The sequence below is a fragment of the Marmota monax genome, unplaced genomic scaffold (genome assembly GCF_021218885.2).
Source record: "Marmota monax isolate L192 unplaced genomic scaffold, Marmota_monax_Labrador192_F-V1.1 WCK01_AAM20220418_F8-fsc00263, whole genome shotgun sequence".
Taxonomy (NCBI): domain Eukaryota; kingdom Metazoa; phylum Chordata; class Mammalia; order Rodentia; family Sciuridae; genus Marmota; species Marmota monax.
Window position 1 is genome coordinate 1,189,492 of NW_026693408.1, and position 576,716 is coordinate 1,766,207.

Genomic DNA, 576,716 nt, shown 5'->3' on the forward strand with positions numbered 1-576,716 from the left:
GGGAAATGCCACTGAAGATATCACCACACACCTATTAGAACAGCTAAAATAAAAAAGAAAATAATTGCAGTATCAAATGTTAGTGAGGATGCAGAGAAAGTTGACCACTTACATTTTGTTGGTGGGAAGGTGAAATGGGATAGCTATTATGGAAAATAGTTGGTCAATTTATTTTATTTTAATATGTACGTATGTGAATATAACAGAGTGAATTCCACCTATATGTATATCTATAAAGCCCCAATTAAAAACAACAAATAAATGGAAGGAAGACCAGTAGAATAAGGAAGGGAAATGGGGAGGGGGAAGGAAAGATGAAGTACTGGGGACTGAAATGGAGCAAATGTTTTCCATGCATGTATGATTATGCCAAAATGAACCCCAGTGTTATGTACAACTATAGTGCTCTAATAAAAAAATTAAAAAAAATAAACATACACTTACGGTGACCTAACAAGTACATTCTTAGGCATCTATCCTAGAGAGATAAAGACTTATGTCCTCCCCAAGTCCTCTACATCATTGTTCTTATCAGCTTTATTTGTAATAGTCAAATTTTGGAAACAACTGAATGTTCTTCAGTAGCTGAATGGTTAGGTAAACTGCAGTATTCTATAGTGAAATGGACTATTTTACACATAACAACTTGGATGGATCAACAGGGGATTATGCCAAGTAAAAAAAAGCCTATCTCAAAAGGTCATGTGCTGAATGATTCCAATTATATAACATTCTCAAAATGTCAAAATTATAGAGATTGTATTAGTTTCCTAGGGCTGCCATAATAAATTATCACAAAATTGATGGCTTAAAACAACAGAAATTATTCTCTCCCAGTTCTGGAGGCCAGAGTCTGAAATCAAGGTGTCATCAGGGTTGGCTCCTTCCGAAGGCTCTGAGACAGTTATCTGTTCCACGCTTCTCCCCAAGGTTCTGGGGGCTGCCATCAGTTCTTTGCATCTGGCTTCTAGATGTGTCACTCCAGTCTCAGTCTCCATCTTTATATTTATTCTTTCTGTGTCTTTAAGTCTTAAATGTCTCTCTGCCTTTCTCTTATAAGTATACCTGTCAATGGATTCAGGGCTTACTGTAAGCCCAGGTTGGTTTCATCTCAAGGTCCTTATCTTAGAGTTGCAAAGACTTTTTTTTCCAAATGCTATGGCTCAAATACAGTTTGTCCCCTCCAAAACTCACGTTGAAATTGGATTGCCATTCTGGTGGTGTTGAGGGGTGGGACCTGTAACAAGTCATTAGGTCTTGAGGGGGATTGATGACTTTCTTGTGGGAACAAGTTCTTGCTCTCAAGGGACTGGATTAGTTACTGTAAGAATAGTTTGTTATAAAATGAGACAACCCATTTGTTTGGTCTCCACTGCACACAGTCACTTACCTTTCTGCTTTCCAGTATGAGTTGAAGTAACACAAGGCCCTCGGCAGATGGTATGGAATAGAATCCAGGCCCAATCTTGGACTTAGTCTCCAGAACCATGAGTCAACATAAACTTCTGTTCTTTAAAAGTTGCCTAGTCTCTGTTTCTTTCTCTCTCTCTCTCTCTGTCTCTGTCTCAATAGCCATAGAAAAACTACTAAGGCGATAAATAAGATCATATTTACAGATTCTGGAGGTTAGACATTTGACATATCTTCTTGGAAGCCACTATTCAACCCTCTAAAGAGATGGAAAACAGATTTGTGGTTTCCAGGGATTAGGAGTGGTAGGAGGGTGTGACTATAATGGGATAGTTCCAGAAGGAGATCTCCATACTAATGGAACAGTTCTAAATTGTGATTATTGTGGTGGTTGCATGGATTCACATATGTGATGAAAAGATACACATTGTTCCAATGTTGATTTTGCAGGTTTAGATAGTGTATGGTAGTTATATAAGATGCTATCATTGGGAAAAACTGAAGGGCACATGGAAACTTTTCTATAATATCCTTGAAACCTCTGTGAGTCTATATCTGCTTCAAATTAAATTGTTTTAAAAATCCTACATGATAAGCATATGCATGCACATAGACACACAGAGCCAGAAACATAGGCAAAGTCAAAATGCAAATGACAAATTGGCAAGAAATATTTATGACTAGTTACATAGAGGAATAATATACCTAAAAATGTAGATGAGGTGGTAGATGGTTTTGAAGATGCCTGCCACCAATTCTTTCCTTCCCTGTCGCATACCACTTCTCCCATCCAGGTGGAGTCTATTTCCTATTCCTTGAATTTAGCCAGCCTTGTGACTTACTGTGACTGAGAGAATGCAGAAGTGATATTCTGTGACTTCATAATCCACGCATTAAGAGAACTGGCAGCTTCTTTTTCCTCCTTCTTCGAAGTCAGCTACCAGGTAAGGAGTCCATCTTCCCTGAGACCACAATGCTGTGAAGAAGCCCAACTTTGCCACGTTAAGAGGTCCCACTGAGAAGCATTAAGGTATTGGCGTGTGAACAAAGTCTTCTTGGATTGTCCAGCTCTGCCCAGATGCCAAATGAATGTAGCCAAGAGGGTCACCCCAGCTGGAGGCAATTGGAATGAAAGAAGCTTCTTGATGAGCCCATTCAACCCACAGAATCCTAAGGAATTATGCATTATTGATGCTTTAAGCCACTAAGTTTTGAAGTAGCTTGTCATAAAGCAATAGGTAATTAAACCCACACATTTGCATTTATAAGTATTATTATTGGGATCCTAAATAACCCCCAAAGCTCATGGGTTGAAGCCTTAGTCTGTAGATAATGGAGTTAATGAGAAGTAGTAGAAACTTCAGGATAAAGCCTAGTTAGAAGAACTAAGTCACAGGGGGTATGCCCTTGAGGGCATATTGGTATTCCAACCCCGTTCCCTCTTTTTTTTTTTGCTTTCTGGCAGCAATGAGGCAAGCGGTTTTCCTCTTCTGTGTGCTCCTGCCATGATGCACTGCCTCACCACAGGCTCAAAAGCAAATGAGGCTCAGTGATCACGGACTGAAGCTTCTAAAATTGTGAGCCGAAATAAACATTTCCTCCTTTTAAGTTGTTTACCTCAGGATATTTTGTCACAGTGAGAAAGAGTGCCAGAAGAACTCAATAGAAAAACAGGCCAAGAAAAGAAATAGATAGGTCACAGAGAAAGAAAGGCAAATGGTTCTTTTTTTTTAAATTTTTTATTGTTGGTTGTTCAAAACATTACAAATTTCTTGACATATCATATTCCACACTTTGATTCAAGTGGGTTATGAACTCCCACCTTCACCCCATACACAGATTGCAGAATCACATCAGGGCAAATGGTTCTTAAACGTCAAGAAATACTCAACATCAGTCTTAATAAAAGAAATTCAAATGAAACTGCCCTTAGACACCATTTATAATAAATTGGATTGGCAAAAATCCAAAGTTTGAAAATGAATAGTGGGTGGGGAAGTGAAAAAATAGATATGGTTGTAGAGAATACAAGATTGTACAGTTCTGAGAGAGAGCAGTTGGAGATATATATATACACACACGCACACCACACACACATTTGGGCATTATATATATATATATATATAAACATACACACACACGTATATATGTACTATGTATACATACATGTATATATAAAGCCCAAATGTATTTATCCTTTGACTCAGCAATCCTACCTCTGGGAACCTATTCAATGGCTCGATCTTCACAAGTATTAAATGACCTGTGAATGAGGTTACACACTACAGCATTGTTTGTAATGGCACAATCTTGGAAACAAGCCAAGGGTCTGTCAATAGGGAGCTGATTAAATAAACATGAACCACAACTGTAAGAAAGAATGAGGATGCTCTGCAGGATCTATTAAGTCAAAAAGGAAGGTGCAGAATACTGTATATATCATGTTATCTTTCTGTAAGGAAGGAAAATAGAAATAAGTGTACTTGCATTCTCTTGTATTTGCATAAGGAAATTCAGAAAAACAGAAAACTAATAAAAATGGTTACCTATGGTGGCAGCAGAAATAAAGATGGGGAGAAGGTGAAAGTTAGAATTCTCTGGGTATCTTTTTATACCTATTTTATACCTCTGAATGTCATTTGACCTTTGAACCATGTAAACATACAAATATTAAAAACCAGTTTCAGATGATAAGGGGGGAGTGGAAGTGGGGAATGCCAGTTAATGTTAAGAATGCTGGGGCTGGGATTGTAGCACAGTGGTAGAAAGCTTGCCTGGCATGTGTGAAGCACTAGTTTTGGTCCTCAGCACCACATGTAAATAAATAAATAAAATAAAAGTCCATTGACAACTCAAAGAAAGAAAAAGAATACTGAAAATGTTCTAAAATTAGATGGTGGTGATGGATGAAAACTCTGAATACACTAGAAACCTCTGAACTGTATACTTCAAATGGGTGTATTTTATGATATGTGAAATCTATCTCAATAAAGCTACTATAAAGAAGATCTAGGGCGAAAGTGCCCCAAAACTTTTAGGAATGATAAAAGGAGATATACTTCCTAGGCGATAGTCTAAAATGATAGTAAAATAAAAAACATGAATGACTTGCTGCCCATAAATTAAACACATTTTAAAAACATCTAGAAAACTCAATCCAAAGAAATCGGCTCAAGGAGAAATAGACAACCTGAATGAATGGTCTAGATATTAAAGAAATTAAATCAGGAGTTAAAAAAAACCTTTCACAAAGAAAACGATAGACTGAGGTAAATTTAAGAAAACTTTAGGGCTGGAGATATAGCTCAGTATTACCACTAAACATGTGGTTGGCATGCCCTAGGCCCTGGCTTCCATCCCCAATACCACAAAAAACAAAAATAAAACAAAAAAGAAACGTCTTGAAAATTGTTTCAGTCTTATATAAAAATTCTTCTGGAGAAAAAGAAAAAACCTTCTCTGACTCATTTTATAATACCAAAACAACCTAGACCCTAAAACTAGACAAGAAAATCAGGATAAAAATAAATGACAAGTCAATCTAGTCATGAACATAGCTGCAAACATCACCAAAGTAAAATATCGACAAACCAAATCCAGGCAATACATGTAAATACAGTTCATGTCAAGGTTGTTAAATACCAGAAACTCTAGGTGGATTTAACATTAGAAAAGTCTACTAGTGAATTCAGTGCATGCTGTGGTTTTAATATGGTTTGTTTTCACCAAAACCCCTGTTGAACTTTGATTCCCAATGGAACATTATTTAGAAGTGGTGGGTCCTTTCAGAGGGCTTAGGTCATAGAACAGAGCTCCAACTCGTGAATACAGTGATGCCATCTTCCAGGGAATGAATGAGTTTTTACTTTTATGGGGGCTGGATTAATTATCATGAGAATGGGTTTTTAAAGTGATTTCTGTTCTTGACTTTCTCTTGCTTCTCTCTCACCATTTGGCCTCTTCCTCAAATGATTGCTTGCCCTTCTGATTTTCTGCCATGAGGCCCTCACCAGAAGCAGAGCTGAAGCTGGAGCTGTGTTCTTGGATTTATAGAACTGTGAGCCAACTCTTTTTCTTTATAAATCACCCAGTCTCAAAGTATTCTATTACAGCAAGAGAAAATGGACTAAGGCACCACATTAACAGGCAGAAAGAGAAAATGGCAGTTGATAGTCTCACAAGATATAGAAAAATAATTTGATAAAATTCAAAAGAATCTCATGATTAAAAAAAAGCGACAAAACCTCTAGCAAATGAAGACAAAAAGAAGATGTATACTAATGATCTATTGCAGATATTATACTTGACAGTTAGATGCTAGATGTTGTCCTTAGCCAATTAGTAATAAAATCAGATGCTCAGTATGATTTTTCTATCCAATATTTTCCTGTCGATTCCAGACAGTGCTGGCAAAGGAGAAAAAGAAATTCAGTGTACAAAGGTTAGAAAAAAGGATACCAAACTGTAATTATTGCTTAATGATGTGATTGTATAAATAGAGCATCCCCCCAAATTTATAGAGATAACTAGAATTAATAAGGTGGCTCAGAAAGTTGCTTGATATATGATCAATAAACAAAAACCAATTGTTTCTTTGCTCCAAAAAACAATGAAAAAAAAATCAATTCACCAAAACAAAAAAAAATGTGGGGTGCCTAACAAGCTAGAAAATATTTTGCAACAGACTTCTAAAGGTCATAGTTTCAACGACCTTGGATCCAACTCAAACATGGTATTGGGAGGAGAGAAAAGACAGAACCTGAGATGGGCATCTCAGATCTACCTCATGGTTTCTATCATGTGTTCCCCTCTATCAGCCTCCAGGATGGTCAGAATGTTTCAAGCTAAATAGTCGCCCTTTATCTGAGGGATATGTTCCAAGACCCTCTGGGGATGCCTGAAGTCATGAATAGTACTTGTTTTTGCCTACACATGAAGACCTATGCTAAGTATAATTTATAAATTAGGCACAGTAAAAGATCAATAAGAACAGTAATAAAATAGAACAATTATAACAACATTCTGTAATAAAAGTTACATGAATGTGGTCTCCATTGAAAGAGTCAAGACAAATATCAATATTTTCTGACCCTAGCTGACTACAGATAAATGCAACTGCAGAAAGTAAAACCAAGGATAAGGGGTAGGTAGCTACAATAGACGATGGTGTAGGAGTCTCCACAGCAGTGACCTAACAACCTGCCTTTCACTTTTTCTGAGGAGCAGCTGGCAGAACTGCCCCAGCCTAGGGCGTCTGCAGTGTCACCAACCACACCTGGTCCCGCTCACCAATAGACGAGAACATCAGCTGTACCTGCTGGGCAGGAGAGTGACAATGGGCATTAGCAGCTGGCTTGAGATGTTCCCACCTCACACTCTGCACACTTTCACAACAAATTTTCTTTTGTGAATCTGTAACACTATGGTCTGAATGTTGTGATCCCCCAAATTCACATGTAGAACCTTAATCACAACATGACCAGTGATAGGAAGTGGGAGCCTTTTGGGAGGTGACTAGGGGATGAGGGCAGAGCCCCATTGGTGAGTCTGCCCTTACTCTGCTCTTCACCCTCTGACCCTTTCTCCTGAAATTCTCTGTTCTCTGGTGATCTTCCTGGAGGAAGCAAAAAGAACAAACATAGCATTTCCTTGGATAGCCTCTCTCCCCTGAGAAGACCATCTCACTCCTCTGCTCCCATTCTTTAGCCCACCCTTTTCTCTGGGCCTGATGTGTGGTGGATCTTTTTAACCACTAGTTCTCTTCTTATGTTCCTGTCCCTGCTCTATGAATCCCTGCTCTACAGGCAATGGCAATTCATGGCAGCACAGTGTGGTCTGGCAGGGCTGTGTGCATCAGGGGCATAAGTGGGGGAGGCCCCAGAGAGGATGTGGTTGATTTTACTTAGCTGATGAGATGTGGGTAGCAAGAGATACCGTAAGTTTGGTCTTGCACCAAGGGCAGAGGATGAGTACCTTAGTCCATATTTCTGTTGCTGTAACAAAATATCCAAGCAGGGTAATTTATACAGAAAAAATGTTTAATTTAGGTCATGGTTCTGGAGACTGGGAAGACACCAGCATTTGTTTGGCTTCTGGGCAAATGAGTATATGTGGAAGAGAGAGAAGAGGGTCAAACTCCTGCAGTACCTAGCTCATTCCTGTGAGAAAGGTGTTGTTCCACTTCCATGACCCAATCAGTTCCCATGAGGCCCGCCTCCCAGCCCTACCATGTTGAAGAATTAAGCCTCAACGTGAGTTTTGTTGGGGACAAACCATATTTAAACAGTAGCAGTTGGGAAGTGGCAATCTGGCATAATAGCACTACTCTTGCAAAGCCATGGAGGGGGAGAAAGTTTGGGGCCCACACTTTAGACACTTTTCAAAGCCACCCTGGTCAGAAATGCGTGGTTTTGTTCTCTACAAACTGAAGAGTGCTGCTGAGCTTACAGAGAATTCCTATTCTTCCATGGGTGGTCTTTTGGGAACCTGGTGGGGAATGGGGAGCCTTGAAAACTTCCTTCTGTGTGCATAACTTGAAGGTCAAGATCCTGCAATGAGGAGGCCTATAGACAGGGGTTCAGCAATAAGCCAGGAGTTTCCTGTTTTCACTAAGCCCTCAGATCCTATTTAGGGACCTTGGACCCCTGGGCAGAGGTGGTGCCTAAATGCCACTGTAGGCTTGGAGCTGAGCTGGAACAGGGATGGAGGCTCTGCTCACCCACATCCTGACCCACTGTGACTCAGTACATTCCTGAACTATGTGCTGTGTAGATGCTAACTAGTCATCAACAGCGTTCCACATGGTCCAGAGCAAAAATGTGGTTTGTTTGTTATTGCAGCCTTAAATTTTAGGAGTGGGCGGTGGCCTTGAGTGGATGGTCGTGACATTCCAAGGATAGAGAGAGGGATCATCCATCCCTCTGGGGGTTGGTGGATTAATGACAAACCTTAGGAATTTGAGTATCCTTGCCCTTCAAATCAAGCCCCAAACATAGAATTTAGCATTTTCATTCTGATTGGAATTTGTGGCTTATTACTGCTACTGGTACCATCCCAGCGAGCGTGGCTTAAATGTCAAGATATATTTTTCAGGTGCATAAGACACCAAAGATCACAGCTGTCTAGAAGAGTGAATTTTAATTAGCAAAGGGATCCCATAAAAACCTCCTTGGTTCTGATGGAACAGCCCTGACATGCTTTGTTCGGCCTTGGGTGTTTGTTACACGATTTAGATGGCTGGCGATAGCGTCCCAAGGGCCTTGGGGACTGCAAGAATGGGAACTGGTTTTAACTTTCAAACCTTATCTGTTAAGTCACTCATGCCAAGTATCTCTGGGGAGAGAAAGAGGGCTACATAAAACGCTCTCTGAGTAGCTAATTGTGCAGTGTTTCTCCCACAGCCTTTCATGTACCTTACCTCCTTTGTAATTAATTTATAAGATCTAGGAAGATTTTTTTTTTTTTGCCCCATAGAAAGAATAGGTGGGCTACTTGCATTTGGAAAGGTGCCCTGTTACCGGTTTTCCTGAGCTGAGTGGTGAGCCTTTGACAAGTTTAGTACGTCCTGATGTGAAAGTGAACAGCCTGTGGCTCAGAGTATACAGCATGACCCTCTGGTACAGCATGACGAGGTAGGCAGTGGAGGCAGAGCCCAGCAGGAAGGTGTGTGGGAAGGCAGTGAATTGGGTAAGTATTAGCTGGATTGTAGAAGATGAGTAAGTATTTTCTAGGCAAAAGAGGGGATATTACTATTGACCCTACAGAAATAAAAAAGATTATGAAGGAATACTATGGGCAACTCTATGCCCCACAAATTAGATAACTTAGATTAAATGCACAAATTCCTAGAAGGAGACAAACTATTAAAACTGACTGAAGAAGAAATAGAAAAATCTGGATAGATGCACAGAATGGAAAACACCAAAAGCATAGCAATCTACTTCCGAAAATCTGGGAAAAAAATCCCATTCTGTGCACATGAGCCTGCAAGTGCATGCATATATATACATACATACAGTACTAAAGATGACAGAAAAAAACCCCAGATAATTAGTACTTTTGTAAAAATAAAAAAACTTCTTTTTTGCAAAGAACACTCTCAAAAAAATAAAAATATTTTAATGTCTGATAAGATGCTTATATCTAGAATATATAAACAACCCTCACAACTCAATGAGAAAAGATATAACCCAGTTAAAAAATGGGCAAACAATCAGAATAGAATTTTCTTCAAAGATCTGTAAGTGGCCCAAGAAGCACATAAAAAGATGCTCGACCTCATTAGTCGCCAGGAAAATAGAAATCAAAACCACAATGAGAAACTACTTCATGCCTAGTAGCATGGCTAGAATCAGAAAGTTGGATAGAAGTATTAGCAAGACTGGAGAAATTGAAGCCTTCATACACTGCTACTGGAAATGTAAAATGGTACAGGCATTTGGAAAGCAGTCTAGGAGTTCCTCAAAGTTAAAACGTGGACAAGAAACAACAAGCGCTGACAAAGCTTTAGAGAAAGGAGAACTCTGAAACACTGTTGTTGGGAAGGTAGGTTAGTGTAAATATTATGGAAAACAGTATAGAAGTTACTCAGAAAGCTAAAATTAGAATTACTGAGGACCCAGCAATATGTCCACATGAGTTGGCCTATTATCCAAAGGAAATGAAATCAGCATATCAAAGAGATATCTACATGTCCATGTTTATCTTGTCATTATTCCCTATAACCACGATTTGGAGTCAATCTAAATGTATAGAGCAATTGATAAGTGCATAAAGAAAATGTGGGAAAAAAAGAAAATGTGGGGAAAAAATGTAGGATGTATTCACACTGGAATACTATTCAGCCACGAAAAAGAATGAAATCTTGTCATTTATAACTACATGGATAGACCTGTGGAGGACATTATGTGAAGTAAAATAAGCCAGACATAGAAAGACAATAACCATATATGTAGAATCTAAAAACGTTGACCACAGAGAAGTAGAGGATAGAAAAGTGGTTACCAGAGACTGGGAAGGGGAAGGGACAAGAGAGAATGACAAGAGGTTAGTCTATGGGTACAAAGTCACAAACTGATGGGGAGAATAAGTTGCATCATTCTATTATATGGTAGGGTGACTAGTTAATAAAATATTCCAAAATAGCTAGAAGAGTTTTTTTTTTGAAAATTTATATTTATTTTATATATTTTTAACAGTTATTCTGATTTTATTCCTAATAGGAGAGGTTTTTTTAATGTTCTCACCATAAAGATATGATAAAGGTACGCCAGGTATGATGGCACACACCTGCAGTTTCACCTACTCAGGAGGTTGAAGCAGGAGGATTGCTTGAGCCCAGGGTTTCATGGCCAGTCTGGGCAACATAGTGAGACCCTATTTCAAAAAAGAAAAAGAAGTATTAAGTGATTTGCTCATTACAGAATGTATATATGTGTGTCACATTATCATATTGTACTCCATAAATAAGTAGGCATCAAGACAAAATAATAAATAAAACAGGAAGTCACTAGGTGGTGTAGGAGGGCATGCTGGGCAGGGGAACAGTGTGGTCAGGGGTGTGAAGAAGTGCAGTGTATTTGGGAACCTGGAACTCTTGGTGTGACAAGTGCCAGCATGGAGGGGCGGAAGTGGCAAAGGATGGCAGCAGTGGGCTTGGATGGGGTCACATGAGCTGAGGTGCCTGGGTTTTCTTTGAAGGCTACAGTGAGCTAGCAAAAAACCTGAACAGTGGCTGGCAAAGATCTGCCTGTCAGAAAGACCACTCCAGAACAAGAGCCTGTAGCTGAAGCCAGGGCTGAACTCAAGACTTGCTGTGTTTGAATGTTGAGCATCCCCCAAAGGTCCATATGTAAAGGCTTGGCCCTCAGGGTGAAGGTGTTGGGAGGTGCTGTGCACTTTTAGGAGGTATGGGCTAGTGGGAGGTCCTTAGGTCAATGGGTCTTGCCCTCAAGGGGAATTGTGGGACGCCAGCCCCTGGTCCCCCTCTGCCTCTTGCCTTATGATGTAACAATTGGCTTCAATACACACTCCTTGCCCTTGCTATCCAGTGCACTCACCAGAGACTCAAAGCAATGGGACCACTTGGTCTTGGACTAGAATCTCTAGAACCATAGGCTAAACCACCCTTTTCTCTATATAAATTAATTCTTTTAGATATTTCGTTGTAGTAACATAAAGCTGACTAATACAAGGCTACAATGGGAACAATGGGTGATAGGCTTGGGGAAAGAGGAAGTGGATTGGAGAGTGACCTAGAAGGCCTAATCAGTGAAGGTGGGATGCAGGGGGCAAGTCAAGGCTGGCCCTCTAGAGGATCCTTAGGAATGAGGGAGGTCCTAAATAGGGAACTACCTCTGTGCAGCTGTTACTGCTAATTACCTATTAATGAATCCAACCAATATGGCCTGAGAGTCTGCTGTGGTCCAGCCCTGTGCCAGGTACCAGAGATGCAGACCCAGAGATGGACCCCATCACAGCAGCCATTGGCAAGGCCTTGTGGCAGTCTCCATCCTGAACAGATGAGGAATGGGGTGGTGAGCTCTTAGGTGGCAGGAGGAATTGAGACAGGTTTCCTAGAGAGGAGGTTGAGCTAATCCTTTTGCAGATTTTTTATTATTTTATTTGGAAAAATGATGGAAAAATTCAGAAGGAAATTTGGAAACAAGAGCTTCCAAACAGTCCTTACCACATTTCAATGACTGATTTTCCTTTTCCTATTGCCTTTGAGAGCTCTCATTGGGGGTCTGGGCCCTGCTGCTGTGATTGTGGTCAAGCTATTTAACTTCTTGATGCTTCAGGATCCTCATGTGCAAAATGGGCCTGCCTCAAGGTTAGAGTGAATACTGAATGTGATGACATTTAGCAATTGGCCTGGTGTAGAGTAGGGTCCAATAAACACCAGTCAGAGGTCTCATTCTTGCCCAAGCATACCGCTACTTTTTATATAGTGAGCTAGCGAAAAACCTTAAGTTCTTTTCTTTTTATATAGTGGGCCCTTCAAACCTGTAAGTTCTGCATCACAGATTCAAGCAATCCCAGATCAAAAATATTCAGAAAAATATTATGTCTGTACTGAACATGTATAGACTTTCTTCCTTGACATTTCCTAAACAATATAACAACTATTTACATAGGATTTACATTATATTATGTATTATCAGGAATTCATAAGTCTGTAAGTAAAAGGGAGAATATGCATAAGTTCTATGCAAACATAACACCATTTTATATAAGGGATTTGAGCATCTGTGGGTTTTGGTACCCATGGATGGGGTCCTGCAGCCACTGAGGGATAACTATAGCTGAGAGGACGATGTAGGCCTCATTGAAAGGTCCCCCCACACCTTAACTGGATATTATTTGTGGCCTTCCCCCCCATATTGCTACTTAGTTTTTATATCATTTTAAGGCTACATCTTGTTCTATTGTGCTAATGTTTCTATCTTTCATTTTTAAGGAAATCTTGTGTGGTGATCTGCCGTTTTCTCTACTTTTGCAAAGTTGCTCTAAACATACAGTCCAATGCTTGTTTTAGTCAGGACTCTTTGGTGGCAAGTGATGGAGAGGACTTGAGGTAGCCGAGGGAATTTGGGGACTTATGGGTTCTTACACCTCCTGGGGAAAGGGCTGTGCTCAGTAGCCCTGTATATATACTTGGGCCACTTTCATTGTACCCTTGCTAGAACTTGGTTAATTTCATGAATGTAAATGAGACCTCAAAATTGCTTTAATTTTAATAACAAAGGGTGAAAATGTCCATGGATTTGTTTAGTACTGGTTATTTCCTCCTATGGCAGTCAACTGTGTTTACTCTTTAGCCACTGCCCCGAGGGGATGCTTCCAGACTGCTGTGGAATGAGACAGAGGCTCTGGCCTCCACATAGTTTTCCCATTTCTCAAGAATATCCAGAGCGCGTTTCCCACTGTGCAGCAAAGGCCAGAGTGTTCCGCTCTGCGCTATGGGGCAGACTGTGTTTCTGCAGGCTGCCTGAGAGGGGCTGAGAAAGTGATAAGTGAAAATCCATCACAACTTCTGGAACCAACTGAAAGGACACACTCTGAGGCTGGAGCACCAGCAGGACTAGGCAGAACTCAGCAAAGTCATCAGGAGAATAATTACATTTCAGTAAATGCAGTCTTTGCTGGGGAAGGTCTTTGGAGGAGAGCTTACAAAAACCTAAGACCTGTCTGAAAGGTATTTGTGCAGGGGGAGGAGAAGGAGGTAATTTGAGCTTTGCCTGAAACCAGTATCCTTCCTGACTTTCTGTTGTGGGGTGTCTGTGCAGTGGCAAACCCCCAATTGTTTATTTCCCTCTTTGGGACACAGTCATGAGCAAAACATGGCAAGCACAGGTCAGTGTGTTGTGCCTTGGTTTGTGTATCATCTTATACAGTAGTGTGTGTGTGTGTGTGTGTTAGACATAGGTTTGCTCTAATAAATTTGCTCAGAAATTTCTGAGTTTGCGTCTGAGTAGGGTCCAATAAACACCAGTTAGAGGTCTCATTCTTACCCATACAAATATTTTTAGATGTAGATGGACACAATGCCTTTATTTTATTTTGTTTATTTAATTTTTATGTGGTGCTGAGGATCGAACCAAGTGCCTCACACATGCTAGGCAAGTGTTCTACTACTGAGTTACAGCCCCAGCCCACATCCCTAGCCCTTTTTATTTTTTATTTTGATACAGGCTCTCACTAAATTGCTTAGGGCCTTGCTAAGTTGTTGAGGCTGGCTTTGAACTTGTGATTCTCTTGCCTCAGCCTCCTGAGCTGCTGGGATTACAGGTGTATACTACCACACCTGGCCTTCTCTGTTATTTCTTGTTGGTAGAATGGAATGTGATGTAAATATGGTCCATCATTTAGAATTGGACATCTCTGTTTAAATCATTTAAGTTTAATAATTTGATCCACTGGGATTTTATTTGAGTGAAAGCAGTACAGCTGTGGTCTGGTATTAATTTTTAACAGATCAACTTTCTAGTTGTCTCAACACCTTTCATGGAATGATGCACGTTTGCCTGCTGATTCAATGATCCTCCTCTGTCATGTCATGGCACCATAAAGGTTAATCATGGTTAATTGGGAGGAAGTGTTAGTCCAGCATTGTCACTTTTCCTTTTCAGAAATTTCCTGGATATAACTTTATTTTCATTCTAATAGGTTTCTTTCTTTCTTTTCTTTTTTTTCCTAGTTTGGGGATGGAAACCAGAGCCTCGTGCATGCTAGGCTGGTGCTCTATCACCGAGTTACCTTCCCATATCTAGCTTGACTTTTAAATTTCTTTCTCTCAAAAAATGAGCAGAAACAAGATTGAACAAAATACTATCCATTCTTCCAAACACACATATGCACCAAAAACCAAAATATTTTAGGATTTTGGTCAGGATTGAATTAAGCTTGTAGTTAATATGGGCATGTGTGTGGCATTGATATCTGTATTAGTTTTTTAGGGCTGTTGTAACAAGTGCCCATAAACTGCACAACTTAAAACAATAGATATGTATTCTTCGACAGTTCTAGAGGCTAGCAGTCCAAAATCAAGGTGTTGACAGGCCATGTTTTTTTTTTTTTTTTTTCCCCCTCTGAAGGCACTAGGGAAGAATCTGTTTTTTGCCTTTCTCTTAACTTTGTTTTCCTGGCAATCACTGGGGATTTTTGACTTGTAGACACATCACTCCAACTTGTGCTTTTGTCAACAGATGGTGTTCTCCCAGTGTGTGTCTTTCTGTGTTTTTTTCCCTCTTCTGTTGAGGGCACCAGTTCTATTAGATTTAGAAACCACTCCAAACTAAGATGACATCATCTTAATAATTACATCTGCAATGACCCTACTTCCAAATAAGGTCACAATGTAAACTTTCAGGAAGGACATGAATTTGATGGTGGTGGTGGGGACATTATCCAACCAATTACTGCGTCTTTAATAGTTTATTTCAATGTCGTATAGTTATCACTCGGTACCCTTAGGGTACCAAGATACTCCATAGGTACCCAAATCCACACATGCTCAAGGTTCTTATATAAAATAGTATACTATTTGCATATAGCCTAAGCTTGTCCTTTCGGGGCTGCTGTATCTTAAACCATCTCCAGATTCTTTATAATACTTAATACCATGTAAATGCTATGTAAATAGTTGCTGTACTATATTGCTTAGTAGAAATGATAAGGAAAAAGACTATACATGTCCAATACAAATGCAATTTTTTTTTCAAATATTTTCTATTTGTAGTTGGTTGATCCAAGGATGCAGAATCTGTAGAACCTGCAGATAAGGAGGGCTGACTGTATTCAAGAACAAGGCATATCTATTTATTCAAATTTTTTTCTGTCATTTGGTAGAATTTCATATATTTTTCCTTATGACTCCCATTTTATTTCTAATTTTTTCTTTAAGAGTTTATTATTTTAATTTTTTTGTGTGCGTTGCTGATCATTGATCCAAGGGCCTCTTAAATACTAGGCAAATACTCTACCACTGAGCTATACCCCCAACCTTATTTATATAGTTTTTAGATAGTTTGAGGTTCATAATAGTTCCTAGTTTCAAAAATTTTTTTGTTTTGTTTTGTGAATGATATTTTTTTTGTGTCACACAATCCAGCTTGTTATTTCTATACCCTGTAACAAATTATAGGAAATCAATTTTACAATTCACTGAATTACTCTAACATTTTAATATCTTTTCAGTTAGTTCTCTCAAGTTTTTCAGGTTTATAATTAAACCATTAATTCTTTAATATTTAAACTTCTCTTTTTCTTCTCATGCCGAGGTGCATAGTCCTATAGTATTAGAACAATGAGGCATGATGGTCATGATGATGGCCATCCATCTTTGTCCTGACTTAATGGCTTCTGGTTTGGAGGCTGGTGGAGCATGGGGTCAGGAATTCTGTAGCTACCTGCCACATGTTAAGCTACCTGCCACATGTTAAGCTACCTGCCACATGTTAAGCTACCTGCATTGCAATTCAGGCCAGACTCTGGATAAAGGGGACCTTTTGATATCTTGAGCTTTTTGTATTATTTCTTATCTGAATGGAAACTGAGGTAGGGACAGTATAGTTTAGGTTTTCTGGGTTTCATGGGCTACTGTTAATGTTGAGATCTACTAGGTCCCTTGGAGTTGTCCCCATTCCCTTGGCATGTAACCAGGGGGATAGCTTCTCATGCCCGTCCTGCACCTGTGGCTCTGATTTTGATATCAGACTTCACTTCTTCCCCACCTGAGTCCATGTGGTTCAGACTGACTCCAGTTACTTCACCAACTCCAAATTCTCCACATCTGGTGGGTCACTGTCTTCCATTCCCTGGGAATGACAATTGGGTCAGGGGGCCACACGTTTCAAGCGGGGTTCAGGCAACCTAATGTCAAGACTACTCTTAGGAGAAATTCTGCCTCATGGATTGGAGACAGGGAGGGAGTTGACCTGAAAACTGCTGAACAATCAACCATGTGGAGAACAATCAACCACAGGCTCAAGGCAGCCATAATGAGGCCAAGTTGTGACAGCAGCATATGTCCCTCTGGAGCCGGCCATGCCTACAACTAACTGCTTGAGATTTTCAGTTATCTGAGTCAATAAAAACCTTCTTCTTTTTGACAAGTCATTTCCAGTGAGATTTAACATTTTCAATTAGAGGATACTTGAGAAACATTCACTCTGTTACTCTCCCTCTTAAGTCAAACTCTGAGTTAGACCAGAGCTGCTGTGTTTACTTGTGTCTATAAGCAGGGTGGTCACGGAGCATTTCATGTTTATTCAACTTGTGTTGAGCCCCTGCTATGAACTTGTGCTATGCAAAGCACTTGGGACAGAGTGGGGTCGAAACAGGCAATGATCCCTACCCTCATGGAGCTCACATTTTAGTGGAAGAAGACAGGTAAGAAACCATAAACACGATTAATCCATAAGTTACCTAATGTGGTACAGTATGATCAGTGCTAAGGAAGGAAGAAAAGAACAAAGTTAGGGGGATGAGGAGGTAGGTTTTGGTATTAAAAAAGGGCCTCGTTTTGTGGAATGTGAGGGACATCATTATCCAAAGTTCATGCATGGAGACATGAATTGGTGGGAACATACTTTATATACAAACAGAGATATGAAAAATTGTGTTGTATATGTGAAATAAGAATTGTGATGCATTCCACTGTCATGTATTTAAAAAATAAAAGCAATTCAAAAAAGGGGGAGCATCATTAAGGAGGTAAATTTTGGGCAAATCTTTGAGGTGAGTGAGGGATTTGGTCACGAGAGTGTCCAGGAAAAGCTCCGGGCAGAGGGAAGAACTACAGCTCAGTCCCTGTACTTGGAGAACTTGAGAATCATTGAAGTTGCCAATGTGGTTTAAATGAAGAGAGCCAGGGGAGATGCCAGAGAGATGGAGGGGCAGGTCCTGAGGGCCTCCTGTGCTGCTGGAAGCACTTCAGCTTTTGTCATGAGAGAAAGGGAGAGCCGTGACAGAACTGTTAAAAGTGGAGGGACATGATCTAACTTACAGTGGAGGGAAGGGCAGAAGCAGTTGAACGTGATTGTACAGGTGATGGTGGAGGGAAGACGTCAGAACGTGGATGCATTTTGAAAGTAGAGCCCTGAAAATTTGCTGATGGGTTGGATGGGGGGCGGGTGTGGAGGCCCCTGGAAGGATGATATGGCCATCCACTGAGAGGCAGAACTTGATGAGAGGAGCGGGTCTGGTGCAGGCAGATTAGAAACTCCGTTTTGGTCCTATTTCATTTGAGTTGATGACAAGACATTCAGGGTGAGGTGTCATAAGGCAGCTACATTTATGATCTGGGTTGAAGGATGAATTTGAAAAGTAGAGGTCTTTTGATGGCATTTAAATCTGTTAGGCAAGAGATCACCAAGGAAACGAGTGTGGTTAGGGATAAGAGGAGGGCCAAGCACTGAGCACTGGGCCTTCTGACAGGAGGAGTTGGGGGACGGGGGAGGATGTGGTCAAGACTGAGGGGGAGTGGCCAAGAGGAAGGAGGCATCAATCAGGCCCCTGTTCCAGGTGCCTTCCCTTCCCTTCTCTTCCAACTTAAATTCTACAGTTACTCCATACAGTCACATTTTTTACATGCACCCTTTCTCTCTCATTTTGTTGTCCCCGCTAGTTAATAGTAGCCTCAGACTCCCTGGCACCCCAGCTAAAATAAAATTCAGGACCAAGTCACCTGGTCTCAAACTTGTGTCCAAGACCTTTAAGTGGGCCCATAGAGCACCCAGCAATCGCCCGCCCTACCCTGGCCCTCTCAGGCCTCTGCTCTCCCACATGCCATTGCAGCATCCCCTGCCCTTCTCAGGCCCTGGGGTCTTCCAGCTCCCTATCTAATCTGACCTCAGACCTTGCATTCTAGGTCTTTGGGAAAATCAGAAGGGACTCCATGGCTTCTACCCAGTAAGTCCCCTTCCTCAGATCTCCACCCACGTGGTGAAAAGATGGGAGATGGTGGTGCAGGAGGGTGATGCCTGCAGATATCAGTGATGAGGGGCTGGGAAATCTAGGGAGCAGGTGAGAGTGAAGGCCAGGAGCAGGAAGGAGCTCCGTGGGACCTTGGGATATAAGAATCAGACAGTAGTAGGATTGAGAGGACCAGTGAGCCAGGAGCCAAAAGCCTTGACAAGGGAACGGAGAGATGCAGATGAGGGGCCAGTGTGACAGCACTGATGAGTCAAAATGTCAAGCTCAAGGGTTCAGAGGTGGGAGGGAGGGCTGAAGCCAGCAATGACAGAGGAGGGTTTGGGTGGTTGGCCTGAGGGGAGCACATTGAGAAGGTCCTCGGATAGATGAGCTCCAAAGTGGATAGGGGGCAGGAGGTCCATCCCCTGAGATAAGGAGGAGGCGGTGGAGATGGAGTAGCAGGTGAGTTACTGACGATATTCAGGAACTGGAACTAGCAGGACTGAGTGATGGGCATGAAATCTGAGCGGAGGGTGAGGTAGGGTCCAGGACCACCCTAGGCCGGCACTGTGTCAGAGTCATTGGAAGATTAGGGATGGAGCAGGGAACAGCCTCTTCTGGGGCAAGGCTTGAGTATGGCAGGTTGTGTGTGGCGTTGTGGTGACTTGGAGATGTCCCAGAAATGGCGGTCCCTTGAGTTAGGCCGTGGTTGGTCCTTTCTTTGGCTCTTTGGCTGCTGGCTTGGTTTGGTCAGCACCTACTTCTCTGCTGGGGCTGGGCAGGCATTGGTGGCCCCTCACCTGTCCCAGCTCCCAGTGCCTTCCTTTCTTCCCTGTCTACTTCCCCCCTGTGGTTCTGTGTGTGGCTGTAGGTCAGGTCAGGTTGGATGGGCCCCAGGGACCTCAGTCTCCTTCTTGGGCAGCCCTGATAGGCAAATTCAGAACACCTGGGGCTAAAAGTCCTCTAGGGGCTCCCTTTGCTCCCTCTCCCATCAGCCAGTACCCAGTGAAGTTTGTGCTCCACTGCATGTTTGTGTTCTCATTTCTCCCAAGGATTTATTTGCCCTCATTTGCATAAGAAATACCATGCTCCCCATGCTAATGAGCAGGTCCATCTGGCAGGTGCAGGCCTCCTCTCCTGGGCTCTGCTTAGTTGAGAGTGGTGCAGACCAGCAGCCGGTATAATCAGGCTGTTCCTTTCCAGGATTGAAGAGGGAATGTCCCATGCAGGCTCTTGACACACTAGTTGGACCAGGGATCTCTTCAGCAGGCCAGAGCTGGCTCCCTGAGCTGCAGGCCATCGTGTCTGCTTGCCCATCTGTGTAGGCTGTGTGGGCCAGCTCTGCTTCTCCAAGATTGTCCTTGGCTGGACCAGGGCTGAGCCACCACCAAGAAGGCATTTCTTAGTAACGTTGTGAAGTTAAACAGGGGCGGACCGCATGGCCACCGAGTTGACATTATCCCAGGCTAGAAAGTCTTGAATCCTGTAATATGGTGACACAGAAGTTGTGCTCTGGAAAATCAGCTCAGAGCAGGGCTTGGCTGGGCTGTTAGAGGTAACACCTCAGAAAATGTACCTTAAGGCCTCATGATCACTTGGATGACCCTTGTATTAACCTCTTGTGTACCAATTGCTGTAAGCCTCTGCTCCTCTGGGACAAGCAGGCCTGTGCTGGCCTTGGAAGACAGAAGTGAGGGGCTCTAGCCATAGGACCCAGGTGCCACAGCATGGTGATGTGATTGCTAGAAGAGAGCCTGGTCCGAAAACCAACTGCATCTGACTTGAGTGGGACGTGATCATTTGAGCATTGGGCCCGCGATCTCCAGGTCTTCGCTCTCTCTGTGGAGAACCAAGTCTCTCCTCTGCCCCAGGCTGCCTTCAGGCTCGGCTCAGTTGCCTTCCATCTTAGTGTCACTCCTCCCTACCATGACTAGCCCAAAGTTCCTGGGTGTTAGATGAACACTCCTGACCTCAGTTAGCCTCATTTCTAGTAATGGGATAAACATCCAGGATGATTGATGAATAGTGCTGTGGTTGAAATATAGTTTGTCCCAAGGGTTCATGTGTTGAAAGCTTGGTCTTCAGTGTGACTGTGTTAAGGGGTGGTGGGACCTTGAAGGTGGGAGGTGTTTGTGGAAGGTAATTAAATCATTGGGGAAGCGGACCTGGGAAGGGATTAATATTTTTCTCATGGGACCCCACTTAGTTCCTGTGTGAGAAGATGGTTATAAAAGACCAAGCTCCTCCCTGCTCTCTGGCTTGCTGCCTTGCCATTCAAACTCTCCCTCATAAATACACTACCACCATGATGCTGTCACCCTGAGGGAACTCAAGTAAGTAAGGGAGTTCACTGGAGCCAGTGCCTTGCTATTTGTACTTTCTGTCTCCAAAACTGTGGACTAAATAAGACTCTTTTCCTTATACATTATCCAGCTACAGGTATTTTGTTATAGCAATGGAAAATGGACCAATACAGGCAGTTTCCAGGAAGGGGTGATGGAGTGCTCTAAGCATCCCAGGAGGGTGGAGGGAAGCTTGAAGGAGGGAGGTGGCTAGTGCAAAAGTGGCCTGAGAAAGAGGCAGATGGAGTACTCTGGAGTACATTTTCCTTTCTTTTTACTTTGCTACAGGAAAACTCAGGAGAAATAGTAAGTCAAAGGGAAGGTTTGCTAAGTTCTAGGCTGGCAGCTGGAGGGCTGTGTTTCTGGAGACAGACTGAAGGCATTAAGGATGTGCCAAGATGCCTTGAGGCCAGAACAGAAGAGGCTGTGCTCAGAGCCCTGGGGCTGGCGTTTAGGAGTAAGGAAGAAGATTTTGAAACTGGAAAAAGGGTGAGGGGTTGAGTGGTGATTGATGAGACAGTTCCTTTTAGGGTTATGGTCCAAACTAAATTCTATATTTGTATTTTAAAAATATGAAAAAAAATATGTATATGTATAAAGTGCATTTAAATACATTGATCTTAAGTAAACAGCTCAGTGAATCTTGCAAATGTCGAGAGATGCTTATTATCCCTCTGAAAAGATCCTCTATTAATAATTTTTTTATATTCTGTATTTCATGATGCTTTGACATCACATGATGCTTTGCTGGCCAGGGAGATTGCCTCTCCCAGGGCTAGCTCAGTCCTAGAGCTAGGAAGCAACTCACCTGCAGATGCCTTTTGTATACAAAGAAACCAGTCCTGAACCACCTCCTTTATCTGATTCTCACACCAAGGGAATATTCTCACTTCCCTAAATCACTCCAGGGTCAGGAACTGGACAACTGGGGTCCACCTCTAACCCCCAGAGCCTGCCAACGTTATTCAAATTAGCCGATCCTAAATTCCTTCAGCTTGCCTACCCTGCCTCACCCCTTCCTCCCCTTGAAAACCACAATAAACGCCGTGGCCCAAGCCTTCCCTTCATTTTTCCTGCCTCCTGACCGAGGCTGGTACTTCCTCAGATGGCCCTGTGTGCTGTGGTGTTGGGAACTGTAAACAAAAACTCTTCCTTCAGAGGCGATATTTCCCTGTTATCTTACCACACCTGATCATAACAAAGCCGTGGGGACATTTCGAGACAGCTGCACTACATTTCTTCCTAGTCTGTATACTCCTTCACCACAAGAGGTAACCAATGTTCTGATTTTCATCACAAAGAGTTATGACTATTATTCTTGTCCTTTATGTAACATTCAGTATGTTCCCTTTTGTATCTGGCTTCTTTCACTCAGTATAATGAAATTCAGCCATGTTTTGAGACTACTGGGCTTGTGTGTGTGTGTGTGTGTGTGTGTGTAGTGTTCCACTGTATGTATGAGCTGCAATTTATTTACTCATTTATTAATTGATGGGTATTTGGATTTTTGACCATTAAGAATAAAGTTGTTATGAACATTCTTGAAAGTGTCTTTTGTGGATATTTGCACTTATTTCTCCTGGGCATAGAAAACAAGAGAAATATCCAGGTGAAAGGGCATGCATATGTTAGGAAAAAGAGATATTTTGAAACAGTTTTGCATAGTAGTATCAATTTATGTGCCCCAAAGCAATGCATAAGGCTTCATATGACTATATCAACATGTGGTATGGCTAATCTTTTTAGACATTCTGCCAGAATATAGAAGTACGTTGGTGTTTTTTTTTTTTTTTTGTGTGTGTGTGTGTGATGCTGGGGATTGAACTCAGGGCATCACACGTGCTAGGTAAGTGCTTTTACCACTGAGCCACATCCCCAGACCTGTTGGTATGGTTTTAATTTGCACTACCCTAATGAATAGTGAAGTTGAACCTTGTTCCTATGTGTGTTGGCCACTTGGAGATCTTCTTTTGGAAAGACCTTTTCGAGGTTTTTAGTCATTTAAGAAATATATTATCAATCTATTTGCAAATTTTTTTTTAGTTGTAATTAGACACAGTACATTTATTTTATTTATTTTTATGTGGTGCTGACGATCGAACCCAGTGCCTCTCACGGGCTAGGTGAGTGATCTACCACTGAGCCCCAGCACCAGCCCTTATCAATCTATTTTATACTGTATCAGTAAAGTCTATAGCCAATGTTGTGCATAAAGAATTGAACAGATAAAAATGCTTGCATGCTGAAATGTGGTAAGTTAGCCTTGGGTGGCCTGTGCCTGTGGGAAAGTTACCGGTTAGATCTGGAGTCCAAGCACCTCTTCCAGTATGAGCTTGTCCTGATCTCATTGCTCAACTGATTTCTCCCTCTCTGGGCTTATTTCTCATAGAGTTTTATTGCATGATCATCAGATTCTTTTGAAGTAAATTGCAAGTATCTTATAAGTGACAAGTGTGTGATTCTTGTATTTCTGTCTCTTGAGTCCTCTGGTAGCACTTTTCCATCTCCATCCATTTAGCAAATATTTAATGAGCACTTACCAGGTGTCAAATCACTGTCCTAGGTGTTGGGCTACCTCCCACCAGAGGCTTCATTCTAGTGGTGATGACAGTAGGAGAATGACAGTAAATAAGCAGAAACAGAAATCTTATAATTTCAAGAAATGGTATATGTACAAAGCTCAAAAAAAAATGCCAGCCTTAATGTAAAAGGGTGATTACTGAGGTTGAGAAGGGTATGTGTCAGGGAGGGTGAATAAGGGAAGATTGGATTTGATCAATGCATGCTGTAAGCATGTATGGAACTATCATATTAGTACAAAAATAAATTATGAAGAATTAATATGTGTTAGTAAAAAGATAAAAAAGAAATGATATATAAAAAGAAAGAAGAAAATAAACAGGTTGAAGTTATACTTGCATGTGTGTGTGTGTGTGTGTGTGTGTGTGTGTGCGCACACACACATGTAGTTATCATAGGAAAGATTGTACAGGGCTCTCTGAGAAGGTGCTCTTTTACATAGACACCCGAAAGCTACAGGGAAGGAAGCCCTCTGCAGGAAGAACAATCCAGACAGAACAGAACAGCATGCACAAAGGCCCTGCAGCAGAAATGTACTTGCTTATGGAGCAGAAAGACATCCAGAGAGTCTGGAGAAGTGGAAATGAAGGTGGGGAGAGCAGTAGGGGTTTGATCATATGGGATAGTTATTTATCCATTTAATTCTCAGCTTCCTCATGTAAAGTAGAGAATAATAATAGTTCCTGCCTTGTAAAGTTGCCAAGTATATTACATGAAGCAGCTGTACACAGATCTCTTGGCATCTTTGGAAAAGGGAAGATGTGATTATCAGGCCTTTCTTTCTCTACCTGGGCATTTTGTGGGTTCATTAGACGAGTTTATATTGCAATTATTTATGTATTCGGCTCTTCTAGACCAGAGATTGCAAACTGGCATCCACAGCCTGAATTCAGTCTGTTGATATTTAGATTAACAGCAACAGATTTTTTTCTTTTCTTTATTATTATTATTATTATTTTTTTGTTGATAGATTCTTTTTTTAAATATTTATTTATTTTTTTAGTTATCGGCAGACACAACATCTTTGTATGACACAACATCTTTGTTTGTATGTGGTGCTGAGGATCGAACCCGGGCCGCACGCATGCCAGGCGAGCGCGCTACCGCTTGAGCCACATCCCCAGCCCTGATTTTTTTCTTTTAATAAGAGAATTAGTTGCCAACTTTTAAAATATGGGATGTTTCATAGGAAAATTTGGGTTTTGGGCTTTTCTTGATAAATTTTAAGACATAACCATGCTTGGTCTGAAAGTCTGAGTGCTATTGAGTGGCTGGAGAGAAATGGTGGCTGCCCAAATGCTGGAGAAGTCCTGTGTTCTTCATTCTGCAGGGTTCCCACCTTGCATCTCCTCTCATTTCTCTTGCTTCTGGGTCACTGAAGGTATCTATACTTTTGAACATACTAAGCACCATGGATTCTTTGAGGGTAAACACCCATTTTGTTCTCTTGGTCTTTGTATCCCTCGAAGAGCTTTATCTAGTATTCACAGGGCCTGGGGCAGAGGTCCAAACCAAGGCCCAAATACCCAATATGAAAATCTGTTCTGAGACCTCTCCAGAAGGTCTGTGAAATAAAAATATTTTCATATTAATAATAAAAATTATTTCCCCTTTTCTTGGGGTTGACCTTTTCCTTGCTACTAGTACAAAATAGTTGTGGATAAAAGTGCTGGTGCCCTAATGCAAATCATAACATTGGCTCCCAATTGTACCAGCCTACTCTACCATCACAGTTTTCAAAAAGTCACTTAGGAACGTCTTTGACAAAGCAGTAACAATTATCAATTTTATTAAATTTTGCTGCAAAAGCACAGGTCATTTTAGTATATCATGTCCTGAAGTGGGAAGTGGCCATAATACACTGAGCTGCCTTCTGAAACTCTGTAGTTGTCTTGAAGAAAAACATTTGTGCAATCATTTGAGTTGCAAACCAAACTAGCCACTTTTTTCCCCTTGGAATCTAATTTTTTTTTATTTGCTTGAAAGATTAACTGATAATCCCACCATGTTTATTCAGACTCAAGTCACTGGAAAACATTCCACTGAAATCAAATAAAGTAAACCTACTGCTTTAAGGAAAACAACTCACAGTATTTGGTTCTAATGATAAAATTTTAGATCTCAAGTGAAAATTAGACTTGAAAATCATGTCCCAGTCACTGTGAACTTGACAACTTCTCAGGACTCAAAGACTTTCTGATGACATGAATGGTGATTTAATGAATGTGATTTTTTAAAATATTGTTTAAAGAAATGTGTCAACATTTGGAATATCTACATGACTCAGTGAACCAATGTCTTCCAAGCAACCAAAGCACCATGTGTCTATTGGGAAGGACAGTCCTCCTCTGTGGCTCTCTCACACTCCTATGGGTCTTGCTAAGTGTGTCAAGAATGCAAGACCTGGACATGCTGCTATGATTTGGATATGGTTTTAGTGTGTCCCCCAAGGTTTATGCATTGAAACTTATTTCTCAGTGTGACAATGTTAAGAGGTGGTGAGACCTTTAAGATGTGGAGCCAAGTAAAAGGTCATTAGGTCTGGGGACATCATTGCTCCTGAAAGAGAATAAGAGTTCTTTTTAAAAAATATTTATTTAGTTGTAGATGAACACACAGTATCTTTATTTATTTTTATGTGGTGCTGAAGATTGAACTCAGTGCCTCACACATGCGAGGCAAGCATTTTACCACTGAGCCCCTCTAAGATAGTTCTTGTGGGATGCTGAGTTAGTTCTCACAAGATGACTGTTGTAAGAAGAGAAATTATGGCCCCACCCTTCACTTAGGCTTCCTGTCTTTCCATGTGATCTCTCCTTCTTGAACACCATTGTGATATGATCCACAATGATCACAAGAGCTTAGCTAATGTGGTTGCCATGCCTTTTAACCTGGGAGCTGAATGAATCTGAGTATAAAGTATGCATGCAACCTTTTGTGACAAAAAATCATAGTAACAAAGATGCATTAATGCACACTCTTTTTATCTAAGAATTATTTGTAGAGAGTAACCATGACGGATGAGGTACTGTCTCTCTCTGGGACAAAGAGCATATACGCTTACTATGTGCTACAAAAGAGATGGATGCTCAAACTCTGGATTCTTCAGCTGCAAACCAAAAACCACTGGTTGTGTAGTATCTATCTGGGACTGTCTACATCACTTTTGTAGGGTATGGGAGGTAAAGGGAATGAATTTTAAACAGGCTAATATTCACATTGATTGCTATGAAAGCATGTTTTGAGTAACAAAGTATTTTTGTCTCTGATACAGGGATATTGTTTATCTTTTACCAGCATTCATTCAAGTAACAAGTTAATTTACTTATAAGTAGTATTACATCAAACTCCAGTCCTGATGGTTACATGCATGGGCAAAAAAGATCGATTTGAAATATGCAGGGGCAAAAGATCGATTTGAAATACAAGAAAGATATATGAATTTTAATAAAGCAGAGTACAAATTTCATATTGCAACCTTCAGAGCTGGTTATCAGGAAAAGGGGAAAGAAACCTGCATCAGCACCTACAGAGAACTAGTGCCTCCTTGATTTTGTACCATTGGAGCCTCACTCTTCTCACTCTGGTTCCAGCAACTAATATTTAGGAAACTGCTTTTTGTTGAGTTTTGGTATAGTATCAAGAGTGTTCATAATTATCTGAAAAAGCTATTAAAATACTCCTCCCTTTTCTAATTGTATCTCTTGCACGAGTCCAGAATTTCTTCTTAATGCTTTAACCAAACAACACATCACAATAGAATAAAGGCAGAAATAGCACTGAGAACTCAGCTGTCTTCTCTTAATCTAGGCATTAAAGAGATTTGCAAAATTGTCAAACAATGCCACTCTTTTCACTACAGTTTTTTTTGAAAATAGAGTTAGTTTTATAAAATTAGAAATGTGTTTCTTATATAAGCATGCAAAAGTCTTACTATTATTTAAAAAATTACATAATGAATAAATATTTTAAAATCGTCTCAGTTTTAAGTGAAGTATGGTGAACATTGACAGATGTAACCCACACAAATAAAAACTCTGTGGGTTTCTCAATAATTTTTAAGAGTGCAAACAAGGTCCTGAGACCAAAAAGTTTGAGAACTGCTGGACTAAATATGTAACAGTTTTAAATTAAGCTAACAAATTGGTAAATAAAATGTTTCTAACTCCAATCTTGAAAAACATTTCATTACAATGGCCTTATTCAAATTTCAAATTCTCAGACTCTTCTGAAGGCTACATGCTGGACCATGATGGAGAGGGGAAGCCTCTGGGCAGCAGCCCATCATCACCTTCCTCTGTCACCCAGCGCCCCTAGGCACTCTTACAAACAGCTGCTTCTTGACCACCCCTCAGACCTACTGGTGGTGTGGTCTACCCTCTGGGATTGATTCATGCAAAAGACATGACCTGGTCCTGAAAATGAACTTGGGGCTGTTTGGGCAGGGAATTGAGGGTCTGGGGTATCCAGAACATTATTCATGGGTGTGTGAGTTGGCTCCAGGTGTGTACTTCCCCTTGACCCTGTGGACACCTCATTACATGGAGAAAGACGTGTTATAGGAAGTCGTGAGAAGAACGTAGAGGGAACTGTTCCCCTGGGAAAGGTGGATTTTAAGTATCCCCCAAAGGTCCTGTGTGTTGAAAGCTTGGTTCTCAGGGTGGCACTACTGGGTATGGTAGAACCTTTGGGAATTAGGACTTAGTGGGAGGTCTTTAGGTAAATGGGGTTTGCCCTCAAAAAGAGATGGAGGGACTCTGGTCCCTTCCTCTTCCCCTTTCGCTTCTTGGCCATGAGGTGAGCAATCTTGCTCTATGTCATGCTGCCACCATGACATGCTGCCTTGCTACAGTTTCAAAACCAATGAGGCCAATTAATCATGACTGGAAGCTTCAGAAGTGGGAGCCAAAGCAAGTCTTTTTCTCTTTATAGGTTTATTATCTCAGGTATTTCATTATAGTGATGTAATACTAATTAAAACAGGTAGGTACTGCTCTGTAGCAACCATCATAGTATTAATACACACTTGAGGCTTCTGGTTGTAGCCCTCTGTGACTCTGGGCTGGTCACTCCTCTTATAGTCTCCATGCTCTTGAATGTTGGGTGAGAAGAATTGATAGGAGTGTTTGTAAGAACTGCCTTGGAGCTCACATTTCCGAATTGCTGTTGAGACCCTCACAACCTTTCCATGGTGTAGATTTAGCTGGATGGTTAGAGGGAAAGGGAATTATCTTTTTGAAAAATTAACAGAAACATTTATGAAAATTTATTTCTTAAATTATGCTGCTATCTATTCAGCACAGGAGCCAAGGGAGATAGGCTATTATTAAATAGGAAAATAAACTATTTCTCTTCTGCTTAAGCATCTTTCATATTCCTCAAAGACTTTACACACACACACACACACACACATATATATTATATAATATATACTTAATCAGTTCCATTTCAAATACATTTTAAAGGGTATAAGCAATAGCAGTTTTCAGAAAATAATTCTAAGTGTAATTTTTTTGGTAGCCATTATCAAATCCCTCCCACTGATTTTGCCAGATTTTCATAAGAGTGTTACATGGAATGTGTAGGATCTGAGGGCAATAACCCTGTCAGTGCTGTCTGGCAGATTCTGTTACAGTTAGGAAATATTTCTGAAGACTGTTATGTAGAATTCACTAAAAGTAGAAAAAAGAAAGTGAAATGCACAAATATGTCTTCAAAAAGCCTGCTTTTTTCCTAAGAGAATCTGTCCAACCATCATCCATCCATCTATCCATCCATCCATCCATCCATCCATCCATCCATCCATCCATCCATCTACCCTTCCATCCTCCCATATCATTTATCCAACTGTCTATCTATTCATGTTTTAATTTTATGTTTCCATCCATCAACTTGTTTATTCAGTGATATTTGGATGTTGGCCCCAAGAGGAGCTAAACCTAACATAGGTGTCTACAAAGGTAGCAGGTTGATTAGAATTGCATGGAGTGGGGAATTGTTTGTCCCCTGGCATCTCTCTCTGAATTTTGTGAAGGAGATCATTGTGTTGTAATACAGTAGAGGAAAGGGGACCTGCTCCCTTTGCCGGAGGAGCAATGTGGGTTGTTATTTCACCAGGAAAAGTATCAGTCTTGTGACTGAGAGCAATATTAATTTCTCGTATAGACCTGATAATGAGAGAATGAGTCATCACTATTTAATAAGATTTGACTCTGGGTATTTTTGAAGTGAAAAATTTGTATCCGAGTGAGGAGGACACCGTGACTCTCACTCTTTCCTCCGTCAAAAGTACTATCCCAGTCCCCAGAATCAGGTTAATACTTCTCTGGTTTCCCACAGGCTGGGAATGCCCAAGGAAGCTGAGCTTGGGTCCTATGCCACTTACAGTGGGGGGGACAAGGGAGGGGGAGGGTCAGCCGTAAGAGAATGCATTACACAGATGGGACAAGGCTGGAGACACAAGCCCTCTCTGGGGACTAGGGAAGTGAGTCCCACCCAGAGCAGAATCTCCCTGGAACAGTCAACCTTGGGGGAAGGAAAGCTGGTCAGAGACTAGCCCAGGTTCACTTCACAGTCACTCATGGGCAGGGGACTTTTAGTACTGCCAAGCAGCCAGACCACCATCTGGGATCTGCTGCCTTCCCTCTGATCCCCAGCCAGCCTCTAGGTCCTCTGCTCCCTCCCAGCTGTCATCAAGCTGGTGCAGCTTGTTCTACATGTTGGGATGGAGTTCTGCACCAGCTGTCATTGCCCTACCTAGGTTACAACGAGAGGCCGGGCTTTCTTGCTCATGAGACCACTCCATGCAGCCAGGTAGCAGCTGCGACTTGCTGCTCCTCTCCCTGCAAGTGGGGTTCACGTCAGAGGCAGGTGTGCTCATCCCTGCAGCACCACGCGCCAACTTGGGAGGGAGGGGAAATCAATAGGTGGCAGAGTGCTGGCTGCAGTTCTCCTCGACTGGGGGCTCGTGCTGGCTGTCTCTTGCTGCTTAGTATTTACCAAGTAAAAGTCATTGCCCTGGAGATGCCTGATTTATTGACACTGGGAGATGGAAGGCTGTCTGGTCTGAGGATCTACACAGAAAGCCTCTTGTGCTTCTGAGCAGAGTCTCAGGAAGAAGGAGTCTGTGTGGACCCAGAGATTGGCACAGGAGGTCCTGGTGCCACCCTGGCTTGGGGTGCGCTGGCCTGGGAGCAGGGAGGCAGGGAAGCTCAGCATTTGCACTTTGAGGGATTCGGCTGGAGTGTGAAGGGCTGATGCTGTGAGCAGTTTGTACTGGGTGGCTGGTCCTGGCTGCAGGGAGCTGCCTTCTTCCAATGGCCTTTTCATCCTGGGCCAACCCTTCCTTATTCCCTTCCCCTGTCTCTTGTGTCAGGCTCAGTCTTAGCTCCTGGAGAAGAGGACATGGGAAGTCCTGGGTTCTATAACCTGGAGTCTCTGCAATCAGTACTGATTTAGACCTGGCTGTTTGGGGTCCTGCTGTGAGTCCCCTGGTTCCTCCACAGTTTGATGTGCCTTCCTCAAAAAGTTCCAAGTTCCCCTCTAGGACCTGGGGCCAGCCAGGGCTTGCAGGGCTGCCCAGGAAGTTCTGTGCAGGGCTGAACAGGGCCCTGGCAGTCCCTGTTTCTTTCCATTGTGCCCTAACCGTCATTGTAGCTTTGTGTGAGATGGACCATGTGCCTCAAGGGACTCTGGGACTCAAGCTAATGATTGTTTTGAGGACCCTGCGGCTGGCTGGGCCTGGGTTCCAGAAAGGTGGGCTAGGGAACAGATGGCCCTGATGGCTGGTATGGTTTTCCTTTTGTGGGATTATGCAAAGTTGAGCTGCCAGGATGGTGCAGACATACTGATTTTGGGAAACCCAAATAGTTTACATAAATAGAGGCCACACAAACCTACCTGCCCACGATCCACACGCTCAAGGGAGAACTTAGTTTAAGCTACGCTTAATTTGTTTACTTGGTACCAGGAAATGCCTGCCCACCACAGCCTCCCGCCTCCTGATAAACACAACCCTGTTTTCTAGCACAACTCCTGGGTGGGGTCCACAATTGTCTGTTTGAATCCAAAGTGATTCCTCCTGCTCCAATTTATTGTTTGTGGCCATTACCCCGGTTTTTTTCAATACCCGAGATTGAACCCAGGCATGCTCTACCACTGAGCTATATCCCAGCCCTTTTATTTATTTTCATTCTTTATTTTTTGGAACCAGGGATTGAACTCAGGAGCACGTAACCACTGAACCACATCCCCAGCCCCCTTTCTATTTTTTATTTCGTATGAGGGTCTCCCTAAGTTTCCCAGGCTGGCCTCAGATTTGCAATCCTCCTACCACAGCCTCCTGAGTTTCTGGCATTACAGAGTGCACCACTGCGCCTGGCTCATCATCCTAATATTGGTCAGCCACCTGGCAACCATGTGGGGATCTCCTCCAGTGCCAGGATGGCTGTGAAGAGGGATCCCAGCAGGTCCCAGGTGGGCTTCATTCCTTCTCAGGTCTAGCCCTTATGCCCCCTCCCCTAGCTGCCCTCTGCTCCTCCCTTCCCTATGATCCTCAACCCCTCTTGTGTGGTTGGCACTGAGGGGCTGGATAAACGACCCACAGCTCCATTTCCCCAAGTCCCATGTTGTCTACCATGTGCCCCCCCCTGGCCTGGGCTGCTTCCCCGGAGCAGCTGCTGGGTTTGGCTGTTGCCTGTGCCCGTGGCCAGCCCTGACCCAGACAGTGGGTGTCTGCGAGGACTGGTTCTATGCATTCTGGGGCCGCCAAGCGAAGGCCTGGGAGACTTGGAGGCTTCAAATCGGTGACAGATGCTTTCTCCCAGACAGCAGATAAAGGTCACTCCTAAATTCCAGAATAAAAACATCCACTTATCTGGAAAACGTCAAAAAGAAGAACGGCTGCCCTTTGCAGGGCTGAGCCCTGCAGGGTGCGACAGAGCCAAGGAGGGCAAGATGCCTGACGTTAGGGTTTCAGGGGTCCACTCACATGCTTCCCGAAGGAGAGGACGCTGTGGTCCTCACCCTCAGGTCTATCTTGAGGTCTGAGACTGCTTGGGCCTGGGCTGGGGTCTAGGTGTTGGGGCGGAAGCGACTCTGGCCTGGGCTCTCCGGCAGCCTGACGTGGGAGACGCAGTGCAAACACCAGATCTGGCTACAAGTCTTGCTCTGCTTGACATCACCCTGGTGACGAATTGCCACCTTCACATCAAAGCCTAGAAGCCCTGAGTCTTTGAAGAGGGCTGCTCTGGGCTGATATCCCTTTTGGCCCATCAACTGGAGCTGGGGAAGGGCCCCTTGGAAGGCCCCCCCTCAGCCTGCCTCCCTCCTGCTGTCTTGCTGAACCCCAGTGAGCTTTGGACTTGGGGGCTCTATACCCAGCTATGAGCCCTCCTCCAGGCCACAGGGCTTTAGATAGGTGTTATGGCTTAAATATGGTTTGAATGTGCTGGAAGCTTGGCTCCCCAGCTCTCTGTGTGGTGATGTTAGGAGGTGGTGCAACTTTTAAGAGGTGGACCTAGTGGAGGTGATTAAATCTTTGAGAGGGATTAATGTTTTTCTCTTGGGAATGTGCATTCTCTTGGGAGGTTGTTATAAATAAGTCTGCCACCTCCCTTGAATCTCTCTTGCTTTCTATCTTGTCACAACTTGACATCTCTCATAAGTGCTTCTGTCATGATGCCATCTGCCGTGTTGTGGTATTGTCAAAAGGTCCTTACCAGAGGCTAAACAGATGGAGCCCATCCAGTCTTGGACCTTCAGTCTCCAAAATTATGAGCTAAATAAACCTCTTGTCTTTATACATTAAACCTAGCTTCAGGCATTTTGTTATAGTAACACAAAACAGACTAAGATGGTAGGCTTACTCCACTCCCACCTGCATGCCTTTCTCTTTGGGTGGGTCCCTTTTTGGACACCCTTTCTCTTCTGTCTTAGTTCTTACCACTTAACATAGCTCTGCTTATTTCCCAGGCCATAGGGGCTTTTTTCTTACTTTGCTGTAATCTTCTATAAGCTCCCTTTACTGATGTTTCTTTGTCTATACATCCTGGCCCTGAGTTGGATTATGCTGGAAGCTTCACCCCTCCTAGGCTTTCTCATATCTCAGCAGAATTGGGAAAATATATAATGCCAAGCGGCTCCCTTTCTGCCCATTCTATGACTACCACTGGTCCTCAGAGCAGCAGCTCCCTTGGCCCAGGGCCATCTTCTTTACAGTCCTCCTTGTATGATTGACTGAGTGATGCTGGGAATCTCTGTGAGGCCCAGCCTTCATGCTGTGCTTGCCCTTGGAACCCCAATGACTGACAGAGAGCTTTGGTGCGGATGTCTCGATACATTTTTGTGGGAGGAACTACCACACTAAGAATTCAAGTTACTGTATTAGTGTGCTAACAATAACAAAGTACCACGGGCTGGGTGGCTTAAACAGCCCATTTATTTTCTCCGAACCCTGGAGGCTGGAAATCCATGATCAAGGTATGGGGCAGGGTTGGTTTCTTTTGAGGCTTCTCTTCTCTGCTTGTTTTTGGTGGCTGTCTTCTCCCTGTGTCGTCACAGGGTCACCCCCCTTAGGTCTGTGTCCTAATCTCTTCTTATGGGGATACCAGTTCTACTGAATCAGGACCCACCATATGACTTTATTTTACCTTAGTTAACTCAAAATAGGTTCACACTTGCAGGTACTTGGGATTAAGATGTCAACATATGCATTTTGTGGAGATGGAATCCATCCCATAACATTTACTGACAATAAATACTGGAGCAGTACCATTGCCCTCGTTTTGGTACAAGAGAGGTAGAACAGCATGTCAGAGGCCCGTGGCTTGCACAGAGATCCACGCAGGGTCCTGACGGAGGTTACCTGAGCAGTTCATTCTTCAGGCCAATCTCTGGGGTCCAGCTTTGCTGAAGACAGGGATGCGGTCTCTGAGCTCCAGAAGCTCCCTTTGGAGGGACCCCACCTCTGCACGGAGGTAGACCCAGGGACTCACTGGTACAATAGGAGCACCCGCCCTGGAGGACTCCCGGTGCTTCTGGGAGGGAACTGAAATGTGGAGCCTGCCAGAGCAGCAGGGACCAGAGTGCCCTGCAGCATGGCTATAGAGAATGGCCATGTGGGTGGGTGGGAGCTGTCACCAGCAGCCACCACACCTGGGGGACAGTATGTGTGACAGACTGCAGGTCTGGTGGGGAGCTCATGGGTGGCTGGAGTGGCATGTATGACTATCTTGCTCATGAGCCCCCTTCCAACCCTGGGAGAATGTGCAGTGGCTGCTGCCTGAGCAGGTGGGGCCCATCAAACCCCAACACCAAGTTCACCTTGCTGCTGTCGCCTGATTTCCATATCACTTACCTTTTCAAAAATTATGGAATTGTATGCACATGTGTGGAGGATACTTTAAGCTCTGTTCTCTTGAACTTTTAAATGAGAAAGAGGCATTTTTGTCTCCATGTAAGTTAATGTGTATAAGGACATATTTCATGCAGTAAAATTTGGAATGTTGAGCTGACACGAGAGGCATTTCTTCATTCCACCCAAGTGTTTTTTTTTTTTTTTTTTTTCATAAAAGATGGAACGATGGCAGTACCCATGCTAAGGACAGTGCCTGCCACAAAATGCTTCCTGTTCAGGAGTGTCCACAATTTATGGTTTTGTCTATCTGTAGTCCCAAAATATTAAATCGGAAATTCTAGAAATGAGCAGTTTATACGTTTTAAATTATGTGTCAATTAAGTAGTGTGTTGAAATCTACCATCCTGCTCTGTCCCATGTGGGATGTGATCACCCCATGGTCCAGTGCATGCACACTGTATATACTGCTTGCCTTTAGTCACTTAGTAGTCATCTAGGCTGTCACATCAAAGGTTGTGGCGTCACAGTGTTTGTGTCCAAATAACCCCTATTTTACTTCACCATGACCCTAATGCATGAGAGTAGAGAGGCTGACAATCTGGATATGCCAAAAAGAAGCTGAAAAGTGTTTCCTTTAAGTGAAGAGGGAAAGTTTATCATAGGCCTGTGTATATAGAAAGGATGTGGCATATGAAGGTTCAGTGCTACCCATTCACTGGGGGTCTTGGAATGACCCTTGGAATGGATCCCTCGTGGATAAAGGGGGACCACATAGGTTCTTTCATTGAATACTCAAGGCAGATTGTATTTTTATTCCAATTTTACAGACAAGGAGATTGAGGCCTGGCTTGGTTAGGCATCTTCCCCAAGCCACCTGGCTAATCAGTGCTTGGGCCCAGCCTCATCTGTCAGGGACCCCCTAGGCCCCCAGCGGCTGAGAGGTGGGAGCCAGGGCAGCAGCAACAATCGGAGACTTCACTGCAGATCTTCCCCGAAACGTCCGAGTGCAAATCCTGGACCTGAATTCTCATTTCTGCCTTCTCGTTAGCTTCCCTTGCTTGCTGTGGTCATCATGTCAAAGTTCAAGCAGGCAGACAGAGCTGATTAGATTTGACTTTGGCCCTTGCTTTGAATAATTCATGCGTCTTCCCTAATTTCCCCAGGAATAATTCAATAATGCGCAGCAGCAGGAGGGCGCCTGGTTGAGTGCCCTTTGGGACGTGCTTACCTACAACTGTTGCAATTGAGAGACAGAGGGCCCCAAACCATCTTTTCTTTAATGTAGAGCCTCCCGCAGGTGCTCGGGACCTGTGGACCCTGTGTGGGAGGGTTTTTGGGCAGAGCTCCAAGAGCTGCCACCCTCCTGCATCCCAGACACCTGAGATATTGGCCTCCTCTGCTCAGTACTCTGCTTCTCTAGTCTCCTGTCCGGGTCAAACCTACCCCTGGTGACCCCCCACCTCCACTCCCCTGCCCCAAAGTAGGGGAGTGGCTGACCTGCACCCTCAGTGCTGTCTTGTCTCAGACCCTCCAGAGCTACTTAACCTATTTTGGGGGGCAGGGAAAAGCTTGTTGGTGAGGTGCTATGGTTTCAGTGCTGGTCTCTTCCCAAACTCGTGTTGACATTGAATTGCCATCGTAATGGTGTTAAGATGTGGGGCCTTTAAGAGGTGACTTGGCCACAAGAGCTCCATCCCCATGGGTGGTGGGATTGATGCTGTTATGAAAGGGCCAGTTCAGCCTTTTCTTGTTCTCTCTTGGCCCTTTTTCTGCCATGGGACGATGCAGTAAGAAAGCCCTCGACAGATGTTGGCCCCTTGGTATTGGGCTTCCCAGCCTCCAGAACTGTGAGACCTAAAGTTCTGCTCATTATACATACCCGTCTGTGGCATTCTGTTACAGCAGCACAAAATGAACTAGACACTTGGCCTTTGAGGCTCCGAAGCTGTGGCCTCTGGGGTGAACCATGTTCCCTTTCTCTCCCCACCGTGTAGAGCCACTAACTGGTTGGAAATTGTGCTTCTTTTCTGTGGGAAAGGTGGGACCAGCACACTCAGGCCCAGATGGGCTGAAACTTCCTGCACATTGCTGGATCACAGCTCATGGAGCTGTCTAGGGCAGGAGTCCTGGGCTCCTCAGCCAGCTCTCCTGTCTTGCTGGGTGGAAGGCTGAAGACCCAAAGACTCTGAACCACCAGGCAAACAATACCCTCTGTATGCTCCCCTGGGACTTTAGCCAAGTCCCCTGACTGAGAACAGTTCTTTCTTCAGGAGTACAGGTCCTGGCCAAGTGCTGCTGGCCCTAATGTTAGGCACCAGCCCTGGTCCATAGACAGGTGGGCAGGCTGATCCAGGACCTCTGTAAGATCTGCGCCCTCAGGCCAGGTGAAGTGATGCCCAGGATCCCCAAAGCCAGGCTTCTGACTATCCCAGTGCTCCCATTTGTTTGGTAATTTGATACAGTGGCAATTAGAAAAGAATATGGTGACCATGCTCAGGCAAGTTCACATTATAAGAAGAGCCAATTCAGTGGAGGTAAGAGTCTCCTTTTTACACTCCACTGGGACTTTGGGCCTCCATTCTGGACGACACAACTGAGAGGGCTAGACACAAACTGGTAAGAAATGACCCCTTTTGGAGGGTATCTGTCCAGTCCCCTTTCTCTGAGAATGGGGTCCCACCTCTTGCAGACATGGGTCACCACAGCTAAATGTATGCCACAAAGTCTAACATGTTGGTCACTTCATATAGCCAGGATGGACAATTGACCTTAGCAACCAAGCAGATGCTCCCTCTTGGGAATTTGTAATTGAAACAAAGATTCTTGTTTCCTGGGCTGGCTGATGAACTGAGAAGTGAGTTCAGGCCTGTGGGCAACTTCCCTGTGTAGAGAAGTAGCAGAGAGAAGGAAGGGAAGGTGATGAGCTGGGAGCTACAGAAGGGCCCTGAACTTAGGGCCTAAGATGCATTATAAATGTGTTCATAATAATCTCTTATCTTTTTTTTGGCGTTTTCTTACTGAGGCAAAATTCATCTAACTTAAAATTCACTTTTTTTTTTTTGCGGTGCTGAGCATTGAACCCAAGGCCTTGCACATGCTAGGCAAGCACTTCACCATTGAGCTACACTCCCAGCCCCCAAATCATAATTTTTAGAGCCCATAATACAGTGGTTAGTATATTCACAGCTTTGTGCAACTATCACGACTGTCTAATTCCAGACCATTGTCATCATCCCCAAAAGAATCCCCAGAAACCACTAGAAGTATCTCCCATTTTCCCCTTTACTCATCTTTTAGCACCTGCTAATATACCCTCTATCTCTAGAGATTTGCCTATTTGGGACATTTGTTATAAAAGGACTCATGGGTCTGGCTCCTTTCACTTACCATAAAGTGTTTGAGGTTCATCCATGTTGTGATGTTGTTATGGTTTATATATGTGGTGTCCCCAAAAGATCAGGTGTGAGACAATGCAAGAAGGTTTAGAGGTGCAATGATTGGGTTATAAGAACCAGCAGGGTTTATCACTTTCATTTTGCTTTCTTGAAGAACCAGCTTTTGGCTTTGCCCTTCCTATTTATTGGATACTTTTACAAAATCTCATTACCTTATGCTTAATGAATCCCCTGATAGGGATTAACTGAGTGGTGACTGTAGGCAGGTAGGGTGTGGCTAGAGGACATGGGTCCCTGGGGATGTGCCCTGGGAGTGGGTCCCTGGAGGAGGGTCCCAAGGGGAGCTCTCTCCTTCTGCTTCCTGTGCCATGCCTGCAGCTGTTTCCCTCTGCCATACTCTTCTGCCATGTAGTTCTGTCTCACCCCAAGCCCCCAGGAATGGAGCCTGCTATCTATGGACTGAGACCTCTGAAACCTTGAGCCCCCAAATAAACTTTTCCTACTCTAATTATTCTTCTCAGGTCTTTTTGGTCACAGCAGGGAAAAAGTTGACTAAAACAGGCATGGATCAGAGCTTTACTCCTTTTATGGCTGCATAATATTACATTTTATTTATGTATTTTTCAGTCAATGGGTGGTAGAGTTGTTTTCCTCTTAGTCTATTGTCAATAATGTTGCTCTGACCATTTGTACACGGGTTTCTGTGTGAACATGTGTTTTCAGGTCTTTCGGGCACCTACCTAGGAGTGGATTTGCTGGGTCATATGGTAACACTCTAAGTATAATATCTTGCCCTCTTATTTTTTGTTTTTGTTGTTTCGTTTTTTGATGTTAGATATTTTATTTTTAACTTGATAAAAATTCCTGGAAAGTGAACAGTGAGTTAGAATATCATATACCTCTTATCTTTTGAGTGACTGTGAGATCTATAGTGATATCTTCTTGCCCATCTCTCACATTTTGTGCCTTCTCTATTCTCTCCTTGCTTGAACTCAGCAGGGTTTATCACTTTCATTTTGCTTTTTTTTTTTTGAAGAACCAGCTTTTGGCTTTGCCCTTCCTATTTATTGGATGCTTTTACAAAATCTCATTACCTTATGCTTATATATTTTTTATTATCTTTCCTTCTACTTTCTTTGGTTAATTTTACTGTTATATTCAGCCTGTTTTCTAATAATCTGTATTTAAAACTACATTTCCCAGGAAACAGCCCTTGGGTTGCAATATCGTTTATTTTTATATGTGATATTTTCTTTAAGTTCAACGTTATTTCCTAATTTCCATAGTGATTTTTTTCTTTGATTCACAAGTTATTTCAGTGTGTTAGATGTGTATTTCTCAACTTTCCATAGCATGTCCTGGCCTCCTCCAGGGTGAAGGTGTCCGATGTCACCCAGGGTCTTAGTTTCCTCCTCAGGAAGCTGCCAAGGTATTTGTTTTCTGTGCTGGGTAATCAGTTTCCACACATTTGGCAGCTTCAAACAAGACCTGCTTGTTAGCTCACAGATGTGTGGATCAGAAGCCTGGCTCTCCAGGAGCGGGTTCTTACATGTTGTTGCTACCTTATTTTTTTTTGTGGCAGGGTCTCACTGTGTTGCCCAGTCTGGCCCTGAACTCCTGGTGTTCAGCAGCCCTCCTTCCTCAGCTTCCAAGTAGCCAGGACTATGGGCACGCACCATTCATGTCCAGAATCTATCATAAGTCTCTTCTCATCTGAAGCTAGGGGTCCTCTTCCAAGCTCATTCAGGCTGTTGAAAGAATTCAGCTCCTTGTGGTTGTGGGACTGAGGTGTCTGCTTCCTTGCAGGCTGTCAGCTGGGGGCCACTCTTAGCTCCTAGAAGCCACTTGCATATCTTGCCATCTTCAAAGCCAGCAATAGGGAATTTCCTGTGCTGAATCTCTCACACTTTGAATTTCCTTTGTTAGGAGGAACCTCTTTCTTTTAAAGGCCTCACCTGATTTTACCAGGACTACAAAGTATGCGCTCCTTAACTTAAGGTCAAGTGATTTGAGACCCCAATATTGTTGGGGATTAAACCCAGGGCCTCGAATATGCTAGGCAAGTGCTCTGCCACTGAGCTGCGTTCCCACCCCTTTTTATTTTATTTTTAGATAGGATCTCCAAAGTTGCTGAGTCTGGCCTCAAATTTGTGATCTTCCTGCCTCAGCCTCCTGAGTAGCTGGAATTACAGGCGTGTGCCACCACACTTGGCTCTGATTCGAGACCTTAATTACATTTGCAGAAGAAATCTCAAAGAAGCACCTACAATGTTTGAATAATGTAGAGAAGTTATGTGTACACCAGGGGGCAGGAATCTTTGCTGTCTCTGAATTCCAACCATCACATAGCCCTAAACATTTGGTTCACCTCCTGGACCTCTTTCCTCCCCCAGATTCTGGTGTGGGAATTCTACACCAGATTGTTAGCTTTCTGATGCATTCTAATGAATTTTTCAATTTTGGTCTATTTTTCCTGCTTGTTGGTCTAAATGATTTAGTCAAGATTATTACACACAGAACCTTCTCTACTCCCCATTAAAGCAACAATAACAACCACCTAAACTCTTTGGAATAGAAGAAAAACTTCTTTAACTTGATAAAGCATGTTCTGCCAGCAATCTAAAGCAAATATCATATTTAATGATAAAATATTAGATTCATCTCTCTTGAAAGTCAGGATCAAGTTAAGTTCAAGTTCTCTGTCATTGTTTCTAGCTAAAAATTGGACTCTTGGCAATAAAAAAGCTAAATTTTCAAAGGAAGAGGAAAAAAGAAAACTTTATTATTTATAGATGGACAACATTTTATACCTAGATAATCTAGGAGTTTCAATCACCTGTCAATTACTACAGTTAATTAGAGATTTCAGCAAGATTACAAAACACAAGATCAACATAAAGAATCAATAGCATCCTAAATATGTAACAACAAATCCTGTCATTACATACAACTCTAATGCACCAGTAAAAAATGTGGAAGAAAAAAATCAATAGCATTCCTAATCATAGCAATAATGAATTGAAAGCATAACAGAAACAAGATGCCAATTACAATAGCCACTGAATCTAGAAAATGCTTGGGAATGAATCTAACATGAAATGGGAGGATTTAAATATTGAAAATCATCAGACCTTACTAAGGAACAAAAAAGAAATTCTAAGTCAATGATGAGAAATATAGCATCCAAGGATGGAAATACCCATTATCGTGAAGATTTTATTCTCCACAAATTAATATAAATTAAATGAAATCTTGGTCAAAAATCACTGTAGGGCAGTTTTTTTTGAGTGAAATTCATATATATATATATATATATATATATATATAGACAGAGAGAGGATGACATAGGCAAAAGAGTGAAATATTTTTGAAAAAGAATAGCAGTGGAGCTCTGTGCAGTATCTCTGGGATGCCATAATCCAGAACTTGGGCTATTATGGTGTTGACACAAGAAACAAAATAGCCAGTGGGCTAAGAGAGTGACCAGGGACAAATCTATGTGTTTATGAGAATTTAGCACAAGACAGAGGTGGTATTCTAATCAGTGGGAAGAGCTTTCTTTCTTTCTTTCTTTTTTAAAAAATAAGCAGGGAAGGGTCTGTTGGCAATTTGTGATGGTCAGGGTAATGCTAACAAATAGAGTATTGAAAATAGGAGGAATTGAATACAGGGGATTGGTTACATGGGTGATGGGATTGCTAGGAAGCCCACAGGGCCCAGGATAGAGGGATAAAGGGGGTTTGGGTAGCTGGCAGAGCTGGGAGTGCACCAGGTTTGCTCAGAGACAGCTGGAGCCATGGAGGGAGATATGTTTATTTGCAAAAAGGCCACTTGGGCAGAGCAAGAGGTGCAGAAACACCTGGTTTTCCTTCCTCCTGCCCTCCAGCCTCCTGCCAGTGCTACCCATGGGCTGAGGCCAGATGGAAGCCAGTCTTGGGGGACACGGAATTTATTCTGTAGGGGGTGACCTCCCCCCAAGCCAGTGTCAAACAAAAGGAGTATGCTTCACAGGACAGAGTTGGGGGTAAAAGGCCAAGACTGGTGTGTTAGTCAATTTTTTGTATTTGCTCTGACAAATACCTGTGGAAGAGCAACTTAAAGGAGGAAAGATTTATTTTGGCTCAAGGTTTTAGAGGTCTAAGTCTATGGTTGGCTGCTCCCTTGGGCCTGAAGTGAGGTAGAACATCATGGCGGAAAAGCATGGTGGAGGAAAGCTTCTTGGATTGTGGTAGCTGAGAAGGAGCAAGAGAGGGAGAGAAAAAGAGCCGAGAGAAGAGAGGAGAGGGAGAGGAAAGGGGCTGGGGACAAAACAAACCCTTTGAGCACATGCCCCAAGTGACCTACTTCCTTTTCCTAGGAACTACCTCTCAGTAGTGCCATCAAATAGGAACCCCTCTATGGATCAATCTTTTGATGAGGGCGGAGTCCTCACGATCCAATCACTTCCCCAAATCTCAGCCTCTGAACATCAATGCATTGGGGAGCAAGCCTTCAACACATTATGTCTTTGGGGGACGTTTCATATCCCAATCATTACAACTGGTGTACCATGCTCTTAGGATCACGAAAGAACTTAGGTCCCTACATTATGACTTTCAGAAAATAAATTCCAGATTGATCTGAGATTTAAATATAAGAAACAAAAGAATTAATAGAAATATAAGAGAATGTGCTTATAAGCTGGGAGTACAGCATTGTGGTAAACACACACACACACATTAAAAATCAAACATAAAACTTTCCATACGAAACTGAAAATCTTTTTTATGACAAAAGAAATCACAAACAAATGAGAAATATGACAAATAAGGAAAAAAATATTTGGGACCTATAAAAAAGACTGAGGGTTAATGTTAGAATGTGTAAGCAGTTTTATCATCAACAATAAAAGAAAAAACAACTCAAAAGAAAAACTGGCAATTTCAAGAGAGAAAAATACAGGATATTCTAAGATGGGAAACTATAAATAGACAAAAAAAAATGAAATAATGGCTAGCATCACTAATGACTGGGGAATTGCAAATTAGCACAGTGAGATAGCATTTAGGTTAACATGAGTGGTAAAGGAATAATTGTTGGCGAACATAGAAGAGCAACTCACACATGCCCCCCATTGCCCATATCACTTTCTTCAGTCATAATTAGATCCCACATTTTCAGTGGGATGCACTCCCAGAATAAAGGTTTCACTTCATAGTCTCTTTGCAACTAAGTGTGGCCATGTGATTAGATTCAGGTTAATGAAATACAATAAGCGTTGAGGGGGAATTTTTGGAATCTTTCTTAAAAAATTGTCTCTTCTCTGACTTACCCTCCTTCCTAATGCCAGAAATGCAGTTGTGAGGGTTGGAACCACAGCATCATTCAGGTGACCTAGGGACTGGAAAGCAGGTGTAATGGAGCCACCAATAAGGTTCCTGGAGACTTTGGGGCAATAGAACTACTTGGCAATTTCAGCCTGCTCACTTATGGGCTTTAATGTGAGAAAGGCACATGCTTTTTTCTTGTTTGATTTTAGGTCCTGCTATTCTTTGTCAAATTGATTCTTAGTTGGTTCAGGGCATAAATGAACAGAGGCACTGAACTGTTTTCCCTCCAAATTTACACATGGAAATCCTAACCCCCAGAACCTCAGAATGTGACTGTATTAGGACATAGGGTCTTTAAGAGGTGATTAAAGTAAAATGAGCAATATGGGTGAACTCTAATCCAACATGATTGGTGTCCTTATAAGATTGGTGTCTCTATGTTCAAACCTACATAGAGAAAGGACCATGTGAGAACACAGGGAGAAGATGGCCATTTGCAAGTCAAGGAGAGAGGCTTGAGGAGGAACCAACCCTCCTGATACCCTGATCATAGACTTTCAGCCTCCAGAACTTGGAGGAAGTAAATTTCTGTGGGTTAAGCCCCCTACCCTAGTCTGTGGCACTTTTTTATGGCAGCTCTAGTAAACTAGTAGAGGCACTTTGTGGGGGCAATAGAGATGTTTATGCAAATGAAAACCACCCCTGCTCACTGAGGCAGCCATCTGTGTGTGTGTGTGTGTGTGTGTGGAGATTCATATGCCCAGCACATAGTAGGTGTTCACTAATGAGTTGTCTTTATGTGTGAATACAAGGCTCTTTATCACAGTATTATTATTATGGTACAGGGGATTGGATACAGGTGTGCTTTAGGACTGAGCTGCATCCCTGGCCCCATATTTTTTTTCAATACCACTAAACTAAATTCAATTTATTCCCAACTCAACAGACCCTTAGCCAGAACCCCAAAAGAATGCTTGAGTGACAGAAGGAAAAGAGACAATGGTCTCATATTGAAGTTAAATTGTTAACTTTCATACATTTTACAAAAACATATTATTATGAGCTATTTCTCTTCCTCTTCTCTTCATCCCCTAATCTCAGTCCTAAAGTGGGGGGAGACTCTAGAGGGAGGGATGGGGCACAGTGGCTCAGAGTGGGTCTCCCTACATTGCCCAGGCTGGGCTTGAACTTGTGATCCTACTGGCTTGGCCTCAGGAGTAGCTGGGATTACAGGTGTGTGCAACCGTGCCCTGCTGTCCCAGTATCACGCATCACTTAACAGGGCCACGTTCTAAGAAAGACCTGGTCAGATTTCATCATTGTGCAAACATCATAGAGTGCATCTTCACAAACCTAGAGGGTCTAGCCTATCACACACCTGCCTGTTGTTCCAGGACGATGATGAGCAAAACACCATGGGACTGAATCAAGCACAGGAGAAAATTATGCCATCACGAGACGTGGTGAACAATTGCAAGGCTGCTGCCAACATAGCACAGTGTATTGTTTTATAGTAAGCTTTCTTGTTAATAAGTAGAAAGAGTACTGATAAAATACTAATAAAAGCATAGTGTAGTAAATACATAAACCAACAACATAGTTACGATCATTATCAAGTATTATATACTATACATAATCATGTGCTTTTTTTTTTTTTGCACCAGGGATTAAACCCAAGGACACTCCATCACTAAACCACATACCCAGCCAGTTTTTATTATTTATTTTGAGACAGGGTCTCAACCAAGTTATTTGGGGCCTCACAACTAAGTTGCTGAGGCTGGCTTTGAACTTGCAATTCTCTTACCTTAGCCTCCGAGTTGCTAAGATTACAGGTAAGTGCCACTGTACCCTGTTTGTATTGTACTTTAAAAAAAAATATTTATTTTTTAGTTGTAGTTGGATGCAATATCTTTATTTATTTGTTTATATGTGGTGCTGAGGATTGAACCCAGGGCCTCACACGTGCTACCTCTGAGCCACAACCCCAGCCCCTGTACTGTACTTTTATATGACTGGCAGTGCAGGTTAGTTTCTACCAGCTTCACTATAAACACCTGAGTATCACTTTGAGCTCCAAGATTATGACTATAATGACCCTAGACAATAAGGATTTTGCAGCTCCATTAGAATTATATGGGCCACTGTTCTATACATAATCCAACCATGATGGAAATGTTGGTATGAGGGTGCTTGCGTATACGTGTGAACGCATGGACAATGTCTCCAGGACACACCCTGATGGTAGAGCGGGTATCTCTGCAGAGGGAACTGTTAGGTGTGGGCTACTGGAGAGTCACTGTAGCTTTTGTTAACGTTTTGAGACTATGATATAAAAGACTGTGATGCTCTCTTTTCCCTGAGGGTGGTTGGCACATCCCAGCCCAGTACACAGCCTCCACCCTGCCAGCATGAGCTGTGAGATTGGTGTGTGCCCTGGCTGGCGTGGCCAAACTTGGGCAGCACTCCCTGTTGTGTCCATGTGCTTCTAAGGAATGGATGCCTCTGGACTGGTAGCTCCTCAACTGCCAAAAGGGCCCCGGAAGTAGCTGGCATGTGACCCCCATAAGTGTGTCCACCTCATTTGGCAGCAAGGTCCCACCTCACTGTATTTACTGCCTCTTGTCTGTATGCCTGCTTGTCTGTTTTAGCTTTTCATCTGCCCTCTTGCCCCTCTCAGTACATGGAATCTACTCTTTCTCTGTCAGACTCTCCTGTCCAGCTCTTGGCAGCCGTGTCTCTGAGCTCTGCCTGGAGACACCTGTCTGAGCTGCCTCCCTGCCTTTCTGGCCCTGGCCAGCTGTGTTCTTGTGCAGTAAGAACAGTGCATGTTCCCTGAGAGTTCACAACTGGAATTTCACAGCAGCTTGCAAACGTATAATGGCCAGATACATTGGGCCCACTGACCTCCACGCAAGGGACTTCAAAAGCTGTTTCTGAGCCCAGGTTTTCATTTACCCACAGATCAATTCGTGGTGAATACTGAGATTCAAACTCTGAAGGTGAGAGTGACTTCCTGGGCTGGACCTGAAGTCATTCAGAAGAGGCAGCGTCCACAGACACACCTATGAGCCACAAGGCACAGGGATGAGCAAACTGTGCTCCCCAGGGGGATGAGGTAATGGATGGTGCTCCATTGCGGACAGCTGGTGTGAGGGAAGTGGTGAGTAGTGCTTCCATTGTGGACAGTCAGGTCGACAGGCATCTGTAAGAACTAGGGTGCTTTGACCACCTCTGCCATGCTTAGAGTAATGGAGGACTCGGATTATCTAATTCACTTACACAAGGAAAATGAAAATGATCTTAAATTCCCTGCCAGCCCCCAGGAAAAAGAATTAAGCAGAAAACAACAAACAAAACCATTATTTCCTTTGTCTTGTGAGTCTAGAGAATTGGAGGCCTTTAAGTCCCTGAGGCTCCTGGGAGCCAGAGGATGGAGATCACTGCCTCTGGCATGGACTGACTGTGAGGACAACAGAGTAGAGAGCCTCTGCCTCTCCCCAGTCCTGCTGCTGTCCCCTAGCCCCCGGGTCCCAGTCAGCAGTATGGCCTGGCCTAGGTGCAAATCTGGTCCATCTGTTCTCAGACACCAGCATCCTGGCCACCCTGGCGCTGCAAAAGATCCTGCCCTGCATGAGTTAGAGCTTCCCTTGGTTGCTTGTTTCCTGGTGGTCTCATGGTTTGCCCTGGGCACCCACATCGCTTGTCATTAGCCTTGTCCTGTCTGATGAGAGCTACCCAGGGCATCTTCCAGCCCTGATAGTCCCCCACCAGTCCTATAGCCTTTTTGGATCCAGCCCATGACTCCATTTTGTCTGGGACACTTGACTGAGCCCCGCATGGACTGTCCTCTCTCCTCCCCACCTGCTGGAAGGGGATGTACCCCCCTGAGGGTATAGCCCTGCCAACTGGGTTATCATGGAGGAACCGGGGTACTGATAAGTCCCTACGTAGCCCCAGGACTCGCAGTGGAAGAGATAAGGTTGGAGGCCACTGTGGCTGCCCCTCAGTGAGGGGAGGAGACGCAATGGCTTAGTGCTGGGAAGCCAGCGGCAGCACTTTGCTCCCTTCTGCTGTGGGTGGGGGGTGGTCTACTTGTAAGTGCTCAAAAGAGCAGCCCCTGGGGCAGGCAGTGAGGATGGCAGGGCCTGGTGGATCAGCAGTTGAGGCCAGTTAGGGTTAGGAGGTGGTTCCTGGGGCAGAAGTGTGCCCCAGAAAGGGTCTTTGTGGACCAGGGAGGCGCAGGTACACTGAGCTATGGGTCTTTGTGGGGATGTCTTGCAGTCAGAGACTGAGTCCAGGCTGCCTGCTGGAGCCAGGGAAGCAGGCCTGGGCTCTCTCAGCCTCTACCTTCCCATCTGCCAAAAGAGGATGACAACAGTTACCTCGGAGCTAATGCTATGCAGGGGTCCCCCCTTATCCACAGGGGATCGATCCCAAGACCCTAACTGCACATCAGAAGCTGTAGATAGTATGGAACCCTATATAGACTGTGTTTTACCTATATATTTATACATATGACACAGTTTAATTTATAAATTAGGCACAATAAGAGATTAAAATGACAACTAATAATGAAATAGAACAGTTATAATATTATATCATAATGAAAGTTATGTGAGCTGAGGTTGTAGCTCAGTGGTAGAGCACTTGCCTGGCATGTTCAAAGCCCTGGGTTCCATCCCCAACACTCCCCCCAAAATAAAAAATGTTAAATGAATATAGTCTTTCTTTCTAAATATATTTATTTATTTATTTTCAGTGCTGGGTATTGAACCTAAGGCTTTGTGTATGCTAGGCAAGTGCTCTACCTCTCAACTACACCCTCAGCCTTCAAAATACCTTATTGTGCTGCACTATCCTTCTTCTGGTGATGATGTGAGATAATAAAATACCTACATGAGGAGATGGAGTGGGATTGAATGATGTAGGCATTGTGACATAGCACTAGGGTTTCTTGAATACAAGGGCCGTGATACTGTGACAATCCATTTGATAACCCAGATATGGCTACTTAGTAACTAATGTGTGGGTAGCTTATACAGTGTAGATACTGGACCAAGGGCTACTTCACATCCTGTGTGGGCATGAAGTTTCCTCATGCTACCTGTGATTTAAAACTTATGAATTGGGTGGGGGTTGTAGCTCAGTGGCAAAGCGCTTGCCTAGCATGTGTGAGGCACTGGCTTCCATCCTCAGCACCACATAAAAATAAATAAATAAAATAAAGGTATTGTCCACCTACAACTAAAAAGGAATTTAAAAAACTTATGAATTGTTTATTTCTGGAATTTTCCATTTAAAATTCTTGGGCTGTAGTTGATTGCAGCTAACTGAAACCAAAGTAAAGTGCAGAAAAAACACCCAAGTCAGGCTGGGACCAAAAGTACATGTCCAGCATTTTGGCAGGTTCTGGGGGAGTGGGGAAGGAGTGGGCAGGGTGCAGGTGATAGGGAATCCGGGGTCCCCTTCAAGTTGGCTTTGTCTCTTGTTCCTCCTGGCATCTCATCCTCTCCATGATCAACATTTGTTATATGTCCCAGGTGCTGTATGAAATGGCTTACCTTCTAATATCTCATGGCAGCCTTGGGAACTTGGGGTTAGAACACTCAGTTTTGCAGAGGAGGCCCCTGTCCTCAGTCAGGTTCTGGGGAAGTGCCAAGGCAGATTTGAATCTAGTGTAGAGGGTTCCCTGTCAAAGTAAATGCAGGGTCTCCCAAGAGAAGACTTTCTATTCTTGATCCCTGTTGGACTAGGGAAGTCAGAATCAAGTGCCTGGGATCCACACAGTGTCTCAGAAGCAGAAGGAGAGAAGACTGGAAAAGGTATGTGGAGCCTGCTTTAGGGAGTCCAGAGGCAACTGTGAGATTTCCTGAAGCTTCTCCCCTCTCAGGCTTCCTAAAGAGGTGCTCACGAACTGGAACCAATTTTGATTTTCCTTGAAACAAATTGCTATCAGACAATTCAGTGAATGAGAGTTTATGGGATGTCTACATTCCTGGGAAGGGGAAATAGGTAATTCCTGTTTTCCTGCTTTGGTTCTGCTTGGAGATGTGTGAGTTGCATCTTTTCTGCCTCTCTTGAGATTGATGCTGACTTCCCTAAGCCCAAGGCCCGGGACTTCTGACTTAGGAGAGACCCAGTGTTTTAGTCTGTTCTGTTGTTATAATAAAACACCATAAACTGGTGGCCTGTAAATAACAGACCTTCATTGCTCACAGTTCTGGAGGCTGTGAAGTCCAAGATCAAAGTACCAGCAGATTTTATGTGTGGTAAGGGTCCATTTTCTGGCTCATAAATTGTGCTTTCTAGCTCTGTCCTTGCATAGTAGGAAGGCTGAAGGAATTCCCTTTGGTCCCTTTTATAAGGGACCTAATCATCTCTCACAGGTCCTACCTTCCATAACTATCACAATGGGGATTAAGTTACAACATATGAATTTGTTGGGGGGACACATATATTCAGATCATAACACCTAGCGTCACATGTAGTAAAGTGCCTGGGAAAGACCAGCAGGCACAGTGCTCCATCCAGTTGTTCCCTTAGAGTTCCATAAAGCTGAGCTGGGGGAAGGAGACAGATGCAAATCAAATACACAGAGAGAAAAGTCCTGCATGCCCTTTTCCCTCACCCCATCCGTTCCACGCTCCTTGACTGACAACTCCATTTATCAGCCTCCTGTGGATCTTTCTGGTGTTTCTTTATGCAAATACAAGCAGATGCAGCTATATATTCTCCCTCTCCCTCCACCTTTCTCACATAAAAGGTAACACTATATACTCTTACTTAACAAGGTACCCTGGAAATCTTTCCAGATTGATACCTAGAGTGCATCCTCGTCCTTTTTATAAATAGCTGCTGCATCAGTCAGGGGCCTGGCAGAAAACAGATGGCATGCTCAAATTGGGCAATTTGAGGAGCGTTTGCTAAAGGAAGTCTTTATGGGGGTATCATAGGACTTAGGGAAGTCACACAAGGGGTGACTCTTATTCTTATTGCCCTAGACCTGGAGGGGGGGGGGTATGGGTGAACAGGGCTGCCAAGCAAGAATTGTGACCTTTGATCAAAGGTGCATCCAGCCAAGGGGACTCTACAGGGAGGGAATAAATCCCTCTGCCTCATCTCTACTGGCTGAATCCAATACAAGAAAGAGCACAAAGCAACCGTTGTCACTGTCATACAAGTCTCCAGGGGCTCTGAGCAGGAGGAAGTTGGATCCAAATATGAAAATGGGAAGATAGCATGATTCCAGATCTTTCCATGTGCTGCTGTGATGTACACTTTTCTTCCTTCCTTTCTTTCTTTCTTTCTTTCTTTCTTTCTTTCTTTCTTTCTTTCTTTCTTTCTTTCTTTCTTTCTTTAACAAGTCCCCTGTGGCTTCACATAGGTTTCCAACCTATTGTTCTCACACATTCAGGAAGATGTAAATGATACATTTACCAAAGTGAAGCTGCTGGGTCAAAGGGCGAATGCATGGGAATGTAAGTTAGTACAGCCATTATGGGAAATAGTGTGGAGGGTCCCCCCCAAATTAAAAATAATACTATCATGTACTAGTATGGCAATATGTAAATCAATGGATGTGTAACTGATGTGATTCTGCAATCTGTATATGGGGTAAAAATGGGAGCTCATAACCCACTTGAATCAAAGGGTGAAATATGATATATCAAGAACTATGTAATGTTTTGAATAACCAACAATAAAAAATTAAAAAAAAATAATACTATCATGTGATCTGGCAATCCTACTACTAGGTATATATTCAAAGGAAATGAACTGGTATGTAGAAATCCCAGCTGGACCCCCATGTTCACTGCAGCACTTTTCACAATAGCCAGGATATGGAATCAACCTTTGTGTCCGTTATCCAACGAGTGGATAAATAAAATGTGGCACATATATACAATGGAATGCCATGCTGCCAAATAAGAATGAAATCCTGTCATTGGTGATAAGGATGAAGCTGAAGGACATTATGTAAAGTGAAATAAACCAGTCACAAGAAGGCCAATACTGCATGATCTCACTCATATGTGGAATCTGAAGAAGTTAATCAGTGGACATAGAGATTCTACTCCATTCTAGGTGGTTTACCAGAGGCTGGGAAGGGTGGTGGGAGATGGGAGGAGCAGGAACAAAGGATACATAATTACAGTTAGGTTGGAGGAATAAATTCAGAGCTCTATCGGGCCACAAGGTGATTGTAGTTAACAAGATATTGTATTCTTGCAAAATGCAAAGACAGTGGATCTTCAGTGCTCACCACAAAGATAATAATGGTGTGAGGTAGTGCATTTGCTAATTGGTGAGATCTAACTATTCTGCGGTGTATATGTACTTCAAAACATTGTGTTATATATGACATGAAACAGGGTTATCTGTCAATTTTTAAAAAATTTAAGGAAAAGTTACAACAGGTACAGTTTTAATAATCATTACCCAGTTGCATTTCACTAGGGTGATACCACTTCCCACATAATCTCACCAAGAAAGGGTGTCCTCAAATTTAATTTTCTGCAAGCTAATATTGAGGAGACTTTGCAGGGCCAATTAGCATTCTTCTTATGATGAGGGAGTTAGATATCTTTATTTATGTTTGAGAGTCATTTGTATTTCAGTATGTGTTCATGTCCTTTCTCATTTTTTCTATTGGAATTATTAATCTTTTTCTTATTAGTTTATAAGAGCTTTTTACATATTAAGGATTTATCTTCTGACAGTGATTTAAATTGCAAATATTTTTCCTCAATGGATCTTTTGACTTTGTTTATAGTGTCTTTTGCCTTACAGAAGTTTTTTAATTTTTTTCTTTTTGTGTAATTTATCAGTCTTTTATGGTTGCTAGATTTTGAGTCATAGCTTGAAAAAGTCTTCTTTGTTTCAAGTTTATAAGGTAATCCACCCATGTTTTCTTTCCATACTTTGACGCTTTCATTTACACATTTAAATTTTTGATCCAATTAAAAATTATCTTGATGTGGTGTGAGTATGGATCTAACAATCTTTTTTCCGGAAGGCTACCAATTTATCCCAATGTCATTTATTAACAGGTTTATGTGGTTCTGCCTTCCCATTGACTAGTTTCCTGTATGTGTTTGGGATCACATCTGCTCTATGGGTCTGTCAAGATTGTGTCTGCACAGTATTGCTCAGTTTTGATATTGAGGTTTTATAGTATTTTAATATCTGACAGGGTGATTCCCTCTCACTGTGTCTCTTCAGTATTTTGGGCACAGTTGGCTTTCTGTGTCCCTGAATTCCTCATCCATGGATTCAACCAATTGTGGATAGAAAGCATTCGAACAAAATTTCCAAAAATTTCCCATAAGCAAACCCAGAATTTCCTGTGTGCTTAACACAACACTGAATCCATATGAGTGAAATGATGTGTAGGCATTCCTTGCTTTATCCTCCTGCCATTCCAAATACTCAGTCTCTCCCAACACTTGTAGTTAGGGCAGTGTTTGCCCCACATCTCATCTGTGCACTACGGATTTAGGCCTACCATGATTGTACCTGCTCTGAAAACACACAGACTTCTTTTCTTGTCATTATTCCCCAATGATACACTATAGCAAGTAATTATTTAGCAACTGCATTGTATTCAGCATATAAGCAAGCTAGAGATGACTTAAAATGTATGGGAGGATGTGTGTAGATTATATACAAATACTATTCAATTTTATACAAGACCCGAGCATCCTTGGGTTTGGGTACCTATGGACACTGGGGGATGACTGTACTTTTCAAAACTGGCATTTGCAAACTGCAGACTGATTGGGCATATAATTCCCACTTTCCTCATTGCCCTTTACTGTTCTTTCCTGCTCCACTTCCTCCAGATAAACATCCAATGGTGGAGGTTGCCCTTTATTTGGTAAATTTACATTAATGTACTCAGGCTCCAATAAGGAGGAGGAAAAATAATGTTCTTGGATGCCCATGTCTGCCATATAAGATGTAAGACAGTTGTGCACAGTGGTGTACACCTATAGTCCCAGCTACTGGGGAGGCTGAGGTAGGAGGATAGTCAGCCCAGGAGTTAGAGACCAGCCTGGGCAATATAACAGAATCCTCTTCCAACAAACAAAGATGTAAGCCAGATGCACCATCTCCAGCTCTCCTCTCTCCTGTCCTTGTCCTCCCCCTGCCTCTCTGGGTGCTGTGGATATTCCAGCAGTCTCTCCCAGAGGCGACTGTATCATTTTCCTGCTTCCAGGTCCTCATCTTCACCCTCCCCCCATGCAGGCCTCAGCCTAAAAGCCCTTGTCTCAAAGGTCACCAGTCCTTTATCATGTGACTATTAGACAACTGTCTCTCCCACATTGGGAAGGGCCATGTGTCAGCTAGGTACCAGCACCCAGCAGGTCTGGGGTGAATTCTCTGCTTGACAGTCCCATCTTGCTTGTTGGACATCTCCACATTCCGCAGGTGCCTAAAACTCAATGTGCCTCACACTGAGCCCTCTGCCTTTCAACCTGCACCTGCTGCTTTTCTGTGGCCCTCATCCCCTGCCGCCCCCGCCAGCAGCCCCTCCAAACTCCCAGTGCTCACAGGACAGGGGCCACCACCACTTGGCTTCTCCTGGTCCTCCCACTTACTGCGTATTTCACTTAATTCCATCTCTTAAGTGCGTCTTTAGGGGTCAGGGCATAGTTCAGTGGTTGAAAATGTGCTTAGCATACACAAGGTCCTGGATTTAATTCCAAGGACAAAACCAAAAGAAAACAAACAAACAAGTACAAAAACAAAAACAAAAAGTAAGTCCCACAAAACATCTTGGATGTGAATTTCTTCCTTTATCCACTGGGCACTTCCCCAAATGAGTCCCTTTCTCTTTCTTCCTGAACTGTTCTAATGCTCCTTCCTGAGAGAGTCTGGAGATTGTCTACGTATCTTCCTGGAATGCCAATCTGTTGGTGTCACTTCTCTGACCCACACTCCTCAAGGTCTCCCGTGGCTTTCAGGATGAAATTCAAACTCAAAGCCTTGGCATCCTTGTCTGTTGTGACCTAGCCTCAGTTGACCTCACCAGCACCCCCGCCAGTGCCTTTTCCAGTCCATCCTCAGAGAGGTTTCCTCCCTGGCCATTGCCTGACCACAGACCCGCACTTCTCTGGGAAGATCCTCTCAACCCACAGGTCAGGGCTGGGAAGCCCTGGATCCCCCAAGCATGCAGCACAACTGTGGCTGGATCCCCAGGGGGCAGATCCAGGCTGGTTATACTGGGTCCAGTCCCTGGATTGTAAAAGGAACTTATTCTTGCCTAAATTAAGAAATTGGAGCCCAAAAACCAGGACAGCTTGCAGTTGATAGAGAAATGTAATGTTTTTCAGGAACATCCCTGAATCTGCCCTTTGGCGCTGAAATGCTCTCGCAGTCTCCTAAGGGCTTAAAGGAAGAGTGGGAGCTGAGCCAGCGCCGTAGACAACCGAAATGAGCACAGGCAAAAGCTTCCATAATGCATGTGCTGTGCCGCCAGTCCCCAGAGGCCCATGAAAGGATGGATTATGTTTTCAGCAGGAAGAAAAGAAATTTGTCATCTCCTTCAGCGCTGGGAGCCAAGGTCACCCCGACTGCAGAGTTGCCTTTTGATGCTGACACCAGGAGTGTCCCCAGCTAGGGCTGGGCTTGGGTGTTGGTGGCCAGCGGGGCCAAGTGCTTCTAACATCTTGGGGGCTCACTAGGCTGGAAAATGCCTCCCAGAGTGCCCCTTCCCCCAGGGGACCTTCCGGATGGTGTGTCTTGTACTTTACTCTTTACTATGTCTGGACTGAGAAGGGCTCAAGGCAACCCCTAAATGCATTCTGCTGCTTCCTGTAGGCGGGGCTGGGACCATTGGGCCAAGTGTGCCTGCCTCTCATTTGTGGTGGCATCTGTATCTCCAGAGAAAGGTGGCTCTCGTCCCAGCCCTAGAATGCCAATATGTGTCATTTTTTTTTTTTTTTGGCTAACACTCCTCAAGGTATCCTGTGGCTTTCAGGATGAAGTTCAAACTCAAAGGCTTGGCATCCTTGCCTCTTGTGGCCTCATTGTACCCCACCAGCACCCCCACCAATGACTTTCTCCAGCCCATCTTGAAGAAGGCCTCTTCCCCAGCCATCACCTGACTAGAAGACCCTCATCCTTTAGGACTTTGGGTACTTCAGGCGTGTCCATCGCCCTCTTTGGGGATTATACTCTCAATTCCTCATGTGGGTAAAAATTGTCAAAATACAAAAGTGACCAGAGAACACGACCTGAGATAGCCAGTGCTGGACGTTGCTGAAAGAGGTCGAACAATACGGAAATCCACTCTTAAAAATCTCACATTAGTGATCACTTAAGGCTCCCTTCCCATTCTCCCTTCTTCCTCATCTGTCATTTCCAGGGGCTTCACCCTCCTCTCCATCAGGCTCCGCTTCAAACAGAGAAGAATCTCAGCTGAGAACCCAGAGTTCTGCCTTCTCTCTTGCCCGCCTGGGAGGAGATGCCATAGGTCTCAGACACTATGTCATTTCCCTATGACAGCTCACAGCATCAGGAGGAACAAGCCTGGGCTTGGGGTCAGACTGCCTCAGGCTCAAAGCAGCTGCCTGTCAGAAAGTGACTATCCTTGGTGCTCATGACTCTGAGGGGCTTTTGGGCAGGAATGGAGTCCTCTATGGATAGCAGGTGCCAGTAAATGTTGTTGACCTGAGGTCCTCAGGTGAGGGGCAGTGGCTGAGTCTTGACGCTGAGGAGTACAGTGAACCGCTGGTGCAAATAGTGGACATACATGCATGGAAATGTGACCCTTGAACTTGGACCCAAACAGTAAATGCTTTAATCCAAGATCTGTGGAAAGTCAGGAGTGATTGCCTTTGGGAATGCTAGGGTGGGGCATTTGATCTTGACCTTGATATTGAGGGATGGGTAGAATTTTGATAGCTGTGCATGTATATGGAGGGAGGGATGTCAGGCCTGAGCAAAGACAGAGAGCAAGAAGATGTGGGTTCTGTATGAGTATACAAGCAGATGATTTGTATTAGAAATGAAAATGAGGAAATTTTCCATCACATGAAAAAGCTTAAGGCACTTAATCATCAAAGGATGCTAATTTCTGGTCATGGTGTCACATGCACGCGCATGCCTATAATCCCAGAGACTCTGCAGGTTGAGGCAGGAGGATCACAAGTTTGAGGCCAGTCTGGGCAACTTAGCAAGACCCTGTCTCAAAATGAAAAATAAAAAGGGTTGGGGCTGGGGCTATAGCTCAGTGGTAGAGTGCTTGCCTACCACATGAGGCCCTGGGTTCGATCCTCAGCACCATATACAAATGAATAAATAGAATAAAGGTAATTTTTTTAAAAAAGGGTTAAAGATGTAGCTTGGTGGTAAAGCACCCTGGTTTCAATCCTTAGTATGAGAGAGAGAGAGAGAGAGAGAGAGAGAGAGAGAGAGAGAGAGAGAGAGAGAGAAGCAAATTAAAGCAATAATGAGACACTCCCCCTTAGCCAATATGAATTAGGTAGACATAAAACCACATGGGCATCTAGGTTTAGAAGGGAGTTGGAAGATTGACTCATCCTTGGCATAAACTGGGCCCAACACTTTTAAAGGAAACCTGGTGATATGCATAAAAAGCTACAAAATGTGTATTTGCCTAAACCAGAAGGGTCTAGGATATTATTCTATAGATACAACTAAGACTGGGCACAAAAATTGAGCTGTACCGATTTCCATCCAAGCCTTGTTTATGACCATGAAAAATCTCAGCATTTCACAGTGAATCGGTTGAGTAAACTTTGGTCATTAAAAATCAGGCAATAAAAGAGCAGTTATTGATGTGAGAAAATGTTCCTGATAAGTTATAAAGTGGGAAAAGGAGGCTATAAAACAGCGTGAACAAAATGAGCCAAGTTTTGTAGAAATAAACGTAGCTCCCGTGTGTGTGATGTGGCCCGCCTCCCTCCTAGAGAAGCAGGAGTAGTGGGGTTTTGTCACCTGGGTGTGGGGCGTCCTCCTCTCTCAGTGTCCCAGATGGGGCTTTCCCTCCCTTTTTTCCTCTCTAGTGGCTGCAGGCTTACACTAAGCCAGGACCTGCCTCTGAACATTTTTTTTTTTTTCAGCTCCTCTGCTCTTTGCTGCCTCGCCTTGCTCTTGTTCTGGAGAGCTGGCCACGGGTCCCTTGGGCTGGCTGAAAAGTGATGGAGCCAGGGAGGAGGCAGAACAGAGCCTCCACTTGAGCCTCAACTCCACCCTCCCTGGGAAGAACTGGGCACACACCCAAGTAACAATAAAAGAGCTGCTCCCCTCCACTGTCCCCTTCCCTTCCTCTAGCTTCCTTGAAAAATTTGTGGCAAGGTGGATTCCCCAATCCCACCGAGTTTGGCTTGTATTGTTGTGTATTTACTTTCTGCTTTAAAGTTCCCAAAACACAAAAATGTATATAGTAAAAGACGTGGTTTCTAACCACGCCTTCAAGCCCGACAGAACCAATGTTATCAGTTTCTTGTGTAGCCTTCCAGGGATGTCCTATTTTAGAAATTTTTTGATTGTCTAAACAAATGCATACACATAATACCTAGTCCCCAGAGACCTTCATACAAATGGTAGCACACTGTACACACTGCTTTGTATCTTGTTTCTCACCTAATGTATCATGTCTATAATTGCACACCAACCCCCGAGGAGTGTCCTTTTTATGGCTGTGTAAAATTTCCCTATACAGAAGTACCACACAGTTAGTCCTCTGTGTCCATGCCTTCATGCTTGTGGATTCAACTAAACTTGGACAGAAAGTATTTTGAGAAAAAACTGTCCGCACTGAACATGCCCAGATTTTCTTCCTTGTCATTATTCCTAAATAATGTAGTATAAAAACCACTTATATAGCACTTGCTTTGTATTAGGTACTATGTAATCTAGAAATGATTTAAAGTATATGGGAGGTTGTCCATAGCTTATATGTAGATACCACATCATTTTACATAATGAACTTGAGCATCCATGACTTTTGGTTCCTGGAACCAAAACCAGGGGATGACTGCATTTAAAAACAGATACTGGACTATTTCCTATCTTCTGCAATGAAGAAGCTTTTGCACATGTAAATATGTGACAATATTTGTAGGATGAGATCCTGGAAGTGGACAAAGCTCTGGATCTGGGATTTGAGTTGAAATTGGAGGATATGTCAATTTGTATTCCATCAGGAATGTATGAAGAACCCATTTCTCCACCCCCTTGCCAACAAAGTGACTTATCAAATTTTCGATCTTTGAAAAATGGCTAATATTTTTCTACTTGTTATGAATGGATTGAGAATCTTCTAATATTCTTTTTAAAAATTGTAACACTTAGCACACGTGCTGAGGAGTGCACAAACCAAATTTGTACAGTGAACTGAATAGTGATCAACTTTCAGGTAACCAGCAAGCAGATCAGGAACTAAAACACGCCCAGAAAACCAGAACCCAACTCCATAGAAGGTGCCCTCTCATGACTTGAGCCCTTCTTCTCCCACAGGTAACCACTGTATTGAATTCTGGAATTGTCCAATTATATAAGGGGTCACCGTAGAAATCACTACATATGTCCTTAACTCATCAAAGCCTGCAGTCTAATCAATACCCTCCTCTTCTTCTTGGATGATGCAAAGACCATCCATGCCATTTGCCTCCACCCCAACTTATATGCTATTGTGTCATATTGCAATCCCATCTCCTTCTTGTGACTTCTAGAATCTATTTGTGTATGAGGAAATTAGCTCATTTTCAGTGACATGAGTTGCAAACATTTTCCCCCAGTTTACCTTTTTAAATCTTGATTTTGGCCATAGAGATTTTTCGAGGCAGTTTTGCAAAATACATAGATAAGTATTAATAAAAAAAAGACTTGCAGGTTTTGCACCAAAATGAAAGCAGCCCTAATCACAATAAATGGTGGAATTGGGACTAATTTTCATGCTTTCCCTTTGCATTTTAAAGTTGTTATTGTTTGTATTGAGGGTGTATTACTTTTGTAATCAGAAAGAAAAAGATGCTATAGGGCTGGGATTGTGGCTCAGTGGTGGAGCACTTGCCTAGCATGCATGAGGCACTGAGTTTGAGTCTTAGCACTGCATATAAATAAATAAATAATTCATCAACAACTAAAAAATAATATTTTTTAAAAAAGATGCTGTAAAGGTACTATTGTTTATGTATGGCAGGACTGTCCTGAACCTTGTGGGCCTGGGATACAGATGAAGTCACTCTGCACTGAAGTCAAGTGGCCTTGGGTCCTGCCTCCCTTTCTATCTGGGACACAGCAGACAGTAGGTCTTTACCTATCCCATGGTCCTCAAGCTGTTTCTGGGAGACCCTTCACTTTTCCCACAGCCTCTCTCAGATGTTGGAGGAGTCTTCATCTGCTGGTGCACATTGACCCAACCTTCTGACCTCTGCAACCTTGAACCTTTCTTCCACAGTGTTCCTGAGCCATGCCACCACCCTTGGTCCTCAAGGGAACCTCTATGAGACAGCTGGGCTCCCCTGAGTCCATGCCACCTCTTAAATGGCTGAATTGGTTGCAGGTAGCTTTGGTTGAAACATTTCTCTTTCCACTCTAATTGTCACAGTGTCAGGCTGCACCTGCTTAGTAAATGCTTATGGGCTAAACAGAAGAGGGGGTGAGGAGTTGGAGGCCCAAGAAAGAGTAGACAGGACTTGCTGGGTCCAGGGATGCCCTGAAGGGGACCAGCTGGTGCTCCATCCCACCAAGCAGAAACAGGCCCTGGCGCAGCTGCAGAGGGCTCTCCCTAGAAGGCAGAGTGTTGTTCCATGGGCGGAGGCAGGAGGAGAGGCTGGGCTGAGCTCCTGGAGCTCATCTGGAGCCTGACATATGAGCCTGGCTCCTGCCCAGGGTACTGGTAGCTGCAGAGTCCCTTCACCGCCTTGGTGCAGGCAGCGGGGTGACTTAGAAACATCCTTGTCCCTGTCACTTGCCTGCCACGCCAGCTTCCAAGCCCACACCGTGGGGAGGAGCGCCTATCAAATCCCCTCCTCCCCCCCCATCCTTGCCCTTTGGTCCCTTGGGAGACACTCCTGTCGCTGCTGGGAGGTCTCCGTGGTAATTGTGTGTGCATTTCAATGTGACTGAGCCTGAAGCTTCTAGCAGACTGGCTTGCTTTCTTCAGGTTAACTGCTAGAAAGCTCTGGGACACGTTTGCGGCTCATCCACGGCAAGCGTAGAGCTCGTTTTGCTCTTTGTTTTCACGTTAGCCTCCTTCCTTGCTCCCCATTACATCTCCATCCTTGTTTTTCGTTCTTTTTTTGCTCCCACATTTAATTTATGCAATCTCGTTATATATGTGTATCCTCGTAAGCACCTTAAATCCTTTCCAGAAACGTTGGGTAGAAATCATAAATACCATTTCTATCTTCATCCGGAGTCTGGGGGTGGGTACATCTCAGTGACAGCTAATCTTATTAACCCTTACCTGGGCAGGCAGGGGTATAATTCCTGTGTAAGAACGGGGTTTGGGGGGTCAGGAAGCTTTCCCCTACAAGCCCATGGGGAGGTTCTGAGGAGGGGGCAGTGGGGAGGACAGTAGAGGGGCTGGGTTTACACAGCGACCTTGGACTCATGATTTAGGCTTGGGATTCTTCAGGAGTGCCCCTGAGGGATCAGGTGCCATGGAGGATCATGGATTTTTGTTAGGGACTCTCCAGCAGCCTCAGCTTCCTGTTTATTTAAGAAAGGACCCATTTCCACTTATTTGTGATGCAGTTTTTGTAGGTTTGGTTGGAGATGCAGTGGAACTGTGCAGGTTGTTGGCAATTGAGTGGGTTAACTGCTCAACCACCAGTGCCAGGCTGAACAAGGAAGGGGGGGAGGCTGCAGAGGGTGGTGGGCTGAGCATTAACAACATGGAGGCCAGGGGAGGGGCACGGGGCCGAGAGAGCCCTATGAAATGGGAGGCAAGGTCTGGGACACAGTCTTAGAGGTGATGCTTCCTGGGTGACAAGTGGTTTCCAGGTTGGATGTGGGAGAGGCTGGCTGACATGGGGTGGCAAAAAGGCTACTGGCCATGTGGATGGATCAGGGTGTACAGCAGGATGGGCAGCCTTCCTGTGGTTGGTGAAAGGGCACTGTGATGGGTGTATGGACTTTGCAACCATTTTCCCTTCTCCTCATGCCCTGGGGACCTGCATTCCTCCCACCTCTGTCCTCACACTGTATGGTTTCAGTAGAGCTCAGCCTGCTCTCCGCAGCAGCAGTGTGGGGCCAGATCTGGCCACAGCTATGAGTTCATGGTAGGTCCATCCATCAAGTTGGTTCAATTGAACTCAATCCTGGGGCTTGTGTAAGAAGAAATGCTTTCTTTCTTCTTGAACAAGGGAAGGCCTGGAACTAGTGGCAGCCACATTGCCACCATGAGGTAGCTGAAAGCAAACCCATCTGGAATAGACTGGAGAAAGGGAATCAGAGACAGCCTAGGGACTGGAGGTGTTGTTTTTAGCTCCTGAATCCTGCTGTGACTGAAGGCAATTTATTGATTTATATAATCAATATCCTCAAGGATTGTGTGGATTTTAGGAGAGGATCATGCAGCTCAGTGGTATCACAAGGGCCATGTAGCCCTTTTTTCTCTCTACTTTTCACCTCCAACAGTCTAATTCTGATTCTGAATTTCCTCTTGGTAGCAGAGTGGCTGCCAGTAGCAGTTACACTCACGTTCTTCCTCTCAGAGATACACCCACACACACATCCCACCCTACCCTCCGCCTGCCCAAACTCCTGTAGTACAGGGAGATATCTCTTTTTAAAATATTTTTTAGGTGTAGATGGACCCAACACAATGCCTTTAATTTTATGTGGTGCTGAGGATCGAACCTGGGTCCGCCCGTGCTAGGTGAGTGCCACAATCCCAGCCCAGGGAAATATCTTTTTTGGAAGATTTCAGAAAACATCTTGTCACATCTCATTTGCCTGACTTGAGTCTTGTGCCTATCACTGAAACTCCCTAGGGCGAGGGAGATGAGATGTCCTGTTTGATCAGTTCCAATAGTTATCTAACTTAAAGCTGGAAAATTTGGGGTCTGGTTAGAAGTGGGAGGGTATATGCTGGGTAGGCAGCCAATGCCTGAGTACCTCGGTCTTGGGAGCTGAGCACAGAGCTGACTGGGCTCCTGGGAGCCCAAAGTCAACACCTACTCCAGCAGTTGCTGAGCTTCCAGCAAACTTCTCCTTCAAGTGGGACCTTGTCATAGCAGAGCTGGCAAGTTCTGGGTCTTCTCTGTTTCTTTACTCTGACCAGAGTCTTTGAAACTTACTCCAGTTACAGGGGAACAGTGGGAACAATGCCATGCTGGAGGGTAGCTGCAGGGAGGACCCCATTCATAATGAGTCCCAGAGAAGGCACTGGGGTGAGTGACATGACAGGGTAGGGAGGGATTCTGTTTAGAGAGAGGAGCTGCACCCATAGTCCAGAAGTAGATGATTTGCATCCAGAGCCATGGGCTGCTGCCTTATTTACTCCACGAATCAATCCTGATCCTGTGTGACACGCATATGACTGAACTCTGTTGAAACATGAATGATTCATATCACATGAATGCCTGTCTTGTTCTGATGTGATGAAATTGTAACCATGGCTTAAAGGATATGGATCCAAATGTAAATCATTTGTTCAAGGTCCCTCTGCCCCATTGACTCTGCTGTCACCGTGGGTTGCTGACTGTAAGTCAGGAAGGATGGGGTCGAGACTAGCTGAGGTGGCCCACCTCCTTCCAGAGCCAGCCTCCCCTATGGTCAGCCCAGAACCACTTCCTGGGAAATGCCACCTAAGCGAGCATGTGTTTGAAATGGAGTCGTGTCAGGCTGGACAGCTGGGAGGAAGGATGAAGATAATGGTGAGCCTGCAAATGGAGGCGGGGAGTTCTGCAGTCAGGATCACAGGTGGCAGGAGGGGCCACCATCACTCCTCCCACCCCAGGAAGGTCACTGTGGATGGGCATGACTTGGTATTGCCTCCTGTCCCTGCTTGTTAACCTGTCCCCACAGCCAGGATGTCACTGCTTGGATGGACGTCTGCTTCCACTGAAGTGACTTATAACCTCCTCCCTGTTCCTCTGGGTGCTCCCGTGGCCCAGTAGCCCCAGACCTGCCTGGTCCTGTCAGGCACAGGATGGGGCTGTCCACAGTGGGGATGTGTGCAGTCCCTGCTTCCCTAGAGCTGACCTGTCAAGTGGGACACAGACAAGGCGAGTGTCAGAGAGACGCTCTAAAGAGAACTAAAGTGGTCTACTCTGCTGGCAGGGAGGAGGGAAACTGCTCTGAAAGGCAGGCATGAGAAGGACCAGGCTCTTGATGCCCCCAGGAGGCACATTGTCCCTGCAGGTGCCACAGCCTAGTGAGGGATGAGCTGGAAGGCAAAGGAGTCCTGAGGTCGGAAAGTTACGCAGGGGAGTAGGGTGCAAGGGAGCGGGCAGGAGATTGGAGGGTGATTTAGTCAGATTTTTTGCTCCTGTGACTAAGGATCTGACCAGAACAACTGTAGAGGAGGAAAAGCTTATTTGAGGGATCACGGGTTCAGGGGTCTCAGTCCATAGAAGGCCGGCTCCATTTCTCAGGGCTCGAGGTGAGGCTGAGCATCATGGCGGAGTGTGTGGCAGAGGGAAGCAGCTCATATGATGGCGATCAAGAAACAGAGAGAAAGTCCATTCTCCAGATACAAAATATACACACTAATTCCCACCTTCGTCAGCCAAACCCCACCACTTTAGTTAGCACTCAGTTAATCCCTATCAGGGATTAAATCACTGATTGGGTTAAGACTCTCAACAACCCAATTACTTCTCCTTTGAACCTTCTTGCATCATCTCACATGTGAGCTTTTGGGGAACACCACATCTAAACCATAACAGAGGGCTTGAGATTTTAGTTATGATGCAAAGCATCAGATAGCTTATCTAAAAAATTGACTCTGTCAAGATGTAATTGACATACAATAAAAGATACCATTTAAAAAAGTACACAGGCTGGTGAATTTAGACACACATGTAGAGTCACGTGACTACAAGTCCTATCAAGACAGAACACTTCTATCATCCCTAAATTTCCCTCTGCCTCTCTCAGTCAATGCTTCCCCTCCCAGCCCCCAGCCTCTGGCCCCAGGCAACAGCTGATCTGCTTTATCTCTATAGATTAGTTTTGACTGTTCCAGAACTCTGCTCTCTATTGTATCTGGCTTTCTTAATTCAGCAAAATGGTTTTAAAATCCATCCATGTTGTTATTTCTATTGCTGAGTAGTGTTTCACTTTATGAAATATTTTATGATCTTATCATTTATGCTATTGATGGACAGTTGAATTGATTCTAGTTTTGTGTCATTACAAATAAAGCTGCATCAGATGTTCTTATACATGTCTTTTTGTGGAAATGTTTTCATTTGTCCTGGGTTGCTAGCTAAGAGTAGAAATGAGCATTCACAGAATAGGTGTATATTTAATTATTTAGAAAATTCTCAGCAGTTTTCCAGAGTGCTTGTCACAATTCATCCTTTCCCTAGTAATACAGAACTCCTGTGCTTCCATGTCCTTGCCAACACTTGGTGTGGTTAGACTTTTAAATTTTAACCAATTTATATGGTGTGAGATGGTATATCCTTGTGGGTTTATTTGCCTTTCCATAGAGGGCTTTAAATATTGAAGTGGCATGCCCTGACATGACACTTGACTGAGTCTCTATATTGAGGACCCTTAGGAGTTGAACTGGACATGTCCCTCAATTTTCTCTTGAGAATCTGGTTCTCTTTACTCCCAGATTCTCTTTGCTCAGCACAGCAAAGGAGTTGAGAGGCTGTGTTTTGTGTGTGGGTCACTCAAAGCTACATGTGTTGAAAGTCTGGTCCCCAGTGAGGTGGTGTTGAAAGGTGGCATGAAACCTTTGAGAGCTGGATCTAGTGGGAGGTCTTTAGGTCACTGGGGGTGCTCCTGGAAGGGATTGTGGGAGCCATTTTTTCCTGGTTCTCCATTTTGATATGTGATCTCTTCTTTCCATGTACTCCTGCCATTGTGATACCATCAGCCATTAGGCCCTCACTAGAGGCTACACCTATGAGGCCACCACATCTTAGACTTTGAAACTCCAGAACTATGAACTAAATAAACTCTTTTCTTTATAAAGTTAGCCTGACTCAGGTATTTCATTATAACAATAGAAAATGGACTAATGTATGCTTTTAGAAAGACATGCAGTTGCTAGTACCAACAGGTTGGCCTCCAGTGTCCAATGAGAATTGGGGGCCAAAGTTCTAGCCCAAACCCTCTTAGGGACATCATCACAGGGAGACCCAGGGACTCAAGGTTATGTAAGTACAGTAATGTCAACAACCCTGAACCCACTGCCAAGTCCTCACAGGAGGAGGACAGTACATATTTTCAGAGAGAAATAATGCTGGCAACTTCTTATAGTGGCTTCTGTTGGTAAGTCCTCCACCACAATGGGTCCTGCTGCCCCCAGGCTGTTCACTCAGGACCCCTGAAGTCTCCTCTTGACTTCCAGGTATCACGTTCTCTCTTTCCTCTCTTATAGGGATCCCTTGTCTTCTTCTCTCATAGGGACACCTTGGATCCACAAGTCCCTTCACGCAGGGGCCTCTCTCTTATTTTGACACACTTTCCTTGATAATCTTAGCTCAGGCTCTGGGTTCAGAGGCCTGGGGGCAGTGGGAAAGTCCTGGTTCCATCACTCAGTAACTGTGGGTCATTGGGTAATGTGCTTAGCCTCTGTGCCTCCGTTTCCTCATCTGTAAACTGGGACAATAACATGTTGTCCTCATGGAGTTGGCATGAGGATTAGAAGGAACTCTCATTACACTGATAATGTCCACCATGGGGCCAGGTCTCTTATAGCTCAAATTGGCCCAAAGTTACCTCCTTGTCTAACAGGTGGAGGGCCAGGCACCTTAGCCTGGCTCTCAAGGTGTCTCCATGCCTGGGCTGCCACTGGGCCCCGCAGCCTACACTGTGGGCTGTGTGAGGGGCACCCCTATTTGGTTGCGGGTGTATCCCTTGTACAGTGGCCTCTGGAACTTGAAATCTATCTGCACAGCGATATCGCTTTTGCCTGTTCGTGTCCCTCGGCTTCCCTTCTCCCTGTTCTCCCTCATTCTCATTCCCCACTCTCTTCCTCATTCCTATTCATGTGATCCATCTTTTTACCTCGTCTAGCTCACTGAGATATCTTACAGCTCTCACCTGGTCCATTGTGACACCTGACCCATCTGGGTTAGGAGTGGGGAAATGTAGGTGGGAACAGTTTGTATGGGAACAGTTTGGGTTAGTGTGTGTGTCTAAATGTGGGCTAGAGCTTGTTATCCTCCCAACCCTCCTGCCTCAGTCCTCCAGACCTGAGCCCAAGGTTCAGCCTCCTGCCCGGGTGCCATGTAGAAAATTGCCAATAGATGTGATCATAACCCAGGGCCCTTTATTTATTTGGACTTTTCTTCTAAATTTGTCCAGAAATTCGGACACTTCTTGTACCACTAAGAAGTCCAGGAAAGGGACTGTAGAATTGATTGACAGGGCCAGAATGGGAGTCCAACCCCTGCCTCTGAGGTCAGAGAGGCCAGGAGCCCCAGCAGTGGGTGCTGGAGGGTTGCTGGGCCAGCAGGAAGGTGTGCTGCTGACCTTGCTGGGCGTGAGTACCGCCAGGGAGGAGGACAGTGTGTGGGCCTGTCTCAGGTGCTATGGTCCTGCTGGGAATACTGTTGTGGTAGATCAACAGATGGACAGGAATCTGCCCTCAGGGCATTACTGTCCAGCAGGGAATGCAGATACTGTCTGTCCCACACAAAGACCAACATTTAAAAACCAAGTGGTAGACACATGGGAGCCGAAACCCTGGAGGATCTGATAGGAGGCAAGGATGGGCACACTGCTAGTAGGATAGAGCACGGCCACTGTCCCTGCAATGCCAACACTGCTACTCCTTATTTGCTTTGTCCCTGAATTTTTTGGGGGGCATCCTTTGTGGGGTGGTTACTGGGGAACCCCCTGAGCTCTGCCATAGTGTGAAGCTGCAGATTGCAGAGACATACTGAAATGGGGCTGGGTCTTCACTCAGGACTGAATCAAGATCTCAAAAACAGAGGTGAGTTATTCCACAAGGCAAGGGAGCAAGAGACACTCCAGAAGTATGCTCCCCATTTCACATGGGCACCCCAAGTGCAAGGACACACAGCAAAGATATCTGAATGTTGTCTGTGGCTGGAGTTGGGGGAAAAGGGGACAGGAAATCAACAGAACAAGGCCGAGCTGTGATGGGGTGGAGGCCCACCTGAGGAGTGTGACTCAACTCCTTCCTTCTAACACCCAACACATGATAGACAAGTGAGGAGTTGTAGGTCTCCCAACTGTGCTGAAGAAAGTAATACGGGAAGAACAGATAGGGGAGGAAGTGGGTGAGGGAGGCACATGGTCGGTGGGTCATCAGGGAAGAGAAGACATTATGGGCAGAGGGACTTCTAAGGTGGGCCTGGGAACTGGGACGTGGCTCAGTGGTAGAGTACTTGCCTGAAGTGCCAAGGAGGCTCTGGATTCTATCCTCAGAACCACTAAGAAACAAACAAACAAGAAATGCAGGCCCAGAGGTGGAGAGGCTCAGAGGCTGGAGTGGAGTGTGTGAGGGGGAGCCGCTGCTAGGAAGGGGCCACATGAGTGGCAGGGAGGGAGGCCCAGAGGGCCTCTTCCCATTGGAGCCTCCACAGTGCAGCTTGCAAGAGGCTGGAAGAGCTGACTTCTACCATCCTGTGTTCTCCTGCTGTTTCCTCTAACTTGAGTTTTAAATTGGATTTATTTAATCCTCCTGACTCCGTAAATGGGCTTTAAGCCACAGTTTAAGTGCAGTTTGGGTCACGGAGCCATTTCCTCTCAAGTTAAGGCCAAGACTTTTGCTGGGATTTGGTTTCCAGGAGGTGGCTGGGTCCTGTGACTCTGCTCCTGGAGTCCAGGATGACATTTTTCATGGGTCTGAGCCTGTCTGATCTCCTAAAGCCCACCCACCTGTCCACACCAGGTGGTGAGGGTTCTTGGTTTTCAAGGTCCCAGTAATACTTGGGTTAAGGCCACAGAGCTGTACCTACAAATTGCTTTGGGGGTTGCAACATATTCTAATACAGGTTAAATACTCCTTATCTGAAATAATTGGGACTGGAAGTGTTTTGAATTTCATTTTTTTTTTTTAAATTTTGGAATATTTGCATAAACATGAGATATCTTGGGGATGGACCCAAGTCTAGACTCAAAATTTATTTCTGTTGCATATATACCTTTTGCACACAACCAAAGGTAGTCTTATACAATATTTTTGTGCACTTGAATTTTAATTGTGACCCTTCACCTAAGGTTAGGTATGGGATTTTCTATTTTTGATGTCATACAGATTTTGAAGCATTTCAGATTTTGGATTATTTTGGATTAAAGGTGCTCACACGTACTAGCATGTGGGAATCATATCTCCTTGTACTTCCATTTGCATTTTTTACTTCCATCAGCCTTGTTGAGGAATGTCCCCATTTTACAGATGAGGGGACTGAGTCTTGGGGCAGAGATCACTTGGGAAGGTCTCCAGGAACCAAGGAGAAGTGGTCAGACTGGATGCCAGGTTCCTGCTGGTTCTCTCACCAATACTTGTTTGTCCCAGACTCTGGGACAGGGCCCTGTTGGAAGGCTGTCAGGTTGCCAGCATCCTGGGAGGGAGGATAAAGTGGCGATGGGAATGGAGTCCCAGACTGCTCTGCCCGAGCTTCTAATTGCTGGGAGCTGGCCAGCCCAGAGGACAGGCTGGTTATCACAGACCTGGCGGAGTGTTCTCTTCCTTGGGTGTTGTTTTTTTCCATTGCAATTGAAACGACTTCACTTCTTCAAGCAGGGTTGGGGCCAGCTTCTTCTGGGCCCCAGAAACCCTGACCCGGCTTGGGCCACCTGGAAGTGTGATGCTGTCACTTCTTCAGCTGTTGGCCCTAACCTTGGTAGTGACCTCAGGGCCAGGCCCCAGCCAAGCACTGGGCCCTGGGCTGGGGTCCAGATCTGGCTCCCTTCTCCTGAATCTCCTGACAGGGCCAGCTGTGGTCTCTAACTTTGCCTTGGGCCACACAGGGGAGAACTCTGGGCTGCTCATGCCAGCTTGACTGGGGCTTCTATCCTGGCAAAGGCTGGAACCAGAGAGCTTCAGCCAGAGCCTAGCTCAGGCTGCTGGGCCTGTCTGCTTCATGTGTCCTTCCCCTGGCACTTGGGTCAACCAAGTTGAAGATACTTCAGCCAGAAAAGAAGGAGAGGGAAAGGAGGCTCTGGCCTAGACCAGCCATCTTGTTCAGAGGACTCTCAGGCTCACTCCTCTGGGGTAGGTACAGGAAAAAGGAATTATGAACTCTTACTCCTGCCTGGCCCACTTGCTTAATCTTTCTTTGCACCAAGATCTAGCCTTCTGCTTGCTTTCTGATGCTCATGTTAGATGCCTCAATCCTTGACTCTCCAGAGAAAGATGACCCGGTAGTCAGTCTTGGCCCATGGTAGAGGTCAAGAGTCTAGGAAGAGGATAGAAGGGGACCTACACCCAAGCTTGGCTGGCCAGAACCCAAGGAGGATCAGAAAGGCACCAAACCATGTAGCATAACTTTTCTTCTGTTATCTCTGTGACTTTCAAAACCTCTGACCCTTTAGGCCCCCACCTAGAACCTATTTGGAGGAGTTAAGATCCTGGCAGGGCCAGGTATGGTGATGCACACCACTAATCCCAGGTACTTAGGAGGCTGAGGCAGGAGGATTGCACATTCAAGGCCAGCCTCAGCAACTTGAATAAGATCTGTCTCAAACTAAAATTTAATAAAGGACTGGGGATGTAGCTCAGGGGCAGAGAACTTGCCTAGCATGAGGCTCTGGGTTCCATCCCCAGTACTGCAAAAATACATACATACATACATAAATTAAAAAATAAAGATCCTGGCAGGACACAGGGGTGCACTTGGATGGGACGATGGGACAAATGAAGGGAAATGAATGAAGGCATGGCCCAGACTATCATGGGCAAGAGAAGGGAACCAGGGGGCAGGAGATACTTAGGGGTTGGTGACAACAGAGCTGGGACCATTCCAGGCCTGCAGGACCAAGAGAAGAAGCAGAGCTGATCCGGCAGTTTTTAATGGAATATACTCCCATCATGTTGGGTTACCTTATTTCTAAGGGGTACAGCAGAAGCATAACAAATGTGTGTGAGTATATGTGTGGTTGTGTCTGTGAGGCATGAGTATGTAAGTGTGAGTGAGTTTAGGAATGTGTTTATTCCCCCATCCCCATTTTCTTCCACTGGTGACTTTGTATTCAAGGCCTTTCCCCTCCCTGCCTTAGTCAGCTTTGAGTTGCTATAGCAAAATGCCCAAGGCTGGAAAACTTATAAAAAGGTTTATTTGGTTCATGATTCTGGATGCTGGAGGGCTCAAGCAGTATGGTGCAGGCATCCTGGTAAGAGCCCCCTGGCTGCATCATACATGGCAAAGACACAAACAGGGAATTGGCTATATAGAGAAGGAGGATTTGGGGGAGATATTGGGATCCCTTATAATAGCTTATGTTCTCAGGAACTAATCCATCCCCATGATACCTATATTAATCCCTTTTAAGGTTGATGCTTCCCCCAACTCTGTGACTTAAATCCCTTTCGTTAGACCCTACCTTTAAAGGATCTACCACCTTAACACTGCCACATTGGGGACCAAGCTTCCAACAATGGGCCATTGGGGGGACACACTTAAATTCTATTCCAAGTATAGCACCCGATTTTTCCCCTTCCTCGGCTGTCCTCAGTCTCCCTCTGCCATCTCTTTGTGTTGAATTTAGGGGCAGGTGCTGGGTTCTGGTTCCTTGGTGCCTTCCACAGGATCATCTGTAAAAATATCTGTGGAGCCAATGATCCAATCATTCCATAAATTAATAATTGCAACAAGGAGGAAAAAGTGTCAGTCTGATAAGTAAAAGAGAAAAGAAAAATAATAAAAAGCAGATGAGAGAAATACAATAATTTCATGTCATTTGTCTCTTGTTCACGCTGTTCCCTCTGTGTGGAATATCCTGTCCTTTTGGAATTAACAAATTCTCCTTCAAGATCATGTCTAATGCCGCCTTCTCTGTAGAACACCTCCTCTCCTTCACTCTCCCACCCGACCCCCAGCCTTGAGTTAATTATCTTTTCCCCAGGGCTCAACAGGAGGTATATAGCAATTTAGACATACTCTCAGCAAAGTTATTTACCACAACTCATCGGAAATACTTAATTTTTCATTCTTCTCTCAGGGCGAGGGCACTAATTCTTACTGTGGATGCTCCACAAGTTTATTGAGTCCAGTAGAAATTAGGAGATTTCAAGCTCAGGTCTTCTGGAAATTTGAGTGGCGAGTGACTCCAAGGGTTCAATATATTTGACATTTTCTTTCAAAGATTGAAGACTTAAGAACCATAAAAGCAGAGAACTGGCTGAACCCCGTTCAGAGGACTCTGTCCAACACTAGATCAGGATGCTTTATAGGAAAGAATTATTTTTCCAGAGTTGAAACTTCTTGAACTGTTAAATTAGACACACTGGAAGTCAAAGGCTATTCATGTCAATTTGACTCTCTTCCCCTCTCATTCCTTTGCTTTTGAGAGTCATCTGTTGTTAAGTTTCCAACTTTCATTCAGCTGCGTTCAGCCAGTATTTACAGACCATGTGCTTTGATTTAGGCCCATGATGGAGGCTGGGGCTTAGGGGCAGTGAGGCAGGGAATTGTGGGAGGAGAGAGGAGGGGAGTATGGATGTGGGTTCAAGGCATTGCCCCAAAGGCCAGGGTGCCTGGGCCAAGCCTGGATGAGGACCATTGCTGACTGAAGGCAACAGCACAGGGTGTGTGTGACATGCTTCAGGGCTCAGAACCTCTTGGACTCAGGGAGATGAGGGTTCCAACCTGACTCTACTGCCCACTGGCTGCTGAGATAGCTGCTCTTCCCTGTGCCTTAAAGTTGTCTGTAAACGAGGGCTAATAACAGTTCCGTCCCCACAGGATTGTGGTAAGGCCTCAGCAAGACCAAAAATGCAGCAGAGTGCTTCTTGGATGCACAGACTGGGCTCAGCTGTGCTTGTTATGAAGCTGTCTGAGGTGAGGGAGACACGCGTGGCCAGACAGGGTGGGACAGGGCTAAGACATACACTCAGCCTGACTCCTTAACTCTGGAGCTCTGTTTGGCACTGCCTCCATCATGCCCTCCCCCTAACCAGAAGCCCAGCCCTGCTGCCCGGAGTCTGGGGCAGCCTGGTGGGGTCCAGGGTGTGGCCCTGAGGTAAAGGGCAGTCTCTGGGTTACCCTTGTTCTTTGGGTTCTCTGGTGCTCAGGCTTCATCAGAGCCGATGAGGGAATCTAAACAGGCCTACAGGAAGGGGGAGGAAGAGGCCTGGAGCAGGAGGAACTTCCCTAGCCAGGCCCAGCGTCTGCCATTGGTGTGACCAGGGGTGCGGCCAACACTTACCCCACCATGAGAGCTGTCTGGAGCCCAGGCTCCTGTCTCTACTTCTGCCCACAGCTCCTGCCTCGTCATTGCCCACATCCGCTCATAGGCCTCGCCTGTCCTCTTTCCCTCCCCAGAGGCTTTGTGGAGCTCAGACCCAGCCCTGGACCTTGTCACCCCTTTCTGCTTCAGGGTCCCAGGATTCCCATGGATGGACCTGCATCTATGTAGCCTGACCATCTGGGAACCAAAGTTGGGCTTTAATGTCACTGCTGCTGTCTAAGGTGGAGCTTTGGGAACCCTGGCCTTCCCAGGATAGGCCTCTGGGAGTGGCTCCCAGTGATGAAGAAACTTCTTTACAGATGGAAGCACTAATTAAGACATTTGAATGTCTTCCATATTCCTAATTCTTTGTTCTTTTCCTTTATGTAATAGAAACGATCCTGCCTAGCTCATTACCAGCTGGTCTAGTAAACATCTAGAGACTATAAGGATATTTTATTCTAATTGCCTGAGCCTCAGGATTATGGAAACAAGATGGTAGGGGGAAGGGCTCTGAAGCAAGACTGGGGTAAAACTAAACTAAACTAAAATAAAATAAAAGCTCTACAAGAAAGCGCTCAGTCAGTCCTGGTTTCATTTTTTGTTTGATGGGTTCAGAGTTTTTGACCCAGACCCAGGAAAGATTGAGAAGAATTTGAAGGCTGAGTCGCTGCCTGGTTGACGAGAGGGCAGGTTCTGAGCCAGTCAATTAAACACATTTCTCCTTAATAAATGTGGCAAATGACATGAAAATATGTCTTATTTTCTAAGTTGCATGAATCAAAGGCTGGCAAGAGGCCTGAGAGGGAAGAGCTGTTTGCTCTGTAAGAGACATGCACACAGTGTCCTTGTGCCCGACTCTGGGTTTAACTCTCTCAGGGAACACAGCTTTCCAGAACAGGGTTCCAGAACCAACCTCAGGGACCAGGGAGTGGGTGAGTGGGTGCTGGCTTTCAGGCTGGCCTGAGAAGGGCAGGGTGTGTGGCCGGGGGGGTTACTAACTGGGAAGACCTACAGGTGGCAGGTGGCACCACAGCTGCGGTGTGGCCCCACCAGGGTGAAGCCTGTGAGAATCCCCCACACACCTGGACAGAGACGCCAGCTAACAGTGTGGCCCCAGACTCACCCTACAAATGTACCTGGGGACCATACCCCAGCTTTCCCAGCGTAGGATGAGGTGGACACAGTGGGGCCCAGGAAGAAGGCTGAGGCTGGCAGCTTCCTGTGGTGTCTGGCTGGATGTTGCCAGGTAATGACACCTGGGCTGGAGGAGCAACACTTGGCCACTGCCTGCTATCACCAGAGGGGGGAGGCTGGACCTGGCTGTTCATCTTTCCTAGGTCCCGAAGCAACAGGGCTCTTGGCAGGTGCCAGCACCTCTGCTTATAAGTCTTGAGTGTTATTCTCTTACATTTTTTAGAGAACGGGTCTCACTAAGTTGCCCAGGCTGGCCTCAAACCTCTGGGCTCAAGTGATCCCCCTGTCTCAGCCTCCCAAGTATCTGGGACAACAGGTGTGTTCCACTGTGCCTGGCTTGTTGTATGGCTCTCAAAGTGGGTTCCCCAGCCCTGTCACTGCCCCCAAGGGGGAGCAGGTGTGGCATATCCTGAAATCCCTATCCTACCTGCTGTCAGTGTCCCCTGAAGATAACCTAAGGTTTTTCCACCTTTGTGCTTCCTCTTGCTACTCTAGGGCTGGCTGGCACTTCTGATCTAATAGTCCTGAGGTGGGAGCCAGGCTTGGAGCAGGAGCCCTTTGTGTTGGTGGGACTCACAAAGTAAGTCCGAGAGGATGCTGCCCATATGGGGAAGGTCACACCCTACCTGCTCTCAATCACCTCACTATCCTGTCCCACTCAACACCTCCCCTACCCCTGCCACAGGTGGCATGCCCTGGGTTCAGCTGGAAGAGTCAAGGCTAATTCCCCACTCTTAATGCACAGTGTGTGCATTTGTGGCCGAGGAAAACTCATTAGGGCCAGAACACTTCCCCGGCGGAGGAAGCACTGGGCTCATTAGGGAGGCCAGGCCAGTCCTGGTGGTTTTAACGAGCTGTGAAAACCACTAAGGAACAGGAGAATTAGCAGAGAATGTGCATGTGTGTCTTCAAATTCCCAGAGGAGCGTTTTGGGTCTAATATTGGAGTCCCCCAGACAAGGCATTTCATGGAAAGGGGGCCACACAACTGACTCTTATGTTTCATGAATCTATACGGAGTCTTGGGGACAAAATGCTCTCTCAGAGGAGGTGCCACTGTCCTGGGTCTCCACAACTTTTGATTGGGAAAGAGAGATGGTGATGGAAGGTGGCCAGGAGGGGGCCACTAGATTCTCAGTACAAGGGGGAAAGTTCTAAGGCATTGGGTCTGTAGATCTTGGGTGGGAATATAGACAGTGGCCACTGGGAATCCTGACAGAGCCTGACTAGGACTTTGGCTGGCCCTTTGCTCAAGGAGGTGGGTCCTACAGGTAGAGTCCTTGAATGGAAGGATGTGAGGCCCATGTCAGTTTATTCTCAGAGAACCATTCCCATTGGGCTTAAGGGGAAGAAATGAGCCAGTAATGGAAGAGCTTGGTGCAGCCAGTCCAGCTGTGGTCAGCAGGGACTGGTTCCTTTGGTGCTTCTTAGTCCCCTCCCTAAACAGGAGTTCTGAAGCTCCAGTTCATGCTCCTGGCTAACTCCAGCAGGCCTCTTGCCCAGGACTTGCAGGAAAATTGCAACCATAAGACTCGTCTCCTCCTGGGGCCACTGACCAATCTTACCCCAAGCCAGGGAGGCTTCACGATGTAAACAAATCCTCCTGTTGTTCCATCTAGGACTTTGGAAAAGACCTGCATCAACTACCTCTTGAACTGGATGGGGGCTTTGCATGGGCATAGTCCAAAGCAGACTGGGTTGAAGCTTTTCAGGGGGTATCCGCTACTAATTCCAATTATCTGTATCAGAACTTCCAATAGACCACAGAATAGAGGAATTCTGAGTGTTGATGACTGGGATAGGAAAAAGAATTCCAACGTGTTTTGGGCTTCTTGGTGCCCAAGCAATGAGATATTGATTTGGAGATGCTGGCTCTTTCCCTTGACCTTGTCACAGAGGGAGTGATGCTGATATATCTTCTGACCACTGACTGCCCTTGTCCAAACAATCTCCAATCCTGTTTGTTTTACTTCCAGAGGAATCTAAAATCCATGCTTTCTCCTCCTGCCCACTCTGATCCCCTGTCCCAACTCATCATTCTCTCCCACCTTGTTTCCAAGGTGACCTCTAACTCATCTCCCATATCTTCTTCAGTCGGTTCTGTACTCAGGATCATCCACATTCCCTGGCACCAAGTGGGTGCTCAGTTAACATTTAAGTCAAGAATGAACAAAATTACTTTCCCTGTTCTAATCAGCCCCAATGGAGGAACTTTGCTTCTAAATGTGTATTTTTATATAACAATAATTCAGTAGAATTTTTTTTGTAGTATGGATCTACTGATGAGAAAAATGAGATTTTATTTTCTGGGGCATAACATTTTTCACTTAATTAGGGTACAAAGTTATGTTCCTCCTCATCAAAATCTACTTCAAATGCTGACTGGTAACAATATTTTAGGCATTTTATCTTTGAAATTGTCTTTTCACCGTGAGAGAGGTACTGCTAAATACTGACATAATCCATAAGCACATGACTTTTTCCAATTTAATTTTTTTACTGAGACATAATTTACATAACCTAACATCCACCATTTAGAAGTGTACAGGTCAGAAGTTTTTCATATATTCATTATGCTATACAACTATTTCACTATTTTACTCTAATTTTAGGTATTTCATCTTTGAAATTACCTTTTCATGTTGTAGTGTGTGAAAGTACTTAATTCCTCTTTATGACAGAGTGAAATTCCATTGCGTGAATATGCAGTGTACAGTTCACCCATTCATTAGTTGATGACATGTGAATTATTTCTACTTTTTTGGCTATTGGGGATAATGCTTTTTTTTTTTTTAAATTCATGTATGAATTTTCACGTAAACATGTTTTCAATTTTCTTTGATATTGCTCTGGTTTGGATGTGGTTCTTCCCCACCAAAATTCCTGTTGAAATGTGATAGCCAGTGCAAGGGTGTTGGGAGGTAGGGCATTTAAGAGGCAATTAGATCATGTGGGCTCTGCCCTCACAAATGGATTAGTCTTTCTCTTGAGACTAGATTAATTCTCGTGGAAAAGGATTAGTTCTCAGAAGAACAGGTTGTTATAAAGTAAATCTGGCACCTCCCTTGTTCTCCTTCTCTCTCTCCTATCCATGCTGTCTTCCATATGGACCTCCCTACTCTTCTGCTTTTCTGCCATGAGTTGAAGTAGCACGTGGTCCTTACCTGAAGTTGAACAGATGAAGTTACCTGATCTTGGATTTCTAGCCTCCAGAACTGTTACATAAATAACCCTTTTCCTTATAAATTTCCAAGTCACAGGTACTCTGTTACAGCCACAGAAAATCATGATAGGAGGGGGATTGCTGGGTCATGTGGTAACTCTATGTTTAGCTGAGGAACCACCATGTGTTTTCCACAGTGGTTCCACCATTTTACATTCCCACCAGCAATGCATCAGGGTTATAGTTTCTCTACCAATTACTTTCCAACAACCTCTGTTCATTTCCTCCTCTCCTCCCTCTTGCCATTTATCCTTCCTTCCTTCTTCCCCTACCTCTTTCCTTCCTTTCCTCTCTCTCTCCTTTTTTTCCCTCCCTCCTTCCCTCTTTCCATCTTCCCTCTTTCTAATTACAGCTACCTTAGTGGATAATAATATCTCATGGATTTCTTTTGCATTTTTCTGATGACTAATGATGATGAGCATTTTTTAATGTTCTTATTGGCCATTTATATATATATTCTTATTATAATTTAACTTTTTATGTTTCTATCTAATTAATTTGATGTGAATTATGAATTGAAATTCATTTTCCACCATACAGAAATCCAGTTGATCTAGCACCACTTGTTGGACAGACTACTTTTTCAGTGGTAGGAAGAATTTCAAGATGTCCTCTGGGGTAGAATGAGTGATAGCTCTTCAAAGATGTCCACATTCCTAACACTTGTGGATGTGGAACATCGTATTAGATGATGAAAATGAATCAAGGTAGCAGATAGAATTAAGGTTATGGACTGGCTGACCTTAAAACAGCAATAATATCCTGGATATCTGGGAAGGTCTGATATAATCACAAATGTTCTTAAATGTGGAGGAGGGAGGCAAAAGAAAAGGTGAGCATGATGTAACATATTAAGAATTTGCCTTACTGCTGCTGACTTTGAAAATGGAGCAAGGGACCATGAGCCAAGGAATGGAGGTGGCCTTTAGAAGCTGGAAAGGGCAAGGAAACAGATTCTCCTTATGGCCTCTAAGAAATAAGGCAGTCCTATTGATACTGAGTTTGATCTGGTTAGACCCATTTAGACATCTAAACTACAGAACTCTAAGATAATAAATCTGTATTATTTTAACCACAAAGTTCGTAGGAATTTTTTACAGTAGCCACAGAAAACTGATAAGGTCCCTAAGATTCCAGCTCGCTCCTATACATGCTCTGGATAATGCCCCTCCCCTCAAGTGTGTGTAGGATTAATGAATACGAGGGCCACCATTCCTGTGATTATGCAATGTTATATGGCAAATGTAATTAAAGTCTTTTATCAGTTGACTTGGGGTTAATCAAAAGGACAGTTTTCTTCCATTGGCTTCACTTTAAAAGAGGTTAAATCTCTTTCAAAGTGGAAGAGATTCTCTTGTTGTCTTGAACTGAGCAGGCTTCAGTCCTATAACCAAGAGGAAATTTCTTGGGAGAGGAGTCCAAGTACCTTGTGAGAACACAGGCTGGCTGAAAGCTTGATTTTAGCCTTCAAGACCCTAAACAGAGAAGCCAGTTACATCATGCCAGGGCTTTTGACCTATAGAAATATGTGAAACATATAATTATATGTAAAATAATAAATCAGTGTTGTTTTAAGCTGCTAAATTCATGCTAACTTATTATGTGGCAACAGAAAAATAATACATTTCCCCCAATGAATTGATTTGGCACCTTTGCTGAAAATTAATTGCGTATATATACTTGGATGCTATTCTGTCTCATTGATCTATGTTTCTATATTTTTTTCTTCCATAAACTACTATCATTTGGATTGTCATAGCTTTTTAGTGAGTCTTGAGAATTAGATACTGGAAGTCCTCCAACTCTATTATATTTTTTTTTTCAAAATTGTTTTTTGCAATTTTCAGTCCTGTGCATTTTCATATAAATTTTAGAATCAGCTTCTGCTTTCTCTCTTGAAGACTGTCACTGTGTCAAAAGTCTGATAACTAACTCTGAGACCACCATGCTGCAAAGAAGCTCATGTCAAGGGATCATGTGGGGGAGCACTGAGGCACCAGACATGTGAATAATGCCTTCTTTGACCTTCCAGCAATGATCCAACTGCCAGCAGACCCAAAAGAGCAGAATGAGTTATCCAAATCAACACCATTTGGAAGAGAGCCACCCAGCTGAGGTCAGTTAATGTAGCAACAACAAATAATTGATATTTTAAGTTTACTAAGTTTGGGGATTAGTTTTGAAGCAATTGTGTATTGCAAAGTAAAGCTATTTACTTTTTCTGTTTTTTCTTGTGTTTTTTTTTTTTTCTGGTAAATTGTATGTTTCAAGTAATTTGTCCATTTAATCTAAATTGTTGAATTTATTGTTCTAAATTTTTTTGTGATATTTTATCAATATCTGTAGGATTTATAGTGATGCTTCTCTTCCACTTCAGATATTTTGAATGTGTGTATACATATGTATAAAATACATATATAATGTGCATCATAAATATATATGGCTTTATTTGTCAGTTAAAAATTAGATAAAAATTTAAAAGACATTTTGTAACTTGTGCTCTTTGATCAGTCTTGCTAGGCTCTTTTCAATTTCACTAATCTTTTCAAAGAGCTGTCTTTTGGTTTTCTTATTTTATATTTCATTGATTTGGGCTCTTCATTATTTCTTTCCTCCTTCTGACTGTGGGTTTGGTATACTCTTCCTTTTTAGATGACTAATGTATAAATTCATTGATTTTTAATTTTTGCTTTTCTTTCTATTATGAACATTTAGAGTTATATATTTCTTTCCAGATATTGCTTTAATTCATTCCATAAAATTGGGTATTTTTTTGTTTTCATTACAATTCGACTAAACATTTTCTAACTTTCCTATTGATTTCTTTCTTTTCTGACAGAGCTAGGGATGGAATCAAGGGCCTTGTGCATTCTAGGCAAGTGGTCTACCACTGAGCTACATCCCTACATGTCCTCCCCCCGCCCCGACTTATTTTTTTCCTTGTCATTTGAGTTATTTAGAAGTATGTTGTTTATATTCCAAATTTTTGGAGAGGTTTTCTAGATTTCATATTGTTACTAATTAATTCTATTTGGGCTAAGAAACAGTCTGTAAGAATGTGTGTGTGTGGGCGGGGAGTACTGGGGATTGAACCCAGAGATCCTCTACCACTGAGCAACACCCCCAGCCCTTTTTATTTTATTTTAAGACAGGGTCTTGCTAAGTTGCTGAGGCTGGTCTTGAACTTGGGATCTTCCTGTCTCAGCCTCCTGAGTCACTGAAATTACAGTGAGTGCCACTGCACCTGGCTAAGATTTGAAACCTGAAATTTATTAAGACTGTTTTTATGACCCAGAATGGGGTTTATTTTAGTGAACATTCCATGTGCACTTGAAAATTATGTGTATTTTGAAGTTGTACAGTGAGATGTTCCAAAAATGTTAGTTAGGTCAAAATTATTATAGTGTTCAAATTTTTTATGTTCTTACCTATTTTTTGGTCTCTGTGTTCTATAAATTACTGAGTTAGAGGTATTAAAATCTCCAGTTGTGATTGTGGACTCATCTATTTCTCTCTTTATTTTAGCCAATTTTTGCTTTATGAATTTTGAAGCTCAATTATTAGGTCTGAAGTTAGATTTTTGTGACTAAACCCTTTTGTCATAATAACACATCGCTCTTTATCTGTAGAAATATTCTTTATTTTGAAGTCTATTTTGCCTTACTTTAATATATCATACCAGCTTTCTTATTTTTACCACTCTCATGTTATATCTTCTTTCATCCTTTGGCTATTATTATTATTATTATTATTATTATTTTTGTATCAGGGATTGAACCCAGGGATGCTTTACCATTGAGCCACATTCCCAGCCCTTTTTATATATTTTATTTTGAGACAGGGTCTCCCTAAGTTGCTTAAGGCCTCACTAAGTTGCTGAGGCTGGTCTTGAACTTGTGATCCTCCTGCCTCAGCCTCCTGGGTTGCTGGGATTATAGGCACCTGGCCTTCCTTTTACTTTTAACTATCTGTGTCATTATGTTTCATATTCATATAGTTGAACATTGATTTTTAAAAAGAAAACTTCTGACAATCACTGCTTCCTAATTAGTATTCAGCTTATTTATATTAATTATTGATATAGTTGACTTTAAGTCTAATAACTAGTTATTGTCTCATATTTGTGCCATCTGCTTGTGTTTCTCTTTTTCTTTTGTAGTCTTCTTTTATATAAGTGAATATTTTTTTGTGTTCTTTTTAAAAAGCCCTTCTATTGGCATTTTAGCCATTCTCTTTTTCATGTTTATTTTTTTTAGTATAGTAGTTGTTTGAGGAATTACAGCATGGGTTCTTAACCTATCCCAGTCTATTTATAACTAATACTGTTTCATTTCATGCATTCTTATTCAATCTTTACAAATATGTATAAGATGCTAATAACAGTATAACTTAATTTTCTTCCTGGTCCTGTGTGCTTGTGCCATAATTTTAATTATATGATTTATAAACCCCAACTTATAATGATATTACTTTAAATGGACATTTGTCTTTTAAGAAAATCAGTGAAAAACCTAATGCTTTAAATTTTTATGTTCATCTCTTTCATTTCTTGGCATTTCTTCCAGTAGATCTATGTTTCTATCCAGTTATCATTCCTCTTCAGCCTAAATTCTCTTTAGTATTTCTTGTAGTAAACTTCTGCTGGTAACCAATTCTTTCAATTTATGATAACCTGAAATGTCTTTCATTTTCATTTTTGAAGAATATTTTTTCTAAAACTCTTAGGTTATAGTTTTTTCCCTTCATTTTTTTTTCTACTGGGGATTGAACTCAGGGCCACTTCACCACATCCCCAGTCCTATTTTGTATTTTATTTCGAAACAGAGTCTCACTGAGTTGCTTGGCCTCCAGCTATTGCTAAGGCTGGCTTTGAACTCACAATCTTCTTGCTTCAGCCCCCTGAGCTGCTGGGATTACAGGTGTGTGCCACCGTGCCTGGTTTTCCCCTTCATTTTAATGTTGCTCTGTGGTTATCTAGTAGCCATTGTATATAAAAAGGAGGTAGCTATCATTTGTATCATTGTTCTTTTGTATCTAATTTGTCATTTTGGTCTGGGTACTTTCAAAGTTTTGTCTTTATCTTTGATTTTAAAGTTTGAATATAGTGTGCTTACTTGTGATTTTTGTTGTGTTTACCCTTCTTGGGAGTACATGTAGTTTCTTGCATTGGCCAATTGATGTTTTGCATTGAATTTGGGAAAATTTGAATCATTATTTCTTCAATATATTTTTTCCCTCCAGTTCTCTCTCAACTTTTCTCTGAGAATTGAATTACACTTACATTGAACTGCTTAATATTGTCTTACAAGTCACTGAGATTCCATTCATGTTTTAGAAATTGTTTTTTAATCTCTTTTTATCTGAATAGAAAATTTTTATGAATCTATTTCTAGCTCATTATCTCTCTTTTTAAAAATTAATTAATTTATTTGTTCTAATTTTTTATACATGATAGCAGAATGCATTTCAATTCATAGTACACATATGGAGCACAGTTTTTCATTTCTCTGGTTGTACACAAAGTAGAGTCACACCATTCATGTCTTCAAACATGTACCTAGGGTAATGATGACTATCTCATTCCACCATCTTTCCTACCCCCATACTCCCTCCCTTCTCCTCCCTCCTCTTTGCCCTATCCAAAATTCCTCCATTCCTCCTATGCTCCGCCCCACCCCCATTAAGATCAGCATCCACTTATCAGTAGCTCATTGTCTCTGTAACCTGCCATCTTAAATTTGCTTTTAAACCAACCTGATAAATTACTGATTTCTCATATTTTCTTACTATTCAATACAATTCCATCCCTTTCTCATTGTTTCCATTTCTCTGCTGAGATTTTCTACCAACTAAGATAATATTTTTCTTTTAGTTCTTAAACATATTTCTAATATCACTTTTAAAAGCTTTGTCTACTGATTCTAACATCTGGTCATCTCAGGATCTTTTTTTATCAGCTGTTTTGTTGTTGTTGTTGTTGTTTTTTTTTTTTGTCTCATTATGAGTCACATTTCTTACTTGTATGCATGTCTAGACATTTTTTTACTATATGCTGGACATTGTGGATTATACATTTGAGAGCATCTGGATTATGTTTTCTTCCTTTAAAGAATTTTGTTCAAAGAGAGTCTATTGAATTTATTAATGTCTCACTGTGATCCTATCTAGGCTTGGTTTTAGGTTTTATTAAGGCAGGATTGTATCATTTATCTATTGCTGTATAATAACATTGATACCTTAAAACAACAATAACAACTCATTATTATACCATTTTGAAGATCAGGAATCTGAGAGTGATGCTGCCTCAGGGGTCTGTCTCTTGGGAGATTGCAATTTAGCTGTCATTTGTAGCTGTGGTCACAATAGGCGTGACTGTAGCCATATAATATGCTTGCAGACTTACTCATGTGCTCACTGTTAGCCAGGAGGTTCTGTTCCTGTCGTTTGGGCTTTTCTATGAGTACTACATAAAGGTGTGAATATGTGGGGGTATATAAGGTATCAGTAGTGGAAAGTGAGCATCATTGAGTGGGGCATTTGGGAGGCAAACTGCTGCAGGGGTCTAGAGTAGCCCTTACTGTAGGGTGAGCTTTCTCAACCTTGAAACTATTGATATATTGAGTATTTGGGCTGGAATGCTTTGGTTGTGGGCATGGTCTTGTGCCCTGTGGAATATTTAGTAGCATCCCTGGTCTTCACCTACTAGATGGCAGTAGCACTTCCCATGATGACAGTCAAAAAGGACATTTGCAAATGTCCTTTGGGGGAGGGGTGAAACCACAATCCCCCAAAATTGAGAATAACTTTTTTTGGGGGGGGAATGTAAAGGGATTGAACTCAGGGGCACTTGATCACTTAACCACATCCCCAGCCCTATTTTGTATTTTATTTAGAGACAGGGTTTCACTGAGTTGCTTAGTGCCTTGCTTTTGCCGAGGCTGGCTTTGAATTCATGATCCTCCTGCCTCAGCCTCCCAAGCCGCTGGAATTACAGGCATGTGCAACGAGGATCACTTTTTTAAGACATGGTTTTTATTCATGAGATGTGGGATAGATAGTGTCTCAGCTGAATGTCCCAAATATATCTCCTTTCTCTGGTTGGGTCAATCACTTCCTAGTGCAGTTGAGCCATTTGTGTCTTGGTCTGGCTTTCAACCATCAGCTATTCTCTGCTGAGTCTTTCAGTGTCTCCTGTACTTTGTAGAGCTCAGCTCTCAGCCCCAAATCTGTAATTTCCCTTTACATAGTTTCCTTGTCTATGTTACCCAGCTCTTTAAGTTTTAGGTGCTTCTATATCACAAACTCTCATCTCTGCTTTCTCAACTCAGCATTTGTACTCTCTCTCTGTGAGGTACGCAGGGTCTTCTCCTTCTGGGCTGTGGTCAGGAAAGTGTCCTGGGTCAAGAGTCAGAGGACTCCTGGTGCTCACTTGTTGTGATTCCTGCTGTCAGGGATTGCAGTCTGGAGCTGGCTGTTGTCCAACGCCTACATCTGCTTTATGCATTTTGTCCATTTTTAGAGTTGTTAAAGGCAGAAGGGTAATGCCATTGTACCATCATGGCTAGAGTTAGATAATCCCTACATGATGTTTGTTTGTTTTTCTTAAGGAATTTCTATGGCTTGAAAATGAATAGTCCATCTAAAGTCCATCTGTAAAGGCTTGGTCCTTAGGATAACCTTGGTCCTTTAAGAGGTGGGACCTCAGGGCTGGGGTTGTGGGTAGAGGACTTGCCTAGCATATGTAAGACACTGAGTTTGATCCTGGGCACCACATAAAAACATCTACAACTTAAAAAAAAAAAAACAGAGGTGAGGCCTGAGCTGGGGCACGCCTATAATCCCAGCCGCTTGAGAGACTGAGGCAGGAGGATCGTGAGTTCAAAGCCAGCCTCAGCAACTTAGTGAGGCCATAAACAACTCAGTGAGACCCTATCTCTAAATAAAATACAAAAAAAGGTCTGGGGATCTGACTCAGTGGTTAAGTGTCCCTGGGTTCAATCCCCCAGGACCAAAACAACAATAACAACAACAACAAAGGTGGGGCCTGGTGGGGGAGGTCCTTAGGTCTTTGGAAGGTATCAACTTGAAGGGGATTGTGGGATCCTGGTCTTTTCTCCCCACCCACTCTACTTCCCAGCTTGACATATGAGCATTTGCTCTGACATGTGCTCCTGCCATGCTGTGCTGCTCTCACCAGAGGCCCAAATAAAATGGACAGCCTTAGCTTGGGCTTGAACCTCCAGAACCATGAGCCAAAATAAACTCTTTACTTTTTAAGTAGTCTGTGTCAGGCATTTTGTTATAGTGATACAAATCTACTAATATAGACATTAACTTTAAAAAAATCAGATTTCATTGAAAAGTTAATCTCTTTACTGCTCTTAAAAATCATAGCTGTGAACACAGGATTGTCTATACCCACAGCAGCCTTTGTCTGGAGTGATAGTTGCCATTCATCTTCAAACTTTTCTATAAATCCAAGTCTATCTATGTTCCTTACAAAAATGGAAAGATACAGTGTGTGGACAGTGTGATTTTTCTCACTTGTTATTTTCACCCACATTTGAGTCTGTTACCTCTTTTCCTGAAATTTAGGATTCATAGTATTAGATGAGATCCAAGTGGGGGAAATATTCTGTTGTCATCTGTCATGTCCATAAAAATCACTCCTGCACTATCATAAAGTAAAAAAATTGTAAGTCAAACCATTATAAATCTGGGACGGTCACTATTTCCAGTTTAAGGGTGAGGCTCTTAACTCACAAAGAGGGGTAAGGATCTTGCCTGAAATCATGGAGCAAACTGCTGCCCGGCTCTGAACCCAGACTGCTGGCCTCAGATTCAGAACCTGTGCTTTGATCCAGCCATGTGGCAGGGGGGTCCCAATAATAGTAAAATAAAGGTGGTTTTGTAAATGAAATGGGACGCAACCAAGAGAAAACACAGCCACAGATGGGAAATAGCAAGTTCCATAAAGATGATGGGGAAAATTAACATAAGGGCTTGTTACCCCTTTAATTCTCTAGGACTAAGTGTTCAAGGAAATTGAAAAAGGAGTTTATTTAAAAGTAAACCAAAACAGCAAATCAATGTTGCAAGAAGTGTTTCACTTTGAAAGTCATTAAAGAAATGGCAACCAATAATCAGTTATCATCTCATGGTTATTAAGTTATAAAAAATAAATGTATATTATAAAACCTAGAGTACAGAAGACAGGCACATTTGAATATAGCCAGCAGAAACCAAACACATATACAGATGTCCCCCTTATCCTCAGGGGATATGTTCCAAGACTTCTAGAGGAGGCTTGAAATCATGGATAATACCAAATTAAACTCTCTATAAACCATACTTACATACTTATGGTAGTTTAATTTGTAAATTAGACACAGTAGGAGATTAACAATAATAAAATAGCACAATTATAATGCTATACAGCTGTCTGAGGCCTCCATATGATCCCATGGAAGTATTAGACTAGAGGGGAAGGAGATGGCAGCCCCCACATGGCCCCCTTTGAGGGGGGCATTCATAAAAGTCTCTTTCCAAATAAATGCCCCCCATATTCTCTTTGCTTCAAAACCCTCCCATAGCAACTTTATACTCTCCAAGATGGTGAGGGGGTCAGTATGAACTGGCATGCAGGTTGAACTCCGTGTGCTCGCCTACTTTTCAATTCCACATCAATTGCACCTTGGAGTGGCCAGTAATTCAGTTTACATGTTTGAGTACTAGTCTGTGTTGGGCACACCACACCAAGGTTCTGAGTAAGCAAAGGTGCTTAATGTGTTCACTATGTTGAGGAGTCAAGGAAGCAGATGGAACGGGGTGGGCATACCCGGTGACTCCAAGGCAAGCTTCATGGATTAGGTGCAGTTGATTGCATACTTACCATGCCCACGCCCAGGTGTTGTGTCCCTTTCAACTGGCTGAAACTTATTGGTTCATGTTACTGACAAATCCAGAAATAACTGGCTGAAGGTATGGCTTGATCCAGTCATTCACATCATGTTACTAAGAATCAGCTCCAGGGCTGGGGCTGGGGCTTAGCGGTAGTGCACTTGCCTGGCACGTGTGAGGCACTGGGTTTGATTCTCAGCACCACATATAACTAAATAAAGGTCTATCAATAACTAAAAAGATACTTAAAAAGAAAAAAGAATCAGCTCCAGTCTTCTGGGATTCTCTTGATTCTGCAACTGGATTCACCCTTAGCCCGGCTACTACCATGGGAATAAGTGGCTGTGATACTTCCTGACCACTCACCTTCCCACCAACCCCATCCTGAGAAGAGCAATACTTCTTCCTAAGGCCTGCATAAGACAAAGGGACTGCCCTACATCTAGTTTCCTGTTGGTCAAAGGAAATTAGGGAGAGGTAACTAGCAATGAAAAGGGCAGGGGAAGTAATGGGAAGCCCACCTGTGCTGCAGAGGCATTATTTAAACTATCATCTATTACCTCCCATTTTGCAGCAGGGACCTGAGATGAAGGCAGGTAACTGCTGTACAAGGGTACATGGGGAGTTAGTGAATTGGACTATGTCTGAATTGGACTCTTACCATTCTCCTGCTTCTTTACGGGGTCCACAAGAGCCCTGTGGCCTTGTCAGGGACACAGAGGTCCGAATAACAGGTATAAAGCTTCTATGCTTAGTGAACAGAAGCCATATCATGCTTGTGGTAGGCTGGACACAGTTCCCTAAATATCAAGCCACAGAGGTTGTCTTTTACCTTGGGAGCAATGGGCAGGTTTTCACATGTATGGAAAGAAATCAGTTCCAGCTTTTGGAGGGAGCCCAGGATTCTGGGTGAATAGATAGGTAATGGGGTTGGTACAAAAGTACTTGATATGAGGACTAGGATGGCATCTGAAGAGTGTATACCCCTAACCATGATGTTTTACCCTGGGTGCCAGGCACTGGGCTGAATATTGGACATCTATTATTACTCCACTGATCCTCAACACCATGCTGTGAGCTAGGAGTCTGGTTTCCATTTGAGAAAGTAACTGCCATGCTGTGAACTAGTGGTTACTTTTTCAGATGGAAATCAGAAACATCCTCTGTCAAGTTTGCCCACCACTGTGTTTTTGTGATTAAAAAAAAAAACCCACCTTTCTACCATTGAATAGATAAAGAAATGCAAGTTACCGTGGCAAGTGGGATTTTTAAAAAAATCTGTGGTTAGCTTTGTGTTGGGCACACAATCCACAGAGCCCTACAAGACCCAGAGGCCATTGTAGTCTGTATGATGCTGCCCCTGGTACTTCATGGTGTCACTAACTGGAAAGAAGGCTGCAGGGCCTGCTATCCCCTCTCTCCACCTCCTCCCCCGAAGTCTCTTTCTTTACCAGTGGCTGCACCTATAGGGTCTTTGTTTCTAGCTTAGACTTCTGGCAGCAGCCCCACCTTTGGTGGCCTCATGATCTGCCTTAGCTATGCCCTGGCAGCTTCACAGTCAGTGTCTACAGTGTCTAAGCTGGCATGGAGGTGGAGCCTTTGCCCAGCTGGATTTCAAACTGAGCCTCTGGGATGACCCTCGTCCATTATATAGTCCTGGCCTTTTGCACACTAAACATGCATGAAGGAATGAGTGTGCCTCATTCCTGGAAACTACAAAGGACACTTTATTGGGGACCATCTCAAGTTCCACATCCTGGTCCAGCATCCAGTGTCTGCACCCTGGTTCTGCCAGTCTCCTCTGATTGCTCCTCACCAGCCTGCTAAGTGGATGAGAATATTTTCCCAAATAATCATGCCCAGTCTAGAATGTTGTGAAGAACTGTGGTCAAATTTAGGATACTCAATCCCTCTCCTGAATTCCTGACAAAAATTCTCCCAGGGTGACACCCAAACCTCAGGCTGGCTGAGTTCTGCCCACCCCCCTTCTCCTGCTTTAGCCACGGCTCTATACAGCTACCAACCCAAGGCATTCAAAACCCAGCTCCCCTCCCTTACCAGGTCACATGCTTTAACACCTGCCTGCCTTGGCAAAAGTGCCTTCCCAGAGAGGTGCCCTGCAGGGACAGAATATGTGTTTTGTTCTCTTCTGAAGCTGCAGGTTGTTTGGTGGCACACCAGGCTCCTCTGGGCACATCTCCCTTGAACTGTGATGAAGGTCTCCCTCAGTTATGTAAATGGAAGGTGAGACATTTTTGTGGTCCTGGGACAGAAGTATAAAGATGGTTTTTCTGAGTGACTTTAATCACCACCTTACCCCTTGTGGATATAGTTGGTCCCTAGAGAGGAAGTGCGTGGCTCTGGGTTAAGTGAGTATAATGATGGGATTCTTCCGCCTTCCAACGAGCCTGCCCCTAGATCATTCTACAGCCTCGGAGGGGGCAACCCTGCTTGCCTGCTCTGGACCTGGCCACAAGATTGCCTTTGTCTGTGTGCACTGCATCTCCTCTCCCAGCAGCCTCAGAAGTGGGACACAAGTCCACGGCCACCCACACCTCTGCCTGTGCTTTCTGATGGGAACTGGCAGCATTGATGTGGCTGGTATGGCTGGGAGTTGTCTGCGCACAAAACAGCCCAGGAGCGGACCTGGCCTGTGATGATTGGCAGGTGTGCCAGTCCTGGCTGGGCTCCTCCCACTGCAGACCTTCCCTCAGTTGGGCTCCTTCTCCTCTGGGTTCCCCTCCCTCTGCATCTCCCCCAGGTGGGCTTCATGCCCTTAGACATTCCCCTGGACCATCCCCTCTCCAAGTTCTCCTAGCTGGGCTCCTCCCCCTTTGCACAATCCTCCAGCAAGCCTGTACCCCCTTCAGATATTCCAGTTCCTCCCACTCTGGACTCTCACAGCACAGTGGGCAGGGCTTGCAGGCCCAGAGGAGCCTGCACTTCTGGATTCATGATGATATTTCCTGCTGTAGCACTAGTAGGGGTCTTGTTGCTGCTGCTGCCTTCTGGGCCAGACAAGGACACTATTTGGGAGTAGAAGGGTCCTGGTGTAACAGAGGAACACTGTGGGTATGGTGCAGAAAAGTCCTTCACAGCAGGAGATGTCCCTTTTTAATGTAGCCCTCCCTGATCTCCTCCCATCCTCAGAGCTGCCAGAAGCTTCTCAGCACTTGTGGGCTCCCAGAGTGGAAACACCAAAGTGCTGGATAAAAGAAAGAGTGGGGGTAGCTGCTAACTGGAAAGACTCCCCAATCCAGTGTGGGCCTTTCCCAGTCTCTGACTCTGCTTCCTGCTCCCAGCCCACCCAACTGCCCTGTCCCCCATCCTGGATGGAGTCATCCCTTACCTAGACATCTCTGTGGCCTCTTAATGAATTTCTTTCTTCGGCTCTGCTTCTATAAATTGTTGACACAGGAGCCTGAGTGACATTTTCAAAACATGAATCAAGTTAACTCATTTTCCCACTGAAAACTCTCCAAAGGCATCTGGGATAAACCCCAAATGCCTCAGTGCTGCTCACAAAACCTGTACTGCTGCTTTGTTCTCACCTGACTTCCTTCTCCCTACACTCTTTCTGCTCTGGTCACATAGGCCTCTTTCTGTGTCTTGTTGCTGCCCCAGTGCCTTTGCAGTTTTGGTTCCTCTCTCTGGAGATCTTCATCCAGATCTTCAAATGGCTGGCTGCTTCTGTCATTCAGGTCTTAGCTCAAAAACATCTTTTTAGAACAGCTCCCTTGTCAATGCATTATCTACTTACTATTCAACAAATAGACTCCTTCTGGGTCCTAGACACTGACCATACAGCAGTGGAAGGAAAAAAAAACAACGAAATGGAGAACATACATTCTAGTGGGTACAGAGAGAAAACAGATAAATGCAAAGTATGTTGGATAAGTGATACCTGCTAAGGAGAAATGTTAAGTGAGTGAGGGGGTTAGAATAAACAGGTATGCTGGATTAAAAAATGGCTGCAGTCAGCCCTCCACATCTATGAGTTGCACATGCATGGATTTAACCAAACATGGATGGGATATATTTTTAAAAAAATACATCTGTGCAGTACATGTACTGATTTTTTCTTGGTTTTTGTTCCCTAAATGATACAGTATAACAACTATGTACATAGCATTTACATTTTATTGGAATTATAAGCAATCTAGAGATGATTTAAAGTATATTAGGGTATGGGTGTAAGTTATGTGCAAATACTATGCCATTTTGTATAAGGGACCTGAGCATATGCAGATTTTTATGTCCATAGTATATACCAGAAGCAATCTCCTGTATATACTGAGGGATAACCATGTTTTATATGGGGTTTCTGGGGTAGCCAAACTGAGAAGTTGAATAGTGGAACTGACACCTGAAGAAAATGAAGAAGTCATACAGCTAGCTAGTGGAAGTGAGTTTCAGGTAGACAAGGTGGGAATGTGCCTGGCTTGTTTAAGGAAGCGTAGGGAGACCATGAAGTGACTGGGGAGCAAAGTAATCCAGAGGAAGAGAGTAAGAGGTGTAATCAGAAATGCAGCACTAGGGGCTGGGGTTGGGGCTCAGTGGTAGAGCACTCACCTAGCACACATGAGGCACTGGGTTCAATCTTCAGCACCACATAAAAATAAAATAAAGGCATCGTGACCATCTACAATGAAAAAATATATTTTAAAAAAGGCAGTTCTAGATCCAATAGAACCTTCTAAATCAATGAAGATGTGTCCTCCATCAGCTCAACTTCAGGTCAAAAAGGAATATGCCCCTGTCAGAAAGGTTCCCACCCTTGAGAAGCCCCCATGCCATAGCTGTCCAAACAGCCTGCCCTACTCTTGACAATCATCCTCTATGATTGCTTGAGAAGAGGACTCTGGCATCCTCTCTGCCCTCTGCCCTGATGAGAGGGCTGACTGACCAGACTGTGATCATACATCTGAGTCTGGTTGTTGAATGTGATAATGTCACTTCTGACTGGGGCAGAGAGTCCATCAACTAGTGGGCCTGTCTGCTCTTCTCCCCATCTCCTATGCTGACCCCAGCCATCTGACATCCTATATTGCTGTCTGGGTTCTGACTCCCTGCCTTCAGCCCCTTTCTTGGGGAGCTGGGTCCATTTCAGATTGGAGCTTGCTTTGAGGAAGTGCTTATGCCATGGATCAAGAGGATGATTGACTGGACACAGACCTCATAACTCCTCACCCACTGTTCCAGGCTCTCAGAGAACACCCTGGTCACCTTCAAGTGGTCAAGGCTCAGACTTCATGGATCATCTGGATGTACTACCCACCTGGGCTTGTGGCCCCCTCCTCTTGGGTACCACTTGCCTGCATGTCCCCCTATAGGAATCTGCTCATTTAGCATGTGGAAACCATGCACAGCTTAAGCTCATGAGCTGGTCCATAATGGGGTTTTTGCTTTCCTAAAGAGAAGCCATCTGTTCCTGGTAGGTGCTTTCCCTGGGGACCACCCCAACCCCTAGCCCATCTGAACTGAACAAGGTACTCAGTTTATGGGAGCCCATTTCCAAGGTCCTGGCAGAAACATGGACTGTTTCAATGAGGATTCTTGGCTGCAAATCCTAGTTTAAACTAGCTTTGCCTTAGTCCATTTGTGCTGCTGTAACAAAATATCTGAGAGTGTGTCATTTATAAGGAATAAGAGTTTACTTCTCATGCTTCTGGAAGCTGGGAAGTACAAGATCAAGGCATTGGTGGGATTGATGTCTGGTGAGGGCTTCTCTCTTCTTCCAAGTTGGTGACTTGTTGCTGCATCCTTGGGATGGGGAGGAACACTGAGTTCTCATGTGGCAGAAGATAGAAGGGCCAGAGAACCAAGCTGTGTGAAGCCTCTTATATGAGAACCTTAATCCCATTCACGAGGTAGGAGCCTTCATGGCCTAATCACCTCTTCATGCTCTTGCAATGCAATTCAGTTTCAATACCTGAATCTGGGAGGGAACACAGACCATAGTATTCTACCTCTGGTTCCCCCCAATTCATGTCACATGCAAAATACAATTATTTCAGCTTAATTGCCCCTAAAATCTTAATTTATTCCAGCATCAACTCAGAAATCTAAAACCCAGCCAGGCCTGGTGGCACACACCTGTAATCCCAGCAGTTTGGAAGGCTGAGGCAAGAGGATCCCGAGTTCAAAGCCAGCCTCAGCAATAGTGAGGCACTTAGCAACTCAGTGAGACCCTGTCTCTAAATAAAATACAAAATAGGGCTAGGGATATGGCTCAGTGGCCTAGTACCCCTGAGTTCAATCCCCAATACTGAAAAAAAAAAAAGAAGTCCAAAATCCATTCTGGCATTATGGCACACACTATAATCCCAGACACTCAGGAGGCTGAGGCAGGAGAATCACTCATTTAAGCCCAACTTGGGAAACTCATTAAAAAAGGGGTGGAGGTAGAAGGTGTAACCTGACATGTGTGAGACTGAAGGGTTTAATCTTCAGTTCACATACACATAAAGAGTCTAAAATTCAGAGTATCATCTAAATTAGATGGGTGAAAGACTCTAGGCACAATTCATCCTGAAATGAATTCCCCTCTAGCTGTGAGCCTGGTGGGAATCAAACTTCAATCAAAGGACCCTGGCACTAGGGATCAGTTTGCTCAGACCTTCCCCTATCCGTCTCTGGGGACTACCCCAGGCCTACTTCTTCCCCAGTAGGCCCTTGATCACTGCAGACTTACATTTCACATCCTCTCTTCCAGAAAGAAATGCCTCCCACCCATAGCCAAAGCACTGGGGAAGGATGCTGATTGGCCTAGTACAGCTCACCTCTCCAATCCTATAGCAGGGGGGTGGGGCACTGAGTTTTACTGGCAGCTCCCCTCCCAATCAGAGCTGGGCAGTTTCCCAAGGAGGGCAAGGGTTGTTCCAGGTCCCACTGACTGGAGCCTGGACTGCATCCTGTTTCCCTGGCTTGTAGAAGTCCCTCTTCACAACTTCCCAGATGTGGGAAGAAAAAGAAAACCACTGGTCTCATAATTTGGTACATACCAGAATCCCAGACTCATGGTCATCCCATCTGCAGGCAATGACCATGCACCTGTTCCTGGGAGTGGCGGGGGTGGGTGTGGGTAGGAAGTTGGGTGGGAGGTGTCCTGTGCCAGGTGCTTTAAGTTAACAGCTCTGCACAGGTATGAATCTTCCTATGGGTATGACCATCCCCATTTTATGTATTTATTTATAGAGAGAAACAGAGGCTTCAAGATTTAAAGTAACTCTAAGAGGCTGACGAGTCACTAGCTCAGTCCCCAGACCTGGCTTCTTTCCTCCACCATAGACAGGGCCAATAGAAAAAGAGAATTATCCAAAATACAACACGATGAAAATAGAGCAAAAACTGTAAATATAAGAAAAGGAAAATAAATAAACCAGATGAAACGAGCTGCCAGCTTCCACAATAAAAGGCGGAAATAAAACAGGAAAAGAATTACAACAAATTTTTAAGAGTTAAAAGTAGAGGAGTAAACAGCATCAGCTAACAGGACAAACAAAGCAGAAGAATAGTCAAAGAAGGTTATTAAAAATATGTGAATCCAGATGAGTGGGTGAGCCAGTGGCTGGCAGCCCCACCCTGGCAGAATGTCAAAGGAAGCTTCATGGCCAGCTAAGCTCCCTGGCTTTGGAAATGGGCACCCTGACCACACAAGCTGAAGCCCTCGAGCAGACAGGGAGGGGATGGGTCCCAGACTCTCTCAACTACCTCCAGATTCAGCACCCTCTTCAGTAATGGATATAAATCAATGGGGATGATACTTTCCTGATTGCATCTCCATGAAGCCTCCTGAACATGCACCTATTTAAAGACCCTTGTTAAATTGTAACTGCTCCTATTGCAGACAGGACTCCCTGCGGTTTGCCCTGATCAAAGAGGATTAACTGCCCACCAGGAGGTCAGTAGAGCTGGGGGAGTCCAGGGGTGGGTTCTTTGACCTGTCTACCTTTCTCAGCCTCATCTAATGTGGGTCTGTCTCTGGCCCAGGAAGTGAGCCTGCAGGAGCCCTGGGATCTGCCCAGCCCACTCTAGCCTGGCTGGAGGCTGCCCTCTCCCAAGCTGGGACGAGCTGGGCTCTGGTGTCTGAGAGCAGTATCTTCTCAGGAGCCTGCAGACAAGGGGATGTGCGTGTTGTTGCTGGGATACCGTGGAGCCCCAGGAAGCTCGGCCCAGCTGCTCGCTGGCAATGGCATTGATTTTTACCAAAGGCCTGTGCCGTTTCTGTGGCTCTGCGGCGCCTGTATTTGGGCAGGCTTGGGGCCTGGGGAGATGAGGATGGCTGCCAAGGAACCAGAGGGCTCTGCTATGAACTGAGTGTTAAGAAGCCTCATGGGAGGCTGTTATCCTTCAAGACCATCTTCACTGGCTATCGCTTTGTCACCCAGTACCCTCTCTGTGCTGGGCATCAGGTATGGTGCAATCAACTCCTACCCTCAGGGAGCCACCTTCCGTGAAGAGATACATACAAAACACACACAAACAAGTGTAGGTCCTAAGAAGGCAGTGGAGAAAAAGAAGCAGCTCTACGTTCTAATGTCTAGTAGCACAGTAGGGTGGCGATGTTACAATTTATTATATATTTCATAAAGAACAAGAAGAGAGGAATTGGCATTTTCCCAGCACAAAGAAATGATGCATGGAAATGATAATTACCCTGATTTGATCATTACATATTGTATACCTGTGTTCAATTCTAATGTACCCCATAAATACATACAATTATCATGTCCATTAAAATGATGGAAAAATAAGGAAAATGAAGTACTTACAGTAATAGGGGCATCAGGCAGTGCTATAGCTAGGGTGACTTTGGACAATGGCCTTCACCTCTCTGAGCCTTTGTAACATGAGGAGGATAAAATAGTTCAGACCTCAGAGGATTGTTGATAGAAATTTTAAATGAGATAAGGCACTTAGAATATTGCCTCACACATAGTAAATGCTCAACAAGTGTTATGAATTGAATTGTGGCATCCCCTAATTTATGTGTTGACATTTTTAACTTCAGCAAGTGACTATGTTTGGATACTGGCTTCTATGTTTTCTTTCTTTTCTTTTTTCTTTTCAGTACTGGGGGTAGAACCCAGGGCCTCACACACCAGGCGAATGCTATACCACTGAATATTACCCCCATCCAGAGATAGGACTTTAAAGAGGCAATTAAGGTAAAATGAGACCATTAGGGTGGGTCCTAACCCAACGTATCTGGTGTCATAAGAAGAGGCGATTAGGACACAGACACACACAGAGGGAAGACCATGTGAGGACACAGCAAGAAGAGAGCCATCTATAAACCAAGAAAAGAGGCCCCTGGAGAACCAGCCTGCCCACACCTTAATCTTAGACTTCAAGGCTCCAGAAAGGTGAGTGAATTTAATTCTGTTTGTTAGCCCCTCAGTCTGTGGGACTTTGTTATAGCAGCCCCCACAAACTAATAAGAGTTTTAACTATTGTTGTGAATTTTCAAACCCCAGGACTCAGCCCAGAGTAGGTTATACAGCACCTTTTGAAGAGTGTGTGGACAGAATCCTCAAGAGCAGGTGACAGTACAAAGTGTCTGTGGGGAGAACAAACCTCACCTGACCCAGAGAACTGAGGGCCCTCTGTGTGGAGTGAGCGTCGGGCTTCCTGGGAATGACTGTGGAGCTGGTCACCAACCCAGGGGAGTAGTGGAATTCTATTGTTGCTGTGTATGAATGGAATCACTTTCAAGCCATTACATGGTGGCTTGCATCCTTCACCCAACGGCATGAGTGAAAATCTGTGCAGGTATGCTGAAAAATGTCATTTAAAACCCATGTTCCACGTATGTCCATTAGGTGAATCTTATAGACGGCGTTTTGCAGATTTTTGAACTGTCAATAAATTTCATTTGCTTTATCTTCAAAAGAAAGGACAGGAGGGCAGAAGGAAAGGAAGGAGGGAGAAAGGAAGGAAGGCAGGAAAGAGTCTGTGCTGGTGGTGAGTAGCACTTCCCTCTCAGTGTGGGAACCCAGCGCACTCAGCTGGCTGCAGCTGATTGGACGTTTCCATCCTTCCTGATGTTTTGCTATTATATACTACACTGAAGGGAGCAATCTTGCGCAGGCCCCCTTGGGCACACGGGCAAGATTTTTCTCGCCAAGGTAGATATGAAGAACTGCAGTCTCGTGGGGCATGCGGAGTGTTAATTTTAATTTTAATAGATTTTTCTTTTAGATTCATCTTTTTGATGACATCCTAAAACTCAGAAGAGCAGGCAGTGGAGCCTTGGGTCTCAGCCCCTGTGTTGGAGGAGGGGCCCCTACGTCCCCAAGGCAGGTCACTGCAGGCACTATGAGCCTGTCCCATTTCTTCATATACTGGGGGAACCCTGAGGGTGAGAGAGATAGGAGACCATCTCTTGCAGCGTGTGGGTAGAGGACACCAAAAAGAGAAATACTAACTCAGAGGTCTGTGCCCCCATCTCTAAAATGTGCAGCAGGAACTGGGGGGAGACAGGCCCTACATTCAAGCCCCCATCTCATCTCTCTCCTATATAAACTTGCTACTTGCCACCCTTTCTAAGTGAACCCAGGGAAGGGCCTGATAACTGTTTTTCTCTATGATTTTCATGTATTAATCCTGGATCCCTTAGACAATGAAATAAGGAATTCCACCTTGATGGGAGTGGGCCCCTCATCTCCTCCTTCTCCATGATAGGCAGGCCAAATTGGGTACAAACAAGGGAATCCTTATCCCTGGGGAAGGATGAAGATGCCAAATGACTCCAAACAGATTTAAATGGCCACATTATCCCTGATTCATATACCCTTTGCAATGCCTGAGAGAACTCATTTCCTGAGGCTGGACAATGTCATACCCGTGTGAGAGTGATAAATGCTGTTTTTTGGTTCCTAGTGTCCCAGCTAGGGAATGGGGCCCTGTTTTTGCCAGGGGTTATGGCCTTTTTTCCTTTCAAGTGGGCAGGATTGGGTTAGAAATTAAAGGTGGACATTCCAGGTGGAAGAAGTAGTTCAGGCAAGGTAGAAGAGGTGGGTGTCTCTCAGGAATAGGGGCTATCCAGGGCGTTGGAAGGTGGGCCTCTGGGAGGCACAGGGAGAAGGTGGAGCCAGCACCTGCAGGGCAGAACGAGTCAGGGAGGGGAGGGAGGAGGGCAGGCTGCAGGCTGGTTGCAAAACTGGAAAGTTTCTTGGGTGATCTGGAACTGAGGGCAGGAGGCAGCAGCCTGTTTGGCTGGGCATGAGGGACCAGAGAGTTGAGTGGCCTGAGAGGTCAATGCAACAGAACCAGGTGACCACCAGATGTGCAGGGTGTAGATGGTAGGCTCTGGCTAGGACGTGACAGCAGCATTGTACAGCACTGGCTTAGGATGCCCCATTCTTTTTTTCCTGGACAGCAATCCTTCTGGGCCCAGACCCCCATTCCCCTACATGAGGGGTTGTACCTACACACAGCTTCCTGAGGCCCATGGCTCTCTTTTCCCTTCCATCTATTCCACTGGCTCCAATGTGATCAACTGGTGGTCACTAGACATTCCTGCAAGCATCAACTTCGCTACTCATCCTACCTGGTGCCCTTGGGGTCTGTGCACCCCCATGAATAAAGCAGCCTTCATGTTTGCCTTTAAAGAAGGGGAATTACCTTCAAGTCCTCTCACTGGACACCCCTGTTTGTCCAGAGTGGGAAGATGAGGGCCTGCCCTACTCTAAGCTGCCTCTAGCTCTGGGAGTTTCCCTTACCTGCAGTGGGAGGAGTTGTGGAAGCTGGTAGGAGCCAGGATCCTGAGCAGCCTATACAGTTGGGTGGACCCCGATGGCACCATGTGAGATGGGTCCCATGGGTCCCATTTAGTATGGGAAATGTGACTTCATTGTCTGTCAATCAACTGTGCCAGAGCTGATATTTAACACAGCTTAGGGAGAATGGACTGGGATGCTGGGCCAATTCCAAAACCCTGACAGGTGCAAGGTTCTCATTGCAGGGGTGAGATTGCCTTCAGAGCAGGGTGAGGCTACCTGGAAGGCTGAGTCCTACCCTTTACCTGTGGTAGGAGATAAGGTCAGGAGGAATCGTCTTCCTGGTTAAATTTCAGTGCTGAGCACAGGCTCACTATGAGCTGCCCCTTTGTTGAGGTCTGGGAGTCACCATTTTGAAAGTTCCCAGGACCAAGAGGCCTAGGAGGGCATGGAGAACCTCAAGCCTATGGAGAGAGAGTGGCCACTTCTTGACTCCAGCCAGCTGCTGCACATCAGGATATGGCTCTGGATGTCCCCTCTTTGGGCTTTTCCAGAGAAATGGCCAGTCTAATTTTCCATGTGAACTCCTTCTGGATCAGGTTGCTAGAGCTGCCATAATGAAATCCACAGATCAGGGAACTAAAACAACATTTATTGTTTCACAGGCCTAGAGGCTACAAATCCAAGATCAAGGTGTTGGCAGGGTTGGTTTCTTCTGAGACCCCTCTTCTTGGCTGTCCTCTTCCTGGGTCATAACATGGTTGTCTCTCTGCAAGATAAATTCTGTGTTCTAATCTCCTCTTATGTGGAGACTAGTCCTTTTGGATTAAGGCCCATTGACATGACTTTACTGTATCATAATTACTACTTTAAAGGCCCTACCTGTGGACATATTCTGAGGTACTGAAGGTCAGAACCCTCACACATGAATTTGAGGAAGGAGGGATCACAATTCAGGTCCCATCATTCCCTAAGGGTTAAATGTTGTCCTTTTTTAAAAAAAAAAAATTCATAAGCTCTGTGGGGAGAAAACCAACCCATTCATGTGTTGGATTGTGCTTGAGAATGGCCTGAAGCTGCTGATTTTAGGGCTGACCCCAGAGCCCCCTCCACCCTCAAGGAACTACCAGATAAGGTAGGAAATGGGGAACTTTAGTCACACCTGCTAGGTGTGCTGCCAGAGGGACCCTCAAGGTGCTGTGGAATTGGACTTTGGGCCTTAAATATGGGAGGATGAGATGATATATGCAGGTGGTGGATGAAGAGTCACCCCTCCCCTACCCCAAGCAAAGGCCAAAGAAAGATTGGAGAGGAAGAATCGTAACTGAGGATGCCTTGTCGGTACTGGTGGCTCAGATGTGCATAAGACACACCTTGGTCTGTCTGGAGGACACATAAAGTCTTCCCTGGAGGTCTGTATAGGACATGATGGATGCTGTGTGGCTGTGAGCCCTTGCACCACATGTGTGAGCAGATGGGGTGAGAGTGAATGGAGAGCTGGCCTCTGCAGTGTTACTGGGCAGCACCATGAGGCAACTGGGTTTTGTAGGATTTGAAGGCGGGAGAGCATGTCTCCTTGGTTGTACTTGCTACAGTATGGGCTTTCTCTCCCAACATCAGTCTTTGAACCTCCTGATGTTGTGAGTCCAGCCCACCAGAAATGAAAGCTGGAACAGATGCTCTTTAGGTTCCCAAAGTCTCCTCTCACTTATTTGTTATGAGCAGTTCTTGGAAGGTAGAAGGTGGCCAGCCGAATGAGCAGGGGTCAGGGTGACTATGGTCCCTGTCTTTGTATATCCTCTCTATACATCTTGCCCCTGGCTTCAGGGCAGCAATGGATCTCAGGTCAAGCCAGGTGAGGGGTGGTTCTTGCAGAGGCATAGGAAGGAGCACCTGATTCCAGTCTAGGGAGATGCAAGTTTCAAGGCAGTGCCCAGGGAGGGGTACACAGGGCAGAGCAGGCCATTCAGACCAGCAGCTCCAATCAGAGCTGGGTGCATCTGCTTATTGTCCCTCTGATCCATTTTACAGACAATTATGTGATCACAGTGAGGCAAGGGAAAATGAGGTGTGGTTGGGGAGTGCTGACAACATTTCTGAAGATTTGAGTCGATCTCCACCAAAGGCATGATTTGTAGGCAGGGAGAAGGAGCAGACCCCTTCTTGCAAGTCTGCAAGGGTGGCTTGCAGAGGGCTGCTGGCCGGCATGCAGGCAGGCCAGCCTGGGGACAGCATATGAAGAAGAGAAAGGCCTGTTCCTGCAGTACAGGCTGAGAAACCCCTGGAGGTAGCCCAGAGGCAGAGCTGGGACAGTCACATGAATTTTATTCCCCCTGATATTAAAGATACTGTTCCTTCCTGACCCTCCATCATCTGAACACTCTGGGCTGCTTCAGCCCGTCTCTGTTGAAGATGGGGTCTACGATGCTCAAACCCGTGTCTGATGGGCTCAGTGCTGCCGCCTGGGGATGTGGACAGAGTAGAGCAGGTCCTGAAATTCCTGGGTTGTCAGCTTGGTGGGAGAGCCATTAACCTTTTCACTAATGATCTGGATGGCCGAGGACAAGGACATCTCCATTAGAGCCTGAATTAGCAAAGGAGGCAATTCCAAACATCTCATTAGAGGAGAAATGCCAAGAGGTGATGAGACTGGCAGAGCACAGGGTGGGGGTTTGAGGTAGAATGGAAAGTTCTTTCTCTGATTCCTAGGTCCATCCTGGAAGCTCTTGTGGAAGGCAACTCAGTCCTGGCACAACTGACTATCCAGTCTGCTGATTTTGTCCATCTCTCCACACAGCCTGGCCCTTCAGTAATAAACAGTCTTGTCTTAGTCTGTTTTCTGTTGCTATAACTGAATACCACAGATTGAGTAATTTATAAAGAATACAGGTTCATTTTTAATTTTTTTTCTTTATTTTCTTTCTTTATTTTTATGTGGTGCTGAGGATCGAACCCAGGGCCTTGCACGTGCTAGGTGAGCGTTCTACCACTGAGCCACAACCCCAGTCCCAAGAATAGAGGTTTATTTAGCTCATGGTTTGGGAGGCTGGGAAATCCAAGAGCATGACCCATCTGGAAGGGGCTTCTGGCTGCATCATTACATGGCTCAGGGCCTCACATGGCAACACAGGACATGTGTGCCAGCTCAGATCTCTTTCTCTTATAAAACTACTAATGCCATTATTGGTTCCCAACTCTGATGACCTCACTTAATCCTAATTGCCTTCCAAAGGCCCCACCTTTACATACCATTATCATATGACTTTTGGGATTAAGTTTTGAATACATGGATTTTCAGGACACATTCAGACCATAGCAAGTCTAGTTGTCAGTCACTTTCCATCTTAAATGCCATCTCTTTTCAATACCCTCAGGTGACACAATATTTATCATTGTTTCAATCTCGGTCAATGGCTCAGAGGTGAGGGTTCCTGTGGATAGATGGCTTTGCAGTTCATAGATTCTTTTTTTTTAATTTATTTGTTCTTTTTAGATATACATGACAATAGAGTGGATTTTTAACATATTATACACAAATGGAATATAACTTATTCTAATTAGGATCCCAGTCTTTGTCTATAACAATATCCACACATGATGTGGACTTACACTGGTCATATATTCATATGTAAATGTAGGAAAGTTATGTCCAATTTATTCCACTTTCTTTCCTATTCCCATCCCCTTCCCTTCCCTTCATTCCCCTTTGTCTAATCCACTGAACTTCTACTTTTCCCTCCTCCCCCCGCCTTACTGTGTGTGAGCATCCACATATCAGAGAGAACATGCAGTTCATAGATTCTTGGACCCTCTTCCCATGCCCTTTGAACTCTGCACTTCTTATTGCAGGTAGTGAATGTCTCAGAAGCCAGAGCTGCTAATGCCCCTCTGACTGGCAAGTCACTGTCTGGTGGAGGACCCATGGCCCGTGTCTCACCTCAGCCTCTCACCTAGTCCTCAGGACTCCCATGCCGTGGACCTGATGCTGGAATATGGTCACAAACCTGGCACCATCCCATGGCCTTGGTTCTCCTGGTCATGATGCAGGTGCTGTTGCTGTGATGTCCCTTGTCTGGTCTTTCAAGAAGATTGCACAGGGTCTTTTCCTTGGGTTGAATGGTGAAAAAGTAAAGGGGAGGAGACAAGAACACTTCTCAGAATCCTGGCATGGGCACCTGGGAAGTGCGTAGGGACCCTAAGAGGAAAAGGTCCTGAAAGGACAGGGGTGGGAAGAACTTCCCCTTTCCCCAGTCTCATGATGGCTCAGCTTGCTCTGAGGTCAACCTCTCACCAAACCTCTAAACTCCATCACATACACACCCTGGCAGAGGACCTAAGGCTTAGGGAACTAGTTCTTGGAAATTCCCTTTGTAAAACTGCCTGTTGTAGGAATTTCCTCTTGGGGCTCCTATGGCCTTTAAAACTTTTCTCCCTTTGATATAGTCTCATTTGGCTATTTTTGCTTTTGTTGCCTGTGTTTTTAGGGTCTAATAAAAAAGTCTTTGTCTATAACAATATCCTGAAGTGTTTCCCCTGTTTATTTTAATAGTTTCAGGTCTTATATTTGATCCATTTTGAGTTACTATTTTATATAGTGAGAGATATGGATGTAGTTTCCTTCTTCTGTATCTGCATATCCATTTCTCTCAGCACCATTTAAAAGTTTGTCCTTTGCCCAATGTATGTTCTTGGCACCCTTGTCAGAAGGAGGAGGAGGAAGAGGAGGAGGAGGAGGAGGAGGAGGAGGAGGAGGAGGAGGAGGAGGAGGAGGAGGAAAAAACTGGGAAGGAAGGAAGGAGCTAATCTTTGTATAACATATACATACCTACACACACACACATACACACACACACAAAGAATCAGGTTTTTACTAAGTCACTTCAATATTCTTGAGCTAAAAGTACTGAAAAAATCAACTAGGCCACCTCTTTCATTTACAGATAGGGAAACTGGGGCTCAGAGGAGAAGGGGTGTGCATGCCTAAGGTGATGGTCAGTTGATGACAGAGCTGAGTTAGAGTAAAAATCTCAAATATTAAGTTCAGGTGCCCCCTTTAAAAGCATTTAAATGGAATGTTTAGGCCATGACCTTTGTCCAATCCACAGCCCCCGGTGCTGCTCTGTCCTCACCATCCTGATCACTGGGCATTCTCTGCACCCTGTCTATACTACTGTCTCACCTACCTTGGTCTCTCTTGCTCAGAGTCCTCTAAATCTTCACCCTGCTTTTCCCTAGTCTCTGACTTCCACCTCCCTCATCTCCAACCTGGATCCTTTCATCCATTCTCAGAGTTCATGGTTTCAGGGAAGAAACCAGTCTCCATCAGGTGCCACAGGGGCCTGAAAATATACATACAACCACCACTCAGTCTCACATCTTATGGTTAATGTGGTTAGGTGGTGCAAATTGAAACAATGAGGTGCTGTGTTCATATCAGATTAGCAAAACTCAGAACTGGCAGCTGTTTTAGTCAGCTTTTTCACTGCTGCAACTAAAAGACCCAACCAGAACAATTGTAGAAGAAGAAAAGTTTATTTGGTGGCTCACAGTTTCAGAGGTCTCAGTCCATTGATAGCTAGCTCCATTCCTCGCAGCTTGAGGTAAGGCAGGACATCATGGCGGAAGAGTGTGGTGGAGGAAAGCTGCTCACATGATAATCAGGAAGGAGGGAGAGAGAGAGGGAGAGAGAGAGAGGGAGAGAGAGAGAGAGAGAGGGAGAGAGAGAGAGAGAGAGACACTCCACTCGCCAGATACAAAATATATACCCCCAATGCACATCCCTAGGGACCTATCTCCTCTAACCACACCCTACCCACCTTCAGTTACCACTCAGTTAATCACCATCAGGGGATAAATTCACTGATTGAGTTAAGGCTCTCACAATCCAATCAGCATTTCTCTTTCAAAATTGTTGCATTTTCTCACACATGAGTTTTTTGGGGGCACGTCACATCCAAATCATAGCAGCAGTGATATCCCAGTTGGCAGGGACATGGGGAAAGGATCTGTCTTGCACTTTGAGGATGGAAGAGACAATTGTTCAATCCTTTTGGAAGACAGTTTGTTCAATTAAAAAGATACATTAACTTTAAACTGGCAATCCTACCTTGGGGATTTTATCCTATGGCTATAAAAGTACCGGTATTCAATTAAGCAAGGGTGGTTATTGTAAGAATGCTGTGTTAAGAAGTGACAGCTGTTTGATGCTGGTGTATATGGTATGATTTTGTTTTTTTTACAGATAAGCCCCCAAAGATCCTCACATGTCCATGAGGGTGGACACTTAGGGTTACCAGGAGGTAAGGGTGGGATAGAGAGGCAAGAAAGGCAGGTGGCTTTGGAGGGACAAAAGACCCCCAGGTTGGGGGTTCTGAGACTGCACCCTGAAAGAGAGTGGGTACAGCCCCTGGAGCTGAGGGCCAAGGCCATGGTGGCCTGGCACCAGGCTGACTTAAGTCAGAGTGCCCCAAAGGCTCTGTTCTCTCCCTTTCCAGCCCTGGGCTGGTGGGTGGTCCTGGCTGAGGGTGGTGTGTGGGAGGGAGGAGGCAGAGGCCACACATCCTCAAAGCATTGCAGCCTTGACCTTCAGCTTCTATTTTATCTAGACAGCCCCATTTCAACTTACCTATTGAATTGTTATTTCTTGAGATTTTCATGCTGCTATGATTTGGGTATTGTTTATCTCCCAAAAGTTCACATGTCAGTGTTTTTCCACCATGTGTGGTGTAACCAGAGGGCTCTTACCAGCCATGACGTTTGAGTTTTCCAGCCACCAGAACTGTGAGCCAAATAAACCTCTTTCATTTTGTTATAACAACACAAACTGGACCAAAGCATACGCCATGCTTATATAGATGTCAGTGAAGATGTACAGTTAGTTGGTGTGGTCACTCTATGGACTAAGTTGTGCTACACCTACCCCCCCTTTTCCAATTCATATATTCAAGCCCTAACCCTTGATGTGACTGTATTAGGAGACAGAGCCTTTAAGGATGTAATTTAAGTTATAAGCATGAGGACATCATCTGATATAACTAGGTTTTTTATAAAAGAGGAAAAGACACTAGAGTACCCCTTTCCTGTGCAGGTACAGAAGAGAAGTTGTATGAAGACATAGTGAGAAGGAATCTTCAAACCAGAAACAAAGGTCTCCCCAGGAATTGGTCATGCTGGACTTTGCTCTCAGACTTCCTACCTCCAGAAGTGTGAAAAAATACATTTCTGTTGTTTAGATGAATTAGTTTGTGGACTTTAGTTACAGTAGCTCAAGCAAACTAATAGACCATTAAACTGAACAATTCAGATTATAAGAACTAACTCCTTTTTCTGTTTTGTTTTGTTTTTGGTACCTGGGATTGAACCTTTGGTGCTCAACCACAGAGTCACATTCCCTAGTCCTTTTCATTTTTTATTTGAGACAAGGTCTTGCTAAGTTGCTTAGGGCCTCCCTGAGTTGCTGAAGCTGGTCTTGAACTTGTGATCCTCCTGCTTCAGCCTCCAGATCCACTGGGATTACAGGATTACATGAACTAACTTGTTTTGTGACTTATTAGACACACTCTAAGACAGAACTGTTAGAGTAGTATAGGAGACACAACTGCTCTGTGCCACTCATATTCCTTTCCTGTGGGTCATGTAATTAGGTAAAGCTGACCCTACCCTGCCTCAGGGGTGGATGACACCATCAAGGACCCTCAGTGACTTCTTGGTCATAGAAGGTTCAGAGATGGGCACTTGACTCCATCTGGGCCCACCAGCTACCTATGACTCAATGTGGACTGTGGGGAAACAATGTTTTCACCTAGGGCTAGAACATGAAGAGAACACTTCAGTAGCTCTTTTGGTACCATGAGGAGACTTCTTACTGATAAGAAAGTGACTCAGGGGGCAGGAAGCACAAAGGAAAAGACCTAGGTCCTGAGAATGGCACTTCAGATATCTAAGGCTGAACTATCCCTGGATTTTTAATTTTGTGAAAGGATATGTTCCTGTTTTGCTCATGTCAACCCATGATTGTTTCTATGATTTGCCCCATAACCGTGAGATATATACCAGTTCTTATCAACTTCTGACTCTTTGCATGCCTGGGCAGAGCTCCTCCACTGTCCTGGGGTAGAGTCTGATACAGAGAGATTTCCCCATTGATGGGATGAATAGTTCCTGGCTCTCCCAAGTGGTTTTCTGCCTTCCAGCCCCAGAGCTAAAACATGGACCTGCAGGCAAGAATAATATCCAACCTTGGAAAGCTTTGCAGGAGGAAGACACGCATTAGAGGAACCATATCAGAACATTTTCCTCTAGGAAGGCAAACGGAGCATTGAGTCTCTATGGCCCAACTTTAATTTAACTGACAATTTAAAAAATCAAAACCAGCGTCTAGGGCATTTAGAATTTCTGTCTTCTCGGTTTAATTTCACAGGGATTGTGTTATAGCTTTTGATAAAATGTTTCATTTTAAAGAACTTGGTTTCATCAAAGCAGGGCTTTCCTGTCACAGGGATAGCTCCGCTGATAAAAGGCATTTTCATTAGGAAAAAGCGCACTTGGCTTGGGCTTAATTGTGGGTTCAGAGAACAGAGCCACAGGCTCCTGCCCTTGGGCGATTCCTAATGTCCCCATGGAGGCAGTATAACTGAAATGCTTACTAAATTCTTGAACACACCAAGAGAGTTCTCTTTTCCTGCTCTTCCTATGTCCTGCCTCTCCTTGAATGCCCTTCCTGGTTTCTTGAGAGGCAAGAGCTGAGGATAATTTGGCTTTCCCGGTTCTGGGTGTGGTCTTGGCCAGCTCCCGCGTCTTTTCCAGGAATGGTGGACTAAGGGAAGGTATAAATGTTATCTTACTAGGAAAAAGCCTTTTTGAAAGCATGATCATATCGATGATTTTGAGAGGAAGAGATTATCCTGGATTATTTGAGCAGGCTCAAAATGCAAAGAGAAGTTTCCTTATAAGAGGGAGTTAGAGGGAGATTTGGAACACTAATACATACAGAAGAGGAGATGAGGTGACCACCGAGGCAGAGGTCGGAGTGATGAAGCCATAAGCCAAGGAATGCTGGCATCCACCAAAGGCAGGAATGGATTCCCTTCTAGAGCTTCCAGAAGGAGTATGACTTTGCCAATGCCTTGTGCTGCTCATTTTGAACATCTGCCCTCCAGAACTGTGTTGTTTTCAGCCCCTCCCTTTGATAGTGATTTGATCATAAGACAGAAGGGACACCCTTCTTTTTTTTGGGGGGGGGGTACAAACTTCTAATGTCGTGAGCAAACCTAGGACTTTGTGTTGGGGATGGTATGGGTGCATAATTCAGAAACCCAGAATGGAAAGAGCATTATAGCTTCCAAAGGGACTGGAATCAAGGTCAGGAGAGACGCCAGCCTGCTCTCTGTTTCTGTCTTGCTCTCTCCTCTCTCTTCCTGTTGACTCCATTCTTCTTTCTTCACAAACAAGGAGATGTGGGAGACTCCCAGGAAGGAGATCCTTGCTTTCTTCGTATGATTTGGAATCATTTCATTTGTTACAACAACTGTGCTTCTATAATGTGAAAAATAGCAAGTCATGAAAATGAATTATTAGATGTGTTGGACTGCATGATCCCTGCATCCACACCCTTAGCCATGTGACCTTGCAGCCTCTTGCTCTGGGATGGAGTGTCATTCCCCACCCCACTCCTGTTGGGCTTGGCTGTGTGGCTTGCCTGGCCAGTGAAATGTGGGTGGCAATGACATGGAGCTGGTTTTGAGCTCAGGACTTAAGAGGCATTGTGTCTTTATTCTCACTGTCCTAGAAACTTGTGACCTCCTCTGTGAGCTTACCCTAGGTACCGCAGCTCCTTCAGCTTGGCCCCAGAATGCATACACGCGGAAGCAGAGCTGTGAGCCTGAGAATACATTATTGCTGTTTTCAGTTGCCAGATTTTTGGGTGGTTTATTATGCAGTGTTATTATGGCAATGGTTAACTGCTGCGGAAACTAGTACCTAGAACAGAAATCTACAATCTGTGGCATTGGCTGTGGGGCCAGAAACTGTTAGAGGAAGTTGGAGAAATGATGGCCTGGGTGGTAGAGGAGTGAGACATTTGCCAAAACTGTCACTTGCAAGAACTGAAGTCAGAAAATATACCAGGTTCACTTGTGACCTTGGGCTGGTGTGTCCAGGTAGAATGTTGAAAGCATGCACTAGGTCCTGCTGCCTGTGTTTGATATGAAACTATGAAGAAGAGACAGCCTGGGGAAAAAAATTGGCCACTTCTCAAAAAATAAAGAAAGAAAGGGAATAGAGATCTCGGAAACTCTGAGACTTGTATGGTTGTAAAATAAAAGTCTTTCAAATATTCAGCCTCTCCATCTAATAAAACATTCTTAATTTAAGATTTAGGTTGGAAGAAAAGTAAAATCAAAGATTTAGCTCTCATGCTCTGTATGAAGATCTTTGAAATAACTAAATGGTGCCTAGTAATTACTAGAAAGACCAACGACATGGTCTGGGAGCAGCCTAGTATCTGTAGTTAAGTATAGCAGAGACATATCTAGAAATGGGTTGTGAATATGGCTTTTGGTACATGGAATCAAGTACATAGGAAATCCACAGTTTTTGAGAGAGCTGTATTGATAAAAGTTCATCAGTTGGGACTAAAAGAGAGGAAGATTATTCAAGATGGAAAACAGTCTTTGAATACCAATGTTTTATGGGCAAGAAAAAGGCTGACAATGCCTTCACGTACCATTAAAGGCATATTTTTCAGTGTGTTTCTCAGAAGAGACCAAGGAGAGTGATGGAAAAGAAAGTATCCAGAGGGTAGAGTCAAGAACTGCTGACTAATGGATTGAGGATCTAGAAAGTGAGATCATTCCCAGCCCCTCAGGATAGTGATACTGGCAACATTCCTCTAATAGGATTTAAGACCCGCTATGAACCAGAGACTGCTATGGGCTCCCATCCTTCCCTTTTTGAATGGGAATGTTTATGGGATTATTCTGTCCTTGTTTTACCAGAGTATGTTGAGTTTGTTTGTGAGGGGCGGGGTAGAGGATAGGAAGGACACAGATAACTTGTTTTGTCAGTCTCAAGAGGAGCCACATTCAGATATGACTTAGAATATGAGATTTTGAACTTCCATATTAATGCCATGATTGATTCAGACTTTCAGAATTCTTGGGATGAGAGTGAGTATATTTTGCAAGCAGGAATGTCTTAGGAAGTTTTGCACTTCTGTAACAGAATACCTGAGAATCAGTAATTTTCAAAGCTCACAGTTCCTGGAGCATGAGAAATCCCAAATTGAGGCACTGGCATTTGATGGGGATTTTCCTGCTGTGTCCTCACATGGCAGAAAAGCAGAAAAGGGAAACCCCCTTCTGCAACCCTTTTTATGATACAATTAATCTATTCATGAGGGTGGAGCCCTCATGACCCAGACCTCCCAACACCGTTGCATTAGGGAGAGGACATATTTACACTATAGCAGGGAGGCCTTGAATAACTGTGTCCAAGATGAGAGTCTGTGACAGGTTGCATCATTGTTTCCAACTCCTTAGTTTTCTAGGGCCACCATAACAAATTATCACAAACTCTAATGACTTAAGACAATAGAAATTTATTTTATCACTCTTGTGGGTCCATAAATTTGAAACCAAGGTATCATCAGGGTTGGTTCTTTCTGGAGTCTTGGAGGGAGAGTCTATTCCATGATTTTCTCCTAGCTTCTGGTGGTTTCTGGGTGTATTAGCTTGGGATGCCTTAACAAATACTATAGACTGGGTGACTTAAACATTAGAAATTTATTTCTTCTTCTTCCGAAGCCTGGGAAGTCTGAGATCAAAATGTCTGCCAATTCAGTTCCTGATGAGGGCTTTCTTCCTGGCTCATAGAGGGCCACCTACTTGCTATGTATATGGAGACAGAAAATGGAGGAAAGGAGAGAAGGGGGAGGGCATTTTTCTCTTCTTATAAGGCCACCAATCCTATTGAATTAGATCCTTATCCTTAATGGTCTCATTTAACATTACCTACTAACAGCCCTGTCTTCACAAACAGTCACACTGTGGATCCAAGCTTCAACATACGAATTTGGTACGTGGGAGGACACAGTTCATTCAGCCCATAGCTCTAGCAGTCCTTAGTGTCCCTTGGTTTCTGGATGCATCACTCCAATTTCTGCCTCTGTCACCACATGGCACGGTCCATTTACATGTGCATCTCCATTTCTCCTATAAGGATACCGATCATACTGGTTATGGGTCACTGTAACTGGTATAACTTCCCTTAACATATCTAAAAATACATCATATCCAAATAAGGTCCCCTTATAAGCTTCTGGGTGGATGTGCCTTTTGGGGGACACTATTCAATCCAGAACACATCCCTGGATCCAGGCCCATCGTCAGTGACTCTGTAGCTTCTCTTTCCACTGTCAGGCAGAGCTGCCTGTGTCAGAGATGCCATTCTGAGGATGGCTCTTATCTTAAGCCACTAGGTTCTAGGTGGTTTGTGAGGCAGTGTTCTTGTGCCAATAGTTGGCTATTGTCACAGTAAGGAAGGGACAGAAATAGATGGACCATCCCTTCTCAGCCTCTGCTTCAGCGGCCACACTGGATTGCAAACCCAATATTCTCAGGATACTTAATTTTATCAAAAGGGATATAGAATCTACATTTCTAATCTGCAAGTTCCTAATTTTATATGTCTGCATCTAATTCAATTAGAAAAAAAAAATATGGTACTGTTCCAACCAAACACACCACGAGTCGGGTGCTGCCTGCAGGCCTCCAGCTTGTGCTGTGGGGTGTGGACCTGCCAGGCTCAGGACCCTCACTTGGTTGCTTCCCTGTCACAGGTGCCACTCTGATGATTCTGGTTCCAGGAGAATGGGGTCCTCGTGGGTGGCACATACCCTGGTATTCTCAACAGAAATTCCCATAGGGAGAAGGTGCAGAGCTTGTCCTGGCTGGTCTCAACAAGGAGAGGTGGGGGAGTTGTCATCTTGAGGTCTTTCTGCCCTGTATGGGGGCATTTTGGGTTACATAACTAAGAAATGTTTGGCACTCATAAGTCTCTCTTCTAGTGTCAATTAAAAATATAAAGATACAAAGTAGATGCATAAAAAATAAAATCAGACAAGAAGAAGAATTCAAGGAGGAGGAGAAGGAGGAGGAGGAAGAAATAATATTTGGCAAGAATACTCACAAAAAATGATGGTGTTTTAAAGGAGTTTGAAGGGTTGCTAAGAAGAAAAAGAAAAAAAGGAAGGAAGGAAGAAAACTACTGGAAAGGGGGTGGGGAAACAAAACATCACCAAGTTTGTAATCGATTTTTTTTTTTCCACTGGACGAATGTCTCACTTTAAATTTAAACTGAGTCCAAGTTCATTTTCTCTCCCAGACGTCTAGAAGGTGGCATTCAAAATGTTTACACTTGTTTCATCTGCCTTTTTGCTAAGTCTTGTCCCCACCTCCTTTCCTTCACTTTACACTTGTCATTTCTTTGCACACATATGCTCATCTTTATATTTACATATATATATTTAATTTTTATATATGGCTTGTGAAATCTGCCAGACGAAGAAATGAAATAGTCCTGAAAACAGCTGGAAAATTATGCAACAGTGGGGAGATTGGGCACATGTACATTCTGTACTGCAAAGTTGCACAACAGACTGAGTTTGTTATAAGTGAGGCTGGGAGGCTTTTATTTTTTCTCTAGGACAACAGCTTGCTTGGTGGAGTAGGCCTCCTGCAGAAAGCGTTTTCTTGGGAGCCTTAACTTTCCCAGCAGAGGAGAAGGTGAGACCAGTATTGTAGTGGGAGCACAGACTGGTCTGTGGCCTGGGAGAGCTTGCTGAAGGGGAAGAAGCCAACACCCAGGGGCCAGCAAGTCACAGGTCCAAGGTATAGTGAGGCTGAGGTCCAATGCCCAGCAAAGCTGAGACCTGAGCTCCAGCGAGTTCAAGCTCTGAAGTCCAGAGTTCAGCTGGGATGGAGGCTGAGGCCTCATACTCAGAAGGGTCAAGGCTAAAGATCTAACCAGTTGAACGGGTTGAAAACTAGGGCCCATTGAGGCTGAGATTGGAGACCCAGGGAGGCCAAGCCCTGGATCCCAGCAAGACCAAAGCTCAGAGTCCGTTTGGAGTCCAAATGAGGCTAAGGCAGGGGGTCCAGTGAGGCCAAGTTCCAGAGTCCGGTGAAGTTAAGTTCTGGAGATCAGTGAAGCTGAGATCTGGGGCAAAGCAAGGTCAAACCTTCGGATCCATGAAGATCAAAACTCAGGGTCTAGGGCTGGGGATGTTGCTCAAGTGGTAGCGTGCTTGCCTAGCATGCTTGAGGCACTGGGTTCGATCCTCAACACCACATAAAAATAAAATAAAGATATTGTGTCCACCTAAAACTAAAAAATAAATATTAAAAAACCCAACAACAACAACAACAACAACAACAACAACAACAAAACTCAGGGTCCAGCTTGGGTCTAGGCTGAGATCTGGGGCCCAGTAAAGCAAAGTCTAGAGGTTCAACTGGCAGAGGCCTAGGACTCAGTGAGGCCAAGGTCAGAGGTCCAGCCAGGCCAATATACCAGGCTCAGTGAGGCTGAAAGGGGAGATCCAGTAAGACTGCAACTCAGGGTCCATTGGGATCAAACCCTGAACCCAATGAGACCAAGCCCAGAGCCAGCCTGGGTTGAAGCTGAGGTTAAGGGCTCAGTGAAGCTGAGGCTGGGGACCTCGCCGGGCTGAGACTCAATTTCTAGTGAACATGAGGTCTAGCCTTTTAGAGACATCTGTTTCCCTGCTGCCTTGTCAGGTGACAGAATCTTCAGGAATGGTCTGATGAATCCTGAGCTGAGTTTCCCCACATCCATGGTGCCAGTCAGCTTTCCATCACTGTGACGGAATACCAGAGACTAACAACTTAAAGAAGGAAAGATTCACTTTGGCTCACAGTTTCCGAGGTTTTGGCCCTTGGTTGAGTGGTTCCATTTCTGTTAGGCCCGTGGTGAGGCAGAAGCATGGAGGAAGGGCTTGGCAGAGAGAGGAAAGCTACTCACCTCATGGCAGCCAGGAAGCAGAGAATGAGAACAAGGAAGGTGCTGGGGACAAAACATGCCTTTCCAGGTCACGTCCCCAGTAACCTACTTCCTTCAGCAAGGCCCCCCTTCTGTAGTTTCCACCACCTCCCTAAAGTCCATTCAGTTATGAACCCATCCTTGAGGAGATCAGAGCCCTCATGATCCCATCACTCCCCCAAAGCCCCACCTCTGAACACTGCTGCACTGGGGACCACGTCTTCAACGCATGATATTTTGGGGACCTTCATGATCCAAACTGTAACACCTGCTGTTGCTCCCAGAGCTCAAGGTTTTCCTCTGGCAAATGAGGGCTTGTCTGGGACCCACCCTGGCTCTGTCATTCTCAGTCTCTCGTGGCCCCCAGGTAATTCAGCAGAGTAGGGGCTTGATTATTGACAACAGGGCTGGATCATTGCAGGAGTTAACTGGCTCGGGGACCTTGCCCTTGCTCAGTGATATACCTCATCATCTCACAGATCAATCCAGTAAAAGGTATTATTGCAATAATACCTGCAATGGGGTTCAAACTCTCCATTGCCAATGCCCCGTTTAGGTGTTGGAGGGAGGCTTCACTGTGCTTATGGAAGAAAGATCTGAGGGTCTTGGTTGACCTCAAGTATTAGAGTATGGCTGATAAAGTGGATTTTGCCTGCTCAAAAACTAGAGACCAACAGTTTTGTGGCCAACGATGACCTTCCACTTGTGATCTGACTGAGATGCCATGTGGGGTGCCACAGCACAACTTCCATTTCAAGGTTGGGGGGCTTGCCAACAAGTTAACATGAAAGGAAGCCAATTCAGTGCTGTCATGCACTAGGGAAGGGGTGGCTTATCAGAGAGTTCACAGAGCAGGTCAGGATGGCAAGAGCCTCCTCAGGAGGATGGACCATGGTGTAGATCCGTGCGGAAGGGGTCTGGGGCTGGTAGCTGTCCACATGGGGCACAGGGTTTATGGCATGAGGCAGGGGAGTCTGAGCTCAATAATGGTGGGAAATGCTGTGATCCTGTGCTCTGTGGGGGAACCAGCAAACAGGTCCGTGACTCCCATCACCATCACTACCCCGAGGGGAGCCAGCAGCTCCTGTCCACAGCTTTCACAGGCAGGGCAGGTAAGGACATGGCAGAGCTTTGCAGGCCAGCTGACCGAGGCTAGAGACAGCCTGCAGTCTGGACCCCACTGAGGGTTGCTAAGGAGTCCTGGGACTGAGATGAGAACTCAAGGCTGCCCTGCTGCCTCAGCCCTTTGGAACAGAGATGGGAAATCGCCATGGGGGAATAGCAGCTGCCTGAAAGTCATTCGATTTCCTCTTTCTCATTTTCAGAAATGCAATTAGGGAGGCCGGAGCGCTGCGTGGGCTCCGGAGTGCTTGTCTGCGTGTCTGGATCTTTTTGGGTGTTCATGAGCTGCAGGTCAGCGCGTTTTTGCACAAATGTTGTGCGCATGTTATGTGTGTGGCACAGTGTGTGTGTGTGTGTGTGTGTATGCACATGTATGTGCAAATGGACATTCTTGCCTCTGGTCTCCCGCCTGTCAGGCGCCCTGAATTTGCATCCTGTTTTCCATTCATATTAACCCATTGGGACACCCCCAACCTTGAAATGGCAGTTACGCTGTAGCACCTCTAACCCCCAGCACCCTGACCTCCCCATCCTGCACAGCCATCTCCCTGCCCTCCCAGCAGGCTGTGCTTCCAGAATCATGTTTAGAGGCCCCTGGGGACAGCCCCTTCTTCAGTCACTGTATCTGCAGCCAGCAGATAAGATCTCTTGCTGGGCAACAGGGAGCTGCTGATGCCATGTAACGATCATGAAAAGAAGCATTTAAGGAAGTTCCAGAGATCTGAAGCCCCTGTGGAGGTCCTCATGTGAGATAACAGAGGAACTGGGGAAGGGGAAGAGATGCAAAAGCAGGTTATCTGAAGAGCTGTCACTGGGCTGTCACAGGCTCATCCAGTGGCCACCTGAGGGATAAGACCCCAGCATCAGCATCCTCTTGAAGAAAGTAGAGGTGGCTGGGCATGGTGGGTTTAATCCCCTATACAAAAATACAACAACAACAACAACAATAATAATAATAATAATAATAATAATAATAATAATAATAAATGCAGGGGTTAAAGGCCATGGTTTCCTAGGGAAAAAGTGACTGGGTGGGGACATTGGGTGAGGGTCAGGAAATCATTTGGAGGTTCTTGGAGGCCCATGGCAGAACAGGCCCAGTGTGGCCAGATGCGCATCTTTCTTTCTTTCTTTCTTTCTTTCTCTCTCTCTCTCTCTCTCTCTCTCTCTCTCTCTCTCTCTCTCTCTTTCATAAAAGCCAGAGCTGCATAGTTTAATGGGAAATCTTTTGAGTTTTCAAGTCTTAGCAAATAATTCAAGATAAAAAGCCAAAGCCCTCTGGGCTACCAGTTGGCAGCCCCCTATTCATCTGTTAGGATACTTGCATTTTTAAGCAATGGCTAATGGCTCTACTACTACTTCAGGCCAAGAGTGGAAATTTATAGGAAGGATGCTTGCATCCACACTCTCTCCCAGAAGGTCAGGGGCCTCTGAGAAGCCTCCAGGCACCTACTAAAGGGGCAAGTGCTGGAGTCAGTGGAATCCTATTCTGGCTGCATGGCCTTGGGGGCTACCCTGACCTTCAGCTTCTTTATCTGCAAGTGGGGATGTTGTAGTTCCATCTTGTAGGATGTCAGGAGAATCTGAGGAGATCATATGCCCAAGAACATTGCTAATTTGCTGAAAGAGTTGCCCCCAGACCCAATTCTCCCAGTGACTTCATCTATTTGTTCCAGTGGGAAGAGGAAAACTATGGGGATCATCTTGACTAGTTACCTTGGACCAGGGTATGGGTCATCTTTCCACTGAAAAGGGGGCTGGGAATCCCCTAACCAGTGTCCCAGTGAGAATTCCTAGTACCAGGAGCATTTTGACATGAACTTGATCTTGCTTTATTTCTCCTGCTTTAAACCTTCGCTCAGAACGAAATGCCAACTCCTGAGACCTGCAAAGTGCTGCCTCTTCGATGGTCCCTGGTTGGTTCTCTCACTTGTCTCCTTATTCTTTCTCCTGTTCTCACCATTCTTCACTACTTATGATTTCAATTTTCTTTGGGTTTATCAGGACATAAGGATATTGTAAATCTAGGAGCCCTCTGTATGCAGTTTCCTGTCTATAGTGTAACACTGTATTATGTGTGCAATGGGAAGTGAATCCCAATGCCGGCTTTGGTATCAAGAGCTCACTTTGCTGTGTATCAGTTTGAGCCCTTCATATGTCTTAAGTCATTTGATTCTTAAAACCACCCTGTGGAGTAGGTGATATTATTGTACCCATTATTCAGTTCAGAGAAACTGAGGCATGAGGAGGTTAAGTAAGTTTCCCTAGGGCTGACAGGGCCTAAGCAGCCTGTCTCAAGACTTCTCTGAGGAGTTGAAATCATCTATGCTGGTGAGCCAAGATGTAATTCTTCTCCTAGTAACTCCAGAAAACAAGATTCCTGCTGCCCAGTGTAGAGTGCTGACAGGGTGGGAAGGGTGCTCTCTAATTTGGATATCTGCCTCTTTATTTCAACAGAACATTCATGCTTTTAGCTGCTAGCCTGCTCAGAAGCTGTTGACACATAACCTCTGTTGAAAATAAATATAAACCAAGCCCCAAGCTTTGCCCAAGATTGGTAGGGAGACAGCTAATTCCAGTCTTACAAATGAGGGGACATAGGCATGTGTGAGAAGACAGTGCTGTGTGCAAATCACTGTGAGTGGGTGTTGTCTTGGAGACACCCATGTCTGAACTAGCAGGAGAGAAAGTCGTTCAAGTCCAAGGGCTTGATTTCAGGCTTTCGATACCCAACTGGGATGACTGTGTGGGTATGTGTCCTACAGAGATGTTGAGGCTGGGGTAGGGAGTGTGGCAGGGTGGAAGGGACAATTTGGAGAGATAATTAGAGGGTAGCGACAGCTAGTGACTGCTTTCATGTGGGGATATAGGAAAGGAGGAGTCTAAGGTGTCCTGGGTCTCTGGTGGGGGCCCTGCCTATGTGGAGAGTGGAGATGCCTAGGAGGACCAGAGCAGGGCAAGTTCAGGGCAGCAAGTTGGTGGAGCCCTGATGGAGATGTCTTTAAGGATTGGAGTGGACTTGCCTGTGGCCATGGTCATATAGACTCTGGAACCCACAGGACAGGATGAGATTGTCCAGAGATCCTGGGGACCAGCCCTGAGAAGTAGCGTCTGGGGGCTTTGGGGACAAAGCCTGATCCTGAGGGGCTGCATGGAGTCAGGACTGCAAAAACAACTGAGCACAGCGGCAATTATTTCATTAAAAAATCCAACCTGGGGCTGGGATTTTGGCTCAGTGGTAGAGCACTCACCTAGCATGGGCGGGACCTGGGTTCGATTCTCAGTACCACATAAAAATAAAGGCATTGTGTTGTGTCCATCTACAAAAAAAAAAAAAAAAAAGATTCTCTCTCTCTCAAAAAAAAAATCCAACCAACTTTTAAAAATTGTACAAAGGTTATAGGTAGGTCTTTTTCTTTTTTCTTTTTTGGAACCATCAGAGGACAGGAACACTATTTTGCAGAGAGCAGAGATGATCAGTTCATCCATATGCTCCACTTTAAATGTCCTAGGAATTTTGTGTCCAGTCTCTGGACACAAGGAAGGACCTGGAGCTGCTGAGGAGGAAGGCCAGTGATGGGCCTTGGGGGGAAAGACCCCTGGACATGCCTGGAGACACTGTAGAAGGGTCCCCAGGGAGTCAACAGTTGCTTTAGAAGTGACCAGTCATCCTCAATTTCGCATTCAGAGTTTTCTTCCCATCAGTGTCTTGATCTTAGGTCTCTGTTGTTTGTACCATGGCCAGCCCCACATGGAAACTTCTGCCCCTTTTAGGACTCCTTCCTTCCTTTCTTCCTTCCTTCCTTCCTTCCTTCTTTCCTTCCTTCCTTCCTTCCCCCCCCCTCTCTTTTTTTTTTGATGGTGCTGGGGATTGAACCCAGGGCCTTGTATCCCCAGCCCTAAGGCCTGTTTCTTTAATACTGTGAACTAGAAAGTGTCAGACTGGACTATATAGAAGGAAACTGATGTAGAGGGAACAAAGCCCTGGAGGCTAGAGATCGCAGTGGTGGTGGAATGACTAGCAAGGCCTGGGCCAGGGCCACCAGTTGAGATCCTCAGATTATAAGAAGTGAGGAAATGTCTGGATTGCCTAGAAAAAGGCTTTCAACACAAAACTCTATAGTGTGATAGAACTGGGCCCTTCACAAATTTCTTACAAGATTTATATAATGAATTCTGCATACTGTACAGATAATATAGTATAGGAATGGGATACAACATAAAGTCATATTGGGGACAATATTCTTTCACTAACAAGGGGTTGCTTGGGACTGTGTGATGCTTTCATTCAGAATTAAGGGCAGGGACATTGGGATTGAAGCTCAGCATTTATTTGGCTTCAGTTGGTTAGTCCAGGCTTGTCCTAGTAACCACCTTGCACCTGTCAGCAACTGATTCAGCAATGGACATTATGAACCCTCTGCCTGCTGCCCCCCCACTCCCCCATGGCCCTCTGACCAGAGAGGAGATAGCTGGAACTTCTGGATAATAGTAAGACACCTGTGTTTTGACTATTCTTCTAAATTGTCAGGGAGAAAGATGATACCCATAAGGCAGGGCCCTCATGGTCCATGGTCGAGTTCTGGAGCTGCCATACCTGCAGACTCCCTGGTATATGGGATTCTGCATTTATTTATGGTTTAAACTGGATTGTTACTTGCCACCAGGAGCATCTTAAGGGACCTAGATACCTTTCCCAGATGGGAACACTGGACCAGTTGGGCCTATACCCCCTAGGAGAAGTCAGACACACGTGAATTTAGGGATCTCAAGCCTGGCCCATTTGGGCCCAAGAAGTCATTGCCTGCTGCATTCAGATAACCCTTTTAAAATTCTTCTCTGCTAGGTTAGGCATATGTGTATGTACATAGTTACAAGTAGGCATTGAGTTCAATCATTATTACTTAGAATGAATCTAATCTTCAAACTTATAGTTCCATGTAGGAGTGTTGACTGAGCCTGGATCCCTATGCCTCCAAACTTCAAACCCTTTGTCTTTCACTTCTAGGAAGAACCAATTTCAATAGAGACAGGAAACCTCTATGTAGAAGAGGACAATGAAAGAAATTGCCGCTTAAACATCACCCACATTTCTTCTTGCCTGACACAGCTCTCTGTCAGGGTGTGTATGTAGGGTGGCTCAAGAAACAACAAGAATGACTCTCCCTGAAGGCCACTGGCCACCACTTTCTGTTCAATCAGCGTTCCCCTGACATATTGCTTACCAAGGCCACTTTCAGCCAGAACTCTGCCAGAGCAGCTGACTGGTTGCTGCACCTGCTGTTTGCCAACAGCAGAATTGAACAGAAATGCTGTTCTCAGAAGCCCCGTGACAAGGTCACTAACTCCTTACACTTGGTATACCCTGCACATAGGTCCCAATGGGACTGCAAGAATCTAGGTCCTGCCTCACAACCTGTGGGAGCTTGCTGGTTGGAGGGAGGACATAGCAATCCCATTGCCTCCATATGCTTGGAAGACCTTGCCAAGGAAGAAGACCTTGAAATAGGGGCAGAAGACCTACTGGAGGGCTAGTTTCTGTGTGGACATTAGGGGACAGGAATGAGTTCTAGAGGGCTCCTTTTCTAATAAAGTTTGTGCTGTGAGCTTGAAGCCAGGGGTACAGCAGGGAGCCCTGACCCTCTTCTGTAGAATTAAAAAGGGAATCCCTCCCACTGAGACCTGGAGGGGGGCATTCTCATTTTTTAATATCCCTCCCCAAAGTATGTGAGGTGATTCTTGACACACAAGATCACCTGGAAAGGTCCCTATCCTTGGGAAGATTTTTAAGGAGGTTGTGTTTGGAGGACTTGAGATGACCTTGAATTGTTCTCATTCTTCCTCCAAACCCTGGAGATCAGGTTTGCAACTCCAGTGACTTCAGGAGCCAGACAGGTAACAATCATGAGCAAGAAGCAGGCATAGGACTATAGGAAATGGTGTGTTAAGTGAAAGAGCTCAAGCCAGAACTAGAGATGTTCAACATCAGATGAAAATTAACACCCTCCACATGCACTAAATAAGTGCTCAAGCTGAGTTGGCTGGCTTGGTCTTTAGTTTTTGTCTTTGGGACCTATGCTGAATAAGACTTGAGGCAAGAACAACAGGGCATTTCTGTGTCCCACATTTTACCCTAAGGAGGAAAAGGTAAAGGCAAACACATCAGTGGGAGGGGCAACATTTCCCAAAAGAGAAGAGATTTAAAGCATGAAGGTGTGAAGAAATAGGAAGTGACATCTATCTATCTACCTACCTACCTACCTACCTACCTATCTATTTATAGCAGCCAACAGGTGATCAGGAAGCTGAGACTTGTCTATACTCTCCTCCCCTGAAAAAAAGGGGAGACATTTTGATGCATGGGGGCCTGATCTATCCACGGCACCCTGTGGGATGTCATTGTGGGGACTAGTGGATGGTCTGGTTAAAGGTGGTGATCTACTTCCACTGATCCTGGAGGAGGAGGGGCATGGTCTGAGCTCTGTCTGGATGCAGTCCTTGGAAGCTGAGGGGGATACAGGAAGAAACAGCTGCCAAGAGTGTCAAAGAAACAAATTTTCTTTCCAAAAAATATCCTAGGGCAAGCATCCCAAAGTGTGTCAGATAATTCAGTTACATGGATCTGTCTGTCAGAAGCCGTCATCTCCTTGCAAAGGAAAAAAGTTATTCCTTCTCAATTCCCCTTTCATCCTTCTGATTATATCAAAGAAAAGATTTCTGCTCCTGCTAGTCTGTCTCAACACTTCAGTAACACTTGCTAATCAGCTTCAACCTCAGTGCCTTTTGCAGGCACTAGTAGCTAGAATCTGATGATGTTATTTTCTTTTCATTTTATTTATGCGGGGCAGGGGCAGTTATTATTTATTTATGGCAAGATGGTGAGATATTGGCTTTTCCAGGGGTGGTAGTGATTTGAAGTGTCCTTTTAAATTTTTTAAAAATATTTTTTAGTTATACATCTACCCAATATCTTTATTTTGTTTATTTATTTTTATGTGGTGCTGAGGATTGAACCCAGTGCCCCACATATGTGAGGCAAGCGCTCTGCCACTGAGCCACAACCCCAGCACCCTTTTAAATTTTAAGTAAATTATTGAGTGCTACATAAAGGCATAATGGTAGTGGTGGTTGGAAAATATGGCAATGACCAAAAGCATGGCAGAGAAATAAGTGAGGTGGTGGAATGTGACCCTTGAAGTAGGTAAAGTTGCTGGTGGGGTTTCATTCTTCTTTTGAGGATAGAAGCAAGGACAATCACAGGAGAACATATCACTATATTCCAGGACAGCACCTGGCTAAACCCAACTCTGGGTCCCCTGCCTTCAAGATTCAACTCATGCCACTTCTTTGGGGATGTCCTCTGAGATGCCTGACTCTGGGGTCATCTCTCTTCTTTCTTTTCCTCTCTCTCTCTCTCTTTTAATACTGGGGATTAAATGCAGGGATACTCTCTCAATCAACTACATCCCCATCCCTTATTATTTTTTTAATCAGAGGCAGTTCCCTCTAAATTGTCCAGGCTGGCCTGGAACTTGCAATCCTCCTGCCTCAAAAAATATGGGTTGAGTCATCTCTCTTCTCATACACAGGGATTCCAGCTCCAACTTTGCCTGGAACCAGCTGGGTCATTAGAGGTCACAAGAGCCAAGCCTATGGGGTAGGAGTATCAGGGGAGGGGATCTTCAACAAACTGCAGGATAAATGCCCTATTTAATGGTGGCTAAGCAAAAATGTGGGCCCAGTGTGTGGCCACACCTTGCAATTTCTCAAGAAAAGTTAGAAATCTAAATTTTTATGTGACATCTCACCATTTTTTAAAATGTTGACAACAAATGTCTGCTGTGCCTCAGGGTCAGATCTAGCTTCAGGCATCCTCAGGTGGAAGAGAGAGAGAGAGAGAGAGAGAGAGAGAGAGAGAGAGAGAGAGAGAGAGAGAGAAAGAAGCTTCTAGGTGAAGAGGGCTATTAAGCTGCAGTGCCCTCACATCTAGGTCCCAGAAATGACAGAACCAAGGGTACCAAATCACAGCAACAGCCAGTTGTGCAAGTCGTGTTTCCCCATAAGACTGGGTCCTCCTGGGGCTGGGGTTGTGGCTCACTGGTAGAGCGTACGCCTAGCATGTGTGAAGCCCTGGGTTCAATCCTCAGCGCCACATAAAAATAAATAAATAAATAAATAAATAAATAAGTTGTGTCCAACTACAACTAAAAAATAAATATTTTTTAAAAAAGATTGGGTCCTCCTGGCCAGCAGAGAGGGTACTGAATCACCTGTATGTCCTCTGCCCCTGCCCAAGGCCAAGGCCAAAACCCTGGTCACACAGGGCTGGGGCAGAGTGAATGAGAAGCTGGAATAGACAGGTGTCTACTGTCTGGGAAAATGAAGCAGAAGTCGGGGATCACATTGCCCAGATGTTCCACCAGACACATTCCTGAGGAGAGTATCAAGGAACAACTTGGGGAGGTGTCACTGTGCAGAGGGATAGCATTTCTGATAGGACAGTGATTCTAGTAAATGGGAACACCAGGACCTTTCTGGAGAGGAGGGATTCCAGTTGGCAAAGGGCGCTGACAGCATACTTGCCCAGGATGAACTGAGACGCCCTTGGATGCTCATCTGGAAAGGTGGGCAGAATGCTGACAGGACATTTCAGGAGGGGACTGGGGAATACACAGACCCAATGGGGGCAGTTAAGGGTAGAAACCTGTGCTCTAGGAGGGAAGGCCAAGTCTGACAGGAAGAAGCTGTGATCAGAGGTTGCAATAGAGGGATGGAAAGACCGATGGAAGGCGAAGGGACAGAAAGGTGCGAACTGCGGGAACCTTGTCTTTCACAGTAAGGGCAAAAGTTGATATTTGGGGGGATCTTGGGCCTCGATCTGGGCATCAGGCCTGACTCAGGCTCCTGGACCCCGTAATCAGCATCCCTTCCTCTTCCATTCCCGTGTCCTGTCCTGCCCTGGGTTCCAGAAAGGTGAAACGGCCCATAAAGTCTCAGGGCTGGCTGGTGGAATCCAGGCGCCTCGAGGGCTCCCTAGGTGGATGCTCTGCCCATGCCACTCCTCCGAGGTGGTGCGCCCCGAGGGCGTGGGGCGCGCAGAGGGTGGCCGGCAGCAGGACTACTTCAGCCCGACCCGCAGCACTTCTCTGCCGCCGCCTCGGGGTGTCTCTGCTTCTCTGTGAGCCGAGAACCGCGGCGGCGGCGGCGGCGCAAGGAGGGGAGCGGGCGGCGGCGGCGGCGGCGGCGGCGGCGGCGGCCGCGCCAAGAAGCGCCGGGTCACCGCAGGCTGAGGCGCCCGCCGTCCCCGCCCTCCCCCTCGCTCTCCTTCTCCCTCCCTCCCGCCTCCCTCCCTCGCTCGCTCCTTCGCTCTCCCCGCCTTCCCTCCACGCTCCCCCGCCCTCTCCTCCGCGCCTCGCCTCCTCCGCCCCGCGCCCTGCGGTGCTGCAGCTGCGGGCGGCTCCAGCTGCCCCCAGATGTGGGCTGGGCGGCGCGCGGGGAACTTTCGCGCCGGCTGTGAGTGCGGGGCCCCGGCTGCGGTCCGGCTGCCATGGATCCGCCGGCGGGAGCCGCTCGCCGCCTGCTCTGCCCCGCGCTGCTGCTGCTGCTGCTGCTTCTCCTGCTGCTGCCGCCGCCGCCCGCAAACGCCGGACTCGCCGCTGCCGCCGACCCCCCAGGTAGGTGCGGCCGAGCCCCCACGCCCAGCAATCCGAGTCCGCCCGGCTCCGCCCCGCGTGCCCCGCCGCCCCCTCCCCAGGCGTCGTCCAGCTAGACTTGGGCAAACTCCGCGCGCCCCGCCCGGGGCCAAGTTGGCCAACTTCGGGGCCGCGTTCGTCGCGCAGGGGGCGCCCAGCGGTGCAACCGGGTGCCTTGGGCCACGGGGAGCCTCGGAGCACTCGCAGCTTCGGAGATGCGGAGCATGGGCTTGGAGGGACGGGAAAGCCCCGCGGTAGAGAGCGCAGAGCTAGCTCCAGCGGGTCCAGGGGAGCCAGGGCGAGGCGGCGCCGGTGCTCGCTCGCGTCCGGGGACGCTCGGGAGGAGCCGGTGCTGAGCGCACCGCCTTGGGCCCTGGGGATTGGTTGAGGCGCCCCAGAGGGGATCCCCGGAGACTCGTGGGACCCTGTTACACTCCTCCCTGTCCTTGGACGCGCGGGAAGAGGGGGCTGGCAGCGGGCTACCGTGGAGCTGGACTCAGAGGAAGGCCGCCCGTACTCGGGGAAGCTGTTTCGGAGGCTAGCGGTGAGGCTAATTGATCAGCAGAGGCAGCCGAAGGGTCGAGGCGCACGGGTAGGGGACCCACCGAGAATGTCTTCCGATCAGCCCCATGTCCTGCCAAGGACGGTAGGTTCAAGGGGCAGGGGACGCCCCGATGGGGTCGTCACCCCACGAACCGCGAGGTACCGGCGGAGCCCCAGCCCGGAAAAGGACAGGGGACAGATCTCTTAGCTGGCATGACCCTCGAGGGGGATGGCTGGGTGGCGGCGTGGCTCCGGAGTGGTGGAGCTGTTAACGCCCCTTCCCGTTTGCTAGAAAGCCGGGAGGTGCAGGCTAGCTTCTGGGGGCTTTGTGGTGAAATGCCCCATCCCTTCGCATTGAGGCGAGGGCTAGGGGATGCAGGGTTCGGCCGCCGCCGGGGAGTTCTCGTCCAGTCTAACGTCCCTTCCCGTTGCAGGTGGGCCCCTGGGGCACGGAGCGGAGCGCTTCCTGGCGGTGCCGGTGCGCACTGACGCCCAGGGACGCTTGGTGTCCCACGTGGTGTCGGCGGCGACGACCGGAGTCGGGGTACGAGCTCGCAGGGCCGCCCCTGTCCAAACCTCGGGCTTCCCAGGAGGCAATGAGGAAGACCCTAGCGACCGCTTGTTCTACAATGTCACGGTCTTTGGCCGAGACCTGCACCTGCGGCTGCGGCCCAATGCCCGCCTCGTGGCTCCCGGGGCTACTGTGGAGTGGCAGGGTGAGACGGGTGCAACCCGAGTGGAACCCCTGCTTGGGACCTGCCTGTACGTTGGCGACGTGGCCGGCTTAGCTAAAGCCTCCTCAGTGGCGCTCAGTAACTGCGATGGACTGGTGAGTAGTGTCTTGCTCCTTTCAGTTTTCCGCCCTTGCTTGGGTTTTGGAAACTGGTTACTGGGAATCTCCTGGGAGTGCAAGTCCTGCGCTGAGAATCTTCTCTGGGGTTGGCTGAAGGGCAAGTTGTATTGATTAGTTTGAAAGGGGGCTCATTTATGCAAAGCTGTGTGTGTTTGGGTCTCCCCAAAGCCCTTACCAAGTAGTAGAGTGTGCATTTCCCTTAAGTCTACCTGCACCTCTGTGTCTTGCATCCAGATAGATTGATACATGTTTGTGTATCTCAGTGAGTGTGTGCATTCACACATGTGTTTTGGAATGTCAGTACTTTTTTCTAGGTGTGTACCTGTGTGAATATGTGAATGTGCCATTGTCTCTCGTGCATATTCATATGAGGGGTTTGTGCTCATGGTTGTGTCAGGGCATCTGTTGAGTGTATGCCTGTGCATCTTAGCATGTGTGATATGTGTGTGGTAGGCATGTGGTTTGGCAGTCCTCTGTGTATCCAGAGGACATCAGCCGGGGAGCAGGCATTGGTGTTGAAATACCCTGTTAGTCTTCTGCCCCTTGACTGACCTGGAGCCACTGAGTTTTATACTGTGGTTTCCTGATGAACTCTAGTTGGTGATTTCAAAAGTCATTTTTCTCTATTTAGAGCCAAGGGGAGAATTTGGAAATGAAGGTTCTAGTGCCCAAGGACTGCTTGGTCTTTTGGGGACAATCCCTGAAGGGTAGGAGATAGGCTAGGGGAGGGCTCCTTTTAGGACTGCTGTGCCACTCAGTATGGCTGGGAAGTTCACTTGCTTCCAGGGGCCCAGAGGAAGAAAGCCTGGATCAATGCTCAGTCAAGAGACTGACATTGGCGGTGCTGTCTGGCTGCTGGGGGCCTGGCACATGGCAGAAGCCACTGCAGTTTTCTATTTTGGATTTGGTGTGTGGTGGTCAGGTTGACTGTGCTGGCCAGACATCTGAAGCCGTCCCAGTCCCACCGTGGGTTCTGTTCTAATTGCTGCTCAGGGCACTCCTGCTCCAAGTGAGTGGCCACTCTCCTAGCCCTGCTGGTCTCTGAGCACACCCATCTGCAGGCAGCTCAGGCTGGTCCTGCTGTCTGCAGAACCTGCAATTATACCAGAGCCCCACAACCACTGGTGTTCTTTTTATGGACACACAGGAAACATCACTTGTTGCTTTGGAAAATCACTGCCTTTGGTTGGATTTAGTTAGAACCCTGGCATATTGTAAACAACTATAAATGTCCTTGGAGGAACTGGGTTCAAATAGGGCAGTTCTTTATAGTCTCTGAGGATGTCCTGGGCCTCATAGGTATGTTTCCTTTTATGCTGTGGGTGAATTTCCTAAAAAATGAAAGGAAATCATTGCTGGGGACTTGGGGTGAAGATGTGGGACAGAGTTGACTTGGATGTAGTCTACTGGTGGATCAATTCTGGGTAATATTTATTTCCCAATGGAGAGCATTTCAGTGGTTTTGGTGATGGGTTGCCACTGTGTCATTCATTCACCTGTGCATTTGATGATTCATTTGTCATGTCAGCACCTTCCAATGTATTTACTGGTCAGAGAAGTGGCAGGCCTGATACCTATTAAGAAGCTGACAGGCTGAGGGGCACTCTGGTCAGGGCTTTGAGAGTATGCTTTTGGGGGCTATTTGGATGGGGTCTTGTAGAACAAATTGCCAGCTGGAAAAGGCACAGATTGGCAGCTGGTCTGAGAGGGGAGTATGTGCAGAGGCACCAGGTGTGAATTGGCCTGGGAAGGACAGGCATGCTGAAATGTCTCAGGTGTTAGACCTACACAGTCAGAGGTACAAGACAGTGTTAGAAAGAATACTGGGTCCTGCCAGAGTAACTTTGAATGCTGCCGGTGAATAATGGCCTTGAGACAGTGGGTCAGCATCATTAGTTCTTTTCTTCCTTCAATATGTGTGTGTGTGTGTGTGTGTGTATCTGTTCTGATTTTGTGTCAATTAATTTTTTTAACCCTTTAGGTCCTTCTGTGCCTCTGTGATAGGTCCATTCACGGAGGACCTTTTTTTTTTTTTTTAAATACACTTTGTACCTCTGGTCCTTCCATTGACCCTATAGGGGAGGTCCTAGTCCTTGGTTCACAGATGGAGCACTGGGGCTCTGAGAGGTTGAGTAACTTGTCCTAGGCCACACAGCCAGTGATGGCGGGAGTCTGACCTGGATCTGTCTGACCCCTTCTGCCACAGTGCTCCCAAATATGGGTTGGTGAAAGATGCTAAGATACAATAAAAGGAGGAATCAATTTCTGGGCACTCCCTCTCACTGGGCCTAACTGACCAAGCAACTATTGACTTTCACCACTGTTTTACATAGAGCTCCCTCCTCTGCTGCGGGGACTCTTCCTTGATAGGTATTTAAATACACCAAAGTAGGTGAGTCAGGTTGTACTGATCTTGTTAACATGCCAATTGGATTCCAGTTCCTCTGAGGTGGGGCCTGAGGTTCTATATTTCTGGTAAGTTCCGAAGCCAGTGTTCCTGGTTCTTGGACCACCCTTTGAGAAACGAAGCTTTACAGCCCCATTTCTCCCAAGAGTGTCCTTTAAGGTCCTGCAAATTTTTCTGAGCAAATGGGGTTCACTGGACAAAGCAGAGTGGGGAAAGCCTGCAGCAGCATTTGCCTTGGGAGGGTCTATGGTGCCTAACAGGATCTCTAAGTTGTATAATAAAGAAATCTTATGAACTCTGTGTAATCCAGTACTCCCCACACAAATAGGGTAGTGGAACTGATCTTTGAAGAACCTTTGCAACTAGCTTCCTAGGCAAATGTGTGGATAAACCATGGTGCAGAAGGGATGTGCAGGGTTACAGCAGGCACCAGTGGCCCCACTACTTAAGTTTAGATGCTTGTGTGGGAATCGTCTCTCCCAAGAGCCATAGATCCTTTCCTGTGTCCCTTGGCCTGGGATACACAATTTGCTCATCTGCTTTCCTGTTCCTGAAGACACATGAGACTATCTTTCTGCTTTAAAGGAAAGCGGTAGTAACTATTATTATGTTGACAGTGGTCTCCTAATCTATTTAGTACAAAGGAACTCTAATTTATCTGCTAGTGTCAGTCAAGGTCCTTTTAGTTACAAGTAACAGAAAACTCAACTCACATCAGTTTAAACAGAAAGCACACCTGGTGAAAAATCTTTAGGTGTGGCTGGATCCAGACGCTCCTACCCGTTCATCAGGACCCTTGCTTCCTCTTGCCTCTCTGCCTTCCTGTGTGTTAGCTTTGTTTTCAGATGGAGCCCCTCTGTGGTGAATCAAGGGGCTCCAGCAGTGCCAGGCTATCTGTTCCTGCTAATTCCAGCTGAGTCTTCTGTATCACTCTGCCTACATGGTGTTAGGATGCCCCCTTGAGAATCAAGGCATGGGTTTGCCGAGTCCCATGGAACTGAGAGTGCAGGAGGAGCTGCTCGCCAACATGATAGGAAATGGTTTTTGCTAGAATTCAGGTCAGTGTGTAAATTCTACTGAAGTCAGGTAGAGTTACGATAAATGCTACATGAAGACATGGGTTATAGAACCTACCATGCACCTTGTTTCCAGAAAGGCTGATGAATGTAGCTTCTCCAGATTCTTTTATAGCCACTAGTCAGAAGTTGTTCATAATATTCATGGGGGGAGTCAAACTTTACCTTTTCACAATGAGTGAGAAAAATTGCTTAGCAAAATATTTTTTATATATCACATCACTGTGGAAGAGTTCTCTCTCTTGGGCTGTATAGGTGAGCTAATTTCATGTCACTTTTACATGTTTATTAGAAACCGAAATGAGAAGCCTGTTGGGATAGAAAGTAACAATAGTAAGTGACAATTTACCACGATCCTACTGCGTGTCTTATGACCCATGGTGTTGTCACAGCACCCTCTGGAGCATGACCTGGTATTGTCCCCATTCTGCTGATGAATCAACCCAAGGCCCCCCAAAGCCAAGAAAGCTCGCTTCAATCTTGGCAGCCAAGGCATATCTGATTCCAAGGTCACGTTAGCTACACTGTATTGGCTTTCATTGCTGCCTTTGTTGTTGCTGCACACCGATCAAAAGAATGAAAAAGAAGAACTGCATTTCTTTAAAACATTTCCACATCTTTCCTATTCGAATTCCTGGAGATCTGCTCTGTCAGGAGTGTTGACTGTTGCCTGCAGGAGTGAGAGGGAACTGGGGGCAGGCCTGTGGCTGCCTGGCCCGTTAACTGGCTGCAACTCCTTATGGGTGTCTCGGCTCCTCTTTGGTGTATGATTGCAGTGAGGAATCCAGTAGGATAGTAGTGACCCTGGTACCTCTACCTGCCCACTGAGTGCAGTCCTGGGGATGTCCCAGGCCTGGTGTCTCTTCCTTCACACTGGTACTGGCCAGTGAGAAGGAAGCTGCTTCTATGTACTGGATGGTGGAAAAGGTCTGACCTTCAAAGCCTGGTCCAATCCTGGGGCCTGAGAGAAGAGAGGTGTACACCCTTCCCTGGGGGCTCAATATATGCCCCCATGACCCTGTGAGGTAGAGCCTCCCGTGTGGGACCCAAGGTCTCATAGCAAGAAGGAAGCTGCTGCCTCTTGGCCTGGGGCTCTCCCTGCTGGCCTGGCACCAGCTCTGTCCAGTCTTGCTGGGCAATAGGAATCACTAAAAGTCACAGAGAAAAGTCATAAGCTGGCCCAAGGGACCAAGATGAGAAGGCTGCTGCCTTTGAGGCCTGACACCTGGCTCCAGCTAGGTCAGGTGTTAAGTGTGACAGGCAAGTGTGGGTCGACCCTAGAACTGTGGGGCTGGGGATAAGGGCCTGGGATTTGGAGCTGTATCTTTTAGGGTTCTCCTTCCTCCCACCTTGCCTTGGCATTGCCTGGAGAGCAATGAGAGAATGTCAGGAACACCAAACAGGGGCCGTGGAAATTTTTGGATTCCCGAGGTATCTAGGCTGTGAGGGCTCATCAGATCAGAGTGGGGGCATCTACTTAGCCCCTGCTGTGAACAGTTTATACAGCTACCTATCTACACAGGATGTTCTCAGCTACTTCTTTGGCTTATTATCTTCCCTAAGACTCATTTAGTTTAAGTGACAGAAACACAGCTCACATTGGATATAACAAACAAGAGACATGGTGGGCCCAGTTACTTAGAACCTGGGGGTTCTAAATAGGGTCAACCTCAGGCATGGCTGGATCCAGGAGCTCAGGACATGTATCTGTCTCTCGGCTCTTTCACTCTCTGTTTTTACTTCAGAATGCACCTCTTTCCCCCATGGGAGCCATCAGCTGCTGTAGGTCTAACTTGTCCTCAAGCAGGCACTCCCTCTGAAATGGAAAATGATTCTTTCTGGATGATACTTAAAAGAGTCCTTCCTGGGCAAGGATCTAGTTGAACCTGCTTGGGTTATAGTCTCATCTTTAAACCAACTGCTGTGATGCAGGCTGTGATGAGTATCTTGTTCACCTTTGGAGTTGAGGGTCAGACCCCTAGACTCTGGGATGGAGAGGGTTGTAGAAGCCTTGCTTGCTCAGCAGCCTCTGGGACCTCTCTCCTTGAATAATGACCCTGTACTCCTTGGGTGGAACGCAGTCTCCTCCCTCTCCTTCATACCCATCTTTCACTTGGGTGGGGAATCCCAGGATCCCCCTTCCCTCCATAACCCCCATGTTCAGTCAGCACCATCCTAGAGACATCTGAAGTCCTTCACCCTGGGATTCTTCACCACACCCAACTCCTAGCTCTGTCTTTGGCTCCTCAGCTGCTTCTAATGGGTCTGTCTCCAGCAACCCTTTCTCCACCCAGTAGCCAGAGTCAGTTATATAAATGATATAAATGACATATCAAGCATCCTGAGCTTCTTGGTGACTGGTACCACAAGCATCTCTGCCTATGGGCCCAACACCAGACTAGGTGGAGATCAGCTGGAGGCTGTGAAAAGAGAGTGCCCAGGACGTGGGGGTAGGAAGTCTGTGCAGGGGAGGGCATGGGAATTGCCCCCGAGGATGGGTGCTCCCAGTGCTCAGGGGTCGCTCACCTCTCCTACCTGCTCTGCTCTGCTGCCAACCCCAGGTGTCACCATTCAGTGGGGCAGGGCCCCTTGGAGAGTGGCTGGGAGCTCTGCCTCTTTTCCCACAGAGAAGTGCTTGTATATACATGTGGTTTTGCATGGTTTTCTGGTCCTTGTTTGGGGGTTTATGAAACCTAAATTAAAATCTCCTGGTTTAAGTCAACCTAAGTACAGAAGGAAAGCCCCCTCTGGGTATATATGGGAAAGAGTTGAGTAGGAATGAGGAGACCTTGAATTGGGATCTGGGATTTACCCTATGCCCTGGACAAACCATCCCCTTCCCTCTACCACCCCTTAATTTCTCCAGGTGGAAAGTGATCGGAGTCAGCCATTTCTGGAACCCTTCCAGGCAAACTCCAAAGTTGGAGTTGCAAATTCAGGTACTTCAGGGGCCAGATGAAGACCACACACAAATGAGGGACAAAGTCAGGGGAGGGTGATGGGAACCTTGGTGAGCCCATGCCCCATCTCCCTTGATAGATCATTGTCCCTGGGGAGCATGGGCTCCTTGCTGCTGGATCCTCCCATGTTTCTTCAGAGAAGCTGCGTTTGTGTTGTCATGTTTTTTATTCTTTTGACATTGTGCGAGCAAACAGTGTGAAGACCCCATGGGGGTCTCAAGGTCCCCTGATAGGGCCTGTAGAAGTATTGAGGCTGTCTTGGCAGCAGGATCCCTGGATGGGTTTGGGATCCTGGGCAGGAGGGGTCTGTCCCAGAGAATTTGCCAAGTCCTCAGCCTTCCTCCCGTCTCTTATTAGTTCAGGCCGTCCACAATTTCCTGGCTGGTCTCATTGCCACTCCTTACTATTTGGTGAGAGGAAGAGACTACCCTAAAGGCTCTTCCTAAGTGGCACTGGAGAGGGGCGTACAGCTGACTGGCTGCCAAGATGGAAGCTGTCTTATCAGAAGTTTGTGCTCATGGTGGCAAAGTAGCAACCTACAGGCTCCCTGTGTGCCCCTTGATATCCCTCCAGAGTGCCATAGACTGGCATCTGGTCTAAAATCAGATTCTTCTGGTTTTGGCCAATAAGGTAACTGAGGATTGGGCAATGAGGCACTCTGGGGATGGAGAGGGGTGTTTCAGGGGTCCCGTGGTATCTTGACCCTTGCTTACTCAGCTCCTCCTCCCTATCTGATTCTGGTTACTGGGCATCGATGGCTATAGCTGCCCTCACATGCCCGCAGAGACAGCCTGGTGGAAAAGTATGGGCCTTATTTTCCTGAGGCTTCAATACAGCTTTGATCGACACTGTGGTGGGGTTTAGGTCCTGGGACTTTTTCATAACCAATCACCTTGGCTCAGAAGTGCAATATGATTGGCTCCAGCTTGAGTCACATGCTCCTCCCTGCCCCCAGCCTGCAATCATAAGAAGGGAAACAATGGCTGCTGGGAGACAGACCACCAGGATGGACCCCTGGGCAGCTGGGATCCTGGCTCCATGAGCTGAGGAACCTCTGCAGAGGAGCCGCTTGAGGAAAACCAGCCCCTGTGGTGCTGTTCATCTACTTGTGGAATTTACTCAGTCCCCGCAATAATCCTGTGAGTTGGCCATTCTTGTGTCTATTTTACAGATAAGGACAATGAGGCTCAGAGAAGTAAATTAGATCTCTCCCCTAGACAGGGTGGGGGCTCTGGCTTTGGAATCTTCTGGGGAAGGGTGTCACAAAGTCAGATGGTCTCCTCATGAGGGCCAGCATGTCAGTCACTGGTCTCTGAACCTGAGTCCAGGGAGGCCAGCTCTCTCTGGCCTATCCTAGCTCATATTGCTGCTCCCTGCTCTGTTCTTCATCATGTGGCTATGTACGTTTCAGGCACTGGAGGTTAAGCATAATGATGCTGCTCATTCAGGTATGAGCAGGTTTCAGGTTCCTCCTGCCCAATGGTTATCTTGGGATCATGCTCTGTCCCCCTGTGTCCCTAGCACTTGATGACTGAGGGACTGAGGACCTTTATTCAGACTCAAGAGGGAGGTGAAGGATCAGAGATATTGCAGCTGTGTGAGCAGAGGACCCAGCCAGTGGTTTATCTGCCTTGAGCCCCAGGGAAGTGCCCCAGGGCCGGGATCCTCCACTCTGCATTGAGGCTGTCTTTGCTTCGAAGTGGCCTGAGCTTGCCTGGACCTCCCCTCTGCTCTTTAGATATCCTTAAGGGCAAGTGTGAGTGTGGCTCCTTCTGGGAATCTGGGTCTGTATGGGAAGGTGGACTTGTCTTTTCTTACCCTCACCTTCTTCTTTGGCTTGGGTAGACCTGGGGGGTCCTATGTGTGTGTTTGCGTGTGCATGGAGAGTGTGTGGAGCTGTGTGTATGTGTGTGTGTATGCATGTGCATATCTTGCAAGTGTGTGCATTTAAGTATGCATGAGGATGTGCACATATGCACGCACATGGATGAATGTATGCACATGAGTGGTGTGCATTTGAATAAGGATATGTGTGTGAATGTACACATATGTCAGTGTTCATAGCTGGATGTGAGTGCACATTCAAGTGTGTGCATGTATGTGTGCATTCAAATGTATATGCTCAGGTGTGTGCATTGGAGAGTGTGTGCACACACGTGTGTATATGCATTTGTGTGTTGTTGGCAGATATTTCCTGCAGGGGTGGGCCCTGAAGTTGGGTGGAGGTGCTGAGGAGAGAGGAACACCCCTGCCCGTTGAATTTTGGGACTGCCTTATATCACCCCTCCCCCACTGGTGGGAGCTCTGGAATGGGAGGGCCCAGGTAGATGCCTCTTGCTCTGCTGCATATGTTTCATATTAAATGTCAGCTGTCCACCGGGCCTGCGGTGCTGCCATTAATATGGAGAAGTTATTACCAAGCCTGGAGCTGGCTCCTCGGGCTCATCCATGAATTTCAATTACACTGCACATCAACTCCAGGGCAGGCGGAGTGGGACACACAGCTTCTGCTTGCAGGCAAAGGAAACTGGCATCCAGGACCAAGGGCCAGGCACTGCAGAGAGGCCAGACTGGAGCTTTGCTTCTTCCACCCCACCCCTGCATTTCAGTGATTAACTGGAAATAAGTGGGCTTATTATGTGCTGGAGGCTGCTGTGGGTCACAAGGCCAGCTCTGTTCCTTGAAGCTCTGCAGCCTGGACAAAGGCTACAATGCTGCAAAACTCAATTAGATTGCAAAAGGAAGGATTCCATCAACACCCACTTCACTGGGCACTGGAAGAATAGATATACAGTAACCATTTAGCTTAAGCTGGGGTGCAGGAAACATTGGCTGTTTCTGTATTTCATTGGCTGGCTCTAAGGTATCATCAACTGTAAAACACACCATTACTTTATCTACCACCCAGAAAGTGGTGGTAGATAAAGTAATTCAACTGCAACATGGTGCCTTAACCATAGTCACTGGAGGAATAGGAACCAGCCATTGCAGCCCCAGAGCTCTGATTGCTCTTTCTCACCCCAAAGGATAGGCCATTTTCCCTGCTTTGCGTTGTTTCTCACGTCTTGAAAAACAGTGCAGTCCAGCTTCTTCTCATTCTGGTAGTCTCTCTCTCTTTGATGACCTATGTTCATTCCTCCAGAGATATTTGCCTTGCTGATACCACAGCTGCATTCTGTTATCCCTTTGCCCTTCTGCCTTATTTCCTTTTTTGAAATCATGGTGTGACTTTTCTAGGACATTTTGCAAGAAGTGCCAACCCTGCATGCACCTCAAAGTGAGGAGCCAAAAGCATATGTTAGAGAAAAGACAACCTTTAACCAGTGGTGCTGGGGAAATTGGTTATCCATATATGAAGAACAAGACTATCTCTCATCCTGCACTAAAGTCAGTCCCAAATGGATCAAAGACCAATGAGTTAGACTAGAAATGCTGCTGCTAAGTTGGTGTGTGCTCAGCTGGGCTACCACCCCATGGTGACAAGACCCATTGGTTTTGTCCTGAGTTTGGAGGTGGTAAATGTGTCCTAAAAATGTTTCCTCTTAGAGCCCTAAAGATGTGATTGGATAATGATGGTGATGAGAGAGGAGGAGCCAATTATTTTAGGGCCTACTCCAAGAGCTGACATGCAGATTCCATAGTGGGGATGCAGGGCAGCTAGAGAGGCTGGACTGTTGGTACCAGAGGGACCAGCTCTCAGCAGCTGTATGAGCAGAACATTCAGGATTCATCTTTGAGGCTGGGTATTTCTTCTGTGAAAGCAGAGTTTGGGATCACATGAAAAATAAGGAGCACTGATGTTTCATGCAAGCTGGAGGTAGAATAAGAAGTAACTCAAGAGCTGTGAGCTATGGGTATGTATTTAGTTTTGCATTGCTTAAGGATGGGGACATGCTCTGAGAAATGCATTGTTAGGCGAATTTGTCCTTGTGGGAACATAGGATGCACTTACACAAACTGCGACGGCTACAACGTCACAATCTTATGGGGCCATTGGCATATATGTGATCTGCCATTGACCGAAATGTTCTGTGGTGCCTTGACCAGGTGCATACATTTTCTGTAGAGATTATGCCACAAACTATCTCCAATCAGTTGCAAAGGAAAACTCAGGTTAAATGGTACCACACATAATTCCATTTTTTTTACAGTTGTGCCAGTTGTTGTTGTACCAACACTAAGCTGTGTTTATTATTAGAGCTTCAAAGCTCTAATATCTGAAGTGTTAGATACTTTGAAGCTGTACTTCCCAACACAGTAGCTATGAGCCACAGGAGGTTACTGAGCACTTGAGTTGTGGCTGGCCTGAATTGAGAGGTGCTCTGCGTGTAAAATACATACTGGATTTCAAAAATAGTACTGCCCTGAACACACAAAAGAACATAAAATACTTTGCAGATTATTTATTCATTCTTTGCAGTGCTGAGGATGGAACCCAGGGTCTCCCACATGCTAGGCAAGTGTTCTACGGCTGAGCCCCATCCCCAGTTCTTAACATAATCTTTGGGATATCTTAGGTTAAATAAAATATACTACATAAATTAATTTTACCTGTGTCTATTTTGTTTTTGAAAATGTGGCTACCTATGAAGCTTGTGTTATACTTCTGTTGGACAGTACTGCTTTGAAATATCTGGCTGGATTCTTCCTCCTTTTGTTGTTATTTCTTTGCAAAAATTTTCTTGGCTGGTCACATCTGTTTATTCTTTCAAATGAATTTTAGAATTGTTTTGTCATGTTAAACAATCCCTTGCGAATTTGATTGACATTAAATTAAACTTAGCAACTAATTAAAGGAGGAATTGACATAATTTATAGTATTTACCAGGAACATGGTGTATCTTTCAGTTTATTTAATTCTGCCTTCTTGTTGTTCAGTAAAGTATAATTTATTTTTTATACAGGTCATCTTTTTTTTTTTAATCAGGGTGATTTCAAGGATTTTTTTCTTCTTTTTTTGCTAATTCAGATGGAACTCTTTCCATCCCTTGTTGGTACACAGGAAGGTTATTGATTTTTATATAATTATCTTTTATCAAGCAGCTTGATTGAACTCATTAATTGTAATATAATTTTTTTGTGGACTCCCTTGGGTTTCCTGGGTATACAGTTGTACTGTCTGTAAACAGTGATGATTTCGGATTCCATTTCCAATCTGAACTGTCTGGAACCTGCGCGCATCCTCCGCTGTGGCTGGCTCTAATGGGAACGCCCCTGGCGTTTCTCTGCTTAATATAATGCTTGCTTGCGGATTAAGATGGATTTCGTGTGAAGGCAATATCCTCTGAATTCTAGTTTTCTAAGATCCCATTTTTATCAGCAAAGGAACTGAAATCTAGATAAAATGTCTTCACATGCCATCCTACCCCACCACCCTCCCCCAAATGCTAGTGGTCCTGCAATTCCCCTGGGCCTGCATCTGTATCCTCAAGGCTACTGACAGTTCTCCTTAGTTGCTCATTCTATTGCCCCAGAAATGAAACCTAGTCCCCATTTCAGCTGTCAGAACCCACTCAGAGGAAGTGCTGTGGCTTTGCTGAGGAAGGTGGAGTGGGTAGCACCTTCCAGCAATGCAAGTGGCTTCTGGTAGAACAGGGCTATGTGCTGGAAATTTCCACCTTGATTACCAGGTTTTCTTCTTCCTAAGGGTGTCTTTTCCCCCGCTTCCAGTGTCTGCAGAGCATATTCCCTCAATTCTCCTCCTGTATCCTACAGAAGATCCTGTCCTTCGTTCTGACCTTCTAGTATGAGCTCTCCCAGGTCTGCAGTTCTGTTTTATCCCATGTGCTTCTAGAAGGTATTTTTCCAAACAAAGACAGTTCCCTCCTTAGAGGAAATCTGAAGCCCTTCCTGTAGAGAGTAAAATTGCTTCCCATCTTGTGATCTGTCTGCTTACACACAGGCTTGGAATGGGGAGCTTTGAACAATGTCTCTATTAGGCTCCACCCTGAGAGATTCTGATTTATCAGATTCTTGTAGGATTCAGAGGCTGTATCTTTCGAAAGCCACAAAAGAGGGTCTTCATGCACAGCAGGGTGGGCACCCACCGACCCAGAGAAAGGCCATGAGGTATTATATCTGATATTACTGGGTTTGAGCCTGGCTTTCTTGATGACCTGTGACTCAGTTTCCTCAGTTGCAGGACCACCTGCTGTTTGGGCATGTGTCAGTGAGGGAGAAAAGCAAGGCTGCCTCATTCAGAAGGAAAGTCTTGGGAGGATTGAGGTGGAAGGAAATGATGGCTCGGAGGGATGAAATTTAGAGCCCTGGCAGGAGGGCTGCCCCCTTGCAAAGCTGCCTATTGTAGAGGTGTCCTAAGAGGGAAGTGGGCAGGAGAAGGGAGTATGGCTTCCCAGGGCAGTCATTGGTGTCTGTTACTGGGTTGTCCACATTGGGGGGCACCTGGAACTTAGTGGGTACTTACTGGGCATTTATCCTGTAGTCCTGGTTGGGATAGAGTAGTGCTGGAGTAAGGTCCTCTCGACCATGTCTCCGGGCCCTGTAAGTTTTCCTCCTCTCTCCTCCTGTCTTATTACCTATGGCTGACCATGGGCCAGTGGTCTCAGCCACTATCTCTGAGCTGAGGTCTGAGCCTCAGGCAGCATGGATTGGTCACAGCCTGGGGCGACTTGTCTGAGACCCTATAATAGTGTGATATGATACTCATCAGCACTAAAAAAATAAAAATAAAAGTTTTTGTTTTCATTCCTATTTTTTCCTTCTCAGAACTCCTGAAGGGAACATCTTTTATTATAATATCTGGTCTCAATCCCCTGATTCCTGATACAAGAATCCCTAAGACCCTCGGAATCTCCAGAGTGATAAGAGTGTCTTTTTATGTGCTAATGATGGCTGGTGACTGGGGGCCCCTGCATAGCTTCAGGATGAAGCTGGTCACAGAAAGCTCCCCATTCCAAGCCTGTGTGTAAGCAGACTGGTCACAGAAAGAGGGTTGGGGGGTTGGAACTCTCAGCCCCACCCCCACCTCTGGGTAGGAAGTAGTGGAACTTTCATAAGGCCCCAGAACTAAGCTGTTCGGAGAACTTCTGGGTTGGTGAACTCCTGGAGGTTCCCGCAGGGGGACATTCCTGGAGAAGGCATGGAATCTTCACACCCCTCCCCATATACATTTGTCAGTTCCTGAGTTGAATCCTTTACAACATACCCGTCATAGGAGGTAAAATGCCTTCCTGATCCCTGTGAGCTGTTCTAGCAAATCTGATGAGGAGCCTTGGGAAGCCCCTGATTTATAGTTGAACTGTAAGAAATACAGGGGGCTTGGGACCTGGCACTGGTGCTTGAAGTGGGGACTGAGCCCCTAATCTGTGGGATCTGCGCTGGTAGTGTCAGTATTGAATTGTAGGGCAGCCAGCTGGTATCCTGGAGTTGGAGAATTGGTGGGCGAGAGGAGAAAAGCCTCACATTTGGTGAGTGTTGAGGGTAAAAACAGATCCCTGAAGAGCCATGTACTGCCTGGGGGCTGTGATGGGGGGTGGAGAGGGCCCAGGCCAGGGCACGGTCCCAGAGGCCAGTGTTTCCTGAAAAGCCCCAGAGACAAGTGTGTGGGGGTAGGAGATGGGAGGGCTGGGGCCAGGTAGTGCCAAGTCCTGCTTCAGCTCTCCCCGCCTCCAGGCCTTCCCTCCCTCTCTCCTTCCCCCTTTTCTTTCTTCCTCCCTTCCTCTCCTCTAATTTCTTCCCCTTATTCTCCTCCTTTCCATTTTCTCTCTCTTCCTTTCTCTTTCCTCTCTTCTTTCTCTTCCCTTCCTCCTCTTCCTGTCTGCTCCTCCTTTCCCAGAGTCACCTGAACTCCCAGGGACCCTTCCTGGGTGGGGGCCTATCATCTCTGGGGCTGCCTGCTGTAGCCCCAGTCAGTGCCTGCACTTTCCTATTTACACATCACCTCCTGGGACACCACTCAAGGGTCCCCACTGCCACCCAGGCACCCTCTGGGAACAGCAAGGAGTCATTCTTCTGTGCCAGGAGGAAATTAAGGCTCAGAGAGGGGGAGTAACCTCAGAGGATAACACAGCTCAGAGGCTGAGCTCCTTCCTCTGCAGCTAGAGCTCCAGATACAAAACTTTGCCCCCCCTCAGAAGTGCATTACCCTCACCATCCACAGAAGGAGGGCTAATTACTGTAGAAGAGATTCTTCCTGTTCTTGGCCAGACAGGCCAGGTGGATTCTTGGTGTACTTCCTGGCCAACAGGGCGGAGCCACACCCCTGCTCTGCTGGAGCAGTCCCCACCTCACATAGGGTGGCTTGACTTTTGGGCATTGTCTGTCCTGTTGGACAATCCAGGTCCTCACTGTGTCCTTGTTGAGGAAGCACTGTCTGTTGTCTGTACCCACCGTCAAGGTCACCAGAGTTGACCTCTGAGGAGCTTCTACAAGAACCAAAGCCAGGGCAATTGCAGGGGAGCTGTTGGCCTTTGAGGGTGGCTCTGGCTGGGGCAGGCTTGACTGTAGTCACTTTGTGGACTTTGGTGGCTGGGGTGGGATGCTTCAAAACTGGACATATTAGGGGTAAGCATATCATAGGCTTGTTCTGGGTTGGCCTGACCTGAATGGTCCCTGGGCTCACAGTCTCCCCAGCTGGCCTCCAGTGTCCACCTACCCAGTGGACCTGCCCCTCTGGCCTATAGGAGGCTGCTGGGGCTGGGCTGGCCTCTTGGTCTTGAGTGTAGCATCAGATAAATTATCTGTGAGTGTCAGAAACCTTTACTGTTGAAACTTATGCTTTTCTGATTGGTGACTGCTGCCCTCGCTTTGCTTTTTTGGAAACTGATTGGTTCTCCCCGGGGCTAGTCACTTCCCCTCTGTTGACTGGGTGAGTTTATGTTTGCAGAGCTTCCCTTGCTGGCTTCCATGCCTCTGGTCAGCCCTGCCAGGCCTTTCCTGTTGATTTCTTGTGGTACAATAGAAAATAACCAGCCTTGGGCTGGGGTTGAGGCTCAGCAAGGAGTCATTCTTCTGTGCTAGGAGGAAATTGGGGCTCAGAGAGGTAGAGCGCTCGCCTAGCATGTGTGAGGCCCTGGGTTCGATCCTCAGCACCACATAAAAATAATAAACAAAGTAAAGGTATTGTGTACCACTAAAAAATAAATATTAAAAAAAAGAAAATAACCAGCCTTTTGAAGAAGTGCTCCATTATATATTTTGCTTCCCAGTCCTGCATTTGATTTTTAAATATTTAACTCCTTTAATTCAAATGACCTATATGTATGCTTCCTATGAAAGAGGTTGATTTTGCTTATTTGTTTTTTTGCTGAATTGCCCCGCTGTTGTCTCAGCTCCATTTGTTAATTAATCCAGCCTTTCCTCATGATTTGGGATGCATAGTCCACCACCTATGAAGTTCTTGGAGGTGATCTGGTTTATTTTGGGACTCTGTTTTTCCTTTTTTATACTAGTTCCAGGCTTTTAAAATTACTGTTGCTTAGGGATGTGTTCAGATATCTGACAGGGCAAATACCATCATCATGACTTTAAAAAATGTTTTGATTATCTTTGCCTGTTTTCCAAATGGATTTTGGGTTTGTTTTCTTAAGATCTTAAACAGTAACATAAGAGGACCTTCAATTTAGTTGCTATTGATTGCCTAAAGTAGTGTCCAACAGGCAGCAGGGCCTCAGTAAGTCTTTGCTTGAACAAGTAAATGAGACCTTTACGATGTCTAATTTTCAAAGGGAAATAAGAACACTGATCACATCTCTTAAAATATATCTCAGTAGGTTTATTATGAAGAGTTTTAGAATTTTATTGACATTGTAAATAGGATCTTATGTTTTACAGCAGGTTATTATAGATCTCTAAGAACACTTCGAATTTATAATACACACGTGACCATTTACTAAGTATATGTGGAATCTGCTTGTTCCAGCTTAATAATATTCTTAGTTTCGACATTTTGATTCCCAACAAGCAGAGTTAAAAATGACCTGTTGGTACACATTACATATGCGTTTGTGGAACTGCAGCTGAACACTTAAACAACCACTGTTGACCTGCCAAACCCACACCCCAGCATTGCTGTCCTGGTGGTGAGTCCTCCACTCCCTGAACACCCCCCCCTTCTTCTGATCATTTGTTCCCAGTGACTTGCATCTTTCCTTCTCCCTGAATTTCAGCAAATCAGTCTTCTGTTATTACAGTGACACAAATGTGAAACACAGAGAATCACAAAACATCTTTTTAAAATAAATCTCTTGCTTATGTTTGCATTCCTAGTTATACAAAGTGACTATATTTATTTTGCATCAAGATCATTTCATGAACTTCTTTATTATTATTTCTTTCCTTTTTTGTGTGTATGATTTTTTTTGTGTGTGGGGAGGATTTTCTAAATATGCAATAATCTGTAACTCAATCTTTTCCTTTTCTTTTTCAATATATATTCATTTTTTGTCTTATTACATTGGTTGAAGTGTAAAGTGGAATTTTAGTAATTTTGCATGGGAGCTACAACCATGGCCTCAGAGCATCTAGCTTGCCATCGAAGGGAGTCGAAAGCCAGGTCCTGCTTCTCTTTCTCTGAATGTTGCTGTTGGTGGTGTACCCAAAGTGGACAAACCTTGGCCCAAAATGGCACGCCTTTTCTTTTTCTGGTGTGTTGCATCAAGAAAAGCTTCAAATACAGGGCATGACTGTATGGTGGGTGGTTTTTGTGGGGGACAAGTAGCAGCAAATGATCTTTGCGTTAGGTCAGGGAACCTCTTTCAGCACCTGTGGTCTGTTCAGGGGCCTTTGTGGCCAGAGCAGTGTACTGGGGCATGCATAGATTGTTCACTGGACTAATAGGCAAATTGTTGCCTTTGAAAGATTTTTGGGAGTTTATGCTGGGGATGTGGTCCAGTGAGACATTTTAAAAAGGTTGACAAGTGGATCCTTCTCCTGCCTTCCCCTTACTAAATGAAATACTTTTCTGAACAACTTTCAGTGTTCTCCTGACAGTGCAGGGCAGAGTTTGCAAACTGGTGGGCTGTGTGCCATCTCCACCCACAGATGAGTTTTGTTTGGTCATTTCAGTGTTTAACAGATTTCTTACAAAGCTCCAGATTTCCGGTTTGTCTTGAGAACTTGGGAGATCCTCTAGACTTGTGTTCCTGAGGGATGGAATTTAGGAGGGACTAGATGGGGACCCACAGCTCCTGGTGTGCTCTCCATTACTCCCTATAATCATCTGCCCCGCAACCCCCACCTCTCTTGCACTCATTTCCTGTGTAGTTCCTGTAGAGGCACCTGAGGTTTTTTTTCCTTCTAATTGTTTTTTGGTGAGGGGATCAAGCCCAGGGCTTCACACATGCTAGGCAAGACTCTACCATTGAGCTAAACTCCGACCTCTTCCTTCCCGTACGTTGAGAGAGGTTCCTCATAGCTTTGGAGAAGATCATTTCTCCCTCCCCTTCTCTCTTACCCTCCTTCCCATGAAGAGAGCATCACTGGCTCTCTGCAAGGCCCCTGCGTGCTGGAGTTAGACATGGTCCTGCTCCATCAAATGTATTTGATTCTGGCTCCTTCCTCCCACTGGCTGAGCCTCCAGTTTCTCATCTGTGAAAAGTAAAAGTTGGTGTCAGTAACTATTCTGGTGTCACATGATGAAGACTGAATGAAGGCCTGTGGCTGACACTTAGTGACTAGACTTTGTTACTTGCAAGTAATAGTCTTTGTTACTTCAGGGCAGTATTTTCCTCATGATGCTGCTAGGAGGAACCAAAGTATGAAAGTTGTTGGAAATGTACAAAGTGCAGTGCAGATATAAATCACTGCTGAGTGCTTGGGCTGAGTGTGGGGAGTGGGGAGGCAGGGCTGGGGGAGACGGTGCAGGCTCAGAGGAGGATGCTTCCCCTGCCCCAGACCATCATTGGCCTGGGACATGTTGCCAGATGAAGCTGTGACTCTTGTGAAATGGAATTCTTGGGTCAGAATAAGGAGAACAGATGTTTACTGGAAGAGGCCAAGAGCTGCTGACATCATCGTGAGCCCCTCAGGACTCTGCTGAGGCTGAGGGTCCTCCATCCTTTCCTGCCAAAGAAACATTCCTGGGGCAGCTGCCAGGACCAGGGGTTGGACACATATACACAAACGCCATTTCTTCCACCAAATCCTCCCCACCTGAACACAATTAGTCAGGATGTGGAAAAAGATTTTCAGTCTGGAACAAGAGAAGAGAGTCTTTTTGGCGGGCAGGCTCTGAGAAGGGAAATGCAGTCTCCGGTGTAGAGTGGATTTTGTGGGATAGAGGAATAGCCTTTGTGAGTGGATAGCTTTTCAGAGCCACTGGCCAGGGATGGGGGAGCACGTGTCCCTTCCTCCTAGATGGGAGACCCTGTCTTGTAATTTCTTCTTTGGTCATGAATCAGGAAGAGTGTGTGAATGAGAGGTTGCTGGAGCCTCCCTTCTGGGCTTTCACTAACACCTGAAAAGTTTGCTAGTGTCTGTGGCCTGGTCCCTTCTGGTAAGCTCTCCCCAGGTCCAGATCTGTGTGACTGCAAGTGACAGAAAACCCAGTACAAACGGGCTCATGCCAGAGAGAAAACATGTTATGTTGTGATCCCCCCAGAGCAGCTACAGGCCTCCTGTCTTGCTTTTGCTCTGTCTCCCTTTGCAGGGTCACCTCAGCAGCTCACCTGGTGGCATCTGGCTCACCTGCCACCAATCAAACCAACTGTGCCATAGTAAGCAGAGGGAGGATTGTTTTTTCCCCAAGGGTTTCAGTGAGATTGCTGAAACTGGTTTTCATTGGCTCAGACTGGGTCATGTGCCAAGCTTTGAGCAAATCACTGTGTCTGGAGCAGAAAGCAGGGCATCGATTGGCCAGGCCTGGTCACATGACCACACCAGGGGTGGAGTTTGCTGTCTAAACCTCTGACTGGAGCTAATGCTGGAAGGCTCCATGCTTAGACGAAGTTCCTGCTGCTGTTATCAGGAGCAGCTGGAGTCCCCGCTGTCTTTTCTGTCTGCAGAACCCTGTCTTCCTGGCTCCTTCCCTCCTGTCTCTGCTTCTGTGATCCAGTTGCTCAATGATATAAGCACGGTGCGTGCCTGCCATGGCCCTTAAGAACATGCAGTGGTTTCCCTTCACTTCCAGGGTAAAGCACGGGCCTCTCACCAGTCATCTTGTCTTGCTCTGCTTATCCTAACCACGTTATCCATCTCTTCCATTCTGTGGACCTTGGGCAAGAGCTCTGAAAGAGCAGACATTCCCATCAAATGTAAGCTCTGCCCAAGTGGAAAACAGCTCTTAGTGCCGTTTCAGGATGGGACCGTTAGACTTGGCCCCAGTTGACCTAAAAATGGTCTGAGGGTAGGTGGGAGGGGACCGGTGCCTATGAGTTAAGGGTCTGTTTGGGGGTGTTGAGGAAGCTGAGGCTCTTTGAGCCCAGGTGGGCTGACATTAGCAGAGTTGGCAGAGTGAGGGTCCCTGAGGACCTCTGGGCTTTTGCTTCAGGTGCTGGGAACCCTATTTGCACCACCAACTGCTTACCATCTGCCTCTGGGAAGCCATCCTGTCCTCTCTGTCATAGCATTTAACACAGCTGCATTGCTTTACCCTCTCTTGACCTATCTCCCCCTCATTATTTTTGTGTTGTGAACCCTCTTGGCTGTTTTGTGAGGCTCATGAACCCCCTTAAAATAATGTTTTTAATGCACTGTATAAAATACAAAGGAAGCCAATTCTGTTGAAATAAAGCTGTCATTGTTGGAAAAAACTTATAATACATCCATACATGTGCTTTTAAATTTTTATCATCATCATACTGTTTTTCTTTTCTAGGCAGTAGCTTTATTGAGATAGAATTCACACATAATCTATTTCACCCATACCAAAGGCAAAATTTAATGGCTGTAATATATTCACAGAGTGGTACAATTATCACCATGATTAATTTGAGAATATACTCATTGTGCCACAAAGAAAGTCCATTGTCTTTAGTTAATCACTCCCAGTTATCCCACATATCTCAACTCTAGGTGACCACTTAATACTTTTTGCCTCTATAGATTTTCCTATTCTGGACATTTCATTTAAATGGGATTATACAATATATGTCCTTTGTGATTGGCTTCTTTCACTAGTGTAATGTTTTAGAGATTTATCCATGTTGCAAAATGTATCAGAACTTCATTCTTTTTATGAACAAATACTATTCTATTGTATGGATATACCACAATTTATCTATCTATCTATCTATCTATCTATCTCTATATATATATTTGTAGATGGACATAATACCTTTGCTTTGTTTATTTATTTGTATATGGTGCTGAGGATCAAACCCAGTGCTGCACACATGCCAGGCAAGTGCTCCACCACTGAGTCACAACCCCAGCCCTCACATATTTTTTTTTTATCCATTCGTCAATTAATAGATTGGGTTTTATCGTCTTTCAGTTGTTGTGAATAATCTTACTATGAATGCTCAAGGTCAAATTTTTATTGTTATTTTTATTTTTTATTAATATGGTAAATAGCAAGGCCTAGGAGTCATCTCACAACCTGTGTATAGTCACACACCTCTTAACAACATCTCGGTCAGTGATGGATCACACATAGGATGGTGGTCCCATAAGATTATGATGCACCTGAAAAATTCCCATTGCCTAGTGACTCATAGTCATAATGTTGTATAAATGCATTCGTTACTCACGTGTCTGTGGTGATGCTGGTATAAATCAGTCCACCAGCCTCATTCATGTTGTGTTCACCTCATCTCTTAATCACATCAGGAGACCACGTGGAGGGATTGACTTAGCTCACGTAGGTGTGTATAAGAACACTGTGTGGTGTTCATATACAACAAAGTCACCTAATGACACATTTTCTCAGGATGCATCCCATCGTGAAGCAATGTGTGACTGTAATTTAAGTTGTGCTGAGTATAAATACTATTTGGTCACATTTGCAACAGGTGGTGAGAGATGCAAATTCTGATGATGGCTGGTGGATGGGCTCAGCTGCTTCGATCTGCTGGGTAGCTGCCTCCATCCAGAGTTGAAGGAAATGCAGGTTCTCAGCAGTTAGTGAAGATGAAGCTGGGGGTTGCTTTTCTTCCAGATTAAGAACCCTTCAGGGGTCTGGTCTCCAGAAACCCAGAGGAATGCCATGGCCTATGGCATAACTGGCTGTCCATGACTTGCTTTTGGGCAAACGGTACACCAAGAATGATATCACCCTACCCTTTCCTCCTCAAGCATTCGCTTGTCCTTAGCTTGGAAGGGGGTCCTCTTGGACAGTTGAGACCCCCCTTTCCCTTTTTCTTCCCTTCTGCCAGGACATTTATCTTAACAGCTACTTGGGAGGAAATGCAACCAAAAGTCTGTCATAACACGCAGACCAGCTCTGCCACCAGCTGTCAGTGCTTGCCTCTGGAGGGCACCAGGCTTCTGTAACTTCCTGTCATCTCCTGGTAGTCCTGCAGCTGGTGAGGGCTCCTTGGCTTTGTGGTGGTCATGGATTTTGCTTTGGGGTGGACTCTGGCCTGGTGAGGCTTGGTTTCTGCCTCATGCCGTTTGTATCTATAGTGTCATCTACTAAGAGGTGCCTGGCAAGGCATATTTGGGGACATCTGAAGTTGGGGGAGGACTCCAGTTTGTATGTAAGAGATCAGCTCTCCCCTTGGAATTCCCAGGCTGCTATCGGAAGGAGCCAAAGCCCCAGTAAGTTGTGGCGAGCAGCCTCTTTGCTTTCTAGCCCTCTCCTCTGCCACACTTGGGTTGCTGCCCCTTCTGGCCTGGGCCCCACCTGGCCATGGTGCTGCCAAGGCCCTTGTCTGTTGCCTTCCCAGAGGGGCCTTCTATCCTGCTTCTTGCATTTCAGGAGCTGCCAGAGGTTCCCCTGACTTTGTGGCTGGTGGCAGCCTTGCCGAGCCTCTAGAATTGGCTGCTGGCCTCTGGTGTCTCTTGGGTGTCTTATGTGGCAGTGTGGCTCTATTTTAGGGCCTGTGGGAACACCTGGATTGCCTCTGGGTTTGCCCTGAATCGAGGGGGTGGATCTCACACACTGTGACAAGGACCTGGGTGGTAGAGAACTGCATTCTGTATTGTGCATAATCCTAGGCAGGTTCTGTCACCTCTCAGAGTCTCTAGAGTCTCAGTCATGAGATTTCCAGTGAGATTAATCCAAGGAAGGAATGGGTGAGTGTCACACCCTCAGGCCCTCTCTCGAACCCATGCCGGGTCCCTGCCTTAGGAGACCCAGGATGGTTTACTGTGGCTTACAACTCTTTGATGTGTCTTTCATAAATCAAAAATTGTCTCCTATGCCTTCATATGAAACAATGTATAAATAAACAAAGGCAGACAATTGGAAGTTTCTGCAACCTGTCACCATTTAACATTGTAATATATTTCTTCTACATTTCTGTACATATGGAGAAATAGGAAAAAAAGGCCCTATTTGACATTTTCTTTGTGGCTTGCTTTTGTTTATACTGCGTGTGTGTGCGCACGCGCACGTGCACACACATACGTAAAATGGACATAGTTCTGGATCATACAGTGTTCTGCCTTAACATCTTTGACTAGAGGCAGCATAATCTTGGGAAATGTGAAGAGGCTGGAGTCTCCAAGCACTGGGAGTCCTCAGACCCAGGGGCAAGGGAAGGCCTGGGGAGGAGCACCCCCAGGCTTCTAACTTGGGTGGATGTGAGGGAGGGAGGCGAGGGAGGAGGAGCAGCTTGGAGAGGGGTGTGCAGCCGGGCCTGTCTCCCAGGAGGAGTGTGGAGGCATTTGAAAGTGTGGGTCTTGAGTGCAGGAGTGAGGTTTGGGTAGAGTTGGAGTTGGGAGCACTCTGATGGATGTCATCATCAAGAGAAGGTGAATACCAAAGCAAAGGGCAACAGAATGGGGAGGACAGTGCTTCTCAGTCCCCAACCTTGTGGAAGATGGAGGAAGTGGTGAGTCTTATTAGAAGGATTACCTGTGTGCTAAATAATGTGAAAGATTCAAGAGGAAGGGGCTCAGGATGCACTGGATCCCGCATCAGAGAGGGGGTTTTGCAGACATCAGGGTCAGGGTTGTGGAAGTTGTTGGCAGCTAGACTGATGAAGTGAGGGGCCAGTAGAGGCAAAGAAGTGGAAGAGAGGGGGTGCGTCATGGATGCAAATGCTGTAGCAGAGGGAGATGTCAGATTGGAAGATTTGAATAGACACATGTGGGTGCAGTACTCATGTGCGCTTGTGTGTCTTTTGACTCTGTCAGTTTACACAGATGATTTCATGTGGCTTGAGTTTGTTCATAGACTAAGAACAAGTTTGATGTTAGGGAAGTTAGGGAAGAGAAAGTGCATATTAGGAAATCCTAAGTTTGAAGTTAGGGAAGAGAAAGTGCATATTAGGAAATCCAAGTGAAATTGGCTTAAACAAAAAAGAACTGATTGGTTAATAAATTTGCAACAAACGAAAAATCCTCTCAAGCCTTCTGGCTTCATGTAGGCCAGATCCAGGAGCCCAAATAAAAAGTCAGTCTCTTTTTCCTTCACTTTCTGTAGCTCTTGGCTCTACTTGCCTCTGTGTTGATTTCATTCTCAGTCATGCTCTTTGCATGAAGAAGAAAAATGGCTACAGGCAACTGCCACATTACATCCTCACAGTTTAACAGCTTTGAGGAAACAGCTTTTCTTTTCTAAAAGTTCCAGCAATAGCTCCTGGATTTAATTTGATGGAATAATGTCTTAGTCTGTTTTCTGTTGCTATAATGGAATACCTGAGGGTGAGTAATTTATAAAGAAAAGAGGTTTATTTTGGCACATAGTGCTGGAGGCTGGGAAGTTCAAGATTGGGTGGCTGCATCTGGTGAGTGCTGTTTTACTGCTTTAACTCATAGTGGAAAGCAGAAGGGCAAGCAGGTACATAGGAATGAGGCAAAACCCAATGGGGACCATCACTTTATAATAACCTATTCTTGTGGTAATTAATCTTCCAGGAGAGGGAGTACTAACATGCAAAAGGCATTAGTCCATTCATGAAAGTTCTGCCCCCACACTCCAGTGCTGCTCTGTAGGTGACTCACCCTTTATGTGAGTTTTTCAGGGAAAATCTACATTCAAACTATAGTAGTTAACTTGAGCCAGTTCCCAAGGAAGAGACTGGGGCAGGGATTGGGAGCTCAGAGAGGGAGTGAGGAGGGGGAGCTGGTGCTCCAGGAGGATGGAAAGAGAGAGAAATATGCAGGAGCAGATGTGGAGCAGGAGGCTGTTTCCTTTGTGGCCTCTTGATCCTCAGGAGGCCTGGGCAGGGATGGTGGGGTTGCTGGTGAGTCTCTACAGCTCTCCAGGGAATTTGCTGGCTTTGGAAGCAGAGCATCAGGCTAGGGGCAGAGACTGATCAGAGCTGACCTGGGAACCCTTAGACAGAGTAGCAGACTTGAATACAAAAAAGCCAGCATTGGGGCCAGGTAGGACAGCCCCTCTGCTGAAGGATTTAGAGACCAGCAATTATCAGCTGAGCTGAACCAGAGATTGGCAGGCTGGGTATGAAGGTGCTGATCAGCAGAGCCCTGGTGAGAGCCCTGGGGAGCCAGGCAGAGCGGGGAGAATTCTGTTGTCCTGGATGAGCATGGGTGGAATGGGATGGGAGAACTTGGGGGTGACAAGACTATGAGCAAGAAATCAAATAAACACCATTTTAGAGGGTGGTAAGAACTGAGAAAACAAGTTAGCAGGCAGTGTGAACAGGTAATAGGCTATGAGTGTGTGGGGGAGTATGCATGTGCATGTGCCCGGGTGATGCATGTCATGCATGTGTGCACACTGGTGTGCAGTGTAATCTGTATGCATGTGTACTGCATGCATGTGATGTATGCATGAGTGTGTTCATGCAGTGCACATTTGCACATGCATGTGTGATACACATGGAGTGCTTGCATTGTGTAATATACGTGCACACATGTGTAGTGCATGCATATGGGTGTTTGCCTGACTGTAATGCATGTTTGCTTGTGTTATAAGTGATATGTACATGAGATGCTGCATATGTGATGCATGTGTGGTGGCTGGATGCCCATGTGGGACATGTGATGTGTGTGTGTACATTTGTGTTTGTCATGGATGATGTGCAAGGAATCCATGTGTATGTGTGCCTATGTGTCAAGGGAATAACTCCCAGGACTCACTGTCATAACTGAGAGCAGCCTGTGTTCTTTAATACTCCCTCACAGCTGGAGAAAAATGAGAACTAACATGCAGGTTGTGGGGTAGGTGGGGTGGATGAAGTTCTATGGCAAATAGATGCCCCGTCCCCACAGTATCTGGTTGCAGAGGGCTTTCCTGCCCAGGGCCTTTTGGGTTAGGGGGTCTGGCCTCCCTGGAAGGCCCTTCAGCCCTCCTGCCCTGGGAAAGGCCAGGCTTCCATAGTCCAGGGACTGACATCCATGTTTCCCCCAAGGAAGTGGTCCTGAGGAGGCTCAGCTCCATCCTGAGCCGAGGGGCCTTGCCTTGCCCTGCCCCACCCGCCCTGGTCTAGGGCAGGAGCTGTCTGTCCTCTGTCTCTCTGTGGGGGTGTGGGGACAAATGCCAGATGCTATACTGTGGCCTTTGTCATCTTCTAACCATCAGGTTTCAAAAAAGTGGAGTCCCCCCATCTGCTGGAGCACCCACTGTGTGTTTGGTCTGTTCCCACCTCCTTCTAATAAAAGGGTTCAAAGCATCTGTATCAGTTTGCAGGGGAGCCCCATTCCTCCTGGCAGGGCAGCTGTGGCGTCCCCGCCTGTCCTCCTCTGTTCCCTACCCTGTGTCTTCTCTCCTTCTCTCTCCCCCGCCTCTCCCTCCTCTCCTGGCTTCAATCTCCTGCCGTTTTAATGAGGGCTCGGCCTCCCCTGTGCTGCAGCTCAGCGGCAGTGCATTTAATTAATAATCTTCCGTTGCAGTTCTTCAGAGTAAATGCTGCCATTTTATTCCTCACTAATTGGAAGAGGCTAGTTAAGCCCTGAGATAAATGACCCTTCCTGTTGGGGATGTCTTAGTCTGGAATCTGTCAGGGTGGCCATACTGGGCCTGGTGCTGCCGGAGGCCCTAACTAAGCAGTGAAATGGGTTGGAAGGACAGGAGGACCAGCCTGCCCTGCCCCACCAAAAGTCCAGGTAGGGACCTTTGGCTAGTGACTATGGCAGAGATCTGACCCAAGCTGAAGTTCATCCCTGACCATTAGGGAGGATGTGCAGGGGGGATCCTGGTGACCAGCAAGGCATTGTATTGCCTTTGCCTTTTCCATAACTCAGCTCCTGAGAGCCTCAGTGTGGGTTTCTGGAACCTTCCTCTGACCCACTCTATATCCACCCCTCCCCCCACCACTGTGGCCCAGCCCCTTCTCTGCCCCGCATGCCTGCCCCACTGCTCCATCTGACATGAAGCTAACTGGCACTGGCCACATGGCAAGTCCTCAGCTAGATGTATGTTGAAATGGATATTTCCTCAATAAGCATGTGCTCCTTGCCCACTTGCAGCCCAGGAAACATAAATTACACCAGTGCTGCAGGGCTGTTGGTCACCCATGGGGTGGACATCAGGAAGAAGTGAAGGGGTCCCTGTTCAGGGCCACAGGGGCAGCTATTGGCTCAGCATGTGTAAAATTTTCACTGTCGGTTAACTTCAACAGTCTGTCCCCATCGCTGCAGGTGTCAGTGTCTTCCCTAGATATCATTGCTCAGGCCACTGTTGAGCAAGATAAAACATTTGAGTTCACCTACATGTTGCTCCAGAGGAGAAAGACTGCATGAATTTTAACACCTAGAATTAGAGCTGAGGGTTTCTGAGGTCTTCAGGCCCATTCTCTTTTGTGTTGGTGACAAGAATTGGGGTCAGAAGTTGAGCAAGCTTGTGGCACGGTATGATATTGTGCCCTCTGCCAGCTGAGTCAAGTCTTCAGGGACAGGGATGGCTCTAGTCAGAGCCCAGGCATGAATTTATGACCTAGCAGGAAACCATCAGGAGGGAAGAAATCAAGAGCTAGAGCAAAGGGGCCGCCTGTGGCTCTGGGGCTGCCCCATAGTTGGCCCCTGGAAAGCTGGCAGGAGGGATGGGGACAATAGGAGTCCCTGCAACACATGGCTGTGTTTCTGTGGTTGTCTGTTGCAGAGAATTAGCTGGATCCCCCCCCGCCCCACTCCCCCCGCCCCCAGCTTCTTTTTCTTCGTAGTGCTGGGGATGGAACCCACGGCCTCGTGCATGCTAGGCAAGAAGAGTTCTTCCACTCAACTCCGTTCCCAGCCCCTTTCTCTGTCTCTTCTGTCCGTGACAGGAGTAGACATCAAGGATGAATAAACAGCATAAAGCAGCAGGAGAACTTGTTTGAACTTGTTTTGGACTTTGTAGTGGCTTTGCAGTGACTGAGTGATTTTTAGTTACAAACATGCTCTGGCTGGAGGATGACTAGATAGTGTGTACGTGTTAGATAAGTTGAAGAAGATGATGTAATGTAGGCAGTATGACTATGATAAGTAAATGATGTAAGGTAGAGGTAGTATGCCAATGTTAGATAAGTTAGTAGTGAATGATGTAATGTAAAACATATAGAGTATATAAGCGCGAGGGAAACTCCATGTATTTGCTCACAACTAACTCTCGTCGCCTGAGAGTAAGATCGTGCAGTTGTGTGCCAGCCACCTCGTGTATTGCTTTGTGTGGTGTGCGAATAAACCAGCATTTCAAAAGGCAATCGAGTTCGTGCTTGGTGTTCGCGTACGTCGCGGTCCGGGGTCCAGTGCAGATATCCGGAAGGGAACTCCTGGTAACCAGACAAGGCTGAGAAGCTGCTCGTGACAGTCTGTCCTTCCTCTTCTCCTCACTTTCCTTCCCTCTCCTTCCTCTTTCCTGCCTTTCTCTTCACTGGGTATTCAGCAACATCTCTTCCTCCTTCCTCCTCCCCAGGCTGTGGGGACCCTGCTGTGAAGATGCTGATAAGTCCAGCCTCTGCTCTCAGGGATCTCATGGGAGGGTCTGAAATGTCATCGCTGGGAATGAGGAGGGCGTTCTCTGGGACTGGGGAGCTCCTAAAGCATGTAGTGGGAGGCTGACACACCCAAATGGTGTGAGCCCTTCCCCAACTCTGGTTGGAACCTCCCATCCAGGAGATCCTCTCATTCCAGCTGTTTCCAGCATTCCCAGGGTGCATCCCCAATGGGTAGGGGTGGCCTTGGCCACTTCAGACCTTCCTGAGGGGACACAGCTGCCTCTGCTGCTGTTCCTCTGTCCTCAGGGGTCGGGTAGTCTCTTCCCCCCACTCCCCCCAGAAATCTTTTTCTTCACTTAGCAAATATTACTTCCTGGTACTCCCATCTCTTGTCGGATGCCCCCTCCCCCAGGGGGCTCCCCATTTCCTAGTCCTGGACTTTGATGTCTGTCTGATAACTTTCCTCTTTGTGGGAATCTGCCCTTTCTCTCTGGGAGCCTTTAAAAGTTTCTCTTTGTCTTTGATGTTCCTAGGTTTCATTATAATGAGTCTAGGCATGGGGCTTTTTCTTAGCTACTATTGATAAGCTCTCTGTGAATCCATTGAAGTTGAAATCTTTCATCTAATCTTGGGAAATTCTTGACCATTATATTTTTAAATGCTTCCTTTTTCCCCCTTCTCTCACTCTTCCTTCTGGGATTTATCCATTTCACCTAACTTTTCTTTTGTGCCCCTTTCTCTCTCGGCACCAGGGATTGAACTCAGGGGCACTTGACCACTGAGCAGCATCCCCAGCCCTATTTTGTATTTTATTTAGAGACAGGGTCTCACTGAGTTGCTTAGCGCCTTGCTTTTTGCTGAGGCTGGTTTTGAACTTGCGATCCTCCTGTCTCAACCTCCCAAGTGGCTGGGATTACAGGCATGCACCACCGATCCCTGCTGCCTTCTCTCTCTTGATGCCTTTCTGAAGCATCCAGTGAGTTCTGACCAAATTTCTCCACTTCTGAGTTAGTACTGTGGCTCATTTGTTCGTCCTAACTGGTTCTTGGTAGCTGCTCATTCCTGCTCTGTGTTTCTAGTATTGTTCTTTATCTCTTTGAACATCCATATCATGTTTCCTTCAGTTCTCCATCTGTGCACTAGGCTGCTGTGGATATGGTCTTTCTTGGAGAATATGTGTGCTGCTCGGATGTGAGCTTTTGTTTCCTAGGGACTGTTAGTGGCTGTCTGGTCCCCTCCCCCCGGGAGGGGGACTCATGCATGGTTTCTAGCTCATGACCCTCCTAGTGAGCAGGACAAAGGAGATGGCAAGAAAATTCCTAGGGGTGGGTTTCTTCCTGCCCTGTATGTGCTTTCTGATAAGAGCTCAAAAATCCTGATCCCAGATTCCAGCTCTTTGGGTTAATGATGGTAGAAAACAAACTTCCTTTGGGGACACCCCTATTTTACCCATAGGGGTGCAGTGGCCTCTAGGACCCCAACACTACTCCTACACAATACTCTGTCCTTTGTACATTACAGAAGGCAGGGAATTTAGTCTTGTCCCTGGTTGCCATGAGACATGAGTCTTATAGGAAGAGCTCTCTTAGGTCTGGTTGGGCTGGGTAGGGGCTGTGCCGAATAGGGAGGGTCTGAGTTGGAGGGATCTGAGGGGAAGAGGAGGAATGTGTGGCAGAGGCAGGGGGACAAGGAGGCCAAGGTGCAGCCAGAGATAATTGGGAGGTGGAATGGCCTGGGAGGCTTGGGGGTAGGGGTGGGAGGGAGGAGGAATTCAGGCCCACTTCCAGTCTCTGCCTGGGTAATTGGGAGGAGAGGAGGATGCTGACTGATTAGGCTGAGGGTAGTTAGGGGAGGAGCAGTCTCCAGCAAGAAGGAAGGTTTCTCTCTAGAAAGGCCCTAGGCTTGAGGCTGGGAGGGCCGCATGAAGGGTTGGCTCTGGCTTAGGGAGGTGCAGGGACTGAAGAGTGGAGAGTCTGATTGTGTGGAGGCTGGGGAGTGCTGCAGCTGAGCCTGGAGGCCTGCCTGGGTGTACAGAGGACGAGGAAGAAGAGCAACCCCTCTCCTAGAGTCAAGGGGTTGGAGTTCTGCCCTGGGTCACCCCTGTGGAACTCTGGGATCTGGCATGCATGTTGCCTTCTCCTCTGTCAAATGGGTGCAAAGTCCTGTGAGGATATGGCCATGTCCATGCCCATGAAGGAAGGACACAGCCTGGGGACCACAGAAGATCAAACAGGCAGGATGCTGGGAGGTTTCGTTCTTGTGCTGTTACTACTCTTGTTTCAAAAAGAAAGGGAAAAACTGTGTGTTCTGGCCACACTGTGGGATGGGGGGAGGAGCCCATTCCTGCCCGATCCCTGCACACCCGCCTTCCGCGCTCACTTAGCTCAGAGCTGGCGGCCTCCCAGCTCTGAGTGAGACGTGGCAGCCAGGAGGCTGAGGCCCAGCCAAGCCCCAGATGGCTGGCGCGAGGTGCTTCCCCTGAGCCGAGCAAGACAAGGACAGGGGCCGACCTGGTGGGGAGGGCCAGGAAGGGATCAGGAGCTTGGGAGATGCCATCTCTGGCCCTGGCTCTGGGAACAGCACTGCACCCCACAGGAAGCATCCATGTGGACACAAGCGCCTGAAGCCTGGGGTCTGGCCTGTGAGGGAGATGGTGCAGGGAGCCTTCTTCATGCTCTGCTCTGCTTGGGAACCCCTAATCCTGGAGCCGACCCCCTGATCCTGGAGCCGACCCCCTGTCTCCAGCCAGGCACTCCTCAGTTTCCGTGTGTGTGCATGTGTGAGTGTCTGTGTGTGCACGTGTTTAGGTCTTTGCAGGGTGTTCCTGAGAGGGGACCCTTTGCTGAATGTTAGGCTATTGATTGGTTCTGGTAGTTTCCATCAAGTCTTTAAATACTATGATTGCTTTATGAAGGGGCGTGGTCCAAATAAACCCATCGTAAGTTAAAAATCTTGCAAATCAGAAGTGCATTTAATACATCTAACTTACTGACCATCATAGCTTAACCTAGCCTGCCTTCAGCATGCTCAGAGCACTTATATTAGCCCACAGTGAGGCAAACTCATCCAACACAAAGCCTTAGGTAATTTATCAAATATCGGTTGTTTCCCTTGGTGATCCCATGGCTGAATGGGAGCTGTGGCTCACTGTGCCGCCAGCGTCATGACAGAGTCTCTTACTCCGTATCGCTAGCCTGGGAAAAGAGCACATTCAAAATTCAAAGTGTGGTTTCTGCTGAATGTGTATGGCCTCCACACCATCATAAAGTCAAAAAAATCGTAAATCAAGCCATTGGAATTCGAAAAATGTTCTTTATTGCTGTTTCTTGCCGTGTCAGCTTTCAGCATTATCTCTTGACTTCCTGCCATGGATGAGGAGCATTTAGCTTGTCAACAACCCTGCCACCCTGTTCCCTTGTCCTTTTCTAGAATAATGCTGTCACCACTTTAGTCCTAGTTCCTGGTTGTATCAGTTTCCTGAAGCCACTGTAACAAATTACTACACATTTATTGGTTTAAACCGTAGAATTTATTCTCTCACAGTTGTGTAGGCTGAAATCAGTTCCAAAAAGCCCAATTCAAGGTGTCAGCAGGACTGAGCTCCTTCTGGGGACTCCAGGGAGAAGCAGGTCCTGGCCTCTTCCAGCTGCTGGTGGCTGCCTCCGTCTAACCTTCAAGGCCAGCATGCTCAATCTGTGTGTCTGCCTACTTTCCTTCTGTCTACTTTTTATAAAGAAATGTATGATTGCATTTGTAGTCTGTCTTGGTCATTTTTGCTGCTTTAACAAAACATTGTAACCAAAATACCATGAGCAACAAAAATTTATTTCTTACAGTTCTGGATGTTGGGAGTCTGAGACCAGAGCACCAGCATGGTCCATTGCTGGTGTGGGTCATTAATGGTACCTTCTTCCTGCATCCTCACATGGCAGAAGGGTTGAGGGAACCCTCATCCCTCTTGGGATTAATGAAAGCTCTGTCCATGTGAACTGATGACCTCTCACTGGCCCCAACTCCTAGTACCATCACATTGGGGGAATAAGTTTTAGCATAGGAATTTTGGGGGAGACACAGATATTTAGTCTGTAATAGTCCTATCTCAAGATCTTGACTTAGTCACATATACAGTCTTTTCTTTTTTGTCATATAAGGTAATAATATTCCATGTCCAAGGGACTAGGACCTGGACATACCTTGAGGACCATTTTCAGCTGACTAGTATCATAAGTATTATATTCACACCTTTCCTTCTTTTTCTATCACCTAAGCACAGTGGGTCTGGAGTTCTCCCTTAGCACTTTTAGGGTCCCACACCCTCTCTCTCTCCTCCCCACATCTGCCACCTCCACCTTCCCCTCTGCACAACACGTTGTTGTTATAGAAAATATGATCCAGTGGTGCTTGTTAAAGCACAGTGGTGCAGACTTTATTCAGGACTGACCATGGCAAGGAGATTTTGCCATATTGGGTTCAATTCCACATACAGGTGGGCAGGTGGGAATTTATTACCAAGGAGCAGGGTGGGTATCAGTGGATGGAAAATGACTAAGAGGAAACCTCAGGGGTCAAGGGGATTTTGGTTAAACTTGACCTAACATGATTTTTGCTGAAGATAGACCAGGGTGATCAGACTTACCTGGGAGGTGGGGGAGGTAGAGGATGCGAAACCCCATTAGAGATTGAGGATGGGAGTTCTTGTTAAACTGACTTAGTTGAGTTCTTTGCTAAAACTGAATTTTATTTATTTAGGGTTTGAACACAGGGATGCTAAACCACTGAGCCACATCCTCAGCCCTTTTTATTTTTGAGGCAATCTCTCACTTAAATGGCTTAGGACTGAGTTTCTGAGGCTGGCTTTGAACATGCCATCCCTCTTGCCTCAAACCTCCTGAGCCACTGGGGTTACAGCTGTGTGCCACCACACCTGGCTAAAATGAATTTTACAAGGACATGCACAGATGGGTCTAGGAGAAGGATCGGGAGGCTGACTAAAGTCTGGGCAAAGAGAGACTTTGTCAGCGTCCACTGTTCTCATTCTTTGTTGCAACTGTGCCTTTGCCGATAGGTTTACATTGTGATTCTTAGCACGTGGCTCACATCTGCCTGACCCTAGCTAATTACTGAGTCTCTGAGCCACATGGCGCCTGCCCTCTGGGTCAAAAGAGAGCAGTGTGGGAGTGGCTTGGCTTGCAGCTCTGCAAAGGACAGACATTAGACAAGGCACTTCCAGAGGAGTATCCAGACGGAGGCCAGGTCCTCTTGGGCTGGACCCCGAGTGGAGGGAGACCGAGATGTCTTTCCTGTTCTGAAAGCTGGGGAGGATTGCTACTGAGCAAACATCTGTTGAACATACGCATCTTTCCTTTATATAATCTGGTGTGGGGAGTGGTTTTGAAAAATTGTTTCCTGTTGTTGTCGAGATGGTAGACAACAAAGCCTTGGTCCTGCCATTGGTGGGTTTCTTGGCGCCAACCCAAGGTGGAAGGGGAAGAAGATGAAGAGGAACGAGCTGGCTGTGGGTTGCAGCAGGCTGGGCAGGAGAGAGGCTCTGGCCCTGGGTGCCTGTGCAACTGAGGTGGGCACCTGCTGTGCCCTGCTGCCCTGGGCAAGGCCTCTCTGACCCCGGCAGGGTAGCTGAGGTTTGGGGTGGGGCCCCTCTATTGTTCATAGAAGGCAAAGGCCCTATTGCCTCTGCTTCCCCAGGGCCTTGCAGTTATTCGCAGGTCCTCCTGACACCTTCGTGATGCTGAGATATTTCTTTATTCCACAGCCAGGGAACGTGAGGCTTAGAGCAAGCAGAGCTTCACCATGCAAACCACACCACCTGGTCAGGTACAGGGCAGGTTGGGGGAGTGTTCGGTGACCCAGACCCCTCTGGATAGGACATCAGCGTCCTCTGCTAACATTTGAGGAGCCCTGGGAGGGTCTAGAGTGGTGTGTCCCAGACTTTGTCATCTGTTTACCTGAGAACTTGCAAAAGTGCATGCTTTAGTTCAGTAGGTCTGAGTTGGGGGCCTGTGACTCTTCACACCTAACAAGCTCCCAGGGGACGCCCCTGCAGTCTCCTGGGACCACAGTTTGTGGAGTGAGTCTATACCTGGCAGCCTCTTGCCCCAGCCTGGAAAGCTGGAGAGGCCACTCCAGCTGGCATCTCGAGTGCTCTCTCAGCACCACCGAATTCTGTGGATCCTCGAGGCTGTCATTTGTCAGATGGTCCCGATACCTCCCGACATCCCTTCTGAGCCTCCTGCTGCTAAGACAGTCTCGTGTCAGACAACTCCCAGGGCCTGTCTTCCCACCTCCAAGCAAGCCATCCAGTGCTCTATAAACTTGGGAAAATCAGAGCACGAGTGTTCCCTTGCTTGGTCTCTGGGAATCCTGGCATAGGCTCCCTGCTCAGGTGTGGGCCTCTCCTGGAAGGTCCTGAATGACAGGAAGGAGCAGCCATGATTTCTTCTGGGGAGAGACTCAGGACTCCAAAGTTACAAGACACATTCAAGGGATCTGCTGTGGGTTGAGTGTGTCCCCTCCAAAATTCAGATATTGTCAATGTCATAGTATGAAGAGGTGGGTGAGTAGGAGAAGGTGATCAGGCCACTTGGCTCTTTCCTTGTGAATGGCATTAGGTGCTTACAGAGGGCCTTGAAGGAAGGGCTTCTCTTCATTTGCCCTTCTGCCTTCCTTCATGTGAGCATACGGGTTCCGCTCCCGCGGGAGGTGTGAAGGCGAGGAAGGAGCATGCACTGATGGCTTGCTGGGCACTGAGGCCACGGCCTGCCCTGCAGCAAATACTATGGTATTTCATCCTCCTTGCTTCTTCCCCCACCCACTTTACAGAGTGGAGACCAAGTGAGGTGCCTCAGCTAGTAAGTGTCGGGGCCACAGCCACTGGATGGCAGGAACAGTCCCCAGCTCTTGGCAGTGCCTCAGAGGTAGGGGGCTGACTAGAAAGCAGAGCACAGCTGGGGTTAAAGGTCAGGCTTGGTCACTGTTGTCAGCACATATAGAAACCTGACTAGGGGAAGCTTTAGGGACATCTTGTGACTTGGGCCCCAAAGAGGTAGTCTTTCTCCAGGTCCATCTACCAATGTCACCAGTCCTTTTGGCCACTTAAGCAGATGCAATGGGGCTGGGTCTGCCTCAGTGGGTGACTTGGCTGGGGTTTTTCTGAACAATCCTTGATAGCATGCTGCCTCCTACTGGGCCTTAGCAGGGGAACACTGAATTTTCAAATGAACTGATATTTGTGCCTCTCTGTTGGGTTGGACTGTCTCATTATAACTTCCTGTGGATGGTGCAGCTGCAGAATTCTAGTCCACAACCAGGAGATAAGGGAGCTACAGGGCAACAGGGGGAGACCAGAGATCCAGGGCTCCACCTTGGCCCTCTTCGTATCTTTCCCTGGACCCAGAGCCTTGCTTGTGCCTGGCTTCTTAGAAGGATGGCTGAATGAACAGGTACCCGAGGGGGAGTTAAAGACAGCTAATGGTGCCCCTAAGGACTTCCAATGGGTGCCGGGCTGTGGACTGGCCTAGCTGCATCTTAGAGCCACTGGGTAGGACTGAAGGTTCTCAGGAGGGAGGCAGAGGGCCTAGGAGCCTGCAGGAGGGCAAAGTCCCACAGCAATTGGTGCCCTGTGGATCCACTCAAGAAACCAGCCAGACAAATCTCCCAGGCCCACCCCCCTGAGGATGAGATGCTTCCCTGAGGTCTCAGAGTTTGACTCCCCCCAATTGTGCACGTGGACCTCATTTGGGGAAAAACAATTTCTCAAATATGGTTTAAAAGCATTCTTCCCCCAATTTTCACCTAGAAAAAAAAATGGGGCTATAGAGTGTGTGGGAGCCCGCTGGGCCGTTTCTCGTGTCATAGGAATTCCTGGGGCCCCTCTCCTACCTGCACCCTTGCTCTGTGAGTGCTGGTGGCCTCTGCTGTCCCCTGCCTGCCTGTGGGGCGGCACAGCTTGCCGTCCAGCTGGCGCGCCTGACCTCTCCAGCTGGCATCTCGAGTGCTCTCTGGGCACCACCGAATTCTGCGGCTCCTCCGGGCTGTCATTTGTCAGATGGTCCTGGTACCTCCCGACATCCCTTTTGAGCCTCCTGCTGCTAAGACAATCGTGTCAGACGACTCCCAGGGCCCGTCTTCCCACCTCCAAGCAAGCCATCCAGTGCTCTATAAACTGGGGAAAATCAGAGCATGAGTGTTCTCGTACCAACACTTACTTGTGCTCGCTCTTGCTCGGGAAGACGGTGAACGTGGCCCAGTGTTGGTGTCAGGGACCTAAGAGGGAAGCTGTGCATCATCCTGAAGTAGGGGGGATGGAGGCTCTGAAGGTCAAGTGACTTTTCTATTTTTATTGAGTGCCTGGAAGGTTCCCGGCACCGGTCTGGGGGTGTAGCAGGTCCATCTTCTGTTACTAATAGCCGATACTGCAACCTGGGGGAGTTATACAAAAAAGAGGCTTCTTTTGGCTCCTGGTTTGGAGGTATGAGGTTGAGGGACAGTGTCTGATGGCTGACTTGTCAGTAGAGTTCTAAGGTGGCAGAGGGTATCACAGAGCAAGCGTCAGGGCATATGCGTGTGTACGTGTGTATTTCTGCTCTCTCCCCCACTTCTTATAAAACCCACTAGGAGGCTGTGCCCGGATGCCTTTGACCCTCATCACCTCCCGAAGGCTCCACCTTGAAACATCATTGGATTAAGGTCCCACCTGCTTAATACCTTACAATGAGGACTGAACTTCAGGATGAGCTTTGGCTGGGGCAAGTGGTATTCAAACCATAGCAAGCGGCTGTAGATCCAGCATGGAAAACTGCTCTCAGGAGATGATCTGGTCGGAGGGCAGATAGTGACCCAATAAAGAACTTGTGGATGTCGATGACTGGGAAAGAACAGAGTAGGGCATGCTAGAAGGGGCACACATAAGCCAAGGTCCTTTAGAGGAGAAACTATTTGAGTGGAGACCTGACTTCTGGGAGAGGGTCATTCCAGGTGGAAGGAACAGCAGGTACAAAGGCCCTGCGGCAGAAGCTAAGATGAAGTGTGCCAAGGACAGAAGGAAGACCTCTGTGGCTAGATCTTAGAATGAGGAAGAAATCAGCAGTGATGAGGGCAGTCACATGGTGGGGAGCCCCTGAAGAGTTTTGGGCTGGCAGATGACAGGTCTGATACGTGTTTCAGAGGTTCTCTTGAGCAGTCATGTGGAGAATAGAGAACGAGGTCACACAGGCTCAGTTTGCCACCGTCAGCAGATGGTGCAGCCTGGCCCAGGAAGCCCCTGCATATTGAGCCCCAGTGTCTAGGATGTTGAACACGGGGGACGTTTGGCTGCCACAGAGGAGTCCCTGCATGATGAATTGTGCCCATCAGGGTGTTGGCCAGGTGCAAGAGTCCTGAGAGGACTGGTGGGCTCTGTGTGGGTCCCAGGTCCTGTGTCTCTGCAGGCTGAACCTTGGTGGGAGAGATGCCCTGCTGGGGTTGGACAGTGGACAGTGGGACCGGAATGAGTGGGCTGGGTGGTTGCCCCGTGCCAGCTGGGCAGGGATCTGCATTGGGTTCGGGTTGGCTGGCCACAGACTTTGGAGGTATTCTCCTACTTGGCTGCCTGTGGTGTGTGCCACCCTGTGCTGGGTGCTGGGCTCACCCCCGGTTGACACTGCCCGGGTGGTAATGGAGGTGACCTGTACTTCTGGTTATCTCCCCTGGCCTGTTCCCAGCCCAGCCCCTGCTGACTTCTGATCTCCCTTGGGACCTCTCGTCTGGGCTTGCTCCTCCAGCTCTCAGGTGCTGGCTCTGTCCGGCCTTGTGCTGGGACAAATGCAGGGACCTCAGTGCCTATAGGAGTACTCGGGCCTGTGGGAGATGGTCTCATGGCTTGGCTTTCTTCTGGGCTGTCGGTTCCAAGATCAGGTTCATCTGACTGGCTCTCTGCTGGCACAGATTAGATTTCAGCAGGGCTGGTGACAGTGCAGGGAGCCCCTGCCCTTTTCTGGGTGTGTTAGGGCCACTCATCTTTCTCAGGAATATGGGCTTTAGCAGAACTCCCTGGGAGCCTTTTCTGCTCCCAGGCTGCCCTTGTCCCAAGGTTGTGTGCTGGGTGCTGGATATGGGTGAGCCTGTGTATAAGTGAGCCTGAGTGTGTGAATGTGTGTCCTGTGAATGTTTATAAGCATGTGTTGAGTGGGTATGTAAATTTTGCTTGTGTGAGTGTGCACTTGAATAGTGGATGTGTGTATTTGCATGTGTAAGTGGTGTGTGCAAATTGTATATTCCCGTATGTATGTCCATGTGACTGTACATTTGAGTATGTTTGTGTGTGTGTTTCACTTGTATGTGAGTGTGTGTGTATGTGTGTATGATTATGTGTATGGCCTGTGTGAGTACACATTTGTGTGCATTACTGTCTTAGTCTGTTTTCTGTTTCTATAACAAAATACCTGAGACCTGGTAATGTATAATGAATAAAGTTGATTTGGGTCACAGTTCTGTAGGCTGGGATGTCCAAAAGCATGGTGCTGGTATTTGTTCTGTACCTGGGGAGGCCCTTCTTGCTGCATCATAACATGGCAGAGAACATCATGTGGAGAGACAGCAAGTGTGCTAGCTGGGATCTTTATTCCTTTCTCTTGTAAAACCACTAGTACCATCATGGGGCGGTGTTCTGCCCTCATGACCTCATCTAAATCTAATTACCTCCTAAAGGCCACACCTCCAAATATCATTAGCATAGGACTTTTAGGAACTAAGTTTCCACACATGAGTTCTACGCTACTGTTGAAAAACACAGTTGTGCCTGTGGGCTGGGGAGGGAGACTTCCCTTTGAGCTCCCCTCTTCTATGCCGTGCTCTAGCAATGTCAGACCCAGGCCAAGACTGGATTCCTACACGTGGCACTTCCTCCCAGGCCCCAGCTGGCCTCTCTCTGATATCTTCCTGTCTCTCTTCAGGCCTTACCCTGTTGGCCCCTGGCCACCGAGATCAGCCTTGAAGATTTCATAGCAGATTCTTCTTTTTTGAAAAAAAAGTCTAATTTCAACAAATTCATCACTTTCTTTCTATTTTAATCACTCAAGTCATTTGAATATATTCTTGAAAACCTGCAGCCATGGAGATTAGGGAAAGCTGTAGGGGGAGGTCCTTCCCCCTACCCCTTTGGTGATATTTAAAAAATACTCTTCTTGACCGTTTTCCAGGTGTTGGCTTGTACCTGAGTTTCCTTGAAGAAAGTACGTGCTGTTCTTTGTGTGTCTCTTCCCTTTCTTTAAAAATGTTACATATATGTTTGAAGTACATGCTGTAATGACCATGCTATGATTTGCATTTTTTCATTCCAAAATATATCCCAGAATTCTAGCCGTGTTGATGTGTAGAGATGGAGATTGTTTCATAAATCCTCACCCAGCACTGCGTCACAGAGAGACCATAGATGACTTAGCATCCCCCTATGGCTGGGTACCTGGGTCATTTCCAGTTTTTTTTGCCATTAAAATCAAGTTCAGTGAATCTGCTTTTTGGTGTTCTGTGGTGACAGCAATGGGGTCTGTAGAGTGGACATCTTAGAGTGGACCTGCTAGAGCAGGGTATGGGGGTATTTATTTATTTTTGGTCCTGGGGATTGAACCCCGGAGGGCCCCAGCACTCGATCACAGAACTTCAAACTCATCCCTTTTATGAATTTATTTAAAAATTTTTGTATGTTTGAGACAAGGCCTTGCTAAGTCACCCAAATTGGCCTCAAACTTGCAATCCTCCTGCCTCAGCCTCCTGAGTAACTGGGATTACAGGTGTGTACCACCATGCCTGGCCCATGGATGTTTTTTTTTTTTTTTTGAATATTTTTTTTTAGTTCTTAATAGACCTTTATTTTATTTATTTATATGCAGTGCTGAGAATTGAACCCAGTGCCTCACACATACCAGGCAAGTGTGTGGCCGCTGAACCCCAACCCCAGCCCATGGGTTATTAATGATGAAAGTTACAGTGTGGTTCCTGCTCACCTGGTGCCCTCTACATTGGGGCTGGGGGCATTGACAGGGTCATGGCGGTCAGCTCCCCGGCTCTCTCCAGCCTCTGCCACAGCCACATTGTTTCCTGACTGAGTTTTCTCCTTATTATCCTCTTTGCACTACCCCGGGTCCCCTGAGGTTTTGTCTGTGAGAAGAGGAGGGGGCTTTAAAGTTAGACCCTGAGGTTGAGTAGTCTTCCAGCTGAACAGATTCAGAACATTCTAGGGCTATGCGGTGGCCAGCTAGCAGTTTAGCTTTCTGGACTGAGTGTGAAGGGGTGCAGAACGTGGGGCTCATGGGACCAACGCTGGGCACAAGTCTCCAGAGGGAGATGTGGCTCTGCTTTCTAGTGACCTTGGGATACTCAAGAAACTCACAGGCAGCTCCATCTGTGGACATTTGTGAGTTGTGCTCTCCCTTATGTTGCTCAGGACAGAACCTGAGAAGCCAATGAGCCAGTGTGGCAGGATTCCAGGGATATCCTCAGTCCTATCTACGCTGGCTTGTCCCAGATCAGGCTCAGCATCACCTTCTCACTGCCAGCCACATCCTGGCCCACAGCTATCTCTAGGGATACACTCCTGGGCCCTGGCCTGAGCTGCTGTCTGCAGTGCCCCTGTCAGTCTCAGCTCCAGGGAGCTCTGTGTCTAGCCTTTAGCCAAGACCACACTATCTTGATTACTATGGCTGTATTTTAAGCATTGATACCAGGTGGCGACTCCCACCACTTCTTTCTTCTTTTGCAAAATTGTCATAGTTATTTAGTTCCTGTACCTTTTCATATAAAAGTTAGAATGTTTTGTCTGCATCTATAAAAGAGCCCACTCATATTTTGATTAGAGTAGTCTCAAGTCTGCCAATTTGTAGAGAACTGACATTTTAACAATGTTGAGTTTTTCAATCCATGAACATGGTTTTTCTCTCTCTCTCTCCATTTAGGTTTTCTTTGATGTCTCATTATCAAAATGTAGTTTTCAGGATACAAATCTCTACATTTTGTTTTTAGATTGACACCTAAGTGTATTATTTTTCTTTCAGCTTTATAAATGGTTTGTAAATTTATTTGGTGTTCATTACCAGACCATAGAAATATGATTGATGTCTCTGTTTTGATCCTGTGACCTTACTGAAGTGATTTTTTTAGTTCTGGAAGTTCCTTTTATTTATTCATTATTTTGGTGGTGTTGGGAATTGAACCTTGTGCATGCGAGGCAAGCACTCTACCAAATGAGCTATATCCTCAGCCCTAGAAGTTTCTTTTTGTAACATTCTATTATCTTTTTGATGCCTGTGATACCTTTTTAAAATTCCTTCTATGAGTAATTCGTGTGTTCTTTCTATTTTTTTCTGTCAGTCTCTTTTAGAGATTGATCAATCTTATGGATATTTACAAAGAGCCAACTTTTTCATTGATTTTTCTCAATTTTTTGTTTATGCTCAGTTTCATTGATTTTTTTTTACTCTTTATTTTTGTTATTTCTTTTCTTCTTGCTTTGGGCTTATTTTGCTCTTATATTTCCAACTGTTGGAATTTTTTTAGTATTGCATTTTACTTTACCTATTGTGTTTGATTGCATTTCTCTGTACAGCGTTTGTATGGTTGTTCTAGGGATTATAATAAACATTCTTAATTTTTCAGTCTATTTAGAACTAGTATTTTATTATTTCAAGTTGAATATCAAGCTCTTACTGCCCTATGAGTCCCCTTCCTCTCTCCTTTTATATCGTAGTTGTCTTATATACCTACATACATTGAAACTCCACCAGACAGTGTTATAATTCCTCTTTATTTTAAAGTAAGCAAGATACTAGTTTTATTTTTCCAGACACAAGCCATTCTGTTGCTCTTCCTTTGTTTCTGAAGTTCAAAATGTCCTTTTAGTATCATTTTCCTTCTGAAGAATTTTTTAGCAACCATCTTAGGGTAGGTTTTCTGGCAGTACATTCTCTTAGGTTTTTTTTTTTTTTGGTGTCTTAGTTTTTCTTAATCTGAGAATATCTTTATCTCTATTTTCCCATAATTTTTCTTTTTTCTTTATTATTTTTAATTATCTTGTAATAATTTTATTGTGAGATAACTGTGAAAATTTGATGTTTGAATATATGTGTAATGTTGTCAAAATTCTTGAAGGTTGTTTCTGCTGGAAATAAAAGTCTGGGTTGAAACTTTGTTTCTGTTAGCATATTAACAATTTTTCCCACTTTATTTGGATTTTTTTTGGTTTTTATAAGAAATCTGATGTTATTAATCATTGTCCCCCTGAAGTAAACACTGTCTTTTTTCTGACTTTCAATATTGTTTTCTCTGTAGTTTTCAGCAGTTTGCTGATAGCATTTGTGGGAGTATACTTCTTTGGATTCATCCTATTTGAGGTTGGCTGGGCTCTTAAATCTGTAGGATTATGTTTCTCACAAAATTTGGGAAGTTTTCAGCCATGATTTACTCACATATTTAAATATATATTCTCTCTTCTCCTGGGACTTGAGTGTTAGATTGTTTTTTTTTTTTTTTTTTTGTATTTTCCAACAGATCTCTAAGGCTCCTTTCATTCAATATACTTTTACTGTCTGTGGTTCAAATTGTATAATTTCTGTTGCTCTATTGTTGAACTCATGGATTTATTCCTCTATCATGTCTGTTCTGCTACTGAGCCTATCCAAGGAGTTTAACAAGTTTCTGTTATTGTCTCATACAATTCTAAAATTTCCCTTTAGTTATTTGAAAAGTATTTTCAATATCTTGTTGAGACTAACTTTCCATTAGTTGCAAGAATTTTTGCCCTTACTTTATCAAATATTTTTATAATAGCTGTTTTTAAATCATTGTCAGATAATTCCAATATATGTTCTACTCCTGCTTTGATATCTATTGATTGTTTTTTTTTTCAGAAAAGTAGAGATTTTCCTGTTTTTTTTTTTCATATGCCAGATATGTTAGCTTTCTGATGCTGTGACAAAATACCTGAGATAAACTTATAAGGTATATTTTGGCTCATGGTTTCAGTCCTGAGGTCACATGACCCTATGCCATGATGGGAAGTTGTATCATAACAGCTAGGAAGCAAAAAGAGAGAAAGGAGGAGATTGGAGTCCCAATATTTCTTTCAATGACACCCTCTACTGTGACCTAACTTACTCTCACTAGGCCCCACTTTCTATGGGTCCACCACCTCTCAGTAGCACTATGGGCTATTTATTCATTACATGGGACTTTGGGAGACATTCAAGGTCTAAATTATAGCACTGAATAATTTTGGAATATACCTGAACATTTTGATATTACACCATGACACTTTGGATCTTGTTTAAATGCTATGGAGAAAGTTGATATTTTTTTTGTCTCCTTTATCATTGGTTCTGTTAGGTTCAGGCTGCAAGTCTGTCATGCCTATGGATTATGGTTTCAATGTCAGGTCTATTGTATGAGCATTTTCACTGATATTCAGATCAGTCTCCTGTATGCATCACCCTGGAGCAAGTCTGGGACATGGGCTTTGATAGACATTCATATATCATTTACCAGAGCCTGTGGTTTGTTACTTAGGGTCAGATCCATATGTGCATAGCTCAGGGTGGGCCCAGGAAATGATAAGCAATATTCTGATATCAGTTTCTCTCTGCCATCTCCTTTGCACTTTCAAGTTTCCTGGAACGGAAGGCTCCCTGTCAAGACTCTTGGTCAGAAAGCAGGGCTTTATTTACCCTGCTTGTTTGCACACTACACTCATGTGAAAACAGAAGAAAAAGCAATGGAATTTCATTTCACCCTTTTGATATACACAGCTCTTCCAACGAGATAATCAGGCTCCCCTCCTGCAGAGTTTCTATGTACCTGTGATCTGTCATGGGCTGGGATGTGAGAGAATGGAGAAAAGAAAAAGGAAATAAATCAGGGGTTTCTATAGTGTGGATCTGGAATATCCCCCAACTGTCCATGCATTAAAGTCTTAGTCCCCAGCATGGCACAGTTGGCAGGTGCTGGGGCTGTTAAGATATGGGGTCTAGTGGGAGATCTTCAGAATATTGGGGCATGCCCTTAAAGGGGATGTTGGGATCCTAACCCCTCATTTTCTTCTTCTTTTTTTTTTCGTGTGGGTGTATGAGGTGAATGATTTTGCTTTATCACATTGTTAAGGCGCTATTCCAAAATCCCAAATAAAACTCTGGGTCTTTGTGAAGTAAAGACAAAGGATGAATTCTGGCCAGGGCCAAGGGAGCAAAAAGCAGACAGTTCTGCAGCCCAAGACACTGAATGCTGGTGGGGAGCAAGTACAGAAGTGCAAAGGAGATGGCAGAGAGTGTATAGCTCAGGAAACTGATATCAGAATATTGCTTATCATTTCCTGGGCCCACCCTGAGCTATGCACATATGGATCTGAAAAAAGCCACAAAGAAGCGGGTGGATGAGGCAAGTACAATTATCAGACACATTTCATAAAGTGGAAAGCAGCAAGTTACATACCTTCTCAGAATTTTCACCTTTTTTTATACCTACCCAGGAAGCAAGCTAGCATCAGCTCCATAGTTTAAAGATATTGGGTCAGGGTGCAAGTGGGTGAGGGTGGAGATGTCAGCTTCTATGTGAGTGGGGGTCAGTTCTGCGCAGGGTGAAATGTCTGAGCAGAATGGGGTCAGCCTGACTTAATTTTCAAATCAGCTCATACCAGTGTGCTCCTGTCGCTGTGCCACAGGCCCCAGAGCAACAGGCCAACCCACCATGGACTAAAACCTCCAAAAGTGCGAGCCGAAATAAAACTTCCCTTCTTATAAGTCACTGAGCTATTTTTTAACAGTAACAGAAAGCTGATCAACAGGGGATTCCCCCACTTTCTGTACATTAGGAGATGCTCTTCCCCTTCTTAAGCCTCAGTGATAGGGCCTCTCTCAAGCTCTCTCTGTACCCAGTGCCTGCTTCTGGGGCTTTGAACTGCCTGGTATCTAGACCAAGGAATACGAGAAGGAAGATTAAAAAAAAAAAAGTTACTAAACTTACTGGAGGTTTGGTTACTTCAAATTCTGGTTTTCTTCTCCAGTCTTTTTGTGATTTAGTTTTCAGAGTCTTCAAATAGCTGCTTCATGTGCCTAGACCGTGATCTGTGGTTGCACAGTGGGACATGCAAGGTGGAGTGGGCTCACACCTTCTCACCTGGAACTGGAGCCTTGCTCCTGGCGTGTGTGTGTATGTGTGTGTGTGTGTGTGTGTGTGTGTGTGTGTGATGGTCTTCTAGGTGTTGGTTAGTGTCTTAGGTTGTTCTCTGTTGGACTGGGTAAATTTTAATTGGAAGAAGTTTTTATTGACCCACAGTTCTGATCCAAGGTCAGGGGACTGCATCTGATGATGGCCTTCTTGCTAGCAGGGTTCTGAGGCTGCACATGGCATGGCATGGCAAGAGATAGGGGGTGTATGTACGTGTGTGTGTGTGTGTGTTGATCACTTTTCTTCTTTTATATAGCTGCCAGGGTTCATTTATAACCTTGTCCAATCCTAATCACCTCTCAAAGGTCCCACCTCTAAACACCATACTTAGATTAAGTTTCTACCTTCTTAACACCTTTCAATGGGGATTTAATTTCAGCACATAACTCTTTGGGGGAACTCACTTAAATCATTTCCAAACTTAACAGGTGGATTTTGATCTTGGGAAGGAGTTTTATGAGCAGAAACGCAGATATAACTAAGTTCCACCTGAATAAGACATTTCAAAAAAGAGGGGAGAGGGGCCTCCTGCCTTCACATTTGTCCTCCTGTGGTTCTCACAACATGCCCACAGCAATGAATGGGAATTGGAAGATGCTCCAGGAGTTTCCCATTGCAGAGAAGAGAACATTTGAATTCCTAACTGCAGCGGAAGAGGCTCCATGCAATCTCTTCTTCCCCACTTCTCTGACCTTGTGTCTCCCACCTGCTCATCTTTCATCTCCACACTCCTGTCCCATTGGCCTTCTTTCTCTTCCCCAAACATGGAAGATTTGTTCTGATCTCTGGGTCTTTGCATTTGCGGTACTATCTACCTTGAACCTGCTTGCCAGAATCTCTGAATGGTGGACTCCTTCTTCTTGTTCAACCTTGGCTCCAAAATCACCTCTTCCAGGAAGCCCTCCTTCCCCATTGCCCATAACTTTATCCAGAACTGTTGTCTTCATGGTCTCATTGCTCTCTTATATTCCCTTGTTTATTTCTTGCTCACTTGGCTACTTATTTTGCCCCAGGTAGTCCCCTGGTCTGCATCTAGCCCCAGGTCACAGATATTGGCCTTGGGAGTGCATGTGTGTGGCTGCATCTATATGGTGCTGCTGTCAAGGTGGAGGTCAGAGAGCTGGACTCACTGGGCCAGTGATCCTTGGGGCCTCTTCCTGGTTAAGGGGACTCTGTAGGATACAGCTCTATCTCTGTTGATAATCTTGGTAACCTCATCTTGGGGTTCCCTGACTTGAATACCCCACCCTACCCTCTTTCAAAAATGCAGTGATGTTTGGCTGGGGATATAGCTCAGTTGGTAGAGTGCTTGTCTCACATGCACAAGGCCCTGGGTTCAACCCCCAGCCCTACAAAAAAGAAAAAAATAATAAATAAATAAAAAAGCAGCCTCTGCCTCTATGTGGGCTTCCAGGTTACTCTATACATCTTATCCTGAAACTGGGACTTTGTGGGGCTGTGCTTCCAGGTTCCTTTGCAGTAAGCCCCTGAACCTGGAGCCTGAGGGCCACCTTGGAAGAGTGTCCCCAGCTAGGTATGCAGATCCATGTCTCCTGAGGCCGCACTTCCCGCTTTCCTTGGCACAGCATGCTGTGAGCAAGGGTGTCTGCCTCCCTCTTGCTGTTCAGCTCTCTGGCTTCCCTTCTCTCTCTTGAAAAGTTCTGCTGGGTGAAAGGACTGTTGGAGGCTGTGGATGTGATTCGGTGGTAGAGCGCTTGCCTAGCATTTTTGAGGCCCTGGGTTCCATCCCCAGTGCTGCAAAAAAACAAACAAAATAAACAAAAAGAAAAGAAAGGATACTGCTGGAGTCTGCAGGGCAGATGGTGCAGGGGTCTTCTTCAGATGGTGTTCTCTTCCCAGAAGTAGGTTGGCTTCAAGGTCTGCATTAAATGCAGAATTCAGCATTCTCAAACCCAGTGTACTGATGAAGGAGACACTTGAAACCTGTTCCTCTCCCTTAACCATCCAGCACCACCCCCGGTGCAGTGGGGGTAAATCTGTGCATAGTTTTCTCTCTATGGTGGTGGCTTCCACCAGCTGTAGGAAGCCCTCTGGATCGCCCCCATCCCAGTGTGTGGGCTCCTGGAAGAGCCCAGCTTTAGGATCAGCAGACCTGAATCAGCTGGTCCTTAGGTATCTGACTCTGAAAGAATCATATACTGTCTTGTAGTCCCAGTTTCCTAATGTGTAAAATGAGAATAATTTTACACAAAGTGACTGAGCTCAGTCACTTTGCCTTCTTTATATTATTTTTAATTCCTTGATAACTCTGGAAAGTAGGTAGTACAGTCAGTCCTGTGCTGCCTAATATATCCAAAATATTATCACTTCAACCTGCAATCAGTACTTTGAAAACTATCTGAGAAATATTTTACATTTTTTTTGTTTAGTACTAACTCTTTGAAATCCAGGGTGTATTTTACACGCAGAACACCTTTCAGTTCAAACCAGCCACATTTCAAGTGCTCAGTAACCCCATGTGGCTCATAGCTACTGTACTGGTCAGTGCAACTTCAAAGTATCTAACACTTTAGATATTAAACTTTGAAGTTCTAACAGTAAACAATTTAGCACTGGTGTAAGAATAGGTTGCTAGGAAAAATAGAACTTATCTGTGATATCACTTAAACTGAGGTTTTCTTTGTAACCAACTGGAGATAGTTTGCAGAATAATCCATAAAGAGAAAAATATGTGTATATACAGTTATATACTGTCTAACATATCAGTCAATGACAGACTGTATATATGATGATAGCACCACAACATTACAAAACTGAGTGATGTCATAGCCATCTTGGTTTGCATAAGTGCTTTCTATGATGTTAGCGTGGTGACAGAATCACCTAGTGACGCATGTATCCTGTTGCTATGTGATACACTGTGCCATTTTATTGGTGAGAAAACAGAGGCTGTAAGAGGTCAAGTAGCCTGAAAGTGATTGAGCAGACCTAAATAAATCTAAAAGAATGAAAAATTGGTGTGGTGATGGCTGTATTAATTATCTTGAGTGAATTGTCAACAATATGTATTATCAACAATATGTACATAGATCAAAACATCACATGGAACCTGTAAATATATATACTTATTATTTGTCAATTAAAAATGAATTACTGTTTATATAGGTCTCAACTGGGGTGAGAGCTTTCCTTCAGCCTAGGGGATTCAGGACTGGCAAAGCTAAGTTGAGTATCTAAGCAATGCCCTCTGTTTTCTGGAGGGCAGAGAGTAAATGATACCCCAGAATCTCTGCCCAGGTGTTTTTGCAGCAGGGACCAGTTTGTCCTGCTGGGTTCAGGGTGAGGAGCTGGGTCTTCCCCTCACTGGGAGGTCTGAGCCTGGGCTGGCTGCTGGCTGCAGCCTGGGGAGCCCATCCGTGTTCACAGCTTGTGCTCAGCCTGTGGGGAACACCCTCCTGCCTCTGGCCTGCAGGGCCTCTCCGACTTTTAACCTTCTTCTTTTGGCTCTGTACCAATGAAGGGTTTTCTCCAGGGCCAGAGCAATAATACTTTATCTGTCTGCTGGCTTTCATTTCCCAGACTGTTTCCGAATTAGGTTTTATGTATGAGCATTCTTAAATAATATCATTGTGTTGATTTGGATCTCAGCTTTAAAGTACATTTTTGAATGTGCACATCATTCCTCCAGAACCAGGGCCTCCTTTATAAAGAAATTTATCCTGAGTTTGAGGAACATTTTCTAAAGTCTGCTATGCCAAAAGCCCTGTGCTCGGTGCTGGGGGCACAGAAATGAAAGGGTCTGTTCTGTCCTCAGGTAGGTCATAGTCAGGGGGACAAGGAAGAAAGATCAGCCAAAAAGAGTGTTGCCAAAGTGACGTCCAGAGGTGCTGTGATAAGATACTGTGTTTTCTTTTTCTTTGATATATTCACAATTAAACATTATTTAAAAAAATTTTTTTAGTTATAGATGGATACAATACCTTTATTTTATTTGTTTATTTTTATGTGGTGCTGAGGATTGAACCTCACATGTGCTAAGCAAGCATCTACCACTGAGCTACACAACCCCAGCCATTAAACATAATTTTTTGAACATATAAAATTTATGCTCAATGTCCACACAAAAAAAGTGTATAAAAGAAAAAAAAATATATATGCCCCAAACATGAAACCATTTGTAATAGCCACTGTGGGAGACATAATGCTCTCCCCAAAGATGTCCAGGTCCTAATCCCTGGAACCTATGAATATGCTGTATTATATGGTGAGGGGGAATGAGGATTGCTGATGAAATAAAAGTTGCTCATTCATTGACTTTAAGAAAAGAAGATCATCCTGAATTATCCAGGCCGGCCCAATGAAATTGTGAGGATTCTTAACAGTGGAAGAGAGGAGCAGAAAGTCAAAGTCAGAGAGAGACTGGAAGATGCTGCTGGCTTTGAAGATGGAGGGAGAGGCTACCAGCCAAGAAATGTCAGGGGCCTCTAGAAGCTGAAAAAGACAAGGAAACAAACCTTCCTGAGAGCTTCCACAAGGAATGTAGCCCTTCCCACGCTTGACTTTAGCCTAAGGAGATCCATTCTGGACTCCTGATCTCTAGAAATATAAGATCATAAGTTTGTGTTGTTTTAAGGAACTAAGTTTGTGGTGATTTGTTACAGCAGCAATAGCAGCTCAGCCACCACTGATATTTTGGTGACTATTTTCCATCTTGTGCCACATATAAAACTTTTATAAATGATTCCTGTTATTCCTGCTCTTTTTATTAGCTTATATATAGTTGGTTTATTTTTGATCTCTATTCTGGCTTCTAATGCTCATTTCATTAATTTTCATTTGGTTCTATAATTATGAAGAATTTAAGGCTGTGACTTTGCTCCTGGTGCTGGCTTTGGCTGGGGAGCTACTGGCTGGGGAGCATGGGCAGGGAGGGAGTGAAGACGGGCCTCCCTGCTTCCCCATCCAGCCTCCACTCTTGGTTCTTGGCAAGGGGAGGCAGAGTCTACACCTACAAATGTTGATATTCTGAATTCTCACTGTCATCATTTCGAAAAAGTACTTGTGATTTTGATTCTGTTAACCTAAGAGCTATTTAGGGAAAAGTCTAAAAAACTTTCAAGGGGTTGAGTTTTAAATCTGCTAACCTTTAAAGTTAATTCCTAGCACAATCCACATGTTCTCAGAAGTCAACATCTGTGGGGTTTAAATAAGACCTCATTGGCATTTACATTCAAATTTCACCGTATCAGTGATATCTCACCCCTAACTAGCACAGATCCCAGTTTTCTGTAAAGGCCTGTTTCCCCTATGACCACCCTCCCCTTCAAACATTTCTGGGCATCTCTAGATTCTATCTCAGTTCTGTAGAACCTGTCTGTGTCCCTCCTGTGTGTATTCTGGACACCCATGATCTCCCAGCCAGCATTCCAGGCTCTGAATCTCTTTGGGCTGCTAAAACAAAATACCCCAAAACTGGATAACTTAAATGCAATAGCAATTTATTCCTCACAGTCTGGAGGCTGGGAAATCTAAGATCAAGGCATCACCTGATGTGGTATCTGCTGAGGACTCACTTCCTGGTTCACACATGGTATGTTCTTGCTTTAGCTCCGTTTGATGGAAGGGTTCAATAAGCTCCCTCAGTTCTCTTTTGTAAAGATACTGATCCCATTCACGAGGGCTCTACCCTCCCAACCTAGTCACCTCCCAAAAGTCCCACTAATTCAAACCGTCACCTTGGAGATTAGGATTTCAGCATATGAATTTTTTTTTGGAGGGTGAGATACAAATATTCATACCATAGCAATAGAGTGTCAGGCACCTTCTACAGCCACCAAACTCTGGCAGAATGGGAAGAACTAGTTTCCATGGAGACTTGGTGCAGATGCCCTGGTCCAGGCCAGACACCCTGAGTTATGAGCACAGAAGCAACCTGGATGTTCTGAGCCTTGGAGAATTCTGAAATTGCCTTTGTCTCCTGGTGTTTGCTCAGCTTTTGTAAATGTTAGGGTGGGCTTTTGAAGAGAATATATGTTCTGTATTATAGGGTCAGTGCAGACGAGGGAACCAGTAGCCTCTGGTGTCATGGAAACCAAAGAGGAGCCTGAGAGAGGCCAAAAGCATAGGGTGTGAAGGTCCCAGGTGGCCATGGGGAGGAGGGACAGAGGCTGTGGGTGCTGGGTTTGGGAAGAAGGACCGTGGAGGCCAACCTGCTGAGAAGGGTGGGCATGAAGGGGAGGAAAGGTTTTGGTGGTACCAGGGAGGGAAGGAGGATCTTGTTGCTCAGGAATGGAAGAGCAGGCATGTTGCCAGACTGAGAGGAAGGACCCTGGAGGGAGGTGGCTGAAGGGACAGAAGGCAGAGGGGACAAAAGATGCATTGAGACTCTTGAGGAAGTCAGGTGATGGGGGTGGGTGTTCAGGCTTGGGAGAGTAGGTTTTTGTCCTCTGAGATTGTGTTAAGAGGTGTTAAGTGACTTTAACAGGTGGGGGAGTCGATATTATAATGTAGGAACTTAAGCCATCCCTGGGGTGTCAAGTGGGGGGTCTTGAGGGAAGGTCCAAGGATGTGAGGAGGGCACTGTCAAGAGAGAGGTGTGGCAGGCTATGCTGAAGGGCTATTGGTTGGGCAGCATGGGCAGGGAGGGAGAGAAGATGGGGCCTCCCTGCTGCCCCATCCAGCTTCCACTCTTGGTTCTTGGCAAGGCGAGGCAGAGTCTGGCAGTGACCTTAGGTTGTGGCTTTGCTGGGCAGGTGTGGTGGGAGGCTAAGGGTATAGGGTTGGGGGTCCCGTGTGACAGGGTCAGGGAACTCATCCTGGGCAGGAAGGAGAGGCCAGGATCAATTTCTGTAAATGTCTCCATATGCTTGTCAAGAATATCCATTTGCTTTCAGTTATAAGTTGTCATGTGTACCCATAAATCAACCCTAGTCATTTCATTACTAAAATAGCAGATGCCCCTCTGCTGCGGTCTGTGAGCTCTGTCATATGCTGAAAGTGGCTTGTTCAAGTTTTCCTCAGATGTTCTTGGGCCACTCTCTCCTCATATTTCTAAGAGCAACAGATGCTGGGTGACTTGGTTTGTAAAACTTGGTGATGGGGGTTTTCACTGTGTGTTCTCAAACAAGAGGTCTCTTGGAGACATTAGCATTTCTTGCTCAGAATTATGTTTTATGTCATTAAACATACCTTGCTTTCTGTGTTTGCATTTTTCTTTGCCTCTCTCTTGAGCAGGTTTTAGGTATGTCTTTTAAATAGCATGCCATTTAAATAAAAAAACTCAATCTGATCATCTTTAACCACAAGGTTAAACCCACTGACAGTTGACTTTGGTGATACCAGTGGTCTGTGATTGTCTTAGTCCCTTCTGTTGCTAATAACACAGGACCATAGATGGATGCATTTTAAGAAAACAAGTTCTGGTCCAGGGCAGAGGGGCTGTATCTGGGGATAGCCTTCTTGCTGGCAGAGTTCCAGGGTGGTGAAAAGTCATCACAGGGTGAGACCTAGCCCAGCTGGCTTATATAGCAGACCCACTCTTTATTACCTGCTAACCCATGAATCCATTAGTCTCATGAATGGACTAATTCAGGCGTGAGAGCAGAGTCCTAATCACTTCTTAAAGGTCCCACCTCTTAATATCTCATGAGTTTTGGAGGGGAAAGACCATATCACAGCAGTGCTATTGTCATGTTTGTTGGCTTGCATCCTTATAACTTTATCTTTGAATTATCCGCCTCCCCTCAGCCCCCCAGGGGCAGGCAGGGAACTGGTTTCGCAGGCACTGGGCTCTGACCCTTGGTTTGCATGAGCCCCTCTTTGACTCCACTCCTTTCCTTTTTGCTCCTGTCCAGGCTGCCCCCTCAGTACCCCTCTCCATCTGCCTTCTTGCCCTTCCTTATCCACAGCTCCTTTTTATTACACTCTCTCCTCTTTCTCTGCCAGTACTGCCCTCTCCCTAGTCACTCTCTTCTTTGATGAATTGTTGGCCAAACCCCATCCCTTGTCCCTCACTTTCCTGCCTCCAAGCAGTAGAAAGTACTCTAACCTGGCTAAAGGATTTATCTGTGTACTTCTGATTGCCAGCCTCTGGATGGAAGTGTCCCCTCCTGGTGAGACCCCTCTTCCTGCTCACCTACCCAGATCTGTCCCCTGTGTCCCCTGGAGCTCTCCCTGAAGGCCATTCCCTTCCTCAGGGCACAGTCAGGCCCTGGTACTGCTGCTTAAATGGCAGTACCAGCTCCGGCCTGATTCCTGGTCTCCTTCATTGCTCTCTTCAAAGCGTTGCCTTGCTTCTCTGCTTCCTCTGTAGTCCCCTTGTGTCATCTTGACTGTTCCCCAAAGTCCCCACTGACCATGGGGGTATGGATCATTGGCTCCCACGACAGGCCTCCCTCCCACTCTTCCTCCTTCACTATCATCACTTCATGACGCCATTGACTTCTGGATTTTCTCTCATTCCACTCGGTTCTTCTCTGCCCACCTTGACATGTTGGCAATTCTGGGGGCTCTATGCCATCTTCTCTTCATGCATTTTTTTTCTAGGGTGACAGTAGCCATCCTCAAGCCTTTGAAGAACATCTTATTGCTCCGATGGATCTTTCCCTGAAATCTCACCTGTCCACTCTGTCTCTCAGCCTGCTCAGCTAACTCACAGGTGTCTCAAGGGTGACAATGTCAAAAAGAAAGCCTAGGCTCCTCTCACCTGCTTCTCCATCCTCAGCCCCCAAATCAAAACAGAAACAAGAACTCAGTTCTGCCTCTAACCCTGAGCTTTCATCCAGCTTGGTAAAGAGCATCTCTGGGCAGGGGCTCCCTGGGGATCATAGTGTGGGCCTCAGTCCATCCCTAACTCACTTCTGGTTCATGGCACATCTCCTCAGTCTACCTGCAAAGGGAACCTTGGAGCTGGCCCTTCTATAGCTGCAACCAGATCACACCCCTTGCTTCCTGCAAATTCTGGTGGCTGCTCATGGCTTTCAAGTGAAACCCACAATCCTTGGCAGGGCCTGCTGGCCCTGGTCCCTGCTTTACCCTCTGAAGTCTCCTTTCCTTCCTCTCATCTCCAGAGGAGCTGCCCAGCTCCTTCCCACCTGCACCCAGACCTGCTCTATTTCTGTGGCCTGTATCTCCTTCCTTTGCTTTAGGTCTCAGGGAAGACCACTGCACTCCATTAGAATCAAACATTTTTGCCCTCATCTTTTGCTATCTAGACTATGCATTATATGTGGATTACAAAATGTTTTCTCTTCAGTAGAGGTTTAGAAGATCACATCCTGTTTTTAATCTTACTTGCTACTAACTTTTGGATGTAAAAGCCTTCCCGATGTTAAAGTTTTCTAAGAATCAGCATCAGAAACCAAATAACCTCCATGGTCCTGTCTGTCCTGCAGGATTGGAACATTTCCTTCTTTGTATCACCCCCCCCCACACACACTCCTCCCAATCCCGATCACATCGGCTGATCTGATTTTATTGTGAATTTGTAGATAGAATTTGGACTTTTCTGAACTTATTATTTTATACACTTAAACTTCTGTTTCAATAGCTGTCTTTGTTTCCCTTTGCCTTTCTTTACTGGTTCTGGGTTGTTCTGCTTTGTTTTTGCAATACTGGGAATTGAACCCAGGGACATTTTACTACTGAGCTACACCCCCAGCCCTTTTTCTTTTCTTTGTGGTAATATTTTGAGACAGGGTCTTGATATGTTGCAGAGGCTGGCCCAGAAATTGTGGTTTTCCTGCCTCAGCCTCCTAAGTAGCTGGGATTGATAGGGGTGTGCCTCTGCCCATCTGCTGGGTCGTTGTCCCCTTTGGGCCTGAGGCTTCTCTGTCTGACTGATTTTCATTTTCATTTTTTCCCCAGTTGCCTTCCAGGTGATGGGGTCAAAGAAGGGAACTTCTCAGCGGTGCACGCTATGATCTGAATGTTTGTTTCTCCCAAATTCACATTTTGAAACCTAATGCCCAACATGATGGTATCAGGCAGCCCCTGGGAGGTGAGAGGTCATGAGAGTGGAGCACTCATTAATAGGATTAGTGCCCTTATAAAAGAGGTCTCAGAGAGTTCCCTTGTTCCTTTTAGCATGAAGAAGTGGGACCTTGTCAGACAATCCTTTAGTGCCTTAGTCTTGGACTTCCAGCCTCCTGAATGGTGAGAGACACATTTCTGTTGTTTACAAGCCACCCAGTCTATGGCATTTTATTATAGCAGCCTTATCAGGCTAAGATAATGCATGATACCCTCAGTGTAGGGGGCCTCACCAGGCCCATGAGCCAAGTGCATTGGAGCTGTGTGGGACAATCAGGTTCCTCAGACTCCTGGACAGGAAGGACATTTCTTTCCAGAATGTATGAAGGATACTTCCTGCCTTAGTGGACCTCTCCTTCTCCCAAGGACCTTCTCTATTTCTGTGTCCTGGGGTTTGTACCCTCCTTTGCTCTGAGCACAGACCCAGCAAACAGACATAGTGGCAGTTGGAAGGGATATTTGGGGTGTGTATGGGAGGATGGCCTCAGTGGGTCATTCCTAAATTCTTTCCAGAGTATCCAACCCATCCTACCCTGACTCTCTGCTTATCAGAGACCACCCACAGCAGCAATAGGAGGGGCTCATGTGTCTTGCTTAGAATGTTCCAGGCCAGTTTGGGGTTCTGTTAGCCAAGTCTGTCGTGGAGGCAGTGAGCACACTAACCCTGTGTACTTCAGGGAGGAAATCAGACTGGGTCATGGAAACTCTACTAATAGGCCCTTGACATGGGAGCTGAATGAAGGCACAACTCACAGATTTGCAGGCAGAATAAGGGAACTCATAGGGACACACCTGGGGGTTACCAGTGGCAGGAGCTGCAGTCATCCAGGCTGGCCAGGCCAAGTAGAGAAAGAAAACAGAGAAAGACAGCCCCTGTTGACCTTTTGGTCCCTCTATTAGTCCCTCAAGCCAATCAGGAAGAGTCAGTCCATGGGGTGCAGGGAAGGATAGATGAATGAGGAGTGGGGTAGTGAATGAAGAACAACTACTCCAGAGTGTCATGGAAGGAGAAGCAGGCACCACGTTCTTCTCTGTGTCTTTTCAAAGCTAGATTTCCTTTCTAGTCCAGAGCCTATTTATTCAGCTCGTGTAAGTGCCAGGCCTGGTGCTGGATGCTGTCAAATCCTTGAGATGACAACACATGCAGCCATCTCTAGCAGGGTGCCTGAGCCCTGGTTCTAGAGCAGAAACCAATGAACCACACAGCCAGTAGGAACCCTCTCAGCTCTTCTCTGGGGGCTTAATAGTTGTGCTAGAGGTCCACATGTAGGTAGGTTTTCTTTTATTCCCCCTTTAGACTGTCATGGTGGTTCTCAGCATTTGGCTCAGAAAAGAGCCATCCTATGGAGTGTATGCAAAACCCCCATCAGCTTAACTTGTGGGGGAATCAGGAGATTTTCAGGGATAATCTTCCACTTCCTGCTGCCTCGAGAAGCAAGCTCCTTTCCTCTCAACCAGCAAGAAGCTTTTCTAATAGCAAGGCACAGGCCACCTTGCAAACTGGAAGCCCTATTCTGTGGATGTGGGTGAGACCGTGTAGGGAAGCTGCCCATAAGTGATGGGGTCAAGGTTTGGGATGGTCCTTATTTATATTCCCTAGAGCCTGTGTGTGTTGGGTGTCAGGCTAACCATTCATGAGCTCCACGAGCTGCACCTCAGAGACATATTGGGTGGATCAGACCCTCTGCGGTGCTTGGCGTCTCTATAGATCAGGCTGACCCCAGCACCACTAAGGTGCTGGTGCTGCCTGTGGGGGGCAGCCCTAAGTACTTTTGGATGTGTGCATGTCTTCCCTGTTCATGGGACTGAGTAGCCAAGGGAAGGTCATTCATTGAAAATAATTAGCTGAGTGGACATGTTTCTGGGTGCTCAGCTCTAATTACAAGGCTATGCATGCACCTCCTGCCAGCATTATGTACCTGGCTCCTAGTTATTAGGGTAAATGTTCAAGAGATAGAACACCTAGGGAAAAAGACCACCCTGGAAGGCCAATTCCAGTGCTTGTTCTGGGCTTGGATCTATCAGGCTATTAGCACATATTTGCCTGCGATCACGGGAAGGTGATGTTCCATGTTTGTCCTGGGCTGTGAGCTGTCAGCCATGGTCAGGTTCTTGTCCATGGTAATGGGCAGGTGCTATTCTACATCCCTCTGAGTCTGTGACTCTGAGTTGCTCAGTTAAAAGGGAAAATACGCTTCGAGTTGATGTTAGTTTTCGCTCAAGTCTAATTCCTGATCTGTAAACAAAGCCTGTAAGAACAAGAGGCTCCCCATGTGCAAATCAGCTCATTAATTTGACTTAGAGGAACGCATAGCGCCTCAGCCTCTTTGGTGAAGATTAGCACTTTTTAAGCAAGTGAGAGTCTCATCAGGACAAAGCAACACAATTATGTGCCCCTTATTTCAGGAGAGCAGAGGAAAGTGGGCTGGCTGTCTTCCCTGGAAACAAGAAAGGGAGGCTTCAGGTTAGCACTTACACGGAGTGCTGTGAGTGAGAAGCCATGGGCCGTCACCAGGGTGAGGTCATAGTGTCTGGAATTGTAGGAAGGTCAGTTCTCATCCCCCCCCCCGCAGGGAAGATGGCACAGGGCAAGGGGACCTGTGGGTATAAACTAGTATGCTCAGCTCCTAACAACCTCTAGAAATACAGGAAGCCTTCTCTTTTGATGAGATTGAGAGAAACTAATCCTGAGTCACATAAGCTAAAGGGAATTAAAGTCAAGCTGTCAGGGTCTGGGGATGGAGGTTTGGAAATGGGGTACCTTGGAGAGCCCCAGTCACAACCTCCGGAAGCTGGCTGGGCAGTGTTTAGGGCTCTGGGGTGGGAGATTTGGGTTAGCCTTGGTCACATTGTTTTTGTCTCAGATGTATATTCTGAGGAGAGTCACCTTGGGTGGGTTCACCCTACCCTTGCTCACCTGGGCTTCTTACCAACAGCCCTTCTAGACTGTCCTAGGGTGTCCAGGGACTCTGGGCTGTTATTTGATTAAAATATGTGTGACCAGATTCATTAGTTCATGTGAGGCCTGTTGAATGGATCAATACCGATTTAGAGGAAAAGAGGAGGAGAGATGCTAACATACTCATTTACTGTCCAATTAGTGCATGTGAAGATCCTTGTCAGCATGCAGCTTCAGGAACACCCATGCCTTGTCCTTTATTGTCAAGTATGCTACTCCTAACTAATATCATATTTCTGATCTCTCCAACTGGGGGTAAAATAGCAATGCTGTTATTCTTCTAATGCATGGCTCTTTGGAACCTGTTTGCATAGACACATTGTTGGGTTTTTTTTTTGTCTTTGCATTCCCTGTCCCCAAATATTTGGGGCCAGTTATGGCAGGTCTCCCAACTTGACTATGGCTCCCTCAAAGATTATTCCAGTACTTTTTTGATGATGATCACCAATGCAGATGATACCAAGAAGATGCAGGAAAATGTGAGCTATTGTTCATTTTGTGGTCATATTAAATTTTCTATTTGGAACTCAGTAGCAAGGGGAGAGCCATGCATCCTTCAGACATGTGTTCTTTTCAGTCCTTAGGTTGTTATCTCTGCCCTCTTAGATTGTGACCTCACGCAGTATCAAGCATGCTCTTACCTTCTACAAACTGCTACCAGTGGGCAGAGTAAGAAGAGCTGCCCAGGTTGTGTGAGATGTACCATTATTCTGCAGACCAGCCTGAGCATGCAATGTCCAGCATTCCTTGGAGATAACACAGGACATGGGGTGGGGTGGTGGTATTGCAGAGCAACAGCTTCAAAAGCCCACCAAGCAAATGGATGCAGCTGGCCTCGGGGGCTGCCTTGAAATGGCATGGGTGTGGGGTCACTGTCCTGGGTGCCAGGGGTGGGGCATGAATACAGCAAAGGATGCTGGTTGCTATCGCCCCGCTCCTGGATTCTGGAGCTTGGAGGTGGCACTGAAATTAGAACACATGTGGATGATGCTGATGTTGTCCTATTTAACTCACTTGTGTAGCCCAAGTTCAAGGCTTAGGCAGAGCCCTGAACTCATTCTGTGTCTGTGAGTGTGCATCACCAAAAACTGTCTCAATCCCACCTGTATTCATAAAGGAAGCACCCCTCTGGCCAGTGGGAACAGCTTGCTGATCAAGCCACTTGCCCTGGACCTTGTGATAACCTTATAGACACAAACAAATCTGGAGATCCTGGGGCCCCAAGTGTAAGGAGAAGGATAGAGAGTGCTCCAGAGGGAGGAAAAGAGCACACTCATACATTGTTGGTGGGACTGTAAATTTGTGCAGTCACTCTGGAAAGCAGTATGGAGATTCCTCAGAAAGCTAGGAATGGAACCACCATTTGACTCAGCTATCCCATTTCTTGGTATGTATCCAAAGGAGTTAAAAATCAGCATATTACAATGATGCAGCCATATCAAAGTTTATAGCAGCACAATTTAAAACAGCTAAACTATGGAGCCAACTGAGGTGCCCCCCCCAACAGGTGAATGGACAAAGAAATTGTGGTGTATATACACAATGGAATTAGCCATTAAGAAGAATGACTGTATGACATTTGCCAATAAATGGATGGATCTGGAGACTATCATGTTAAGTGAAATAAGCTGATCCACCAAAACCAAAGGTCAAATGTTTTCTCTGATATGTGGAAGCTAACCCATAATAAGGGGGAGAAGGGAAGAATAGAACTTCAGTAGATTAGACAAAGGGGAATGACAGGAAAGGGGGATAGGAAAAGGAAAGACAGTGGAATGGATCTGACATAATTTTCCTATGTACATGTATGAAAACACCCCAGTGAATCTCACCATTGTGTACATCCACAAGAATGGGATCCTAATGAGAATAAGATATGTTGCCTGCTTGTATAATAACATAAAAATGGAATCAACTGTCAGAGGGATCAACAGGGCCTGTATGGAGACAGTCCAGGCATGGACTCTCTGCTCAAGAGCACTGTTTTGGCTATACGGTTGCTAAATTTTGAATTCCTCATCCCCAAAGTTCATGTGTTGGAAACTTAATCCTCAAAGTCATATGTTGATGGTATTTAGAAGTGGGGCCTTTGGGGAGGTAATCAGGATTAGATGAGGTTGTGAGATGGGGCCCCCATGATGGCATTAGTGGCTTTCTAAGGAGAGAAGGAGAGACATAACCTAGCACATGCTTACTCTGTCCCACCATGTGGTGCCTCTGCTTTGTCACAATGCAGCACGAGGCCCTCACAAGCTTCCAGCAGATGTTGGCACCATGCTTAGACTGCCCAGCCTGCAGAACTATGAGCCAAATAAACTATTCTTTATAAATCACCCAGTCTGTGGTATTCAGATAGAGCAACAGGAAATGGAACTATATAGTGTTCTTTCTCCTGGGTATTCCTGGAGTGCACTAGGAACTCAGCACTTCCCACAGGGCCTGTTCCCTTGAACACCAGGGATGTCGCAGTGAAGCTGGGAGCCTTCATTCTAAGGAGAGGCACTAATGTGCGGAATGAACTGGCCAGAGGGCACTGAGAGTGGCCAGGAGTACAATTTTTAAAAATATGTTTACACATTTTATTTTGAAATAATGGTAGACCTATGCTATTTTTAAAAAATAGCAAAAAAAAAAAAAAAGTTGAAGAAAAAGCAGATTTCTTGTATGCCCTTCACCCTGCTTCCCCTAATGTTAACAGTTTGTATCATCTTAGAATAAGGATCGAAACTATAATTTTTTAACATTGATATGATGCTACAACACTATTACTTAGTCTCCAAACTTGATTTGAATTTTTGCCAGTTCTCTGACCCAAGTGTGTTTTCGGGTTCAGAATCCCATGCAGGATCCCACTGGCTGTTGTGTCTTTTGTCCCCTCTGTCTTTGGAGGGGACCAATCTTATCATTATGATAAGATAAGTCTACAGTCACCCAGACTGTAGACTGTGCCCCTACAGGGGTTTGTCTATTGTTTCCTCATGTTAGATCAAGCTTATGCATTTTTGGCAGGAATCTCACCAAAATGATGTGCTCTGTATAGGGCATCATATCTAGGGAGGGGATGTTGAATTGTCTCATTATTGTTGTTGATGACGCCCCCCCCACTGTGGTTAAGGTGCACTTCTGAGATTCTCCCTTGTAAAGTGACTATAGTTATTTCCCCTTATTTGTAGGGGATATGTTCCAAGATCCTCAGTGGATGCCTGAAACTGTGGATAGTACTGGATCCTATATAAATATATGTACATATGATATATATACACACACACATATATATATATGTATATGTATATATACAAAAATGTATATATATATATATTTCATACATATCTATAGTAAAGTTTAATTTATAAATTCGGTACAGAAAAAGATTAACAATAAAATAGAACAATTGTGACATTATACTGTAATAAGTGTGGTCTGTCTCTCAAAGTAACTTATTCTACTATAATCACCCTTCTTGACTGTGGGTACCTGAAACCTCAGAGAAACCTCAGATATGGGGACAGTCTTGAATTTTTTTCCTCCGTAATCAATAAATCTTGTAGATAATATGGGATGATGAAAACATTTTGTCTCTCCTCGTACTTTTTGCCCACTAATTTTGGCATCCACAGGTGAAGTTTCTCTGCAACAATCCTTACTATGGTGTTTACTCCTGTTTTTTTATGAAGGTTGTTTTCCATTTTCATCAGTTTGCCTACAGTTATTAATTGAATTCCATTATGAGGACATTCTTCCCCTTCTCCCTATTTATTTATTATTCACTCATTAGTTTATACCAGTGCAGAGTTGTGGAGATTTGTTTTATAGCCTATTACTCTCATTATTCATTATTTTGTTCAAATTATCCCAAGTATGGGCATTGAGAGCCCCTTCAGGTTGGCCCTTCTGTCCTCTCACTGTGCCCAGGGTGTGATTTCACTTGGGGTAAGGGGCCTTGGTGCAAACAGAACCAAGGAGAGGAGGCTGGCTGGGTTTGCCAGACATCGTGGGGTGGACATGGTCTGCACCTAGCCCTGAGCTGTCAGCTCGCCTGCTCTGATTATTGTGGAGGCCCTGAGAATTGAGGCTTGGCATTGCTGATGGGCAGGGCCATACTGTGCCCAGATCTGTGTGTTGGCTTTGGAGCAGGCAGGATAACGGAATGTATCCCTGTTGCCTTTCACAGCCTGGGACTTTTACTGTCTCCCAGCGTAACTCTTTATGGTAGGCTCTGTGAGAAGCGGATTCCCATGGGGCACCTGATCCTTTGGGATGCCTGACTGAATGTGCCTTTATTCCAGATGAAGTGCCTTTGGTCATGACTAGCCTTGCTGCTCAGGATCCCTAGCTGGGCTCTGATGACCCACAGAGGGGCCTAGGTCCATATGGGCTGCCATCCTCACTCCAGAATGAAGAAACATTTCAATGTCACCAGTGGGGACTCACTGGTGTTGGACTCAGCCCCTCCCAGTAGATCCCCACTTGCCAGGCGAGGACACGGGACTGACGGCGTCTGAAGGCCTGCAGAGTAGCCTGGCCACAGCCCAGACAACCTGGCCCTGAGAGCCCCGTCTCTTCCCATAAATAAACCAGACGAGATCCTTCGTCAGATGGCGTGGCCTGGTTTTTGTTTTGGGAAATCTGGACAAGAAGGGGCAGCAGACAGCCTTGGGCTCTGGCAGGGTTACCCGCCTGGGAGTGGCAGCTGGGTAGGCGGGTAGAGGACAGTCGGCGGTCGGCCTGCCCCGGAGACCCTGGCAGGCCCCAGAGATGAGAGCAGGAAAATAAGCCAGATTTGAAGGAAACCAAAGTCAGGCAGGGCTCCAGGCTCCGAGTATGCAAGGCCTGAGATGTCCAGAGAGGGGCTCATGGCCCAGAGAACCAGGGAAGCAGCAGTCTATAGTGGCAAGGGAAAAATCAAGACCTGAGCACCCTAGCACATGTAGGCACAGAGGACAGTCCCCCGAGTGACACCATCACATGCTCAATACTTCCTTCCACTTCTGGGAAAACTGAGGCTGAAGGAGAGGAAGAGCTGACTCCCACATGAAGGGGAGGGTCGACTGTGCCCTGAACTTTTCCCATTGCAACTTATATGTCTGCTCTCGCCTCTGAGGAGCACATTCACTGGGCAGTGTATCTTTCCCAGCCTCTGTGCGCACAGGCCAGATACCTGCTTCCTTTTGTGGCCTTGACTACCCCCCCTCTGTCCCAACCTGATCAGACATGTGATAAGGAGAATTTCAGGTTAAATTGTAGGCTTCTTGCGCACTGAATCAACCTTTGTCTACCAACCTGGTAACTGGACCCTTGGTGAGCATGTGTCTCCTCTCTGATCATCTGACCCTCCTGGAGGATCAGCCCATGTAGGGGGGAGCAGGGTACTGTCTCCTGCATCTCAGGATGGAGAACTTCCTCTCTGAGTCCCCACTGCCCTGGAAAGCAAGATCCTGTTTAGAACATGCTGTTCCTCTAGAATTATGAGCCTTGTCTTTTATCAACTGTGTAGACTCAGCCCTTGGGACTGTCCACAAAATTCTATGAGCATCAGGGGAGATCCCCACGGTGGGAGTCTTAGCCAGCTTCTGCAAGCATAGCAGGCCTCCCCTCAGGAACGAGGGTGCCAGCTTGCAGCTGGCCCCGGGATGCTGGTCTCCAGAAAGAGTGGAGCAGGTTGGAAGAAGAGAGTCCTGTCATCTGATCACTGACCTTTGGCTGTACAACATCTGGGCCTGTATTTACTGCCCTGTGTCACACGGGTGAGAATACCCTCTTTAGAAGGGAGGGGTCCCATGTGGCTAGCCCTGGGCATGCTTAGACTTCACTTTTTTACTTATCTGATTTCTGGCACTTTGGGGACTGATTCAGTGACCTGCCTAGGTGGCCCTCCTCCTTCCTGCCTGAGCCACAGCCCTGCTCGGTTTTATCCACATGGTACCCATGTGCCCGTGAGCAGCTGGCTTTGTTTTTGTGTGGTGTTGGTGCATGGTGGGTAGAAGGGCTGAACTAGCCTGCAATTCATAGCCTGCCCCCCACCCTTCTAACTTCCGAATGTGACTGTATTTGGAGACAGGCTCTTTAAAGAAGTAATTACACTAAAAGGAGGTCACTAATCCAACATGATTGGTGTCCTTAAAAGAAGAGACACACAGAGAGAAGATCATGTAAAGAAAAAGGAGAAGAAGGCGTATACCCCAAGCAGAGAGGCCTCAGGAGGCCTCTTTTGACACCTTAACCTTGGACTTACAGCCTCCAGAATCATGAAACAACAAGTTTAAGCTGTGCAGTCTGTGGAACTTTGTTATGGCAGCCCTAGTCACAGTACAGACACACTGGAGGGGGTGCTGGTGCCAGAATCTTGTGGGGGATGTGCTGGGAGGTTCCTCTTGGAGCATTATTCTGGTAGATTGGAGGGGGCGCTGCAGTGAATGCTAAGGGTGGTTGTGTGGATATAGGTGGCTGATGATGCCTTGGCCCCAATGTCCCTTCCATAAGTGAAGTTGATTATGGGGGTACTTTGCTTTCTCGAAATTTTTCTCAGTCCCCCCCACCCCCCCGCCAAATGACATATCTAGCAAAAAAGCATATATGGGCACTCCTAGACAAGTGTTCCTGTCACTCCAGCTGCCTGGTCAAACCATGTAGGTTCTGTGTGAACCAGGATGGAAATAGTGGAGCTTCCAGGGGTCAGTGAGAAAAGTGGAATGGCAGAGTGCACAGGCCTCCAAGGAGGCAGGGAGGCCAGCAGGGAATAGCCACACAAAGGTGTTGGATTCAACTGGCATCGGCTATTCCACGGCCAGGTGCCAACCCAGCAAAGGGCTTTTTGGCAGGGCTTGTTGAAGGAGGAACTTGGACCTTGCTCTGTGAGCTCTCTTCCACCTCACATCTCAAGGCCATGGTCTACCCATGGCTGGTGAGATATGATAGCTCCGAAAGAAAAATTTTGCTTTTTGATAGTTTGGCAAATGTTCCTGCAGCAAGAGTCATTTTTCTTCTTTAGTGGAGAACGCCCTGTTATTTATGTGAATGTTAATTTGCAACAGGGGACATTCCTCGACGTGGTCTTCATACAGAGTGAGACCTGGGAAATGTCAGCCGGAGCGTCTGGCAGGGACGAGTGTCAGTTCTTGTGATATACCAGCAAGCTTGTCCTGGTCCCAGGGTCTGAGTCTGAACCCCTGACCCCACTGTCCTGACCAGGGCTGGCAGGACAGCTCCATTTCCTGGAGGCCTCCCCGGCTCTGGTGTGCATAAGGGCCATTAGGAGGAGTTTGCAGTGTCCCAGAATGTGGGACATTCTGGATTCTCACAGGCTGGACAGACCAGGCCCCATGGGAGCAGATTTAGTGTTGCCTAGTTGAGTGGGAAGCCTGGCCCCGTGAAGCATCCTTGCTGTCATATTATTTATGCCACTTTTTTTCTCTCTTTTTTGGCCCCTGTCCACACACCCACCCCACTCATTTTTCTTTCTGCCCTTTCTTCAAACAGATTGTCTGTTTTGATACATTCCCTCTGTTCAAAAGAAAAAAAAAACCAGAAAAAGACAATCAAAACATGAAACTCACCCTAAACCTTAACACTAACTCTTTGTTACATGTTTCCAAGCAACTCTCATATCCTCATCACAATGGTAAGAGGCTGTTTCATTAGGTGCTGTGCTGAGTGCTGCACATACGGTATCTCAGTTAACCCTTGCATCAACAGTACAATTCCTGTTGTGAACCTTGTTTTACGTTCACAACACCCAGACTCCGAATTCTCATAGTTAGCCAGTGGTGAAGTCTGCACTTGAGGGGAAGCTGAGCGACTTAGAGACCACAGTTGTGACTGTGAGGTTACATTGACATTAGGCACAAAGATTCATGTGACTTTACCCAAGGGGGTTCGACCCGGACCTGCCTCCCTCAGGCACTAGTTTGTCACATATATGTTTATTCTTTTAAGTGGTGAAAAAAAATCCATATTTTATCTTAGTATAAATTTACAAATTTAGTAAAAGTCTTTGCAAGGCACAGAGGTTTTTTTTAAACAATCATTTACATTTATTGTGCTACAGATAATTGTTCACCTGTCATTTAATTTATATATACATATAGAGAGACCATGTGTGTATGTGTGTGTGTGTGTGTGTGTATCAAGAGACACTATCTAGTCTCCCATATTGCTATATGCTGTATAGTCTATTTTCAGTAATTGGGAAGGTATGTATTTAGTTTTACTAGTTGTGGCTCTTCTGACTTCAGGTAGTATTCTTAAAATTTTATTTATTGACTTTAGAAAGTTATTGGTAACTGTTGATTCCTCTATGAAAGATTAAGAAGTCAAAGCAATTAAGTTACTTCTTTCTACCTTCCTCTATCCTTTATTTGATTTTTGTGGGCTCGTCAGGCAATCCCCACCCCACCCCACCCACTTACTGAATTTACTAATGGAAAATTATTTTTTCATTGCATAGCTTTTCTTTTCAGAAGACATGACAAGTGACTTCTCGTTGGTAATCTTGATCCTGCATAATTTTCACGTGGAGGTCAATTTCAGTATTCTAAACCTGTGATCTCTCTATTTGTGGGCACTAAATTTTGAAATCAAGTTCGGATTACATAAAATGACAGCTGAAGAGTGACGGGGAGAGATGCAAAATGGAGCTGAGCCTGGATGCTTGTGAGAGGATCCCCCAGGGACAGGGATGAAGCCCGGTCCCTCTGTGCACCCCACTCTCCAAGGCTTCAACTTGCCCAAGGTTGCATACCTGGTTGGTTGGCAGGGGACGGGCTCTGGGTTTCTAATATGGTATTTCTTTCTAGGCCAATGATTCCTAAGGTTTGGCCTAGCAGGTGAACTAGTGTAGTGCCAAATGTGGCATTAGAAAGCATTGAATCCTATCAAAATCCCAGCTGGCTTCTTGGCAGACATTGACAAGGTGATTCTAAAATATATATGGAAATTCAAGGGACCCAGAATAGCCAAAACAGTGTTGAAAAGAAAGAACAAAGTCGGAAGACTCTCACTTCATGATTCCAAAATTTGCTGTAAAGCTATGGTGATCAAGATTGTGTGGTCCTGAAAGAAGGATATAGATCAATGGAACAGAACTATTAAAAATAAATTCTCACATTGATTTTTGGTCTGAGTGACAAATTCAGTGATACAAAAGAGTCTTTTCAACTGGTACAACTAGATATCCACATGCAAAGTAATGAGATCGAATCCCTTCCTCACTCCATACATACAATGTGAGAGCTAAAGCTTTTATAAAACTCTTTTGAAAGTGTAGAGTAAGTTGTTGTTATTCTGGGTTAGGCAAAGTTTTAGATATTACTCCAGAAGAACAAGTGACATAAGAAAAAAAAAACAGACAAACTGGACTTCATGAAAATCTTTTATAACTTCAGTGGACACTATCAAAATAGAGAAAATACAACCCACTGAATGAGAAAAAAATTTGTAAATCATATATCTAATAAGGGACTTGCATCTAGAATATATAAAAATCTCTCATGACTCAATAAAAGAAAAATAATTTCATTTAATAGTGGGCAAGGAATCTGAATAGACATTTTTCCAAAGATCACTGAATGGCCATATAAACACTTGAAAAGGTGCAAAAGAAAATCACAGGCATGGCGGAGGAGGGCACTCGGGAATGCTCCTGGGGCAGATGGTGGCTGCTGTGGCCCCATGGAAGGCCTTGGGTGCCAGAGATGGCCTTAGCCCTTATCTGTACACAGAGGTGATGGTGCAGGGAAGGGGTGGGTTTCTGGTTTTTAGTTTGTTTGTTTCTGGTTCTTTTTTGTGGAGCTCTCCTTGGTCCTCTTAGTGTCACAGAAGGATCAATGGCTACCTCTTTCACAGAGGAAACTCGGGCTGCAGAGGATACAGGACTGGCCCCTGAACAGAATTTGAAACCAGGTCATCTTGCTCTGTGTTCAGTTTGCTCCCCATGTCTTCTGTTCCCTCCTCCTTGCGCTTCAAAGTGGGGTTCAGCTTAGCACCCAGATGGACACTGGTCTCAGTACTGGGGGCATGTGACTATTAGGACTCCCTGGACGAAGCCTCAGAAATTGACTCAGTCCAGATTGGGCTCAAAGAAGGACTTTCTGGAGTAAAGGATCTACAGGACCTGAGATTAGGACCAGGAAGGGGCAAGTCCTGATAGGTAAAGTCTTGAGGGTTCTGTGGAGCTCAGGAACAACACTGTCCATGGTCACTATGCTCCACTCAACCGTAGGTGACCCAGCTTGGGCCACAAGTCCCCCTAGTCTGGGAAGATGGGATCTTGAACAAGGGGCCACTGCTCAAGAAAGGAAGTGACTGACACTTGACAAGGACCATATGCATCCACTCCAAATGCAAAGAGAACCAGGCCCCAGAAGGCATGGAGAGGAGCTGGTAGAAACACAGCGGGGAATGACAAATTCCTCCTGACCCCGTGGACTGCTCTTGCCTGCTGGTGCAAGTTCCCCCCACAGATGGCTGCTGCCCCTTTTGAAAGAGTGGAAAAATCAATGTGCAAAAACATCCCTTGGGATACTGAGAAGGAGCCCATAGAGGTTAGGATGGAGTGGCTTAAATCGATGCAGCGTCACTTCCCAGCCCTGTGGCTGTTAGTGATGAGGGTCCAGCTCCTTTCCCATAAAGCTCCCAAGGTTGCTGTGGTCTCCCCCAGGTCTCTGAGGAGAATGTCCGCAAGGGCTCTGTCAAGGGCTATGCTGGCAGTGGGCTTGTCTCTCTGCAGGGAGGTTGGGTGGCCAGTACCTACTGTCCAGATGAATCTTCAGTTCATTGCCTAAAGGAAGAAGGGGAGAGAAAAGGCTATGGTTCTTTTGCAGTTAATAGCTTCAGGTGCCATCACCTGAAGGGCAAGTATGCAAGGGTGTGTGTGTGTGTGTGTGTGTGTGTGTGTGTTTGTTTCAGAGAGAGGTTGAGTTTGGGGGCAATAGGGAGCTGGGGCTGACATATGCTGCCTGTCTTTTGTGGATGGCTGGTTCCCTCTGTGTTTGGATCGGCCCCTCTTTTTTCTTTCTATTCTTGATTGTTACCACTGCAACCTTGACAAACACCTGACAGTCTTTGGGCTGGAGGTTGCAAAAATGACAAGGTTGAGTGACAAACTTGGTTCAGGTCATGCAGGTGCTGGAGCCTGCTGGGGTGCAGCAAGCTTCAGCTTCCAGGGAAGGAGCCAGTAAGGATGAGCAAATGGATCTGCCAACGGGAACAGGATGCAAACTCGTGTTTTGTGTGAAATCCTAACTTTGAAGATGTCAGTGTTTTGAGCATGTTAAAAATTCAAATTCAAAGTAACAGGGGATAGCTGTTTAAGCCCTTGGATTCTTATAAATTTTTAACATTTAGTTTCCATTTCTAGTGACTATTTCACCATAAATCAAATAGCAAAAGAGCAGGAAAGAAAGAAAGAGGTAGAATAGGCATTTTATAATTCATCAAATCTGAATATTGGTGACTTGACTTAGTAGCCAAGGTATTGCCAGGCTCTCTGCTCCACCAGTGATAACCAAGGTTGGGGACATAGTCCAAGGTTGGGAGCCTCCTTCTATTCCACAGGGGAATTCCTGGTTGAGTTTTGAAGACAGTCACAGATTTGCAGAGCGAGAGCTGAGCTTAGGGCTTTAGCCATCTGTAAGATACTAGACTGGACAGACATGGGATGAGACAGACAGAGCACCAGTCAGCTCCCAATTGAATGCACTACAGACTGGTAGGCTTGAGGGATTTCTTAAATATTTATTGAGTTGGGAGAGGGAACTGATTCTTATTAATAAAAATTACATGTAAAAACAGATACACTTGCCACTGGCAGCAGGAAAATCAAAGTCCTGGAAAAAACTCAGCAAAATGTAGCTCATATTTTGTGCCTTGTTCTCTTGTCAATTTTCTTCTGTAGTTTTTTAGACAGATTGTTGCTGAGATGCATACTAAAATGTTTGAAAATCAGGCATTTTTTAAAGTGAACCCTGCTTTCTTTATGGAGAACCTTCATCCAGTATTATTCAGGCCAGTGGCCATGGGTGGAGGTTAGCTGATGGGTTTAGGGTGATCAGTGACTGGCCTCAGGCTTTTCATCCAATAGTTTGGGGGGTTATCGTCCATTGGTCTTGGGGTAGTCATCCATTGGCCTTAGGGGTGGTCATCTGTGGATCTTGGGGGTGGTCCTCCATTAGTCTTGGGAATGGTCATTCATTGGGAGTGTTCACCCACCTATCCTGGGAGTGAATAGCTACTAGTCTTGGATGGCTCTTGCTGGTCTTGTGGGTGGTCATCAATTCGTCTCACAATGGACAACCACTGGTCTTACGGAAAGTGTCACCTAGGTTCATCAGAGTGACATAAATTTGTGCGTTTTATAATATCCAACAGAGACAGGTTGATGCTGGCGAAGAATATGTCAAACATCTCTACTTTAGAATATCATTACTAAGAGGTCTCTGGTTGTATGAGGAGACCTGAGTCAACTGGCCTCATTCTTTTGATTTTTCTCAGTGGGCTGGAGTTTGCCCTTCAAGTAGGTACTTGGGAGGGCCTCCTGCCGGGCAGCCTGGGCTCTGGCTTCCTGATCATGACACATCAAATGAATCTATTATTCTCATGTCAACTGATGATCTCCCACTAGAAGGCTGCCAAGGAAGAGAACCTGAGTTCTCCTGTGCTGGGAGACCCCAAACTGTCCTTTGAGGTCACTCAGCCAAAGACAGCTACTCTTTACCAGGTTGCGCATTCCTGATTCTGATGCCAAGTACTGCCAGGATTGCCCCAGGCCAGGGCCTGTGCCATAGATGGCTTCCAGCCCTGGGTGCAAAGGTTCTTTCACAAAAGGGGCTCCCTTTGCACCCAGTATCCTTCTTAATTGCCTTAGTAAGCCTGATCTGGCCCAGGGGCCCACCCAGGAGAAGTGCCTCCCACAGGGTCTTGGGCTCTAGACCCTATATATCCTTGGCAGGCCTTCTACTCCAGGACTTAGGTTTCTTCATTTGGAAAATGAACAGGCTGGATGACATCACTGGGGTTGCGGAGCACCCACAGTGTATGCCCTGGTTCTGAGTGTGTCCCAGGCTGTGTATACCCCCGTAGTGACTGTGCAGTGGAAGGGAGGACTGACTGTATTTACAGGTGAGGAATGGGAGGCCCAGGGAGCTTTGGTGCCTTGCCTGAGGTCACCCACCCAGACAGAAGGGGTGCCAGGAATCCAGAATGCTGGATCCCAGATAGTTGGTCTGTTGCTGCCCGGCAGGGGTTAATTCCCACACTTCTTTGAATGAATTCTGTTAATAAACTGTGTTTGAGACACCAGTCTCCCTCCAAAACCACACACCATGGCAATGTACTGGAAGTAACTCTTGCTATTGTAAACATTCTCACCATGTACCAGTGGACCGTCCTCCCTGCCCTTCCCGTTTCCCTGGGAGGATGTGTCCTGATGTTTTGGGGTCATTCATTCACTCAGCCCACAACATTTGCCGACTCCCTTTGCTGCTGGCGCCCTGGGACCCACAGATGAGTCAGAAGTGTGGGGGCCTGCAGGGTTCCCACCAGACCTTCTCCTCTCTCCTCTCACAGCCCCAGTGACCTCATTCTGCTTTTCCTGCTGCCTTTCCTGGCTGCTTGGACCTCCTCTCCTGCCACACACCCAGTGTGTCCTTATGGGTCTACTACCCTTACTCTTCTTCCTGTGCCTCTCAGAGAAAGGCTTTGCCCATCACCTCACCACCCACTTCATCTGGCCACTCATTGGGACCCTGTGTTTGTTTCTTGTGGCTGCTGTAACAGGTCACTTAAAAGGACTGAAATGCTTTCTCTCATAGTTCTGGGGGGGCCAGAAGTCTGGGCTCAGTATATTCTGGCTGAAATAAGGATGTTGGTAGGGCTGAGCTCCCTTTGCGAGGCTCTAGGGGAGAAGCTATTCCTGGCCTCTTCCAGTTTCTGGTGGCTGCTGGTGTTCCTTAGCCTGTGGCCCTTCACTCTGGTCTCTGCATCCGTGGTCACATCATCTCCTCCTCTTCCTTGTGAAATCCCCCTACCTTCCTTTTATGGGGGAAGTGGGCATGTGGTTGCATTCAGACCCACCCTGATGATCTCAGTCTCTGCTCCAGAGCCTCGATTTCATCACAGTTGCGAAGTCCCTTTTTACTGTATGAACTGCCATTCAGAGTTAGATAACTTTTCTAGGACCTAGATAACTTGTGGCTGTTTCTTAGCCAGCCACAGATCTGGAAGCACTCCTGGGCGCTGATATCTCCCTTATATCTGAATAAGATCTGTCACCAAATCCTCTTCTGAGTTCTACTTCCTCAGTTCCCTGCTCTGTCCCATTCAGGACCTCTTACCTGTCTCTGGGGCATCTGCTTCTCAGCCCCCCAGTCCTATTTGTATTCTTCTAGTCTTTTCACCCTACAGTAGCCATCAGGTTCCCCACCATGAGTCAGATCACAGTGCTTCCTGCCCTGAACCCTTTGAGCTGCTCACTGCCCTTACCCTGGAGACCTGCTCTGTGTGACATGCCACTCAGATGTTCTTGATGTGCCCAACCATCCAGCTGGTCAGTTCTTCCCATTGGCTGTGACTTGCCTCTGGGCCTTTGCATGTGAACACTGTCCCTCTCTCTGACTGTTTGGTCAGTGCAAAGTGTTGGAGCACGTTTCAGGTGGACATTACTGCCCTTGGTGACGTCCTTCTTTCCAGGGTTGGGGCCTGATGCTCTGTTCTGTCTTCCTCTGTACCTCCACCAGTCCCTACTTATGACTGGGACTACCTCTTCCTGATTTGTTATCCACATTCCCCACTGGCACCTTGGCTCCCCCAAGGCACTGGCTGAGTGTGCCAGGTGGATGGCTGCATCCCACTGTAATGGCAGATGCTCAGAAGGCCCTGTGGGAATGCCAGCTGCTTCTTTGTCCTTGAAGGATCCTAGCTGGCATCAGGACAGAGCCCAAAGAGTACCCTGCAGGTCAGGGAGAAGGAGGGTAGCCTGTACATCCATTTTGTCCCCTCTCCCAACCAGGATGATGATGTGGCAGAGGTCTTTTGGGTTAGTTTGAAGGTTTCTGAACATCTGGATGGGTAATGCCAGGGATTGCACACTGGTTTGTACAGCCCTAGCTGGACAGGAAACCTAGGTCCATCTAAGCCAGTATTGGATGGACAAAGAAACACAGGTTTTTCTAAGAGATCTGGAAATTTGGTCAATGATGTAGAGTCTCCTAGTTTTTGCATCTGAACAACCAATTCAAGCTTTAAAGAAAAAGCCCTGCTGGTCAGGATTGTGTGATCTAAAGAAAGTACATCTGCAAGTTGGATACCGTGTAAGCTCCCAGTGTGAGATCTTTGGTTTTAGGATAGTGGACCAAAAAACCCCAAAGTGTGGGAGCCTAGAGCATTTGCAGGACAGGTGGACTGAGTAGTGATGGCAGAATGGCCCTGAGGACGGCAGCACCTTGTGGCTGCATTGGAGAGGGGAGCAATTGGGAGGATGTGAGCCAGGTGTTGAAGAGAGAGTAGGGGTTTACCAGATGCTCAGAGTGGGAGCTGGGAGCAGGAACACCCACACTGAGGACCTGGCAGGTTTGGGTACCTATGGACATGCACAACCCAGTGGCCAGTGTGAGGGCTGGGAGAGCAGGAGAAGGCTGAGAGTCTTGAATGCCACAGAACAGGGCCACCTGAATCCAGACAGAAATGAAATAGCAAGGGGTTTGCAGCAAGGAAAGGCCATGGCTGGTCTCGGTGGGGAGGCAGCAATGCACTGGCCTATATTATCCGGTCCTGTGGCAAGTCAATGGGGGACATTAGGGACTATGACTAGCAACAGGGAGCATGTCTGTCCAAGATTTCTACTGCTGGGCAGTGTATAGCCCACTTTGGTCAGTGGATTTGCATTTTTCCAAGGATAGTTGAAATTATATTTTTAAAACAGAAATCTCCCATCATTTTGAGTGTTGGATTCAAAGTTTAAAAATATTGTTTGGCCCAAACTGAACTTGTCTCTGGGTGGACTCAGCCCACAGCTGACAGTCTTGACCTTTGTCTTCAACTCTGGGCTCCTGGAGGGTGAGGATGGTCCTTGGCTTTATTTGATGCATCTTGATGTCCTTGTAGGGCCACATAATAGATGTAGAGCTGCACTTGAATTCCTTCAGGCTATTCTTAACATTTTGGGTTTTATAGTTACAGTAGTTTTTCTGGAAGGAGAGTTGAGTTTTGGGGTGAGAGGATGACCCAGGCAGAGCCCTTCCCTCAGAAAGGACTCAGCATTATCTGGTGACTATGTCCTCTGCAGATGGAGTCTCTGAGCAGGTAAGGGACCACCTTTGTGCCCTCCAGCCAACCCAGGGTTCTAGCTGAGGACTAGCTGGGGTGTCAGGCAGGGTCCTCAGCTGGGCGGTACTGCCCGCTGGGGCCCTCCTCTCTGTTCCCTCTCCCTAGTCTATTGTAGTTGGGAATTTGAACCTCTCAACTTTGCCCCCTCAGGCTGGTTTAATCCGGACGGAGGAGGAGGAGTTCTTCATCGAGCCTCTGGAGAAAGGGTTGGTGGCGCAGGAGGCTGAACATGGCCGAGTGCACGTGGTATTTCGCCGACCGCCCACCCCCAAAACCCCTCTTCTGGAGGGTCCACAGGCCCTGGACACAGGTAAGTGGGCGGGCTGTGTGGAGAGCATTGTATGTCCTCTTCTGCAGACAGGATCGAAGACTAAGGCTGAGCCCCAGCCTTACTGGCTCGGGAATGGGCCAAGTGTGTGGCTGACTGCATGGCATAGTGGGGTGTTGGGGCCAGTCCTCTGCTCTGGGTGAATGTAGGTGATTAACAGCCTAAGTACCCACTGCTTACAGGTCTGGACTGTCCTAGAGGAAAGCAAAGGCTGTCCAAGGACCCACATTCTTCTGCAGGGTTGGCAATTACTGGGGAACAGGGGGACCCAGACCAGGCCTGCATCCCTGGCCTGAGTGCTGTGCCCATAAAAAAGGCATTAGTGTTCTCTAGGCAGCCCTCTTCTCCTTCCTGTGTGCAGCCGCAATCTTTGTGACAGTCCCTGTCATATGCCAGTTCTTCCCTGGCTGCTCATAGGGAAAGACTCTGAGTGCTGTTTCGGGATTCCCCAGAGGAATGTGCGTGGTAAAGACCCTAGAGATGTTCCCAGCAGTCTCAGCACACATTCCAGGGATTTTGTCTTTTTCAACTAAAGCATGCTTTGGGTCCAGGAATGGACTCAGAAAGGACTCAGAAAGGACTCAGTGCTGGGTGGCCAGGGTGATTGGTCGCCTAGCCATAGCCTCATGGAGCTAGTCCTACTATGTCATTCCAAATCTCCTTAGCATTCTCTGGATTTCTCCTTCTAGATTGTGAAGAGGCCAGGGTCAGGGTCCATAGTAGTTCTTCAGGGCTCACAGTTCCCAGGCCACCTCATTTGTGCCTGGGTGATGAGTGGCTTTGAGCTCAGCCTTCGGCCTCTGGCCCTGGACACCTGGCTGAGGAAAGCCACTGCACGTAGGTAACCTGGGATCGCTCTGGAGGCTCCTGGCCGGTGCAGCCCCCAGTGCTGTGATTTACTGAAGTACTTCATCCCTCCAGAGCAGCTGTGGCTCATTTATTTTAGGTCTCCCTGACTTCCCAGCTTGACAGATCAATTGGGTGCAGCTTGGCAGGGCACCATTCTAATTTCAAGAAACCGTGTCAGATACCTTTGCAAAGGAATTGTTCCATCAGGAAGCCCAGTGTTCTCAGGAGCTAATCAATACTTCTGTGGCCCCTTCTTCTCTGATAATGAATTGCTGTCCACCTTGGCTGCCACCAGCTGGACCACTGGGTGCTGCCTGCTCAGCCTTGCCCAGCCTCAGCCTAGCCCCTCCTGCCTCATTCCCACCTTTTTGCTTTTCTGCAGGGAGAGCAACCTTGTAGGGCCAGAGTCAAAGTGGGACAAGGGGAGAGCTCTAGACCTGAGGTTAAGGCCCCCTCTGAACTTGCTTCTTTCTGACTATGGGCAAGTTTGGGCCTCTGGTCTCTGCTTTTTCTTGTGTCTGCTGGGTTTATAAATGCTTGTTTCCCAGAAAGCTTACTTCTGCACTGGCCTCCACTGGAAGATTCTGGATGGTTCTGCCCCTTGCACCTATGCCAGGCAGGGTAAAGTGGAGTCTGCACAGTGGAGCTGGCCAAGTGCCCTTCACCATGACTCTGATCCCAAATTCCATATGGTGCTTATCTTTCTAAACATGGAAGCCCTTCCCCCATGGCCTAGCTGGCCTGACTTTATTTTCTGGACTTCTGGTGTTTTGGCATCTTCTGTTGAATCCTCCCTCCACCTCACAACCCCAATCCACATATCTTTAATGAGAACTTGGAACTGAGAACACAGGAAAGGAATTTCAAACTCTGAATAAGCCCAGAAACCATTGGCCTTAGAAGGTGCTGGATAAAGCCAGCAGCACAGGTCAGGGGGTGAGGCTGGGCTGGAAGGTGGGTGGGGGTAGGGGTTGGTATTTGGCCCCTGGGAAGGAGGTGAACCTGTCCAAGGCTGAGCTCTAGGCCTCTGTGTCAGCTCAGAGTCCCCAGTCAGGAGCTTAGATTGTGGGTGTGCGTGTGGGCCTTGGGCTGTAAGTTCAGACTACAGACCTATGGTCTGGGGCTTAGACCCCTTTCTTTGACATCCCTGTCCAGTGTCAGCATGACACTGCATGAGTGACTCAGGTCCACAGAGAATCTGTTTCCCCTTGGATGTGCCTGATTGTTCCCTTATGGCCTAGGGCTGAGGTCCACTCATTGACTGGACGGGATCCAGACACAGTTTATGCTGGGTCTGGGCCGAGGGCCTGGGGTGACCTCAGATGGTTCAACTTTCCATTGGCCTGGGCCTTGTCAGGACCCGGAGTGGCAGCTGGGGATATATTAAAAGTTGTGTCCTGTGGTTGGGCATAGCAGCAAACACACCCTGCTGGGCACAGAATCCCAGGACTTCAGTGCAAAGGGTGTGTGTGTTTACAAGAGTGGCATTATGGTTTGGGTGTAGTTCGTCTCTCAAAGGTTCATGTGCTGGAAGCCTGGTCCCCAGTGTAGTGGTGCTGAAGTGGTGGGACCTTTAAGAGGTGGGGCTTAGTGGGAGGGGGTTAGGTCATGGGGGCTCCACCCTCAAGAATGGATAACATTGGTTTCATGGAGTTGGTTGGGACTTATAAAGGCAGATGGTTAAAAAACAAGTCCATCCTATGTGCTTGATCTCTTATACACAGCTTTTCCCTTTCTGCCTCTTCACCAGGTTGGATGCAGCCAAGTGGGTCCATACTAAGATGCTGGTTCCATGCTCTTTAGATCCTCTAATCAGCAGAATCATGAAGTAAATGAACTCTTTACTTATAAAGTATCCTGCCTCAGGTATTTTTTTTTATAGTAATGCAAAACACTAGGGGACTGTAGTAGTCTGCTTTTTGTTACTATAATGAAATACCCAAGGCATTCTAACTTTATAAAGAAAAGAGGTCTATTTAGCTTACAGTTTGGAGGCTGAAAGTCCAAACTTTTTCAGGAGATCCCACTGGTTGGGTGGCTGGTGAGGGCCTAAGGGCTGATGGCTTCACAATGGCAGGAACACATATGAAAGTTAAGAGATCACATCTCCAGAAAGGAAGCCAAAAGGCCATTCAGTGACCAGGCTCACTCTTCCAAAAACTGCATCTTTCAAGAACTCAGAGGTCCTACAAGAGCTACATTAATCCCTTCTAAGGGGAGCTCCTACAGTGATCTACAGAGCTCCTATTAGGCCTCACTGCTTGAAGGTTCCACCACCTCTTAGGCTCACTACTCTGGGGATCAAGTTTCTAATGTGTGAACCCTTGAGAGATAGATCATATCCAAACCATAGCTGGGACTCTTTCTTCCAATAAATTCTGATTGGAACCCTAATACATCCATGAGCTTCTGGCTGAAGCAGGCAGGAGGTGCTTGCTGACTCCTGACTCCCCAAGGCCACTTCTGGAGATGCATTGAGAACATCCCACTCTTCACTGATGGGTAAGGGGTGTGTTGCATCCCATGGGGAAGGGGACACACCCACCCCAGGCTTTCGAGGTTGGTGATGCCTGGGCATTCCTGGGGCCCACATGACTGCTCCTCAGGGGTGCTGAGACGGTTGTCCTGTTTTCTGTGAGAAGCCAACAGGCTGCCTAGGGTGACCTCAGGGCTTACAGAGCCTCAGAGAATCATTTCACTAATAGTTGCTGGGCTGCAATTTGCCTGGGGAAATGGAAGGAAAATGAGGGTTTTAACATGTTTTCTCAGACTCACACTGGGGTTGGGTATGCTTAGTAGGTGGTTTAGCTCACAGCAGTGTCGCCCTCCAGCCCTGGAGGAGGCTGTCAGGAAGGGTGGAGGGTTGAAGAGGAGGAGGACCCTTTTTTCTCCTCACTGTCTCTACTGGTGTCTGTAGAAGCATCTCTGTTTAGCTCTGCTGGGACAGGAGGCAGAGCTCTGGGGCCAGGACACCAGGGTGGCCTTTTGGGGAAAGGTGGCCGAGATATCACCCAGGCCTCCTTGGGGCTGTGGGCCTTTCTCAGGTGTATGGATGACCTGAATCTCTGTCCTCTGCCCTCCCTAAGGCCTGCCTTGGATACTATATTGTGGGGAGGGGGGAAACCATGTTTTATGTGCACGTGTGCGTGTGCATGTGTGTGTGCTCATACACACATGTATGTGAACAGGTTACAGCTCTGTGCCTGAGCCCTGTCCTGGCTTCCGTCTCTCATCTCTGGGGTTGTTGAAGAGGGAGCCAGAAACACAATACAGGACGAGGAGCCTTGCCCGGGGCCAGAAGCCTGGATTTAGAACTAGGTGACCCTGACTTCGTCATTCCCTCTAAGCCTCAGACTACAGTGATATACCAGCTGGGGGTTTAAAAGAATAGAAATTCATTATCTTATAATTTTGGGGATCAGAAATTGAAATCAGTTTCACTGGGACAAAATCACCATATTGGCAGGGCTGTGCTCCCACCAGAGTCTCTCTAGGAGAGATTTGTTCCTTGCCTCTCCCAGCTTCTGGTGGTTGCCACCCTCCCTGGTTTATGGCTGTGTCTCTCCAATGTCTGCCTCTGTGGTCACATCACCTCCTCTTCTGTCTGTCTGTGTCCCATCTCCCTTTGCCTCCCCTTGCAAGGTTGCATGTAATTGCATTTTGGTTTCATCCGGGTCATCCGGGACAGTCTCTCCACATCAAGATCCTTAATCAGATCACATTTGCAAAGTCCTTTTTTGACATACAAAGTACCAGTCACAGGTTATGGGAATCAGGACTTGTTATCTTTGGGGTCACCATTCAGCCAGTTTCAAGAGGTGAATTGATCCTCATACAAGGCTGGCTACATACTGGACAGAGCACACATTTCTGAAACACCCATGAAGGGCCCATGTGGAGCAACATCTAGTTCCAGTCTCAGGCAGATGGTGCCCCACACCTGGAAAGGCTAGTCCAGGCTGTGGCTGGGCTGATCCCAAGAAGCTGGCCTTGATGTTGGCATTGAGGGCCTGGCTGTCTCAGCCTTCAAGGGGCTGAAATTGGGATTCTGTGAAAATCCCTAGAGCATACTCTGTGCATGCAATCTTCCTTTCAGATGCACAGCGCCACTTGCAGAAAGTTCAGATGTCCCAACGTAAGAATGGCAAACTCAGAAGCCCTCGGGGCCTGGCAGGCAATGCCAACGAGAAGAATGGCAGAGGGAAAAAAAGAATTGCACCCACCTTTGGCTTGGCTTTCATTTCCCTACTTTTGATGTAAACACAATGACAAAGAAAACATGTCTGTAAAAATAAAAGCAGAAGCACTCAGCCCCTGGCCTTGGCCTTGCCATGGGTATGGGGCAGACCAGAGACCCCATCCAAAGGGACAGCCCTTCCTTGACCATGACCTGGTGGAAGTTTAAATCTGAGCCAGCTGATTATCATACTGTCAAGAGAATTCAGACATCATAATTTGTATGTAAACCACCCTGATTTTAAAGTGTGGTTTCAAATTTCTGAAAAGCATCATATGGACCAAATAAAACAAGCACCCCCCCCTTTCCTCCCCCCACCCCTGGCATTGGCCTCTGCTTTCTTTCTTTTTTTTTGTGGTATGAGGCATTGAACTAAGGGGTTCTCAACCACTGAGTCACATCCCCAGCCCTATTTTGTATTTTATTTAGAGACAGGATCTCACTGAGCTGTTCAGCACCTCGTTTTTGCTGAGGCTGGCTTTGAACTCGCGATTCTCCTGTCTCAGCCTCCCAAGCTGCTGGGATTACAAGCCACCTGGCTGGCCTCTGCTTTCTGAGATGTACAGGCAGAAGTATCCTCCGCCCTCTTCCATGGGCTGCCCTCTGTGGTCCCCTCTGTTCCCCGCCTTGGAACAGAGTAGGGGCAGGTGGTTCCTGTCCTGGGGATCTGTCACTAGGCTGCTGTGTCCTCAAGCCCCGCCATGCACACCCCTCCTGGACTGAGGGAAGAGAAGTCAGACAACCCTGTGCCAGTGACCTTGGCTGCTGCCTTCTCTCAGAAGCAGCCTGTGCCAAGCCTCTGCCCGCTGCTGTCAGGCTGCGGTGTCCTCCCTGACGGGCAAAGGAGGTAGAACACCGCGGGAGTCACTCTGCCCTGCTGCTGCCAAGGCAAGCCTGCTGAGAGAGGGGGGTGCCTGTGCTGGGTGGCTCCTCCACGTGGCCGAGAGCGGCTGGCTGGCCGGCCTGCCTGCAGTCTCCACCTGGTGGCCCACAGCCAGCCCTTCCCAACTGTGCCTGCAAGCCAACCCCTCCAGCATCATACTTCATTCCCTTGAGCCGGACAGGAGTTTTCCAGGCTGCCGAGCGAGAGATGGAGGGCAGAGCTGATAGCTGGGGACTTTGTTGGGGCTGCAGCCTTCAGTGACCCAGACCTGCTCAATCTCCTGTATGGAATGGGAGAGATACCAGAGGGTTTGGGGAAGAAACTTGACTAAGGATTCTGTTTTAGCAAGCCTGCTCTGGTTGTAATGTGCAGAGTGGGAGGTCAGGGGGATGGCTGGAGCAATGGCATGGGGCAGACACCGGAGCCCTGTCCCAACAGGCCACACATAGGACAGGGAAGTTGGCCAGATTCCATTTACTGGCAGGCAAGCCTCTGTGATATGTAGTGGGTGGAAGGATTAGGGAGTGGGCCCAGGCAGAGATGAAGCCTGGTGGGAGGGAGGACTGGAGAGGACGGAGCAGGAGATATGTGGGGGTGGGGGATTGCAAATTTATCGACAGCTAGGTCAGGGAGCCTTTCTGATCTGCAGTTGTTGATGTCCGTCTTAGCTTCCTGTGGCTGCTGTAACAAATGACCACAAACTTAGTGGCTTAAAGCAACACAATTTATTCTCTCACAATTTTGGAGGTTAGATATCTAAGATGAGTCTTTAAGGAGTAACATCCAGGTATCCGCAGGGCTGGTTCCCTCTAGAGGCTCTAGGGGAGAATCTTTCCTGGCCTCTGTCAGTTTCTTGTAGCTGCCGGCATCCCTTGGCTTACAGCTGCATCGTTCTAGCCTCTGCTTCTATGGTCACATGATCTCCTCCTCTTCTGTAGCCAAGTTTCCCTCTGTCCCCCTTTTATAAGGACATTCATGATTCCTTTTAGGGGCCACAAGTAATCCAGGATAGTCTCCCTATTTCAAGATCCTAAATCGGCACTCTGTTTTGCCATAAAAGGTAACACTCAGGGGTCTGGAGAGTGGGATGTCGACATCCTGGGGGGTCATGATTCAGCTGACTGTCTAAGCGGTGAACCCTGGGGCCCTGGGGGAGGGTGGTGATGTGCCCCCTGGATGGATTCACATCCTGAGCCCCAGGCCTGGCTCATGTCCCCATGTCAGGAGGACCTCCCTCTGTGTCTCCCACCCTGGCACTTCCTGAACTGCTTGCTGAGCCCTGGGGTCCAGCTCTCTCACATGGTAACCCTGGGGCTCTTAGTACAACTCAGCCAGGGCCCAGACAAGCTGGCTATTGCTAGCTCACTGCATTGCACCTCTGGGTTTGATCCCTGGTACCCTCTCAGTTCCTCCTCCTCTTTCCACCACTGAGCTGTGCCTGCAGCTCGGGGACCCGAGGAAACCCAAGGAGAAGCACTGGTTGTGAAACCTGAGGCGGTTGGCCCCGGCTCTAGGAGGCGTGTATCAGAGCTGAACACACCCTTGGCAGAAGCCACGGTGCTCCCGTCCTATGGGCTGGGCCCTTGGGACAGCTGTTGGAGTTGCCAGGGTGGTGACGTGGCCCCACGCTAGGAAGGGTGGGCGGGGGCTGGCACTGGGAAAGCTGAGGCTGCACATTCTCAGAGGCCTGGAGTTGTCTGGGGTCAGACTTGGGGGAGAGCACTCTAGAGCCACCAGTCAAGCTGGAAGGGCCTGGGTTAGCCCTGGCCTGACTGTTTTTCTGGGCTGGGGTCTGCAGCTTATGAGCCCTGCACCCTGGTCTATCAAGGCAGAAACCATGCATGTGGCCAGGACCCACCTCATCTCACAGTGGAGACAAGGATCCATGGTGTGTTTCCAACAGTGCAGTCTGTGACTGACATGCCTCCTCTCCAATCCTCCTCTACTTCCGCACCAGTGCTGACAACCCCACATGCTTGGTTGGACATCCTCTCTTCCATGTCCAATATAAATCTAGCGGTTCCCATGTCTCAGACCTGCCGTTCCCATTCTCCCGATTTCTTATTTCTTCTCATGTTTCTATGGAATCTGATTCAGGGGTAAAGGCAACCAGGTGAATGTGGTTCAGAAAGGTCCTGGATTGTTGGGCAGATGACCAGTGTGATCCAGAGCATGGCAATTTTAGTCCTGGCTGTGACCCCAACTCAGGTGTAAGCGATAGTCCACAAAGATGGCTTGCATCTCAGCAGCTGCTCCCAGCATGGTAGACGAGTGGAGTGTGTGTGGCTTGAGGCTAGCCAACCCCTTGGTGACTCAGTTTCCTCATCTCCAAGTGGGTACAATGTTCCAGGGGCTGTTGGAATTATACAAACTAGCTCACATCTCATCCAGAGCACAGTGCCTGCTCCTTGCTTGCTGTGACCCATTGTTAGGAGTCCAGGGGTGTTTGTGGGGGTCCCTGATTTTCCCTCAGCCCTTGCCACCCCTTCTCTGCTCTGCTCTTTTCCACAGACATAATGCTTTTCTTTCCTTTCCTTTGGATTTGTGTTGTGAATGTCCCCCAAAGAGCTTTTCTGATGGCACAGTGACCACACCTGGCTTCTGGAGAGCACATGATCAAAAGTGAAGCTGAGATCTGTTTACAGGTAGAGCCAAAGTTTAATTAGCAAAAATAGTGCACCTGTTTTTTGCAAGTGAGCTTGGCAGATCTGCTTTCTGCATGTCCCCAACACAGCAGATGCCAGCTGTCTGTGACATTTGTGCTTCTGGCTGGGGATGGGACTAGCTGGCTCTATTCAGGACATCCCTTGGGACTGGGTGAGGCTCCCTCCATGGCCCAGGTGTCCCTGTGAATAACTGTCAAAGAGACATCACGGAACTCCTGCATGATGGGGGACACAAGGGGAGGATCCCATGGTGGGTCTCTGCTCAGAGGCTGCTGGTGGATACAGAGGGTGAAGGGGAGACGTTCTGGGATCCAGCCTTTGCACTGAAGTTACCGTGGTGGGCACGCAGAGATAGCTCGAGGGACATCTGAAAGAGACTGAATGTTCTTCCCTGAAACCAGTGAGGACAGGCGTGGCTAGGACACTGGGTTTGGTCTCAAGATCCAAACTCTGCCAATTTATGCCAGCCAGAGACCTCTGACCACAGGCCCTATTTCCTCTCAGAATTCTCGGCAGGATGGCAAACACTTTAACCAGCTCCAAGCCTGAAGTGTTTTCTATAAAAATTTCCAATTTTCCTTGACCCATTTCTCTTTGAAATTAATCCCAAGCAGCACTGTGCACTTGGCCCTGAAGGAACTCTGAGCCGGGAAAAGGTCACACAATTAGGTGGAAATGTTGGTGTCTGGCTCTCTCCCCCTCCCACTCTCAGGCTTTATTTTTCTCTCCTTCAGTCTCCCACCCTCTCTTGAGCCTGAGCTGGGGCAGCCAGGAAAGGGTGTGACTGTGGATTCAGAGGATCAGGTCCCCATCCCAGGTGCTGCACTTAGCCTGGGCCACACAGAGATACCACCAGCCTCGGGGCTTTAGCATCTGCTGTTCCCTCTGTCTGAAACACTCTCCCCAGTGCTGAGCCTCCCCATCTTTGAGGTCTCAGTTCAACTCAGACCTAGACTACCTCCCCTCTACCTGCCCTCTCTCATGCTATTTTATCCTATTTAATTTTGACCATAGGATTTTCCACTCTGGGAGCTTGGGCACATCGTGTCTCTCTCACTGGACTGTGAGCTCTGGGGAGAGCAAGGACTTGCTCTGGCTTATCTACTGTTGCATTCCCAGCACCCAGTCCAGCCCTACAAAGATGGTAGACAAAGATGATACGTGGAAGCTGGGCTAGATACTCGAGTTGGAATGCCTCTTTTAGAGCTCCCAAATTGGCCCTCACCCTGGGTGTGGTTCTGGGTATTAGGTTTTTAGATAAGTGTCCCCCAAAGGCCTGTGTTGAAAGCTTGGTTGTCAGCCTGTGGCACTATTGGTAGATGCTAGAACCTTTAAGAGGTGGAGCCTAGTGGGAGGAAGTTAGGTCCTTGGGGAAGTGACCTTGAAGGGGTTATTGGGACCCTGGACCCTTCCTCTTCTTCTCTTTCACTTTCCGGCCTCCTCTTTCTTTCCGCCGTGTGTTTTTGCCATGATGTCCTGTGATGCCATCTGTCTGTAGCAATAGGGCCAAGCAACCTTGGACTGAAGCTTCTGAAACCTGTGAGCCCAAATGGTCTTTCCCCCTTTAAGTTACTATCTCAGGTATCTTGTTGCAGTGATGAAAAGCAGACTAATACAGGGGTAAAGCCTCAGGGGAAAGGAGCAGTCCAGCTGGAGCATCCCCCACAGCTTGATGGTGCACACCTGGGAGGAGGACAGGGCCCAGGTGAGAGCTCACAGGATGGGACAGTTTGCAGGAGTCTGGACCAGAATGTGGTGGAAGAGATGGCCTAGGGGCTGGGCTTGTGGGGACTGATCTGGGCTGGGAAAGGACCAGGTGACCATGTGTCATGGAGGATTCAATACTTCCTAATCATAATGCTGCTTGAAAAATCATAGGAGGAATAACAGTAATAACTACTATAGTTTTTAGAGGGGAGACTGAGACTCAGAGAGGGCTGGCCCTTGCCCAATGCCACACATTTTCTTTTTCATTCATTCATTCATTCAGCACATTCTTACCTGTCTGCCCACTATGGGTTCAGGTGCTGGGGATGCAGCAGTGGATGACCAGAGCAAGTCCTCATTCTCTCAGAGCTCACAGTCCAGCAAGGGAAACACAATGAGCAGAAACTTGCAGACAGTAGAAAATTCTGTGGTCAAAGTTAAAAAAAAAAAAAAAGTGTTGGGGGGTGGTATAGCATGAGAGAAGGCCGGTAGGGAGGGAGGTACTCTAGGTTAGGAGTGATGACATTTGAACAGAGACCTCAATGATGGGAGGCTCAGCTCTGCAAAGTGTTTCAGACAGAAGGAACAGCAGATGCTGAAGCCCTGAGGCTGGTGTTAACTCCGTGTGACCCAGGCTAAGTGCAGCACCTGGGATGGGGACCTGTCCCTCTGATTCCACAGACATAGCCCTCCCACTGCTCTGTGCCCCCTGGCTCAGAGGAATCTTTTTTTTTTTTTTTCCCAGGAGAAAAGGTCCAGGTCATAGGCAAAGCCCCATTTAGCTTCTAGACTCATAGGGTAGGGAGTTGGGTTCCAGATGTGGCCCCGCAGGAAGGCAGGCTCTCGTGTGCACTGGAAACTCCTCTTGCTCCTGATGACAGTGTCCCTTCTCTGCATTTGGGATAATTAGGAACAATGTAAGGAGCAGGTCTGGTGGATTCATGTGTGTCCTTGCTGCTTTACTAGGCCAGGTCTTCCTTCCCCAGCCTGCCACTTTGGGTAGGGCCCCCACAAGGTGGGGAGAAGCTGGAGCTGTGAGAGTGTAGGGTGGGATGTGTGTAGGGTGGGCCCTCCTTCTCGGGCCCTTGCAGGCAGAGCCCAGTTGCTCACCCAGTTGGTTCCCAGGTAGTGCTCACCAGCCACTCCCACACAGTGGCTGCCTGGGACAGCCTCAGTCCTCTCTACTCCTGGTGAGTGTAAACTCTCTTGGAAGTAGGGGCTGGAGACACCCTGGCAGCTGGTCTTGGGTTCTATTCCTGTGAAGGTACCTGTTGCTAACCCCACAGAAGGTGGCCTGAGCAGCCCCAAAGCCCTGGAGCTCTGGCCCTGAGCAGCCATCAGGGCGTACTTGCTGAGTGACTGAATGAATTATGGAATCCAAGTGGCGAACAAATTCACCACTCACGCAGAGCCAGCCTGGTTCCCATAGCAGCTCTGGTTTCCCCAAATCTTCACCAGCACAGGGGCTTTACTGTTAAATACTTTGCTCCTCTAGCCATAAGCAATGCTGCTTTTTGCTTTAATTTGTGCTTCCTTGATTGCTGGCAAGGATGAGTGGTCTTCCCTGTGTGTGTGATGACTTTGTGTATCCTCTTTTCCTTCTGGAAAAGCCCATTTCTCTCCTGGGTCTTATATATTGAGATAAGCCTTTTAAAATATGTTTTAGATATTGACTTTGATACAGACCTTTTCTCTGGGAGGGAGCTCCCCTTTCCTTTCCAGTTTTGTTAGTGTTTCCTTAGCTGGCTGTATAAATGGTCCGTCTCCCGCCTCCTTGGAGATGAGCTGGTGGTTCAGGCACATGCATATTTATTAAAGGCTTGCTTGAGGATAGGTGCACTGCCTTGGTGTGTCATTTCATCCTCATGGAACACCTGAAAGCAGGTGAGAATACCAAGGCCCATGAGTAATGCCATCCCAGTGAGATCCACAGGGAAAGAAGGAGAAGGTTGCAGTTTGTTGAGAATTTATGGTCACAGCATTTAGCAGAGCAATGCAGGCATTGCATCCTATTGAAATCTTGTAACAAGCCCACACAGTTGGTTGGTTCTGTTGCTGTGCCTGCTTTACAGATGAGAAAATTGAGCCTCCAACATTTGCACAGGTAGTAAGTTGTAGAGCAACAATAGAAGTCAGGCTGTCTGACTCCCACATTGGTCAGAGAGGGACACTGGCCCCTAAGAACCAAGGGCTATTGATTCCCTATGTTGCACCCTCCTGTCATGCTCAGAGCCTGGGCTGGAGACAATTGGCTGTCTGAGCCCTGTCTCAAGGCTGGACATCCTTAGGAGGCTTCTGAGCACCAAGGCCTGGAGCTCTGCTTCATTGAGGCAGAGACCCAAGTCCAGCAAGGGTGAGACTCCAGGTCACTTAGCACATTGGCTGTGGCGAGACTTTTGGTTGCAGCAAAATTCCTAGCATCTTGTGGAGTGCCTGGCACACAGCTGGTGCCTAAATATCCGTGAAAAGAAAGAATGAATGTAGTTGCCTAGAAAGCCTGGCCCCGTGCTCCTCACTCCTGGATCAGCGATTGTTTCTCGTAGCTGTTTGAGGTCTTGCTGCGGAAGCCCACCTGTGTTGTGGCTCCAACGGTATGCCTGCCTGGACTCTCACAGCCCACTGCTCCTGGCTGCAGGTTCTTAGGTTTGTGGAGGTGGCATGTTGCTGGGGCCTTGGGACATCAGGGATTCACAGGCCTTTACTGGCTCCATCTCCTCACCCTAACCAGGGCCAGTTTCACAAGGATGGAATTCTTAAGCACTTTTTACACCGGCGACCTTGCATTTTCATTTTATACTGGGCTCTGGAAATAATGTGCCTGATTCTGCTCATCACTTTCCCATCCGTGACTCAGCTTCTTCTCCCTATGGTCAGGAGCTGTGGTCCAGACCCTGAAGTTGAGGACATTGGGTAGGCACTGGAACAGCATGGAGTGGGGCCCAGGAAGGCAAGCCTCACCACCCCCATCCTGCTCTGGCTGCTGTTCCCCACTCCAAGGTCTTTGAACACAAAGTATCTCATGAAACCGTATCCTCTATTCGCTTACTCATTCCTTTAACTCACTGGACAGATATTTATGGAGTGTCCACAACAGGACCTAGAACTGGGCCAGGCTCTGAGACCCAGGGGGTGCTAGACAGATGGGTCTTGGCTTCATACAGAGCAAACTGGTCAGGTTTCAAATATCTGCACAATTGAAAGCATGGGCAGTGCCACGATGTTGGGGTTGAGATCTGGATTGTTGTTCACTAATAGGGAGAGGGGTTTGGGGGAGTAGATCCAAGTGTCCTGCAGGGGGAATGGAATTGGCCTGTTTGGGGACCCAGCAGGGAGAGCAGGATTAGGGCTGGTGGTAGTGGGTGTGAGGGGCAGACCTCAGTGGTTCTTATGGGTTCAGTCTTGGAACAGGGGGTACTGTTCCCTGACTGTAAATGCCATGGTCTGGTTTCCATGGAAGAGGGCAGGAGGGGAAGAGGCAGGGAGCCAGGAGGAAGCTGCTGCCTGGGGTGAGAGACTGTGGCCTGGACCAGAGTGACCATGGAGAGAAGTAGCCAGATTAGTGACGTGGAGTGATAGAATAGTGAATGTGCTGGAGGTCATGTTAGGAAACCCCATATTGGTCAGAGAGGGACACTGCCCACTAGGAAGACCCACAGTCCCATCTAGAGTCACCCCAAGGTCAGGAAAGAGCCAGAGAACCATTGTTCTTAGCCTGACTCCCTAGCTGGGCCCTGCAACCCACCAAGACAGTGCTGGCAGGAATTCTCTCTTTTGCTCTGATGCAGGCCTAGCAAGGCTCAGTGTGTCTGGACTTTTTTTCAAGGCTTTTGTCCAGATCTCTCTGGACACATGTTTGAGTCCATCTGCAGATTCCCAGCTGGAAGAAATGTTGCCCAGGCTTGGAGCCTTTCTTTGGCTGACTGCAGGGATTCTGTGGGATGTGCCATAGAGGCCCGCAGTCAACCTCTTTATACACAGCTTTTTGATAGTTTACGTGGCAGGGGCTGGGGCCAGGGTGGGGGTGACCAGACTTGGAAGAACAAATGGACTTGGCAAGTGGTGGAGTTAGGAGGGCAAAGAGCTGGGATGGGTCATCCCAGTGTGGACAGGTCATTCCAACAGGAAAGAGGATCAGGGGACACCCTGAGACCCCTAGACCATCAGCATGAGCCCCTGCTGATCTGTGGGAAGTGGAATTAAGGGAGTTGAATTGACAGGATGTTCAGTGCAAGTTGTTTGGGTCAGGAGGCTTGGGTTAGGAACAAGGAGAGTGATGGCCTGCTCCACTCTGCCCACCCAACCTGAAGCCCATGGCCACTGGCAGTCACGTGCTAGAATGTATACAGGAGGTGTTGGGATTGAGATCTAGTACTTGGACTCAGAAGGGATTCAGAGCTGGGTGACATGGACTCCAGGGAAGGTCAGAGCCCCAACAAAGGAGCATATGTCCCTGTGACCTAAGGACAGTAGTATGCAGCTACTGGTGAGAGCCACAGGGACAGTGTAGGTAGATTGGGCTGGCTGTGGGGGTGCAGGTGAATGTGGGGTTGGCTGGCAGCAGGAGGGCCTGTGATGTTTTAAGAGAAGCTGGAAATCAAGATTTCATGTAAAACCACTTCATTTTCAAATGTTGGCAGCTAATTCAAAAAGTTTGAAAAAAAAGTGGGTGGTGGTAGAGGAGGGGTGTCATGTGGTGGCTTTGCCGCTGGGGACCTTCACCCCAGCTCGGGTGGCAGCTGGAGACCCAGCCTTGGATATAGCTGGGACTGCCTGGGAGTTGAAGTGTACTTCAGAGGAATTTTTATTTTCATTTCGGGAACGTCGCGAGAGACCTTTCCAGCGGTTCCGTTTCTATGAGGAGAAATCTGTGGTCGTCCTGTTTTTCTTGGAGGTCAGTGAGGAAGCCCATCTGCAGAGCATTAGCAGGAGGGTGTGGGGGGAGGCTCCATCCAGGCTGGAGAACCTTGGATGGGATGGGGCACACTGGAGCAAGGGTGGCTGTTGGGTTTGGATCAGCCCCTAGCCCCCTGCAAATGGCCAGGACTTCAGGGAGGCAGCCCACCCCACTGGCCAGGACTGGGGTGGACAGATCGCATGGTTGTTGCATTTGGAACCTGATCGCAGGGATCCAGGCTTATAATGGGCCCCCATGTCAGGACATTCTCCAGACCCCTGCAGCTTGGAGAGCAAATGTTTGGGTGTAGTCACAAGAGGATTGCACCCCTTGGGCCCAAAGTGCTTGATATGCAGGTCAGATAACTGTGCTCCTTTGTACTGGGCGGTACGCTGACTTTGATTTGTTCTAGAACCTTGGACTGAGAAGGGGCATGGGGTCCTCACACACCTAGAAGAGAGGAGCCCTGCAGGAACCTTGGGCCACCTTAGCTCACAGTTTGGGCTCTTGGAAACAGGGGTTCCTGGGAGCAGGGCTCAAGTCTCCCTTTCCTGGTGTCCTTGGTGCCTGAAATGTTGAGGGTGCTCTCCAAGGGCTGTGGCAAATGGTAGGGGGCTCAGCTTGGCCCTAGTTTGCTGTGTCCCCACTCTGACCTGACCTCGGTTTCCTCATTTGTAAAATTGGGAGTGTTAGACTGAAACCAGGCCTGGCCTCATGGGCTATATTTCTGCACCCCTCCCCCACCTCCATCATGTTTTATTTGACTCACACAATGTCTTCAAAAACTTTTGAGTGTATACTTAAAAATCAGGAGGTTTTATTAAAATCTCAATTTTCAGTTTTTCCAGAAAGATCCAAAGGCATGCATGGTCATCCTGGGTGCGTGCCTGAAGGCAGTGTTTAGCCAGTGGCTCTGTGCCTGTTGTGGATGCGGCAGACAGCCCTTGTCTCCCTGCTGTTTCATGTCTGGCCCACCCACTCATTCCGGCCCTACCTGCGGTGGTTGGCAATGGAGGTTGAGATTCCCAGACAAAGGCTATGTCTGGTTGGTGGTTATGCATTCATACACTTTCTGTCTCCATCTCACTTCCTTTCTCTCTCTTTCTCCCTCACATTTGCATACATGCATGTGTGCACAACTGTGTCTTTATCCATGTAGAAAATGTTGGAAGGAACTATCCTACCCTGAGCTGGCCCCCAAGACTCTGGTGTCTGACCTGTCTCTGGATGACTTGTTTCCTCTGCACCTCATCCAAATTCTCAGGCTTATAGTTTCCTGCGCAATCCTGACACTATGGTCCTTGTTAGTAAGTCCCAGGACCCTTCTCCATTGGGTATGTGTGACCCAAGAGGCAGATCATAAGACTCAACAGCCTGGGCTCACTCTGCTGTGGGCTGAGGGTGGCTCTCGTCCTTCTGCAATCACAAAAGTTGCCTGCAGTTCCACCTGAAGGAGCCCAGGGGCCACTCTGCTCTGATAGAGAACAACACCCTCCAGGTCTTCTTGCGGGGAAGAAGGGCCTGTTCAGAGAGTGCTTACCATAGTGCGCAAAGGCTGTGGGAATGGCTGGGGATAGAGAACGGGATCCAGGGGGCATCTTACCAAAGCTTATGCGTGGGGCATGTATGCATTCTCCAGAACCGGTCAGATTGGGTAGTGGATCAGCAGTCAGTTGCAGGGCTTGGTGGCATTTGTGCAGTGGAACTCAGAGGGATTGGTGGCCCATTGTGTCACTGACAGAGGGAACTGGACCACATACACAATGGCATGGTGGACTCACCCCTGCTCCTGCAGAGCCAACCGCCTGCCGGCAATAGCCACTGGATTGTTGAGGGTGCTCCCCAAGGGCTGTGGCAGGTACCACTTGCTCACCTTTGCTCTAGGGGCTACCAGCCACTGGCTGTTGAAATTGTGTGAGTCAAATATGTTGGGGGTAGAGGAGAGAGGGTACAGGAATACAGCCCATGAGCAGGGGGTGAAACCTGGCTTTAGTTTAACACCCTGACTTATACAAATGAGGAAACTGAGGTCTGGACAGAGCAGGGGTCCAGCAAACTAGGGCCAAGCTGAGCCCCCTATCACTTGCCCATCGGGAGCACCTTCAACATTCCAGTGGCTATTGACTAGTCCTGCTCTCCATAGATGCCCCAGGAGAGGGGTAGGAACTGGCCTCTGCTCTGTGTTTATATCTGGTGAGGCTCCAGCGGTGGCCTTGGGCTTGGTCTAGGGGGAACGTGGTAGATTTCCCACCTGCTGTCATTTGAAAGGAGATGATATGGTCCTTAGTACCATGGTCTTGGGAGATGGCCCTACCTTGAGGCTTTGCTGACTCACTTCTGAGCCAGGCCCTGGCTAACTTTCATGACAGGGAGACAGAAAGTAGGGAAAACTGTAGGCTGAATGGTGGGAAGGGTCAGAATTCACAGGTGGAGGGACAGAGGGAAGATGTGGGGATATGGTGGATTACCACATGTGGTCTGCTCTCAGGCACTGAGGCCATATCAGCAGCCCCATCCACAAGCCTGGGTGGTTACCTTCAGTGTCTCTTTCATTCTCTGAAACTGGGTTCACTGTGATTGATCTGTGGTCAAGCCTGCTCAGTGGGATCCCTAAAAGGCCTAGAATTGGTGACAGAGGCAAATGGCAGTGCAACAGCTTCCCTCCCTGACTTTGTTGCCTGGTTTAATTGCCATGGAAATGAAGAATTCACTTTCTAGTATCAGAGTTTATCCATCCTTTCATCTGTACGTCCATCTACCCATCCATCCTTCCATCCATCCTTCCATCCATCCATCCAATTTCTTATCCATTCAAACATGCAGGATGAGTGTTGTGAGCACCCTTGTGACTGCCCTGCACTAGGCACTGGGTATGTACCATCTGGTCTCTGTCCCTGAGGAGTTTAGTTGGGGGGAGGTGGCAGACAAGAGGATACACCATGACAAGGACTGCTTAAGGGCTGGAGAGGCCCTGGATGTGAGCAGCTGACTGTCATGGTCAGGTGAACTCCAGGAACCTCTTCAGAGGTTTAGGGGTCTGCCTTTATCCTCTGGTATTTTTAACATGGTCTGTCTTGTGTGCAGGCTCCTAGTTCACCGTGTGGTTGTGTTGATTGGCTCTCTTTATTCAAGCCCATACTGACCAATCTCATCCCTTTTGGGTGTCCTGTGGGAGCTCACCTTCTGATCTTCCTTGTGCCCCTGGCTCTGCCAGGCAGCTGGCTGCACTGTGTCGTCCGGAGCCTCATTCCCATGCCTGCCACCTCCTTGCCCCCATGCAGCCCACTCTTCAGGCGCCTGGACAAGGCAGTGGATCAGCTCCCTTGTTCCTTCTTCTGACTTGTTCATGACCATGGTCTCGTCACTGTTAGTTCCAGGTTCCTTCCAGAAACAGAGATGAAGGGGCCTTATTTATTTTTTTCAGAAGACATTTAGTTTCTGGTCCTATCACATATGTAATTTAGGCCAGTCTTCGGGACTCCGTGGCGGGTGAGTAATCCCAGGACTGCATGGGAGTGCCAGATGTCCAGTGACATGAATATAAAACAACAGGAATACTGAGTAATGGCAGTACTATGATATGACTGCAAAGGAGTGTTGAGTAACGAGAGAAGTCCTCCCTGATGCTGGTTCAGGAGGTGGGGTGCTCATGCACATGCCTGCTCCCATCACAGCCATGAAGCTGAGGTCAAATCTCGTGGTTTCTGTGTTTCTCCCAAAGAAGGGGCTGCATCTCATGTGACTTCCTAGACTAGGCAGCAAAGTGAATTTATGAAGCCCAGGGGTGTGATAAAGTAGGGAACAGTGGGGACTGGGGCAAAATAGGAAAAATCCAGCACAAGCCTCTATTTAAGGAGTGGCCTCATCTCAGGTCCCAAGATGAGCTCAGTGTGGACCCTGATGTGGCTGTTGTGGCCCTTCCCCCATGGCATTGGTAGCAAGGGTTCTGATGGCCCCAGAGCAGCTCCAAACTGGGAAATGTGGGATCCGTGTGGGACATAGTAAAACATCTCTTCTCTCAGCCCAACCCCATGGAGAAGAAAATTCACATGTACCCCCTGGGTTGACTGAACTGCAGTTGACATTCAGGTTTTGAGCTGGCACGTGTACACGTGTTTAACACGTATCCGTGGGGCTGCAGCCAGGTCAGGCAGCTCGCACAGCTAGGAGAGAATAGGTCAGAGAAAAAGGGATGTAATATTTTATTAGAAAAGTTAGAAAGGAGAAAAAGGAAGCAGAAAAACCAAGACAAATTGAAATCATGAGAAAAACAAGACCAAATGGACCCGTAATCAGCAAATGTAAATGGATTAAGCCCACCAATTCAAAGATGGAGGCTACTGTATTAGATAAATAAGACCAATCCAAAATCCAGGAATATGCTATCCTCAGAGATACAGCTAAAGTGTAAAGGCAAGAAAAGGTTGAAAGCACAAGATATAGAAACCAAAATGCCAGGCAGCCAGAGACAGGCTGGTATTGTTATGTCAATCTAAGATTTAGGAGACTTCAGAATAGCAGACGAGGCCAAGGAGAGACAGGTCACCGTTTAATGAGAAAAGGTTCATTTCTGAAGATGATATAGCAATTCTAAAGGTATATTCATTTAATAAAGTAGTCTCATGTATTTGATGTAGACTTTGTTAGAAATGGAGAAATGGACAAATTGATCATCATTTTGGGGAGATTTCAATCATTTTTTTTTCCTGGTTAGTGCTGGATTAAGTAGACCCCAAATCAGCAAAGATAAGTAAGTTGTGGATAACAACAGTAGCAAGCTTAAGTGAATTTTGTATCTAGTAAAGAAAGTTTACTTGTTCTTTTTTAAGCACATATGCAATACTTATAAAATCCATCAATTAAATGCAAATCTCATGAAAATTCAAAGAGTAACTGTAATGTAGATCTTGTTTCCTGAACCTCATGCCTTGAAATTAGAAAATAATCACCCTCAAAATAGAAGTCCTCATTATTTGGAAATTAAAAAGAAACCTCTTAAATAATTCATGGGTCAAGGAAGAAGTAATAACGGAACTTTTCAGATACTTATAATTCTATGATAATAGAAGCACTAAATATCAAAACTTGGATGGACATTAAATTAGGAAAAAAAAGTCTGCAAATTAAAGAGATCAATTTCCAGTGCAAAAAGTTGGGGTGTGGGGAGCAAAATTAAGCCAAGAAAAGTAGATGGAAAAAGAACACAAATAAGATCAGAAATCCCTAAAACCTCTCTGTTCTGACAATTGTAAAGTCAGTGTTGCCTGATCTTTTGATTTTTCAAGAGAAGTCAGATATAATATAATTCTGCAAGAAATTTCATAATTTAAAAAATATAATGTGGGATGTAGGAGACATGTCTGTAGGCTGGATTTGGCCTGGGCATCTCTTTTATGACTCCTCCTACCTCTTCTTAAACAGCACTGGGTGGGGCTGCTCCTCTGGGATTTAACTAGAATGACAAAAGCGACTAGTGAAAGTGGTTATGCACTGACTGTGGGTGGAACTAACAGAGCTCAATTTACAGCTGGTGATGCACTTGGGGGAAGATTCCCAGGACCTACTCCCCGGGACCCTGGAACTGTCTCTTCAAGTAGCTCCTCCAGCCTGGATCAGTATTCTGGTCTGTTTTCTGATATTAAAACATAGTGCTACAGACCAGGTAAGTTAAAAAAAAAAAAAAAAAAAAAAAAAAAAAGAGGTTTATTTTGCCTCACAGGGTTCTGGTCCAGGGTTCAGGAACTGCATCTGGTGATACCCTTCTTTCTGGTCTGAGTCATGTGGGGCATCACATGGTGAGAAACAGAGAGCACATGTATGTTTTTTTCTGTTCTCTTTACTTCTTCTTAAAATGCCACCAAGATTCAACCATGAGGTTCCACCCTGATGTCTTTATCTGATCCCAAACACCTCCAAAGCTACCACCTCTAAATGCCTTAGTCAGATTAAGTTTTCAGCTTCTTTCTACCACACAGTGGAGGTAGAGTTCTGGAGAGTTCAACAACATTGAAACCATCAGAGTCAGCTTCTTCTCTAAGAGCATTGTGAACAAATTTTGGTGCACATTTATATTTTCATTACTTTTGGGTGTATATCCAAGGGGATAATGGCTAGGGTCCAGGGTAATTCAATGTTTAACCTTCAAAATTATCATTTTTCATTAACATTGTATAAATTGTACATATTAATGGAGTTCAGTACAACAAAATTGATGGAATTGGAAAACATTATGTTAAGTGAAATAAGCCAGACACAATGTTTCATCTTTTAAGGAACTGCCAGACTATTTCCCATAATGTCAGGAGTGTGATGTTCTCTCTGCAGGCCTTGGGCTTGTTACCATCCATAGATCATGTAAAAATACCAAGAAGGACTGTCCTCCATTGGACAGAAATGTAATTCCTGGGCTTTTTCTGGAGTTACAAGTTCAAACCCTACCTGACTGTGGTGACTTTTTGTAATTTGTCTGCCACTACTGTGAGGATGTTCTTTTCACATACAGTATCTCACAGGGACCTGGAGAGATAGGAAGGACCCATCTTTTAAAAATGGAAGTCTCAGAGATGTCATAATTAGAAAGTGGAAACACTGGATTTGAACCCTGTATGTATCTGTCTGTTCCATAACTTGGGCACCATAGCTTAGGGTGCTTGCTGAGCCTCTGTGAAGGATGAACAAATGAATGATGTATTCTTTTTGTGAGGCAGGATAGTTTGATGAGATCTTTACTCCTCCCCTGTGTGACTAGAATTCTGGTCATCTCTGGATTTCTCCTGTCTAGAGTTTTAGCCAGGACTCCCCTGGCAGAAGCCATGTGTGAGGACTATATGGAAGGTCCCAATGGGCCATGGGAATGTGACCAGAGTCTGTTCATGTCAGTGAGAGTGTGGCATGTGCTGCTCATCAGTACAAGGAGCAATAGTGCAAGGCGTGTTACCTTCGTACTCATGCCCATTCTTTGGTGACAACACAACTAATCTGTTGGCTTCCCAGGGTCTTGAACTATGCAACACTGGACAAACACAAAGCAGGATCTGGAGGCTTTTTAAGCTGATGCTTATTCTTTTTATTCTTTTATTTTTCCTTTATTATAGGTTTATTGAGCTAGGATTTATATAAGCTACAGTTCAGCCATTTACAAAGCACAATTCTATGGTTTTTAGTATACAGTCATCCCCTTGATATCTGAGGGGAATTGCTTCTAGAACCATCGTAGATATAAAAATATGTGGATGTTCAAGTCCCTTATATAAAATGGCATTCTCTTCTGAGCTTTGTTTTAATTTGTCTCAAGATATTTTCTAATATACCTTTTAATTTTTTCTCTGACTCAGTAATTGAGGATATGTTGTTTAATTTCCACATATTTGTGAAATTTCCAGTTTTTATACTTTTATTGATTATTAGTTTTTTTTCACTATGATTTGAGAAGACATTTTTAGTTGATTTCTATGTTTAAAATTTGTTGAGTCTTGCTTTGTGACCTGACATAAATACTATTCTGGAAAACGATTCATTGTACATGAGAAGGATATACATTCTACTGGTTTTGTTTGGGTGGGATGTTCTATATATAAGCCTTTTAAGTTAAGCCAGTTTACAGTGTTGTTCAAGTTCCCCATTTCCTCATTGATCTTCTGGCTGGTTGTTTTATCTATTATTGGAAGTGGGGTTTTGAAGTCCTCAACTATTATTGAAGAATTGTTTACCTCTTCAACTGTTCAGTTTTGGGCTCATATATTTTGGGACTCTGTTGTTAAATGAACATATGTATATAAATACTATGTCTTCTTGATGAATTGGCTCTTCCATCAATATTTTATGCTCTTCCTTGTTGTAAAAACTTTTGACTTATAGTATGCTTTGGCTGATATTAGTATGACCACCCCAGATCTCTTCTGATTACTACTTATATAGAATTTATTTTTCTTTCCTTTAATTTTTCAACCTCTTTGTTTATTTGGACCTAAAAGGCTTCTTATAGGCGGCAAATCATTAGATCATGTTTTGTTTTGTTTTTAAAATCCATTCTTCTGATCTTAATCTTTTAATTAAAGCATTTAATCCATCTATATTTAAAGTAATTACTGATAAAGAAGGACAAAATTCTGCTGTTGTTTTATTTGTTTTGTACTTGTCATATTTTTTATTATTAATTTTCTCAAATACTACTGCCTTTTGTGTGTTTAATTGATTTCTCTAGTGTACTATTTTAATTTATTTATTATTTCTATTTCCATGTATTTTAAAGTTATTTTCTAAGTGGTTACCCTGGACATTATGACTATTACCTTAAACATGTAACAGTCTAGTTGCAATTAACACCAACTTTGAAGTTAAATGGATGGAGTTAGAGAAGATAATATTAAATGAAGTTAGCCAATCCAAAAAAACAAATGCCAAATGTTTTCTTTGATATAAGGAGGCTGATTCATAGTGGGGTAAGGAGAGGGAGCATGGGAGGAATAGACGAACTTTAGTTTCAACAGTATTAAAAACTCTGCTTCTATTCAGCTCTATCTTCTTTACTCTGTATAATGCAATGTCACAAATTACATCTTTATATATTGTGTGCGCATTAACAAATTTATAATTATTATTTTATGCATATATCTATTAATTCATATAGGAAAAAAAGAGAGGAGTTGAAAATCAAGACTATCTAGTTATCTTTACTGGTGTTCTTTAGTTTTTCAGAAGGCTTTGTGTTACTATCTTGTATCTTTTTATACGAACCTAAAGGACTTCCATGAATATTTCTTAGAGGACAGGTTGATGCAAATTCCCTTATTTAGTGTTTGGGAATATCTTAATATTTTATGTATATTTAAAGGATAATTTTGCTGGATATAAAAGTCCTAGTTGACATTATTTTGCTTTGTCAGCATTTAAAATAAGTTGTTCCACTGCTTTATGACTGCCATAGTTTTGGATGAGAAATCAGTTGTTAATCTTATTAAGGATCCCATGTAAGTTGTGGCAAATCACTTCTCTCTTGCTGCTTTCAGGATTCTGTCTTTTGATAATTTGATTACAATGTGTCTAAGCATGTTTTTCTTTGGATTTGTGAAACTTGGAGTTAATTGAATTCCTTAGATGTGTAGATTTCTGTCTTTTTATCAAAGTTGGGGACTTTTTTTATTTAATTGATTTTATTTTTTTAAATACATGACAGCAGAATGCATTACAATTCTTTTTTTTTATAGTCAAATTAGCAGGTTTATTTGACTTCAAAAATTCAATATTTTTCAAAACATTGGCGAGGTCCAGAGCAGAATTGATAAAGTAGTAGTGTTTTTTTCTTGTTGTTGTTTGTTTGTTTTTTTAAGATATCTTCTTTTTTTTTTTTAATTGGTTGTTCAAAGTTTGGGACTCTGGACTGACTTCCTTCCTTCCTTTTTCTTTTTCTTTTTCCCATAGTGCTTGGGATTGAACCCAGGGTTTTGCAAATGCTAGGCTAATGTTCTACCACTGAGCCACAGCCCTAACCTGGTCAGTATTTCTTCAAATATTTTTTCTCCCTTTTCTTTCTCTTCTCTCTTTCTGGAATTCACTTAATACACTTAAAATATGTGATTTAAGTGTACTTGGTGGAGACCTACAGGTCTCTTAGACTCTGTTCATTATTCTTCATTCTTTTCCCCTTGTCCTCAACATACTTCCTCAGTCTTTATAGATTGGCTCTGTGTTGGAAAATTCCTTCAATGCTTAGCCAGGCTATCTACAATGCTACTGTAGCTTTCACGACCTATAAACACAGGGCCTGAAGGTCAGCCAGACATGAAAACTTTGGGTCTTCTCAGTTTTTTTTTTTCTGAGCATTCATCTAGTTCTCCACCTGTCTGGTATACAGGAGCAGGTTTCTAGGTTCCCTGGTATACACAGGAGCTTCTAAAGTCCTCATTTCCCCAAGCAAATCCTTCTCCAGCCTCTTCCTTCCCAAAGGGATCTGTTTATTTTGTGCCTACCCTAACTGTTGTTGCTTTTGCCTGGTGGCCAAAGCTTGTCCCAGGTGTCTATAAGTGCTTTTGTCAGCCATCATTTGGGAAACCACATCAGCCCTGGTGAAGTCCCAAGGCTGGGGAAACAAAAGCAAGCCTCAAAATAGGTCAACACATAGTTCTTTAGGAATATGATCTTTGTTGTTTTCTTTAGCATCATTGATATGCCAGGAATGAAGGCTACTGTATTTATGAAACAGCTAAGCTGGGGAGTAAGGTATGGTAAGCAGGTAAATGAAAACACTACAGCACTCTATTACTGAAATTCATCAGCTTATTTCTTCTTTAAGCATTCCCTGATTGTTGAATGTTACTGACTGAATTCTACAATTTAAGGAAGTTGATTCTGGCAGATTTACCAGCTTATTTGGTACTTTTATGGAGGGACATAGTTAGGCATTCTCAACTCTGTCGTTTTGGTGATGTCTTCTCCCTTATGTACATTTTAACTTATCAGAATCAACTTCATATTTATATCAGCTTAACTCCAGTGAGACAGAGAAATGTTACTCTAATATCACACTATTCTTTCACCCCTTCTTTTGTACAACTATTGCTGTACATCTTGTCTTGGTTTTCTATTGCTTTTATAACAAATTACTATAAATTTAGTGGCTTATGTAAGGTGATTTTATTATTTTACAGTTTTCAAGGTTAGAAGTCTGAAATGGTCCTCACTGACCTAAAATCAAAATATTGGCAGGGCCTTTGTTCCTTCTGGAGGCTCCAGGGGAGGATCTGTTTCCTTGCCCTTTCCAGTTTCTGGAGGCCACCTGCATTCCTTGGCTCATGATGCCCTTCCATCTTCAAAGCCAACAGCATCAGGCCAAGTACTTCTCATGTTGGTCTCTCTCCAGTTCTCTCTCTCTCTCTCTCTCTCTGCCTTCTTTTACCTTTAAGGCCCCTTGTGATTACAGTGAACCTTCCTGTCTAATCCAGGATCATTGTGATACTGTAAAGTCATCTGATTTGCAACTTTAATTATTCTTTGCCATGTAACCTCACACATGCATAGACTCTGGGGATTGGGACATCTTGAAGGGTCATGATTCTTCCTACTGCACATGTGTATATGGGTCATACCCAAGTATACACTGTTTTAATTACTTTATATATTTTATATTAAAAGAAGCTGAAAATAAAGAGCAAGTATGTATTTATAGTTTGTGATACTGAACTTTCTGATTTTCCATTTCTGGTTCTCTTCCTTTTGTTCCTGTGGATTTAGTTACCATCTGGTGTCATTTTTTCCCTCCAATGCAGCTTTGTTCCCACCTACCTTCTTTGTGATGTAATTGTTAAATATATTACTCTTCTATATGATATAGGCCCAACTATACAGTTATATACATGTTTTTATATGATTGTGTTGTAAGTGAAGTAAAGGAAGAAACATACATTTATATAGTCTTTCATAATTGCCTACTTATGTATTGCTCTTTGGTTTTTTTTTTTTTTTTTTTTTTTGTGTGTGTGTGTGTGTGTGTGTGTGAATTCACATAATCATTTGGGTCGTTTGCTTTCAAGCCTAAAAAACTTGCTTTAATATGCTTTATAAAGGGGCTGGGGTTGTGGCTCAGTGGTAGAGCGCTTGCCTAGCATGTATGGGTTCAATTCTCAGCACTGCTTATAAATAAATGAATAAAATAAAGGTCCAACAAATCTAAAAAATATTTTAAAATATGTCTTATAAGATGGGTCTGCTCAAAACAAATTCTCTCCATTTTTCTTTATCTGGAACTGCCTATATTTTACCCTTATTATGAAAAGTAGTTTTGTTGGATATAAGATTCTTGGTTGGAAATTTTTCACTTTGAATATGCTATTCTGCTGCCTTCTTTCGCCCATTACTTCGTATGAGAAGTCAGCTGCAAATTGTATTGAGATTCCCTTATATGTGACAAGTCATTTTTCTCTTGCCGCTTTCAAAATGTTCCCTTTTGTCTTGCCTCAGTTTTCTATGATGCCTCTAGGTGTGCATTTCTGTATTTATCCTACTTGAAGTTTGTTGAGTTTCTTGGATGCATTTACTAATGTTTTTCATCAAATATAAGAAGTTTTCAGTTACCAGGTTGTCATCGTCGTTGTCATTGTCACTGTTGGTGTCGTCTTCTTCTTTTGGCTCTCTTCTTGCACCTCCTCCTTCTTTTACTCCTATTACGCCTACTGTGTTCATACCCTTGATAGCATCTCATATTTCTCCTAGACTATGTTCATTTTTCTTCATCATTTTCCCTCAGTCTTTCCTAAAATTGCATGTCTGTTTATCTATTTTCAAAATTCTTTCTTCTGCCAGTTCAGATACACCATTGTGCTTCTTGGTCATTGTACTTTTCAACTAAAGAATTTTTGTTTAATTTTTTTTAAAGAAATGTCCTTCTATTTTTTGGTGTTTTTATTTGTTAAGACACTATAATGGTAGCTCTTTTTTTTTCTTTTAAACATGGTGTCTTTGTGATCTTTAGACATATCTAAAACGATCACTTTCAAGTCTTTGTTAAATATGACTTCTCTAGTCCTCGCCTAGGCATGTTCTTTGGCCTGCTTCTTTCCTATACCTAGCTCACACTTTCTTCTTTCTTTGTATGCCTCATTTTTTTGTTGTTGAAAACTGGACATTTTAGGAACTATATCGCAACAACTCTGGATACCTTCCTCTCTCTCTAGGGCTTATTGTTTTGTTTTCTTGTTTGTTTCTTGACTTGGATAGACTGGTTTACTGGAGTCTGTTTCCTGGACGTTGGGGACCCTTTGGTGTTTCTCCTCAGAGGGCACAGCCTTAGCTATGCACATAGTCACCTCGGAAGAGTTGCGGGTTTGACAGAGCTTTCTTGACTGCTTCTTTCTCTAGTGTCTCCAGTAAGCTGTCTGCCTTGTGGAATACCACACCCACCTGGTAGACTCTGCTAATTGATGGCTGATTGCTTTATTATTTTTGACAATGTCTGAGGACATAACTTGCTATATGATCTAATGCAATTAAGTTTGAATAGGGCTAGTTTTGAGGCCAGCCTTTGAGGTTTGTGCTATATCTTAGAGAAATAGTGTTAGCTATTTTTCTGATTCTTTTTGGTGAATTAGCTTTCCCAGGATTTACCTTGTTACTCTCCTAGAGCCCCCAACCTCCTCTTAAATGCTTACCACCAAAATCTTCATTGTTTTTGAGAGTATGTTCAGGCTTAAAGTCCTCCAGATTCTGTTTCAAATATAATCAGTCTTTTGGAGAGAGTTTCAAATCCCTCTGTTCTTATGGACCGCCTCTTTCCCTAAAGTGCTATGTTTTAGGTGTGGTTTGTCCCCCAAGGTTCATGTGTTGGTTTCAACCTTAAGGTGATGATATTGGAGAGAGTGTAAAACCTATAATATAGGTGAGATCTCTGATAGGAGTCCTTAGGTCATTTGGGGTATGTCCTTAGAAGGGGTTAAGATAATTTTCATGAGACCCCTGAGTTAGGTCCTATGAGAGGGCTGTTATAAAATAATAAGCCTGGCTCTTCCCCAGTCTTTTTTTTTCCTGTCTTGCAATATGACCTTTTCCTCCCACAACATACTCCTGCCATTGTGCTGCCATTGGGCACCAGGTCTTCACCAGAGCTGAGCAGATATCAACACCATACCTTTTAACCTCCAGAACTGTGAGCTAAATCACCTTTTTTCTCATAAGTACCCAGCTTCAGGTATTTTGTTATAATTGCAGAACACAGACTTAATATATTGGCAAGCTCTCAGGGCCACTGCTCCAGGCATTGGGCAGAGTGAAAAAGATAGAGTCAACCTCTATCTTGTCAATTTGCTTTCCCCAACATGAAATATTTTCCAACAAGCAAGGTGGGGTTAAGGTGATTGGAACCTCAGTATTCTTACCCTGTTGCCCCTGAAATGGAGCACTTTAAGTCAGGGCTGGGTAGAAAAGAGAGCCACACTCTTTCTGCCACACTCATCAGTAATTTATCATCTGTCACTTGGACTTGCAGAAGATTAGAAATGATGCTGTCCCCATGAGATATTGTATCCCTTCATTGGGATCTGAAGAAAGAGGGAGCTCCATGTTTTGGCCACACTCACTCAAGGTGTAACCCCACTTCAGTTAAACTGGTGAGGACATGGAGAGAGAGGGGCAAGTCATGACTCAGGTGCCATAACAATAGCAAGATCTCTTACTATTATTCCTGAGAACTATTTTACCACCATTTACTCCATTTTCTTGCATAAATGATCTTTCTTTAGAAGATTTATGTCTTTAGTACAATAACTAGAGACTTTGTTTTGGTTTACTTTTCAAAGTTTCATCAGTTATTATTGGTTTTGTTGAGGAATAATACATTCATGGGTTCTTCTCAGGACAGGAAGTTCTTAACCTTTCTTAAGGGTCACAGCAGTAGCAAACAGAGGGCTCTGCATCTGTCAGAATTTATAAGGTGTAATTGATGGAGAGCCAAATCCAATTAAGCCAAAAAAAAGAAATTTATTGGCACCTGCAAGTGAGACACCAGGCATAGCTGGTTCAAAGAGATCTGCCAAGGCTCTGTGTTTTGTACCTTCTGTATAGATTTCCTTCTCTGATTGACTCTCCACATAAGCACCTCCACACTTATACTATGAGCTTATTGACCCAGGAAGAGATTATTATTATTATTATTATTTCTCTCGGTGACTAGATCTCATGGAGAACCACTGGGTGGCCTCACTTCAGTCACATGTCCACTGCCTGCACCAATCGCTGTGGCTCAAACAGGTAGCCGGGGATTATGTGCCTTCCCAGCAGCCACTTGGGGGCAAGGTGGGCATGATTTACAAAATCCTTCAAGAGCCACATCAGATAAGCTGGGCCCTTTCCCCAGTAGAAAGATGGGTGCTGGTTTGAAAAATCAACACAGTAGCCTTCACTTGACCCTTTAAGAAATACAAGGGTATTTGTTTAGAGATGCGGTTTTGCATATTCAAGTCATCCTTGACTTATGATGGATTGACTTATATTGTTTTTGACTTTATAGTGGTGCAAAAGAGATATGCATTTCCTAGAAACTGTACTTTAAGTTTTGCCTGTTGAACTTTTTCTGGGATGGCAGTGTGTGGTAAGGTACTGTCACCACGGTGGGCAGCAGCAGTGAGCTGCATGCAGCTCCCAGTCAGCTACGCAGAAGTATTGACACTCTGTACGGTACTGCATTACTAAGCTTGGGTCCTCAGGAGGTTAGGTGTATTCAATGCATTTTTGACATAGTATTTTCAATTTATGATGGATTTAACAGGACATAACCTCATAGTCAAGGGGCATCTGGAATTAATTTTCATGCACTATGAATCTGTTTGACATCAGAACTTAAAAACAAACTTCACAAGAGTTATCTCTTATGATTATTGCACTTTGCATGCAAACAATGAAGGGCCACTCCTGAAAAACTGAAATAAATTTGAATTGCGCAAGTAAAAGAAAGTGCAAACTTGAAGTCTGCCCAAAAGTCAGCTTCTCCAAGAAGGCTGCTGTCTTTGGACTTTCATAAATGGAAATTACAGAATGGCCTTTGACATGGCAATTTTCACGTCATTTTGAACCTCAAATTGATTCTGACTCCTTTTGGATGGCAACAAGGCTGAAAATTCTGACTCATGGAAGTGCAGAATAACAAACCCAGTTTGCCTAGCCTTGCTGGACAGGGGGAGCCTTGCTGGGTTGATTTGCTGTCACCTTATTTTCCACAAATGTTAAGTCATTCCTGGCAGTGGGGACCTCGTGGAGGCTGGCTGGGGCAGCAAGCACCAGCCACCAGTCCGTGGTCACATATGAAAGCTGCTTGAGATGAGGCAAGTATCTGCATCATTCTGTGGGGGCACCAGGTTCCTTTGCACACTGTTCCTGTTGACACAGTGACAAGGCCTGCAGTGGCATGGCCTCTTGTTCTGGAATGTTCTCTCTTGCCTTTAGCTCACTCTCCAGTTTCCTCTTGGCCAAAGGACACCATTCTCTTGCAACTTTCACAAGGAGACTTGGTTTATCTCATCCCTGGAAGCTTAAACTCACCCATCAAGGAAACCAGGATTCAAGATAACTCTTCCCATCAAATTCTCCTGAGAGTTAGGGTTCCTCCTCCTTAAAAAAGTTAGAGATTCCCTTTTGGAACTGAGCCAAACTCATTAAAGTTGTCTTCTGCAATTTCCATAGAGTTCTGCTAGAAGGATGGAACTCCATGTTCTTCTTCTCCTCCAGATGAAACTTCTGGACAAGGTGGGGCTCTAGCTGTGAATCTGATCATGTTTATGGTTTCCACACAGGTAACCAAGATTTCTGCCCATGTCTCTAACAGCACTGGCTGCCAGGATCAAGGGCATTAAGGCATGGGATATGTAGAGGTGTTTCCTCTTCCTCCTCCTCCTCCTCTTCCTCCTCCTCTTTTTCTTTTTTTTTTTTAATGTGGAGTTGCTGTATTCACAAAAGTGGCAAAGTCTACATGTTGACATGCATTATGGGAACTCATCTGGCACAGGATCAAGTTCTGAAAAGTTTCTTAATAGTTTGACCACAGAAACAACTTTCAAGTTTTCCAAAAAGGACTCACCTACTGGATTTTCCTTCAATGACATTATTAGTCATACTCTAGATCTTTGTTTTTGTCTGTTTGAATGGATAATTTATAAAGAATGGAAGTCTGTTTGGCTTATGGTCTTGGAGGCAGCAAAGTCCAAGAGTAGGGTGCTTGCATCTGGTGCTGCATCATGATGTGGCAGAGGGCATCACATGGCAAGACAGAATAAGCATGGTAGTTCACATCTCTTCTTATAAAGTTACTAGTGCCATCATTGGGGCCCCATCCTCCTGGTCTCATCCAACCCGAATGTCTCCCAAAGACTCCACCTCCAAATCTCATCAACTTATGGATTTGGGGATCGTGTTTTCGGTACATGAACTTTTGGGGGACATATTCAAACCATAGCAACCTTCTTTTGCCAGTGGCCCCAGTTCCTGCCCCATCTATTTCAGCATTACACTCTGATAATGATCTCATCCATTTTCATTCCAAAACCCCTTCAGCCCAACGAGGACCTCATTAAAGCTGTTGCTTTGTCACAGTCCCTCACCCTGGGAATGTGTGTCTTTTCCTAGGCAGCTTTCTTATCACATTACGTGTTCCATCATTGAAAGCACTTTGACTTTGTAACATCTGCTAGACAAAGCCATAGTCCTGGAAAAATGAAACCTTCCACCTGCTTCACACCTGCACAGGTATCCCTGTACTGAGCTGGAGGAAGACACTCAGCCTCACTTTTGGTCTCACTTGGGTAATTATGATCACCAGCGAACCTCCATTGGTGCTTTCGGCTGCTAGCAACCAGACATTTCTCCTCAGTGTGCTTTGCTCTTTGCTGCCCAGCAACATTTTATATCTTTTCTCACCTCCAACCTCTCCCCATCCTCACTCACACCTGATGATTTCCCTATTGGCTCTTGTTCTCCCCTCTCTCCCCGCACTGGCAATAAAACTCCCAAGAGAGGAGTCTCTGTCTCCATTCCTGTCCTTCCATTCTTTTTTTCTGCAACCATAACTCTGCCCAAGTCATCCTCCTCAAGGTCACCTTGGCTTCTGTATTGCTGAATCCATGTAGCTTCTGAGGATGTCCCCCTTCCTTGGTCTGTGACCACTGCTCCAGTAGATGAACTTCTGTCTTCTTGCCGAATCTCTCTCTTCTTCCCACACTCTTCAGTTGTTGGTGTGCTCCTGGGCACAGTCCTTGGAGCTCTGCTTCTCTGTCCCTCTTCACCTCACCATTGGTGATCTCATTCATCTGTTCCCACCTAGATGTAGTCAACTTGAAATGTAAGTATTCAGAGATGAATCTCCACACAAAGGATTTATTTGGGAATAATATTCAGGAAATAGAATTGCAATTCAGGACGCACGCATAGACCAGGGTGACCTCAGGTATATCCAGAGAAACCAAGGAAAATTCCAGGGTTTTGTTGGGCAAAGAGGAGGTTGTACAAGTTGTTATGAAAGTTTATTGGTGCTGGTAACATCTTACTGGAGTGGGGGAGTTCCGGCTGGTGAGAGTCAGTAATTGCTAGGTATGACTTGTAAGCTTGGAGTTAAAGTTAGTCCCTTGTAGTTTGGGATTGGGCTTGTGAGACAGATTTGGAACAGACAGGAATATGCAAGCCAAGTATTTTCCTCTATGATCTCTTGACTCTCTTTTCATTGGCTATGACACAAATGACTCCATTTCGTATAATCTCCAACTCAGATCTCTCTCCTGTTTCCCTCAATCACATTCCAACTCTGTCCCCAACCTCTGGAAGCCTATTAGAAGTATACAACTCAACATGCCCTAAACTGAACTCTGGACTCCGCCCTCTCCCTTGCTCTACCAGCCGCCTTCCCTGTCTCTATGGATGGCTACTTCTTCCTTCCCTTTGAGGCCTGGAGTGATGGTTGATCTTTCTTTCCCTCCCACATACCCCACATGTCGTCTATCAGGAAACGTGTTGGCTTTTCTTCCAAACCCCACCAGATTGTGACCACTTCTCACCACCTCCACTGATTCCACGTTGGGCCAAGCCACCCGCTTCTCTCCTGTGTGACTGCAGTAGCCTCCCACCTGGCCTTCTTGCCTCTCCCACCTCTGTCCATCCGGAGCAGTGAATCTCTCTTTTTCTCTGATAGTCATACTGATAATTCACATCTCACACAATTCACATAAAGTATAAATTCAGTGGTTTTTAATATAACTCACCATCTTCAACCATCATCCCAGACCCCTTCTCCTCCCTCCCCTCTACACAACTACTGTTGAACTTCCTGTCTCTATGATTTGCCCACTCTGGGTATTTCCTGTAAATGGAGTCCTGCACCATGAGGTCTTTAGTCAGTGGTCCTTTGATGTCTTCCATCAGATCATGTCAGCCCACTGCTCACCATCCCATGCCTTGTCATCTACTGGACTCTCCGTGATCAGGCCCCGTGTCCTCTCTGATCCTATTGTCTCCTCTTTCCCCTCTTGCTCATTTTATTCCTGCCACCCTGACTTCCCTGCCCTTCTTTCCAAGGCCCCTGCACAGGTTCTTCTGCCTGGATGTTCTTTCCTCAAATGAGTCCGTGACTTGTTCCCTCCCCTCATTGAAGTCTTCCTCTTTACTTTGCTACGTGTCCCCTTTCAGTGAGATCTACCCTAACCATTCTGAGTTTTGCATCCTGCCAGTCCCCTCAACCTATCCAGACTTTGGCATTCCCAATTCCTTTGCTCTTCATTTTCTTTTTTTTTTCCAAACCACTCAACGTTTTACAGCATATTCTGTAAGTAACTTAGTTATTGCCTTTCTCTCTGCTAGAATGGAAACTCCATAGAGTGGCTTTGCATGTGGCTCCCTGTCATATATCCCAGGTGTATCTCTGGCTTATAATCAGTTTTTCATTGATAGTTGGGTGACTACTGGGTTTATATCCAAAGGAAATGAAATTAATGTGTCACAAAGATACCTATACTCTCATATTTTTTGCAGCAGTATTTATAATAGCCAAGATATGGAATCAGTGAAGGATCTATTGATGGATGACTAGATAAAGGGAATATATATATATATATATATATATATATATATATCATAATATACTCACCATACTCTTCTGTTACTGTGAGAAGTTACCTAGGATAATCAACTTAAAAAAGATGAAAGGTTTATTTTGACTCATGGTTTCAGTACATGGTTACTTGGCCCTGATACCCTGGGCACAATACATTATTGTGGGAGCTCATGGGGGAGAAGACCTGTTCAATTCATGGCAGCCAGAAGCAAAATTAGAAGAAGAGGTCAGCATACTAATATCTCCTTCAAGAACATGCCTCCAATGACTTAACTTCTTTCCACTGGGCTCTGCCTCCCAGCCTTTCAAAGGTTCCACCATCTCCCAATAGCGCCATAGACTGGTGACTAAGCCTTTAACATGAGGTCTTTAGGGCATGCTCCAGATCAAACTGTAACAATATGCACAATGAATATCATTTAGCCATGAAAAAGAATGAAATTGTGTCATTTGTGACAATACAGATGGAATTGAAGGACATGTTCTCACCCATATTTGGAAGCTAAGAAAAGCTGATTTTATAGGAGAAGAAAGTAGATTAGTGATTCCTAGAGGCTATGAAGTGAAGAAGAGGAGTATAGGGAAGGTGGATAACAAGTGCCCAAATGCAATGAGATAGGAGAAATAAGCTCTACTATTCCACAGCACAGTAGGTAAACTATAGTTCACAAAAATTTATTATACAATTCATAAAAAACTAGAAGAGAAGAGTTCCCAGGTTTCCAAGACAAGGAAATGGTAAGTGATAAAGGAGATGTAAATATTAATTACTCATATATACACTGTATGTACGCACAGTAGACAGAGGACAGCTACTTAACCAGACACACATCTTAACCAGTTATCACACAGTACCCTTTAAATATGTACAACGACTGTGTGTCAATTAGAAGTAAAATAAAATTGATTTAAAAAAGTGGCTGAGGAATGAAACGTGGACATTCAGCAGGCAAAACCCAGGACTCGGCTCCTCGGCGGGATGCCAGCTGTTTCACCTGCTGTGTGTTCCCGGGAACTAGAGCAGCTCCAGTTCCTCTGCGGCTTCCTTCAGGCTTAGAAGGGATAGCCGTAGCCCCAGAGTGGAGGGAACTGCTTCAGTTTCTTCCAAACCTCAGAACAGCTGGGCTGTTTCCAGAGCATGCAGCTTCTCCAAGGTCTCTCCAAGAACACTGCTTTGGTGTACGCTTGCTGTAGATCTTCAAGGCCTTCGTGGGGCGGGGATGGGGGGGACCCCAGTTTCTGGTTAAGTAGCTGCCCTTTAACATCCACATTCTCAGGAGGAGCAGCCACATTGTCCTGTGTTTGGAGAGAGATTGCTGTCTGGGCTTCTTTAGTTTTGTTTGCTCTTCCTTTGTCAAACACCTCACAGTACAAGAAGTACTGGGTTTTTGTGGCTTGATAAATTCAGGGATGAAGTCAATACCCGCAGATAGGGAGGGTCCAAGTTGCCTCCTTTCCTTTGACGCTTTTCAGACATAGCCAGTCACATAGGAACACAGGCCCAGAGGCCCCCCATCAGGCCCCATACTCTTTTAATTCTGTCAACCAAAAACTGTTCTAGACATTCCAACACAGTGACTCTGATACCATCCATTGCCAGACCTCCCATAGCAGTGCCCTGTCCTGCCCTGTACTTGTGAAGCAATAATTAACTGATGTGATTGGTTCAAAAGTCTGAAGACTTTCTTCAAAGTAGCAGAAAGGATATTGTCTTAGCTCAAGCTGCTATAACAAAAATGCATAGGCTGGATGGTTTAAACAGCATTTATTTATCACAGTTTTGGAGACTGGGAAGCTTAGTGCCAAGTTGCAGGTGGACTCAGAGTCTGTTGAGGGTGCACCTTCTCGCCACGTCCTCACATAGAGGAAGGGGAGAGCCCTCTGGGGTCCCTTTTATGAGGTCACTAGTCCCGTTTATGAGGCTCCACCCTCATGGCCCATCACCTCCCGAAGACCTCGTCTCCTTTTACCATCGCATTGGGGTTTAGGGTTCAACATATGAATTTGGGGAAGGGACCACGAGACTTGTGGGTAGAACATTTGGGATTGGTGTCTATCTTCCCCAAGCACCTGAAAATAACATCTGCCCTTTATGTGCACAGAGAGGAGGGGGTGTGGCTCTGAGTCTAAGGTCCAAGGCCTTGTAGGAGGGAAGATCCCAAACACAACATGGAGGAACACTGTCCATCATGATTCCCAGGGCAGCCCCTCCCCTAAGAGGGACTGGAGCTAACTTTGAGGCAGAGGGATGCTGGGCAACATCTTGCCAGGCACAGCAACATCTGGATGCTGGAGTGTGGCTCGGCCTTTAGGGCTGAGCACTATGTCAGGACTGGGACATGATGGTGAGGTGGGAGAGAGCTGGGCCATCTGCTCCCTGGTTGCTGGAATAAGAGCAACTTGGGCCAGGATTATGGTCAAGTGGATGTGGGTGAGAACAGGGGGCAGGGCTGAGGCTGAGGATGTCAGAGAAGGAGCAGAGCCAGATGAGGAGGCTGATCCATGTACTCGGGGGAGAGGGAAGGATGGGTAGAGCAATCCTCGTTCAAAGGGATCCCTAGGATCTCCTAGGAGCTTTTCATGGGGTTCACATGGCTCATGTGGGGGTCCAGCCTCAGAAAGGACCAAGTGTGGGCATCAAGGCTGGACTCTACCTTTGCTCTGAGGAGAGGTGGCCCTCCCTCTTTCCCACCTCCATCTTTTCTCTGACCCTGTTCAGATGCCTGGGGCCAGGATGGGAATAAGGTTCAGTCCTTTGTCAGCTTTTCTGTTGCACCGACCCCAAGAACCTGGCACAAAGGAACCAGGTGAATTTCTTAAGGCCTCCTAACTGGGACCATCACAGTTAGCAGAACTCATATACATAGGCAGGCACTTGGTTCCTTTGATGGGAAGGACACCAGCTCCACATACCCAAGCATGTCATGCTCTCCCGAGACGTGGTGTGAACTCATTTCCTTCTCCTTGTTTATTCTTCTGTTCTGTCGCGCCTCAACTTTCACTGGGCACTTCTTCAACTAGGGCAGAGATGAATTGGATGCATTTCCCTGGAGTTCATGGTCTTAGTGGGAGAGATTTGGGAACTGATGAATTTGTAATTCCACATGATCAGTGTTTTAACAGAAGAAAATATCGGGTTCTGGAAGAATCTAGAAGAGAGAGAATAATTTACTCTATTGCAGCTGTGACAAGACAGGACACAAAGCTGTGATTTGAAGGAATCTTCTAGTGTCTTGTTCGATTTTCTATTATGATAACTGATTACTACAGACTGGGACATTTATAAAGAATAGAGGTTTATTTGGTTCATGGTTCTGGAGGCTGAAGTCTAAGAACACAATCCTGGCCTCTGGGGAGCACTTCCTTGCTGCATTTTAATATGGAGAGACAGAGCAAGCATGCTAGCTCCAGTCATTTTTCTTCTTCTTAAAAGCCAGTGATGCCATCATGGGGGCACCTACCCTCATGACCTCAGTTAACCATAATTACCTTTCAAAGACTCCACAATTAACATATGAATTTGAGGATTAAATTTCCATCACCTGAAACTTTGGAGGACACATTCAAACCACAGCAGCCAGAGAGGGCAAGGGATGGACATTCTGGGCAGAGCACTCAATGTTACCCAGGATCCACAGCTGTCAGAGCATCACAGGGAGCCTTGGCAGTTTTCATGGGCAGGAGACAAGCTTGAGGGTGGTGTCAGGGTGAGGGCTGGCAAGGTGTTACATCCATATGGAGATCCTAGCTGGTGTGCTCACACTCCTAGGATGGATAAGCCTGGGGGGACTGTTGCAGGATTTTAATAGGGACAAGGTCAAATAAGGGCTCCAGCTACTATGTGAAGGGTAGTGACAGGAATCAATGTGCAGTGTGCATTCTCAGGCTTCCCCCTCAATTGGATGTAGAGGTGACAGGTCATGTATGGCTTATTGGCTTGAAGGTGCCCATGTGACATCTAGAGGGGATTACCGGCAGCTGGGTGATGGATGTGGAGCCCAGGAGGACAGTGCAGGTGGGAGACAGGGAGGAACTGTCAGCGTGTGCTTGTGTGGTCACAGATGAAGCAGCAGGTGTGTGGATGGAGGAGGAAGGAGAGCTGCCCAGGTTGTGTGAGATGTACCATTATTCTGCAGACCAGCCTGAGCATGCAATGTCCAGCATTCCTTGGAGATAACACAGGACATGGGGTGGGGTGGTGGTATTGCAGAGCAACAGCTTCAAAAGCCCACCAAGCAAATGGATGCAGCTGGCCTCGGGGGCTGCCTTGACTGGCTAGGGAAAGGTTGTGTGCATATAGGGTTCTTAGGAATTCCTGGGAACCAAATTGTACTAAGGAAGAAGGGACACTGGGCTATCCCCAAACCCTGATGCCTGGTCCTCTGGTACCTGGAAGTGGTTGTTTGTTTAGTGGCCCAAGGGCCACTAACTTTTATTATAGTATATTGTTATTGTTTTATTTTACTATTGTTCTTATTAATCTCTTACTTTGCCTTATTTATCAATTAAAATTTATCATAAGTACATATGGATGAGATAAAACAGGCATTCAAGGAATGCTTTTTTATTTTTTAATTCTTTTAGTTTTAGGTGGTCACAATATCTATCTTTCTTTCTTTCTTTCTTTCTTTCTTTCTTTCTTTCTTTCCTCCCTCCCTCCCTCCCTCCCTCCCTCCTTCCTTCCTTCCTTCCTGCCTTCCTTCCTTCCTTTCTTTCTCAAACCCAGTGCCCCGCGCATGCCAGGCAAGCGTTTTACACTTAAGCCACATCCCCAGCCCTCAAGGAATGCTTTGAAACCTGTTTCTCATGGATAAGTGAGGACTACCATGTTACCTTTCATAGAGAAGATGAAGCAGATACTCTTCAGTCAGTATTTAACCAGGATTGGACAAAAAGAAAAGTGCTTATCAATGGTGCTTTGCAGACTCTTGCACAGAGTAGCTTTTAATTTTAAAATTTGAAGTTATCTGTAGCTTTTCAAATTATACTCAGTATTTGTTTATCTTTATATATTTGCTGGAAAACAATTCTTACAGTAAAACAGTAGATTTTTTAAAAATCCTGAACAGTAATTGGTTTCCAGCAGCCTTTAACAATGACCAACATTTTGCACTTTTGTTTCAAAGGTATCCTTGAATGTCTTTGGATACACATGATCATGCATAATTTTATGTGCTTCCATTCTCCAAACTTGTTAGAAATGCCATACTTTATGCTTTTAATTAGCTCAGTGAGCAAAAGAATAAAGTTAAACATTTGAGCCATAAGTTTATCTAGAAACTTTAATCAAAGAAACATAAGAGAGATGTGTATAAGCTCAATTATGGGAATTGGCAGTTCAACATCCTCCCCCGCCTTTTGATATTGGGGATGGAACCCAGGTGCACTTTACCATTGATCCATATCCTTGATATTTTTTTTTAATAGTTTTTTAGTTGTTGATGAACCTTTGTTTTTATTTACTTATATGCAGTGTTGAGAATCAAACCCAGGGCGTCACACATGCTAGGCAAGCACTCTACCACTGAGCCACAATCCCAGCCCCATCCTTGATTTTTTTTTTTTTTTTGAGACAGAGTCTTAAGTTACTAAGGTTCTTGCTAATTTTCCCAGATTGGCCTTGAACTTAGCCTCCTGAGTCACTAAAATTACAGGTGTGTGTGCCCAGCTCAACAGCTCTTTATTATTTTTAAAAAACTTATTGTGCTACCAGTGGAATCAGTGATAAAAATGTAATAAGCACAATGCGTAAGGTACTTACATTCTTTACCAATCTGAGGATCTTGTCACAGACACATGAGAATCTTTTGGCAGGACTGAATGGTAGTGATGACTTCCCAGGCTTAGAAATCAAGAAGCTGAGAAATAATTTTTTTAAAAAAATTACATTAACTTGCTTAAAATGTTAGAGTTAAAATGCAACAGCTTGCTGGGCGCAGTGGCACACACCTGTAATCCCAGCAGCTTCGGGAAGCTGAAGCAGGAGGATCCCAAGTTCAAAGCCAGCCTAAGCAATTCAGAGAGACCCTGTCTCTAAATTCAAATTAAAAAAAAAAAAAAGAAAAAGAAAAAGAAACAGTCCCCAAAGGCACAGGCTAACTTAGCCTTTGGTTTGAGAGCTGATTCTTCAGGGGGAATTCCCAGCATTCAAATTCTGATTCTGATAGCTTTGTGAAACTGGGATGTTGTTCCTCAGGTTCCTCATCTGCAGAATGAAGATAAGGATCAGAGTTAATTTACTATGCTGCCATGGAGATTAGATGGGTAGATATAGATAATGTACTTTAAAAATCCCTGAACCATTTAAGAGCAACATGAATGTTTCTTTTTATTAGGAACCAAAAATGGTTTCCATGGTACCACTAGGCAGCAAAGTTGTAGTTTTACTAGGGTTGGAGTAACACATTGCTACAATGTAACAACCTCTCACAAATGTATTTGCTTACCAGACTGGAATCTTATTTATTCATATAATTATGAATAAATAAGTATCATGTGGACACAACAGCCTAGGATAAATATAACAATGTCACCTGGGAGCATCAATTTTACTTGAAAAAGGTGGATAGACTAAATATCCTTTATCCATATAGTGTTTTGGACCAGAAGTGTTCAGATTTTTTCAGATTTTAGAATATTTGTATGTACCTAATGAGAGATCTTGGGAGTGGGACCCAAGTCTAAATACCAAATTCATTTATATTTTGCAAACACTACGCACACATAGCCTGAAGGAAATTTTACGCATCATTTTTTACTGTACCTGTGTTTTTTTTTTTTTTTAATTTTTTATTGTGGGTTGTTCAAAACATTACAAATTTCTTGACATATCATATTCCACACTTTGATTCAAGTGGGTTATGAACTCCCACCTTCACCCCATACAAAGATTGCAGAATCACATCAGTTACACATCCATTGATTTACAAATTGCCATACTAGTGTCTGTTGTGCTCCGCTGCCTTTCCCATCCTCCACCCTCCCCCCTCCCCACCTCTCCCCTCCCCTCCCCTCCTCTCTCTCTACCCCCTCCACTGTATAACCCTGAGGGTCTCCTTCCATTACCGTGCAATTTCCCTTCTCTCTCCCTTTCCCTCCCACCTCTCATCCCTGTTAAATGTTAATCTTCTTCTCCTGCTCTTCGTCCCTACTCTGTTCTTAGTTACTTTCCTTATATCAAAGAAGACATTTGGCATTTGTTTTTTAGGGATTGGCTAGCTTCACTTAGCATAATCTGCTCTAATGCCATCCATTTCCCTGTAAATTCTATGATTTTGTCATTTTTTAATGCAGAGTAATACTCCATTGTGTATAAATGCCACATTTTTTTTATCCATTCGTCTATTGAAGGGCATCTAGGTTGGTTCCACAGTCTTGCTATTGTGAACTGTGCTGCTATGAACATCGATGTAGCAGTGTCCCTGTAGCATGCTCTTTTTAGGTCTTTAGGGAATAGACCAAGAAGGGGAATAGCTGGGTCAAATGGCGGCTCCATTCCCAGCTTTCCAAGAAATCTCCATACTGCTTTCCAAATTGGCTGCACCAATCTGCAGGCCCACCAGCAATGTACAAGTGTACCCTTTTCCCCACATCCTCGCCAGCACTTGTTGTTGTTTGACTTCCTAATGGCTGCCAATCTTACTGGAGTGAGATGGTATCTTAGGGTGGTTTTGATTTGCATTTCTCTGACAGCTAGAGATGTTGAGCATTTTTTCATGTACTTGTTGATTGACTGTATGTCCTCCTCTGAGAAGTGTCTGTTCAGGTCCTTGGCCCATTTGTTGATTGGGTTGTTTGTTCTCTTATTGTCTAATTTTTTGAGTTCTTTGTATACTCTGGATATTAGGGCTCTATCTGAAGTGTGAGGAGTAAAGATTTGTTCCCAGGGTGTAGGCTCCCTATTTACCTCTCTTATTGTTTCTTTTGCTGAGAAAAAACTTTTTAGTTTGAGTAAGTCCCATTTGTTGATTCTAGTTATTAACTTTTGTGCTATGGGTGTCCTATTGAGGAATTTGGAGCCCGACCCCACCGACTGTAGATCGTAGCCAACTTTTTCTTCTATCAGACGGCGCGTCTCTGATTTGATATCAAGCTCCTTGATCCATTTTGAATTCACTTTTGTGCATGGCGAGAGAAAGGGATTCAGTTTCATTTTGTTGCATATGGATTTCCAGTTTTCCCAGCACCATTTGTTGAAGATGCTATCCTTCCTCCATTGCATGCTTTTAGCCCCTTTATCAAATATAAGATAGTTGTAGTTTTGTGGATTGGTTTCTGTGTCCTCTATTCTGTACCATTGGTCCACCCGCCTGTTTTGGTACCAGTACCATGCTGTTTTTGTTACTATTGCTCTGTAGTATAGTTTGAAGTCTGGTATCGCTATACCGCCTGATTCACACTTCTTGCTTAGCATTGTTTTTGCTATTCTGGGTCTTTTATTTTTCCATATGAATTTCATGATTGCTTTCTCTATTTCTACAAGAAATGCCGTTGGGATTTTGATTGGCATTGCATTAAACCTATAGAGAACTTTTGGTAATATCGCCATTTTGATGATGTTAGTTCTGCCTATCCATGAACAGGGTATATTTTTCCATCTTCTAAGATCTTCTTCTATTTCTCTCTTTAGGGTTCTGTAGTTTTCATTGTATAAGTCTTTCACCTCTTTTGTTAGGTTGATTCCCAAGTATTTTATTTTTTTTGAAGATATTTTGAATGGAGTGGTTGTCCTCATTTCCATTTCAGAGGCTTTGTCGCTGATATACAGGAATGCCTTTGATTTATGCGTGTTGATTTTAAATCCTGCCACTTTGCTGAATTCATTTATTAGCTCTAATAGTTTCTTTGTAGAGCCTTTTGGGTCTGCTAGGTATAGAATCATATCATCTGCAAATAGTGATAATTTAAGTTCTTCTTTTCCTATTTTTATGCCTTTAATTTCTTTCATCTGTCTAATTGCTCTGGCCAGTGTTTCGAGAACTATGTTGAAGAGAAGTGGAGAGAGAGGGCATCCCTGTCTTGTTCCAGATTTTAGAGGGAATGCCTTCAGTTTTTCTCCATTCAGAATGATGCTAGCCAGAGGCTTAGCATAGATTGCTTTTACAATATTGAGGTATGTTCCTGTTATCCCTAGTTTTTCTAGAGTTTTGAACATAAAGGGATGCTGTACTTTGTCGAATGCTTTTTCCGCATCTATCGAGATGATCATATGGTTCTTATTTTTAAGTCTATTGATGTGGTGAATAACATTTGTTGATTTCCGTATATTGAACCAGCCTTGCATCCCAGGGATGAATCCTACTTGATCATGGTGTACAATTTTTTTGATATGTTTTTGTATCCGATTTGCCAGAATTTTATTGAGGATTTTTGCATCTAGGTTCATTAGAGATATTGGTCTGTAGTTTTCTTTCTTTGAAGTGTCTTTGTCTGGTTTAGGTATCAGGGTGATGTTGGCCTCATAGCATGAATTTGGAAGTTCTCCCTCCTTTTCTATTTCCTGAAGTAGCTTGAAAAGTATTGGTATTAGTTCTTCTTTAAAGGTTTTGTAAAATTCTGCTGTATACGCATCCGGACCTGGGCTTTTCTTAGTTGGTAGTCTTTTTATGGTTTCTTCTATTTCCTCAATTGATATTGGTCTGTTTAGGTTTTCTATATCCTCCTGACTCAATCTGGGCAGATCATATGACTTAAGAAATTTATCTATGCCTTCACTATCTTCTAATTTATTGGAGTATAAGGATTCAAAATAGTTTTTGATTATCTTCTGTATTTCTGAAGTGTCTGTTGTGATATTGCCTTTTTCATCCCGTATGCTAGTAATTTGAGTTCTCTCTCTTCTTCTCTTCGCTAGCATCGCTAAGGGTCTGTCGATTTTGTTTATTTTTTCAAAGAACCAACTTTTAGTTTTGTCAATTTTTTCAATTGTTTCTTTTGTTTTGATTTCATTAATTTCAGCTCTGATTTTCATTATTTCTTGCCTTCTACTTCTTTTGCTGTTGTTTTGCTCTTCTTTTTCAAGGATTTTGAGATGAAGTATGAGATCATTTATTTGTTGGTTTTTTCTTTTTTTAAGGAATGAACTCCAAGCAATGAATTTTCCTCTTAGAACTGCTTTCAATGTGTCCCATAGATTCCGATATGTTGTGTCTGTGTTTTCATTTATCTCTAAGAATTTTTTAATTTCCTCCTTGATGTCTTCTATAACCCATTGATCATTCAGTAACCTATTGTTCATTCTCCAAGTGATGTATGCTTTTTCCTTCCTTCTTTTATCGTTGATTTTCAGTTTCATTCCATTATGATCAGATAAGATGCATGGTATTATCTCTACTCCTTTATATTGTCTAAGAGTTGCCCTGTGACATAATATATGATCTATTTTTGAGAAGGATCCATGTGCTGCTGAGAAAAAAGTGTAACTGCTTGATGTTGGGTGGTATACTCTATATATGTCAATTAGGTCTAGGTTATTAATAGTGTTATTGAGTTCTATAGTTTCCTTATTCAACTTTTGTTTGGAAGATCTGTCCAGTGGCGAGAGAGGTGTGTTGAAGTCTCCCATGATTCTGGTGTGGTGGTCTATTAGACTCTTGAACTTGAGAAGAGTTTGTTTGACGAACATAGCTGCACCATTGTTTGGGGCATAAATATTTATGATTGTTATGTCTTGTTGGTGTATGGTTCCCTTAAGCAGTATGTAGTGTCCCTCTTTATCTCTTTTGATTAACTTTGGCTTGAAATCTATTTTATTTGATATGAGTATGGACACGCCTGCTTGTTTCCGAAGTCCATATGAGTGATATGATTTTTCCCAACCTTTCACCTTCAGCCTATGTATGTCTTTTCCTATCAAATGCGTCTCCTGTAGGCAGCATATTGTTGGGTCTTGTTTTGTGATCCATTCTACTAGCCTGTGTCTCTTAATTGGTGAGTTTAAGCCATTAACATTTAGGGTTATTATTGAGATATGGGTTGTTCTTCCAGCCATATTTGTTTATTTTTGTTACTAAACATTGTTTGTTTTCCTCTTTGATTATTTCTCCCCCCCCCCTTTACTGTCCTACCTCCCACTGTTGGTTTTCATTGTTATTTTCCATTTCCTCTTCCTGTAATGCTTTGGAGAGGATGTTTTGAAGAGATGGTTTTCTAGCTGCGAATTCTTTAAACTTTTGTTTATCGTGGAAGGTTTTAATTTCATCCTCCATCCTGAAGCTTAATTTCGCTGGATACACAATTCTTGGTTGGAACCCATTTTCTTTCAGTGTTTGAAATATGTTATTCCAGGATCTTCTAGCTTTCAGAGTCTGTGTTGAAAGATCAGCTGTTATCCTGATTGGCTTACCCCTAAATGTAATCTGCTTCCTTTCTCTTGTAGCTTTTAAAATTCTCTCCTTATTCTGTATGTTGGGCATCTTCATTATAATGTGTCTAGGTGTGGATCTCTTATGATTTTGCACATTCGGCGTCCTGTAGGCTTCTAGGATTTGGGATTCTGTCTCATTCTTCAAGTCTGGGAAGTTTTCTCGTATTATTTCATTGAATAGACTGCTCATTCCTTTGGTTTGGAGCTCTGTACCTTCCTGTATCCCAATGACTCTTAAGTTTGGTCTCTTAATGTTATCCCATATTTCTTGGATGTTCTGCTCATGGTTTCTTAACAGTCTTGCTGAGCTGTCTATGTTCTTTTCCAGTTGAAATACTTTGTCTTCATTGTCTGATGTTCTATCTTCTAAGTGTTCTACTCTGCTGGTAGTATTCTCCATTGAGTTTTTAAGTTGGTTTATTGCTTCCTGCATTTCTAGGATTTCTGATTGCTTGTTTTTTATAACCTCTATCTCCCTGTATAGTTGATCCTTTGCTTCCTGGATTTGTTTGCGTAATTCGTTGTCGAAGTGATCTTTCATTGTCTGATTTTGCTGTTTAATGTCTTCCTTGATACTCCAGATCATCTGAAGCATGTATATCCTGAATTCTTTATCTGACATTCCATCTGCTGCAGCTGTTACCTCTTCTAAAGTTGCGTTGACCTGCATTGCTTGTGGTCCTTTCTTTCCTTGTCTTTTCATACTGCTTGCGTGTCTTTCCTGCAGGTGCGGGCGGCGGCTCTGCTCTCTCCTTATTCCAATTGGGGTGTCGTGGCTATCACGCCGGCAGGTCACTGGGCCTGTTTTGGGAGCTGGCGGCGGCTCTGTTCTGCCCCTACTCCAATTGGGGTGACGAGTGTACCACGCCGGCAGGCCACCGGGCCTGATCCGCCGGTCGGTTGCAGGTTTGCCTACCCTGCAGGCGCGGGCGGCAGCTCTACTCTGCCCCTACTCCAAATGGGGTGACGTGTCTGTTGTACCGGCAGGCCACTGGGCCTGTCCCGCTGGTCGGTCGCAGATCCGCCCACCTTTCGGGCACGGGTGGATGCTCTGCTCTGCCCCTACTCCAATTGGGGTGTCGTGACTACCCCGCCTGCAGGACGCTGGGCCTGTTCCTGGCACGGGAGGCGACTCTGCTCTGTCACTACTCCAATTAGGGTGGTGTTTGTACCACGCCGGCAGGCTCCTGGGCCTGATCCGCCGGTCTGTTGTAGGTCTGCCTACCTTGGAGGCGCGGGCGGCGGATCTGCCCTGCCCCTCCTACCACGCCTGTGGACCCCTGGGCCTGATCTGCAGGTTGATCACTGGTCTGCTCACCCTGCGGGCACCGGTGGCGGTTCCGCTCCGCCCCCACTCCAATTGGGGTCACGTGACCACCACACCTGCAGGGCCTGATCCGGGCGTGGGAGAAGGATCTGCTCTGCCCCTACTCCAGTTGGGGTGACGTGTGTACCACACTGGCAGGCCACTGGGCCTGACCCGCCAGGCTGTCACAGGTCTGTTTACCTTGCAAGCGCGAAGGGCGGCTCTGCCCTGCCCCTCCTACCACGCCCATGTACCAGTGGGTCGCGGGTCTGCCCACCTGGCGGGTGTGGGTGGCGGCTCTGCTCCGCCCCCTCTCCAATTGGGGTCACGCGGTCACCACGCTGGCGAGCCGCTGGGCCTGCTCCGGGCGCTGGCGGCGGCCCGGCTCCTCCCCTCTGGCTCGAGGACAAATTGAGGAGACTCGGGTGACTGTGCCTCACCCCCCCTACCAGGAGACCAACTACTTATGTCACCGCTGGTATTGATGAAGATCTCTCCTCCGCCGCTTTCTGCTGACATCAGATCTCTGCCATGTTGGTATCCCATGCGAATGGCAGCATTTCGTTCCCCTTGCCGGACAACCAAAGCAACGGGTGAGTCCTGACCGGCCCTCAGCAGGACCCGGACCGAGACGCAGTTTCCGCGGGCTCCTAGCCCCGGTCCAGGGAAGTTCTGGGAGCCGGAACTCGGCCGCTCCGTGCTCGGTGTAAGCTCCTATAAGTGTAAGCTCCAAGAAGCAGTCCCCGCGGGCTCAGTTCCGGGAGCCGGAATTCGGCTGCTTAGTGCTTGGTGTTTGCTCTGATAGTAGCAGGGTCCAAGAAGCAGCCTCCGCAGGCTCCGCAGCCCGGAGCCAGGGCGGTTCCGGGACGGTTCCGGGAGCCGGAACTCGGCCGCCCCGCGCTCGGTGTTCACTCCGATAAGATCAGATTCTAAGAAGCACCCAGGCGCTGAACCCTAGCAATCTGTCTGCAAGCCGCAGGCGAATTGCAGCCTGAAATTACCTGTTCTATGGCTGAATGAGCTGCGGTCCGTCGAAAACAGGTATGGTGACGTCAGTTTACCAACATGGTGGCTGCTGGCCTCCTCTGTGGTCTGACCGGTGTGGAGAACCGAGATGGACCGCTTCCTTCCCCCGTCTCGAACCCAGAATTCAGCCCTGAGTGCGGTGCTTGCGCGGCTGGCAGAAACTGCAGCGCTGTAACCCTGCGTCTCTATCCCAGCGCGCCTTGCAGACTCTAGCCGCGGGGCGATTTGCTGAATAAGCAGTGTTACCCTCCGTGCGACAAACCTCTCGCGTTTGAGTCCCCGTAGCCGATCCTCGTGCGATGGAAATCCTTCCTCCAGGTTCCGGCGCACCCCACTATTGCTGGAAATTCCTAACAAGATATCCTTTAGCCGTCCTGACTTGTCATACTCCCACACAGTGAAGCAGCACACGGGGGTAATGCACTCCCCTCGCCGCCATCTTCCTTCCTCTGTACCTGTGTTTTGACTGCAACCAATCACATGAGGTCAGGTGTGGAATTTTCTACTTGTGACATCATGTTAGTGCTCAAAAAAAAATTTAAGAGTTTGGAGTATTTCAGATTTTGAATTTTCAGATTAGGGATGCTTAACCTGCATTTTATTTCATAATGTAAAATTTACATGTGTTTAAAGATGAAACCTAAGAGTGGCAATAAAGTTCTGGTTTTGGGTCAGCTGCTATGGATTCTGCCATAACTTCCTGGGAGACTGGTTGATTTTCTATTATTTTTACGGCAATGTAGATAAAAATTTTAGACAAACATTATGTGGATCAAAAAGGGACAAACATGATTTGGATTCTGGATCCATATCATCTTGAAGATAGCACACAGATTATTATATACCATCTTATCTGTTGATTTGTCTGTTGACCTTCAATGTGTTCTATCATCAGAATTCTCAATGGGACTAAAGTTCAGACCCTAAACTCTACCTGCAAACTATCAATGATAATGCAGTTTGTAAGTTTATAACTCTAGACTCAATGATGATGATACTTACCCCTGCTTTTATTTATTTATTTTGGTACTAGGGATTGAACTCAAGGGCACTTTACCACTGAGCTCCATCCCTAGCCCTTTAAAATTTTTTTTTTATTATTTTGAAACAGCATCTCACTAAGTTGCTAAGGCTGGCTTTGAACTTGTGATCCTTCTGCCTCTGCCTCCCAAGTCACTGGGATTATAGGCATGTGCTGCCCTGGCCGGTGACACTTTCCCTTCTTGATGATTTTTTAGTCAGACATGATAATATATAGGTAACTTGCCTCTTCCAAAGAAATTTTTGTCTGTATTGTAATTTTTAAAAACAGTTTTATTGAGATATCATCGATAAAACAAGTAGCTGCATATATTTAATGTGTACAATGAATTTGGATGTATGTAAACTTCAGTAATACCATGAAGGTAATAGAGGTAGCCAACACCTCTAAAGTTTCCTGTGTCTTTCATCCCCTGCTTTTGGGGGGAGTACTGGGAGTGGAACCCAGGGCCTCACATACGCTGTGTAAGTGCTCTACTTCTGAGCCACATCCCGAGCCCAGCCTCTGCCACCTTTTATGTTAAGAACACTTAACATGAGTTCTCCCTCTTAATGAATTTCAAAGTGCATAATACAGTATTGTTAAGTTTAGTCATAATGTACAGTCATTCTCGAGAACTCACTCATATATCATAAGTGAAACTTTATACCGATTGAAAAACAACTCCCATTTCTCCTCCCTCCAGCCCTGGCAAACACTATTACATAATCCACTTCTATGTGCTTGACTGTTATAGATATAGTATCCCTGCCTTATCTGTGGGAGATACATTCCAAGACATTCCATGGATGCCTGAAGCTGCTAAGACTACAGAACCGTGTATATACTGATTTTTCTTATACATGCATACCTATGATAAAGTTTAATTTATAAATTAAGCACAGTAAGAGACTTAACAATGGTTAACTAGTAAGTAAAATTGAACAATAAACACTATGTTGTAGTAAAAGTTATTTTAAACCTATGAATTTCTTATTTCTGAAAATTTCCATGTATATTTTAGAACTCGGGTGGACCTAGAGTAACTAAAACCACAGAAAGCAAAATCTTGGATAAGAAAGGGACTACTGAACCTCATATAAATTTTATGCCATATTTGTCTTTCTGAGACTCATTTCAGCATGTGTGTGTGCCTGAGTTACAAGGACATGATATCAGACTCAAATCCTTTTTATTTTTTTGAGATCCCATTACATTATAAAATGAAGGAATATCGAACCAGAACATGAATGGTGGTCTTTTTACATGAAATAAGGGGAATCTTGTACAGACCCAAACACCTTGCAATGCCTCAGTTTCAGTGAAGCCCACTTTCCCTGGCAGGTGGGGGCTCCAGAAGCAGACTCCAGGTCAGAGTCCTTAGGCCCTTGTACTCCCTCCAGGGTCTCAGCCTTTCTGCACCTATAAGCACAGACTTTCCCAGAGTAATGTCAAAACTATATAGTTGATGTATGTTTGAGACCAGGTCTCCCTCTGGCCCCTGCGAAAGCAGGTTCTGGAGTAAGTGAAGGATAAGACCAGTGTATGCATTTCATAGTAGAGCACAGGAAAACCTCTCATATTCAAAGATGTGTGGGTGTCCAGTGCTCTTGATGCCTCTGGCCCTAAAATGGCTCCACTATACTTTTTAGTAATTCCATCCTGTCCATCCACCTGCCTCTCTGCCCTGCTGCTCTACCCGTCTACCTGCTCTTCCCACTTGCACACCCTACCTTCCTGTCTTCTCACTCATCCTGCCTATCCTGCCTACCTGCCCCCTTCAACCCCCCTCCCCAGTTGTCCTGCTTACTTACATATTCCTCCACCTTCCACCCTATTGCCTTGTCTGCTCTCCCACTCTGCCCACCTGCCTACTCTACCCACGTGCCCACTTCTTCAGCCTGCCTACCTGCCTGCTCTGCCCACTGGCTCATCCTGCCTGCTTTGCCAGCCTGCATGCCCTGCCTCCTGCCCAGACGCTGGCCAGCCCCACCCCTCCGATTCTGCTCTCCTGCTTGCCCACAGGGACCTCCTCTTGCTAAACCACTTAATCCGGTGATATATTTCCTCTGGAAGGCCCAGCTCATCGATCCTGACTCTCAGGGATTTGATTACAGTGTTTTCTAACAAAGTCAAAAGCAGATTTCCATGAGAGGTTTATCGTTAAGTAATTCTGGTGCTTTGGTGTTGTGTGCCAGCGTGCAGGAATTTAGGGGGTAAGGATGTCAAGGGAAAAGGTCAGAATATTAAATTAGAAAGAGGGACGGTGAGATGTAAGACAGGCCAGGCGGCCTCTGGTTGGGGCTCCCGGCAGGCGTGGAGGACCGTGAGAAAGGGGAGTTGTAAAAATGAACCATTTCACTCTTAATCACTATTTCCCATAAGGTACTGAAATGATGATGCGAACTGAACTTGGACAATTAGCGTAATTAAACATTCATGGTGCCTGCGGCCCATTTCCTGCCTGGGGATATCTTTGGAAGCAGAAGCGATTTTTTTTTCTTAGAGGTGATTTCAAGAGCAGCTTGTGGAGGGAGGGTTTCCTGTCGGGCTGACCATGGGGGATGCACCCCTGAGCCTCGAGTGGGGACAGGACCCCTAAAAAGAGCTGGCAGCAGTCAGAGTCTGGCAGAAGGGGGAGGGTGACCCTGACCTGGTCATCATGGGAGTGGGTGAGGGGTCTAATATTGGTGACCCATTCCCTTATTTGACTAAATCTAAGCCACTTAAGTCTGATTCTGTGGCTGTCACTTCTTTTCCTTCCATTCCCTTACAAGAGGACTTCAAGGATCCCCTCCGTTTCACAGAGTCTCAGCTTTTTAATGTATAATGAACACTTACTGTGAGGGCTGTTGCCAGGACCAGTGTGTGTATTTTTCAGATAGGGAAACTGAGGCACACAGAGGAAGAGTGGACTGGCCATGTGACACAGCTAGCTGGGAGATGGCCTTGCTGGGATTGGAATGCAAGGCATCTGTTGAATTGTTCCCTCTCCCCACTCGGGGGAGGTGGAGGGCACTGGGTTTCCCCAGGCTGATGAGCTTATCCTGGGTCAGCTACAGAGACTCTTCTGGCAAAAGGGGCACCAGGCACTGGGCTTCCTAGTGGGATGGTTATAGATGTTGAATGAGGTGACAGGTGTGAAGTCACCGCCTGGGGCTCTGGCACCCTATAGGTGACCCAGTAATTGCTCAGGAATGGTGGGCTGTGAAGCCAGCTGGGTTTGGTTGGTTGGGATTCTGTTGGTGTCCAGGGCAGTGGTTGTAGACCCAGGCATATCTGGTGGGCAGTCAGGGAAAACCTCCAGGTCCCAGCCCACCTGCCTTTGTTGCTCTGAGACAGGAGGGATCCGGATTCAAGGCAGCAGCTGCTGACCCGGCTGGGCGTGGATCCATGGTGGGGACTCCTTCCACGTCATACCCAGGCTGGCCCTTGGACTGTGGCAGGTGGGGGAAGGCACAGCTGGGGCCCTAGGGGAGGGAGTTGGGGCTGTCACAAGTCTGCCCACCCCCACAACCCTGCTGACTGGCTGGAGAAGACAGGAGAACTGGCGGATGTCCTGACAAGATCCTGGGGAGCGAGCCGGAATCAATAATAACTCTGTCTAGCTGGCACACTCCTGTTTGCAGTCGCTCTGAGGGTCATTGTGTTACTCATCCTGGAAGGAAACCCTGTACCCAGGACCTCCCCAGACTGTGCTCCAGCTCAGCCTCCCTCTGTGTTTCAGACCCCTGTGCCTGAGTGTTCAGGGAATGTATGTCCTGTGAGTCCCCCACAGGAGCCTCAGGCCCAACATGCTCAAACTGCCCCCTTCTCCTCCCATGTGGCTCCTACTGAGGTTCCCCTTGCAGCAAAGGGCTTCCCTGGGCAGCCAGTTGTTAGCTCTGAAACCCAGAATCCTCTTCCCGGCTCCCTCCCCACACCCCAGCTGGACTCGACCTGTCCCCTCTGTGTGCCTGCCCACTTGCTGAGTCTCTGCTCCCTCTCCAGTCCCATCTCCTCACTGAAGCCAAGGCTGCTGTGAGGAATCACACATCCGTTCACATCTGCTTCTTGCTCAGAGCCTCCGGTCTTCTGCCACATCCTCAGAAGAGGCCAGTGCCCAGCCATGACCTCTCCAGGGGCCTCTGGAAGGTGGGGATGCTGGTCCCACCAACTCTGTGGTTGCAGCCCAGTGGCTTCCTAGTTCCCGAAGAGTGTACTGACTGACCCACACTGTCCAGTTGCTCCCTGTCCATTCATCCTCAGTATCTGATGGCAGGAGGCTCCTGAACCACACAGCCATCTCATCCTGCCATGCCAGTGCCCAGAGGCAGGCCAGCGAGAGGGGTGCCACACCATCTCCATCCCAGATTTTTCTAGGTGGGCACTATCTATCAGGGTGGCTCCTTCTGAGCTGCCAAGGTCAGAGCCTCTAGGGAGCCAGATCTAGATGGGGAATCCCTTGGTGTCCCTGAACCTTCCTTATGTGAGGCCCACCCCTGGCCACCGCTCACATTCTTGGCTTTTTCTGCGTGCATGTGACTTGGTTTTTAGATGGACTGACTAATGGCTTGCAGTTACATGAAAGGATGAACAATTGGCCTCTGACTGCTTATTGTTGTACCCAGCCTCCACTTTCCCCACTGGCCTCTAAGGTGTTCAGCTCCTTTCTCTAGAGGTTTCCCTGTTCTGCCTTTCAGGATGTTCTAAGCACGTGTGTGCGTGCATGTGTGTGTGTGTGTGTGTCTGAGAGAGAGAGGGCAGGCAGAGGGAGAGAGATCCTGGAACTAGAACAAAGGATTTTGTGATACGTATGTTTTATTTTTTTTCATGAATACTAGCGCACTACACATATGCTATACTAACATTTGCTCTTGTCGCCAGGTAGTATATCTTGCAGATTTTTCATATCAGAACTTACAGATATTCCATTGTATGAGTAACTTATTGAGCCAGTCCTTGATTATGTGACTTAGTCTCTTTCAATGTTCACTACTTTGAGTAATGCTGCACTGGATATCTTGATACTTATTCCATCGCCCACTTGTTTGAGGACATTTGTAGGATTAAATTCTTTAACTAGATTTGCTGGTTCAAAGGGATGCTGTATTTTAAATTTCAATAAAGAAACCAAATTGACTTCCTAGGAAAGTGTGCAGGATCCACTTATATCCACACCTGACCCACAAATTTTTATTTTGACAATCTGATGCAGGTATTTCGTTTATGAAGGATGAGGTTGATTATCTTCTCATGTATTTAAAAGCTGCTTGGTGATCTTTTCTCAAAAATATTAGTTCATGCCACTTTCCCATTTCCCTTTTGGATTGCTGGGCTTTTATTGATTTATTGGAGCTCTTTATATATTAAGGACATAGGTTTTTAGTCTGAAATGCATGTGATATTAGATGAGCTCTTCACTGTGTGCAGGGCTGAACCAAGACCCCATGAGAGAGGAGGAGTTTGGTGCTCACTAAGTGTTTGTTGCTGCAGGGATAACCAGTGAGTGTGGATTGAATCCCTGTGTGAGGAACCTATCAATAAATCACATCCACTAGGAGAGGAAAGGGATTCAGGTAAACAAGAAGAATGTGGGCTGTGGCCCAGGAACCTTCAGCCACTCCGGGGCTGAAGGCAGTGCACTCACTCTGGTTTGATAGAACATGACTATACTCAGAGGGTCTCCAGACAAGTAGGGGGAGGGCATCTAGGAAATGGGCATTCCAGGCATGAACTGAGGTCACAGATTAACTTGAGAGCCCAACTTTGTCTCATTTCATGAACAGCATTGTGCTTCTGTTACTTTGATATTGCTTGGTAACATTTAAAAATCATAGACTTCACATGCAAATCCAGATTTTTAACCTCTTTACAAAAATAAGAAGGCCCAGCAACTGGGCCACTTAACCACTGCTGGCTACCTTGGGCTGGAGACGGACAGCCTGCCCAAAGCCCACTGTGTGCTCTTGTTTCCCACTCCAATGTGGCTCTTCTTATGGGAGCAAATTACTTCTGAGTTAAAAAAAGATTAGCCAAGAAGGCCACTTGTCTCAAGGAAAAATGGGAGAGAGCCTATTTCCTTGTGGAAATGCAGACCATTTCTCTGGGTTCAACATAGAAACAGAGAGTGCCAGAGTCAGAGAGGAGGACGTGGTGCAGCACACCCACTTGGCCCCTGCAGGCATCAAGTCCATGTGGCTGACATAGCAGGGACCCAGGATTCTGAGAGACTCAGGCAGGGCTGCTTTTGGCCTGTGGCCTGTGACATGGTGTGTTGTCACCGTGGCACCTGGAGCTTTCAGTGTGTCAGGAACCATGGCAGCAACCCTCATGAGGAGGAGGGGAGAGGTCACTGTCAACATGCACCCTCTGCATGACCACAGTGAGCACACACAGCCTCCATCTGCCCTGCTAGCCTCGTAGCCTCCTCCCCTGCTAGCGGCAGCCAGAAAACAGACAGGCATGCCTCCTTATCATGTGCTGCAGCTGCTGCTCCTGCTGGAGAGAGACACCACAGCTGCTTTGTCGCCTGCAGCCACTTCCTCCCCTCTGTAGCCTTGGCTCGTTCATGGTGGCATAAGGATAACAGTACTTTTCCATTTATTCAACAGGTGTTATTCACCCAAGTTCTCTTTTTTGGTCAAGCTCCACATAGTTGCCTGGGACCTATAGAGGAGTCAGAGGTTGCTTCAGTCTTCCAGGAGTAGGGTGTGTGTGTGTGTGTGTGTGTGAGAGAGAGAGAGAGAGAGAGAGAGAGAGAGAGAGAGAGAGCAAGCTGGGGCTTGCATATGTTTGCATATGTGTAGGTGTGTGAGAGTAGGTGTGTAAAAGTGTGTGCATAGTGTGTGGTGGGGTGGTCAGTGATGGTGACAGCCCCCAGAGGACTGAAATGAAGTCGATGCGGCACAGGACCTGACAATAGCAGTTTTAGAATCACTCCGAGGAGTGAATGAAGGAATGAAAATATAGGGTTAGGGGGCCAGAGAAGGAAGGAGCCCCTCAGATGGCCTGATGAAGGGCAAGCAGACAGGCAGGAACTGTCCCCAAAAGGACAATCAGGGCTGGACCTGAAAAGGGGAGCAGAGTTGGCAAGGTAGAAAGTGGCAGTGGGGTCCCGGATGCTGGAGAGGGTGTGCCTCCCCTGGGAACAAGGCGCTTCATCTTCGGAGGTGGGAGAAGCCAGGGAGTGAGATGGGGCTCGGGCTGTCATGCAAGGAGCCCCCTTGGTACCTTGGTGAGAGGCAGAGCAGGTACCCTTCCTGAGGGGTACAGACACATTGCTCATTCGGTCTTCCTCTCAGCGAGCTGGCTGGATCTCTGCCAGCTGTGACTGGCAGGGTCACCGAAGCTTCTAAACAAGAAAAGGAAACCCCAGCCCTTCTCCTGTAGAATCATGATGATTTTTGTTGCCTCTGCCTAATCGACTGCTGGGCCTGTCCTCTGCAGCCCTTGGGATGTCCTGGGTGGCCCCTCCCTCTACCCCTCCCTCGTGGTTCTCAGGGTGGCCCAGGGTCGGGGCTTGGAGTGCACCCCCACCTCCTCCCCTCACACCCCAGTTGTTAGGAAAGACCCTGTGAGGCTGGGTCACAGATTAAATTTACAGGATTCAGCACTCGCTCTGATTTCTGATTTCCTCCCTTCTCTAAATGGGGCTGATCAAATTAAGCCCCGTCAACACTGTGGTCTGACGGCAGCCTTGGTGCCGCACGGTGAGCGGAGCAGAATGTCCAGGGGGTGGGGAAGTAGGGGAGCTCCTGCCCTCCCCCTCCACTGCGGCTGGGTCTTTCTCAGGGAGGAAACCCCATGGGAGGGGGGGGCTGTGAGGTTCACAGAGACCGATTAATGTCCCCATCCCAGTCCTTCAGGCACCAGGTTCATAAGGAAAGCAAACAGGAGGCAAACCCGGCACCTGAGTAATGGGCATGTTGATGATGAGGTATCTGGAAAATTCTTCCTCAAGGGTGGACGGCTCAGTGGTACTGTGTGGGGTAGAATTAGCCAGGAGAAGCCATGTGCCCTGGCCCAGTACCTCTATGTGCCTGAACTCTGGGTAGGAGAGGGAGGGATGAAAAGGGAGGAGGGGATCTGGGGACAACTGTGCTGGGCTGGGGGAGGGGGCAGAGGGGCCGGCTGATGAATGCTCTTGGCCTGGAAGGAGATGGCCTCACTCACATAGGGACCTCCTGTATATATCTGCACCAAGCCCTTCCCAAAGGACCAACACTGCCACTCCAGAGGGACCTCACCAACCCTGCATGACATGGGGCTCAACCTCTGAGAAGAGAGAGTGCCCAGCAAGGGAAACTAAGATGGACAGGTAGAGAGAAACGCTTTGGGACTCAGATGTGAAGAATCCAGAGATGGACGAGGCATCGATTCCTGTGGGAGGCACAGGTGAGGACAGTGGCAGAGGTTCCAGAGACCCTTAGGAGTGAGGGAGAAGCCAGCTTTGCAGACCCTGATGTGGGGCCAGGTGGATGTGGATGACATGTCCCAAGGTGAGCAGTGTAGCTAGAGGGTGCAGATGGAGTTGGGTGAGGCCATCAGACCCCAGAAGGTACTGGGTATTCAGAGTGGGAGGTGCCTGAGGGCCTTCGGAGAGCAGTGTCCAGGAGGTGCCAGATATCCAAATGAGGGACTCCAAAGTGTATACTGGGCTGACGACAGGGGTTTTCCTGCCTGTGACATGCTTTCACCAGCTGTACATGGATGGATGTCTCCAGGCTGTGTCTGTGGCTGCTGGGGGCCCTGAAACGTAGGCCATCAGCACCCTACTTTCCAGTCTCCTGCTTCCCCCACATTCTAAACGAATTCCCAAGGAATCTTCCCTTCTGCTGGGACCTGTGGGTGTCTCTGTTTTGTTCTGAAGTTCACAGTAAATATTTTCATTAAACGATCTCTTCACTGGCTCCTGCCATCTGGCCGCTGTGTGCTGGGGAGATGCTTTGAAAAGAAAACTCGGGGCCAGTTCCCTTCCCTGGGCTGGCTGCCCAGCAGAGAGGAAGTTTGGTGTCCTGGAGACCAGGAGTGGTCCTATGGACCCTCCTTGGCTTTCGCAGATGTTTGCCCAGGGAAGGGCTCTGCTGGGCTCCCTGCTAGCAGTCTCCCCTGTCCCTAGAGGCCCAGGAACCTGGTTTCTGAAGGAGTCCTTGTGCATCCTGGGGGCTGTTAGATAGCCTGTGGAGGCTGCCAGGGAGGTGATGTGGGACAGGGGGCACCTGCAGGTGCAGATGAGACGAGGCAGTTCAGCTGGCGTTTGTGGGAGAGTGGGACAGGGATGTTTGGAACCCTTGGGTGAGGGCTGTAGATAGCAGGTCGGAGCCCTGCTACAGGGAGCCTGGGAGGAGCTCTGAGAACTCCTGGGCATCCAGCACAGCCCTGCTGTCTTGGACCCTTCCTCAAGGTCCTTCATACCTCTGTGGGGCTGCTGCAGTCTGGCTGGGCACAATCAGGAGCCACTTGTCAAAAGAAACTAACTTTATTTTTAGAACCACACACACCAAACAAAACAGCCTCTCAGGAAAAACCCTCAGAGCCTCAACTGCCACCACCGGCTTTCCACAAGCCTCTCTCTCCCACACAAGCTTCTCTCCACCTCCCACAATCCTCCTGCTCTTGAGGCCGATTGGCTGGGTCACATGGGCGGAGCCAAAAAAGTCCCCCAATGAGCAGCTCCGTGGTCTGAAAGGGCAGGGAAACAGCCCAATGAGCATCACCGCAGAGGAGCCAATCAGCTAGATGTTGCTGGGGCCGCTGTGAGCCAATCATCAGCCGGCAGCTGGAAGTTTGCTGGGGCCCCTTCGGCTGTGGCTCTCAACATCTCCCCCTCTCTGTTTAAACAACAAGCATGTGGCTTAGGGACCGTGCCTGTCTTAGGTTGTCCAATAGTACATATGGTCCTTAGGTTGGTACCATTGCAATTGGATCTTACCCGTCACTGACTACCGGTCCAGTATACAGCCACACCTGTGGAGAGGTCTTTGTACCAGCGAGGGGGGGTGAGGTTCTTTGCCTCACCTCTGTTGGCCCCCAAATTTTAGCTGGACGATCATGACAAGCAGAAGGGAGGAAGATACACCAAGCCAATTGACGGCTCCTTTTGGAAAAATTGTACCACCAATGACATCATCAGCAAAAATACCCCAACACTACCACAAGTCGCTGCACCAACAGATAGTTCACAATGCATACAGGTGAGCTCACAATGTGTCCAGGCAAGTTCTGCAAGCAGTTCAGTGATGGCTATTGTAGAAGCTGTAGATTGGTTTTATCTTTGACTTCACCAGCACTGGGATGAAGATAGGAATTCTGGCAATAATGGCTAAAGAAAAAATTATGTAACATTACAGAAGGCACTAAAAGAAAACAATTTTCTTAACAATTTACATTATCTTTAAGAGAATTATTAAATATAATGAAAAGGAAAGGTGAAAGTAAACAAACAGATCTGTTAACCTTCTTTTTTGTTTACATATTAAAACAATCCTCAACAGTTGTTTACCCAATTTAAATTAAACCATATAAATCACGTGAAAAAAAATATTTGGATCCATTTTATCATGAGCGCTCATCATATATGATATATGGACATACGTACATTCAAACATATAACACAAAACACAAGTGTGCACACATAATATAATACATACAACACATAACATTATAGTAAAGGCCTTATAACTTTTTACAGGTGAAATCTCCATTGCAATGTTTAAAAACTCTATAGTCAAAAAATAGAACTGATCAGCAAAACATTAACCTAGGTCTGTATGAGCTCAAAAAACAAAATAGAACTTCATGATATGGCAAAGGGCAATAATAAAATAGATATTGAAAAAAGCATCCTGGTTCTGTTGCAGATGTAAGAATAGCCAAACTGGAGTTTTGGATATCAGTTGTTATGGATTTGAGCCAAATCATCTTCTTTTTGGTCTGTAGAAATCGCTTTAGTTAATCTTTCTGGAATCCAAATCGGCTGCTGTTCTCCCTGTGGAAACACATAAACAGACCCCCGACTCCAGACAATCACTGGGTCAGGACCTTGGTTAATCTCTCTGGAATCCAAATCGGCTGCTGTTCTCCCTGTGGAAACACACAAACAGACCCCCCCGACTCCAGACAATTACTGGGTCAGGACCTTTCCATTGTCCTGTTAGAATATCCTTCCAAAGTACCTTGGGCTTATGCACATTTTTTGGACACATATGCCTTTCCGCAGCACTAAGTCCTGATGAATCCAAATTTAAAAAGTTTAGAGTAAAAAGGGTTATTTTAAGTTTATCTTTGGGGAATATATACCCCTTCCCAATTCCTTCTTTTTGCTTTAATAAGTACATTTTAATAGTTTGATGAGCTCTTTCAACTATGCCTTGTCCCTGTGGATTGTATGGGATTCCTGTTATATGAGTAATGCCAAATGTTGAGCAAAATTGTTTAAAAGAGGTAGAAGTATAACCAGGGGCATTATCTGTTTTTAACTGATTTGGAACACCCACAGTGGCAAAATTTTGTAAGCAATGAGCTATAACATCTTTAGTTTTTTCTCCGGCATGAAGGGAGCCCATCAAAAATCCAGAAGAAGTATCAACTGTAACATGCAAATATTTTAATTTTCCAAATTCTGGCAAGTGTGTGACGTCCATCTGCCAAATATGGTTAGGTATCAATCCTCTAGGATTGACTCCAAGATTAACTTGTGGTAAAAAGGTCACACAATTTTGACATTGTTTTATTATTTGTCTAGCTTGTTCCTTAGTTATTTTAAAACGCTTTTGTAAAGTATTAGCATTGACATGGAACTTTTTATGAAAATTTATAGCTTCTTCTAGTGTAGAGAAAATATGTATGTCATGTGTAGTTTTATCTGCTAAATCATTGCCCAAACTAAGGGCTCCAGGCAATCCTGTATGTGCCCTGATATGTCCTATAAAGAATGGATCTTTTCTGTCCCAGATTAGACTTTGTATAGTGGAAAGCAAAGAGAAAACAGTAGAAGAAGGGGAAATCCTACCAGCATCTTCAAGAGATACTATAGCATTAACTACATACTGACTATCAGAAAATAAATTAAATACAGAATCTTTAAACATCACAAAAGCTTGTAAAACTGCATTAAGCTCTACCTTTTGAGCTGATTGTTTGGGTACTAAAAATGTAAAAGTTTGATCAGGGGTAACTACTGCTGCTGTACCATTATTTGACCCATCAGTGAATATATTTGGAGCATTCATGATAGGTATTTTTCTTGTCATTTTTGGAAAAATTACAGGATGCAATGACCGAAAAGACAATAAAGGATTAGATGGTAAGTGGTTATCAAATGAAACATTAGATTTGCACATGATTATTGCCCAAGTATTTAACTCATTAGCTAACTCATCAATTTGATTCATAGTATATGGAGTAATAATTTTATGGGGAGAAATTCCAAACACTCCCTTTGCTGCTTTTATTCCTTTGAGTATTAATTGTCCTACAGCCTCAGGATACCTAGTAAGAATAGTGTTAGGAGAATAAGATAAATGTATCCATAATAATGGACCTTCTTGCCAAAATACTCCTGTAGGAATATTTTTTGTTGGTAGTACAATAAATAATAAAGGCAAACTTATATCAATTCTATCCAAATGCATATTTTCCATATATGTTTCAATGATTTTTAATGCCTTTCTTGCTTCAGGCGTTAACATTCGGGGTGAATTTGGATCTGATGGACCTTTTAGGATATCAAATAAAGGTCCCAACTCTCCTGTTGGTATACCTAAATAAGGCCTTATCCAATTTATGTCTCCTAATAACTTTTGAAAGTCATTAAGTGATTTGAGTTGATCTACTCGTATTTGAATTTTTGGTGGACGGACCATGGTTGAGGATAATAAAACTCCTAAATAATTAATTGGAAAATTTAATTGTACTTTATCTATTGCTATCTCTAGATTATAATTTTTTAATAAGTTTGTAAGTGTGGCATAACATTCTAGCAATGTGTTTTTATCTTTGTGTGCTAATAATACATCATCCATATAGTGAAATATTTGTAGTTCAGGATTTTGATTTCTAAGTGGCTGGATTACTTTGTTAACATAAATTTGACACATAGTTGGGCTGTTAGCCATCCCTTGAGGGAGTACTTTCCATTCATATCTCTGATCAGGACCTTCATGATTCAGTGCAGGGATAGTAAATGCAAAACGTGGACTATCCTCAGGATGAATTGGAATTGAAAAAAAACAATCTTTAATATCTATAACTAAAACATACCAGGTTTTTGGCAAAGCAGACAATTGAGGAATCCCTGATTGAGCAGGTCCCATAATAACCATCTCATTATTAATGGCTCTTAAATCTTGCAATAATCTCCATTTACCAGATTTCTTTTTGATGACAAAAATGGGAGTATTATGGGGAGATACAGAAGGTTGTATATGTCCTTCTGCTAATTGTTGTTTGACCAGGTCATGGGCTGCTTGTATCTTTTCTTTAGTCAGGGGCCACTGAGGAACCCATACTGGTCTTTCTGATTTCCAAGTAATTTTTATTGTCTCAGTGGCCCTTTCTGAAAATCCAACCCATGTCTTTCTGTTCCTTGATCTATTTGTATTGGTGCTGCTATACCTTGTTCTTGTTTTTCTAATCTTTTTCCTTTCCTAAAACCTTGTCTAGTCATAATAGTGTGTGCATTTTGGTTGATGTTATTTGTTAATGTCAAACCTAATTGATCTAGGACATCTCGTCCCCATAAATTTACGGGAAGATGATCCAATACATATGGCTGTATAGTTCCTTCACATCCTTCAGGATCCTTCCAATCTAATACCATTGCACTTCTATGGGGATTAGTTGCCACTCCTAGGCCTCGAAGCGTTTGAGTGGCTTGTTGTAATGGCCAATGTTTTGGCCATTCTTGATGAGAGATGATGCTAAGGTCTGCACCTGTATCCAGTAGCCCATTAAATTCATGTCCTTGAATATTTAGTTTTAGCATGGGGCGAGAATCTAAATTTAAAGAAAGCATAGCCCAATCTACACCTGTGGAGCCTAATCCCTTGGAACCTCTTTCTACAGTACGACTGGAAAATTTATCATGTAGGCTGGGTATTATTAGTAACTGTGCTATTCTATCTCCTGGTGAAATTACTGATATACCCTTTGGAGAACTGGCTATAATTTTTATTTCACCTTCATAATCGGGATCAATTACCCCAGGACTTATCATAAGTCCTTTTAGAGTAGAAGAGCTGCGTCCCAATAATAAGCCTACTGTTCCTTTGGGAAGAGGTCCTTTCACCCCTGTGGGAATGATTTGAACTCCCATCTCTGGAGTTAGTACTGCTCTGGCGGAGGCGCAGATGTCCAACCCTGTGCTCCCTCTGGTTTGTCTGATGAGGGATTTAATGGACAATGTGTCCTGGGCACTACCCTGATGGGGTTGCTGGGTTCCTCCAGTGCTCCGTATATTTGTGGTTTTGGGCCCCGGAGCATTGGGCCCCCCTGTCCATTTTTTGGCAATGGAGCCCGATGCCTTTCTCCACGATATCGTGGATAAACACCTGGTCCTTGTTCGTTTTTTGATAATGGAGTACCCTCTATGGTGGTTTGAGAACGGCATTCATTAGCCCAATGTCTCCCTCTACGGCATCGTGGGCAAATACCTGGTATTCTACTCCTTTGATACCTAGTTTTGTTAAATTCTCCTGTTATGGGGCAATTCCTTTTAAAATGTCCTGTTTGTTCACAATTGTAGCATGTTCTTGGCCTGGCATCTAAAGCCTGTTTTACTACAGCTGCCACAATTTGCCCTTGTTCATTAATGTCTCTGGCATCTAAAGCCTGTTTTACTGCAGCTGCCACGACTTGCTCTTGTTCATTAATGTCTCTACATAATTTAATATATGTGTTTAAATCTTCATGTTTCCATGGTCTAATGATATCTCTGCACCAACGATTCGCTTGCTCATAAGCCAGGTGTTTTAGTAATGGCATTGCTTGTTCTGTATTCCCAAAAACTCTGGTAGCTGTTTGAATAAGCCTATCTACAAATTCAGCATAAGGTTCATTAGCTCCTTGTATTACCTTAGATAATTGACCTTGTAAACCTCCATGTCCTTGTAAAGTCTTCCATGCCTTAATTGCATCTGCAGCAATTTGTGCATATACACCAGGATCATATGCAATTTGTTGCTGCTGATCCTCATAAGGTCCCTTTCCTAACAACATATCTAGATTTCTCTGAGGATAACCAGCTGCTGCATTTCGCCTAGCCGTCTCCTTGCAAAATTCCTCATTGGCAACCTTCCATAACAGGTATTGTCCTCCATTTAGCACAGCTTTACACATATTAGCCCAATCTGCTGGCGTCATGTTCAAGTTGTTAATGGATTCGACCATGCTTACAGTGAAGGGTGCTTGAGGACCATAGGTTGTTACAGCCTCTTTTAGCTGCTTCACTGTTTTGAAATTTAAAACTTGGTAAAATCGCTGCCCTCCTGCCTCAAATACAGGGCATGTTAATATTTGAGATCTTGTCTCAGGATCCCAACTATCAACTGCGGGGGTTGGGGACCTCCCAGCATATGGAGGTGGCCTTGTTAGTTGGACACTTACGTCCTCTGGTGATAGAAAGGTGTTAGTAGCAGTCTCCTGTTGTAACTTTCCCCCTGATGGCTTTTTCTGTTTTACAGTTTCTTTCTCTGTCTGACTAGCTTGAGAGGCCTTCTCTTTTACTTGAATCTTTTCCTCTGTCTGACTAACTTGAGAGACCTTCTCTTTTACTTGAATCATTATGTCTTCTTCTTCCTCTACCATTGTCTGAACTGAAGGCTTTGGACTAAGCAAACAAGATATGAACGTCCACAATGGCAATGTGCCAACTGGCAGAGTCCCTGGGCTTTTCTTTTCTATTCTTTTTAAATCTTCACCATGATGGTTCCATTGTGATATATTTAACAACTCCTCCTTAAAAAGCCATGGGCTACATTTTTGTATTGTATCAACGTATGCCCTGATTGTTCTTGATTTTACTGAGATGCCTCCTTCCTCTAACAATTTACTTAACACTCTTTCAGTTTGTTTTTTACTAATTTCTGATCCCGTATTTCTACTATAATACAACCCAACAAGATAATGCCTAACAAAACTGAAACTGAGTGAAACAAAATTGGAACAACACAAAATCATTATAATAGCCTCCTGAAATGTCCATCCGTCCTTTCTCCCTATCTGTTCCTCAGATGTGAGCGGTTTTTCTTCCATCTTACACATCTCCAGGGACAGGCAACTTAAAACAAAAGTGAAACAAAATAACAAAAGAAGAATCTTAAAATGGCTACCCATCCTCTCCCCCTGCCCTCAGGGGCGAGCAGTTCACTTACCCTCAGTCGCTCCCCGTGCGAGCCACAAAATGCCGCAGTCTGGCTGGGCACAATCAGGAGCCACTTGTCAAAAGAAACTAACTTTATTTTTAGAACCACACACGCCAAACAAAACAGCCTCTCAGGAAAAACCCTCAGAGCCTCAACTGCCACCACCGGCTTTCCACAAGCCTCTCTCTCCCACACAAGCTTCTCTCCACCTCCCACAATCCTCCTGCTCTTGAGGCCGATTGGCTGGGTCACATGGGCGGAGCCAAAAAAGTCCCCCAATGAGCAGCTCCGTGGTCTGAAAGGGCAGGGAAACAGCCCAATGAGCATCACCGCAGAGGAGCCAATCAGCTAGATGTTGCTGGGGCCGAGGAGCCAATCAGCTAGATGTTGCTGGGGCCGCTGTGAGCCAATCATCAGCCGGCAGCTGGAAGTTTGCTGGCAGCTGGAAGTTTGCTGGGGCCCCTTCGGCTGTGGCTCTCAACATGGGGCCACTGTCGCATCACTCCCAAGGACCTGTATCTGGGGACTGAACCAGAACCTGGCCTCTTTCCCTGGGCCACAGACACAGCAAGTTTTCCCCTTGCTCCACATTGGGTCCCTCCAGAAAGTAGGAGGTGTAGGATAGAAGCAAGTGGAATGTCAGATCCCTCGAGAGTCTCAGGGTGCTCTGGCTACAGAACCAAGTTGTGGTGTCAGATCAATTCCAGTGTACATGATTTTGTCTGTCTGCGCAGGATCTTGTTAGAACTCTCATGGTTGCAAGAGGCAGAAGGCAAGTGACTTGACTCAAGGAACTTGAAAGTTCCAGAGATGTATCAACTTCTGCCATAGCTGGATTTGGGGACCTAAATGGCATCACTAGCTGTTTTTTGTGCATTTTATGTTGCTGTAACAAAAACACCTGAGGCTGAGTTGTTTATAAAGAAAGAGAATTATTTAGCTCACAGTTTTGTATGCTGAAAGATTGCAAGATTGGATGGCCCCCAACTGTCCAGCCTCTGACAAGGGTGTCACATCACAAAGGTTGGAGCACTTGGAGAAGAGATCACATGGTGATACAGGAAGCCAGAGGGATTCAGGGTCCCAGCTTGCTCATCTGTGACAACTTGGTGTCACGGGAACTAACCTGTGTCCTGATTGACTGTGTTATGCTTTCTGAGGTCTGTGTTCCCAGTGACCTAGACATTTTCCACTAGATCCCATCTCTTTAACATTTTATCACCTCTCACATCACCACAATGGGATAAAGCTTCCAGGACATGAACCTCTGATGGACACAGTCAACCACTGGCGGACTAGCACGGGCACTTGGTGTTGCTGTCTTCCTCTCTCAGTTCTGCTTCTTATGGGAAAAGGAGCCACCTCACAGCTCAGGAACTACACTGTCCCATCTTAGCAAACCCAGCAGAGAGAAAAGAGAGAGAGAATGTACCCTTATACTTCAGCAAATGGACTCGGGTTTCATTGGCCTGGCTGGGCCACGGGGGCACTTCTGGAGCTGGGGGTTCAATAGGGTTGACTTCCCTGAATCATCTGGGCTGGCAGCAGGAGATAGTCATTAGCCAAAAGAAAATCAAGGTCCAGCACCCAGAAAGGAGGAGGTTACTATGTTGCATGAGTCCAGGGCAAGTGAGGAGCATCCTTCGGCCCTTGGACCTGGGAGGCATGTTCTGAGGACCATCTGAGACAGGAGGCAGGGGAAGTTTCTTTCCTTTTCTCCAGAGCTGTCCCATCCCCCAACCCAAGAAAGCTCTGGGAATGGAAGCAGCCTGGGACTCAAGAGGGCCACTGGGGCAGCCATTGTGGGGTAATTCATGGTACTTTCGATTCTTGTCTCAGATTCGGTGCAGTTGCTACTGATGGGTCCTGTAGATGAGCACTCCGGAGCCCCTCCCTGCGCTCTAGAAGCCCCTCTCTGCTCCTGTCTTCCACCTTGAGTCATAAAAATGACACTGGGTGAGCAGCGTCTGTTGGAGTTGCAAAAATTAATTCAGATTCCGTAATAAAGTTATAAAGGCTGGGATGAAATAATCATAATGAGCTTCTTTTAATAAAACTCACCAGTGGGACTCTGCACTGATGGCCCCCGTGGGGCTGAGACTGCTTTCTGCTTCCCAGAGTCTCCAAAGAGCCTGCATGCTGCCAAGCCGGGCCTCTTGGCTTGTCCTAATTATGCTTCTACGTAACCATATTTTATCTTAATGATCATCTTTAGGGGAATTTGTAGTCATGGAGTTATTGTCTCTTGGATGTTAACAAATGAGGAGTGACCTTCCTCCAGATGACCTGGTGGGGGGCCCCAGTGTGTGCTCCCTGGGGCTGCTGGTGCCTGGGATTTGGGTCTCGCAGGACCTGTCCAGCAGCGCCTGCAGGGCCCTGTTAGTGGTTGTCAGAAAAAGGGACTATGTGGAGTTTTAGTCTGGGCTTTTTCCTAATATCATGACCTTAAGTCTAGTTTAGCCAGCCTCTCTTCCAACCCCTTTTTTGAAGGGTTCCTGTCAGCACTTAGAAGAATTTAAGCTTCAGAGACTCTTGACCCTAGGGAAGAGAAAATAGTTTGTTCTCCTCCACATGGTTGATGGGTTGTGAGGGCAGCATGGTACCTCACTCTGTCTGTGTAGAAGGTACCGCATAAAGCCTGCCCAGATACCCATCCATTCTGCTCAGCCAGCAGAGACCTGGGGAGTACAGAATGGCTCACAGGCAAGGGGCAAAGAGGGGACAGGAAAAGAGCACTAGACTTGGGAGTCCCAAACCTGCCTAGCATCAATCATAAAAAACCACTTAGCTACATTTTCTTCTAGTACTTCTATGACTTGATTCTAATCATCCCATATTACTGTAACGGAATACCAGAGACGTTAACTTTGAAAAGAAAAATTCATTCAAAGTTTTGGCAGTTTAAAGGTGTAGTGCTGGCAAGTGCCCAGTTCTTAGCTATGGCATATCGTAGCAGACAACAATGATAGGATTGTGTCCAGGAACAAGCACATGATAATTTCTTGAATCAACAGGGAAAGAGAACAGTGGAGCCACACTTGCTCCTTTTATAATGATTCTCTTCAGAGAAATCAAGGGGTTGCACAAGAAATACCTTATGCCTAAGAAATAGGAGAACAGTCGTACCACACCCAAATCATAATGCTGATCCACCTGGAATTTATTTATTTATTTATTTTTGCATAAAGAGTGAGGTCAGAATTTGATCTACTAGAATGGAACCACCATTTGACCCAGCTATCCCTCTCCTCAATCTATACCCAAAGGACTTAAAAAACAGCATACTACAGGGACACAGCCCCTTCAATGTTTATAGTTGCACAACTCACAATAGATAAATAGCTATATATACACAATGGATTAGTACTCAGTATTAAAAGAGAATAAAATTATGGCATTTGTAGGTAAATGGATAGAGTTGGAGTATATCCTGCTAAGTGAAGTAAGCCAATCCCCCAAAGTTCTAATGTTCTCTCTGATAAGTGGATGCTGATCCATAATGGTGTGTATGTATGGGGAGAAGAATGGAGGAACTTTGATGGAGTCAAGGGGAGGGAGGGAAGGGGAGGGAGCATGGGGGTAGGAAAGATGGTGGAATGAGACAAACATCATTACCCTAGGTACGCGTATGACTGCACATGTGGTTCGACTCTACATTGTGTACAGCCAGAGAAATGAAAAGTTGTGCTCCATTTGTGTACATTGAGTAGATAAGCTTTCTGCTGTCATGTATAACTGATAGAACTAACAAACAATAAATTAAAAAAAGAATTTGATCTACTAACTCTAACTGCTTGTCCTAACACCATACAAACACAATCCTCTCTTTTTCTTCTTCTCTTCCCTTGCAATGAGCAACCATTCTAAGGTGATCCAATAGTATCCTTTTGTTAGTGTAAAGTTTTGCAAAATGAGTGCTGCTTCCTTGAGACCATGTCTTTTTTTTATTGAAATAAATTGTGATGCCTCTAATTTTGTTTCTTATCTTTTGCACTAAAACCTTTGTTTTTAAGATTCATCCATATGTGAAGATTTCAAACTCCTAACTCTGTGGAGAACTGTGTGGAGTGTACCCACTGTATTTGCTACTTCCCTATCTATTTGTAATGTCCAGAGTTTTTTCCAGCCTCCTCCAACCTACACAATACTGTGATAAACAGCTGTCAGTTGCCTCCTTTGGGACCTGACTCAGTTGCCCTCCACATCTGGGGCAAGGCTGTCATCTAGGATTGGATCTCCTTTTATTATCAATCATTCAAGGGGTTTTCTTTTTGTTTCTCCTGTGCTGGGTCTGTTGTTTCCTATATCTTATGTCTTACTCTTTCTTGGTCACCTCTTTTGATGGACTACATCCTTCATAGCTTTTTTTTTTTTTTTTTTTGGAACTGGGGATTGAACCCAGGGGTGCTTAACCACTGAACCACATCCCAGCCCCTCCTTTTTTTAAGAGACAGGATGTCATTGAGTTATTTGGGGCCTCACTAAGTTGCTGAGGCTGGCTTTGAACTTTTGATCCTCCTGCTTCAACCTCCTGAGCTGCTGGGATTATAGGCATGTGCCACCACACCCAGCTCTTCATAGCTTTTTTTAGTAGGAGTGTTGACAGGTAAATATCCTGAGAACTTACATGTCTGTAAATAAATGTCTTTATTCCCTTTTTATACTTGATTAAAAATTTGTCTGTGTATTAAACTGCAATTAGGAAATTGTTTTCCTTCAGAATTTTGAAGACTTCAATCCATTTCTTTTCTACTTCTTATGCTATTTTTGTGAAATCTAAGCCATTATGATTCCAATTCTTCGTCTGCCACCTCTTCTGTAACCTGCTTATTCCCTCCTCTTATCTTCTATGTTTGTGGACTTATGTTCTGATATTTCATAATGACCTGGGTCTATTTTGCTCTATTATGTTGTGTACTAGTTGTATCTTTTCAATCTGAGAACATCTTCCAGTTAAGGGAAATTTTCTTGACTAATTTCTCTAATAATTTCTGTCTCTCTTCATGGAACCTCTCTTCCCAGGATGATACATTTCTGATATTTCCTAATTGTTAAATTCTTTGTCTTATTGTTTTACTTTCTTTTCTCAGTCCTTCCATTGAGTTTTTCATTTCTGCTGAAATACTTTTCATTTCAAAGACTCCTTCTCTTCTCCTTCCAATCTTGCTTAATGGATATAACGTCTTCTTTTACCTTTCAGAGAACACTGATAATACATTTCTCCACTTTCTTGTACAATCTCTGTTTCCTCTTTATTTTGCTTCTCCTTGGCCTCCATCTGTAATGTTGGAGACTTCCATCAGACAGTTGACTGCTCATGTGTAAAGTGTGTGCAACAAAAGTGGTGACTGGAAGCCCAGTGTGTGCAAACAGAGGGCACAGTGATACTGCCTCTTGGTCTTTGGTTGATCATATTTCCTAAAGAAGACCCTTCTAGTCTTCTGGCCTGGGGTGGGTAAAGGCCTGAACACACCCATGTTTTCTGGGAATAACAGGGGAAGTGGGCTGTTGCCTCAGGATTTGTTCATTCTTCCCATTTCTGATATGGTACTGTAGCCCTCTTTACTACACCTGGTGCCTATAGCCTAGAAACCTTATTTTCAGCCTTGTTAGGAGAGAAGTACTGCAACACCTGGGCAGAAGAGGGACTTAGATTCAGGAAATTAACTTGGCATTAGCCTTCAACTAGTCCTACTTATTTCAACCCACCCTCCAGCCCCACTTCTAGATGTTCTTTAGTGCATCAGTTCTGGAACCTTTGGAATATTCTGTGATGCAAACTGGAAGAGTCTTGATTTCCTCCCTGCCAGCTTGGGATTCAGCTTTCTTGGATACACCAAGTTCATTCCCATGGGAAGTGCCTCGGCTTTCCAGCCTCAAACACTTTCTATTATTACTTCTTTTGCTGTTCTCTCTGTCCTCGTAGAGGTGTTTCTTAAAAAAAAAAAAATGACTTGGCTAAAGTTTTCATGTGGTTCCAGGCAGGAGCTAAATGGGATGTATGTGTTCAATCTGTCATTTTCACCCCAAAGTCTCCCATATGTCTGTACCTGTTTTTGGAATTTTTACTCAGTTCCATTGAGCTGTTGTCTTTCATGACACCAGCATCATAATATCCTAATTAATGTTATTTTATATTATGTCCTGTTAATTTGAATGACAAATATTCCCTTATTGTTATTCTTTTTCAGTGCTTTTCTGGCTCATCTCACATGTGTTGTCTTCCAGGTGAACTCTGGAATTACTTTGCTGGAGTTTAACAGTTTTTTTTGATGGTGATTGTGTTACATTTCTAGATTAATTTGGAAGAATCAACTTCCAGTTCATGATCATGTCATTGTGTCTCCATTTTCTGAGTTCTTCCTTTGTATTTTTGTGGAGTTTTAGTCTATATTATTTTGTTCGTAGCCTGTATGCATCCTCCATTTTTTACTTATTCCTGGGTATTTGCGGGGAGTGGTGATTGTTGCTATAGATGACAAACCCTTTCTACACACCTTGTTTTGTAGGTGGTTATTGCTATATACAAGAAAGGTGTTGATCTTTATATATTCATTTTACATAAGATGAAAAGTACTATTCCTTGTAGGTTTTATAAAACTTTTTAATAAAATCTTCTAGGCTTTCCTTTGACTACTTTTTCAGTTTCTTGTGAGTTTACGGGGGTTCTCTACCTGAGCCAACAATAGGAATTTCTACTTCATCTAGACTACAACTGTGTTTTAAATTTCTGGCATTTAGGATTTCAAGGAGCTTAAATTTTCTTATTTTTTATTCTATCTCAGTGTTACTGATTGTGAATACAAGTTTTGAGTTTTCTTTGTGTCATAAAGTGAAGTCAGATTTGGAACTTATTTCATGCATGCATGAAAAGGGCATGTTTTCTGGTTTGGGGTTTTAAACACTAGATTGTCTTATTAGTTCAAATCTTTTACCTCCTTATTTAATGTTTTGTCCAATTCATCTGTTGTTTTCTGGAATCAGTGTATTAAAGTGCACATTTAACTGTGGCCTTGTCCATTTCTCCTTGTGTCCATTTGAAACTCTGCTAGGAGCATCAGGTTTCCTGACTCTCCTGTCTTCTCCAGGAACTGTTTGCCTTGGCCGTCTGTTCCCTTGAATGCCTTAAATTAAATTTATCTCATGAATATTATTATAATGCCTGGTTTCTTTTCATTGGCAATTACATGGCATATGCTTCTTCGCTTCATTTGTTTTAAATCCTCCTGGTCATTTTATCTTCGTTATGCCTTGTGCAAGTAATTTATAGCTGGATTTCCTTCCAGTTCCTATTTCTCTACCTGTCACCACATTTTGGCTCCTGCTTCTCCTACCGGCTTTCTGGCCTTCCTGGTCCTGTTTGCACCTGCCTCTTCTTTCAGACCATCTCTCAGCTCCTGGGAGGACCCCTCCCTTCCTTCTGCTGGTCCCTGTGTTCTGACTGCCTCCCCCTGCCATGGCTTCTACCCCTCACAGGCCTGAGGTTACCTGTTGGGTCACTAGGAAAACTGAGGCACACCTGATCCTATGACCTCTGTCCTCTAGGGTGCTCCATCCAAGATGGAGGAGGCAGTTAATGCACAATCTCACACAATGGCTCATTACATGAGGAAGCGAACAGGAGGCTATCAGAGAGGATTTGGGGGAGGGGACTATTTTAATTAAGGATGAAATGAGGGAAGACCTCCTTGAGAAAGTGACATTTTAGCAGATACCTGAAGGATGGAAGAAATGAAGGGCAGGTTATTCCCTGGGGAAAGGACAGTACAGTCTTCCCCTATCACCTGGTTGTTCCCTAGAGTGTCAAAGAAGTCTGTGGAGGAAGCACATGAGAACTGTGTTAATCAGCTTTGCGCTACTATGACAAAATACCTGAGACAAACAGCTTCTGAAAAGAAAAGTTTATTTCACTTCATGGTTTTAGAGGTTTCAGTCCATGGTTCCTTGGCCCTGTTGCTTTGGGTCTTTGGCAGCTGAGTGCATCATGGTGGGAGCTCCTGGAGCCTGATCACTTCATGGCACCCAGGAAGCAAAGAGAAATCCAGGAAGGCCAGGAGTCCCAATGTCCCATTCAAGGGCTCAACTCCAATGACCTAACTTTCTTCACTAGGCACCACATCCTAAAGGTTCCACCACTTCCCAGTAGTGCCACAGTCTGGTGACCAGGCCTTGAACACATTAGCCTTCGGAGGATACTGCAGATCCAAACTACAGCAGGGACCAAGTATGCCCCTGTCTTTCAAGGCTCTGAGCCCAGTGCAGGGGGGAGATAGTGAGGTTTTGCACCACAATCTATGGGGTTATTCCCTATGGCCCTTTTGGGGGGCTCCTCTTGGGCCTGGGGGGCAGCTAACTTTAGGCAGAAGCAATAGCAGCAGCAGAAAGAGTATTCCAGAGGTGAGCCCAGCAAAGGTGTGGGTGTGGCCTTTCACATGGGCTGGCAAATACCAGATACCTTTGACATTGTAGAGCTAGCACCCGCCACATGATGCTGCTGAGCCTGTAGTCTCAAGCCCCAGATTTTCTCTTCTCCAGGCTCAATTTTCTTGTTTCTACCAATTTTGGTTTCCCCTAAACCAACCCCTGTTTCAGGACTGCTCTGGGCCATGTTAATAACGTTGGGGAATATACCCATAGTTTACTATGGCAAGTACATTCTCATTGCAATGTCCTGCCCTGCTGTTCATATATATATAAAATTATCATTATTCCATTATTCTTTGGAGGGAAAGAATAATGAATGTTGCATTCTGGCCTGGGCCAGGTCCTGGTTCCTCCTTTCTAACACTGTGGTTTGAGAGTCACTTGATCTTTCTATTCTTCTATTTCTTTACTGCTTATCTTAGACCATTTTGTATTGCTGTAACAAAATACTTGATGCTGGCTAATGCATAAAGATTAGAGGTTTCTTTTGCTCACTATTATGGTGGCAGAAAAGTTCAAACAATATGGTGCTGGCATCCTGACAAGGCACCTCCCCCTAGCTGTGTCATAACATAGCATTTGGCATCACAATGGCAGGAACATGTAAGTGTGAGCGGGAAGGACTGCATGGCAAGAAAGGAAGCAAGAGACAGGCAGGGTCCAAGATCACTCTTTTATAACAACCTGTTCTCTGGGGAGCTAATCCAGTTCCTTGAGACCTGACCCCTCTTTTGAGTTAATCCCTTAAAGTTTCCACCATCTCAGTAATATTACTGAGAATAAGCTTCCCATTTCTGAACCTTTGGGGGACAAGCCACATCCTAACCATAGCACCACTAGAACGATAAGGATCCTCCTCGTTAGTGTGCAAGTCAAATGGCTATTGGAGGTGACAGTCTCATCACTGTGAAGAGCTATGCATATGCCCTTGCTCCAGAGACCTGGACACTGAGGTTCCCAGGATACTGACAGATATAGCCCTCAGCCCACTAGCTCAGGGGGGCAGGCAGTACCCTTAGTTGTATGGGGCTATAAATTAGCTTGGCAGCCGTGACCCACCCATTTCCCTAGGTGGCACTTGCTTTGGGCTTCCCTGGACAGGAACCCTGCTTTTCTTCAATACATCTTCTCCACAGTCTGTTGATCGGCTCCTTGACAGAGCCTTTCTTTTCCATTCTAGAAACTCTAAAACTGAGGATGGCTCTTGGATATGCCTCCTGCTGTGTGTCTCTTGCCCAAGACATGAGCAAACAGAGCCCCAGCTGCCATCTGGAAGTGTCTCCAAGCACAGGGAATGCCAGGAACTAAACATCTTTTCAGTTACCCAATTAAAAGATAGGATACTGGGGCTGGGGTTGTGGCTCAGTGGTGGAGCACTTGCCTAGCATGTGGGAGGCACTGGGTTCAATTCTCAGCAGCACATATAAATAAATAAAATAAAGGCATCAACAACTAAAAATATTTTTTTAAAAAATAAAATGAAAAATATTATACTATGACAGACCCTTCCCTTAGGAGAGACTCAGCCTGCCAGGTCCAGTGACTTCTCCTTCTGGAGGTAGCTGCACAGAGAAGTGAGACTGAAGGCAGCAGCATCCCCTGCCTCAGCAGGAGATGGGCAGGACTGACAGCTCACTATTCAGCTGGCTCAGTAATGCAGGATGGAGAAAAGGGCCGTGTGAGCTCTGGGTCACTGTGGTTTAGCAGGCCTAGGCTGCAAGTTCATGGGAGCTCCCAGGGAAGTCAGAGATAGTGGCAAAGAGTCTGCTTTACCGGGCCTTGAAGGAACAAGTCTAGCAGAGGTCTTTAGACAAGGCAGGCAACCCAGCACATGTGGGCAGGTCCCAAAGGCCAACGTGAAGGTCAAGGATATCACTAGGAAGCCGATCCAGGACCATGCAGAAGCTTGCTGCTGGCCAGAGCTCCCTGCAGCAGGAATCCTGTGAGAGACAGGCATCCTGGGCTTTAGGGTCAAGCCCATGTGGGGAAAGTTGAGGTGGCACCCAGGATTGATGAGGCAGAATGTGCCTGCTGTGGGGAGCTTGACTACCAGGTCCCACGGGGACAGAGAAGAACAGCTGGACCAGGCTCATGTACCCCCAGGCCTGGGGCACAACAGACCTTACTGACTTTGGGGCTGCTCCCTGTGTCCTGAATGAGACTGAGACTTCCAGGGACCAGACTACCTGGCCAGGCTTTCCCCCCCTGCTGCTCTCACCTGCTGACCTCAGGGGTCCTGTCTTTCTGTCTTTACCTGCTTTGCCATTGGGCCTTGGGGCTTGTCCACAGGAGCTGGGGAAGGAGGGAAGGAGAGTGTTCTATAATATAATGTCCAAGGCACCCCCAAAATGATCATGATGAGAATAATGATGACAAAAATGACTATGTTTAAGGTGAACTTGGCGTTTCTAAAACATCTTTTTTTAAAAACCCCACTGCTTTGAGTGGACCTATAACATACAGTTTAGTTAGAAACTATGCTCCTTGACAGAAGCAGCTTCAAGACTAGCCTTAGCCCAGTTCTGACCTGAGGGTGGCCCTGTGCCCTCCTTTAAGGGATATCTGAAGGGGATACTATATAGTGACCCAGGGGTTAGGATCAGGAGAGCACACTCTGAGGTCTTTTGGAGCCAGGAGGTCATCAGGGGTGGCAGGTAAGTGGCCCTGTGAGTCCTATCTCCAGACATGGTCCTCAATTCACAGCCCTGGGTTACACTGGGGTGGCTTCATCTCCAAATTCCTCAAGAGAAACTGGATATTCTATCTTGTTTTTAATGTGAAATCTCCCAATTTTCAAATACTGTCAACTAAATAAGGCATTCCCCCCTCCCCCCAATAAGGGATTTTTAAAATACCACACGGTCTTAATGAGCACCTCTGTGGTCTGGTTTTGCCCCTAGGGGCTGCCCATGCATGACCCTTAGCTTGATAGGGGCAGAAGGGAATGTCCAGCTTCTTCCCCAGGGAAAGACTTTTTCTATGGAAATTACCATCTTTCTGTTTCCCAAGGTGGTTCTGAAGGTGAGCTGTCCCTGCTCGTTGAAAATGCAAAGAAATAAATGTATAAAAATAGAGGAGCAATCCCTCAATTCTTCTGTCAGGTTTAAGTCCCCAGCATCTCCTCTGGGAGCAGCAGGGATGGCCCTGAATCATCTTCAGGCAGCTGAGTGGAGCACTGAGCTCTGCACGGGCACTGCCTGCAGGGCTCCCAGCCCCTCCCCTGACCCTGGCACAGCCCTGGGCAGCACCAACGTGTGTATGTCTGTGTGTGCTTGCATTGTGTGCACATGTGTGTGTACGTGCATGTAGGTGTGTGCCTGCACATGTATGTGGATTGTGCCGGGACTCCAAGGACCCAAGAAGGCATGGGAACCCAAGCAGCAGCTGCTCAGTCCTGGCCCCAACTTGTTCTTTTTCCAGTCAAAGCCAGCACCTTTGCTTCTTACCTCCTCTCTTTTCATTCTTGGTCTCGCCCACAACCAAGCTGCAGACGTACCTCTGACTAAGTCAGTTCATCTTGTCTGAAGCAGGAAGCAGAGTTTAAGGAAAGAGCTTCTGGCAGAGAGTCAGCCATGCTGGGGTTCTGTCAGTCTCCTCATCTGTCAAATGGGGACAGTAATTTGTCCTGAAGATGCCTGTTGCACTCTTTGAGGAGATGAATACTGGGTTCAATTTGGGGGAGTGGACCCCCGAACCAGGCTGCCTCACATCTCCCTGAGTGGCCAAGTTCCCCTTCAGAGGCCTGGTTCCACCTCCAGAGCCTGTCTTGTGCCACCTTGACATGGAAGGAATGGCCATACCTGTCTGGGGAAAGTGGTAGATAAGAGGCGATAGGGATAAGTGACAGAGTTGTTCTGGAAGACTCTTTATAGACAATGTTTCAGGGATGTCAACAGCTGAGCAGGGCTCTTGATACCCACTCTAGCTAAAGCTAGGGCCTGGACATCACCCTCAGTGTTGATGATGTCACCTGCGTCTCTGGTTCTTCTCAGGGCAGGAATCACTGAGTGCCACTGAGAAATACAACCTGGCTTGGACAGAGACCTGTGCAGCAGGGCAGGGGTGAAAGGGATGGGGCTTCCAAGACAGTGGCACGGGGACTCAGTGGGCAGCATACAGTGTGGTCTGCAGCTGCCATCAATGCTGACGGTTGGCCTCGTCAGTCTGGCTGTGACCCCAAGAGGTGAGGGCAGGGGAGGGCTGAGAACTGGAGCACTGGTCCAGGGTGACATTTAGACCCAGTGGGGAAGTAGATGGGAACAAAGGCAGAAGCCACAGCTTTGCAGACAGTGGGACACCATCTGAGGCCCTGAACTTGAAGGAGCTCCAGGTCCTGGACCTTGTAGCTGAGACCCCTCAGGCCCTCACCCCGACCAGGCTGCTGCTCATTGCCTGTGCTAACTCTTTAGGGGCAGGAGGTCAGGGCCTGCTGTGGGGAGCTGTCATGAGGAGCTCGTGTTGGTCCCTGCACAATTCATCGAGCACCAGGAGCTGACTTAAGAGTGGGGTGGGGGACATCTACCTGGTCCCTTTAGTGGAGGACTGAGCAGAAAGCTCTTGGAGGGGAACCAGGCTGGAGGAAATGATGTAGAACACATACTGCTGGGGTGAGGCCTACATTTCCTCAGTTATCACAGAGGTCAAGGACACCTGGGACATCAGCCTTTTGATAGTAGGCTAGCCCTTTGGGAGTGTGTTAGTGTATGTGGGTGGAGAGAGCTGGCAGTGCAGGTGACACTCCTGGCCTCAGATGCTGGGTGCCAGCCCTGGGCTCCTCAGTCTGTCATAGTCTTAGGAGGACACCATGGCCCTCACTGTGGCTGTAGTTACTGCCTGGTGCTGGCCAAAGAGTTGGCCCTAAAGCCTCTGAGGTGGTTGGTTTAAGCGCGTCTGAGTCTGAGCCAGCTTGGCATTTCACTACAGCCCCTCTCTAGACCTCAGTTTGTTCTTCTGCTAAATGGGGGCAACAATGCCCTTGATGATGATGATGATGTTGCTGGCACTTGGCTGGAGCTGAGCTGCATCCAGTGGAGTCTCGTCCTGCTGTGATGTTCCCAGTGAGCCGGGCCTGCCGCTGATGATAATGTCCTATCCCTGTAGGGGCCTCCCTGGGCAACTTGGATAGCCTCAGCCAAGCGCTGGGCGTCTTGGAGGAGCGGGTCAACAGCTCCAGGAGGAGGGCACGAAGACACGCTGCCGATGACGACTACAACATTGAAGTCCTGCTGGGTGTGGACGACTCCGTGGTTCAGTTCCACGGGAAGGAGCACGTGCAGAAGTACCTGCTGACGCTCATGAACATCGTAAGTGGGGCCGGGTGGGTTAGTGCGAGGCCGGAGTCAGAGCGAGGACATGGGGGCGTGGAGTGGGGCATCATGGGCGGGGCTAGACTGCAGGTGGCGCCTGTAGAAGAGTCCGCTCAACTTTCTGTGCCAGACTGTTAATTTTTTTCCACTTGAAGCTGGAAGCGAGGGCCATCCTCAACAGGGAGGCTTTCTGGGTCCACAGGTAAGAAAAGTTGAGCATCCCATCCACCTCCCTGAGTCTCAGGCTTCTTGTCCGCAGGTGGGGATGATTCTGACTTGGCAAGGCTGTTTACAAGTTTAAGCAATTTTTCCCACACTCCAATCATTTGTGTATCTTTTATAAAAAAAATTTTAATGATTGCCATTTTTAAAATTTTAAATTATTTAAAAAAGAAATCTCACTTCATCTAAGAAATAATCTTTTTAAAAATTTTTATTATTGGTTGTTCAAAACATTACATAGTTCTTGACATATCATATTTCATACATTTGATTCAAGTGGGTTATGAACTCCCATTTTTACCCCGTATACAGAGAAATAATCTTAAGGTAAAATCCAAAATGACCTTATTCAATGCCAGCTAGATAGTTCTGCATTCGGCCTGCCCTCAAGACAGAGCTTTGGCCCACTTTCTGCCAAAAATGGAGATGAGTGGTGTTAGGTAGGAGGACAGACAGACAGACACTGATCAGAGGCTCGTCCTTGAAGCAGTCAGAAGAACTGAAGGTTAAAGAGGGAATCACTTTCTTCCTGTGAATCTGGGGTGTTTAATAGGGGTGCCTAGGTGTCACATAAGTCTTCTCAGTACCTCTTGTGTGCTTATTGTTGAAGTTACAGGGTCACCCCCACACATTCCATGCCTCGTGTCCTTTAAGAGGTACAAGATGTTGATCAGTATGCAGGTGTGGAAACCTTTGCTCTCTCTGCTTGGTCCTGATCAGGCTACTGTGGGGACATGGGGCACCCAGCCTTCAAACTGCAGGCTCTGGGGAAGCTGGGTTAAGCTTTTCAGCCCTCCCTCTCACTGGGGCTGGCCCTTCTGAACACTGCTAAGAGCCTAGGTCTGGGAGGGAGGATGGGGTGTGGCTTTGAACAGGAGCTGAAAGGGTGGAGTGTTGGTGCGGAACAGGGCGATTGGTGGAACAGGGTGATTGGTGGTTGGTGGGGTGGAAGCCTGGGTGGATGGGGAGTTCTAAAGTAGCCAAATGTTATCATGAATGAGGTCTAATACAAGTCCAGCCCAGGCAGGCAGTAAAGGGCAGAGGGATCTTCTCGGGGCCTACTGTTCAGCTCTGCTTTCTAGGGCCAGGTGGTGAACCTTTGGGAACCCAGTTGGCACAGTGTCCCCAAGGTGCTGATGAAAGATGCATCAGGGAGGACGTGAGTGAGCTGAACCTTGGAGGGAGAGACTTTTGCCCTCTTGTTCACCTCCCTCCTCTCCTGCCTTAGATGAGCAATTGACAACCACCCCTCAATCTTCTCAACTGCAAAGCGGTGCTAAAGTCCTCTCTATTTGTACAGTGCATTTTATTTTTTAGAGTGCCCTTAATCTTATATTAATTTTGAAAAGTTCCTTTAATGTAATAATAATAACAATAATTACTCCAATTATTAGCTCCAATATGTGGCTGTGTGGCAGCCTGTTCTAGGTACTTATTATGCAATATGTTAGGATATCTTCACCATGAGTCCATAAGACTGGTAGATATAAAATCTTTGTGTTCAGTGTATGTGTTCTTCCCCAAGGGATTCTACTGCCTTCCCACCCAGTGGGACTGTGCTTGGAATAGAGTCTTGGCCCCACCTTTTCCAGGTGTGTCATTGGGAATGCTGCCCCAGTTCTCCAAGCCTTGGTGTTTTTATCTTTAAAATGGGCCAGTAATTTCCATCTTGGGCATTGTAGTGAGGATTTAATGAGATAAGGGAGATGGATGTATTTTTTAGTCTCTAAATAAGGTAACATGTTTTTCAGTCTCTAGGTAAGAATGTGTTTTGCTAACGTGACAGCAACAATATTTGATTTAATAACAGCACACAAAGAACCATTCTTAAGAAGTCCACCAGGGACTCTGCCTGGAGGTGGGGGTATCCAAGGTGAGTTCTTCCTGAGACATAATGTAGCACATCTTCCTTTTCCCTGGTTGGAGGTTCTTGTGTCATAGAGAGCTGGTTGGAGGAAGTCTAAAACTTTCTCTGGGTTTTGCAGTGAATTTCAGTGTATTTATTCACACTCCTATGATCCAACTGGACCTCTGTTTTGGATAATGGGCAAAGTTTTTAGAGGATCATGAGAAATATAAAAATTATTAAATCAAAATGAGCTTTATCATAATGAACAACAAAAAAGGGATTTTGGGAGCTAAATCCAAGAAGTTAAGAAGTGGAAGTAGGAGCTTATCTTTTTTTCTGTTTCACATAGATGTGCATTTATTTATTCAGCAACTGTTCATTGAATGTGTACTTGTCCTAGGCACAGCGGTGAGTCCTTCAGAGAAACAGGGGCATGGTAGAGAGGCCTGGGGCTCAGCGACGCTCTAGGGGATAGGGGGGAGTTTTTTCTATTCTGAGCTGAGCTCCACCTGCCACAGCAAGAGCACAGTGTGGATAAGGGAGATAAGGTTCGGCTCAGCTGGGAGCATGGCATTGCCCTGACAATTAATACCCTGTGTCCTCATTGAGAGCGCGTACACACCCGGGAAGAGAGAGGATATAAGACAAGTGCAACCCTTGGGTGGTCTTGGGGCTGATTTAAAGCATGCAGGACCCTTTAGTAATCTTAGGGAGGAAGGGCATTGAAGAAGGACAACTATTTGAGAAAAGGACGACCATGTAGAACATTGTTGTCTCAAAGAGCTATCCATAGTGACAGAAGTGCTCTCATTCTGTCCTGTCCAGTGTGGTAGCCACTGGCCACACTGGCTCTTGAGCACTTGAAATGCGGCTGGTACAAATGAAGAACTGAATTTAATTTATGTTTCCAGCATAATTTTAATTTTTAAATTTTTGTTGTGATAAAATATCCACACAGGCATTATCATCTTCACCATTTTTAAGGTTCAGTGGTGTTAAGTGCATTACATTGTTGCGCATCTCTTACCACCATCCATCCCCAGAGCTCTTTTCATCTTATAGAACGGAGACTCTGTATCCATTTGTGTTAGTCAGCTTTGTGTCACTGTGATTAAAATACCTGACAAGAATAACTTAGAAGAGGAAAAGTTTATTGGGGGCTCATGGTTTAGAGGTCTGAGTTGATGGTAGGCCAACTCCCTTGCTGTGGACTCAAGATGAGGCAGAATGCCATGGCAGAGGACATGGCAGAGGAAAATTACTCAGGTGATAGCAGTCAGGAAGCAGAGAGAGAGAAAGGGAGACGGCTCAAAGAGCCAGGGACAAGATATAATCCCCAAGGGCCCCCAATGATCTGCCTCTTCCAAGTGCACCCCATCTGCCTACACTTACCATCCTGGAGTCCATTCATTATAAATCCATTAAATGGATTAATCCTTTGGTGAAATTACAGCTCTCATAATGTAATCATTTCATCTCTGGACATTCCTGCCTTGACTAACTAACACATGAGATTTTTGGGGGGCCTCCTCATATCCAATCCATAGTACCATTAAACACTAACTACTCATCTCCTCTTCCTCCCCTCGGCTCCTGGCAACCACTGCTCTACTCTCTGTCTCTGTGAATTTGACCACTCTAGGTACATCACATAAGTGAAATCTTGCCATATTTGTTGTTTTCTGACTGGCTTATTCATGTAGCATGATATCCTCAAGGTCATCCATGTTGGAGCTTGTGCCAGAATTTCCTTCCTTTTTAAAGCTGAATAATATTAAATTGAATGTATGGACCATATTTTATCTATCCATCCCTCCACTGATGGACAGTTGGGTGGCGTCCACCTTTTGGCTGTAGTGAGTAATGCTACAAACATGGCTGTATGAATATCTATTCAAGGTCCTGTTTTCCATTCTTTGGGGTCTATACCCTGAAGTGGAAATGCTGAATCATGTGATAATTCTACGTTTGACGTTTTGAGAAACCACCAAACTGATTTCCTCAGCCACTGCATCATTTTATATTCCCACCAACAGTGCACAAGGGTTCTGGCTTTTCCACATCTGCACAACACTTGTTTTTTTTTTTTTATAGTAGCCATCCTAACTGGTAATTTATTTGCAGTTAATTTGTGCTTAGATTTAAATTGCCAGGGTGGCCAGTGTCAACTCTGTTGGGACAGTGGAGTTCTGGAAGACATGTGTACAGTGGGAATGCTTCCTGTGTCCTCTCTCTGAACGTGAACTTAGCCATCATATATTAAACAGCAGCACGGGGTGTGTGGGCCTCAAACCAAATCCCAAGTGGCCTTTGGAAGCCTGGCCAGTAGCTTGTCATATTCCTCATGTAAGTTCACAGCTGGTCTTAGGGCCTCCCAGGGCTAGAACCAAAGTAACAACACAGAAGGACAGATGTGGCAGTCGCTTCCCTGGGCTGTATTCCAAGTGCGGCATTTGGTTGATTGTAATAAAAGGCAGGGTCAGGGTTTGGGGGCCACCCCACAGGGCAGGCATGCATGACTGCTGAGGAAGGCCATTGAACTATGGGAGAAGGGTCTAGTAGGGGTTTCAATGGTGGGGACCCAGGATATAGACTGAAGAGGAGAGGCTGAGGTGAATGGGGTGGGTGCATAGCGCCACATTGGCAATTCTTAGATTCCCTCATTGTCCAGGGTGATTTCTACCTGAAGGTCTCCCTTTGGGATCACTCTGTGCGCAGAGCGTAGGCTGGGGTGAGGGTCCTGGTATGGCACAGACAATCCAGGCATATAAAATATCTACATTTTACCCTCCACTGCCCAGTCTCCCATGCAGCTAATTTAGGACCATGTGGCTAGTTTTCTGTAGTGGTCTATATAATATCACTAAGTGCTACTATGTGCCGTTCATCTCTTTTCCTGCCACCATAGCCTCGGGCACTACATGTCTCATTAGGTGCAGCTACAGTACAGCTTAGAGCCACCCAAACAACACTGGACCATGATGTGAGCAAGGAAACACACATCAATGCCTTAATTGTGTTAGGCGACTAAGGTGAGATAGATTCCTTGTTATTGCAGCATAACCCAACTTATTCTGTTTAATACCTCTGGCTCCCATCCACATAGATATCCAATGTTTATTGGGAGTCTGCTGTACATTAGGTAAGGGGTATTGCAGTGAGCAAGACAGGGCACAATTCCTGTTACCATGGGCTTGTCTTGGAGTGAGGGGACAGAGACAATATTTAAGCAAAAAACAAGTGAAATCATTTCAGATAATAATAAATGCAAGGAAGAAATAAAAGAGAATAAAGAAGAGTTGGGGAAGATGGAGATGAGGGAGTGGGTTCGCAGGAAACAACACTGGAGCTGAGACTGATAATGACAGAATTGTGGGAAGAGATGGGATAGATAAACTGTTCCAGGTGGAGGGAATAGGTGGGCACAAAGGCCCTGAGGCAAGAAAGAGGTCAGCACGTTTGAAGAAATGAGAAAAGACTGGTGTGGTAAGCAAAGGCCACAGCCAGCAGAAGGAGCTTGAGGTGATCAAGGCCAGTCACCAGGGTCTTCTAGACATGGAGAGGGAATTGGATGAGATTACAAGGCAGTGGGAAGTGCCTGGAGGTGCTGCTTCCTTTCTGCATTCACGGGCAAAGCATGTTATTCTGCTTTTTCATGGAAAATGAAAACTGGTCAGTCTGCCCCTCTCTTCATCTCAGCCCCACTGGAGGGTACTGAGCTCCTCATGGACAATACCTGGTATTTGGACTCCCCGCCCCTACCAACTCACTGTCAAGCTCAGCTTCCTTCTTCCTTAAATCCTTTTCTTCCTTAAAGTAATATTTTTAAAAAGTATTACAATGTTTTATATTTAATACAGACAATATAATACTTTTGCTACAAAATTGAAATCGATTCATAGAGGTATGCCCATATTTTTTTCTAGCAATTACTGTCTACTATTTAACAGTTTTTAACTGCACTACATGACTATAATATACTTTCTATGTATAACTATTTATATGAATGTCCATCTAACAAAATTGATTTTCCTTTTAGAGGTCAGATGGACCACTAACTATTACATCATCATAGGTGAATCTTTTGCTCATCCTTAATTATCTTCTTAAACTGAGTTCCTAAAAGTGGATCCCTTGGTTAACAGGTATGCACATTTTAAAGCTTTCTACACCAGAAAGTTCTCTGTTGCGGTCTTATCTAATTATCCTCCATGGAACAAAGTCTGTCTTTCTACCTGCTTAAACCATTGAATCCTTTAAAAATGGGGTAATTTAATAGTTACAACTGAGAAATACTTTTTTGTTATAAATTGTATTTATTCGATGGTAATAAGATTGAATTTTTAAAAATATGTATATTTTGAACCAGATTATTTTATTTTTGGTATTTGACTTACTCTTGTCCTTTTCTACTTTCATATTCCAAATAGAATACTTATTCTATTTTAGTTTCTTTTTTTCTGAATCTCTGAAGGGTCATTATATTCAAATAGGTTAACCTTTTGTCTGTTGTAGGTGTTGCAAACATTTTCCGGTTTTGTTGTTTGACTTTTGTTTTGCTTGGGATAGTTTTTGATGGCTTACTTTTTTTTTTTTTAATGATGTATTATTGGGCACTTCCTGTCATCTCCAGAAGTTAATCTGAAACTTTGCTCAGCTTGTTCCCAGTAGTAACACCCATTGTCACAAGAGAATTTTCCGAGTTCTTGCCCCTCACTAAGCACCTCATCATTCTTTCCACACCTGTGTTCAGCCACAGCCACCCAATACCCAGAAGTAAGAGGAAGAAAAAAGGGATATTCAAAGGGGCCGATATACTTATGTGTGATCTATTATTAGTTCACACAGCCTCTGGCTGCCACAAAAATCAGTATATTACCAGTGACCCCCTACTTGGGGAACACTGGCCTGTAGGCATAGCTGGCACAGTACAAAATAAAAATACCATATCTCTTGTTCAAAGCACAGGGGGGAAATGCCATAAAAGGCATATATTAAGCCTTTTTCTTCTTTCTTCACTGGTTTGGTCAGCTTTTGCATTGCTTTGACCAATATATCTCACAAGAACCACATAAAGGAGAAGAGTTTCAGAGGTTCAGTCCATGCTTAGCTGACTCCATAGCTCTGGGTATGAGATGAGGCCGACATCATGACAGGAGGACATCATGGAGGAAAGCAGCTCAGAACATGGCAGTCAGGAAACAGAGAGCTCTGCTCACCAGGGACAAAATATAAACCCCAAAGTCACAACCACAGTGATCTACTTCCTCTTCCCACACCCTGCTTGTCTACAGTTACCACCCTGTTAATCCATCAGTGGATTAACCCACTGATTAGGTTATCCCTCTCGTAATCCAATCATTTCACCTCTGAAAATGAGCTTTTGGGGGACACCTTATATCTAAACCAAAACACTAAGTCTACCTCTCAGGTTATTAGGGTGTTTTTATTTGCTTTTTAATATTATTGTAAGTGAAGAAAATTTTCGGAATTTTTCATTATTAGCATGAATTTTACCATTCGTCTTTATATTATACAATGCTTGTTTTAAATGCAAATATTAGAACGTTTAACTTGTATGTAGACTCACCAAAATTTAACAAATTTGTGTTTTGTGGTGCATTCCTGAAGGGTGCCTCAAGCTGACCAAATTCAGGCAAACAGAAGCCAGATTCAAGAAGGTTCGGAGAGGCTGGGGAAATAGCTCAGTTGGTAGAGTGCTTTGCCTTGCATGCACAAGGCCCTGGGTTCAGTCCTCAGCACCAAAAAAAAAAAAATGCTGGGAGTAGGAAGCATGGATCCCCAAGGATGGAGCCAGCTGAGGGATACTATTATCCCTGTACAGGTACAGGGTACCCTCAGAGCAAGCCAGGATCCTCACAGCTGCTGCAGGGCTCCCCCATACACACCCAGCAATGCAGGGTGCAGCGGCTGGGTCTCCCTTCTTATCAGCCACCAATGCATTGCCCTGGGCCCTAGCGAGGGGGTCTGGGGGGGTTGAGCCTTCTTCCTATTGATCCACTGCTCCAAACCAGGTATCTTTGTCCATTTTCTGTTGCTAATAACACAATAACAGAAACTGGTAAATTATAAAGAAAAAAGGGTATTTTTTAAGCTCACAGTGCTGGTCTCACCTCCAGAGGCCACATCTGGTGATGACCTTCTTGCTGGCAGAGTGGTGGTGAGGTGGTGCAGGGTGGCACGTGGCAAGAGAGAGAGAGTGTGCTGTATATGTGTGTGTGTGTGTGTGTGTGTGTGTGAGAGAGAGAGAGAGAGAGAGAGAGAGAGATGGTCCCTCTTCCTCTTCTCATAAAGCAGTCAGGATTCAATCATGGTGACTCTACTCTGATGACCTGATCTCATCCTTATCACCTCCCAAAGCCCCCCCCCCCGCCTCAACACCATAATCAAAGATTAAGTTTCCACTACTTAATGCTTCATAGTGGGGATTAAGCTCCACATGAGTTTCAGAGGGCACCAATCATGTTCAAACTACATCACCAGAGAAGGTGGCCAAGAATTGTTCCACTCCAGTGCTGGTTTCACTCAGTACCTGGAGGTGCATGTGAGGCTCACCTCTGTAAGACACAGGTTTTGGTTGGCCACTTACCAGACGTGCCTCCTCGTTGCCAGCCCTAGTGGGATGGCTATCACCATGCCCTGCCTTGAGATGCCGCGAGGTACACATACCTGATGGTCCTGGACCTGGTGGCAGGGTGAGGAGAAGGGAGCTGAGTGCTGGGGATTGGGACCCTAGGTATGCTAAGGTCCCCAGGATGTACTCCATTGTCCTATTAGATTTCACTTACAAAACACAAAACAATGAAGTATTTCAGAACTGCAGCTCTGGCGCACGAAGCCCTAAGTGTGGGGCCCTTCACTCACCTGTCAACAAAGTGTACCTGCCAATGCAGGATCTTGAACCCTGAGCTCTGACTTTGCAGCCCATAAGACTACCACATGTTCTGTGGATATTCCCTGTGCATTCCACCTTGGGGGTCCCCTTTTCCAGAGAAGGGCTCTTCCCCAGCCTCTACTCAGCCATGTCCTACACACCTTGGAGGTACACACCAAAGCTACCTCCACTCCTGCCTTTCTGCCCAGATAACAAAAGCTGAACCTGACAGGTTGCCAAGTGTGTTTTAAGTCTGGGGTTGTCTGTGAGCCAGTAGCCTAGTCCTCTGAGGCCCCCTTTCTGATTTTTTTTGTTCTCCCACAGTCATAACCCTCAGAGTTGCTGACAAACCCAGATGAATCCAGTCTCCTTGGGCTCACTGGCCCTTAGCTTAGTCAGAGAAGCTGGGACTCCTTAGGGATTCTGTTAATCAATTTTCTGTTGACAGAATGAAATACTTAGGGTCAGGAACCTTTTAAACAAAAGAAGTTTATTTAGTTCACAGTTCTGGTGGTTCAAATGGTACCAGCATCAGCCCAGCTCCCCAGGGGACCTCATGGTGGGTGACATTGCAGTGACAGGAGAGCCTAAGAAAGGGAGAGATCACGGGGTGAGATAGGAAGAGAGAGAGAGAGGGAAAGAGAAAGAAATTATACACAATGAAACTTTTGTATAACTAGAAGGAGTGCACTCTAAAATAATGATAGAAAGTGTGAAATAGTGAATACATATACCAGTACAGTTGTTCATCACCATTTTTAAGCGTTATGTACCTTACATAATCGTATGTGCCCCACTTGTGTACACAGGCCACACAGTAGATTGTTTACACCACATCACCAGCGACAGGTAAGTAAGGTGCTGGGGATATCAGGACCCTGTGAAATCAGTAAGCATTGGGAGTTTTTCAGTTCCATCATCATCTTAGGAGACCACCTAAGAGGAATCTGTCATTGGCCAAGGCATTGTCACGAGATGTGTGACTGTCATGTGTTTTATGTGCATTTTGAAATGGAAAATCTCTGCCAAGATTCCAAGAAATAAAAAACTTGGGCTGAGGCTGACACTTGTTTTATGGCTTGTCATTTAACTGGATCTCTAATTCTTCTGTGCAAAACCTAGGGCCTCAGTGTTTTGCTTAGATTTCAGGATCCCAAAGAACTGTCTGCTTGAACCACTGGTCTACTTGGACCCCTTGTAGAAGTGAATCAGACCATTGTGGTGGGTGATACAGACCCTCATAAGGCCCATGTTTGGTCCATTGCTACCAGGAATATCAGGCCCTCCTGGAGCCATGGAGGTACCACGTATAGGTGTGAAACATCTCTCCCTGAAGTGCCACCTTTTTTTTTTTTTTTTTTTGCATGGCATACATTTAAAGACGTTATTTTAGATTAAGTTTAGACATATTACTGTGCTAAGGCAAAATTTGCATGAATTTCTCAAGATAAACTGGACATTCCAAAGCAGGGTTGGCAAACTGTAGTCCAAAGACCTTTCCACTGTTTTTGTAAATAAAGTTTTATTGAAACATAACCACATCTATTCATTTATGAACTGCCTGTGATCACTTTTGTGTTACAACCACAGATACAGAGTTGGGACAGAGATCATATTAGTCCACAAACCTGCGAATATTCACTATTTGGTGCTAAAAAATAGGTGCTATCATAATTTAAAGAAATCTCTTTGAGGTTCTATGGGGAATGCCTGTAATACCAGCAACTGAGGCAGGAAGATTGCAAGTCTGAGGCCAGCCTAGGCAACTTAGTGAGACCCTGTCTCAAGGAAGAAAAACTGCAAAAGGCTGGGGATGTATCTCAGTGGTACAATTCTCTGGATTCAATCCTGAGTACCACCAAAAAAAAAAAAAAAACTTGCTTAGTGCCCACCTTGAACTATGTCCCAGTCCTCTAAGTGAGCATTTGTGTTGTGCTGTATCAGCACTCATGGGTGTTCATATTAGGGTGGCTCTGAGCATACAATGTGCACTAATGTGCACTAGCTGTGGCGTCAGAAACAACTTGGTTCTAATACTTGCTTTTATCTACTTTGCAAAGCTTTCCTCCCCTGAACTTGGTATTCTAATCTTTAAACACTCTCTGAACTTCTACAAAGGTCGAGGAATCTCCAGCAGACAGGTTCTCTCTTGCCCTCTTCTGCCTACTGAGCCCCTGTATCTGGAGCAGCCCTTTCCTGAAGGCCATCATCGTAATCACCCACTTTGAGTTGAACTCTACCTTTTCCTGCTCAGATCCCAGCCCTACGGGACCTCCTCCTAGCCTTGCCAACTCAAAGAACCTCTGAGGTCACTTTGAGGATACTTTTAAAAGGAGAGAATGAACTGAACTTAATAACCATTTTAAAACAACTGAAAGGGAGGAACAGATCTCTGGGCAAGCAGAACATCTCTCTCAGCTGTGTTAACTGCTTATGTTCAGGAAGAATTCCTGAGTCCCTGAAGCTCCTCTTCTGCTGAGGGCAGATGCATTCCATGGGCCTACAGAGAACATGGACCCAGGGGTCTTCAGTGCCTTCAGAGCAGAGGCCATAACCTTCAACTCCTCCTACCACGAGGACAGTCCCCTGTACAGTATGTTCTTCAGCAATTTTTGTTGAATGAATGATTTCTGTCTGTGCCAGGACTCGGATATTTTTCCTCTTTTCTTTTCTAATTTAATCCAGAAATTGGCCTTGACTTACCAAACCCTTGCCAGGGTTTGCAAACAATCAGAAGGCATATGGGCTCAATTTCTCACCAATTTTCAAGAATGTTGGGGCCTCGTGGTGGCTGTGGGGAAGGCAGGAGCAGGACAGGAATGTTCACTGCTGGTCGCAGGGGAAAGAAATCTCGTGAACTGGCAAAGCATCCAGGCGGAAGGCGTCACCCCCAAGTCCCTGTTCACATGTCTCCGGCTCTGCTTCCTGGGATAGAGAAAAACATCTCTGGAACTAGACAATTAAACTTGGTTCCCTTAAGTTAGGAGAAGGCAGACAGGGCCTTCCAGGCAAGGGGGACACATCAGAAATGGGACTGGGCACAGTGGGGGCGGGGAGCAAGGAGTAAAGGCTACATCTTGCAAGGCTGTGTCCCAGGCTTCAGGGTCCACTTGTTCCATGATCCACAGGGGGCTACTCCTGTCATTTTTTTCTGTTCCTTGTATTTGTTCTGCTGACCTATGAGCCCGGCTCCATGTGCCACCAGGAGATACGTCTGTTAGGGCCAGTGGTGTAGGGGGCTCAGAAGAGATCAGCCCACTTGGATGCTGATTAGAGCTGGGCAGGAGGGTGCATGAGTGGCTGTAGGCTCTAGAGAGTCATGGGGACTGGGAGTGGGGTGGGTGGGGGAGGCCACCTTTCTCTGGAGATGTCCCCCTGAGTTATACTCACTTGTAGTCTTATAGGAATAAGCAGGTCCACTGTTGCCAGGTCTTTTTTTTTTTTAAATTGAGAAGCTGGAAATCCAATTTTCATGGAAAATCTAATTATTTTTCAATGTGGGCAACAAATTGAAATTAAGAACCCTCACTGCACAGGTGAATCAGAACACAGCTACAGGATAGGTTTAGCATGTAGGAGGCCGGATGTTCCTTCCAGCCTAGAGGAAAGGAGGCCACTGCCTGCCCTGCTATGCCCTGTGACGAGGGACAGGTAGTCCCATCTCCTGGGGCGGCTGTAAGCACTGAGCGGAACACCAGAAAAGTGCTTGGCAGAGTGCTGGCTGCATGGTGGGCACCCTGGGATGGCGAGCTGCCCTGGTCGTGTTCAGCACTCCCTGCACCCTTAGTTGGCATCTGGCACAAATATGGCTCAATCGAGGGACTTCAGAGGCCCTAAAGCAGAGAGCTCCAGTGGTGGAAGAGCATGAGCAGAGCTAGTGGCATTGCTGTATCCCAGGGCACAGTTTGGGCCTCGGGAGGGGTGGGTGAGGTTTCTTGGGAAATTTGAAGGGAATACCTTCTCTTACTGGAAACTCCTGTCCCCACATCTTGTGGATGGAGAAACTGGCATTGGCTTAGATTATGCACGTGCCAGCCCTGTACAGGGAGGCACTTAAGTGATCTCTCTACCCTGCTGGGTGGTATGACCAGGACAAGCCAGAGGGGATTCACAGACCTGTGTGCAGGCAGGCCTTTCCTTAGTACCGGCCCAGGTGTGGGTCCTCCCCCACTGTTCTGGCCTTAAGAGTGAGAATTCGAGTCCCCCAGGAAACCTCGGGCTTGCCTTGACCTTCTTTGCCTTCCCAACAGCATCTTTTTTTTTTTTTTAAACCCAGGGGCACTTAACCACTGAGCCACATCCCCAGCCCTTTTATTAAATACTTTATTTAGAAACAGAGTCTCACTGAGTTGTTTAGGGTCTTGCTAAATTGTTGAGGCTGGATTGGAACTCTTCATCCTCCTGCCTCAGCCTCCCGAGCTGCTGGGGACACAGGCATGTGCCATCGGGCCCGACTCCTAACAGCACCTTGACATCACTTGATCACATGCTTCCCTCCCCTCCTCCTAAATATCTTTTCTGTTCCTTCCTGGGTTTTTCCTTCAGGCTCCTCCATCTCTTCCATCTTCCTGTTCTAAGATTTTCCTTCCTTCCCACTCACTCAACTGTGTCATTCAGCACTTGCCTGGTACCGGAAGCTCTAGGTGCTGGCAGTGTCACAGTGATCAGGGGGGGTCCACAGACCTGTGGTGATGGTGCAGAACACAGAATGTTCAGATGGAGGGGGGCACCACGGGCTGTCCTCACTTCTGCCTCTCCTTCCCTGACACATGTGGCACTCTCCTCCGTGAAGCCTCCTGACAGCTGATGTGGGAAGCCTGGGAGCTGCCCGTCCTTGGCCTCCCTTGGGGAGCTGACTAGGAGGCCTAGGCATCGTCACTTCTCAGTGACAGCTTGAGGCAGCAGCAGAGCTTGTCTGGTGCAGGCTCCATCAAGGAAATGACAGCTGCGCCCAGAAAAGCAGAGATGATGTGCATGTGTGCGGTGCTGGGTAGGTGTGCGTTGTCACTGCCCCAGGCTCCTCCTGGGCTGTCCCCTGGGCTGAGTTGAGGTCAGTTGACCTGAGGTCCTACTCTCCTTGGTGGTGTGTCTTAGAAGGGCTAGGGGCTTTCCTATCAAGTTCAGAAAGGGACTGCCTGCCTGATTTTCATGTATGGCACCTGGCAAAGGGTTTGCACTTAGTAAATGTGCAGTAACTGTCTTTTTTTTCGTGAATGAATAAGTGAGTAAATGAACTCTTGCAAAGTGACTATGTCCCCACATACTCCCACTTTAAAAAAAAATGACTCTGCCTTCTGCCTGTTGGTGGAAAAACTGATTTAATAACATAAGTGTCCTTCTTCCGTATACCCAAGACTGTTTCTTCAGCACTGATGCAAGGTTTTGGAACCACTAGCATCCTAGGGACACAGTTCTTTATGTCCGCAAACTTGCCAAATTTCCCCCTGAAGCCTCTGTGGCTGGTTGCCAAGCATACTTGTGTGGGTGAGCTTTTTAGTTTCTCTCTGCCTCAGTTTCCTGATTTGTAAAAAAGGGAAATACTGCCCACTGGCAGGGTGGTAAGTGGTGAGAGATTTTGCACCTGGGAAGACATTGCCCAGGTCTTGGAAAGTCAGAGCTGACCAGTGAGGTGCAGCAGGCCTTCCTTCAGTTCATGACACCTGTGAAGCCAGACTATCCACCCCTTGTCCTCAGAAAACCTGGCTCTTAAGGGGACACACCAATTTGCCTTACCACAACTAGAAGGACAAGGACCTTGGCAGCCAAAGGCATGGTCAGTGCCCTCTGCCTAGTTGGGTAAAGGGTCACAGAGTGGTGACCCTTGAGCTGGGTTTGGTTGCAGAGTTGGCATTTCCAAGTGGAAAGGTGGGAGGGAATGTCTTTCCATACAGAGGGGGCATGTGTGCAAAAAAGGCGCCACACCCTTTTTGTGTCACTGAAGGAGTGGCACAGGGGAGTGGGACCTTGGGGTGCAAATGCTGGCTAGACAAGCAAGCTTGTTGGGGGTGGTGCACTGCCTGTGTGGACTGAGCTTGAACTTGATCTTGAAGCTTGGGGAACGAGAGGATGCAATGGCAGCAAACGATGCAGAAGAGCTCCCCTTCAAGAGGGAGGGAGACCGGCAAAGTTTACCTAGCTGATGGTGCAGTAGGGGCAGTTTCCTGGACAGGGACAGCATCCAAGTTAGCACAGTGCGCTCTGTGGGAACACTCACAGGTTCAGGAAGTATACCCAGCGGAAACCCCATTGCAATGAGACAGGGGAATGGAGGCTGAGCAGAAGCAGCCAGACTGCAGGCAGGTGATTGATGGTTCATCCACACCCCCAGCTGTGCTGGTTATAAGCTGGGTCTGTGGGCTGCCCCCATGTCCCCTGACCCTAAGAAGAAGGGATCGAGGGGCACTTGTACATCCAAGAATTCATTCCGTCTCCCTTTGGTTCTGGGTTTTTCTGGTAGCAGAGGTGGAATTTCAGGGGCTTTGACATATACTCATCCATCTTCTTATGTGCCTGTTTCCTTGCTTGACATTTCTGGAGGCCTGTTCTGAGCCAGCTTGGGAGTCCACAGGTGGAGCGTGTACTGCTCAGCTCCTAGGGATGGGGAGCTAAGTCTCTTCAGCACATCCTCACAATGCAAGGGGGATGTGTGCTGTTCACGACAAAACTTGTTTCCTGCTGGGTTCAAGGAGGAACTGGAACATCAACTTGTGGATGTTAGAAGGTGCCCTGAATGACTTCACCTCTGGGGAGGGATATAGTTCACGTTCATAATAGATGACTCTTATAGCGAGCTTGTAATGCTGCATGTAGGGCCATGCTGAAGCTTGGTTTCATGACACACTCCGAATTCCTCAGGAGCCCCTGCCCGTGTCAAGGGGAACAGTGCTTGGTGCTAATAATAACAAGGTGCTAATCTGAGATCCTCCGTCATGGTGTCTGTAATCTTTAGGGCTCATGCGTGCTCTGCCAGGATTTCTCCCTGCTTCCACATGACAAGATACCTGGGCCCTAATGGCAGTGGAGGGACTGGCTTGTGTCCTTTCCGTTTTTATCGTGAGTGGGTGACCATGCCTGGCCCCTGGGCTCTTTACCTGGAATGCTTAGGTGTTCTGGGATATCCCTGATCCAAGCCTTAGGCCTTGATGAGACATCCATTCTGCAGCCTCTCCATGATCACTGCCAGGCACCCCCTCACCCCCACCCCATAAGCATAGGCAGAAGCTTCTGGATCCCACAACCATCCTCTGGTGCCAAGGGCAACCAGGGTGCTACTTTAGGCTCATTCATTTACACAAAATGTCCCTTGTGCCGAACAATGCCAGCACAGGCCATCTTGAGATTGGACTCCCCTCTATGGAGTTATCTCAGTGGGAAGCAGGACCCAGAGCTCTCGTGGTTTGTCTGTGTCTGGCCCTAAAGATTGGAGTGGGGGCAGGGTCATGGATGGGAAGTCTTAACCTTGGATTCAGCTTCCTGACTGTCTTCAGCCATCTCCCCTGTGTCCGCTGTCAACCAGCATGTCCATCCCCAGGGACTTCCCATAGCCCATGCCCCTGCCTCCTCAGGGTGGCATTTTACCTGTCCCCTTCCTTGACTCAAAATCTGACAGAGCAGCCGAAGAGTCTGATTTACAAGAGGAGTGAAAAGTACATGGTTCTCAGATTACATGGTGGTGACCCTTGGGGGCCAGGTGACAGAACTGGAGTCACAGCGGACAGTTCCACCACACTGGTCACAGGCTGGCAGGAGTGGGCTGGGAAGGAGGCTAGTGTTAGAGCCAGGGGTGGCACAAGGTCCTGCCACTCAGGATTCCTCCCTGAAGTGAGATTGCATGTGGATGCCCCCGGGGCTGTGGGTTCAGGAAAGTCAACAAACCGAGCAGAGCGCTGGGAGGCCATGACATCCCACAGCCACTGCCAGCAAGAATAACATCCCGCCTTCTCCTGCCTCCTTCCCTTCTGTGGCCAGCTGAAACCTAGAGCCCCGGGGGGCTGGCCTGTGGCCTCTCCCATGCCTTCTGTGTCCTGTGTCCTCCACAGGAGCCGTCCTTCCCTGTTCAGTAGCATCCCCTTGTTCTGATGAGTAGCCAGGTCAGTGAGCAGAAGATCTGGCTTCAAAGGGTGGTGTGGCTGTCTGTGACCCCAGAGTGTGGGGCTGATAAGGAGGGATCCAGGTCCAGGTCACACTCCCAGATGTGTCTCTCCCAGCCCTGGAAAAACAGCCTGGGCAAGCACTGACTGTTCACAGAGACCTCTCCTTGTGACCCTCAGAGAGCCAGAGCCAGAGTGGCCTCCAGAATGAAGCCCAGGTTGATTAAAGTTTTCAACACCAAAGAAACGGTTTGCAGCATTTGACCCTCATGTAATTGATGACAAACGTTTTAGAGATAGTACTGCGTGCTGGGGATTTTGCTAGATGCATTCAATTCATTTTTGCAGTCGGTCCTCATAACAACCCTGAGCCACAAGGGCAGTTGTCTCCATTTCACAGATGGGGAAATTGAGGCCCCCTCGTTCAGCTTGAGGTAACCAGCCCCAATTCACATGGCAGAATTGTGGCAGACCCCACACTGAAACCGATGCCATCTGAAGGGGGAATTTCACCTCCATCCTTTGCTTACTCCCCAAATTCAGGACAGGGGGAGGAATGCAGAACAGAGGAGGGCTAGCTTCTTACAGTTACTAGCATCGATATGAAAACCTTTTTAAGGGAACCTTGTTTTTCCGGTGTCCCCGTCTTAGTGTTCCATCCAGTGGCATAGTAAATATTTGTTGAGCCTCCACTATGTTCTGGGTATGGGTCAGCTTGCCTGGGGGTGAAGAGCCCCAGCCCCATCCTGGGGTACCTGTAGAGTTGTCCCCATGCCTGGCAGAATGTGGACTTGTGCAGGAGAGTAGATATCAGTCTTCATTTGTTGGGGAGAGGGAGCGAGGTGTCTTGGAGAACATGTTCATGCACTTGGTGTTGATGGAGGGGCTCCCGTGCCTCCCATTTTTGAGTGTGGCATAACCTTAATAATTAAGATTCTGCCCATTTGCATTTCATGATAGTTTGATATTTTGAGCAACTGTGAGGGTCGTGTTTGCCTCGGAAGCATTTACCCAGAACCAGAGGGTAAAGAAGAGGTGCAAAGAGAAAGTTTATTCTCAGGATAAGACCAGGCCCTTGAAGTCCCGTCTATGAACATAGATGCAGCATATCTCTCTGGAAACCAGCAGACCTCTCTCAACCAGCTTCTGGTGCACTGGGCTCACTCTCTTCAAGGGCTCCACCCTGGTGGTCCAAGCCTGGCCCCTAGGGGTTCATAGAAAGACCCACTTTCTATTTATTCCAGGGTTCCCAGAGAAGCCGCCGAGTGGGCTGAGCACCCCCCCACAAGGCTTCAAGACTTCAAGCCTGGTTTGCTCCCCAGGGTTTTGCCAGATGAGCCCTGGGGGCTGCTCTCCATGGTTCCACGACTCTGCTCAGCAGAGAAGATAACTTTCCCAAAAGTTGGATTTGGGATGGAAACCACCAGCAACCCTGCTCCTAGCCTCTGGCCCCAGCTAGACCCTCTGTAACCAGCCAGGCCTAGGGGCCTCCCTGTGACGGAGTCCTGTTTCCTAGATTAGTTCCCCCTTTCTGTGCCCCCTTCTGCAAACTTGGCAGAGGAGAAAGACTCCCCTGCAGCTCAGGCCACCTTCCAGGGCACATAGTCACCCCAGTGGAACTCTGCCACCAAGAAGGCAAACTTTTACATTGTCATGCAAGGCCTTGTCCTTCCTTATTGTCTATTCTAGAACAGAAACTTGGCTGCATCTTTGCATAAGCAAAAGGCGCATTACAATGTATTTCCCCAAACAGAGAGCCCTTGGCCTCTCTCTGCACAGAGAAGGGCTGCGGCTTTGTACATTTTCCCTTAAGGTTTAAAGATTCCAGGATCAATTTCTCAGACAGGGCTCAAGGACATTGTCCCAGGGCTTCCCCTCCCCCTGCGGTCTGGGCAGAGAAGAGCAGCTTCTTCCTAGCCCACAAGTCTTGGGGACAGCAAGTCCCCTGGCTGGCGTGGTGGGGAAGGCACCTAGCTGGGAGCCTCTGTCATTACAGGGCATCACAGGCCTTTGCTGGGTCTCTTTTCCCATTCCTATTATTCCATGGACTCCTTACTGAGCACCTACTGTGAGCTACATACTGTTGGGAACAGTTGTGGTAGGGGAGGCATAGCAAGTGCAAAGGCCCTGAGGTTGGGAGGGGAAGACTCCCTGTGCTGGGAAGGGCCTAGAAGAGGCAGCAGGGCCACTCCTCCTGGCCTCAAGGTCATGCCAAGGAGCTTCAATTTTATTCAAAGTGCAATGAGAAGGTCTTGGGTAGTTTAGGCAAGGGACCAACTGCCTTTCTCCTTGGAAATATTACTATGACTTTATTTATTTATTTTCTCAAATGTTCTTCAGATATCTAAAGAATTCGGGGGCTGGAAAGGGAGTGTGGGAATTCCAGGCATGAACCATTGCACGAACAGCAGACAAGGGCAGACAGGCCTTGGAAGAATGCCAACTGAGCTGTCGGGAGTGTAGAGTCCATGGGGGAAAACAGCTGAAGTGGAGTGTGGAGAAGCCAGCCGGGGGCCCCCTTGGAGAGGGCCCTGTGTGCCACACTGAGGGCTCTGGCTTGCTTCCAGAGGCACTGGGGAGCCATTGAGGGTTTTAGGCAGAGGAAGAAGTAAGTCAGAGGAAGGAGTGGTGACCTTAGGGAAGAGTGGTTTTGGGAGGAGGGGAACAGGATACAAGGCAGGAAGTCACTGGGGAGTCCCTACCACCTGTCTCATCTGACAGCTGAGGTAGGAGGAGTCGGGGGAGGAGGCAGAGAGGATTGGAGGCTGCCTCCAGTCCTGTCTTTGTTGCTCTTTTTGCCCTGTCTGTCAGCTCTCTCCTTGGCAGAAACGTAACGGCGTCCCTATTAAGGATCTGAGCATTTCACTGGGAATTTTGCTAATTATTCCCAAGGATCCCTGAGCCTCGGTGGGCCCTGCAGGGTGCTGGCCAGGGATGGCTTCTTCAGTCCTTGCCTCTAAGCTGTATTGGAGCATCAATCAAGACTCTGGGGATTGTGGTACTTTTACATCTTCCTGAAAAGTAGGTGAAGCCCTGGACTGCGGGTGGGGGCACAGGTGGTGGCATCAGGGCAGTGGAAGACAAGCGTCTCATTCACATACGCTTGCACCCTGCATTTCAGCCACTTATCTTTATATATCCAAATATGAGGATTGGGAGGCCAGATTATAGCAAAACCCTGAGCCCCTATTTGTGCCTTCATCTCCAGGCCACTGTGCCCCATGGGGGGTCTCACCCACAGGGAGGGCATGCTGCACCCAGGCAAGGGCTCCTGAGCAGGATTCCAGTGGGTCCCACCTATCCAGGTTGAAGGGAGAGGGATCAGCAGCCACCAAGAGGTCTCACTCAGATAGCAAGACTGCATAGGGCCCTGCTCAGAGCCCTGTCTGAGCTGAGAACCCATGTAGAAGGGCAGAGGCTTCTTGGGGTGAAGAGAAGGAGAGATGCACACAGTCAGAGGCCAGAGGCTGAGGGAGTCCTTGCAGGCAGGTCTTGGCTGTGAGCCTCCCGGGGGCCTGGCCGCCTCCTCCCTGGCTGTCCCTGGGAACACTGCCAGGCATGCCCAGTGGATTTCCGAATTGTCCAAGGTTTCTGGAGGCCAGCATCGAGGACTCCCAGCCCAGCAGAGGGAGTCTCCCCAGTCCTGGGGGCCCACACTTAGCAGCCTGACACTCTGGGTTTCTGGCCACCTCATCTCCTATCCCCGGCATCAAGTGGGCTTAGAAGTAGCCCTGACACCGCCCCTGTGTCTCCTGGAGCTTGGTGCTGAGCAGTAGGATCTCTGGGGTGGCTGGTCACCTCCTGATCCAAATCAGGAAGCAGGCACAGACCAGCCTAATATCCAGGGACACAAGGCCACCTCCTGGGGATGAGAGCAGGACCAGGGGAGCTGGAGAATCCTGTGCCCTGATGGGCAGGGAACCCAAGGACACTGGCCCTAAATCTTCTCCCTTCTTCTGGGAACAGGCAGCCTGTCCCTCCCAGAACCTCAGGTTCCCCATTGCCCAGCTCCATGATCATGATGATGTTCATGAGGGTTTTGAAGGAAAGTGAACGAGAGGTCATATTGTTGTGGAATCTTTCCAGGTGGGAGTCAGGGGTCACCTAAGAATGTGGCATGTGTTGAGAGCTAAAAGAGAGAACAAGTTAGCACAGTAAAACAGGGGTGGTAATTCTACCCCACCCCCTCTCCAGTTTCCTGTCCACTAGGCTGTCTGACCACAGATTCAGAATATTACTTAGGGGGCTGAGTGACCTTCAGATCTATTCCAGACTAGGCCTCCACTTGGCTTCCCCTGAGAAGGATGTCCCCAGTATCTCTCTCTCTCTCTCTCTCTCTCTCTCTCTCTCTCTCTCTCTCTCTCTCCCTCCCCCCCAACTCCATACAGAACAAAGATGGACTGTCTCTATTTTCCAGCAAAAGAGACAGGGCTAGGCAGGACTCAGGGTGTCCCAGGGCTGTGTGGGAGTTGGTCACATGCCCCCTATTCTAATCCACACCACTCTTCATAACTGTCCCTTCTCTCTACTCATCCCTGTATCTGAATCCTACACTCCCACATCTTCCCCTCAGTCTACTTTCCATTAAGAATCCAGAGTAATCTTTGTAAAATGTGATGTTATTATCTTTCCTTCCAAGCTCCATAGTCTCTGATTGCTCATTGAGTAGATTTGGAATCCTCCTGACCCCTATGGCCTGGCCTTAGTGCCCTCCTCCCACCTTTTCTTTCTACCTGCCCCTGTCCCATCTTTTCTGTTCCTAGAACCTGCCTCATTGCTTCCAACCCCAGGATGTTTGCACATGCTGTTCCTGCCAGGATGACCACCCCTGTTTTACTGTGCTAACTTGTTCTCTCTTTTAGCTCTCATGACCTGCCACATTCTTAGGTGACCCCTGACACCCACCTGGAAAGACTCCACTATTGTGGAATCTCCAAAACCCTCTAGTTCACCTTTCCTTCAAAACCCTCATGAACATCATCATGATCATGGAGCTGGTCAAGTTGCTTCTGAGGGCCAGTTCCACACTAGTTCTGCTGAATCCTGAGAGCTAATACATGGTGAGGCCAACAGTTCTCTGCAGGGTCCCTGCCTGGGGCCATGGGGAAGGAGAGGGCATGCCTGAAATGCCTGGGTGATTCCAAGCCCAGGGTATGGTCAACTCAGTTTGAAAAGTCCCAATGAGGACCTGATTCTCTTAGGTCATCTCTGCCTAGGGGCTTGATATGCTTGGTAGGGTCAATGCCTACCCTCCGAGGCTCAAACATGGGGAAAAATGTAGCTTTGAATTCTAATGTCTGACGTTGCCCTCAACCCTAGCACCCCATCCTAGGATAGAAAATTCCTGGTCCATGAAAAGTAGCTCAGGCCCTTAATATTTAAAAGTTTTTAGAGGGATGAGCACAGTAGTGCACCCAGTGACTAGGGAGGCTGAGGAGGATTGCAAATTTGAGGCCAGCCTCAACAACTTAGTGAGACCCTGCCTCAAAATAAAAAGGGGTGGGGATGTACTTCAGTGGCAAAGCACCCCTGGGTTCGATCCCTAGTACCACAAAGTAAAAAGAAAAAAAAAACCAAAAACCTGTGGAAGAACGTCATAAAGTCAAAGTTAAGCCCTGTATCAGTCAGCGTTCCATTTGCTGTGACAAAACTACCTGAGATAATCAACTTATAAGGAGGAAAGATTTACTTTGGCTCCCAGTTTCGGAGATTTCAGTCCATGGCCTCTTGGCCCCCATTGCTTTGGGCAGAACGTCATTGTGGGAGCTTATGGAACACAGCAGCTCACCTCATGGCAGCTGGGAAGCAGTGAGAGAGAGAGAGACAGACAGACAGACACAGACACAGACAGACAGACACAGACAGACAGACACAGGAAGGAGCTGGAGTCTCAATATGCCCTTCAAGATTACGCCTCCAGTGACTTGACTTTGTCCCCCCAGGCCCCACTTCCTTAAGGTCCCATCACCTCCCAAGGACACCAGAGGCTGGCGACAAGCCTTTAGCGTGTGGTTCTCTGGAGACATTTAAGATCTAAAGCATAGCAGGCTCTGGCTCAGGGCTTGCCTTCGTGTGCTTAGGCCCGTATAACAAATACCACAGACGAGGCCGCTTAAATGACAGGTGTTTATGTCTTACAGTTCTGGAGACTGGGGATTCCAAGATCAAGGTTGCCAGCCAATTTGGTTTCCTGGGGAAGACCCTTTTCTTGGTTTGCTGATGGCCAGTGTCTGCTGTGTCCTTATGTGGAGGGGATCGGGGAGCAGAGAAGAAGCAAGCTCTCTGTGTCTCTTCCCACAGGGCATTAATCCCATAATGAGGACTCTAACTCTGATTACCTCACAGATACCTCCCAAAATATCACATTGGGGATAAGAACTTAAACATATGAGTGGGTTGGGGCCCTTGTCCCCTGACCCTGGGTGGGAGTGTGTGCAAGGCTTGGCTTGCCCCAGCATGCTCTTGCCTCACAGTGGCCCTGGAGACTAAGGACCTGCCCTTGGGGTGAAGGGGTTGGTCCTCTGCAGCTGCCATACCAGCGGGTCTGCCTCCCTCCCCTGTAGACTAGCACTACCTGGGTCCTCTCTGAAACGTGGCGGTGGAGGCCCCCAGCACCAGGTAGGCAGAAAGCCACCCCCCGCTGTATCCTGCCCAGGCATTCCTGGGGAACAGGGGACCCCACGCATCTGCTACACACAGCTGGGAGCTGGGTCACCCTCTCCTTCTTGCTCATGACTGAAACATGTCCAGCCTCCATCTGGGCTCACGGAAGCCACCTCCTATTGATACATACCTGTCCCCTCTCAGAAACCGAACAGCAGCTGGGCTCCAAAGCTCTCTGTTTTCCCTTGCTTCTTGACTTCTTGACAGGCTGTTTTCTATTCTCCCTGCCCCACTCCCAACTTGAGGCGGGACCGTGAGGGCTGGAGTGGAAGGAATGAAGGGAAGCCCAGTCACTTTCTCTCTTCCCCTCTCCTGTCCCTTCCAGCTGCCGTGAGATGTCCCTGGCCTTGGTGGTTCCTGCACTATGAATGCTCTGAGTCCAGTTGGCCAGGCTTTGCTCATCATAGATAAAGCAATACTTTGGAAATTTAGAAAAACTCCTCTCTCTTTTAAGAAAAACTGTCTTTTAAGGCTAAAACTAGACTTTAAAAAAATCTAGTTAGAACCTCAAAATTGAGCAAAGTCATCTGTGGTTTTAGGGGGTGTGCACCCTGCCCTCCGGCCCTCCTGGGGGAACTGCAGGGCAATATGATTTACCAGCAGTGAAAAATACAGTTTCAGTTTTCGCAAATATCATTCCATTGTATGTGGGTGAAAATTGAATCCTCACCACAACTTGGTGAGATGAAGACTGTTATTCTGGTTTCCCAGAGGAGGCCAGCAGGCGATGTGTGAGCAGGCAAGGCCTACCAGGGCACGTGGAGGTCCTCCCCCGGACTCCACCTCGTCAGCTGCATGTGATGAGGCAGGCCCTTGGGCATCTGGTAGGTGTCCCTCAGGTCCCAGCATCCCTCCTGCCCAGGGGGCAGGCACAGGGAACTCAGGTCAAGTCGCTGAGTCCCAGTGACTTATCTGACCTGCACTCCCACAGGTCTGATCAGTTGCCCCTTCCCTACAGGAAAGGAAGGTAAAGAGGGGGAGGAACCAAGTTATAACCAGAAGTAGACAGTCTACGCCAGGAAGTTCCTCAGAGGGGCTGGTGTTGGGCTGGATGGTGGCATCAGCTGGGGCCCAGCCAGCTTGTTAACTCTGCACTCCAATTGGTGCCATTTTTATCCACAGCAACTCTGACAGCAGCCACTGGGCTTCTTGTCTCATAGGCCTGGTGTGCCTCCCCATCCCATCCATCATAATTTGATTTTCCTTGTTAACTCTCAGATTTCCTGAGGTATCTTCCTGTTGTTTATAGATAGGAATTACAGTCGCTCAGACAGGCATCCTAAAACTTGGGGTGCAGAGCATGCTCAGCACCCGCCTGAGGTGGCCCTGGATTTGGGAGGTGCATCCGTGATGACACTAGTGGATTTATTATTCTCTTAACAAGTATTTCTTGAGTATCTGCCCTGTGTTATCCTGTCCTGGGGCCCAGGCACATGAGGAGGGAAAAATATGGATTTGGAACAGCTGTAGTCTACTGATAGAGGGTTCAGGAAGTAATGGGCCACCAGTGCTCCATGTGAAGCAGGTCGGAGCTGGGTAGGCCCTCCCAGGAGGAAGTAACTCCTGGATTAGCCTTAGGAGGAATAGGGTTTAGTCAGCCAATGAAGGAAGTCACAGTGAGGGGGCTGTTCCAGCCAGGATCCTGAGTGCGTGCCCTAGGAAGGTGGGGACGGTGTTAGTGGGAAGGAAGTCTCTAGCACTCAGGGCCCAGGGCTAACCTGACCTGTGTTTCGGAAAGGTCATACTGGTGCATTGTGGAGCATGGGAACTCATTTCCTTTTTTGTGCCATGTACCCTTTTTACATCTGGAGAAGCCCATGGGCACCTGCTCAGAATGATATTCTTAAATGCAAAAATATAAAATACGTAAGAGTAGTGATAGAGTGTCTGTTAGCATGCCCAAGGCCCTGGGTTTGATCCTCGGACTGCTCCCTCCCAACCAGAGAAAGAGAGAGAGGAGAGAATGAAATAGTGCTGAAGTGAGCACACTTCTCAAAACAAGGAAAGCACATTTATGATATTGTAACAACTACATTTATCAACTCATTAACAAGCTAGATCTGGTGGTAAGTCTCAAATGATCCCCATTTCCAAGTACAGTCATCCTTCAGTCCCTGCAGGGGTGGTTCTGGACCCTCTTGGATGCTCAGGTCCTTTATATAAAATGGCACAGTGCTTGTGCAGAATCTCCCCCCATCCTCCCATATACTTTAAACCCTGTCTAGATGACTTGATAATACCTGACATGAGGTAAATGCCAAAGGATCTATACCCGTTGAGCAACTTTTTTTCCCAGATATTTTTGATCCTCGGTTGGGTGAATGCATGTATGTGGAACCTGTGGACACGGAATGCAGTGCTGACCGTAGCAAGGTGCATAGGTAACATGGCATCAGCAGCAGTGACAACTGTGGAGTGGTTTCTGTGGTGGACACTCCAGGTACTGCTCGTGCTGCTGGTGTTTGTTGCCTATTTTCATTCTTAAAGGAAAAGCTGGGTCTCGGTTGGAGGCTATGTCAAATATGGAAGTCAGTCTCCTGGTCCAAGTTCAAGCTCCAGGTGAAAAACCCCAGGGATAGCTGGTAGGGGTCTCTTAGAAGACAGCTATCAGAATCCAGGCTGGTGGTGCTGACTGTAAGGATGGGGTGGGAGGAGGCAGGAAGTGGAGGGATAAATCAGACTGGATGGCAATGTCTGTGCAAAGTACAGAAAGAAGAATGAATGGGGCAGGGTACCCTGGGTTCTCACCTGGGGGCTGATTGACCTAAGATGCCATTTGCAAAAACCAGAGCTGGTCTTTGGGCACAGGGTTCCTGCTGATGCCTCCCTGGTTGTCTTTCAGGTCAACGAAATCTATCATGACGAGTCCTTGGGGGCCCACATCAATGTTGTCCTGGTACGGATTATTCTGCTGAGCTATGGGAAGGTGAGTGACTACTGTGAACCGGGTCCTGCCTACCAGGCACAGTCTCTGCTCTCTTGGAGTGAATGGGGCTGGAGAGTGAGGCATGGCCCTCCTTTGAGAGTGTTTTCTCAAACTGCCCTGTCTCTCCCAGACACCCTGTGGTTCTATAAGTAACGAGAAATTTGTGAGCCATTTCATCCCTGATTCCTTGACTCCAGGTTTTAAAATGTAGATTTTTTTATCATTCAGCAATGGTGAGGCCAACAGATCAGGAGACTCCTCCTCCCATTGAAAAGATAGTTGTTACGGACCTTAAGAGGTAGATGCACGCTGAACCCTGGTTGGCCACCTTGGAAAGCACCAGGTGGGCCACAGGGCAGAGGGAGTCGAGGAAAAACTGGCAAGGGCTTCTGTTCTGGTCTCTGCAGGAAAGACCAAGGCAGGTAGAGTAAGCAGGCTTAAGAGTGGCCAGTTTGAAGAATTATAGAAGATTCTGGAACATAAGAGCTGTACCAAGTTGTCTGATACCTGACCCTGGGGTGCTTAGGACAGGTGGATGGTAACCCTGAGTGTACAGTCTGATAAAGGAGGTGGTCAGAGATATGGGCTCTGGATCAGTTGGTTTTCACATGAAAGATGCCTCTAGGAATTGGCAGTCCTGGAAGGAACAGTCCCTTCAGGGTTAGCAGTGCCTCAGATGTCAAAGCATCAGAAATCGTGGTTCTTACACCTCCTACTTTGACTCCTGACTGTGTCTAAAATCAGTGCTGTCCTCTCCTTATGCCTTGTATCTTATGCTGAGCCCTCTTGACCTACCTACCTCCTCTTGTTATTGAACTTGGAAGCCTCTTTCCTGGCAGCATGCATGGGTCCCTGAGGGACAGTGACCTGAAACAGAAAGTCAAGAGAATGCTATGCAGAGAAGACGATGAGGAAGGGGGGGTACCCTGTGGCTCAGCCAATGTGGAATGCACTTTGCATGTGTTAACAAGTAGGGAGGTGCACACTATGTCAGTCCCCATTTATAGATAAGGACACTGGGGCTTAGTGCGAGTCAGCTGCACACCCAGGTGAGTGGCAAGGGCCATCCAGCTCTTCAGACACTCAGGTAGCCAAATTCTAGAGTTTGTGGTCTGATTCAGTGTGTGGAAAAGTCACTTGTAATATTAGATCAAGTGCACTAGGCTTGGAATATAAAAAGGGTTAACACTTCTGCTCAAAGACAGAGAACTTCAACCCCCCAGAATAAAACGAAACTTCACACAACTTACATGGCACATAGGGCAATGAAGGGCTCGTGGGGCAGACTGTATCCCAGAAAAAGTCAACCTCAAGCCTACTCTTCTTTCATCCTCAAACTTTTGTCACTTTTTTAAAAAAGTAAATTATTTATTTATTCTAATTTGTTATACATGATGGCAGAATGCAATTTATTTCATATTATACATATAGAGCACAATTTTTCAAGTCACTGATTGTACACAGAGTATTTTCACACCATTCGTGTCTTCATACATGTACTTAGGGAATGGTGTCCAACTCATTCCATCATCATTAAAATTTGTCACTTTAAAGGATCTGAAGGCAGCCACAGGAAGGATACTAGTTATGGATCTATATGCACTCCAAGAGAACATAAAATATTCCAAAGCAAATCTTTATAACAAAGAAGACATTGTTGGAAACCTAACTGTGGGAGTGCTTAATGCCCATCAGGTTCTTTAACAGATGACTTGTTAAAAGGCAGAGCAATATTGTGAATAAAGCAAAATTAGCAGTTAGTTCATCTTTTCCCTTGCCCTACAGAAAGATATGTCTTCCTTTTGTGGAATCCTAGAATATTTAAAAATCACAGAAGTATTTTAGGTCATAAAGAAAATTGTAGAAGTGATTTTTCTACAGCAAAACTGTTTAGGTTTGACTAAATGCTTCTGACGTGGGGAGATAGGGGACAATTTATAAACCTAAACAATATAATCCAGTTGGAAATTTTTTTTTTAAACTTACTAGAAGGGAGAATTTTAGAACTGCAGTTGCTTGCAATTTAGAAAACTAAAACAAAAACAAGACTACTACATATCAAAAGGGAGGTGTCTAAAGCTGTATTCAGAGGCAAATTCATAGGTGTTTTCTAAAGTCACACATGAGAGAATGAAAGCAAGTTAGCCCTGCATTTGACTCAAATTAGAACAAATTTCAACAACAACAAAACCAAAAATCTTAGGAAAACAAAAATAAGAAAATAGTTCAGAAAAATGCAGAAATCAACAAATTAGAAGATAGAAATAAGAGAGTCAATCAAGGAGAGAATTTGGGCAAAAGTTAACCTCTGGCATATTTAATCTAGATTTAAAAAAAGAAGAGAAGAGATGCAAACTAAAAGATCAGAAGGGACATGTGCACAGTCAGCCTCCCATATCTGTGGGTTTGTCATCCACAGATTCAACCAACCCTCCAATCAAAAATATTTTTTAAAAGTTGGATCCAGGGGCTGGGGGTGTGGCTCAAGTGGTAGCATGCTTGCCTGGCATGCGCCCAGCACCGGTTTCGATCCTCAGCACCACATACAAATAAAGATGTTGTACCTGCCGAAAACTAAAAAATAAATATAAAAAAAATCTCTCTCTCTCTCTCTCTCTCTTAAAAAAAAAAAAGTTGGATCCATACTGAACATGTCAGACATTTTGTCCTTGTCATTATCCCCCAGATCAATACAATGTAACAACTTTTTACATGGCAGTTGCATTGTATTAGATATTATAAGTAATCTAGAAATGATTTAAAGTGCACAAGTGTGTGGGTTATATGTAAATACTCTACCATTTTATATAAGGAACTTGAGCATTTGTGGATTTTGGTGTCCTTGGGGATCCTGAAACCAATCTCTGTGCATACCAGGAGAAACTGGTAACCTGGGATGACCATAACCCACAAAATACTTCATCTGGAAGAAGAGAGAGCACTTAGGGCCGTCAGCCCCACTAGGAGGCTGTTGGAAGATTCTCATGTCCAACCATACAGACATCTTTGGACTCTCCCTTGGAGTCTCACCCTACCTCCAGTGGAATCAGCATGCTCCCTCTTTTCTACTCTCCCCACATATCTCCCTCTCCAGACTGGGTCCATTCCAGCTCTTCTGTTCCTAGCTGGTGTCTTAGGAATTTTCAGGTCTTTGGCATGAGGGAAGGGCATATTTAAATCTCCATTCAGAAGTTTCTGGAGAAAGGAAAACAGGTCTTTACTTGGCCTTGACATGCGACTTTTGACAGCTGTGGATATAGGAACAATATTGGGTACCAAAAAATGAATTGGGCGAATTTCAGAATTTGTATTTACACGGTATTGTATTACCTTACTGAATAATTGCTTGCAGATGAATAGGACTGCTGGCAAAAAGAGATGATCTGACCCTCTCTAGATAAGCAATTGTAAGATAATTTTGAAAATAGCGAAGGACTTGAATTTTCTCCAAGGTCATGACACTTGTGCTTGTGCATCCTGGGGAAGGAAGGGGAGAAAAGCCGTCCTGTGGATTGGGCTTGGTCTCAAGTGGTAGCTTATATTCCCACTTGATTGCTCCCATATTGGTTAAAAGGAAAGATTTGGAAATTATGTAGGGTTTATTCCTCACTGGATTCCAGGATCTCTGTGTGAGGGACTTGGAAATCCTGGGAAAACTGAGGATTTCCTGGGGGGGAGATGTGAGTATTTCAAATTTGACTCTAGAAAATATAGAACATACCCTAAATACCACAACCATGAAGGGAACTTAAATTCTTTACCATTTGAGAAGTCATCTTAAAGTCATCCCTATATAGAGTCAGCTCATTTCTTTTTGCCAACGCAGTCTTATTTAATGCAAGAAATTATTCAGTGAGGATAATACAATACCATATAAACAAACATAATATTCTGAAATCGACTGAGTTCAATTTTTTTGGTAATCAATGTGACCCAAGCACCCAAAAGCTGCCATTGGTAGTATGCCCACATCAACCGCACACCTGTCTCGCTTCTAAAAATAGATATAAAACCCCTAAGGCATTAAGAGTTTAATTGAATGATGCACAAGGAGAGAATTCCACCATGATGAAATAGGGCTTATTCTATGAATGTGGAGTTGTTTAATATCAGGAACTCTATTTATATAATTTGTTGCATCAATATGCTAATGACAAAATTTCATGTATGCTTTTTGGAGGGCTTCTATGTGTAATATGCTGTTCTAGGAGTAATCGTGAGCAGTCCCTGTCCTCGGGGGACTGCTTCCAGAGGGAGATGTAGATAAGGAAACAACTGCAACAGAGGAGCTTGGGACTCCACGGAGGAAATCTGGGGCAGGCCATCCTTATTCACAAGGTCAGGGAAAGCAACCAGAAGAAGTGACATGTTAGCCGAAGACTAATGATGGATTCCTGTGTGAAAGGGGAAAGACCCAGTACAGGGATGTTGTGAGTTCCAAGGCTGGAAGGGGAGAGAGAGCAGCCCATGCTGCAGGAACAGAGAGCAGCAGAGTTTGGAGGGACGGATGCAATGATGGGAACAGCAGGTGCTGACACTGACAAAGTCAGGAGCAGAATACAGGGGTCCTGCACTCCTGCCATGGAGTTTGGCTTTCCCATGAGGGAAACTTTAAACAGAGTGGCATGATCTCATCTTTGTTTCTAAAAAGACCCTTGGACTTCTTGTAAGTGTCACTGCCAGGTGGGAGCAGTGACATAGGAGTTGCCACTGCCGTCAAAGGGGAAGTTGATAGCACTGTGATGTGCCCCTCTTGCCAGAGGCCAAATTAACAGGGCTGCCTGATTTTGGGTTTGAACCTCTAAAACTGTGAGCTAAATAAACATTTTCTGTTTATCAAGTTAGTTTCCTCAGGTATTTTGTTATAGTGATGCAAAGCTGACTAATATGTGTACTCAACATGGAGGACACAAGAGGAAAAGCTGGAATGGGGAGAAACTCGAGAACACAAGAGGATAAACTGATGAGTTCAGTTGAGAAGTGCCATGTTGGAGGTGCCTGGTGCCATCCCAGTGCAGCTGGCCAGGAAGAGGTTGGCACATGGGTCTGGAACCCTTAGGGAAATTTGGACCCTGGAGATACGAGATGGGAGCTGTTTGCACAGAGGAGCTTGCTGAGTGATGGGACAGCTGAGAAGAGACCCTAGGGACTCCCCCAAGATGACAGAGACAGATTGGCAGATCAAGGAGGTGACTGGAAGCTGAGAGGGTGTGTTGTTTTTAAAAATTTGAGAAAACTAGTGACAGATGGTAGCATGACAATCAAACTTTTATTTAAAGGTGGAAAGAGAAGCACATTTGGTTAAAAGTGTTCTGCACAGCTGACTCTTTGGATGTGAATAGATGTTTACCCAGGAAAATAGAAGGTTGAATGATGCTTGCAAAACAAATGAAAACAGGTATTCCCAACACCAACATCTCCCAGAGGCTTTGCTGTGGGAATGTGCATGGTGAATCTCCAAGAGATGGATTGGCACATGTCATTTCTCAAACCTGTGCTCAGTGGGACCCTTTTCCTCAGGTAATCAACATTCTTCAGAACTTGCTTTGGGAAACTGTGCCTTGGTGGCAGTGGCAGTGCCATTGGAAATATCGACTTGTTACTGTGGTTCTGGAAATGCTAGACAGTTTTATATGACATGAAACAAATGATTGGAAAGAGCAGACAAAATTATAATTGCTGGTTGCTGTTAATGATGTGCCAAGAAAGCCCAAAGGAATCCATTGTAAAACTTGTAGAGTTAATAAGAGTTTAGTGATCTGGCCAGATACAGTCACGCATCACTTCAGGATGGACACATTCTGAGAAATGTGTTGCTAGGTGATTTTTGTTGTTGTGCAAACATCATAGTCCACTGACACAACTCAGATGACCATGACATCACTAGGCGATACAATCTCACGGGACCACCATCATATACATGATCCATCATTGTGGTGCATGACTCTATTAGATAATTATGCAAAAACCAATAACTTCTATGTGAACCAACAACACCCTGCTAATAGGGATAATAGGAAGAGAAAAGTTCTCTGAACCATAGTAACCAGACATGCAAAAATACCCAGAATGGGGCCAGCAAGACAGATAAAGGACCTATAGAAAGAATACTGCACATTGTTTATAACAGGAAAAAAGTGAAAATAAATAAAGAGACACATGTTGCTCTTCTGGGAAGACTGGATATAGTAGAGAGGTTGATTTCTCTCAGATGAATAATTGGAAATTTCATGAGGTTGATTTTTCTCAGATGAATAATTGGAAATTTGATGAAATGTTTCTGAGGTTCATTTAGAAACATGATAGTCAAGAATGACTGAGAAAGCCTTGAAAGCCAAGCAAATGGAAAGAGACTTACTTCAAACATCTTGTAAAGGGAAAATAATTAAAATAATACTGTATTTGCATAAACATGAACAGACAGATCTGTTGAATAAAGTAGATAGCTGAAGATATCCCTCCCATACATAACTTGTGATAAATAAGAGTGGAATGGTTATTAAGCATGAAATGTTATTAATAATAAAATTAATAATGTATGGTAAAATAAGCCAATAACTTTCAACTATTTAAGTTGCATGAATCAAGAAGAAAATACTGATTGTCAAACGCTGTCTAAGCATAAACTCAGTAGAAGGAAATGTAAAGAGAAGGACAAATGTTCTTGAAGAGTTAAAATAGAAGACTTTTGTCAAAAACACAATTCAAAGGCAAACAAATTCAGAAAAACTCCAAAATGACAGAGATATCCTAATATATGAAGAGCTCATAAATCACAGGAAAACAAAATTGGCAAAAGAGGTAAGCAGTTAGTTAATAGAAGAAAAATACAAATGTCTAGAAAAGAAACTCCAATAGAAAATATCTAACTTTACTATTAATCATAGAAATAAGAGAATGTGCCATTTTGAAAGCACCAATTGCTCTTAAGAATACAATTGTGGGGGGGTGTGTTCTGCTTGTTTGGATGAATAAATGGGCACTTTTCTGGGAGAAGTATATAAATATGTAGACATTTCTAGAGCGAAAGGTGACAACATTTATCATTGCCTTCAGAAAGATTCTTGAGGTTCGTACCCAGTCACTCATTTGTATTATTCTCTCCCAAAACAGTATCATAGCTGTGCACCACGTTTTCAGAACAAGACACCTGTCAGGGCCTTATTTCTAAATGTAAATGACAAGAATCAACCTATTGTTCAATAGTAGAGGTCTAGTTACATAAATCTATATAGAAGAATATTAGGCTGCCAATAAACCACATTTTAAAAACAGGTTTAATGACAAATAATGCTAATATAAAGTTAAGTTTGTTGTATGCTTGTTGATTTTTTTTGAAAAGTGGGATATGATTTTGCAGAGTGATCTCAATTTTGCATACCTCCTATACAGAAGACACTGGATGGCATGCACCAACTGCCGGTAGTATATATTGCTAGGCAGTAGGCTAATGGATTTTTATTTTCTTCTTTGTACTTTACTGAATTTTAATTATTTTGATAAGCATCTATTATAAGCAAAAGAGTGCATTTTAAACACATTATAACTAGTTTACATTTTAGGGGCTGGGGTTGTGGCTCAATGGTAGAACGCTTGCCTTGAATGTGTGAGGCACTGGGTTTGATTCTGAGCACCACATAAAAGTAAAAAATAAAGGTCCATCAACAACTAAAATAAATAAATAAATGAAAATTTTAAAAGACTAGTTTACATTTTTTAAAAAAATCATTCAAACATCATAGGATTCATAATACTGTTTAACTGAACTCCAGAACCCTGGATAAGGACATACCACAGGGTTCTATCATCTCAGCATTTTATTCCTGATCTGAATGAAGCCATAAAATGGAATTTATGCTTTCATTGGCATCTCACCTCTGTGATGGGTTAGGGATGAGTGAGGAGGCTTCTTTCTTCTTCCTTATTAGCAGTCTTCCAGGATGGGGACCAGGATGGGGAACTCACCTTTGTGCCCCCTTTTGGTGAGTCATCTTGGCCAGAGTGAGAATATAGGCTATTACAGGTACTTGACCTTACCTAGATCATCTAGGCTAATAGGTACCTCCCTTATGTCCAGGGCCAGTCTGGCCCTAGCCCTTCAGGAGCAAAAGGTTTCTGCTTTGCCTGGACCATGGGAGAATCCTCTTCCCAGGTTGACAGAATCAGTGTATCAGTCTGCTTTTCATTACTATAATAAAATACCTTAGGTAGGCTACTTTATAAAGAAAAGTAGTTAGCTCCCAGTTTTAGAATCTGACAGACTAAGATTAGGTGAGGCCTCTCGTGAGGCTCTAACAATGAATGGCATCATGGTAGAAATCACATTTCAAAACATGCTTAATGACAAATGATTATAGTATGAAGTTTGTTGTTTGTTTATTTATTATTTTTTTTGAAAATCGGGATATGCATTTATAATGTGACCTCAGTCATCAGGACAGATCTGCAAAAGAAAAAGATCACACAGTAAAGAGGTGCTCAACCAGAGCAAGGAAGAGGACAAGGAAAAGACTTGCCCCTTTTATGACATCCCTCTCATGGGAACTAACTCAGGGGTCTCATGAGAATCACCTTGATCCCTTTCAAGCCTGGAACCTTCATTAACCTGAGCGACTCCCACTAGGCCCCCGACTCTTAAAGGGCCCACCACCTCAGCATACCACACTGTGGACCAAGCAAAGCTCACCCCATGGTCTGTCCACTTTTTTCTGTCCCACCTTACCCAGTAAGGCCATAGTGGAAGTTCTTGGGAGAAAGTTGATAACATTTGGGTCCTCTGTGTCCAAGGGTTTCCAGAAACCACCATTTGGTCAGCTGGGAGTCCACTCCCAAAACATTATAGAATCAACTTGCTGCTCTGTCCTCCTTTGGAGAGTTTCTGGATTGTGAGAGGAAAAGTGACTCTCAATATTCTTAAGGTGGACACTATAGAAGTGCAGGCAGGGAAATAGAATTCAGAGAACATTGCAGTAGTGAGCCGCATCTGAGAAGGTTGGTGCAGAGGGACTGGGGCAAAGATGGAGACCTGCTGGGATGGGTACAGAGGGCACAGAGGTGGCAACAACCATTCCAGCCCAGAGTATTAGGAGCCACAGATGGGGGAGTGTTTGTCAGCTTTCGGTCACTGTGACAAAATGCCTCAGATAAACAATTTAAAAAGAGGAAAGGTTTATTTTGGCTCATGCTTTCAGAGATCTCAATCCATGGTTGTTTGGCCCCTTTCCTTTGGGGCCTGTGGTGAAGCAGAACATGAGGGCAGAATTGCAGAGCAAAGGAAACCTGTTCACCTCATGGTGGTCAGGAAGCAAAGAGAGGGAGGAAGACAGGAGCATCACAATATCCTCTTGAAGGGTATACCCCCAAATCACCTAACTTCCTTCCACTAGGCCCCACCCCTCAAGGGCTCCACCACTTTCCAGTAGCATCACAGGCTGGCAACTCATGGGCTTTGCGGGGACATTCAAGATTTAAATTATAGCAGAGGCATCATCCCTGGCTCTTGGCACTGGTTCACTTAGGCAAATGCTGTTCTAAGCCACAGGGTTTGGGAGCAGTGTCTGGGAAAGGAGGGACAATCCACTCACCCAGGGCCATCAACCTGATGTGGGAAAGGGCAATCTGTGGAGAGCACCTGCCATGACTGAGGGTGAACAGCCAAGATTCAGTGCACCCCTGCCCATCTCTCATCTATTACAGACCAAGACATTTATCTGTAAAATACATTTTAAATGAATTATTTAGAAAAGACTAATGTGTAAAAATCCCAAGATATTAAAAAAAAATTCCAGCCCTGGTTTTTATGATTAAATTCCATAAATTTCATAATAAACTCACTCCATGAAATTGCTTTTAGATGTTTCTAATTTCTGTGTTTATCTCATGTGGACAGTGTCTGTGTCCACTGGCCGAAGACTCCCCTTTGCACACTGCGGGGGGTGGGGGGGTGTGAGGCCCTGGGTCCTGTCCCTGAGGAGCAGGAGGAGAAGGATCCTGGGAGCCCCATTCAGCCAACCCAGAAGCCCTGGTCTCCTGAGCGTCTGCTCCCCCTGTTGGACCCTGGGGACGTAGTTCAGGAGCTCCGGGTCAGGTCAGCAGAGCAATAAGGAAGATTCAGGCCAGAGAAGAAGATAAGATGAAGTGGGGCAGACCGTGGCTGGTGACAAGGCGGATGGTCCCCTGGTCCCCTAGCCAAGATCTGCTGGGGGTGCAGCTCAGCATCCACACACATGGAGGGAAAGGGCTTTACTTGTTCAGTAGAGAAAAGGCCAAGCCAGAGCTGCTAGATGGGACCCTGGGGATGGAGTTTGGCTCATAGTGAAGATAAATTCTGATGAGGTGCTCAGCGAGGGACCTCAGGTTTCCAGTGGAGGGATGGATGAGCCCGTCTCTGAAAGGATTTAAGCAAGATGAAACCCACGTGGTGGTAGTCAGAAGGGCCTGAGTGGTGCCCACCATGGTCGGGGTCGACTTAGCAGGGGTGGGGAAAACTGTAAGGTCATGACCCAGGCTTGGGCGGTCAGTGGGCCAGGTAATTAGAACCTGCTATTCCTTCCTAATCGCAACGGAAATAGACCAGCTCCCCAGCCTTCCTCTCCCTTCCCTCACCTGTCCCCAGGTCCCACCAGTCTCCGGCAGGGACAAAATTGGTAGCACTTATGTGAGTGACATGTTGTTTGTCTTCCCGCTTATGAGAAGCCTCTGAGTTACCTCAAGTTTTTCTTAAAACAACATTTTTCTCCATTTCTTAAAAAAAAAAAAAGCAGAAGAAAAGAGATTATCTTATTTTATACAATATGCCATCAGCCAGGGAAGCAGAGCATCGGCAACGCTAGAGGGTTGCATAGCAACTGGCTTTTCAATTGATTTTTTGAGAAGGTACCAAAGCTACTCAACTGTTCTCATTTTAAATATTTCCTAGGATGATGAAAATCAAAGCAAATGGAAATCAGAGACTTGGGGACAATCAGAAAGACATAAGGTGGCTTGTTATGAAAGACAAGGTCAAGACAAAGTATGGAATGCTTGTTGGAATTTTTCAGCATTCAAGGTGAAGGGTCCAAAAAATTCTGCCCTTGAGGTCTTCTTTCAAGAGAAGAGAGGTGCTGTGGGAAAAGGGGTCGATATGCCATTTGGTTCTTCCTCTGTGTCCCAGGACATCACCTGATCGCAGAGTAGGAGATGAGGAGCTTCCCAGCCATGAGTGGGAAGGCCAGAGAGAGAGGAAATGCAGACAGCTCTGAGACAGGAACCCTGGAGGGCTACGTGTTCTACAGGGCCCACCCGAGGGACAACACTGGTATCCCAAGTATCTGGGTCCCCAAACCCCAACCGGATGGGGAGAAAGCATGACAGTCTTTGACCCATATCCTGACCCAGATGGCCCTGGGTCCAGAGAAGGGTGAGGAGGCTCTGGGGTCAGACACCACCCTTGGGAGGTGTCTCAATCTGAAATATCTTAGACAGGCTAATTTATAAACAGAAATTATTATTCATAGTTCTGGAGGCTGGGGAGGCCAGGATCCAGGTGCCAGCAGATTGGTGTCTATGAGCCTGGGATCATAGACCGTGACTTCCAGCTATGTCCTCACTTTGCCAAAGGGACAGACAAGCTCTCACAGGCCATTTATAAAAGCACTTATCCTATTCATGAAGGATGGGTGCTCATGACCTAATGACCTCACAAAGGCCCTCTCTTTTTTTTTTTTTGTACCAAGGGTTGAACCCAGGGGTGCTTAACCACTGAGCCACATCTCCAGCCCTTTTTATATTTTATTTAGAGACAGGGTCTCACTGAATTGCTTAGCCTTACTAAGTTGCTGAGGCTGGTTTTGAATTTGTGATCCTCCTGCCTCAGCCTCCCAAGCCTCTGGGATTCCAGGCTTGCACCACCTCGCCTAGTAAAGTCCCTCTTCTTAATACTATTGCATTGGAAGTTAGGCTTCCACATATGAATTTTGAGGGGATATAAATATCCAGACCAAAGCAAGAGGTCTGCTCCCACTGGCTCTCTTTGGCCTGCCACGGCTCCTCCCTGAGAAGGTGTATGCTGAGAACCCTGTTCTGGTCGCTTGGCTTTCTCTGGAAATAGCTCCTCAGGCTTCTGGGAGGAGAGCTGGAAATCAAATCTTTGATGATGTAGGCATGTCAGCATATGAGCCAGGGGCACGCCTTCTTGCCCTCATTCTTCTTGAAGTTCCAAGAGGCCTGGCATGTTGCATTTTGAGCTCTTACACCACCTTGCAATCCAGAGCTGGTGGCAGAAGACCCCCAGCCCCAGGGGAACCCACACTGGTCAGCAGGCAGAACGTGGTTAGGACACATGTTCATGGAACAGGGACTGTGTCTTAGGGATATTTGTGGGACCTTCAGCAAGTTATTTAACATTAGAGAGACTCAGTTTCTCCACTAAGAGAAAGTCTGTAGAAGCCCAGTACATAAAAGCTAGGACAAGAATAAAAGGGTATTCACGTAGACTGCTGTTGGTAGTGCCTCCTTGGGGTCTGAAGCCCTTTTCCATGGAGTTTAGTAGTTTCCCTTATCTGCAGTCTCACCTTCCACGGTTTCAGTTATCTACAGTCAACAGTGGTCCCAAAATATTAATATTTCTTTTGATTCTTGAGAGAGAGCGAACCAGCATATTCACCTATTTTATGACAAACTTATGGTGGCACACACCTGTAATCCCAGAGACTCAGGAGGCTGAGGCAGGAAGATCAAAAGTTTGAGGCCAGCTCCAGCAACTTCGTGAGACTCTATACAAGTCTCAAAAATAAAAAAGCCAGTGATACTGCTCAGCATCCTACAATGCACAAACTGCCGCTCTCCACAGGAACTCATCTGGCCCTACAAGTCAGCAGTGCCGAGGTTGGGAAATGTGCTCTGTATGCCTGAACCTGGCCACATGCCTGTGCCTTTTCCTGCTGTCCTATTTTGTGCTGGTTTGGGAGGGATTGGTCTCTTGAGATGGCTTTGGCACAGCTGAAGGCAGATCCCCTTGGGGCATGAACCACTGGAGGTGCAGGCCAGCTCCCTTGGGGACTGGTCCATCTTGATCATTGTCACCATAGTAGATGAGGACAAGGAGCACTTGTGGGCACCAACGGTGTGCCCCTCCCGTGGATGTGCTCCGGGATCCATGCTGCACTTGTGCCCATTTGCATCTGAGGTCCCAGAGTAGTGAGGGGATTTGTCCAAGAACACAGAGCAGATGAAAGGTTTGGACCAGGGCCCTCACGCAGTCCATGTGAGCCCCACCAGTCCCCTGCCCATGACCTGGGATTGGCCTGTGGTCCCACATAGTGGCACCAACTGACAGAGCTGTTCTGTTGTAGGGTACAGTTCCAGGGGACACTGGCTGCTCATCTGTCTCCTTGAGTGAAGGAGGGAAGAACATAAATAATTCAGATCATTCCAGAGCAAACAATGGAGGTGTCAGAAAGCAATGATTGGAACAGAACTTTTTGCTAAGATCTTAATTGGTTTATTTAGGGTGAGACCCCACAGGCTGTCTCTGGGACCCAGAAGCCTCCAGTGCTGGTGGCAACTTGCAGCCCATCTCTGGAATCTGAGAGTGGAGGGCCAGCCCGCCTAGGCCAGGTCCCTGCCATTCTTGCAGCAGCAGCGCCACCTGGTGTCCACCTGAGGGCTCCGCCCTTCCTTTGCCTTCTGTTTCCTGTAGGGATGGGAATGACTGGGGGAATAGAACTCCCTCTGGACCTCTGCCTAACGTCCACATCCACCTCTATCTCTTTCTAGCTGTGGGATCTGGGGTGAGTTATTTCACTGGTCTGAGATGCAGTTTCTCATCTGGAAAGTAGGATAGTAACAGTGCATATACCTTGGGGCAGTTGTGAAGTTTAAATGAGGTGATAGGTGCAAAGCCTAACAAAGAATGGCATTTATTGAAGGCCTGCAATGTGCTTGCTGGCTGTTGCTGTTATTATTGGGGTCAGCTCCTGCTGGGTCAGCACTTTCTAGTCACTTCCCCAGGACCAGCCCCTTCTCTGGAGGCTTGTGTACTTCCTGCAGGTGCCAGGGTCCTACAACTGACTTTCTTACACCAACCTGGCTCTTGAGCGTGCATGTGTTCATTCATTCATTCGTTCTCTCTGGGATAATGTGAGTGCCAGCAAACAGAGATGCTGTTGGGCTTGTTCACTGCTGCACCCTGAGCAGAGGCTGGGGTTGCTTAATATTTGTGGAATGAAGGAAGGAAAGAAGGAGTGGGTGTTACTGAACACAAGTGGAAGCCAGGCCTGGGACACAGCCTCAGGTCCAGTGTCCACCCTGCCCTTAAGGAGCTTATAATTCAGCAGACGAGACCAGCAGGGTGATAGGCACATTAACACCGCGTGCCAGTATAGCCAGGTGCATCAAGGAAATGGGACCCAGGCTGGCAGCTCAGAGCAGGGCCACCGAGGCCAGGGAAGGGAGTGTGTGTGGACCTTGGAGCTGAACATGGTCCACTTGCCCACTCAGTTCCCACAGGCCCCCTCTCCTAAGCTTCTGACTGTTCTCCAAGGGCCCAGTGGGGTCAACCAGGCCCCTGCAAGTTGGGTCTGAGGTTCTGGGACCAGCAGTGTTCCCTTGTCTTTGTCTTATTAAGGCTCCTGCCAGCCCTGGGGAAAGTTCAACAAAGCGACTCTCCTAATCTCAAGGTGAGGAGTCATCTGTCCTTTTAAGGCCCTCGGATCTGCCCTCTGTACACCAATATCAGATCACTGGACCCTTTGGGCAGGTCCTCAGATTTCCTCCAGTCCAGGCCAAGAGAACCAGACAGGTCTGTGGCTGAAGGCCCTGAGGGCCAAGGAAAGTACCTCCTCCTGCATCTGGGTAGCTTTTAAAACCAGCTTAGCAAGGAGAATCTTGATGTGGAGGTAGGTCTGTGCTCACAGTGGCCAAGGGAGATTCCTTCCCACACCAGGAGGGCCAGCCTCAGCCCTGCACCATAAGACACACAAGCAGTAGATCCAGACAGGGACCCTAGTCTGCAATAACAGATACCATATTCAAACATATATTGGGCATTGGAGCTATGGGAGCACTGGCTGAGCTCACCCTGGGGGACAACCACTCATCTTAAGTGAGCCTCTTTGGAGGTCTTTGGTTTCTATTCTTTGATCCAGAACTGATCCGTGGGTGAGGGAGGTATCAGATCACTTAGTACTACTTCTGTATCCTGGCTGGGTGGGCCCGAAGACTTTATCCCATAGTCCCACACTGCAAGCTTCTTGGACATGGCTCATCTGTGATCCCTTTGTTGGGCTTTCTGGGAGCTGTTCTTATTGCAAACAATCTGGTCTCTGAGGCTCAGAGGCCTTCATTCCTTTGGAGATGGACCCTGCAGCTACTACTCAGCTCTAGGATATGGAAATGTTCTACCCTCTGTTAAACAGCACTGGTCACCACCCTACTCCTGTAGCTCCCTCTAGAACAGGGATGCTGGTCTGTGGAGTCCATGGCAGACTCTGCTGTCATCCCCTTGCAGAGCCCGGAGCCTCATGGCCCCAGGGACTCACTCCTGGTTCCTGCTCCAGCACAGCTGAGAACAGGTGGAGTTGTATAAAAAGACTTTCCTAGAGAAACCAATGCAGAGGCAAGAAGGTGGCCAGGAGTTAGTGCCTTCAGAGCTAAGAGGAAAGCAGATGACCAAGGCAAACTGGGTGGAAGAATCATTGCCAGGGGACACAGGCAACTCTCTTGGCCTCTCTGGTGCCTTTTTCACTTCCAGAGAAGATTCAGATAAAATAAATTCAATAGTCTTCCCTTATACATAGTTTTCCTTTCCACTGTTTCAATTATCCATGGTCAAATAACAGTTTGAAAATATTAAATGGAAAATTCTAGAAATAATTCATAAATTTTAAATTGCATGCTGTTCTCAGGAACATGTGAATTCTTCACCATCCCACTCTGTCCTGCCTGGAATTTGAATCATTGCCTTGTCTAGTGTTTCCACACTGTGTAAGCTGCCTGCTCGTTAGTCACTTAGTAACTGTCTCAGTTATTGGATTGACTGTCACAGTTTTGTAGTGCTTGTGTGTAATTAACCATTATTATACTTAATAATGGCCCCAGGGACAGGGGTAGTGTTGCTGTCAATTCAGCTATACCAGAGAGCAGTACTTTCATGAGGGAAAATGGAAAAGTTCATCATAGGTGTATATGTACAGGAGAAAATGTAGATTATGTATTATCTATCTGTGATTTCAGGTATCCACTGGGGGGTCTTAAAACATTCTTCCATGGATAACAGAGGGACTACTGTATATGTGTATCCTTTGGATTTTATACATGGCAAGGGCACAGAATGACAGGTCTGGGGTGAGCTAGAGAGCAGGAAACCATCTGGGGGCCCGGAGTAGGTCAGGTCTCAGTGGGTGCCCCCATTGGAGCTGAGGGACTTGTGGCAACCTGCCAGGGGTCAGAACAGTCTCCCACATTCTGGAAAGCAACAAGGAGGCCCCAGCAGGCCCTGGAGAGATGCCGCCTGGACCTGAGCTTTTCCGGCAGGTTCCCTGTTGCTGGAGCAGCTGCAGTTGGACTGTTTCCAGCAGTGGGTGCCTTGCCCTGCCCACAGCTAGTCCAGATCTGCTTTCTGGGACCCGACCTCCCCAGCTGCTCCATGGCTAACCATCTTTGCCTGCAGGGAGTTCTTGGGGGCAGTTGAAACCAATGGGAAGGCCTCTGGCAGCTCTTGGGAAGTGAAGAGTGGGTAGAAGCAAGGGGGGACCTGATGCAGGAGGCAGGAACTTGTGGGTGGTTTTCAGTCCTTTTAAGACCCATTGGCTTACCTTGGGTCTCAGGTTGGCTCTTGACCTTGAGGCAGAGCATTTGGACTGATCATCCTTGAGGGCCACATCCTGACAAGTGGGAGATCTCCCTGAAACCAGATTCCAGACTCTCATCAAGTGAGCCAGCTGGGTAGAAAAGCAGTCCCCATGGCTCTGTCTCTTGGCACTATGAACCTCACACTCTCCCTTCTGGAGTGCAGCCGTCTATTCCTACCTCCTCCTCCACAGTCTCCATTGCCACCTGTCACCGAAGCCAGAATCTGGGCACTACCTCTGCTCTATTGTCCCCACTCTCCAGCTCTAAGATCTGGCATCTCTAGCTACCTCCAGGTCCTGACTCCTGACGTTGCTACAGCCACATTGGCTATCCCCTTCCTGACCTCCCTCCTCCCTGACCAGAGCTGGCTCTTTCTAGAATGCATATGGGCTCTGCCCTTGCTGTTAGGCACCAGGTTGATGTCTGATCACAGGCCAGCCTTTGGGCACCCCACAGCCTTTTGCATGCTCCAGACCTAGCAAGGATAAGGACCCTCCCCCTTGTGTCCATTTGAGGTAGACCAGACCTTAATAAATATGGCCCATCAATTTTTTATCCATCCATCCACTGAAAGGCATCTAGGTTGGTTCCACAGTTTAGCTATTGTGAATTGTGCTGCTATAAACATTGATGTGGCTGTGTCCCTGTAGTATGCTTTTTTAAGTCCTTTGGGTATAGATTGAGGAGTGGGATAGCTGGGTCAAATGGTGCTTCCATTCCCAGTTTTCCAAGGAATCTCCATACTGCTTTCCATATTGGCTGCACCAATTTACAGTCCCACCAGCAATGTATGAGTGTGCCTTTTCCCCCACATCCTCACCAACACTCATTGTTGTTTGTCTTCATAATAGCTGCCATTCCGACTGAAGTAAGATGATATTTTAGAGTAGTTTTAATTTGCATTTCTCTAATTGCTAGAGATGTTGAACATTTTTTTATATATATATATTTTCTTGATTGATTGCGTATCCTCTTCTGAGAGGTGTTTGTTCAGGTCCTTGGCCCATTTATTGATTGGGTTATTTGTTTTTTTGATGCTTAGCTTTTTGAGTTTTTCACATACCCTAAGGATGGGGGGAGCATGGGAGGAATAGATGAACTCTAGATAGAGTAGAGAGGTGGGAGGGAAAAGGAGGGGCCAGGGGGTTAGCAAGGATGGTGGAATGTGATAGACATCATTATCCAAAGTACATGTATGAAGACACGAATTGGTGTCAACATACTTTACATACAACCATAGATATAAAAAAATATGCTGTATATGTGTAATAAGAATTGTAATGCATTCCATCATTTATTTTTAAAAAATCAATTTAATTTTTTTTTTAAAAAAAGATGGCTCATCAACAGACAGATAAGAAACACAGTTGTCCTTCCATATCCACAGGTTCTATTTTTGAAGATTAAACTAACTGTGAATTGGAAATATTTGGGAAAATTAGATCTATACTGAACATTTATAGACTTTTTTCTTGTCATCATCGCCTAAACAATGCAGTACAGCAAGTGCTCTATTTATGAGGCAGTTACATTGTTGCAGGGATAAAAAGTCCTCTAGAGATGATGTACAGGAGAATTGCATAGGTTCTATGCAAATGCTGCATCATTTTATAAAAGGGACTTGAGCATCGGCGCATTTTGGTATCCACTGGGGTCCTGAAACAATCCTCCACAGATACTGAGACACATCCTGCTGCTCAGTATCCCAGGGATGGGTGAGTCTTTGGATGCCCAATTACTGACACACACCCCTCTCATCCTCTTAGGCTGACTCACATTTAGAATTGAGGCTCATAGGGTGTAGCACGTGGTCACTGTTTTTTAAAAATTATGCCTCCCCAGAGTCCCCTCATTCCTGCCTGTGACAGTGCTCTCCTGCGCTTCTCTCTGCCCCACTTCTGGGGAAGTCTCCTCAGGATCTCCAAACCACAACTCTGAGACTACTTCAACTCTGGACCCTGTGTCACAAACCCCCCTGGGGCCGGAGAACGTGAGTGGCAGTCTGCCTTCTTGGAATGGGCAAAGAACAAAACAAGGCGAGAACAAAAACACAAATCAATATTTCAATAAATTATCCTGCCACAGCAGCAAAAATCACTTTGGCTGCCAAGAGAGGCTGAGGAACTGGCTGAACCATAGAGCCCAGAGGGGAAAGAAGGTGATCGGCCAGTATCATGTCCAGTCTGCCAGGGTGCAGGGGAGGGGTTGTCTTCTGCAGGGCCTTTATTCCAGGGTTCTCAAACTAGTGACCTGGGGGGAGGTGGATTTTTGTTTTGTTCACAGAATCTATTTTCATCTGAGCCCACTAGATGGGCATCTTTGTGAAAATCTAGATATAACAATGGACTTAAGGCATCCAATTTGGCAACCTTGGCCTCTGCTCATGCCTGCTAACCATAAGCTGGTGCTCAGTAAACATCACCTCCTCCATCTGTGCCTGGGCTTCTTGGTTTGCTACAGTCCTCACCACTCCTTATTGAGTGAGCCCCCCCCCCCCGCCTTTCTCTACCATAATCAGGAAATATTCCCCTATATCCTTATCTCTGGGAAAATGGGAAAATGAAAAACAGACTTATTTTTTATGCAGCCAACTTACTTCATTGGTTTATGCCACCCATCTTGCCCCTGTAGGCACTTGGGTTTTCAGAGTTCTCCCAGAACTTCCTGAGTGCAGGGAATCTGTCTGCACAACCTTGACCTGCTCATTCTCACCTTTCTTCAGCCTGACTCCTGCCTTTGACTGTCCCCTTCCTGATGGCCTTACATCTGTTCTTTGATCCTGATATCTGTGTATATCTTTCTGGATGGACTTGACTTCCTCTTCAAAGACTTGGCCAGAGCTCTTCTTCCCCTGGTGGAAGACAAGCCAGTCGGCCCTGGAGCCCAGCCACCATCTTTCATCTTCCAGTTAGTGCCCTTGACTAGAGTCTTCATGGTCACCCCAAAACAGGAAATACATGGCTCAGCTTTCTCTTGGCTGCAAGTTACAATAACAGCTTAGCATTGGCTTTCACAGAAGAGGAATTTCTTGACACATACATAAAACACATTTGTGGTAGGCAGCCTCTAAGACAGTCCCCAGTGTCCCTGTGTCTTGGTATCATGCCCTGAAGTGGTTCCCTCCCTTTACCATAGGCTGGACTGAGATTGGGTTATAAATAGACTGTGGCTTCTGTCTTGGACATGCACTCTCTTGCTGTCTCTGGACTCAGTTCTGTGGAGGAGGCAGGCTGCCGTGTGTGAGCTGACTTGTGGAAAGGCCCACGTGGTGTAGTGAGAAGTTCCTTCTCAGCCTGGGAGGAACTGAGTCCTGCCCACAACTACATAAGTGAGTTTGAGAACCAACCCTCCCCCCACCCCCGATGGATCCTTCAGATGTGACCATGGCTCTGCTCACAGCTAAATGATGACCTCATAAGAGACCTAAAACCAGAAGCACCCAGCTAAGTTGCTATTGGATTCTTGACCCACAGAAACCATGAAATGATAAATGTTTGGGTTTTTTAGAATATCATGTTTTGTGATCATTTGTTTTGTTTTAATAGATAATGTATGGGCCTATGATTGGTAGGCTCCAGGCTTAGCTGAACCCAGATGCTTGTGTGAGAACACCAGAAATCATCCTCTCTCCATCTTGAGGCTCAGCTATACTCTGTGTTGGGTTAATTTTCAGGTGGGGTCACCTCTCTGGTGACAGAGTGGCTCCAGCAGCTCCAGGCTCACCATCTCTTGCCATACCAACTCCTTGGCCCAGCTTGCTCACACCTGAACCAACCCAGTAGTCAGGAGGATATAGTTCTGGGATACGTGAGGCCTTGACTCTCCCACCCTGGAGCCTGGAATCTGACTCAAATTGAAAGGGATATTTAGCCAAAGGGAGACTGGGCTGCTTTTGTGAAAAGTGGGCAGGCAAAAGGAGCTACAGCCCACCAGGGCATCAGAATAGAAGCGATTAGAATTGTTTCTCCCAATATGAAACTTTGAATCCTGAGAGCAGACAGGGAACAATCTCCTGGCCTTTGGGCTGGGAGACATGCTGTGGAGAAACAGGGCCCTTTTCCCTGGAGGTGGGCCAGCAAGTCTACTGAGCTGCATGGTTGGCATTATGGAGTCTAGGCTTTGCTCTCCAGTGGAAGATGCTGCAGCCATCCCTGGTAAAATGGTCATTGGTGACCTTTGTGTTAACCATTTTATTTGGACCTGGACTGGCAATCTTAAGCTTAGAGGTGTACAACCATACACAAGGCCCCAAGCTTAGGACCAAATCAAACCCACCCTTGATTGTTCCTCATGATGTTCATTCCCGGGAGACAGTGAGGAAGCAAATCCTTTCATTTATTCCTCCTTCAGAGATGTGACCACTCAAAGATTACCTGGAGGTCAATACTACCTGGCAGGGCCCTGGGATGAGGCTGTGTAGCTCTTGGCTTGGATGTAATGAGAAAACCCATTGCCTTCCTCCATTCTTCCTGCATCAGTCAGAGTGGGCAAGGTTATGCTGCAGAAACAAATAAGTTTCACGTACCAATGGATTAAAACAGCAAAGATTTACTTCTAGCTCATGCTGTATTGGTTGTGAATTGGCGAAAGATTCTGATATCATTTTCACTCACAGTCTGGGTGACAGAGCAGCCACTATCTTGATGGTGCCAGATCATATGCCAAAGAGGAGTGATCTCTGAAGGGTCTCAATGGGCAATTAAATGGTCCAACCAAGTAGAGACACATACCAGTTTCTCTCACAGTTCATTGTCCAGAGCTGGTCACATGCCTCTCCAAATCAGGAAGGGTATGACATATACCTCCCCTTGCCCTCTTGAAGCTTTCCCTGAGCTGTCCATCTCTGTACAAGTGTTCAACAAACCCAGTAACAAGTTTTAAGTAACAAACTTCCTTAAGGCTCAACTTGTTATAATGAGTAATCTCATCTCCTAGGAGCAGGAGATGATTTTATAATCTTCACAGTTGCCTTCATGCTTAGAACTTGTGAACTGGTCTAAAACATTGACTTGGATAACACCTGGCAATGACTTGATTTGTCTTCCCTTGTTTTGAATTCTTTCTTTCTTCTTCTGGAACTGCCTGGATCACTAACATTACCCTTTATCTCCTTATACACACAGAGAGAAATATGGGGTTAGATAGTCATTCCTTGCTTCCAGGACTCTGCCTCCCCCACCCAAGGATACCAAAATCCTTGCGTTCAAGGCCTTTCTATAAAATGATGTAGTATTTGCATAAAACCTATGTATCCTATATTTTAAATCGTATCTAGATGACTTATAATCCCTAATGCCATGTCTATTAGTCAGCTTTTCATCATTATGACAGAGAATCTGAGAAAATCAACTTAAAGATTTATTTTGGCTCCCAGCTTCTGAGGTTTTTAGTCTTTGGCCAACTGACTCCATTGCTTTGAGCCTGAGGTGAGGCAGAACATTTTGGTGGAAAGGCATGTCATAGGAAAGCTGCCTGCTTCATAGCCACCAGGAAGCTGAGGAAGCAGAGACAGAGAGACAGACACAGAGGACAAGATATGCCCTTCCAGGGTAGGCCCCATTGGCCTTCTTCCTCAACTAGGCCCCACCACCTACAGTTTCCATCACTTCCCAATAATATGCATGTGATCCAATTACTTCCCTCAAATCCCCACGTCTGAGTATTGCTGCCTTGGGGATCCAACTTTCAACACATGAGTCTTTGGGAGTTACTTCATATCCATACCATAATACTATATAAGTCCTAGGTTAATAGTTGTTTTACTGTGTTGTTTAAGAAATAACAACAAGAAAAAAAAAGTCTCTGCATGTTCAGTGTAAATAAAATTTTTATGAGATTGGTTGAATCTGTGGACGCAGAACCCTTGGAGGTAGAAAGCCAACTGTACTTTGTAAACATATTTATACAAAATGAAAAACTTCTTCTCAGCAAAAGAAACAATCAATGAGGTGAAGAGAGAGACTACATTTTGGGAGCAAATTTTTGCCACACTCACATCAGATAGAACACTAATCTCCAGCATACATAAAGAACTCAAAACTCTTAACACCAAAAAAGACCGCCAAAAACCCAATCAATAAATGGGCTAAGGAGCTGAGCAGACAGAATGTATATCTCAGAGGAAGATATACATTCAATCAACAAATATATGAAAAGTTGTTCAACATTTCTATTAATTAGAGTAGTTGCACTACTTTAAGGTTTCATCTCACACCAGTCAGAATGGCAGTTATCAAGAATACAGACAACAATAAATGTTGGTGAGGATGTGAGGGGAAAATTACACTCATACATTGCTAGTGAGACTGCAAATTGGTGCAACCAATCTGGAAAGCAGTATGGAGATTCCTTAGAAAACTTGGAATGGAACCACCATTTGACCCAGCTATCCCACTCCTCAGTCTATATCCCACCCCTCAGTCTAAACCCAAAGGACTTAAAATCAGCATATTATAATAATGCAGCCACATCAATGTTTATAGCAGCTCAATTCATAATTGCTAAACTGTGGAAGCAACCTACATGCCCTTCAATAGATGAGTGGATAAAGAAACTGATGTATATACACAATGGAACATTACTAGCATTAGAAAAGAATAAAATTGGGCTGGGGTTGTGGTTCAGTGGTAGAGCGCTTGCCTAGCATGTGCAAGGCACTGAGTTCGATACTCAGTATCACATAAAAATAAAAGTAATGTCCAACTACAACGAAAAAAAATATTTTAAAAAAAGAGAATAAAATTTTGTCATTGCAGGTAAATGAATGTGGTTGGAGAATATCATGCTAAGTGAAGTAAGCTAATCTCAAAAAAAACCAAAGGCTGAAAGTTCTCTCTGATAAGTGGTTGCTGATCCATAATGGGTGGGGGGGGGCATGGGAAAAATGGAGGAACTTTGATGGAGCAAAGGGGAGGGAAGAGTGGGAAGGGGAAATGGGGGCGGGAAAGATGGTGGAATGAGATGGACATCATTACCCTAGATACATGTATGACTGCACACATGGTGTGACACTACATCATGTAAAACCAGAGAAATGAAAATTTGTGCTGCAATTATATACAATGAATCAAAATGCACTCTGCTGTCATATATACCTACTTTAAATTAATTAATTAATTTTAAAAGAAATGGAACACTTGCATACATATCTGCCAAGAATGCTCATTCCTACTTTATGGACACATGTATTCTTAAAGAGGGAAAGAGCATGACCAGGACTTGAAGAGAACTACTTTGGTGGTGAGAGCAGAAACAAGAATGCCTGCTGTGTGAATCATGGGGAGAAAAAGGAAGTGTGTGGCTTTTGAGAGGACATGATAGATGGGGAGGCAACAGGGGCAGTTGGTTGAATAGAGATTTTGTTTTCAGGTTCCTTGAGTTTAGATCTCAACTTCTTTGCTTCTTAATTGCATGACCCAAGGCAAGCTACTTCTCTGAGCCTCAGTTTCCTATCTCATAAGGTGGTTGTGAAAACCAGACAAGATTGTACACCAGTGCCCTAGTGCAGAGCATGTGTGCAGGACTGTGCAGCCAGCCTTCGTTATCAAGTGTGGTCATGATAAAAAATGGAATTTGATTGCTCTCAATGGCTTCTTATTCATGGTTCCCATGGGAATGATCTGTTTATGTTCCTGTTCTTCATGTGACCCCTTTGTTTTACCAGTTGTATTTCTTTTTCTCCATTGTGTTACATTCCGTAAAATACCTCCAAATGGGGAAAAATATAAGGCTATCTCCCTCTTCCTCAGGGCTTGGATGCCATATTGGGGTTTCCATCTCCCCTGCCCTGGATCTTTCTAGAACTGTGAACTTCTTGAGGTGAGGTTCACATTTCATTTCCCTCCTGCTCAGGACTTGCATAGAATCATAGGTGCCTAATAGGATACAGGGGCTCCTAGAAAGGGGCGGGGTGAATGCACCATATAACGCCTTCGATGACCTCAGAACTTTGCTTCCAAGCCTCACCTGTAAACTGCAATGACTTTATGTGGGAGCTCAGGCAAGGAAGTTTGACTTGGGAACCTTTTCTACCAATGAAGAATGAAGCCAGTGTAAGGTGAGTCCTAAGAGTGACGGGGCAGGGGGCATGGTGCCTTATGGACCAGTCTTCAATGGATAGGGTCTGTCAACAGTGCAGAAACTCTGCCCCCAGATAATCTGCTAGACACCAAACCCTCACTTTCATCTCTCCCTGTGCCCCTGCAGTCCATGAGCCTCATTGAGATTGGGAACCCCTCTCAGAGCCTGGAGAACGTCTGTCGCTGGGCATACCTGCAGCAGAAGCCAGACACAGGCCATGATGAGTATCACGATCACGCCATCTTCCTCACTCGGCAGGACTTTGGACCATCAGGCATGCAAGGTGAGCTTCACCCCTGCAGGTAGAGGAGGGGAGCAAAGCTGGGGATGAGCCAGTGGTCTTGCAAGAGGACCACTCAGCAGTCTTGACCCTTGCCAGGGAGGAGTCCCAGGGCAGGGAGGGGCTGTGGCCCCCTTCGCTGGGTGAGGGTTTGTGTTGGTACCACCAGAATTTCTGGTGTTTCCCCCAGAAACTGCAATCCTTCACCCCCAGGGTCAAGAAAGATTCAAATAGAGGCGGAACCTGCCAGCTCAAAAATTAGACAGTGTCTGGGGGCTGAGGTTGTGGCTCAGTGGTAGGGCGCTCACCTAGCATGTGTGAGACCCTGGGTTCGATCCACAGCACCACATGAAAAATAAGTAAATAAAATAAAGATATTAAAAATAGTTTAAAAAATTAGGCAGTGTCTGAAGATGATTTTCAGAGCCATATGCTTCCACTGGTTTCTGAAAAAAAAATCTGAATAAGTTGCCAATCTTTAAAAGTTTAGAGATTTTTACATAAAGATTCAAACTATATAAAACTGACAGATCTAAAAGAAGAAATTGACAAGTCTACCATCCTAGTTAAATATGACAACAAATAAGAAATTGGCAAAGCTGGGGCTGGGGTTGTGGCTCTGCAGTAGAGTGCTTGCCTGGCATGTGCGAGGCACTGGGTTCAATCCTCAGCACCACATAAAGATAAATAAATAAAATAAAGGTACAGTGTCCAATCACAGCTGAAAAAAATGTTAAAAAATTTTAAAAAATTAAAAAAAAAGAAATTGGCAAAACTAAAGAAGTTCTGAATTAAGAAACTTGACATAATTGATAGGTCAAGTTACAATTATTTCTGGATATCTTGGCTTGTATTCAGTTGCACATGGTACCAGTTTAAATTTTTTAGTTTCCATTTATAGTGAGAATATAGAAATTCTATACTTCTTGACTATTAGAAAATAAATGATCATATAAATAAATAAACACATGAAAATGTAGCCAAAGAAGGGCTGGTGTATAGCTTAGTGATAGAATTCTTGTCTAACATTTGCAAGGCCCTGGGTTTCATCCCCAGCACTCAGAAAAGAAAAAGAAAATATACGAAAACAAATAATGCTGGGCCTAGAGAAATATCAACAAAATGTAAAAGATCAAAATTATGTGTTGTGTATTCCTTGACCACAGTGGATTAAAAAGATGAGAAACCTTAAATGTTTGGAAATTAAGCAGTACACTTATAAATAATCTATGGGTGAAAGAGAAAATAACTGTAGAAATTAGAATGTATTTTTAAACCAATAACAATGATGATTTGACATTAGATTTTGCGTATACAGCTAATTATGATTAGATATTTATACCCTTATGTGCATTTATAAGGAAAAAAGACTGAAAAGTCAATCACATATGCATTTATCACAAGAAATTAACAAATAACAGAAAATTAAGCGCAACAAAAGTAGAAGGAAGGAAATTATAAAGATAAGGGCAAAATTGCTGAAATGAAAAACTGCAGTAGTTAAAAAAGAAAAAGCAACAAAACCACTTTGGTTCTTTGAAAAACATGGATTAAAACTGAAAAACTCCTGGCAATGCTGATTTTTTAAAAAAATTTAAAAATGCAAGTCAGTACATATCCTACAGAATTTTAAAAGCTAGTAAGAAATTATTTTGATCAGTTTTATGCCAAAGAATATGTTAATTTAGATGAAAGGAAAAATATAAAATCTGAGAAAATAGTAGAAAATCCAAATAGTGTCATATCTATTAAGGAAATTAAATTTTTTAATTAAGATTTTCTTTAAAGTAAACTCCAGGGTGTTATAACTTTCCCAGGTAAGTTTTCCTAATATTTGAGGAAGAATAATACTAATCACACACAAATTTCTAGAGAATGAGAAGTTACATTTTCCAACTAATTTTATGAGAACTGCATAAGTTTGATAACAAAATCTGAGGGCATTAAAAGAAAAAATATTCACAGTCCAACATCTCTCATGAATGTAGACACAATGTACCAAACAAACTATTAGCAAATCAAATCTGGTGCCAGAGTATTAAAAAGGTACCATATTACAGTGAATGTAAGTTTATTCTAGGAATACAGGTTGGTTTAATATTTGAAAATTAATCATTGAAATTCATCACTTAGCAGAATAAAGAAGAATGATATATAGTTATCTCAGTGGGTCCCAAAACAATATTTGAGAAAATCTAGATCCATTTATGATCGAATGTTCTATGGGACTAGAAAAGAAGAAAAATTCTTTAATATAGTAAAGAGTATTTGCAGAGAACTTACAATAAATCCATATATAGTGATGAAATGTTGAAAGCCCTTCCTCTAGGCTGAGAATGGGTCACCAATGCCTGCTATCACCATCTCTATGCAGCATTGTGGTAGAGATTCTATCCAGTGAAATAAGAGAAGAGAAAGAAAAATGAAAACGTAATGATCACAAAGAAAATTAGCAAGCTTTCATTTGAAGATGATATACTTGTATATATAGAAAACCCAAAAGAATAAATGAATAAGATTATTAGAATTTCTAGTTAGTTTGATCATGGTTGCTGGAGATAATGTCAACATACAAAAATTGAATTTCTACATCCTAATAATAAATGGAGACTAAAAATTAAAAACTAGTGCCATTTACAATAGAATAAAAACCAGAAAATATCTAGGAGTGAGTACAACAAAATATGTCCAAGATCTAGATTAGAAAACTGTAAAATATTTTCGAAAGAAATTATAAAATACTAAATAAAGGAATGGATATGCCATGTTTATGGATAGGGAGACTCACTAATGTAGAGTTAACAGTTTTCTCCTAATTGATCTATAGAGTCAATGCAACTGTACTCTAGGACACACCAATGCAAGTTCAGTTCCAGCAGAATACTTGGAAGATATTAGAATCCAATTGATTCTAGTATTTATATACAAATTCAATGGGCTAATAGTAGCCAAGAGCAAATGACTAAGAACAATGTATTCAATACTTACAAAATAGAGTAAAGAGTATATTTTTAATGCAAGGATTGATACATCATTAGAAGCCAATATTGAGTCAAGAACTGAACTTATACATGCATGAACACTTGATTTATTGCAAAAGTAACACTCCAGAGTAGAGGGCAAAGAGAGCCCTTTTAAAAATTAGAAAAAGAAATCAAGCTTGACATTCTATTTCTCAAATATCATCTATATACAAATATTACTCATGTGGATTTTAGATCTAAGTACAAAAGAAATGAAATAAAACTTGCAGAGGATAATCCATTTTGAACATCCCTAATCTGAGAACCTGAAATCTGAACTGCTCCAAAATACAAAAGTTTTTGAGCATTGACCTGACACCACAAGTGGAAAATTCCACACCTAACCTTATGTGATAGGTCACAATGCAGGTACACTAAAAATATCACATGAAATTACCTTTGGGATATCCATTTAAGGTATACATATGCATGCGCGCGCGCGCACACGCACATACACACACATACACGAAACATAAATGAATTTAGTTTTGACTTGGGTCCTATCCCCAAAATATCTCATTAATCTCTTTATATATATGCAAGTATCCCAAATCTGAAAAAAATATGATATATGAAACATTTCTGGACCCAAGCATTTTGAATAAGATCTACTCAACCTGTATTGGAGAAATATCTCCATGTTCTTGGATTAAGAGAAATGATTTTTTTAAAAAGAGACAAAAAGTTCTAACTCTTTGGAAAAGATTGGTAGTACTACATTAACATTAAACCTTTTGTTCATTAATCCATGAGGGAAATATTTATACTTATGTCTAATAAAGGACATACCTGAAGTTTATGAAAAACTCCTGCAGATCAATAGTAATAATAGTAATAATAATTAAAGAAACCAATCCAGTAGAACAATGAGCAACAGACTTTATCAGGCTCTTAATAAAATACAAATGACCCATAAATACATGAACAGGTGCTCACTCTTAGTAGACATTAGAGAAATACATTTAAAACTACAATGAAATACCATGACACACCTAATAAAATTGCTAAACAAAACAAAACAAAAAGACTGACAATAACATGTGTCAGTGAGGTTGTAGATTAGATCCCCCTGAAATCCATGAAGCAAATTGATGTGCCCATCCCGTATAAATTTCAATGCCAACCTGGGAAACTTAGCAAGACTCTGACTCAAAATGAAAAATAAAAAAGGTTGGGGATGCAGCTCAGTGGTAGAGCACCACAGTACCATAGATAGATAGATAGATAGATAGATAGATAGATAGATAGATAGATAGATAGATAGATAGATAAATGTGAAAGGACAACCAAGGATTTATAAGATAATAAAAAAACAAAACAAATTTACAGCAGGAGATGAGATGAACCAAGATGCTTGAAAACTTACTCCAGAGAAAACAGAGCTAATTCAGAGAAAGGAAAAGAACATTTTATAAAGTAGTATTCCCAGAATATTTGAGAAAAGACATCCACAAACTCAGAATAAGTTGATATGAAACATTAAAGAACAATAAAGAATTTTTATGAAATCAGGACTATGATGGGTAAATTAAAAAATTCTAAAGCAGAGCATTCTGAAATTTGGAGGAAAAGGACAAAAAGACTGAAATAAGAGAAAGTTAGGAGATAATAACATCTATCTAATAAGATTTCTAGAAGGAGAGAACAGCTACAAAATAAAAACAAGGAAAAAATAAGTGAAGAGACCTTTTCAAATCTTTCAATTAATTTTTTTTATTGACAGGTAATAATTGTGCCCTTTTTTGATCTTAAAGGCTCATGCAACACTAAGTGGGATGCATGAAAAGTCCTCCACACTGAGGCACATATTCACATGCATGCTTTGCGTTCCTAAGGGCAAAGAGATCTCAAAGTTCTGCTCCAGCATACTGATTTAAGAACCATTCCCTCTAAATATGCAGAGTGAAAAGTAGACCTGTTTATTCCAAGAGGAAAAGGCATTGGTTCATATTTTTATTTTTACAGACAAGTCCCAAAGCCAGCATACCCCAGGCCAAAAAAGTCATCCTTTTCTTCTCCTCTTCTCTTTCCTCCCCCTACCCCTTCCCTTCCTCCTTTTCTTTAAACAAATTGCCTTGGTATCTCCCAGTGGCAAGAGTGAATCTAGCTTAAGGTACTGAGAATTGGGGCTGTATATTTGCCTGGCTTCCAGGGTATTTATTAAGGCCCCTGGGTATTTATGTAAGTAGAAGACCCCTTTGATACACAAAGCCCTGCATATGCTTCACCCTGCTGAGACGAGAACCAGAAAAAACATGGGGGACCCCAGAAAGACCCTGCAGAGGAGATAGACTTGGAGGATGTAATGCCAGAGAAGTAAAGGGCCAGGATGGCTCTAGCAGAGTAAGAGGTATGGAAATTGTGCTGCTCAGGGGCCAGAAAGTCACTCCACAAGGTAGAAAAGTGAGAACAACAGGCAGGAACTGCCAAGGTGGCAGACAAGTCCTAGCAGAGGAGACCTGGACCAGGAAACTGACCCCAGCTACAGGAAACTGTGGACTTGAGCAAGCCAGCTGGCTTCCAGGCTTGGATGGTGATGGTCTGGGGACCAGTGGCATGGGGTGGGTGTCTTCTGAGGCTGTCTGGGCAGAGGGCAGTTTCTGCTCATTTGCCATGGGAATGGGTCCTGGAGAAGCAGCACTCGGGATGCCCATCTCCTTTAGGCTTTTACAGGGTCTGGGGCTGCCTCAGGCAGGACTCTGGGCCTGGGAACTGGAGCCTCCTTTTGTCTCCTCTCAGGCTATGCTCCTGTCACCGGGATGTGCCACCCCGTCCGCAGCTGTACCCTGAATCATGAGGACGGCTTCTCCTCAGCATTTGTGGTGGCCCATGAGACTGGCCACGTGTAAGTGGCCTGGCCATCCTTGTTGTCTGGGGAAGGTCGGGGCTTAGAGGGAACACCCCAGGATCCTCCCCTGGCTGCCCACTTCTCCTCTATGTCCTGAAAGGGACATCTGTGGATGAAAATCACTTGGATATGATATCCTGTCATCCTGGACTGCAGGGATATCCTCTTTATTGAAGGAACAAATCAAAGGAGGACGCACCTAAGGGCTGCGAGGCTGCTTGGGGCCAGACAGGAACTAGAGTCCTTATACCATAGTCCCATGCAAGCCATGGGGCAGGGTGGACTCATTGCCCCCATTTTATAGATGAGTCATTGAGGTAAGAGATGCTTGAACAAGGTTAGAAAGCCATGATTCTGCTCAAGTGTGCATGCCCCAGGCATTTCTGAATCTTGGGGCTCAAGAGGGGTTGGTGGGAAACCTCACAAGGATGCTGGGGCTATGCAAGGGAGAGGGCTTGGGCCCACTCTGATAAACGTGTAGGGAGAATCCTTGGGACATTAGGGGCCGCAGATGCCTCTGCCACACAGTGGCCCTCCTTGGAGACAGGATACCTGAGACGCTGCATGCTGGATGCCTCTTCCCCAGAATAACTCTGACTTAAAAGAATCTAACAGGTGGAAAGTCGGTACCACCTGGCTCAGAGGAGGTCAGCTGGGAGGAGGTTGAGGGATGCCCTCCTAGAGTTTGAGTACGGTGTAGGTGGCAGGTCAGTGCAGCCAGGTGAGGACCCAGCCAAGCTACTTTGCTCCCTGCACAGGCTGGGCATGGAACACGATGGTCAGGGCAACCGCTGTGGCGACGAGGTGCGACTGGGTAGCATCATGGCGCCCCTGGTGCAGGCTGCCTTCCACCGCTTCCACTGGTCCCGCTGCAGCCAGCAGGAGCTCAGCCGCTACCTGCAGTGAGTACCTCAGGGGTGTTCCCATGGGTGACCCTTCAGTCCCTGGGCTCAGCTCTAGGAGGGTGCAAGTCCTGGGTGTGCCTGGGTCTAGCCTGAGCTCCCCAATTTCAGGTCCTGCAGTGTGAAGTGCAGGGGATAGAAGAGGGTGCACTTGCAAAAGTCTAATATTGGGGGCCCCAGTCTTGACTGGCAGGTGAACCAGTCAAGAATCTATGCAAGCCAGGTCTTGGTATCTTCTACAAAGGAAAAGTGTTACAACAGGGAAACTGAGGCAGCACATCCAAAGGCTGGGGCACGCGGGCAGCTCACCATGACGGCGCCAGAAAGGGCCTCAGCTGCCTTATAGGCTGCATGGCCAGTTCCACTGAAAGCTGCTTATGGCACCCACATGTCCCCTCACAGCTCCTATGACTGCCTGCGGGATGACCCCTTCGCCCATGACTGGCCAGCCCTGCCCCAGCTCCCAGGGCTGCATTATTCCATGAACGAGCAGTGCCGCTTCGACTTTGGCCTAGGCTACATGATGTGCACCGCGGTGAGTGTTAGCACCCATAAGCCAGTGGCACCTCCAGGGACTGTGAAGGGGGACCCTTTCCTGGATCCTGCCAGGCTTCTCCACCTCACAAAAGACCCAGGTTGGGGTTGGGGCCCCAAGTGCCCACCTGGGTAGGAAGTACACATGTGGCAAGGCTGAGACCAGGGGGTCAGCAAGGGATAGGGGAGCCTGGCAAGGCCTTTGTGTAAGCCTGCACGGTTCAGGATGGCTTCCCCAGGAAGAAGTGAAGTGTAAAGTGTAAGAAGGAAGATAGGGCATTCTAGAAGGCAAGAATCGAAGGTGCAAAAGCCTAAAGAGCAAGAACAGCATGCAGAGAACATCCAGTTGTTCCCAGGACTTCAGCAAGGGCACAGCCACCAGCAGGAGCCCAGTCATCAGAATTGAGGTGGTGGGGCAGGAGTTTTAGTGTCTGTTGGTGTGACTTAATTCTCATAAGCACTGCAGGAAGAGCAAGCAAAGTAGTCCCATTTTATAGATGAGGAGACTGAGGTCTGGAGCAGTTAGATGACCTGCCTGAGTTCATGGGAGATGCAAGTGGTGGAGTTGGGTATTGAAGCAGGAGATCTAACCCCTTCCCTGACTTCCTAAAGAGCAGGGTGGACTCATTTCTCGTGGAGGGCTCTACAAAGGTTTGAATAGGGGAACAGCACAGACAGATCTGAGCTTCAGTTGGATTCCTCAGGGGCACCCCGGAGGAATGAAGCAGAAAGGTCATGGAAGAGGTAGTTATGAGGGGGACAGAGGCCGAGGCTGGAGCAAGGGTGAGACTGTAGGAGCAGTGGAGAGGGCTTCACCAGGGCTTCAGCAGATTCATGACAGGGAAAAAGTTCATGCCCAGAGGGTCCAGCAGTGACAACCCTTCAGATCCCCAACAACTCCTACCTGGGCCAAAGGGTTTCCCATCCAGTTCTCGTGCCTCCTAGCCGGCTGTCCAGGCTCCACAATGTATGCAGCCTCTGAAGATGGAGGTTGGGGAGGTTCAGATATGCACCAGGACACTACAGCATCTGCCCTGTATGCACATGGTCCTTGTGGTCCCAGAATCATGCAGAGTTTACAGCATCCCCCAGCTGCACAGGCCTGTCACAGAGGGGAGGGTGGCACCCCTGGGTAGTCCCCCAGAGTGGAAGGTAGCCTAGTGAGCTGCTGGTGTTTTCTTCCAGTTCCGCACCTTCGATCCCTGCAAACAGCTTTGGTGCAGCCACCCTGACAATCCCTATTTTTGCAAGACCAAGAAGGGACCCCCTCTGGATGGGACTATGTGTGCACCTGGCAAGGTAAGTCAGGACTGAGGGCTTTTTGAGGGTGACTGGAGCAGAAGGCAGGCAGCCAGCATCAGGTTGAAACTTCATGATTGAATCTTAGTGGCTTTATAAGAAGAGAGAGACCGGAAGAAACACACCTGTGCTCTCTGTCTTTGTCATGACCCTGTGCTTACAATGCCCGGGCAAATCTAGCATCTCAAATCCCTTTACTGTGTCTCAAGCCTCCAGTACATTGTGGATGACTGTGGGTCATCTCACCCTGAGGTCAGCATTGGGAGCCTATGACCACTGGGTTCCCAAGCACTGCATGAGGTTTAGCCTTTCTATCCTCAGGACCTCTGTGTTTGTCCCTAATCAGGCATATTAATCCCTCAAAGTCACTAGACGGCCACCCCAGGCCCACTTCCCACCTTCCAAATCTATAGAAAGAAGGGCTTCTCCTTCCCTGTTGACCCAACCAAAACTCCAGCACTGATTCTCACTGGTTATGGTGAAGTCACATGCCTGCTCCTTGACCAGTCACTTGCCAGGAGGCTAACAGATACAAATGACCCTTAGCCTGGATTTCCTCCCAGAAGGGCTGGGCCCCTCCAGAGCTACACTGGCCATCAGGGGACATCAGGGAGTAGGGAGCAAACTTCAGTGCATGTCCCATGGCATCAGACTTTCCCCAAATCACATGGGCCTGCGGTTCCTCAGTGCAGGTCTTTGGTCTAGGACTGAGAGGGCTGTCTAATTTTAGTTTCTGGGGGAATGTTTTAAAGATAACAAATTCCCAGAAGGTAGGGTTTAGGAGCCCAGCATTAGCATTTTGTTTCATTTTGTTCTGTTTAAAACTATGGTAATATTCACATAAAATAAAATTTCACCATTTTAACTCACTTTTAAAGTGCACAGTTCAATGGTATTTAGTCATTCACAATATTGGGCAGCCATCACCACTATTTAGCTCTAGAACTTTTTTTTATCACCCCAAAGGATAATCATGTCATCCTTCCTTCTTCTCCTTTCCCCTAGTCCCGAGCAACTACTAATCTACTATCCATAGAGTTGTCTACCCTGAAATTTCATTCAAGTGGAATCACATGATATATGACTTTGATGTCTGATTTATTTCACTTAAAATAATGTGTTCAAGATTTGTCCATGTTGTAGCATGGATCAGTACTTCCTTCCTTTTATGGCTGAGTAATATTCCATTGCGTGGTTATACCATGTTTTGTTTATCCACTCATCCTTTGACGGACATTTGAGTTTTTCCATCTTTCGGCAGTTGTAATGTTGCACTGAACATTCTTATATTACTTTTTGTTTGAAGACCTTGGATGTGGTATTTTTAAGAAGTGCTCCTGGTGATTCAGCTGTGCCCCAAACTTAGTAAAATGTTGGAAGTGAGAGATGAGATTTTAGTAATATTCCAGGGAGCTGGTAAAGCCAGAGCTGACCTGGTACCTCCTTCCCACAGCTGACCTGGTACCTCTTTCCAGTACAGCTCTCATGATGTAAGCATCTCTTAAAATCCAACCTCCCAACACCTTTGCAGTGGGGGTTGAGTTTCCACTTTATGGACTATGGGGGGACACATTCAGCTCATAGCAGAAAGCAGTCATTCCTTATCTTCCCTTTCCTCTAAGGAAATCCAAGGGTCAAAGAGAAAGGAGCAAGGGAAAATCTGGCCTCGCTGGAAAAACAGCAGGTCACCAGATGAAACTATCTCAGTGACCAGGGCTTTGCCAAGCTCAGCTGACCCTCTTCATCCCCCGATCCCTGGCAGGCAGTGACACAGAGCTCAGGCTCTGGACACAGCCTGCCTTGGACTGCAGCCTCCTTTTCTGTGCTCTGTTGGGTCATCCCAAGTATATCTTGCCCCTCTTGAACTCCATCACCTCATTATTCACATTTACTCACAATTTTCCCACTTACTCACAATTTTGAGTATCCACTATTATTTCAGAGAGAAAACTCATCTGAATTGATATTCTAGACATAGAGGTAACCCAGAGAGAAGCAGCAGGTCCTACAAATGGGCCACCTACTCCACCCTTTAGCATACAGCTCATTCACTGTGCACTCCTGGTTGGATGGTATGAGTCAGCTTTTTCCAGATCCAAACCATAGCTTAGGACTTTAACCATATGCATATAGAGCACTTTAATACCATTAAACATGTTTCTTTTATGATCCTATGTGAGACATCAGAGTATGACATTGTTCATCCAGAGTAATAACACTGTTAAATGCTAAGAGTTATCCAAGAGAAAATAAGCCAACATATTAAAGGGCTGACTTCCAGATGGTAGTTTTAAGGGTGATTTTTCCCTATCTTTCTGCTTTGCTTTGTTTTTCTGTTTCCTATTGTATTAGTCCTTTGTTGTTGTTTTGGTCATTGTACTGAACACTGGAGGCAGGATAACTTTATAAAGAGGTTTATTTAGCTTACATTTCTGGAGGTTCAAGAGCAGAGTGCCTGCAATCATGAGGACCTCATGGCGGATAGTATCACTAACGTGTGCAAGAGGGAGAGCTCAAATCTCAAAACAGAAAGTCAGAGAGCACTTTAGGGGTTGGGCTCACTCTTATAACAATTCACTCTTCCGAGGGTCTCAGGGGGTTCCTAGAGAGCTGCCTTATTCCCTAACAAGGGCAGTGACTTCAGTGACCTCTCACATGGCTCTTTCTCCTAAAGGTCTACCACCTCAACAGGGCTGTACTATGCATCAGGTCTCCCAAACATGAACCACTGGGGGCTACAACCTCATTCATACCATAGCACCTACATGTCCATGCATTGCCTCTACACATGCAGGTCCAGGGTGGCCAAGGACATAGACCCACAGGAACTGGGCAGGGTCTAAGTGGTCTTGCCTAGCTCCTAATTTCCAGGTTAGGGACCAATGAACCCAGCCAAGAAGGGGGCCACTGTGTGACCTTTTTCAACCTCCTGGTCCCTGTTTTTAGTGGCCATCAGTGACTTGGAGTCTGCCCCAGTCAGCTTTCACAGATGTGAAGTCAGATGTGCCAGGACAGATGGCTCACTCCCTGTCTTAGTCATCTTGGACTATAAAAATACCATAGACTCAGGGAATTAAACAACAGAAAACTATTCCTCACAGTTCTGGACGTTGGGAAGTCCAAGGTCAGTCAGAGTTTCAACATGGTCCACTTTCTGGTTTGCAGGTTTCCATTTTCCCATATGTTCACATGATAGTGAGAGAGCATCTCTATCTCTTTTTATAAGGACACTAGTCCCATTTATGAGGGCCATGACTTAATTATGTCTCAAGGGCTCTACCTCTCTACACCATCACACTGGGGTTCAGGACTTCAGCACATGAATTTGGGCTGGGGTCAGGGCTAGCACAAGCATTCAGTTCATTGTGATCCCTTACCTGATACCTCTTCCTTGCTTGTCAGCCCAAGTGCTGTCATGGTGGTGGGAGATGAAGCTGGAGGAGGAAGTAGAGGTCATCCCTACAGCGCCTTTGAATCACAGTCAGAACACTAATTTCATCTATCATAGTGGGAAACCAGCAAAAGGTTTAGAAGGAGGTACAGAGGTGGATTTACCATGAAGCTTATGATGCTTAAGCTTTGGGGCCCCTCACTTGCATGAGCTCCTTCCAAAGCCCTTGGAGGGGCCTAGCAATGTACTCCCCTGGTCATATGTTTTTGTGAATTTTGAAAAAGTAAGATATTTTCACCAGCATCAATGGAGATCACTTCTCTTTTCACTTCTATTTCCCCTTGATACACTTCTTCCGTTGGCTGGCATTAGAGTGACCAAGAGCATTTTGCAGTTTGAGCTACAGAGAAATTAGATTTGGGTTCTAATTATTCATTCATTTATTTACATGATTCTCAGTTTCTTACATTAATAATTAAATTATTATGTCCACCCAGTTGTAAGAGTAATTTCCAGAAATACTCTGACTACCACTCTGCCAGGTTATCCAAGGTCAAAGCAGACCATGTGCTGGGTTTAGCTCGTTTTCCTCAAATTGTTTTGAGAAAAAGATGCCTCAGCTGTATCTGAGGTCAGCACTTGTATGTTTATGATAAGTCATTTTCTTTAGGGGCTTGTCTTTTAGATGGAGTACCTTAAAGAAATCCAGTATGCATATTTCTTTAGAGAGGCTACAGCTTCACAAGATAATCTGTTGCTTAAAAGATGTCATAGCCTCACAACATATGTGTGACAAAATAATAATAATAATAATAATAAGCTCTAAGATAAATGCGCAAAGACCAGAGAGAAACCTGGATGAAAACGAGGTGCCAAGATGTTGACAAAGCCTTAAAACACCTCTTGAGTTGCAATTTTAAGAGTTATCTTGGAGTGCTTCAACAAAATAAGGGAGAAATTACAGACTTCTGGTTTGCATGTGTGTATGTAAAATGACCTTCTTTTACCATTTTCAAATTATTTATTAAAAGAAAGAAAGTTCACATAAAAACAGGTAAAGAGAAAGAAACCAATAGAAATAACTCTGACTTCAAAATGTTAATTGTTAACAATAACAAAAAGGTTTCATAGCAAACCCCAGTCCGTCCGTCAGTCATTAGGAGGTAGAGATCCAGATCAGAGAGGTAGCAGGCAGGATCTTGGAGTGTTTGACAGTCCAATTAATGAAGAGAAGTGAATATGATGAGGACACTGGAAAAACATTTAAACTTCTTTCTAATTTGACATGAAATGCCGACAACATCAAAGACAGAATGAAGCTCAGAATATTGCACCGACAGCAACACTTACTGAGCGTTGCTAATCCAAAGAGTTCTGACTGAGAGAACTCTGTCCTCTGAAATCCACATCAAGGAAACCAGACAGCAGTTTCTACGGATCTGATTATCCTCAGTGTTCAGGTGACATCATCAATGATTTCTATAAATTATCAATAGTAAAAAGAAAGAAACTACTTCCCCAACATGCTAGAGCAAGTGTTGGCAAACCGGTTGTTTCATGTATGTCATGAAAACCAGTTCCGTTGCTGCCTGTTTTTTTTTTCCCACTAATACCTTTAATAAGATGCAATTAACATATAAATCCACTCATTTAAAGTGTGCAATTCAATGATTTTCAGGATCTTCACAGGGTTGTAAAATCCTCACACCAGTCAAATTTTAGAATATTTTTGTCACTCCAAAAAGAAGCCCCTTACTCATCAGCAATCACACCAACCCATCCTGCTCCTGCCACAGTCCTTGATAGCCGCTGATATCTACTTTCTGTCTTAGTAGATTTTTTTCTATTTGTATATTTTATATAAGTAGAATTATACAGCATGCAACCTTTTGTGACTCTTCACTTACTCTTCATCCATGTTGTAGCATGTATCGGTATTTCATTCCTTGTAACTGAGTAATAATATATTGTGCAGATATATTATTATTAGTTCTATTCATCCAATTATTAGTGGATGGACATTTGGGTTGTTTCCACTTGCTGTCTATTATGAGAAATAGTGCATGAGCATTCATATACAAATCATTGCATGCATGTCATTTTTCTTGGATATGCATCTAGAAGTGGAATCATTGATCTTGTGATATCTAAATATAGATATCTCTATATTTAGCATTTTTAGAAAGAGTCAGACTATTTCCCAGAGGGGCTGCACACTTTTACATTCCTAGCAGCAATGTATGAAGGCTCCAATTTCTCTACCTCCTCCCCAGAGCTTGCTGTTGCTTTATTATTACCACCCTGGTGAGTGCGAAGTATTACCTCATTGGCATTTTGATTTTCATTTCCCTCACTTCCTGTGATGTTGAGCATCTTTCCAGGTGCTTAATGGCAATTTATTTATCTCTTTTTCCTTTTTTGATAAATAGCTGTTCAGATCCTTTGCTTATGTTTAAATTATCTTTTTTATTATTGAGTTCTAAGAGGCTTTGAAAATATATTTTGGACTTATACCCAAGAATTTTTGTCAGACTTATCAGATATATTGTTTGCAAATATTTTCTCCCATGCTGTGGGTTCTTTTTAAATTCATGATAACATCACTTGATACACAAAAGTTTTTCATTTTTATTAAGTCCTGTCTACCTTCTTTTATCATTTGTGCTTTTGGTGTGTTATCTAACAAACAAATCATTACTGTTGGGGCCAAGAAAATTGACTTACTTTGTTTTATTCTAAGAGTTTGAGTGCTTACATTTAAGACTGTGGTCCATTTTGAGGTGAGTTTTGTGTGAGGTGTGAGGAAGGGTCCAACTTTGTCCTTTTGCAAGTAAATCTCTGGTTTTCCCAACACCATTTGCTGAAGAGACAATTCTTTTTCCATTGAATTATTTTGGTCGACTTGTGAAAAATCAATTGACCAAATGTAAAAATTGATTTCTGGACTCTGTTCTATTTCATTGATATGTTTGTCTGCCCTTAAGCTAGGGCTGCACTGTCTTGATTACTCTAGTTTTGAAATGGGAAATGATGATGAGTCTTTCCACTTTGTTCTTTTTTTCAATATTTTTGATTCTTCTAGGTTCCTTGACTTCCTATATTAATTTTAGGAAAAGTTTCCCAACCTCTGTAAAATTCTAGCTGAGATTTTGACAGAAATTACATTTAATCTGTAAATCAATGTGAGAATGTTACCATATTAACAATCAGATGCATGAACATGAGATCAGTTTCCTTAGACCTTTGATTTTTTTCAATAATGTTTTGTAATTTTAATAGATATTTTGCATTTCCTTTGTTTAATTTATTCCTAAGGGTTTTTTCCTTCTTTCTGATGTTATTATAAATGGAATTGTTCACTTAATTTCTTTTTTAGGTCATTCATGGCCAAATATAGAAATAAAACTGATTTATTTTAGAAATGTAATTGATTTTTATTATTGATCTTGCCATCCTGAAATCTTGCTGAATTTGTTTGTTAACCTTGATAGTTTTTTAGGGGATTTGGGGGGAATTTTCTACACAAAAGATCATGTCATGTGCAAATAAAGATAGTTTTTCTTCTTTCTTTTCATTATGGATGTTTTTTATTTCTCTTTCTTGCCTGATTGTCCTGGCTAGAACTTCCAGTGCAATGTTGAATATAAGTGGCACAAGCAGACATCCTTGCTTTGGCATAGGGTGCTAGGGTCGGCCCCCTGAAGTTCATGTTGATGCTTGATTCTCAAAACTGCTAAGAGATGAGGCCGTTAGGAGGTGATCAGGCCATGAGGGCTCCTCCCTCATAGATGGAATAAGGGCTGGAAGGAACTAAGTAACCCCTTTTTTGCTTTTCTATCCCTTCCACTCCGTGAGGAAGTGGCATTTCTCCCCACTGGAGGAGAAAGCAACAAGGTGCCATATTGGAAGTCCTCACCAGTGCCTTGATCTTGGGCTCCGTCAGGAACTGTGAGAAATAAATTTCTATTTGCAAATTACCCAGTCTGTGGTATTTTGTTATAGCAGCATGAACTGACTAAGACATGGGGGAAAGTATTCATCTTTCACCTTAAGAATAATATTTGCTGTAAGTATTTCATAGATTTCCATGATCTATATTGAGATGTTCTTTCATGAAAGGATGCAGCAATTTGCCGAAGAATTTTTTGAGTTTTAAGATGATCATCTGGTTTTGTCTTTTTCTGTCAGTATGGTGTATTACATTGATTTTCAGATGTTATACTTTATTTCTAGGCTAAATCACACTTGATTGTGGTGTATAATCCTTTCAATATGCTCTTAGATTCAGTTTGCTATTATTTCCTTAAGGATTTTTACATCTATATTCATAAGTGATGTGGGTCTATAGCATCTTGTAATGTTTTCTATTCTTGTGATATCTTTGTCCAATTTTAGCATCAGGGTAATAGAGACTTCAAGGAATGAATTGGGATTCTTATCTTCTGTTTTTGGGAACAGTTTTTAAAGGAGTTGCATTTATTTTCTTTAAATGTTTGGTAGAGTTTATTGATGACATCGTCTAGGCCTAAACTTTCATTTGAGGGAAGTTATAAAATCATTCATTTAAATTTTTCTCTTGTTATACATCTATTTCAATTTTGTATACTTTATTAAGTCTGCTTTGGCAGTTTGTACCTTTCTAGAAATTTGTCCATATCTAGCACTCCTTGGTTTTTTTTTTTTTTTTTGGTGGGGGGTGTTGAATTATTCTCTGATGTAACTCACTTTCTTCCTACAGAATGCCTGTTCGTATTTTTTTATATCTAGGTACACTAGCAGTTAATTCTTTCAATTTTTGTTGTCTGGGAATATATTCTATCTTCATTTTTGAGAGATAGCTTTTACTGGATATAAAATTCTTGGTTAACACTACCACCTCTGGCCTCTGTTATTGCTGATTAAGAAATCATTAATTCTCCAGAATGTTTTTGGTACATGGTGAGTCATTTTTCTTTTGTTATATTCAATATTTTCTCTCTGTCTTTATCTATATTTGACAATTTTGAATATATCAAATGTCTGAGTGTGGATCTCTTTGTGTTTACCTTACTTGGAGTTCTTTAAATTCTTAGGTGTGTAGGTTAATGTTTTTCATTAAATTTTAGAAGTTTTCACCCATTACTTTTTTGACTACTTCCTGCTCTTACCTGTGTCCTCTCCATCTGGTACTTCTACTGTGGATATTTCAATGTGCTTACATGTCTCCCATGTTTCCCAAAGATTTTGTTCATTTTTCTTTGTACTTTTTCCTTATATGAAAATTGTATGAATTTCTTTGATCTATAGTCAAGTTCACTGGTTGTGTCTTCTGTTAGCTCAAACCTACCATTGAGCCCTCAAGTGAATTTACTGCTTGAGTTCCTATACTATTCAACTTCAGAATTTAGTTCTTTTGTAATTCTTTCTTTTTAATAATATTCTCTTATTCGGTGAGACATCATCCTCATACTCTCCTCTAGTTCTTTAGATACAGTTTTCTTTTATTCTTTAAATATATTTATAATAGCTGCTTTAAGATCATGTGTGCTAAGTCCAACATCTGGGCTTCCTCAAAGGCAGGTTCTGTCACATCTCCTGTGTAAGGGTTACACTTTCCTTTTTCTTTTCCTGTCTCAGAATTTTTGTTGAAAACAGGTCTTTTTAGATAATACATTGAAAAAATTATGGATATTGATGACCCAGTTCTTGTTGCTGTTGTTTGTTTATTTGTTTTACTGACTTGACTGGGCTATTTATTTCCCTTGCAGTGTGCAGCTACTGATAATCACTCCTTGGACGTCACAATCGTGGGCATATTCGTAGCCACTCTAAGCCCCATTCTTCCCCCCACAATGGTATTAGCCAGGCTCTATTTGACTGTCTGTGTCCCTGATCTCTTCATTAAGCTTCTGGTTATTTTGTCTTTATCGATATTACACACAACTATTAACCTTCACCAACTGCTAACTGACTGATGCACTGTTTTGTTTTTGTTCTGTGATGCTAGGGATTGAACCAGGGCCCCCCAGCATTCTAGACAAGTGCTTTACCACTGTGCTATCTCCTAGCACCTAGTGTGCTGTTTTTGATAATGCCCTGGGATATAACTTGCTCTGCAGTCTGATTCAATAAAATTCTGGACCTTTCACAAGGACAGAGTAACACTAATATTTGGAGACTACTCAGACCTCAGAAGGACCCTTAGCTGTCTTTGACTCTGATTATTTCTGTTAAACTTCTAGTTGGTTTTATCATTTATTTGGATTATTGCTTCTAGAATCATGGAACTATTGCCCTGCTCTTAAATGCTCAGTCAAGTTCTCTATTATTTTTGACAATGCCCTTAGGCATGAAGTTCTTAATGCTTATTTCAGATGAAGTTAGTTCCTGTGGGGAGAGCTATGGAGCTCTCTCTTCCACCTCTTCCTCTGGCCAGACCATTGTACCAATGTACCCTAATAGGGGTAGGGACCCTTGGCCTCCTTCTCTCAGAGTGACATTCCAGACCTAGAAACAGACACTAGATGGGAATGGTGCACCCTAATCTTCTTAGCTTACCACATTCAGTATGGAATCTCTGCCTTATAAACAGGTAGGGAAAGGAGACATTAGATGCAGTATTCTTAGCCTACTATAACTGGGACAGAACTTCTACCCAAAGAGTAGGGGCTGAATGTGGGAAGAGAGCCCCAATCATCTTGGCTGCAACACAGAGTTGAGAGGGATGGGAGATGCCAGTGGATTGCCTCTCAGACATAGCCATGGACTAGGGCCGTGGAAACCCCATCTTCTTGATAGGAAAACTTAGGTCACACTGAGGTAGTAAGGAACACAAGCGAGTTGTGGCTCGGATACCAAGTTTTAGTAGACTTTCTTGAATAAATATTTTTCCATTTGTTGTATTGACCTCGGAACAATTTCCAGAGACTTTAAATTGTTTTTGTTTTGTATTTAGTAATTTTCACCAATTAAATGGTTGTTTTACTGGGTGGAGCATTCACCAACCTTCTTACACCTCCTTTCCAGATGCTTCCATTTGCTTCCTGTGTTGTAAATTAAGTTTTATTGGAACACAGCCATGTTCATTCATCAATATGTTGTCCTCAACTGCTTTCAGGCTCCAATGGCAGAGTTTAATAAGTAGCTGCAGGAGAAATCACATAGCTTGAAAAGCTCAAAATCGTCACTATCTGGAACTTTGCAGAAAGTTTGCTGAGGAATGACCACCACATTCTCTATTATCTATATGGAAAACAATATCACAGAATTGTTGTCATAATGAAGAGAGGTTTAAAGAATGCACTCGGAATCGCAAGAAAAGTTGTCAGTTTTTAAAAATCATTGTTCTCTGTTTCAGGTTGTTTGTAGTAATTGTGTTTAAAAATTTTTAGATTGTGGGATTCTAAATCAACGATCTACTGTATACCTGATTTGGTATTTACAATTTTACAACCTTCTTAAAGTGGGCTCCCTAAATTGTATAAGCTTTCTCCCCCTTAGAAGACTGAGATCTGGGCTGGGATTGTGGCTCAGTGGTAGAACGCTAGCCTCACACGTGAGAGACCCTGGGTTCAATCCTCAGCACCACATACAAACAAAGATGTTGTGTCCCCCGAAAACTAAAATAAATATTAAAAATTCAAAAAAAAATTAAAAAAAAAACTTAAAAAAAGGAAGACTGAGATCCATGTGATTTAGATTTAAGTTGTGGAATTGTTTCCTATATGCCAGTGTTATGCTTTGATTTTTTTTCCCCTTAAATCTTATTTGTGTCTAGAATCATTGGTTTGATATGCTTGTTGTATGTTCACATAGACACACAGAAGGCATCTATCCTGGGGACATAGTGTGGAGCATAGTGTGGCTAAGAGGAAGAGTGGGCTTGACGTGGCACTGGAGGATGGTGGAAGACCAGGGCAGCAGGCAGGGAGTGCACTGGGGGCACCCAGCACCACTCTGTGCATCTTATTGCCACCCTTGGAGTGAGGCCTATCTTCTTGGAATGTCAGAAATTTTAGAGGTTAGTAGGGTCAGATCCCCTGAGCCTCCAGGGGCAGGCCCTGGGAAGACGTTATAGAGTGAGGAGAGTGGGGGTATCTGAACTGCTTTGGTGTGAGTCGTGGGCCAAGGGAGCAGCTTTCTGTCTTTCAGCATTGCTTTAAAGGACATTGCATCTGGCTGACACCTGACATCCTCAAACGGGACGGCAACTGGGGTGCCTGGACTCCATTCGGCTCCTGCTCTCGTACCTGTGGCACCGGTGTAAGGTTCAGGACTCGCCAGTGTGACAACCCACAGTGAGTTGGCCACAACATTCCCCCCGCCTTCCTGAGTGTCAGCTGAGGACTATGAAACCCCTCTATAGCCAGCTCTATTCTACAGGGCTCGGATGGCTGCCATCTGCCAGTTCTGGAGGGAATGCAAGAGCAAGCTCTCCTGGCCCCTCCTCCCATTACCTGGGAGGGAGCTGAGACTCAGAGGAGAGCTCATACCCCTTCTCCACCTGGGCCTGAAAACCTGGTTTCCTGACCTGCTGGACTAGAGCCACACACCTCCTGACCTATAATCCACTCTGAACACAGGCTTCCTCTGTCTTTTGTGACATGGAGGAGAGAAGATGGGATAGAGATGGGGAGAGATAAAAGGTCTCCACAGAGGGGAGCTCTTTCAGCCCTTCAGAATGCTAGGAATCTGGGCAGGGGCTTCCTTAGCTGAGCAACTATTTGAAATCAGGGGAGAGGCAGGGTCAAGACTTGTCATCCATACCCCGGTACCCAGGGGAAGGACAGCCTTCAGAGGCTGCCTGGTGCAAGCCAGATTCCCCACCATCAACCATGCTCCCCTTCTCCCTTCCTCATCCCCTATGCTGTCCTGGGACCGCTCATTCCCTCCCACCCCACCCTGCAAATACTTTTCTGATCCACACTCAGGGCTCACAATCACCTTCTATTCAGTTCCTTCCTCCTCTGAATTATTGTTTCCCCTCCTCATCTGAATTCTTTGCCTCTCAGTGAAGTATCCTCAGGGAGGGAGAGGGAAAGAGAGGGAGGGAGAGGGAGGGAGGGCTGTGGGTGCACAGTCAATAACTGCACCAGGGCCTAGCATGTAGGGAGTCTTCCACAAACATTCGCAATACTCAGATCTTCCACACGACCAGCAAGGGAGCCTTACCCTGCTAGGACCTGAGTCTGCTTGGACACACAATATGGCTTTTGTCTTTCTTCTTTTGATCTGTCCAGTGTTTCAATGATTTTGATTTACCTGAAAATATTGAAAATCTGGAATTTCACGTAAAAACATAAACAGATCTCCAACTTCTGAATTGGGCCAGATACAATCTAGTGATAGGTTTTGGGGCACATCCAGACCATCTGGGCTCTGGCCTCTGCTGAATTTCCCACGTTCTCTGCTACACTGTCTCTGGCCAGCCCCTGAACTAGCCTCCAGGGAACCAGAGGGGGTCAGCACTCAACAGCTGTTGGGTGGAGGATGTGGTCAAGTCTATCAGCCAAGTAGGGGCAGAGGAAGGACCTATGCTCTAGGGTCCGGTAGGGGTACAACCATTATTTTAAAAAGACCTGTGTTTGTCTGTCTCAGCAGTGCATGGAATGCTCCCCTCCTCCCCTTCTGACCACCCTCCTGCCCAAGAGCTCCGAATGGCATCCAGGCTAAGAGCAGAGGCAGGCCCCTCCTTCCATCCCCCTGGGGACTTTCACACTTGCCTCAGAAAGAGATTTAGATTTAAGCTGGGAGTTAGAACCACCAGAGAGACAGTTGGTGGGTTGGTCCTCTTCTTTGTGAAATGAGAAAGTTACAGAAGGGCAGCCCAAATTCCCTAAGGTGGAGAAAAAGCAGCCATGACAAAGTGTCCATCATGTGCCACACATTTGTTAAGAACTTAAGCATGTGGGATTCTCCTATTTCAGAATTACTCTGGGATTTCCCCACTGCATGTCAGGCACAGCCCTGTGAGCCAAGAGCCCAGCTGTAAAAAACAATCAATCAATTCTTGTCATCTCGGGGCCTGTGGTCCGATGGGGAAGGCAAACTCTAAACACTCCATCACAACTCCATGTTCGTTTTCAATCCCAGGCCTCCCCCTGCCCCATACTGCTTGTGTGGGGTGGGGGTGGGGCACAGGGAAGTTGCTGTCTTCCCAAGGGAACTCCAGAAGAAGGGACATCACCAGGCTCCTTCTTGATTCTCTGAGGCCTGGTTAGCTGGGAATTGCCTGGTCCTACGGCTTGGACATGGCAGAGCCAGGTCCCTTCACAAAGCAGAGCTGTACCTCTAATACCTGAAGCTCAAGGATCTTCCTAAAAATCCCACCCAAGGGCCAGCCTCTTTCTGTTGGCACCAAGCAGCTGGACTTATGCTTTCTCCTCCAGCCCAGCCAATGGGGGACGTACCTGCTCTGGCCTAGCCTATGACTTCCAGCTCTGCGGCACCCAAGACTGCCCTGACTCCCTGGCTGACTTCCGGGAGGAGCAGTGCCGACAGTGGGACCTGTACTTTGAGCACGGAGACGGCCAGCACCATTGGCTGCCCCACGAACACCGGGATGGTGAGCCCTTCACAGGAGGATGGCAGTAAGGGTCAGCACACAGGCCCTAGGGAGGGCAGGCAGGGCCTTGCATTGTCCTGTGCCTCTGATAATGTATGGGGCAAGAGTGTGGTGGTGATACTTAGACTGGCAGCAAAGCCCACCCCCGACTGGCTCTGCTGTCAGGTGCCCCGTCCTGGGGTGGGTCTCAGGCTTGGTGTCTGGACTGCAGTCTCAGAGGAGCCAGAATACTGGGCATGGCCAAGAATGCTAAGGAGAGCCCGAGGACCTGGCACCTCCGAGCAGGCTGGGCTCCTGCAGTTGCCATCTGGTGGATGAGGATGGAGTGGCAGGATTAGAAAGGTTAAGGGATGGGGGTGGGGGGCTGACCTTACCAAGCAACTGGCCTCTGACCTTCTCTGAGCCCCTGCTATGTGTCCCACCTGTGTCTGAGGGAGGCTGAGGGAGGGCAATGAAGCTAGTGTCCCTCTCTCAGAAGGAGGCACTCTGGTGACCTAGAGTTTTATTTACTCTGAATAAATGCTGAGCAGAGAAGGTGCCAGGGATCCCTAGTTGAATCCAAAAGAGGCTGCTCCCGTTTGGGCCCTCAGGGAAGGTTGACTGAAGGAGGCTTTTTAGATGGAAACTCAGTAAGCAGCCTTTTGCTGCACAGTAAGAAGTCTCTGGGTGGGACCTTTGGTGTGTGAGATCTAAGTTATACCAACAGCCCAACTGGCTCCATTTGGGGAAAAAGCTCTTTCTAAGTCCAGTTGAACCAGGGTCAAAGGCTCAGAAGACATAAAGATAGGAAGCAAGTTGCCATCACCTGACCCTTTCCCTCTGTGTCCACCTTGGAGACTGTGGAGGGGCAGATGAACCTCCTAAGGACAGCTCCATGGGAGTTTCTTCTTGCACTGTCCCTTCTCTTGCACTGACTCCTTGCTGCTTCCCTTTCAGCCAAGGAGAGATGTAACCTCTACTGTGAGTCCAAGGAGACTGGGGAGGTGGTGTCCATGAAACGCATGGTGCACGACGGGACACGCTGCTCCTACAAGGACGCCTTCAGCCTCTGTGTGCGTGGGGACTGCAAGGTGAGTGCCATGAAGCCGGCCAGTGCTGGCCACAGCTCAGGGTCTCAACTTCCTGGGTACCAGCTTCCACTTCTTGAGAAGATTAATAAAATGTAGGAAACAGTGCTGCAGGCCAATGTTTTTCCCTTTTCTTCTATTGGGGGGGGGTCTCAGCCTTGAGTATGTCAGGCATTTATCTGGGGAGCTTGGAGATGCCACCCAAGAGTCAAAGGTGGTGGCCTGGGAGCCTGAATTTTTATGAGCTTCCAGGAGATTTCAATGTACAAAATCCATAGTTGACCCTTTGTGAATCATACCCCACTCCTGCTGTCCATGGGGCACTGGACAGCCTGTCCTTGGATCAGGATACCCACCATAGGTCTCACTGGTTTGGTGCTTGGCAGAAATAGTTGTTTCTTGGCATATGATAACCCATTGTGTGTTGAAAAATGTTATGGTCAAAAATGCGTTGGATCTATCTGAACATCAGCACTTGCAACACAGGACACTGTGGAATATCAGCTATTTCTACTTATGGTCATGTGACTGACTGGAAGCTGCAACTTGCTGCCAACTGTCCAACATCCTGAGAAAGTGATATATCCTCATTTAGCCCAGGAAAAGATCAAAATTCAAAATGGGAAGTACAGGTCCTAATGAATACATACAGCTTTCACACCATTGTAAAGCTGAAAAAAATCAGTCAAACCATCGTAAATTGGGGACCATCTGTACATCCTTGGCTTCTATCCTACGCTATCATAAAAAACAACCATGGGTAACCTCAGCATGTGGCGGTGACATGAGCACAGACTTGACCTGCCAGACATTTCTGGAAAGACCTGGAAACTTCTGCTGGAGTTCAAGTAGACAGGACTGATCAGGGTTGTCACAGAGGCTGGCTCTTTTCTTTCCTTCCTGAGAAATGGCAGCATCCTCAGGTGTTGTCTGGCAGGGAGGCTGACAGGTTCTGCAGGCAGCCCCAGAGCAGGGCTGGAGGAACAAAGAAGTGGGCACAGGGCATCTGGCAGCGTGCTCAAGGGCTGCTTTCCATTCGTATGGTTTCAGAGGGCCCACAGGTGGCAGGACCAGGAGGAAGGAGGCTGGTTGCACAAGAGAATTGCAGGGATGCTGAGCCACACAGCCGGCTCAGGGATAGTGAAACCAAACACTCAAGAGACTAACACAAGCTGGTTCTCCTTTGTACGCACAAGGCTTTAATTTATGGAAGATCTGAATGACAAAATGGAGAGGCCAGTGCCACTGAGAGAATTTATTACTTATATTTTCCTAGAGAAGGGCATGGCATGCTACCTAAGGCCACCCGTGGAAGTAGCAAATTTGGTCAGGAGGCAGAAGCAAAGTCAGGGGACTTTCTTGGGAAAAGGCAAAGCAAAGCAAACAGCTTAGGGTTGGTTTCCTTGAATAATTCCCAAAAGGCTGGGAGCTATAGGTCTGGTCTCTCGTTGTTTGGTACCTGACTGGAGGATGACCTAGACCAGAGGAAATTTTGGCTTACTGTGAGAGAGTCAGATAAAGGGGGTAATTGGGGTGGAGACTTGGATATTTGTTGGTTTGCATATGAAAAATGTATTCCCAGCTAAGCCTTTTGGTTTATCCAGGGATTGGCTGGTGTCCATCCAGGAAGATTGTTAAGATGTTAAACATCATAAGATACAGCAAAAAAAAAACGTAAAAGTAAACATAATTAATGCAGACAATCACTAGTAGTAGAAATAGCTTTAAATAGCAACTGTGAATAAGATTGCTAACTTAATTGGGAGAGGTCAGAGCACCAATCAGTATCTTATTGGGCATGGCTGTAACTTCACTCCTAATAGGTATAGTTAAAGAAGAATAGATTAAATATCTTATTTATTAATGATTATTTAGACAGATAAAAGCAGGTTGCTAGAGACAGAAAGGAAATGGGAAGTAATGAGGTGAAATGTATCAGTCTGGACAATACATGTGGATGTGAAATTCTCTTTTAGAAGAATCTAACAGAAAAATACACACACATAATATCCAAGTGGATGCTGTCAATCAGAGAATATCAAAATACAATGAATGACTCAGGAAGATTACAAGCAAAGATATTGCAGAAGAACAAAGTCGTGCAACGTGGGCTGGGGTTGTTGCTCAGTGGGAGAGCACTTGCCTAGCATAGGTGAAGCACTGAGTTCGATCTTCAGCACCACATTAAAAAAATACATAAGACATAAAGTTTAAATTTAAAAAAAAAAAAAGATGTGCACACACATAACACATACACACAGAGCAGAGAATTGAAAGAGACCTGAGCATTACATGAGGCCAAGAGGGTCATTTGATTTTAAGCAGGGCACAATCCACTGCTTTGATAAAGTAATAACATGCCATCAAACATGTCATCTAAAAACAGTTATCAGCTTAGGTCTTGGAACTTTAGAAAATGAACAAGTAAATATTATTTACTGATTTATTGATCATATTAAATCATAACTTACATAATGCAGAAGTAGAAAAGTTGAATATAATATATAAATTTTAATAAAAGAATGTGTATAATAGAACATATTTTATATTTGTTTTAAAAATATTTCTTCACTGCATGTAAAAGGGAGAAATTGAAATAAGCTTGCCTGTTTGCTGACTCTAGTAACCCACTGTTAAGATTGCATGACAGGAAGGGAGACTATCCTTACCTCATTAGCTATGCACCCCACCCTTTGCCATGGTACCCCACCATCACTGTCAACTGCTTGAATTGAAGCAGAACCTAAGCTGTCAGCCTCTTCTGATCATTGGTGACAGCGAGCAGCAGCCATGCAGAGCTTATCAGGAGTACGTGGCCAGCCCTGACCTGAGCTATCGTCTGCCCCATTATCCTCTTTAGAATCTAAATGAGATCCCAGGCTAATAGAAGGAGCCAAGCTTCATGGATTTCTCTATGTGATTAAAGTATTAGTATCATGGCACCCCTTAGTTCAGATACAGAACATTGGAGAGTGTCTCTTGATTATCAGGTACTCGCCAAAGATAATTGTTTCACTAGCCAGAGCAGTTCTTGCCTGGGCGTTGATGGATGAGTTGGGCCACCTGAGATGAACCAAACCAGCCTCTTCAAACTAGCATGTCTTCATCTGTTTTCTGTTGCAATAACAAAATAGTAGAGGCTGGATAATGTATAAAGGAAAAGGGTTTATTTAGTTCACAGTTTTAGAGGATGGAAATCCAAGATGAAGCAGTCCTATTGGCAAAAATTTGGACTCTGAGAGACTCCCCTGGGCTGGGTCACAACATTAAGAGAAGCATAAAGAAAAACCACCAAGGGCAAAAGACAGCAACCACATGAAGTGACCTGACTTTACAATCGGCTCTCAGGAGAACTAACTCAGTCTGCAAGACCAGCATATTCCCTTCCAAGAGCAACGCCCCCATGGCTTGACTACCTTCCACTAGACCCCACCTCTTAAAGGAACCACAGCCTTAATACTGTCACACTGGGGACCAAGCTTCTTGCCCAGGACTTTCTGGGGAAAACACTCAAACTACATCCAAACCATAGAATGGCAGTTGTCCAGACACCAGAATTCCTCTAGGTGGCAGGCAAGGTTCTGACTTTAATTAGACATCTTGATTTCACAAATAAGATGAAAAAAAAAATGTGTCTTAGAATTGAGGGGAAATGCTGACAAATCACTTTCTTAAAGTTCTTCTGGATGAAGCAGTTCTTTTACTCCATTTTCCTTTTGCTCGCCTTTTGACACTCAGAACAAAATCTCAGAGCAGCTGTTTTGAAACACAGCATGTGGCTTTGTTTTTGTCACTGTCTGGATAGCCTCTTCTTTTCCAACCAGTTCAATTTATATTTAGCATGTTTGGCTTAAACAAGCTCCAAAAATGAAAGCCCCTTTATAGAAAGAGCCCATGAATCAACAGAGAGCTCTTAAATTAGAGTTGATATCCAGGGCTAAATAAATCCTGTCTCTAAATAAAATATAAAAGGGGCTGGGGATGTTGCTCAGTGGTTAAGCACTCCTGGGTTCAATCCCCAGCACCTGCCCCCCGCCAAAAAAAGCAGTGCTTTTTTCAGTCCCCATTTATTACCTCCCTTTGGTAAAAATTGTTTTCTCAGGAACCATTTAAATAAACATGAGTATGTTCCTCTTTATTGTTTTGCACTCTGCTCACTTCAAAAAAAATGAGTCAGAAGCTTACAAAATACGGATGATTAAATTACAGATTCCTCTCCTCAAGGAGTTATCCCACTCCTCCAAAGGATTTAAAATCCACATACTACAGTGACATGGCCACATCAATGCTTACAGCAGCTCAATTCACAATAGCCAAGCTATGGAACCAACACATCTGCCCTTCCACAGATGAATAGACAGAGAAAATGTGTATACATACACAATGTAATGTATTAGTCATAAAGAATGACATTATGGCATTTGCCTGTGAATGGGTGGATCTGGAGCCTATCGTGCTAAGTGGCTTATTTCAAGCCGGTCCCAAAAAACAAAATTCAGATGTCTTCTCTGATATGTGGATGCTAACTCACAATGGGGTAGGGGGTAGGATAGAAGTTCATTGGATTACACAAAGGGAGAAAGGAGGGGGATAGGAATAGGAAAGACAGTAGAATAAGTATGACATAACCTTCCTATGTACATATATGAATACACCACAGTGAATATCACTGTCATGCACATCCACAAGACTTGGGTCCTAATTTGAATAAGATATATTTCATGCTTGTATAATTATATCAAAATGGACTCTATTGTCATATATAACTAAAAAGAACCGATAAAATAAATAAATAGAAAAATACAGATGGATAAAAACAAAGATCATGAATTTCTATCTGCACATTCAAAAATGCTTTGTGAATCTCGGCTCTGTAGTCCTTTCATGGTCTTGAGCCCCTGCCCTCGAAGTTTCTTGTAAGACAAAAGTCAGAAATTAAAGAGCAGCTGGGGAGTAGCTCAGTGGTAGAACACTTGGCTAGCAAGGCCCTGGGTTTGATCCCCAGCACTGTAAAGAGAGAGGGTGGGGGGAGGAAGGAAGGAAAAGAGAAAAGCAAGGAGGGGAAAGGGTTGAGAAATCAAGAGCAAAGGGAAAAGAAGTAAGCGTCTCCAGAGGCAGAGGTAGAAGTTCTCTCCAATAGGCATCTGTGGTCCAGGAATGGCGTGCTGCCAGGGCTACAGCAATAAAAGAACCTGAATATTGTTATTGTCTCTGTCAGGAGGCCCTGGGCAAAGGAACAGCCCCACTCTGTGCAGAATAATTTATTTCCTGGAGTGATAGTGTGGAAAGGATTCATTGAGAGAATGAAGGCAAAAGTGTCCCCACCAACTCTTGCCACCCCTTCCCAGACACTTGAAGACAGACTGAAGAGGGCATTTCATTCCTCCTGAACTGAGGAAAGGCAGGACATCCAGGCCACAGCTTTGGGTGGCATCCCCCGAGGGGCTTCTTCTGGGAGATGAGCTGCAGGGATACTCTGGAGAAAGGGCAGCATAGAGGGGCCAAGGTGAGGCCTTCCATCTGTGGCCACAAGGATGGAAGCACTCACTGGAGGCCAGTTGTGCTGGGCTGTGGGACAGAATTCTGCTGGTCCCACCTTCCACATGCAGGAACTGAGGCACAGCATGGGCAAGGAGTTCACCCACAGCCACACAGGGTCTGTCTTGCTCTAAAGCGTGACTTTGGGAACTGCTAAGAAGGGATGCACAGAACATGGGCAATGGGAGGGCTCAGGCATCAGAGGCCTGGCAGGTACAGGGTCAGGGTCAGGCCAGGGCCCATATATGGAGGGGGTATCTGAAGTGTTCTCTGCCTTCCTCTTCCCCTGCAGAAGGTGGGCTGTGATGGGGTGATTGGCTCCAGCAAGCAAGAGGACAAGTGTGGCGTGTGTGGAGGTGACAACACTCACTGCAAAGTGGTCAAGGGTACTTTTACACGCTCACCCAAAAAGCAAGGTGAGTGAGCTCCACCCTCCGCCCCTGAGGCTGATTGTCTACAGCACCTCTGAGTACCAGTGGGGCTCTGTCACTTTGGGGCTCTATCTGGCATTACCCCAGGGATGGATTCCCACCTGAGTTTTCTGTAGGGGAGGAAGGCTGGGAGGGTATTTGGGATTTGAAGATCAGCAGAAAGTCTGAGGCCCTGGACTCTGGCCTGGACCAGACCCAGTAGTTTTCCAGTTGGCCCCTCTCTGGGTGGGGGCCCAAGCCCAGGAAATACAGAGCCACAGAAGAGTCCATGATGGAGCTGCCTTCAAGGGTGATGCCTCTTCCTTTCTCATGTGGTATTGTATTCCCACGCCCACAGGTTACATCAAGATGTTTGAGATCCCTCCCGGGGCCAGACACCTACTCATCCAAGAGGCAGACAGCACTGAGCACCATCTGGGTGAGTCTCAGAGCCCGGATGACTTGGCGTCTCCAAGACCTGGCTTTTCTGGAAGGGTTGTTGCCATGGCTGAGACACCTGGCTTCTGTGAGGTGGGCAACCCTGGCTGGCAGGTGTGACTGCAGCCCCAATCCACCAGTTCCTGGTGCAGCCCACCTGGAAGCCTTTCCTGGGCTCCTCTCCCTATGGAGAGGCCAGAGTTTGGGACCAGAGGGCTTCCCCTGGCAGCAGCTGTGGAGGGTACGGCAGTGTATATCCAAGACACCAGAGAACACCAAAGTCAGCTATAAATGGGATCATGCAGTGTATTTACATCCATTCAATTCATTTTTTTTTTTTTGTTACTGGGAGTTGAGGCCTTGCACATGTTAACCATACACTGAGCTATATCTTTAGGGCTTTTCTTTTAAATTTAAGAGTTTTTACCTAAAAATAGGGATTTCTAGCATATCTTGAAATTTCGGATGATCTCCCAACCCTGGGTCTCTTCCCTCATGGCAGCCCCAGCCTGCAAGATGGTGCTCTCGCACCATCTCCCAAGATGCCCAGGACCCTCTCAGGGGTTCACCCATCTGTACCCATCACCTCCCCAGGACTTCCTGGGCCCTACCTCCTGGGGTATCATGGGACCAAAGGCAGCAGGGTTTCCAGGACCACTGAGGGGCCCTGGACAAGTCCATTCTCCAATCTGGGTCCCACCTTCATCCCTGTCCCCTGGAGGCATCCACACTGCCACAGTCAGGCACCCCACTGATACATGACAAACCTGCCACTCTCTTTTAACACTCATTTTTCTTTCTAATTTATCTTAAGAGGAAACTTTAAGTCACTATCCTAAATGCAAAACCAGTACAGTTTGCCTTAAACAGACGGTAAACATTAAGGTCATTTCCTAAACGAAAGACACTTTTGTCCCAGCAGTTTCTTACTGATCTCTGAGGCTGAGACCCACTATCTCTTTGTAAAGGGGAGCAGATGATAGAAGATAAAGACCCACCCGCCCCACATTGAGGCTTTCTTAGCAATGTGGGCAGAATTAAAGGGGACTTGCATAGGAAGTTCTTTTCTCACTGGTGCCCTGTCTGAAGTCCCTCCAAAACCCCTCAGCACCCTCCCCAATGACTACCTTTTACACTGAAGGAAGTGTGAGGCTTTCTTACCAGCCAAGTTTATCCTAGAGTGGTCTGTGGATGGCCTGTGGTCTGAGTAGCCCATCCCAGTTGGACCAGGCCTCTTGGGGAATGCTGGGAGCTGGTGAGACCTTGACGGGACCTCAGTTAACTGATGGTGTGGGGGAAGGGGGGATGCTGCTTTTCCAGCTGGACGTATGCTCACTGCCATGGCAGGAAACCACCACAGCCTCCACCCATACCTACATCCTCATGTTCAGCAGATACCTCACCCGGTAGAGATGTCTCTCTGCCAGCCTGCCTTTGAGGCCTCTGTGTTAGTTAGTCTCATATCACTATAACAAAATACCTGAGGCAACTAACTTATAAAGATAAAAGGTTTATTTAGCTCCAGGTTTGGGAGGTTCAAAGGCATGACACATGCATTGATTCTGTTCTAGTGAGTGGTAGATAGCAGCATATCATAGTGGGAGTGCATGTAGGAGCAAAAAGCATCTTGATTTGGAGCAGAGCGGGTGGGGCAGCCAGAATCCCATAATTCCTTTCAAAGGCATGACCCAACGATCTGAGGACCTTTCATAGCCCCCGTCTCCCAATAATGCCATGTTGGGGACCAAGCCTGGGAGACATTCAACATCCAAACTCTAGCAGCCTCTTAGTGCTATGGAGTGCTCTGATAGGTTGCAGGAGGTGACTTTGACAGCTGCAGAACCCCTTCCAATGGGAACCCATGAGCCTTTAGTCAGGGCAGATCCAGAAAGGGTGCTGGGCTGGTCAAAAGAATTCATGTGGAGGGAAACCCATTCATCATTGTCCCCAAGGGCAGGGTATGGCTCCCAAAGCAATTTGGGCTGTCCGTGGCACAGAGAGATCAGGGACCCTGCTCCCCAGAACCCACCTCCCCCACAAAGCAGCATGGTGGGCCTGGGCCCCACCTGACGTGACCATGGTGGGTTGGGGGGCTCCCTTTTGCCATTCTCAGCCGTCAAGAATGTGGAAACCGGCAAGTTCATCTTAAATGAAGAGAATCACCTGGACCCCAATTCCAGATCCTTCATTGCCATGGGCGTGGAGTGGGAGTACAGGGATGAGGATGGCAGGGAGACGCTGCAGACCATGGGCCCCCTCCACGGGACCATCGCTGTGCTGGTGAGTTGAGGCACAACAGGGTCCGCTGCCTCCTGCTGCCCAGGCAGGGTGCAGTGTTCCCTAGGGGAAGGTGGTGAAGGGGCCTTGGGAGCCCCGAGCCTCCCTGCATCCTTCAGGCCACACTCTGAACAGCCCGTGTGGCCCTCCAGGGCAGCTCCGAGTCTCTGAATCAGAGCCAGAAATAGACATGGGGCCAAGACTCAGGGCTCTGAACCCCAGGTCAGTGCCTTCTAAACAACTCTCCCCTCTAGGGATTTTGGTTTCTCTGGCAGAATGACATTCACAGCTATCATCCATTGTGCTCATTCATGCCCACTGTCACATTAAAACCCTGCAACACCCTGAGAAGTGACAGTTGGAACTAGACCCGAGTCACATTGGACTTTGTCTTCAAGCAGGACTGGATCCCAGATACCTTGGGTCCAGGACCACGGACTGCTCCTATTATGGGGAGTCCTGAGGGGGATGGATTCTTGAATCATTTTTAGTTTTAATTCATTGCATAAGTGATACATTTTATTTTTCAAAAAATTCCAACAGTACAGATAAGCTTCCAGGGCTGTTGCTCACACCTCCCCTAAGAAGCATGCTGGGGGTGGGTCTAATCACCCAGCCCCCAGAGCTCCACACAAGGCTATGCACCTGTGGAGCAGGTGTCACCATGGGCCAGGTGTGCTTTATTCCACTGTACCACTCTGCTCACTTTGTCTGCAGCAACTTGACACTAATAGGAAATGCCTGTGGTGACCGATCTAGGTTGGTGTATATACAGTGGGTCCTCAGTAGTCACAGTTTCTGTATTTGCAAATTCACCTGCTCACTAAAATTTACTTGAGATTCCCAAATGGACCTTCACAGAGTGGTGAAAAATTTGAGTTGCCTGCATGCTTATTCCCAGATGGGGTGAAACTACTCCATGCTGTGTTCTTGTTTTAGCTCTCAGATTGTAAACAAGTCTCTTTTCTTTTTTTTTTTTTTTTTGCAATCTATTATTGTCACATCTTTTGCATTTTTGTGCTTTTGGAAGGATGAGTTTGCTGTTTAAAATGGCTCTGAGCCTACTGTTGAAGTGCTGTCTACTGTCTGTAAGCTCAGAAGGGTATAATGGAGAAAAGATGTGTGTTAGAGGAGCTCCATCTGGGCCTGAGTTACAGTGCTCCTGGCTTTGAGGTCGATGTTAACGAATCAACAATATATATTGTTGTTTTTAACATAAACAAACATAAAACAAGTTTATGTATTGATTTGTTGATAAAAACGTTATGACCAGGGCTCACAGGATCCTAACCCTGTGCATCTAGGTGGGCTTTGACTTATGGTGGAGTCGCATCCCCATAAACCCAACCTAAGTTGAAAATATCATAATATAAGAATACATCAGCCTAACCTATGATCTGTCCTGGCTCAGCAACACAGTACACTATACGGTGTCAGTTGTTCATCATGGGGCTGCAGGAGCTGTGGCTCATTCCCACCCACCATCATGAAAGAGGATGGGACCATATCCTTAGCTCACAAAAAGATCCAAATTAAAAATTCAAAATATGGTTTCTCCTGAATGTGTATCACTTTTGCATCATCATCATCAAGTCGGAAAGCCATAAGTTGGGATGTCTGTATTCTCTGTGGGGTGATGGCTCCATATTTGTGAATTCAGTGTTCACGGAGACTTGCTAGAACATAACTCCTGTGAATAACTGGAATCCACTGTAAATCTGCCTTGGACTCATGTTCCTCAACTGGCTCCTGAGGAAGGGTGAACAAAGGGACAGACACATTCATGGCCATTTTGGGGTGGGCACAGGTTATCCCAGAGGGAGATGCCCGGATCTCACTGACATACAAATACATGATCCATGAAGACTCACTCAACGTTGATGACAACAATGTCCTTGAAGATGACTCCGTGAGCCATGAGTGGGCCCTGAAGAAGTGGTCTCCCTGCTCCAAGCCCTGTGGCGGAGGTGAGGGATTTCTTATTAGGGCTTCTGGGATGAATGATAAGAGAGTGGCCATAAAGAGGTGAGGAATAATCCCTGGGCTGGGGCTCAGCATGAGCAGAAACAGAGGTCCTAGAGGATGTTGGGCTGGGGTGGAGAGAGGCTTCTGGGTGAGGGGCTTCCTGAACCAACAGTGAGTGGCCTGCTGACTGCTGGGCCTGGGGCAGTGAGTTTGGCATGTGCTAGGTATGAGAAGACTATTCCCAGAGACTGGGAGGCCATGGCAGTGACCTTTGCCTATCCCAGCCTGGAAGGGGTCCTTGGGTGTCCAGGAAGGAGGTGCTCGAGGCATCAGACCAAATTAGCCAGAAGGGCCTGGGGGTTCGGTTTCAGTGCAGAAGGGATGGGACTGGCCTGGTAAGAAGTTGACCTGTGGGTGGTCCGAATGGATCACACTGTAGCATCAATAGGGCAGGGCACAGATGAGCTGGGACAGTGCAGAGACACCCCTAGGAGGTCCCTCCCTCCCTCTCTCTATTCATTCAGAAAAGCCTCTCTGATTCCTGGAGCAGGGTTAGCTGCAGAAGAGTCCTACCTGTCCCTTGATGTCAAGTCGTCCACAGTTGGGTGGGACATTGGACACACAGACGGACAAAAGCCCTGCTCTGTCCAGAGTTGAGGACTGGGTGAACTATGAGACAGGACTGAGATGCCATGGGGTCCCACATCCAAAGGACAAGTTCGCCAAGGATCAGGGGGACCTCATCCTGGATGGATGGTGCCGCAGCCTTCTGTCGTACCCCATCTCCACACTCCCCCTGGATTCCACCAGCATGTCCTGCTGATTCTCCACTCTATAGCTCTTGGACCCTTCTACTGTTCCTTCTTCCCAACCATCCCCTAGTCCTGGCACCATCCTTATACTGGCCCTTGAGGATCCATTTTAGGTCCCAGGTTGACCTCTTAAAGGGTAAATCAGATCATGTTCCTTCCAGGTGTCATAACAGCCATCTCTGTTCTTGAGGATTGAATATCAAAATTCTCCTTATGGCTTCTGAGGTCATGACAGTTTGCTGACCTTTCCCTCTACTTTGGTGTCTCTCTCCTTGCTCCTTAGGCTAGCCTTGGATGTAGTACTAGTCAGTTTTCTGTTACTGTATCAAAATACCCAAGATAGTCAACTTATAAAGATAAAAGGTTTGTTTTAGCTCAGTTTTGGAGATTTCAGTACATAGTCACTTGGGCCTCTGGTGAGGCTGTACATTATAGCAGTAACACATGGTGGAGGATGCTGCTTACCATATGGTGGCCTGGAAGCAAAAGAGAGATAGGAAGAGACTGGATTCCCACTCTCCCTTTCAAGGGCCTGCCCCCCACCCCCCGCAACTTAACTTCCTTCCAAGGCCCCACTACTTCCCAATAGCACTACAGGCTGGGGATCAAATCTTTAATACCTGGAACTATGGGGAACTCCCAAACCATAGCAGGTGCTTTTCCTGGACGCACGATCCTCCCCTCCGGGCCTCTGCACAGGTTTCTCACCTTCCCCTCCACCACCTTTCCATAAATCAGGGCTTTCTGAGTCACCTGCAGACTCCCCAGTTAGGTTAGGCGGCTGGTTGTTGTTGTGTTCTCTCACATACACACTGAGCACTGTTGACCTTTTAGGCTTCATTCTCCACTGCGGGGATCAGCCTGTGGATGGTGGGCTGTTGAACAGCATCCCCAGCCTCTAGTCACTGATGCCAATAGCAACCCTACCCCGCAGCTGGGACAACTAAAAAACGTCCCAAGTATCGCCCTGGGGAAGAATATTACTGTCTTAATTAGCTTTTTGTAACCGAACAAGAACAACTTAGAGGAGGGAAAGTTTATTGGGGCTCATAGTTTCAGAGGTCTCAGTCCACAGATGGCTGACTCCATTGCTCTGGGCCCAGGGTGAAGCAGCACATCACAGGGAGAAGCCTCAGCAGAGGAAAGCTGCCGAGGATGTGTCCTTCCAGGGCATGCCCCCAGCGATGTCACCCACCTCCTCCAGCCACACCTCACCTGCCTAGAGTCACCACCCAGACAGCGCATTCAGACAACGATGGGATGACTAGGTTATAGTTCTCCCAATCTAGTCATTTTACCTCTGAGCATTCCTGCATTAACAGGAGCTCTTGGGGATACTTCATATCCAAAGCATAACCATCACCCCCACTGAGAACTGTTGTATGGGACTGGTGGAAAGAGTCCTGTAGACCATGTGCCCCAGTGTTAACCAAGGCCCCTACGCACATTAGGTCAAGGAAGAAGTGACTAAGTGATGGAAGAGGAAACAGCCTTCTCTCTGCCTCCAAAAGCCAGGAGGGAACTAGGGAAGAAGCAGACAAGGGGAGAAGATGGCCTCTCTCCCTGCCCTGCCACCCTGCCTTGGCCTGGGGTGCTGAGTGGGCTCCTCCAGAGCTTCCTCCCAGCTCAGGTGCCCTGCCCTGTTATCCATATCATTTTAAGAGTAGGGAAGAGAACAGGGCTGGCACTGCTACTGGAAGCCACTCCTCCAAGCCCCCTTGGGGGGCCCTAAGGCTCCGTTGAGCCCCCTCAAGCTCTCTGTCTTCAGGGTCCCAGTTCACCAAGTATGGCTGCCGCAGGAAGCTGGACCACAAAATGGTGCACCGTGCCTTCTGCAACGCCCTGGCGAAGCCCAAAGCCATCCGCCGAACTTGCAACCCACAGGAGTGCTCCCAGCCTGTGTGAGTGCCAGGAGGAGTCCCTCAGCCCAGTGTCCCATTCAAGGGGAAGAGACCAGAGGATATAGGTGCTCCCATGGGAGGGAAGAGTGGGATGCAGACCTCTTTACACCTGGCATCGCCCAAAGTCTCGGATGGGTTTCTCCTCACCCACCATGTCTCATGGAGCCTGAGGTGCTACAGGTTAAAAGGCGCACCCAGATCCAGATTGGCTGAACCAAAGCACTAATGCGTATCTTAAAAATGACAACCAGTGGTGGCGCTCAGGTGGGGAAAGTGAGGTTTACAGGGCCTAGGACTAGCTCCCGGTACCATAGCAGATGTTTCCTAAGCAGTAACTTCAATCTTCGGGCCCTGGGGTCTGGCAGGGCTGCGTTTCTTTACCATTTTGCAGGACCCTGAGCAGGGAAGATGCCTGGTAAACAGAGAGGTAGGGGATATCAGGGACGGGGTCCTGAGGGTCCACACCGCTGGGTTCATGACGACAGCCGAAAGGGAAGTCAGAGGGCAGATCCAAGAACCTGGGAAAGGACAGAAAGCTGGCAGTGCTCCTCAGCTAGGTCCCTACGTGGCCACCAACCCCAGGAAGGTGTCCCAGCCATGGGCATGCGTGGGATTATCAGATCCGTAGTTCCCTGTCTGTGCCAGCCTGTAGTGCGGCACCTTTGTGGGAATAGGAGTTTCCATCTGAGTCGGGGAGCAGGCTGCCTTTTCTCTGTCCTCACTTCCTCCTGGATGCTGAGGAGTGGCCCCACAGCTCAGCCAGGCTGGTTCTCCCGGGCTACAAAGGGACTGACCGTGTGCCGCTCTGCCCTGGCAGGTGGGTCACAGGAGAGTGGGAGCCTTGCAGTCACAGCTGTGGGCGCACGGGCATGCAGGTGCGCTCTGTGCGCTGCGTCCAGCCACTTCATGACAATACCACCCGCTCCGTGCACACCAAGCACTGCAATGACAACCGGCCGGAGAGCCGCCGGGCCTGCAGTCGTGAGCTCTGCCCTGGTCGGTGGCGGGCTGGGCCTTGGTCCCAGGTAAGAAGTCCCCCTGGCTCCACACCCTTGGTCCCCAAACTGAGCTTGTTTGAACTTGAACCAGCCTGGGTATTCCGCTTTAGCATGTAGGCCTGGGCGTAGCTCTTGCCCTAGACCACGTCTCATGGATTTCAGGGAGCTAGTGGGTGCCCCATGGCCAATGCCCTCCTGGTAAACACAGTGGGCTGTGTCTTTACTGCCCAGGCAGAGGCTCCTGGGTGCTAAGGGGATCTGTCCCAAGAAACTGAGGCCACCCTGGGCTCAAAGGTATAATGGGACGCTCTGGGTTCCAGTGACCTAAGAGAGCCCTGGGGTCTCATAGTGGAGGTGCCAGCCAAGAAGGCCAGCCACGATTGTCCAAGGGGAGATCATCAAGGAAGGGTCTGGACTTGTGATAGAAAGAATAATGAGAATGGACAGAAGGGATAGAGGGACAGATCTGGAAGTAGGGGCTGAGCACCAGCCAAGGCGAGGCCAAAGTGACATGAGTACTTAACAGCCAGGTCATAGCCTAGTGTGTCAGAGGACCCCAAGACCACTCCTAAGCTGAGAGATCCACTAGAAGGATTCCCAGGCCTCAGAAGTTACACACACAGTTACGGTCACATTGAAAGGACACAGAGCAGAATCAACAAAGGGAAAAGGCACAGGAGTGAAGTCCAGAGGGAACTGGATACCAGCTTCCAGGTATCCCCACCCAACGGAGTCCCAAGAGATGCCCCTAATTCTCCAGGATGATGTGTGTTACATGTGAAGGTTGCCAATCAGGGCTGCCCACCAGAGCCTGGGTGTCCAGGTTTCTCACTAGGGGGGGTCAACCACACGGGTATACAGTGCCTGAGTGATGGATCTCAGACCCAGAGAGAAAGCAGGTGTTCACCCTGAATCATCCTGTTGGTATGAACTACCTGGACAAGGTACATTGTGCCTTCAGGCCTCAAGCATGCAAAAGCCCTGACATCAGAACCCGCCAGGAGCTTAGTTCCCAGGAGGTGAACCAGGGCCAGTCCTAAAAAACAGGCCTGTCTTAGGAATGTGCTGGTTGAGCAATGCAGGTCTGCTGGGTCAGCCCTTTCCCACACTCATGATGAGGACTTGAGCCAGGCTAGGCTGAGTAGGCAGGCATGCCAGGAGTTTGCACCTGGCAGTGACTGCACCACCCCAGTGTGACAAAGCAGAGGAGACGCCAAGGGCTGAAGGAGCCAGTGAGGGACTGGTGGTAGGGCCTTCTCTCCAGAGGAAATGGTTGAGGGAGGGTTCAGCCAAAACCTCCTGGGTTGAGACAGGTTTCCCAGTGGCCCCAGCCCAAAGCAGGTTCTCCTGGGCCTAGAGCTTCCACCAGCTAGAGAAGTATATTAGTCTGTTTTCCATTACTATAATGAAATACTTGAGGCTGGATACTTCATAAAGAAAAAGGGTTTATTTAGCTCATGGTTCTGGAGATTCAAGAGCCAGCATTGGCTTGGCTCTGATGAGGACCTCATCAGGCAGATGACACCATGTTGGGAACATAAGTGAGTGCTTACATGGAGAGTCAAGAAGTCAGGACCAGAGCGGGTGGGGCCAGTAATGACCTCCCCCTAGGCTTTACCTCTTCACCCAACACCACCACACCACGAACCAAGCTGCCAACACATGAACCTTTGAGTGACTCACTCAAACCATCTCCAAACTACAGCAAGAATGGATGATCTTACTGAGAACCCCAAAGTGCTGAGCCCTGCATACTCATGTTTTAACTCAAAATAGCTCAGAAAGACAAACACGTGCATCCTCTTTTTTATAACCCCAGGAGATAGGGCAGCCACTGCAGGTGGGACAAGGCAGCCTGTGACTGATGTTCTGCCCCCTGCCTCAGACCCCCTCCCATGTGTCATGGGTCACATGCTTTGGGAGCATGAGCTCCTCCAGCTCCTCAGCCCCAGGGCCCAGCAGGGGAGACGAATCCTGACCAGCAACTCTCCCGTTCGCAGTGCTCAGTGACCTGTGGCAATGGCACCCAGGAGCGGCCAGTGCTCTGCCGAACTGTGGATGACAGCTTTGGTATCTGCCTGGAGGAGCGGCCTGAGACAGCAAGGATATGCAGGCTTGGCCCCTGTCCTCGTAAGTCCTCTGCCAATGCTGGCCCCCAGCATGCAGCAGCGCAGGGCGAGGTGGGTGAGGGCTTAGTCCAAGAAAATTCAGCACGTCTCTGAAACTGGATGGACTCAGCATCCGTGAACTTGAAGGAGAAGCTGAGCACTCCCCACCGGGGCTGGGACCCTCCTCGGGTAGGAAATTGGATTCATCTCACAATTCTCCTGGATCAGGCCCTGAGGTGGGCAGGGAGGTGGAGCCGACTCAGCCCACCCTGCCTTCAAGACACTCTCTGTTGGTCAGGCTGTGAACTCTAGTGACTACCGCAGTAGGACTCAGGCAGCAAGGGGCCTATGTGGGTCGTGGGTGCTCTGTGCCTGTGTGTTTAGGGTGTGCCCATGGGAGCACAGGGTGCCTGCGTGCGTAGGGAGTTTCTGACACCTTGTTAGAAGAGGTAGCCCATATAAGTCGGAGCTGCCCGTTTGAGCAGGGTAGTCACATATGAGGTGCCTGTGTGGGAAGGGGTTGCCCTTTAAGAAGAAGAAGAAGAACAGAGTCTGTATGTCTATGCCTGGCTTAAGTGTGTCACTTCTCTGGGCCCCAGCAAAAGCTCAAGACTAGGCCCCTCTCACCGTGATTCCCTTCTGTAGAGGAGGGAATTCGTCAGGCATCAGGTTTGCGTGTCTGACAGCATCAGCAGGATTCCTATTGCCACGGAGCTGCTCTGTCTTGGTGTTTTTCGAGCTCAGAGCTTAAATCATGGGTAGAGGAGCCTGGGGACTGGGTAGGGTGCATGGGATGGAAGAGCAGGGGTGACAGGGCCTGCCTGGGGGGGATAGTGAGAGACTGGGTACTACACAGGATGATCGGCAGGCAGAGAGGCAGGAAGTGGGACCAATCATCTTGGGGGAGAGCCTTGAATGGGACACAGAGGAGTGGGGCCCTCCCATTGCCCGTCTCCTGGAAGCCTGGGAGCTGAGCCACTTTGCTTGGGGTGGGAGGCAGGTGGGGGCCCCATCTGGTGCCCCAGCTGCCGCAGCCCCACTCTCTCTTCCTTCCAGGGAACATCTCTGATCCCTCCAAGAAGAGCTATGTGGTTCAGTGGCTGTCCCGCCCAGACCCCGACTCACCCACCCAGAAGATCTCGTCAAGTAACCGACCTGTTTATAACTCTGCCTCTGCCCTCCAGTGCATGCCCTGCGCCTTGTGGAGCTTGCCTTGGGCTCCCCTCCTCTCTTTCTATGGAAAGCTTCCCTGACTCTTGCTGAGTGCTCTCTGGGTTGAATCTGTTTTCTTCCGGGCCGTTGTGCTCGGCTTCTCCAGAGCTTGCACCACCTGGCTGCAAGCGAGGGCCGGCCTCGAGGAGGTGTGGCCTGGGGGCACTGGCCTCTTGTAGGGGGGCCGGGACCTGGTTGGCGATGGCTTGTAAAGGGGCAAAGATCTGTCGTGGTGCTGGAGGGACCAGAGGCCAAAGTTCGAATGTGACCACTTCGCCATGGTGACGGCCTCATGGGGCCACATCCCTCCAGGCTGAAGCTGCAGGTCGGAAGTTCAAAGGGAAGCCCGCCCCATCCCCTTTCAAATGCCGCCCACCATAGAGGCGAGGTCAGAGGGGTCTCTGGGGCATGTCTTTTTGCGTTGCCGTGCCGGGTGACCAGACCCCAAGTTTCTGGTGGTGTCAGGGGCTTCCCAGCTGCCACTGCTGTTGCTGCTGCTGCTCACCTTTTGCTGAGTGTGTCCTTCTGACTCGTGAAACTATGGCCTGCTTCCGTCCGGCCTTTGCATCCAACTTAACACGTCCCTTCACCCTGTCCCCTGTCCTCTCAGGGGTCTGGTCATACGGAGGAGGCAGGGAGATGTGTCCTTCAGTGAGACTTGGAGGACACACCAACACTTCCATTCTCTGTCCATTTGCTCTGATGGCCTTTTCTCATTGTGTGTATATGACCCCGTCCACAGGGTTGAGAGAGTGAGAAAGAGAGAGAGAGAGAGAGAGAGAGATTGTGATATGGATGTGCCTCACCTATCAGTGTGAACAACTACAGAATTACCTCAATTTTTATTGTTTTTTTTTTTTTTTGGCTTAGAAAAACTATGTAGAAAATGCCTTAAAGTTGAAAGGTAACAGAATTGGCTGCTAACTCCAGCCTCAGAGGGGGGACAAGGTCCACACAGGAGGCAGGCTCTGAAGGTCTAGGGGGGAACTGGTCCAATGTACCCACCTTTTACGGAGGGTTAGTTTTCCAAATCCAGACAGCCTTGCTTCGTCCGCTGAGCCATGTGCATTGAGACTCGGGCCACTCGCTCCATCCATCTCTGAGTAAAGGGGTCCTACTCTGATACCCACCTGGCCAGTCGGCGCTGACTGTTGTCATGGAGATCCCCCCAATGGGGCTCCAACAGCACGGCCTTACACACCTGGGCCCTTAGCCGTGACCAATGTAGCACTCCCACTGGCGTCCCACCAGCCCCACTCTTGTCCCCCAGCCACCTTCACCTGTTAATAATGCGTCCCTGCTGGACCTTGCAGCCAAGCCTCCTCCTCTGGCACTAATTACTGTTATGTAAATAATCAGTGTGTAACTGCATACTAATCCTCACGACTGTTAACTTCCAACTTTGACGAGGCAGTGTGAGTGATCTGTGTTACTGCGGAAGGTGCAATACGGTCCTGGGCATTGTGCTCTCTGTCTATATGCACTTTGGTTTATCAGGGATATTTTATTAGTGTTTTGTATGTATTTAATGACGTATTATATAGGTTCCATTGTTGTTGCTTTTCCGTCTTTTCTTTTTAATGAGACGTTAGTGTGTGCCAAAGTGACTGTGAAAATGATCTTTTATTCTTACTAATGATGGAAAGACCTCTTGTCATGCATCCCACAAATAAACTCAATAAAAATTCAGTAAAACTGGGTGCTTGGGTTTGGCGAGCTAACGACTCTTTCTCTTCACCTTCACGCGGGCCGCTGAGGAGCCTTGGGGCAGCGTCGTCCTGTAGCATTAGGTATCTAGTCGCTGATGCAAATGACTTCACTGCCTCTTTCCGCTGCCTAGTGTAGATGTGCAGAGCTTCACCTCCGCTAAGACAGATACCCAGGCATTTTCCGGCTTCACTCCACCACGATTTTGAGTTTGGAATCATTAGTGCTGAATGAGAACCTCAAGCTTCTCTGCTTGCTGTTGTTGTTGGTGTCCCAGTTAGGAAAAGGACCCAAAGTGACTTTCTCTGCTTCTCAGGATCAGAATCCATGGAGTGAGAATGCAGCGTCCAGGTGACCTGCCGTGAGCCACCATCAGGTCACTGCCCTGGCTCCTGGCACAGTCCTTAGCTTTGAGCTACCTGTTCATGGAGGGATGGCTGCCCATCTGGCCCAGGTGGGGGACTAGGGTAGCCCCAGGAAAGTGGGTCAGGAGAGAAGGGCAGGGCAAGGCAGTGGTGGCTCTCTAGGCACCAGCCTGCTGACAGCCCCACGTGTGTGCATATGTGTATTCCGCCCTACCATCCCAAGTCTCCCGACACCTGCCCTCAGTGGCAGCAGGGCCTGTGTGTTCGCTCTTCTTGTTGACAGTGATCACGTGGTGGGTCAGGATTCAACAGAGACCCCCTGACTTGGGGGCCTGTGCTATTTTCTACAGATGGGAATCCTCTCCTCCCTTTTCTGCACCAGAGAGGTATAAGAAAGCTCAGGAGATCATGAGAGAGAACACTCTGCATCGTGGAGATGGGCTTCAGGGCCCTCGGGACTCCATGGAGGTCACAGTACTGAGGCTGAGTTCAGCTGCCCAGATCCCTGGTCGTTAATCAAAGGTGCACCAGGGACAGTTGTGCATTCCACTCAGTCAGCCTCTCCAGCGCCCGGTAGGGGGAATACCTGGGGTGCTATGTGCTGAAGGGATATCTGAGGCACATGGAGGGTGCTTGTGGCAGAGGGGAGAGTGCCACCTACCTTGGTAACTGTGTGCATGACTTTTAGCAATGCTGAAATGGGTGCATGAACCCAACACTTCTTTACTGAGAAAAAACAGAAAGAAATATTCTCCTAGCATTTCCCATTTCCTGGGACATGATTTAGATGATGCATAGACATAGCCCATGTCCCCCATGAGTGGTCCCTTCCTAATTCTACTTGCTCTTTATGACAACCACGAGGAGAGAGTCTCACTTTTTATCGGTTTCAGCATCTTCCTCACACTAGCTTACATGCTCAGAGCTTTGCAGGGGATTAGCTCCAGAGAGACTAATGAATTCAAATTTGGCTTTAAAATTGACTTAAAAGAACTTACACATTTTCTTTGTGTTCATATTTAGCGTTACTTTTATTTACCACACTTGTCTTCCGTGAAGGATAGTAGTATCAAGATTTCTCCTCAAATAAATCTTAGCTTTAAAAGGAGTTAAAGGAAACTACTGAGCAAATAGTAATCCAGGTGGTGTTCAGATACAGCCAAAATTGTGGGAGTGGCACACAGATGATGTAATTTGTGAAAAGTGTTTCCTCTCAATGGTTTATTATCCTTTGCTAGAAGCCAAAAGGTCAAGCTAGTGAATTGCTGTTGCAAATGGCAGAAGATAAGTATTAAAATACCAAAATTATTATCTTGGTGGAGATCCTTTACCTGTTAGCACCTCAGGACACTTCATTTAGTCCTTTGGAAGTATAATTTGTATCTCATTTATCTCAGAGGGCTTTTTGGTGATGCTACTTAAGAATACATAACCAGCCGGGCTCGGTAGCTCAAGCCTATAATCCCAGCACCTTGGGAGGCTGAGATAGGAGGATTGCAAGTTCAAAGATAGCCTCAGCAAAAACAAGGTGCTAAGCAACTCAGTGAGACCTGTCTCTAAATAAATTACAAAATAGGGCTGGGATGTGGCTCAGTGGGCAAGTGTCCCTGAGTTCAATTCCCAGGACCCCCCCCCCCAAAAAAAAAAAGAATACATAACTATGGTGTGCTTTCAGGAACGGTTAGTGATAATTACAATTATCCCTCAATATCCTCAGGGGACTGGTTTCAGGACCTCCATGGATCCTTCAATCCTTTATATAAAATGGCATAATATTCTCATATAACTTATACATAACCTCTATATATTTTAAATCATCTCTAGATTACCTACAATATCTAATATAATATTAATGTCATGTAAATAGTTGTTATACTGTATTGTTTAGGTCATAATGAAAAGGAAAAAAGTCCATGCACGTTCATTACATATTTTTTTCCAAATATTATTGATCCACAGATGGTTGAATCCAAGGATGCAGGACCTGCAAATGCAGAGGGTTGACTGTATTCTGAAAACCTTCTAGGCTGATACTAGCATATCTAAGCTCCTGCTCGGTAGCCTTTCCAATTACTTGTTCATTCGTTGACTTATTTTAATTTTTAATAACTGAGAGCAATGCATCTCACTGTTCAAAGGAAATGAGACACAGAAGTCCAACAAGGGAAGCAGGTGGAAGAGAGGTGTCCTGTGGAAGGGGAGCCCAGTACTCAGAACTATCTGTTTCTTCAGTGGACACGTTCTGAGCACTTTTTTGTGTCAAGTCCTGATCCAGGTATGCCCTTGATCAGGGTCAGCCAACTTTTTCTGCAAAGGGCCAGATAGTAAGTACAACACCAGAGCCTATAAGATCTCTCTCACTATTCAACTGTGCCATTGTAGCTGGAAAGCAGCTAAAGATACATGAATGGACATGGCTGTTATGTTTGTCAGCTGTCTATCACTGTGACAAAAGGCCTGAGGTAAACAAGGTTTAGTGTAGCTCATGGTTTCAGGGGTTCACTTCACAGTCACTTGGCCCTCTTGCTTTGGGCTTGTGGTGGCACAACACATCATGGCAGGAGTACATGGCAAATAGGAAGGAAAGAGCTAGGAAGGGCCTGGGGTCCCAGTATCCCTTCAAGTGTACACCCCCAGTGACCTCACTGCTTGTAGGCCCTGCTTCTTAAATGTTCCAACACTTCCCAATGGTGCCAGGCTGAGGACCAATCCTTTAGCACATGGGCCTTTCAGGGACATTCCAGATCCAGACCATAGCACCTGTGTTCCAATAAAACTTTATTTAAAAAACCAGGAGGAGGCACAGATTTGGCCCATGGCAGCAATCTCTGTACCAGACCAACGTGATAGCGACTTTTCAGGGATCCCAGGCTGGTGAGGGAGACACGTAAGGTCATTGACACGACTACTCCCATTATTGTTCTCCATGTGAAGGAAAAGGCAACGCAACAGGAGCTGAGGACCCCTCCCGGTCCCATCAGGTCCCAGCTCCTTCCCTTGTCAAAGCTTATGGAGGGAGAAAGTTTACATTCTGATATTTTTGTTTTGTTTTGTTTTTTGGGAGGACTGATGTTGTTTTGGTACTGGGGATTGAACCCAGGGGTGCTTTATCATTGAGCTACACCCCCAGCCCTTTTCTATTTTTTATTTTGAGCAGGGCCTCACTAAATTGTTGAGGGCCTCACTAAATTGCTGAGGCTGACCTTGAACTTGTGATCCTTCTGCCTCAGGCTCCCCCCGTCTCCAGGACAGCCACCTCTTTTTGAAAAATCTCCTTGTGTCCTGTTGTGGTGTAGATCTAGAATGTCTCCAAAAGCTCGTGTCCCCAGTGCAGCAAGGTTCAGAGTGGAGTTTTAGGCAATGATTGGATCATGAGGGCTCTGACCGCATCAGTGGATTAATCCATTTGATCAGTGGAGTAATCCAAATTGATGGATTAATTCATTGATAGTTGAATGGATACTGGGAAGTGAGACCTAGTTAGAGGAAGTAGGTCACTGGGAATGTGCCTTGGAAGGGTTTATCTTTTCTCTGGCCCCTTTCCCCCTCCCCCTCCTTCTCCCCTCCCCCCCCCCCCCCCGCACCCTCCCTGCTTCACAGCTGCAATGAACTGAGCAGATTTCCTCTGTCATACCTTCTTTCCCTGATGTTTCTGCCTTGGAGCCAGCCAACCATGGACTGAACCCTCTGGAACCATGAACCCAAATAATCTTCTCCTCCTCTGAGTTGTTATCGTCAGGTATTTGGATCATAGTGATGCAAAGCTGACTAACACATTTCCCCAGGAGAGCTCTGATCAGCAGTTTTCATACCATTCAATCCCAGTAGCTGCTGAGAGGGGAAGAGGAGGAGTGTGGTCAGGAAGGAAGCAGGTGGGTCTCTGTCCCCCTCCACTCCAACTACAGATAGGACAGTTCTGATTCTATCTCTTTCATATACTGGGAATCTAAATTTTTTTGAGGAAAGCTTTCTACTGGTTTTAAAACCCTGAAAGCCACGTGCCAGGCCCTTCCATCTTGTTTCTGAATCCATTGGCCTTTCCCCCTCCATATCGTGAGCATGATTCTTGGTCTCAGCGTTAGGAAGACCTGGGCTTTTCCTGTAAGGCTGATGTGTTTTTATCTTCCGCGTGTTGTGGAGCCTGCGGCCAATCAAGTTTCCTCCTTATTTGGGCCACTTAGAAGCTTGGGGCCACAGCTGGATGGATCAGTGGTGGTGACTGCCTCCATATGCTCTTCTTGCCTGTGACCTTGCTGAGTTAAAATCCCTTAGTTCTCTGTTTTGAACTTCCTCAATTAATTCATATTTATTCATACATGCATTCTTGGATTCACTGTGCTTGGCTTTGGGGCTGGAGGGGTGTCTAAATATAGCATGGGGCTCTATCCTTTGGGGCTTTCAGGATGATGAAAAAGTCAGTCACCTGATCTGACAAGGAAACATGAACCTCCCAACTGGGATGCAGTGCAAGGAAAGCATGGCACCATGAGACCACGGACTGGAGGATTTTACCTCCTAAGGGAGGTCAGGTAGTACCTGAGGAAGATGTGTTTCAGGTGGGCCTAAAGAATGAGAAGGAGAGCTAGAGGAGGAAGGGAGACATGGTATGTGCATAGGCCCTGTGGCCAGAGGGAGCACAGTGCAGAGTAGAAGTCTGAGGCCTGAATGAGGCTGGTGAGATGAGGGGGACATGTCTCTACCTTGAAAGTAATGAGGGACAGAGAAGGGAGTCCAAGCAGGGGCAAGACATGGCCACATCTTCAGTGAGAAAACAGCATTTTTGACTGGAACAGGATAGTTAGATGCAAAGGTAGAAAGAATGGATACAGGAAGAAAGGAGGCTCTGACCTTGGTGCAGTCAAGAGGCAAGGCAGGGCATCAGGTGGAGGTAGAAGAGAGGAATGTGGACATGTTGAAGAGCATCTAGGAGGAAACACTGACGGACCTGGAGATGACTGAACTGGGGGAGATAAGGCAGCAGGGGACACCCAGGCATCGGGTTTATGTGCCTGGAGGACCATTCACTGAGGCAGGCGGTGCCAGTGGACGCATGAACTTGAGCTGGACACGACAAGTCTCAGGCACCTTTGGGACCCACAGGGCATATGTAAGAGTTGGAAGCTCCAGGAGTTTGGTGTTAGCAGCTCAACAGCCTCTAAGGGGAAATTGCCGTGACCATGCAGAAGTAGGAGGACATCAGAACCCCTGGTCCTCAGTGGGAGGAGGCTCTGCTCAACTGTGATTGCAGGCAGTTTCAACAGGACAGGAGAGGCTCCAGGTGTAGCCAGCATGGAATATCTATGAGGTGTTCCTTCCATCGGATGTCTGCTCTTTTTTCCTTCCATCCTTTCTTCCTGTTCCTCCCTCTCTAGGCCCTCCTCCCCCTATCTTCCTTCCTCCTTTCCATCTTTCCCTCCCTGCCTGACTTCATCCTCCTCTCTCCCTGTTTTCCTTCTTTCCCTTCTCTCTCCTTCCCTTCCTTGATTAAGAGAAGAGGTCAACTAGGGGGACAGAGAAGAAAGGTCTGGGTGGGAAGATCTGAAGTCACCACTAGAAAGTGGGGTGTGTTTGTGCAGGAACCACAGCAGGCAGCAGCGCTGAGCCCTGAGTTCAGTGGTCCTGGACTTACAGTGGGTCACGCGTCTTCTGTAACATGACTTGCTCCTTTATATGGAGTGAAGTCTGTAACTTTTCTCATTTTGTGTGTGTCGTGGAATGAGGTGGGGGGGGAGGGAGGGTGAAATTTTGGGAAGAAGACAGAGTGAAGAGTGAGAAGAAAAATTATGAGGCTGAATGAACATGGCTACAGATGGGGCTGGAGGCAGGCCAGGGAGAGGACAGCCTTGCAGAAAGAGAGAGAGATAGCAGTGGCCTCTGAGTGCAGAGAGTCAGAGCTCTGCATGCAGCTGGACCATGAATGGTCAGCTTCCTGGGTGCAGAGGAAACAGGAGGACATGCTGGGCCTTATAAGAAGGCATCAAGTTTGTTTGGGAAATTGTTAGAAACTCAGTTGGAAGGGCCATAGGACAGACGCATCAGTGGCAGGATAAGATGCCTTTGGGTAAGTTGAGGCAGGTGAGAGTTAAAAATGCCCATACAAGTTTGAGTGCTTTTTTAAAAAAAATTTCTTTAGAGACTCTTTAGAAACATCTGGAGAGTTAGAGTCAGGATGGAACCACAGTGGAGCTTGGTGAAGCCACAGCTGAGACTCTGGGATTGGCATATTAGGTTTCAGGAATTGGCTCTTTTAAGTTTGAATTTGTTATAGTTACTACTTGCAGATTATTCTAAAATCAAACCCTGCCACAAAACTCCACTGGGGTCACCACAGGGATGTCAGATGCGAAGATCCCAACAAAGGCCAGTTCTTTAAAGTTAAGCTTGGAATCACTCCCTAAGAATAAACAGACCCCATTTCCATCTCAAACTTTGGAGAGACACTGAAAAATCCAGATTCAGCTGGGGGCCTGCTTGAAGGAGGGGAGCATCGCTCACAGCTTGTATGACATCACGCCAGGGCAGGGTCTCCAGATGCCACCTGCTCACCCTGACCCTGAAGCCACACAGACTTTCCGCGTGAGCTCCCTCACCTCTGTGCTATCTCTGGGCTCCCTCTTCCAGCAAGCTGCACACTGTAGGGGGGAACAGAGTCCCCCTCACCTTGTCCTTTGGTTATTTGTTCCACTTTTCTCTTTCAGAAGGCCACTGCCAAGGCGACAAGTCAATGTTCTGTAGGATGGAAGTCTTGTCTCGCTATTGTTCCATCCCAGGCTACAACAAACTCTGCTGCAAGTCCTGCAACCTACGGGACAACCTCACCGACACGGACGCTGGGGCAGAGCCGCCGCCTGGGAAGCACAACGACATTGATGTGTTCATGCCTACCCTCCCAGGGCCCACCCTAGCCACAGAGGTGCAGCCGTCACCAGGTACTCCCTTGGGCGTTCCTCTCAATGTCTCCAGCACGAATGCCACTGAGGATCACCCAGAAACGAATGCTGTAGATGTACCCTACAAAATCCACGGCCTGGATGAAGAAGTCCAGCCCCCCAACCTCATCCCTCGACGACAGATCCCATATGAAAGGACCAGGAACCAAAGAATTCAGCAGCTCATTGATGCAATACGGAAGAAAGGGACACTCGGGAAGTTCTAATAAAGTGGAAAGATAGCATCAGTAGCATTTTTCTTCTTGCTTATAGAGATATTCCATGGGATAACACATCCTATGTTTTGGAAATAAATGAAGTCCAAACCCCTGATTCCAAAAGGTTTTGAGAAAACCAAGAAGGGGAATGATATAAAAATTACCTATATACAGGTGTGATCCTGAAGCAACCAGGTTAGCATGTGTTTTTGCCAGCCTAGGAATGACCTAAATCTGACAGTAGTGTGAGTGTGGCGTGGACAGGAAGTTAGAGGTTCTCCAACTTTCGTCAGTAGGGGGAGGCCAAGAGAGGGATAATTCAAAGTCAAAAAAACTTTTCCCCAAGTCTCTGAGCAGTAGTTCACCATCAACCTTTTCTTGGTGGAGACAGGACATTTCCTATCAAACCCGAGACCAAGAGGCCCCATGGGGACTGGAGGAGAAATGGTGGTTTATTTAATAACTGACCAGTTGCCCAGATGAGTACAGAAGTGGAGGTCATGAACTCAAATGCCCTCAAGGGCCAGGCAGGTGACAAGGATGAGTATAGTGGCCAGTTGGGGACTGACTGTCACCTTGGTGCTGCCGCTGTGAAGTCTGTGTCTCTTTTCCACAAGCTCTTGTCTTGCCAGATAGTGTGTTATTTCAGAAGTCTAAATTTTCGTGGAAAACCTCTCAATCTTTAAATGGTCTGGGAGTCTCTTAGGTTCTAGATGCACCAGGTTATAACGCCTGTTCTCCAATCTTGGCCTGATCCAGTTTTGATAATTAACTAAGGACCTAGGAAAAGTCATTTGATCCATTTGGTGCTCATATCTCAGTTGGCCTGTGCAGCTGTCTAGTTCTTTGTGGAAAAGTAAGGGGAATTTGATAACTGGGAGCCATGAGACGAAGACATTGGGAAAGTCTCTCCTCTCCACTAGGCCTGGCCTTACTTCTTTCCTGCCTCTAGGGGAGGAGCCCTTGTGTTCTTCTGGCCAGCCTGGCCTCAGTCCCCAGAGCCTTCCAGGGAGCCTCTGTCCCTCCCAAAGAGTATTAGAAGGATGGGGCAGCACATGCTTTGCTGGGTCAGTCCAGTGAGTGGTCTTGGCCCTGAATCTCCCAAGAATGCTGAAATGCTACCACCAGGGTGGTAAGATGTTGGGCTCTGAGGCTCAGGATCACTCCTGAAGACCAGCTTAGCTCTGGAGGGTGGGCTTTCCCTCATTAGCCCTGCCTCCTCCCCACCTCCCTCTCTTAGAAGTTCCAGAACCCAGCAGTGACCTCAAGATATGGCTTCTGATGGGAGGCGTGGGGAGAGGTGAGCAAAGCCTGCTTTGTCTTCTGCTCTTTCAAAATCTTAACTTCCGGTTTCTGGCAGAATGGTGCTTCGTGAGCAAGATGCGAATGAGAGGGAAACAGGAGGAAGGGAGTTGGGGTGGATGGGAAGAAGGTGGTTAATCCTTACCTCTGGATGCATTGATATTATGTGAACATGCAGCTCTAAGGTCCCAAAATGACAAAACCTGGGGGCACACTAGCTCCTTAGCTGGGCCTAGGCTGACACATAATTGAGCTTTTTATGCCTAGGAAAGTTCTAGAGGCTTTGTGTTCTCACCATCATAGATCTTAGAGAACTCTTTCTTGTTGAACTCCCGTTATATGGGTGAGAATATTGAGGCTCAGGATAATTCCCTAATGGCTATTCTCCATTGGGTTTCCAAGGTGCTCAAGTGTGTTTGAATCTCTGTGTGTGTGAGTATGTTTGAGTGGATGGATTGAGAAACTAAGAATGTAGAGACCAGCTAGAATGGTATCTGGGACTATGCTTAATTTTCCACCTGGGTGGAAACCAGCTTTCCCACCTCCTGGCCCAGCCAACCTCCCCACCTCTGACGCCATTTCCCATGCATGCCCCTACACTGTCCTGTGTCCCTGTGTTTTTCAAAGAACCCAACTAGAGAAAACCTTTTTGGATATCTCTCTTGGACTGTGGTTGAGAACACTTTTGCCATCCTGCCTCTCCATACATGGGGGATGGATCCCGTGGCTTGCCCTCATTTGTTGAACCCAGGGCAGCTGGTGCTATTCACGGGCTGAATAATTGAGTGTTTTCTTACATGGTTCTATACAGAATGTGGAGGAAGTTCAGGACTAATGCTAGCCAGAGAGTATTACTCAATTAATTACCCATACCTATTTTAGGTGAGCATACACATTATAGTTGTTATTATGTGAAATGGGAATGCTGTATTCCCAGATACTACCAAAACAGGGCTTCCTAGAGGCCCCAGCTGGGACATTCCCTGGGTACCTGTCCTCTGCCCAAGATGCCCTCAGGGGACTGAAGTTCAGCCAGGCCATGGTCCCACATACCATCCTCAGTGCTTTGGGCTACCCACCCACAGAGTTCTCTAGAGCTAGATGGTCCTTGGAAGTCTCTGTCCAAGGAACACAATCATTCACCAGGCTCTGAGAACTTGCAAATCTCTTCTGAGCATAGGAACACTTGGACACCCAGCTTAGAAAATAGTCCTGAGCTTTCCAAACCAGCATCTGCATCTAAGAGGTTCCTAGAGCCCCAAGGAGGCAGATGGATGTCTTCTAGCTGAGGTTTCTAATACCATGGTGACACTAAGACTGCTCATACCACCCAGAAAATCTCCCAAGGTACCCAAGAGTCATTTCCCAGTCTTGGGAAGACTCATACTAAGTTTTGGGGTTCTCTCTGATTTATTCCTTTTGGGATACCCATGGAATTTCATGTATAAGCCTTTCATTTGTATTTCAATATTTTTAAAATCTGTTTTGAGTATATAAATGGTGCTCACTATAGCAATGTCTTTGTCAGATGAAGCAGTATGATTCTATTTACTCCTGTATGACAGGTAGCCATCATATGGAACCACCAAGGTGCTGAACTCAAATCTCAAAATCTTTATCTTACTGATAACAACCATCAATGCATTTTTGTTCTGTATAGTAAAATCTGATTCCTTACTTTTATAACTTATTAAAGTTAAAATGTCTGTGTTTTTGCAAATTATGACTGTGTTTGTTTGTTACCATGACTGCATTTGTCCCCTTTCATAGCCTAAACTCAAGCAGAAGGGAAGAATAGGTTAACTTTGCAAGCCCACTTTGGGGGAAGTCCCTTCCTTGAGTGGAGCACTGAATTATGGGGCTCAAGTCAGGAACTTCTGGAGGAAAGAGGCACCCAGAAGAATGATTCTCTCTCCCAGGCCTCATGGAGTTGGAACTTAGCAGATCATGCCTTAGCCAAGAGCCCCCAAGTGACCCTTCATTACAATTCTCTCTGATGAAAAAAAAAATACCAGGCACTGCATAGAATATCCGAGAAGCAATGAACACTTTTGTAGTATGACATTGAGATATACTAAAAAATTATTTGTTGCTTTCCTGGAATTCAAATTTAATTGAGAGTTCTACATTTTCATTTGTAAAATTTGATCACCCAACCTATAATCAGTATTGTGTTTTTAAAGAAAATGTCATTCTCTCTGACCTTCTTGAATATTAGCACGTATTTTGGGAAGAAAGGGGTTGAGGGCAGAGATTTCTTTTAATATTACTTTTGTAAATATTCCACAGTGTTTAAAAAATATGTAGTCATCAGTTGTGAGGTAAAACATACTATACATGCCCATTGTGTCAATTTTAAAATTTGTTATTCAAATACTTTGTACTTTGACAATATCTTCTTGTTCTATTAATTTGACAGAAAGTTTTAAAATAGCTCTCACCAATTGATTGTGGATTTTTACTGTTTCTTCTACTTCTGTTGCAATTTTATTGATTTTGTTTTTATAAAAACAAACTATTTTACAATTTGGGGGTCACATTTAGGTGAGCATACACATTTATAGTTGTTATTATCTTCTTGGTGACATCCTCCTTTTATCTTTATAAACTGACCAATTTCACTTCCAGAAGTCACGGTCTTGAAGCTTTTCCCTGGTGTTAGTGGAATACATCAGCTTTCCTAAGTTAGGGGTTGCATGATATGACTCCCACTCCTTTACTTTCAAATTTTCTATGTTCTATGTGTTCTATTTACACTTTGTAAATTATATCATTTTAATAATAATATAGCATTTTAAATCTTTTAATTGGGCCATTTAGTTCATTACTTTTTTTTTTTTTTGTACCAGGGATTTAACCTGGGGGTGCTTTACCACTGATCCACAATCCCAGCCCTTTTTATTTTTACTTTTGAGACAGGGTCTCGCCAAATTGCTTAAGGCCTTGCTAAATTGCTGAAGCTGGTCTCAAACTTGTGTTCTTCTGCCTCAGCCTCCCAAGTTGCTGGGATTACAGGTGTGCGCCACCATACCTAGCCTAGTTCGTTCCATTTAATGCCACTACTGTGAGTCATTCCATATTCCTGCAATCACTGTCCTCATTGTACCTTCTGTGCTATTTTTCCTGACTTCTGTGTTCTTTCTCTTCTTCCTTGCCTTCTTTTGGGTTGGGTGCTTCTTTTTCCCATTCCATTTTGAATATCTGCTAGTTCAAAGATACTTGTTGCTTTTCTCTTATTATAATGAATGTTCAAGAAATTTCAACATGAGCTCTTGGTTTATCAAAATCTACCATTACTCTTCAATCAGCCCTTTTTCAAACTGCAAATTCTTAGAACACTGCTCTCAAACTATCAATTTTCATTTTATTGTGGACTAATAAAAAGGAAAGAATAGGCAAATGAAACAAAAAAGCAAAGGCATACAACATATACAGCCAATTTTAAAAATAGTTTTGAGGAATACTGACATACAAAAAAAAATGTGTATAATTTTTCAAGTCTTGAAATATGTAATAAATGGTGGGAAACCATCACCACAATCAAGATAGAGAACAGCAGTGCACGGTGGCACATGCCTATAATCTCAGTGGCTCAGCTGGCTGACACAGGAGGATTGCAAGTTCAAAGCCAGCCTCAGCAACAGCAAGGCACTAGGCAACTCAATGAGACCCTGGTATCTAATAAAATACAAAATAGGGCTGGGGAAGTGGCTCAGTGGTTGAGTGCCCCTGAGTTCAATCCCTAGTACCTCCCTCCGCCAAAAAAAAAAAAAAAAAAGAGAACATACTTGCCACCACTAAAATTTATAATTATTATTATCACTATACTTCATTTTCCATACTTTCATAAAAATGGAATTAAACAGTTTATCTACTCTGTAAGAATGATTATTTTTAAATTCATGCATATGATTGAGTATATTGGTAATTCATACCCTTTTATTACTGAGTGGTATTTCATTCTCTGGATATATTGCAGTGTATTTATATATATTATATATTGCAATTTGCATATTGCAACTTATTCATTAGTTGGTGGACATTTGAGTTGATTTTAGATCAAATAAAAATCAGTGTAGATTCCTTGGGCAAAGACCAATGAGTAGAAAGGTAAGCTCGTGTTGTCAGTGTATGTTTAACTTTTTAAGGAACTTCCAAGCTGTTTTCCTTTGTCCTTTCGTATTCCCACCAGCAGTGTTGGGAGTTCCAGTTCATCTGCATTCTCAGAAGTACATGATATGGTCAGTCTTTCATTTCAGCCATTCTGACAGATGTCTAATCATATCTCATTGGAGTTTTAATTTGCTTTCTGTTTGAAATAAGTATATTGAGCAGTTTTTCATGTTCTTATTTATCATATATATCTTCTATGGGGAAGGATCTGTCTAATCTTTGCCATTGAGTTATTTGTTTTCTCATTTCAGTTTTAAGGGCTTGTTACATATTATGAACACAATTAACCTATCATACATATATTTTGCATATATTTTCTACCACTGGTAGCTCATCTTTCCGTTCTCTTAACACTGCCTTTTTGTGTGTGTGTGTGTGGTGCTGGGGATCGACCCAAGGACCTTGTGCATGTAAGGCAAGCACTTTACCAACTGAGCTATATCCCCAGCCCTTAACACTGTCTTTTAAGAGCAAAAGTTTTTACTTTTAATAGAGTTGAGTTTATCTACTTGTTCTATTATGGATTGTGATTTTCACATTGTATCTAAGAAATCTTTGCCTAAGCTAAGGCCATACAATTTTTCTATGTTTTATTTGAGCAGCTTTATATTTTTAGATTTTCCATATGATATATTTTTCTATGATATATTTTGAGTTAACTTTTTATATGAAATGAATACAGATCCAAGTTCGTCTTTTTGCATCTGGATATATAGATGTTGAGGCACCATTTTTTGAAAAGACTCTCCACTAAGTTGCTGAAGTTCATAATGATTTCTTCTTTTTTTTTTCCTTATAAGTTTAAGATTTAGGGGCTGGGGATATTACTCAATTGGTGGAGTGCTTTCCTCGCAACACAAGGCCCTAGATTCAATCCCCAGCACCACACACACATACACACACACACACATACTTTAATATTTAGACCTATGATCCATTTTGATATTATTATTATTATTTTGGTAGTGAGGATTGAGCCCAGGGGTACTTAACCACTGAGCCACATCCCTAGACTTCTTTTTATATATTATTTAGAGATAGTGTCTCGCTGCATTGGTAAGTGCCGCGATAAGTTGCTGAGGCTGGCTTTGTACTTGCAATCCTTTTACCTTAGCCTCCCAAGCCACTGGGATTACAGGTGTGTGCCACTGTTCCTGTCCATTTTGATTTAATTTTTATGTGTGTGGTGACATTAGGGTCTAAATTCACTTTTTTGATATGGATACATAGGTATCCAATTGTCATTTGTTGTATTATTTGTCTTTTCTTACACTAGAATTATAGTGTTTTGATTACTACAACTTTTAGTAATTTTGAAAGCAGGAAGTGTAAAGTCTTTGACTTTGTTCATCTTTTTCAAAATTGTTTTGGCCCTTTTTGGTCTTTGCATTTTCATATGAAATTTTAAGTTATCCTGTCAGCCTCCTTTTTCTAGGATGCCTGCAAAAAAAGTCCCCTGAAATTTGAAAGGGATTACATTGAATCATAGATCAATTTGAGAAAAATTGACATCTTAACAACATTGAGTCTTCTAGTTCATAAAAATGAAAAGAGTATTTAGATCTTCTTTAATTTCTGTCAGCAGTGTTTTATAGTTTTCATCATACATTTTTGTTCAATTCATTCTTAAATATTTTATTCTTTTTGATGCTATTTTGAATAGAATTTTTAAAAATTTCATTCTCAGATTGTTTATTTCTGATATATAAATGTACAGTTGCTTTTTATACTGTAATTTGGGATCCCCAGACTTCTTGAACCTGTTTTTAGTCCTAGTGGCTTTCTTGGGTGGATTCTTAGTATTTTCTAAGTGTAGGCTCATGTCATCTGTGAATAAAGTCAGTTTTACTTGTTCCTTCTTTTTCATGATAGGACTGGCTAGAATTTCCATACAATGCTGACTAGAAATGGAAGAAGTAGACATGCTTGCCTCATTCCTCTCTTAAGGAAAAGTGTAAAGTCTTCCACGATTATGTATGATGTTAGCTGTGGGCGTGATGTAGATGTACTTTATTAGATTAAGACAGGTAACTTCTATTCCTAGTTTATTGAGAGGTTTTCTCATTTCAATCATTAATGTGCACTGGATTTTGTCAAATACTTTTTTGCCTATTGAAATGAACATTTAAGTTTTGTCCTTTATCCTATTAATATTGCCTATTAGATTGATTTTTCAGGTGTTAAATCAACCTTGCATTCTTGGGACACATTTCACTTGATCATGGCATACAATTTTTTATTTTGGCTGGAGGAGGGTGGGTTGGATACCAGGCATTGACCTCAGGGACACTCGACCACTGAACCCCATCCCCAGCCCTTTTTGTATTTTATTTAGAGACAGGGTCTCATTGAGTTGCTTAACATCTTGCTACTAGTGAGGCTGTCTTTGAACTCTTGATCCTTCTGTCTTAGCCTCCCAAGCCACTTGGATTACAGGCCTGCTACTCCAAGATTTGGCTTGCAATTATTTTGTTAAGAGTGTTTATATCTATATTTTGTTTTTCTTTCCATGAATCTTTGTCTGGCTTTGATATCATGGTGATATTGGCTTATAGAATTAAACTGGGATATTTACCCTCTTACTGTTTCTGAAAAAGTTTGTGAAGAATTGATATTACTTATTTTTTAAGTGTTTGATAGAACTCACCAGTGAAAACATCTGGTTCAGGATTTTATTTATGGCCAGATTTTAAATTATGAATTGATTTTTTTACTTATTATAGGACATTTAGATTTTTCTGTTTCTTTTAAATCACTCTTGGTAACTTATGTCTTTCTTGGAACTTTCTCATTTCATTTGAGCTGTCTAATTTATTGGCATACATATATTCACAGTATTCCCTTATAGTCCTTGTATGTTATAGGGTCAGTAGAGGCATCACCTCTTTCAATCCTTATTTCTGCAATCTGCATGTTTCCTCTTTTCTTCTTAGTTACTCTAGTAAAGCCTTTTCAATTTTGTTGATCTTTTCAAAGAAACAAGTTCTGGTTTTGCTGTTTTGTTCTCTCTTGTTTTTATTTCATTGATTTTCATTCTAATCTTTACTATTTTCATTCTTATTGCTTTGGGTTACCATGAAAACTTAGGCTACTGATTTGAGATTCTTCTTGATGTTTAACACATGCATGCATGATCTAGAGTGTTTAAATATACTTCTATGCTATGCATTACAAAAATTTTAATATATTGTGTTTTCATTTTGATTCAATTAAAATATTTTCTGTTGGCTTGTGAATCATGAATTATTAAAAAAATTTAATAATCAAAATATTTAGGCCAGACACAGCAGTGCATGCCTGTTATCCCAGTAGCTTGAGAGGCTAAGTAGGAGAATCATGAGTTCAAAGCCAGCCTCAGCAAATTAATGAGGCCCTAAGCAACTCAGTGAGATCCTTCCTCAAAATAAAATATAAAAAAGGGCTAGGAATGTGGATAAGTGGTAAAGTGCCCCTGGGTTCAATCCCCGGCACACACACCCACACACACACAAAATAAATATATATGTATAAAGCTATTTCCCAGTTTTTTTCTGTTGTTAGTTTTTATTTAACTTCATCAGGGCAAAAATAATATAAAATATTATTTTAATGGCCTAGTATGTGGTCTATCTATATTGTTAGTGTGTATTTGAAAATAATGTATCTTCTACTATTGCTAGCTAGAGTGTTGTATAGAATGTCAGTAAGATCAAGGTGGTTGATACTGTTATTTAAGTTTTCTAGTGGCTATAGTTTCTCCCCTCTCTAATGTGAGCTATTTTATGCTTTCAAGAATTTTGCTTTTCTTGTTCAACCTTTCTATTTTATTTTAAGCAGATTATTTGGTCTGAATTACCTAATTTGAAAATTCTAGAACCTACATCAGCCTTTAACTTTTTTCTATTTTTAACTATTAGAATTAAGGTAAGTATTATTTCAATAATGTGTGACAGACCTTGAGCAAAAGGTTTTAGTAGTGAAATAGAATAGAATTGAAGGCCTTTAAATCTCTCACAAAGTGTCTAAATATAACAATTTCTAAAACAATTTATTCCTAAAACAATCAAAACTAAGTATTTTATAATATAAATGACTATAATTCTAGATAGGTGATATTACAGTTTAGTTAACCTGGTCAATATATCAAAAGCTATTATAACCTCAAGGAGAAACTGACAAAGTGTCCATCCTAGGAAGAAAGTCGAACATGTCTCTCAATAATTGACAGATCACAAGAAAATTATCAACAAAACATCAAAGATTTGAATAATATAATAAGTTTGATATAAGAAACACACATATATCTCTGATCCCTCAACAAGTGAACAATTCATGTTCTGTTCAAACATAAATAAAATATTTATAAAAAATGATAATATAGGTTAGGCAATTAAGAAAGCATAATAAACTTAAAATGTTTACTAATAGTATAATTTACAAATAGTTAAATTCAATATTTACAAACTTGTGATATTGCTGAAGAATAAAAGAATACATAAAAACAATTTTAAGAATAAAAGCAGAATTTAACTATCAAAGGAATAGAAATTAATAAATAATGTAAACAAATTAATATCAAAAATTGAAAATAAGCCACATGAACAAATTCTTAAAAAAACAAAAGTTTTAAAAATTTACATAAGAAGAATATAAAATCTGATTAGTTATAATCAAAAAATTCAATTTGTAACTGAAAATATTTTCTCAAAATATGAGGCTCAGGGGCTGGGGTTGTGGCTCAGTCTGTAGAGCACTTGCCTGGCATGTGTGAGGACCTGGGTTCGATCCTTAGCACTGCATATAAATAAATTAATTAAATAAAAGATCTATTTACAACTAAAAAATATTTTTTAAAAAATATGAGGCTCAGATAATTTATAGACAAATGCTACCAAATATTCATGATGTAATAATTCTAATGTTACACATACTCTTCTATATATACGGGGGGAAAGAAGCACAATTCAATTTATTCCATGAAGTTAAGGATATCTCCAATGCCAAAATTAGACATGGATCAGAAGGGGGAAAGAATGAGAAAATTGCATGGATGTAAAAATCCTAATCCCATATGAGCAGATTATATACAGTCATGTATAAAAAGAGTGATGTGTCCCACTAAGTTAGGTTGATTCCCTGAAATAAAGGGTGGTTTAACTTTAAACCTATTGGTTTCCTGACTAGATGGTGAATGAGCATGAGTTTCCAACTTCCTGCCTGCAGTGACTCTGGAGAACCTGCAAAAATGAGGTGGGATTATTGACACAATGAATCAACATAAATACTAGGAAAATGCCTGAGAAAGCTGCGTTGAACTGGTGCAAGTGGGTCTGTAGCAGGGTATTTTGTATATTTGTTTTGTTTTGTTTTTTACAAAACTGAGGTCTGAGGCAGCCAGACACTGTAATGAGAAGATGGTGTTGAGGAAAAGTTTATCATTTCTACTTTCTTCCTCCCATACATTGCTTTTTATTTGCCACATTTACTTAGAAATTATTAGCAATAGCTCAAGCTAGATGACATCAGCTATCACAGCAGGATAGCAACTAAACCTAATGCAACGAGAAGTTAATGGAAAGAGATGCCGATGGGAAGCTGTCCTCTTCTATCTTACTCCCCTTCCAAGCCCCCAGGTAGATAGATAGACCACAAGCTATGGAAAAAGACTTCCAACTTCACCTTATAAAACATATCCTTACAAACAAATAGCTGAAAATTAATGATTTTTTAAGATTTTTTTTAGATTACTAAGGTCACAGTAATCTAAAAACTGGAAAGACAAGAAAATCTAGAGAACCAAAGCTAAAACCAGCTTACAGGGAGCAGAAGCTTCAGGAGCCAGTAACTGATAGTCACACTTAAATGGTAATTGACAATTCACTGAAGGGACAGCATGAAATTAATGGAGAGTAAGACTAAGGGCCACAAGGGGCTGGGGTTGTAGCTCAGTGGTAGAGCACTTGACTGGTATGTGTGAGGCACTGGGTTCAATTCTCAGCACCACATATAAGTAAATAAATTAAATAAAGGTCTGTCAACAACTAAAAGAATTTTAAAAAATAGATTAAGGGCCACAGTATTCAAAATGTTGCCCCCAGGAACCCCACCAGGTTATTACAGTGATGATTTTTAAAAGTTCTGCTAGTAGTAGGAGGAGAAATTTTACCATCTTGAAATATGCCCAGAATGTTCTCTGAAATAAAGGTTTGCCCCCAAGAGCAATACTCTACCAGAACGTTTTCTGACCTAGGAGAGGGACAATTAGGCATCTCCAGCCTTTTCCAGTCTCCTTTCAATGGGGAAGAAAAGGAAGCTAAGAAATGCTTCTGAATATCATAACCCAAGGACTCAGATCCACTAAAAATCTGAGATTTAATTATAAGGTTATAGAATGCTTCCTCTCCTCAACACCTTAGCAGTACATCAACAGAACTCTAGAATAATAACCCTAGATTACAACTAAGAGCTATTTAAGAAGGAATTCTATTTAAATTCCTTAAATTCCTTCTATTTAAGAAGGAATTCTTTGAGGACCCAAAGACAACAGGGAAATAAAAACCAAACACCAAACCAATACACACACAAAGACACACACACACACACACACATATACATGTGCATGCACACTCACATGCATGCATGCACTCTGAAACTTGAAGCTACAGCAAACATCAAACACAGCCCAGCTCCTACAGACTAACATGAAAGCGCATGTTAAAAGGCTGATTACCTTAGTTCCTATTACCAAATATACCATGTTCAACTTTCAACAAAAACTACAGTGTGCTAAGAGGCAAGTAAGAGCATAGTTGAAGAGATAAAGCAAGCATTCAAACAAGACTCAGATATGACAAAATTTTAGCATTATCAGATAGGTGATATAAAATAATTATTAATATATTAAGGTTTCTAGTTGAAAATACAAATAGCAAGAATTTATGAATAATATAAGCAGAGAAATGGGAAATTTAAGCAGAATTTTAAAATGCTAGAAATAAAAAAAAAAACACTAACAGAAATGAACAATGCCTTTAATGGACTCAGCAGTAGACTGGACAGAGCCAAGGAAAGAATCAATGAACTTGAAGACATGTTGAAGGAGACCTCCCAAACTGAAATGCAAAGAGAAAAAAGGATAGGGAAAAAATATAAAGGAACAGGGCTTCTATGTTTGGGATGTGGTTTGTCCCCTCAAATGTTCATGTGATAGAGGCTTGGTCCCCAGTGTGGTGGTGTTGAGGTGGTGGAACCTTTAAGAGGAAGGATCTTGTGGGAGGTAGTTAAATCACTGGGGATAAAAGAAGTTCTCTCAAAATTGAGCTAGTTCTTAAGACAAAGGGTTTTTATAGAGCAAAGCCACTCCCTGCACTTGATCCCCTTTGTTCATGGCCATTTCCTTTTCTGCTTCTCTTCCATGTGTGATCTAGCCAAGGGGTCCCTCACTAGGGGCTGAAAAGGTAGAGCTACCTGATTTTGGACTTTTGGCCACCAAAACTCTGAGCTAAACAAGCATCACTTGTCTACAAAGCACCCACCTTCAGGTATTTTTGTTATAGCAATAGAAAATGGACTAATTCAACGACCTTATATACTTCCTTTCTACCTGGAACAAGTCTATTTCTAAACTGCCCCCAGATCTGCCTCACATATGCATAATGGTGTTTACTCAAGGTAGCATTCTCTGACTTCATGTCATACTCTGGAGTGGTTTCAAGTCTCTATTCAATCACAGTTTGCAGTTTTCCTTAGTAGCATTTTTCAAAACTGCAATTTAAGGATTATCTCTGTCCATATACACTACCATCTATTATTTAGAAACTGTTACTATACTAGTCATTTCAAAAGAATAAAACTATATATCTAGATAAAACATTCATCCAGAAGATAAACAACAAGTAATATAGAACTCTTATACTGAGTGAAGGAAAACAAAGGTGAGATTTCAATAACCCTGCTTCATACTTAGAGGCACATACATGGTAAAGAAAAAAAGAACATGATCAGAAAGCAACAGTAATGCTGAGCTGGAAAGACATACATCAAAGCTTGGATTTGTTGAGGTGTCTGGCATTTTGTTAAAAACTACAAAAGAGTAGGAGGTCACTTTCCAGAGAAATAGCTCCAAAAATCTTCAGGGTTAATCTTGACTATTTTGTGCTGAATAAGATGCAAGTATCCAAGAGAAAAGTCCTCAAGGAAGGGCAAAGGACAAATAGGTGGGGGCCATGAAATGATTCTAGAGTTGGTGCAATGCTGAGAGACACTGAGGTTACAGAGAAGGTACCCTGAAGAAAGTCCAAGCATTCAGTAGACGACCCAGAAGGGCTATCCCTGAAGAGCAGGGCTTCTCTGGCCTTAGAACAAAGGGTCCTCTAGACCTAAACTAAAAGAACTTGAAAAGAAACCCCAAAGGAGAGAAGCCTAAATCAATGGAATAGACAAGGGTCCAGAAATAGAACCACATATGTATAACCAACTGATTTTTTTTTCCAAATTATTCAGTATAGTCCTTGCTGGATGTCATATGCAAATTAAACTAAACCAAAAAGCAATAAGCCCAATTAAAAAAAAAAAAGATCTTCAATTTCACACCTTACTCAAAACGTAACGCAAGGTGTATTGTAGGCTTAAGTATAAAACATACAATTATAAATCTAGAAGAATCATAGGAGAAATTTTTGTATCATTGGGTTAGGCAAAGATTTCTTAAATGATCTATAAAATTTCTAAAAAAGATTGATGAAATTCTAATTTCAGTCCCACATTGCCATCTGGAACAGTACATTTTGGATTTAGTAATCTTCAGCATTTGAAATTATGCTTATTATCAGTTGTTATTAAATGCTCTCTAGAATATATTCCCGAATTATATATTCATATATGTTTGTATCTGAATGCACTATTATTACTTTTACCTTACTAAAGACACTGTTTTAGTCAGTTTTTTTTTTTCCTGCGGTGACCAAAACACCTGTTAAGAACAATTTTAGAGGAGGATAAGTTTATTTGGGGCTCATGGTTTCAGAGTCTCAGTCCATAGAGAGTCGACTTCATTGCTCTGAGCCTGAGGTGAGGCAGAAAACATCTTGGTAGAAAGTATGTAGGAGGAAAGGAGGAAAGCAGATCAGGATATGACAATCATGAAGGAGGAGGGGAGGGAGAGAAGAAGAAGGAGGAAGAGGAGGAGGAGAAGAGGAGGGAAGGAGAGGGAGGAGGGGAGGACGGAGGAGGAGAGGAGAGGAAGAAAGTGCTCTCCTCATGGACAAAATAAGAATCCCAAAGGTACACTCCCAATGACTCACCTCCTCCAGCCACACCCTACCTGCTTACAGTTGATACCCATTTAAACCCTATCAGTGGATTAATGCAGTGATTAAGGTAAGGTTGTCATAGCCCAATCATTTCACCTTTAAACTTTCTTGAATTATCTAAACATAACAGACACCATTAAAAAATGAACAGTGAGGGGACTGGGGTTGTGGCTCAGCAGTAGAGCACTCGCCTAGCATGTGCGAGGTGTTGGGTTCAATCCTCAGCACCACATAAAACATAAATAAGTAAAATAAAAGTATTGTGTCCAACTATAAAAAAATTAAAAAATAGATTAAAATTTTAAAAAAGAACAGTGAAGCCATATAACATATTTGCAAATCACTTATTGAACAAGGGACTTGTTTACAAATGATATAATTCCTGAGTGGCAACATTAAACAAAGAACACTGCTTCTAAAAAAATTGGTAAACACTTTACTAAAATTTATGTATGAATGTCACATATGAACATGAAAAATTTTTTAAATCATTAGTTATTGGAGAAATGTTTTTGCAAACCACAATAACGTTACCAATACATGATTAAAATTAAAAACAACAAATAAACAAAACTAACAAAAACACTTACTTAGACAATGCCAAGCGTAAGCAAGGATATGGAGAAATGGGAACTCTCACACATTCCTCCTGGTAATGCAAAATGAAACAATCCCTTGGATAAACAATTTGGGAGCCTCCCATAAAGTAAAACATTCACTTTCCACATGACCTAGCAATTCTTTTTCTAGGATTTTACCCAATAAAAGTAAAAATACATGTACATACAGAACAAAAGACCCAAGTCCTCTGAGATAATTCCATAAGAATAATATACGCATTATGGAAATGCTGAAAGAAGAAAAAAAGAACAGAACAGAAACAATATGTGATATTATGGTGGCTGAAATTTTTCCAAACTCAAAACCAAATCAGATCAAGGAAGCTCAGAAAATAAGCAAGATAAATGTAACAATAACAACAACAACAACAAAACAAACAAAAACAACACCTAGGCATATCAGATTTAAACTGCAGAAAACTGATGAAAAATAGAAAAATCTTGAAATATGTGAGAAGGGGAAAAGAACCTTCCATATAGAATAACAGAATTATATCAGATTTCACCAGAAACCATGAAGGCAAGAAGAGTTGAATGAAATATTTAAAGTCTTGGAGAAAACTCTACCAACCTAGAATTGTGTATCCAGTAGAATTATCTTTTAAAAGTGAAGAAATAAGTACTTACTCAAACAAGTAGAAATTAGGGAATTTGTGACCAATAAAATTTTTTCCTTGCAAGCAATATTAAAATAAGTTCTTCAGAGAAAAGAAAAATGACATAGACTAGAAACATGAATCTGCATAATGAGAGGAAGAGTATGAAGGCAAAAAATATCATCTTATTCTTAGTTAATGTGATAGAGAACTGTCCAGAGTAATAAGAGTGACGACATACTGACAATTTTTGCTTATACATAAATGAAATTGAATGACATAATATGGTTAATGGATTATAGAAATGTTATAAGGGAGGGGAAGGTAGAATAGGGAATACAATTTTATGGTTTCTGAATTACTTGTGAAGCAGTATAGTATTTGAAAGCAGACACGCATGAATTGTAAATGTATACTTCAAACTTTAGGGCAGCAATAACAAAAATTTGAAGAAGTATTACTGATTTACTAGGAGAAAAGAGAGTCATATAAAATACTCAACTAAAATCAGACAAGATAGAAAAATATGGAGAAGTACAAGACAAAATAAAAACAAGTGCAGTAAACAATTGCAAATATGGTAGATATTAACCCAGTGATATCAGTGTTCAATTTCAATGGTAATGACTGAAATATGCCAATAAAATATAGACAGAATGAATAAAATACAAGACCTAAATATACATTATGTCTACAAAACCCCACTTTAATTATAAAGGTAAGTTAAAAACAAAATAATAAAGAGATATATTTTGTTAACATTAATCAAAAGAGAGCTGGGGTGTTCATATTAATTTAAACAAAGCAGACGTCAGAACTCAGAACTCAGAATGGATGGACATCACATAGTGATAAAAGGGGTAAATTCCTAAAGAAAACACAAAAGTCCTTAACATGTATCAGCCTAACAAAAGAGCATCAATACAAGTGAAGCAAAACTTTTAGGGTTGCAAACAGAAATAGACAAATCCACTACTATAGTTGAGAATTTCAATACCTTTCTATCATTAATTGACAGATCTTACAGACAGAAATTTAGCAAGGATATAGTTGAACTCAACATCATGAATATTGGATCGAAAATATCATTCAAAAATAGCAGGATAGACCCAGAAGTCTCACTGTTGGGCATACATTCAAAGGAAGGGAAATCAATATGAGGAAGAGAATCTGTACTTCCATCTAGTGCGATCACATTAGGTACACGTTTGTCCATATTACTGAAAGTGACAAGGTTTCTGAACCATCTGCCACTATATAACAAGATCTCCCTTTCTCCAGTTTCCGGTAACCTTTACTCCACTTTCCCACAGATCCTCATCTGTGTCAATTTGTCAAATAATACGAGGCTTCTATAAGTAGTTTCCTCAAGGCCCTTCAGATTTTTACTAGCACATGCCTAGTAAACTGAACATCTGCTTCCCACTTCCAAAAACATTTCCACATTTTAGGGTTTCATTATTGCAGCAGCCCACCTCCAAGAACCAAATTCTGTATTAGTTATCTATTGCTGCTTAAGAAATTAATACCTATAGTTTCTGAGTGTTAGGAAGCCAGATATGGTTTAGCTGACTGTTTCTGGCTCAGGCTTTCGCAATAGGTTGTGACAAGCTGTTGACTATGGCTGAAGTCTTAGGTGAAGGCTTTGAGGAGGAAGGATCTATGTCTATCTAATTCTCTAACATGATTACTAGAAGGCCAGTTACTTGCTGACCATCCTCCATGAATATCAGTTTACTTGCTTCATGGAATTCTCCATAGGCTCTTGGAGTAGCCTCATGCTGTGGCAGCTGGCTTCCCAAAGGACAAATGATCTGAGACAGCACATAGAAAATACAAAAGCCAGTCTTTTAATAACCAAACCTTTTTACTTTTGCCGCCACCATATTCTTTTCTTTAGAAGTGTGTCACCAAGTCCAGTATACACTCTAGGGTAGGGTATCAAGTTCCATCTCTCAGAGGGAAGTATATTTAAAAACTTCAGGATATAATTTTAAAACCACAAGTCATTTTCAGTACTCTGTTACATTGACCTACTTGTCTATTCCTTCACCAATCCATTTTTATTATCACAGCTTTGTAATAAGATTTAAAGTTGGTAGTTTTTAACTTCTTCTTTTTCAAAATTGCTTTGGCTACTCTATTTTCTTTCCACACAAATTTTAGAATTCCCTCATCTACAAAAAATGCTAGTAAATTTTTTTTTACTGAAATTGTACTGTCTATAGATTAAATTGATGAAAATTGGCATCTTAACTATATTGTCTTCTAATCTGGAAACATGGTGTGTCTGTTTTCTCAGTTCTTTTTTGATGTCATCATCACTATCGTTTTTCAGTATAGAAACACTACATTTTGGCTGGGGGTATATGTAGCTCAGTGGCACAGCACTTACCCAGCATGCATGAGGCACTGGGTTCAGTTGCCAGCACAGGAAAAAAAAACATAAGAATCCTACATGCTATATTTCTATGATTTAATTATCTTTCTTTAAAAAAATTACAAATGAGGGCTGGGGATGTGACTCAAGGGGTAGCGCACTCGCCTAGCATGCGTGAGGTACTGGGTTGGATTCTCAGCACCACATAAAAATAAAATAAAAGATATTGTCTCTTAAAAAATAAATATTTTTAAAAATTACAAATGAAGTATCTTACTTCATTTTCCAGTTGTTCATTGCCAGTACATGACTTTTGTATTGACCTTATTATATCTTGTGACCTTGCTAAACTCATTAGTTTGTTGATATATTGGTTTTCTCGCCCCTTGAGTGGATAATCATGTGATCTGTGAATACAAATGCCATTTTATTTTTTCCTTTCTAATCTGTATGCCTTTTATGTATTTCTTGCCTGATTGCAAGAAGTACTTCTAGTACACTGTTGAAAAGGAGGGCTGAATGGATCTCTGTGACTTGTTCCTGATAACAGCATCTGGTTGATCACCACCGAATGTTAGTCGTGGGTTTTGGGTAGATGATCTTCATTAGGTTGAACACTCTTATATTTCTAATTTTCTCAGTTTTATCACTGATGGGTAATTAATTTTGTCAAGTGCCTTCTGCTACATCAATTGATAAAATTATTTTTTTTCTCTTTCTTGCTCAGAATAATATCTTATCAATCTACCTTTGAGTGTATTCTTTCCTCAATCATCTCCATTCTATTGAGACTTCATGATTCTTCATTTTGGTTAAATTTTGTTATCTTAGTTTTGGTTCTAAATTTTTCCTTTGGTTCCTTTTAATTTTTTTGTTGTCAATGGATCTTTATTTATTTATCTGTGGTGCTAATTATCAAACCCAGTGCCTCACACATGCTAGGTAAGCGCTCTACCACTGAGCCCCAATCCCAGCCCTCCCCCCACCCCACCCCCATTCCTTTTTAATTTCATTTGCTTTCTTGCTGAAAAATCTGACATACTGATTCATTTATGGAATGGCCATACTTTTTGAAAAATTCTTGTAAATATCTACTTTAAGTCTTAGGGTACAGTTGAATGAGATGAATAACTTCTAATGTTCTTTATAGTACTGTAGGAAAACTATGGTTTTATGAAATACTAAATGTATTTCAAAATAGCTAGTAGAGAGGATTTTGAATGTTCCCAGAACAAAGAAATGATAAATGTCTGAAGTGATAAAATGGCAATTACCTGACCATTACACATTGTATGCAGGTATTGTCACACTGAGCCCCATAACTATGCACAATTACTATCAATTAAAAATTTTAAAACATAAAAAATAAAATCTTTGTCTTGTAATTCCAACATGTGTCATCTTTGAGTTGGTGACTGTTTTCTCCTAACCAACTGTTGAAACTTTCCTGATGTATTTGTGTCATTCTGCATTGCACACTGAACATTTTGAGTATTATGAGACACTGAGTATTCAATTCTTCTGGAAAATATTTTTTCTTTCCAGCAGGCTAGTTTAGTCAACAGTTCCAGTTCACTTGTCAGCTGTGGTTCTAACGTCTGTTCAGTTTTTCAAACACTCACAGATATATTCCATGTGGTCAGTGTCAGACCTAAGCAATAGTCTACCCCATTAAGGTTAGACCTGTATATGTATGGATCAAGGGTGAGCCCAGTTTTGTGAAGTAACTTCTTATCTGTCACCTTTCAGCTCTTGAGAGTCTCTTCATCTTCCTGATCTAATTAGAAATGCAAGGCTTTAGGTTCTCTCTGACACACCTCATGGATATATCCACATTCAAGAGCAAGTAGCATTAAGATAGTAAAAGAAGTACATCAATGGAAATCCTCTTCACCATTTTTTGACTTACAGTTCCCCTGACCAGAAACAAGAGTTAATCTCTCTGAGGTGTAGGTGTTTGGTAACCACACTCTCCTCACCAAAGGAATGCCCAGGAGTGTCAAATGATCTTAATTCAAATTCTGGTTTTCTTCTCAAATATCCCTGCTGTCATGCCCCAAGCATTAGTTGTGTTCAGTAGGAGAGAGAACACAGTAGGTGTGCACCTATTCCATTTAAAGTGGAGCCAGTACAAATTCAAAGGTATTTTTTTTCCAGTGATTATATCCCTGGAAGATAAACTCTCAAACTGGAACTCCCTGAATATAGATGGTGAATTCTGACTGTGACCTTCATACTCATCATTTTATCCAATCACTTTTTGCCTCAATTTTTATTAAAAATTTAAACATACAAACAAGTTTAAAGGATGACCAATAAATATCCCTATATTCAATACAAAGTTTCAACAACAGCTAATGTTTTTACATATTTATTTGAAAATATCCTGCAGTCATCATGACTTTTCAAACCTAAAAAACTTCTGCATGCATCTCCTAAGAATAAGGGCATTATCCTATATATCCTCAATACCATCATCACTTCCTAAGAAAGTGAAACATACCACATTATCTAATATCCATTCTACTCCCGTTTCCTCAAATATTCCCCCAATGTCTTTTTATAGCTGTTTTATTTTTTTCTGAGTCAGAAATCAATAAAGGATCACATTTTGCATTTGTATGACTCTTGGGTTTCTTATTCTAGAAGAGTCCACCTTTTATTATATTGGCTTTTTGAAAAGTTTAGATCAGTTGTCTTGTACAAAGTCCCCAACACTGGATTCGTCTATTTTCTCACTCTGTAATTAAACTTATTCCTCTATTCCTTATATTTCTTGTGAACAGGAGGATAAGTCTAGATAGTAGATTTAATTTTCATTAAACATTTTGGTAGTATATTGTAGATTATTGAAGTATAGTGAAGTATATTGAAGATTATACTTCATTTTATATCTCATCAGAAGCCACATGTCAGCTTTTTACATAAGTAGTGAAACAGTTTAATAACTACATCTGATTATAAAAACAAATATTCTTTTTTTTTGCACTTGGTATTTGTGGTTTTTGACATCATGTAAACAATGTTCCTTAATTTTCCTAAATCATTCTATGTATTTTGAAAAATTGCATTCTTCAAATAATTTTATGAAGAGCTTTGTCTATATGAGCTTTTTTTTCCCTTAGTGCATTACAACAAATTTCAATGATTAATCTTTTTTTAAAAATATTTATTTGTCAATGGATCTTTATTTATTTATATGGGGTGCTGAGGATCGAACCCAGTGCCTCACACATGCTAGGCAAGTGCTCTACCACTGCACACAACCCCACCCCTCAATGATTAATCTTTTTGATGTTTAAATTATCCTAAATTTGAACAGTGGGAGGACCCTCAAGTTGGCTCTTGTGTCCTTCTTGATATTCCACCATTAATCCTCAATGCTATTTTTAAGATTTATTTTTTTTCACAAAATGATACCCCAGGCATACCTTATACTTTCCCTGCTCCAAACATGGAATCGGTCATTTCTCCAAAGAACTCTCTTAGTGGGAATGCATTTAGAAACCAAAATTTGGGTACTAAGTATATTTACTATATTGGGTACAATGTTTAGTATTGAGGTCTGTTTAAAAGTCTTATTTTCCTTGTAAGTGTGTGTGTGTGTACATATAATATATATATATACGCACACTTAAATACATAAAATTATACTTTCTGATGAACTAAAACAAGTCAATTAAGAAGTATATAAAGTCTAGCTAATTGAACTAAAACAATTTTTAAAATAATACCAACTATGAAAGTCAAATGTAGAATTGAAGAAAATAGTCCTGGGGGAATTAAATGTTTAAGTAATGAATAGAATGTTTAGTAACAAAATGTTCATATATAACTTTACACATAAGAATTCCTAGAAAATATGTAATAAAAAGGCAACCTTATATAACAAATACCCCCAAACAACTATACCATGTGGACATTAGCTGGATTGGGGTATTTATTTATTTATTTATTTATTTTAATATTTATTTTTTAGTTATCGGCGGACACAACATCTTCGTTTGTATGTGGTGCTGAGGATCGAACCCGGGCCGCACGCATGCCAGGCGAGAGTGCTACCGCTTGAGCCACATCCCCAGCCCTGGATTGGGGTATTTAAATAGTTAGTATAAATGTAAGTACAATCAGAGGTTCATAAGAAAAAAGACTATGATTGCAAGTCAAATATTAAGATTATAGTGAGGGGGAACCCTCAAAGATAAAAAGATAACTTATTAAATTATTGCAATCGCATCTAACCAGGTTATAAAACAAAGATGCTCTCAGGACTAGAGGATGGAAATGAATTTATAATAATTATCACAGAACACAAGAGCTAAAGATCTCAATTTTTGTCTTAACTCTGTCCATTGAACTCCAATTCATTAGAAAGATGAAAGACTATAATTAAATTAAACTAAATGTCTCTTGGCTCTTACATGCTACCAAGTGTATAGTAAGAAATTCTGTCAAATATTTTACTCTTTGCAACAAAGAAAGTATTTGCATGACAGTCTTTCCACCTCCTTCAGTTTAACTATGGTACTATAATAAGACTCCTCTATTCAGCCACATAGAACCATACCAATTTGAGATGAATATAGGAAAGCACTTTTGCCCTTTGGGCAAATTTTTAATTTTAAAAACTAAATTCTAAATTAGTAAGACTGCATTTTGCAATTGTTAAGGACTTCCGAATAAAAATTTCCAAAACTCTGTATATGAATACACACACATGCATATATATATACACATATGGATGTATATACAGTCATGTGCTATACAATGATGTTTTGGTTAATGATGAAATACATATACAATTGTGGTCTCATAAAATCCTAATCAAACTGAAAAATTCCTACCACTCAGTGCCATTGCAGCTATACCATGAGGTCACAGTTATTGTAATATCTTAACACAACACATTATTCATGTGTGGTAATGCTGGTACAAACAAACCTACTGTGCCACCAGTCAGATAAAAGTATAGCACATACAATTATTACAGTACATAATACTTGATAATAACGATAAACAACTATTACTGGCTTACATATTACCATGCTATACTTCCTGTAATTTTATACACCTTCTACTCATAAAAAATACTACAAAACAGTATGCTATGTTACACCATAGCAGCTCCATATATCTTGTGTTTTTCCGCATTTCTTGATTGCATCAAGAGGGCATTCAAATTTATCTAGATCATCAAGCTGTGTGTAACTATACAATGCATTGTTAGACAAAAACATTGTTTTCAAAACTTAACCACTGTTAAGTGACACATGTGTATCTAATTTTACTTTGACTGTACATGTGTATACATAAATGTGTGTGTATATACACACACATATACATATAACTTGCTATGGGGCAAAAAGAGCTTTGTCATTTCCACATGAAAAGTTAAATTTAAAGAATTCCTTTTTATCTTTAATAACTTTTTATTAATAGGAAAGCTACCGATGTTGACTTGCCATTTTCATTTGTTTTGTTTATGGTACCAGGGATTGAACTCAGGGGAACTTAACCGAGCCACATCCCCATCCCAGCACTTTTTTTTTTTTTTAATATTTTTTAGTGGTAGATGGACACAATAACTTTGTTTATTTAGTTTTTTGTATTTGGTGCTGGGGATTGAACCCAGTGCCTCATGTGTGCTAAGCAAGTGCTCTACCACTGAGTCACAATCCAGCTCTACCCATCTCAGCACTCTTTATTTTTATTCATTCATATATATATATATATATATATATATATATATAGTTTATGGGCCTTTTACTTAATTTATTTATAAATAAATAATGTGGTGCTGAGAATTGAGTCCAGTGCCTCACACATGCTAGGCAAGCAGCTAGGCAAGCGTTCTACCACAGAGCATAACCCCAGTCCTTTATTTTCATTTAAGACAGGATCTCACTAAGTTGCTTAGGGTCTTGTTAAATTGCTGAGGCTGGCTTTGAACTTGTGATCCTCCTGCCTCATGCTCCCAAGTCATTGGGATTATAGGTATGTGCCACTATCTGCAACCTGAACCTGACATTTTTAGAAATGAGACCCCATGCTTATTCACATTAACTCAATCACTATTTTTTAAAGGAAATTCATAAACTAAAGCTTACTCTTAGAGATTACGATCTAATGACAGAGAAAGAAAACTTATTCAACTACTATTTATGCTTTTTTAAAAAGTGAGGACATTTATAATTTTTCTACAAATTTAAAAAAATGAAAAGTTTTTGGAAACCTTAGAATCCAGTGGTTCTTATAAAATGAAAAGTCAGTGCTCTTCGTATTTTCACTGGTCTATTTACCATGACTTAGTGTAACTAGCTTTTTTCCTATAAAAGTAAAAAGATTAAATCTATTAGGTCCCCTTATTTACTATTCTCCTGATTATTGTCCAGTGAAAAGTCCTGGATTATGAAAGAGATGAATTAAAGTTCATAGACTTCTCTCATCTCAAGTATCTCTGGTACTGAGTAAGGGAGGAGCCATAGATAAAAGGTTTTCCATATTCCATTTAAAGAGTCTTTCTTTATTGTGGACTTTTTTGTGTCTACAGAGGTTTGATCTGTAACTGTAGGCTTTCCCACATTCCATACACTTATAGAGTTTCTCTCCAGTGTGGATTCTCTCATGTTCAGTAAGGAATGAATACTGGCTGAATGCCTTTCCACACTGATTACACTGGTAGGGTTTCTCTCCAGTGTGGATTCTCTGGTGTCTACAAAGATTGGATTTGCAACCAAAGGCTTTCCCACATTCTTCACATGTATAAAGTTTTTCCCCAGTATGAATTTTCCGATGTTCATTAAAGGATGAATACTGGTTGAAGGTCTTCCCACACTCGTTACACTGATGGGGTTTCTGTCCAGTATGAATCCGTCGATGTTCAATAAGGGTGGAGATGCGTGTGAAGGTTCTCCCACATTCTAAACATTGACACAGTTGTTCTCCAGTATGGAGTCTCTGATGTTCAGCTAGGGAGGCAAACTGGCTGTAACCTTTCCCACACTCACTGCATTTATATGGTTTCTCACCTGTATGAATTCTTTGATGTCTATGCAATTTGGCTCTACAGTTGAAGGCCTTCTCACATTCACTGCATTTATAGAGTTTCTCTCCAGTATGAATTCTCTGGTGCACAGTGAGGGTTGAACACTGGCTAAAGGCTTTACCACATTCCCTACATCGGTAGGGTTTCTCTCCAGTGTGCACCCTCAGATGTTTGATCAGAGTTGAACTGCTGCTAAAAGCTTTCTCACATTCATTACATTTGTAAGGCTTCTCTCCAGTGTGGATTCTCTGATGGGTAAGAAGGGAAGACCTGTGGCTGAAGGCTTTCCCACACTCATTACACTTGTAGGGTTTTTCCCCAGTATGAATTCTCTGGTGTTCAAGAAGATGAAGACTCTGGGTGAAGCTCTTCCCACATTCGTTACAGACATGAGGTTTTGCTCCTGGGTAGATTTGGAAGCATCTCATTAAATCAAAATTTTGTGTAAAATCTTTCCCAAAAGTGTAATACATATTGGGTATCCTTTCTATGGGAATACTCTGTTGTGAAACAATAATTTTGTTTATCAATGAGCCTTTCTCTAGTTCAAGACTTGTAGGGTTTCTACCTCCGCTGATGGTTTTTTTGGGGGAGGCTGCCATTTGCCTAAGAGGTTTCTCCTGTACTATGCTCCTCTCAGATTTCACAGTTTCTCCAAAGTTGATGTCCCGGGGAACATACTTAGTGGATTTTTTCTTTATTATTCCATGAGTTGTTGCTTCAATAAAAACGTCCTGTGAAGCAGGCAATTCTTCTATCTCAGGCAAAGTCTTGAAATCTGAAATAAATCAGAAGATTAATGCTTCTTCTGCTGGAAAGGACAGAGGGATAATAAAATTGGCAACAATGCATATAAGAGATTTGATGCCATCTGATCTCAAATGTGGACTTAATCTGGACAGAAATCAGGATGATATAATGGAAAAAGACGGAAAGAGGTTAAGGGGTGATATGGAAGAATGTAATAGATAAATTAACACTGAAAATGAAGAGACTGTACCCTGGGAGAAGTAAAATTAGATGCATAAGAACTGGCTGATCAGAAGGTATGAGGAAACAGAACAATGTCGGGTGAATCGCTCAAGTCCAATACTAGGAGATTTCCAGTTTCTCATCATTTTCCACTCTGCACATACCAGGGAATGAAACAGGTAACTTGTTTTCACTTTGCCCTTTCTACCCAAATGTCACTTTCCTTATATGTTTTCCCATGCTCTCTCTGAACCCTACATTTCATAATTTAAAAATATTTACATTGTTTTTCTTAAATTTTGTGATTTTATAGCATAGACTCATAGGAAAGTGATTATAATTTCACAGCAAAGTCTGTGAAAGGGAAATTAGTCTTTCTTAAAAAAAAAGACTATCAGGCCAAGTGCAGTGGTGCATGCCTGTAATCCCAGCGGCTCAGGAGGCTGAGGTGGGAGGAACTGGAGTTCAGAGCCGGCCTCAGCAACTTAAGTAAGGCCTTGAACAACTCAGCAAGAACCTGTCTCTAAATAAAATATGAAAATGGGCTGGGGTGGAATGTGATGGTCATCATTATACAAAGTACATGTATGAAGACTTGAATTGGGTGTCAACATACCTTATATACAAACAGAGATATGAAAAATTTTGGTATATATGTGTATTAAGAATTGTAATGCAAAAAAAATACATGTATAATGGCATAAATTGACGTGAACATACTTTATATAAAGAGATACGAAAAACTGTGCTCTATATGTGTAATAAGGATTGTAATGTATTCCACTGTTGTCATGTATTTAAAAAAATAATGAAATCAATTTTTAAAAAATGGGCTGGGGAGGTGGCTTAGTGGTTCAGTGCCCCTGAGTTCAATCCCTGGTACCAAAAAAATAAAAGAACACTCAGATTTTAAAAATCACAATAGTCCTGAAGCATGACTGCGTTGAGAATATTTGATCTAAGTTTGAGATGTTAATTATAAAGAAAAATATGGAGTAAATCAGCCATGTGAAACAATTTATCTCTTGTGATTGGAGGAAGAACAACTTTTTCCTACTACCCTTCCATCCCTTTCCTCTTTCTATTTTATCATTGAGAAAAAGAAACATACTGTTTTCTTCTAATAAACTGCAACCAGAAGACTATAATTTACTCGTAGGAATTGTGGGAATAATGAAAATCTGTAAGATAAATGAAATCAATTTGTCCTGAAGCTCAGTTTTATGTGAAAAGATTTACTTTGAGCTGGATTGATTTGGAGTTAAAATCTGTTTTTTTTCACTCAATCCATGATTTGATAGACAGGATTAGATAACTGCGATTAGGTAACTATATGTATTTAAGTGAACTATGTAGCTTAAATTAAATGCAACTGGCCCTGAACATCTCAACAGGGCCCAGTATTTCCAAGAAAGTCACCAGACCACTACCTCTTCATGACCCGCTAATCTATAAAGACTCCCTTGTGCCCATTTCCCAGTATCTCACTCACCTGGGCATGTGTCTGGAGGAGCTTCTCTTTCCACCATGCAGGGATCTTCTCCTTGTTGCAACTGGCAAATCACCTTCGGTGTTGAAAATGGAATTCCTGCTTATGTGGAAGGAAATGGAGTTTGAATAAATAGCAGCCTCAAATAGAACTCACATCACACTTACTCTGAGCCAAAAAGGCAGAGAAGGCAACTGCAGGAGGTGGAATGAGCAGCACAAACACTTATAAGGGGACTGGAGCTTTCAGGTGGTGGATCATAAAGCAGGGTTTACTTCAGAAATAACATAGGGCCCTGGCAAGGAATGCCTCTATGGCAGGGTGTTCTTATGTTTTCAACATCTAAATGTCCTGTATGTTTTGGGGATTTAGTCACTGGCCTACTGCATGGAAGAATATTGATTGGGAGTAGTGTGTGAGAAAAGAGAATAGCATGAAGATCATCACAACACAAACATTCACTTTCATTTCTACAGGATACAACTTTTCCCAAGGTGGAAACCTGTAGACACTGAATTGCAAAAAGGGAACTCCAAGGTGATTTTCTTGCACATTCTTCATTATAGGCAAAAATCCTTACCGAGTGAGACCAGGCTGCTGTAATTCTCCAGCATCACCTCCCGATACAAGGTTCTCTGGGCAGAGTCCAGATGCAACCATTCATCCTGGCTGAAGAGCACAGCCACATCTCTGAATGTCACAGACTCCTGGAATGGGAAACCCATTTATACTCACTCAGGATCAATCTTCCTCTATGAAAACTTGATAAGATGGTTACACTGTGATGCATAGCAAGTAACTCTTAAAATGTCTTGGGATTCTAAATATTTCAAATCAGCTACTTAATTTCTTTTAAATACCTAAGGAAAATAATCAGGATACATCTAGAGAGAAGCTGGAAAACTAGAGAAAATACCACTAGCTGAACATAAATAAATATAAAAGATTTTATAAGTCACAAAACAAATTTTAAAAATATAATTATTTAAGAATTGGAAATGTAGCTCAGTGGTGGAGTACTTCCCCAGTATGTGTGAGGCCCTGCATTCAATCCCCAGCACGACAAAACAACAACAAAAAAGTTAATATTAACTGAATATTAGGGACTAAAATAGGAACTGTGTATGTATTACCTATGTTCAATCTCATAAAAAATCCTATGGGGAAGATACTACAATTAAATTATTTTTCAAATGAAGAAACATGTTTAGAAAAACTAAGTTAATTTCACGTATGATGACATATATTTGTAATCCCAGCTACTTGGGAGCCTGAGGCAGGAGGATCTCAAGTTTGAGACCAGCCTAGGCCACTTAGTGAGACCCTGTATTAAAATGGAAAAGTCTGGTTGTGTAGCTCAGTGATAGATTGTCCCTGGGTTCAATACCCAGTGCTGGGGGAAATAAAAAAAAAAGAAAAGAAAAGAAAGAAAGAAAAAAGAAGAAGAAGAAACAAGAAGAAAGAGGAGAAGGGGTGGGGGCAAGGGGAGAAGGGAAGAAAGAAGGGAAGAAAAAATAAGTACCTTTTCAAGGTAAAGCTGTTAGAAAATGTTGGAGCTAGAGTTTGAAGTCAGGTAGCAGACCCCTGGACTATCTTGTCTAAATGGGTTTCCATTCACTATGAAAATTAAAGGAATCACAGGACCTGCAAGACTATTTGGTTTCTTAGAACGGAACCCCAGTTAAAGCCCCCCAAAATACAATAAGGCATGAGCTGGGGAGATGGCAATTCTTTTATGAAAGTGTTAAAAAAAGAAAACTTCCTATGTTTTTGGTGGGTATTTTGCTGAGAATCCAACAAAATGTAAAGGGTACATTTTAACTTTGCATTTCTACTTCTGGGATTCTACTACCAAAATTTTTTTTTAAATAATAATAATTACGTAGCTGTATAGGGATATTTGTTCACAGATGCTTACTGCAATGTGACTTGTAAGTCAATGGTTGCATAGGCCGAATACTGAACATTTACATGTTACATGTATGACAAAAGTGATTTAAAGATCTGTTTACATTAAGGAGCTGGAGACGAGGGAATGGATCAGCAAATTATAGTACATGTATTCCATGAAATGTTATGTAGTCATTAAATGGAATGAGGTAACTTGGCATGTCTGCCATCAGAATATGAATAATTATTCTAGATTACTGCCCAGGTAGAGCAGAAGTGATCACAATAGTTCTCTTATAATAAGGAACCACTAGGAATAAGTTACAAGAAGGTGATGTGAGGACAAGCAGAGATTGATGTGACATACACTGAAGATGGATTAAAGGGCCACAAGCCAAGGACTGAGGGCAACCTCAAGATGATAAAAAGGACAAGGAAACAGATTTTCCCTTTGGAGTCTTTAGAAAGAACTAGCCCTGCTGACAGCATGATCTTAAGCCAGTGAAAGTGATTTCAGACTTCTGACTTGTAGAATAAGAGAATAAATTTATCTTGTTTTAAGCCACTGAATATGTAGTAAATTGTTAATGGCAGCAATAGAAAACTAAAACAATGGTGAAAAACTGAAAACAACCCATATATCTACCAATCAGGGAATGGATAAGCAAATTATAGTATATATATTCCATGAAATGTTATGTAGTCATTAAATAGAATGAGGTAACTTAGCATGTCTACCATCAGAAAATGAACTTAATATATTATCAATTCATATGAAAGAGCAAGTGACAAAACAATCTCTATTTGTTGAAATAGTGTATACACACACATACACACACACATAATGGTGCACACAAAATTGTTCAGAAGAATACAAGTTGTCACCCTAATTATTTTCTGATATTTGTGGAGAGGGCTGCAAAACAATCTTTTCCTTATTTCTTATTTCTTTACACCATTAGGTTTACATTATTTCCAGTATGTATGTATTTCCTTTCTTTTAAATTAATTAATTTTGTGATACTAGGGAATCAAACCTAGAGCCTCATGTATGCTAAAAATGCACTCTACCATTGAGTTTCACCTCAGAGCTTAAATTCTTTTTGCGAGGTAGGAGATACTGGGGATTAAATGCAGGGATGCTTTACCATTGACCCACATCCCCAGCCCTTTCTATTTTGTATTTTGAGACAGGGTCTTGGTAACTTGTTGAGGCTGGCCTCAAACTTGTGATCTTTTTCCTCAGCCTCCAGAGTATAGGCATGCCTGGTTATCCTTGAATTCTTTTAGATTCCATTTTAATTTATATATGGACTTTTCAGTTATGCCTCTTTGCATTTTTAGTGGCTGCTCTGATAATAACAACATATATTCTTCATCATTCCTAGACTATTTAGAGCAAATAGATTGTTTCACACAGAATGCAAGAACCCAGCAAATATATAGGATACCACAATCCCGTTTATGGTTGCTATAAAGATTTTTCCAGTTCAGAGTTGACAAGACTCACCAGACCTCACAGAGCATACTCATGAAAGGCTTTTATTTAAAAGCAAAGGATACATGCAGTACAGCAAAAGAAAGAGTGTGCAAGGAACCCCTGGGAGACCAGGAGACATTGCACTGTGATTTCTCTTATTTGCACACACTGACTTTATGCTGGACTCTCTGGATATGCAGGAGGAACTCTCAGCAGGGGCATTTTATGCAATCAAATAAATCTTATGTCAAACCATTTAGGTCAGTTTGCAAACCATTAGTAAAGAGGCTACTGGAGGTTGCCTGTGCTATTCAGATTTTAAGCAACATATACACTGCCCTTATTTTGTTTGGCCAAGGGTCAAAAACCAGACATAGGCAGCCCAGAAATGAAGACAGAGCTTCTCCAGTTCAGATAAGGAAGGATTCTATCTCCATGGTTGTCAAATATATTATATCTACCTACATTATAAAACTCCATAATACAATATTTCAATTTTGCTTTGAATAGTCACATGCATTTTAAAGAAATTGAGAGAGATTCATCCAGACAGCTACCATTTCTAATGCTATAATCAGAGTTCCCATCTGGCATATTTTTCTTTTAGCTTCAAGAACTTCCTATAGTATACCTTGTAGTGCTAGTTTGCTAGCAGAACATTAGCTAAATTTTCTTTTATCTCAGAATGTTTTTATTTCATCCTCATTCTTGAATGGGATGATAGTTTCTTTCAGAATGTAAAAGATCATTCTATGGTTTTCTGTTGTGTAGTCATTAAATAGAATGAGGTAACTTGGCAGGTCTGCCATCAGAAAATGAACTTAATATATTCTTATATATTCAAATACTGAGTCTCTATAATAAAAAATCTTTCTATCTATATACAATAAAAATATTTTTTATCTAATTTCAAATATTAAATTTTTATGATTTGTTTATGAATTTACTGCCCAATATGTGGTAGACACCAGCCACAAGTAGCTACTGGGTATATGAAATGTAGTTATTCTGAATTGAGATATACTATATATAGATAGATAGATAGATAGATAGATACATAGCAGATGGTTTACTATATATGTATATATACACACACATACACAAAGAAACACTATCTCAGTAATAATTTTATATTGATTCATATTGAAATAATATTTGGATACACTAGATTAAAAATACTAAGTTCATTTAATTGCTTCTAGTAATAATTACATTATTACTAGAAAATTTAAAATCAGATAGGTAGATTATACTCATGGTTCACAGTATCTTCTTACTGCACAGCCTCAACCGATGACAGGTAACTGTCATACACAAACTTCACTCTTTTTAATAACTACATGATATATTCCACTGTAAAATACTTATTTAATCACTTCCCTTATTGATGGGTATTTACATAACAAATAGTACACAATAACCATTCTCATATAGATATCTCTGGATACATGTATTTTTAAAATAAACTGTTAAAGACTGTACTATTGCATCAACATATATGTACATTTTAAATTCTAACAGATGGGGCAGATTGTGCTTTCTCAAGATGACCAATTAATTTTCTACTCACATATTCTGTGAGCACCCAGTGGAATTCAGTGGAGGTGATCCTGTGTGACTTCCAAGAAGAGGTAGTAAAATACACCTTCCACCTGGCTCATGTGGAGCCTGTGCACTATATTGCATGGCCAAGACACAGGGAGTTATCGTACATAGATGCTCCATCCAACAGCCCCAGCTCCAGACTGAGCTAAGACATGTGAGCAACTGAGACTTTGGATGATTCTAGCCCTCAGAATTTAAGTCTTTTGGATCCCAGATTTTGTATAGTGAATATAAAATGTTTCTGCATTCCTGACCTAGAGAAACTCTGAGAAGTTATAAATGATGATTGCTGTTTTATATCCCCAAGTTTCTTACTGATAAATCATGCATATTCTTTCGTGTTAAAAATACAACTTGATCATTTAAAATTACTGTAATTAGAATACCAGAAGAAGAAACAGAGAATGGAACAAAAGAAATATCTGAAGTAAAAACAGCTGTGAATTTTCCCAAGTTAGTGACAGACACCAAACCACAAATCCAGAAAATTCAGAGAATTTCAAATAGAATATATACCAAAAAAATCTACACCTGGGCATATCACATTCAAACTGAAGAAAACAAACAAGGAGAAAATCTTGAAAGAAGACAGAGGGAAAAAAATATCTTACCTGAAAAGGTAAAAGGTAAAAAGATAAGATTTACAGTGAATTTTCTCACTAGAAACTAGAAAAGAAAGCAACATAAAATATTTGAAGTATGGAAAAAAGCAGAAATCTACAATTCTACTTTCTTGAGGAAATCATCCTTTACAAGAGATGAGAAGACTCAAATAAACAAAAACTGAGGGAATTCATTGCCAACAGACCTACCTTGCAAGAAATGGCAAAATAAGTTCCTCAGAGAGAAAAATAATAATATAGGTTAGAAACTTGAATATACACACAAGAAAGGAGGAGAGAAGAGTAAATGAAGATAAATTAAAATCCTTTTAAAAGTTGTTTATTATTGTGGTGCTGAGGATTGGATCCAGGACCTTATACATGCTAGACAAACTCTACCACTGAGCTATATCCACAGCCCTAAAATATTTCTTTTTGTTTTTCTTATTCTTAATTTAACTAAGAGATAATTGTTTGCTTAAACCAATAACACCAGTAATGGGTGTTTATAGCATAGGGATGAGTGAAATGAATGACAGCAATGTAATAAGGAATGGAAGGACACAATGGAGAAAACTGCTAAGAGGTACCCGTACTACCATGAAGCAACAGAATTTTCCTCAAAGGGGGACTTAGACTAATTGTAAATTTATATTGCAAACATCAAGGCATCTGATAGAAAAGTTTTTTAAGGAAGCATAATTGGTATGTACTGACAGAGGAAGATCTGTCACCATACTGATATAAATACATGGTTGAATAAGTAAATAAATAAATGGGAAGAATGGCAATCCTCCCTGCAGGTTTCCAAATAATTTACATAGATTAAGTGTGGGTGGAATACAGTGATTTCCTTCCAAAGATGATGGTATGGGATGGTGGAAAAAAAGAGAGTAATGTATTAGAAAAACCTGACAAATGTTACCTCAGCCACATGTTTAAGGTCAACATTTACAGTGATATCATGTTATTAATATGCATTTTCGATATAATTTGATGAATGACACTTTACCTCTGTGGTCTTCCTTTCAAAAACCCACAGCCCCAGTTTAATGATGAGAAAAACTTTAGACAAATCACAATAAAGGGAAATTCTACAAAATACCTAAACACTACTTCTCAAAACTGTAATGGTCATCAAATACGAGGAAAGTCTGAGAAACTAAAAGCTCAGAGGGCCTACGGAGACACGACAACTAAATGTAATCTGCTATCCTGGATGGAATCCTGAAACAGAAAATAAATACTGGGTAAAAACTATAAAAACTATAGAAATGTAAATAAAGTGTGAGCTGTAGCTAATAATGAGGTAACTGTGTTGGCTTATTAATTGTACAAATGTAGCATACTAATGTAACATGTTAGAAATATGGAAAACTGGGTGCAAGGTATATATATATAAAATAACTAGGCTACTATCTTAGCAATATTTGCCTAAATCTAAAACAGCTCTAAAAAAATAAAGATTCTAGGAAAAATAGTGAAAATAACAATAAAAGGTATCAATTTACTACAAAAAGATGTCATTTATATTACTAATAAGCAATCAGCACCAAGTTTCTTGTGGTTTTCCCCAGATGATAAATTATATTACATTGAAATAAGAGATATTTATAAAATCTGTGAAGATTCTACTTTCCCCCAAAATTATGCTTGCTTGCTATTTAATTTTTCTAACAGAAAAATACTAATTTGTCCCACAGTATGCTGAATGAGGATAGAACTTGACATTGGATATCACCATTGAATTATCTCAAACAGGGTAACAACACCTGTAATTGGGTCACCCTGGGTCCCCAGGACACCTAATTGAAAGAATTAGATACTGAATTCACTGTCCACAAAAACTCTTCTACATCTTTCCTTAGCTAAAATAAAATAAGTTTCTCCAGCTTGGAGCTGTGGAAAAGCTCAGATAGTGAAGAGTCTCACCTTTGAGCAGAAGGTATTCCAGGCTATAGCTGGTATTGCTTTGCATGGCATTTTACTGGTCTTTATATCTTTGTTTCCTTAAATATCCATCTCTTTGAAATTAAGGAGTCAAAGTTATGAATACCCTAGTAAAGAGAGATGTACCGGGGCTGGGGTTGTGGCCCAGTGGTAGAGCACTTGCTTCACATGCATGAGGCACTGGGTTCGTTCCCCAGCACCACATAAAAATAAATTAAATAAAGATAGTGTATCCATCTACAAATAAAAATATATTTTAAAAAAAGAGATGTACCAATTTTGGCTGGTTCTAAAATAATGCATAGGCTGTTGCTGATGCCAATAATAGTAACAGCTGGTATTTTTGGAAATCAAATATGTACTATGTACTGTTCTCAGCATTTTACTTGTATTTTCTCAGAGTATAACATGAACAGTAAAAAACTGTCTTGTCTGCAACATCTCTAGTAATTAGAGAAATGTAAATCAAAACTACTCTAAGATTTCACCTCACTCCGGTCAGAATGGCAGTTATCAAGAGTACAAGCCACAATATGTGTTGGTGAAGATGTGGGGGAAAATGCACACACATACACTGCTGGTGGGAATGCAAATTAGTGCAACCAATCTGGAAAGCAGTATGGAGATTCCTTAGAAAACTTAGAATGGAACCACCATTTGACCCAACTATCCCACCTCTCGGTCTACACCCTAAATACTTAAAAACAGCATACTATCGTAACACAGCCACTTCAATGTTTATAGCAGCACAATTCACAATTGCTGAATTGTGGAAGCAACCTAGATGCCCTTCAATAGATGAATGAATAAAGAATCTGTGGAACATATACACAACAGAATATTACTCAGCATTAAAAGAGAATAAAATTATGGCATTTGCAGGTAAATGGATGATGCTGGATAACTTCATGCTAAGCAAAATAAGCCAATCTCAAAAAAACAAAGACCAAATATTTTCTCTGATAAGTGGACTCTAATCCATATGGGGAGGTCTGCATTGGGATAAGTGAAGGAACTTTGGATGGGGCGAATGGGAGGGGACAAAGAGTTAGAAAAGACAGTGAAATGAGATGGACATCATTATCCTAGGTACACGTATGATTGCACAAATGGTGTGACTATTTCATGCACAACAAGAGAAGTGAAAAATTCTGCTCCATTTGTGTACAATGAATTGAAGAGCTTTCTACTGTCATGTATAACTGATTAGAACTAATAAATAAATAAATAGAAAAAAATTGTCTGGATTCAAAAACCAGATATGTGACCTTAAGCAAGTGACTTGCATCTCTGTGCCTCAGTTTCCTCATCTGTAAAATGCAGATATTAGTAGTCCTCTTGTAAGGACTAAGGAAATCAATACATAAAAAGAATAAATTTTAAAAATTTCTTACCAGTGCATTATAATTATGCATAATAATGGGATTTATGTCATATTTGTACAAGCACAAAACAGTTTGTTCTATCTCCTTTCCAAGTATCTTCCCTTTCCCTCCCCTGATCCACTTGCTCTACTCCATTGCTCTCCCTTCTATTATTATTATTATTTTAATTAGGATATTATCATTATATATACAAATAAACACACACATATACATGCATGATTCACTAATAAATATTCACTATGCATATAACAGCCTAATTCGGTAGATTTCATTCCCCAGTACTTCCCGTGGCCTTCCTTCCTCCCTAACTCTCAATCCCTTTCCTCTGTTCTATCGGTCTCCCTTCTATTTTCATGAGATTCTCCCCAACACACCTTTTCTTTCTTCTCCCTAGCTTCTGCATATGAGAGAAAACACTCAACTCTTGACTTTCTGAGTCTGCCTTATGTCACTTAGCATGATGTTCTCCAATTCCATCCATTTACCAGTGAATGATATAATTTCATTCTTTATGGCTGAGTAAAACTCTACTGTGTATATATACTATATTTTCTTTATCTAAGAATAAATATTTTTTGTATGTAGTAACAACATAATACTTGGCATGTAGTAATTATGTTTTAGCATTGTTATTAGATTAGTTCTAAGAGGTATGTATATCACTAAACCCACTTAAATTGAGAAAATGAGGTATAAAGAGATAAAATCAGGGCTGGGGTTGTGGCTCAGCAGTAGAGTGCTTGCCTATCATGTGCAACAAGCTGGGTTCGATCCTCAGCACCATATAAAAATAAATAAAAAAAACAAAGATACTGTGTCCAACTACAACTAAAAAATAAAAATAAAATAATAATAATAATAAAAGAGATAAAATCACTTGCCCAAGGTCACATGCCTAGCTTGGATATGAGCCCACAAAGTCAAGGTTCAAAGTCCTTGTTTCTGAGCTGGGGATGTGGCTCAAGTGGTAGCGCGCTTGCCTGGCATGCACCGGGCGCTGGGTTCAATCCTCAGCACCACATAAAAATAAAATAAAGATGTTGTGTCCACCGAAAACTAAAAAACAAATATTAAAAAATTCTCGTGCTTTCTCGCTCTCTCTCTCTCTCTCTTAAAAAGAAAAAAAAAAGTCCTTGTTTCTAACCCATGGACTATCACTACTTTTTGGAAAAGCAGCCAGTGAGAAACAGAGCCTCTGGGATATGGCAGAATAGAAAATTCACAGAAGAGAGACAAACAGGAAAGAGACTGATGTTGGAAGAAAGAATGGGAATTTCATATGGAAATATTTTATAAGGATTTGGGAATGATAGATTGAAACTTTAGGACAAGCCTCAGGACAGAAATTTGGGTGAGATCCTCAGAAAGGTAATGATAAAAGTAATGACACTGGATCTCAAAAAGGAAAAGAGATTTATTAACAAAAAAAGGATGTGTAATAGAACTGCTCGGTGTGATAGAAATGTTCTGTCTTGTTATCACTGAGTTAAATATATGTGTACATTTGTGAAATACCATGGAGTAATTCACTTAAAATGAGTGTCTTGTATGTAAATAGACCTCAATAAATTTATTTTTTATTTTAAAAAAAAGAAAAGGAAATTAAAAAATCAGAGAATCTGGCTGGGGTTGTGGCTCAGTGGTAGAGCTCTCGCCTAGCACATTCAAGGCCCTGGATTCAATCCTTAGCACCACATAAAAATAAATAAATAAATAAAATGTATTGTATCCAACTACAACTAAAAAATAAATGTTTTTAAAAATCAGAGAATCGGGCTGGGGTTGTGGCTCAAGTGGTAGAGTGCTTGCCTAGCACCTGTGAGGCACTGGGTTCGATCCTCAGCACCACATAAAATAAAGATATTGTACCCACCTAAAAATTAAAAAATAAATATTAAAAAAAATTAAATAAAAATAAAAAAATCAGAGAATCAGATGAAGAGATAAAGGCATCTACTAGACAGTTAATAGGGATAATGGCCAGTTCAACGTCATGACTGCACTAGGCATAGGGAAGGCTTAGCCCTCTGTCCTCCCTAGTGCCAGCCTCAAAACCCAAGCCAGGCTGAACTTCTGGGATATGCCTGTTCTTCTCTAACCACCAACAGCAGTCCTGGCCTTCAGGAACAACTCCAAATGACTCCACTTTTAGGATATTTCCCCTAAATCTTCTTGGACATTTAGTTCAGTAGAATAAACTCCTTGAAGATGGAAATATTCCCATCGTGATGCTCAGAATACTGTACATAGTCAGTGTTCAATAAACGTTCATTGAGAGTCTTTTGATCTTTCCAGTCCTTGCCTCAAGTGCAAAGCCAAAGACTATTACCCTGTACTAAGCTCCTACTGTAATAGGAAGCATATATCCAGCATTGACTCAAATTTTGGCGAAGTGAGTTTGGGTAATTAGGAGTGTTTTAGGGACAAAGAAGCACATTCCTCAGCAGCCCCACAATAAGCCCAGGATCCTAGGAAAAACTCTCAAGGTTCTGGATTCTTTTTTAATGGGTATAAAAATACCTGGAAAAAAATATGTAAATTTGCTCACATCTCTGAAGCCAGAAGGCAATTCCTAGAAAAGATAAACTTCATTTACTGTCACCTGAGCAGGCAGCAAGTCCGTAGCCATCCCTTCCTTCTTAATTTTCTTGCCAAAGGAGAATAGAGTGCTGACAAGGTAGGTCTGGAAAGGAAAAAGGTACCATGAAAAACTCTGGTGTCAAGATGTGGCTTGAAGAGAGGGAGTTACAACTGTCTATAACCTCCATCAGGTCCCAACAAAGCCACATATATTATATAAACCAAAAAAGAAGAATGTTGACCTAGCCAATTTGCCAAACTTCACCCCCTATCTAAGCTATCAGCTTCCTCTAACCAAATCGTGACTCATATTAAAGGGTCTTTCAGAGTTTAAAACTGTATACTCTAATAGTCACAATGAACTTGAATTTCCCAGGGATAGCACTTTCAAACATAGCTAGCTGATCCTAGGCCTATCTGCTCTGTCTTGCCCTTTCCTTCCTGTGGAAATCACAACAAAGGTGCTTTCCCTGAGTGAGCCTCTGTAGAGTGCTATGTTCTCAAGAACTGTGAGTAAAACACAATCTGTAAACTTTCCCAACCTCTCTCTCTCTTGATGTGTGCCTAGCCTTACCATACCAAAATAACATGATTTAAAACACTGTCCCTAGCCCAAAACATATGCCATATAGTTGCTCCAAAATATTGATCCTGCAGAGCTATGCTTAAGGACATCCACAGCTCCAAATAACCCTTCTCTCCCCATATACACATACCAGTTGGGAGGGGTGGAAACGCCAATTGCTTGGTAGATAGCAAGATCAGAGGGTGTCTGAACAGCCAGAGGAGCCTTAGCTTCCTATGCACTAAATCTGTCTTGAGTTTGCAATAGGGCACTCAGGATGCCATCCCTGGCAAGAAAGCAGAATAAGCTGAATGTGCTATGAAATCTCCAGGTGGAGCACCTCAGCCAATCAAGGGAAACTGTTAGAGAAGTAGTCACCTATGATAATACACAATCTTCTCCATAGCAGGAATCCTGAGTGCTTTTAATCTATTATTTTTAATCTTCACAACAACTTAAAAGTAAATACAGCCATTCTGTATCTGTGCATTCCACGTCCATATATTCAATCAACCTCAGATATAAAACAAAAATTGTTTTGGTATGGAACATTCACAGATTTTTCTTCTTGCTAATGCAAGGGAAAAAAAACAATACAGTGTAACAACCACTTACATCAGGTATTATAAGTAATCTAAGGATAAGAATAGCAGAGGATGCCCATAGGTTATATATAAATACTATATCATTTTATAGAAAGGTCTTGAACATCCAAGGATTTGGGTATCCTAGATGGTTGCGTGAGGTCTTGGGACCAATCCCAAGGAGATGCAGAGTACCGTATTCCTACCACATTCTATGGATGTGAGGAAGACTGGGAACTACAGATTCCGGACATGCCCAACATAACAAAACAAACAAACAAACAAAAAAGAAGGGAGTCCTAGTCCTAGTACAAGGTTTAATTTCAGCAATTATCTGGCCACTCTGAGCCCAGGATCTTTATCTATTAAATGGGAACAGTTATAGGGCAAACCAACCAGCCTATGACTTGGCATCAGATGAGTACATTCATTTCTAGTGCCGGGCACATGGGCTTTCCCTGCAGATATTAGCTATTGTTGTTTTTATTATTTCTGCTTCGCTAAAGAAGCCACAAAAGACTGACAGGCACACGCCCACTGCCATCCCCGGCACACCCCTGCTCGCCTAGCAGGAACGCTTCCTCCCCGAGGGTCCCCCAGATGCCAGTGAGATGGGGCGCAGAAAACCAGGGCCCCCAGGTCGCCGGCCGACCGGCGCCTCTGGACCTACGGGCCGCGCGGCCCCGCGCCGCTCAGGGCCTGTCCTCGACTCCCCGCAGGCCCTCTCATCCCCATACTGTGGCCCCACTCACACGGAGAGAAGCGCTGGCTCGTGCCACGGCTTGAAAGAGGCAGCCGGGAGCGTCTCAGCTCCGGGCGGGCCGTCCTAGTAGACTCGGGATCCTAACACTCGCCAAGAGCCCCCCAGAAAGGCCGCGAGCAGTCCCCTCCGTCCCGCGAACCCCAGAAAAACTACGACTCCCGGCATTCCCCGGGCACCCGCCGACTACACTTCCCAGAGGGAGCCGCGGCAAGGCGACCTCCGGCCGATTAAAGTCTCTTCGCTCACGAGGTTCCCAGCCCAGTGGTCCGCGCGAATCTGCAGTGCCAGGGAGGGAGCCTGGGGCAAATAGGATGGGTAGTCTCCTGCCCTTGCTGCCCTGGTCAGCCGCCAGTCTTGTTTTGTTAGGCGGCAACATGAAGCAACTAAACAAAACCCTAATTTAGTTGTATTTAGGAGAATCAGTATGCTGTAGTTTCCACTACTAGTCATGATTATTTTTAATGACCTAACGCATAAGATGGGCGTAGGTACAGTTGAAAAGCAGTCGAATGCTCAGTAAACGCCTGGCTGAACTTCGCCAAATTTTTGGAAGCCTTGTCCACAATGCTCCCCGTGGTATCTTCCTTGTTATCAGCGTTCCTTTGCTCAGTGTTATAGTTAAACCGTATGTATGTGTCCCTAAACCGTGTTTATATTGTTCTTCATATAAATGGAATCTGCTATATAAAGTTGGCCCTCCCTATCTGCGGGTTCACTCGTCGGTGGAGTTAACCAAAAAGAGTTTAAATCCAAAAAGTTCCAAAAAAGCAAGTTAAAATTTAGATTTTGTTTCACTGCAAGGTACTATGCTGGATCCATGAATGAAATGATGTGGAGGCACTGCATTAGATATAATTCATAATATGCTAGTACTGTGCCATTTTATATAAAGGACTTAAGCATCCATGACTTAGGATATCTTGGGCAGGGAGTCCTGAAATCACTGCCCCACAGTTAAAGAGGGATAACACTAGAAATACAACAGCGAATAAACCTGGCAAAACCTTTTTGCACACATGTGGCTTAAATTCTGCTGTGGAAGAGAAAAAAGATAAGAATTATTATGTCTTGCTAATCAGAGAAAGAGAAATGGGAACACGGAGGGGGAGGAGAGTTTGGGCAATTAAGAAACATTTCATGAAGTAGGTGACATTTGAAGAAAGAACTGCAGAAGACAAATATGCCCAGTGTCAGCTAGCAAAATAAAAAGCAGATTCAAATTTCCCCAAAATGGAATCATGCCTGGCCTTTTCAAGGAACATAATACTACTACTAGCTGGGCATGGTGGCACAACCCCAGCTGCTTAGGAGGCTGAGGGAGGAGAATCACAAATCCATTACACCAGCCATGGCAACTTAGCAAGAAGCCCCTGTCTTAAAAAAAGGGATTGAGGCTGCTTTTGCTAAAAGCAGTGACTTCAATTAGGCCTGCATGCCCAATGGGTAACTGAAAGCAGGATGAAACTTCATCTTAAAACTTTTAGAGTCAGGTCACTGCTCAGCTCTTCACATAGGCATGTTAATCATTTAAGGAGTATTCATCTAAAAATGAGGAATACAATGTTTATTAAACCTGAATTTACCTAACCTATCTTGTCCCTGCTCAAGACTGAGGGATTTGCAAATGCAGCACAATCTGCTTTTATAATATCCTGTTTCAGACCCCCAGAGTGGCACCTAGAAGTCTTCAGTCTTTGTCCCACACCTTCCAGGAAGTCATCCCCATGACTCTGCCCACTAAGCAGGTGCAATCATATCATGGGAACTAAATCTCACCCTTCCAGGATCAGAGATCTGATAAACATCCTGAGCAGCAAGTGGAATTGCCCCTTAAGAGATAAAGACTTCTCTGAAGCTCAATCAGACCACATTTGACCCAGATTGCTTAACTGGTTATACCTCTTGCCCAATTCTTAACTCTGTTTAAACCTAACCCTCCTGCCAGCACCCTTAAGACACTGCTGAATGCTGGCTCTCAAACTTCGTATTCCCAATATGAACATATTGATTAGTTTACTTTCCTGCTTTTCACCATTACTTTTTCTGCTTGTTTTGGGGGGCAAATGGCCAGATGTTGTTTATTGGAAAGTCAGGCCTCTGGCTAGAATTTGGGTAACATGATCAATGGAGAAAGACTCTCTGCTCGAGAGACCAAGAAAACTTTAGTTTGCTCCTCTCAATTCTGGTTTTGATTAGGCCTCAACTTTGGCTTCCATCCTGTCTTTGGCCTGACTATACCAGTCTTTGCAAACAACTCCCACTTGTCAGGGTTGGTTTTTTTGGTTCAGGTACCAAGGATTGAACCTGGGGTGCTTAACCACTGAGCCACAACCTCATTTCTTTATTTTTCATTTTGAGAAAGGGTCTTGCTGATTAAGGCCTAAGTTGCTATGGTTGGCTTTGAACTTAAAATCCTCCTGCCTTAGCCTCCTGAGCTGCTGGGATTACAGGTGTGTGCCTGTGACCAATTCATGTCAGTTTAACAGGAATCCCCAACCCTTGATATTTGGTAAGTTTCCCGTTCCTCACTTGATGTCTCCCTCATCCAGGGTGTTCAGGTATTAGGACCTCTGTTTTATTCTTCCTCAAGATAGAGTTGGACCAAAAAGTTTTGCTTATTTATATTGACTACACCCTGATATTCCTATCCATCTTTGCTCTGGCTGCCCTGAGCAGCCTCTTGCCAAAGAGGGAGTCTTTCTTGGGCACCAAGCCATCTGAGAATCTGTGCTTCTCCCCAAGTGATTTCTTTGCCTTATACTTGGAAAGTAAATCCCTGCCCTGAATTTTGAGTATAGGAGTTAACTAATCTCCAAAGATGGCCCCCAATAAGAACCATCTCTTTCAATACAGCAGAATCAATGCCATGTGATTCCCAAAGCTGGCTTGTAAGATATTTGCATCCTCTACCAAGGTCTCTTGGAATGCTTGCTCTTGGATCACTCCATCTCAGAAACCAACCACACATCTATGAGAAGCCCAAGCCCCAAGGATGAGCAACTGAGCTCTCAGCCAGCAGTCATCATCAACTGCCAGTCATCTTGGACATCCAGTACAATTGAGCCTTCAGCCTCAGCTGTCATGAAAACAGAAATCAACTGAACAGTAAGAACTGCTCAGTTAAGCCCCCAAATATTAATATTGATAGATATTAATAAGGTGTTTAGACAACAAATTTTGGGGTGACTTGTTAGAGATGGATAACCAGAATACTTTCTCAATCATTTCATGTTTTTAACAACTTTACCATTTGTATGTATCACCTAATATAAACTTAATTTTGCAAAAAGTTTCATCATACTATGTATTGTTTCCTATAACTTTTTAAAAATTCAACGTTTTTGTCAAACTCATCCATATTTTTAGTTTCAGTTCATTCATTTTCTCTATTCTGTGTTAATATTCAAAATTTACCAATTCTTCTATTAATGGACATTCAAACTACTTAAAATTATTTGCTATTATGATCACTGCTCCTCAGAGTATCTTTATCAATGTCTGATGCCCATGTACAAACATTATCTGGTATATTTGCTGTGGGTGTGTATACAGCTAGACTACTTGTTCCATTATTCTATGCTAGTATGTATATATTCACACAGTGAAGCCTCTATGAAATGATATGCATATGTTTCACATTGCAAGATGTGGAGCCAACCTAGATGCCCTTCAGTGGATGGATAAAAAAAAAGTGGCATAATATACAATGGAATTTTACTCGGCAATAAAGGAGAATAAAATCATGGCATTTGCAGGTAAATGGATGGCACTGGAGAAGATAATGCTAAGTGAATTTAGCCAATCCCCAAAAAACCAAATGCTGAATGTTTTCTCTGATATAAGGAGGCTGACTCATAGTGTGTGTGGGGGGGGAGCATGGGAGGAATAGATGAATTATAGATAGGGCAGAGGGATGGGAGGGAATGGGAGGGGGCAGGGGATTAGCAAGGATGGTGGAATGTGATGGACATCATTACTGGAAAGTAGATGTATGATGACACGAATTGGTGTCAACATAGTTTATATACAACCAGATATGAAAAACTGTGCTGCATATGTGTAATAAGAATTGTAATGCATTCTGCTGTCATTTATTTTTTAAAAAAATCAATAAAAAGGGAAATACATTATTTAAAAAAGATGTCAATGATCATACATTCCCTCCAGTACAGGATGAATTCTAGTTATTCTACATATATCCCAAACTTCTGTACTGTTACACATCTTAATTTTTTCTCATTTGTAATTGGTAAATTTTAAACCTCTAATAAAGTTACTATCATTTCATGATTTTGGAAATTGGTGTTCTCTTCTGTAGTCATGTATTCCACATCACTTTTTCCTATTAAATATTAATTTGTAAAAATTATTTGAACTTTTTTGGATTATAATAGTCCACTGAGCATACTGCTGAAAGATCTGTTTTGTGTCATGACTTTTCATTCCTTTTTTGGTGTATTTTGGTAAGCAATTCTTTGATGTGAGCAAATATATCAAAAACTTCACACAGCTCATTTGTTTTAGGAACTCCTTCCCTGCCTCAAGGCCATCTAGTTATTCCTTACATGTTCTTATGAAAGTTATAATTTTGCCTTTTGTACAACTGTTATGTGAGGGGTAGGGTCCAGGTTGTTTGTTTTTTCTGTGGGACCATTTCTATGTCCTATAGCATTACTGAACAGTTCATTCTTTCTCCTATTCCTTCAGTTATAAATGTTTTTAATGTTTTAACATTTCTGCAGGTTTTCAGTAAATAAACCAAAATTCATCATGATGCTATTAACCAATTAAATCCTAAGTTCTCAAGTCTGTGAACATAATAAATATTCGAGTATTATTTCAGTTACCATAGTAGTACATTAATTGCTTGATATAAGTTTTTATAGTTGTTCTGTATCTGGAATGATGGGACAAAATGGGTTTAGGTACTTTTGGGTTACTTTTGCTAAGCTTTTGTTTAGCATTTTTTACATCTCTTCATGGATAACAGCAACTTGCAATTTTCCTTTTTTGCATTTTCCTTGCCTAATTTTGGTTTTGGGTTATATTAGAATTATTGTGCTTACACATTATCTTTTCTGGAAGATTGTAAAACTTAATATTACTTAAAAATTTAATCAATCTTGCTTGAAAAATAACAGGGCCATATGTTATCTTTGTGGGATTTTAAATCAGATTTAACTTCCTTGATGATTTTAAGTCTATTAATACTTGAGAAAGATATGTTTTCCTGGAAATTTTCCTACTTTAGGTAATTAGAAATAAAGGAATATTTGTGGGGAAAGAAGCACTTGCAGATGGAGCATTAAATAGCCTGGAAAACTGCTCCATAAATGAATGAAATAATGACACTCACTATCCCCAGAAGGCAAAAGCTGAATGTACTGATATCTACTCTGCTTGTTTTCCATTCCAAATATCACATTTTCAATTTTTTTTTTAAGTTTGGAGAAACTTAAAAGAGATGAGGACTTGAAGGAATTTAGCAAATTGGTTTGTGAAGTTTACTAATATGACTCATTTTTTATAAATGCTGAAATGGCCTAAATTGTCAATGTTTTAGAGGAAAAAAATCTGAAACAAAAACTGAATGTTTGCCCAGTGGCCTTCAGAGTGTGGGGAGGGAGTGAGCTTTGTCTGATGGGAGCAAAAATGGAATATAAGATTGAGTCACCTGGTTCACTTTATCTCCTTGAGTTCCACATTGGTTCTGGGGTTTTCTGGTGATTGGAAACCAGAGAGCTCAAGGAAGCAGGCACAGCCAGGAAACTAAGAGTTGTTTTCCCTATGGCTACAATGTGATATAAGTTCTAACAACACTGACAAGTAGATTAAATTGCAAAAGCAGCAGTTGTCTGAATAACCTTTACAATACAGAAAAGGTAATCACTTTCTGAGAAAAACAAGTGAAACACCATGCACTTTGTGACTTAAAATAAAATGACTTTATATCTGAATCAGAGGGTGAAACAAGTAGTTGGAAAGAAAACTAAAAAGAACGTACCTGCATAGATTACAGAGTAATTTTCCCCTCGGGTAAATGGCTTAGAAGAGTGGAGAAATGACCCAAAGTTTGAACAACAACCAAGTACATAATTTGTTTTCCAAATATGAAAAAAATTTTAGTGACAGTGAGGTAGCTACAGTTTACCTGTATACATTTTTGTTCCCAAATATTCATTCTGGTACAATTGGCTTGTGTAATACTTAAATGCAGTTTCAAGAAGTAGATTGTTAGATTTGTCTGAAGTCTGGGCTTTATGGCTGTACTTTTACCTAAACCAGCAGGTTCCCAGTAATGCCTGCGAAAGCTGATGGCTGTTAAAACATCACTAGAAAGCAAATAAAAGAATATCAACCCTTCAATCTCACAGAGTCTATTTCAGTCGGTAACAACTTAAGAACATACAAAAAATCATTTTACAGAAGCTTTCCTAATATTCCCAAGGTTACCCTGCAACATGAAGTGTCCAGGTGCTTGATGTCCTCTAACTTCTGAAGTTTTACTCAAAATTAATGGCTCTTCGCTTTCTCCCCAGAATGAATAATATTCAATATGAAATGAACTTCATTTGGAAGACTTGCCACATGCATTTTATTTATGTTTTTTCTCAATTATGAGTCCTCTGATGATTAGTAAGAGATGAGCTCTGACTAAAAGCTTTCCCACATTCTTTGCATTTGTAAGGCTTTTCTCCTGTGTGAATTCTCATATGTGTCATAAGGGATGAACTTTGTCTGAAAGCTTTCCCACACACTTTACAGTTAAATGGTTTCTCTCCAGTATGAATTCTCTGATGCTGAATTAGGGCTGAGCTTTGGTTGAACGCTTTTTCACAGTCATTACATTTATAAGGTTTCTCGCCAGTATGGATTTTTCGATGGGTATTAACAGCTGAGTGGGAACTAAAAGCTTTTCCACATTCCTTACAATGATATGGTTTCTCTCCAGTGTGGATTCTGTGATGGATATTAAGCCGTGAGATCCAGGAGAAGGCCTTGCCACACTCATTACACTTGTAGGGTTTTTCTCCAGTGTGAATCCTCTGATGTTGTATAAGTGCTGAGCTTTGGCTAAAGGCTTTCCCGCATTCTTTACAGGCATACGGTTTCTCACCAGTGTGAATTCTCTGATGAATAATAAGGGCCGAATGGTAACTGAACACTTTCCCACACTCGTTACAATGAAAGGGTTTCTCTCCAGTGTGAATTCGATGGTGTCTACTCAGCCGTGATATTGAAGTGAAGGCTTTCCCACACTGACTACATTCATAAGGTTTCTCTCCAGTATGAATTCTGTGATGCTGGATGAGAGATGAGCACTGACTAAATGCTCTCCCACATTCTGTACACTTATAGGGCTTTTCTCCAGTATGGATTCGCTGATGGTTATTAAGGGATGAACTACCTTTAAATGTTTTGCCACATTCCTTACATTTATAAGGTCTCTCTCCAGTGTGCATTCTTTGGTGCCCAATAAGAGAGGTGGTAAAACTGAAGGCTTTTCCACATTCACTACATATGTAAGGTTTCTCTCCAGTATGAACTCTCAGGTGCTGTGTCAGGGATGAGCTTTGGCTGAAAGCTTTCCTGCATTCCTTACATTTATAGAGCTTCTCTCCAGTATGGATCCTCTGGTGTTTGCTCAAGGAAGAACTGTGGAGGAAGATTTTCCCACAGATATTACATTTATAACATTTACGCACTGTGTTGGCTCCCAGTTGTTTAAAGAGAATTGAATACTGCTGTGAACGGGGTTTCTTTCCTCTGGGAACAATTCCAGGTTTTCTAGTAAGTGATGATTTTAAGCCAAGATTTTTCTCAAGTTCAAGGCCTTTAAAGCTTCTTCTGTCTTTCACACAGGTTTTTTTGATGGTAAACAACACTTTTCTGAAAACTTTGTTCTTTTTGCCTTGTTGCTTCTCTAACTTGTCCTCATTCATGTAGACTTTTCCCAGTCTGAAATCATCAACTATGAGTTTTTCCATGACTTCCAGATTTTCTTCTTTGGAAACTGTGGTTTCAAACAAGTTCTCCCATCCTATAGTAAGCAAATAAAGTAATCAAAAAAGTTTAGTCTCTCTTGCACTAAGAATAAAGAAAAGTGACATCAAAATACAAAAGGATAGTTAATATAAATATAGCCTTGAAATTTTAGGAAAGGATGGGAATAAAGACTAGAGGAAAAAGCAGGATAATAGACATGTATGGAAGAAATCTATAGGAAGGTGGCTTGAGGTACTCAGAGGGAAGCACCTTCAATGGGAGGAAGAACCTGGATTGATCTAGTACCAAAGATCAGGTTATCAGGAACAGGGTATTTCTGAGTATGTCCTGTATTATTATTGTACTTCATATCCCAGGCCAGCCACCAGGACATTCAGATAAATTTCAAGGGAAAAAGAAGTGAAGACACCACCTCCCCTAAGGAGCTCTGTGAAACACAGGGTTTCATTAGTGCCACTGTGGGAAGTGTCAGAGTGCAATAAATAATATTGCAACAGATATTAGCTTACTCAATCAGTAATTACTGAATGTGTGCCTGCATCATGTAAAGATCAAGGCTCTGGAAATGACAGGGAGCAGGTCAGATGGAGCCCACTCTCACAAGGCTTATACCCAGCAATGGGATATTGACAATGACAAAGTAACCAACTCTAGGGCTGGAGATGTGGTTCAAGTGGTAGCACGCTCGCCTAGCATGCGTGAGGCACTGGGTTCAATTCTCAGCACCACATAAAAACAAAATAAAGATACTGTGTCCACCTAAAAATAAATATTAAAAAAAATAACCAACTCTAAAAGAAATACTAGGGACTGATGAGAACCATAAACAAACCAAAATAGTATTAACATTGTAAAGAGTAAATAGAGTAAATACAGTGATATTTTAAACTGGGCAATAAATGAAATTAAGATAGATAGATAGAGCAGGCCACACAAAAATGTAGGTATAAAGATGAATTCAGTCAGAAGGGACAGCTAACACAAAGGCTTCCTAAGGCAGGAATAAGTTTTCTGTGGTCAAAACAGAAGGAAGTTCAGTGTGTCTTAAGCAGAAGAAAAAGAAAAGTGTTAATGAGGAAAAGAGGCAGGCAGAGGCTATATCATATTGACTCTCTTAAGATATAGTACAGAATTTGAAATTCTAAACATCATTGGGGATAGAAGGGACATGGTATGTGTTCTTTGTTTAAAAAGAACCATTCTAGTTGTATGATAAAAGGGCTGTAAGTGGGGTTAGGGTAAAGAGAACAAGGGCAGGTAGAGAGAGGAGGCACTCTGAAAGTTGCTATAGTCTTCCTGGATGGAAGATGGCATTGGCAGGTAGTGGGAGAGATGGAAGGGACTGGGCACATTTGGGAATTTTGGAGGTAGAGCTGGCTTTTCAATCACAACACTCATACATTTATACTATGATTATTTACTCTTTGAGAAAACTGGGACTAAAATTTCCATAAGGGAGAGTGTTTAAGAAATTATTGACAATACAATAAGCCAGCAGGTAGCTTTTCTTATGAACAGATTATGTGGAAGAAGTGAAAGAGGTGACTCAAGGATGAGCTCCAGCTTTTGGATTGGTAGCTCCATGGAAAATGGTATCAGTTCTGATACTGGGAAATAAAAGAAGAGTACATTTTAATCCATCTTTTTGATTACTTAAGATACACTGCAAGCAAATAAAACTATGGATTTAAAATAAAAGAATTGAGGGAACAGAAGACAGCAGAAATTAGCTAGACAGCAATTCCCAATCTCTTCATAACACAGAGAACAGGCAGTGAAGGAAAAGCAGAATTGGGAGGTGGGTGACAAAATAAATGCTCTAAGACTCAACATTACAAATCCTGAGACCTGGAGAGACTTGAAGATCAGTTACTAGAGTAGAAAATAAGTGCAGAGTTCTCTAATCCTGAACTTGAACCAGGGTAGGGAGAAGGGGGAGGGGCAACAGAGAGAGAAAGACGGAATGGCAAACTCTTAAGCTCACCCACTTAAAATCATTTGAAAAGGCAGACCAAAGTTACCAAATTTTGTGGAAAGGCACAGCAGAGTCCCTGAAGCAGATCAAACAGCTTAAAACGAACTTGTGAAAAGAAAGTTGAACTGGGGTCTGCAGCCATCTTGTGGAGCCCTTATTAGTCACCCCATAAAACAACATGACATCTTCCCATGTCCAGACAGCTGCAAATTAAATGAGAGGAAAGGTCTCTGCAGTGGGATCTCTTGAGAATTCAGCTAAAAAGAACTTCTAAGGAAATGCTTCTAGCCCCAAATCACTGAATCCCACTCCCCCTCCCTGCAAACAAGGGGAGATGTTGGAGACATCCTATGAGCACTTTACTCAGCACTCTACTCAGCCTCTGTGACCCAGGCAAAGGTGAAAAGCACAGCTTCCATGGGACCCAGACAGTGGTGGAGCAGCAATGCGGCTTTGGCCCCAGTAGAGAAAAGCAGATCCATCCAGAATGCACCAGCCCCCATCACTGACACTGGGGGGAGCCACTGTAGGTAGCCTAGGGACAGTCCCATTGATCATGGGCCAGACTGGAAGAAAGCTGCCTGAATATCCAGTGACAGAGAGATCCGGATCCCAAATGGTGCAGCCAGGGGCAGAAGGCTGCAAGGAGAAATTCCTGAATACCCCTGGAAACTTAAGTGGAAAGCACCTGCAAAAATAGCCAGATGGAGGTCAGTTAAGATAGAAAATTGCCTGATCCAAGGCAGCAGCAAGTAAATGTTCCTAGTTTTACCTGGCTCTCAGCCCAACCCAAGGTTATAACTGGAGAGTGAAAGGGCATTGTTTAGACACTGGCTGGACCTTACATCAGAGTCAACAAAGGGAAATGACGCACATCGTTTACAACCTGGAGCAGTAGAAACCAGAATCCAGGTGAACCACCTGAGTCCCTTCGCTACAGTACCTCAGAGACTAGTGTCAGCTGGGGGAATGCTTCTATACCACAGAATATTTATGGAAAATCTACAACCAAAGATCTTGCACTCACTAACAGCCACAAGGCTCTACACCACCATGAAAAAGATCCTGGACAGGGGAACAGGTACACAATGACCCACAGCAACCACAGGAATACTCCACAGCCTGCATCCTGAACTCCTGCACGTAACAGAAATAACCAAGCCACAACAGCGTACCCTCGAGCAGTCAGCTGCAGGTCCCTGAGCTAACAAACCACAACCACCTGGTTGGAGGTCCATAGCAACTAGGGAAGTGGTTCCTGTGCCCCAGCAACTCTGGAAGGATTCACAGTCCAAGAACGATGGACATCTACTAAATATCCAAACCCCAATGAAATCCAAACCAAGATTCAACAAAAATTTTCTTCACCTTGGCACGGCTTACTATAAATAACTTCAGTGTTGACTTTGGTCATATAAATCACTCTTTGAGTTGATCAATAGTTGTTATTCTAATTGTACCTTCAAACCATTTGAATGTATTTCATCTAATGGTTTAAAGCATCAATTGGAATCAGGCTTTCTCTCTTTGTTTTCTTAGCTCTGGTTTATACCTGTTCCTCTTACCCACTACTTACATTATCAGCTACTACCTCAAATACCCACCATCCATCCATTTTTCCTTTCTACATTGTGGTGTGTATTATTATTTTCTATTTTTTCCTCTCTATTTCTCTCTTTCTTTCTTTTTCCCTTCTCCTTTTGGCCCAACTTTCTTCTTTCCCCTATTTTAGCACTCGTTTAAAGTTATTGCAATTTTACTAAATTTAATAACTAATTTTTTACCTACTCCAGAACTTTATAAGATTATATCTGGATTAGAGGAAATGTAAAGAAAAATATCAGCAAGCTTTTTGTTTCTCATACAGCTGAATAGTATGAGGCTTGGCTCTGAAGTGACTGTAGTAAACAGGGTTCAGTGGCACCTCTCAAAGTGGTGCTGATATTGAGATCAGCAAAGGTCACACTTTGATTTAAAGACAATATCTGGATTAACCCAGGGCTCTTAAAAGAGAGAAACTCATAAAGTAGTTCCTTACTTAAAAGAAGAAGAGATAACTATTCACAATAGATGGGTAAATATACGAACAATTTTAAAAAGCAAAGGAACAAACCATCCCAAATAACTAACTCCATTGATGCCACAGTGAAAGAAATGTCAGAGAAAAAATATTTTAGAAAGTTCATAGTTACAATGTTCTTTGAGCTTAAAGAAGATGTAAGGAGACTGGGGCTGTGGCTCAGTGGTAGAGCCTTGCCTAGCATGTGTGAGGCACTGAGTTCGATCCTCAGCACCACATAAAAATAAACAAATAAAATAAAGGCATTCTGTCCATCTACAACTACAAAAAATTTTTTTTAAATAAAAAAATAAAGATGTAAGGAGTGAAATTAGAGAGAAGATACAGAAAGTGAAAGACCACTTCAATAAAAAGAGATTCTGAAAAACAACCCAACAAAAACCCAGAAAATAAAAACTCAAAAAACAAATTAAAATTTCAATGGAAACAACCACAAAGATGGGAAGTTATATTTCATGTATGTATGATTATGTCAAAATACATTCTACTGTCATGTGTAAGTAAAAATAATAAAAAATTCTAAAAAAATTTCAATGGAAAGCATTACCAATAGATTAGAACACTTTGAAGATAGATTTTCAAGCCTTGAAGACAAAGTACATAATCTTGAAAATAAAGCTGACCATAAAAAAAAGACGTAGGAGACAATGACCATAATATTCAAGAAATCTGGAAAAAACATCAAGAGGCCAAATTTAAGAATCACTGGGTAGAGGAAGGCTCCAATCTTTTCAATGAAATAATAGCAGAAAATTTTCCAAACCTTAATAATAAGATGGAATTCAGATACAAGAGGCATTTATGACTACAAATATACAAATTCACAATAGATCCACTCCAAGACATATTATAATGAAAATGCCTAACATACAGAATAAGAATAAAATTTTAAAAGCTGCAAGAGATAAATGGCTGGTTACCAATCCAGATTTCAACTGACTTCTCAACCCAGACCTTATAAGCCAGGAAGGCTTGGAATAATGTATATCAAGCTCTGAAAGAAAATGGATGCCAATGATTCTATACCTAGCAAAATTAAGCTTCAGAAGTGAAAATGGAGAAAAAAAAAAAAACTTCTATGATACGTAGAAACTAAAAGAATTCATTCCAAATGCCAGAAAACAAAAATCATTTCTCCATAATGACATTGAATGTAAATAGTCTAAACTCTCCAATCAAAAGACACAGATTGTCAGTTGGATTAAAAAACAAAATCCAACAGTATATTGTCTGCAAGAGACTCATTCACTGGTAGACATCCACAAGAATCAAGGTAAAAGGATAGGGAAAAAAAATACCATTAACTTGAGACTCATACACAAACAGGGCTACCTATTCTCATATCAGATAAAGTGGACTTCAAGCCAAGTTAATCAGAAGAAACAAAAATGTTCACTTTAATTAAGGGAATCACACAAGAATAAGATATAATGACTGTAAATATTTATGACTCAAACAATGGTACACTGATATACATAAAACAAACTTTTCTCAATATTAATAATCAAGTAGACCACAATACAAAAATAATGGGTGACTTTAACATACCTCTCTAACCACTAGATGGATCAGCCAGACATAAACTAAGTAAAGATTCTGCAGAACTAAAAAACACAATTAAAAGTATGGATCTAACAGAAACCTGTAGAATATTCACCCATCAACAAATGAATTCACTTTCTTCTCAGCAGCACATGGGACATTTTCTAAAATATGCCATATTTTAGGTCATAAAACAAATCTTAGCAAATATAACAAACAGAGATACTCCCTTGCATTCGATCAGATCATAATGGAATGAAATTAAAAATCAATGATAAGATAAAAAACAGAAATCACTCTGACACCTGGAGATTAAATAATACATTTTTGAATGATGAATGGGTATCAGAAGAAATTAGGGGAGAAATAAAATACTTATTTCCTAGAAGTAAATGAGAACAGTGAAACAACATATCAAGATCTCTAGGACAGTATTAAGATAGTTCTAAGAGGAAACTTCATAGCATTGAGCTAGTACATCAAAAGAATAGAAAGATACCAAATAAATAATCTAACATTACATCTCAAGGTCCTAGAAAAAGAGAAGCAAACCAACACCAAAATCCATTCAAGACAGGAAATAATTAAAATTAGAGCAACAATCAATGAATTTGAGAATTTAAAAAAATACCAAAGATCAATGACATAAGAAGTTGGTTTTTTGAAACGGTAAACAAGACTAATTAAATCCTTAGCCTAATTAATCAAAAGAAAGAGAGAAAACACTCAAATTAACAAAATTAGAGATAGAAAAGGAAATATCATCACAATACCACTGAAATCCAGATGATAATCAGAAACTATTTTGAAAATTTATACTCCAATACCAATAAGCTACAAAATCTTGAAGACACTAACAAATTCCTAGAGACATATGCCCTACCAAAATTGAACCATGAGGATATAGAAGAATTACACTGATCAATATCAAGTAATGAAATTGAAGTAGCTATCAAAAGATGAACAACAAGGAAAAACCCAGGACCAGAGGAATTCTCAGCTGAGTTCTACCAAACCTTTAAAGAAGAACTAATATAATGCTCCTCAAATTTTTCCATGAAATAGAAAAGGAGGGAACACTGTCAAACTCATTCTACAAAGCCAGTATCACTCTGATATCAAACCCAGACAAACACATATCAAGGAATGAAAACTTTAGACCAATATCCTTTTGCAACTGAAGTATTACTCAGGCATAAAGAAGAATGAAATTACAGCATTTGCCAGAAAATGGATGAAGTTGATAGTCTCTACTATTAATGCTAAGTGAAATAAAAGTCAATTCCCCAAAGTCAAAGGTTGAATGTTTTTTCTGATATGCAGGGGCTAATCCAAAGTAAGGGGATGGGGGAGAAAGAAAAAATAAAAAAAGAAAAAATGGGAGGGAGTGAGGGAGAGAGGGACAGGCGGAGAAAGGAAAAAAACTATTAAAAGATCAGTAGAAGAGATGAAGGGGACTGAGCAGAATGAAGGAGAAATAGGAAAAGGGAATAACATTGGAATGAATCTGACTGAGCTTTCCTATGTACATACATAAATATAGCACAGGGTATATCAAGTATATCCACAAGACACTAATTTTTAAAACACTATAAATAAATTACAGAAAGATCAGTAGAGGGAAAAGAATATGGGAATGGAAAAAGTGCTACTGATGGAATTAGAGGCAAATCATTCCATGCTTTTGTGAGTGTGTCAAAATGTTTCCTAAGGTTATATATAACTAAAAAAAATTAATTTAAAATGATCAAATTGTAGTAAAGTTGATATATTGTGGAAAGTGATAATGATTGTCAATACAGTTCTGGTAAAGATGAGTTAGGAGTTCGAGCAAATGTTTCCATACATATGAAAGGGAAAAATATGCAATTTCCTAATTATTTTATTGTTTGAAGAAATATGTGATTTAAGTATATATTAATGCTGCTATCAGTATTCTTATAAAAAATAAAAACATGTAAATAATAGAATGTATTTTATAAGACAGTTTTTGTTTCCTTGACTAAAAAGGGAAAGTGTAATAATTTCAAGAAAATTAAGAAAACCCAGAAAACCATAAAAATGAATAGTTTACCCATAAGCATATCACGCAAATCAATCCCTGTGACATATGGGACTCAGCTCACCAGAATTTTCCGTACATAAAAGTATCACTTTTATTTAAAAAATAAAAATGTGCTGGGTGCAATGGCACACGCCTATTAATCCTAGCAACTTGGGAGGCTGAGGCAGTAGGTATACAAGTTCAAAGCCATCTGGGCAACTTGGTAAGACCCAGTCTCAAAATTCAAAAAATGAAAAGGGGTGGGGTTGAAACTAAGCTTTCCTCACTTCACTTAAAATCCTGGGCTTCTCTCCATGTGTCAGTAATGTAAGTTGACACTAATATTTTAATGACTACATAAAATGTCCAAAGTATGAACTTATCATCACTTAATAGATCCCTGTTACTAAACAACTTTTGCACCAGTAATCCCTTGTGTTATAACACACATTCTTTCACACATCTTTGCAACTTTATATAATTTACAGAATTTTTTTCTTAGGATAAATTTAGAGGGCTGGTGTTGTGACTCAGTGATACAGTGCTTGCCTAGCATGAGTGAGGCACTGGGTTCAATTCTCAGCACCACATATAAATACACAAAATCCACTGACAACTAAAAGAATATTTTAAAAAAAGAGATAAATTTAGAAATGCTGAATTGATTTTAATGAAACTAAACCATCCTCCAGTAAAACTATACCAATCAAAATCCCATTAAAGGTACTGTTTATCACTCAGAACATTAGCAAATCACTGGAAATATATTTCTTAATGCTTGGTAACTTAATAATGGAAAAATGGCATCCTGTTACTTTAGTTTGAATTTCATTAATTATGATGAATAGTTTTTCAAAAGATCCTTTATGGACTGTGGATTCACATTTCTTGAATTTTCAATCACAATGCTCATACTACAATTATTTACTCCTTGAGCATTTTTCTCTTTATATTATACCTTTACATTCTAAAGTTATCTCAGCACTATCAAAAGTAGGTAAAAACTGGAAACAGGGGCTGGGGATGTGGCTCAAGAGGTAACGCGCTCACCTGGCCACTGGGTTCCATCCTCAGCACCACATAAAAATAAAAATAAAATAAAGATGTTGTGTCCACCGAAAACTGAAAAATAAATATTAAAAAAAACTCTCTCTTCTCTCTCTCTTTAAAAAAAACCCAAACAAACAAACAAACAAACAAAAACCTGGAAACAACTTTCCAGTTGGAAGATCACTTCATATGGCTTAACAATACAAAAAGCCTTTCAATGAAGGACAATCACAATTTAAAACACTCTCAAGAATAATATGTACAATCACTCTGTTGCTGTCTCTCATGTAAAAATACTCAAATATTCATAGTGTGAATGAAAATCAGTAGAATATTAACAGTAGTTGATCACGGCTGATAAAAATTACAGGTGAGTCTCCTCTTTTTGCTCTCCTTCCCTTTCTTCCTCCCTCTCTCCTTTTACAATATCATGTATAATTTATATGAATGAAATATAATAGTTTTTTTAAGTGCTTGAAAAAGTACACAATTTGATAGTGTAGATTTCTTTGCCAATCAGAATGTTCACAGCCAAATCTAAACCTCATCTATAACTACCACTCTGGTCCTTAAAACAAATGTATTTATTTTCTAGGCTTCTGCGTGAATTTTGACTTTATTATATAATTAGTATTGTAGTCATTTCTTCCAAATTGTTGGTGGGATGTGGCAGAATACATGTAGTAGAAACAAAATATCCCTAAAAAAAAGAACATGAATCTTCAAAATAAAGGGCCCAGTTAGTGCCAAGTAACAACACTAAAAAAAAATTAATTTGATGAAACCTGACAAATTTTTTAAATTCCAAAGATAAAGAAGATATCCTGTAAGACTCCAGACAGAAAACAGAAAAAGAAAAAAGTGGTAACATTACCTATATACCAACAGGAGAAATAGAATCAGACTGAGAACTTGTATTAACAACACTCAGTGACCAAAGACAGTAGACTCACCTGATGGGGGGGGAAAAAACCTGATGCCAGAATGCTAGCTCCAAAAGACAATTCCCAAAAAAGAAAAAAAAGGAACTGATTTTTAGACATATACAAATTGCACACATGAATCTCGGAAAAAAATTTATTCATGAAAATATTCTGGTCAAACCAAAGAGAAAAAGATTCATGAATGAAAACATGAGACTGATACAGAAAGGCCATTTATTGCCAGCAAGAGAAATAAATTCTGGATAAGCTCAAGACAGCAATCCTCTGGTGCCAGAAACAAAGACAAAATTCAAAGCAGAACAGAATGTGGGAGCTTATGATGCAGCAATGCATGGAGAGTTTTAGAGACTCCGCAATATGTCCCAGGGGCCAGAATGTAGAACATATTTTGAAAATTTTCACAGAAAAAAGAATGGCATGATGAGTATTTATAAATCTCCTGCTTACACTCCATTACTGCCACCATTTTGAGCTTCTCTCTCAACACATGCTTTCTTTTCTCATTTCTTATTGCTGCACCATGCGTAATAAGTAGCAGAGAAAAAAAATCAAAGCAAAAGCCCAAGATGAAATAATAAAAGAAAACTAAAGTAAAATAATTTAATAATCAATCCAGTAAAAGGAAGGAAAAAGATGGAAGAGAAAATAACTATAAACAGCTGAGCATGGTGGTGCACTTCTGTAATCCGGCAAATTGGGAGGCTGAGGTAGGAGGATCACGGGTTTGAGGCCAGCCTCAGCAACTAAGTGAGGCCCTAAGCAATTCAGTGAGACTCTGACTCAAAATAAAAAATAAAAAGGGCTAAGGATGTGGCTCAGTGGTAATGCACCTCTGGATTCAATCCCAGAATAATAATAATAATAACAACAACAACAACCACATTTATATACTACACATTACATTACATATTCTGCAAATTATAAGACACACTTGACAAAAGAGCTACTCATACTGGGATAATTAATTCCTCTCTCTCTGAACCTAATATATCAAGTAATTAAAAATGTGCAAGGGGATATGCTGTTCCCAGCATTTTCCACCTGGCCTGGCACATCGAGGAGGCCCCTGCCAGTGTCTCCTACACACAGCCTCTTCACTGTGCCTGGGCAGCTGGAAAACGCCATGCCCATTTCCAAATTATCCCGTCACTCACCTAGACATGTACTTTGAGGTACTCCATTTCTCACTGCCTGGGGGTATTCTGCTTACTCTAACTGGGAGATGACTTTTGGTTTGGAAAATGTAATCCCTGTTCATTAAGAAGAAGACATGAGTGGCCATCCTGGAATAAAGTACCAGCTCTGCAGTCACTGGAGAAGAGGGACAGTGCAAGAAGGAGGTCTTGTTCAGGGAGGGGCCTTGGCTCCTAGTGGATGGTCAGGATCAAAGAAGGCAATGCACTCTTCTCAGCTGTAGCATTTTATGGGACCCAGGGGAACAGAGGGGGCAGTGTTGGGGAGAGAAGGAAATAGGAAAAGCATAGAGAAGACATAACTTAGTAAAGTTCAGACATCTCTGTATAGCCAAGAGGAATAGCAGCTATCACTCTGAACCCATGGCGGGGGAGGAGAGGGCCTGTACCTGGCCAAGCCTTCAAATATCCTCCTTGAAGGGGGACTCTGCATCCCATGGACAACTCCTTACCCAGTGAGACCAGGTTGCTGTAGTTCTCCAGCATCACTTCCCGATACAAGGTTCTCTGGGCAGAGTCCAGGTGCAACCACTCATCCTGGCTGAAGAGCACGGCCACATCCCTGAATGTCACAGACTCCTGGAACAGCAAACCCATTTCTACTCACTCATGATCACCCCTGGATGGAATAACTGAGAAACAACCCTATCACAACTCAGGATTCTAAGGATTTCAAATAAAGCAAGTATTTCTGGATAATTTGGCTTTGTTACTGAGCACTTATTTATCATGTGCTTGCTTACTGTAAGTGACATATTGCACCCTCGGAAAGCTTAATCACAGCAGCCAAACAGAAGCATGCTTGAAATCATGAAACAAAATCAAAATAACAGACACAGAATTTTACGCTTGGAAATGTATAATTACCTAGGCCAAACTCTCACCTTACGGGTGACACACAAGAAGATTTTAGAAGGAGGTTCTAGTACTCTCACTTGGGGAGGACTAGGTAGGAGACCTCTGGGCTTGCCTTAGAACACAGTTCGGTTGGTCCCAGTGATGGATTCTATCATCACCATGGCCCACCTCTGTGTCCTGTAGGAGAGGACATTAACATTCACAGTGGGAGAGGCTCTGAGAATGCCCTGGGCAAGGCTTTACCAGGAGAGTGCCAAGGGTGGTAGTCTGCATAACCTTCAACAAAAAGCCAGGGAAGAGGGCTGTGATCAGGATTTCCCATCCACACCTCAGAAGCCTTTACTCCTCTACCCCTCTGCCACCTACCAGGCAAGTCAACACTCTGAACTAGTGGCCCTTTCTTTTCTTTTTCAGAATTTTTTTATAGATCTATTTTTAATAATACATATTAATTGTACATGTTAATGGGATTCACTGTGATATTTCCATACATGCATATAGAAAAGGAGAAAAGATCAATAAGCAAGAAAACATGGAGTGTTAATCTCATTTTCTGCCACCAGAAAAAGTTTAACTTTTTGCTGTATGTCCTTTCAGACTTTTTACATTCAAACAAAAATCCAAATCACATTATGAGAAACAGCATTCTAGTCAATGTTCTTACTTGCTGTCTAATATTTCACTACATGGATAAACTAGTTTGTTTAATCTTGAGGTGGATGTTTAGGTTGTTTCCACTTTTGTAATACTCTACAAATGATAGGTTGACCCTCCGTGTACATCATCAGAAATGTGTACAAAGCGTTTCCTTAGCGTATATTTCTACAGCATAAGTGCTAGGTCACAACTCATTTTCTTCTCACCATCCCCAAGGTGAACCCAAGCAGATCACAAGGTCAGACACCTTCCCTGACCCAGAAAGGCAAAAGAAAATTAAAAAGAAGTGACTTGTTTCTCCCCATTGGAAACAAGGGAATATACATTTACTCCCATTCCTTTTTTTTCAGAATTTATCTTTTTTCAAACATGTAAACTTTTTAGTGGTTAACTAAGTCACTTGCCAGTCTCACAACTGAGGAAACTTCCCTCAAGGAACTAACAGCTCTTTGAGTATAATCATCAAGACATATGCTAAAATAATGTAATGGAAGGTCATTAGGCTGAGAGGGCTCCAACACCCTAGGTTCCTAATGAAAGGAAACTTAAGCTCAGCCAATCAGAAGCACCACCTGAATATTAATTACATCATCAGGAACTCTGCATGGAGACAGTCCAACTTTCACCAAATAATTTCTTTGCTCTACTTCTGCAGTGACCCTATAAAAGCTTTCTCCTCTTTCTCCTTTGGGTGGATCACAGAACCCTTCCAGCCTGATGTTTGCTCAAATAAACTCTTTAAAACTGAAATGTGCCAACATTTATCTTTTAACAAAGATAAAGGCTAATCTCCCAGTTTCTGGGGAGGAGATGGGCCTAACTTATCATTTAAGTCTAAACTGTAGAAACTACCTATTTCATTGGGTTGTATCCTCTTATTCTGTGTAAGGTGAGCTTCTTGCAACCTCTTCTTCTTAGAGTACATATGATGTGCATAACAATTTGGTTTCTGATTATAAAAATAATTACCTTTTTTCTCTTCTACTTTTTTTTTTTTTCAGTTTTCTGTGTTGGGAGAATTTTTTTAAAAAATATATATCTCCCCAATCCATCAATAATACAGAGTAAGTGCTTCTCAAAGTGCAGAGAAAGAAAGAAATTCCTACAAAGGATACTTTCCACCTCAAGGGAATGTAATCCCAAACCAATGCCCAAGCTTTGATTTCTTCTGGATGCCTTCCATTCACCAACTATACAAGCCTGGTCTTGCCCAATGCTAGGAAGTTTCCCTGGCTACACCTGCTGACAAGGAGGTTTCTTTCTTCAATCTTTCTAGGAGTCACCTGGACTCTTACTACGTACAGTAGTTTCTTGGTATCCAAGACTCCTGCAGATACCAATATCTGAGGACACTTAGGCTCTTTATATAAAGTGGCCCTTATGTAAAATGGTATAGTATATAACCTATAAACATCCTCCAATATACTTTAAATCATATCTCAATTAATTATAATGCCTAATACAATGAAAATGTGATGTAAATCGTTATTATAATGTATTGTTTACGGAATGACAAGAATAAAGTCTGGCCAAGTTCACTACAAGCACACTTTTTTTTTCTCCCCAAATATTTTTTATCTGTTGTTGGTTGAGTCCCTATATGTAAAACCCACAGATATGGAGGGTCCACTGTACTCTCATACGTTGGTTGTCTTAGGTTCCTTAAGGGCAAAGACCATGACTCTCCTCTTTGAATCCTTAGTAAGGAATTATTTGACACAGCAATGTGTTTATGCTCCATCATACCTGGATCCCTCACAAAGCTCTGGCTGTGGCAATGGCATGGGATGGACTCCCATTCAATTTCTAGTCAATAAGTACTTAGCTGTTAACTGGAGACTGCACCATCAGACTGGCCTAAAACAAAGAAAACACCTTTCTTTCTAGCACCTAACCTACCATGCCCTCTGGTCCCTCCAGGGGCTCTACTGTCTAGAGAAATTCAACAATGAATGAAACAAATTGGTTATCTATAAATCCTTAAGGCAGTTCAAGAAAGAAGCCTCCTTCACTCACCTGAATCTGTGCTGGCAGCAAACTCCTGGCCATTTCTCCCTCCCTGCTGGGGAAGGCAGCTGAAACAGAGAAAGAAGCTGTGAGGACTATTCACCCTGCCTGCACTCTGCCCTCATTAAGACAGACCAGATTAGAAACCTCCACCAGACCAGAACTTCCAGTCTTAATGGCTTAATGGTATCTGCAGATCCAAGCCAAAAGGGCCCTGAGCATGGCCACCAAAGCCAAAAGTGGGCAAAAAGCATACTCCCAGTTACTAGGCCTTTCAGCCAGTCATTGTGAATAAAGATGAAACAAGCTAAGGAATTAAAACCATGATATTCAATAACAAAGTAAAGGGCACAGTAACACATGGCTCACAGGTGTTAAAGTGAAAAGACATTAACATTTCACACATTGGCATTTGGATATTACTTGAGGTGAAAAATAGCATCGGAAGAATGAATGCCGTTTTCAGAAACAATCAACTAAAAATTAGTCCTCTCTTATTTTCCTTTTAGAAATTCTACTTCTTTTATCAAAAAGAGTTACCAAGTTGCCTAAATGCAAAAGACATTAGAACTGACTTTTTATGATGGATACATTCTAAGAATTAAAAGCATGCTATTTTATAATAGTGCAATAACTACTACATCAATAGAGTTTAGAAATGATTTTCCTCTTCACTGAATTGATCCACCCATCCTCACCCCTCAATGCACACAAGTACTCAAAGGGTGCATCACCGGCTAGAAATGAATTTAAACTTTAGAGAAAAGGGGATGGGGGTATATAACTCAATGATACAGTGCATTATGTGTGAAGCCCTGGGTTCCACCCCCACAATCCCGACCCCCAAAAATCAAATTAAAAATTTAGAGGAAAAAGGAAGTAACTTAGCAAATGGACACAATTAACTTTTAAAAAAAAATAGTTAAATCACTCTAGGAGTCACTGTAGAAAAACACTGCCAAACGAGTAAGACTGACAAAAACAAAGTTTAAACTCTGGAGGATGGGGGGGGGGGGGGCGGTGCGATGTTAAATCAACAATCGCTGGCTGCTGAAAACCGCCAGGGGACTCACCAACCCTGAATAGGAAGGACACAGTTCCCTAAAGTCTCTTTTCTGGGGACCACTTGTCCAGAGAATGGCCTGAGAATGGCCCGGAGGTTAAGTGGTGTCACGCAGTCTTCCGGCCTCCCCGGGAAGACCTTCCCCGGCAACGCCCCCTGCCCGAGTCCTATTCACCTGCCGAGGCCGCAATTGGGACGCGTAGGATTCACCCGAGACCGGCCCTCTGTCCTAGCCGCACCAAGGAAGCCCTGCGCCCTGGGCCCGCCCTCGCTGGCAGCTTGTACCTTAGTCCACCTGGGTGGGGACGCCAAGCTGCACACCAAACTGGAAGCGAGAGGAACACCTAACACAGAGACATTTCTCCCCGCCACCGCCAAACCGCCAGTACCACTGCGCATGCGCAAGGGAGAGCCAACGGGTTTCCCTTTCTGAACAGCAGCGCTTTTCCTTTCAGACTACATTTCCCAGAAGGTCTCCGCGACACACCTTTTCTATGGTATCTGAGAAGGAAACAATGGAATCCGTGCTAGAGAATGGGACCTGGCTGGGGTCAGAGAAGGCTGAAGCCTTGTCTTTCATTTAGATCACCGTACTTCCTTTATGCACTCAATGTATTCGTAATTATAATGACAATAATATTAAAGAAAGAAAATGTGGAAGTCACTGCTGATTATCTTTAGGAGATAAGAGGGCTGTTAGAGTCAATTTTCTGTCCCCCACCCAGCCCCAGTACTGGAAATTGAACCAGTGGTGGCACTACTGCTGAGCTACATCTCCATGCCTTTTTTTTTTTTTTTCTCCTTCTTTTTCCTTTAGAGACAGGGTCAAGCTAACTTGCTGAGGCTGGCCTTGAACTTGTGATTTTCCTGCCTCAGCCTGCCAAGTAAGTGGGCTTATAGGCATGAGCCATCACACCCAACTCCACCTTTTTTTTTTTTTTTAATAAAAAAGGTTAAATTTTAGATATATAGATATCACATAAATACATACACATACTTAATGAATAAGAATGATTGCTTTCCCTCTCAGATCAGGAACAAGGAAAGAATGTCTACTTTTACCACGTCCATTCCGCATTCGTTTGATGTAACCATTGGGATAAGGCAATAAAAAACATCTGAGCGCGGTAGCGCAGGCCGTAATCCCAGTGGCTGGGGAGGCTAAGGTAGGAGGATCCGAATTCAAAGCAGCCTCAGCATTTTAGCAAGGCCCTATGCAACTTGGTAAAACCCTGTCTTTAAATAAAATATTAAAAGGGCTGAGGATGAGCGCCCCTGAGTTCTATCCCTGGTTACAAACCAAACAAAAACTTTTAGAAAAAAATGAGAAAAATCTTTGATTTTGCATTAAGTTAAGATTTCTTAAATGCAACAGCAAAAGCCTGATTCCAAAAAAAAAAAAATTTAAATGATAACTGAGACTCATTAAAATTAACACCAACTCATTCAATGATACTTTTAGGGGGTGAAACTGAAGCCAGAATTAAACAGGCAGTCAGTATAGATAGGTGAATCTAGTCAGGTCTTATCAAAGAGTCCAATTTGAGTGAATCTGGGAAATTGGAAACTGTCCCTAAGGGATTGAAATGCCTTCAGAGCCCTTCCTCCACCCTTATCAGGATAATCTGCCCCAGCTCCAACCTGCTGAGATAACCTATCCAAGGGAGTTGTAAAAGTTGCTAATTAATGCATCCTGAGCACGGCCTCTTGTCCAGATCACTCCACCTTGGCCCCTGTAGCCCATCTACTTCTCACCTTTTGCCTATCCCACTGAGCATCTGCTGGGCCTAGTAAGGAGAGAGATAAGGGGAAGAGAACAGGAGAACAAAGAAAACCTAGGACATATAAAAAGGCAAAATGATCTCACTTTTTGGGATACCAGGATACAAGCTATGGCCCCCTTCTCCCTCCTGGTAGAAGTCTATGCTATCCCTTTTTAAATAAACCCTGCTTTATATGCTTGCCTCAATGTGCTTCTCTAATATTATACTTCAACATGTGAGGAAGCAAAACTCATCACCGATAACCATCAGTATCAAAACAATCAGCCACAGCCTTGAAGAAATATAATAATATATTTGATAAAGGATTCATATCCAGAATGTATAAAGAACTCTTCAAAAACCTAAACCAAAAGGAACTCCAACCAATGTAATTTTATTTTTATTTTGTATTTGTTCTTTTTAGACACACGTAATAGTAGAGTGTATTTTGACCTATTATAAATACATGGAATATAACTTATTCTAATTGGAATCCGATCTGTGGTTGTACATGATGTGGAGTTTCACCAGTGATGTATGCTTATATGAACATAGGAAAGTTAGGTCCAATTCATTCTACTGTCTTTCCTATTCCCACCGGCTCCCTTCCCTTCATTCCCCTGTGTCTAATTCCCTGAACTTCTATTCTTCCCGCCATCTCCCTAATTATGTGTTAGCATCTGCATATCAGAGAGGACATTTGACTTTTGTGTTTTGGGGGGATTGGCTTACTTAGCATGATAGTCTCAAGTTCCATCCATTTACTGGCAGAAATCATAAAGTCATTCTTTTTATAGTTGTGTAATAGTCTGTTGTGTATTTATACCTCTTTTCTTTATTCATTTATCTGTTGAAGGACATTCTAGGTTGGTTCCATAGCTTAGCTATTGTGAAGAGCTGCTATAAACATTGATGTGGCTGGGTCACTGTAATATGCTGATTTTAAGTACTTTGGGTATATACCAAGAAGTGAGATAACTGGGTCAAATGGTGGTTACATTCCAAGTTTTCTGAGGAATCTCCATACTGCTTTCCAGTGGGGTTGCACCAATTTGCAGTCATACTAGCAATGTATTAGTATATCTTTTTCCCCACATCCTCACCAACATTTATCATTACTTGTGTTCTTGGTAATTGCCATTCTGACTGGAGTGAGATGGAATCTCAGTGTAGTTTTAATTTGCATTTCTCTAATAGCTAGAGATATTATACAGTTTTTCATATATTTATTGACCATTCATATTTCTTCTTCTGTGAGGTGTGTGTTTCAATTACTTAGCCCATTTATTGATTGGGCTATTTGGGTTTTTTTTTTTTTGGTGTTAAGTTTTTGAGTTCTTTATATATCCTGAAGATTAATGCTCTATCTGAGATACAGGTAGCAAATATTTTCTCTCGTTCTGTAGGCTCTCCCTTCATGGTCTTGATTATTTCCTTTGCTGTGAGGAAGCTTTTTACTTTGACACCATCCCATTTATTGATTCTTGATTTTTTTTACTTCTTTTTAAAAATATTTTTTAGTTGTAGATGGACACAATATCTTTGTTTTATTTTTATGTGGTGCTGAGGATCAAACCCAGTGCCTGAAGTGTGCTAGGTGAGCTCTCTATCACTGAACTACAACCCCAGACCTTGATTTCACTTCTTGAACTTTAGGAGTATTATTGAGGAAGTCAGTTCCTAAGCCAACATGATGGAAAATTGGGCCTACATTTTATTCTAGTAAGTGCAGGGTCTCTGGACTAATGCCTAGGTCCTTGAACCACTTTGAGTTGAGTTTTGTGTAAGGTGAGAGATAGAGATAGATACTTCATTCGTACAGATGGATTTCTGGATTTCCCAGCACCATTTGTTGAAGAGGCTGTCCTTTATTCAATTTATGTTTATGATGCCTTTGTCTAATACAAGATAACTGTATTTATGTGGGTTTGTCTCTGTGTCTTCTATTCCACTGGTCTTCAAGTCTGTTTTGGTGCCAATACCATGCTGTTTTTGTTACTATAGCTCTATAGTATACCAAGCAATGTAATTTTAAAAATAAGCAAAAGATTTTATCAGATACTTCATTGATGAAGACATAAGGATGGCAAACTCATAATAAGTGGGATATCATCATTAGTGAACAGAACAACATAAATGTAAATCCAAGCTATAATAAGATACCATTATGCATCTATTGTAAGCTAAATAATACCCCCCCAAATATGTCCACACCTTAATCCCCAAAACATGCATAGGCATATTACTTTATATTACATAAATATTTTGCAGATATGATAAAATTATGATCTTGAAATGGAAAGAGGATGCAGTAATAGATTACAGTGGGAGACATTCTAATGGACTCATGTTCAGTTTTACCCAGGTACAAATCACTACATACGAATATTTATAGATGTGTGTGCATGTATGTGTGTGTATATATATATATATATATATATATATATATATATATATTTTTTTTTTTTTTTTTACTCTGTCATCAAATGAGAGGGTCTAAAAGCAAAGACACCCCAATAGCAATGAGCCAACCTTGGACACAGATCTTTATGAATACCACTCTCCAATGAAAAGAGCCAGAGTTCCTTGTAATAATAGATTCTAAAACTGAGACAGAAAATACAGAAGATGAACGTGGATCAATTTGGGATGCCAGAAAGTAAAGAAATTCTCAAAATAACAAAAAAAATAAGTGATGGAGTTATGTCAAAGGGACACAGGGTCAACTTTAAAAGTTTTTAATGACCAAATGTGGAGCAACTTAATAAAAAATAGCTTTGGTTTATAACCCCAAAGCACAAAATAAATATAAGTCCATATTGACATAAATAATACTAATTTATTAATCATTTTGACAATTAATTAACAATTTATTAATAAATGGGAAAGAAGAGACAAATATCTTATGAAAAAATTTTTAAATAATTGGTATAGATATTTTAGTTTCAAGGATGTAAAACATAATTTCCTGCTCCTTAGATGAACTGTGCTTAATGATTTTGTTTCAACAAGTACAATGCCAAGATGATTAAGGGTTACATCAACAGTTTTAAGTCCCATTAAGAGCATGAACCCTTTGATAAAATGTGATGAATATGAAAACCTAACTCCATGGGCTTTCTTCCCGTGGAGGTACATCCCTATAATGCAAAAAACATCAGACAATCACAACAGAGTGATATTTGATAAAATATTTAATCAGTACTCTTCATAATGGTCAAGTTCATCAAAAGCAAGGAAGGTATCACAACCTAATGAGGACATGCATCATAACTGAATGTGACATGGTATCCTGGATGGTATCCCCAAACATAAAAAAGACACCAGGCAACAAAGAAAGAAATATAAATACAGTTATGGACTTTAGTTAATAATACTTAATCAATATTGGTTCATTAATTATGTTGTAGGGGACAAGAATAAGCCACCATGTTAATCAATTTTTTGTTGCTATAACAAATACTTAAAATAATCAACTTATGAAGAGAAAAAGATTACTTTGGCTCAGTTTTAGAGGTTTCAGTCCATAATTAGTGGGCCCTGGTGTTTTGGACCTATGGCAAGGCAGTGCATCAGGGTGGGAGCACATGGCAGAGCAAACTACTCAATTCATGGCCAGGAAATGAAAGAAGAGGAAGTGGCTGGGATCTACTCTTTGCTTCAAGAGCACACTCCTAGTGACCCGAAGACTCCCACTAGGCCCCACCTCTTCACGGTTCCACCACCTTCCAATAGCATCACCCTGGGGATCAAGCCTTTAACACAACAGCCTTTGGGGGAAAATCAAGATCCAAATCACAGAAGTTATCCCCTATAACCCTTTAGCATTTGGATTATTTTAAGCTGGAGGCAAATGAGAATCACAGATGCAGGAACTTTGAGGGATGAGGGCTGTCATAAATCCCCTCTTCCCAGAAAGTTTATAGCCACAAAGAATAAAGTGGTGCTGTAGTGCTGAGATGAACCTGCACTGCTCACTGTTCCTGTAATCTTGAAAACAAGCACAACAAACCTTACTCCACTAATTTTGCCCAATTTACCTTCTCAGTTTGCTGCCCTTGGGAGCCTAAACTCCTTTACTCTGTCTTCTCATGTCTATAAATTTGTTGTGCTTTTTTAAGATGTTACATAACACAACATTCTAACCACCACTCTGAGGACCCATCTCTGAGTTCTCGCATACATATATGCAATGCATATGTTAATAAACTCCTGTTGTTTTTCTCTTGTTGATTGATATTTTGTCAGTCTAATTTTCAAGGTCTCATGTTGGAGAACTTAGGGAGAACAGAGGAAAAAAATGTTTCACTTCTGCAAGTGTGAAATGCACTCTATAAATAAGATGTTCATGAGTGTGGATTTTATGGTAACTGTATTATTTTTACAACTTTTCCATATATCTAATACTATTATGAAATGAAAATTTTATATTAAAAATGAGGTTTTGTGTCTGTGGCTGTGGCTCAGTGGTAGAGCACGCTGCCTGGCATGTGTGAGGCACTGGGTTCCATCCTCAGCACCATATAAAAATAAATAAAAATAAAATAATGATGTCCATCTACAACTAAAAAAATGTTTAAAAAATGAGGTTTGGCACAACATGCAGTTATTCTAATTTTAAATAAGCATTGTATGTTTAAAATTATTTTCATAGTATAATTAGCATTTCTTTGATTTGTGCAACATTTTCTCATATGCTTGATTTCATTAAAAAAATTATTCCTTTTTTCCCCCCACTTTTCTCATGAGACTCTAGGAAAATGATGAAAAAGTCTTTAAAATAGATCAAAACTTCACTGGGTGTCCTTTCATTGTCTTCAAGATATTTTATGATCCTAGAATTTCTAGAAAACTATTAATAATACAAATTATTCATGTTTACAGAAATGCAGATTGTGTCTGGTGAAATGTGATTGATTATTGTCCTGTGAAGGAAATCTTTGTTCACTTTGTCATCAGAGTCCAGGCCAGAGAGGGACCTGACTTCAGGATTCAGCTAACAGACCAGGTCCAGCTATTTGCCCCAAAACTCAAAATGGAAAAAGTATTGGTGACGTGGGAAGGAACTTATTCAACATAGCTATACCAGGAAACAGAGGGGCCTATCATTCTCAGCCTAGTCTTTCAGTGGTACCAACAAAATCTTCAGGTTAAAATAGGGGAAGGAATGAAAGTAAGGGCAAAGTCTGCATAGTTGAGCAGTCTTGGTCACATTCTGTGTTTTGCTGACCATCTCAGATCTTGTTCTGCAACGTCCTGCTGGCTCTGAGGAAGTCATTATCCCTGTGGGGGCAATTCAGTTCTCATCATGAGAAGATTGCTTCCGCTTAGGGGAGCTGCCTCAGTTCCTGCCGTGGGGTAATTACTCCTGTTTAGAGAGGCAATTAGTTTATGAGGTGATCTGCCTGAAAGGCTCACTGTTCCTGTAATCTTGAAAATATCTTACTCTTATCTTGGTGTCTTAGCCTTGGGGAAGGATTATTAGCTTTAGTTGAACACTCCTTACATGAATAACATGTCTGTGTGCACAGTTTAGCAGGAAACATACCAAATGAAGGTAGAGATGACATGTGCTCCTTATGGAAAAGAAAGATGATAAAACCCCACGTTCCCAAATTCCCTTTTCTCTTCGCAAAAGCCTGGCCAAGTCAAGAGAATAATGAGAGAGAGTCTGGACTGGTATGTCCAGAATATATATTGTCTTGAAGGACACGGGCTTTCTCTTGTGCACACCCGGAACCAGGGAAAGTTGTTATTATCTGTAGAAAGTTGTGTTTTGTAAGTCTGTGAGGACAGTTGCTCCTGGGATGCTGGTCATACAAAGTAAACTAAACAAGTTCATAATGATATCGCTGCTTCTGCAGAATAACATATAAAAATCCTCTCTCAGTGGGTGAGTGGTGAAGAACTGGGGAAAGGACATGTGTCACTGTCAAGAAAGCTCAGCTGCCACTGCACAAAATGCTGGGAGGATGGTGGTACAGCCTGTCATCATTGAAATGTCCCTGTAAACACTTATTAGTAAAGATTCGTGCCTCTAATGTCATCTTTAGATATTTTCTTTGAATATTTTGGCAACCTATTCCACTGCTCCAGCAGAACTGGTCTGTGGACCTGACAGATGCCAAGCTTTTATCCTGGCTTTAGTTACCCACCAGACATTTGCAGGTCTAAGAAAAGAGTGGGTGCTTTTTGGTAAAAGCAGTTTTTAAACACCTATTATAATTTCAGCTTATATGTGTATGGTTCTTTGAAATTTCCTTTAAATTGATTTTAAAATCTTGCTGTGTCTCTTGTTCATTAATGATTTAAATAAAATTCTTGACATGTGTTTATTTTATATTTGCATGAGAGTCAAGATTTTACCTTTTTCCTTCATTTTAAAGTTTTAGTGATTTTTTTCAATTTTGAGTCATTTTTACTGCAAATATTTGTTTTTCTAATTTTTCTTATAATCTTTCATGACAACCTACACAGAAAATAGTATAGAACAACAGTTCTAAAATCACTTGGTTTTTCTATATACCAGGCACAAAAAGCTAGAATATATAAGTTCAAGATATTCTATCTATAATAGCTACAAAAATGCATAGGATAACTAGGAATTGTCTAACCAAAGGTGGACAGAGTCTTTAAGGAGACTATTAAGAACACTTTGTTGAAAGACATAAAGAAGAACTAAATAATTTGAGTGATATAAAATCTTCATGCATAAAAGACTCAATTACGTAAAGATTCTAGTGCTCAATTTGCAAATTGATCTGCAGAGTCAATATAATCCTGAACTATGTCCTAAAGAGATTTATATGGAATTTAATATGGTGATTCTAAAATTGATGTAAAAAATAAAAAGACTAAGGATAATCAGATATCTCTTGCGGGATAAAATTAGATTATTATCAAAACATATCACAAAGCCACATAAATATTTAAGTGGCAATGGCATAGAGATAGTTGTATAGATGAGCTGAAAAGAATAGTCTTTAAAATAAGTTACACCCATGTGAAAAATCCACATGTGGAAATCCATACATATTCCCCTATACAGTCATGCACTGCATAATGGCATTTCAGTTGATGATGGACAGCATATATAGTAGTGGCTGTATCTATAGTGTCCTGTGTAGTAGGTGCACCAGCAAAGTGTGTGTAGCTACACTCTGTAATGTTCACACAAATGTGTTCCTCAGATATGTCCCTGTCATTACATAACACATGACCATATATGGAAAATTGACATTGCACATCATAGAGAAAAAGACAAACTATCAAGAAATGATTTGGGATAATTTGGATAACCACAATGCCAAGGAATGGTATGCCCAGACATTTGGTCAAACATTATTCTGGATGTGTTTGTGAAGATGTTTCTGGATGAGAGAAACATGAATCAATATGCTGAGTACAGCAGACTGCTTTAATTTAATTTGAATGGGTCTCATCCAATCAATTGAGGCTATAAATAGAACAAAAAGACTGACCCTACTCTTCCCTTGACTGTCTAGAGCTGGAACATCCATTTTTTTTTCCTGCTTTTGAATTCAAACTGAAAAAATCAGCTTTTCTTGTGTCTTGAACCTGCCAATTGGATTGGAAATTATACATGGGCTCTCCTAGTTCTCAGGTCTTTGGACTGAGACTAGAACTATGCTATTAGCTCACCTGGGTCTCCAGCTTGCCAACTGCAAATATTAAAATCATTCATTCTCCATAAATGTGTGAGCCAATTCTTTACAATAAATCTCAAGTGTATTTATAGGATATATATCTCAAATAATATAAATATTGCATAAGAGATTGATGTTTTTCTAGTCAATTCTAACCAATGTAGAAGGCCAACACATCCTCTGTAAATGACTGAAACTGTATTTTTCAATTAAACCATTATGCTTCTTTTTTCTTACAATGACTTGTGCTCCCTTGAGGGAGTAATAATTGGAATTATTGTTCTAATTTTAAAGGAAGTAAGTATTTTAATATTTGTCACTGAGTAAAATATTTTCTGTAGGCTTTTAGTAGATAACTTTATCAGGTTAAAGAAGATCTTTAGATTGCTAAACTTTTAACAACATGAATGAACATTAAATGTTATCAAATATTTTTTTCTGCATCCATTTAGATAATCATGTTTTTTTCCTTTAATCTGTTAATGCAGTGAATTACATTAGTAGATATCCTAAGTCGTTAATCTGCTAAAGTGCATTTCTGGGACAAACAAGATATTTTTATGTATGTCAGTTTGCAAATTTGAGCTAGAATTTTTGTATTTATGCTCCCCAGTTTGAACTGCACATTTTATTTTCTTGTATTAGTCTCATAAAATGCCTTGTCAAAAATTTTTTCTATTCTATGATGTTGTATAAAGAAATAAATTTCATTGTAACACATTCTTATGTACTGTGGATTAGTTTGTTGTTATGTAAAGCTTCATAGTTTCTATGGGATTATTCTGCCAGCACATTAATATTTTTGCACTCAAAATAAGAGGTTGTGAATAAAGGTGAACTAACACAGCTGAGAGCAAGCAGTACATCAGAACTGTGTTTCATATTCCTTCAACCCTCACAGACTCTCTGCTTGGGGTGGCCATCTTTCTCTCTCTCTCTCTCTCTCTCTCTCTCTCTCTCTCTCAGAAACACTTGTGTTTGGGGGATGGCATTATTTGGGGTTTGTTTCTGTTGTTGTTTGCAGTGCTGGGGATCAAACCCAACATGTGCTTGGCAAATACTCTACCACTCAGCAACAATGTCGGCCCTACTGTATGCTTCATAATTCAGTGGCATCAACTCTTCCTCACATCCTTTCTCTTTTTCACTTTCTTGAAATATGAGACTCTCAATTTATCATTTTATGGAGGTACTTTTTAAACACCCCTCCGCCTTTTTTTTTAAGTGCTGCTTGGGATTAAACCAAGGTCTCATGCATATATATATATATATATATATATATATATATATATATTTGTAGATGAACACTATACCTTTATTTTGGTTATTTATTTTTATGTGGTGCGAGGACTGAACCTAAAGCCTCACATGTGCAAGGCAAGTGCTTTACCACTGAGTCACAATCCCAGTGCCCCACTCTTCCACTGTTATTATTTCTCATTAGGATTTCAGTTTTCATTAATGTTCTGGTTCCAGATGTGCTTTTGGTCTGTTTCCGTTTTATTTTTCCCTACTCGTGATTATTTTTTATTTGCAGTTTTCTACAATGCAAGAATTCTAGGAACACATATTCTATGCTTCTGTACAATATCTATATTCATCCCTTGATAATTCTGGGCCATTTGTCTGCACTTGGGGACTCCAGTGGCTGTTTCTTCTGCCTAATACATATCAATGCTGCTTTTTCACACGTCTCATTGAGGTCTCTATCCATATATCACCTACTCTAGAGGCCTTCTGTATATTCACCTGAATATCCATATGAAAAGGGTGAAGTTGGACTGAACCTCACATTATATACAAAAAATTAGTTCAACATGGATCAAAGACCTAAGATTGAAAGTGAAAAATATAAATACCTTATAATAAAACAGGTATAAGTCTTCATGATCTTGAATTTGGCAGTATGTTCTTAGTTATGACACCAAAAGTGCAAGCAGTAAAAGAATATTATAATTTGAACCTCATCAAAATTAAAAACTTCAGTGCATCAAAAGATATTACTAAGAAAATGAAGACAATTTACTGAATGGGACAAAAATATTTGCAAATCACATAGTTAATAAGGAATAGAATTCAGAATATACAAATAAATCTATGTGTGTGTGTGTGTGTGTGCTCCTGGGGATTAAACCCAGGAGCATTCTGCCTCAGAGCTCCAACCTCAGCCCGTTTTTCAAAAAACATAAATTTATTTTGAGAGACAATCTTGTTAAGTTGCTGAGGCTGACCTTGAACTTGCAGTCCTCCTGCTTCAGCCTGTAGAGTTGCAGGGATTATACATGTGCACCACCAGAACTGGCTATAAATACACCTTACAGCTCAACAAGAAAAAAATCCATTTCAAAAGGGTCGAAGAACTTGAATTGTGATTCCTTCAAGGGAGATAACAAAAACAGCCAAAAGCACATGGAAAATTGATCAACATCATTAGTCATTAGGAAAAGACAAATGAAAAGCACGGTGAAATATAACTTCACATGTACTAGAAAAATGATAATCAAAAAAGTGAAAAAAAAATCAAGCTTTGGTTACAGAACAATTTTCAAATGACCCAGTCCTGTTGTCTCATTTGTAGAAGGAACTGGCTGGAACAGCCTGGGCTTTGTTCTTGTCTCCCTCTAGAAAAAGGATGCTTTAGCCCATTGAATCATGCTCTACCCCAGGATATAAAACCCAAGTTGGGCAAGTCAGTGAGACCCTGTCTCTAAATAAAATACAAAAAAGGGCTGGGATATGACTCAGTGGTTAAGTGTCCCTGGGTTTAATCCCTGGTACCAAAACAAAACAAAACAAAACAAAAACCCAAGTTGGGCTACATTCTAAGCTCCCTCACCTGTTGTGCAAATGGATCACACAGCGATAAAACTCAATCTAATCTGAGCAGCTTTCCTGAGCCTTGGGTTCCATCCAGCTAGTCATGAAATCTAGGCCTCTGTTATTTACAGGTGGGCTACAAGGGTGTAGCCCACCTGTAAATAATGCATCTACTTCATATAACTTGTTATGTACATAGGTATTCTGCCTCATCAGACTCATAAATCAGTAACTAGAACATAGTGAATTTGCTTTGCATTTGTGAGGCTGTAGAGAAGTTAAAACCTTCAGATACTGCCAGTGGGAATGCAAAATAGTTCAGCTGCTTTGGAAAACTTTGATCCTTAAAAAGCATCCTTTAATACAGAGGTTGAAGGTGTGTAGCTCAGTGGTAGAGCACATGTTTAGCACACACAAAGTCCTGGGTTGCACCCTCTGCATCACACACACACACACACACACACACATACACACAGGAAAGGAAAAAGAAAAATTTAAATATAGAATTACCATATGATCCTGCAAATTTATTCCTAGGTATATACTAAAGAAAATTGAAAATGGGTACTCAAACTAATGCTTCTGCACGAATAGATGAAAGATAGGAACCCAAATGTCCATCAATGGACCTTGGATAGACAAATTAGGATACGCACATAATGGAATATTATTCAATCATAAAATAAATGAAGTACTTGATATGTGTGCATATACTTCAAAAATATGCTAAATGAAAGAAACCAGACACAAGAGGTAACATATTAAATGATTTCTTTTAGATGAAATGTACAAAATATGTAAATCCAGAGACAGAAAGCAGGTTTGTGTTTAGCCTCATAAAGTGGTTTTGGAAAGTCTCTCTCTCTCTCTCTCTCTCTCTCTCTCTCTCTCAGTGTGTGTGTGTGTGTTTAAGTTTAAGGAGGATTGGGGATTGGTGTTAATTATTCTTTACCTATTTTATAGAATGGACCCAGTGAAACCATCTGGCCCTGGATCTTTCTTTGTTGAGAAATATTTGATTATTGATGACAGTATTGGTCTGTTCAGATTTCTATTTCTTCTTGGGTCAGGTCTGAGTTTTGAATGTTCCTAGGAATTTATTCATTTCACCTAGGTTATCTAATTTGTTAGCGTACAATTATTTATTATAACCTTTTTATTTCTGTGAGGTAGGTAGTAATGTCACCACTTTATTTGTGACTTTAGAATAGAATGAGCACCAAACCAGGTAAAATAATGATAAAGCTTTTGAAGCTGGGTATAGCTCAGTGGTAGAGCACTTGCCTTGCATGTGCAAGGCCCTGGTTCATTCAATTTCAAGCACTGCGGGGTGGGGGGGAAGATAATCTTTTCAAGTGGGACCTTCCAAGAAGACACCAGATAGTCAAACAGTGACAATCTAGTATATTTTATTTATTTATAAGTAACATGAAACTGGATTTTGGTTTACTACAACTTAAAATTTTTATCTTTTAACTGAAGAATTTAGTCCAGAAAAATAGAGAAGATGGCAGATTAGAGGAAGTATGCAGGTCTCAGTGGTTCTTCCACCCTAGACCTAAGACACCGGAAGACTGCTCTCCAGAGAGGTGGGTAACTAAGGGAACTCACTGAAATTTAATACTAGACAGTAAAAGAACCCACAGAGACACAGTAAAACAGAAATTTCAAACACAAGAAATAATACTTAAGGACATGCCCACTTGTCTGCCAGCAGTGGTAGCCACACTGCTGAGGGGAGACAGCAACACTGCCAGAGGAGACAGAAACCAAAGCTGATTTAAAAACAAACAAACACGACAAAACAAAACAAAAAACCTGGCCTAGGGGAACCTGTGGAATAAAGAGGGAGGATGATCTTAAGGGACCCAGAGTCTGTGGGGGAAAGTGGGTGAGGTGAAAACAACCAAAATTCTTTAAACCATGGATGGATAGTTTGATGGGAACCATTTATAAGAGCCATATGGCATCAAGCAGAGGCAAGAAGTTGGAAATGTGTAAAGTTGCCTGCTAACACAGCAGCAGACTATTATGACCCCCAGAATGTGCCTGAAGAAGAGTGACCAAAATGGACGCAAAGAAAATTGTGCTTACAGCCTCCGAATATCAAGGGAAAGAGTTGGCTTTGCGGCTGGTACTCCATCGGAGCTATTGGGAAGACACAATAATGGCCACACTGGAGGATCTGCACTCCAGGGCTGACACCCAGCAATTCGTATGCATAGTGGTGAATGTGAAAACTGTGGAGGATTAGTTGCTACTGTCCAAAGTGAATTTTACCAGAGGCCCCCCCGAGATCCAGATGTTCAACAGAGACCGGCATCTCCCCAGCAACAGGGGGCGTGAATCAAATCCCAAATGCTCCCTCACAGAGTTCTAAAGGTCAGTGAAGCCCATACTGGAATTTCCGATTTAGAATGCTGCACCATCCCTGCTACAGGAGTACACAGTTTGTCAGCACCTATACTGGAAGAGAGGATCACTTTTTAAAAATATTAAAATATTTTTTAAATATTTGAACTTTCTCTTCCCTCCCATCCTATACTGGAAGATGGAAAGCTGAGGGCTACTACAACCAGCTTTGGCTCCTACCAATAATGACTGAAGCTTTCTTCCAAAAGAATTTGAAATTAACCACTCCAACCCTTGACCCAAGGGTTGCAGAGGCCAAAAATAAATATAAAGAATAAAAATCCATCCCTGCCAACAGTTTTGACCACCTCAGCAGAAACAAGCCCTTTATTTCTAATTAATATTTATCTTTTTTTCTCATACATATTCCCTGAACTTACTTTACTATTTTAAAAAATTTAACATTTAAAGCTTTTACAAATATCATTTCATTATATTTTATTATTTTTTTTCTTATTTTCCATTCTGTGAAATTGTGTGTGTGTGTGTGTGTATGTGTGTGGGGGAAGGGTAAGTTCTCACCATGAAAATAGGTTCAAATTATATAATCCATATAATTTTGCTTTCATTTTACTTTCTTTCTTCCATGCTTATTGTTTAGCCTTGGTTTGAGTTAGGTGAGATATAATTATACATGGGTTTGAGTTGTTTTGGTCTTACACTTTCTTGCTTGTTCATATCCTGTTTTTTCTCCCTCTTATTGCCCACTCTTCACAATCTTCATGCACTAATAGCCAAATATCCCTGTTCTTACTCTCCTCTGGTTTTTATTTTATTACTTTTAGTTAATTTTTCATTTTTCCTCAATAGCCGGTATCTGCTACCTATTCCCTGTCTCTACTCTGTTCAATTTTTTAAATATTTGAACTTTCTCTTCCCTTCCTGCCTATTTTGTCTTCACTTTGGGAACTGCAATACCATTATCTAAGAGAATTCTATACTTTATGCAGTTCCTATCCCATTCATATTGTTGTGATTATTAATACAGTGGACAGTGTAGTTGACACCTGCTGTTTAACATCTGATCTAGTTCAGTTTCCTATTGCTGGTACTAATGGTAAATGTTGATTCCACCTTTCTTACACAGGTGGTACTTGGTGTTACAGATGTCAAAGTACACACTGAACATTTATCTGAAAGCTGTACATCTGTTGCTAACATTAGTCCTATTCTTGGCTCCCCCTTCCTCTAAGAAGGGCTGGAAACTGATTAGGACTCTTCAAATTCATGGAGCAGAGATTCTGCTGCTGACCAATACTCAATACTTAGTCAAGGAACAGCAAATCTCATCCCACACATGATCTAGCTGCACCTGAGATTCAATAATACTTTAACATATAGAATTGGGGAGGAACAAAAGCCCAAACCAGCACCCAGACCCCAAGGAAGAACAACCAGAGAGGGTTTGCAGGTCCCATTTCAGGATATTTACTCATACATGAGAAACAGAGAGAAGTCCCAGGACAAAAAGGATAACTATACATACAAGGACACAAGCATAAAACAAGAAGAGGATTTCACCTCAATTGACGTGCAAGTCTAAGAACTTTGAAAACATGAGGAAACAGGAAAACAAATCTCTCACCCAAATTCACAATCCCTCAACAAAGGATCCCACAGGTATAGAATAGAATGAAATTCCAGAGAAGTATTACAAAAAAAACTGATTATTAAAATATTCAATGAACTAAAAGAAGATCTTGGGAATTAATTAAGGGAACAAACATAGGGGCTGTGGTTGTAGCATCTGCCTTGCATGTGTGAGGCACTGGGTTTGATCCTCAGCACCACATAAAAATAAATAAATAAGCAGGTAAATAAATAAATAAATGTATTGTGTCCATCTACAACTAAAAAATATTTTTAAAAAAATCAAAAACATAAATAAATAAAAAGGGCTGGGATGTAGCTCAGTGGTAGAGTGCCCCTGGGTTAAATCCCCAGTACAAAAAAAAAAAAATAGAAAGAAAGAAAAGAAAAGTGGGAGAGAGAAAGAGAGAGAATGCAAAATTGCAAATACAGAAAAGGAAAGAGCATTTCAATAAAGAAATAGAGTTATTGAAAAAATCAGAAATCTTGGAAATGAAAGATGTAATGAATCAAATTAAAAATTCACTTGAAAGCATCACCAAGAGATTAGGTTGCCTAGAAAATAGAACTTCAGCCCTTAAATTCAGGCCTTAAAGTTAGGGTGCATGAACTTAAATACTCAATATGAAATAAAGAGAAAAAATAAAAGACCATGATCAGAATATACAAGAATTCTGAGACAGCATCAAAAGAACAAACCTGAGAATCACTGGGGTAGAAGAGAACATGGAGATACAGGCTAAAGGTATCAAGAACATTTTCAATGAGGTAGTAACAGAAAACTTTTCCCATATCAGAAATAAGATAAACATTAGCATATAGGAGGCATATAAAGACCCCACATGAAAAAGAGCAAAACAGAACTGCCTCATTGCTCACGACTAAAACACTCATGGGTCACTCCAAGGGAACTGGGTTGCATGAAATAAACACACGAGAGACAGAAATACCTTTTTCTTTGGGGATCCTGTAAAGGCTCCTCTGACCTTAAGGGTCTGCAGAAAGAGCGAGAGGGAGCGCTTGCTGACCCTTTTTATTGAGGAGAAGCCATTCAAATGAGGCAAGGGGTCAGGTTTCAAGGGGCTGAGTTTAGCTTCATGATATCTGCTGTCAGCAGATTGACTGACATCTAGGAAGGCCACACCCAAGAACAGAGCAAGAGAAGGAGACACACAAAGGGCGTTTCCATGGAACATTCTATCCCAAACAGGGCAAGGGGTTAATATCACAAAGGAACAGGTGAGCGTAGCTCGATCCATGGGCTGCAGGAAGGCACGCCTACACATGAAGACACATTTGGTTGCATTATTTCGACTCTCAAGATCAGGGCTACCGTCTTCAGCAACTTAAGAGTAGCCAGATCACCAGGGTGACCAACAGTGCCTCAAACCAATCAGGAGGGTAAATGCTGGTCGCATGACATGGCAGCCTCCCACACAGAACATCTCCAAGACACATCATAATCAAATGCCTAACACAGAAAATAAGGAAAGAATGCTAAAAAGTTGCAAAAGAAAGATTATCAGGTCACATTTAGAGGCAAGCCAATAAGGTTCACTTCTCATTTATTAACTTACACCCTAAACCAAGGAGGTCCTGGAATGAAATATTCCAAACTCTAAAAGAAAGCAATTGACAGGCAAGATTGCTATATTCAGCAAAACTCTCTTTCAATGACAAAAATAAATTAAATAATTTATTACCATCATACCAGCACTACAAAGAATACTCAGATATATAGCAACAGAGGCACCAAAAAAAAAAAAAAATCCTAAAGCTCCCAAATAGATGAATATCACTAGAAGAGCATTCAACTAGATGAAAATTAAGGCAGAGTTAAATACAGCAAACAAACCAAAATGCCAAGAAACTACAAACATATATCCATAATAACACTGAGTGTAAATGGTCTCAACTCCCCAATTAAAAGATGCAGGTTAGCAGAATGCATCATAAAACAAGATCCAACTCATGCTATTTGCAAGAGACTCACCTCATGGGCAAAGACACCTACAGGCTGAAGGTAAAAGGAAGATAAAAAATTCCAGAGTCTGAAAACAAGCAGGAGTAGTTATTGTCATATTAATATCTGACAAAGTAGATTTCAAGCAGAAATTAATCAGAAGAGACAAGGCAGGCCATTACATACTGGTAAAGGGAACAATCCAACAAGAATAAATATATATGTCCCAAATGTCAGTGCACCTAATTACATAAACAAAACAAAACTTCCTGACATTAAATCCCAGAGAGACCCCAAAACATAATAATAGAGGTTGATTTTAATAAACCCTTATCACTGATAGATCATCAAAGAATAAAATCAATTAAGATATTTCAAACGTAAATCAAATGGACCTAATAGACATCAATATTTCACTCGAAAACATCTGAGTTGTTTTTCAATAACCTTGTCCAAAATAGGCCATATTCTGGGTCACAATGTAAGTGTTAGCCAAATACAAAAAAAAATCAATATAATCCCATTCCTCTTAATGGGATTGAAATTAAAAATCAACAACAAGAAAAATAATAGAAATCACATAAATACATGGAGGTCAAATAGTACTCTTTAAATGAAGAATGGATCACGGAAGAAATGAGAAAAGAAATCAAGAAATTCTTAGAAACAAATGATAACAGAGATACAACATATTAAAATCTCTGGAACAATATGAAAGTTGTTCTCAGAAGAAAATTTATAGCATTAAGTGCCTACATTAAAAAATAAGACGATGCCAAGTAAATAAGCTTATGCTCCACCTTAAGGTTTTAGGAAAGGAAGAATAAACTAATTCCAAAATCAGTAGAAGACAGTAAATAATAAGAATCAAACCAGAAATTAAAGAAATTGAGAATAAAAAACAATACACAGGATCAGTGTAACACAGAGTTGGTTCTTCAAAAAGATAAATAATATTGACAAATCCTTAGCCAACTAGCCAAAAGAAAGAGAGGAAAGACACAAATAAAATCAAAATTAGAGATGGAAAAGGAGATATCACCACAAACTTCTGAAACCCAGAGGATCATTAGAAACTATTTTGAAAATTAATAAACTGGAAAATCTAGAAGACACTGAGAAATTTCTAGACACATATGATTTTCCCAAATTGAACCAGGAAGATACAGAAAACCTAAACCGACCAACATCAAGTAATGGAATTGAAATAGTCATCAAAAGCCTTCCAACAAAGAAAATCCCAAGACCAGATGGATTCTCAGCAGAATTCTTCCAAACCTATAAGGAAGAACTAACACCAGCATTTCTCAAATTATCGCATGAAATTTAAAGGGAGGGAACACTCCCCAAATCTTCCTATGAAGCTAGTGTAACTCTGATACCAAAACCAGATAAAGATACATCAAATAAAAAAAAAAAAAAAACTTGGCTCCAGAGGCTGAGGCAGGAGATCGCCAGTTCAAAGCCAGCCTTAGCAAGGTAGTAAGCCCTAAGCAATTCAGTGAGACCCTGTCTCTAATAAAATACAAAAAGGGGTTGGGGATGTGTGGCTCAGTGGTTAAGTTCTCCTGGGTTCAATTCCCCGGTAGCAAAAAAAAAGGAAAAGAAAGGAAAGGCCATGTAGGCCCCAATGAGAGGGTGATCAGTTTGGAAGAGAGAGAAAATAAATTGTGTTTATTTAATGATCCAATCTACTAATTTTGTTATGGCTACCCACCTAAGACATGGTGCCACCAGGTCAGGTACGAAACAGAATTTTGAGTAGACCTTTTAAATTTTATCTCAAATATTTTGTAAAAATTTTTTGGTCCTTCACTGAGTCCAAACAACTGCACAAGAATACTGTTAGGTGGGTCTGTGGCCTGGATTGAGTGTTCCTGCAGAGAACACCTTAAGGTGGAGGTAGGCTGGGGAAGCCACTGGTTCTCCAAGTACAGTTCTGAGGAGGTACAGGTAGGAGGGTAGGGAACAACCCTTCATCCAGACTCTCAGCCTTTTTTTTTTTTCAATCCTTGCAATTCTAGCTGCTCTTTACTTTTTTTCTTTTTCTTTTTCTTTTTTTGCATGTAATAGAATTTTATTTATTGTATAGAATTTTTATTATTTTCTTAGGGAAAGGGATGGGGGTGGGTAAAAGTGAACAAAGATAGTCGAAATGTACAAAGGCTTGGTTAGGGAAGAGGAATAAGTCTGATTTTTTTTTTAGATCAATTGTATAGAATTGTGTCTGTAGCTAATAATTGAGTATTCTATATTTAAATTTTGTTGAGAGTAAATTTCAAATGTTCTGATCACAAAAATTGTTGAAAATTTGAAGCTCTGGGATTGGAAATGTAAAGCACATTGAAATTGTAGCCCTGGACCTTTCACTTTATCTGTGTTCGTCAGTGAATATGAAGTTGAAGTCATCAACTCAGAAGTAAGGTTGTTGAGTTTTTAAATATATTTATTTATCTTTTTTTAGTTGTAGTTGGACCCAATACCTTTATTTCATTCATTTATTTTTATGTGGTGCTGATGATCAAACTCAGGGCCCTGAGCATGCTAGGCAAGCGCTCTACTGCTGAGCCACAACCCCAGCCCCCCAATTGTTGAGTTTTTTAACCACAGGTTGTCTGAGCTGTGTGGCCTTGGGGGAACTGCCACACCTCTTTACCTGTTGTCTGTGGAGGTGGACCATGACCTTCTGCTTCTGCCCGGGGCTGAACTGATTGCTGTTTCTCTGTGATGCCCACCTTCCTGCCTCTCCTCTTCTTCCTTGGCTGCCTCCTCTCCTCTGCTCAGCTCCCTAATGTTGAGTTGAGGGTCCTGGGGCTCCACCCTCACCCTCTATCCACATTCTCTGTCCAAGTGAGTTAACTGGTCTCACTTTAAATATCCCACCATCATTGGTGCCACTTCATCTTCATCTGCTGCTCTGGTCTCTTCCCTGGATTCCAGAGTCATAAATCTATCGGTGGACTTAGCCTCTCCATCAAATCTAGAATGCAATTCTCAGTTTTCCTGTGTCTGAGCCTAAACTCTTGACTTCTGCCCTCATCTGACCCACTAGACCCTCTTCCTGGTACTCCCTGGGTTAGGCCTTTCTCTCTCATCCTCAAAGTTATTTTTTTCACACCTGCAGCACCTGGTCACAGGCACTCCTGTCCCCTGCCACACTGTGAGGACCTCCTGAGGGTCCTCCATCTTCAGATTCTACTTCTCAACAGTCTGTCTTCCATTCAGGAGCCAGAAGATGCTGTGATCATGTGAATCAGGACCCTGCCCTGTGGTGTCAGCTATCTGACCCCTCCTAAGCAGAAAAGGGCAGTAAGAGGTCATGTGAGACCATGTGCCTCAAAGGCCCAGTTTGTAAACTTTTTGCAACTTCAAGCTCTGACCTAGCATCACCTTAATGTCCCATCTTTCCCAACTTGAAAAAGCAAGGGTAGAAGCTGAGGTGGACCCCAGCCTCCTAACTCCCAGCTTCCACCAGAAAGATGACTGGGTAGTTCTGGGGACAGAAAATACCAGGGCCTGTGGGTGTGATAGGGGAAGAAAGCAGGGGGATGTTTCCTGCTTGCTTCCTCTGCCAGCCATGCCCAAATCCTCATGGCCGCTCTAATCTACCCTGTTTAATGAAACCCAAGCCGGCTCAGGTCCCCCTCCACAAGCCTGCTAATCTCTGCAGCTGGATAGGCTCACCACCTGTCTCCAAGACACTATTTGCTCTTTCGGCATCAGAGAGCCAAATCCCATCCTCAAACGGGTATGATGGTAAAGTATATTTTGGCCTCATCTTGGCCTTATGAGATGGGGAAAGTCAAATACAGACAACCTTACCCAGTGTGAGTCAGCTCCAGGGTCAGTGCTTCAGACCCAAGAGCCCAGGAAACCTTTGCAAGTGACCACAGGAACTCCATAGTGCTCTATCCTTGGGTATAAGAGACCCTATGGGAGCTGTAGGGTATAAACCAGTCTTGTCCCTTTCCTCCTTAGTGTGGGCTGGTAGTTTTGCATCATTCTGGATGCAAATCTGGATGCTGACATACTCCCTTTGAGCAAATCAGTTCAGTCCTTAAGATCTCTACTTCCTCATCTGCAAAATGGGGCTTATGCGAAATGTATCTTCATACATACAACAACAATCAGGGGCTGTTGTATGTTTGCTAATGTTCAGGATCTGCTGGGGCTTGATTCCTTCCTGCCTAACAGAGCTTTCTTCTCCTTTGTTCTAGTCCATCTGGGGCTCACTCAACCTCTGACCCTGTCACCCTCACTCATGGGCTTTGCAGCAGGGTCTTGCCAGGAGAAAGCCAGGGAAACCCTTAGCAGCGGAAATTTTAAAAGACTGATGGCCAGGAAAGAGCGAGAGACAGAAAGGGGGCAAGAGACATCAAGAATCAAAGAAAAATTGACAGAGAGAGACGCAGGGAGACAGAAAGAGAGAGATTTTGGAGAAAGACAGCAAGCCAGAGACAGGAACAAAGAGACAACGAGACAGGGAGGAGAGGAGAGGAGAGGAGAAGAGGGAAGGGGAAAAGAGGGGAGGGGAAGGGAGGAGAAAGGGAGAATGTGTGCCAGAGACAGAGTCTGGAGTCCATGCAACTCCAAGTCAAGCAAACAGAAAAGAAACAAATCCAGGGAGTCAGCGAGGGAGGGAGAAATGTGGAAAGAGCGGGTTCCACCATCCCCCATGCTCCGGAGGGGTCTCCGCCCTCGCCCTCAGGGTGGTTTCCCATCCTTCCCCGGAATCCTTAAATCCTCTCTCGCTGAGGGCTCTGGGCATCTGTCACAGACTTGTCCTGAACCGACAGCTGCTGGTGCAGGTGAGAGTGGCCACAAAGGGGTCCTGGGTGTAATACTGGGGAGGAATCCGGAAGAAGATGGGATGTCGGGCAGGGACAGAATTGGAGGGGTGACGACAGTGTTTGGGCAAGAGGGTTCATAATCTGGGTGGAGGCAAGGAGGAGAACTGGGAAGACTGGCTGAGTTGATTGCCCAACTGGCTCAAACAAGATCCCTTGTGCGCCTTTCCTTTGTGTAGGGCCTGGGGCTCCCTCCCTTTTCCCGGACCCTGGGTGTGTTCTTCTTCCAGGTCTCTAAGCTTTCTTCTGTGCGAACGTGTACTCTCTTCAGTCTTTTTCTTCCACAGTCCCTGAGCCAATGGCGCGGCCCCGGAGCGCTGGGGAGTCACTGCTGCTGGCGCTGCTGCCGCCGCTGGCTTGGTTGGCGCAGGCGGGCCTGGCGCGCGCCGCAGGGTCGGTGCGCCTGGCAGGCGGGCTCACGCTGGGTGGCCTGTTTCCTGTGCACGCGAGGGGCGCAGCCGGCAGGGCGTGCGGTCAGCTGAAGAAGGAGCAGGGCGTACACCGGCTCGAAGCCATGCTGTATGCGCTGGATCGCGTGAACGCTGACCCGGAGTTGTTGCCTGGCGTGCGCCTGGGCGCGCGGTTGCTGGATACCTGCTCTCGGGACACGTACGCCCTGGAGCAGGCGCTGAGCTTCGTGCAGGCGCTGATCCAAGGCCGTGGCGACGGCGAGGAGGCGAGCGTGCGCTGCCCTGGGGGCGTCCCTCCGCTGCGAGCTGCGCCCCCGGAGCGAGTGGTGGCTGTCGTGGGAGCTTCGGCAAGCTCGGTCTCTATCATGGTTGCCAATGTCCTGCGCCTGTTTGCGGTGAGGGCCACGGGACCAGTTCTGTTCCCAGCCTCTGTCTCCCATTCTCACCTTTGGGGTGGCTGATGCCTTTCTTCCCTTAACTTCTTTCTGGAGGATTCTCTGCTTTAATCCTTCTAGTTCACACAGATTCAAAAGCTGTTTCAAAGAAACACTGCCTGTTGGGACAGCCCCAGGCCAGCATCAGATCACACATCCCCTCCAGCTCCTCTGTGTGAATTAAGGACTGACAAGTATGCCCCTTCCTCCAGAGGATGCAGCCTGCTGCCTTGGGTCAAATTGGCTAGATGAAGGCAGCTGGACTTCAGTCCCCACTTGCTTCAGAGTCCTTGTTTTGTGCTCACCCTGCACATCTGTGGAAGGTATTCCTGCCTTCTGGGCCTATTGGAGCGCTCTGGTAATGGGGAGCCTTGTGTATGCCCTTCTTGCAGAGGAGCAACTGGGACATAGCCCTTAGCTATCCAGAGGGATGGATAGGCCTGAAAGGTCTAGCACCTTTCTCCTCTTGTTTGATCATTATTTAAATTTGATTTCAAAAGTCTGCCTTTAATCCTCTTTCAAGGAGCCTGTGACTGTTCATCTGCAGTGCCCTGCCATGCTAGGCCATGTGGGCCTGGACTGGCCCTGCATTGTCATCTTTAGGGGAACTGTCCTCTGCAAGGGGCAGTATGTTCCCTGTAGTTCTGGGGGACAGAGATTGGGGCCATAGAAATCAGGGATCTGGGGGCCTTTGGCATCAGAATTTGGGGGCTTTCTTTAGTAGCCATCCTCTGGGGATTATGGGATGGTTTTACTAGGGATCTGTGCAGGGAGGAGGGCTTTGTCCTTCCATGTTTCTGTGAGGGGAGGAAGGAAGGTTTGCTTCTACCTGCCTAGAGGAGGAGACTTCTGTATCTTGAGAGTTTTTGGTTCTGCCCAAGGGAGTGTCTATTTCTACCATGCTGGGACTCTTGTCATTTGCTTACATTAAATCCCCCCCCCCACTTTGGATGGCAGTTTTGATGTAGAGCATACAGACACACCTTCTCTTCCACATGGAGAAGTTGTGTGGCTACCCAGGATTTTTTTCCCCTCTGTGTCCCTGTGGACCTTTGTGGCTATCCCCAACCCTGCCTGGTGCTCTGGTTTCTTTTCTTTTCCCTTTCCTTTTTTTTCTTCCTTCCCCTCTTTCTTTCTTTTTGTGGCATTGGGGATGGAACTCAAGTCCTCATGTATACGAGGCAAACGCTCTACCACTGAGCTATGTCCCCAGCCCTTTTATTTTATTGTGAGATGAGGTCTCCCAGAGTTGCCCAGCTGGCCTCCAACTTTTGAGCCTCGCTTCAGCCTCCTGACTACCTGGGATTATAGGTGTGGGCCACTGTACCTGCTGGTGCTCTAGTCCCCCATCCCCTTCCCCTCTAGGTCAAGTGCAGAGATCTCAAACTCAAGGACCTTCAGGGGTCATGTGGGGGCTGTAGTTGAGAGAAGCAGGACCGGCTGTGCCTAGGGCCCTCTGCTGCCAGCTCAGCCCAAGACTGAGGTTTGGCAGCAACTTCCTATTTTCAGACACCCTCTCTGCTTGCTTGAAGTTCACAAATAAATAAATAAATAAAATTAAAAATAAAATTTAAAAAATTGTAACCGTGGACCAAAGACTGTTTTGCAATTCTGGTCTAAAAGACATGCTGAGGTATTTTGAGCTTATTCCAAAGCCACATTACCGTGGTCTCAGGCATTTGAAATTAACTTCCAGAAGAGGGTTTAATCTGTATGGGAACATTGTCCTGAAGGTAGTATTGAGGAGTTCCCAGGGGGCCTCTCTCTGCCCCATTTCTCTGATTCCTCTTTCTTATTTTTCTGTCTCCTTGTCCCTCCCAAATCTGTTCTCACTCTCTTTGTCTCTCTCCTTCCCTTCCTTCCTGCCCGTCCTTCCCTCTTTCCCTGTCTGTTCTCATCCTCACTCTCCATTTCCCCTTCCTGTACTGTCTTCCCACCCCACACTTTCTGTCCTACTTTAAACAGCCCTTCCTTCCAGAACCTCCTCTTTCCTGACCTCCACACAACTCTGTCTTGTTCCTGCCCTTCCCAGGTGTGTCTTTTTTCTTGTTCCCTCACTCTCCTGAGTGCATTTTTTTTAATGTGGTCTGGCTCCCCACTTTCAGCCAGCCACTCTCTCCTTATTTCTGTAGCTGTCTGCCTCCTGGCTCCCAGCTCCTTTCATACTTGCTCCCCAGGTCCCACACTCTTGCCCCTCCTGAATGGGCTCAGCTGGCCCTGTAATCCCTGCTATTAATCGCTCTAATGCACTCAGATAAAGCCCAGTTTCAAATGAGCCCTCTGTTAGGCTGGACACAGTTGAATCAAACAGCCCCCTCCAGCCCCTGTCTGTTTTGACCCTCCTGTGACTGCCACCTGCACAGACCACCCCTTTGTGGGAATTTTAAAAAATGCTTTCCTCTGTGGCTGACAAGGATGCCCCTTTCCCCAGGTAGGTGCAGCTGTGTGCAGCACCTGGATTGGTTGCAGGTTGGATTTCACCCTCCAATTCACCTGGCTCCCATATCCATGTTGAGGACAGAGCCTGCACACTGTCTACGGGATCCTGCTCAAATCTCTGAGCCCTCTTACCTTTCATATTGCATCAGGTCCAGTGACAAAATTTAGCCCTTGCCCCATACCTTCTGGCCTCTCTTGGTGGACCTCAGCTCCCTACCTCAAACTTTCCCTATGCTACCAGTGTCCCCACTGGCCTCCAGAGCCCTTCCCAAACTGTGTCCCATGCATGTCCTGAGTCCCCATTACCCTCCCTCCCTAGGGTTACTGACCTTCATCCACAGCGCAGCTGTCCTTCCTGCCTCCAGATACCCCAGATAAGCTACGCCTCCACGGCGCCAGAGCTCAGCGACTCCACACGCTTCGACTTCTTCTCCCGAGTGGTACCACCCGACTCCTACCAGGCCCAGGCTATGGTGGACATTGTGCGGGCACTGGGATGGAACTATGTGTCTACTTTGGCCTCTGAAGGCAACTATGGCGAGAGCGGTGTTGAGGCCTTTGTGCAGATTTCCAGGGAGGCTGGTGAGCTGGGGGCAGGGAGGTCTCAGGCATCAGGATGTCTATAGAGGTCTGAGCCAAGGGCCATCATATGGGGAACTGGGTCCCTGGTGGGGACTTGGCTGTGGTTACCCTGGAGGGCACTCCAGGTGGGTAGGTGTCCTTGTCCTTTGTAGGACTCAGCATCTGCCTTGTGACCTGCTAGGGAGGGCCCAGACAAGATTTCACCCCCCCAGACCCCTCAGCCAGGCCCCTGGGTGCTGTGTATGCCACATACACAGTCATATGCAGAGGTAGCCAGGTGGGTGTGTGGGTGGGTGGGGTAAGAGCTGACTTTGGCATCCCCGACACCCAGGGGGGGTCTGTATTGCCCAGTCCATCAAGATTCCCAGGGAACCAAAGCCAGGAGAATTCAACAAGGTGATCAGGAGACTCATGGAGACACCCAACGCACGAGGGATCATCATCTTTGCCAATGAGGATGACATCAGGTGGGATGGGTGGCACATGCATCACTGTTTTTCAGGACCCCTCCTGAGGGTCCTGCCCCTTGTTCTTATTCATCCCCTGCCACTCAGGCCCTCCTTCCCTTCCCTTTCATTTTATATCCAACCCTCTCCATGCTTTTTCTGCTATCATCTCTGAGTCTGGTGTCCCCAGAGATGAATAAGGCTTGGTCTGGGTAGAGATGTGCAAAGCTTCATAGAAAAATATGTCTGTTTTTACCATTCACCATGGGAGAGAGAACTTGTAGACAGACTTAAATACAGAAAATGAGCTATCAAGGACAGAGCTCTGGGGGCAGGAAATCACAGACCAGACCCTGAAACCTGCATGGCCCAGTGCCAGCAGGGGAGTCTTCCTTCAGCCTAGGAGGCTGGAGGTGATATTGGTGGAAGCATTAGTGGAGGGGATTAGCTTCTGTCTGGCCTTGATTTTCTCCTGGAAAATTTGTAAAGAAAAGAGGTCCAGTTAGCACAGTTTTGGAGGCTTAAAGTACAAACAGCATGGTACCAGGTCTGGTGAGGGTCCCCTGTGCTGCATCACATTTTGGCAGATGGCTAAGAACGAGAGAGAGAGAGAGAGAGAGAGAGAGATATTACATGGTGAGATAGGAAGCCAAACCGAGGGGAGGAGCCAGGATTACTCTTTTCTAATAACCACTCTCAAAAATAACCAGTGTCCCAAGAGAACTACTCAATTCCTCCTGAGGGTGAAGCCCCCAATAATCCAGTGATTTTGAACTAGGCCCCCTCTAAAAGTTCCCACCACATCCCAACTTTGCCACACTGGGGACCAGGCTTCTAACACATGAAGTCTCTGGGGACACATTCAAACCATACCCAAACCATAGCACCCTCTGGGGCCAGTGTGAAGTGGATTATAAGGCGCAGAGCCAGTGGGCAGTGTGGGAAGCCCAGGGGAAGTATCCTGAATACCCTGCACCCTATTTTCCCTGATTAAACAAGGGCCCAGTGAGTTACATGGAGCAGGATAGAGAGAAGGGAATGTGACAAGGGTTAAGATGGACGGGGGTGCTGGGCCCTCGCTTACCCCCAGCTCTGTTTCTACCAGGAGGGTCCTGGAGGCAGCACGCCAGGCCAACCTGACTGGGCACTTCTTGTGGGTTGGCTCAGACAGCTGGGGATCCAAGATCGCACCCATTCTGAACCTAGAGGATGTGGCTGTGGGGGCTATCACTATCCTGCCCAAAAGGGCCTCCATTGACGGTGAGTCCAGGGATGCTGCGTCCTCCCCATCATCCCTTCTCGGTGACACTCATTACTCAAATCTGTATAGTAGGTTCCATAATCAGATCCTGTTAGGATTCCCAGATCCTATGATTCTGAGATTCTGTGACTATATCCTTCTAAGCAGTGTTTGAATGAGATGGTGTATGAGGAAAGGAACATACCACTCTTTGTACAGGGTGAAGAATTCTGCTTTTTTTTTTTTTAATTTGGTGTATGTACTTTTGGTTTTACCAGATATTCTAAATTGAGGGATGGTGAGGATGCGGAATGTACTGTCCTGTTGATCACAGTGATGAGGCCTGCCGCCACACCCCCTCACATCCCATCTGTGAATATTTGGATGAATCCAGCAGGGATGGTTCACTTTACAACAAGGTTGCTTATTTCCCCAAAGAATGAATTGAAGATGTCTCAGTGATGTGCTTTAAGGCTATATTATGAAACCCAGCCTCTGATGAAGGATGAGCCCTGCTTTCCAGAGGCTACTGAATTTTTGAAAGTGTACATCTTTTCACCCTTTCTTTTACCTAGCATGCAGTTAGTTGCAAGTGACAAATTGGACTGAGAGTGGTTTTAGCAAGAAAGGCATTTCATCACAAGAAATCTGAAAATAGTGATTTCATATGTAACGCATGAGTCAATAGTGTTCTCAAAACCCTGGGCTCTGTTTACCTTTCCATTACACCCTCCTCTGTGGTTACTTTATGTCTTTGTGCTTTTGGCTTCATATTCACAATATAGATTCTGAAGGTCCACCCATTACATATTCACAGCATCATCCTAACCTAGAAAGAAGGGGCAGGGATAAAATCTTTCAAGAGGTGAGGCTCTGAGTTTGTATCAGTATGCAAATTCTACCCTGGAAGCTCCAGGGGTTTTGAATTCACAGTCTAGAACTTGGTCACATGGTCACTCCTGGATGCAAAGTGAGCAAGTGGTAAAGGGACACAGGAGAACCATGACTGGTTTAGTGGTCACCGCTCTCCTTTCTCTTTTCCTCGCTCTTAGGATTTGACCAATACTTTATGACTCGCTCCCTGGAGAACAACCGCAGGAATATCTGGTTTGCTGAGTTCTGGGAAGAAAATTTTAACTGCAAACTGACCAGTTCAGGTAGCCAGTCAGATGATACCACCCGCAAATGCACAGGTGAGAGCTGCCCAGGCAGGACTGGGAGGGTGATGAGGAAGAAGGTGGGAGGCCAGGGCTGGTGCATGGGAGCCAGGCACACTTCCTCTGGGCATCCCTAGGACAGGTGAAGAACGCATCGGCCAGGACTCTGCCTACGAGCAGGAGGGGAAGGTGCAGTTTGTGATTGATGCCGTGTACGCCATTGCCCACGCCCTCCACAGCATGCACCAGGCACTGTGCCCTGGGCATATAGGCCTGTGCCCAGCAATGGAACCCACTGATGGCCGGACGCTGCTGCAGTATATTCGAGCTGTCCGCTTTAATGGTGAGTGGGAGCCCGAGCCCTTCAATAGTGAAGGAAGCCAGCTGAGATGAAGTTCTCTTCAGGGTTGGGGACAACTCAGGATGGAGGGAATGGAAGAGGCAGAATGGTAGAGTGGAGTACTGAAGAGACTAGAGACTTGAACCAAGTACTAGTCCCCACTTTTTAACCATTCTCCTTCCCTAGGCTTTAGCACCCTCTGCCCCAGTTTGCAAAATTCAGATGTTGGAGAATTTATCATGCGTTCTGCTGGGAACCTTCAGTTGGGTTGTGTAAAACCCTCCCCTCCATTACACAGAACTCAGAGACTTTTGGAGTCGTGGGCCTTAAATGCTGCCCCAGCTAGGCTCTGAGCTGCTTGAGCATAAGGCATGAATCTGACATGTCCCCTGGAGCCAGCAAAGGGCTTGGCACATGTTCAGGGCTCCAAATAATGACTGTGAATAGACCCCAGTGGACTCAAGCTGTGTGTGGTCTACAGGTAGAAAGATACTTCTGTTCAATTACTGTCCTTCATAAAATCAAAAACTCTGTTCCTCCACCAAATATTTACTGACCGTCTTTTCTCTGCCATGCTCCTTGCTAAGGAATTCAACTTCATTTTCCTCCAGACCAGCTCTACAAGCTGGTAGAACAAGCTTCTGAAAGAAGTAAAGCTGATTGTTCACATTGGGACCAATTTCATGGTGTTACTCAGACTTTGTACAAGTCATCCATCAGTCCAGATAGACACACTTTTTCTTTTCTTTTTAGATTATGGTAAAATAATATAACAAAATTTACTGCCTTCATCATTTTTAAATGTACAGTTTAGTAACAAAATATATCACATTGTTGGCAACCATAGTCACCCTCCATCTCCAAGAACCCTTTTCATCTTGCAAAAGTGAAACTCCATACCTGCTAAACAACAGCTCCTCATTGCCTGTCCTCTCCCCCCACAACCACTGTACTATTTTGTTTCTGAATTTGACTACAGTAGCTACCTCATATCAGTGGAATCACAAACGTATTTTTGCATTTGGCTTCATTTAGCATAATGTTCCCAGGTAATATAATGTTCCCTGTTGAAGCATGTATCCAATGTCCTTCCTTTTTCAGGATGAATAATATTCCATTGTATGTATAGACCTGTTTCGTGTATCCAATTCACTCATCTCCAGACATTGGATTTCTTCCATTTTTTGGATATTGTGGGATAGGGCTGCTGTGAACATGGATGGACAAATAGCTCTTCGATTCCCTGCTTTGCATTTCTGGGGTACATACCCAGGAATGAAATTGCTGGATCACATGCTAATTCTATTTTTAATTTTTTTTGAAGAATTACCATACTGTTTTCCATTGTGGCTGCATCAATTTTCATTCCCATCAAAAGTGCACAAGGGTTCCACTTTCTACACATCCTTACTAACACTTGTTATTTTCTGTTTCTTAGTAGTAGCCATCCTAATGGGCATGAACTAGCATCTTGTGTTTTTATGCTGCTTGGATCCAACACAGGGTCTTGAAAGTGCTGGGCAAGCACTCTACCACCGAGCTATGCCCCAAACCCCTTGTGGTGGTTTTAATGTGAATTTCCTTGATTAGTGACGTTGTGCGTCTTCTAGGATCTTGTGAAGCTCTTTCTTCATCCTGGCCGGCCCTCAAGGACTCGCCAGGAGGCGGAATTTCATGGGCTGGAGAACCAGCTAAGGATGACAGCTTGTCTCTCCAGGCAGCGCGGGAACCCCAGTGATGTTCAATGAGAATGGAGATGCGCCCGGGCGATACGACATCTTCCAGTACCAGGCAACAAATGGCAGTGCCAGCAGTGGCGGGTACCAGGCTGTGGGCCAATGGGCAGAGGTCCTCAGGCTGGACGTAAGTGGCGCAGACCAAGGTCTGGGAGTAGGTGATGGGCCCTTGATTCCTGGCGGTAGAGGTCACTGGCCTGTTTCATCTATCCAGGTGGAAGCCCTGCAGTGGTCAGGCGACCCACGCGAGGTTCCCATTTCCCAATGCAGCCTCCCCTGTGTGCCGGGTGAGCGTAAAAAGATGGTGAAGGGTGTTCCCTGTTGTTGGCACTGCGAGGCCTGCGATGGGTACCGCTTCCAGGTGGATGAGTTCACCTGTGAGGCCTGTCCCGGGGACATGAGGCCCACGCCCAATCACACCGGCTGCCGCCCCACGCCCGTGGTGCGCCTGACCTGGTCCTCCCCTTGGGCTGCCCCGCCCCTCCTCCTGGCGGTGCTGGGGATCATGGCCACCACCACGGTGGTGGCCACCTTTGTACGGCACAACAACACCCCCATCGTCCGCGCTTCTGGCCGCGAGCTCAGCTACGTGCTCCTCACCGGTATCTTCCTCATCTATGCCATCACCTTCCTCATGGTGGCAGAGCCAGGGGACGCCGTCTGTGCCGCCCGCAGGCTCTTCCTGGGCCTGGGCACCACTCTCAGCTACTCCGCCTTGCTCACCAAGACCAACCGCATCTACCGGATCTTTGAGCAAGGGAAGCGCTCGGTCACACCCCCGCCTTTCATCAGCCCCACCTCGCAGCTCCTCATCACCTTCAGCCTCACCTCCCTGCAGGTGGGTCCTCAGGCCTTCACCCCTGTGACAGGGAGGATGCACTGGGGGTTGGGCTGCGGTCTGTCCTTAACCTTAAAAAAAAAAAATCAGAGAAATGGTGTTTCTAGAATCACTCTTTTCCTTTGGCTCCAGTTTCAAAAACAAATAAAAAGCTGGGGGGAGTGACACGTGCCCGTAATCCCAGAGAGTTGGGAGGCTGAGACCGGAGGATCGCAAGTTCAAGGCTAGACTCAGCAATTTAGTGAGGTCCTAAGCAACTTAGTGAGATCATGTCTCAAAATAAAAAAATCGAAAGGGACCAGGGCTGGAGCTCACTGGTAAAGCACCCCTGGATTAAATCCCCAGTACAAAAAAAAAAAAGTAATTAAATAGTTAAAAACCACAAGGGGTAGAGCCCTACTCTGAGTATTCTAAATGAAAACAACTCATTTTACTGCTCAGTCTTGGAAGAAAAAATGGGTCAGTAAGGTGAGGAGACTGAGCATCCAGCTCTTTTACTGAAGAACAATGCCATGATTTTGATAAATTGAATGTGCTCTTCCAGAGTTTGGCTCACATTATGAAAATAGGGTAAAAACATACATGACTGATTTTCCCGAAACAAAGACTGTGTTTCCTAAAGGCAGTTACTTCTGCTCAGTTCACTGGGGTGCTAGAAAAGAGAGGCCCAGGGACCAGTGTTTTACTGTGGAGCAAAATATTTAATTCCATTAAATGGCTGGTATTTCAAGATGTAATGAGCATTAAAAATGGAGTTCCCATGGGGTTTTCCCTGAGACAGTTATATTGCAGCACTGGGCATGACTCTCCTCATCTGGAAAGCCTTGGATACTTCCTGAGCAGAGGCACGTGGCTTGGGGAGGTGGATCAGGTGCGACATGGCAGACCCAGCCAGGCTCTGTGTTACCTCACTCAGCTTGTTTTGACATGACATATTCTCTACTGCAGGGGAGCCCTTCTCCCTACACAGCTCTGCATATATCATGTTCATTTCCACCCATGGCCTTGGTTAATGTAATTCTCTATGCCTTGAGGGTGTGCCTGTCTTCTTCCAGATCACACACCTGGAGCTTCCCCTCCTCAGTCCATGATTCCCCTCATCCACAGGATAGAGATGCTTACACTACATTCAGTGTCCCCCCAGACCCCAGGATCATTTGCCTAGTTTCACCTCTTTGGACTCCCCACATTACATCCCCATTTCTAGAAACAATAGATTTTTTAAAAGAGCCACTCCTTCAGCTTCACTAGGCATTTCTACCAATAAGATGGATGTAAAATAGTATCTAATTGTTCCTTTAATTTGCCTACACCTAATTACCAGTACACTGGGCCTTTGGAATTTCCTCTTCTGTGATTTGCCTGTTCCTATCCATTGCTTATTTTCTATTATTTTGTAGGACATCCATATAAGTAAGTACAGGGTGAAGATTTGTTATGAATTATATGGATTGCAAACCTGGTAAGGGTTTGTTTTGGTTGCAATTCCTGTGCATCACCAGCCTTGGGTTTTTGATGTGATCCCCACCCCCACCAAAAGCCATGTTCTAAGAGGAATATCCACGTTGCTTTCCTGGACAGGATCTGGATTTTATTAGCCCCTTGTTTATGGAGTTGCTGCCATTGAGATAATCACAGAAAGGTGTTCCTTCTGAGTGGACAAATTATTAGAAAGTGTCCCTTCTCCTGGGATGCACAGCATGACATTGGAGTGTTAGCTAGGTTTCAGCCCCACCTGCCCATCTGATCAGGCACTCTTGTGTAGTGAACAGCCTGCATGAACATATGCACAGCCTCCCCAAGGTCTCACCTTTATGCAGCATCTTAGCTTCTGCTCCTTAGCAGCCATTGGCTCAAGGTCATACCTCCTGCCAACATGAAGGAATTGAAATTCCTTGTTCTGACTCTGATACTATCCAAGGCACTTCAGCATCAGCTCACCTTCTTACCATTCTCTTGCCTGTGATGAGCCTGTATTTTGAGGTATGCATTCATACATAATTTCATGATATTTTGTCCAATAGTTCTCTGGATTTGGAGAAGAAAGTGGGTCCTCAGGAATTAAGTTTATCCTGTTGCTAGATGTGGTCAAGCTAGTATTTTTACATCTGTGGAATGGAGATAATGCCTATGTGGGACCTGTGAGGAAAGAATACCTCTTTTGGGCCTGGTCCTAATTGGTAACACCTGCACCAGCTGCTCCCCCTCTAAGATGGCACTGTGTCCTAACAACAGATTATGAGGTCCATTCTGTAAATGGAGAAACTGAGGCTGAGAAAGATGATGTGTTCAGTACTTTGAAGGAACTCAAGTAAATGGCATTGATAATGGTTAGAGAATGTCAAGTTGCCCCTTACCCAACACATACCCTCATATAGCCCTTCTTTTGGTATGTCCCCTCCTGGACTGCTCTCTCTTCTTCATGGTGGTTTTCTTGTGCCTAAGCATCTACTCAGTAGTCAGGAACTTCAAAGGAATACTAACCTGCCTAAGACCTAGGTTGGGGACTGGGCCAGGTGTGTCTGATGGAGGGGTGTCCCTGACCCTGTGTTGGCAGGTGGTGGGTGTGATAGCATGGCTGGGGGCCCAGCCCCCACACAGCATTATTGACTACGAGGAACAGCGGACGGTGGACCCGGAGCAGGCCAGAGGGGTGCTCAAGTGTGACATGTCGGATCTGTCTCTCATCGGCTGCCTGGGCTACAGCCTCCTGCTCATGGTCACGTGCACTGTGTATGCCATCAAGGCTCGCGGTGTGCCTGAGACCTTCAACGAGGCCAAGCCCATTGGCTTCACCATGTACACCACCTGCATCATCTGGCTGGCTTTTGTGCCTATCTTCTTTGGCACTGCCCAGTCAGCTGAAAAGGTAATCAGGCTCCCCTAGTAGATTTTGCTGTCTTGTTTGTTTCCTGTCAATTGAAGGGCTTGACTGTGCCAAGAGTTGGGCCCCCCATCTGGATGTTTCATGATTTGAATGATTTCTTGGTTGATTCATTCATGTACTTAAATATTTACTCATTAGTTTTTAAAATATCCCTGTGCTTGTTCATTCAGCCATCCCTCTCTTGTTCATCCATTCTTCTAACACTCTTCTTAACTACATTCTTCCTAACTTATTTTTTTATTCCGTTTCTTCATGCACTTTATACCACTTAACACAATCTAATGGTCCATTTCCTTGATCATTGATTCATAAATTTGGTAGAATCTTTGTTCACCTGTGTTACCCATCTACTTGTCCATTTGATCCTTTATGTATGCCCTATTTATTCATTCATTTACATATTTGGAACATGCTGTTTCCTTCATTAACATATTCAAGCCCTTTTTAGGCATAGGGACCATTTTCCCAAGTGTGTCTCTAGTCTTAACAACCCACTCAGCCTGCTCATTCACCTTCCTTCCTGCTACACCAGAGCCACACTCTGCCTGCCAACTTCTTAATGCCACTGGCCTGTGCTTCTGCTGCCATCCTGTCCTAAGCACTCATTGTCATTCACCTCCAGGCGAGGTGGAAACAGATGTTGGAAGGGAGAGGAGTTGGGAGAAAACAGGCCTGATTCCCATCTCATTCCCTCCTCCATCGCTTAGATCTACATCCAGACCACTACACTGACTGTGTCCTTGAGCCTGAGTGCATCGGTGTCCCTCGGCATGCTCTACGTGCCCAAGACCTACGTCATCCTGTTCCATCCAGAGCAGAACGTGCAGAAGCGGAAGCGGAGCCTCAAGGCAACCTCCGCTGCGGCTGCCCCACCCAAGGGCGAGAACGTGGAGAACCCCAAGTAGCAGGGTGGTGGGTGAATGGGGCTGGCTGCTCTCTCTTCTCCTCTGCCTCCCACTTCCTAGTGGGAGCTGTAGAGTCTGGGTCCACAGTGAACAATCAGAGGCAGAGAGTTCATGAAGCCCATACCCAGCATGGATGGGCTGGCCTTAAGAAAGAACTGGAGCCTCACTTCACGTTTGAGCTCTGCTTTTCTATGTATGTTGGCTTCCTGCAGATCAGACTTTCTACGCAAGGTAGGAAATAGTCCCTGACAGAATTCTACCTCTAGAGAGGGACTAAACTCACTCTCTGGTTTGAAGTTCCGAGATTATGATTAAGCCCCGGGGCTTGGCCCAGTTTGGGTGAGGTTTCCACTCCTCAAACAACCACCGTAACCTGAGGACTGCGCATTGCATAAGACCCTGTCAATCCCAGGATGAACTCCAGGGTTGGAGTTAAGGGGAAGCAGTCTCCAATGAGAGGACACCTATGGGTCTGTACTCGGCCTGAGTAACTTGGGCTCCAGTAATACTCTGCTCCTATAGAGGGACAAACCCTGGGGAGAGAGGCCTGTGAGCAGAGATGGAACTGCGGCAGACAGCAAAGTGAGCCAAGAAATTGGTGCACACTTCCCGTGGGATCTTTTCCCGTGTACACTCCCTTAAATTGCCCAACCTTAAGAAATTCCAGTGCACTTCTGTGGGTTAGTGGTGTGAGGAACAGGATGGTATTTGCTGCCCTCTGATGGCTGTGTGGGGTTGTGTTCAGGAGGTCCTGCTTGGGACCAATGACAAGAGTTGTCTCTAGGGTGAGGACTGATTGCAAGCACATAACATAGGATGAACACAAACATGTTTCTTTCCCAATATTTTCTGGGAGGTCGTTTTGGAAAGGTGAGCATGAGGAGTGGGGAAGAAGATGCCTGGAGTACAAGAGACATGAGCGTTTAGTTTCTGATACTGTTTAAAAACAGCTGGGTTTCAGTTATGGAACTTTGTTTCCCTGGGGGTAGAATTTACATGTATTAAGTTGACTTTGGTTTACCATGGATTCTCTAGTATTTAATGCCTGGAACTAATTTGTCCACACTAAAAAACACTTCATGCAGATTCTCTGATGCACCATGAGTTTTGACCTTGGGACTAAGTGATTCTGCGTTCTGAAATTAACAGGGCTTCTCTTCAGAATAACATTTCAGGTGTACAGATTCTCCTTTCTTACTTTTGTTGTGTTCCATAGTGTGAATTATGAAGTTTCATTTATTGCTGTCAAAATTCATTTTGTAGGACTTCTTTCCTGTGTGGGTTACCTCATGTGTGATGTTTTCTTGGTAAGATCTTTGATAGGGTTTTGTTTTCCTATATTTTTAGAGTAAATGAGCTCTGATCTCCAAATGAAGTTTTCCTCAACTGTTTCTTCCAATATAAATTCTCTGATGGACTGAGTTTTGACTTCTAGTTTTTTCTTCCCCTGATATTGGGGCACTTTGTCATTGAGCCCTTTAATTTTTTATTTTGAGACAGAGTCTCACTAAGTTGCCAAGGCTGGCCTTGAACTTGAAATCTTCCTGCTTCAGCCTCCTGTATACACTTTAAAACATGTTTTTTTGGTGAGGTTTTCCCCATTCTAAACTCTGTGACTTAAAGTTAGAATGACTTCTTAGTAAAAGTATTTTCATGTTGACTGCACTTTTAGAATTACTCCCCAATGTGAGATGTTTCTTATTTATTCTGGCTTCTGGCCAAAGATTTTCACATACTCCTCACCGTCATCCTCCCTGGCTCTATGATGGTAATTGTTTTTTTTTCCCTAGGTGCTGGGGATGGAACCCAGGATCTAGTGCATGCTAGACAAATGCTCTACTTGTTGAACACTGAACAATGCCCCAGTCCCTGATGGGAACTCTCTGAATGAGTTCTCGCTTCCTCTGTGGGCTCTGTCACATGCAGTTTACTTGCAGGTTATCTCCACAACATGAACTATTTTGTGTACTGTGGGGCATCCTCTATTATTAAAGGGGTTCTCATATTTAGTACATTCATGGGGTTTCTCTCCTTTCAGAACTCAATGCACTTCAAAGGGATAATTTCTATTAGAGGGCTTTTCCGTATTCAGTGTATATAAAATTTCTTCCTTTCATCTTTGTGTGTGTGTGTTTGTGTGTTTTCACAGGAGGACTGACAACACCATAAAGATTTCCCCATAGTTTTTTGCTGCCTAGTTTTGAATTCCCTGATGTTCAATCAAACTAACTCCTGAATAAAGTTGCATTTTTTTTCAAAGTATGGTTTCCCTTCTGTTGAATAAGAGCTGAGTTATAACCTGAAAGCTTTTTCTTATCATTGCCCTTGAATTATTTCTCCCAGGTATAAATTATGTTCTAGTGAAAGCGGAGTTTTGGATTAGAGGCTTAGTCCATATTTATCACAATTAGGTTTTTCCTCCAGCACGAGTTCTCCAGGGCAAAATAAGATTTCATCTTGATGCCAACTTTACCCACCATAACAACTTTATCTAGGGTCCTGAGAGCTTTTTAATATTAATTATGTTCTTAGACTTTCATCAGTGTGAATTTTGGGACACATTTATTACACAGTTTTGTCACATTTATTGTATTTTTTGTTCCTTTGAAATTTTTATATATTGAAGTCTCTTTTATGAGGGCGCTAATCCCCTTCATGAGGGATTAGAGCCACTTTCCTTGACCTAATCATCTCCCACAAGAATCACCTCCTAACACAATCACATCAGAGGTTGGGATCTCAACACTGAAATTTTGGGGTGACACAACATTAAGTCTATAGCAACTGCGGTGGAGGATACTAACTAGTCCTCTGCTTCCAGTATCTGCCCCCTCTTATTCATCCTACATATGAATCAGAATAGTTGTTCCATGGCACATGTTGCTGTGACCAATTGCTGTAGTCCCAGTCCTCTCCTAGCACCACAATCTGGTTGTGATTCATTCTAATATTTAGCTATACTAAAAAAAAAAAAAACCACACAGAAATAGCAGGAAGGATACTTTAATCTAGGGGATTCTGGCCCCAGGTATAGTTCACTGATATAATATGCTGGATTAAGTACTCTCAGGTTATTCTACCAAAGTTCATGAATATTGAATTAATTTGTAGTGTCAACCTCTGAGTTATTTTTCCCATTGTGATTTGACAGGGGAAAATCAGTCTCCTTTGCCCCTGCTAATCTATACTTCCTTAACTCAGCTTTCACATCTTGAAGTCGTATTATATGATGGTTGAGACTTCTTGAGATCAACTCCAGCTCTGCTGCTCACTAGCCAGGTGACCATGGGCAAGACCATTCACCTCTCTCACAGTTAGTCAGCTTCCTTAATGATCCCTGCACAGATGCCCCAGCCACCACTCTCACATATCCCCTGACTCCCAGTTCCACCACACATCATGCATGGAGACCCCACTGATTAATCAAACCTCACAGCTGAGCAGGTCCAGGACTCAATCTCATACCCAAGGGCTCCCTAATCACAGACTCCCACTGACTGCTCATTCATTACTATTCCATAAGTATCTTTGGGTGCTTATTCAGTGGACTAAACAGAAAAAGCTTATTTCCTTCAAGGGACTTAAACCTTAGTCATAGGGACAAAGAATGAACAATGTACAATATGAATTAATAAATCACATAGTATGTTAGAAGGGGACCAGCACTGTGGAAAACGGAACAGAAGAGTAGCCTAAGTAGATGAGAAACTAGAGGGACAGGCAGCAAGTTTGACAGTGTCCAGAGGAGGCTTCAGTTCAGAGGTGAGGAGTCATCCATGGGGATCTTTGGGGATGGGGGCATCCCGCAGATGTAGTAGTGAGTGCAGAATCCCCAGAGTCGGGGTATGCCTGGTGTGTTTGGGGATTCAACAGAGACTGGATGGCGTAGGTGAGGGAAGGTGAGATATCAGTCATGGTTCTCCAGAGAAATAGAACCAGGAGGATCTACCTATCTACATTCTATCTATCTATCTATCTATCTATCTATCTATCTATCTATCTATCATATCTGTCCATTTTGTGCTAGTGTAAGAGAATATTGCAGACTGGATAATTTATAAAGAACAGAGGTTTATTTCTAAAAGTTCGGGGAATTGGGAAGCCCAAGGTTGAGAGGCCTGCATGTGATATGGGCTTTCTTGCTGCCTCATCCCATTACAGAAGGAAGAGGGCAAGAGGGTGACCACAAGTGGGCTGAACCCATCCATTGATAACTGCCCCATGAGCACAATAATGGCATTAATTCAATATAAGGGCAGAGCCCACTTAACTTAATCACCTCTTAAGGCCCCACATCTCAACACTGTTATGTTGAAGATTCATTTTCCAACACATGAACACATTCAAACTAATGTATACACATAATGTAAAGTGATATCTTTTAAGAAATTGGCTCACAATATTGTAGGAGTTGGCAAGTCTGAAATCTGTAGGGCAGGCAGAAGACTGGAAGCTCAAGCAGGAATTGATGCTGTTGCCTGGAGGCAGAATTTCTTCTCTGGGAAACCTCATTTTTTTGCTGCTGAGGCCTTCAACTGATTGGATGAGGCCTACCATATTATTAGGCATAACTCCTTTGTCTTAAATCAACTGATTGGAGATGTTAACCCTGTAAGGTCAGGCAAGAAGCAGCAACCAAAGGAGGAAGATTTAAAAAGGCCACTGAACAAGGCGTTATTGAGACTCACTCCTGAGCGGAACTCTTATCAGACTGACAGAGTGGACAGGAGAAGGGTCTGAGGAGAAGCCTGGTGGCGGGGGTGGAGGGAAGGGGGGCCGCTCCACAGGACTGGAATTTTATGGGGCTTACGACAGGAAGGGAAGGGCTTGGGACAGGAAAGGGATTTTTAGAGTCCCTTGTCCCAATGGAGTTGGTCAGGGGAACTGGCTGAGATCCAGGATTGGCCAGGAGACCTGCTGATTGACAGGCAGTACTATAGGTGCCAGATTGATGTTTCTTTCACGCCAGAGGGCTGCTTGGTGCTTTGTTCCTAAGTCACCACCAACAACCTGACAAACCTCATCTATAAAACACCTTCATAGCAGCACCTAGATTAGCATTTTATTAAATAACTAGGTGCTATAGCCAAGCCAGTTAATACACACAGACTAACATATGAGGAAATGGGAACATATGTGCAGTCCCCACAGGCCATTATAGGTATGGGACTTCCTTTTACTGTGAGATGAGGAAACATTGTAGGGTTACACTGGAGCATTTTAAGAGAGGAATGAAATGGTCTGACAAATTTAAAGGACCACTTTGGCTACTGTGTTGATAATATATTAGAAATAGGCTTTTATGTGTGTGTCTTTTCTGTGTATATTACATGTGGAGTTGTATGGCACATTCGTTCACTGAAACAACCCTGTTCTCATTCATGCCTGCAAGGTGCATTTCAGAAACCTTTTTTATGTATGTCTTTAAAAAATGTCTTATAGGCAGAACCATAGAGCAAACACATTCATCCATTAACATGCACTGTCCCAAACAAGTATACACTGATATTTTTAGGAACATCTGATATAGTCTTATATTTTGGGAAGAAGATAAAAAGAAAGAGAGAGAAGGTGAGCAAAAAACTTCTGTAAGTCAGAGAGACCCACGAGACTCCATCTGCCTGGGGAGCTTTCCTGGGCCTTGGCAGAGGGATTTGTCATGAATCCGAGACGTTTGTTGTCCCTTGGTGCCTATTTGTAAAGTAATAAACCTCTTTATGTAACTTGTGAGTGTTCTGTCTCATCAGACTCAGGCAAGTAACCAGTACACAATGGGCCTGCTTTGAAAGTATTCTATTCCATTTTCTCATTGTACATACTACAATTACTTGCTAATTATTTGCATTTCTTTCTTTCTTTTTTCTTTTTTTTTTTGTGGTGCTGGGGACTGAACCCAGGGCCTTGTGCATGCTGGTCAAGCACTCTACCAATTGAGCTATATCCCCAGTCCTATTTGTATTTCCTTTTGGAATACCTGTCTTTCCCACTTAATGCTCATGAAGGCAGTAACTATATTCGTATAAACCACTGTATACTCTCTATGGTGGCCATTATATATTAAACAATCTCCCATTTCTATATTTCTGGCCACTAGGCTCAGCTTTTCTCTTTTAGAACACCTCCAAAACAGGCATTACTACCAATAACCTTCTCATCTAACCAGGGCCCAGGACTTGCTGTGGTTATCACAGACTGTGCCCATGTGACATCACAGGGCTATGGTGTCAGGCTCAGATATGTCTGTGAACCCATGGTTTCTGGACTCTCAAGGTTGGAAAGACACCTTGAACTCCTTCCACTACGTTAATCTGGGGCTGAAGAAGGTCTTCTTATGGAAGAAGTATGTGGTGTGCAAAGCCAGGCTCAGAAACACAGTTGTAAGACTAAGGACTCACCACACAGTCTCCCACTCATGAGCTCCTGTTAGGGTCTGTAAACAAGTCAAGATGGCACATGGCATTTTGCCAGAGGGAGGGGTTTGTGAAGTAACGCCAGTGAGCCATTAAGTGTGGAGATTCCTTATTGGTTGACTGCTGTATCTAGTTTATGTTAATTAAGATAAGCTGTGTGGAATGTATATATACCCCTCCTGTCCTACAATAAAAGGCTCCCACTCCTGCTGTATCAATGTACACAAGTTGCTCGTCCCCCCCCCCCCCCCCCCCCCCCCCCTTATTTTGCTGCTGCTGGACTGCGGCAAGCTCCACCCCAACATCTTAAGCCAAATGGCTCTTTAATGTGGCCTACAACACTTCATAAAAGAGGTGCCCTAGAGCTATATCATCTGGAGTTTACTCTTTGATTCATCATTTACCAACTGTGTGACTTACAACAAATTTCAAAGTCTTCCATTAATATTTGAATTTTTTAAAAAATTGAACATTTTATATTATTTCCTGTATATAACATTTTGACATCTTAAAGAAATCATGATGGCTGGGGAGAGACTACCCAAGGCTGGCCAGGTGTGTCTTCAATATGTAAATTAACCAAGCAGAGCCGCACTGTAGAGGCAATGTTCCTTGGCCTCAATCATCCAAGGACCAGGAACAAGGCAACCAGAGAGCACTCCTACTCCACTGTTGTTCAAATTAGGAAATCCTAAACCTTTCTCCCTGCCCTGCCTTGCCTTTGGCTTAGAAGCCAACAAAGGCTCTGGCCTAAGGCTTTCCCCTCTATCTTGTCTTCTGACTCTGACACCCCCCCCATCCCCCCCACAGTGTTTTTTCCATTTGGCTGTGCGTTTTGAGCCAGGCCTGCCTTAATACACCTGTGAATATATTACACTTTGTTTTCTTGAGCCTGTTCCCTGTCTCCTCCTGTGGCTACATTTGATTAACTGTCTTATAAGAGAATACAAAAAAGGATGGTAGGAATAGCATTAAGTGGATTACTATGTACTTACACAGGACCTGGCACAAGGCATGTCCTCAAATGTCAACTGCTATCCCCAGTGATGGGTGGTAAACTCTTTATATCCATAGCCTGAACACTATAGTTTCTGGAACCAGGTAGAAACAGATGGTTATTTTGGGGAGACAGATTGGCCATTGAGAAATAAAAACACTGAAAAATATGACTTCTAGTCATGTTTTAGTGATATCTAACCAGATAACCAGGAAACAAAAGTACAACTTTTGTAGACCACTGAGTACTTTACTCATTTTATTTTCATAAAGACACACTGATGAATAGTTGTTCATCAACAATTTTTTTGGGAGGGATATCGATGTGTGATACACAGAACACAAGGAGTATGTTAGTACTACCAAATTCTGGTACTTGCAGGGAATGATAATTAGCAAACTGAGAAATACAGAAGAGATGAGAAACAATCAAGCCTTGTAAATTTTTCCCCTTCACAAACTGGTATAAAAATACTGAAAGTGAAAATATTACCAAAAATATATTTAGTGCTATTAGGTTGGCCAAGGAGAATGGAACACCTCAAGCTAGACAGAGAAGGTGTCTCTGTCTTTGTTTCCACATTGTCCTGCTAGCTAATCCAGTAGTTTATGGGAGGGTAGGAAAAAATGCAAAGGGAAAAGGAAGGAGAGGAATTAGACAGCAGGAGGCTCAGGCATTGCTAATGTTTGAGTGAGTTAAATTGTTTTCTCTACCAAAGGCATATAGTTTAGTGTTATTTTGTTCTAAGACTCTGAGGCTCAGGCACAGTCTGAGTCTGCTTTAGAGTCAAAGAGCCATTTAAAAAGCAGTCACTGAAGGGCTGGGGCTGGGCTCAGTGGTGCAGCGCCTGCCTCGCATGTGTGAGGTGCTGGTTTCAATCCTCAGCACCACATGAAAATAAATAAATGAAGATATTGAAAAAAACTAGACAATTAAAAAAACAAACAAACAAAAAGCAGTCAGAGGAAGGAAACACTTCAGGGACATGCTCCTGCCAGAGGTGGGTGAACTTAGAGGGGTAGGGAGAAAGAACCCCATTGTAAAATCAGTCAGGGGAGATGAGGAAGACCTGAGAGAGGAGGATTAGAGGAATTTGAGAAGGGAAATTTGCTAACAAGTCTTCCCCCAAAGAGCAAGCAGTTTTATGGCTGTTCATGGGAGCCCATAAACATGAAGAATAAACAAGTCTAGATATGACTCCCCTTCTCAAGTCTTTCTGATGGAATTGCCCACTGGGCAGCTTCGAAGGAAGAGAGGAAAGTTCTCATAGGGAAGGTGAGTCCTGGGTCTGCTTCTCTTGAGATGGAATGGTCACATGTGTCCTGGGAACTGTCTTTGTGTACTAGGTGGAGAGGTAAAAGAAGGTGGGCTGGCAGCTGCTGAAGATGGCACATTACTAGCTAGAGACCTCTAAACTCTCAGGGTCTCAATAATGGTCCTTTACTTCCTGCCACAGTCAGGGTATCTACGTGGCCAATTGACTAGAAAAGCAAGGATGGGGTGAACAGCTCTTCCTAGCACTCCCTGCATGTGTTGGGTATAATCTGGCTCAGAAAGGGGCAGAGAAAAGTGTGGTGAGCCGCTTCTGCCGCTTCTGCAGATTATGGTCACCATTACAAGATGACGCTGGCTCCGCTGTGGTCTGTGACAAACAACTTCTTATCTGGGAAAGTTGGCACATGATTTTTCACCACCCTGTGAGAAAGCTCCACGCGGCAGTTTTGCATTGGGGCTTGGGATGCTTTATTAAGGCTGGGAGGGGCATCAGAGAGAGAGAAGAAGAAATATCAAGGGCCTGAATAAACTGCTGAAAGAAGATTCCTGAGTTGCGTCTTCCTTGCGGGCAAGGGGTCGCGACAGAAAAGTTCTTCTGAATAACTGCTAAAATCTTGCATGCCATGCAGGTCAGCTGGCAGAAGAGCTCATGCTGAGGAACTCTGGGTTCTTAAAAATGCACGGTTATGGACTGAGTCAAAGATAATGCTGGGGCAGATTAGAATGCCTAGGTGGATAGCCATACTACCCCAAATTAGAAAAGTAGAGAATAGTGCTCAGGCAAGGGTGATTCCCTTAGTCAAGAAGCTCATACGATAAACTGTTAATCATACGGAATATAATAAAGCCACTACCAGGCAAGCACTATTAACCATAAATATATTCAAGTTGGCTCAGGAATATCAAACAGGCCACTTAGTTACTTTGTGGTTCCTCAAATATGGATGAATGAATGAACAGGCATCTCAGAGGTCTGATTTCAAGAAGACTCATACCAGAAGGAGGTGTACTCTGGGAAAGCAGACTGTAATCTCAGTGGAGGGCCTTCAGACTGCAGCCATTTTGATAGAATACATCTCCTGGATCTGTCACCAAGATGCAGGAGGCTCTTAACCTGGCAGCAGGCCTTGGCCCAAATACAGGCCTATGCCAAGTGGCAGTGATTCCCCTGCTTCCAACAAACAAAATGTACAGTGAACCCAGCTTAGCAATGCATTTCCCAGGGATTCAAGGCAAAGGCAGGGGAGGAGGTGGTAGTGACAGGACCAGGCAGGTCATGGAGATAATGGTACTAAAACATGGTTTTCTAGGCTTATTGTACAATCTGGAGGTGCCAGTCATGCAAGGCTACAAACGAATGTGTGTGTACCCAACATAACCCACACCAAGTAACCTCTTGAAATGCTGCTTCACATGCATGGGGACAAAGCATGAGGTGCTAGTCACCTAACAGGAGATGCCTATCGAAACACAGGTGGCTCTTTATTAGCCAGGAGCTGAATTTAGAGAAATTGGGCTTGGAAGCTGAGAGAAGCTTCTGAGTTTGTGTCAGCCTAGAGTCTGACATGATACTGAATATCCTCTTCTTTAATCTGAAGCAGAGGTGCAAAATTTAGAGGGGGCCAGAAGGTTGCCCAGAATGACAGACAACACTTCACAAACCAGGAATCTGTCCCTTTGCTTGCCAGAATTTGTTCTGTCTTCATTGTGGAGCATGTCCCAGGGTGCAGTAATACAGGTTCCTCCATTCCTTGTGGTGGAGAAGGGGAGAGTGCTCTCATAAGCTATGCATGTGAAAGTGCACAGATTTTTATCAAAAGCACTAAGGATTTAAGATGGTGAAAGAACTGTACCTGCAGGATTAGTGTGTCACTCACAATTTTGGACATGGCCACAGCCTTGGTTAGAGAATGTCAATGGTGCTGTGGACTACTTCTGGACCCATGCTATTAATCAATATATTGTTCACCACTATCAAAATGGCACCATCTTCAAAGGGGTAAAGTGCCCAGATGAAGGAAAAGAAATGCTACTTTCAAATACAAAAACAGAAATTCAAGGCTGCCTGCTTTCCTATGGACATGGAATCATTACCTTTGGAAACATAAATAAACCTGGCCAAGGACAAGGATACAGCAGTTCAGTTATTTTGGGAGTAGTTAATAGGCTCTAATGTAGTGTGGACACAGAGACTCCAGTCAAGGGAAAGAGAACTAGAGCATTTTCATAACTGGCTCTCATTTCTTATGTCAATTGCACAGTGGGAAATGGCAAGTCACAGTAGAGGTGGCTGGGAATCCCCACCAACCACTAGGTGGTTGGGATTATCATACTGGAAGCCCAGCAGACTTCTGACTGCTGTGTGTGGAACACAGCTGGAGGACAAAGGCTGCACAAGTAAATCCTCTTTTAATGGAGAGGGTTAGTGTCAAGCTGAGATCTGGAGGAAGAATTGTGGAACTCAAGAATTTTGATCAAACTTTGTCCCCTTGACTGAAATCCCGAGTTCTGAAAGTTGGATTTGGGTACACTACCCAGAATCATGGATATCGATTCTATTACTGATTCACAGTTGATTCTGTGATTCCAATCAACTAATTCAGTTGATTCTGACTCATACTGTGTAAGAGCTCAGATCATCTAGTTCCCAAGGGTGGTAGTAAGAAGTGACATGATTCCTTACCAGTTAGGAGTTAAGTTAGAAGAGGGTCATACCTTTCAGTTGAATTGGCTCAGGAGAATGCCAGTAAGAAGCTCATGGGCAGATAGATCTGGGAAATCTGGCAAAAGATGATGTGAAGTTGAAGGTGGGAAGCATAATTTAAATGATTTCCAGGCTGGTGAATGGATGACTTCACTTTATTTATACTGGCTGTCAGGAGTATGGGCAAGGAGAGAAAAAAAGAGCTCCATTAGAGGTGGCAACTCTCTTATACAGAATACTCCAGTAGAATGAAATGCTTATGGGTCACTTTCTATGGGTCACTATTTTGTTCTTTTAATTCTGGACCTTAATTTTTATAACTTCATAATCTTTTAACAAACTATAAATTTGATAATCTATTTTTATGTTGTTAACAAATCTCTATTTTGGTTCTGGTTCTTGATAATTCAGGTTAGTAAAAAATACTTCTGTTGCTAGGCTTGGTGGCCCATGCCTGTGATCCCAGCAGCTCAGGAGGCTGAGGAAGGAGAATAGCGAGTTCAAAGACAAACTCAGTAAAAGCCAGATAATAAGCAACCCAGTGAGACCCTGTCTCTAAATAAAATACAAAATAGGGCTGGGGATGTGGCTCAGCGGTCAAGTGTCCCTGAGTTCAATCCCCAGTACCAAAAACAACAACAACAACAAAAAAACCCCAAACTGCTATTAATTTGAGGCCAGTACTAAAGAGTGGAAGGGTGTTTGCAATATTATAGTCTCAAAACCCATGATATTGTGACGCTTGACTCTCGAGAAATACAATGACTATCCTGATTTAAGTTTTCATACTTATTCTCTAGAATGGATTATCTTATATTCAATAGTTAATTTACTGAGTCTCAAAACTCTTCCATATAAACTTAATTCATGTCACTTATCTCCAATATGATGTCTCTGATGTTGAATGAGATTTGCTGTTTGGTTGAAAGCCTTCCCACATTTATTACATTTGTAGGGTTTCTCTCCTGTGTGAATCCTCTGATGTTGAGTAAGGTGAGTGCTTCGGATAAAGGCTTTCCCACAGACTTTACATTTGTAAGGTTTTTCTCTTGTGTGAATTCTCTTATGTTGGGTAAGAGCAGAGTGGTCACTGAAGGCTTTCTCACATATGTTACACATGTAAGGTTTTTCCCCGGTGTGAATTCTCTGATGTTGGGCTAAGGCTGACTGGTCCCTGAAGGCTTTCTCACACAAGCCACATCTGTAAGGTTTCTCTCCAGTATGAATTTTCCGATGTCGTGCAAAAGACGAATTATCTCTGAAAGCTTTCCCACATTCACTACATTTATAAGGTTTCTCTCCAGTGTGAATTCTTTGATGTTCTGTAAGGGAAGAATTCACCCTAAAGGCCTTTCCACATTCATTACATTCAAAGGGTTTCTCTCCAGTGTGAATTCTCTGATGCTGAAGAAAACTTGTACTCTGATTGAAGGCTTTCCCACATTCGTTACACTTATAGGGTTTCTCACCACTATGAATATTCTGGTGTTTGGTAAGATGTGCCCTGCACACAAAGGCTTTTTCACAAATGTCACATTTGAAAGGTTTCTCTCCAGTATGTATTCTGTGATGGTGGGAAAGATGTATGTTTCGGATAAAAGCTTTTCCACATAAATTGCATTCAAAAGGTTTCTCTCCAGTATGGATTTTCTGATGGTAAGTAAGTGAGGAGCTCACTGAGAAGGCCTTGCCACATTCTTTACATTCATATGGTTTCTCACCAGTGTGAATTCTTTGGTGATGGATGAGGTGTGTACTCTGGTGAAAGGCTTTCCCACATTCTCTGCATTCATATCTTTTCTCTTTAATATGCATTTTCTGACTTGTGTTGAGCTTTTCACTATGAAGTTTCTGATGCTTGTTAAGGGTAGAACTCTTAGAGAAGACTTTCCCACACTTACTACATTCAAAGACTTTTTTACTTGGCTGAAATTCCTGGTCTTGAACAAGAGAGGAGCTCAGGGTGCTGCCCTTCCCAGATTCACTGCATTCCTGTTCACTAAACCCAGATGGGGAGTTCTGTTGAGTGAGGACCACTTGCTGCAAGCTGATCTCCTGACCTTCCTGACACTGCCATTCCAACAGGTTAGCATATTTCCAGTGACTTTCTCTGGTGAATCTTTCCTTTATTGTCCACTGACCTAATTCTTCTTTAGAAATATCTGCCTTGAGAGTAGTTTTCTTACTCATAGGCATTGTCATCCAGTCTGAAAGACATTAAAAACAAAAATGTCTGTTTTACCTGAGTTCCTCAAGATGGCATGGGATTATGAACCTGTTAATAATGCTTAACAAGGAGGATGTGGTGAAGCTTTTTTGAGAAATGACAATAAGAAAGGAAAGAGAAAGAGAAGTGAACACAGGACTGTGGTGGGGTTCATCAATACTTCATGTCTAAGGCAGGGGAGCTTGGGCTTCTTCCTGATCTCGGAGGTCATGGGCCTGGGGTAGAATCCAGAGTACCAATAATTATTTTCTTTGTGATCAGAGAAAAATTACCTGACTATAATATAGACCAGAATATTCTAACATATAAGAAAAAAAGAGTATCTTCTCTATTTTAGTACTATGGTCTTTAAGACAAAGATTTGGCCTAAGGAAACCACTGAAACTAGACAAAACTAGGAAAAAACATCAAGAACAATTCTAATACTCTCACATTTTACAGACTTATTACAGTACGTAGATGGACAATAAAAAGCTAAGCTGCCCTTCAGTTTTTTTTTTTTTGTGAAACATTTATATCTACTAATAAAATAAGGACCTACTACTGCTTGTGAGGAAGCAATGTCTTCTAACCCATATGATAATGTGAAATCAAATGAGGAAAATCTACCATGGTGATGTTTAAGAACAGAAAATTAAGAACAAAGCAGGATATCTGCAAGGCTATAGCCAGTATGTCTCGGAAGGAAAGTCTGTAAATCTGGGTTAAGAAATATTCATTAGAAAAAGGACTCTATTACAAAACAGTCCCATGAATTGTCTAACAAAATAACTCTTTTCCTCTGACACACTGCCCGCTGCCCCCCCCCACAAAAAAAAAAAAAAAAAAAAAGAAAAATTCTCATGTAACAACCTTCTTACACTTGGTTTCCTGGGTATCTTGTTATTGACAAGAGTTCTGGATTGTGTGCTATTTTTCCTTACATTTGTGAATGGCCACCTTTTAACTTAAGTCTGTTTAAGACTTTGTACTAAGAAACATAATGCTAAGGACAAGACACTAATTTTTCCAGGATAAAAGAAGAAAGTAAAAAAAAGATACTAATATGGATGATGCAAACAATCCTGGGAAATTCTATCCAGAACAAGCCTTTCTCATCTCCTCCTTTTCCAACTCCAGGAAATTTTACAAAGAAATACAATAATAATAGTAATTTTAAAAACCTTTAATTATCTGAAAAAGAAAGATGAACAGTCAGATAACAATGGTATCTGCAGGGAATTGATTCTAGGATTCCCCACAGATACCCATCCTTACAGATACCACAGAATGACTATATTGTCATTTAACTTTAATCATTCTTATTGTGAGCAAGCATATATTACTCTGAGTGGGAAATTTTAGCCTTATAATATATGTGTTTATCTTTCTAAAGGCCTACCAGAGAAGAAATTCTTTGAGGAAAAAAAACTACTAGGTATTGGGAATCACCTTCCTGTATTTTTCTTCTCTCCCACATCTTAATGCTTTGGGTGATATGCCTTCAGACAGATTTTTTTTTAATTCATATTTTCTAGTTGTCTTTTGCAGAAATTTGGTCTGCACAAGCTACTCTGTATTGGCCAGATGTGAAAATCCTTAATATTTTGAAGTTTGGCAATATAGTCAAGACTCCTCTGCATTTGCAGGTTACACATCTGTGGATTCAATGAACCATGGATTGTATACTATATAGTTAAGCTTATAAAAATGATTGCTTCTGTACTGAATATGTATAGATTTTTTCTTGCATTATTCCCTAAACAACAGAGTAAAACAACCATTTACATTGTATTAGGTAGTATAAGTAATCCAGAGATGATTTAAAGTTTATAAGAGGTTGCACATTTTATATAACCTATACACATTTTATCTAAGCAACTGAACCAAGAATTTGATTAATCCTTAAGCTTTCCAGGGTAAAAGAAGAAAGTTTAGTAGAAATTCAGAATTTTCTATAGTCTTTTGACATTGTGGATCCCAAAACTATAGTTTGGGACCATCCAAAGAGAAAAGTTTGTAGTAAACATGTGAATCCCTTCTAGAAGTAAGGAAAAACAAGAGACTGAAAAAGCTCTGTAAACACTGGAACTCAATCTCTAGCTATTATAGTGCTTGGCTAGATTAAAATGGTTTGTTTATACTCCAAAGCTGTACCAGAGGAAAAGGCAAATCTTCTTGGGAAGAAACAATATGCAGAGTTCCTATGTTCCTTCTCATCTAATGTCAGAGATTCAATTTAAAAACATTGAATGAGGATACAACAACAGATAAAAGAAAAAGAGATCGAATACCAGAGTTATCAGATATGCAGTTAAAAGTAACTGTGATTGATACATTTGAGAAAACATGTAAGATTAAAAACAAGTAAGATTAAAACAATTGGAACAAAAGAATCAACTGAAAATCCTAGAACTTATAAAGAATTGAAATTATGAACTCAATAGCTAGATTTAACATAAGCAGAAAATATCCATGTGCTAGGGTTTGAATATGTCCCCTAAAGCTCAAGTGTTAGAGATTTAACTCCCAAATTCATACATTGATGATATCTAGAGGTAGGCCTTTGAGAGAGAGGATCAGATGAGGTCATGATGGTGGCCACGCCCCTATGGAAGCAGTAGTTATTTTTATAAGAAATGGAGGAGAGACCTGGGCTAGCAGGCTTTGCTCTGTCTGCCTATATCAAGCCCTTCATGGAGTTATGATGCAGCATGAGACCCTTGTCAGATGCTCAGCAGATACCAGTACCCTGCTCTCAGACTTCCCAGCCTCCAGAACCATGAGCCAAATAAACCTTTATTCTTCATCAGCTACCCAATTGAAAACAGACTACAATACCATGGTAAAAGATGCAGAGAGACAGATGAGACAGTGTCAAATGAGTGAATATATATATGACTGGAATTGTGTAATGAGAGGAGATAAAGAATGTAGCAAAATGTTATTTGGAAAAAAAAAAGCTGCAAAATGAAATTTGAGTATTCTATTGTGGTAACACAAACCAGACAGACTAATATAGCCTCTAAATTAAGTAATACATTTCTAAACAACTGATACATCAAAAAAGAAATCATGATAAAAATTAGAAAACAACTGAACTTAATGATGATACAAATAAGAATTGGAACTTATAAGACACAGCTGAAGTCACATGTGGTAGGAAATACACATACACTGACTGTCAATCTCAAAAACATTTAGGAAAACAACAAATTAAACCTAACAAAGATGAAAAGAAATAAAGAAAACAAATTAATTAAAAACTTGATTGACCTCTATTAAGACAAATGAAGATAAGACATATTACCAATATTAAGAATGTTAAGGTGACATTGGGACAGATTCCACAGATATTTACAAGAGAATAAGAACACAATGAAAAAACTTCATGGTAATACATTTGATGACTTAGATAAAAGATTCAAACTCCTAGAAAAACATAATGTAATAAAACAGGTACAAAAAGAAAAAATCTAAATGATATTATATCTAATAAATACATAGGATCTTCATTTTAAAACTTCTTCATCAAGCAATTTCTAGGCAGAGATATTCACTAGTGAATTCTTCCAAATTTAATGAATGAAGAAATAACATCAGTTTTATATTTTCAATTGGTTTTATGAAACTGACACACACCAGATCTGATGAGGATATTATAAATGATAAATTCACAGAGTATTCTCTTTTATTAACATAGATGCAAAATTCCTAAATAAAATATTAGCAAAAGAAATATGGTGATATAAAAAGATAATATGTCACAAATAAACTGAAATTCAAGGTTGTTTTTGTATTGAATCACTCTTGTCATTCACATTAACAGAATAAAGCAGAAAAACCATACCATTATTTTAATAGATGCTGAAAAGACCTTTGACTCAATTCAATACCCAGTCATGATAAAAACTCATGGTAGTAGAACAGTAGTAGAACTCTTAATTTGATTGAGTTCTTATAAAAACTATATTAAACAACAGTTAATCATAAAATATTAAAAATATTCCCAAGACTGAGATAAAGTAAACATTTCTGTTTTCATTACTTCACTCAACATTGTACTAGAAGTCTAACAAGTTCAAGGTTAAAAAGGAAAAAAAGAAGAAAAGATTAGAAAGGAAGGAATAAAAATGTTATTTATCTGATGACATGACTGTGTTCATATAAAAACACAATATGGAATATTTCATGCACAATCTATTAGAATTAACAGGGAATACAAAAACCAATAGTGTACCTACACACCAGCTACAAATAATTGGAAAATGAAACTTTCAAAAGATATTAATAAATCCATCAAAACAACAAACACTTCTTATCAAAATCTTAGCAGGAATTTTTTAGACGATGAATAGCCAAATCTAAAATTCTAAGAGAAAAAAAAAAAAAAAGAACAAAACTGGAAAACTGACATTAGCAAGTATGACTCATTATAATGCTATAGTAACTAAAACAGTGTTCACTGGCACAAGAGTAGACAGAAGAAATGAAACAGGACAGACTAGAAATAAACTTGTACACAAACAGACCAAAGGGACAGATTATAGAACCCATGCTTGCAGCTGCACAAACATGACATGTACTTGCAGTCAACTTATGTCTGACAGAAATGACAATACAGAATAATGGGGAAACAAAGTCCTTTTCAGTAAATGATTCTGGGTCAACTGGATGCCTATCTAGAAAACAGTGAAAAATAAGTCTTTCATGTGAATTGTAGACCCAAATATGAAAGAAAAAATAATACAGCTGCTATAACATGTGTTTTCATGGCTTTAAGAGGTCTTAAGTAGGATATAAGGATTAACCATAGGAAGAAAAAGAATCCTAATAAATTAAACTATCTTAAAAATTCAAAACTTCTATTTATCATATGATGCCACTATTCACAGTGAGAAACAATATTTTTAATATATATATATATATGACAGAAGACTCAAAACCTGAATGTACAACCCTATAAATCAATAAGAAAAAAATTAACCAGTCAGCTAAAATAGAAAAAGAGGAAAGACTTATAGATACTCTACAAAAGAGGATATCTAAATGTTTAATAGAGGGGCTGAGATTGTGGCTCAGCTGTAGTGCACTCGCTTAGCATGTGTGGGGCCCTGTGTTTGATCCTGGGTCAACATAAAAATAAATGAATGGAATAAAGGTATTGTGTCCAACTACAACTAAAAAAATAAATATTTTTTAAAAATATAAATAAATGTTTAATAGAAATAAAAAGATGGGGGCTGGGCTTGTGGCTCAGTGATAGAGGGCTCGCCTAGCATATGTGAAGCCCTGGGTTCCATCCTCAGCACCACATAAAAATAAAATAAAGGTATTATGTCCAACTACAACTAAATAAACAAAATATTTAAAAAAAAGAAAGAAAAAGATGGGTGGGTACAGTGGCGCATGCCTATGATCCCAGTGGCTCAGAGGTTGAGGCAGGAGGATTGTGAGTTCAAAGCCAACCTCAGCAACTTAGCAAGGCACTAAGCAACTCAGTGAGACCCTGTCTTTAAATAAAATACAAAATAGGGCTGGGGATGTGGCTCAGTGGTTTAGTGCACTGAGTTCAATCCCCAGTACCAAAAAACCCCAAACAAAAACAGAAATAAAAAGATGATCATCAGTCATAAACTTAAATACTCCATACATCCTCTAGAACAGTGAAACATTTTTTAAAATGACAATACTAAGTGTATCAGAAGATATGGAACTCTCAGATCCTGCTGGTTGGAATATAAAATGGCAGAAGTATTTTGGAAATCTACCTGGCTAGGTCTACTAAGGCTTGCAGTTGTACAAGCACGACACTTCTATCTATATACTTACTCCAGGAAAATGTACATGTAATGCTCTAAAAGCTGTATAAGAAATGTGCACAGTAGTACTAATTAAATAGCTCCAAAATAGAAATAAGCCCAATGTCAAGCAATGGTACAATGTACAAATATGGATAAGGTTAGATCAAAATGTTATACAGTGAGGGGCTGGGGATATAGCTCAGCTGGTAGAGTGTTTGCCTTGCATGCACAAGGCCCTGGGTTCAATCTCCAGCACAACCACAAAAACAAAACACAATACAACAACAACAACAAAACTTGTTATAAAGTGAGATGAAAATAAACCACAACTGTCATGACATGTGACAACATGAAAGAATATCAAAATACTGTTGACATAAAGATGTCAGACACAGAAGAGTAAATGACATGTAATATCATTTACATAGTTTAAAAACAGGCAAAATAGGGGCTGAAGATGTGGCTCAAGCGGTAGTGCGCTCGCCTGGCATGCGCGGGGCGCTGGTTTCGATCCTCAACACCACATAAAAATAAAATAAAGATGTTGTGTCCACCTGGGACTAAAAAATAAATATTAAAAAAAGCAGGCAAAACAAATATATGGTCAAGGTAGTTGTTACCTTCCGGACGAAAGAAACTGAGAGGGACAAGGGGTTACTGGAATGTTGATGTTCTATTTTTTTATATGGGTGTTGATTATACAGATTTATGTGTTTATATTGCTAAAATTTGTTAAGTTGTACACTTATTATTTGTGTACTTTTCTGTATTACCTCACAAAAGGTTTACTTGAAAAATGTGGGAGCCAGGCGCAGTGGTACCCGCCTATAATCCCAGCAGCTCGGAAGGCTGAAGCAGGAAGGCACTTCAAAGCCACCTTCAGCAATGGCGAGGCACTAAGCAACTCAGTAAGACCCTGTCTCTAAATAAAATACAAAACAGGGCTGGAGTTGTAGCTCAGTGATTGACTGGCCCTGAATTCAATTTCTGGTACCCACCCCCCACCCCCCGCAAAAAAGTAGAAAATGGATTTAAAAATTAATCAATGAAAGCACTCACTTCTTGCTATCTTTTCTATCAGCTACTGAATACTTATGTCTGCTTAGTAAAGTGCTTTCTTGATTGTGATAATAAAAACACTTATCCTGACTTTTAAAATTTTTTATATTAGAGAATCAATATATCTTGGTTTTACTACACTGAAAACTAACTGAGGTGTGAGAAGACTAGACCCACTGAAACTCATATGATTGCAGTGTGACAGAGCAGGCTTGGTGGGAGCACTCGAAAGTCAACACTCACTGGGGTCACTGCAGATGGGCAGATTGAGGAGCCATACCCCTAGCTGTATTGTTCTATATTAAAAAAAAATAGTAGTTTTAAAATACACAACTCTAGGGTTTGAAGTAAGGCATGTGAGTAGTATCCTCCAAGCCTAAAATGTAGTCAAGAGGTCACAAACAGGGAGGGACCAAAGTTCAAAGTCTCTGAAAAGGACTTTAGACCTCCCACTGTTTTGGCAGGCAACTACTAGGTGGCTAAGGAAAGCCTCTTATAAGAAAGACACCAAAATAAACAGAAAATCAAGGAAAACACAGCCTATGATGGGAGAAGAGGATGTTTTTGAAAACCAGTATCTTTAAAGAGAAGATTTTTTGTTTTGTTTGTTTGTTTTTCAGTGCTTGGAATCAAACCCCAGACCTCACATATGCTAAGCATACATTCTGCCACTGAGCTACGTACACCCGCAGCCCTTAGAGAGAAGCTATGTTAACTGTGAAACATGAGTAAGAACTTATTTTAAAAAGCAATAGTCACAGAAACAAGGATTTGGGAAATCAAATGACTGTGGAATTTAAAACTCAATATACAATGCCTGTTGTAAACAATTCAAAAACAGAAGAAAAAATCCAATAATCCTGTTTATAGACAATGAACAAACAGCAGTGAAGGATAGTGATGGAGGAAGGGAAACAAGGTAAGACCCTTGGATGCCTCCTGTTTAGTCCCTGGAGGCAGATTCCAGATCACACACAGGGCCATAAGGGCACAGGGGTCTCAATGTATTCAAGTGACAGACATCAGGCTCCCAGGAGGCTGAGGCAGCTAAAATCTATGGACCGCCAAACAGAAAAACTGTAGAAACTAAATTTAAACTATCCCACAAACTCTCCTACTTCTTGCCCAGAAGGCTCTGATGGTATTATACCATTTAATGAAGAAACAACAAAAGAAAATACTACAGTACAGAGAAGAAGAAGAAGAAGAAGAAGAAGAAGAAGAAGAAGAAGAAGAAGAAGAAGAAGAAGAAACAACACCAATTCTACACAAAATCTCTCAGAAAATAGAAAGGGAAACTTCCCAACTGTTTTTTTTTTTTTTTTTAAGGCTAACATTATTCTGCTATCAGAAACAAAGATACTACAAGGCAAATAAAACTAACGTCTTTCATGACTGTTGATGCAAAAATCCTTAATGAAATGTCAATAAATTAAATCTGGAGATATTCAAAAAGGATAATAAGTCAACACTAAGTTGGGTTTATCCTAGGAATGAAAATTTGATTTTTGATATTTAAAAATCATTTAACTATAATTTATTAACTCAACCATAACATCATCTTAAGGATTCAGAAAAATACTGGAAAATTAATATACACTTATGATAAAATTATCATCAAACCAGGAGTGTGTACAAACTTATTCACCTGATAAAGGGTATCTACAAAAAATACCCAGGTAACATCATAATGAATGAAATGTCACTATGGCTTTTCCCCTAAGATGGGGAACTAGGCTAGGATGCCCCTCTCATGGCTGCCACTTGATACTGGGCTGAAGGCCCTAACCAGTGCAGTAATGAAACAACTGGGTCTCATGTACATTGCTGTGGGGATACAAAATGGAACAGTTACATTAAAAACAATTTTCAGTTTAAAGTTAAATATGCACTTAATGTACCACCAGCAATTCTTTTCCTAGATATTTACTCTCATGAAAACTTACATCCACAAAACCCATGTCTACACAAAAACTCATACCTAAATGTTCACAGTGCTCAAACTGCAAACAACTCAAATGTTCACTAATGATGAATGAACAAATTGTGGTTTATCTATACATTGAGATGTTACTCAGCAACAGAAAGTAATTATGCTGTGCAAAATAAGGATAAATCTTAAAGATATTATGCTGTGTGAAAGAAGTCAGAGATAAAAGAGTACATACTGTAAAATTCTATTTATATGAAATCCTAAAAAAGTAATAGGGAAAAAAAAAGTAATAGGGAAAGAAAGATCAGTGGTTGCCAGGGGCTGGGGCAGGGAAGGATTAGCAGCAAATGGGGTAAGAGGAAACTTCCTGAAATAATGAAAATGTTGTTTTTATTATGTGGTGATAGCCACCCAATTGTATCCATTTATCAAAATGGATCAAGTTTTATACTTAAATTTGCTGAACTTTATTGCATCTCAATTATACTTTAATGAAGCTGACAAAAATTAATTTTAAAACTTCAATAGAGGTTAGGCAATAAAACTTAGGATGTTTGTAAAACACTAGAGCAAAGAAAGTATTAAGAATGGAAATTTTCATAAAAAGATAAGAAAATTAGAAGACTAATGCAGGAGGTTCGATATTAATATCAAGCATTCTGCTAAAGAAAAAAAATTAGCAATAAGAGAACAAAATGTCCTAAAATGAAAGGGCAGGAATTTTGGATGGAAAGCCTCACCAAACACTCAAATGTTTGCTAATGCTCAATGTATGATATTCAAAGATATATCTCTGAGAAACTTAAGGTTATTCAACTAAACGAGAAGAACCTCTGAGTTTTAAGAGAGGAAAAATAGGTCCCAAATGATTACAAACAAGAATTATTCTTTTTAACAGCAGCCTGAGGTCTAGAAAATAATGGAGTAATGTTAAAATTATGAAGGAAAAATGAGTTCCAAAGCTAAATTCTACCCATTCATAAAGTTCAAGGAAGAAAAAAGACAGACATATTATGTTATATAAAATATTCCCATACATAATTTCTGAAGAAGCTATTGGAAGGACAATGCCACAAAAAGATGAGAGCAAACCAAGAAAGATGACAACGTAAGACACAGTGACTAGGAGATCCAGAACAGGAAAGAGGATGATTCATAAGAGGATGATGGCTGGGCACCAGACATAAATGCCCGACAACTCTGGAATGAAGCAGATTAGAAGGCTCCGGAAGAGACAAAGACAATTTAGAGAAGGACTAAGATCAAATTTGTGATCAATAAGTCAGATACAGTGGCACATACCTGTAATCCAAGTGATTTAGGAGATTGAAGCAAGAGGATCACAAGTTTGATGCCAGCCTCAGCAACTTAGCAAGACTCTTGTCTCAAAGTAAAAAATAAAAAGGACTGGGGAGGTGGCTCAGTGATTAAGTGCCCTTGGATACAGTCCTCAGTAGAAATAAATAAACAAACAAACAAATACAGAAATAAGTTAGTGACTCATAGAAACTAAACTAAGACTAATGAAATCTGGGAATAGGTTGCTTAGGAAAATGGAAATTGTCAAAATTATGCTACATCTGTACTGGAGGACAGGGAATGGAAGACAATAAGCATGAGTAGTTGAAGGGAGCAGAGACTGGGCTTAATCCTCACTTTTTTTTTCAAATGAGAATTTATGGTAATTTTTAAATTTTAAAACAAAATAACTGACCTTAACCAATATAGTTATCCAAAGCCCCCTATTAGGCTATAGAAGTTTGTGCCTTCACTTCCCATGGAGGCACAAACAACCCAGACAAAACCCAGCAGTCTCTTGAGGCCAGAAGGTTTGCAGAGTGGGAAATGTAAAATGAGGATGAGATTGGTTAAAGGTATAGGAAGGTCAGTATAAATAAGAGACAAAGAGGAAAAGAAGTATTTTTAAACAAAGTCAAACAGCAAAGAACACTAAGAAGCCTCAAGATTTCAAGGGAGACTGACATACCAGTCTAAAGGGCAGGATGCAACCACTAGATAATGGGACTACACTAAGGGTTACCATGCCTCAGAACAGCAGACCTTCCAACAAAACTCAAGCAAGTACACTAGAGAGGTTGCACTCCTGAAGGCTCAGAGACAGGCAAGAAAAGCTTCTACTGTGCTGGGATGGTGATTACTGGGCAAGTGAGCCCTAACTGTGCCTAGCTAAGAGAAAGGGAGAGGGAGGCAAGCCATGTGTCATGGTTTTAAGAATTTTCCAGTGGTTCGTGTTAATTGGCATTTGGCCCAAAGTATTGCCATGGGTAAGGACACAGCCATGAGAATGAATAGGAAAACTAGCATCCTCAGTTCAGTCTCTGTGAATCTTCCAGCTCCAACCCCTCCCAACTCTATCAACAGTCCCAAGGAGGTGAACCTTGCCTGAAGACAGGATATGCTGCTCTTTCAATGGTCTGCTGATTATCAGAATTGGAATGCAAGGAGTATTTGAAGTTCTGCCTGTTTAGTTTCACAATAAAAAATAAGCAAAGGAAGGAGGTGGAGAGCAAAGATGCTTTCAGCCTGAATCCTGTTAGGTCTTTTTGGTCAAGTCTCTGGATTTGTAGGCCACTCCTCAACTTTTCAGCTCCTGCACAATTCCTTGGGGCATGTGACTAGTGACTGCATATACACCTGGCTTAAAATTACTGACTCTCTGCCACCCGGAGACCCAGTTGTTCTCTAGACTCATCATCACAATGGTTCCATCAAAGGAAGAGCTGATGCAGTCATATACTATCTCTTGGTTTCCATTCATTTGTAGGTAGGCATCACAATCAGCACAACATTCATATTCAAACTGGTGGATTGTCTTGACCAGTGAACACAGAAGACCAGCTCACAGATGCCATAGATCGTAGACACTGTCTCCAAGGCCATCCTCTGGGATAAAAACAGTGGGGGACATGGCCACAGCCCCCACAACAGAGGAAGTAAACAACTCACTACTAATCATCAATTTTAATAGAAAAAATTGAAAAAATGTTATCTAAAAAAAGTCAAGAAGTAGCATATAAACATGTTCCTTGGAGACATGAAAACAAATATATCAAATAATCAGCAAAAAGAAGAGAAAGTGGTTACTTCCAGAGAAGAGGAAATGGGGAAGGGGACAAGAAATCACTATTGTTTATAATAAATCTCACAGAGTTTCATTAAGCTGAATACTTGTATTATCTGAAGAAAAAATAAATACTAAAAAGAAAGAAAAAAATATGAATAAACGCCAAACAAAACAAACAAAACAAATCAGCAAACAAAGAACTGAAGGAAATAAATAGTGAGGAGCAAAAATTAATAAAAATAAAATAGAATGGACTTGCAAAGTCAAATGTTTATTCATTAAAAATTCTAATAAAAAAGGCAAACCTCTGAGAAGACATATATTTAAAAAGACAAAAAATAAATATTATTATAAATTCATTCTTCCATTCAACAAACCAGTACTGAGACCTGACATGCCAAACATATGACAGCAAACAAGACTAAATTCATTCCTTAAGGATCTAAGGGGAAAAAAGATATTTAAACAGGAAACAGAAAGCACTAAGAATAAAGATCAAGCCAAGCGTGGTGGCACATGCCTGTAATCCCAGCAGCTCGGGAGGTTGAGGCAGGAAGATCAATAAATCAAAGCCAGGCAAATTCAAAGCCAGCCTCAGCAAAAGCAAGGCCCTAAGCAACTCCGTAAGATCCTGTCTCTAAATAAAATACAAAATAAGGGCTGGGGATGTGGCTCAGTGGCCGAGTGGCCCTGAGTTCAATCCCTGGTATCAAAAAAAAAAAAAAAAAAAGAATAAAGATCAAAGAGATAAAGACTAATGTATTTTACTTCATTAAATAAGAACTCCTGCTAGAGACAGAGAGACATGGGGGAAAAACAACAAGAGTATAGATTCCTGACTATATGTAACACCTATACATAATAGAAAAAGATAAGCTATCATAGAAAATGGGCATAGAATAGGAATATTTAAGTGACAGAACACAAATAATCAATAACATGAAAAAAATGTTCAAACTCTCCAGTAAATAAAGGGAATACAAATAAAACCACAGTGATGCTATTTCTTGGGAGCAAGACTAGCAACATTTTTTAAGTTTTACAAATCCAGGTTTGGGCAAGCAACTCCTTAGACAAGAACTTGCATCAACTGTAAGTGTAATTTATAACAATTAACTTGACAAAAAATTGGGGAATATCTAATAAAGTTGAAGTAGTGTATATCCTTAAGCCTAGTATTGCTAAATCTGTGAATATACCCAAAGAAAATATGTATAAGAATATTCAGGTTGTCATTATTTACAACAGTGAAGAAAAATCTGGATATAGCCTATGTACCTAACCATCAGGAGAATGAATACTTTAAAAAAAAGTTTTAAAAAGTAACCTAGAGCTATATACCTCAATATGGATTTGAAAAAAAAGTATGTTCTGGAAAAGCTTCCATAGTACAATACATATATTTACCTCAATATGGATTTGAAAAAAAAGTAAGTTCTGGAAAAGCTTCCATAGTACAATACATATATTTATGGGAAGGAAGATGAATACTGCTTAGAGCTACAGATATATGTGGAAAACCCACAAAGAGAAGCTTGGAAAATACTGGTGTAAAATCAAGCTAATGGCTGTCTCTGGTGTACAAGGAGGAAGATGTGATGAGGAGAGCCACAGTGGACTTCCATTATGTTATGTTCCATTTCTTAAGCTGAATGGCAGGGCATGAGTACTGTTTCCATATCATCCTTTAAACTGTTCAAAAAATTATACACTCTTTTTTTTGTATATTCAATGTAGAGTATTCAAAATAAATGTATTTCCAAGTAAAAAAAGGAAATGATAATGGTAAGTGCAGAAGTAAAATTATATCATGGAAGAATAATATATAAGAAATTATTCTCTTAAAAAAATCCCAGTAAATTTAAAAGAAAAAAATGCAGGTCAACTAGTAAAATGAAAAAGAGAACCTAACACATGATGTTAAAACCTTAGATGAGTACTCTTCATGGTTGTAAACTCATGCATTTTATAGCTCAAGGAAAAAAAAAAAACATGTTAAAGATAAAAAGGTAAAATGTACAGCTGGTAGAACACAAACCTAACAGGGTGATAAATAAGAAACAAATTATATAAGTGATTAGCAAACTACTCAAATTAAGAGATCAGGTAGCCTTTTGTTTTCTGAGTTAATGAAATAAACAATTTCTGTGTAATTATACTTTTGGAAAAGGAAAGAAATGCAAGTTTTAAGAGCTGATAGATCTCATGCTGGCCTTTTGCCAATCCGGACTTACCACTTAATAGCAATAATAAATCAGTTCAGATTAGTTATCCCCCTCAGGCTCAGTTATCTGTGAAACAGGATTCATTGTACTTGCTTCACAGGTTGTAAGAATTAAATAGGCAGCAAATATATATTTCCTGCAAAATCACCAGGTATAATGCTCACATATTAGCTCTCTCCTCCCTTTACTACCTCATGGCCCAGAGAACAGAAAAATTAAAAAAGAAAACTCTCTGAAGGACTTTTTCTTACCACGATTAAAAATAACTGTCTATTCTAAACTAAGAGTAAGGTGTGCAACAATGAAAAAGTTCTAGATAGAATACATGGTGAGTAGCCCTTATTTGAAATGCCTGGGACCAGAAGTGTTTTAGATTTCTTTGGATTTGTATATACATAATGAGATACCTTAGAGTTGGGATCCACACTTAAACATGAAATTCAGACAGAAGGTAATTTAATACGATACTTTCAGTGTACCTGCATTTTTTACTGTGGCCTGTTCCATGAAATCAAGTGTGTAATTTTCTACTTGTGGCCAGCATGTCAGCACTCAAAAAATTTTGGGATTTTGGAGCATTTCAGATTTTGAATTTTTGGATTAAGGATGCTCAATCTATATTTTGAGAATCAGAAATAAATCCTATTATTATTCTATATAGTCTTTGGAGTCCTAAACAGTCATTAAGAAATGAAACAGAAATTAGAAAAACTAAAAACAAATTGAATAAACACTTTAAAAATGAATATGAATTAGAGTGACAAGAGGATAATATGCACTTGGAAAGGATTAGTATTTCTTTTTCTTTCTTTCTTTTTTTTTTGTGGTTTTTTTTTTTTTTTTTTTTTTTGGTACTGGGATTGAACCCAGGGGTGCTTAACCACTGAGTCACATCCCCAGCTCTTTTTAATATATTTTATTAAGAGACAGGGTCTCATAAATTTCTTACGGCCTCACTAAGTTGTGAGGCTGGCTTTGAACCCACAATCCTCCTGCCTCAGCCTCTGGGATTACAGGCATGAGCCACCAACCATGCCTGGTTAGAATTAACATTTCTTTATAGCAGAATTTCCAGTTTAAAAAAACAAAAGAGGTGACAGTTCTATTAAAAATATACATACATGCATATACATATAAATTATAATTTTAATGGGAAATGGAGTAAGAAGGAAACTATTGAGTTTTATTGAAAGATATAAAATAACACACCTTCCATGACTGGGAAAAGGACCTGGGAGGAACTGAACTATTACTGTCGGTGTTTTCATGTTATCACCCACACCTGACTATAAAACCCTTCTAGGCATAAACATCTTTCAAAAAAATAGTCTTTCCTGATTGTACTACTCCAGCACAATAGAAAATTAGTGTTAATGATGAGTAAATGGCTAACTGAATGATTCAAATAAAAGCAGTTATATCAGAGTGATAGAATTGTGGATAAATTTCTTTTTTCTGAATCCCCTTTCCCTTGCTTGCTGGTTATAACTCATTTGTGTAACATAGAATGAAACATTAAAAATACCTGTTGGGTTGTAATACAACATAGAAACTCAGAGAAGATTCAGAATTCTATTGTAGTAATTTAAAGGATTTTGATAACTGAGTTTTGAAAATAAGATCGAGTCCCAGACATTCCAGGTGTGCAGTTATTTACTGTAAGATATAAATTCCTGCCTACTTCACTGGGTTACTATGAAAAAATAAAATTAAAGGTCTGCAAATATATTTTATAGGATGCAAAATGATAGCTGCAAGTGCAATATTATAGTGTTTTAAAATAAAGGAATGAGCCTTTTGAATATCAGATGACCATGGAAAGATGTACCCCCTACCCTTAAGAACCCAGACCCAATGGACTCCTTAGGACAAGCAATACCACTAAACTGCTGTATTCTCTGAAATCCCAAGCAAAAGGTCTATGCCACTTACCAGGTGCCAAGCATTGTACTAGGCATGAGCAATACAGCAAAAGATATGACAAACCAAGCTCTCTAGCACAATGCCTGGCAAAAGGTAGAGGACAATGAAATCTTGATTGAATGTATATCCATGTGGATGAAGAAATATGAGGTAGTTGAAGAAATGTGCAATGTTTTGCTAGAAAGAGAGGAGCTTAATAGGCATTTAACTGGCCTTTAAGCTGCCCTGCTGTGTGGTTCCTCCCCACTAGAGACGTTTCAGTAGACATTATACTGTCAGATGTAGTAGAGGAAGCTCAAGCATGGGGTTGGGGAACAACGGCCCAGATGATATTTTCTAAAACTGAAACTATTCATCTATGCCAAACAAGGAGAGAAAAAAGAAATCATGGGGGGAGGGTTCAGAGAGGCACAAACTGGCACAAGAAAGGCATGCCACAATTTGGCAATGCATGCTGGGAGACATATGCAGCAACAGGCCTGGCATGTTAGTTGAGATTTCATGCCTATCCTGACCATTTGGGTCCCTCCCAAGGTCCCCATACTTGTGATTCTTACCAAGAGAGAAGTCTCCTGAGGTGTCCTCTGGGATCCATTCTTCCCCTTTTCCCAGTTGAGAAAATATATCTGGTTTGGGTCCTAACAGTCCTGTTTTTGAGGGGGAAAAATGGACCAATCTGTTCATAATAGTGATAAAAAATCATTGCAAGGATGAGGCCTGGTCCTCAGAACTTCCTAGCAAAGGTAATCTGATAGGAAGATCCAGGGTGGACAACATGCTCACAGTGAGAGAAAGAAGTGGCTCAGGTCTGACAATCTGCTTCTAGGCCCCACCCTGCTGAAAGAGTTCAGGGAGAATTTGACTCCTAGCCACTTTTGAGGCATCTCCACTTGAGACTCTAAAAGCCTGGGGACACCAAGGATAGGCAAGTAGCAGCTTTGAAGATAACATCCTTAATTGGCCCATTTCCAACCCAATGTTTAGTGTGGCTTCAGTTTAAGGGTCCTAACAAATCCCCAAAAGTGAAGATAAATCTTTCAAGGCTCCCACCTTACCTAATGAGACTAAGTTGCTGTAGTTTTCCAGCATCACATCCTTGTACAGGGCTCGCTGGGCATGGCTTAGTTGCCCCCATTCCTCCTGGGTGAAAAGCACAGCCACATCTTTGAAGGTCACCGAGTCCTGTAATAGCAAATCCATTCTTATTGACCGGGGGCTATTCTGGGGAAGCTGAGACTGGCTGTCCCCAGGAGCTTGTTAGGATTCACAGGACTATTAGCTATAGGGAGCTGGTATACTGAGACAGGTTAGGCATTTCCTCTAGGTCTCTGAAAGGCTTATTTTTGTATTAAAAGTTTTTCCTCCGTTTTGAAGATATAGATGGTAGTGACTGAGCACTAGGACCATACACTTGCTGTTCATTTTGCCCTCAACATTTTCTCTCATCTCCCTCAATCTGCCCAGCCCTGCTTCTGGCCTCCCTCATATGACTAAATCCTACTTAGGTCTCAGCTTGGACATTCCTTCCTCAGCACAGCCTTCCCTGACTGCTTCTACAGTTACCTATGTGGGCCCATCAAAGTAGTGGCCCACTTTATTGTGATTTTTGGTTTACTTTCGGTCTCCCTCACTGCCTATTTTCAAGAAGGCATTAAGCAGTTCTATATTTCCTTTATTTTCTTAGTATCTACAATATGGTTTGAGGAGTCAGCACCTATTATAGTCATGCAACACATAATGATGTTTTGGTCAATGACAGACTGTGCATACAGAGGTGTTCCCATAAGATTATAATGGAGTTGAAAAATCCCTATTGCCTGGTGATATTATAGCCACTGTAAAATCTTAGCACAACGTATTACTTTTGTGTTTGTGGTGATGCTGGTGTAAACAATCCTACTGCACAGTTAGTCATATAACAGTATAATATATATGGTCAAGTACTAATATATACTATACTGTGCTAATATTTGATAATTATGGTAAATAACCATGTTACTGATTAATGTATTCTCTATATTTTTTGTCATTATTTTAGAGTGTACAACTAGTTTACTATAAAACAGTATGCTGTGTTAATGCTGGCAAGAACCTCATATATCTAGTGTTTCTTGAATCTCTTCATTGTATCAAGATGCCACATTGAGTGACTGATCTGGACCATCTAGATTTTCACTAATACTCTTTATGTTAGAGAAAAATAAAAGGGTGAAATTGCCTAAGGATGCATTTCTCAGAATGTGTTCCATTGTTAAGTGATATAAACTGTATTTGTTTTTCAGCAATTCCTGCTTTTCTTCAACTGCTCATCTGCCACCCCCAACATATGTGCGAGCATGCACGCACACACACATATGTCCCATGTAAACAGTAATTCTGTACCTTGGGTCAATGTCCCCTCAACTACAAATAATCCTTTTCTTTGAAATTCTGTAACAAGGACAGAGAAGAAGCAGTCTCTATCAGGTATATGCAATCTAACATGTAAAAGTCAACAACTTTCACATCACTGGTCTTCTTGGCCAACAGAAGAGCCAAGGGAGCTGGTATACACTGTAAAGAGTTAAGCTGAAGTCAGAAAAGAAAGCCAAGGGTCTAACAGAAAGGACTTTTAGATTATTCTAAAACCCTCTTACACAGCAAAAGTCTAGCTGTATCTTTGTCTTTGGCTTTAGATAGATACCTCAGTATCTTTCTAGTAAATGCCAGCTTTTGCTTATGGTAGTACTTGAAAGAATGCTAGTGGAAAGATTTTTATTTCAAACAAACCTGTGTTCCAGTTCCAGTTGTGCCATTGATGACCTTTAACAAGTTACTTAACTCCAACACCCGCTACCATGAGCCCAATACGAGTAGGGAGGGAGTGACTCGGGTCAAGTGTCTGGGGGAGGCTAGTGTAGAAGTAAAGCTCCAGCTCAGGGAAAACAACAGCTTCACACTCTTCATATCTAGAAGGCAATTTAGGCAACACTCTCTCACTCACCTGGACTATGGTGGGCAGGTAACTGACAGCCATTCCTTCTTTGATGAGCCCTCTTAGGGATAGGCAAAGTGCTGAGGAGGCAAGTGGGCAGCTTTGCAACTGCAGGATTCCTAAGAGTAGAAATGTCTAGAAACCTGTTATGAGGAGAGGACTGGGTCAAAAAATACCACATAGCATCTGGGAGTGAGTCTGTAAGCATTCATATCCTGGGAATCCCCCTGTATCCGAAAGCTATGAACTCTTTGGTCTTTCTTTGTTCCCAATTTTCTTCCCTGCTTCTGAAAGCATTTTTTCTTTTCCTCCACTGTTAAGTGAATTGCTCACCATGCAACTTTCCCCTCATCACATCTTTCCTTTACTCAAAAACTCCATGCCTTCCCTTCTGTATTTTAGGGAATGAAGTTTTTATTTTATTTTTTTTTATGGTGCTAGGGTTTGAACCCACAGCTTAATGCATGCAAGGCAAGCACTCTACCAATTGAACTATATCCCCAGCCCCTCCCTTCTGTATTTCAATACTTGGACTTCTTGCAGAAAGCCCTGCTCCACTGCCAGCTCTCACACTTTCTACCCATCCTCTATCCTTTACTGCTTTAGCAGTGCTGAGGAGTCAAGAAATTGTCTCTCCTCCTAGGGCAGCTAACTCGGAGGAGTGAAGAAATCGGGAAGGGGGTGAACTTCCTCCTGAAAAAGGAGGCAAGCTAAGTAGATCTTCATTGTGTATGTATCTCTCTTAGGCTAAGCCCTTCTCTGGGGCCATCTGGGCGACCTGGAACCAAAGGCAGGCCAGAAACAATGTATTTGTGGGAGCGGGGTGAGAAAGGAGTACGGGATCAAGAGTCCTTCCTGCAATCACCCTCGGCGGCTTCATTAGGTACTCCGGGGAGCTACTGCAAGGGCTGCACTGCAGCTGTCCCTGCACTAGGCAAGTTCCTCATGCACAGCTCTGAAACGCATCGGGAATACAACTATCCCCGAAGTATAAATGGGCTTTCCAGGGTCCGCTCCAAGACGCTAGAGGCCCCGCCCCATGGTCCTCCACAAGCACTCTGATTCGAACCCCAAGCCCAAGATGCCCACTCCAGACCGTCCTCCTTTTTTTATTCCCCCCGCCCCGGTTTGGAATCAAATCTCAGACATACATTCTGGAAAGTCTGGGGCATTTGGTCAGTATCCTCCAGAATGGACCGCAACCCAAAAATCCTCAGTTTCCCTTCCGCCCTTCTTCCCAGACCTGACCACCCCACAGCTGCTTCCGCTCTCCCTTTGCGACTTTGGTCACCGTGCCTGGTCGCCGCTGGGTTGCCCTTGCAGAAGCCTCCGCTGGTGGCGAGAAACCGCAACCACCACATCGCATTCAGAACACAATGAGCAGGAGTCTGCAGCCTGGATCTGCACTGCGCTTGCGCGTTGCCCTGGGAACCGCGGAGCCGAATTCCCACAAGCCTTAGGTCGGCTGAGCTAGGGCTGCCGGACTCCACTTCCCAGGAGAATTGGCGGAGAAAATGATGGCGTGCGCCTGCGCGGACAATGATCTGCGCTCCAGCGCCCGGGACTAGCGGTTTGGGATGCTGAACTACGTTTCCCAGGAGCCTCGCGGGTGCATCCTCGTTCGCCTTATTCAACTAAACCTCCACGCATAACCGCTGTGCACGGATTCTGTTCCGTTCTGTGCAGATTCGGCGTGGGCCTCTACCTTGAAATAAAGCCCAGGAAACTATACACCAGGAACAGTTGATCAGCGATGAGGGAGAGTCCAGCGGAGCGGCGCCTGATGTGGTGACAAGAGCGGATCGGTTAAGGTCTCCGGAGACAGTAGGAGAGCCAAATGGCACGTTCTTGGAGAACGGTGCCAAAAAGACTCGAAAAGCTGGCGGGATTGCGCCCTTTGCCCCGAAGAAGCACTGGGTATTACCCATCTGGCCCTGCAGTCGACCAGGGCGTGGATTCCGAGACGTCACGATAATTTCTTCAGTGGGAGGAAATTTCTTTTAGTGCGAGCACAGGGACATTGGGGTGAAGGCCCTTAGAGCAGGGCAGACTGCGACTCAGAACAGAGCTGATGGCAGCTTGAACCCGGCTGGTGACTGAGGGAACCCAGAACGGTACTGATAAATGCCCAAGACAGAATAGACTTACGTCTTGATAACTTATCAAACAGGGCTGAGGGAGGGGAAGGGAACTTGGATCCCAATGAGTCTTATTCTTAAACAAGTGGATAATGTTTAGAAGTTGGTGTTTATTTGTATTGAGGATGCAGTGATGTGTAAGGATATTCCACTGGAGATATTTAGTTGCATTTGAATACATGACTTTCATGGAGCTCAGGAAGGAAAGATTAGAGGGTTTTAACTTTGTTGTTGGTAAAATAAAATTTAAAAGGCAAGAATGTCACTTGAGATTTGCCACTTAAGGAATTGTTGGCCACCTTTTAGGGAGCAACGTCAATGACTTTATGTGACACCATAGCATTCTATTTGGGGTTTTATTGATGATTTTATTCCACCAACACCTTTATCAACTCTAAATACCCTTCCTCAGGATAATGGCTAGTTCCTACGTTTGTTTGCTAAACCCTGTTACAAGACCCCTGCAGTAAGGATGTAGTAAAAGCTTCCTTTAGCTTCACTTCCTATAACTTCCTTCTACTTAACGCCCTAAATATACACTGTATTAGCCTTCTTGTAGTTACTCCTTTATTCACACACACTCCCCCCCGCCCCAACTTCCCATTTCCCTTGTCTTCTTTGCACCAACTGGCTCACTCCAATGGTACCCTGTGCTAGGAGCTACTTTGCAGTAGGGACTAGGGGTCTTTCATCCTAGAATTGATAGGAGCTGACTTACACACTATGAGTAGGAGCAGTATCTTATCATACTTGTTCAAATGTACAGTGCAAAAGCAATCAAGTGTGTGGACTGCAGGCATGAACTAACTTATGCCAAATGTGTATATACACAAGAAAGTAACCCACCTCAACTATATCCTAAGCACTCATCCAGATCTGGTGTGTGTGTGTGTGTGTGTGTGTGTGTGTATGTGTGTGTTTAGAAGCCCAATGCAGTCTCCATAATCATCCAAGTTTAGGGGGCTGTTTATGCATTATCTACAAGAGGGGTACTGGCACCATAGTCTGCTGCTCCACCTGTGTTACAGAACCCAGATTGCTAACCTATTTAAGTGTGTAAATGGCCCAATTTGTCTTTTGAGCTCAGTTACAGATAAAATATAACTAATCACCCCATTCTGTGTAGTTGCAGAGGACCCTGCGTTTCTTGCTCTTTAGAAGTCATTCAATACATCCAAATTCTCTTTTACTGACTCTCCTGCCATGAATTCCTTTAGGGCTCTCGATCCCCAGAAACTACTGAGAAGGTACTTAGTAAATATCTAAAGGCATATTGGTCATGGCTATCTGTCTGTTGCTCATAGGCCTGACAACATCTACAGTGACCATATGGTAGCCTCCACCCCACCAGCTGATTGGAAAAGGGACAGATACTTGGCCAAAAAAGTGACTTTTAAGACAGAGCCTGTCTTAAAAGGATGATCTGGACCAATTAGGTTTCTTTCATGAAATTTTAGAATTAAGAGAGATACAAGGGTCAGATAGGAGACCTGATGATTCTGGGTCACATGAATTTAATTTTAAGTAAAGGAAGCCAAGGTAACTGAGATAATGGAAAAAACACAGCAATGGGAGCCCATATGGTGGTGGTAGTAGTGACAAGGGGAAGGGCACAGAGAGAGCGCACCTACAAATCCTTGGCTAATGATGGTTCTCAGTTGTCACAGAGTCTGGCTATACTGCATTTCAAGTGGCACACACAAAAAGTCCTCAAATATTATAGAAGTTACAATTCTACTTGAGAATTGAGACCAAAGTAAGACTGGGTTTAACAAGAGGACGCTATAACCAAGGTATTCTCACTCAGACCCTTACACTTTGAATATTCTATCCAGGTGTTTTACAAATAAATATCCTCCTTTCTCTCATTTCAAGCACAGAGGAATGAGGAGGATGGAGCAAATCACTGGCCATGAGCTTCTCCACTATTCTTCCCCATTTCCTGCTTAAACACACCCCTTGACTCATCCTGCTGATTCTGGGGCTCCTTGACTATACTCATATATAAACTCATGGAGTCTTGTGGAGAGCCATTCTCACACGTGACTGGGCGACTCCCGGTTTGGGTCTGAGGCGCTCTGACTAATCTGTGTCGGAGCTTTCCCGGCCCTCTCCTGATGAGAGAACCCTTCCTTGTGGGGGTGTGACTGACCACTGACCCCGGGGGCCCAATCACTGACCCTGACCTTGGAGTGCGGCCCCCCCTCAACCTTCATTGGATGGAATTCTCCCCTGAATTTCTTGTTCCCCAATAAAAGGCTACTCCCTGGCGTGCTCGCCCTCTCTCTCTCCTGCTAGCCCTGAGTAATCCTTGCTGCCCTACGGGTGGTTCAAGGTTGGAGCCAGAGAGGGGAGCCGTCTCGGACCTGGTCATAGAAAAAGGTAACTGAGTCTGTGTGTTTTATTTCGATCTCTGCTAGCTAACTTTTATGCCGAGAACCTCATTAATGAAACCAGTGCACTGGTCGCATGGTGGAGAGTCTGAACAGGCAAAGAAGGAATTTAACACTGAACTAATTGTATCCCCCAAAACTTAGATTTTCAGTAATTACTCTTTCTTATATCCATTCTACTCCTTTCCCTTCATATGTTTGTATTCCACCTGATCTCAAGAGAAAGAAATGAATTAAGAAGAAGGGGGGCAGAGAAGGGATGGGTAGAAAAGAAATTAAAATGACGAAGACAGAAGAAAAATAAAGGTTCAAAAGGAAGGCATAAAACAAGGGGGAGAGAAAGTAATGAAGGTGCTGAAGCTTTGTATGGCAATGAGTTGAAGTCAGTAAGATTTTAACCCTGAGTAGTGATTGCCCAGAGACTCTGGACTGCTTAGGAGCTAAACAATGAGAGATTATAGGCACTTACTCCACTATTGCCCACATTTTCTGGACCCACGATTTATTTATTCCAACCACTCTTATTAGAAAATTTCCCTCCTCTTGTTGAAAGTATTCCTAAAGCCTCTGTGTGCCAAATCTTATTTTCCTCGTCTGAGCTGTACATCTACTCATTGCTGTCTCCTGACTCTCTCATGCCTCTTTTCAGTTGTAAACATAATCATCCTATCTTATATCATGCAAACGCTCCCTGGTAGATGGATGGCTAAATCAGCCCTAACCCCTTAATTGGCCTACCTCTACTACAAAGGCTGAAAGGGCTAGGCTCTCCTTTTTTTAGCCTCCCTTGCTGCTAGGAGTGGTCATGTAACAGTTGTGGCCCATAAGATGCAAGCAGGTGTGTGCTAAAGAGCTTCTGGGAAATCTTTTCTGATAAAAGGCACAGATGTTGCTGGTCCTTCTCAAACCCTTTCTTCCTGATTTGAATGCAGACATTTTACCTGAAGCTATGGATGCCATCATGCAACCAGGATGGAAATCCCTTGAAATGTAAATCATTCAATTATCTTATCTGTGGATCAATGCTGACCACCTCCACATTTGTCATTTGAGAAAAACACCCCTACTTGCCTAAAACATTGTTAAGAAGGATTCTGAATATCTGTAGCCAAAGGTCTTCTAATAGGTAAATCCCTTCTCAGCCCTCATTTCCTTGGTCATCTTTCTAAATCTCTCCCATATCAGTAAAGCTACTAAGTCATTTTCAACATTTAACTCACTCTTCAAACACATTAAAATTTATGTGTTTTAAATTGATAATCAAAAACAAAGGTTAGAGCCAGGCACGATGGCATGAGCCTGTAATCCCAGCAGCTCAGGAGGCTGAGGCAGAAGGATCACAAGTTCAAAGCCAGCCTCAGCAATGGCAAGGCGCTAAGCAACTCAGTGAGACCTGTCTTTAAATAAAATACAAAATAGGGCCAGGGATGTGGCTCAATGGCTGAGTGTCCCTGAACCCAATCTTCATTACCCCCCCACCCAAAAAAGCAAAGTACAGGGCTGGGGATACAGCTCATTTGGTAGAGTGCTTGCCTCATGCACAAGGCTCTGGGCTCAATCCCCAGAACCATAAAAAAATTAAAGTACTTTATTCTGAAGCATTTGATATTAACTATTCCCATCTCTGTTAAAAATTTCCTTTTACTTCTGTGGTTTCATTGCTTCCTGATTTTCCTGTTAATATTTTTCTTTTGATAGTTCATTCCTCTCAGCTTTTACTGATTCCTCTTTTGCTTCACTTTCCTCACCAGTGACAGTACTCCCAGTGTGCCCTGTACCACTTTTCTTATTCTACTTCTTCTCAGGACTCTTTTCTTGGATGTTCCAGAGACACATCAAAACGCCTTCAAACAGAACACATCATTGTTGCACAAAGATGGATAATTTATGGGGTTTTAATTATGGAATCCCAATCTACACAAATAGGAAATTTAAGTCATCCTTCTATTTCAAATAGCCATACCTAATCAGTTACAGCTTTTTTTAGATTGTGCCAAATTATAAATTATTGCTTGACTTTTCTTTTCCTATCCCATTATACTGCCACTTTCTTAGTTTATCCTTTAAAAATAAAGAATGAATCTTAAATCATTTTGACTAATCATGTCTAGCCCATATTTAGGACTTGGCAAATTTGTGTGAAAGAAATGAAATTAAACTACTATCATCATAACAGATCTATAAAATATCCCTATGATTGTTCTGAATGTTTTGAGTTGCAAATATTGTGTTAATATGCTAAATTTCCATATTTCTTAGTGTTCACGCCTTCAGTCAATGTCCCTGAGCTCAATCCCTGGTATCAACTATCATTCTGATAGCTGAATATGACATAAAGATATGTATTTATTTGATTCTTCTGTGCTTAAATACAATATTAAATTATGTTGTTTTCTAAATAATCAGCTAATTTAACAACAGTTTAAGACTATGAAGAACTCAAAATAGCATGCTATTACATTAAGATTTGTACAATTATTCTATTATCTGGAAGAAATCAGCCTACATTTTAAGGTAGAAAGTAATGCAGGGAAAGAGAGAAGGACATGGAAGGGCATTAGAAATTGATAGAGTTAGAAAATTTTGACTCGAAACATCCAAGGAAACCTTACTGTGGAAAAGAAGCACCTAGACAACATACATAACAGAGTAAAAGGCCAAAGATTTCCTGGCATCATGGTTTATAACATTTTAGCTAATAGGGATCCCCCAGACCTTTTACATCCAAAATCTCTCATTTACTAGGTAAGAAAATTGTGACCTGCTAAAAGTGAGTAACTTGTCCAAGTTAGCGGCAGGTCAGGACTACAAACCAGGTCTTTGGGCTATCCAGTTAAGCACTGACACATTTTCTCTCCAGTGTGAATTCTCAGATGTCCCAAGGAGAATTTGCAGTATGATACAATAGAACTTACCTTGAGCATGAATGTTCACTGTTTATACATTACTTTCTCAAACCTTCTGTTAAAAAGTACATTTTATCTTTTGAATCCAGATTTCTTCACTTCCATATGATTTCTCTGCTGTGGTCTATGTTATCCAACATGGTAGATTGTATGTCAACTAAAAATTACCCACAACTGTTACCTTTATTAGGTGTCTACCTCAACATGACTTTATCTGATTACTGAAGAGTTAATCATGATGAAGGGGACAGTAAACACTGTCCTTAGGTGTGAGTTCTTTGATGTCTTGTAAGGTTTGTACTCCGACTGAAGGCTTTTCCACATTCAGTACACTGATAGGGTTTCTCTCCTGTATGAGTTCTCTGATGTACTATAAGGGATGAATTCTTAATGAAAGCTTTCCCACACTGATCACATTCATAGGGTTTCTCACCAGTATGAATTCGTTGATGCTCAATAAGATATGCACTCTGGCTGAAGGCTTTTCCACATTCATTGCATTCATAAGGTTTCTCTCCAGTGTGAATAACCTGATGTACAGTAAGGGATGATCGCCCAGTGAAATGTTTGCCACATACCATACACTCATAAGGCTTCTCTCCAGTATGAATTCTCCGATGTTGAGTAAGTGATGAATTCTTACTGAAAGCTTTTCCACACTGATTGCATTCAAAAGGTTTTACTCCAGAGTGCAGTCTCTGATGTTCTATAAGGTATGTACTTTGGCTAAAGGATTTCCCACATTTGTTACATTTGTAAGGTTTTTCTCCAGTGTGATTTCGCTGATGTAGGGTAAGAGTTGAACTCTTACTAAAGGCTTTTCCACATTCACTACACTCATAAGGTTTTTCTCCAGTGTGACTTCTCTGATGAACAATAAGATGCATGCTTTGACTGAAGGCTTTTCCACATTCATTACATTCATAGGGTTTTTCTCCTGTATGAGTTCTCTGATGCACAGTAAGATTCATGCTTTGTGTAAAGGCTTTCCCACATTCATTACATTTATAGGGTTTCTCTCCAGTATGAATTCTTTCATGTTGAATAAGGGATGAATTCTTGCGGAAGGCTTTTCCACACTCTTTGCACTGATAAGGTTTCTCTCCAGTATGAGTTCTTTGATGAACAGTAAGATTCATGCTCTGACTGAAGGCTTTCCCACACTCACTACATTTGTAAGGTTTCTCTCCAGTATGAATTCTTTGGTGTACAGTAAGAGATGAGCGTTCAATAAAATGCTTGCCACATACATTGCATCTATATGGTTTCTCCCCAGTATGGATCCTCTGGTGTTTAAGAAGTGATGAGCTCTGGCTGAAGGTTTTCCTGCATTCATTACATTCATAGATTTTCCTTCCTACAAACATTCTTTGATTTTTCATTAATTCAGAATTTTGTTTGGAGTCTTTTCCTTGTGAAATCCAATTACAGGATCTTTTTGCCATGGAAATGCTTTGTGGTGTATCAAGGACTGAACCCTGATTGGAAAATCTTTCAAATTCATCCCCTCTACATACCCTTCTCTCTGTGAGGGTTTCCTCGTGGGTAAATGCCATTTGGCCCAGATGTTTCTCCTGTTGCCCCTCTAACCAATTTCCAGGTTCCCAGGTTTCCCCTAAGGTTGAATGCCAGACATGTTCCCTTTCCACTATGACCCCATGGGATAAATCTTCAGTAATGCTGGGTTTTGGAGCTGACTGTTTGTTTTCCCAATCTGGAAAAAAAATTCAAAGGTATATTAGTTTGTATGCTAGGAGACAAAAAATTGTATAAGGTAGTAATGAGAAATTAAACTAGAATAACTATTAGATATGTTTTAGAACTTTCAAAGATACCTTTACAATAACATAGAGAAATTGGAAAGGAAGGAAAAAACAGTGAACCAGTTGATGGAAAACAGGGGAACTAGAAGACAGGGATAGAAGATCTACTGGGCAAGCAGAGAAAGGAGTGAGCTCATTAAGGAGTGATGGACAAACAATGAAGATGAACAAAGGGAAAATATTCAGAAGACCTAGGATTGGTGGAAGATGACAGAAAGTCCTGCTACCTCATACTTGATATTCCTACCAGCAGTTTCTTTTACTCCCACAAGGCTGCTTAGAATTATGTACCAAATAATCTTCATAAAGCATCACAATGTGACATAGTAAAAAGACCGTTGATCCTAGAGTCAGAAAAATGGGTTCAAACCATGACTTTTAACACTTTTTCCTTATTTCTCTTGGTCTGATTTTTCACTGATTTAAATTACAAGTAAAGAAAATCTTATAAGGAGTAGGTAAGATAATGTACACAAACTACCCTTGGGCAACAGACTTGTTTGCAACAAAAATATCTGGACATACTTGAAACTGATGTGATCCACAGGCTTTTTCTCCTTCAACTTTAAGTAGGCTCACAGAGTTAAGAGAATCCTAAAGAGTTCTACACTTTCCTAAATATCTTCTCCAGGAAGGTGAGAACTAGTGGCATGGCAGGGGCAGGCAAAGGAGAACTGTTGAGCTGCTGGAGAGGGCCTAAAGGAAGGAAATTGGAGTCACTCAGACTTTATTTTCTCAGATCCCATAGACAATGGGGGGGGAGAGAATAGAAAACTATAATCTCAGGATTATAGTTGCTTATCCAAGTCAAGAGAGCAGAGATAAGACAATCAATGATCTAAAGGCTGTGAGCACAGGCCTGACTGAAGCAAGAGATGCATTAAATGGGTTCCCCTCCAACCTGACCTGTTTATATAAAAAACATAAAAAGGGAAAAGCTAAAAGAAATCAAGACCCCACAAAGTACCCTGAGAGAGGAGATCTATGCAATTAAATATGAAAATATTTGCAGCAACATATGATGAAATGACAGCAGTATCTTGCTCCACTTGACTATGGTCATATCCAGCTATCCAATTCAAGTTCTTTGGGAATAAAATTCTACCCAGAAAGCAAAGCAGAATCCATTCACAAGGTTAGATAATAATAAAGTCTAGAAAGAATTGCCTCCATTGAAAGATACATGATATCATGATACACAGAAAATATTGAGTTTGTAAAGTATCTAGAGATTCAGGAAATAAATTTTTAAAATTATAATAAGAGGAGAATAAGAACAAAAGAAGTTGCATAAAAACCAAAAGGGTGAATAAATGTTGAGATAATTAAATGTTTCCAGTTACCAAAGACATGAAGAAAGTAAAAATAGCTGGGTGGAGTGGCACATGCCTATAATTCCGGTGGCTTAGGAGACTGAGGCAGGAGGTCACAAGTGCAAAGCCAGCTTCAACAATGGCTAGGAACTAAGCAATTCAGTGAGACCCTGTCTCTAAATAAAATACAAAATTGGGCTGGGGATGTGGCTCAGTGGTCTAGTGCCCCTGAGTTCAATCCATGATACCACCCCCCCACCAAACACAAAACAAACAGAAAACAGATGCTATAGACCAGGAGATGATATGTACAACACAGGACCCATAAAGAACTTGTCCTGGACTTATAAAACAATGTCTATGAAACAGCTAAGCCCATTAGAAAAATGGGCAAAACCTTGTATAAGTACTTATTAAAAGTAAATGTGAATGGTTTGTAAACATAAATAAAGATGCCCAATCTTGGTGGTATACAGAGGAAGGCAAAATACAGGTGTAAAGAGATACCATTAACACATCTCTCTGCATAACAAAATGTAAAAATTCAAATAGTTTCATATTTTGTTAAAAAGTATGGTAATGAGAACTTTCACATGTGGCTGGCTAGTGGGAGTGATATTTGCTAAAAGTATTGTGAAAACAGTTTAGTACAACTGAGAATAAACAGATTGTGATTTAGCAAATCTAGTTGATAAAAGTACTTAGGTAAATCTGCCTTACAAAGGTATACAAGATCCATAATGCTTTGAGTAACATTATGCACAACAGAAGAAAATTGAGAAAAACCCAAATCTCCATCAACAAGAGAATGGGAAACTAAACTGTCCAATATTTATACAACTGACAAAAGTGATGATGATTAGAAGTGGAGAGAGTGGGTATCATTCCCCTGTTCCTGATCTTTGAAGAATGGCTTGTAGTCTTTCACCATGAATATGATGCTGTCAGTTTATTCATTTATGGCCTGTATTATGCTGAGGTTTTTCAGGCCTGGTGGGAATATAAAATAGCACAACCATTGTGGAGAACAGTATAGCAGTTCCTCAAAAAATTAAAAACAGAATTACCATTTAATCCAGCAAATTCCACTTCATGGTATATAACTGAAAGGGTGCACCAATGCTCAAAGCAGCAATGTTCATAATAGCCCAAAGGAGGAAGAAATACAAACGTACATCAATGGATAAATGAATAAACAAAGTATGGCAAATGCATCGATGAAATATTATTCAGTCAAAAAAGGAAATTCTATAACATGGATGGAACCTGAAGACGTTATTCTAGGTGAAAAAAAACAGTCACAAAATAATAAATACTGTGTGATTGAACTTAAATGACATACCTACAGTGGCCATATTCAGAGTCATAAAGTAGAATGGTTGCCAGAGATTGGGGGAAGTGTTTAATTGGCAGAGTGTCAGCTGGGGAAGATGAGAAAGTTCTGAAGATTGGATGGCAGTGGCTGCTGCATAACAATGTGAATGTATTTAAACGCCTCCAAACTAACCATTAAAAATGGCTAAAATTGTAATTTTCTGCTATGCATGTTGTACCATATACACATATACTAGTTACAGTAAAATAACACCTAAAATTAGTATTATATTGATAGTTCATAATATAAAGGACATATATAGATACTTCAAAAGTATTAGATAATACTCAACACTCACTTCTGATTTGCAAGAAAAGTTAGCATTGCACTAAGCATAAAAACAAATAACTAGAAGAATTCTCACTGACAAGATCAAGGAAAGGGTTCTTACTATTTATTACTACTTCTATTAAATGTCATTCCACAATTGACCAATACAACTAGGCAATTGAGAAGAGAGGAATTCTCATTCTTCCCTAATTATGATCTATCCACAAAATGACAGATTGTTAGAATGGCTTTACTAAGAATTAATGAAGTTTAGTTTTAAGGGTCAAGGACTGAACAATGTTTCAGTCTCTTGACACTTTGCTATGTCATTAAATAGGGACTTTATAAAGCACACAGCATTATGCTCTAGCTCTACCACTCTAAGGGTTCAATGATTATAAGCTTTTATCATTACCGTTATTGTTTTATATTAAGTAATAGGAAGTTCTGTATTCCTTTTTTCTTAAATAGGAGATTTTAGTGATAACTTATATTCCTTTATTGTCTTAGAATGCTTTTTCAGCCTTTCCTGGTTAACTTATAAGATTTCTATAATTTGGGGACTCATTGGGACATGAACAAGAGTCTCCATAACCAAGCACAGATCTTCAGTATTTATGAATAGAATAGGCCATAGCAGATACCAAGAGCTTACATAGTATTGGGGTAGAGATAGGAGGGTTGGGTAGCAGCCGAGGGCAAGTTTTTTTCTTTTATATTTCTTCCACATTCTTTGTAATAGTTAAGGAACTCATAACAAAACAACTATTTCAGTACCCACTTGACTGAATTTCCTATGTATATACTTGCAATCCTACAACACAGTCTCCACACAGCAGCCAGATCTGTTAAGCATGATAAATCATCATTCACTATTTATTTATTGAGCCAGACACTTAAAAGTGCTTAGGATGAGCAATGAAAAACACAAAATTCTGTCCTTATGGCACTCATACTTTAGTGACAGGAAGGAGAACAATCAACATAAAAAGTAAAACACCTAGTATTTAAGCAGTATGCCTTATGGAATAACAATAAAAGCAACAAAATGGAAATAGGGAATATGAGAAGTAAGGTTTTCAATTTTAAATAGGGTCATTAGGACAGACTTCATGGAGAAAGTGACTTTTTTGGCAAATTTTTATTTTTAGAATTACTATTACTATTATTTCATTATTTAAGATACACATGACAATAGACTGTATTTTGACATATTATACATATATAGAGTATAACTTATTCTAATTAGGATCCCATTTTTGTGGTTGTACATTTTGTGGTTGTTTCACATATGAACACAGGAAGAGAAAATGACATTTAATTCAAGACTTCAAGGGGCTGAGAGGAAGTCACAGAAATATCTAAGGGAGAGCAACCCAGAAAGAGGCTAGTGCTGCTGTCCTGAGATAGCAGTGGGCCTGTCCTGTTAAGAATGAACATGCTTTTGGAGTACTTCTACATTTAAAATATTCTGTAGGTGAGAAACAAAGATGTGTATTTATTAACATAATGATGTTCATGTTGATATGAAGGCAGATAGGGACTCTGTAACAGTATATAATTCTTGGTATGTGTGTATGCATATACTTACACACACACACACACACACACACACACAGAGTTACCCAGGACATCTATAAAAATAATTTAAAATCACATATAAACCACAGGCAATAAGCTTCCACATTTAGGAGTAGTTAGGGGTAGCTTCCTGGAGAGCACAAAATATAGAATCCCCAACTATATTTTTAATTTTTACAAAAAAATTTAAAACTTATTTATTTATTTATTTACTTACTTATTTTTGGTACTAGGGATTTAACCCAGGGGCATTTTACCACTGAGCTACATCCCCAGTCCTTTTTTATTTGGACACAGGAACTTCACTAAATTGCTGTTTGGCCTCAAACTTGCAATCCTCCTGCCTCAGCCTCCACAATTGCTAGGTCCAGTTTTAGGCCCAGTCTTAATAATAAATTTCTAATACTTTATATATATATTAACTAAAACTTTGTACATAATGTTAATTTTTGTTTCCTTAATAACTAAATATGAACTGATTTAAGTCTAATGACCACTGGTTAAATTAAAATTCACTGCTTTCTATATTACTAATAATTTTTCTTCATTTAAACAATAACAAGCTAGCTAGCATTAATATTGGCATCAGGAACAGCATTTCTCTTTCCATTTGCTACTCATCTTTTTTCATACAAAATCTAACAAAGCACTCGATAACTATATAAATAATACTTTACTACAGAAAAAGATGAATCAAAAGGAAAATTAGAAGCTCTAGTTTTCTAGTTTTACTAGTTTACTAGTTATATTAGGAAATAATAGGAAGCCACAGCAAGGCAAGAAAATCAAGTTACGATTTTTTTTTTTTAAGAATTAAACTTGGAGACCAAAACACCTATGTTGAATTCTGGCATGTTATTTCATTCTGAGTCCATTTCTTCCACTATAAAAGGGGCTAATAATACCTACCCTGTAGGTTTGTTATGATGAGTGGATTAGGTGATGACTGGGGAGGAGCCGAGCACAGTACTTAGTCGATTCTTTCTCTTCTTGGCTTGGACAGGATACTAAGAGGACTAAATAGTAGATTAGTCTGGCAGTAATATCCAAGAAAATCTGGAAAGAACAAGAACTGGAGTTTGTAAGTCATCATGTTCTCTGGGTCTCGTTCTTGACAGATAGTTTCTCCTTCTCTATTGGATACTTCTGTCCTTAGAGCTACAGTCAAGTCTTTCTCTTATTAAAAAACATACCAGAGGCATTATACCTCTGTCTGGCTTCTTTCAGTTCTTGTTCTTCCTTCCTTTTCCTTCAGAGCCAACCTTGTTGAAATGGTAGACTGTACTCATGTGCTTCTCCTTCACCTGCTCATTATTGTATTTTATTGTTTGTTTCTCTGTCACTTTCCCCCCCAAAGAATACTTGCCTCAGCACTAACAGGGCTCTTCTCAGAGTGGACTTAGACCAAGTCCAGAGGCATTTTTTTCATTTCTTTCTCAACCCTGTTGCTTTCCCTCTGCTTTTCTCTCTTTCCTTGACCCAGCTCTCCTGGCAACACTGTTCTCCTCTCACATTCTTTCTGTCACCTTTATGAGAGCATCTTTGGCCCCCGGCCAAATGTTACCCCAGCCTCGGGGTTCTATCTGGGTGCTTCTGAAATATTCTCACACACTCTCTCTGATAATTAACCATTTTTCATTAATATGAATTTCACAAATATGGTTACGACTGCCGAAGTCACATTTTTCACTTGATTTCTAAAAATTTTACTTGATGTCATTCAATATTCACTAAATAAATACATTAAGTATTTAGTCTGGTAGGTAATGGAATAGGCAGGAGGTACAAAGAAATATGTGCTCAATAAGGCAATTCAGTGCTAGTATGCAAATAGATATTCAAAGAGACAAGTAAAATACTGGGTGAAATACAATAATAAGTGAATAATCTTTAGGATCCAACCCAACAGAGAAGCCTGATGGGGGTAAAGGAGTGAGAGAGGAAAACACTATATCAAAAATGTATTTTCTTCTGCTGTTACTGAATGCCCAGTAAAGTTACAACGTAGTCCTAAATAAACTCACTAAAATAATATAGGGAATGAGGGAAAAATCTTGCATGTATATATACCAACAACCCCCCAAACAACCAAAAAATAAATAAATAATCTTAAATATCTTCATACAAACAAGAAAGGTTAATTAAAAAGACTGCTATCAAAAAGAGGAGGAGCCAGGCATGGTGGTGCATGCCTATAATCCCAGTGGTTCAGAAGGCTGAGATAGGAGACTATCAAGTTCAAAGCCAACCTCACCAACGGCGAGGTGCTAAGCAATTCAGTGAGACCCTGTCTCTAAATAAAATACAAAATTGGGCTGGTGATGTAGCTCAGTGGTTGAATGCTCCTGAATTCAATCCTTGGTACCCCCTCTCCTTCAAAAAGAAGAAAAATTTAGAGAACAAGAAAGTAGCTCATGGAAATAAAAAAATCTGATAGAAACATTTTTTTTAACACAGAAGAAATAAAAAGAAATAGGCACTCTCCTCTTCTTCTACCTCAGGTCTTTGCACATGCTATCTCCTATAGTCAGAATGTCCTCCCATATGGCCCATCAATTTATTTGAGCATCTGTTCAAAAGTCACCTGTTCCCTGACCACCCCTATAAACAAAGTCCTGTTAACTAACTTAGTCCCTTTATCCTGCTTTATTTTTCCATGCAGCACCTACAACCATATTATAATCATTAGCTTTCTTTCTTTTTTTCTTACTCTATATCTTGTCTTCCTTTCCTCCCTTCCTTCTTTCATTCTTAGTTTATGGTGTCCTCCACTAGAATGTAAGTACCTCACGGCAGCTGCCTGTTTTTCTTACTACTATATTCCCACAGCTAGTAACAGGGCCTAGTATTCAGCAGACATTTGTGTAGTGAATAAGTCATTTACATATGAATAAACACCAATAGCAACAGTAATCAAAGCCAGAGTAAAAGACAGCTATAATAAAAGTGATTAAAGCTCCCCTAAAAGATCCTGTTTTGCCAAATAAATTAGCATTAAAAACATAAAATAGTTTCCAAAGTTACAGAATATGTAGCAAGACCCATTAAGATGTAATATACTCTTTGACCTATAACTCCACTCCTAGAATCTGATTCTTCAGAGTTTACTGGAAACCAGCAGTGATGGTCCTAAAGTTGTTTTTTTCCCCTGTTGTGAAATTGAACATTCTTGAAGAAACTACTGTGATAGAATTTCTTCAGGCAAGCACCAGATGAATAACTTCTTCCACAGGGAACTGTAAACATGGGCAGGCTTACTGAAGTCCTGCAATGGAGGACACTAGAGGATTATAGGGGCTATTTCAGCCTTTAGAAAACATTCCATTCCTCCTGACTTTTGTATCTATTAGATGAACCTGTTTTAATGTTAGACTTAATTGACCAACCATAGCTTGACAAAGAACAGACTCCTGCCTTGACCAATTTTCTCACTAAGAATATAGTAATAATAGGTAGCAGACAGATATGAGCATATGGAATTGAGGGGAAACTGCCCACCCCCCAGAATTTCTTTAAAAAAGCAATTTCCCTAAGGTTACTCCTACCCTACCCTGGTTTAAGTCAATAGGATATGTTATATTCCTCAGCAAACAACCTGTTATCTGCAAAGCTACTATCTCCATCAAGAAGGAGAATATAAGTTACCCTAAAAGGGAGACCTTTATATATACCAAAAATTCCAGGACTCAGGAAGATAGGATAATTACAAACAAAGGTCAATGACCATACAATCTGTAAGAACAAGTTCCAATTGGAACCAATAAGTACCCGCTGATGTAACCTAGATTTGCTTTTAGATCTAAATTTAACATGTCCTTTTAACAGTAAAATTCCCTCCTCCCCCAGTAAGTTTTGCTTGGGTACCTGTGGTGTGGGTAAGATCATGCGCAGTAGGGACTTAAAAATCTGATGCAATCCTACTGTCAGTCAAAAGTTGAAAGGTGGTAACTAGGCAGAACACTCTAGAAAATTTCCTAAGATCTCCAATAAAACTGGGAAACAAAGGGGGCTCATTGTCAATCTTCCCTGAGACTGTTTTGTTTCCCTTCTAATAAACTTTGCTACATTATTACTAAGTCTCATATCTTTCTGAAATTTTATCATTGCAGAGCACAAGAGCAAGAACAAAACAAGATCTCCTGTATCACTACGATACCATTCAGTCCAGTGGTCAAATTTTACCACTCTATCTTAATTGCCTATGTAATGTCCCCAGATTTGTTATCTATTCAATGTATCAATTAACCTTTGTTTTAGGTAATAAGTTGTAACACCTACTATTTTTTTTTTTGAAACATTCATTCAAGAGAACTTGAATCTGTGCTCCTGGGCTGAGCCTTGTTTGGCTCAAACTGTTTTCTGATTTCCTTCAAGGTACAGTTGTTACTTTGCATGGATACTTTTATAATTTTTTTAAAATCTCTTTATGAAGGGTCACTATTATGGCAGCTATTATGAAGACAAACAACAATAAGTGTTGGTGAGGATGTGAGGAAAAAGGCACACTCATACATTGCTGGTGGGACTGCAAATTGGTACAGCCAATATGGAAAGCAGTATGGAGATTTCTTGGAAAATTGGGAATGGAACCACCATTTGACTCATCTATCCCTCTTCTTGGTCTATACCCAAAGGACTTAAAAACAGAATACTACAGGGACATAGCCACATCAATGTTTATAGTAGCACAATTCACAATAGCTAAACTGTGGAACCAAGCTAGATGTCCTTCAGTAGATGAATGGATAAAAAAAAAAAAATGTGGCATATATACATAATGGAATATTACTCAGCAATAAAAGAGAATAAAATCATGGCATTTGCAGGTAAATGGATAGAGTTAGAGAAGATAATGCTAAGTGAAGTTAGCCAATCCCAAAAAATCAAATGCCAAATGTTTTCTTTGATATAAGGAGGCTGATTCATAGTGGGATAGGGAGAGGGAGCATGGGAGGAGTAGATGAACTCTAGATAGGGCAGAAGGGTGGGAGGGCAAGGGATGGGGCATGGGGTTAGAAATGATGGTGGAATGTGATGATCATTATTATCCAAAGTACATGTATGAAGACACGAATTGATGTAAATATACTTTGTATACAATCAGAGATATGAAAAAATTGTGTTCTATATGTGTAATAAGAATTGTAGGGCTGGGGATGTGGCTCAAGCGGTAGCACGCTCGCCTGGCATGCGTGTGACCCGGGTTCGATCCTCAGCACCACATACACACAAAGATGTTATGTCCACCGAAAACTAAAAAATAAATATTAAAAAATTCTCAAAAAAAAAAGAATTGTAATGCATTCTGCTGTCATATATAAATAACAAAAAGAAAATAATATTCCTACAAGACAGCCCCCCAGAAAAATAGTGTGGCTTCAGAGGAAAGCGGGAAATTAGCCAAACATTAAACCTCTCCCAGTACATCCTTTCACAGTGACAGTGAGCCCTGAGGGAAAAGCAAACTTTCATCCCTTCCTGGGTTCATCCCCAGCACCTCCACCAAAAGCAAACATTCACCCTTTCTTAACCACAGTGGGTTCTGAAGGGAGAAAGCAGATACTGAAACTCTGGGCCCTGGACTTTTATCATTTCCCATTGCCAATGAGTCCTGGAAAGAGAAAAACAAATAGTGAAGCTCTAGATAACAATGGGTTGAAGAGGAAGGAAGAACAACCAGTTCTGAGCTTTTCTCAGTGACAAATTTTACAACTGCTTTCCTGAGTTGAAATTTTCACCTGTATAGCTAGGTCCCTGACTATTTGAATCGCACATCTATCGTCTCCAACGACTAATTCACCCTCACTGTAAACTGTAAAACTGAGGCTCCTTCTATAACCTGGAGACCATTTCCGTATCCAGAAAATGAGTCCTCCTATGCCTGATGATTGACTCTGGGGCAAAATAAAGGAAAGCTTGCTGATCTGTTTGAGGTCTGCTTCTGTCCCAGTTATTTGTATTTTCATTATGATGTCAAAACCATGTTGGTTATTTTTGATTATTCTTTTTACTTTGATAGACTTATACTATCCAGAGAGCATATAAATATTTACTAGCTCTTTAATATTAAAAAAATATAAAAAGATATGATTCGATTGGGGATGCAGCTCAGCAGTGGAGGACCTGTCTAATGCCAGAAAAATGACAATGGTGAGAACACCAGGTTAAGAGAATAATTCTATAAAATGGGCCCACAGTGCTGACCCTGCCACATTCTTTCTTTGCTAAAAACACAATTTGCATGCAGCCCTTCCTAGCCTAAGTGGACAGGATATGTCACATTCCTCAGTAAATGGAGGCAGGGGTAAAGGATAGGCAATCAGTGTAGGTAATGAATGATGGGGGTTGGGAGGGTGACAACTGGTTATCAATGGGTTGCTAAATGTTAACTTCCACTATTGTGCTCCCTGGTACTCTGAGTTGCTAACAATTAACTTCCCACCTCCTGCTCCTGTTTTCACATATATGGGGAAAAAAGAGAAGACAATAATTAAAGACAATAATTAAGAAAACAAGTTGTACCCCCTCCCACAGGTTTTCAGCTCTGAAGCCCCCTCCTCATCGGGGAAGTCTGTCCTCTATCACTTTCTTAAATAAAACTTGCTTTCTATGCTTGCCTTGGCATTCCTCAGGTATTTAATCGTTAATAGCAGGTTCCCAATCTACACTGGACAGGTATCACTAGCATGCAGGGTTCTGAGGCTTTGGTTCAATCCTCAACATCATGACCAAAAAAAGAAAAGATAAGATACTTTTACACAACATAAGGAAAATAAAGATCTGAAATGCATTTCTGCAGAAATAAGCCAGTGATGAAATCTAAAAAAAGAACTTTTGGTGATATGACCAGGAAATAAAGATTAAGAAGCATTAAACATTAAAAGGAAAATGCAATTGGATGGGTAGTGAATGCAGATTAAAATATTGGGGAATGAGGGTTGTGGCTGTCAGTGGTAGAGCACTAGCCTAGCATGTGCGAAACCCTGGGTTCGATCCTCAGCACCACATAAATATGAATAAATAAAATAAAGGTATTGTGTCAAACTACAACTAAAAAAATAAATATTAAAAAAATTCAGGAATGAAAACCAAAATATATACAATGGAAGACTGATAAAAATTAAAATGAAGCTACAGTCATTTTTCATGTTTTAAACATAGACTAAAAAACACCTATCTGAGGTAGAGGAAGAAGAATGTTGGATATCTTTAAATGTGAATAAAGCTTCCAAATGTTAAATAGTAAGGGAAGGGAATTTAGGGATATAAGTTACAACTTGGAAGAAAAATTCATGAAAGACAATAAGAGGAGACACATTATTCAGAGGAGATAGAATGATAGAGATTCAATTCAAAGTCCAGATGAAGATAGAAGAGACTTCTAACATTTACTGAATACTTAGTTTGTTCTAGGAGATGAACAAGTTATACAAATGTAGTGACTCGTTTAATCCTTGTAATGTATGACTTCCCTCCAATATAAGGATGCAGGCAAGAGCTAGAAGAATGTGCCCCATCAGTAATCCGAGGTGTCCTCAGAATATATATCAATTGCCACTAGTCTCTCCAGACCCAAGGCTCCCTGAAGTGATTTCTCCCCATTGAAATACACTCAGGTATGTGTCACATAATAAACCCTGACACTTACCTGGAGAAGCACACCCTGGGAGTTCTTTGTTCTTCAGATTCAACTCTTCTTGTTCCAGCTGGGAGATCACAAGAGGTTTGGAAAGCTGATGCCCTGCAAGGGAGGAAAGAGAACAAGTTTGGGTTTTGAACTGAGTCTAAAAACCAATCCCAGTATTGTTCTGATCCCTTCCTTGTCAACATTTCTGAAACAAAGGAAGGTGTAGCATATGAAATTTCCCATTTTCCACTCTCTATAGAAAAGACCGTTCACCTTGAAAGCGGGGACACCGAGCAAATACCCTAAGACAATGCCCTATAAAAGCTAGGATTTCCAGTCCAAATTCACAAATTTCAGACGTTGCACAGGATTGGGGGGAAAAGGTGTCAAGAGGTAGGTCTTGAATTACAAGGAGAAGTCCTTACCCAGTGAGACCAGGTTCCTGTAGTTCTCCAGCATCACCTTCCCATACAAGTTCCTCTGAGCAGAATCTAGGTGCATCCACTCCTCCCAAGTGAAATCCACAGACACATCCTTGAATGTCACTGATTCCTGAAACTATAAATTCCTCCTCAACAAGGGATTATGCCAGTAAAACCCTCTGAGGGCCATGAAAAACCAAGTACACTAGGAGGAAAAGGGCTACGATAGAGATCTGTGTGAGAAAAACATGCTACCTTCTGACATTAAAACAACATCTGCAATGAAAACAGATATTATTACGAGATATTATCAGAGATAAATATAACATAGAAAGTGGTTTGGGAGTCAAGAACAGGAAGAGTTGGTATAACAGAATGCTAAGGTTTGGACTTGGAGGGGGTGTGTCTCCAAAGATTGTGTAAGAAACTTGGTCCCCAGGATGGCAGCATTAAGAGGGTGAGCATTTATGGGGTGGGGCATAGTGGGAGGTTGTTACTAGTACCTCCCTACTCTCTTGACTTCCTATATTGCCACATGATCTCCTTTTCCATGCCCTTTCACCTCTGTGATACCATCTGCCATTAAGCCTTTACCAGAATCAACTAGAAGCCAGTGTCATGCCTCTGAATCTCTAAACCTATTAACTAAATAAGCCTCTTTTGTTAATAAAGACCCAACCATGTTTATTTTGTTATAGTAACAGAAAGCAGACTAATACAGGGAAAGGTAGTAAAAGCTGCTCTAGATTTCTACTGGAGAAGAGGTGATGACGTTCTGATCACTTCCTATTTAGATCATTGGTGAAGAAAGGATTTCCTGCCCTATTCATTACAAGATAACGAAACATATGACATTAGATACATGAGATGTACAATAATTTATTAATCACATCGAGTCATAGACCAGGAAGGAAGACCTCACACACTATGCAGGGTCACACAAGGGTTTCACTCAGAAACAGAGTAAACCAGCAGGACTGTGAGAAGCAGGCTTTGTAGTGACAAGGAGTAACCCATGGTTACTGTGGAATGATATGACTGGCTTATCTGAACAATTTCACAGGCTGACAGGGAGGTAAAATGGTTAGGTGGAGCACTAGGCAGAATACATCTGGTCAAGCTGATGGTGGAGATAATTGGAAGACAGCCTTTCCTGCTGAGTGAAGGCATATATGGTGAGAGCAGGGAAACTTGCCACTGGGTCTCATGGCCTAACTCCCCAAACCATGAGACCTAAAGATGTCAAGAGGGTGTGCTGGCCTTACAATACATTGGGAATCCCACTTATTAGAGGAAATTATGTGCAACAGGATTGACCTAGAATGTGAATTGTTTATCTTATAGAGACCAGCTTCAATTGAAAAAGGCATTTCAAATTTGTAAGTCCATTGCAGCCTTGTTCTCTATTCTCTATCCCTTAATAGAGGAACTAAAACACTGTAAATATTTAATACCTATTAAATGAAGGAACGCATAACCAAGTGTGTGGTATCTATAATAATAGCTAGTTGACACTTTTTATTTCTTGGCATTTTAATCACTCATTTCCCATTATCTCCTGTATAGTTCCAAGTCATTAGTCATTCAGAGAAGGAGTAGCAAAAGTGAAGAACTCCCTATAACCAGTTGATATTAAGAATCTAGGCCAATGTCCATTAATGGAAGCTGATTAAGTAAACTATGATACACTTGCACAATGGAAGACAGAAGCCCTTTACATATTGATATGGACAATTTCCAAGATATATTGTAAAGTACAAAAACAAAAAATAAGACATGGGGTGTAGAATCCTGAGTAAATATTAACTTTTATCAACTGTATAAAAAATTAGGGAAAATATATATACATACGGATTTTTGTTGTTTCTTCTGGAAGCCTCCATAAGAAATTATCATCATTGCCTTTATACAAGAAGGGATCGCTAGGAGGCTCAGATCAAGGGGAGAAAGCAGAGATTTTTTTTAAGTGCTCATTAATATATATTGGTTTTTTTTCTTTGTGTGGTACTAAGGATTGAATCAAGGGCCTCATACATGTATAAAAGCACTGAGCTAATAAACCCAGCCATTCTAATTTTATTTTGAAACAGAGTCTCACTAAATTGCCCAGGCTTGTCTTGAACTTGTAATCCTTCTGCCTCAACCTCCTGAGTGGCTAGGATTATAGGCCTAGGCTACCATGCCTGGCTAACTTACATTTTTCAACATCTGAATATACATGTGAACATATCAGCCATTCAGATTTCAATTAAAAAAACTAAAATCTGAAATCATGAGCAAATATAAAATAAACCCAAACTGAGAAGCATTCTACAAAATAATTGGCATGTATTCTTGAAAAGTGTCAAAGTTGCTGGGTGTAGTGGCAGATGCTTGCAATCCCAGGGGCTCAGGTGGCTGAGATAGAAGGGTCATGAGTCAAAACCAGCACCTGCAAAAGCAAGGCACTAAGCAATTCAGTGAGACTCTGTCTCTAAATAAAATACAAAAATAGGGCTGGTGATGTGGCTCAGAGGTTTAGTGCCCCTGAGTTCAATCCCCAGTACCAAAAAAAAAAAAAAAAAAAGGCGTCATCAAGTACAAAGACTATTCCAAATTAAGGAAAATTAAGGAGATATGACAATCTAATGCAATTTGTGATTCTGGCCTAGGTAAAGAATATTTTGGGAAAGGTGGCAAAATACAGTAATGTTTGCAGATTAGCTAATAATGTTGTAATCAGTGTAAGTTTCCTGATTTTGATAAGTGTATTTTTATTATGTAAGATAATGGCCTTAGTTTTAGGAAACACATAGTGAAATACTTTGGAGTTAAATCATGTCTATGACTTTTTCTCAAATGGTTCAGAAACACACACACACACACACACACACACACACTCATATAAGGGAAGAAAGAGAATGAAAACAAATATGGTAAAATGTTAGTCCAGGTGAAAGTTATCCTAAAAATTATTTTTATTATTTTTGCAACAAGTTTTCCCATCTGAAAAGTTTCAAAATAAAAGGTTCCTTTTTTTTTTAAACCGTGAGATAAAGTTGGACATAGTGGTGTGCACCTGAAATCCCAGCTACTTAAGAGGCAGAGACAGGTGGAACACTTGAACCCACTGAGTTTGAGGCCAGCCTAGGCTACATTAAAAAACCTGCTTCAAAAACAAAAATTAAAATTAAAAAAAACTCCACACAAACAAAAATGAGATAGCATTTTCTATCCTTGGGAATAGCTAAAATACAATGTGTTACAGGTTGAACTGCATCCTTCATAAAAGATAAATTAAAGTCCTAATTCTTAGTACCTCAGAATGTGACCCTATGTGAAAATAAGGTCACTGCAAATTTAACTAGTTAAGATGTGGTCATAATGGAGAAGGGTGGGCCCCTACTCCAATATGACTGGTGTCCTTATGAGAAAATGTCATTTGAAGACATCAACACGCAAGGAGAATACCATGTGACAAAGAAGGTAAAGACTGGAGTTATGTAGCTATAAGCCAATGAACACAATGACTGCAGCAAACCACCAGAAGGAAGTTAGGAAAGGGCAAGGAAGGATATTCCCACAGTTTTCAGAGAAAGGGTATAGCCCTGAAATTGCCTTGATTTTGGACTTCTGGCCTCCAAAACTGTGAGACAATCAATTTCTGTTGTTTTGAACCACCAGTTTGTAGTGCTTTGTTACAGGAGGCCCAGGAATATGATATATCAAGCATGGCAGAGGATGCTGAGCAACTAGAATTCTCAGATCCTGCTTGTGAATATTTAAAATGGTACATACACTTTGGAAAACAACTGACTCCTATAAAGTCAAACATACACTTGAGCCAGCAATTTCACTCCATGTATCCATGTATTTATCTAAGAGAAATGAAAGCATATAGTCACACAAAGACTTATACATGAGTGCTTGTTATAGCTTTATTCATAATAACTAAAAACAGAAAACAAAATGTTTATGATGAGTGAATGGATGAACAAAATTTGGTACATTCAATAAACTATTAGATATAAAAAGGAAGGAACTACTGCTACACACAACAGTATGTGTGGATATATCTGAAAAACAGTGTGTTAAGCAAAAAAAGCCAGCACAAAAGTGTATCTCCTGGTATGGTTTCATTTGTGTGAAGTTCTAGAAAAGACATGACTAAACTATAATAATAGAAATCAAGCAGTGGTTTCCTGGGATGGGTGATACGGACTATGATAAGAGAAGAGTTCTGACATGTTCTAAATTAAGTTACAGACCTAATAGAGGGAAGAAAGAGATAAGATAAGGCTACACCAACCCATAGCTTCAAGGTAAGTCAACAACAACAACAACAACAAAAGAACAACAAATGCTCCACATTCCTTGACTATATGCTGAAAATTACCCATCAAGGCTATACCTCATTCTGCTTTTGAAACCAACCAAATGAGAAATAGCAAAAACTTCTCTTTATGGACTAACCTATCCCAGGACTTTGCCACCCCCTCATATAGGGCTCTATTTACTATAGGCTCGATGTAAATGATTTATGTTTCTTCTCCCAAAAATTTCATTATAAATGAAATGGACATTCTTCTACCTGATATCTGGCCATGCTGCTGGTGGCCTAGGATTGTCCCAGGACCCATCCTTCACCTTTTGGCTAGAATCTGTATAGCTCAAATACTTTATTTTCAGAGACCTCTTAGTCTTGAAAGCTTCACAACCAGAAGGGGACATGAGTATACTTTCTGGGGCAATGAAAATGTTCTACATCTTGATTGGGATAGTGGTTATGTTAGTACATATATTTGTCACAGCCAAATAATTTAATGCTTTAAGTGGGTTATTTTATATTCATTATATCTCAAAAAAGTGGATTTAAAATTTTAACACTGAAAAATTTCAAGTAACATTATTATTATTACTACTACTATTATTTTGGTAGCAGGGATTGAACCCAGGGTTGTTTAATCACTGAGCAACATTCCCAGCCATTTTTTATATTTTATTGCTGAGTTGCTCAGGGCCTTGCTGAGTTGCTGAGGATGGCTTTGAACTCAGCATCTTCCTGTCTCAGCTTCCTAAGCCGCTGGAACTACAAGCGTGTGCCACCCTTAATTAACATTAAACAGCAAATCAAATCCAGGCTACTGATAACCAAATTACAATCTTCATTAACCAGAATCTTCCAGATGACCCACATAAACATTCCCCTCTTCTAGAAAACTCCCTTCTCTAATATTCAACATTCCCCTCTTCTAGAAAACTCCCTTCTCTAATATTCATTATTGCTTTATGGTTTTTGTTTGTTTTCCATGGTGCTGGGGATTGAACTCAGGGCCTTGCACATGGGCTAGGCAAGTGCTCTACCACAAAAGCAACAACTACAGATTCCAGGAAAACTAGCAGGTTCTAATTTCAAGTAATAAGTCAGGGCTCCTCACTTCTGATTTCAATTTCATGGTTTCCTCTTTCTGATTAACACTGCTTTTTTTCCTACACAATTTTTCATTTTTATTTTTTTTTTGGTATCAAAGATTGAACCCAGTGGTGCTTAACCAGTGAGCACTTCCCCAACCCTTTTTTATTTTTTATTTAGAGATGGGGTCTCACTGAGTTGCTTTAAGACCTCGTTAAGTTGCTGAGGCTGGCTCCGAATTCAGGATCCTCCTGCCTGAGCCTCCCAAGCTGTTGGATTTATAGGCATGCACCACCTCACCTGGCTAGAAAAACTTTTATCATGCCAAGTCTCTTAACAAAATTCCTCAGACTGATCTCCCAGGTACCTCTTCCATCCCCAGGCCTGCCAGGTCAACATACATGCAAGCTCCTCTTTCCGCTTGACTCCAAATAGGGCATTGGATTCCCTCTATGCCAGTCAAGCATGTCTCACTATCAGTGACTGCTACCCTCACCCCACCAGTGAAACTCTAAACTACCAAGTTCTTGGCTGGACTAATACTAAGGATGCCTAGCAATTACCAAATACCTTCAACATTACAGGAACCAAGCTAAGGCTCTTTTCACTTGCATTATCTTATTTGAGCTTTGAGAAAACCGATGAAGTAAATGAGATGAGCCATAGGTAATTCTTAACAATGCCAGATGTATGGCAGAAATTCAGTTAATGCTGTTATTTCTGTCATCAATATGAAGAAGTGATGCTTTAAGGAAGTCAAGTCACTTGCCTAAGGCAATGCAGATATTAAATAGTAGGGTCAGGATTTAATATTGGACACTCCAACTCCGTTATATAGCAGATCCTCAACATTTATCCATTTTCAACCCTTTAGATGGGCAAACACCCCCTACTTCTCCTAATCTCTACCCTGATATTTCTCTTCTCCAGACTCTGGAACACCAATAATCTGGGAACATAACCATACTTGATCTTATCATTATTTTCATGTTTAATCCTTATAATTGTATCCTGTACAGATGTGTCCTCTTTTATAATACCTGAGAGCCCATAAGCCGTATAAACACAAGGACCATTTCTCTATGATTTTTGTTCCTTTTCTGATCCTTGAACACCATCAAGAACCCAGCAGGACAGGGTATCAGTGGCCTGAGAACAGAGGGACACTGAGGGAGGCTTTGCAAAAACTCCTCAACATTCTGATCGGCAATACCTTTGTCCTGTGTAATGAATCCCACACACAGTATGAGAATAAGAAAGAGGTTTGAGAGAAAAAGATGTGTCACCTGAGCTTCCAAAGGCAGAGGCCCTGCAGCCATCGCCTTCTTCCTTCCTGTGGGGTCCTTCCTAGGGAATGTGGAGCTGAGGGAAGGACAGGAAATCATGAGAAACTGTACTCCTGCAACAACAAACAAAGTACCTACAGATAAATAGGAGTGTAAGGAATCTACATAGAGAAAATTACAATTTTTATTTGTAGTTTGCTCTATTAAGTTTATTTAGATATATAAAGAAAGATGAACTTAGATATACATACTGAATTCCTGGATAGGATGTCACAGTATTCTAAGTTGTCACTTCCATGAAATGAATTTTTGAACTTATACTCCTAATTAAGCTAAAATGGAGTAACAATATTTTGAAGTTAATTATGCAAATTGTTTTGTACAACAGAAAGAAAAATATTTTAAAAAGAATACTGATGAAGCCGGGTGCATAGTGTGGCACATGCCTGTAATCCAGCTTGAAACAGGAGGATCATGAGTTCAAAGCCAGCCTCAGCAATTTAGCAAGGCCCTAAGCAACTTAGCAAGCCCCTGTCTCTTAAAAAAAAAAAAAAAAAAAAGTGCTGGGGATATAGCTCAGTGGTTATGCACACACCTGGATTCAATTCCTAGTACCAAAACAAAAAAAATACTGATAAACACTATTATGGTTTGGATATGAAATATTCTCCAAAGCTCCTGTGTTGAAGGCATGGCCCTCAGTACAGCAGTGTTCAGAGATAGGGCTCTTGGGAGGTGACTGGATCAAGAGGGCCCTAATCTCATCAATGGATTAGTGAATTAATAATTTGATGGCATTATTGGGAGGTGGTAGAAACTGTAGGAAATGGGGGCTAGTTGTAAGAAGTAGGTCACTGAGGATGTGCCCTGGCAGAGTGTATCTTGTCCCCAGTACCTTCCTCCTTTCTTCTTGTTTCCTGGCTGCCACCAGGTGGCAGCTTTCCTCTGCTATGTCCTTCTCCCAAGGTTTCTACTTCCATTTAGGTTCAAAGCAATGGGGCTGACCATGGACCTATGAAATTGAGAGCCAAAATAAAGTTTTCCTCCTCAAAGTTGTTTTTCTCAGGTATTTGTCACACTGACAAAAAGCTAACACAAAGACAAATTCCTCATGTTCACATTCATATGTGGAGACTAAGTAAGTTGGTCTCACAGAAGTACAGAAGAGAGGAGGGGAGAAAAGAACAGAGACAGGTTGACTATAAGGTATAAAAATACAGTTACACAGGAGGAATATGTTTTAATATTCTATAGTACAGTATGGTGACTAGAGTTAATAATAATTTGACGTATACTCCAAAATACCTACAAGAAAGGATTTTAAGTGTTCCCAACACAAATTTTTGATATGTATTTGAGGTCATGGATATGCTAATTATTCTGATTTGATCATTGTACACTGTATACATGTACTGACTGTACACTTCACCTGAACCTCATATAGTCAATTAAATATTTTAAAATAAAATAGAACACTGATGACAGTTTGCCCAACCAGAACTTTTAGTTATTGGAACACAGTATTACCAAATAGGCAGAACACTCATTCACCAAACTATCAACTGTATAAGGGGCTCACCATTTTAGGCTGTGAGAACAACTGTACGTAAAATAGATAAACTCTGTGCCCTAATGAATATTATTATCTAACAGGGGAAAGGACCAATGGAACAATTTGAAGTCTTTCCAATATAGATGATTCGTAAAAAATGTACACATAAGAATTCAGGGGCTGAAAGTATAGCTCAGTGGTAGAGCACCATAAAAAATTCAGGATATGAAAAATGTGGCATTTCACATTAGTGAAGAAAATTATTCAAAAGGACTTTCCATTTGGGAAAAACTTAAGATGTACATGTGTAATGACACAAAAGTATTAGAACAAAGTACAGATGAGGCTCCCTTATAATGATGTTAAAGACCCAAACATGAAGGAATTGTTTTATGTTTGATATGAATATGTAACATCTCTGCTCAGTTAGGAAATATGTGCTTGTATATCAGAAAATTTAAAAATAAAACAAAGGCTTGGGATATATAGATCAGTGGTAAAGTGCTTGCCTAGTATGTGTAAAGACCTGGGTTACATGCCCAGCATCAAAAACAAACAAACAAAAAAAAATAGTGAATGCCTGTAATCCTAGCAGTTGGGAAGGCTGAAGCAGGAGTATACTTAGTTTGAAGTCAGCCAGAACAACTTAGGGAGGCCCTAAGCAACTTAGCTAGAACCTGACTCAAAAACTCAAAATAAAATATAAAAAGGCCTGGGTACAGCACCCCTGGTTTAAATCCCTGGTACCAAAAAAAAAAAAAAGCAAACTGCATAAAAATTCTTCTAAATGTTCAAAATGCAACTTAAACAGCTTATCATTAGCACCTCTCAGAAAGTTAAAGAGTAAGAAGACAGGTAGTATTAAAAGACATTGTGCCACTGACCTAGAAATATCCACTTGAAGAGACTGATAGACTGCGACAACAATGCAAAACCGTACCCAGCCAGATTGTCTATATGTATTTATATAAAAATATACTTATATATATTTTAAAAAAATTGGGATGCAAAGAAAATTAAGGACAGAGCCATACTTTCCCTCATACTCATTAAATGTCGATGAGCTTTAGCTGTTTTTAAAATTGGTATAAGTAAACGTTTTCAGCATGTTTTTTAAAAAAGTTTATTCTTTATCTCCATTGAGTGGCAGTTACCCAAAAAGTGATGGAGCTTAAGATTCCTGCACTTTAACCTTGCCAAATGCATTTCATAACTCACTTTTAATGGGTAAATGGAGAAGTGATACTAATATTCATATTTCCTTCTAAAAACAAAGTGATAATATACTTACACACATGTACAGATTTTGAGAACTCTCAAATGATTTTTGCTCATATGAATTTTCTAGTTGACCTACAGTTAAGTTTTAACAGGAAAAATTCTTCAAAAAAAAAAAAAAAAAAAAGAAATCCTGAAGTAGAAATCTGGCTTCCAGGTTCTTTTGAAGAGATGGGTCAAGGGGAGCCCACGCCTACGCCCTTTTTTGGAATCAGGAAACCACTGCGTGTGTTCTGAGTTGCGGTTTACACAAAGGGCTGGAGTGGGAGACCCCGGACTGTTGTTCAGCATCCCTAGAGACTTCCGAGGGGCAGATCCCCTTCACCTTGGCGACGAGTTCCAGGACTAGGATGCGCGGGGCCCGGAAAAGCCCTGGAGAAGAGACCCGGGGTCGAGCTACTGGCCATGCCTTAGGCCCCCAATGACCCTTCGAACCCCAGAACGCCACGCCAAGTCTCCCGCCCCCGCCGCTCCCGGGCTGTGATCCAGCCTCGGCGCCCTCCTCGGACAGGTGGAAGGTCTGTGTCAGGGATATTCCTAGCTCTGGGGGTTCTCACCACGGCCTGGCTGCTGGGTACCTGAGGGGGCGCACCTGCAGCTCAGTGGCCCGGTGGAGGAGAGGACTCTCCCCGAGCCCAGCCGCTGCCGGCTCCGCCCCGCGGGCCGCAGAGGCCTCCCCCCTGCAGTTCTGGGCTCCTCCTTCGGGATCCTCTGAGGCCCGCCGCCGGTGCACTGCATTCACCCTCTCGCAGAACAAGCCTGAGCGGCCAGCCGATGGACGCAGCCCCGCCCGAGGCGTTGTACTACATTTCCCACAAGGCTGCCGGGCCACGACGCTAGCGTCAGAGTGCGCAGGCGCGGGGCCACCTTTGTGCGGCGGACGGAGGGTGGCACCTGTTCCTGTTGGGGTTGCCCAGAAAGAAATGGATGGGCATTATGTCTTTATCCCTGCTTCCCCAAAGAAACTCTTCTTAGATCCTGTCGGATGGTAGTGAGGACAGACATCCTTGGCTAAGCCTGATTTTTCCTTCTTGGAAATGAGAGGAACCTAGAGGACCCTTTGCAAAGGAGTAAAGTAGTGACACACCAGGTACGTGGTGGATGCTCCATAAACACTACTATATCCCGTTCTCTAGTTCAGTGTCAGGCGCTTCTCTGAGAATTTCAACATTATCGCTGTGTAAAAATCCGGTAAAATCCTTCAGTTAAATGTGTGCCCTGCGTTGAGGTAGTTTCATCAGATCTGCCCCTTTGGAATTTGCTGAAGTGTTTGGCATTTTTGGTGCAGAAAAATGACACCTTAATTTGTAAAATTTGGTTTTCCAAAAATAACTGTTAATTTCTTCTGCCTCTTTGCTGAGACAAAGCCCATGTCTTGAATCAAACTTTACCCAGTCTTCTAGAGCCCTCTTTTGACTAGGTCTCTTGGGACTGCCAGGCCCAGTTTTAGCAAGAATCCTCTTAAGTCTCCCACCCTGGACTGTTGTAGGGACAAAGGAGGCAAGGCACTGAAGATAGCAGGAAACAGTTTTATTTGGCTGCAGCCAGGTTCAGAGGGTATAGCCTTTGCTGTAACCAATCAATCCCCTGAACCCCGAGTTCAGGGATTTTCGGAGTTTTATACCCAGCATGTAAGGGGAGGGGCTCAGAAGTTCACAGTCTGCAGAAGTTCAGGTAAAAGCAGCTTTTTTCTTTCACTGTTCTGGGCGTGTTAACTCTTCAAGGACAACACCTGAGAAGGGGAGAGCTTCATCTCCCCTTTCTTCCCCCCCCCCCCCCGCCAGCTGTTACCATGGGCCCATTTGTAACTTATCTTAAAAATGTAGACATCCCTGTGAAGCCCAGCTCAAGGCCAGAGGCCTTGTTTGCACATTTCTTCAAAGTACTATACTGGATACCTTTGTGAAAAACTAGTGAGGGGGTGTCCAGCACCTGGAGTGCTGGTATCTTCTCTGCCAGTGGCCAAGTAAGCAGGGTGACATGAAAATAGGAAGTTTATCTACAATGGACTCTTTTGCTGATAGTCCTAAAATCAGCCATGGTGAAGAGGGGGTGCCACTTCAGGATAGCTGATCAAGTTCCTCATCCACTACCCTTAATGTATTAAGTCATTGGCCTGCCTTTAGCAAGAATCTACCACTTGATGTTTCCTCTTAGTAATTTTTCATCCACTGACACTCTCACCCTGCTTGTTGGCCAAAAATCTGCAGCTGTCTGTGTTGTATTCAGAGTTCAGCTCTGATTTACTGAAGCTGCTCTCCCCCATTGCAATAGTACAGAATAAAATCTGGCTTTACTGCATTTTATTAATGTCTAGCTCTTCTCTTTCACAGTTGTTTGAATTATTTCAAAACATGGAAAAATATGAAAAATTTCACAATTCATACAAACTAAGGTAACTCAGCATCAAGCAATTTTACCAAATAAAAAAACCTGTCCCTGCATCGGGACAGTATTTCTCTAGGATTACAACATAGAAGCTATATGGATATATTCAACACAGTTTTTCTCGTAGAAATGGCTCTTGGTAAAACTTGACAACGTAGAATGTGCAATTTCCAAACAAGTACAAACAAATCAGAAACAGAAAAATTGGGAAAAATAGAAAGTATGTTAGAAAATAATAGTAATGATGTGGTGGAAATACCAGGCCTGATTATAAAATGAATATAAGAACTTTATGATAGAGAATCAGTGCCTTGGGAAAGGGTTAATTTCTCCCCTTCCCCTCTGCCAGCCTCTCTTCCTGGAATCTAATTAACCGTGGATCCCTATCTATAGGGGTGTAAATAGCTGTCTCTAGGAAGTCTGACAACTCTCTCTTGATATGTAAACATCTCTGTGACAGACTTCAAGACCAGAGATGCAACAGATGCCTGTGAAGTTTCTTCTTTTATTTTGTAAAATGTATAGGAATATAGCTACATCACTTAATTGCTAGTATAAATTTTAGGTCACTATGCCAATTAACTATAACCTCGTAGGCTTAATTCTTAGACATATACCTCTTAGGGAGATAAACTCAAGTCATTTTGAGCTACTGCTGCCTTGGAAAAGGACACTTCATGATAACACTTGCAAGTGTTTTATTGTCTTTGTTCTGCACCTGTGACCTATTTATAAAATTTCTGTACATGGTCCTTGGTCATGAAGTTCAAGTTGTAATGGTTAAGGAATGATGTCAAATTTACTATAAAGAGCCCCCCTGTAACCCTAGCTCAGGGCCCAGAATTTCAGAGCATTACCTTTCTGGGTCCCCCAGAGTTCTCCAATCCTTCCAGTGGTGCTTGGTCTCTAGCTAAGCACGATTTCCATAATAAATCCAAATCTATCAATAATTATTAGATATTCACATAGAATGAACTTACCAGTTAAAAGAAAAATATTGTCAGATAATATTTTTAAAACTCTAGCTGCAGTAAGGATACACAAATCTTGAAAGTCAAAGGTCAGATTCTCAAGACTAGGCATGGGTAGCATGGATGAGGCACTGGGTTTGATCTTTAGCACCACATGAAAACAAATAAATAAAATAAAGGTAAAATTCTTATAAAAAAAAGACTAGACATGGAATCTCCAAGTTATAACCACTCCTCAATATTAATTATAAAGAATTAAAGTCTGCGTACTGCATCAATACTTGCATACTCATGTTTATAGCAGCATAATTCATTATAGCCAAACTATGGAAACAGTCTAGGTGCCATCCACAGATTAATGGGTGAAGAAAATGTGGTATCTATACACAGTGGAGTTTTATTCCACCATAAAGAAAAAATGAAATTATGCCATCTTCAAGAAAATGGATGGAACTTGAGACCATTGTGTTAAGCAAAATAAACCAAACTCAGACGATCAAAGGTCATATGCTTTCTCTCATATGTGGATGCTAGAGAGGAAAAAGGATAAGAAAGGTGGGATGATCGCACATAATTGTAAAACAAAGGGAAATTAATAGAATAGAGGAAAGGGACAGGGGTGGGAAAAGGGGAGGGAGGATGAAGTGCTTAAGAAGGATACTGGCCAAATTATATTGTTATATTGTGTGCATGTATGAATTTGTAACAATGAATTCCACCCATTATGTACAACTTTAATGCACCATAAAATAAATGTGGAGGGAAAAAGTCAAGGGTAGGAAAAAGATATGCCAAATATTAACATGGAAAGTTATATAGCTACATTTAATTCAAAGTAAGACAAAATATTTCTAGAGGTAGAGAAGGAAATTAAAAATGTTAAAAAGATTAATTTACCAGGGAATGAAAATATTCATAAACTTTTATACATTTAATAATGTAACTTCAAAGAAAAAGTTGGTAGAACTACAAAGAGAACTAACAAATATAACAGAGTTATTTTAAACCTATCTTTCTCATTAATTGACAGAAAAGATGATAAAAAGAATGATCATTGGCCAGGAGAGGTGGTACACTCCTGTAAACCCAGTGGCTCAGGAGGCTGAGGCAGGAGGATCATGAGTTCAAAGCCAGCCTTAGCAAGTTAGCAAGGCCCTAATCAATCTAGCAAGATTCTGTTCTTTCAATTCCTGGTATTAAAAAAAAAAAAATCACTGAAGATATGGGATATTGGAAGAGCAAAATATCAAACTTGATGTAGTAATGATGTAGACTATTCCATTTCAAAATTTGAAAAGTCATATTTTAAGCACATATTTATAAAAAATGATCTCATAATAGTTCAAAGGTAACCCAAACATATTTCAAAGAACTGGTACCATACAGGCCATGTTTTTTTGACAACAATGCAAATAAGTTAGGCATTTTTAAAAAGACTAGAAACAAATAAAGGGAATATTTAGAGGAAACTATGAAGCTTTCGAAGTATTACATTAAAGAAAATAAAGCAGGTTGGATAAAACACTCATCTATTTTGTTTCCTCCCATTGCCCACTGTGGAAGTTCAGGACACACTACTTCAAAATATGGTACCTTGGTATTTGTGAAAACATCAAAATCAAGAAGGCACTCACACCTTCTCCCCTGAAGCAGGTCATAAAACGCAAGAAGGAATTTCTGACTTTCCCCTGAATCAGATCATAAGGTTCTCACATATGAGATGTGTCTTACTTTATATTTTCTTTTGTTGGGATGTTTGAAGTTTGAGCTGCTTTCCTGTCAAGACTATTATCCATGTAAATGACAAACACCAAAATAATATAGCCTGGGAATTGGGAATGAAGAGAAAAGCAGCACATTGATTCTTTCCCAGTGACAGAACAATCCCTAGAAAGGAAGCCAAAGTTTGGATCCTTCCCCAAATAGATCCTTTCTCAGTGCCAGTACAATGGGACCCTGAAGAGAAAGAGATAAGCTATGAATCCTGACCCCAGACGCTCCATTCTTCTTCAAAGCAATGAACCTTCTTTTTTCCTTTTTCTCAAAATGGTGTCCTCTTTATTGGATTGGCATCAGGGAAAAGGACTGAGCTTTCAGCAACAAATCTGGCACCCCAGATGGGACCCAAAAGCAGCCCCTGCTCTTTAAAATATTGCTCAGTAAAAACAAATTTTCAAATTCTCACCAACCAGTTTCCTAAGTGCTTAAAACTGACCACTGACCCCAGACTCCCTCTCATTTCACCAAGTTAGACAGACCCTGGATTCCTAAGTGCCCCAAACTGACAAGCCCATTAATTAAGTCACCTCTCAGTATAACCCATATAAGCCCAATCCCTTTCCTTGTCCAGTGGCTCCTTTTCCAGCAGAAAAATGGCTCCACCAGCATCACCGCATTCCTGCATAAAACTTGGTCCCTGAATAAACAGCCAATCCATGAAGTTTGCATCTAGCCCAGTCTTTTGGGGCTAACAAATACCACCACCAACATTTTGGTAAATGGATGCTATTTTCTTGGCATACCTGAAAAATCTCCAGTCAGAATAAGAGAGATAAGTGGCAATCTGATTTTACACTTTCAGAAATCTGACATAGAAATACAAATACCAGGTACAATACCAGTCCTGGAACCCAAGATGAGGGGTGGCATTAAAATACATATAGTTCCATTTGTCTAGTTTTATGCTTGTTGTCTGTGCTTTTGGTGTTGCATCCAAGAAATGATTACTAAATCTAATATTATAAACCTTTTGTCCATGTTTTCTTCTGTAGATTTTGAAGTCAGGTCTTCTTTTTATGAACTTAGTCCAGTTAAAAAAAAATTTTTTTGGTATCAGGGGTTGAATACAGGGGTGCTTAACCACTGAGCCATGTCCCCAGCCCTCCATTTTTTAAAAATTCTTTTTAGTTATAGATAGACACAATACCTTTATTTGATTTGTTTATTTTTATGTGGTGATGAGGATTGAACCTAGTGCCTCACATGTGCTAGGCAAGCTCTCTACCACTGAGCTACAACCCCAGCCCTACTTGATCCAATTTTACTTAATTTTTATAGATGCAATATAAAGGCACCTCATTATTTTGCATATTATACAATGTTTTCAATAAATACCAATTGTTGAACATCTTGTCACATCTCCATTGTGAGGTTTTGACATTTTGAATAAGAATATCAAGGCTCAGTCTTACTCAAAAACAGGTATAAACCTGCCTAAGATAATGTTTTACTTTAACAATATGGCTTTTCAATAGTTTTTTGTATTATACAATTTTGCAGGTGGAGTTGGTCTGTCAAAGGTTAAGTAGAAGAAAAAAAGTGTCAAAAGTAAGTGCAAGAAATTTGTATGTGTACATCTGTCTGCTGTAAAAGTTCCCATCTGTCAGCCCTAGTTTTGGTGATTTTTTTTTTTTTTTTTTTTTTGGTACCAGGAAGTAAACTCAGGGGCACTCAACCACTAAGCCACATTCCTAGACCTATTTTGTATTTTATTTAGAGACAAGGTATCACTGAGTTGCTTAGTGCCTCACCATTGCTGAGACTGGCTTTGAACTCCTGCCTCAGCCTCCTGAGCTACTGGGATTACAGGCATGCATCACTTCACCTGGTGGTGATCCTCTCTTGTCTGTTTTTTGTTTTTGTGACTGTTACTGGCCCTTTAAGATATGGGCCATGCTGCATTGATCTTACCAGTAGTCTCTTGAACACAGAGACCTTGGCTGAGCACAGAGACCTGTCTAAGAGAAAGACAATCTACTATAACAAAATCTGACTTTTGAATAGTTTTTCTGGATTATTAAACAATCTTGACATCGAAGTTGGTCTTTCAGGGGTCAAGTATATGAAAGAGATTCTGTATTTGCATGCATTTATGTAGTTGCATGATAAGGGGTCTGAACCATCAGGAACTGAGCTGAAGGGGCCAAAAGGCACAATCTCTGGTGTGCAAAGACAGTAGGACATGAGAAAAAAGGGTTAAAAAGACTTAAATCTTTTAAACCCATGTCTGGCATTAGTTGGAACAGATGAGATCAGACACCAAAGAATTTATTTGGCTGCAGCCAGGTTCAGAAGGAAAAGCTTTCACTGTAATTTTTTAATCCCCCTGAACTCCAAGTTCAGGCAGTTTCAGAACTTTATACGCAGTGTGTAGTGGGAGGGCTCAGAAGTTCACAATCTGCAGAAATTCACACAAAAGTAGCTTTTTCTTTCACTGTTCTGGGCAAGTTAACCCTTCAAGGACAGCGCCTGAAAAGGGGACAGCTCCCCCTGCCAGCTGTTACCATGGAGTCCAATTAGTAAAATCTTCTCTTATCTTTGAAAGTAACATCTTCTCTTATCTCTTATGTGCACATCTCTGTGAAGCTCCAGCCCAAGGCCAGGGTCCTTGTTAAAGAATCTGTCTCTCTTATCACACTTTGCATTTGCAAACACACTTGCTTGAAAACTTTTACAAACTATTATATACTGTTCCAATACTAGATAATCCATAAATGTTGTAAAAAACTAGTAAAAAAGAGTGTTCAGTACCTGGAGTGCTGATATCATTCAGGCTGTGGCTAAGTAAGATAGAACAACAGGAAATAGGAAGCTTAACTACATTGAACTCTTTTGCAGAGATTGTTTTGCTGATAAGATCAATTATGCTGAAGATTTCTGGAGAAGCTTAATTAAGATTTTCTGTGGAGGAGGGGGTGCCATTACAGATACTCCTAGCACTGTTTCTCAGCCTGGCCCCAGGAAGCCACAGATCATCCCACTGTGGTTAAGGATACTAGCACTAAACTGGCAGAAAACCTGGCCCCAACCCTGCCTTCCAGCCCCTTTTGCCCAAGGAGGATTGAGGCTGCTGCCACAAAGGATGTGGCATAAGGTTTCAGCACTGGGGACACAAATAGGCACCCCATTTGGCCAGGGGCTGGCTATCCATCACCAGTGCAAAAAAAATTCTTGTTATAACAGTATCCCCTTAAATTAAGTGCCTAGGGAAACCAACAGAATAAATAATGCACCCAGAAAAGAAAAAGAAACTAAGGCCAAGCCATGTTTTGAAGGTAGCCTCTGCAAAGGGATCTTCAAGGAAGCCTAAAGAAAAGGAAGGAAAGTGACTCCTCCACTGCATATCAATATTCCCAGTTACTAATAGGGCATTATGTAAAAATGTGGATGTGTAACCTATGTGAATCTGCAATCTGTAGTTGGGGTAAAAATGGAAGTTCATAACCCACTTGAATCTAATGTATGAAACATGATATGTCAAGAGCTTTATAATGTTTTGAACAACCAATAAAAAAAAAATAAAAAAAATAAAAAAAAAAGAAGAGAAAAAAAAATATTCCCAGTATAAGAAAAAGGCCCAAAAGGAGACTCTGGGTACAATTGACAGTGGGGAACTCACTTAAAGTTGATGCCATCATGATAATATACGGCAGGCAGGTCAGGCTCAAAAATATCCTGTGCTCCAACCTTTGAATGCCACCTGGGAGAGAAAAAGATAAAGGCACAATGTTAGTATATACCATATTGTTTGATCATTCTCCTGGGATAAAATTTGTTGTGAAAATTACATGCATAGATAAAATTCACAAGGATTGTTTAAGAATATGAATTTAACAAAGGGTCTGAAACTAAAAAAGATAAAAGAAAGGTATAATTATGGAAACATTTTAGTATGGAAAATTAGAGGGTAAAATAAATGTTTTCAGATGAGAAAGTATTTTGTCTGGAAAAGTAAAATTCTTATGTTAAAGTTCAAGATGAAAGAGGACAAAACTAAGGATGTAAAGAAGTTGTGAATGTTTAAGTCACAGAAAATTTGTGGAAGGTAAATATCAAAAAGTGTGTGTTTGTGATTAAATTAGCACAGTCAGTTAAAGTTATTTGGACTTTAATGTACTGATATGAAGCAAAAGCTGAAACATTAATTGGCTTTTATCTGTCAAGATAATTTTTTATTAGGTTTTATTACTTGGGGAAACTATGTCTTAAAGAAATTAGGGTTTGTACCTGTTTTAAAGTCTTAAATAATTACTCTGTAAATGGTTAAATGAACAACTATTATAACAATATAATTAGGTTATAACAATATAATCAACACCATCAATATGTGTATCTAGGTAAGTGTATGCATCTGAAAACTATATCTATCTAAGCCTTATCTAAGTGTTATGTACAAGTTAATAAATTGAAAGTTTGTGTAGGTTTACCAGCAAGATAATCAATAAATGCTGTCTTTTATACATGATATCTGACATAGAAAGGTCACACTCTCAACTGAAGACCTGTCTTATATCTGTTTGCCTTGACTAAGTCCACTTCTGATCATTAACACTGTTTCCTAAATGTATAAGAGTTTTAAGACTATTTTTTGATTTTTGTTAACCCATGCAGACTTGTGATTATTGCTGCTGTACAGTATGGGTTCTAAATTGTACTTTAAAAATTAAACTTAGTTAAATGTAAAGGTTAAGGGAAGCACTTTGCCAAGTTCTCCAAACTAAAATTTTCTGTAGCAACAGTCTAGGATTTATATAGAAATAACAAATTTGGCTGGTATTTATTCATGTCATTTGATGTTTTATAGCTGGATAAAGTAACCTGTTGTCAATAAGTTATATATACAATTTTGTGTTACTTTTCACACTGAAATTGGAATTTAAATGTATTTTTGGAAGGTAATAAGGAGAACCTGATCTGTTTAAAGGTGACATTGTAAAACATGAAAGAATTTTGCCACTTCTTCCACAAAAAGACAGTGAAAAGTTCTCTTGGCCTTTGATTCATGTTTCAGAAGTAATGTTGTATTATTTGTGAGGAGACCCACCTTACTTGAGATAAGGCTCATCTTTCCACCTTATTCCATGTTAGAATGGCTCCAAAATAGGCTAGACTTCAGCTCATTTAAAGTTGTGTTCCAACATTCAATTTTTGTTGTAAAGACTACTATGATCTCAGAATAAACAGGGGATATAACATATCACTTAGTAAAGGTTTACTAGTTCTAAAATGTTTTTTTGGGGGGTGAAATCTTTGGCATTTTCAATATATAACATGTCAGGTGTGACAGATACTTTTACTTCTTCCTTTCCAATATGGCTTTTATTTATTTATTTTTTCTTGCTCTGGCTAGAACTCTCAGTACTGTTGACTAGAAGTGGCAAGAGTGGGCATCCTTTCCTTGTTCCCGATCTTGCAAGAAAGGCTTCAGTCTTTTACAATCTTGTCTTTTGCTGTCAGTTTTTCATACATGGCCTGAATTATGTTGAGGCAGTTGCCTTCTTTGCCTAGGTTTTTTTTTTTTTTTTTTTTTTTTTTTAGTGTTGCTGTTTAATGAAATGGTGTTAAATTTTGTCAACTGATTTTTCTGCATCAATCAAAATAACTGTGTGGTTTTTGATCTTCCTTCTGTTAATGTGGTATATATATGACCTTCATTGAGTTTTATATATAGAACCAACCTCACATTCCCACATTTATTCCTTCCTTGCTTTTCTGGCTCAGTGGTGTGGTTAGGGTGTGTAAAATGTGAACATTTTTCCTACCCACTTCACTGTGTTTCTTACCTGAGGTGCTGCAACCCCTTAACTAGTTTCTGGCATTCTTACAAAAGCAATTTGGTTCACATTTTAATATTTAGTCAATGTCTCCATGGGAGAATGAAGGTGTGGGGCTTCTTATTCCCTCATCTTGCTGATTTTATTCCTCTGAGCTGGGAATTATTTTATTTCAGCACTTGAAAACTGTTGTGGCTTAATGATTTCTGATGAGAAATCTGCTTCCTTTTTTTAAAGAAAAAGTCACTTTAGAAAAGGTGTCATTTTTCTCTCTTTCCTCCTTCCAGATTTTTCCTTTGACTTTGGTTATCAGAAGTTTTACTTTGAGGTGTTTTGGTGTGGATGTCTTTGGATTTATGATCTGTGAGCTTGCTCAGTGTTCTAAACCTGTAGCTGTATGTCTTTTGCTAAACTTGAGGAATTTTATCCATTAGTATTCCAAACTAATTTATTCTTTTCCCTCTTCCTTCTGAACTAATGATAAAAATATAATTTTTTTTGTTACACTCCTACAGGTTCCTGAACCTGCCCCCCCCCCCCAAATTTGTTATTTCTCTGTATTTAAGTTTAATTAATTCCTATTGTTCTACAATGGAATACAATGATGCTTTCCTCTGTCTACTGTTCTGCAATGGGTTTAAAACAGAATATGATACCTATATTTCTTCAGGTAAAAAATTTCCATGTATTTGTCTTTATCTCTTCTGAGACCTTCAATTTCTTTGCTCAGACTTTTGTTTCTAATATATCAATAATTGCTCATTGAAATATTTTCATACTTTATCACCTTTGTTTTTGTCAGATAATTTTAACATCTCTGTCATCAAATTGTCAGTGTCTGCTGATTACCTTTTTAATTTGAGTGATACTTCTGGTTCTTGGTGTAATGAGTGTCTTTTTAACCTTAACATTTTTAGTATTACATTATGAAACTCAGGATCTTATGTGAACTTTTGCTTTCATCTGGTTTGCTTTGATGCTGCTGCAGCAGGAAGAATAGGTACTACCTCATTATAACCAGGTGAAATAGAAGCCCAGATCTCCCACTTGTCCTCTAGACACCTGAGGTAAGAATCTCCTGTTTATTGCTTGGTGTGAGTGGGAGTTCAAGCTCCTCACTAGGCCTTTACTGATATTACCATAGTTCAGAGGGGGAAAGAATGCCTTTTTACTGATTCCTATTTTGCTTCTGGTGACACCATGGGGTTGAAATGTGGACAGTAGTAAAAGTTTTGACTGTACAGTAGCCTCCGCTGACACTATTCTAGCTGGGAAGTAGTGGGGGCTTATTCTTACTGGTTGGGGTAGAAATCCAGGTCCCCCACAGGGTCTCCACAATTATTAGCAGCATGGGCCAGGTGCCCATTACTAGCCAGTGTGGTCTGGTCTTGGTCTGCTCTGACACTATGCAATTGGGGTTTTATGGCCCATCTTTATAGCCTTGTAGGAGTGGAAGTCTATGCTCTGGACTTGGCCTTTGCTGGTGTGTGGAATGATGGGATCACCTGTGTATTGTTTGCCTAAAAGAGTGGTTATTGTCTAAAAGTTTCTGGTCTCGCTAGATGCACCTTTCTTGGTCTCTAGATAGAAAAAAGAAGCTTTACTGAAGCTTGCTATTTTTTTTTTCTCGTTTCTTGGTGTTTCTGGGATCCCTGTTTTTTCAGCTTAATATCTGATATAGATGAGGCAAAAAGAATCACCAAAATCTTTTTATGCTTATATTATATATGAAGTACAGGGTTTTTAAAAAAGATATATTTAGTAGTAGAAATAGCAAGAAGCACATCTGTTTAGTCCATCACCATCTTCCTAAAATAGTTTAATAATTAGGGTGGAAATTTATTTCATAGAGCATAAAATTTAGTTATTTGAATCCAACAATACACAATAATGTTAGCAACAATAACATAGAAGTAGTACTATTTCTTTATAGTTCTTTGTTTTCTACTACTCACCTTGGTGGTCTTATACAAAAATGCATATAAACATTTAAAATTTTGAGTTTACCCATATCATTAAATCCATAAAGCAGGATACCAAACACCACTATGGAATTTTTGAAGTTGAAGAAGACAGAAATTATGTAACTTGAAACAGAATTCAGGCTAGAAAATACACAGTTCTCTTGATTCTGTTCATTGCTCTCTCACAGAAAATTATTTCTCAAGATTTTTTTTTTTTTTTTTTTGTACTAGGGATTGAACTCAAGGGCACTCAGCCACTGAGCTACATTCCTAGCTCTATTTTGTATTATATTTAGAGACAGGGTCTCACTGAGTTGCTTAGTGCCTCACTTTTGCAGAGGGTGGCTTTGAACTTTCGATCCTCCTGCCTCAGCCTCCTGAGCTTCTGGGATTACAGGTGTGCTCCACTGCACCCAGCTCAGAAAGTTATTTCAAAATAAAAAAAACCCTTTCATTTTCTATGGGAAATGTTGTTATGTAAAAGTCGATTTTAACAACTTGAGACAGACTGACATACATGATACTCTAGTGAGCTTTTCATCACTGATAAAATACCTGAGAAAATCAGCTGAAAGGAAAGATTCAGTTTGGTTCACAGCTAGAGGTTTCAGGTCATAGTTGCTTAGTTCCATCACTGTGGGCTTAAGGTGAGGCACCATGTCATGGCAGGGAGCAAGTTGTGGAGTGAATCTGTTTACCTCACATAAGCAAGTAGCAGAGGAGTGGGAGGAAGAGGCCAAAAACACTATACAGTCCCCCAGGGAATGCCCATAAGGAATTACTCTCTTTAACTAGTTCCACCCCATACAACTTTCATCACCTCCTTTTCATTATTAGTCCATTCAGCAATGAATCTATAAGTAGATTAATTCATTGGTGAGATCAGAGCTGTCATGATCAAATCACTCCCAAAAGCCCTACCTCTGAACATGAACCTTTGAGGGAATCCAGATCTCAACCATAACAGATACTGAATTGTTTTGAAGGTCTGATTTTATTTATTTGTTACTTGTAAAAATTCTTACTTTTGACTGGACTCAGATTCAGAAGTGGAAGCTCTCAGAGAGGACAGCCTGCATCTCTTGGAAATCTGTTCCTGGCATTTTTCTTTGGCTTCTTTCACTCTCTTGGCCAAATGTTTGGCATATTCTGCAGTCTTTTTCTTATTCTTCTTAGTACACTGTTTCTTCAATGTTGGTGTTGTAGAGTAATGAGATGATGAATCTTCTGTGCTTTGGTCCTGGGTTTTTTATCTCCCTTGTTTAAGGGTTTTTCTGACAACATATCGGTGGACATCATCTTCCTTAGACTGAAAAGTTTGCAGAATTTATTAGCTCTTTTGGGATTCAGTTGATGAGGCACAGTAGTATTAGTAAGTCCAGGAATATCCTTTTCTCTCTCTTATTACTATTATTATTTTTTACAATAACCAAGTTGAGAATGCTCAGATTGGCATCCACAATAAAACCTTGAACAGATTTGTGCTTTCTCTCTCCAGTTTACTTTGGTCTATAACAGGAATGCCCCTTACTCAGCAGCAGGTGAACACAGCCATGAGTCAAGAGATACCCTGCTTCATGGGGAAACCTTGCTTGTCAGTCCCATCACTGATTTGAATCACATAACCCTTCTATGCTTCACCCAGAGTGTTAGCAGCAACTTCTTGGCCATAAGCTTCTCAAAGTATGAAATTTGTGTCCACCCTCCACTTCAGTGAGTTTCTGGTAGCCAGTGGCTTGGAAAGATAGTCAGCTTCATCTTGGTACAGCTTCAGATACCAAATTTTATCCTAGGTTTTGAAAGATGATTATATATTGATTTTGAAAAAATAATTATCATATGAGCTTTAATTAAGAATTTTACCAGCTTGGGGTTTGGCAAAATGCCAGACAATTGTCACTAGGAACAGAACTGTATCTTTTCTTCTGAGAACATTTTTTAAAGACTCCCAAACTCCTCCAAGAAGCAATTCTTCCATAAATTTCTCAAGCCAGATTGAACAAATTATCTTTGAAATGACTGACCCATCAGAAATTCTCCTTAAAACATTTGCTCCCCAGAAATAGAGTCAATTAATATTTCCCCTAGGATTATGTCAAACTCTTTCATTTTTAGACTAAAGAAAAACCATTCAAAATATCTCTGACAGCCTAATTTTGGCTTTCATATCAAATAGCATTTTTCTCTTATCAGGAGCACTCTATTCCAGCCATGTGGGTCCCTACAGATGCTGGATTCACTCTTCCTGAGCCTCTCACCACTGCAGTACTCTTGGCCTTGCTTTCCCCTTCCTCTGTGGGTATTGCTATTTCACCCATCCTTCATAATTGGATGGTAAAAATTTATTTCTGCTCTTAAGTTTTTGGAAGACATTCCTGGTAACTTCAATCAGGTTACTACTAGGGAAGAAACCTGATCAATACACACACACACACACATACATTACATGATGATACCTCATAACCCAAAAGGATTTATCTCAGGAATAGAACATCAAAATTAGGACAATGTAATTCTCTATTAAAATAATGAAGAGAAAAACAATATGATCATTTCAATCAATGCAAAAGATGCATATGACAAAAATACTATTCCCTTTTATGATAAAAACTCAGCACACAGGAGTAATGTCCTTTTTCATAACAAGAGAATGTCCTTTTTCATAACAGATATACATAAATTTCAATTTGTTTGCTAATATATTAAATGGAGAAATACTGAATATTATTTCTATTCAATGTTCTATTGAACCATGCTATGTAGCACTGCAGTGTAAAAAAAAAAATAAAAGGTGTTATAATTGGAAAAGAAAAATATAACATGGTAATCATGTACAGATAACATGGTTGGATAACAAAACTACTAAAAATAAGTAAACGGAGCAAAATTGCAAGATACGAGGCCAATATACAAGTCAGTTGTATTTCTACACACTAGTAAAAAAACAGAGAATGAAGTTGAAAAATACTACTTATAGTAGTACAGACAGCACGTTATGTCCTCTCATGCCTTCTTGCCACAGTGTATGCTTTTTTCCTTACTTATTTCCTTCTACCTTCATATACCTGTTCCAATCCTACATTTCTTTCCAGTCTCATTTTAGACTTTTCACTCTATTAAAAATGTTCTTTCTCTCTGTCCTTGAGTAGTTCTCAAAGTTTAATTCATCAGCAAATCCTTTCCTTAAAAAAGCTAAAGTAACAGATTTCAAATATGCAAAACTGATAAAAGTGAAGAATTCTTAATGAAACAATAAGGAATTAACTCCTGCTTTCCTTAAAAAGAAAAAAACAAAAACAAAAACAAAAACAAAACAAACAAAAAACAATTCCAGAAGCAAAGATTTGAAGCCACTATGATTAAGTTTTTGTCACCTGAATAGAAAGGGCTGTTAACTGAATCTTTTTTTTTTTTTGGTACTAGGGATTGAACCCAGTGGTGCTTAACCACTGAGCCACACACCCAGTCCTTTTTCATATTTATTTAGAGACAGGGTCTTGCTGAATTGATTGGGACCTTGCTAAGATGCTGGCTTTGAACTTATGTTCCTCCTGCCTCAGGCTCCTGAATTGCTGGGAATACAGGTATGCACCATTGCATCTGGCTTGTTAACTGCACCTTAAAAATCGAGACCTTTTCCCTATCTTAGTGAAAATACATCAGCAACCAGAAATTCCTTTACCTCCAATCAAACTGATTTACATTCCCATCTCTCTGTAGACTTCCCCCTTTCATAAAGTTAAGATTAATTTCTTTACCTTTTTGCAGAATTCCCTCATAACATTTCAAAAATGTGTTCTACCCAGTAATCTTTTTTTTTTTTTTTTTTTTTTTAATACCGGGGATTTAACTCAGGAGGACTCAGCCACTGAGACACATCCCCAGCCCTATTTTGTACTTTATTTACAGAGAGGGTCTCACTGAGTTGCTAAGTGCCTTGCTTTTGCTGAGGCTGGCTTTGAACTCGCAATCTTCCTGCATCAGCCTCCAGAGCTGCTGGGATTATAGGCATGTGCCACCACACCCAGCCTACCTAGTAATATCTTCTTTAATCCACTCCCAATGTGTGTAAATCCTATTGCCTAAGTCATTAAAATAGACATATTCCCTAAATCATTCTTTTCCCTTCATTTAAACTTCCTGAAAGTCTTTAACATGCTATTAGTTCCTCCTTCATATAATAATCTGGCTTCTGTTCACTCTACTGATATTGTACTTGCCAACATCTCCAGTGATCTGCTTAGTTACCAATTTATTCTTTCCTTATTACTTGACTTTAGGATCAACACATGAACTGTGATTCAGTTCTTTTTTGGATACATGTCATCAATCTTATGGCATTTCTCCTACTTATATAGGACTGCTCCTTTTGATCTTAGCTCAACTCCTCCCATTCCCACCCAACACACCTCCATCAACTTCTATATTTTTTACATAGTTTTATCCATGATCTCTGTTTCTCACTTTAATCTGTTCACTCTCCTGGCCAATTTCATGCACCATGATTTTCACTACCTACTATATTTTACTCATAATTCTAGTTTTCAAACTCACATTTCCTAAAATTGTGTGCCAAATTTAAAGTACAAAATCAATCTTGATAACTTTCAAATTGCCTGTCTTGGTGCATTGTACCATCATCCACCTGGGTAACAAACCTAACTTACCCTTCTTTTTACTCACCAAACACTATTATTCAATTGCAAGGACTATGCCTTATCTATTCTATACAGTATTAATATTGTCACATATTCTTTACCTCACTGTCTTGTGTTTGGAGACTCATTTACCTATCAAATGACTGTAATGGCCTATGTGACTAAACTTGTTCAGCTGTGTTCAACATTCTAAATTCATCCCTTTGTCGCCATAACTGTCTCCCTTACTTAAAATTTGTGCCATAAAACTCAGGGTAAAATTTAAACTCCTTATTATGACAAATAAGATGTTTTGCTATCTCATTTCTGCTTTCTTCTCAAGATTCAGTCTCATCACTTCTTTTAACAACAGACTTTCTATAACTGTGCCATGCCACAACTTTGCATATGTGGTTTCCCCTATTTAGAACACTCATTTCACCTTCCAAAGAATCCCTACTATTCTTCCAAATCTGGGCACAGGTATAACTGTTTCTGAGACATCATCTCTGGTCTCTCCAAGCTCCCTTGGTTAGTCTTCATTCCTTTATTCTGCATCCTCCTGTAAACCTCTATTTGTTCTGCAACATAATATCATCACAAATTACCTAGTTCTCTGTGAAAAATCACTTACAATTTTTCATTTGCCGTTTCCTTTAACTTCCAATTTCCTACACAAATTAATGACTTCTTGAAGAGAGCCTGTTTCTTTCAGCCATACAATTTCTAGTGCCCAGGATAGTCCTTGGCCTAAGCCTAGGCATAAACAAATGTAAACCACTTCCAAAGTTCATGTTTTTTTTTTTTCTTTTGCAGTCTGAAATTGTAAAAACTAGAAGACCTCAAGTGAAAAAATAAACTTTTACTTCATGAAGTGATTCCTTTTCAAGACTTTCCCACTGGTTATAGTTTCTCCCAAATACTGGAATTTTTTTTTCCAACTGAGAAATATAGTTTTAATCTTTTTTTGGGGGGGGGAGGGAGTGAGTATTGAGGATTGAACTCAGGGGCACTCAGCCATGGAGCCACATCCCCAGTCCTATTTTGTATTTTATTTAGAGACAGGGTCTCACTGAGTTGCTTAGTGCATCACTTTTGCTGAGGCTGGCTTTGAACTTGAGATCCTCCTGCCTCAGCCTCCCAAGTTGCTGGGATTACAGGCATGCACCACCATGCCTGGTATAGCTTTAATCTTGACATGATTGCCAAAACAAACTAAAGTTCTATTTAAATTATCCAGTATCACTGTTCAGAGCATAGCAAGTATGGCTTAATAATAAATAAGACCTCAAAGCAACTAAGAAAAATTATTCTGAAAACAAAATTAGGAATTGTGTAGAAATTTAAGAGCCTTTTAGGTGTAGTTTATAAAGTTACCGGAACCAAAAAGGAACATATATTTTTCTTTTCTTTTTTTAAATGATAACCATGCCACTTTGACAGTACATTAGGAAAAGGTGAATTACAGACACTCAGAGGTAGCTCATAGTTTGTTTTCTTCTTTTATTTGGTCCTTTGCTCTAAAAATGCACATATTTTTAAGATCAATTCTTTCCTTTATTATAAAAGTGTTAGTTGTAATAAATATGCTAGTAGTTTATACAGTTGCTTTTCTAGTGAGAAATTCAGCACCCCTGAACCCAGATGTTTTCCCCCCATATTTACATGTTGCACACTGTATAATGCTGAAAAAGACAGGGTTAAAAAAAGCCCATCTTTTATCTTACAAATGGCTACTATCATGTCAGCAACTGTGAAGTGTCTATGCAGGACATTTTAAAGAGTAAATGACAAATGGCTCAGTGGTGTACATTTGTAATTCCAGCAACTTGGGAGGCTGAGGCAGAATGACTGCCAAATTCAAAACTAGACTGGGCAACATAGTGAAACCTTCTCAAAAAATAGTAGAGCAACCCTTGGTTCAATCCCCAGTATGGCTAAAAAAAAAAAAAAAAAAAAGAAAAAGAAAAAGAAAAAGCGAATGACAGGTATGAAAATTTTTCTCATATGATTACATGGCCAAAGTTTAATCCTTGGAATTTATATCTAATGAAGACTCTATCAAAATAGTTTCTTGATATTCCTAATGTTCAATAAATCAATCTTAAGTACATAATCTCTGATAAGCTTTGGTTTAAGGCTTTTAAACATGCAAATCTGCTTTCAAGGAGCCCTCTTCTATATGAATTTTAAAATGATTTGTAAGGGATGACCTCTGGCTAAAGAGTTTCCCACATGCATTACACTCATAAGGTTTCTCTCCAGTATGAATTCTTTGATGTGCAATAAGTGAGGAGCTTTGTCTAAAAGTTTTCCCACATGTGTTACATTTAAAGGGTTTTTCTCCTGTATGAATCCTCTGATGTTGAATAAGAGCTGCACTTTGGCCAAATGACATCCCACATTCCCCACATTGATAGGGTTTCTCTCCAGTATGGATTCTCTGATGATTACTAAGGGATGAGTTACACCTGAATGTTTTCCCACACTCACTGCATTTGTAGGGTCTTTCTCCAGTGTGCATTCTCTGATGCTGAATGAGAGCTGAACTCTGCCTGAAGGCTTTCCCACACACTTTACATTTACAAGGTTTCTCTCCAGTGTGAATTCTTTCATGAATGATAAGTGTTGAATGGGAACTTAAGGCCTTGCCACATTCATTACAATTATATAATTTCTCTCCAGTATGAATTATTCGATGTCTATTGAGTCGTGAAATAGAAGTGAAACCTTTTCCACACTGATTACATCTATAGGGCTTTTCTCCAGTGTGAATTCGTTCATGTTGAATAAGTGATGCACTCTGACTGAAGGCTCTCCCACATTCACCACATTTGAAAGGTTTCTCTCCGGTGTGAATTCTCTGATGATAACGAAGAGATGAACTAGACTTAAAGGTGTTGCCACATTCATTACACAAATAGGACTTCTTTCTGGAATGAATTCTCTGACACCCTGGAAGAGATGTGGATGGCTTCCTACCTGGATTATATCTATTGGGATTTTCTCGAGCATGAATTTTTTGATGCATAAAAAGGCCAGATCTTCTGCTAAAGGATTTACCACATTCTTTACATCTATAGGATTTCTCCACAGTATGGGTTCTTAAGTGCTTACAAAGAGATGCACTATGGCTAAAGGCTTTCCCACATTCTTTACATATGTAGGGTTTCTCGCCAGTATGAGTTCTTTGATGTTGAATAAGACCAGAACTTTGGCTGAAAGCTTTCAAACATTCTTTACATTTAAATAATTTCTCTCCAGTGTGATTTTTCAGATGTTTACGAAGGGATGAATTGTGAATGAAAGCTTTTTCACATCTATTACATTTATAGCGTTTCTCTGCTGTCTTGATTTTTGGTTGGTTAAGTAAATTTGCATTCTGTTTGAAATTATTTCTTTGTATTTCATACGTTAAGGGTGTTCTTTCTCTAGAAATCCTTTGTTTCTTAAATATGACTGATTTTAGGCTGACATTTTGGCCAAATTCAAAATTTTTATGGCTTTTGTCTATAGTAAGAATTTTCTTATGGGTAACTGAAAATATTTTTAAGCTTTCATTTTTGTCTTGCTGTCTTTTTAACCTGTTTTCAGATATACAGGGTTTTTCTGATATAACGTCCCAGAGTTCATCCCTTTTTAGTCTTTTCCTCCTCAGCCCTTGAAATGTGAAGTCTTTAGTTTGAGTTGACTTTGTGGTTTGAAGACTGCTCTTATATCCTGAAAGAAAAGAAAAGAAAGAAGTTGCCAACGATTAATGTGATTGAGACTAAATTTATACAGGAAATATTAGTGATATCTAAATAAGGGTTTGCTACATGTCTAAAAGACGCTAGCAAAAGGTAAAAATAGGAAAATGAATGGTGGCAGATGTATTAGATAAAAACAAAAGCAAAGTGTAAGCTTGTTTATAGAGGGCATGCTTGACAAAGTGGAATGGAGAAAATGAACTAGAAGAGGCATATGAGTTGGGAAATGTAGTCTGGTATCTAAAGTCTGTGATGGATCTGTATATCACCTTACTTCTGAAATTATTTCTAATCTTCAATGTCTTGATTCCCTTTCCTATATGTTAAAACCCCTCTGGAACTGTCAGATTCAGTGTGAATGTTAACTCCTCTTACACCTTTTCATAACACTAAGCTTCAACAATCCATGCCTTTTCTTTATTATAAACAATGTGCAATTATGTGTCATAACCTAGATGGTATAGATTAATCACTTGATGTGACCCGTTGATGTGGTAAACACAAGATGGATGAGGCTGCTGCCAGGGTAACACAGCCTACTTAAACTTATCTATTTTCACAAGTAAAACACACTGTAAAATAACAATACAAAGCTGGGAGTGGAGCACGTGCAATCCCAGGACTTGGGAGGCTGATGCAGGATTGAAAATTGAAGGACAGCCTTTGTACCTTAGCAAGACCCTGTCACAAAATAAATAACTAAATAAAAAGGGCTAAGAGTACATACAGCTCAGTAAGTACTCTTAGCCAGGTGCAGCTCCCTGGTTTCAGATCTCAGTACTTGCCAAATAAAAAATTAAAAAAAAAAAAAAAAAAAAAAAAAAAAGGTACAATGGCTATGATGTTACTAAGTAGGAAATTTCTTACTCTTTTGTAATCTTATGGAACCAATGTTATGGTCCATCGTTGACCAAAAACATCATTAAGTGGTACACAACTCTATTATTATATGTATATTTAATGGAAAAATATATATCTAGAGATATCAAAAAAGCTTTAAAAAAATCTTGCATTACAAATAATATAAACACGCACAGAAACAGGAAACTGGGGGATATTTCCACATTATGGTAAAATTCACACATACTTTAGCCCTACAACTAGTACTTTACATAGTAAAGAAACACTAGGTGTATTTCCAATATAATGAAAACCAAGGTGAGAACATCCATTATTTCTCCTACTATTCAATGCTGTAGAAGTATTAATGCAATCAGACATAAGAAATCAATTATAGATATAGGGATGAGTAAAAGGTAAGTGAAACTACCTCCAATTGTTGATGGTATAGCACTAAGCCCCCCAAATCCCAGAGAATTAATGATAAAACTTATTCAGTGAAGTAGAAGCATTTGAAATTGACACACTAATTTAGCATGACTAGATGCCACTAGTACCTTCCTGATAGAACACTCCCATCCAGGTTATCATAAGCAAAAATCTTTCATGACATTGGCAAATGACAAAAGAGCACCTAGTACAGAACCACTGGTATCAATGGAAGAAAAATGACCATGAGTTGATAACTGTTGATATGAATGATGGACAAATGGAGATTCAGTATACTATCTCCTTACTTTTACATATGCTTGAAATTTCCCACATTCAAATTAAAAATTAAGCCTTCTTACACTTTTCTATCTTTCCTTGCAATAGGAGTAAGTTTCTTCTATATTTTCAATTCAAACTTAGCATTATAGGCCTTGCAACTTATCTTATTTTATATTCTCATCCCTTTTTTCTTGTGTTAAAAATGGGATTCTAATATAAACAAAATTATTCATTTGTTTTTCTTATAATCTACATTGTAATTTCAAAATAACATAACAGTATTATTGCTAAAAATATGAGAATTAAGAACAATGTAAGCTGGGCATGGTGGTGCACACCTATAATCCCAGTGGCTTGGGAGATTGAGGCCGGAGGATTGTGAGTTCAAAGCCAGTCTCAGCAATGGTGAGGTGCTAAGCAACTCATGAGACCCTGTCTCTAAATAAATAAAATACAAAATAGGGCTCCGGATGTGGCTCAATGGTCAAGTGCTCCTGAGTTCAATCCCCAGTACCAAAAAAACCCAAAACAAAACAAAACAAAACAAAAACCCCAAAACCGAAAACCAAAACCAAAAACCCCAAAACAAAACAAACAAAAGAACAATTTAACATTTGTTGGCAATTCTTTTTGTCTTTAGGCTATTATTCCACTAGGAAATTCAGTTGAAGTGCAGTGTTTTAAAGACACTGAAGTGATTCTTCTCTATTTAAGCCAAAGTTGAAACACAATGAGGTTCATTTGTTTCATTTTGTTCTCCATTTTTGAGGATTTCTTTATTATTTAATCTTGTTTCATAATCACATCAGAATTTTCATACTTTCAATTTAAAAACTATAAACAAGGTGCCTTCAGAAAAAAAATCTATCCTTATCCTCTTTTTTTGTCTTCACCTTATAATTAATCAGAGATGTGTATCATTCTTGTTTCTTATATAAAGGTGTGATACACACCGTTCTGCATTTCCTCCTTCATAACATATTCATAATGTATCTATACCCTTCATTACATATTCTGGAGATGGAGATTCTAGGGATCCAGATTCTCCTAGGGAAATTTACAGAGGTTATCTCTTATTTCTTTTCTTACTGTTGCATAGAATTTCCTGTGTTGATATACCAACACAATTTCACTAAGGGACAGTTGGGATAAGTCTGATTTTTAAATATTATCTTTTTATATTTTATTTAGAGACAGGGTCTCACTGAGTTGCTTAGGGCCTAAGTTGCTGAGGTTGGCTTTGAACTCACAATCCTCCTTCCTCAACCTCCTAAACAAATGGGATTATAGGCATGATCCCTGGAGCCTGGCTTAAGTATTCTGTTTTTATACATCTAGAATTTACACTGTTATGAGTGAAATACTGTGTCACAGGTATATCAGCACAGGAAACACCTCCTAATTCATTTTATGAAGTGAACATTACCTTGATATGATAATTACAGTATAATAAAATATATTCATGGGGCTGGGGCTGTAGCTCAGTTGCAGAGCGCTTGCCTAGCATGTATGAGGCACTGGGCTCAATCCTCAGCACCATAAAAATAAACAAATAAAATAAAGGCATGCTGTCCATCTACATCTACAAAATAAATTTTAAAAAATATATCCACAGACCCATTTCTCTCATGAATATAAATGTAAAAGTCCTTAACAAAATATTAGTAAATATAACCCAGCAATATATAAAAGGAATTATACATCATTATTATGTGTGTTAATTCCAGTGTTGTGTGGCAGGTTCAACATTAAAAAAAAATTATTCAACAATATTAATGGGCAAAAAACCAAAATAATATTATTCTATTAATATAAAAAATCTGACAAAATCCAGCTGGGTATGGTAGTGTATGCCTACAATCCCAGAGGATCCGGAGGCTGAGGCCGGAGGATATCCAGTTCAAAGCCAGCCTCAGCAATCGATTGAGGCCTTAAACAACTCAGCAAGATCCTGTCTCTAAATAAAATATTAAAAGGGTTGGGGATGTGGCTCAGAGGTTAAGCACCCCTGGGTTCAATCCCCAGTAACAATAACAACAACAATGACCCCAAAAATAAAAAAAAAAAAAGTTTGACAAAATCCAGCTACCATTCATGATATACAAATATAAAATCACCAAAAATAAGGAGAAGTTTCTTAAATTAATGATATCTAAAAACACTTGACAGCTAATATATTTACTGGGGAAACACTGAATGCTTTCCCCCAAAACTGGGACCAAGGTAAGAATGCTGTAACCACATTTTTTTTTTGTGGGGGTGGGAGAGGAGGAGTTACTGGGGATTGAACCCAGGGGTACTCTACCACACAGCTACATCCCTAGCTATTTTTATTTTGAGACAGGGCCAGGATGGCCTCAAACTTGTGATCATCTTGCCTCAGGCTCCTGTATCACTGGGATTATAAGCATGTGCCAATAGTCCTGGCTTGCTTTTACCATTCTTATTCAGCATGGTTTAGTCAGTGCAACTGGAAAGAAAATAAAACACGCATACTCATACACACACACACATAAATGTGTGTGTATATATCAGAAAGGAAGAAACTGTCCCTACTTGTAGGTAACAGTATGTTAAAAATCCTAAGAAATCTGTAATACATTACATAGAAGGAAGGTTACATGAACAATATTAACTTAGAAAAATTAATTATATTTCTACATAATAGCATTGAACAGTGAGCACTAAAATTAAAACTATAATGCCATTTACAATTGCTCAAAAATATTTGCAAGTGAATCTAACAAAATACATGCAGCACTCACATAAAAATTACAAAACACCATTGAAAAATTTAAAAAGCTAAAGAAACAGACATGCCATGTGGATTAGAACATTGACCATAATAAAGATCTCAACTATCCTCAAATGAATATACAGGTTTACTGTCATTCCTATCAAAATCCAAGCAAATGTTTTTTTTTTTTGTGGTCATTATTCTACAATTTGTATGAAAAAGCAAAGGAACTAGAATAGCTTAAAACAATTTTGGAAAAATACTGAGAGTAACCACTATATACATAAATTAAGGCCTATGTACAGTTACAGTGATCAACACTGGTATTGGCAGAGGAACAGACATAGATCAACTGGACAGAAAAGAAAACCCAGAAACAGACATCGTAACAACTATGTTCAACTGCTTTTTGACAAAGGTACTAAAGAATTCTGTGGAAGAAAAATAGCTTCTTCAACAAACAACGGAGGAACAATTGAATATACACAGCAAAAAAATGAACCTTAACACAATTTCACATCTAATAATAATTTAAGAAAACTTAAGAAGGGTCATGTACATAAATGTAAAATTTTAACACTTTTGGGGGGCGGGAACAGAAGAAAATATTTAAGATGTAAGAATAGGCAGAGTTTTTCCACTTGATACCAAACAGACAAACCGTAAAAGGAAACACTGATAAATTGGACCTCATCAAGATTAACACTTTTGCTCTATAAAAGACCCAGTTAACAGGATGAAAAGGCAAATTACAGACTTAGAGAAAATATTTGCAAAACACATCTGAAAAATTACTACTATTAAGAAAATAAGAATTCTCAAACTCAACAGTAAAACAACTAAACAAAACCCCAAAACAATTTAAGTAGAAAATGAACCAAAAACATAAACAGATATTTTTATACAGAAAGATATACAAGAAAACACATGTATCTTTTATACAAAGAAGACATACAAATGGTAAATAAGCATATGGAAATATGTTGAGTCCAACATCAACAGACACTAGGAACATGCAAATGAAAATCACTATGTATTTGATCATATATCCATCAGAATGGCTAAAATAAAAAGTAGTGATGTGGTAAAATGTCAGCAAGTATGCAGCAACACTGGATTACTCACACACTGCTAGTGCAACATAAAATGGTAAAATGGGACAGTCATTCTAAAACACAATTTACTTGTCTTCAAAACTAAACATTCAACTACCATGATGACCTAGCAATTGCACTCTTAGACAAAAAATAAAAACTTATGTATTTTTGTGTAAAACTTGTATATGAATGTTTACAGCAGCTTCATTAGTAACTGCCCCAAACTGGAAACAATCCGGATGTCCTTCAACAAGGGAATAGTTCTATAAATTGTGACAAAGCCATTCCATGGCATACAATGCAGCAATCAGAAGGAATGAAGTACTGATGCATATATCACCTGGATGAACCTCCAGAGAATGATGCTAAGTGCATGTGTGCGTGGGGAGCCAATTCTAAAAGAGGCTGTAAACACTGTATTATCTTATTTATATAGCTTTTCTTCTTTTTTTGTGGTATTGGGGATTGAACCTAGGGCCTCATGCATGCTAGGCAAGTACTCTACCACTGAGTTATATCCCTATATAGCAGTCTTGAAAGGACAAAATTATACAAATAGAAAACACATAGTGGTTACCAAGGATTAAGGTTGAGGGAAGGTGGGGTATAGGGACAATAAACAAGGAAGGAAATAGGTGTGTCTAAAAAAGGGTATCAGGAGGCATCCTTGTACAGACTGAGGAATTCTTCATTTCTTCATTGTATCAGTGTCAATATCTTGGTTGTGATACAGTATTATACTATGTTTTTAGAATTGGGCACATGGGACATGGAATCCCTCTGTACCACTTCTTATAATTGCATATAAATCAACTGTCTCAAAATAAACACTTTTTGGGGAGAGAGGGGTACCGGGGGTTGAACTCAGAGGTACTCAACCACTGAGCCACATCCCCAGCCCTGTTTTGTATTTTATTTAGAGACAAGAGTCTCATTGAGTTGTTTGGCACCTCACTTTTGCTGAGGTTGGCTTTAAACTTGCTATCCTCCTGCTCAGCCTCCCGAACTACTGATATTATAGCCGGGCACCACCACGCCTGGCAAAATAAACACTTAAAAAAAAAAAAGTAAAATGAGACCCCCCCAAAAAAAAAACAAAAAAACAGCACAAATTTCCACCATCTTCCAAATTAGTCCTCCTTCTAGATATTATCAACTCCTTGAATGATGTCACTGTCTATCCCCAAAAAAGCCAGAAACCTAGCAAGAATCCCTCACAACTCCATTTCTTCTGTTTTCCATATATAATCCAAGATGTGCTTTT

At 43.3% G+C, this 576,716-nt stretch overlaps 7 protein-coding genes and 2 pseudogenes across 22 annotated transcripts in view; 2 read left to right on the forward strand and 7 right to left on the reverse strand.

Annotated features, from left to right (window-relative positions):
* The first annotated feature begins 125,047 nt into the window (after nucleotides 1-125,047).
* On the forward strand, nucleotides 125,048-386,712 carry Adamts2 (ADAM metallopeptidase with thrombospondin type 1 motif 2). The gene is made up of 22 exons (XM_046457097.2): nucleotides 125,048-125,231; nucleotides 126,227-126,621; nucleotides 201,591-201,750; nucleotides 281,166-281,368; nucleotides 307,933-308,016; nucleotides 333,052-333,208; nucleotides 338,968-339,073; nucleotides 339,835-339,978; nucleotides 340,381-340,513; nucleotides 341,698-341,811; nucleotides 353,333-353,478; nucleotides 355,570-355,745; nucleotides 356,682-356,815; nucleotides 362,643-362,766; nucleotides 363,119-363,199; nucleotides 365,312-365,478; nucleotides 367,283-367,442; nucleotides 370,021-370,153; nucleotides 370,971-371,178; nucleotides 373,152-373,281; nucleotides 374,316-374,405; nucleotides 383,242-386,712. The coding sequence occupies exons 1-22, from the start codon at nucleotides 125,105-125,107 to the stop codon at nucleotides 383,697-383,699; spliced, it is 3,630 nt and encodes a 1,209-aa protein (XP_046313053.1). The 5' UTR covers nucleotides 125,048-125,104; the 3' UTR covers nucleotides 383,700-386,712.
* Nucleotides 386,713-404,304: 17,592 nt separating this feature from the next.
* On the reverse strand, nucleotides 404,305-425,108 carry Znf354c (zinc finger protein 354C). 3 transcript variants are annotated; one of them, XM_046457079.2, is made up of 5 exons: nucleotides 424,951-425,108; nucleotides 423,072-423,152; nucleotides 412,138-412,264; nucleotides 411,561-411,656; nucleotides 404,305-409,874 (listed from the first exon to the last, which is right to left on the reverse strand). In XM_046457079.2, the coding sequence occupies exons 2-5, from the start codon at nucleotides 423,096-423,098 to the stop codon at nucleotides 408,499-408,501; spliced, it is 1,626 nt and encodes a 541-aa protein (XP_046313035.1). In that variant the 5' UTR covers nucleotides 423,099-423,152; nucleotides 424,951-425,108; the 3' UTR covers nucleotides 404,305-408,498. The 3 variants fall into 3 exon arrangements, with proteins under 3 accessions (XP_046313035.1, XP_058439350.1, XP_058439351.1); XM_058583367.1 differs by having other exon boundaries at nucleotides 411,561-411,659; XM_058583368.1 differs by lacking the exon at nucleotides 423,072-423,152 and having other exon boundaries at nucleotides 411,561-411,659.
* A 5,775-nt stretch (nucleotides 425,109-430,883) lies between these two features.
* Nucleotides 430,884-448,775, reverse strand: Znf879 (zinc finger protein 879). Of its 3 annotated transcripts, none has more exons than XM_046457108.2 (4): nucleotides 448,667-448,775; nucleotides 447,328-447,386; nucleotides 444,249-444,375; nucleotides 430,884-433,002 (listed from the first exon to the last, which is right to left on the reverse strand). In XM_046457108.2, exons 2-4 carry the CDS (start codon nucleotides 447,358-447,360, stop codon nucleotides 431,573-431,575), a joined length of 1,590 nt encoding a protein of 529 aa, XP_046313064.1. In that variant the 5' UTR covers nucleotides 447,361-447,386; nucleotides 448,667-448,775; the 3' UTR covers nucleotides 430,884-431,572. The 3 variants fall into 3 exon arrangements, with proteins under 3 accessions (XP_046313064.1, XP_058439352.1, XP_058439353.1); XM_058583369.1 differs by having other exon boundaries at nucleotides 444,186-444,375; XM_058583370.1 differs by having other exon boundaries at nucleotides 444,186-444,375; nucleotides 448,557-448,675.
* Nucleotides 448,776-471,738: 22,963 nt separating this feature from the next.
* Nucleotides 471,739-485,049, forward strand: Grm6 (glutamate metabotropic receptor 6). The gene is made up of 10 exons (XM_046457096.2): nucleotides 471,739-472,245; nucleotides 475,089-475,305; nucleotides 475,637-475,772; nucleotides 476,857-477,011; nucleotides 478,044-478,184; nucleotides 478,291-478,491; nucleotides 480,206-480,351; nucleotides 480,439-481,062; nucleotides 483,620-483,931; nucleotides 484,657-485,049. The coding sequence occupies exons 1-10, from the start codon at nucleotides 471,739-471,741 to the stop codon at nucleotides 484,852-484,854; spliced, it is 2,637 nt and encodes an 878-aa protein (XP_046313052.1). The 3' UTR covers nucleotides 484,855-485,049.
* An 11,328-nt stretch (nucleotides 485,050-496,377) lies between these two features.
* On the reverse strand, nucleotides 496,378-523,722 carry Znf454 (zinc finger protein 454). Of its 2 annotated transcripts, XM_046457119.2 has the most exons (5): nucleotides 518,746-523,722; nucleotides 517,459-517,592; nucleotides 515,531-515,657; nucleotides 515,033-515,122; nucleotides 496,378-498,447 (listed from the first exon to the last, which is right to left on the reverse strand). In XM_046457119.2, the coding sequence occupies exons 2-5, from the start codon at nucleotides 517,489-517,491 to the stop codon at nucleotides 497,111-497,113; spliced, it is 1,587 nt and encodes a 528-aa protein (XP_046313075.1). In that variant the 5' UTR covers nucleotides 517,492-517,592; nucleotides 518,746-523,722; the 3' UTR covers nucleotides 496,378-497,110. The 2 variants fall into 2 exon arrangements, with proteins under 2 accessions (XP_046313075.1, XP_046313076.1); XM_046457120.2 differs by lacking the exon at nucleotides 515,033-515,122.
* LOC124101238 (transcription elongation factor SPT4-A-like) lies at nucleotides 509,187-510,143 on the reverse strand (annotated as a pseudogene).
* A 137-nt stretch (nucleotides 523,723-523,859) lies between the features above and the next one.
* Zfp2 (ZFP2 zinc finger protein) lies at nucleotides 523,860-549,599 on the reverse strand. 9 transcript variants are annotated; one of them, XM_046457101.1, is made up of 5 exons: nucleotides 549,398-549,599; nucleotides 545,976-546,051; nucleotides 539,301-539,427; nucleotides 538,897-538,989; nucleotides 523,860-526,600 (listed from the first exon to the last, which is right to left on the reverse strand). In XM_046457101.1, exons 1-5 carry the CDS (start codon nucleotides 549,541-549,543, stop codon nucleotides 525,150-525,152), a joined length of 1,893 nt encoding a protein of 630 aa, XP_046313057.1. In that variant the 5' UTR covers nucleotides 549,544-549,599; the 3' UTR covers nucleotides 523,860-525,149. The 9 variants fall into 9 exon arrangements, with proteins under 9 accessions (XP_046313057.1, XP_046313056.1, XP_058439355.1 ...); XM_046457100.1 differs by having other exon boundaries at nucleotides 539,301-539,433; XM_058583372.1 differs by having other exon boundaries at nucleotides 545,976-546,088; nucleotides 549,384-549,599.
* Nucleotides 549,600-555,183: 5,584 nt separating this feature from the next.
* On the reverse strand, nucleotides 555,184-563,999 carry LOC124101234 (small ribosomal subunit protein eS6-like; annotated as a pseudogene).
* Nucleotides 564,000-567,853: 3,854 nt separating this feature from the next.
* The window catches only part of Znf354b (zinc finger protein 354B), a 16,720-nt gene continuing 7,857 nt past the window's right edge, over nucleotides 567,854-576,716 (reverse strand). For all 3 annotated transcript variants that reach the window (XM_046457107.2, XM_046457106.2, XM_058583375.1), the window contains one exon: nucleotides 567,854-570,038. In XM_046457107.2, coding sequence (XP_046313063.1) covers nucleotides 568,462-570,038 — 1,577 coding nt within the window. In that variant the 3' untranslated portion in view covers nucleotides 567,854-568,461. The remainder of the gene's footprint in view (nucleotides 570,039-576,716) is intronic.

Excerpts from the sequence above, each read along its gene's own strand:
- Grm6 (XM_046457096.2), top strand. The coding sequence starts at position 471,739 with ATGGCGCGGCCCCGGAGCGCTGGGGAGTCACTGCTGCTGGCGCTGCTG. Across the intron at positions 477,012-478,043 it reads CAAAAGGGCCTCCATTGACG|GATTTGACCAATACTTTATG; the intron begins GTGAGTCCAGGG and ends CCTCGCTCTTAG. Across the intron at positions 483,932-484,656 it reads CTGCCCAGTCAGCTGAAAAG|ATCTACATCCAGACCACTAC; the intron begins GTAATCAGGCTC and ends TCCATCGCTTAG.
- Znf354c (XM_058583367.1), bottom strand. The coding sequence starts at position 423,098 with ATGGCTACGGACTTGCTGCCTGCTCAG. Across the intron at positions 412,265-423,071 it reads CGGACTTGCTGCCTGCTCAG|GAGTCTGTGACATTCAGAGA; the intron begins GTGACAGTAAAT and ends TTCCCATTCCAG. Across the intron at positions 411,660-412,137 it reads CAGCAGCCTGGTCTCACTCG|CAGGAATTCCATTTTCAACA; the intron begins GTAAGGATTTTT and ends CTTCCACATAAG.
- Znf879 (XM_058583369.1), bottom strand. The coding sequence starts at position 447,360 with ATGGCCAGGAGTTTGCTGCCAGCACAGATTCAG. Across the intron at positions 444,376-447,327 it reads TGCTGCCAGCACAGATTCAG|GAGTCTGTGACATTCAGGGA; the intron begins GTGAGTGAAGGA and ends TTGCTGTTCCAG. Across the intron at positions 433,003-444,185 it reads ATATTTGAAGGCTTGGCCAG|GATGGGAGAACTTGTTTGAA; the intron begins GTACAGGCCCTC and ends TGCTTACTATAG.
- Adamts2 (XM_046457097.2), top strand. The coding sequence starts at position 125,105 with ATGGATCCGCCGGCGGGAGCCGCTCGCCGCCTGCTCTGCCCCGCGCTG. Across the intron at positions 308,017-333,051 it reads TTCTGCTGAGCTATGGGAAG|TCCATGAGCCTCATTGAGAT; the intron begins GTGAGTGACTAC and ends GTGCCCCTGCAG. Across the intron at positions 371,179-373,151 it reads GGGCTGGGCCTTGGTCCCAG|TGCTCAGTGACCTGTGGCAA; the intron begins GTAAGAAGTCCC and ends TCCCGTTCGCAG.
- Zfp2 (XM_058583371.1), bottom strand. The coding sequence starts at position 549,543 with ATGCAGTGCACCGGCGGCGGGCCTCAGAGGATCCCGAAGGAGGAGCCC. Across the intron at positions 539,434-545,975 it reads CTCTGCCTTTGGAAGCTCAG|TTTCAGGAATCAGTGACATT; the intron begins GTGACACATCTT and ends AGGAATTTATAG. Across the intron at positions 538,990-539,300 it reads CAGGAACCTGGTCTCACTGG|GGCATCAGCTTTCCAAACCT; the intron begins GTAAGGACTTCT and ends CCTCCCTTGCAG.
- Znf454 (XM_046457119.2), bottom strand. The coding sequence starts at position 517,491 with ATGGCTGTCAGTTACCTGCCCACCATAGTCCAG. Across the intron at positions 515,123-515,530 it reads CAGCAACTTAGTCTCATTAG|GACTGTTAGGACCCAAACCA; the intron begins GTAAGGTGGGAG and ends CCTCAAAAACAG. Across the intron at positions 498,448-515,032 it reads CTCAGGAGACTTCTCTCTTG|ACTGGATGACAATGCCTATG; the intron begins GTAAGAATCACA and ends AATGTCTTTCAG.